General features: G+C 44.7%; 1 protein-coding gene and 2 pseudogenes across 6 annotated transcripts; 1 reads left to right on the plus strand and 2 right to left on the minus strand.

Annotated features, from left to right (window-relative positions):
* Positions 1 to 23,710: 23,710 nt before the first annotated feature.
* Positions 23,711 to 361,422, minus strand: NCAM1 (neural cell adhesion molecule 1). Of its 6 annotated transcripts, XM_070426025.1 has the most exons (20): positions 361,070 to 361,422; positions 88,062 to 88,136; positions 86,153 to 86,371; positions 84,954 to 85,097; positions 84,444 to 84,581; positions 83,125 to 83,242; positions 82,521 to 82,687; positions 75,418 to 75,560; positions 69,486 to 69,515; positions 66,036 to 66,186; positions 65,520 to 65,704; positions 65,064 to 65,160; positions 64,585 to 64,755; positions 63,425 to 63,556; positions 44,989 to 45,113; positions 41,538 to 41,718; positions 30,683 to 30,890; positions 29,560 to 29,676; positions 27,760 to 28,575; positions 23,711 to 26,338 (listed from the first exon to the last, which is right to left on the minus strand). In XM_070426025.1, exons 1-20 carry the CDS (start codon positions 361,119 to 361,121, stop codon positions 26,218 to 26,220), a joined length of 3,390 nt encoding a protein of 1,129 aa, XP_070282126.1. In that variant the 5' UTR covers positions 361,122 to 361,422; the 3' UTR covers positions 23,711 to 26,217. The 6 variants fall into 6 exon arrangements, with proteins under 6 accessions (XP_070282126.1, XP_070282127.1, XP_070282128.1 ...); XM_070426026.1 differs by lacking the exon at positions 69,486 to 69,515; XM_070426027.1 differs by lacking the exon at positions 27,760 to 28,575 and having other exon boundaries at positions 361,070 to 361,418.
* A 15,546-nt stretch (positions 361,423 to 376,968) lies between these two features.
* Positions 376,969 to 377,417, minus strand: LOC139018518 (peptidyl-prolyl cis-trans isomerase A pseudogene; annotated as a pseudogene).
* A 195,244-nt stretch (positions 377,418 to 572,661) lies between these two features.
* On the plus strand, positions 572,662 to 573,033 carry LOC139018306 (large ribosomal subunit protein eL31-like; annotated as a pseudogene).
* Positions 573,034 to 576,716: the final 3,683 nt, after the last annotated feature.

The following is a 576,716-nucleotide window of genomic DNA, read 5'->3' on the forward strand; positions in this document are numbered from 1 at the left end:
GATCTTAGCTATGGTGAATTGTGCTGCTATGAACATCTGGGTGCATATATCCTTTCTGATTGGTGTTTCTGGTTTCTTGGGATATATTCCTAGTAGTGGGATCACAGGGTCAAATGGGAGTTCCATTTCCAATTTTTTGAGGAACCTCCATACTGCCTTCCATAGTGGCTGCACCAGTCTGCATTCCCACCAGCAGTGCACAAGTGTTCCTTTTTCTCCACATCCTCTCCAGCACTTGTCGTTTGTTGATTTGTTGATGGTGGCCATTCTGACAGGTGTGAGATGGTACCTCATTGTTGTTTTGATTTGCATCTCTCGGATGATTAGTGACTTTGAGCATGTTTTCATATGTCTCTTGGCTTTCTGAATGTCCTCTTTTGAAAGGTGTCTATTTAGATCCTTTGCCCATTTTTTGATTGGATTGTTTATCTTCTTTTTGTTAAGTTGTATGAGTTCCCTATAAATTTTGGAGATTAAGCCCTTATCAGATATGACGTTGGCAAATATGTTTTCCCAAGAGGTGGGTTTTCTTGTTGTTTTGTTGATGGTTTCTTTTGCTGTGCAGAAGCTTTTTATTTTGATGTAGTCCCATTTGTTCAGTTTCTCTTTAGTTTCAACTGCCCTAGGAGCTGTATCAGTGAAGAAATTGTTTTGGCATAAGTCTGAGATTTTGTTGCCTTTGTGTTCTTCTAGAATTTTTATGGTTTCCTGTCGTACATTTAAGTCCTTTATCCATTTTGAGTTTATTTTTGTGTATGGTGTAAGTTGGTGGTCTAGTTTCATTTTCTTGCATATATCTGTCCAATTTTCCCAACACCATTTATTGAAGAGACTATCTTGGCTCCATTGTATGTTCTTGCCTCCTTTGTCAAAAATTAATTGAGCATATTGGTTCGGGCTAATTTCTGGACTCTCTATTCTATTCCACTGGTCTATATGTCTGTTCTTGTGCCAGTACCAGGCAGTTTTGAGAACAGTGGCTTTGTAATACAGTTTGATATCTGGCATTGAGATCCCACCTACTTTGTTCTTTCTCAGGATCGCTGCAGCTATTCGGGGTCTTTTTTTATTCCAGATGAATTTTTGGAGAGTTCGTTCTAGATCTTTGAAGAAGGCCATTGGTATTTTAATGGGAAGTGCATTGAATGTATAGATTGCTTTGGGTAGTATGGACATTTTAATGATGTTGATTCTACCAATCCAAGAACATGGTATGTTCTTCCATCTGTTTATGTCTTCCTCTATCTCTTTTTTCAACGTCCTGTAGTTTTCTGAGTAGAGGTCTTTAACCTCTTTAGTTAAGTTTATTCCTAGGTATCTTAATTTTTTTGGTGCGATGGTAAATGGGATTGTTTTTCTAATCTCTCTTTCTGAAAGTTCACTATTGGTGTATAGAAATGCCTCAGATTTCTTGGGGTTAATTTTGTATCCTGCTACATTGCCAAATTCATGTATTAAGTCTAGTAGCTTTTTGATGGAGTCTCTAGGGTTTTGTATGTATAATATCATGTCATCTGCAAATAAGGACAGTTTTACTTCCTCTTTTCCAATTTGGATGCCTTTTATTTCTTCTTCTTGCCTAATTGCAATGGCTAATACTTCCAGTACTATGTTGAACAGGAGTGGTGAGAGTGGGCATCCCTGTCTTGTTCCTGTTCTTAGGGGAAATGGTGTTAGTTTTTGTCCATTGAGTATGATGTTGGCTGTGGGCCTGTCATATATGGCTTTTATTATGTTGAGGTATGATCCTTCTATTCCCACCTTTCTGAGAGTTTTTATCAAAAATGGGTGTTGGATTTTGTCGAATGCTTTTTCTGCATCAATTGATATGACCATGTGGTTTTTTTCTTTCAATTTGTTTATGTGATGTATCACATTTATTGATTTACGGATGTTGTACCATCCTTGCATTCCTGGGATAAATCCTACTTGGTCATGGTGTATGATCCTTCTGATGTACTGCTGGATCCGATTTGCTAAGATTTTGTTGAGGATTTTGGCATCTATGTTCATGAGGGATATTGGCCTGTAATTCTCTTTCATTGTGATGTCTTTACCTGGTTTTGGTATTAGGGTGATGCTGGCTTCATAGAATGAGCTTGGAAGTGTTCCTTCCTCTTGAATTTTTTGTAGTAGTCTGAGGAGGGTAGGTTTTAGTTCTTCTTTGAATGTTTGGTAGAACTCCCCTGTGAAGCCGTCTGGCCCTGGGCTTTTGTTTGCTGGAAGCTTTCTGATGACTGCTTCAATTTCTTCCATAGTTATTGGCCTATTGAGGTTTTTAGATTCTTCCTGATTGAGTTTTGGAATGTTGTATTTTTCTAGGAATTTGTCCATTTCCTCCAGGTTGTCTAGTTTGTTGGAGTAGAGTTGCCCGTAGTATTGTTTAACAATCATTTGTATTTCTGTGGGGTCTGTTGTTATTTCGCCTCTATCATTTCTGATTTGGTTTATTTGGGACCTTTCTCTTTGCTTCTTGGTGAGCCTGGCGAGGGGTTTGTCAATCTTGTTTATCCTTTCAAAGAACCAGCTCTTGGTTTCATTGATTTTCTGTATTGTTTTTTTGGTCTCTATGTCATTGATTTCTGCTCTAATCTTTATTATCTCCTTCCTTCTGCTCACTCTGGGGTTTTCTTGTTGCTCTCTTTCTAATTCTTTGAGTTGTAGAGTTAGATGATTAACTACCATTTTTTCTTGTTTTTTGAGATAGGCCTGTAGAGCTATAAACTTCCCTCTCAGGACTGCTTTCATTGTGTCCCAGAGGTTTTGGATTGTTGTGTTTTCATTGTCATTAGTGTCCAGGATGTTTTTAATTTCTTCTTTGATGTCATCGGTAACCCAATCAATATTTAATAACATGCTATTCAGCTTCCAAGTGTTTGAGTATTTTGGGTTGTTTTTATTGTAGTTTATTTCTAACATTATGCCATCGTGGTCTGAGAAGATGCTTTTTATGATCTCAATCTTCTTGAATTTGTGGAGACTTTGCTTGTGACCCAATATGTGGTCTATTTTTGAATATGTCCCATGAGCACCTGAGAGGAATGTATATTCTGCAGCTGTGGGGTGTAGTGTTCTGAAGATGTCAATTAAGTCCATCTGATCTAGTGAGTCATTTAGGATTGCTGTTTCTTTGCTGATTGTTTGTCTAGCGGATTTATCCAGTGATGTCAATGGTGTATTAAAGTCCCCTACTATGATTGTGTTATTGTCGATATCTCCCCTGATATCTTCCAGAAGTTTTCTTATGTATGTGGGTGCTCCTGCATTGGGTGCATATATGTTTACCAGGGTTATATCTTCTTGTTGTATTGATCCCTTTAGTATTATGAAGTGGCCTTCCTTATCTCTGGTTATGGCCTTCACTTTGAGATGTATTTTGTCAGATATAAGTATTGCTACCCCAGCTTTCTTTTCCTTTCCATTTGCGTGAAAGATATTTTTCCATCCCTTCACTTTCAGTCTGTGTGAGTCCTTTCCAATGAGGTGGGTCTCTTGTAGACAGCAGATGTATGGGTCATGTTTTTTTATCCATTCAGCCACTCGATGTCTTTTATTTGGAGCATTTAGTCCATTTACATTTAAAGTTATTATTGAAAGGTACTTGTTTGTAGCCATTTCTTTTTTGTGTGTGTGTGTGGCTGTTTTCTTTCTGAGCTTGATATTTCTTCTTTTACACCAGTCCCTTTAGCATTTCTTGCATGGCTGGCTTGGTGGTGATAAACTCCCTTAGCCCTTTTTTGTCTGTGAAGCTTCTTATTTCCCCTTCAATTTTGAATGATAGCCTTGCTGGATAGAGTATTCTTGGATTCAGTCCTTTGCTTTGCATCACTTTGTAGATTTCCGTCCATTCTTTTCTGGCCTGATGTGTTTCTGTTGAGAAATCATTTGATAATCTAATGGGAGATCCCTTGTATGTTACTTTCCGTCTCTCTCTTGCAGCCTGTAAGATTCTCTCTTTATCCTGAACATTTGCCATGGTAATTATGATGTGTCTTGGTGTGGGTCTTTTCGGGTTCACCTTGTTTGGGACTCTCTGGGCTTGTGTGACTTTTTTCTTCCCCACCTCAGGGAAGTTTTCTGATATTATTTCTTCGAATAGGTTTTCTAATCCATGTTCATCTTTCTGTTGTTCTGGCACCCCTATTATTCGTATGTTGCTTCGTTTCATGTTGTCCCAAAGTTCCCTTAGGCTCTCCTCCTGTCTTTTAATTTTTTTCTCCATTTGCAGTACAGTTTGAGTGTGTTTTGCTTCCTTGTCTTCTAATTCACTGATTCGGTCCTCCGCTTCTCCCAGTCTACTGTTGATACTTTCAATGGTGTTTTTTATTGCAGCTAAGTCGCTCTTCATTTCTTCTTGGGACTTACTTAAGTTGTTGATTTTTTCATCTGTTTCTTCTAGCTTCTTGCATACGTAGTTGAGTTTTTCATCTGTTTCTTCTTGCTTCTTGAACATCCGGTGCATGTACTCTAGGAACCTTATTCTGAATTCTTTTTCCGTCATGTTGCATATCTCTGTCTCACTTAGCTGCTTTTCTGGCGAGTCCTCCTTTTCTTTCCTTTGGGGGTTTCTTTGTCTACCCATGTTTGATCTCACTGACATTACTAGTTGTTGAATCGTTCAGTGGCTGGACCCTGGGTGGCAGTGGCTGCTCCCTGGGTTTCAGTGGCTCCTCGGTCTGTGGTTGCTCCTTGGGCGGTTGTGGTAGCAGCGGCTCCTCTGTTGATAGCAGGGCCTCTGATGGGTGCTGTTCACAGTTGTGGTGGCTCTTCTGGCTGGTGGAGGGAGGCTTCAGACGCAGCAACTGTTCCCCAGGCAGAGCGTGTGGTGATCAGGAGGCCGCTGTTGCTTGAATCTTTCCGTGGAGGGGTGCAGGTCTCCCCTTGGCTCTTGCAGTCGCGCTGTTTGCGAATCGTTGCCTCCGGGTTAGTAGCCGATCTCTGGATGCTGGTAAACGCTGCCTGAGATGGCGCGGTCTCGCTGCTGCGCTGGCGCCCAGAGGGAGGTTTCAGCCTCAATCTCTAACCATCCGCATTTTTTAGGAGTTTTCTGTCTTTCCTGGCTGCAGACTGTCTCTCAGCTGAACCTCCCCAGCTTGATCGGGCTGATTGTTACCCGTTTCAGCTGCTCGCCCCTATCTGGTCCGCTGATTTACATTTTAAGTGTCAATTCAAACACACAGAGGGAAACAGACTTTTAAAATGTGTGACATATATTTCAAATAGATTTCTTCTAGAGAAACTTTGTGAATCATATTTTTACCACTGCTTCTTCCACCGACCCAAATCCCCTGTGTGGTACTTAAGATCTACTTTTTTTATTATGTCCTCAAGAAAGATTGTAGAACACTTGGTCACCTTCCACTGTGCAGTGTAGTAAATCTGAGAGTTGGAGATTGTTATAAGCCTTCTCTCCTCTCTTTCACTCTGCCCTGCCTTTTGTATAAGTAATACTAGCCCTTTGCCTTTGGTCATCAATCATACTTTATAAGCTTAAGAGAAATAAAGAAGAAAAAGCTCACATACATATTTTCTGAGGACAATTGCATTAGGAATAAAGAGATCCTACCCTTGCTTGCTGGAAGTAAAGGGCGTAGACAAGGTCAACCTGGAGTGAGGAGCCACACAGACCATGAAGATAGATGCCTGTTAGACCATGGCTGCTGGGACTGCGATTCATTGGATAACTTTGGATTCAGGATTTAGAAAGGGAGGAAGCTGGAGGAATCCAGTGCTGTTTCTTCCCTTCCCTAAAGAGAATTCAGAAATTGCATTTGATTTTTTACTGCCTAAATATGTGTCCTTTTACTTTTATAAAAAAGCAGCTAATATCCTTGCCTCTTGGACCCACCCTTTGCTCTTTCAGTTCCCACTTTATCATGGATGAATAAATAATTTCAGGAAATAGTTACAGATTTAGTCTGTGTGGCTAGAGGGAGGAAGAGGCTTCCTTGGTATCTCTATGGACAGTTAATAGCACCACAATCATGAAACAGAACACTAACTATACCAAGTATCACACTCATTCCTTTACAAGCATTATCTAACTGAAATCTCTCAACAGCCCTACAAGGTCCTATTTCTTTTTCAGACAGGCAGGCAGACAAACAAACAAAGAAACAAAAAATGAAACAAAAAAAATAAAAAAAAGCAATGCAACCAGGAAAGTCATGTCACTTGCCTGAGGCTGAGCCAAGACACGAACCCTGCTCTGATGGCCCCTTAGCTCATGCTATCCCATCTCATTACAACCCCCTGAGAGCTTTGTTTTCAACTCCTACTATCAGTGACCATCTCGGGGACCTCTGGCCCTATTTGGCCTTGTGGATGCATAAACCTCCATACGGAGAACCTCCATCTGCTTCACAGTCTGGTCCAAACCTCCTAAGATGATGGATACACCTTTCCTAGAGCCTGAGGGCCATGTCCTCCACTCCATTAAGAAAGACAGGATGACTCCAGCATGTTGTCCTCCCTGGAGCCCTTCTGTGGATACCCGGACTTCTCTGTCTGAAGAGGAAAGGGGAGCTGGGCATAGAGTGCCAGGAGGAAACTGTGCCCTCCCAACTCTACCTGATGTGGAGTAATACTGCCACCATGTGGGCAAGCCAGCTACACTTGGGAAACTTTCACTATCACTTGGGACACCATCACTATTAATATTTTGATGTATTTTCTTCTCTGTCTTCAGACATTTATTTTTATTAATTTTTTAAATATATTTTTGTTGATTTCAGAGAGGAAGGGAGAGGGATAGAGAGAGAAACATCAATGATGAGAGAGAGTCATTGATTGGCTGCTTCCTGCACGCCTGCTTCTGGAGTTCAAGCCTGCAACCCAGGCTTACGCCCTGACTGGGAATAAAACTGTGATCTCCTGGTTCATAGGTGATCTCGTGGTTCAAACCACTGAACCACACCAGCAGGGTCAGACATTTATTTAATGTCTGTTGAGCACCTACTGTTGTTACATACTTGGCTAGGCTGCTGCTGCTGCGATTCCTTCTTCGATAGTGAATTAAATGATGCCAAGGATTTAGGCTCTCGTGAATGTTTAACATTTATTCATCATGCATTTGGGGCACTTTTATCTACGGGTAATTTATACCACTCAGAGGTTACAATGATGCATCAGCTTTGTGAAGCAGGGGTTTTTTCCCCTCCAAAGTTTGGGGGACAAGAGGATCCACAGAAAAATATAGGATTCCAGAATTGCTTACTGTCCTGATATGGCCTCCATCTCAATTGTTATAAAATAATGGGGATATGTGTTTCTTGCAAATGACTTTGCTTTTTTTGTATGAACAGTTTAATAGTAGATTAAAAGAATATCATAGATATTTAGAAAATAGAGAAAAATAAAAAATCATCCATGATTTCTTTATCCTGACACCATTACTATTAATATTTTGATGTATTTTCTTCTCTGTCTTCTGCATTTTTTTTTTGTAATGATGGAATGATGCTAGGAAAACAATTGTCTATCTACATGTGGGCTTTGGTAAAAAGTTTGGGATGGAGATAAAAATGTGAGGTTATCAGCATATTTTTAGCATCCTGTAGCAATAGGATACATGTAGGCATCCATATACACATGAATGACTATTTCTCTTAAGCCGACATTAATTGTGAAAAGTAAAGTACACTGGACTTAGAGTCAGACACATTTGTATTCAAATTCCAGTTCTGCTATTTACCTCCGTGTCAGGATTCTCAAGAAAAATGGAACCAATAGGAGATTGATATCAAACATATAAGATAGATGATGTAGATAAAATTATATATATAATCCTCCTATATAATAAAATCGTAGTATGCAAATTGTCCCCTTGACCGGGAGTTCATCTAGGAGTTCGACCAGGGGGCAGGGCTCACCAGGGGGAGGGAGGGAGGCCCTGGATGGCAACTGGCAGCCTCTAGGGATCCTACCAGTGTACAAATTTCATGCACTGGTCCTCTAGTATATAATAAAAGCCTAATATTCAAATTGTCTCCTCGACCAGGAGTTCGACCCAGGGGTGGGGCCGGCACTGGCAGTGGCATGGCAGCAGGCAGCTGGGGGAAGGGAGACTCGCCCTTCCCTCCCCTACCCAGCAGCTGCTAGGGACCCTACCCATGCATGAATTTCTGCACTGGGCCTCTAGTGTTATATATAAGAGAGGGAGAGAGGTGGGTGGGGTGGGGAGAAAGATTTGTTTTTGTTTTAAGGAATTGGCTCACCCAATTGTGGGGGTCTGCAAGTCCATGATCCACGGGCAGATGGGCAGATGAGCAGACTTGGAATTCAGGTAGAAGTTGATACTGCAGTCTTGAGGCAGAATTTATTCTTCAGGAAACCTCAGTTTTTGCTCAAAGGCTTTTCACCTGATTGGATGAGGATACTCTCCTTTACTTAAAGTCTACTGATTTTAGACATTTGCTATATACAAAATACCCACACAACTTGAACACAGGCCTGAACCTCTTTCAGCGGCTGTTCCACACAAGTGGCTTGCCTTGGCCCATCCTGCAGACTTCTCTAAATCTCTGAAAGGTTTACAAACCCCAAACAAATAGTGACTGGACTTAGTGCCATATATCTCTTGCAAAGTAGCTTCAACCTTGTCACTAGGTGGCAGCCAACCTCAGTTTATAGCACAGCCTCTCCCAGGCACCTTGAAAACAAGCATAGGGAGCTACCAACTGCAGATTACCTTGTAGCCTCTATCAAGTGTCTTTGGTCTGGGCACAGGCAGCAGCTGATCTGGGCCTGTACCAGAGCTCCTCCCAAGAGGTCCCAAAACCAATTCACCTGCTGACCAGCTTTAGACCACATAAGAGCACCACCCACATATCTACACAAATGAAACACCCAAGGGTGGACTCAGTCGGCACCAGAGCATTAAATTCCAAGCAGGATGAGGACGATGTCCATGTGGAGAGGTGGCCTGAAATAGTGAGTTGGCACTTAAGAAGGGAGAGGAAGGTACATGCATGTGTGTGTTCACTGAGAAGGCCTGAGATCAGCAGCACCTCTTGCCTCCAGATCTTGGAACTAGGGCTACTTGTAGAAATGGTTGCTTCTGATACTGAGGTAAAGAAAGTACAAGATGAGCCTGGAACATGTTGTGCCAGATTGAGATGAAGTACTCAAAAAACGATGGGGTTGCCCAAGTGGCTTGGCTCAGTGGCTGAGTGTCAACTTATGTACCAGGGGGTTACAGTTTGATTCTTGGTCAGGGCACATGCATAGGTTGTGGGCTAGAAGATCCCCAGTAGTGAGCATGCAGGAGGCAGCTGATCAATGATTCTCTCTCATCACTGATGTTTTTTCTCTCTCTCCCTCTCCCTTCTTTTCTGAAATCATTAAAAATATATGAAAAAACAAACACCAATGGGGTCATGTAAACAGGTACAGCTTGAATGGCTCCCACTGAGTGGCCAGACAAAGAACAATTTGAGCATGAAATAAGTAATTACATTGAAAAAAAACACAATTGTCTACAATATTACAAATAAAGAAATGAACTGATTGAGAGTTTGATGAAGAGAGATCCAAGATGGCAGTGGAGTAGCTACACTTACTTACTATGAGGACAAAACTGGAATTACAACTAAATTATAGAATAATAATACTGAATAACCATCTGGAGACTAGCTGAAGAGAACTCTTATGACCAAGATTTACAGAAGAAGCATATCAAGACTGGTAGGAAGGGTGGAGATGCAAAAAGGTATGGCCCCACACCCCCGGTGGTGGCTGAGGTTCTGGAGATATGTCAGCTACAGGGGTTTTCCCCTGAGAAACCTGGGGTTGAAAACCCAGGCCACAGTCCCCAGACCAGAGCACCAGAGCCAGGAAGGCACTCACATAACATATGGCTATGAAAAGCGAGGTTTCTGTCCAAAAGGGAGAGACAGGAATCCACTAGAAATATAGGCACAATCTTGAAGGGCCAATGCACAACATTTCATTTGCAGCTACTTACCCTGGGCTTCAGGGGAAGGAGGGTAGATCAGGGATTTATGACTCTGGAGAGCTGAAGGAACAGCCACCAAGATCCTTGTGCTCAGTCATTCTGTATTGTAGATGCTATCTTTATTGGGTTCAGCACTCCCCTTTGTGCAATAGGAGCCTGGGGGAAAGCAATATCCCCTTCCCCCCTCCACCCCATACCACCTCTCATTTCACCCTGTGGTGTTTAAGCCTTGCTGAGGAGTACAGCTAGAGGCTTTGTGAGTGACTGAGCCTAACAGGCAGCCAGCAGATGGAGGCTGGTGAAGGTCGGTTTCAGGAAGCCTTGGGACTTTTGCTGACCTAACCAGGGGCCTGGTGCTGGTAAAAGCCAGCCTTGGTACACAGCTTAGAACTTCCTGCACACACCAAGGCCCAGCAGAGGCAGCCACAAACTATGGATTGCTTATAGCTACAAGCAGGTTGCCGAGGGCCAGTCACAGGCAGCATCTTATATTGGCCCTCATCAATATCCTTCCAAAACTGACCTGTGGCCAGCTTCAGACATCAGGTAAGCCTCACAACCAGCATATACAAAGGGAGATCTCAGTGGGCACCAAACCCTACTCAGGCAAATTCTACTTCATGTGTTCAGCACCTGCAGAGCAGCCCACACTCAATAGTTGGGGTTGATCCTCATAGTCAGTTAGCCAGAGGGTTGATTCCATGCATGAATAGGCCAATAGCAATCAAAACTAAATTTACAATTGGAAGGCCCACATAACCTACTCAAGAGACATTCCTGGAGCACCCAGCTCAGGTGATCAAGGAGAGTTCACCACTGAACTCCATGGGACACCTACTACATAAGGCCACCTGACGAAGACTGTGAATCATAGCAGATCTATAAAATTCATACAAACAGAAAGAGGCAGCCCAAATCAGAGACAAAGAAATAGGCTCCAAATGAAATAATAGGAGAAATCACCAGAAAGAGAGCTAAATGAAATGGAGGCAAGCCATTGATCAGATATAGAATTTAAAGTAATGCTTATAAAGATGCTCAACAGCATGAAAAAGGACATAAAACCATAAAAAAAAGGACCAGACAGAAATAAAGAATACAGTATCTGAAATGAAGATACACTTGGAAGGAATTAACGGTAGGTTGGATGAAGCAGAGGACAGAATCAGCAATTTGGAAGATGGGGTAAAAAAAAAAATCACCCAACCAGAGCTGAAAAAAGACAAAAGAATTGTAAAACAAAATGCCCTGGCCAGTTTTTCTCAGTGGTTAGAGTGTCAGCCTGCCAACCAAAGGGTCTGAGGTTAAATTCCTTGTCAATATCTGGGTTGCAAGTTCCATCAATCTCTGGCCCCAGTCAGGGCATGTGTGGGAGACAGCCAATTGATGCATATCTTTCACCTCAATGTTTCTCTCTGTCTCTCTCTGCCTCCATTCCACTCTCTCTATAAATCAATGGGAAAAAATATATACCTACAGGTGAGGACTCACAACAAAAATTGAAGACAGTTTAAGGGACAGTTGGGACAACATGAACTGTAACAACATCCACATCATAGGGGTAGCAGAAGGAGAAGACAGAGAACAAGAAAACCAGAACCTATTTGATGAATTAATGCAGTGATGGAGTGCATTTCCACTACACCATTCCCTTACCACCAATCTAAAGTTGTACTCTATCACATCACTCAGTTTTAATTCTCTCTGTGACACTTATTCCTAGTGACTATTGTTTAATTTGCTTACTGTGGCATTTCCCACCAGAAACCTAGTTCAGAAGAGCATGGATCTTGTCTGTCCTGGTATCTACTTTATATCCAGGGTTTAGAATAGGGAGTGGCACATGGTGTTGAATAAATGTTCCCCTCACCTTGACATTTTCACAATTCTCTGTTTTTTGATTTGTTGCATACAACCACCTACTTTCACATGCTAATTTCTCAAATAGAAATTAATAGGATTCTTTTGGTTTCAAGGAAAAAGAAAATTCCACCCAAATAGACTTCAGTAAAGGAAAATATGTGGGTTCATGAAATTGAAAAGCTCATGACTTGTTCAGGCACGGCTGGATCCAGGGGCTCCAATGCCACTGAGTTTGCTCTGCTTTTTGTGCCTTGGTTCCAATCTCAGGCACTCTTTTTCCTCAGCATTCTACTTTTCTTATGGGTTTAGTGAGAATAGAGCTTCTTTTTGCCAGTAGTTTCACTATAAGTCCTGAGAGTTGAAGGAGAAACTTCAAATCCCCTCCCCCAAACTGAGGTGCTGTTGAGAGAAGGAAAAAGGATGCCAGCTGGGCAAACACATGTGTTCACTATGGCTTTGGTGTGAACATTGAGAGATGATATTTTAAAGTTTCTGGAATGTAGTAAGCCCTCAATTAATGATAACAATAATTAATATTGTGTATTTATTATTACTGCATGAAAGCATTTTGTACACTGTAGGGACCAAAGCAATGCTAGATAGCATTATTTACTTTGGAGTTTAGCAAACTAGACAGCCCAATTCATGAGCAGAGAAGAGGAGGAGTGCTCATGTCCCAGGCCCTGGGGACAGCCATGGCTGTCTGGACAGCTGGGTTGGAGGAAGACTGGGTCGTCCTAGGGTTCTGCAGCCTTTCTAGTCAGGTCCTAGTCTGATTAGCATGCTCACCTAAGCTTTCCCAGGAGCCTCCAGTCATCGTCCCTCCTCAGATCTCCTGCCCGAGATGGCCCTTATACTGGGATAGATGTATTCCAAGAACTTCAGTGATGTGTCAGGTTGCAGGGTGGGGGCGGGAGGCTTTGGAGAGCCTGGGACATCCCTACCAGGAGTTTGCAGGACTGGCAAGAGGCTGGGTATGTACTTGGTGAACAGCCTGGGCAAGGGAGCCCAGTGAACATTTGTCACATTCTGCCTGACCAGCATTTGTTGAAAATTGGAGGAAGTTCCAGCTCTGAGTTCTACCTCCCCCAAGTGGAAGCATGACAACTCCATTCCCCGGGCTTCTTTGCAGCTACTACCAGGCGTAGATGAGACCCAAACCCCTCTGACTAGGAGAGAGGTTCTTCCCAGCACCCATTTTTTGGGCAAAGATAGTGGGAGAGGCATTGGCTTTCTTTCAGAAGTGGGGTGAGTATCGTAGCGATTGGAAGGTCAAGTGCCTGACCCACACGTGGCGTTGCTGGGGACAGAGTGGGGAAGTGGTGGCTTTTTCTTCAGGCCAGTTCTGCAGTACTGTTATGGGCATTGCTTTTGGAAGCTTGGCCTTAAGCACTGTTCTCCAGGCATCTCATGATTGTGTGAACTATCCAAAATCCAGTTAGAAAATCCTGTTTTGGTTTAATCAACCAGAATCAGCCTCAGTTGCTAAGAACTCTGACTTGCCGGAAGCCGGTCCATCCTTGCTGCTTGACACAGTCGCTGCAGGAAAGAAACATCTGCACAGCATATGTTTCAGTGGACCTGGCATATATAGCATACTGTTCTTAATATATTTGCTCCCTTTAGCGCCATGTGTTTTAACCAAGGTCACCTCTCCGAGAAAGGTTGTTTCCCCAGGTGGGGATCTTTCCCTGAGGTTAGGGAGGGGATACAACCCCTTAATTAAGTGCCAGGCGGGTAGTTAAGCTACATAATCTTTACTCCCTGGAATGGAGATAAGAAACGCCCTAACCTTTGTAATAGAAATTGACAGGATTAAAATCGGCTGGTATAAATACGGATGTAACAAGACAATAAACATCAGAACCTCATCAGATCCTAACCAGAACCTAGCCAGAGAACATGGCAAAAGATCCTGGACAGAACCTGGCTACAGAACTTCACTGGAGAACCTAGACAGAACATGGCAAAAGAACCTGGATAGAACTTGGTTAAAGAACCTGATGACTGAATCTGGCTGGAGAACCTGGAGAACCTGGCTGGAGAACCTAGCAAGAGAATATGGCACCAGAACTTGGTTGGAGATCCTGACCAGAACTTCGCTGGAGATCCTAGCCAGAACTTCGCTGGAGATCCTGGAGGGAGAACCTCGCTATGCTGATGAAGTGAAACCAGTTTCCATGTCATTCATTCTTCGCCGACTCCGTCCACACCTTTGGGGATCCCTGGACCCGTTGGGGTTGGACCCCAACACTGACTAATGTAAGTGCCAACATTTATTTATCATATGCCATGTACTAGGCCTCTTTTAACTTTCAAACCATTCTGTGAAGTAGAAATTCTCATATTATAGATGAAACAAACATACTCAGAGAGGTTAAGTACTTTGTCCACGGTCACAGAGCTTGGACATGCCAGAGTCCAATGCAAGATATATAGCTCTCTCACTGGAGTCCATGATCTTTCCAATGCCATCAGCCCAGGGACATTATCCATTACATTTGTCACGGTATCTCATTACCCAACATAGTCCCTGACACATAGTAGGTGCTCAATTCACATTTGACTTTAATGAATACTGAACAAGTGACTGAACAAAAATGACACAGTCTTTTGTTCTTGGAGTGTCGTTGGGCTTGGATCATCTCCAGGGTGGGGCAAGTCCTGGTAAAATGACAGGTGAGACTGTCTTTGTCACATCTCACCTCTGTCCTTAGAGTCCCTTCTCCCCAGCATCCCAGGCTGTACTTGCTGCCCTGGAAGGTGAACTCAAATGATGGCTCTGATCAGAATGGCAATGTGCTTCCTCTATGTTCAGTGCTCCAGCCATCCGTGGGAGTTAGAGCCATTGCCAGCAAAGGCAGCTAGAACCTGAACAGAACCAATGTGCATCTGATGCGTCAGGCTCCTTCCCTGTGCCTGAGGAGTGGCTCCATTGAAAGACTCAACTATCTGCTCTTGGGGCTTCTGTGAGACAGTGGTGTTCCTTCAGTGGTGTTCCTTCCATGTGTGTAAAGCCAGTTTCCTCATACTGTTGGTCTACATGAGCCCTCAAAAATATTACATATTAAGCCCATTCTTTCCTCTAGATAACCCTGGTGATGTGTGAAGACAGCCACTTGAAGTCTCCTGGATTCTGCCCTACTTACCTCCTGCTTTGCTCTCAGGGTTTCTGCCCCAAGCGAAATGTGCACACCTGCTGCCCACACTCCTCCTCAGACATGGCTTGAGTTCCTTCACCTGCCCGTGGTGCTGCCCTGGATGTGCCTTCCTCTTGGGTGTGACAATACCGCACGTGGTCTGCCCAGGGAAAGGCGGAGTGGTGGCCCACATGCTCCTGGCTGTGAGTGCTTCCTGACTGGATTCACTTTCTGGCTCTGCTTCTCACTGGCTGTGACTTTGGGAAAATTATGACAGTTCCCTGTGCCTCAGTTTCCTTATCTATGAAATAGGGTTAGTAATATCCACCTCATAGAATTATTATAAAGACTGACAGTAAATAGTTTAGTGCTTAGAAGAGTTTCCGACCTAGTTCAGTAAGAACGCTGAGTAAAGAAAACCAAGATCAATGTCAGTATCACAAGTATTTTTGGAAGTCTACACTGCCTCATCTCTCATGCTGAGTTTATAGCCAATTAAAAACCCATCCTCTTTTTTTTTTCTTTCTAAAAAAACATATGCTCTGTTGCTAAGACCCATCACCTTCAGCACGCACTCTGGTTGTTGGATCTTCAAAGAGCGTGCAGGAGTTCACATCTGTCCTTCTGACATTACATCATGTCAGCTGCTCCCAGCCTCGCAGAGACTGGACTTATTTGGGATGCTAACTGCTTTCCAGCGTGTGTGGTGAACTGTGCTGAGCCGGGGGACGTGTTTTGCTGACATCCAGACACTAAGCTGGGTCTACAGAACTTCCTGTTGTCCCTATGATACTGAGGAGCCTCCTGAAGGAGTCTCCCCAGCCCTTAGCTGGCTGGGTCTGGGCAAGATGTTCCCCAGCCGCCTGCTGCCGGTGTTCTCCGCACACAGTCCAGGGACCGCCTAGGGACCACCTACAGTGGAATCCGCTGCTGCAGATCTGCAGCCTCAGGATTTGTGGGGATGGGATCCGGGAATGTGCAGTTTAGACAAGTGTCTTGGAGACTCAGAACGCTGGTGTGGAAGATGATGGAGGACCGGTGCTGCCTCTGACTTCCCAGTCAGGGCCCCGTGTGCGTGCTGGCTGCTTGTGAGAGACCCTCGCCTTGTCTCAAAGATCCCATTGTCTTTCCTCTTGGACAGAGAGTGTGGGAGGACTTGTGGGCTGGACCCCTGGGCTCCAAATTGTGGCTCCCTTGGAAAGATTCATCCCCTGTTAGTTGGAGAGATCTTCGCAACTTTGCTCCTCATGCTCAGAGCCACATTTCCAATGGGCTGTTGATGGCCATCATGACGGGAAGCTCTCCAAACAAACAGACTCCTGTGGGTTACCTTGTTCTGAGCTGGAGTTGGCAGCCAAGTGCCTGGGCTCACTTGTTCAGGAAGAGGAAATAGCACAGTGATGTCCCTGGAAGGCCAAACCAGGACACCTAGACCTGGGGCCGGCAGACCCTTCACAGATCCAGCTATCCTGTTTTGCCTCCCATTTGCTCTTCCCAGCCTCCCAAACAGAGGTTATCCCTTCCCCCGAGAAACCCCAAGGAAGGAGGGGCCCTGATTTTGCTTGGTCTGCCTTGTCCACCAGAAATCATGGCTTTGAGTAACAGGCATGGGGTAAGTCCAATAGCAATGTTCCTGCCATTCTGGGTCTCCTAACCCAAGATTCTGCAGGCTGCTTTATCATAGAAGAGTTTATCACTGGCTGGACATTGTCACCAGCTAGAGGAAGGAGGAGGTATGGTGAGCCATGATCAGGGGCTGGGTCAGGGAGAGCACACCTTCTCCAGGCACAGGTGACTCCAGGGACTGAACCCCACCTTGGTCCCTGGTGTAGACTTGCTTAGGATTCTGGGCAGTGGGCAGTGCTGTGTGACTCAAGTTCAAAGACATCTTCCTTGGTCAGGTGTAGACTCTATTTGCACTTACACACACAGACCTGCAAAGATGAAAATGCAGGTGACCATGGCTGGTGTGCATGTATATTATCACTTCATTCATACATTTATTCACTCAGTCATGCATACAGCTAGCAAATGTTAAGTTCCTACCTTGTGCCAGGTGCTGTATGACGTGCCAGGATAGAGTAGTGAATAAGACAGACACAGAACCTTCCCTGGAGGAGTTTAGAGTTCAGTGAAAAAGAGAAACATTAAATTAGAGATCAAATGAAGAGTGGCACCTTAGGATATAACTAGAAGGAATGTTAAAAATATTTTACAGACTGCATTTCATGGCCATTAGCTATAGCACCAGAGCAGAACCCTGAGCCCTCTGCTGGGTTAGATGCTATGACCTGAGTTACAAGATTTTGGGGCCATCTGAAGGAGTCTATGTGAGGGGCTGGGGAGAAAGCAGCTACTCACAGCAGTGAAGAAGCATTTCAATATTTTAACAACCAGATATAACTGTCTGCAAGTGCCAGCTATGTCGTGGTCCTGGATAGAATGTAGAATGGGGGACTATGCAACTGGATCAGGTGTGAGGAAAGGTGATATTTAATCTGAGACCTGAGGATGAAGTAAGAGTCAAGGGTTAGTATAGGCACTGGGGGTGCTGAAGAGTGTTCCAGAGAAAGCAGGACATACGTCGGTGTGCAGGGAGCCAGAGGTGAGAAAGAGCATGGCATTGTTAAAGAAATACACATTTTCCCACTCTTTCTGGCATATAAAGTATGAAAGCAGAGTAATGTCAGATGGACTTAGAGAGGTACTTAGAGGTCTCATTAGCCATATTGAGAGGGTTTAGGGGTGAGACCATAATTTGATGGAGATTACCTTTCTACCACCCCATGAAATGGCAGATTGAAGAAAAAATTACATTCATATTAGAAAAAATTTCATTTCATATATGTTCTAGTGTCTTACCCACCACATAAGCTTGCCAGTAGAGAAAGGCTCCTTTTCTGAGAAAGGCTCTGAGTTCTTGGAACAAATGCTCTTTTGAGTTTGTAGGTCGGTTTGTTTGTTTATTGGTTATCCTCACCCAAGGATATTGTTCTATTGATTTTTAGAGAGAGTGGAAAGGATGGGAGGAGGAGAGAGAGAGAAACATTGATGGGAGAGAGACACATTGATTGCTTGCCTCCTGTACATGCCCTGACTGGGATGGGGATGGAGCCTGAAACTGAGGTATGTGCCCTCAACTGGAATCAAACCCAGGACCCTTCAGTCTGTAGGCCAACCTCTATCCACTGAGCCAAACCAGCCAGGGCTGTAGGTTTTTTAAAATGCATCCTCTTCAGAGAGCACATCCCTGATTATTCCATGTAAAAAAATTTCCTCCTTCCTGACCCGCTAGTTCCCTTGTCTCACTGCCTGCTTCTTACAGCATTCATCGTCATGGACTTCTTATGTACCTTTATTTAGAGCGTAAGCTCCATGAAAGTGGGGTCTTTGTTTCCCCAGCATCTAGAAAAGTCCCTGGCTTTGGAAGGTGTTCAATAAATGCTGAAAGAATATTGAATGGATGAAGAAAGTCCCAATGAAACTAGGAGAGAAAGGCCAATGTCCACGGAAAGGGGAGATGGCTGCTTCTGATGTACAAGAGCAAAGGAGGGAGGGAGACCATGGACGCAGGTGTGTGTGTAGATTTGGGATGGTCAACTGAGGGTGTTCTTTAGAAGAAGGAAGCAAGACCATTCACTTGCTGAGATGAAAAGGATGGCTGAGGGAGGGGTTAGTCTGGGGAAAGTGAAGACATTTTTGTAGAGGAGAATATGAAGGAGTTGGTGAGAAATACCTGTAGGATTGTCAGGCAGTACTAGTGTCAGAGACTAGTTGAGAGTGACTTTAATTATCTCTTGGTACTAATGTGCCTGGTTATGTGGTTTTTCTAGAACAGCACCCAGCTGTCCAGGTGTGAACGAAGAGATGGCAGACATGATTTTCAGGGCTAGAGTTTTTTACAAGATAGATGCAGAGCGAGACCGTCAAGACAAGGAAGCCTTTAATGTCTGAGTGTGAGTGGTTGGAGAGCTGCACCAAAGAATCGAAGCTGAGTGTATTGGGAGGTGAAGAGAGGACGTGATAAATATGGAAAAATCTGGGAGTCAATTAGCAGAGGCCTCAGTAAGGACAAGTAATTGACTTATTGGGAGTACTAGTAGCTGAGTGAGAGAACTGGATGGGTCAAAGAGAGTGTTGGAGAGTGGGGAATCTGAAAATCTGGTTCAGGCTGAATGGTTGGTGATGATCAAGTCTACAGGTTGGTCAAGGTGGCTTAACTGGAGGGAAGGAGGTCACTGGAGACAAGGATGGTAACATGACGGACCTGTGTTTTGAAGGGGTTTTCAACAAAAAGCATTGAAGTCTCCCAGGATGATGGTGGAACTTGGGAGAGAGGATGACCATGAACCAAAAGCCAAGGTCTTCACAAATGAATGGCATGTGATAGTGACAGCCTGGAATTGGTGGAATCAGATGGTATTTCTTTCATCTTGTCAGTGCAGGCCTGTTCCTCCCCCTGTGTTCTAAGTGCCAGAAAAGGGGTCATTCAGCTTTTACCTTGCCATAGAGCTGCCTGCAAAAATTTTTTTCTGGGTCCCTTTCTTATTCTCTCCTCTTCTTAATCCATATTCATTTCCTTGGTGATTTCACTAAGTGCCGGGGTTCAAACACAAGCTCTCTGATGACAGCTTCTACATGTGTCTCCGAATGGACCTCTTGAACTTCAGCCTGTTCAAAATCTCCACTAGGGTGTTCACAGGTATCTCAGACTTAAATTGTCCAGAACCGAACTCTGCAACCATCCAACTGGCTTCTCCTCCACTCCTTTTAGAAAGTAAATGCCAACTCCATCCTTTCCGTTGCTCAGGCCGCAAATCTGGAAGACGTCCTTCATGCTTCTCAAACCCACATCCAACCCATTTTCCAATTTTGCAGCTTCACCTTCAATAGAGAGCTAGCATCTGGCCACTGTCCTCCCTCCACTGGAATCAACTTGCTCCAAGCACACTATCTTCTCCCATCTACACCATTGCCGTGTGACTGTGGTCTGTTCTCAAACCAACAGCCCGAGTGAGGTTTTTTGTTTGTTTGTTTATTTTTTTAACGTCTCCAGTCAACAAATGAGAAATGTTATTGAGGCTTCAGAGCCACAGGGTTCAGGCAGGAGACTGCCCTGTGGGCTGAGGTGGTCGTGGTGGGAGCCCTATCTAACCTTTTCCTTGGGGTGCAGGTTGATGGCGTGGCTGCACATCTTGCTGCAGTTGACAGTGTGTGGTGCAGGTGAGTACCACTTACTGCAGTTGGACTCTGGGTGAGCTAGCACGGTGAGGGCTCAGAGATGCCATTCCCCAGACAAGGCACCACGCGCAGGGTTCGCTCTTTATGGATATCAGAGTCAGAGGGTGCAGCCATCCGCCAGCTGTTTGCCCACAAAAATCAGTTGCTGCTGGTCAGGTGGGATCCCCTCCCTGTCTTGGATGTTAGCTTTGTGTTCTCAGTGGTGTAACTGGGCTGGACCTCGAGGGTGATGGCCTTGCGAGTCAGGGTTTTCACAAAGAGTCACATCTCTGTGTCTACTGGGGAGACTGCTTGGCTGTCTCATTGAAGACAGTGAGGGCCAGAGTGATCATTTTAAAAATCAAGTTAAGTCATCTCAGCCTTCTGCTTAAATTTTTTCCCTTGGCTTTCCATCTCACTTGAAGAAAAGGCCAAAATTCTCATAATAGTCTACAGATCCCAGGTGACCTAGCTCATGGATGCCTCTAACTCATCTCCTGCCTCTTATGCCTCTACCCCACCCTCCCTTGCTCTCTGGTCTAGCCACACTGGCCTCCTTGCTCTTCTTTGAATACACCAAGAATCCCCGCCTCAGGACCTTTGCCCTTGCTGGTTTTTTTCTGCCTGAGATATTCATTCAGATATTTGCATGGTTCAGTCCCTCACTTCTTTGAGGTCACTGCTCAAATGTCACCTTTTCAGAGAGGAATATTCTGACCTCCCATTCACCTGGATTAAATCAGGAGCCTTCTCGCTCCCTGATTTAGCCATAATAGTCTACATAATGCTGCGGTAACAGGTCTGAAGGTGAAGTGGCTTATAGCATAAAGGGGTTATCCAGTGGTATGCTGGAGTTAGAGAGAACCAATTGTTAAATTTCTAGGAAATTTTTGAGCCACTTGTTAAGCATAGTCATTAAAAATTAAATTACATAAATTCACCATTAAAATTATATTGAAAATGAAGGCAATAAATACTCAAAATGTATCACTTGTTATTTTACTGCATTTTGCCATGTATGCATGTTTGTTGTTACTGCATATTACTATTATGTCTGTGCAGCTATTTATGTCTCTGTTATCTGTATGCTGGAAATACCTTAATGATGTTCTGCTGTGCGGCTGGACCTAACTTCTTGTCCAGTGACACATTGAAATCAGCCACCGTGAGAATATTTATATGCCTCTGAGAGCAGTAAATGCTATAGATCAGGGTTTGATTTCTTTCTGGTGTCTGTCTAGACTTAAGAAAGTGATAGGGAAGATTATTTATGATGCAGATTAAATTTAAAAATGTGCCATGACTGCAGCCATTACACTGTGAATAGCAGAAAATTGAGGCAGTATTCTAGTATTCAAAAACTTCTGTATGATTCAGCAGAGGTCGCTCACACCATTGATGAGTGAGTGAAGTTCTGACATGTACATCTTTACTGTGCCACTTTCATCTCACTAGTTAACATAAATGAATATATTAACCAACATTTATGTTGGAACTGCACTCATTAGTCAATTGCCACCGTAGGTTAATTATGGATACAAAACTTCAGCAAAAATCAAAAGCAGTCTGTGAATTTCAATAGGATATAAGGAATCTCAATATAGAATACTATATATTTTATTACTTGCAATATTTTATTACATTCTCTATATCAATGAAGTTTATAATAAATGCACACACACATGCGTGCACCCATGCACACACACCCCTTCCCCATACATATGTACATCCCCTGTCCCTTCCTCCTAGAGAGCCAGCTGTTAAACAGTTACCACTGGGTTTACTCCACAGGCACCCTTCATGTCCATCATGAGTCACCTGCTCACATCCTTCACTGTGGACCCAGGTGACGGCACTGCCACCACCTGCAGCATTGCTGATTGCTGTGTCGGGGAAGAGGGCCACGGTAAGACACACTGGCTGTCAAAGGCTCTCCTAGAAGAGACATGCACTGTGCTGCTCATATGCCGCTGACCACAGCCAGCCGCATGGCCATGCACACCCATTTTAAATGATCAAAGAAGTGTAAGCCTATCATGTGCCCAGAAGGAGGAAGAGAACTGGGAAATTGGTGAACTGGCCTAGTGACCACAACATAGCGTCTATGTGCTTATTGTCTGCCCCACCCCCACACTGGAATGAAGGTTCCATGAGAGAGCGAGCTGTTTCATTTGATGCTACATCCTAAGCCCCTTGGAGACACTCAATACATACTTAGGGAATCTGAGAGACTAGTCTGAAGGAGGAAGACTCTGGAAACAAGCCTTCACGGATTAATGAAGAGGGTTATCATTGTATGATTTCTCCAAATCTTGGTAAGCAACGTGCTTTTACCCCTCGCCCCCTCCATGCAGCTGGAAATGTGTGGCACAGGAAAGCACAGAGATGCATACGGCTCTGTGATATTAGAAGAGGCGCAAGAAGCAGTCCCGGAAGGATGCAGACACCACCGCAGGGGAAGACTCCACTCCCCAAGCCGAGACTAGGATGAGGCACATAGGACACAAAAAGGAGGTGTCACTCAGATTAGTGCAGTGTTGGGACCTTGTGTTGGACGCTGTCACACACCTGGGATGCCAACAGCACTAACTCCCATTTGTTTCGGACCTACTATGTGCCAAGAAAGTGCTACACTGACTTTCAGTGCCTTATTCACTAACCAGTACCTCAACTCTATTAGCTTGATAGTTCCAGTTTGTCAAAAGAGGACACCGAGTCTTGGGGAGATTGAGGAACTCTTCCAAGGTCAAGGAAGTGGTAGAACCAGGATTTGCATAAAATCTTTTTGAATCTGACACCTGGTCCTTCTAAACGAGGACTCCTCTGTCATCCTGAGAGGAAAATTAGAAACCATCATTCAGGCATTTGGAACTCCAGACACTGCATTTAACTGACCTTTTTCACAGGTAAAAAAAAAAAAAGAATACCACCGGCTCCTCCACATTTGATCCACGACACTCTCCCTGAATTGAAATAAATCCCAGTTTGACCATGACTGTTGTTTTTTTTCTTTCAGTTTTTATTGAACACAAGTATTCTGACAGAATGCAAAGTCAAAATTCTCAGTTAGTACTCAGTATTTACACCAGTGAGAATGGAAACAAAGGTGGTCTCGATGTTTCACTTGGTAAAAAGTTTATAACAAGAGAGAAGGCCCCCGAAGTTGGGAATGCTGGGTAGGGATGTTAATGGAGGTCTGAAAACCGCCATCCAGACAGACAGCCTAGAGTGAAAACCTGGGGCTTGAAGGCTCCATACAAAAGTGTGAAAATAGAGTTCCACTTCCAGAGCAGCACTGCGTACACTGTGGCCCCAGGGAGTGGAGGCCCGGGCGTCCACCCGAGTGCCCCAGCAGGACTCGGCCATGCCGGCATTCATGTGAATACATATGTATGGCACATACACATATAGACACATAGACATTGGAAATGGGCAGAATTGATCCCCCTTCAAAAAATTAAAAAAGAAAAACTATAAGCTTTTATCTCTTAACATAAAAGATAGAACATCTTGAAAATAAAGTGACTCCCTCTTTGATTTTAGAGAAAGCATCGCTCTGTTTTATTTTATATTTTTAAGGAAAGGAAAGCTCACGCATGCAGATACAAATCTATGTATATTGGGAGAGAAGCTGACCAAAAGGTGGGCAGAGGGTTGGGTTCCAGCTAATGGTGGACTCTTGGTGGAGGGTGACTGTCCGCTGTCCTGGGCCAGGGTATCTGAGGGTTGACTATACCTCTTTTTCTTCCTAATCATTGGAACAAAAATCAGTTTGCCTAACCACACCAGCTTGGAATGAAACGGAGTCTCCTTGAGGTATAATGTGGGCTTGGCCTTGATCAAAGCCACTAAAACCACAAGGTGCAGAACTGATCCCACTGACAACCTGGTGACAGAAGAGCCACCAGTCCTTGCAGACCCTCCGTCTGACACGCAGGAGCTCCCGTTCTGCTGTGTGCTCTAAGAACTGTCTTCAAGGTGTTTGTGCCTGCGGGCCTGTGCCTCGGAACCAGAATTTGTGCGGCCCTAGAATCAAAGGGGCCGAGCGCTGTGGACTGGGATCCTCCATTTCCATCCCCAGGAGATGAGAAAATGCAAAATAACCCCACATTGAGCAAATGACAAGACCATTATTTTTCACAGTTTGAAATGATAATCTAGCACATTGCCACTGATCAGGCTGCAGAAGTGTCAGGACCTGGGTGTGGCCCACAGCACGACTCGGTGGTCTCGCCACCCTCACCTCTTGCTGTTGTACCTTCGGAAAGCAGCGCGTGCTGAGACCTGACTTCTGTTTACTTAGCATCATCATCATCATCAAAATCATTTTTATTCATTTTCTTTGTTTAAAGGCTTCAATTCCTTTTAAGAGTAAATTTTCTTTCCTGAATATTTTTTTTTCTGAACTATCTGCTATACCTTCCACAACCAAACTATGTTGAAGTTTTATTTCAATACTATGACAAAACACGTTTCACACTAAAATATTCACGCGTCCACAGTGCACAAGCTTGCAGTTCTAAAGTAGAATGAGAAAAAAAGCAAAATGTCTATACAAAGGGCTGGCTTTTCCCTTCTCCCCCCCTCCCGTCCCCGTAAAGTTTCTGTATTTCTCCCCCACTTTGTTTCCAATCCAGGAAAGTTGTGTTATGACTCCAGACAGCAGGATGGGTTTTTTTGTTTGTTTGTTTGTTTTTTCTTTTGTTTCTACAAATGCTGCCTAAGTGAACAGAAGGCCGATGTTCCTTTACTTCAACAGATTTCCAAAAAAAGACACTCATTCCCTGAAGCACACGTGTTCTTCCGCTCAAATCTAGATTCTGGGCTCAAAAGGAATTGTATGTATATATTTTATTTGGCTTTCTACAAAAGGGGGATGTTTGGGGTCAAAACGTGTGTTCACCAAGACCAGCCGCAGCTATACAGTCTTCTCTGCTCGGTCAACAAAGCCTAAGGAACCTTTCAAGAGGAAGGGCAGGACGCTGGGAGCAGAGCCCTTTTCCCAGACACCGCAGGCCAGGCGACTGCTGCTAGAAAGCGGTCTACCCGCAGGGAAACACACAAGGAACCGAGAACCAAAAAGCAAAACCAGTCCGGAACGAGATGAATTTTCACCTGAGTTGGATGCAGGCGAAAACTTCAACTCAATAGGGGATTACCACTGTAAACAGTCATGGGGCTGACGTTTCTGTGCTAAAGCAGGCCTGCGGTGATCCTCCCACCTAGGTGGTATTTGGAACTAAAAAAAAAAAAAAAAAAAAGGCAACTACTTTACATGGACATTGAAATGCCATTGAAGTCAAACATTTGTCAACTTGTAAACACTGGAAAGCAAAGTTGGCAGAAAGGAAAAGAAAAGAATGAAAAGAAAGAAAAGAAAAAAAGAAGTCTGAATACTGCAAATTGAGATCTAGCCCCAGAAGCTGCAATTTGGCATTCTTCCTACGGAACCAGAGTCTACGTGGGAACTGAAGTCAGCTAGAAGGGGTGACACACTTTGCATACTGAACAAATACAAAGTGAACAGAAATGATAACTTACTTATGAGGTTTTTACAGAATTCAAACTCGACTGAGAGTATAAAAATAAACTTGGACTTTGTTCATCGGTTCGTTATAGTGCCTGGAAGTGTTTCTCTCTGAGACTGCTCAGTGCCAATTGGGCAATGCCAAGTGCGGTCTTCCTGAACCTAGATTTTTTTTCTGAGCTTCCTAGATTCTTAATTTGGGGTCCTTTTGTTTGATTTTTAAATGGTTTCAGGGAACGGAGTGTCCTAGTTTGGCTGTGGGGTTAACCTTTTTGTCTCATTTTCTTACAAGTGAGTGTGCAACAAAGGAACCCTTTCTATAAACCTACAAAAAGGCGATCCCATGTTTATGTTTAGTTTTTTTTAAAGGCAAAAGACACTAGAGGGGTGAGATGTGTGTGTGTGCGCGTGTGTGTGTGTGTGTGTGTATGTGTATGTGAGATATTGGAAATGCTCTGGTGAAGCTGTGGTGTCACTTTTAATTTTGATCTTTGCTTGGCTGTCGTCACCCATCATGCTTTGCTCTCGTTTTCCTTTGTCTGTGTGGCATCGTTGGGGACCGTCTTCGCTTCGGCTGGTGCTGGCTTCGTTTCTGTCTCCTGGCACTCCGACTTTGCTTCTACAGGGCCCTTCCTGCAGAGAATCGGGGAAACAGCGCTGAGACCTGGGTCTGGAGTAGCTCACCCTCAGCCAGCCCCGCAGGAGGGCTGCAGCTAGAGCAGTGGCCTCCACCCTTGGCTGCTCGTCGGCGTCACCTGACCCCTATAAGCCGCGGATGCTGGGGCCATACCTCAGAACTGGTCTGGACATGGCGACTTTTAAAAGCACCCAAGTGATTCTAACGTGCAGTCCAAGCTGAGTGCCACCAAACCAGGGGAACGAGACCTCTCCCCTTCCAGCCCTTACTGGGGTGGTGGAGGGGCAGCAGATGCAGTCTTTCCTCGCCCCGAGGGGCTGCGGGAGCAGCAGCTCAGCTCGTATAAACGAGCTGTGCTGGGCTGGGCTCCCCAGGACTGTTTGCAGAGGGCCCTCCTGCAAACCCCCTGCTCTTGCCTGTCCCCACCCCAACCCACTCCACCCACCTACCCCTGTGCTCAGTATTTCGTGGTGATGCCTCTGTGGCTTGCCTGGGCAGGGGGAGAACATGCTCTTTGTTCCTGGGGCAGCTTTCCTGGGGAGTCTGCTGAGGGCTAGAGTGGGCTGCCATGCCGCAGGGGAAGCTGAGTGGGTCGAGTGGGCAGGGCTATCGGAGCCCTTTTCCTTCCCGAGTGAGGCCCAGGGCTCCTGTGACGGTGCCCTTGTAGCTCTTGGTGGCAGCACCACAGCGCCCCTGGCATCAGCCTCAGGAGCCTCTATGGAAACCTAGGTCTGACTCTACCAGTTCCTAGAGCTGAGTCTGGTCTGAGGACACACTGGGCAGACTCAGACCCTAGCCCCAAATGGTGCCACTGCATCTTGGCACCCCATTTAAAAAACGTAAGCTTAAGGACCTTCCCTTGAACTTGAAGACCCAACAGTCATTGGGTACTTGGGAGCTCTGAGTCCTTTCAGCCACTCAGGGCAGAAGCAGGAGTAGATGGGGGGTGTGAGCAACCCAGTAGGGGTGTGCAGGGGCCTTCTGGACCGCATCCTCTCCCCACAGCCCTGCCTCTCTGCACCCTGCAGAGCGGTGCTGTCCTGGTGGGGACACAGCCCGCCACTGGATACCATGCTGAATGCCTATGGGCCCCAGGGTGGCCAACAGGGGCACCTTGGTCTCCCAAATAATGCTCATCAGTGCCTGACTGCAAGGGTTCCTGAGGGAAAACAGACGCCGCTGCTAGGACGATCAGGATAAAGCATAATTAACATGGCCTAATTAGTGACAGGAGGCTGCTCGCGCACCTGCTAGGTGTCCCTCTGCTCTCTGCCTGATCCCAGCCCTTTGGTTGAGAGTTGCCTCAGAGAAGCCCTGGATGGGGCTGAGGAGACATCTAACAAGAAGGACACAGCACAGCACAAACGCACACTACCATGGGACACAACCCGACGACAGAGACAAGGAGAGGCCGTACTCGGTCTTTGCTGGTGCAGGCGAGACAGAGCTGTCTGCAGTGGAAGGAGCAAGCTCAGGGGCTTGTCCACTGGCCCCAGCGGCGGGAGCAGGAGAGCCCAGAGCTGCAAAAACATCCTTTGCAAGGTCAATATCTGGGGTCTTGAAGTTCCCTTCGTCCATTTTAAAGTCCTCGCCCTGGGCAGGGTGTGTGGCGTTGACAGAGGCAGCCTCGCTCTTCGGGCTAGTGAGGGCCGTGGCTGCCTCGCTTGGGCTCTTCACAGCACTGGGCTGGGTGGGCTCGGGTTCCGGGCCTTTGATGCTGGGAGCCTCCTGCTTGACCTGGGGGGCTTCTATGGCAGGGGCAGCTGCTGCTGCTAGGGGACTGGCTGCCCCGGCTGAGGTGGGGGCTGGAGCAGGGGCTGGTTTGCTCACTGGGGGGGCCTTGGAGGCCTCCCCCACACTGGCAGGGGTGCTGGGGCTGAGCACAGCCCCCTGGTTAGCCAGGACACTAGAAGACAAATTGCTGGTGGCAGGGACTGAGGTCGGGGTGTCGCTCAGGTCAACGAGGGGGGCCACCTTGGGGGCTGAAGCTGGGGGTGGGGAGGAGGTGGCCACTCCGGGCCCCTTGGAAGGGGTGGCCTGGCTGGCGGGCACAGAGTTTGAGTCGGGCGTGGCCGTGGCTGGGGGGGCAATACTGGAGGTCAGGGTGGTGGTTTCACTGGTGGGGCTGTTCTGAGCAGTGGCAAAGGTGTCGGTGATAGTGTCAGAGTTAGCGGTGACGGTGGTGACAGAAGGCAGCATGTCCTCGACAGTGGCTGTGGTGTCAGCAGGCAGCCTGTGGGAGGACAGGAAGTAGAAGAGAATAGACAATGAAGCTGAGACGAGACAGAGGAGCGGGGGGAGGGCCAGGCATGCAGGGACGCACAGGCACGGACACGGCCCACAGAGAAACGAGACGCGAGAGGAAGCACACGCCCAGGCGGGCAGAAGAGGAGACAGGACACAACAGAGAACGCCGCAGTCAGGCTACAGGGACCTGCTGGCCCTTCCTCTTTGCTGATCCCTTCACGCTCTGCATGGGACTCCCCGTGGGCCTTTCTGATCCTGCAGCCCCTTCAGGTCAGCCTGCACCACTGCAGCGCCTGAGTCCCAGGGAACGGGGCCCAGCTGCCCTGCTGGGCGCCATGGGCCACGGTGGGGAAATCAGGAGTAAGGTGGACAGTGAGTGTTCCAAAGCCCCTAAGAGCCACGGGTTCTCCAGCCACAGATTTTGTGCTTCCATTAGATTCCATTCCCTTCAAACCCAGAGCAGCCATGCCAGCCGGGCAGTCATTACAACCACAGCCGGACGTTGTTTCTGACTGAGACTGCCTGAGGCTTCTGAGGATGGGGGACGGGGCTGGGGGTAGGGGTGGGGCGGGGGGCAGAGAGCTTTACCAGGTCCCCAGTACCTTCCTCTATTAGGAAGAATTCGAAAAACCCTAGAATTCTTGGAAATCCTAAACAGAGTGTGCTAAGTCTCATTCTCAAGGCTCATCTCCCTCAGTGACGCTTCGCTCCCGTAAGCTACTTGCAGGGTATGTTTGTGTGACTTGGGAACAGGGTCTAGGGATCCCACGTACGCAAAAAGCCCTTTAAGGGCACCCACAGCCACCCTAATAGAACCAAGAATGCCTTCTCTCCAGGGAGAGAGTGGGGTCCGGCATTTCTTAGCCAAGAATCCCGGCCTGCAGTGCTTGGCCAGGAGCTGTGGGTGGGCCGCACGGGCAGGGTGGGCAGGTGCGAGGGGGTAGGGCTCTGCTGCGGAGGCACCACGTACTCGGGCTCTGTCAGCGGCGTGGTCTCGTTGGGCTCTGTGTGCTTCCCTCCGTCGTGATTTGGGGTCCGCTCCTCCTCAGTGCGCACCTCCACGATGGGCTCCTTGGACTCATCTTTCCTGCAAAGAGAGTTCAGCAGGTTCAGTCCCGGGAGCTGGGGAGGGGTTTCCCAGGGAAGCTAGCAGTAGCTCAGGAACTACCTAGGCCTGGCCCAAGGTGGGCAGGTGGCCTCTACAGCCAGGCCCAGCGCCTCCCCCTGATCCCCACTCTGGCTAGCTATGTGACTTTGAGCACCTGATTTGATGCCTTGTCTCCATTTTCTCATCTGTAAAATGGGGCAAATAACAGTATCTACATCACCTGGCTGTTGTGAACATTAACCGAGACAATGAATGTAAAGTGCTCAGCACAGCACCTGGCACAGATAAATGCTAAGAGGATTTGTACTTATACACATGTAAGCATGTACGCGTATATGTACTGTATGTTCATGTGTATGAACATGTTCATGTGTATGCAGATGCATAGGCATTCCCTGGCACATGGTGGTGCTAAGCAATGCATTTCCTTGCTCTGTCCCTTCTTGCCTGGACCCAGCTCAGCACAGCGAGTCTGCAGAGGCTCCTGCTGGCTCAGGCTCAGCTCCCAGAGGCTCTGGGGGACACACTGGGTCGTCAGCTGGAGGAGGACAGGACTTCTCCCCTGTTCTGTTCACAGCCGTACCCAGAGCCTGGGAACAGCGCCTTGCCCAGAGTAGCTTCTCACTAAGTGTTTGTTGCGTGATTTGTGAATGAGTGGATGAGTGAATGGCAGCAAGGCAAGTGTGTCTCTCAAATGCTGCCCCCTCCCCATTTCAGCCCCCGCCCCCCAGGCTTAGCTCTGAAAATTCCCTCATTTTGTCCTAGGCAGGGATTTTCACACTTCCATGAAGTTCTAAGTATAAGCTATGAGGTTGAGCCCGAGTCTGCTTTTCAAACAAGGATCCCCCAAAGCGAAGCTTTGAGAAACATTTCTCTAAAGCTTGCTTCCCCTCGGGATCTCCAAGAGGGGGACTGAGGAAGCTCCGTGGCTGGGCCCTGGGCGGGGGCGGAGCCCAGACCTTGGTAGTGGTGGGTCTGCACTCACGAGAAGGCGGCTTTGCCCTCCTCCATGTCCTTGCCCTTGGCGCCTGGCCCCGCCTTTCCACACAGGTTGACGGCGATGCACATGAGCAGGCCACACTTGTTCAGGAAGTAGCAGGTGATGTCGACAACCACCAGGAGCAGGACAAAGGTGACAATGAGGATGCCCACGATGGCCCCGGTGCTCAGGCCTGCGGTGGGGCTGCCATTGGCTTGAGTGGGAGGGAGAGAGAGGGATGGCTGGTGGTTAACACACTGAGATGGAGACCCTGGACCCTGTGAGCAGCAGCCCAGGACTGGGGGAGGGCCCACAGCCCAGAGGACACAGCCATGGCATTTGAATACAGAGTGACACCTTGCCTGGTGTTGTGTGTGTCCAGACAACAGAGTCTCTTTATATCTTCAAGAGGAAGGTGGAAACCTCATCTCAGAGACCAGGGGACACAGTTGGGACGAGAGTGGGGACTGGGAAATGGTCTCCATCTCTGCTCGGCACTTCTGCGCCTCCCCCAGACCTGCCCTCTGCTGGACCCCGTGAGCCTGGGAGCAGGAGAGTAGGCGGTGCTCACTGATTTCAGGCTTGGCTGTGGCTCCTGGGAGCCATCAGGGACAGGGTCCTAAATGGAGTAGCAGAGGGTTCCCCGGGCTTCCTTTGGGCTTGTGGGGATGTCAGGCACAATAGGAAGCCCAACACCGCCCCCCCACTTCCCCTCCCCACTTTAGGAACAGCGTTGGGCATTGGGCCACAGGGACTTCACGATTTGTCCTTCTGCACTGCACCCAGGAGCCATGGAGGCCTCCCCGGCCTGGCGGGCCAGGTGACAGGTCTGGGAATACTCACCATCTGGGAGCTCAGGCGCATTTGGATCAGACTTCAGGGAAACCAGCAGGCTCACCCAGGGATACCACCCGCATGCACAGGCTCGCTCACACTCAGGACCAATCCACTGTAGACGGACACACATTCTCACACTCCCAGCTCCCGCATCCCCATCTGGTGGGCTCGCCGTGAATGACTCAGCCTCTGTGTCTCACTCCCTTGGAGTCCACCTAAAATTCCCAGGGCCCTGGGCCACTGATGGCATCACAGAGGGACCCCAGGCTCAGCCCTAGGGCCCCGCCAAAGTCTACGCTATTTGCTTGAAATGGACCCTCTGACCGCTAGGCAATTCCACAGCATCTGGGAGACCAGCACTCATGCTGCAGCACGAAGAACCCATACAGCACTCTGTCTCTAAGCCCACGTGGCAGCAGTGACCCCAGAATGAAACAGGGGCCCTTCTGCTTGCTCTTCTGGAAGAAGAAAGTTCCAGAACTGGCAGCTCCATCCCACCACCAAACTTGTCTGAAGCTCCTGGTGTCCTCAGGACCCACTGAGATCACCCAGGTGTGTTGACTGGAGGCAGGAACCATGGCCATCCCTGGATCTCACTCTGCCTTTGCTGAGCACCAGGCCAGGCCCAGAGGCCCGCCAGCACATACATTCCAGGTAATGGAATGTGTGAGCCAAGGTAATGGGCATCATAGATAGGGCACACATTCTTCTTTTTATCATGCATGTGTAATCCTGGGGCGGGCGGGGCCTCCTCTGTCTGCACTAGGGGTCCCTGTCAGGCCCTGCAACCAGCATCGGTCCCACTCCACTGCTCCTTACTTCAAATTTCAATTCATGGTACGGGCTTCCAGCCCCGCATGACAGGGATGACCACTCACCCCACCCAGAGCGCAGGGGGGCTCAGCTGGAAGAGACTCCCAGGCTCTCAAACATGTTCTGCCCTTTTGGGACCTTGGTCTTGTTTCTAGTCCTTACACCTCAGGGCTGTCTGTCTGATCCCTAATAAGCTTACACTGACAATCCCAGCCTGCCCCCCAGGATGGCCCCATGGCTGGCCAAGGGCTCTGTGCCCTGAGGACCCATCTCTGGCTGCCTTGTCCCTGGACTCTGGCAGCAGGAAACTGGCCACCGGTCCCTGCGGTCAGCTAGAGAGGGTCTTTTCCCCAGCAGCTCACCAAAGCAGAATAAAGTCATCCACTCTATTCCCCATATCCTCACACATTCCGCCCAAAGAAGCACAGAAATACAGGCCTCCCTGGTCTGTAGAATCCTGTCATAGGGAAGAAGCATCAGCTGTGGGCTTTCTCTCCATCCCGACACTGGGCTGCAGTCCCCTGACATCAGGACCCAATGGGTATTAAGTACCCACTTCTGCAGAAGGAACCCGAAGTCCTTGTGTGTGTGGGTATATGCATTTTAGATTCAATGGCACTAATTCTGCATTCTGAGGTTTATACATAAACTAGAGGCCCCATGCACTGGTGGGGTCCCTCGGCCTAGCCTGCACCCTCTCACAATCTGGGACCCCTCAGGGGATGTCAGACTGCTGGATTTGGCCCAATTTCCGCAGGCCAGGCCAAGGGACCCCACTGGTGCACAGGCCTCTAGTATGCATATAAGATCTTTGGTTAATCTCCCCTTCCCCCCTCCCCTCTGAGATTCATCAGTCTGTGTCTGCCCCCTGGTGGTCAGTGTGCATCATAGTTACTGGTCAAACAGTCAAACGGTTGAACAGTCACTTAGGCTTTTATATATATAGACAGTCCTCGGTTATGTCTGACTCAATATATGTTGTTTTGTGGTTACATCGCCATTTCCCACTTATTTATAAAAAAAAAAGTTCCATCATTTCAAAGTATGTACATATGTGCTTTATGTTTTTTTATTATTTATTTACCACAAGTACAGGTCAGGAATTGTTATCTTTCTTTTAAATTTTTTTTACTGTTTCACTTCATTATTGCTGTGTTTGTGCTCCATGTCAGTGATGTAGGTGCTTATGTAGGTGGGTTCTGACTTAGGGCGAAAATCGCATTATGTAGCGCCGTAGGAACGGATCTCTGACGTAACCCAAGGACCTACTGTATAGATATGGTTTCAGGGGACTAACCATATCTCTAAAGAGGAAAAATAAACTCCTGGAGAGCTGCTCTATGTGTGGGAGAGGCAGCGAAGCTGTCAGCTTGTGTTCTGGGCTCAGCAGACCAGCTCCAGTGCTGCACTGGTTCTGAAGGCAACACACAACCTCGTTCAGAGGCGGGCCAAAGGGCCAGGAGGGTGAAAGATTTTTTAAAAATGAAATGTCATTGTTGGAGGTGGTGCAGGCAAGCCTCGGGCAGTATCTTCAGGCCTTGGTGCCTCTGCTCGCTAGTGGTGGGGCAGGGAGGGCACCTCCCCAAACCCAGAACCTGCCTCCGCCTCCCAGGGGTGCTCACTGTCTGGGTCTCGGGGTGGGATGAAGCTGGTTGTCACCCTCAGCTGGGAACCTGTGAGGAGACACCCAGCCCTGACCCTTGGCTGCCCCCCAACCCCCCAGTCCACCATGCATCTCCCTCTGGCTGTCTTGGTCTTTTATTTTTTTGTAAGTGTCTTTTGTATAACTAAATGCCCATGATAGTAGCTTCAGACTGGAAAGAGCAAAATAAAATAACACAGAACAAAACAAAACAAACAAACACTGTGTCATTAAACCAAAAGTAGGGCAGTGGTCTCCCGTTTCTTTTGATGTAAAATTAAAATTCTTTCTCCTGACTTAAAGGCCCTACACAAGCCATGGACTCTCCCCCTCCTTCAGCCATAGTAATTCATGGCACTGACCCCACCCCATCTCTGTGCTTCAACTGCTTGAGCCTTTGTTTCACCTGCTGAACACACCCAGCTGTTCCCACCTCAGGACCTGTGGATCCCTAACCTGGAACACTCCATCCCTATCACCTCATGGGTGGCTCTCTGTTGTCCTGCAAACCTCAGCTCAAATGTCACCCTACCCTCCATCTCTTATCTACTTAGGCACTCCTACCCCAAATCTACCGTATTACCTGTTTTATTCTCTTCTCACCACTAGTTATCATTTTCTGTTCATTTACATGTGCCCTCTAGATCTCCTAGCAGATAGCCTATCTGTCTTATGTCTCCACAGCATCTAGGGAGCCCAACTTACAGGAAATGTTCACAGAACACTTGTAAATGAAAGGTTGTTTAGCTGGACAGGAGAATGCTGTCTCCAGATGTTTACAGATGTGTTGTGAGAAGGAAGAGGAGTGCTATTTGGTTTCCCCAGTGGATATAAACTGTGGACTGGGAGGCAGATTTCAGCTCCATATGAGAAAGAACTAGCAAACAGGGGTGCTCAAATGTGGTGGTGGGTGTGACCTGCCGAGGCAGGGGAGCTCCCTGCTGCTGGAGGCATTCAAGCAGAGGCTGGACACCCTTGGCAGGGATATTGCAATGCTCTGCCCCAGGCTCTGCACTGGGCAGGGCCTAGGATAGAGGATGGCATCAAGTCCTCCTCAGCCGTAAGAGCCTGTTGCTGACATTGAGCCTAACACTCCCCAGTGTCAATCTCCAGGGTGGGGACTGAGAGGGACTGTTTCCTGGAGGACTTAGGTAGGTCCCACCTTTATTCATTGACTCTTGTGATTTTATTTTTATTGAAAAGATAAATGCCTCAGTGTAATGTTTTCTCACCTATAGCAGAACTCCTGGGAGCTTTGTTAAAAAGTTGGATTCTGGGGCTTCCCAGTTCCATCCAATCAGAATCTCTGGGGGCGAGGCTCAGGAACTGGGATCTGATCAAGCGCCCAGGTGCTCCTTGTGCGTCCTAGCATTGGGGGACCACTGTTTCCAGCTCTTCTGCCCCTGAGTTACATGGGGAGCAGCTGCTCCTAAGATGAGCTGTGGAGTCCCACCTGGTGGCCTTGACCTAACTGAGGTACTGAATGGATGCAGAGAAAGCAAAGACTATTAAAGGACAAGGAACCACCCAGCTCACCACCCAGAGCCAAGATTTCTAGAGGAAGTTGGGTACCCCTCAAGCTGGAGAAAGAGTGTGTGCAGCCTTTGTAAAAAGAAGCACAAATAGGAGGAATACCAGGATACAGATGAGAGGGGTATTCAAGTCAACCCCACATTCATTATCTCCTGGTGGATGTTACAGAATTGTTTAGAGCGGGGAAGCTAGAAGGACAAAGATCATGTCCTGCATCGTAAGTAACATGTTACCAAAGGAAAAAGAAAAACCTCCTGGGGTCTATCTTGGCAAGCGCTTCCTCCTGGCCTCCCTTGCCTGACTCCCCGGCACACCTGCACGCACACCTGCACGCACAGAGCGCTTCTGAAGCACAGTTCCTCCATCACCTCGGGGTTAGAGCTGACCCGAACAGCGAGGGTACGAAGCCAGGCTGCCCACTGTCTGTGGTTTCTGGTGTGGGAGAGGTTGGCACTGAATTGGGAATTGCCTTGCCCCCAGACTAGACCTGCAAAGGCCTACTTTCTTCAGTGTCTCACATGAGCTATGGGTCTCATATTTACAGGAGCCGGGTGGTCCTGAGCTGTGTGCCACGGGGTCTCGGCCCAGCAGAAGTGCCCCCTCCAGCCATGACTCAGGCGCTGAGCGGAGTTCTGGTTCACTCCCAACCCTGACACGTCTGCTTGTTCCTGCCAGGATCTGCCAACCAGAAGGCTGGTCTTGGGGTTCGGGGGAAGCATCTAACTACTGTGGTTATACACAGAGCAGGGCTCACCACTGAAAACATTCAGATTCTCACCATCGCGAGGACACCCCGTGCAACCTCTGTGCCAGGGTTTTAAAGGGAGCTGCGGAATCGGAGGCCTTGTTGCAAAGTTGTGTATCCGGTGGCCCAGAGTGTGCCCTGCCAGAGTGGCCACCTCCTGGTTCTGCAAAGGCCCGTGCCCCTCCCCCTGCCTGCAAGGAGCATCTCTGAGAAAAGGCACAGAGCTCCACTCAGTGGGCGGCAAGTTTGGGGTTCTGTGTACATGGCCCTGTGGGGTGATCAAAGTTCTCCAGGTACATGTGCGGTGGAGGAAAGGACTCGACACTTTGTGGGACACACAACTATCAAATAAAATCAAAACACGCCAGAGAGTTCACGTGACTGTTATTTCCTTTAATAATGCAAAGGTGTAAACCTCAGAAAGGCCTGGCTGATTATCTGCACAACAACGTTAGCATTCTTATTAGTAGACAAACATGATCCAAACCAGCCGTATAGATTTTCCCAAAGTGAGCAGAGACCCTGTGGGCCTGGAGGCTGGGTGTGGGGATGCAGGGAGGGAGGGGGGCGCCACTCCTGCAGGGCTCTCCGGGGCACTGTCTTAGGGATTCTTGGTAGGGCTGGGCCATAGCCATGACCGACCCAGAATTCAGTGTCCATTGGGAGGGGTGCGTCCTCACGCTGTCTCCCAAAGGGCCTCTCATTACAAACCGCGGCCTGTCTGAACGCGGCCACTGCAGTGACGCCAAAGCTGCATCAGCGGAGGTCTGCCTGGCGGGTTTGGGGGGGGTGTCTGAGGGGACAGGGCTGGGTCAGGCTCCCCTTCCTTTGCGCTAGCTCTCCAAAGAGTCCCTTCAGAAACACTGACACTGTCCCTCCCGTGCGGGTGGGACTGGGACCTGGGACCCTGAAGAGGGTGCTCCTGAATGACTTCTGCCCAAGGTGACATCGAGGGTGTGCCGGGGTCTGGAGGACAGTGACGGCTCACCTGCACCAGGACTGAGCTCACCCCCCTGGCCCTCCCTGCAGCTCTTGCTAACTGACCTGGGATTCCCACCCCAGGCCCAGAGGCACCACCTGCCTCTCCTCAGTGCTCTGCCTTGTGCCTAAGAACCACACTGCTCCTGCTGCATGGGGTGAGGCGGCCAGGAGACCCCGAGGGAGAGGACTGAATTGTGGCTGGAGGCAGCGGGGGCAGGAGGCAGCTGGGGCAGGAGGCACTATCCTGCCTGAGCTGTTAGTAGCATTTGGTCTCTGGTGTCTGCACTTGAGCCTCTAAACTGTGAGCACTAGGGATGGGCAGCTCTACCCCCAAAACCATGGGATCACTTAGATTCCCAAAGGGGAAATCACACAGAACTAAAAATTAAAGAGACCAAAAAGAACAAAAATCAGATTTCTGTGGAGATGCTCAGAGAGGAGACATGTGGAATGATATGTGACCACAATGGAGGGAGGGAGTTTTTATTCAGAAGTTCCATCCCAAATATGCACTGATGTCACTAAGCAGGACTCACCTTGAGTCCCTGTGTGGGACTTTCACATACACCCCTACTTCCTCTCCTGGCCACGTGGGGGAGGCATACTCCCCAACAGCAGGGAGGAGCAGCTGGCTTTCACCAGCTTTAAAAATGTCACCAGGGCCACTGACCAATAAGGGTTTGGTGCATTCGGGAAGTATGACAGATTGACCGACCGAGCCCCAATTTATCAACAGTCCAGGCTGGGCAGCCTGGGAGTGGCCTGTGTCCTCCCTGCCTCCCTGTGTGCATGTATGGGCAGAGTGCAAGGCTCATGCCTGGCTCACAGTGGATGCTTCCAATCTGGGAGGCTGACTTATCGATAACGTGGCTCACTGTTGAACCACAACCCCCAAGACATGAGGCTCTGTGCTGACCTGCAGCTGAGCAGCAGGTGTCCGCCCTCCTGGGAGACACGTGTCTCACTAAGCTGACACGTGTTGGGCACATTAACAGGTGGCCTTGCTCACAGAGCCAGCATAGAACCAGGGAAACACTATAAGCAGGACAAGCATGATGGGGGCCAGACCTAGACCATGGGGAGATCAGAACATGTTGCTACCATATTTGAGCATGGCAGAGAGGGTATGGGGCCCCTCTGACAGGCTGCAGGACCAAAGCGCTTCCTGGAATGTTTGATCAACCCCAGTAAATACTCAACAAATCCAATTCTTCTGCTGCACGGTCAACAGGGTGACTTAATTTGCCATCATGTCATCAAAATGCTCAGGTGAATCACAGTGGTCCGGCTGCCTTATAGGGCACTGAAATGCAAGCAAAGACAACTAGTATTGAGGGGCAGAGGAGGGGTTAGAATGGGGGCGTGTGGGGTTTTTAACAAGCTGATGCAAGCTTTGGGGGTACTCAGAAGTCTTCCTCTGCTACATCATTTTCAGGTAAGGACAAAAAATGCAGCAAGTAGCAGATGCGCAGCAATGTCGCTGTAAACCTAGCATGACGCCTTTTAAATACTGTGTAAAGAAAAGCGCTCCCAAGCGTATTGTACTCCACTAAGAGGGGAGACCTCCTTATGAAGTGGCACAAAAATATACGGAAATGGTGAAACGTCTGGAGGTCCAGCTTTCTCCAGTTGCAAACCTTCCTCTTCCACAGAGTGCGTGGGGCCGTGGCCATTCTTCCAAAGGGGGCACTGATCATTCTCATAGGAACTGGGCTTTTAAGCAAATTTAACTTTTCTGTGTGTTCTTAAGTTCCTAACAGAGCAAAAGAAGAGTCACTGCAGAGAAAAGCAAGGAGGCAAAGGTGTAGGACGCAGAGCAGCCTCCCAGGGTCGCTGCGTGCCCAGCCATGGGTCCCCAGAGAGAATGAGGTTGTTTAAAAACAAAGGTGGCAGTGGGGGTGTCCCAGTGATGTCCAAGGTGATATGTGTGACGACAGACACAGGAAGGGGAAGGGGAGGAGAAAAGAGAAGGTAGAGACAGAAACAGAGGAAAAAAAATAGATAAAAAGAAAAAAATTAGGTCAAATATAGAAAACACAAGAATCAAAGGTTAATTCAACTTTAGTAAATTAAATGTCGGAGGTTAGAGAAGAGTCCAGTGCAGTTCGTTACCACCAGGCCAGCTCCCAAGCTCAGCAGGGCCAGAAGCAGCACAGCAGGGTGAGCTTGGGATTAGGGGTCAGCAAGCGCATGAAATTAAAGTGAGAGAACAGAAGCCTCCAGTACGACACAGGTTTTGATTAGGGGAGTGTTACCTTTGACTAAGGTGAGGTCTCTTAGCTACAGCCAATGAGCCTACCCATGGCCTTCCTGCCACTAGAGCTTTGTACACATAGTGGGAGAGATGCGTTTGATCACTGCAGTCTGGGTAGCAAACTGTGCAGAGGCCAGGGGGCTGCCTTTTCAACCACGAATTGAATTCTTCTTCCTATTGCATGATCCCACCACCCACAGTGCTGTTAAAGAAAACTTAGCTTTGCGCCCCTTACCTGCTACCACCTGCTGACCACAGAGTTCCATCTCCCACCCAGCGCAGAGCCACCTCCTCTGAGATGGTACGAGAGTGTGGTGAGCAGCCCCTCCCGCTCTCTCTGACTAATGGGGCTCCTGGATGATTAACGAGGACGCTGGCATCTCTAGAGGGCAGGACCTTGGAGGACAAGGTCTTCCCGGAACTTCTGGACATGACACACCCTGGAAGCTGCTGCTATGGGGCGTGCCCAGCATGTGAATGCAGCAAGGCTGGGCCCCCTGCCTATGGGATCTTATCGCTGGAAACAAATGCCATCAGAAGCAGACTCATTGCAAAGGGGTTACTCAAGCCTTTCACTCTCTCAGCTCCTAAATGTCCCATAAAGGCCGAGCAGACCTGGACACTCACACCAGACTACTGAATTCAAGAAGACAACTGACCGAAGAATGCGAAGAAAAAAGGGCAGAGGATGGCAGGCCCCCCACGCCCCCATTCGGGCACCCTGCTAAGCAGTAGTGAGGACATTTCTTGCAGCCATACCCAGGTGCCCTGCCTTTGACACTGACCATGTGGCCAGTGCCTGCGGAGGCAGGCTCACCCCAGCATGTGTTAAGGGGTCTCCCTGAGAACACAGAGGCTAGGACCAATCGACGCTTCTGATCTATGGCTTAAGATGCACTTGCCATCTCCTGGAGGCCCCCACACGCCCGTCAGACACACACACATTCATGCACAACCAACCATTGGGAGCCACAGACTGATCTCATTGTGTTGCTGATTGAATAACCCACTTTCACACACACACAGCTCTGTTGGAGGCAGCCCACATCCTTTCTGGCCTCACTTCCATTGGGAAGAGATACCTGGAACGTTAGCTGAGAGCCCAGGGAAACACTATAAGCAGGGCAAGCATGAGGGGACCAGACCTAGACCATGGGGAGATCAGAACATGTTGCTACCATACTTCAACATGGCAGAGAGGGCATGGGGCCCCTCCGACAGGCTGCAGATGTGTGCTGTATGCCCACCTCTCCTGCCTGTGGATGGCATTTGGCTGGTATGGAAAAGCAGAGAGTGATGTTGAAGATCTCTGCTCAGAGGGATTTGGTCAATGAGGAGACTGGCCACCAGCAGCAAGGGAGCTGGGCCGGAAAGCAGAACTCTCACTTTATTCCCACATTGAGCTGGTCCTGCATCCCTAGAGACGGACCTGCATCTCCTACTGCTCCCATCATGATCTCTAGCAGACTGGATCATCTTTCATGGATGGGATTTCCCAGTATCTATTTTTTCCACTTGCTCTGTTTCAAGTGGTTCAATTTAATCAATTGCGAGGCCCTTGGCAGATAGGATTTTTGATGAACTAGGCACCAGGTCTTCCTTCTCTTGGGGGTCCCCAAAGAGAAGAGATTTGGACCATGGCTGTGCAGGTAAGCAAGCATCAGATAGAAAGCGCTTAAACACAGGTACGTGGTCCTCGTATGAAATGGCAGATGGCAGAGAAGGTCTCACAAAGGAACCTTACTCAGCTTCCAAGGGTTGGCAGGAGCTGGGGCTTTTCCCACCCGAAGGCTCCCAAGGACGGGCTCAGCATCAGTCCTTCGAGGCCAAGTGACACAGGGCCTTTGCCCAGGATGCTGGGCCAAGCCTTCCTGGGAGTCCAGTACATCTCAACCCACTGCACAGGTAGGTACAAAGCAACACTAAGCGCTGCATGGGAACCGATCATGAGGATGGCTGTAAGCAAGCACATTGTGAGGGCTGTCCAGGCACATTAGGAGGGGCAGCACTGCATTAATTCCAAGCGGGGAACTCACGGAAAGCGGAGGGCTTGTACCTGGGATGGCTGTGGGCTGCGCCGAGGTCCTGAACACAAAACGAGCCGCCTTGGACTTCCCCTGCTGGTTCTCAGCCACCACAGAGACCTCATACTCAGCATTCCAGTCCAGGGACTTGAGCATGATGTGGTCACTGCTAGACGGGAGCCTCATCTCTGGTTTCCACTCGGAAGAGAGTTTCTGAGAGACACCGGCAGGAAGGACACAAGACACCAGGCAGGATTAGGTGAGCACACTGGTGAGACTAGCTAACAGAAGAACTTTGGTGTGTCAATAATGATTGGTGCAAAATCTGATATAATAAAAGGCTAATATAGAAAGTGTCCCCTCGACTGGGAGTCCAACCAGGAGTTCAATCAGGGGGTGGGTCCAGCCGGCCAACTGCCCAGGGCCCCTCCCCTTGGATGGCCCCGCCCCCAATCAGCCCCTCCCATCCCAATAGGGCAGCGGTTGGTTCTCAACCTGTGGATCGCGATCCCTTTGGGGTTGAACGACCCTTTCACAGGGGTCACCTAAGACCATCGGAAAACACATATATAATTACATATTGTTTTTGTGATCAATCACTATGTTTTAATTATGTTCAATTTGTAACAATGAAAATACATCCTGCATATCAGATATTTATATTACAATTCATAACAGTAGCAAAATTACAGTTACAAAGTAGCAATGAAAATAATTTTATGGTTGGGGGTCACCACAACATGAGGAACTGTATTAAAGGGTTGTGGCATTAGGAAGGTTGAGAACCACTGCAATAGGGGGTGGGGCCTGCTGGCCAACCGCCTGCGGCCGCTCCCCTCCAGCCAGCCAGAACCCACCTGTGCACGAATTTGTGCACAGGGCCTCTAGTAATGAAAATAAAAATCAATGATAGAATGTGGTGTTTATTCTTTACCAGCCTGACAAACCCTAAGGATTACACACGTCAGGGGGTCAACCTTACATGTTCGCAAACACAAACAGTGGTGGTTGCTAGTGGGACATGAGTATCAGGTGTACATTTTACCATTAGGTCCAATCCTGGGCCACTCAGAGTGCCCACAGGAAGGTGCACTCAGCTCAGCAGAGCACTGCACAGGGCAAAATCTGCAGCTGGCGGTAGAGGGTCCCTTTTTCCCCTTGAATGCTCTTTCTAGTTATATCCCTCACCGCACCAATGAGCTTGTTCTGAGTGGGAGTTTATCAAGCCACTGGCAGGTGACCTCCTCCCTGACACAACAAGGAGGTTGGCAGAACTCCGGAAAAGTCTTCAGATGGTTTCACAGTTGCTCAAACAGCCCACCTCTTCACAGTCTTTAGAGAGGTGTAGGCTGGGCTCACAAGAGCATTTGGCAAATGTTTACTAAGTGACGAGCTGCTCCTCAGAAGAGCAGAACACGCTCTAGTGTCACCTGGGAGGTGGTGTGGCCCACGGCGGAGCTTCAGGGAGACTTATCTTACAGCACAGCCATCTCTCCGGGCAGAAAGACTGGCACCAGCCAAAGACCCGCCTTTAGGAAGGGGCCGTGGCCACCACTACTGTGGGGAAATGCTGGAGGGAGTGCTAGTTTCCTTAGCATCTAACCCGGAAGTGGAGGTGCTGGAAGTTCGCTTGTGCATATGCCACCATATGGTCCCTTTTTAAAAAAATATATTTTATTGACTTTTTACAGAGAGGAAGGGAGAGGGATAGAAAGCCAGAAACATTGACGAGAGAGAAACATCAATCAGCTGCCTCCTGCACACTCCCTACTGGGGATGTGCCCGCAACCAAGGTACATGCTCCTGACCGGAATCAAACCTGGGACCCTTGAGTCCGCAGACCGATGCTTTATCCACTGAGCCAAACTGGTCAGGGCATATGGTCCCTTTTTAATTGAAAACAAAGAAATTCAGCTGTCTTTCCCCTTATTTCTCTGAAAATAAGCTTCTTTCATTGGCAAACATTGTTACCAAAGAGACAACCAGTATGTAAAGCAAGTATTTAATAAAGCAATCATGATGTCATATAATACATGTTAATATATATTAATGATATTTAGCAAACACTAAGTTTTCAGAGGATGGTCAAGGTTGTGGAAATCTAACACATCTCAGTGTTTTGCCCCAGCTGTCTTTCCAGCTCAGACCTGCCTGGCACAGCCACAGTGATTCTTCTGGAAAACTGACATCTGAGGAGGCCTCCAAGGGAGGCACTTCCCACCCCAGCCGGCACCTTAGCAGTAATTACTGTATTTACCAGGCACAGAGGTTTCCAAGTGTCAGTCACACTTCCGGTTTGCATATATTATAACTAATGTTTATAACAACCCGATAAGCTATTTTGTTCCCATTTTACAAAAGAAGAAATGGAAGTTTGGGGAGACTGGATGATGTATTTGGGTCACATGTTGGACCTGGACTCCATGTGTGTCTGGTCACATCCGTGTAACAACAGCCGGAGGATTCCACCGCCTCCCCTCCCCCCCACCAGCCCTGTCCACTTCCAGTGCTGCCAGGTGTCTGCCCAGCGCCTGCTTCTCCTCTAGGAGTCTGTGTGGTCTGTGACCTAACCAGGTGAGGGCTCACCTTCCCCTTCGACAGGGTTGATCCAAAGGCAGAAGGAGTAAGTCATCTTCCTGGAAAAAGCCTTTCTTGGGGGCTAGTTGAAGGAAGGCAACTGCTCTGTGGCTCAGTATTTCCTAAGTAAGAAACCCTAGCAATCCACTGGTCCCAGTGCTCTGACTCTGCCTCAGCAACTGGCCACGGTTGGCAATGGCCAAGGGTCATTCTTAAACCAAAACAGGAGAGAGATGCTAAATTAGGGGTTGGGGTGAAAGGTGTAATGTTGGAAATCTTAGATGGGTGCTGAGCCAACCAGGAAGGAAAGGCTTAGGGCCACACTCATAGTTAGCAGGATTAGAACAGCTCAGTGGGGTGAAGAGCTGGTGAGGGAGCTCGCCCAGTTTCCTCCATCAGACAGATCTGGGTCCCAACCCTGGCTGGCCCGGCCTTCTGAGGTCAGGCTCTTCCTGACTGCACAGCCCTCACTTCCTCTGCCACACGTGGCGGTCACCGTGAGGCCTATGGGGAGAAATTGCATGTACTCACAGCACCTGGCCCGTGAGGTTGCAGTGATTAGATAGCAGTTGCAAAAAGCTCAGGGTAGCGGCAAAATAACTTTGTACAAAAGTTCAAGAAGCAGGAAAACCAGTCATAGTATGAGTTTCTCACCACCACAGCCATTTTGGAGGTTTTGAAATGGTCCCAGTGTGGACATGAACTAACAGCTGTAGGTCAGTCTTGAGATTTGGAACCCTGATCAGGGCCCAACACACAGAGTGATGGTCCAGCCCACCCAGTAAGGGACAAAGCTGGACCTGGAACCCGTGTCTGTCCAGCCACATCAGGCTCTGCCTGTGGTTGCCCCACCAAGGTATGTGCCAGGGATTCGGGCAGGGCTGAGCCCTGGGAAGGGGCACTCACCGTGCGGTACTTGACCAGGTAGTGTCTGATGGGGGAGCCGCCATCGTCCTGCTTGATCAGGTTCACCTTGATGGAGTTGCCATCCTCTCCCATCTGCCCTTCGAGCTTAGGAGCGCTGGGTTCCCCTGAAACAGCCAGTTGGTTCACGTGACATTTTCCTCCACAAAATGAAACCCATCCATCAGGAAGGGATGCACTGATGGGGTGGGGTTGGGCTCTTTTGCTTTCTCAGAAATTCAAATGGTTAAAAAGCAGAAAACATAAGACTTTGGATTCCAGTTAGATGCTTCAGACTTAGCCCAAACTTAGGCCCTTTGGGGATGTTCTGGGCAAATGACTCCCTGGAAGCACAACCCTTCACACTCCTGAGCTGGGCCTTTGCTCCTGTTTGCCCCTGGAACCTGCATTTACTTTTCACTGCTATGCTCTTACAACTGAAAACATAACTTTTATAAATCTGATATTTTGAGAAATGGCCTGAAATATGGAAAAATGAGAGCATTTAAGGAGAAAGCTCACATGCATAAAATATCTTTTCAAAGCAGCCTAGTTTCTTCTCTGGATATCTAAGTAATAACATTAAAAAATAATTTAAGTTCCTGGCTGTGATCAAATAAAGCACTATTTGCCAAGGCAAGTTTCTTATGTGTCCTGCATGTATGGCTCAGCTGATGGAGATAATCCTCAACACCTTGTCTTAAAGTAACAATCACGAAGCCCCTGTCTTTGTGAGGAGAGAGAGAGAACAATGTGTTTAGCAGTTTTCAGCAGAAAAGGGTCCCTGTGTGTCTTTCTTTGCAGCTTGTGCTCAGCGGGCAGCGCTGCATCCAAGGCCGAGGGGGAAGATGTGCTATGTGACAGGCTGCTGGGGTGGTTCGGGGGGGCTCGTCAGTGAGCGAGGCACTGATTTACTTTCAGATAAACTATTTCATTAGTAGACTCTGAAAGCAGTGAGGTGAGAAATGTGTGCTGTGGAAAGTTAAAATGAAGACTTAGCACACTTGAAAATACTGCACTTCCTGTGCGAGCCACCTCTGAATCGGTTTCAAGGCCTCACACGGAACGTTTGGGAGAGCCCAGAAAACAGAGACCTTCTGCGTGGGCTGCCTGGGCTTGTGCTCTGGAAGACAGAACCATGGCCGTGAGACAAGAGCCAGGAAAGGCTTGTCAATAGGGTTGGGACCTCAGCACCCCAAGTGTACCTTTGGAAACTTGTGAGAAGGCTGCTGGCAAGGCCCGTCCAGCCCACTGTCCTGGGTCAGTTACTCTGGGAACCTCAAAATGGCCCTGTGTCCTGCTCTCCCTTTGAGACAAAGAGGAAGCAGAGAGAAAGCTCAGGAGAGCTCTGGTACCCAGCCTGGGCCAGTGGTGTACGCGTCACCTGGGAGCTCCTTAGAAATGCAGACTCTTATTTTAACAGGATCCCACGTAATCCGTGTGCACATGTAGGCTTGGGAAGTGCTAGCAAAGGGCACACATAAAAGCTGCAACAGTGAAGATGCATAACCTTACTGCTGAGCAACCAAGTATTTGTGCTTGTTATGTGTTTGTTTGTTTTTTACCAGTGATTAAGACAAAAGAAAAACAAAAATAAAAAAAGATAAAGGGGCTTCAGGCAAAAATTTGTCCTATTTTTAAGACATTCTGTAGTCACAGGCCCCAGTGATTCAGTGGAGAATATTTAGAAGATAATGTCAAGGCATGTATGCTTTTCATGTTCTTTTGGCCCGTTCTAAGCCTTAGTAATCCAGTTAGGTCTTCTATCACCATGAATACCCAGTGCTGAGAGGAAACACCAGGGAGTACAGGTTAGTAGGCCAGCTCCGTGTCGCTCACCAGTGCTGAATGGTGGATGTAGGAGATGCAGGGGAACTTTAAAATGCTATTCTCTGGCTGGTTAGGGTGACCAATTCACTCTGGATGGCCTGAGACTTTCCAGGTGTTATCACACCAAGTCTTAGGCTCTGGAGAAACTGTTAGTCCCAGGAAAACCAGGGGCTTGGTGACCTGGCACTGAATGGATATGGACACTAGTCATTATAAGTTTCTGTACCCAGAAACGCGATATGGGCTCTGTGATGAGTGGCCTGTTTGCCTTCAGGAGGAGGGAAGGAGGTGGCATCAGCGGCCCTTCCAACACACCCATTGAGCAGGGACCCAGCCCTTCCCCAGGCACCATGGAAGGGAAATAGAGATTAAATTATTATTATTTCCTCTCAGATTTAGGCAGGGTGGGCTCCCAAGGCTGAACCGATACCGCCAAACATGGACCTCTACTTTGGGGGATATCTATTTAGATGAGGTGCTTTCTCTGATATCTGTGAGATCCCTTTAAACTGAATGCTAAGGATGCCGCAGGAGAGCCTGGGGGGCTGGTGCCTTGGACGGGTCTCCACATGTGAAAATACAGGCCCTGGACCCGATGCTCTCATTCTGACATCACTGTGACACACCATGGCACTGCCCCTGATGGACTGTAAGATCACCACAGCTATTTCCATGACACTGTAAAAGACAGAATTTGAAATATAGGATATTCATCCATTTTTAGGAAATGCACCCCAAAATCAATAATTCTATATTTCTACGGCACAGAATGGTCCTTTAAAAATTGTTTAAGTTATCTTAAAAAAGTCTTATCTTTTAAAAGAGAACCTAAGTCTCTTCAAAGACATATGAATGAAAATCTCACCAACAAATCCCTGTATAAACCAACAGCTCTGATGAAGGCACTCTCCTATCCTATATAATAAATGGGTAATATGCAAATCGACCAAATGGCAGAACAACTGGTCACTATGACACACACTGACCACCAAGGGGCAGATGCTCAAAGCAGGAGCTGCCCCCTGGTAGTCAGTGCGCTCCCACAGGGGGAGCACCACTCAGCTGGGCTGGGCTGACGTCTGGTGAGCACAGTGGTGGTGGCAGGAGCCTCTCCTGCCTCTGCAGCAGGGCTAAGGATGTCCGACTGACGGCTTAGGCCCGCTCCCTAAGTCGTCAGTCGGCCATTCTTTCAGGGCTCCTGGACTGCTAAAGGGCACAGGCCAGGCTGAAGGGACCCCCCCGACCCCCCGGAGTGCAGGAATGTCGTGCACTGGGCCTTTTGTCTTTGTATGTTTCAGAAAAACATCATTGGGATCACAGAGAAACCACTATACTATATCACAGTTAGAACATGGTTGTAACATTTACCAGTTAGAACACTATAACTTGCTATCATTTTATCTCAGTGACAACCATGATACTCTGATATGTGTGTACTACTTTCCCACATAACTTAGAGCATTTTATATCATATAATATTCAGGTGTGTCATTTAGAGTGCTTTAAATATGAGTTATTCAACAAATGTATATAATGAGTACCTACTAGGTACCAAGTAAGCTACTGGAGTTTCAAAGGTGAATAAGACAAATGAAATAAACTGAGTTATAATCAACTTAAAAAATGCTGGGGCCCATGTATAAAAACATAAACCTTCCCATGACAGTATTTCTAAAGGAAGTGCATATTCCACTAACATCATAGGGATTCTGACCCACTCTGTGGCTGTGTTACTTATCATAGGCACATCAAGATGTGGAAAGAGCAGGATTTGTTTAATCAATTGTCTTATGCATCTTCAAATGTTTACTGCCAGTCATTCTTTTTTAAGGTTAGGTAAGGAGTAAAGAAACTATTTCCTGAACTCTCTGTGCCAGGGGGTAGGGGAGGCTGGGGAAAGGTCAATGGGGAAAAAAAAGGAGATATATGTACTACTATTTGTAATACTTTAAACAATAAAATAAAATAAAAAACAAAAACAAAAAAAGAAGTCTCCAGCCAGCCTGGAGAAGGAGGGGAGCTGAGGCTGAAGGAGTGGGCGTGGCCTTCAGGAGGCTCCCTGCTTTGGAGAACGCATTAGGGGAGGAGAGTATTTAGAGGGTCCCCACGTGCACTCTGATCTGCGGTGGCTGCTCTGATTGACATCATTATGGGTAATTTCAGCAAAACCAATATTGTAATTATTTGTAAAAGCTGGTTTGCAGTTCAGCAGCAAGAGGCAGGTTGCTCCAGGAAAACCGTGGGGTTAATTATACCCTCTGAGTTTAGCTTTAGCCGAGAGTCTTATTTACCCCCAAAATATTTTCTGTAAAGACTAAAACAGCGGTACCTCAAAAATGAACCTTGCCAATAACAAATACAAAATATCAAGCAGTTCTGGTATTTTCTAGAAGAATGTGACTCGTGGACGCAAGAAAATAAAAGACTGTACCATAGAGACCACCTATAGTCAGAAATATTACATGCAGGTCCCACGAATTCCTCTTATAAACGGCAATTTAAATGTGTATTTCTGGCCTTGCAGATTGTAGGTTCTTCTTTGTAATTATTGTGCTACTGTGCCCTGAACCTGGAGTCAGCTTCGTCCTTCCCCTCATCAGCAGCAGCTCTGGGGTCAGATCCCTGCTGCTGGGTGTCTGCATTCCACAGCAGCAGTGAGAGCAAGCCCGGGCAGTCAGACAGCATTTGTGAAGCTTAGGAGGAAAACGGTCTACTACTTCTTCCTCAAAAAAGCCCGACACCAGGAACTGTATCTTCTGAATGAAAGGCTAAGGTGCCAACAGGCACCCTGAGAAAGGCTGGGTCAACCTGGCATCTCCCTTCACCCACTCTGCTTTCTCTCCCCCGGCACTCGCAGGTTTGGACATCGGAGATAAAGCCACAGTGGATGTAGGGGCTGTGTTAGAACCTCTCTCTTTGTCTATCAAGTAGGATTGTCTAGCATTAAAATGATTGTTTCTTTTGTTTATCTTAACTCCTGTTCCCACTTGTGTATGCCTTTTCATTGTTTTAAAAAGCCTAACATGCATGATTTAGATGTTTAAATATGAAGCCTATTTGATTTTTCCAACTCAGGAACATTCACAATGACATCAAGAGGTTAGAAGTTTGACTGGTCCTTAGGGGACCGGCAAATTCCTTAAGGGAATCAGGATTGAGAGCTATTAGCACACTGAGTCTCCCTCCTGAGACCCAACACTTTGCCCTAGATGCCACACAAGCCGATTGAATGTGATCTGTGCTGCATACATTCTTGGACCCTCGAACTGTGCCCAGTGTACGGAGAAAGGATGCTTAGCTCCCTGTGGCCAAGCTCACACAGCCATCTAGCTCACAAATCCCGTCCAGCATGGGATTTCCCAGGAGTTAAGAATGTGAATGTGTGTGCTTGGGAGGGGTGGGCAGTAAAATGTTCCCACAAAATACAAATTAACCAGTCACAAATGAACTCTGACAGACCAAACCACAAAATACCAGTTCCCTTCTCGTGGGTATCATGAAAACACCAACAGATTAATTGATCAATTATCTTTGTTTCATCATCCTAAAAAGAAAATATAACCACGAAGGTATGGCTTGTGGTTATGGGGCTGATCCAGGCTGAAGAAGTTATGACAGAAATAACTGCTATCGCCAACAATTAACTCGGCTCCCGCCTCTGAGGCCCCAAGGCACATGTTCTACATCACCTCCTGGAGGGCAGAGTACTCCTGGGAGGAGCCTCACACTAGTGAACCCTGGGGATGTGGGCACTTTCCACAGCCCCCGTCCCTGTCCCCTGTCCATGGATCTGGGCCGACCCTTCACTGCCTGCCCTAGTCCCCTGGCGCTAGCTCTCCACCCTGGCAACCAGCAGTGCAGGGAGTCCTTGGGAACAGAGGCAATTAGAGCAGAAGCCCTGGTGGAAAGTCTATGCGAGCTGCCCAAGACCGTGGCCATCCGACACAGCTGTAAAAATAAAGGAGGGAGTGGAAGGGGTGGTTAGTGATGTTTCAATCTAAGAAGGAAGAGTGGGTGTTACAGAGTTTAGTTCATCAGAACCAGCATGTCCTAGTACGAGTCAGTGTCAGTAGCTAAATAAAAAAACAAGATCATTATGAGGGGTGGGGAAGGATCCATGCTCCGACATGCAGCACACTGAGCGGGGGAGGGGGGGGGTGAGAGGAGGAGATGGGGGGGTGAGAGGGGGGCAGGGGATTCTGGTCACACACATGCTGGTGGGGGAGGGGTCCCATTTACAGAGTCCTCAGTAGCTGACGGAGTCACTGGTGGAAGCAGGCCCTGCAGTGACGATGCCATCTCAGGGGCATTGAGGTCCCCGCAGCAAACCCACTGCTGGGCTCTCTGGCAGGTGCCTGAGCTTCCCTGCGGTGAACTGCCACACCCAAAGCTCGGGAGGCTCAGAGCCAAGAGCCGCTGGGACCCGGTGCTCAATGCCTGTTCTCACCTCCCTTCTAATTCAGTGCTGCTGGGCCCAGTGAACACTGTGGATGGGAACCCCAGGGGACATAACTAGATCCTCCAGCACATGCTAAGTGCACCCTAGGCAATTGGATTTCAGCAGCTGTGGGGTGTACAGCCCACTGCCCGAAAGACTCCCTGCTCGCTTACACCCTCCGCATGTAGGTCCAACTAGTGCCCAGAGAAAGGAGGCAATAGCGCCCTGAACTAACAAGCTTCATTTCTCTCCCCCGGAAATGTTATTTGCTCTAATCTCTCTGCCCCCTTAAATTTTATTAATAACGGCCATTTCCTGCTTCTCATCTCAATGACAAGTCCTTTGCCTGTCCCTTTGCCGCTGGCAGGAGAGGATCCGGCTGTGGAATGCTACAGGCTCTCGGCGAATGTTTTCGTACTGGCCACATGTTCCACTGACAGCTGAGACCGCTGCTACAGTGTGTTTCTAAGGCAGCTGCAGGAAACGTCTTCAAACTTTTCTTCCCTTGCTGACTCTGTCTGGGAGAGCTCTCTAACTGACCTGTGGATTAGTTTCTACCTTGTGAACGCTGTGCTTTGTTTCATTCTGAACTATAGCATTGCACAGAAATGGCCAAGCTTGTTCTTCTTTTTTAAAAAAGTACATTTTTATTAATTTCAGAGAGGAAGGGAGAGGGAGAGACAGAAACATCAATGATGAGAGAGAATCATCAATTGGCTGCCTCCTGCATGCTCCCTACAGGGGATCAAGCCTGCAACCTGGGCATGTGCCCTGCCTGGGAATTGAACCGTGACCTCCTGGTTCATAGGTCGAAGCTCAACCACTGAGCCACACTGGCTGCACTGGCCAAGCTTGTTTTTAAAAAAGAAAGTAAAGGGTTTCAACACAATGTCTGCTCACACTAAGATTTCAGGGGGAATGTCCAGGCTTTGTCCCCACACATCAGCCTCTGAGCAGTCACCATGGTCTAAAGGAGCCTGATCCCCCTTGGGGAAATGATGAAACCATAATATTTGGGGTGGGACTTGGAGTTAAGAAAATCTTAGGTTGCCAACATCCCCTGTCCTAAGACTCACAGATTAGGATGCTTTTTAAAGTATGTAAAATATATGATCTGATGTTTCCCTGCTCTGGGGACATTCCTACTTAATGGGGACAATGTAAATATCAAATATTTCCTTTTTGGAAATAAGGACAGCTCTGATCCAAGACCTCTTTCCAGGAGTCCGGATGTAAATGGGACTAAATGGGGACACAGTGGCCATGCTGAGAGAGCCAAAGCCCTCAGAGGTGGTCAGTGTGGAGGGAGTGGGAGAGGGAACGTCACAGGACTCACACACGTGGGGAGCACTCAACGGAATGACAGACCAGGAGCGAAGAGCATGCGAGATGAGCTGTGGATGGGTTTGTTCCTGTGGATGTCGCCCAATCAGTTTTCAGAGAAGTGAGGTCAACCGGGGCCCTCGCATGCATGGGCACACTGGGCGTTACTGGGGTTAGTTTCGCTTTTGTGATCAGTGCAGCCTGTATGTGTCTCAGGTTGGGATTTGAAGAAAATTTTCCGTGAGAAGAGAGCAGAATGCACATGACTCCCGGGCCAAGGTTCTGAAATCGTTGTTCGCTTTCGCCGGGAAAGCTGTGAGCAGGGGCTGCCTTTCTCTGTAATCGTGAAATATTTTCACAAAGTCGTGACAGTTGCAATATTAACGAATTATTTTGTCACTGCTCTGTACTTAATTAGCCTACAATTTTATCTCCTTTGCTGTAATGACCAATCACGTGCTTCTTGGTCACATGGAGCTCTCCTGTCATGGTCACACCAAGTGACTTTGGCTTTGACTTGTCCCCCCTGCCCGGGAGAGGGTCGCTCTTGACTAATGACACCTCAGTGATCACAGCAAACTGCTCTAGTTCAAAATTCTTAAGTCTCTCATCTCAGAAAGTCCTCAATTTGCATGAATTTCATGAAGCACTCTCATTGGTTTTAAGCGAATACAACCTTTGCAACTATAGGGTTTCACTGTTGTGAACAAATACATTTTCACAATTTCATGTAAATATAACTCATTTTAGAGTAACTGTGGTGTTTAGAACTACTGGATAAAGTTAAACAACAATGTCATAAAGCTAATTTACAAAACTGTTTTCTGGGAAATAATGTTTGCGAACTCTCTGGTAAAAATTCAAGTTTGCAAACTGTGCTGTGGCGAAGTGGCCTTACTGTAGATAGCAGTTTGCATGGCCAAATCCTTAAAGTAAAACATTAAACCTAAGGCTGTCTTGGTATCAAATTGTCATGTGAAGGCTGCAAAGAATGATGAGTTCTGCCTGTGAATTGAAACAAGAGGAACTCTCCCAAATGGCCTTACTTAGGAAATCTGAGACGGGAAGCAATGAGCGGGCCCTGGGTGCCAGGCCGTGGTCCCAGATTTATTTCACTTATCAGAACAAAGAGTTTTACCTTCTGTTCACCAGCGTGGACGACATCATCAGCACCATGCAAGCCACATGACAAAGTCACATGATACGCACGCACATGATTGGTTGAAAGGAAAGTGGAGAAGGTCACATGGAAAATACAAAAAAATTAAAAACTGATGTAAACAATGGGCAGGGAGAAAAATCAACAACAAAATCACAGACTAAATAAAAGGAGAAATCAAATTAAATTAGCAGCATATATAGGAAACATTGGGAGGACGGTAAAACCGCCCAGAAATGGAGAATAATAAATCATAAAGAGCATTTGGTTAACACCAATAAGCATTAGATACAGCTGCAACACTGCATATTAATAACACATCAAGGAGCATGTAAAGTGGCTTTAAAACGGGGAGGTATTTCTGTCAGGACCCGGCTGGCAGAGTCAATCCGGAAACTGCTGAAGGAAGAGAAAACGCAAGTCATTATCACAGGTTCCAGAAACATCTCAGCGTCCTTGGGGAACAAGGGCAGGGAAACAGAACATGGGTCGTGAAGGAAAAGTCCCCTGATGCTTAAGGCGTAGACTGAGCTCTGTGAGGACAGGCCGGCACATCACGTCAAGAGAAGTCGTTTCATTTCCTTTGGTGCAGAGGAGGGGGCCTGGGCATCTTTCCTCACTTCCCTACTCATGTGCCCCAGTTATCCCAGGGGCCCCGACACATGTAAAGGAAGAGGTCGGTGTAGAAAGAAAATAGGTGTCCTTCTGGTGGTTGAGGCAATGGCTCTGTCAACAGTGAACAGAAACGAAACCCCTAACCCAAGAAGCTGAGAGTTTGATGTTAAACAAATGCTCAGCCTTTGTAGAGACAGTTAACTCTTTAGAACTGTGGCTGCACTGATGAGACACGTTTTGACTTTTACAAGGAAAAAAATCGTTTTCTTGTTTGGATTTATCCCCATTCCTTTTCGTTCTATGTTGTGTTTACACTCCAATTTGTTGCTTACATGTGACATGAATGACCTTGTTTTGTTAGAAGGCATTTTGGGTTTCCAACCTCAACTTCCATAGGCTGAGGGGGATTTTGGCTATTGCCAATTGAAGCTGGGAGAGAAGAAAGGCCACGACGGGAGGTGAAGATATCACTCTGCCCAACTACTTAAGGATATTTTGAGAGAAATGTTTTAACCAAGGTACGTGCTCCCTTGCTACTGTGAGCTGATAGCGTGCAAGCTTCTTACCCTCCGACACACACAGGTTCTGCACATGCCCACCACTGGTGTCCTGTAGGGATTCTTACAACTGAGAAGTTTATCCTTTGATTTTATTTAGGACACCTTCATTCATTCATAATTGTGACTAGATCAAAACACACACACACACACACACACACACACACACACACACGGGACATTCTTTCATTTCAGCCTCATTGACGGACTGATGATTGGGAGATTTTGTGTGCTTCTAGCTGCTGTGCTGTTAGTTCCACTGCCATTCAGCTGTGCAGCATTTTGCCTTCCTGTTGAGCAATGCATTCATGCTACATACAGGCTGCTGCCCAATTGTGACTGTCTTTCCTTTATCTCGGTATCCACTGGGACCTACAATTTGGGTCAATAGTCAAGTGGTTTAAAATAAAAAACTCAAACTTTCTTCTTTTTGGATGACACTATGAAACATTTTATCTGTGGGCAGAAATGCCTGATATTTAATAATTAAGCACATGTCAGGGGAGAAACACCTAATTCTTCCTTAAGGAAAAATATGGATCCAAGGTTGTATTTTACTTCCAGAGAAGATGGACTTATGTTGAGGCACCTTAAATATGACAGCACTTGTGCAAATGTGTAAGGCGGCCTTCTCCCCTGCGCCCGGCACACGCACTGCACACAGGAGAAGGGATGGGGGCATCGTTGTTAGAAGAACAAAGGTCCTGTTAGTTGCATTCCTCTTCCAAATGCAAAAACCCATCATCTGAATTAAACCCATGTGAGCACAGTTCATTTTCACCCACTCTGCTCTGCTGGTGAAATGAAACCTCAAAAGCGTCAGGAATTAAAATTCACTGCAGCACACACATGAAGAGAACACCAAGAAAACAGGCCCTTAGCTATGCTCTGCAGTAGGAAAAACACCATTTCATGCAACGCAGAACCAGGACAACCTTTTCTTCTCCATTCAATTTTGTGTGGAAAGCCTGGCCCGGGAGTGGGAGCGGTATTGTGCACACCTGCTTTCTTCTGCTTTCTGTGGCCTGACCCCAGCCCTGCTCACAGGTGCATGCCACTTTTCGGTGCACTCAGACATGTTGTAAAATCTAAAACTCTCACACAGCTGAGGGCCCACACTGCCACACTGTAAACACACACACACACACACACACACACACACACACACACACATCTATAGTTGATCTGTCAGGGGATTTAAGGCCTAACCACAGTGTAATTCATTCGAGTTTTAAAACAATTAGCTTGGAGCAAGTTATGGCTGTGATGAAGTGCAATGTTTTCCACAACGGAAAAGATGATATGGTCTGGCCCCGACTCTATCATCAGGAGATGAATTCCAGAACTTTCATCTGGATGCTCAATACACAAACTTGAGCAAGCCCGGTTATGCGTTTTGGGGCCATGCTTTTTCTTGCACTGGGAGCGCCCTTCCTTCCCATGTGCTCTGTGGACACAGCTCCCCCACTGGGCCAGACATGGGAGACAGGCTGTCAGGACTCAGCCAGTCTTCCTTCTTGGCTTCACCCTCTGCCTTTCTCCAAATAGCCACTTTCTCCTACTCCTTCCCTCGTTTTCTTTTAGCTACTGCTATATGAGCGTGTGGCGTGTGTGTGTGTGTGTGTGTGTGTGCGCGCATCAGTGGGGAGGGACAATGAAAGCTGGGAAGAGATGCTGTTCTTTTGTCTCGTCAGGGTTACTCTAATCCTTTTCTAATTTTGACTTGAGGATAAATTTTGAAAAGTCTCCTCATGCACAGGTAGTCTTTACATAATCACCCCTGCTCCTTGGGTGGTGCCGGGTCTGCTCTCGTGGCCAAGCACACAGCATGCTTAGAAAACCACACTGGTGAGGAGCGGCCATGCATTCTCAACTGTTGCTTTAATACAAGGGAAAACCATGAGCAGCGCTGTGACCCAGAAGTCAGATCCGCAACAAGCAGCAATCTGGCCAAGGGCAGCTCAGCTCCGTACTCACTAGATGATTCTGTGGTTGTAAGGGCAGGAAGAGGCCAGGTTGCTATGGAAACAGGAATGACAGAAAAGGCTCAGAAAGGTGAAGGAGGAAATGGACATAAATTCATAAGTGTGTCTATATATTGAAGGCATTATGATTAAGAAAAGACAGGGATGGTGAAGGAGATATTCTCTCACTGTTTTCTTCCCTGATTTATCAATGTGAATATACTTTAAGAAGATTATCAGAGATTTTGCTGACAAATCACTCTGACACATTGAGAAATAATATAACCCTCATTTACTCTTACCATGAATTACAGCTATTATGTGCTGAGCCCTGTGTTTTTCATACTTGATCTTTAATTCTCACAAATACCTACAAGGTAGGTAAATCTGTCCTCCATTTGAGTGGTGAGAAATCTGAGGTTTGGGGAGGCTGAGCGACTCATTAAGATTATGGAGCTGTGCACAGAGGTGGCAGAGCTGGGATTTGAACCAGGCTGTTTCCAGCTCCCAAGCGGGACTCCTGCTGCTGCGGTACACAGCTTGGAACGGCCCAAATGGGGTGGTCGGCCTGCTCCTGACTCAATCAGGTGCAAAAAGAGGCTTCTGAGCATGGGGCGGGGTCCCCTCCTGTGGCTGTGCCCGAAATGCAGGGACTTCTGACGTACTAAGGAGAACTCAGCCAGCCAGCGGCACACCCCTGCCTGCACCCTGTCTGCTGCCTTGGGCATGGGTTGGCATGACACTCTGGGACTCACTCAGCAGCTGTCTCGCTTTGCTCATTCCCCCCAGAAAGAGGTTCAAAACTGTAAACAGGGGAGGCCCGTAGCTCCTTCTACTGTGGAGGATGCAGGGGACACAGCGACAGGGCCACCAATAAGTAAGATGTACGAGCGAGGCTCAGTCAGATGATAAAGGCTGGGACTGACCAGGTGACATCATTGTCAGGCTTAGTGGCACTGCTCCTGGGCGGGCAAGCACAGCTTGTGAACACTATGATGTTTTGTGGGAGGGGGTCTGGGAAGAGCAAGTAGCCCTCCTGGTTTATAGAGGAGAGAAAACGAGGCCCGCTGTGGAGGTGAATAATGTGCCTACGGCCTAGCACATGTGCAAGGAGACACTGCTTATTTTCCCACAAATATTTAAGAGAAGTGTATGCACTTATGAAAAAAGCAAAAGGTCTAGGCTTTGCTTTCTAATTTCAGTGTCTGAATCCAACTGTGCCAATTAAAATGAAAGCGAAAACACAACACCCCCGAGGCATTTCTTAAGAGCCTGCAGATAGAGTTTTCTGGGCAAATTCCTTTGGCCTCTCTGAATATCAGCTCGGGGTCCAGCTCATTAAGCAGCCAGCACTGGGCCGGGCTGCAGCAGCCTCAGGAGCCTGCCCGCAGCATATTTGGTCCAGAACCACACCCCTCACTTGCCTCCCCTCGGGGAGTGCTGCCGCCCAGGAATCGGGGAGGCCCTGTGCCTATTTCTCTTCTCGTTTTCTTCTCTACAACCCGGCACTGCTTTCCGCCAACAGAGTTGAGTTATCACCTGGTGAAGGTGATAACACTAGGCAGACCCACTGTGGCTGGTGGCAAGCAACCTGCAGAGAGATGGATGAAGAAAATGATACTCACTATCCGGCTGAGACAATGGGACAGGAGTGGAAGAGCTAGCAGGAGCCGCTGAGAAAAGAAAAATGAAGGTGAAAAAAAAGAAATAAAAGATCATCAAGGCGTACAGATGCTGCATGAAAAAAACGGGAGAGCCAACCCAGGGACGTCAGTACAAGAAGCTGCAGTGAGTTAAAATGGGCAAGAAGAACACGGTGCTCGAGAACAGGTGGCTGGAGGACCAGCAGAGAGCAGGGCCATAGACCTGTGTGCCTGCCACGCCTGCAGCTCAGGTAAGGAACTGGGCCAGGAACAGCTGTGGAGGCCTGCGACCCTGCGGAAAACACACGGCCGACTCAGCCGGGGCAGCTGTCCCCAGGGGAGTGGAGAGACAGGGGGAAAGGGAAAAGAGAAGGCCGGCTTTTTATTTTAGATGTCTCTATGTGTGTTTGTATATAGATATTTATTTATGCTGACACATGTAATTGTAGCAAAACCTCTATGTCTCTCCCTAATATCAATGTCTGAATAAAGTGAAAATGACGGTCCTACTTATTAATGTTTACTACCGATCGAGGTTCATGATTGTTTGGCATCTGGATGAGAAAAACCTCTGCTGCCCTCCAAAAAAAAAATCCCTACAGAATGTGATTCTCTGAATGCTGCTTTGTGTATGGAGAACAATGCAAATAATACTGTTATTCTCGCTAAACAAGTAACTCTAACCAATGTTAGCATGGAAAACGGGCAGAGATGGTGCATCCAAAACATTTGGACAGCTCTTCAGTTTTCCACTGGCAAATCTCCCCACCCAGATCACAAAACAAAGTCCCTCTGAGAGCTGGATGAAAATTAGGAAAAACGTCACCGTGTCCTCAACATTGCCTTGGTCTTCCTTTCACCTTCCAGATGTGGGGACCTCATTAAACCATGCAAGTACAATGTCACTGGGGTCAGAGCAAGGTAGGCTACTAACTCATCATGATTTGATGGTCTGGTTAATTCAGGTAAAAGTGTATCTCTTTCTCTTTTATTTTTTTGGCTCGAGTTGTTTGCATAACTGTCTATATTATTGTGGCAAAGGGACTGAGTTGTATGTGCTTTAATCACAATATATTACAGTGCATTTAACTTACACTTGCAATGTGTCATCTAGGGGCAAAATGTGAAAACAAAAATCTCAAGATGCCTCTTAAAAAGTAGAGACGCATTCATATATAATCTTTATGCCCTGAAAGAGATCATTTACTTTGCTTCATGGTACAGAAGCAATTAAGAGGTAATATTCAGACAATGAAATTCTGAAGGTGAAGCTCAAGAATGAGGAATAGATTCATAACAAATTGTGACATCATCTCTTCAGGGCCTCAGCTGCTCTTATAGGATAGGACCGCCCCCCCCCCCCCACCCCCCGCCAAGGCAATCAGAAGTCGTCAGCTGTTCACCTGAGAGTGTCTTAACAGTGTGAAGACATTGGTCCTAAAAATACATGTGACAGAGGTGCTTTCCTAGGTTGGAGTTCCATCTGTTTGTTTAAAGCCATAGCTTCCTCATAACCTTTACACACACATTTATGAACTTCATATAAGAACCTCCAAACAGGTGAGCCAAGCTTTCTAATCCAGCAGCTCAGAAGCAGGAGTCCTTGAGGTATTTGTGCTCTCTGGCTGGTTCCATCTGCTCATCCTTGCTTTGACATATTCATGCCTCTGAATGTGGAGAAGTCTGTTATGGAACCGAGAAAGCAACCCTAGTATTGAGACATCTCAACGAACTTCAAGTGATGAGGTAATGTGAAATGCACTGGCCCTCGTCTAGCTCTCCCATCCAGGGCTGGCAGCGATGGCTCTCTGTCCGGTGTGCTAGCTCCATTGATCCTGTACCTTCTCTCCCTTGGGGTGAGGATGCACCCAGCACCCAACTCGGGGGCTGTGTGTAGTTCTCCTTGTCTAAAAGAAGTTTGCCTTTTAGTTTTTAAACTGTAATTTTATTAAATGATTGAGAAAACTAACTGTTCATGCCACTAGCAATGCCTGCTACTGCATTACTCATGATGTACTTGGAATGGAGAGCTGACCCTACCATTTCCTACAGGGCCTCCTGGGATCTTGGTTAATTACCTATTTTCATATATCAGGCAACAAATAACAAGGTCTGGAGGTCTCCTTTAAAAAAAAATCAAACACTGACTTTCAAAGCAGCATCTGCTATGGGAATTCTCACCTTTACAAGGGCTGAGCTGGCAATGAATGAAAACCACTTATAGTCTTTGAAGTTCAAGGCCAGTGACTCCAATTCAGTTCTCAGAACCTAGTTACTGGTGAGAAACTCAAAGGGGCCTCCCCACAGCCTCCCTCCCAGCAAGGTAACTAAGCCCACACGGAGTACTGATAACCCACATCAGGCTAAGGACGGTGTCAGGACCCGGACAGTGTCACACCCAGAGTGGTGCCTGCCTTCCGCAAGCAGCTGCCAGCCCAGAGCAGACAGCCTTCAGTCCCACCTCACAGCTCCACCCCTTCCTATCTCCTGCCAGAACTGGTTCATTCAGAGCCACCGCTGCTGAGATAGTTAATTTAACACTTGCTGAAGATCTCAGAATGCCTACACCAAGCTACTTAGTTTCTGCTGTTGCTGCAAAATTTCTGAATTCATCTTTAAAAGATAAGCTTCCCTGAGTGTCTTTCAGGAATGAGGAGCTTTTTATGAAGAGAGTGTTCAGCTCTCTGAATACCTTTCTTCTAAGTCTCTTTGGGTACTACTTCCCCCCACTATTCTGAGTGCAGCCTAGGAAGGGGCCAGGCCGCAGGGCCAATGGGGAGGTTATGGCTCTACCCTGTCACACACAGAGCAAGGCCCGTGGAGGGGGGTTGGGGCGCCACCCTCTATCACCCACAGAGCAGGGCCGATCAGGGGGTTGGGGCACCGCCACTGTCATACTCAGGGCAGGGCCGATGGAGAGGTTATGGCTCTACCCTGTCACACACAGAGAAGGGCCCGTGTGTGTGTGTGTGTGGGGGGGGGGGGGGGGGGGGTTGGGGCGGGCATCTGTACAGGCAGGGAGATCGCATCACAGCTCTACTCCCAGAACGGCGGGCCAGCTTCCTGCCACCCTTGCTCCCTGAATTCGCAGTAGCAGCTTACACAATTAGGGTCCTTCCCAGGGAGAATCACCCCTCTCTACATGGGTGGCAGTAGAGTTACTAAGTAGCTGGTTAGTTTTCCCAAACATAGAAATGGCAGTTTGCAAGTACCTCCTGCTTTAGTAAAGAACAGGGTTGACTGAGCTGGGGTCTCATTCCCGGCAGCCCCCTGCAGGACATGCCATGGATTGGAATCCAACCTCATGCTATGCCCTGACAGACAGAACGAGGTGCCCTCCAGCTGCCTCCCTGACAGACAGAACGAGGGCAGGAGAGCTCGATTCTTCTATCTCCTAAAAGCAAATGTGGAAATCCTTTCAAATTCTTTTTCCTGTGAAGGGATTTTGAATAGAGGCCTGGTGATGATGTGGTCACTTTTATGGCATCCTGGCTAAAGATGAGGTGGGGCTATAGTGTGTTATTAAGAGATCACCTGCAGATGCCCACTACGCTTGGCTTGGCAAACATCACTGCTGCCACAGCGTAAATGTCACACACAGAAATTAATATATAAACCAGCTTCAAAAGACACAAAAGCTTCATGCTCTAAAACAGGAGGATGGTTAGCTTCTGGGAGTAACCGATGGACATTAACCGGCACACAGCTAGGCTACGGTCAGTGTGGTTAGGGCCCGGACAGCAGCATCTACTTCAGCCCCTAGGGGACAGAAGAGACTGGAACTAGATTAATAACTAGGACAGAGATGCTAATGCCATGGGAACAAGTAGCAAGGTATGAAGAGGCACTTACGTGGAACAGGGGTATCTGCATTTCCCATGGATGGAACACAGATGGAAAGAAAAGACAAGAGATAGACCCAAGGGGGGGGGGGGGTGTGGAAACAGATGTAAAAGAAATGAATTGGATCGCAGAACACAGGGCACTGGAAACTCAAATTATCAAATTATTTCACATCCAGAAAGAAGCAATTCCTGTGGGAGGAAGATAAGACAGGCTTTCTACTTTTGGAAGAGTAAGGGGATCTCTTTCCAGGACCCAGCTTCAAAGAGAAGGAAGCAAGGATCCCCGTCTGCTTTATAATTCCAGGAGTCAGCAGCCTGGGCCTCTGGGACCACTTGTGGAGTCTTTTCTCCACGGGGTCTCCTGCTCCTCCCAGGGCGGGCCTGTGGAGGGCTACCTAGAGCAGGGCTCGCCCCAGAGCTGGCTGTCCTGGGGGACCAGCGAAAGGAGGGCAGGCAGAGTGAGGGAAAGTGGGGATGACAGAGGGAAACAGAAATGCATCCCTGAATGGAACCGGGAAGAAGCGACTGGAAGTTTGAGAGGGAGGGAGACCCTGAGGTGCATTCCTGGTGTGGGAAGGGAGGGGGAGCCAAAAGTCAAAGGCCTCCGCATCCTTTTCCCTTTGCTTTGCTGGGATTATGCCTCCGCTTCTCCTCCATCCCCAGCACCCCCTGCTTTTCTCTACGTTAATATCTCTGATGCATCAACAGTCCCACAGCTCATTATGGGAACTGTCACTGTCATTACCCTCGTCCTTCAATCACAGGTGCTGAGGGCCTTTGTGACCTGTGTCAAAAAGCAAATCCCCAACCCCCCACTGCACACGCCCTCTAACAACCCTGGCTGTCAGTCTATGACAATGTCACCAAGACCCCGAGAAAGAGGATAAAGGGACTGGGTGTCAGTCATCGCTGAGGGCCTGAGAGCGGGGAGGTGGGGCCACCTCCAGCAGAGGCATCTGAAAGACAAAAGGCTGTCATCTGAACAATGGGTGGCCAGCTCAGGGTCCCCCAAGGCCCCCAGAAGAAGGGGAGCGGGGGAGAGGCAGGGCAGCCGGCTCTACTTACGGACTGGCTGCGTCTTGAACTCGGAGGCTGCGCTGATCTCGCCCAGACCCTTGCCGTTGAGGGCTGCCAGTCGCACTGTGTACGTCGTCTCAGGCTTCAGGCCCATGATGGTGACGATGCCCTCCATGCTGGCTGTTGTGAGAACATGGAAAGGATCACAAATTATAAAAAGCCTATCAGGGAAATGGTGCAGCCGCTGTAGGAAACACTATGGTGGGTCGTCAAAAAATTAAACTCAGAATTATCACTGGATCCAGCAATTCTACTTCTAGGACTACACACAGAAGGATTGAAGCAGAGTCCTGGACAGATATCTACACACCCACGCTCACAGCATTGCTCACAGGAGCCAAAAGGTGGGGGCACCCAGGTGTTCCCAGACACATGAATGGAAAAATAAAATGTGGTGCACACGTAGGATGGAACATTATTCAGCTTTAAAGAGGAGGAAAATTCTGACACGTACTACATAAATGAACCCCAAGGACATGATGCTACGTGAAATGAGCCAGACACAAAAGGACAAATACTGTATGATTCCACTTATACGAAGTATCTAGGAGAGTCAACTACAGAGAGACAGAAAGGGGAGCAGTGGCTGCCAGGAGCTGGGCAGGAGGGGAGGGGAGTTAGTGTTTCATGGGTACAGAGTTTGGGATGATCAAGCTCTGGAGATGGACCCTGGCGATGGTTGCACAACAACGAGACTGGACTTAATGCCACTGAACTGTACCCTTAAAATGGTTAAAATGGTACATTTTGTGTTGTATACGTTTTACTACAATAACACATAACTACATGCGGAGCAGGGTGGACTGGCCTCGCCAGGTTGTCACACCGAAGCAGGGCTTCTGCGTGGCAGGTGGTTGGGATGGCCCCTCCGTCCTGCAGGGTCACAGGAACCAGGTTCTGAAGTGCCAGGGTACAGAGGCCAACAAGTCTACGTGAGACGTGACCGTGCCCTAATTCGATGTTGCAGCATAGGGACATGAATGGATGGCAGGTGACAGGTCCTGGCCACCCCCGGTAGGTGAGAGTGGTGTGCTACCCTACCCTATGGGCAGTCAGGGTGTCTGGATCTGGTGAAGGCAGGGGTAAATGTGTGCCCAGCACCAAGGGACTCCTCATTCTGAAGGAAACAAAGACGTTTCCAGACTCACCTTCCTTGGCATCGTACCACTTGGAGTGCCACATTTCCTCGCCCACTGCTTTCCACTCAGCCTTGTATTTGAGGATGGGCACCCCACCTGTGGCCTCTGGCTCATCAAACTGCACCTGTGCTGTGCTCGAATATGGCTCCACCTGGTCGATGGATGGTGAGGATGGGGTGTCTGTGGGGAGAACACAGGTGAAGGCCCAAGTGAGCTTCAGGCTGGACACAATTCGCAATCACGTCTTTGCGGTTTCTGCTCAGTCTTGAAGTCTTGTTGCCTGTATCCTATCCTCCCTGCCTGCCTCCCCACACGATTCTCTCCCCACATGCTCCATGCCCCAATCCTCAAGTCTCCATTGCTCCCTGCTTCCTCCTCAGGCTTTGCTGACTCAGGGCCTCTCTTCTCACTTTCCTGGCACCACTCAAGGACACCAAATGGGCCAGCAAGGGTTTTAAAAAGGGGGTGCAGCCGTAAGGGGTGCTCACCTGCTTGGACAAGGATGAATTCCAGAGACTCCTGTCCAATGCGGTTCACTGCGGTGCAGTTGTAGTTTCCAAAATCATTTTCCGAGTCCGGGGTCACCTTGAAAGAGAAGGAGCTCTTGGTTTACATGCCCATGGGATGGTTACAGCCTCAGGCCCTTATTTATTGGATTAAATTAGCAAAAAATAGAAGTAGTAAAGCAGGAATCATTGGCTCCACCCAAGCCTTAAGCCAGAGAGGAGAACAGAGAAGGGGCTGTGGAAGAAGACACTCTGTCTTCCAGGCCCTGGGGTTGCCCAGGAGACACAGGGGAGGGGCTGAAGCCCGAGTTCTTCTCCAGCTGATGGCTCCCAGCTCAGGACATGCCAGAGAAGCAAGAAGGATTTTAGCGGCATTCAGGAGCCCATCTACAGTCAAACTGCCTTTTCCACCCTGCCGCTGGCCCGTGCCCCGCTCACCTCCAGGTAGCTGGCAGAGGGGCTGTTGTAGATCTTGATATTGCTGTAGTTGGAGCTTGGCAGCAGCTGACCATCTCGGAACCACGAGATTGTGGCACTGGGGTAGGCAAACACCTCGCAGGTGATGTTCACCTGGTTCCCCTCCCAGGTGTACACAGCCACGGGGCCCTGCAGCTTGGGGGCATCTGCAACGAGTGGCAATGACTGTCAGGAAGCCTTCCACTGTCATGGAGCCCTACAGATGCTGTCTCCTGGCACTGGGAGGGAGGTGTGCCCTGAAGCCGAGCTATGCCAGGGTATAGTAGAGGTCGGGGCTGTTCTGGCAATCCTGTGAGCTGACGGGAAGACAGAGGGCATGCAGCGGGTAAGAAGCCTGGGGATGGTGTGAGGAGGTGACCTGGGACCCAGGGAAAGAGATCGAAGCTTGCCAGCTGCAGGTCCTAGCTGCTCTTTTCCCCGTCCATCCCAACCGTCCACGGCCTCTCCCTCCCAGGTCTTTCCACAGTTATTCCTCACATTGCACTTCAAGGTACATGGACTGGGAGTCCTGGCCGATAGTGTTGCTGGCGGTGCAGATGTACTCTCCAGCGTCTGTGTACTGGATGCTCTTCAGGGTCAGGGAGGACACGCGGGCGTGGCTGCGCACCACCATGTGCCCATCCAGAGTCTGCCGGGAGGGAACAGGGAGTGTCAGAGCCCAGGGCAGGATGGGGGCTAGGAGACCAGGCCATCGCTTGTGTGACCAGTCTCACACCCTCTCCTCTCTCTGCCAGTGTCTAAGTCTCACTTTAGGTTCCAACTAGAGGGGGAGGCTGCAGAGAGCACCATGGGAACTTGGGTGTACCCCAAACAGAGATGGACTCAGTTTATGTCAAGCAGCCTAGCTGTGTGCCAAGACTGTGTGGCTCAAGGTCCCGATTTGTTTGGCACGTCTCAAATGGAAGCAAAGCCCTGAGCAGCAGATACTCCAGGAGAAACCACCTTGCCTCATGGGATTCTGGGAAACCTGTACTTCCCTCCTTTCCTCCCAGCAGTCCACCCATCTGCCAGTGCCACAATATGTGCACACTGGATGGGAAATCCAAGTGTTCCAAAATGCAAGAAGTTCTATAAGAAACCCATATTTATGCAGATGCCTCACTTTCCTAGATGCTTAAAAGTAAAATTATTTTATTTTTTAAAAAGCCCAACAACTCAGAAGTCAGGAGCTGCTGAGCTGGAAGGAAGGGTAACTGGGTCCCCTCTCCAGGGACAGTGGTACAGAGAGTCCCAGGTAGATCTGGGGTCCTTAACCCCATAGTCACCACCATTTTTTAGCCCTTGGTACTATAATCAGCTTTCTAAGTCTTCTGAATTACTGGTCAAAAAGGAAATAAGCACATGATCCCCAGGCAATGGGTCCTGGAATATCTCCCAGGGTGTCCCCCCTTGACACTGTAGGTGAATGGTTCCTGGTCTAGGAAATGTCTGGGCATTTGCCCAAGTTCAGATCCTCCAGAAGGTGGGTAATCTAAAGGAGTCTTACTCTTCAGAGGCTGGGCCACACTCTTATCTCTAGCATGCAGTATTCTGTAGAGATGGGTAGGTGAGTGGTCTGCATTTGTATGGCATCTGTTACCCAAGGGTTTGGGCCTCTAAAGAATGTTAACAACACCCGACTTCAGATTCTTTCAATGCGCTGGCTTGGAAGCCCCAAATCCAGAATTGCACATCACACAGCAGCCAGTCTGGGAAGCTCAAAAGCGAGGCAGCCCGGGCCTGTGAGCAGCCTCAGCAGCTCTGTCAAAGCTCTCCTTGTACCATCAGAAGTAGATTTAGTCCAGCTCAGCCACTTAAGCCCCATCACATTTCACAACCATTTCATGAAATGGTTATACTGACAGCTGTACTTTTTTCTCCCCTTTTAGCTGGTCTCTTTCCTCAATTTCACTATCTGGAAATCTTTCTAATTTAATGATGTCGACGGGCCAGTAGGTGGCCCTCCGTAAAGAATTCTTATTTTGCAGCGGCTCAGGAACAGGACTGATGATGGGATTATTTTAGGTGCCCAGTTCTCTCTCCAGGGGACACAGTTAGTGTGACTGGGCCCTTTGAAATGTTTACTCTGGCATCGGGACAAAGTCCGGGAGTGCCACCTACAGCCATGCAGACCAAACGTCGCACTGATAATTCAGGCTCGGGAGGAGAAAGCAGATGAATTCTGGGCAAGAAGGAGAAGATCATTATGACAAGAAGACCCTGTTTTGCAAGAGTATGAAGGGCAGTTATAATTAATCCTCTCATCGAAACATTTTTGTCTTTCTTCTTCCAGGTAAGAGTGTGAAGACTTTTCAGAGCTTACAGAATGGAATTGGCCAGAACCAAATCTGCCTTCTGGACTTACGGTCTTCATCTCTGAGTGAGACAAATAGGAGGGAACGGAACTTCTGAGCCCGACAGTGGCACTCATTTGAAAGTCAATGATGTCCAGAGCGAGATACTGCAGATAAGGACACTTCTGGAAAACGGAGTGAGGTGTTTGCTTTGCTGGGAACAAACCCATTACTTCCGCTTATGATAATAATTAACTTAACATCTTCTTAATGCTCCCTGATAAACCTCAGCTCCTCCAGGTCTAGGTCAAAAGGACGGGGGGAAGGTGTACAAGTCCAAGCAGAATGAGATCTGTAGCTGCTCAGAAGGAGCTGATAACTGACCCTTCTCTCCCTTCCCCAGTCCCAGTGGGTCCAGGACTTTGAAGCAATAAAACACCCAGCCCGTGACAGCACTGAGCGATTCCTGTGCCCCAGGAAGGAGCATTTCAGTGAGATGTGCACTGAACTGCAGCCCCTCTGACATGAGGAAGGTCTGAGGCAAAGAGAGCTGATAATGAACTGGAGCTGACGATGGCAATGTGTTCATGTGCAGAAACTAACATCGCGCCTGGGGACAGGCAGGCAGCTTCAAATATTAAACAGAATTACATATTTATAGCCGTGACCTGAACACATGAGTTACGTGTTCTGAATAATTATCATTTCCGAAAGGCTAAGAGGAGAGATAATACAACCTATAGGATTGCTCGCTAGATTCTATGTTTATAGCATTACAATACCAAAGTTTCATCTGGAGAAGAGACAAAGCTTTTTTTTTTCCCCATAAAATATTCATAGATTAGGTCCTTGAACCTCATCTAAACTATACTGGTTTTTATTTCACTATCTGTCACTCAGTTGCACAAATCAGGTAAAAAGGGATACTCATGACCATGAGCAGGAGCTTGGGGGTGTAACAATTAAAATCAAAAGATGAATAATTAGCCTCAATTTTCAAACTAAGTCCCAAATCACCCCAAATGAAGCAAGGAATCAGAGAAATTTCAAAGGCCAATGGCTACCGACTTTAAAAACAAACAAACACATAAAGCCATTTGTGCCAAATCATTCTAAGCTCATCAATTTAACACTGTGAAAGTAGCATAGACACATTTAACAGTTTGGGAGAACCAATGAGACATGTCATTTGCATTGCTTCAAGATGAGATGTGAAGTGATCATTTACCAAGACCAATCATTGTAAAATAAGCGAGCAACAAGATGAGTTGAGCTGGAAGGGAAAGGGCCAAGTGGGTTTCATGATCCGAAGCCACATCAACCAGGTGAGAGTAAAAAAAATTCACCATTTCATAGTGATGGGCCTGGGAATTGGGGGGATTTAAGTGTAATTACCTGGATGTGATTTTCCCAGCACCATCAAGAGACTAAAATCCAATCTTAGAAAACAATAAGGATTTGTTCACCCACTCCCAACACAGCTTGCTTGCTCACCCTAAAATGACACTATTGCTAAGTAACAGCTACCACTACTGACCTATTCTTTAATCTAAGTTACTAATTAGTTTAGCATGTCTGGTTGTTAACTATAATGGTGAGTTAAACCGCAATGCTTTCAAAACTAAAGACTGGCTAGTGGTCAGGTAAGCTATACCTCTTGCTTCTCTGGTCGAGTCCACGAAGCCTGGAGAGAACAAGATATAAAACACAACAAGAAAGCAGTAAAAGTTTACAACATTGCTTTAGAGAACTGGTGAATCACACTGCACTCCGTGCACATGCAGCTTCTTTCCAATTCAGAACTTTTCCAAGGCCCACTGTCCATGGTGTGCTTATCACCCAGCTTAACCAAGGACTTGGCTTATGTTCAGCTCCCTCCCACCTCACCCCCACCTTATGCACATTAGGCTGTATCATTCAAAGGTATAGGCCTCCCTCATCTCCAATAGACATACACACGGACACCAGCAGACATATTATAAGCTGCTCCTAGACCAGAATTTCTTAATGTCCCTCGTAATATTTGGTGACACTATTAGTTCTAACCATATAATCTATAGATACTTATAGAGTGAGCTTCCTCCTTTGGATTTTATAGGACAGCTTATCACAAATACACTTATGCCATTTTGTGCTCATGCATTTTATAACTCTGCATGCATACTATGAAAAATAAAATTTTTATTTAAAAAAAGGAACAACAACAAAAAAGCATAAGACACATTAGGAATAAGAGGTATGAAGTCTTTAAGACTACCAGTCAGGAAGCCTGAAGGATACCACACTGAATGCATGCAGGCTCCAGCAGGCTCCATCTTCAGCAAACACGGCACTCTAAAGAGTGAGCCATCTCAGGGACACAGAGGTTGGGTCTTTTTCTACCCACATCTATATTTAAAAAAAATTATCTGGCACTTGAGAATCTACTCTGTTTACAGTTTTTCTGTTTTCATATTGGGAGTCAGAGACATCATACCTGCATTGCTCTTTCTGTTGGGTGGCATGACTGGCCTGATTGTCCCTGGTGTTCAGATAGAAAAAGAATAGAGAAGATGCCAGACACAGCAATGCAACCCAGGGAATGCAAATGAGTTGGCAAACATTTAGTAGGGGTCCACTAAATGCAAGGAGCTCCTGTGAGATACGAGGATGAGAATGCTGGATTATGTCACATGAAGAAAGTGAGGACAGAGGAACATGCATAGACCAAAGAAGCAGTGGGCCAACATGTCAAATGTGGTTGCCGATTCCACATCACTTAGAAGCTGGTTTGTCACACACCAGGGCTGCTTGAACCAAGGTAGTTTTTTAGGAGTTATGTCTATGGAGTTGTTTGCTTTTCAGATCTGATTTTCTTGTGTCTCTCCCAAATTCTTATGGTTTTGTGGCATTTAGAATAAGCAGTTTCGAGTAATACAATTATTCTAGTTGCTTGACCTCCCAGTACGGGTGGAATGGTAGGCTATGCCTTGCCCCTGATAACTTGGTGAAGGCGTGTGGCCTGCTTTAAGACAATCTGATATGCAAAAACACAATAAAATAAATGAGAATATGACTAGTACTATTCCAAAAATTGTTAGCTCCATGTTTTTTTCATATTCATGTTTTATTACCTTACGAGTCTGCAGGAATATGTATATAAACTAAGGTGGAACATCCCTTCACTATTCTAAAGTATTTCCTGCTAGAAACTTGTCCACAGGCTGGATAAGCCAGCCTCTGGTTGCTCAATGCAGGTACCTTTTCCAATTTTAAAAGTGAACACCTACTTTGTATTGAATGAGGAATTCTTGGTGATAAAAAGTTTGCAGAGAATTTCAAAAGATCTCTCTTATTTGCGGGCTACTTGGGAAGCTCAAGATTCAAAGTTCATGAATGCTTTTCATTTTTTCTCCTTATCTCTTCTGATCTCAACTCTTCACCCCTCTCCTTTTCCTTAAACATTAAGGCTTCAGATGCTTTTATTCACCAGTTATTTCGAAGGCATGTTCAAGTAAGGACACTACGAATTTGTTCTGCCAGAGATAGATGATGCAAATTATCATCCCAAAGTTTCACCCAGAATGTAAATGGTACCTGGAATTTAGCTCCACTCAAGTACCCTGGCAATAGTTAAATGAGTCTGGTAGGAAGAGTAATGAAATGCTGTGAACACAATATGGACACACAAACTTTCTTTGTATCTGCATTATCAATGACCTCTGTACACACTGATCTAACTGACCCATTGTCATGTTCAAATATGTTTTGATTTTGGTCAACATAATAGTGAGCACTAAGAAATTAACTAACTTTCAGACAAATGATCTACCCTAATGGTATTAGCCCAGCTATTATCAGTTGTGGAGCGAGGCCAACTCAACCAGCTGAAGCTTAGCAGGTTGATAGTAATCTCCAATAAGTGACTGGACTAAACCCAGAGACAAGATCACAAATAGGGTGTGACATGCAAGTTCACTGTATTGTTTTTTTAATTTTAATTTTTTAATGAAGAAAAACAAGTATTTCATTAGAAAGTCACTAACTATGTGCCTATGGCTGGAAGCCTTTTCTCCTCTCTCCTCAGTGAAGCAAAAGACCAAGTTGCTTTAATTAGCTTATATTGTGACTAACTCTATTAAAAAGATCATTAAGCCTTCCAGGGAAGTCATTAAAGTCACAAGAGGGTACTGTGGAATTTGGTACTCTACCTTCTTAGCCAATGACCCAGAGGGAAGCCCTAGTGACATTCTACAGGCTCTATACTGGACCCTGTCCCAGTCAACATTTTTATCAGTAACCTGGACAAAGATATTTTAAGTAAGTGTTCATATAAGGTTGTAGCAATAGCCAATGCAAATGCTAGATGACAGTTGCATGGGGAAGACAACTCCATTGCCTGCCATTGGGTCTTGTGCTTGGGCTGGGGTCTCCACTGATTGTAGACCTCATTACTTTCAATATATAAATAAAATAGGGGAGCATGTGGATGGAAATTCCCTGGGCCCACAGACCTCTAAAGGATAGTTCTGATGAAAGCCATTCTTGACTGATTGGAAAGGTAAACTCAAATGGTTGTTCTCATGTCCAAGAGTGTTTGCACATGTGAAATCTTGGTAATCACATGATTAGAAGTGGCTACTGGTATTTAGGGGGGAGGAGATTCGGGTGCTACATATCTTGCAATATCATCCTTTATAGTCCCAGTAAAGGAAGAGTCTTCCCAAGTTTTCATTGTGACCCCATTGAGAAACATTGGGTTATAACCAACAAAATGCAATTTTTAACAAATAAAAATAAATTTCTGCATGATTGATTAAGCAATCAATTGCATAAGAACAGGATAGGAGGCATGTGGCTTAAATGCAGTTCACGGAAAAGAGACCTGAACATTTTAGTTGACCACAAGCTCAATACAAGGCAACAGGATGAGGAAACTGCTGAAGGTGCTAATACAACTCTAACTGCATTACAGCATCCAGATCAAGGGAGTAATAACCCATGGAAGTCTTCATCATTGACTCTGGGCACCACAAAATTTTAATGAAGTACCGGTGAGCTGATGCCATCTATTACGGGGCAACTGGTGAGGTAAAGAACAGACTGAAGAAAACTCGAGTAGCTGTTTTAAGAGCTCTCATACAAAGACTGGCTGCCAGAGGTGGGAAGGTTGAGAAGCAGACCTCCTGGTCATCAGCATTGAATGACTGCCCTGCAGAGGGCTGACAATGTCACCTTTCAGGCAGGGCTGAGTGACTGTCTGGCAGATACGTTAGAAAGCAGTGCCAGGTAAGACTAAATAAACTCAAAGAGTGGCTTCCTTCCAACCCTCTATGATCCAGGCATTTTATGTGATCTAATTCTCAGGAGCCTTCCTTACCTCGGCAGTTCAATACGATTGTCTATTCTTATCTGCTTAGCATAGCATCCTGATTTTAAAAAGAAAATTGTTTTCTTCCACTCCTACAATTCTGTGACTCTAATCATGCCGATACCTAATTACATATCATGCAACTTCAGATGGCGTTGCACATGAGAAGCAGCCACCAAAGTAAAAGTGAAGCTTACTATCTGGAGTCCAACCCCCCAGGAAGAGGCCACCTTTCTTTCTTAATTATTGGCTATCCGTGGTATGAAGCTGGACATTGCGCCTCTTTGATGTCAGTAGAGAATTAATATAAATGGCAGCTTTTCTGTAAGGGCTTCATTAGGTAGGTGTGCTCATCTGGCGTCACAGCACTGGCCAGCTTGGAGGACTTGTTCTCACATTGATTTACTCACGTTCCAGTAATGTCACGTCAAGCAAACCATTGTTGTTATGGTAAAACAACACCACCTATGTGGCAGGGTTTAAATAATTATCTCTGGTTGAGACAAAGGACCTACACTCACTGACAAGTGAGTATTCATTGGCTTGAGAAAGTCTCTGCTGAACACCTTTGGTCTCAGTATTTAGTGAGTGTGAGTGTATATTAGTACCTGGTTATTTGTTCTCATTCTGTGAAAATGAATTCACGGATACAAGCTAGAGAACCAAGCTATTAAAGGAGCTGAGGTAGGCAGAAATCTTAATAACTCTTCTGGTCTAGCTTAGCTATTGAGCTATTCCTAGAAAAGATGTAGAATTTAAAAGCATCGTTCATCTGGGATAGATGTTATCTCTGCCCTTCACCGAGGTCAAAGATATACACTGCGCCATTCTGGACAAATCTACTCTTAAGACTAATGTAGGAAAACCTGTCAGGCAGCGGTCCTGTGGTTTAAGCCCTGGAATGCAAGTTCAATCCACACAACACACATGATAGGAGCAGAAATCTGAGCTGAAGGTTTAACCCCAATGTTGATAAAGAAAGCATCAAGTAAACACCACATTTCTTACTCCAGTACAATATCAAACAGCATATGTGAGTTTCAAAAATACTTAGCAGTTCCTTCGTTGAGTTTTTGCTAAGTCGAATTCAACTCTGGAGGTAAAACTTGCGAAAAATAATTGGTTTTGGAATGGTATTTCTGTTCCTTTTGACTCAGCCTTGCTTTCTATTAGCGGGACAGAAATCAATTCCTCAAGTGCAGAATCCAAGTTTGGTTCTAGTGTCTCATACTCTCTCTTTCGGATGTACTTGAGTTTACCCTCTCTAAGAATTTCCTTTAGGGAGGCAGAAGAGTGAAGATCTATAATTTCTGACATTTTGGTCAATAAGTAATCCATTACAAATGCCCTTTGAATCGAAGGCCATTACTTCTGAGTAGGTGACAAAGCCCATTACTACAGGATATATGAGGTGAGACTGGAGAGGTGCCCTAAGATGGTTTAAGTAGCTTTAAAACCAAGCTTCTTTCCCCTCCTGCATTTGGCCCAGTCGGTAGCAAAGGGCTACACATTGTGGGGTCCCCTCAATTATTACATATTGTTCATAATAAAGACAGCTTTCTGGTGGCCTGTAAATCCACATGTTTTCAAGTGAAACCTCCCCAGTCGTTTGAATTTGTCACAGAGCTTGCTACGTTGTTCTTACACTCTCAGCGAATACACTGCAGAGCCTAGGGCAATCATCATCATGTGGAAACTGCTAATTATTTTTGCCTTTAGATCAACATGATATACAAATGTGATCGAGAATACAGGCAGACACAAAGGCAACCAAGCTTTTGTGCACATAGTGCATGTATAGCATGAGTATACAAAATACAAGGAGAAGAATTGACAGGCTTGTTCTGACCCTATAACTTCCAGGAGACATTTCCTGGGTGCTCCTGAGATGAGGATGAAATCACCTGGAGCACCAGGATGTCAGTTTGCCTTGTTCCTCACAGCCCCAAATCCTGGGTTTGAAAATCACTACCTTCTTCCTCCCCAGAGCGTCTACCTTGACCATACCCACTAACATCACCCCCCTGCCAATCTATGCAATGAACTGCACCTCTTCCATTGTCAGAGGATGTGGAGCAGGATGCATTCAGGTGGGGGGAGGAGGAGGCCACAGAACCTGGACTACAGTGACCATATCCCCCTTCTGGCTCACCGAGGAGAATTGGGCATTGGGCAGACTCAGTCCGCTTCGAGTCTGCGTGCCATGCCCTGAGACTCTTGGGCGGCGACATTATACCTTTTCTTCGCTGCTGATGTTTCGGGTGGAAGTTCTCCAGGTGATAGAGGGAATGGGGTCTCCCGAGGCTTCACAGGTAAGAGTGACCTGCTCCTCTAGTTCCATGGCGGTCTGGTTCTCTACATAAGTGATTTTGGGTTTTGCTGAAAAGACAAAACATTCCTGTAATTCCTGTAATGTTTATCAAACCTTCTCAGTGCCGCAGGTTTAAGTGGTAGCATGCACAACAAAGCTTATCTACTTCTAAGTATAGGCTGTACTCTATACTAAGCCTCAAGGGCTTACCACAAGGCAGGCACACGGCAACACCGCAGTGACTAATAAAAACAACACCCTGTGTAGTAAGAGAGCTAAGTGAGGGCAATGGATACAAGAGGCATGGAGCAGAGGAAGAGCCCTCCTCTGGTTGGCCTCTTGGTGGGGACACAGCTTTTGGGCTGGGTCATGAGATTTTCAGTAGGTGAAACTTTGGGGTGGAGACTGAGTCATTTCATGGGTAGAAAACTGGTTGAAGAAAAACAAAGAAGCAAGAATACATGACGAGAGGGTTGGGAAGAGAGTCACGTGTTTGTGTATCAAAGCAGAGCAGGCAATGCTGCATTTTGACAAAGAGTCTTGACCACCTGTTAATGTTCTTGCTTGAATTCTGTCCGGTGGCAGGTGGAGGCCACTGACTGTTTGATCAGAGGGATGAAAGTGGTCATTTGCATGACAAGAAGGTTAATCTAGAAAAAATTCAAGATGATTTAGCAGGAGAAAACCTTGAGGCGGGAAAACAATTTGGGAGCTCTGGCAGTGCCCCAGCTGTGATGTGACAGTTCTGATCTGGCCATGTCGGGGGACCCGAGGGGATGGATTTGAGAGAGATGCTAAAGAAAGGCTTTATGGGAAGTTGCAAGTGAGCAGGGGTAGGAGGGATGGCAAGAAACAAAAGAAGGAATGAGGAGGAGCCAGGCGATGCTGAGATTCGTAATGCCCAGGGAAGTTGTGTGGCATTAACTCAAGTACGGAAACGTGGTGGGTAACTCGGGTTGTGGAGTGGGCTGGGGTGGGAAGGAGATAAGTTGAGATGAGTTCATTTTCCAAATGTTTTGGGTAATGCAAGAAAGCACAAGCATTTCAAAGCTGAGTTAAATGTTAACACATTAGAGAAAATTGAATTTTCCCAATTTAAAACAATTATACTCTGAAACTGCTAAACCTTCCATAGAAAAGATAACACTGCACAAGTACAACTTATTTCACTAATAGAGAAAAGGCCAGGCTAGATAAACAAATAAAAAATAAGTAAATTAAAATTATGGCTAATTTTTGAAAGAACTGCATTTCCTCTATATTCAGATTCACCCAGTAACCCCATGTAGGCTAACAAACTACTGCCTACATACAGCCTCCAAATTGAGGCCCTTGATTCTGCTTTAATAAACAGAAAATAACGATAGAGCTGTGCATTTTCTATGGAAAATATCTGCTTCTATATAAAACTACCACATAGTTCAAATATTCTCCTGAAGTTAATCTGTACTAACAGCCAGCTTAGCGAATCCTTTATTGCCCGCCAGCACATGGGCTCATCGCAGTCCAATGTGGCCCAAGGATCATGCATTTGAATCCATGGAGCCCATGAATAAGGTCTTCCTCTAGGAAGGCTTTGTGTGTACCTTGATAAATAGGACTTTGAGAAAGGCCACAGCTCATATTGGATGCAGTAAGTGTTAAGTGCTGTTGAGAAGGAGGTTTAGTGCTAAAATCACAGATTGAGAAGTTAAAAAAAATCAGCCAGACAACTGAATTCACTAAAACTGAACTTTTTTTTTTTTTGCAGGGGGTTGCGGGGGATGTTGAAGGCAGTTTTTGGAATTTCTGGCCTCTTGAAACCTAGTCAGATGCTGTGATCTAGACAGTGTTTGCTGACCTTCTCCTGACCCCAGGGCTTGATCCTGGTGGACAAAGGTTAACAGAAGGTGAAGGACAAGTTAAGGTCTATTAACAATATTTGGTTTTGGTGGCTCCATTTCGCAGATGGTTATACAGGGTGCACCATATAAGTCTCTAGAAAAAGGAAAACTATGTTCTTATTAAAAACATTATTAACAATGACTAATTTTGCACGGTCTACAGAGGCTGTTGGAAGGAAGGAAGCGTCCACTGATGACTTAGCATCTCTGCACTCCAGAAGCAGGGCTATTGTCAGAACTAACTGCAGGCTGAGAATGCTGCCTTGGAAATAGAATAGTGATATAAGTCATTGTCCAGATTGGACCACACCAGGGAGTGGAAAGGCGTGCTCTGATCATTACATTGGGAAAGTGGGCAAGCCGGGCAGGTGCAGTGTTTCTTCATTCTGCGCACTGGCATCCAGAGGCATCTGTCCAGGTTTTATCTACACGGGCCCTTGCACCATCTTAATTCACCTCTGTTGTGGGCCCTTGACTTTGGATCCCTGTTCTATTCTCCACCTGCCCCATGGGACCTAATACCCTAGACTGTGCCATTGCCCCTGTCTCTGTGGACCTTCCTGTGAGCACCCCTGATCTCCTCTTCCAGCATGTCCACAGCTCTGCACTCTGCCACTGTGGGCCAGCCTTGTCTACTCCCACCCCAACCCAGGCTTCTGCAAGCCCAGTCCAAGGACTGTGGGGTCCTGCTTCTGTGAACTGAGACATTGGACCAGGTGCACCTTCCTTCAACTTATTTGTCCTTTGCTGTAACTCACAAGGTCTGCTTTGGTCCTTAGGGGCCAGCTAAGCAAAGCTTCTGCCACTGATGAACTCGCCTGAGCCCTCAGCAGCATGAGATCTTAAGAGCATTCATATGAGCATAACAAGAATCTGTGGGGAAAAATACTCCTTCAGAAGGGCCCACAGGGAGGAGCAATGGAAATTCACTTCCAAATTTAAAGAAAAGAGGATGCAACTACTTAGTAAAAAGAGCATCTGGCTGATAACTAGGGCGCTGCACACTAGAACGTTTCCCTTTCTTAGGAAAATGATGTCAGTCAGGTGCAATCATGGCAGACCCTAATTAGATGTGTCCTTACCATACTAATTGCCACCCCTTCTTGATCCACAGGAGTGCTGAGCGCTTCTTTATTGTCTAAGCTACAGGTTTCTTTGCTCTCCTATCTCATTGCTGCGGACTCGGATGCCACTAGGGAGCCTGCCCCATTTCTCCCCTGGTGCTAGTCCCAGATTGCAAACCTGAGGGGAAGGACAGTGAGAAAAAGGGTGAAAGAAAGATGCAGCCCAAACTAGCTGGCCTCTCCCAACCTGGTTCTCTGGCCCTAGTACCAATCTCCTAAACCAATGGTGCGGGCCAGAAGGAGGAGGAGAAAAGGAGGTGAAGAACATGAATGGAGAGGGAAGGGAGAGTGTACATGGGGAACTAGGTTACTCCAGGGAGGCTAGCGAACTCTTCCCCAGATATTACAGAGAAGCATTCTCATTCTGGATGGGGCTGGACTAGACATGGTCCCTAAGACCATGTTTTTTCCCCTGTCTCTGTAGATGTCAGGCCACCTCTCTTCTGTTGCTCTACTATACTCCAGTGCACATCCTCCCAGCTGCAGCTTTGGGAAAGAAACTGTGGTAGAAGAGAGAGAGGGAGGGAAAGAGAGGGAGAGAGGGAGAGAGAGAGAGAGAGAGAGAGAGACTGTGTGTGTGTATGTGTGTGTGAGAGAGAGAGAGAGAGACAGAGACAGAGAGAGAGAGAAAAAAAGAGAGAGAGATATATGCAGGAGGGGATCCCTGGTGAGGGCAGTGGGTAGAAAGACAAAGCCTGTCTTGCCACAGTTCCTACATCTCACTTTCTGTACCTCATTGCCCACTTCCCTGGACCCCACCACTCCCTTCACTCCAGCATGGCCCTGTATGGCTCCTGCCTCACTCCCACACATCCTTCCCAGTGCAGCTGTCACCACCAGAGAGGCTGGAAGAGAAGCCAAGTGAGCTGCTGTCCTCAACCAGCCAAGCTAGAACCGAGTGTGCTTCCACAGAGAAGCCAAGTTGTCCATGATGGTAAAGGAGAACACCAATTTCACTATCGCCAGTCATTCCACATGTAATCTATATAAGAAAAGCCTAAGTGACCATTATGGTGGAACTACCAGAACGACCTGTCACTATGATGCACACTGACCATCAGGGGGCAGACGCTCAACGCAGGAGCTGCCCCCTGGTGGTCAGTGCGCTCCCACAGGAGGAGCACCGCTCAGCCAGAAGCTGGGCTCACAGCTGATGAGTGCAGCAGCGGTGGCAGGAGCCTCTCCCCCCTCCGTGGCAGCACGAAGGAGCAGCAAGCTGAGTGGTAAGGATCAGTGAGCAGGCGGGTGGTAAGCAGTGAGGGGGCCTGGACTGCGAGAGGGCGCAGGCCAGGCTGAGGGACCACCCCCCAGTGCACGAAATTTGGTGCACTGGACTTCGAGTTTAAATATAATACGTGTTAAATTGGGTTTCATGGGACAGCAACTACCACTGATAGCTCAGGGAATGGATTTACAAGCTGGGCTTGATTCTTGGACAGGGCACCTAATTTCCTTTTGTTCAGTTTCCTCATTTGTAAATTGGGGATAATGATTAATCTACCTCATAGGGTTGTGTTGAGGATTAAAAGAGCTAATTTATGAATAGAACTTCACATAGTGCTCAGCACATTATAGTGCTCACTTCTGTTCAGTATTGTTATTATTATTATTTTATGCGGCTAATATCTAAAAGAATTTTCTAAAACAAGTCATCATTATACATTTTTAGGCTCATCTCTCTGCCACATACATGATGATTAATTCACACAAAACTAATTTCTATTCCCTCAATTATCCAAATACTAAAACCTATTACATGCCAAGCACTCTCCCAGGCACTGGGGATATCTGGGGGTAGAACAGACAGAGGTCCCTGTCCACTAGCTCACATTTAGGACACGTGCCCCTCCTGCCTCCGTGCCTGTGCCTGTTGGCCTGCAATGCTCACCTGTCCTGCCTCTTCTGGGAAACTCCAACTAGTTTACTAGCACAGCATTTGCAAGGGTTTCCCTAACTTCTGTGTCATGCAGGACCAGAGATCCTTTCTACAAAACACAGTGCATATTGCTGTTATCAAGTCATTATAAAGGATTAAATATTTGAGTGTTGGCCATCTTCATGAGCTAGGGAACCCACTGATGAGAACAGAACCTACTTATGAGCAAAGAGTGCGTGTCATTCATCCTTGTGACCATGGCAATGGCTGAGCCGATACGGGGCACTCAAATGTTGCTGAATGACACTATCTATTATAATTTATGTGCTTATATGTCAATCTCTTTCATTCATCTCAGGGTCAAAGGGCTGTATCTTTAGCTCCTCTGTTTAGCAACAATGGTATTCAATAAATACTTGTTGAATGAAGGAATAAATTAACAAATGCATTTGTCTCTCTCTATAATATGAAAAAAAAAAACTTAGTGTGACTGGGAAGACTAGTCAGAATTAGAGAAATGACTGTCAAGAATATTTTCAAGAAGTTTAGCTTTCACCTTCAAGTATGTGCTCATACTGAATTAATCTGAATCAAACTGATACACTGTTTATAAACCCAATTGTTATAAATGAATAAATAGGATTCATCTGTGATTAGCAAGTCCAATTGTATATAAACGCTTGATTTTCAAAGCTCTGTTTACAAACATGGATCAGTTCTCCTGATCAGGCTAAACAAGCAGGTCCCACGCAGCTTTCCAGGCATGAGCCTCTGACACCTGCTCTAGTAGCACTATCTATAATGGATCAGCTTAGCTGTCCGTGTTTTTTTATATACTTTTATTGACTTCAGAGAGAGGAAGGGAGAGGGAGATAGAGAAACATCAATGATGAGAGAGAATCATTGATTAGCTGCCTCCTGCAGGCCCCCTATTGGGGATCGAGCCTGCAACATGGGCATGTGCCCTGCAGAGGAATCGAACTGTGATCTCCTGGTCCATAGGTCAACACTCAACCACTGAGCTACATCAGCCGGGTTTAGCTGTGGTTTTTAAAAAGATGAGCAGAGAGAGTAGAGAGCTATTAGGTTGAACATTTTCCCACTACAAATCTTTTTTCCAAGGTTAGGTCAAGTCAAAGTTTATTTCAGTTCTAAATGCATGGAAGTTAACTGAGTTTATAAAGAAGATGTGAATAGAAGTGTGGAGGTTCTTTTCATGACTTTTATGATGCTGTTTCACATAGGCCAGGGAAAGAAGAAAAGGGAAACGGAAGCACTGGTCACTAATATGTACCAAAAGCCTATGATGAGTCTGGTGGTGTTGGGAGTGCCAGGGAAAAGGCAATGTACGTGACTAAGTCTCTCACCACCACTAAGTGTGTGCTCCACCATCTTGGAGTCTACACACTTAGTGGAGGTGAGAGACAAACAATTCCCAGAACAAATATGTAAATGAGGTCAGCTCAGGTACTGATAAGTACAATGAAGAAGACACAGTAAGGTTAATGGAAGAGATTAGTGGAGGCAGGGGAGCTGGTGGTGATACAGAGGCAGGGCAGTGAAGGGAGGATTCATTGAGAAGGTGGTTGAGTTGAGATCTGAATGATGAAAGAGGAGAAGCAGCTGCGAGCAGATCTGGGTGAGTGATATTCCAAGCAGAAGGAACATCAAGTGCAACATCCCTGAGGCAGGGAACAAGCGTGCTGTGCCTGAGGGACAGAAAGGAGGCCTGAAGCTTTTAAGTGTGGAACAAAGTGGAGGAAGGATGAGATGGGGAAGGAAGGTGGGCTAGCTCAGGTTTAGTCTTGTGGGCCAGGGTAGGGAGTCTAGATTTTATTCTGATTGCAATAGGAAGTCACGGGAGGGCTTTAAACAGAGGAGTGACACTCAGGTCATCTCACACTTAGGGAGTAAGCAGGAGGGGATGAAGGGGACCTATGGGAGGTAGGCAGGGAGACCAGATAGGAGGCTGTCTCATTGACCAGGGGAGCGGGAGGGTGGCTTGAACTGGGGCATAGGTGGCAGAGCTGGTAAGAAGAGGCTGCACTTGGGATAAATTCTGAGGCAGAGTGGACAGGCTCTTGTGGATGGATTGAGTGTGCAGGGTAAGGGGAATTTAGTGACCTTGACCCCCACTGTCCTTACCAAAAACTTTGAGGTGGATGGACGCATCCTGCTCTCCAGCCTTGTTCTCGGCGATGCAGACATACTCAGCCTCGTCGTTCTTATCCACCTTCCTGATGGTCAGCTCCGAACTGTCGTCACTAAAGACGTACTTCTCGTCTTCCTCATTCTCTATCAGATCCCCGTCCCTACAGGGTGCACCAAGGCAAAGGACCATGATTTTGACCACAGAGGGAAGATGTTTGTTTTTAATTTCCATAAAATGCAGTCTGAGCCCATGGGAAAGGCTCAGTCTTCACAAAAAGTTAAGACACCGAATTGCATTTACACATATACCTTAGATTCCTCCACCCAAACCTCTGATCCTGTCCCTGGGCTGTAAACTGCACTCACAGACATACCAAAGAGGGCCTCCAAAACCATGCTCTTTACACACAGACTGAGGATGCAGGAGGAATCTGGTGCACAAGGCAGGAGCACCGTGCAGGGGAGTGTATCCTGCACCCGGAGTCGGTGACATCCCCATGCAGTCTGTCCCTGCTCCATGGCAATGCCAACCCGGAGCAGGCCCTGTCCTGGCCCCTTCTCCACTAGTCCCTGATCCAACGCAGGAGCCGGGTCTTACTTTGTCCAGCTCATGGTGGGCTCCGGGAAGCCTTCAGCATCACACACCAGGGTGACGGACTGGCCGAGGTTGGCGGTGGCATTCACGATGCTTTGCCTGGCCTGGACGGTGGGCGGTACTGAAGGAAAGAAGGGCTGTCAGGGGTGGTTGGAAGAATCCAGTGGCCTGGAGAAGCGGCACTTCTAGGGAACCCTAGGTCAAGGGTCACACCTGGGGGTCAAGAGTCCTGGGCAGTTGCAGAGTTAGTGTAAGGGATCTCAATTCAGGCACGTACTACATAATTATTGTAAACTGAATAAATAACTCACCCCTGAATAAATAAAATGCACTAGTGTTTTATAACAATATACAGGTGTGGGCAAAAGTAGGATTACAGGTGTATTATTATTTATTTATTAATGACTATATTTATTATTATTAATCTACTTTTGCTCACTCCTGTAAAATGTTGTATTTTAGTAATATAGCTCTTGAAGCTATATTAATGCTTTTTATTCATTTTAAAATGGCATTCAATTCATAGCAGCTATTTATTATTATATATTATTTCAATCAGTGCATATTCAACTTACAACTACCATGGCTAGGGAACTTGATGTTCAAAATGGGATTCTTCATACTGGAAAATGTTGAAACTCCTGATCCCGGTGATTAAATGGTTAATGCCGATTTTAAATGCACCAGTGCACCAGAGTGACATTTCTCTGGAAATGTCATAAACAGCCCTGTGCACCAACTGTTTTACCAAAGGAATGAAGGGGGAGGGTTTAGCAAAAGTATATATCAATAGCCAAAACAATCTGACCATGATATGCTTATTTTCTTAATACTGACATTATAATTTCCTGTAGACATCTTGTAAATGTCAGATCGATTCCACTGGTGTGTTTATTTGACATTGCAAATTAAGATTAATAAGCCCATGGGCCATGATTCTGACTGTTCTAAGGCCTGAATTGATTATAATATTTTCATTGCACACTGAACCAGGGGACTAATTTTACAATTACGGTAGCATCAAGGACAGTGAAGTCTGAATCAGAATGTATTAGTAAGCCCGGGGAAAGTTTCCAGTGGTTCAAGACAATGAAGGACATTAAAAACTGCACTAATAGGCCCCATAGTTGAGGGAAACCCAAAAGACAAGTATATATATATTGTTTTTTAGAAAGAACCAAGCGGGAGGCAATAGGAGGTAGGGGGATTCGGCTGAGATCGAATGAGTCTACATTTTATACACCAAAGAGGAGGTTGAAGAGAATGATATTGGGGACCAAGGTTGTAGCAATGGAGATAGTAGGAAGAACAGATCTCCTCACCATTCACAATGACCTGAATGTCCTTGAAGTTGATCTCCCCCCGTGCCAGGATCCTGCCCTCACATCGGTAAGTACCCTCATCTGTTTTCTTGATGTTCCGAATCTGCAGGTAGTTGTTGGACAGGACTATGAATCGGACTAGAAGAGACAAGAGGCAGGTTTGTCCAAGGATCAGTTAGAGAACTTGTGTCTGTAGGAAGGTCGCTGAGCCCTTCCCTTTTCCTAGCTTCAGTCTTATGGGGTGGAGCTTTACGCTGAAATAAGAAAATGTGTCCCTGGCTCTGACATAGAGCCAAGAGCAAATGTCTATTGTAAACTTGTCCCTTTCTTTGGAGGAAGTCCCTGAACATACAAGCCACAGACATATACCCATTTAGGACCTAAACTGCATGTGGATCTGGGAGGGACACTAGAGTTTGGGTCTAAATGCCTCACAGGCCGGCAGAGGTGGAACCCTAGAGGACTTGGTGGCCCAGGGGTAAGGTAGCTGCCAGGGAATTCAGGTCTCACCATCTTTTTTCAGGATGACATCTCGACCTTTGTGTTTCCAGATGATGGTTGGTGGTAGAGAGCTGACCACATCACACACGATCACTGCGTCTTCCCCCTCCCTGAACTCCTGGGGAGTTGGTGCATTCTTGAACATGAGCTTCTCTGGAAAACGAGCAAGAGAAGAGTGAGGGAAAACAGCTGGTTTTCCCACAAAGATGCCTTTCCACTGGAGCCATACTGCCTGGATTCCAGTTGCAGGCAACTCTCAAGACATATATACAGTAGTATAGAGAGGGTTCCACCCAGTACTTGGTCAAAGATGCCAGGTGGAGTGGCTGGCATAAGTAGGGGAATATGTTGTGGAAATTTGGCAATCAATGTCTATCACTGAGTGCTAAATTTATCACACTTTGTGTATGAAACATCTGTGGAGCAAAAGGAAGGTCTTTACCAGGGTACCTTGCCATGTGGAATAGTGCCATTGAGACACAGTGCATACGTAGAATGAACTGGTAGAACACCTATTCTACAATGAATAGCAGGAGTTATCAATCCTTTCTTTGTCTCCCACTCTGTGTGGTACCCCAGCCTCAACTTTACTACAGCAGAGAGAATTTTAAAGAATAGAACAGAAGAAAGGCAATAATGGCAATAAATACCATGACAATCCATACCGTTCCATTAGTTGTCACCGACCATTACACTGGCCAATGGGACAGATGCAAGATTACAAGGCGATGAGAGGCCACCATTAGACCAAGTAGCAATTGGAGCTGCCTGTTCTGAGAGGGACAGAGTTCTAATAAATAATATCCCCCTAACCCTCCACTGAGCTTTTTGACTCCATTACCAGCATGGGAGAGTGAAATAAGAGGGGACCCTGAATTGTACAACAGTTAATCAACACTCGGGGAAGGGATGGGGCACCCATAATAGTTCTCTGGGAACTGTGTAGTTTGAATTTAGAGTTGGAGGTCAGTGGGAGGTTGCTATGACCAGCATGAACCCGGGTTGTGAGTTCTGAGTTGGGTCAGGATCATTTAAGAGCATATCGGAGCTCTTAGTACAATTCAGAAAAGACTTAGGGTGAGGAAAGAAGGGGAGAAGCCCTGTCAAGCCCTCAGCAGGTCCTTTATTGCCATCCCACTCTGCCTGCTGCCCATGTATCTTCCTGGCCAAAGACGAGGACAAATATAGGAGGAGAAGAAGGCTCTTACGGAAGATCTTCACGTTGACTGTGGCCTCTGACTCACTGCCGTCCTCGCCAGTGACCACACACTTGTAAATGCCGGCATCGTCAATGTCAGCATTGTAGATGGTGAGGGTGGAAGAAGAGTCGTCATTCCATACCACTGAGATCCGCTGCTGGTTCGGGGTGAGCTTTTCTCCATTGGGGGAGAACCAGGAGATGTCTTTATCTTTGGCTTCCCCTGCCACTGAAGAGGAAGAGATTATTTTAGAACCACACAAGTAAAAAGACAAAGTCCCCTCCGGGGTCAGTGGTACTCAGTAAGAGCTACCGTATGAGACCATCGGGTGTGATGACTGGGGAGCATGACCATTTCCGTAGAGTGTCACTCTGGCTTCTGTGTTGAACTGTGATTACATAACACCACTTACGGTATTTGGAAGGGACTCAACAAGTACTTGTGCCAGTATCTCATAGCTGTCCTATCCTTAGCAAGGGAAGAGAGGAGATATTTGCTGAGGACCTACTGTGTGCCGAGCACTCAGCTAGGAGTTTACAGCCTCACGAATGAGAGGGGGTGGGGGGTGGGGCAAAGGGAGTCAGCATATCTAGGAGCTGAGATTGAGAAACTAGCTGGTTTGAGCTAAGTGATCAGTTTGTGTTCAAAGGCTCAGATTGTGGTCTCTTGAGTGGAAGATGAGACACTGGTTAGCCTAGGAGTGTGGACCCCAACTACTTTATTCTAGCATCTGCCTGCACAAACTGGCATGACTGGCATTCCAGCAGCCCTGCCACAGACAGACAAATTCATCTCCTTCAATGCTGAGAAGAAGACAGCTAGAATCAGCCGAATGTCCTTTCCCCGGCACTGCAGAGGGGCAGACATTGCTGCTCCGCTGTCCCAGACACTGAGCTGGACCAGGGCTCTGGACCCGGCCACATGGCTCCACCCAGCCCTCTGCACACGCCTCCCCAGCTCACACCACCTTCCCCCCACAGATGCTTGGTATGGAAATGAAGCAGCTTTCCTCTCAGGGCCCATTATGTTTTCAATAAATATCGCTATTTGCAAGATGTGCTGCGGGCTCCAGGCTGCATCCCCAGATCGTGTAAATTGCCAAAACGAAGGTGGAGCTGGAGTGAACACATCCGGCGGCCACAGCCGCCTCACCCACCGCAAATCAGGATAGCATTTCAAGGCCCCTCGTGCTGAAAGTGGCTTGTTAAATGCCACAGTTCACACCTAGCTCAGCTCTTCCCTGGTTCCCCCACTTTCCAAATCCCAGTCGTGTCACTTACAGAGAATCCAAAGCTTAATCTGAAGCCTGATCCTGCACAGGACAGCTCCTGGTAATTATCTGAGCTGTGGAAACGGGGCATAATTTCTAAAGAGAAAACAAGGACACCGGCTCTGACCATCCTAGAGCTCTGGTGGGGGCAACGGGACAGAATATTGAATTCACAATAGACCCGCAAACCCGGGACACGTGTCCGCACTGCAGAGATACCAGTGCTCCATTTCCTTTCAGCAAGTTTTGCGCTTGGGCTTTCGTGTTCTGGGGATTCTGAGAAATAAGCCTCACACTGACTCACTGAGGCACCATTTCTTCCTCTGCTGTCAGTTACGATCTCTGGAGGTGTACTGAGTGGGGGCTCAGAGCTGACTCCCTCTTCTGGGAGTTGTGCTGACTCTCTCAGGAATATCCCTAGTGCTCCACCACCAAGTGCAAGTCCAGATACAGTTCCCTGTGCTGGGGCTGCCCTTTGAGAGGGGAGGGAGAGGGCCTGAGAGCCTCCTTGGCTCCCAATTCACACTGTTGACCCTGCAGCAAAGCAAAACCAAGAATTCTGGGTGTGGTGCGATCAGCCAGCACACAGCCCGTGGCTGTGGGTCTGCTGGGAGGATTCCCTGCATGCAGTGGGCCCCGGGCACTTGCCTTGGCATAAGAAGAATTTGGACTCTCCAACGCTGATTTCCCCCTGGCTGGGAACAATATCCACCTGCAGAGAAACTGAAAAAGACGAAGTCCAGTTTAAACACACATTCACATTCCTAAGAATAAAACCGAGAGCTTTCATTCAAAACTGGCGTGTCCCCACTCATGTGTAGAGCAGGGGGAGGTGGTTGTTTGGGTTTTAAGAACCGGTCACTGTCATAGATTCCATGGGTCCTCATGTCGATTCCAGGAGTGGACACGGTCAGACCACTCGCTGTGGCACTGTTGCCTCTGCCTCCTAGTGCCGGTGCCCAGGGAGGTCCGGGATGACCTCCGCACTAAGTGTGTCGGGCCCCTGGGAAGGCTGCGGTCCTACTCCAACCAGCAGCACTTCTGAGAGTCATGGACACAGCCGCTCGACAGCTACTTTTGGAAACCAGGGGTGTGCGAGAGGGAAGCCTGCTGCTCCAGAACTCGGCACAGGGGTCTCCTGCCAACCTGTCGCGCTGCTGTGCCTAATGACTATGGAGAAGGACCCCACGGGGTGGTCCAGATGGATTTGCCAATGCTCACCTTTCTCATGACTCTAGGACCAGTGCATCTCTTTCCATAACAGGAGCCAGCATCAAACATCCCACCCCAATGAGGCAGACCCCCTTCTGCAATGCTGGCGCCGTGCCCTGGGAAGTTCCCCGAGCACCTTGGCTCCTTGACCTGAATTTTTATTTGCATAGCCACGTGCTCTGTCATTGCACTACACCAAGAAGACAAAATACATTGCACTGGATCTCAGATTCCTGTACTCATTCAGCTCCTTGTTTATCTGTTTAGGACAGATAACTGTGTCCATGAAAATACAGTTTTAGGGCAGAAAAGAAATGTTTTTATTCATTTGGATTCAGCTTCCTTCTGCCTCCTTCCCTCTTAGTAAATCTGAAGGCCAACAGATGTTTGGTTCCATGCATGTAGCTTCGTAAAGCCCGTGCGAAGGAGGGGCTTGGACAAAACAGGCCGGGTAATGAAGACTCTGTAAGCCCTTCCTTAGAACAGCCATTTTCCCTGCACAGTGGAGGTGGGAATGCTGGTTGCCATGGTGAGGGACTTGCAGGCAGAGCTGCTGCAGGTCTCCGTCTGCCCGCATTTGATGAAGGGACCACAGTTGTGCTCAGCAAAATGGAGGAATCAAAGGGCCTGAGTGGGGGCTGAGATGGGGGGCATCTCAGCTACTGGGGGCAAGGTTTTCCTAACCTCCTACCAACAGACAAAGCAGACCATGGCAAAGCCCATCAGGGGCAGCAGAGAAGGATGGCTTGGAGGAGACAGAGACCGAAAAGCGAAGGAGCCAGAGTAAGGGGAGGAGTCAGGCACGGGGTCCAGCTGGGAGAGGATGCTGAACACTCCACTGTGAGGATAAGAGGCAGGGGCTCAAAGACTGCAAACACTGGTTTGGAAGAAATATTACAGCGATGGAGGGGCAGCTGGTCTCTCCCTCACTTGGTTAGCTGCTGATTACTCATTTGGGGCTCAGGACTGAATTCTTCCTGAGAGAATGCAGTCTTCGCCTCCCTTCCCTGCATGCTGCCCACAGCACACAGGGGTGCAATGGAACAGTGTGAGACGAGGGACACTGCAGCCACGGCACCAGTGTGACTGGCTGGGCTGCTTCTCTCATCACTCTTCTCCCTGTGAAGTCAGGTGCCCCTCAATTCTAGACTGAGGGAGCCGGAAGGAGTCTCAACCATCACCATGTCCTGCCTCCTCATTTTCTGGATGAGAAAAGCGAGGTACAGTGAATTCCTGAAGGTCACTTCTAAGTAGGGCCAGGGTGGCCCCAGAGCCCAGGCCATGTGGCTTCCAGCTAAGTGTTCTTTCTACTGTGCAATGCTGCCTCTGCAAGTAGAGGGTAAACTGTTTCCATTCCAGTTAACAAGCAACCTGGCCCTCCAACTCACCACCTCCCAATAGACCGGAGCAAGCCCAGAACTGACAGGGCCCATGGGGTCTTACAGAGCAGGTGACAGCACAGTGCCATCCACCTTAAGGGCAAGCAGGATCTTTTCTATGCCCTTCTGCGGCTCAAATTCCAAGGTACAAGGGGCCCATGAAGCCCAGATGCTGTGCGCAGGCCATCCGCCACCTGGGTGCTGGCCCTTCCTGGAGCCCCGGGGCACTCGCTAAGGCATTGGAGGCTGCTTCTGCCCGCAGAGTTCATGGCCCACATGCCGAGCGCCAGCAGCCAGCTCCCACATCTGGATCCCGTTACTCTCACAGAACCTTTGCTGCTCTGAGAAGGATATTCTTACGCCAAGTGAAAAAACAGCCTTCATTTTCTCCACTCTTTCCAAACAGAACATGACTCTCAAGGGGCTGGAGAACATGGCAAGGCTGAAGGGTTTCTTACTCAAATGTGGCTGATGTCTACCTCTGGGCCGTGGTGGGAAATGAGAAACAAGAATTTCAAAGGAATTCCTACTTAAGCAGATCCCATGCACACATTTATTGTCACAGACATTTTTAAAGGAGAGAGATCCACTTAGAGTCCTGACCCTTTGCGCTCATGGAAAAGACGGTGAGATCCCCTCTTCCAAACAGCAGTGCCAGCTGGGCCAGAGGAAGCCCGGACTCTGGCCACCGCTGATGCGCTCCGCTGCCGCACATTCCGGTTCTTCTTCCCCAAATGCCACCTCGAATGATTAGGTTTAACGATGGTAAGTGGAACTCCTGCTCCAACCTGCAAACTCCCCTCCACTTTCTTTTTTCTTCTATTAGTTCTTTCATTGTTTCCAATAAAAAATCTTTTTTTTAAATTCTTTTAAAAAAAATTATAATAAGTATTACAAAGGGTATTACATATGTGTCCTTCCCCCTCCCATCCTTGACAATCCCCTACCCTCCCTTACCCCCCAGTGTCTTATGTCCATTAGTTATGCTTATATGCATGCATACAAGTCCTTCGGTTGATCTCTTACTCCCCTCCCTTCTGCCCCCAACCCTCTCTGGCCTTCCCACTGCAGTTTGACAATCAGTTTGAGGCACCTCTGCCTCTGCATCTATTATTGTTCAAAAGTTTGTAATGGTCTTTATTATTCATGAATGAGTGAGATCATGTGGTATTTTTCCTTCATTGACTGGCTTATTTCACTTAGCATAATGCTCTCCAGCTCCATCCATGCCGTTGCAAATGGTAAGAGTTCCTTCTTTTTTACAGCAGCATAGTATTCCATCGTGTAGATGTACCAAAGTTTTCTAATCCATTCATCTACTGATGGGCACTTAGGCTGTTTCCAGATCTTAGCTATGGTGAATTGTGCTGCTATGAACATAGGGGTGCATATATCCTTTCTGATTGGTGTTTCTGATTTCTTGGGATATATTCCTAGAAGTGGGATCACAGGGTCAAATGGGAGTTCCATTTCCAGCTTTTTGAGGAAACTCCATACTGTCTTCCATAGTGGCTGCACCAGTCTGCATTCCCACCAGCAGTGCACAAGTGTTCCTTTTTCTCCACATCCTTTCCAGCACTTGTCGTTTGTTGATTTGTTGATGATAGCCATTCTGACAGGTGTGAGATGGTACCTCATTGTTGTTTTGATTTGCATCTCTCGGATGATTAGTGACTTTGAGCATGTTTTCATATGTCTCTTGGCTTTCTGAATGTCCTCTTTTGAAAGGTGTCTATTTAGATCCTTTGCCCATTTTTTGATTGGATTGTTTATCTTCTTTTTGTTAAGTTGTATGTTCCCTATAAATTTTGGAGATTAGGCCCTTATCAGATATGACGTTGGCAAATATGTTTTCCCAAGCAGTGGGTTTTCTTGTTGTTTTGTTGATGGTTTCTTTTGCTGTGCAGAAGCTTTTTATTTTGATGTAGTCCCATTTGTTCATTTTCTCTTTAGTTTCAACTGCCCTAGGAGCAGTATCAGTGAAGAAATTGCTTTGGCATATGTCTGAGATTTTGTTGCCTTTGGATTCTTCTAGAATTTTTATGGTTTCCTGTCATACATTTAAGTCCTTTATCCATTTTGAGTTTATTTTTGTGTATGGTGTAAGTTGGTGGTCTAGTTTCATTTTCTTGCATATGTCTGTCCAATTTTCCCAACACCATTTATTGAAGAGACTATCTTGGCTCCATTGTATGTTCTTGCCTCCTTTGTCAAATATTAATTGAGCATATTGGTTCAGGCTAATTTCTGGACTCTCTATTCTATTCCACTGATCTATATGTCTGTTCTTGTGCCAGTACCAGGCAGTTTTGAGAACAGTGGCTTTGTAATACAGCTTGATATCTGGCATTAAGATCCCACCTACTTTGTTCTTTCTCAGGATCGCTACAGCTATTCGGGGTCTTTTTTTATTCCAGATGAATTTTTGGAGAGTTTGTTCTAGATCTTTGAAGTAGGCCATTGGTATTTTAATGGGAAGTGCGTTGAATTTATAGATTGCTTTGGGTAGTATGGACATTTTAATGATGTTGATTCTACCAATCCAAGAACATGGTATGTTCTTCCATCTCTTTATGTCTTCCTCTATCTCTTTTTTCAACGTCCTGTAGTTTTCTGAGTAGAGGTCTTTTACCTCTTTAGTTAAGTTTATTCCTAGGTAGATTAATTTTTTTGGTGCGATGGTAAATGGGATTGTTTTTATAATCTCTCTTTCTGAAAGTTCACTATTGGTGTATAGAAATGCCTCAGATTTCTTGGGGTTAATTTTGTATCCTGCTACATTGCCAAATTCATGTATTAAGTCTAGTAGTTTTTTGATGGAGTCTCTAGGGTTTTGTATGTATAATATCATGTCGTCTGCAAATAAGGACAGTTTTACTCCCTCTTTTCCAATTTGGATGCCTTTTATTTTTTCTTCTTGTCTAATTGCAATGGCTAATACTTCCAGGACTATGCTGAACAGGAGTGGTGAGAGTGGGCATCCCTGTCTTGTTCCTGTTCTTAGGGGAAATGGTGTTAGTTTTTGTCCATTTAGTATGATGTTGGCTGTGGGCCTGTCATATATGGCTTTTATTATGTTGAGGTATGATCCTTCTATTCCCACCTTGCTGAGAGTTTTCATAAAAAATGGGTGTTGGATTTTGTCGAATGCTTTTTCTGCATCAATTGATATGACCATGTGGTTTTTTTCTTTCAATTTGTTTATGTGATGTATTACGTTTATTGATTTACGGATGTTGTACCATCCTTGCATTCCTGGGATAAATCCTACTTGGTCATGGTGTATGATCCTTCTGATGTACTGTTGGATCCGATTTGCTAAGATTTTGTTGAGGATTTTGGCATCTATGTTCATGAGGGATATTGGCCTGTAATTCTCTTTCATTGTGTTGTCTTTACCTGGTTTTGGTATTAGGGTGATGCTGGCTTCATAGAATGAGCTTGGAAGTGTTCCTTCCTCTTGAATTTTTTGTAGTAGTCTGAGGAGGGTAGGTTTTAGTTCTTCCTTGAAAGTTTGGTAAAACTCCCCTGAGAAGCCATCTGGTCCTGGGCTTTTGTTTGCTGGGAGCTTTTTGATGACTGCTTCAATTTCTTCCATAGTTATTGGCCTATTGAGATTTTTAGATTCTTCCTGATTGAGTTTTGGAATGTTGTATTTTCCTAGGAATTTGTCCATTTCCTCCAGGTTGTCTAGTTTGTTGGAGTAGAGTTGTCCGTAGTATTGTTTAACAATCATTTGTATTTCTGTGGGGTCTGTTGTTATTTCGCCTCTCTCATTTCTGATTTGGTTTATTTAGGACCTCTCTCTTTGCTTCTTGGTGAGCCTGGCTAGAGGTTTGTCAATCTTGTTTATCCTTTCAAAGAACCAGCTCTTGGTTTCATTGATTTTCTGTATTGTTTTTTTGGTCTCTATGTCATTTATTTCTGCTCTAATCTTTATTATCTCCTTCCTTCTGCTCACTCTGGGGTTTTCTTGTTGCTCTCTTTCTAATTCTTTGAGTTGAAGAGTTAGATGATTAACTACCATTTTTTCTTGTTTTTTGAGATAGGCCTGCAGAGCTATAAACTTCCCTCTCAGGACTGCTTTCATTGTGTCTCATAGGTTTTGGATTGTTGTGTTTTCATTGTCATTAGTGTCCAGGATGTTTTTAATTTCTTCTTTGATGTCATTGGTAACCCAGTCAATATTTAATAACATGCTATTCAGCTTCCAAGTGTTTGAGTATTTTGGGTTGTTTTTATTGTAGTTTATTTCTAACATTATGCCATCGTGGTCTGAGAAGAAGCTTTTTATGATTTCAATCTTCTTGAATTTGTGGAGACTTTGCTTGTGACCCAATATGTGGTCTATTTTTGAATATGTCCCATGAGCACCTGAGAGGAATGTATATTCCGCAGCTTTGGGGTGAAGTGTTCTGAAGATGTCCATTAAGTCCATCTGATCTAGTGAGTCATTTAGGATTGCTGTTTCTTTGCTGATTGTTTGTCTAGCGGACTTGTCCAGTGATGTCAGTGGTGTATTAAAGTCCCCTACTATGATTATATTGTTGTCGATCTCTCCTTTGATATCTTCCAGGAGTTTTTTTATGAATTTGGGTGCTCCTGCATTGGGTGCATATATGTTTACCAGGGTTATATCTTCTTGTTGTATTGATCCCTTTAGTATTATGAAGTGGCCTTCCTCATCTTTTGTTATGGCCTTCACTTTGAGATGTATTTTGTCCGATATAAGTATTGCTACCCCAGCTTTCTTTTCCTTTCCATTTGCATGAAAGATATTTTTCCATCCCTTCACTTTCAGTCTGTGTGAGTCCCTTCTTTTTTTTTTTTTTTAATATATTTTATTGATTTTTCACAGAGAGGAAGGGAGAGAGATAGAGAGAGTTAGAAACATCGATGAGAGAGAAACATCGATCAGCTGCCTCTTGCACATCCCCCACTGGGGATGTGCCCGCAACCCAGGTACATGTCCTTGACCGGAATCGAACCCAGGACCTCTCAGTCCGCAGGCTGACGCTCTATCCACTGAGCCAAACCGGTTTCGGCGTGTGAGTCCCTTCTAATGAGGTGGGTCTCTTTTAGACAGCAGATGTATGGGTCATGTTTTTTTATCCATTCAGCCACTCGATGTCTTTTGGTTGGAGCATTTAGTCCGTTTACATTTAAAGTTATTATTGAAAGGTACTTGTTTGTAGCCATTTCTTTTTTTGTGTGTGGCTATTTTCTTTCTGAGCTTGTTATTTCTTCTTTTTACACCAGACCCTTTAGCATTTCTTGCATGGCTGGCTTGGTGGTGATAAACTCCCTTAGCCTTTTTTTGTCTGTGAAGCTTCTTATTTCCCCTTCAATTTTGAATGATAGCCTTGCTGGATAGAGTATTCTTGGATTCAGTCCTTTGTTTTGCATCACTTTGTAGATTTACGTCCATTCTTTTCTGGCCTGATGTGTTTCTGTTGAGAAATTATTTGATAATCTAATGGGAGATCCCTTGTATGTAACTTTCCGTCTCTCTCTTGCAGCCTGTAAGATTCTCTCTTTGTCCTGAACATTTGCCATGGTAATTATGATGTGTCTTGGTGTGGGTCTTTTCGGGTTCACCTTGTTTGGGACTCTCTGGGCTTGTGTGACTTTTTTCTTCCCCACCTCAGGGAAGTTTTCTGATATTATTTCTTCGAATAGGTTTTCTAATCCATCTTCATCTTTCTGTTGTTCTGGCACCCCTATTATTCGTATGTTGTTTTGTTTCATGTTGTCCCAAAGCTCCCTTAGGCTCTCCTCCTGTCTTTTAATTTTTTTCTCCAATTGCAGTACAGTTTGAGTGTGTTTTGCTTCTTTGTCTTCTAATTCACTAATTCGGTCCTCCGCTTCTCCCAGTCTACTATTGATACTTTCAATGGTGTTTTTTATTGCAGCTATGTAGCTCTTCATTTCTTCTTGGGACTTACTTAAGTTGTTGATTTTTTCATCTGTTTCTTCTAGCTTCTTGCATAAGTAGTTGATTTTTTCATCTGTTTCTTCTTGCTTCTTGCACCTCTGGTGCATGTACTCTAGGACCCTTATTCTGAATTCTTTTTCCGTCATGTTGCATGCCTCTCTCTCACTTAGCTGCTTTTCTGGCGAGTCCTCCTTTTCTTTCCTTTGGGGGTTTCTTTGTCTACTCATGTTTGATCTCACTGACATATCTAGTTGTTGAGTCATTCAGTGGCTGCTCCCTGGGTGTCAGTGGCTGCTCCCTGGGTGGCAGTGGCTCCTCGGGCTGTGGTTGCTCCTTGGGCGGTTGTGGTAGCAGCGGCTCCTCCGTTGATAGCAGGGCCTCTGGTGGGTGCTGTTCACAGCTGTGGTGGCTCTTCTGGTTGGTGGAGGGAGGCTTCACACACAGTAACTGTTCCCCAGACAGAGCGTGTGGTGATCAGGAGGCCGCTGTTGCTTGAATCTGCTTTCCGTGGAGGGAAGCAGGTCTCCTCTGAGTTCATGTAGTCGTGCTGCTTGAGAGCCGTTGCCTCCGGGTTAGTAGCTGATCTCTGGATGCGGATAACAGCTACTCAAGATGGCGCGGTCTCCCAGCTGAGCTGGCGCCCAGGGGGAGGTTTCAGCCTCAATCTCTAACCATCCCCATTTTCTAGGAGTTCTCTGTCTTTCCTGGCTGCAGACTGTCTCTCAGCTGAATCTCCTCTGCTTGTTCAGGCTGTATGTTACCCGTTTCAGCTGCTCGCCCTTATCTGCTCCAGGACAAAGCACCAACACGTCCGTCTAAGCCTCCGCCATTTTTTCTTCCTCCCATAAAAAATCTTAACATGCCTTTCTTTAGTTGCATATATGAATGAAATTGTCTAACCAGGTGTAACTCTTATGTTAAAGAAACTTTTGAAAACATTTCTCCCAGAAAAAGATCTCATCTCCTACTTTGCATTAACATTGCATGTTGTCCACTACATCTTGGATGCATCCAAAGATACAGTTGCTAAACCTTGGTGTTGGGCCCATCTTCCTGCAGCCGCTTCACACTCTCTGGTTTATCAAAGACTCTTCCTTATTTAATCTGATGCGCACAATATTTCTAAAGTATAAAAAGACCGATATTGTTTCCTTTCTACAGAAGAGGAAATTAAAGCTCAGAGAAATGAAATGACTTGTCCAGGGTAACTCCGCTAATGAGTAGTAAAGTCAAGATTAAAAGTCATTTAATTCTAAGACTAGCTCTCCCCCACCCTGCACAGCTATCGCTCACCTTCTGTTGGCTTCCCAATAGGCTCCTTTTCTATTAGTTACTATTTGCTCTCTTCCCAAATTATGGGCTAGAAAGAGCAGAGTGCATAAAAATCTTATAATCAAGTTGCTGTCGTCATTTCTTCCATGGTTAACTGTAGCTGGCCTCCTTGCTCAGCGATAATCCTAGCATTATAACCTTCCTTTTTATAGGTGGGGAAGGGGGGTTCAGAGCCAGAATTAATTGTAACAGAGGAGTCAAGAATCAAACCCAGGCTGAATGGAGAGGAAAGGCCCAGCCATTTTATCCCTGTGAACAGACAGAAAAAAATGATTCTCCTGAGATTGAAATGATCCCCTTTTCCTTGTCTCATTTAGAAAGTAAAATAACCCTGTGGGAGATCTTTATGTTTTAAAACGTATTTTCTGTTTAAATGTGTTTTTTTAATGATACTATATTCTGAAAGATATGCTGACTTGTTTATTAGGAAACAGCTTCAGGCGTGGATAGAAGTTTTCTAACTTCCAACTCCCGTAGCAGAAGCTAGCTATAGAGTTTTAGTTGCTCAAGAAAAGGGAGTTCATGTTTCAGTTAGTAAAAGATGCTAAGGCACTTAGCAGGATGGGCGCAAATCTTACGAAGGCAAAGCGACAGGAAAAAATCATTCTGATTTCAGAAAGGGGTTCACAGATTTCACTGGAGCCAGCAACTTCTTGCGGGAGTTTATTGTACTGGTGTCCCTTTTTAGGTTCTAATGTGCTTGCAGAGGTGGGAACTGAGCGCAGAAAGTGAACCCAGGTCTCTGTCAGCTAATTGAAAAGACTTTCTGTTAAATGGCTACAAAAACACTGGTTGCTGAGGGAGACAGAGAGCAGCTGTGCCATGGGCCCAGGGCAAGGCAGGCACACGTGAGGAAGAGGCCAGGCCACAATGCCAGAGACGGGCAAACTAGAGGATTAATCTGATCAGTGGCTATGCACCAGATGAGGGGGAATTCTAGAACCTATTTAGTAATGGCTAAGGGTTTCTGAAAAAGGCATTTAAGTGTCGCTATACCTTTATTTTGTGAGCTATTGTTCTAAAAGTGAGCCTTAAATGTCACTTAACCACTTTAATGAAGTAAACTGAATGCTAACGTCTCTTTCATTTGGGAAAGGCAGGTGTCTGAACCAGGAGGGTCATGACTGAGGCAGCACCACTTGCCTGCAACAGTTTGCTCTCATTGGCAGCAAAATGCTCAAGGGAAAAAGGGCACCTTCTCTGCTAAAGCAGCCAAACTCAATGAAAGTAAAATTAAAACTGCCCAGGCAGTTCTGCAGGGTGATTAAGGCCAAAACTCTGGGCCAGACTGTGAGTTTAAATCTCAGCTCTGCCACTTACTAGCTGTGTGATCTTGGCCAAGTTATTTAATCTCTGGTGCTTCTGTTTTCTTATCTGCAAAATAGGGAAAACAGAACCCTTCTCATAGGGCTGTTGGAAAGATGAAGTGAATTAACATATGAGAAGCACTTAGAATAAGGTCTGGCACATAATAAACATTTTATACTTGTGTATTCTTCTTTTTTAAACGATTTTTAAAAAATTGATTTTTAGAGTGAAGGGAAGGGAGAGGGAGAGAAAGAGAAATATCGCTCGGTTGCTTCCCAAACTCACACGGACCAGGGATTGACCACACAACCCAGGCATATGTCCTGACCAGGAGTCTAACCAGCAATCTCTCAGTGCATGGGATGATACCCAACCAACTGAACCACACCAGCCAGGCTGTATTATCGGTCTTAATAAACCTATATAAGCAATCCTTCCCAAAGAAATTATATGGTTACTATTTTTGAGGGAAGCATGTTTCTCTTTATGGTTTAAAATAAAGTAGTAACCTTTCCTAATGATCCAATTGGGGGTCAGGTGGCCTGATTTCACTCTTCATTAATTTGAGATATTTTACCTATCAGCCAGAACTTTATTGCTATGAAAGATGACTGTATTTGCCTGGCCAGTGTGGTTCATTGCTTGAACAAGTAGGTACGGTTCAATTCCTGGTCAGGGCACATGCCTGGGTTGCAGGTTCAATGCCCAGTAGGGGGTGTGCAGGAGGTAGCCGATCAATGATTCTCTCTAATCATTGATGTTTCTCTCCCTTCCTCTATCTGAAATCAATACAAACATATTAAAAAGAAAAGATGACTGAATTCAAAGCCAAAAAACAATGTGGGTACCCTAGGCAAGTCACTTCACTTAGGCTTCAGTTTTTTCATCTGTGGATTATAATCAAACTGAATTCTTGTGGTTGGATTGTCAGGAGAATTAAAAGTCAGAATGAGTCCTGATTAAGAAGTCAGAATCTGGAGTCAGAGAGGCCTGGTTCCACTTTCCAGCTCTGATGCTTAGTAACACTGAATTCTCAGGAGACTCTCAGCGCCTGTTTTCCACATCTGTAAATGAACATAGCAACCCTGCTGATCTCAGGGCTGCTGAGATGATTTAGTAAAGCAATGTATATAAAGTGCCAAGTACAAGGTCAACTGTGTTGGTTGTTTTTTAAATGACAGTGCATGTATGATAGTACTTTGAACTTACACACATACACACACACACACACACCCCACAAACAAAATCCTCAATAATGCTTGTAATGAGAATGAGATAGCAGAAACCTATGGTGTGTGTGTGTCTATTTATATTTATGTGTACATACGGACACAATCATTGAGAGCCTAGATAAGAGTGTATGTGTGTGTGTGTGTGTGAACAGAATAAGGCAACTTGTCAGATTGCTATCATTTCAAGATGCAGCTGGACATAGGTAAATTGGTTTCATTTTGGGAGAGAAAAACAAATGAACTATCAGGGATGATGAAGGGCCCTCATCTAGACTGGACATGTGAGTCCTACAATTCTAGGTTGAGCTACTATTGACAGCATTTGGGAAGAAGAAGAAAAAGACTGTTTAACTTTCAAATATTAACCCAAGCCTGGCCAGTGTGGCTCAGGGGTTGAGCATTGACCTATGAACCAGGAGGTCACAGTTTGATTCCAGGTCAGGGCACATGCTTGGTTTGTAGGCTCGATCCCCAGCGTGGGGCATGTAGGAGACAACTGATCAATGATTCTCTCCTATCATTGATGTTTTTATCTCTCTCTCCCTCTCCCTTCCTCTATGAAATCAATAAAAAGATATACATATATGAAAGAAAAAATATCAACCCCAAAGTTGGATGTCATTGCAAAAAAATTATGAAATGTGTGTTCTTACAGATTTGGGCTTCAGGTTCTATATAATGGCATCTTAATGGCAGAACATATTCTAATTGTCAATGGAAGCATCCTCATCACTTAAAGCTGGCTCATAGCAGCAAATAAAACTATTTAGAAGTCATACTTAGGGCCGCCAATCCTGTGGTCAGCCTAGCTAGGGCCCCATCTCTCTAAATGCTGAGAATTCTCCCTAATTCCCATGTAAACCTAAATACCCCGGGTAATCTAGCTGGGGTTTCCAAGCCAATGGAGATAAGCTTATAACCAAAGCCTTGGAAGACCCTCTGTGTGAAGCCCCCACAGGACCCTCAGCCCCTGTTTCCTGACACGCCTGCCAGCCTAGAGAGTGCAGAAAGCCGTCAAGAAAGTGATGGTCGTTCCACACCAGCACACAGCAGATGGGTGAGTGAAGAATTCAAGACTGAGGAGGAAGGAAGAGGACTCCTGATGGTGATGGTGGGTTCATTCATCTGCCATTAGGTCATGACCAACCATACAGACAAGCTGCAGGTCGTATGCAGACATTGCTAAATCAAAATCACTTGAAAGAGGTGCTGGGCTCATCTACCACGCAGTCATCATTTTAACAAAGCCACCCAAACTGGGCAGTGTTTCATTACAAAAGTGATGCAGGAAGGAGTGCTGGTGAAACTTCTCTGTATCCTCCTCAAAACACGCGACTCTTCCAAACAGAGGGATGGGGGAAGTACGGAGAAGTTGAATATGGCTTCAGAATTCTCCAGCTTTCTCTGCCACGTGATACTATAATTGGCATTATAATACAGTAAGGCAGGAAAAGTATCGAGCCACTCTGCACAACTGAGGCCAGGTGATTAGTCTGATATTCCATCACCCCAAATAGTCTATCCTACAGAATTCCGATAGCCAAGCAACAGAAACCTACTTGCCAGAAGCAGGGGGCCCTACTTCTTAGCGTAATAAATGACACGAGCTGCTGGGCATCAAGAATAGGTGGGTACTGGCTCTGTTCCATGGTCCTGGCTTCAGATCAGAACGCAGAGCCAAGGCAGATAACGGCTCCAGCTACTGAGTCCCTGGGTCAAAGTGCGTTTATTAGTTCTGATCAGATGGTTTAGTTTTATAGAGAATTCAGTGGTTTCAAACCCCAGCTGTTGTCCTCACACATCACCCAGAAGCTAGAAGCCTGGACTAATGGTCCATCATACGTGTCCTGTGCTTCTGGTTATAGGGCAGCAAGATCTCCATGTTGTTTTAATCTGCTCGGAAGTAATAGGTCCTTACTAGCTTCGCCAATCTCCATCCCCAAGAACGGAGCATCTTTCCCGGGCAGTCAGAAGAAATGATTCAAAGGGATAGTGAGCAGGGTCATAACCCAATCAAGCTCCATGCCCCATCCACAAGTCAGACAGCGGGAGAAGCTGGCCTGCTGCTGATGGAAGGAGCTTGCTGGTTTACTTGTTTTAATGGAGGACCATAAAGGAAGGAGATGCATTGGCGAATATATTGTATTTATTTTCTCAAAGCAGCAGAAAGAGGGATCCCAATAGAGGCCCAAAAGGGCAGATTCCAGGCCAGGGGTGAGATCCTTTTTGAGTGGGCGTTAGCACAGTCTCATACAGTCCCCAAGGGGTGAAAGCAGGAATGTTCCACAGCCCCTCCCACTGGGGAGCACTTAGCTGAGTGCATGCGTGTGTGCCAGGAGGTGGCAAATGTGGTCTAGTTGCACCATGACTTCTCAGTCTTCTACTACATTCCATTCCTGGCCAGGATTGCAGAGCCATTATTAATGACGGTTGGAGCTGGAGAGGACCTGAGGCATAGCCTCCTGCCCCTTCACTGAACAGATGGGACATGCCAGGAGCGGAAGCCTACAGTCCCTACGGGGTTCGCCCCACACGCTACCCCCGGACCTGAGGCCTCTTCGTGCTCGGTGTCTCACTTTCTTTGTGTGTCCCCAGTAGCTATTTCACCAACTTTTTTCTCTCACCTGTCTGCCCTAGTCTCACCTCTGTCCCCCAAAAAGCAAGAGTGATCAGAGGGAGAGACAAGCTCTATTAAGTGCAGGGAGGAAGCCAGACAAAGGGCAGGTGCTCTGCTAGTCCCGACCCAAGCCGATTACAGTGTCCAGGGCTTCCAAGGCCAGGGGCATTTTGAACAAGCTCTTCAGGTTCCCTGCTGCTTTTTCAGACTGCTCTTCCTGCTTCCTTTCCCGGCAGGCCCAGATGCAGGCCAAAATGCAGGGCAAGGATGCAAATAGATGTTAGGACCTCAGCCAAGGTTTTCCCAGATAAACGAGGTAAAATATACCAATCTGCCTTGACAACCCAGGTCTTCTTAGCAAACTGCTGCATTCTGTCCCGTTGCTTCAGGTCGTCCTGACAGTGTTTTCCTAGGTCTGCTCTCTTGAAACCTTGCTGATGACTCATCGAACTTCTTTTCTTCCTGCCATAAAAAGGTACTCATACAAGGCGAATCGCTCTCCTCCTTCCCAACAGCTTTTGCCAACATGGCAAGAAGCTGGAATTATATCTTTCAATATTTGTCCAGCTGTTGTTTGCAGATGTTGTATTCTTTACACCCAGAAAATAAGAATTTAGAGAATGCTAGCATGCAACTTCATCCTGAGAATTTTAGATCCTGCCCATGTCTTTCAAAAATGTCCTTACGTATTCATAGCTTTAAGCACATCTGGGCTATAGAAGATACAAAGGCTTATAATCACTTAAGCAACCAGTGCAAAGAATTGTTAAATTTGGTTTCTGTCAAGTGAAAAATCCACACGCTCAAACAAAGACATATATGTATATACAGCTAAATATACATGTGTATATATAAATTTATATATGTATATACACATACATATATATTATTATGTGCTGATCACCACTAAGCACTTCATTTAATTCATATAGTCCTCATAACAATCCTACAAGATAGACGCTATTATTATCCTATTTGACAAATGAAGAAACTAAGGATCCGAAGGATTAAGTAACAAGCCCAAGGTCAAGATTTGAACCCAGGCAGATCCAGCCCCATAGTCCTTGATCTTAAGTATGTATTACTTAAAGTCGGTCTGAATTAAACTCAACTTTCATGAAAAAGGGGTTGATTTTGTGCTGGATGAACTGGGAGACAAGCACACAAGTATAAAGAGACACTATATAGTGATTCAGGTGGAAACAGGTTCTGGGCTACACTCTTCTCCCTATGTAGCCCCGTCTTCGTCTCTGCACTGAGTCCTCTCTAGCCCCTCCCCTCACCACCAAAAACCCTGGTCTCAACACCCACCTGCATTCCTTCCCTCCTGCCAGCCCTGCTCAGCATCTGTGGCGGCCACCAAGAGGGATCAAACCAGAGGTTTTGAGTTGGATTTTCCCATCTATGGGTTACACCTGATCCCCCCTACTTTGGATTCTGACTAAAACATTTCATCCCTTATTAAATGTTAATATTAAAATTATTCTTTGGTGATACCTAAGTTGTGACTGGCTCTTAGCTCTTCTGCAGGGTGTGCATTGAAATGGTTTATTCATGTAGCTACTTATCTGGTGCTCTTTCAAAGCAGTCATTCTCCTAAGAAGACATTTGTAGAGTGTCCATGGTAGAGAGATTCCTACTAGAGTTCATACTCTTTTCTACTGGATGGAGAGTCCATTCCCTACTCCCTTGGCCACTGTCACCCCTAATCAGATGGGGCCTGGCCTATTGAATAACACAGAATATACAACATTATATAAAAATTTGAAGGGGACAGAACAGAGAAAACCCAGACATTTAAAAAATAGTAATTTTATAAATAGCATACCCATCATTCTGGGAAATAACTTTGTTGATTTTTTGAATTAGGGAACAAATAAGAAATCTGTTGCTAGTACCACTAATTAGGGTAAGAGCTGAAATGTCATATCTATCACTATGACTTCTCAGGAATTTAGAACAGAGCAGCCACAGCCCAGATAGGGTGGTGAAGAGGGGAAGGGGTGGTGGCAGATGGTGGCCGTGTGGTGGTCCTGGCACATCCAAAGTATATCTCTACTCTGAGCCTGTGGTGTTATATTTGTCAATTTCACCTTCCACTCATCCACAGAATTATCCATAACATTACTTTCTTATTTTCAGTTAAAAGTCCTCTGGCTACACTTATGGCCTCCTATCTTCACTCAGGGACCCAGAAGAGCCCCAGAAACACTCCCCAGCCCCAGCCTGGTTACTGACATTCCATCTTCATTCTTGGTACTTTTACCTTATGCTTTACATGCCTAACAGCAAGGGCCTCTTGCTGTACTCTAGGTTGCTATCAGTCTTTCTGATTTACAATGAATTGAAGATTTGGGTAGAGTTTGTTAGGAGGACTGGGGACAATGGTCCAGTGGATAGGAGGAGGGAGGTTGGGAGAGAATAAGAAAACACACAATGTTCCTACTCATCTTTATTTTGTTTGTTTATTTATTTTTAAATCTGTATTGTTGAGAATATTACAGATGTCCCTCGCTTTTCCTCCCATTGCCCTTCCTCTACTCGGTTCCCATCCTGCCCCACCTCAGGCCTTCACTATGCTTTTGTCTGTGTCCATAGGTAAGATCTTTGGTTAATCTCTTCCCATCTCCCCTCCTCCCTTCCCTCTGAGATTCCTCAGTCTGTTCCATGTTTCCATGCCTCTGATTCTGTTTTATTTACCAGTTTATTTTGTTCATTAGATTTCTTATTTGTTTATCTTTTATTTTGAGATTCAATTGTTGATAGATATTTTATTCAGATTTTTCTTCTTCTCTTCTTCTTTTTCCTCCTCTTCTTAAAGAATACCCTTCAGCATTTCATATAATCCTGGTTTGGTGGTGATGAACTCCTTTAGCTTTTTCTTGTCTGTGAAGCTCTTTATTGACCTTTAATTCTAAATGATAGCTTTGATGGGTAGAGTAATCTTGGTTGTAGGTCCTTGCTATTCATCACCTTGAATATTTCTTACCACTTCCTTCTTGCCTGCAAAGTTTTTGTTGATAAATCAGCTGACAGTCATATGGGTACTCCCTTGTAGGTAAATGACTTCTTTTCTCTTGCTGCTTTTAAGATTCTCTTTTTGTCGTTAACCCTTGGCATTTTAATTATGATGTGTCTTGGTGAAAGCTTTCTTGGGTTCCTCTTGTTTGGGACTCTCTCACTTCTTGGACTTGTAAGTCTGTTTCTTTCACCAGGTAGGGGAAGTTTTCTGTCATTATTTCTTCAAATAGGTTTTCAATATTTTGCTCTCTCTTCTTCTGGTATCCCCATAATGTGAATGTTGGTACACTTGAAGTTGTCCCAGAGGCTCCTTACACTCTCTTCATATTTTTGATGGACCTTCTCCATGTGCTAACTATGCTCCCTTCTTGCCCAGAATAATGCTATAGCCCTAAAGAGCTGCTCATAATAAGTCATAAAAGTTCAATATAAAATGATATCCTTAACATAGTCTTTACAGTTTTATTTCTGTGGTAGGGTTTTTATTTAAGCAACCATTACTAAGTTCTTTTATTCTTCATGAAGAACCTTTCCCTCCATCAACCCAACCCCAACTGTCCTTGACAAACTCACTTAGTTTTACCCACTAAGCAGGGGAGCCTTGGAACCCTGTCTGCAAAATCAAAGACAGAAACTTGAGGAGAATCCCCCTGATCCCATTGTGTTAAAGGACTTTGATGTTCAAGGACTAAAATGAGTAGGATCCCAAGGAGCCAATTCAAAGGTCAGGGGCAGATAGGAGGCTCAGCCATGAGAAACAGACACGAACCAAACTCCTCTGATGGTGGTGTAGTTTTCTCCTCTTTCACTCTCTCTCCCTCACCTGGTCTCCCAGACAGTGAATTCCCCTCTGGGAACTAACGTTTTGAACTCTCAAAATGTTACCAAGTTATATTGTCCAAGCAAAACTGAACTCCTTAAAAAGATCTCAGATCACTGGCTACTGATTTTTCTTTCTTTAGAAATAGAATCAGCCTTGAGAGTAGCTACACTTGAGAGTGCAATAACAAGTTTTTATTCCAAACAGGATGACAGCCACAGAACTGAGGCGACCTGACTGTTGGCCATTAGAACATATTTAGATGAGTGGCACTCACACAATAATGCTGTTTTGTGTTGCCTTTAACCTTCAGTTCTTGTCTCTCATGTACGTAGCTCCCAACCACTGCGTGCTGCATGGCTTCAATGACACAGCCCACCAGCCTGCAGTGCTGCGCCTTAGAAGCAGCAGTGCATCCGCTGGCTGCCAGAGTGCCTGAGGTGTCCTCTGGGTAACTCAGGTCTCTTTGCAGCGTGGGCGGTGACAGAATGAGCCACTCATTTCACATGGGCTGGGATCTCCCCCACAGGCCTGTCTTTAGTCTGATGGAGTCCCTGCCTTTATTCCCCTTCAGTCCCTTCTCTCCCCCTCCCACCCTGCTACAATTCTCAGGCCTGGCCTTCCGAATACTTCCATAAAACAGACAGAGAGACAGACAGACAGACAGAACAACAACACACCAACAACAAGAGCAACAAACTTGGGCCCCCCCAAAGCACTGATAATTATGAATACCTCCTCCCCAATTCATGCATTCTACCCTATTTTGTAACAGGCAAGCTTCCTTTATTTCTATAAATAAGTCATATCACTATGTCAGCATCACTATGGCGGCTTTAAAGATGCCAGTATCTTATAGAAAGCCTTTATACAGCGACAGCCTGACAGCCATGTCTACTAAAGGGCCAGAATCGCCAGGATGAATGGCTAGACGAGAAGAGGACGCAATCCCAGCAGCGTCCAAACCCTCCCTCGGGTCACTGAGGCTGCCTCTGCACTTCAGCCTGCTCGCTGGAGGTGCAGGCCGGTACTCTATTCCTCTTTATCATCATGAGGCCCCACATACATTTACATTTCACCAAGACTGTCTCACTGAGTCTATTCAGGCAAGATGGCATTTTGAATAGCCTACAGGGACATTACTAAACACACATGCGCGCGCACGCACACACACACACACACACACACACACACAGCTCGAGCTGTACAATGTCAGGACCAAATATCACTGGTCTGTGAGTCATGTGTCTCAGGTAAAGAGAGGTGAGGATAAGACCAAGCTTTCTCCCCACTTCTAGGTAGGCTATAAAACTAAGAAACAAAACAGAATGAACCACCACATCACAGACTTTTCACCCATTGTGTCCTGTCCTTTTCCTTTGGGGCAAGGCTATTAAATGACCAACATGGGCTCAAATCTCAGGCTGGCCCTTGCCTTGGACCAAGATCATTTTGCAGCACACCAGGGAGAATGACCCAGAGTCTCAACCGGAGGTCAGGAAGGATGGGGCTAGTTTCTCCCAGAGCAAAAGGGCCGAGGTCAAAACAGATTTGACTGATTCTTGCCTCTTAGTGAAAGGCCTCTGCACAGCTCGGAGGTGAGGCCCACAGCTCCTCTAAGTGTGAGGAGATGAGGCCCACAGCTCAAAGGTGAGGCCTACAGCTCGGAGGTGAGGCCCACAGCTCCTCTAAGCGTGAGAAGGTGAGGCCTCCTCTATGGGTGCAAACCCTTAGATACCAGTTGCAAACGGTAAACCTGAGAAGTTGGGAATAGGTGACAAAAGAGCATCAAAGACTGCAGTCCGGAAGGAAAGTGCTCTGTACTCAGAGGCTGTCCCTGGGGACTTCCAGGGTTGGCACAGACTAGACTGAACAGAGTACAGGATGTTCCCTTACCACCTTTAAAAAGGGATACTCCTGGATTCTTTCTTTCATTGAAAATTGGCCAGGGCCATGGAGGGCTGACTGGGGCCTATTGCCTATCTTAACTGTCAAAGTCTACCTGCAGGGTCTCCTATGGCCATGGAAGCCAGGCCAGGAAGGGGTTTGGAGGTAAAGAAGTGCATGGTCACTCCCTCCTCTGTGCCTCCATAGCAGGAGCTTGCGCCTCCGTCACAGTGCTCTGTGCTAGAATGTAATGTAGTAACATCGTTTAAACAACCAAACTCAGTAAGGGCTGCAGCTCTGCATCTTCAATGCTCAGCATAGTGCGTGGCACAAAGTATGCCCTGAGAGACATGTGCTGAAGTAACCTGAAGATCCTTCCTTGACTACTCTTTGCTGAGGTTCACCCCAGTCTAATGGTTCCTCAAAGCACGGGATGCACATGTTCAGGCCTGAAATATCTCAGGCTACCGGCGTAAGCATTACCTGGAGAGTTTAGGAAAAACAGACGTCCTTGCGCCCCTGAAGGTTATAATTCAGCACCTCTGCAATGGGGCCCTGAGATTCTAATTTAAAAATGCTTCTCAGATGATTTTGATATGCGGCCAAGTGATGGATCACTGGCCTACCTGGGAGAAATGATGAATTGCGAACAATATCAAACTCATTTAAACTCTTCAAGCCCCTGCCTGAAGTTTTTTATTTTTAACAATTATTCTTATGTTGCCTCGCTTTGTCATTCGTCACATTAAGCGATGTGACTCAGTTCTACAGAAACTCCTATTTCATGCATTTATTTTCAAGTTTGTCACACCAGCACTTTAGGAAGTATAACCTTCACTCAGAGCCCATATACATGTAAATACCGCATTTTTCTAAAAGCTGATATGTCCTGCAATCAAAATGGATATAATAATAAAGGATAGGAAGTCACAATGAGGCGCCACTGCCCTGAACACTCAGTTTGAAGCAGGTAAGCATGAAATGTTCCCCATAAAATCCAAGTTAAAGCTCCCACAGCTGAATATGCTGGCCACTGAGTGGGTGTGATGGGAGACATCTGTTCTGGACTCTGCACACCCTTGTTCATTGGAAGAGAAGGGGAAAGGAGGGATGCATGAGGCACCAGATACTATCTTTCTCAAGTGTGACTTTGGTGTTCTGAAATAAAAAGTCTCTAGAAACTCTGAATTAGCTATAAATCATAAAACAACACAAATTACTGCTATAGTATCTTCAAAAAGGCAGTGAAAAAGGTTGCCCAGAGCTAAATGGCAGTCTTAGCCCAGAAAGCTTTCTGGCCCATGGTATGAGGAACTGCCTCTTACCTTCATCCTGTTACGTTGATGAATTTCAAACCTCGGCAGGAACATTAGCCAGGCCTGCCGAACCTGGCACAATAAAACTTCCAATTGTTTCCAGCAGTTCCTAGCTGAATTCATTTTGCTTTCAAAGCTGCAGAGTCCCAAGGACAAACGCTCCTCTTGTAGGTAAAGAGTATTATTTATCCTTAAATCTCCATGCTAGCTGGCTGATTCTCCTCCCACTCCCCAGCATATGCCTCATTTACAAGAAAAAGCCATCTGATGATTCATTAGCTCCTCCCTGAATGTGGGGATTCATAAACACTGGCCATTCAGCGTGGCCTTACATACTCCCTACAAATGGCCTACACATACGAAATGTAGAAGAAAGTGTATGAATACATTTTCCTTTGTTTCCTCTATCTTAAACTATCAAGTGAAATTAAAAAAAAAAAAGCTACCCAGAAGTCTGTCACCACAGCTTGTTCTGAGGACACTGATCACAGGACACAAAAGGACAGACACCCTGTGCACCATGTGGGGACCTCCCTTGCTTCTCCAGTGGCCAGAGCACCTGGCACAGGAATGCCCCAACACCAACTGCTGGCTGGTTAAATGAGTTGCTGCTGAAAGTTTCTTGGTCTCAAATTTAGAAATTGATAACACTGTTTAAGAGATGACTCAAGTGTTGGAGGAAAAGAGAGAGGAAGAGAACCATGCCAAGCAGCTAGACTATTAGTTGCCTAGAGCAAGGCCAGGTCTTTTCTGTAATTTCAGTGTCTCGTACTTGGTTTTACACCCAGCAGGTTCCAATATATACTCTCCATTTCCTGGCAGCAGCCTTTCATCTCATTTGTTTTATCTCCTGAGATGAATATTGTTTCCTAAATTCCTTGGTTAAAAATGCATTTTAAAGTTGTTTTTAGTGGAAATGCCTGGGACAGTCCTTAAGAGGGAGTCTGCAGGGTCCAGTGGAAAGAGACGGCTGTACTTGGCAGGGAATCTGGACTCTGGTTCTAATGCCCTCACGTGTGCTGTAGCCCCGGCATCCGGCTGTAAAATTGGGATTCAAGTAGAGGCAGAGGGTGGCAAAGTGGGAAAAGCTGAAGAAAGAAACAACAAATCCAGGGTTTTCGTTCTAGCCTTCCCTCCAAAAGACCAACAGCATTTGAGGAAAGTCGCTTTATCTTGCCAGGGCTGTTTATTCCTCTAGAAAAGAAGAGGTTGGACTAAGCCAGATATCTGTGGCCACGCTGACAATTTAGCAGGGGTCCTCTCTTCCCATCTCCCTGCCAAGCCTGGCTTGTCCCCGTCCTGCAGGTGGGGTGGGGAGGCTTCACCTGCTGGCACACGCCCACCTACCTCCTGAGTGACCTTCACTGATCCTGGAGGCTAACCTCTCGGGGGGTGTAAAGCCAGTGTTGCCACCTTAAGCCTGGGGTTCTGGAGTGCCTAGAGGGCCCTGGAGTGCCTAGGTGGTGCTGATCTCTTGCCAGCTCCTCCCCAAGTGGAGCCTTGGTCTCTGGACTCTGCTCCTGGCTGAAGTTCAGGTCCAAACCTGGTGGACCACCCAGCACTCAGTGCTGCCACCAGTGGGCAGGGAACATGCTCCTAGCCCAGTGATGGCGAACCTTTTGAGCTCGGCGTGTCAGCATTTTGAAAAACCCTAACTTAACTCTGGTGCCGTGTCACATATAGAAATTTTTTGATATTTGCAACCATAGTAAAACAAAGACTTATATTTTTGATATTTATTTTATATATTTTAATGCCATTTAACAAAGAAAAATCAACCAAAAAAATGAGTTCGCCATCACTGTCCTAGCCCAAGCTCCTACTGCCATGCTCCTGCCCCAGTCACACCCGGTTCCTCCTCTGTGAGACAGAGATGGCAATGTTGTCTTCACCAGTGTGGTGTGAAGATCATGGGAATGACACTCGGTGTGCCTCATACATAGCAGGCACCCTACAAGAGATAACAATTATTACTGCTAATAACTCTAATAGCAAGTGCTAGATAGATGTTAACTACACCTTGTGAGTGCCCGGGAGAAAAGCTCAGGGCCAGCCCAGTGAGTGACTGCCGGAAGCACAGAATGAGCAGACCCACTTCCCGCACCTCTTGCCTGACCGACACCGAGAGTCCATAAGCTAAGCCTGGTGGGTTTCTCTAATGCACTTCCAGTCCCTCCTGGATGGACCATCTGGTAGAAGAGTGAGTTGGAGAGCAGAGTACAAGACAGACTATTCCTCTATCAAGGCTTTCACCCCCTGTGGGGAACATTCAAAGAGCCACATGCTTCTTCAAGTGTTAAGCAATCCCTATGGATTTAAAGGAAGAGATATGAATAACTGAGGATGGTAAGTTGTATTTTGCCAAATAACATCATTATGACAAAAGCTCAGAGGAAACCGAGGTGCTAGAAAGAACCTGCTGCCTCCATTCATATTTTTTTCATTCTTCTTGGGTTTATGCAGGAGTAAGCTTCTTGGACACATGTATTCTGATGTACCCCTGGGGCCTACTTCAAGAAATACTTTTTGAAGCTAAAGTGGCTAAGTGGTCTTATTCAAAGAATTTTTAAGCTCTGGAGGCCAGTATGTTAAAAATGGAGTGGAGTCCCTCAGTCTCATCACAGGTGGCTAGTTGTCAATGTAATGAAATTATGAGAGAAACAGGCTGGACCAGCAAGCACCGCCAGGACTCCGGTTGCTTCTAAGGTTCAGTCCTGTTTCTGGTAAGAAGGAAGGCCGTCTGGATTCAAACCACCTGGTAAACACTTTCCTAAGAAAAACCTAGCCACATCATCAGAATACTCACATTCATAGCAGGTACCTGGGCCTCAGAACCTGTGCCTGGCAAGGCCAGACAGATCCCACCAGACAGAGCTCAGGATGCCACACGGGGACCTGGGCAGCAGGAGAGTGGGCAGCAGCTTGGAGCCACCAGGCTGACAGTGCCCGAGAGTCTGCCCAGGCCTCTTCCCCAGCACACACGCTCACCCTGACCCCACAGATGCCTCCAGGCAGACTCTCCCGGCCGAGGCTGTGGGAGCTCTCTTAAGGTATCACTGAAACTGAGATGATGATGAAGCCTGGCAGAAGAATCACACTGCTATTCCAGACCAGGGGTATTTTTATCCTTGTTTGAAACTGTACCAAGAAGGCAAGAGAAAGTGCACTATGAATGAGGCCCCCTCCTGGGTACAACACTCACATCACCCAGCAAGATTTGACTCTGAGCCAGATGCTTTACAAATGTCATCTCTGGGACCTGCCACTATCCCTACACACTCACTGACTGAGTGACTGACCCTCCCATCCACCCTCCATGCCAGGCTACTGTTACCCATTTTATTGGTGTGGCGACTGGAGCTTAGAAGGGTTACGTAGGAGGCCGACATTGCACAGCTCGTAGATGGGGTGCTAGACTTGAGAATCAGGATTGTCCTGCTCCACCGGCCATTTCCTTTCTCTTACAACATGATGCCTCCAGTAATGCAGTGGTTCTTTGAATGGGAGATTGAATTCTTCTACCTTTTCTACTCTAATACAGGTCCTTGCTGTTTATTCTTAGGGCTAGAGAGAAGAAAGCAGACTTAAATGCTACAGGAAGTCTGTCCCCTGCAATGTGCATTTATGTGTCACACCAACACTGCCCAGAGATCCAGGGTTTTCCTTAAGCATGCTCTGTAGTGCCTGGGCAATAAGCTTTTTGAGAGTTTATTCCAGAGAATGCCTTGTAATTCTTATGCTGAGGAAAACACTACCCAGATCTGTTTTCTTCCTCTAGCTAATGCTTCCCAAAGAAGGAATCTTGGGGATGGCCATATGCCTCAAAAAAAAAAAAAAAAAAAAAAACACAACACAATGTTTTCTCTTGCCTTTTGACTCCAGAGCGCTTACTCTTTTTTATTGGGGTATTTTTAATATTATTTTATTTTTATTTTTCTAATTGATTTCAAAGAGGAAGGGAGAGGGAGAGAGAGATAGAAAAATCAACGAAGACGAAGAATCATTGATTGGCTGCCTCCCACACGCCCCCCACTGGGGATTGAGCCTGCAACCCAGGCATATGCCCTGACCCGGAATCGAACCATGATCTCCTTGTTCATAGATGAATCACTGAGCCACTCTGGCTGGGCTAATTGGGGTATTTCTTATTTGCAAGGTGAGACTTGAGCCTCTTCAGGACAAGGGTAGTGAAGACACCTGGTCTCTCCATCCTCCAAATGCTCAGCAGCCCCTGTGTCCAGCAGATGGTCTCCGTGCACATCGGATGAAGCGAGAAGCTCAGAGAATGTTCAGCACAGCCTCTGCCACATCTGTGCCCACAAACGTAGGGGTGAGAGAAGAGGAATGGCAGTGGTAGCTGATGTTACTACTGATGTGGGGTCCTGTTTGTGTGCTGACCTCTGGGAAGTCACATGACCTCTAGGCCCTCAGTTTCTTCATTTATCAGGTCATAGAGATTGTGTGTGAACGTTCTTTGACTCTAGAATATGAATAAGTTGGATTCCTCCCTATCTACTTTCTCTTGTTTTCCAAGATGCTGCTTAAACTCACTGTCACAAAAGCCATGTGTCTGCATATTTTAAAAGACATGATTTAAAAGCAAAGGAAAGCTCAGCATTTCAGTCTCAGGAAGTTTCAAACATCCTCATATTTCTAGCAATTTCCATGTGGTTTGTTAGAAACTCTTTCTAATATCTTATTGGTGGCTCTCTATACTCTATCATATCCTCCAAGGGATTGGAGAGAAGAAATGATCCAAGTGTTGATGGGAAAGCCACACAAAGACTATCTGGCAGCATTCTGATTAAGCAAAGCAGACAGAGCAAAAGATGGCTAAATCATATACCTGCCTCTCCCTCGCTACTGTGCTGCTGAGCCCCACACAATAGGCCTTTGGAAGCAGCCAGCTTGTCAGCATCATTCCCTAGCACAGTGGGTGAGCTGAGGCAAAGATAATTTTCCAGGTTGTTTGGCTATCAACAGACACCAAATTGCTTAGCTGAGCAAACATGATGCCCTTTCAACTTGTTGCAAAATTCTTAAACAAACCTTGAAAATGAAAATGTGCTCTCACTTTACTTCATAGCAAAAGGATGGTGAATTCGTACTTAAAAATTAAGTTGGTGGCTACACATATAAACATACACTCTTATAGAAAACAGCATTAGGCTTTAAAACTATTAAAATTGGTAATTACAAATAACTTAAAAATATATGATGCACTTTCATCACACTTGCCTTCTGCCCATTGGCACGCTGGTAAATGGCTCTTGGTGGTGTGGGAACCCGAATTTGTAGCACATGCCAATTTATATGGTGTAAATACTCCCACCATGAAATTTCAAGCTACTGCCGAAACCGGTTTGGCTCAGTGGATAGAGCGTCGGCCTGTGGACTGAAGGGTCCCGGGTTCGATTCCGATCAAGGGCATGTACCTGGGTTGCGGGCACATCCCCAGTAGGAGATGTGCAGGAGGCGGCTGATCGATGTTTCTCTCTCATCGATGTTTCTAACTCTCTATCTCTCTCCCTTCCTCTCTGTAAAAAATCAATAAAATATATTAAAAAAAAAAAAAGAAATTTCAAGCTACCAGTGTAATGTTTCTGAATGCGAATTTGGAAGAGATACATACATACAATCAGAAAGCCAGTGGAACAGCTTCAGCACACTACTGTCTTGCCTGAAACTCAAGCCCTGATCCTGGACTACAAGGGTGAGTCATCGAGAGCCTGCTTCTTCCAGGTCAGCATTAGCAGGTAAGTGAGCTGATGCAAATTAGACTAAATGCACTCAGGCTCTGCAGAGATCTCCCTGTAATCTTTTATGCAGCTATCACTCTCTAGACTCTACCCCCAGGTTCTTCAGTCTTCAGTCTTCAGCGAACATTTCTGTCCTGAGGTCAACCGAGACTCAGAAAGAAATTAACCTTCTTTCATATATATATATATATAGATAGATATAGATATAGATATAGATATAGATATAGATATAGATATAGATATAGATATAGATATAGATATTGATATATTGATTTCAGAGAAGAAGGGAGAGGAAGAGAGAGAAACATCAATGATGAGAGAGAATCATTGATCGGCTGCCTCCTGCATGCCCCCTACTGGGGATCAAGTCTGCAACCCAGGCATGTACCCTGATAGGGAATCAAATCATGACTTCCTGGTTCATAGGTCAATGCTCAACCACTGAGTCACATTGGTCAGGCAGCCTTCTTTCTTTTTTACTGAGCTCCTTCTCCTGATTTCAGGAGGCAGGCTTCTTTGTTATCCTGTCTCTATCTCAAACCAGGCTGTTTGTCAAGAACTTGCAGAAAAGCAGAGTATTCAATAGTTTGCTGGACCCCAGGATGAAGGCGTTTCATTAGAGCCCCATGGATCTGAGGCAGAACCAGCCTGGATACACTGCCACATGTCCAGGCAGTTGGCCTATTCCCCTAAGTTGTATCATCCTGATAATGAACTTTAAGTAAAAAATCTGTGTATAACATTTGATTCCCCAGAACTTAACAACAGTCATCTCTTAGTATCAGGGAAGCTTGGTTCTAGGACCCCTGGATACCAGGATCTGTGGATGCCCTAGGTCCTTCGAGGAAATGGCATAGAACAATGCATACTCTTGGCCCTTCACATCCTCAGATTGAAAATATTGTTTTGGTTGAGTCCACAGATGTGAAACTGAGGATACAAAAGGCGAGCTGTATATTTATTGAAAAAATCCATATGTAAGTGGACTGTGCAGTTCAAACCTGTGTTGTTCAAGGGTCAACATTGGAACTCCAAGTCATTTCTAAGGGTAAAAAGCTAGGGTTAATGTTGGGAAATGGGCCCTGTAGCCCTATTTAAGTCAATGTATCAATTCACATGAGGGTCTGCTGTTCCAAGTTATTTTTCTCTCCTATGTCTTTCTCTCTGTTTGGCTCCTTTTCTTCTGTCTCCCAGACTCTACTCTGCTCTCAGATTCTCTTTCTGTCTCTCCTCCTTCATTTTCCTCTTTTAAAATGGAGACACAAAGAGAATGGAATGAAAAAGAAAGAAGGAAATTCCTAAGATAAGGATTATATTTGCATTTATTTCATCTGTATTGTCTATCTCATGCTTGTTTCTTGGATTTTAAATCCCACACAGTGTTTGAGAAACTTCTTTTTAGAGCTCAATTATCCATTTATATAGTTACTTTTCCAAAATAGAATTCCTCCCACCCACTCCATCTAGTGGATTCTTCTTTCTTCGTTGCTGTAGGCATCCCATTTGAGGGAGTGCGGGGAAGACCCATGGGCTGAAGAATACAAAGGTAACAAGCAGAGGGTCAGAGAGGAAAAGCAGAAAAAGCGGTGCAGGACAGTAGACTCTTTGAAAATCTGAGGCCTCCCACGGTGGTGCCGCATTTCCCCGTCAGCCTAGCCCACTCATGGACCCCGGCTCCCTTCACCCCCCACCACAGGCTGACCTGCACTCTACCTGCTCTCTCAGGCTTGTGTCTGGTTACAAATGATAAGAAAAACGTGAGGACCCTTCTCCCAGATGACTTTTCACTGTGGCTTTTTGAGCTCAATGTATCCTGTCTTACTTCCTGGAGGAATTACAGGCCATGTCAGGTGGTTTGGGGGGAAGACAGAGGCCTGAAGAGCTGCCCTTCAAGCCATCTGACAGGGCAGCAGCTTATACCTGGCCTGCTGCACCCATGGGTGAGAGGAACACCAGTGTTACAAACATTCCAACTGGAGGTGAGTGTGAGTGTGCCATCTGTGAATGTGGCAGCAAGAAAACACATCCAATATGCCTGAGATCACATTCTGTGGTCTTGCCAATGACCCCCCTACCACACTGTCAGACAAGAACATCTATCAAGAAGTTTGAAGATGAAGCAGGAGTATAAATTCCAACCTTCCAAGGCCACATTCATCCTTCCTGGTGACCAGCAGGATGTCACTTTCACGCCTTTTCACATGTTAATTTTTCATCCAGGACACAAACTCAAAAGAGCTTGATAGACAGACTTTCCTCCACAGACATGGAAATAAATGGTATATTTTTTAATGGTGCAATGAAAACATTTGGAAAGCATTTGTTGTACCTGCCTTTAGGAATCTGTTAAGCTAAATCTGCCCCCATCCCAATGACCACAGAGAAAACCTATATAAATTAAACATACAAAAAACAAACAATGGGGTGATTTACAGATGTCTCAAATCTTAAGACATAACTCAGAAAGAAAAGTAATCTTTGCAAAAACCCATAACATCTCCCTTGAAAACCATGGAATGTTTGTGTTTATCCTTCCAGACCAGGGTCGTTCTCAGAGGTTGGGTGGGTGGGGGTGTGACCTCAGAATGGACCAGGTGGTTTTTCAAGATGTCAGTGTATTGAATGGTGGTCAGATAGTGCTTCACTTAACCTCTTGTAAAATATAGCAATTCAATCAATTGTGGATGAAACAGCTTCAAGTGAGCTATGGGACACCTAGCACCCTTTCTGACCTTGGGCCACTTCCTCATATGAACTCGTCAGCAAAATCATAGCAGGATCCCAGTTAGAGTAACATAAGGAATCTTCACCATACACCATTGTTTTTAAAAGGCTACTGAGCATCCCTCCTCAACCTGTAAGCCTCTCAAGGGCCAACCTGGTCTTTGACCTCTGCATCGCCAGGATCAGCCCCAACCTGGCACATGGCTGGGGCAGCACACAGTGGATGAAGTGACTCAAATGAACCCACTGTGACCTCTGGGCTTCTGGCTCTGTGCCCCCATTAGCATCCCTGATGATTAGACCCTGTTCTATTAAGACATGTTGTATTTTATTAAAAATGCAGCATCTGATGGTTGTTTGACCAACCACCCACATTCTTATCATCCTTTATTTTTTACTCACTCATCACTTGCTCTTATACCCACTCACCAACTTCTTCATTGCCTCCAATGTACTTAAATAACATTCTCATTTTCATTATTCCTGTTCTTTACTTCTTTTGCTCTCTCTTGTGTGTTTATATATGCATATTTACATACACGTATAAATGTGTTAGGTGTTAAATTGAGGAACATAAACATGTGTACAAATATGTAAGGAGTATGACTGATATTTTTCACAACCGTGAATGGTATGAAAAACAGAAAAACAGAGATATATTATTATTTGTTTATATGAAGACAAAGAGAAAAGCTCAAGAATGCAACCCTTTCAGTGAAATAACTGCCTCATTAGCAAGATCCTAACCCTAGACCCTGGGTCTAGGCTGACTCCCTAGAAACCTGGCCTAGATCGAAAACCAAATTACACATGCGGTATATTGAAATATATCACATCTCTTATTGAGGAATTGAGCTGATGTGCAAAACTCCTAAATCAAAAGAGTCTCTACCAGGTGAATAAATCTGTGACATACATGTGACCAGCAGGGTGAAGTTTCCTAAATAGGGCTGATGTACACAATTCCAGTGCTTTCCAAATTGTTACAAAATGCACGACTCACATTCTACTCCTTGCCACCTTCATTCAAACAGTATACGCAGCCTCCATCTCTTGGGCCAAAGGTTATTATGGTGCCGTCATTCACAAATCAGCACAACTGGTAAACTCTATTAAGCTTCCGTCAACTCCCCATGTTGCATTAGAGACCTCAGTCAACCTTTTGCCAACAACCGTAAAATGTCTCCAGATGGTTAACACAGCACATCAAAGTTAGTATTCTAAGGCTTCAGTCAATCCAAGAAATACCGATCTCCCCCAAAGGCATGACATCACCAGCAATCTCAATTGCCAAGGCACCTCTGGGGACTTTTATTTTGTAGGGGCCTTAAGAAGAAGCCTTTATGGCCCCAACTGATGTGCAAACACCTCCCCCTCACACACACACACACACACACACACACACACACACTCTTCTCCAATAGATGCAAAGGCTGCTCCCTGAGGATGGAGACAGAGGTGTAGGTGGGCTTGGAGTGAAAGTAAATGTGAACATAACCTTTGATGAGATACAAGCAGAGGAGGCTTTCTTGCTGGGACCCCACCCACCTGAGTCCATCTTTCTTGTTGTTTTCCGCTCTTCACCACCATTTCTTTAGCTAATTGCCACTTCTTTACCTTAGTGAAAATATGAATAGGACCTGGTTTCTCTATGGTTTTCCACATGCAAGTGGAAAAAGACTAAGCTGAATGTGAACATCTTCACATTCCCTAGTTTGTAATATCATTAAAGTCTGAGCCAGCCAAGGGTGGTTGGAGGAGCCGGCTGGGGATCGCACCTTCCATGTCTCTGGGCTTGGGAGGAGCAGACCGCTGGGCACTGGCTGGGACCCACATGCTGGTGGCTGGCTCCTGTGCACGTGAGCTGCCATGGCACAGCCCTACCTGTTGGCAACATTTGTGAGAACAAATCACTACCACAGATGTTTTCTTTCTTTTCTTCCATGTTCTCTAAAACCCCACATCTTTACTTTTTGATGTGAAGAACCTTTCTGCACCACTTGTGCTCCTTTGCGTGAAGATTAGAAACAAAGTCGAGGCTGCTCAGAACTCCCTGGGGCAGGGGGGGAAGTGGGGGGTCTCCGTGCCTGTGAAGCAGGGCAGTGAGTCAGGAAGCCCGCCGCAGGGAAGGAGGCCTCCCTGTCAGGGTCTTCTCAGGCGTTCTGGCTGCGGTAGAAAGGATAGGGTGGCAGGACATTTTCAGAAGGGGACACAGACTTAAATGGATGTGTATGGATTTTCAGTCTTTGGTCTCCTGGGTCACAGCGCACCATAGAACAAACTCCACTGTCCAGTTGAAGGCATTCTGCTGCTGCACAAGGCACACAGAGTTTCACTGAACACCCACTGACAAAGCTAACGGGCCAGAGAGGGTTTTTTAAAATATCAAGCACGTTCACTGGGTATATGAGATGACTTAGGAAAAGTGGCCTTTGGCATTGAGCTGGCCGGAGGCAACAAACATACAAGTTAAGAGACTGGCCCTCCTGCACCTGGCCAAGTCTCCATCGCTACTGCGGAGGCTCTGAAGGTCTAATGCAAGAACACAAGCCCAGAATGAAAGAATGAACTCAGAAATGGACACTTTGCTTCTTCCCCATCATTTCCCCAGCCTGTCATGCTGCCCTGAAATGTGTATGTTCCAAGTGAAGTGCTAAGATCATTCACACACTTCCAACCCCATCACTAAGTGCTCACAAGCCTGACAAATGTATCTGGACAAACTGCCGCTATTAAAACAGTGGGGCCACACACAGCAGCTTCCCATGCAGATTCCCATTCCAGCCCACGTGTGGGCAATTCGCACCATCATGTGGTCCTTCTTATTGTACTAGTAGGGCTGGGATCCAGGGAAGCGATTCAAATCAGACCCCAGATTTATGGAGATCCTTACCCCAGTTACAAATATGCAAATAGGGCTGGCTCTTGGCAGAATTTTTCTGATTAAAATTTCATTCAAATAAAATCAGCCATATTTTGACAGACACGGAGACAAAAAGCTTTGTGGTTTTGTGAGGGATTCTCCCCCCGCCCTCCAAAAAACAACAAAAAACAAAACACACACACACACACACACACACACAAAAAAACCTAATCAAAAACAGGGCTAAGGATGTAACAATAAAGGCAGAGCAAGAAGTCTGTCCATGCTGATGGTTACACATGAGCAATGATGGGACATTTCACCTTCAGAGGCCACTGTTTTTCCAAGTTAACATCTTCTTAAAACTGCAGGTTACTTAAAAATCTAAAACTCAATAGACCCTATGTGGAGGCTGGAGCTGCCAAGAGCAGTATTTTTCAAAAGTAAGGCTTGACAACATCAAGGGAAAATGATTCGCCATCATTTGCATTTCAGTTCGATCCCAGATTAAACCTTCAAAAACACAGCTGCCAGGCTCAAATTTGCAGATACAGATACAAATTTCCTTTTTATAACAACAGCAGACTTGTAAAAGGCAAACAAAATAGACAATGAAGCGCTTAGAACATTTCCAGCTAAGAAGGAAAAATAACCCATTGAAAGATCCAAGGCAAAATACCTACTTCTCATGGTAAAACAGCTTCATTCATTTCCACTTCCTTCACCGAACACAATTTAAACTCCACATAATTTTTGCTATCAACCCCTCTCCCACAGACTGTAACAGCTAAACTCCCAGTCTGTCTGCAACATAATTAAACAAAATGTGCCATCTCCTAAAACCTGTGAATAAACAATATAGGGCCAAATAAAAGACCCAGACAAAAGAACATACTGAGATCAATCCCCAGCTACAATATCCTGCCATCCTGCCAAAGAGTACTGACTTACAGAACACACTGCGGCCCGGAAAACAGTAATTCCGGACACAATGAGGAAAGGGCTGTTGGGGGAGGGGCATTGCTGGGAGCACAGGTGAGGACATTTATTTGAAATGTAAAGGGGATGAACATGAGATAAATTGGCCTTCATGACAGCTGCTAGAATCTTCCGTAAGTCTGTGAAGACAGCTAGGAAGAAGTTCCAGTAGCCCAGCCTGGACGGGTGGGGACAGGACTAAGGACCTAACAGAAATGAGAGATGAGATGGACTGTATTAGTTTGCTAGCACCGCCAAAACAAACTGAGCGGTTTAAACATCAGAAATTCCTTGACTCACAGCCCTAGAGGCTAGAAGTCCAAGATTAAGATGTCAGCAGGGCCAGGCTCCCTCTGAAGGCCCAGGGAAGGGTCATTCAGGCCTCTCCCCCGGCTTCTGCCAGTTCCTTGGCTTGTGGCAGCATCGCTTCAGTCCTCACATGGCACTCCCCCTGTGTGCCTGTCTGTCTACAAACTTCCCCTTTTTATAAGGACATTGGTCATATTAGGTTAGGGGTCAACCGTTAGGGGATTCCAGTGGGGATCTCTTTTTAACTGGATTAATTACATCTACAATGAGCCTATTTATGACCCTATTTTTGAGCATGGTTTGGGAAACTAGGGGGACTCCAACATATAAACATTGAGGGATACACAATTCAACCTACAATATGTACAAAATAAGATCCTGGAGGGCAGTAAGTTATTCCTTTTGATGATGCATCTCAGGCAACATGCCTTCCAAAACTACTCTCCCGAAAATAGTGTGTGTGTGAAAGGGAGGCAGAGCATGGTCTTTGCAGTTAGAGAGACCTGGGTTCAAATTCTGACTCAGCCACTAAGTGCTGTGTGCTTTGGGGAAATTGTTTAGCCTCTCTGAACACCTGTTTCCTCCTCTGCAAAAGAGATGACAACAGCTACCTGACTGCTCTGTAGTGGCGATTGCATGGAATAACGTAAATAAAGCAAGTATAACATCTTCTGGAACAAGGGGACAGTCAGCACTCACTAATTCACCCTCCTTGTCCCGCTCCTGCTTCTCTCTTGAACCCTGCACTTCCTAGAGAGAGCAAGGTATCTGAAAATCAAGTCACTGTCTTTGACTTTTAATTATATTACTGCAAATTTTCTAAACACAAACACAATTCCACACCCACATCAGCTTGGATTGCCTGGCCCTTACATAGAGCATAAATAATTATTTTAATGCTTTTAGCAGTGTTGGAAGACAAGCTCAATGATTTTTTTCCACCCAAGAGAGCTCTGACTCATGTCTTCCAATGTCCATTCAATGCAGAGGGAAAGGAAAATGCCTTAATTTTCTCTTAGTTTTTAGTCCCTCTCTTTTATAAGCAAATGGGCCAGGAAGACATAAAAATAAACTCAAAAAAGCATCCCAAAGAAGCAAAGGTAAAACAAAGCAAAACAAGTACAAAAATCACCCTATTCCCCACTGTCCTCCCTCCCAAGACTAATTCCTCAAAATGATTCTTCACATTATTTTTTTATCCTTGGATATTTTTTTTCCAAATCCTATCTAATAAAGAAGGAATATGCCAATTGACCCTCATGCTGTTGCAAAGATGGCGGCACCCACAGCCCATAAGGAGAGAATATGCTAATTGACTGCCACACCATCAAAGATGGCAGTGCCCACCGCCACAAGATGGCAGTGCCCAGTCCCCTCAGCCCTGCCGGGGTGGCAGGTGCATGGCAAGGCTGGGCCCGCCCCCAGGCGCGATTGGCCGCTCTGTGCACCTGCCTTCAGAGTCCCCCAGTCCCCTCAGCCCTCCAGCAGCCCAGGGCTGGCCGAGGTGCAGACAAGCCTCGGATGGCGGCTGCCCAGATGCCCAGGGCTGCCTGAGGCTCAGGTAACCAGAGCCAGCAGAGGCTTGCGCTGTTGGCAGTGGCAGCAGCAGAGGTGTGATGGGGCATCGCCTTCCCCTGATCACCGAGTCACCTCCCACCCCTGAGGGCTCCCAGACTGTGAGAGGGGGCAGGCTGGGCTGAGGGACCCCCCTCCAGTGCATGAATTTTCATGCACTGGGCCTCTAGTAGAATATATTGCATGTTTCTATGTCCTCTTAACATCTGGCCAGTGCATTTATTCTATTTCACCCTTTAAGGTTAAAGAAGTATTAGACATTGATTTCAATGATCACTTGCAGAAGTTTGTGTGGAACAAACATGTATTGCAAGTTGGGGGTTTAGAAGTGTCCTAGATGGGAAGTAGGAAGGACATAATCTGTCCTCTTTCCCTTCTGAATTTCCTGGGCTTTTTGCTCTCTCATTGTCACACATCTACTGCACAGTTCTGTCACAGGGGCCCAGAGAGGATGAATCTGGCAAAGAACAGCAGTCCTGCTTTCAGAGTGGGTAGAATTTTAATTAGGAGAAGTCCTTTGACAAAAACAAATTCAAGACTAAACTGCTGTGAGCCTCGCTGGGAAAAGGCTGGGGTTCAGAGCTGTGGACCTGGTGTGCGGTCTGGTACCCTCTCCCCCAGGTGCCATGGGGTGAGTGTCGGGTCCATCTTTCTGACCACAACCTCCTCCTCCCTGAAAGCACAATGCTAGTGAGCATCAGCCTCACTGGTTGCAGGCTGTTCAACGTTCCCAACGAGATGGCAAATATTGAGATGCTTTGAAAAGCACCGCAAAAATATAAATAAATTTTCTAGAAAAAAAATAGTGTTTAATCTACAAAAGAGGTGAAGGAATACAGACATATTATTTCATGCCTCTTGGGAAAGCAATCAATCAAACACATGAATGACACCAGGCTATGACAAATATTTGCCACCCTACTCTGAAACAGCAATGTCAAAGGCAGGGCCAAGGTCTTCATAGTCATGAAGTGACTTAGCCAAGTGGCAGTCATCTGACACCTAAGAGCCCAAACAAAAATCAGGAAACTTATGACAATTGAAAATGCATATCATCTGTTCTCCTACATGAGCTTAAACTCCACACAATATTTTTTGAGGAACTTCCATGGGGACAGGAGAAGGCAGATTCTAGCTTTTTCCAAGCAAACAGCTCTTCTCTCTGCATTATTAACGTGGAGCCGACCTGCACTGATTTGACTGATTTTACACTGGGGAGAGTTCAGCCCTAGTTGTTCCACCAATAAAGGCAAGTTGAAATGATCTGCTAGCATCATAACGTGGATAAATAGGTCCGTCTACTTGCCCATTAAACCACATAAACAATGGTCCCAAGTTTCTGCTTTTGGTATAAGGTTGGTACTAACTAGGTCAATCTTGTCCGGGTTTCCCATGCTGGTTGTTATTTCTACAAAGCAATCTAGAGATGGGCAAAAGCCAAAAAACAAACAAAAAAATGTTTAAAAAGAGAGGTAATCTTTGTTCCTCTCTTTAACAGGCACACAAGCACATTTACATCCTGCCTCCAAGTTCATGCCACAGAAGCCTGTTAGTCTCCCATAATCACTCCACCGCAAAGCTTATGCTTAATCGCACAGTTAACACTGCTCTGTGAGACAGGTGCCCTGGCCTCCCTGCATTTGGATTCCCAGCTCCCCACCTCACACAAGCTAAACATTTTCCATTGATGAAAAATGCTGTTAGAGCATCTTTACTATGACCCAATGGTTAAATATAATTAACTCAGCGATTCAACAAAATAAACAGGATCAAATTGCTCTGCCATTTTGGGTAAGAAACAGGATTTCTTCCTGCTGTGTACAGACTAACCCAGGAGCATCAGGGCAGACCCGAGAAGTAAATATCGCACCTCAAATAGAAGTGGGGGAAGCACAGTAATTACTAGGTGATGAACATGAACACTGCAACTGACTACAATTACTGATGCTTGAGTGACACAGGGAGCAAACCAATCCTGGAGAATGCATGCCGCCCACTGTTAGCATAAGGCACAGCAGCTCCCCCTCCTCCTTGGGGATCCCTTCCAAGTCCCCTGGTGATGCCTGAAATCTCAGCCTATCTATGCTATGTTTTCTCCTATACATATATATCTATGTAAGAGTAATTTATAAATCAGACACAGCAAGAGATTAATAACTAATAATAATATAGAACAATTACAACAATATGTTGTAATAAAAGTTATGTGAATGTAGCATTACTAATAAGGGTTAGTGGAATGTAATCACTGGTATCTGGAGACAGCTGAGCCAATAACCACGATGGCTGTTAAGTGACTAATGAGTGGGCAGCGTATCCACCTGTACAAGCTGGACAGAGGGATGATTCACATTCCAGGCAGGACAGAGTGAACGGCTCAAGATTTCATCACATTACTCAGAAGGGTGCACGTAAGAAATACGCCTCTGGTTTATCTTCATAGAAAAGAAACAGCATGTGGCCAGGCGGTTACTGAATTTCCCCAGAGCAAACAGGATGTGTGGGTGGGGAGGGAGGATGAGAGCTATACACGTGGCTGATAGCACATGTCCTAGGAAGATCCCCCTAAACCAGCGGTTCTCAACCTGTGGGTCGCGACCCCTTTGGGGGTCGAACGACCCTTTCACAGGGGTCGCCTAAGACCATCCTGCATATCAGATATTTACATTACGATTCATAACAGTAGCAACATTACAGTTATGAAGTAGCAACGAAAATAATTTTATGGTTGGATCACAACATGAGGAACTGTATTTAAAGGGCCAGAAGGTTGAAAACCACTGCCCTAGACAAAGGGAAGTGGAGGCGACTAGAGAAGGCCCCAGCCCATTTTTTAAAATAACCCAATGGGAGACAGCAAGACCTAGGCGACCTATTAGGAAATAGGTGATGAAATAGTACGCAGCCAATGAGGAACTGGAGGAGGGACTAAATAAACAGGTTATGTTCCTTGCCCTAAGTGTGATCCTGTAAAATGAGCGCCCGCTCTCGAGAGTGTTATTAAAAGTCTCATTTTCGCCAGGCTTCTGTTTTCTAGTCCGTCATTTGAAATTTGGACAGGTGAGCCATTTCTCACAGTGCACAATTTAAAACTTATGAGTTGTTTATTTCTGCAATTTTCCATTTCATATTTTGGGGCCACTGTAGACCACAGGTAACAGACTGCGCAATGTGAAAGGGCAGATGAGGGGCAACCACTGTGCTGCAGGTGCCCGGAGCCTCGGGACGAGGGAGGCTCTGCCGCAGGGAAGCCTGTGTCTCTCACAACAGCAGTTGTGAGTCGGAATTTTAAACCCGTGTTTACAAAAGCAACAGAAGCAAACTGGGCCAAAGGACAAGAGACGGAGGAGAAACAGAACCCAGACCACGAGGCTTCGGCTCTCCAGATGCAGACTGATGGTTTGTGTATGTAGCGCCTTCATGCAGGCAACGTTTTCCAAAGAGAGTCCTTCAAATGGATCTGAACTAACTTGATCAGCCAGCTGCACCTGGGAAAAGTTTTACAGTGGGGCCTTGATTTAGGAGTTTAATTTGTTCCGAGACCGAGCTCGTTAAGGAGCTCGTTAACTCAAATTACTCTATCAACTCAATGCAAAAAATCGGATGAGAGACAGCTGGTATCTCAAAAAACTCGTTAGTCGGGACACTCGTAAGTCAAGGCCCTACTGTACTTCTACGATTCAATTTTAAACACTTCTGAATTCAATATCTTTTTCTTTTAGATCAGGAAAAATGCATGATGTGAGATTCTGGCCTTATAGTCCAGTCACAATGTAACTTACTATACAGTTTTCAAAGGAGGTATATAACAGGTGCCTTAAGATCTGGTTCAACGTTTCAAAACGAGAAGAAAAGACCAGGCTGTTAGATGAACACCCCCAACTCCCCCCAAAATACCTGCCATGCTATATTATGAAACCACAGCAAACTGATCACACTAGGTCAGTTCTACTAAGGTCTGTGTATAAACCTGGCAGAACGTCAAGGAGTAAGTCTCACTCACATTCTACGCTGAGCTGTGTGACCCCTGGGTAGAAACTGCTCCCCACATGCTGAGCTTGCATGGCCCACCGCCTGCTCCAGCTGGCGCTGGCCACCTCCCCCGCAGGGAGCTGCGGACTCCTGCCTCCTGCGCTCCACCAACTCAGCTCTCACACCCAAGGGCTTGCCCCCGCTGTGAAGTTTGGGATTGTGGCTTCTGAGTTAACTACTGACTGCTAAGTAGGGTTTGGTGAAATAATATTTAAAAATTAAAAATTCATCTTACCACTCTGAAACAGTGGGTGGTAGCTGCCCTTGTACGGTGGCACCCACCTCTCAGAGAGGCCTGCGGGGAGGTGGCCTGAGGCCCTGTGCGCCACAGACATGACCCTGTCTATACCCGTGGGTTCGGGGGAACGGACCTTTGAAGGTGGTTCTCTTCATGGCACCCCAGGCCATGGGGCTCTATAATGCTGCTCATAGCCATTTAGAAACACATCATTTTTCCAAGATTGGAAGTGAGGGAGCTTAGGAAGATATATACACATACAGAACACGCGAGCACTTTCCAGAAGTGAAGCAGAGCTAGGCCAGTGATTAACAGGAGACGCTCGGGGCCTGGCTTCCTCACAGGGATAGTCTGCGTTACTCAACGGTTCCTCAGATCACAATGGGATCAATACTCTGTGTTTAGCATGTTCTATGTGTTCTTCAAATCAGTATGGTAGCACTCTTTCTTTTTTTTTTTTTTTAAATGATATGTTTTTATTGTGTGCAGAGAGGAAGGGAGAGGGAGAGAGAGAAACATCAATGATGAGAGGGAATCATTGATCGGCTGCCTTCTGCATGCCCCCTACTGGAGAATGAGCCTGCAACCTGGAAATCAAACTGTGACCTCCTGGTTCATAGGTCGCTGTTCAACCACTGAACCACACTGGCCTGGCCATACTGCAGCCCTCTTTAAACGCAAGTCAAAATCCATTATATCAAATTCCCAAGAGCCAGAAATCAAATCTGTGTTGACTGAATGAAGGAGTTAATGAGTAAATCCCATAAAAAAGCCACTTTTAAAATTTTGAAATCTGATCTAACTCAGCTGAACTTTGTATTATTAAAAACTACTTAAAGGGATTATATTTGCATTTATTTCTTTGGGGCCTTTCTGGAGATGTGAACTGTAAAGTCTGTGTACAGGAAGCAGAACCTTTTTGTTTGGTGATGACGCCTGGCTGGAGGCAGAGCTCCAGACCTCCTCCCACGACACGGTATCTGCCACGAATCTGAGGAGCTGAAGGGCACCCTCATTACCTAATAGTCAGTTTTCTTATCCTCCTGTAGCAAAGTGCAGGCATAATAACAAGCCCCACTGATATTGGCATTGTTCCTTGGATTCTGTCGTAACATATGCAGTATATCACATCACCCTTAAAACCATCTGTACTTGAGGGAAAATAGACTTGCTTTACAGGTGAGGAAACAGGTTGAGAAAGGTTAGAATGACCCACCCAAGGTCACACAGCTGTTGCCTTGGATTTGCAATTGTACCAGCAGCCCTGCGCTGGCTCATGGATGCAGTACCCACTGGTGGGCTCTTTATTTTATTAAGTGGTTTCATATGGCTTTGCAGGGTCCTTCATCCGCAAATTCCTGACACATGTCTTGCCCCCAGCAACCGAGTGCCAGGCCCTGGGAGGCGAGGGCCATGGCAGCGGTCCAGGCCCTGTGCTCCTCCCCTTCCTCTGCTGCTGCCTTTTTGCTATTTTTCTGGTGATCGCTTCTCCCAGGGAGAAGGCGGGGAATATGAAAAGGCGTGGAACTGTATCAGTAAATTTTACTACTTAGGAGCAACAGAAGCAAGGGGAGCAGGCAAGAAGCCAGGCGCTAATGATGGTTTTCTCCGCCCTCGAGCCGAGCTGCCCTCAACCAGGGGGAACCAGAGGCTCCCTTATCCACCCGGTGGCGGTGACAGGCTTGTGAGGATGTAAGAAAATATTCCAAATAGATAACAGTCCAATCAGGGGAGACAAAGGCTACACAGATCCTGGCTCAGAGCAGATATCTCAGAGGTTTAAACTTCATTGCCTGGAAAGCTGTTTTTAAAATTAGCTACAGGTCATTACCTAGTCTGGAAAGTGGTGATTCCTAGTACTTCCCAGTCTCTATCTGCTTGTAAGGCAGGTGGGGGGCCTGTGGCTGAGTGAAAAGGAAGTAAGTGCGCTCATTGGGAGCCCAGAGACCACGCGTGAGGTTCCGGATCTCAGGTCTAACAAGGACCAGTGAGTAAGCAGTGGGTTGCCTTCGGGACCATGAATTCAGACTGCAAATCTGACACCCAGAGACATGTGGCCTAATGTAAGGATATCGCCATGTGAGGTATATTTAGTGCTGCATTCAACCTCGGGGTAACCACAGCCACTCTGCTTACCTGGATATGAGTCTACCATAGCCAGTGCCAGGTCCCTGATGCCTCAGGGCGCATGGGCGTTCTACAGCCTTATTCAATGGCCACCGGCACCGTGCCAATGGGTCCTGCAGGTGTCTCTTTGCATAGCACCCAGCACTTCCCTTTGGAAACACCTCTCACTGTCTTCTCTGCTTGACCACTCTCCAGGAGGCTCAGGTCTGCTCTCCTTACACAGCTTTCTCTCCAGCACTTGGGGCAGTGCCGGGCATATTCATGCAACCTATGACTTTAGGACACCTGACATTTCCTTCCTTAAATATAGGCAGGTCTAAGCAAAACTTTTGCTTTGTTCTATATTTCCACTCTGACCCAGCCCGTGGCCTACAACAAGCGAATGCTGAAAAAACGGCTACTGTCCTAGAAGCAGGGAGCGCTGCCTGCTGGCTTCTCTGGGCCAGGACTGGACACGTCCTCCTTCCTGTCTGTATACTGCCTCTCCCAGGAGCGAGGCCTCGTCTCTGACCGGTTACTCTCCACGTGCTCTGACAGTTCCCAAGAGCAGAACCTCAGACCCAGCTCTGAACTCCCCGGCTCTGAGGACCAGTGCAATACAGAAACCCACAGAGGTCAGAAGTGTGGCATCCTATCCTTGTGGGGGGGGTGAGGGTGGGGGGGGGAGAAAAAGGTCCCAGTAGGAACAAAAGCATTAAGTCTGCGAGGCTGGCCAGGCTGCTGAGCCAACACTGATGCGAAACAGCTGCATGAGCGGTTATTTTCAGGCTCTTTCAGGACTTTCCTGGTATTTATTTTACAGAAAGAAAAAGATACGCCACAGACCAAGAAAATTACATCTGCGACCTCAGTCCCAGGGGTCTCTTCTGCTTTTCTTCTGGGAGAAAAGAAGCCTCGGGCTCCAGAAGGAAAAGGTGGGTGGGGGTGGGAGTGGGAGGGGGTGTGTGAAGTGACAGGATGAGGCTGCACACAGGTTGTCCCGAAGCAGTGGTCCTCCACCCTGGCTGCACAGTAGAACCACACAGCTTGGGAAATCCCGATGCCCGGGCCCGAGCCCTGGCCCGCGGAGGCCACGTGTACAGGGATGGGGAAGGCGTTAGTAACTGTTCCTGTTCCCAGGCGATTTTCACATGCAACACGGCTTCCCCTGAGAGCCCAGGCAAGGCTGAACATCCATTTCAGATCGGCATGTGACTGTGTGCTTGAGCGGCCACTAGGGTGGTGTGTTGAATCATTAATGAGATTGTGTCTCCTCTGCCTCAGCCTGGTGTGCTGCCCGTGGAGAAAATGCCCTGTGACTGTAGCAACAAAGGAAGAACGAACAGGGTGGAATCCAATAACATTCCTGGTGGAGACAAACATTTGGACAGCCCCACATCCATCCCTCCTCCCCCCATCACATTATCGCTACTCCTGCACAGCAATTCATCTTTATTTTGAAAAGCCATTAGAACACTTTTTTTTTTTTTCAGTGTGATTTGTTCAAGGAGAGAGATGTCATGGGCTCATTTTCTTTGTAATTTGAAAAAGGAAAATGGATTCTTCCATTTTCAGTGTCAGGAGCAGTTACTAGGCCAGGGCGGGCGCTGTGACAACCAGCTCTACAGTGAAGGGCTGGTGCCTTGGTCTCCTGCTTCCACCAAGTGGTGGCAGCTGCTTACTATGCGCATGCCCTGCCCTGTGCTGCAGGACTAGGACAAGCCTGTGCATGGATTTTTGTTTTTTAACAAATAAATGACAAGACAAGGGGGAGGCTTCCAATGACTGCAAACTTCGTAGACAAAGGAGTTGCTATCCTGTTTTGTTATCTTTAGCTCCGTTTGCGAAGGCTAAATTACAGTAAGAATCTGGACCCATTCCTTTAGCAACTGCCTCGTGACACACCATCACCATCTCAGGCTGCTCCTCCTCCCGAGGAACTACAACTCAAAATTACACATTGTACCGAAATAAAACCCCAACTGCTTATTTGTTTTACTTAAAGGATCCTGACTTCCTAGCATAACACCCTTGAATTCTAAAAATATCCTGAACAGCCGTTCACCTGGAACACTTGCAGATTTCACGCTGTCTGCAGGAAACCACCCAGGCCACCGTTTCAAGGATGAGACCAGTTCAGGGGAGGGACAAAGAGGACAGCTGCTTCTGCAGAAACCCAGTTCACTGTTCCGACCCAACCTCGGGCCTGCTTCTCCACTCCCCTCTGCCTCCACTCTGCCACAATCCACCTAAAACCGAAGACCAGGTTCTGCTGAATGCTGGGCAAGAGAGGAGTGGGGAGGGAAATCAAATAATAAGAGTGTCTTTAACTACACCCTCATGCTTACCAGGAAACGTGGTGACCTTCTTTACAAGTCTAACATTCTGATCACACTCAATTAAGAGATGGATTTTTATTTATGTTTCTCCACGATAAATGTACTCAATCTTTTTTTTTTTTTTTTCTCCCAAAGAGCTTTAACCTGATTGCAAGATTGATCAGTCTCAGAAGTGAGCTGTCCAGGGACGATAACAGAATCAAGATAAGGAAGCTGGATATATTTGGTAACTAAGCAACCACGCATTTGGCAGTAAGAACACACTTCAGCAGCCTCTCAGGATACCTGGATTGCGTTCGGTGCCATAGGGTTTACAGAAAACAGCCACAAAAACAAGAAATTCTGACTCCAAAGCATGATGCCCATCAAGTTGAAAATGCTGTGTGAAGATAAGGGCAGGGGGATGAGGGGGGGCAGGAAACATTCTGAAGCAAGAAATAAAATCTTTTGAATTAATGTTTTAAAAATTGACAAAGAAACCCATGTAATATATAATTTTCATCTTATGAAATGAATGTAATCGTCTCTTTGAGGGATATTTTTATTCCCGGACCTCTTCTCATTGGTTGCATAAATTTTCATTTTCTAACATGGACTGCCTGTATACAATAAGATCAAGTGTAATTCAATGATCTTGTCCCTCAGCTCTCTTCTCTGTGTGCTGGAAGTGAAGGCAGGGCACATCTGCAGACTCCCTATATACTCCAGCAACAGAGCTTACCCACATACATACATAGGACACGTGAGTTACATATCTCAATGGATAGGAACATACAATTTAACCCAAACTCGCAATAAAGCCCTTAGAGCAACTATCACAAAAGCAGACAAGGCCCAGACAGAACTCACGGCTGATTTAACCTTGTAAAAATTCCCAGTGTGCTTCATTGGAGGATCGGCGGTGAATTCCTTCCAGAAACCTCACTGTATAAGCAGAACCCTCCATGACCCTCTTTGTTTGGAGCTGGTACAGCCATCTACAACTGCAAAAGCAATCATTTCAAGCGCTCATGATGAACACCTAGGGCAACCACTGGCACCATACCAGTAACACAGGCAGTTTCCAACAAAAAGTGCCAAATGCCAAGTGTGATTGAGGCTTTGCATTGGCTGCTTTTGGCAGAAAATAAACCCAATACAGGGGAAGAAATGCTCTGGAGTTTCTCTTCACTGAAGATCAGTAACACCAGTTGTGTCTTATTCTTTCATAATTTTTTTTTTCAAAACTCTACAGTTCCAAGTTCACTCCCACTGTGCAAGATTTGGGATATTGTATTGGTGCCAGAAAAATTGGGCAACATCAAAGGGGTCCTCGAACCTCATGTCTTGCAATTGGAACAGTCCCATGGAAACTGGGGCGGCTGGTAACCTAGTGTGCAGCAGAACTAAAGAGGGGGTACAATCTCATTCTCTGCAATACCACTTAGCTCCATGACCACATTCATACTGTCAGCTCCAATGTGGTGAGAGATTGTCCAATGCTGCGTTCCTAAACTTGCTGTTCAAAGGCTGCCTGAGGGGACTCAGCAGGGCCTGCCCCCATGTGTGACCTCAGAGGCTGATAGAAATAACATCAGCTGTAACCCAGAGCCTTCTTGCTGGCCAGTCTCTCCAGGCATCAGGCACTCATGGCTCTGTCTGCATGGTATCAGCAGGTCCAAGTGGAACAGGTTTGAGGCACAGAGGGGAGGATGGAGCTATGTGCAGTAATGAATAACAACTTATTACTGTTAGGGGACACTGAAAAATATTTTAAAAATCAGGTTGCTAAAAGCTTGAACTGGATTTCCTCTTAAAAATGACTCTAATATCGCCGAAACCGGTTTGGCTCAGTGGATAGAGCGTCGGCCTGCGGACTGAAAGGTCCCAGGTTCGATTCCGGTCAAGGGCATGTACCTGGGTTGCGGGCAGATCCCCAGTGGGAGATGTGCAGGAGGCAGCTGATCGATGTTTCTCTCTCATCGATGTTTCTAACTCTCTATCTCTCTCCCTTCCTCTCTGTAAAAAATCAATAAAATATATATTTTTTTTAAAAAATAACTCTAATATACATGTTTACATGTACAGTGTGAAAAGACAGGTAAATTCTTAACTGTAAAGGTCACATTGCACACTTTTCTCATTTCTTTGTAGCATCTAGTACATTCCACTGAGGTGTGTGCAGATGTACAGGGAAATGGTACTAGATGGGTGAGTTAAAAATAGACACGTACTACTGTAAACATTTCTGCAATTGAATTTTCCCAATCATCAAGTATTATTTTATTTCTAATTGATGACTATGCACATAAGAGAACTATTAAGTTACATAAACATTTAATTTAACAAATATATCAAATTTAAATATATGAAATGTAGACTGTAGCTTTTAATTATAAACTGAAATATTCCTACCCATCAAATTTGAGAAAACGTACTAATGCAAATTTAAAAAGTTATCTTGAACAATCAACCTAAATAACCAACTTAACACTAGTTGAAGAGAAGTCTTATAACCAAGGATTTATAGAAGAAGCCACATTGAGACTGGTAGGAAAAGCACATGTGGAAAAGCAGACGGGAGAGGGCTGGTCCACTCCCACAGATGACAGCTCAGATGCTGGAGGGATATCTCAGCTACAAAGGTTCCCCCCTGAGAAGCAACCCCAAGCTGGGCTCCCCATCACATCTGGTTACGAAAAGCAGTGGGATTTCCATCTGCCACTGAGAGGTGGGAGTCTTCCAATGCTCCGGAGAAAGGGCAGAGAGGACTAGAGTCACATGGGGAGAGTCTGGGGTTTATGGTTCTGGGGAGAGAGCTGAGGAAACAGCCACCAGGATTCCTGTGCTGAGTCATTCACCCATACCACAGGCACTTTCTTGGGTACAGTACTCCCCTCTGTATAACATCAGCCTGGGAGAAAGCAATAGCTCCACGCTCTGGGCTCCCTATTGCTTCACACTGTGGAGCTTGAGCACTGCTGAGGAGTCAACTGCCGATGCCAAGGTGTAGAGGTCTGGGCAGATTTAGAGGATGCCAGTGACTGAGTTGTGTGGCTTTGAGGTGGGGGTTATTTCCCCCACTTTCCCATGAACCTGACTGGGGCCTCCACCTCATGGGAGATCTGATAGTTCAATTTTCTGGGCTCCCAGTGTCCACACCTTCCCAAATCCTGGTGGCTCTATCCTGCTGAGGGCTGGGCAGAATCCGAGACAAACAGAGTTGTGTGGCTCCACCTTCCTCCAAGCCTGACCAGCACATCTCCCTCATAGGAGGTCCACTGGGCCCACTCACCAAATTCCCGGCAGTTCAACCTATAGAGTTTGGGCTCTGGGAAGAATCTGGGACAGGCTGAGTGGTGTCACTGTAGGACAGGAGACATTTTTCCTTCGCACGCATAAATGGTGCAGATCCCTCCATTTACAGAGCCAAATCTTTGTTTGGGCCTGATAAACTCTACTGGCCTTACCCTGATGACTCCCTGAAACTACGCCACACCAAAGGTGTGCAAGCACCATGCAGGTGGCAGCTAGACTTGTATATACCCTGGTACATTTGCTGAGTGGCTTCAGACCCAGCACTGGCACTGAGGTTGAACTTATATTTCTCTGGTGAACACCACTTACCCCTACCTAGTAACTCAATGAGAACCTCCTCATGAAACTCAAGTACTGCCAGAGGCTCTCTCGGTGACTGAGCTTAACAGGCAGGTGCAGGAGGAAGAGGCCAATCTTGGGATGGCTTAGGACAGTTGCTGACCTGTCCCCAGACCCAGTGTTGGCAAAATATGGCCTTGGTGATGCTTCCATCTACACCCAGGCCCATCAGAGGCAGCTACAAACTGTGGATCACTTTGTAGCTCCTACCCAAGGACAGTCACAGGCAGCATCTGGCATTGGCAGGCACTAAAGTCCCCCCAAGAGAGGCATCAGAACCAACACACCCAGTGGTCAGCTTCAGACAACATCAGAGAAGAATCCAATTAACTTCAAAAGCAACATATACAAAGAAAGATTTCTGCAGGTACCAGATGTTGCTATGACAAGTTCTACTTCATGTGGTCAGCACCTGTGGGGATCAGGGTTGGTCAGCACCTCAAAGTCAGGGTTGATCCTCACAGTAAGCCAACCTGAGGTCAACGCCATGCACAAATAGACCAATAGCAACCAAGACTCAATTACAACAGGAGGGCCCACATAACCCACACAAGAGACATTCCTGGAGCACCCAACTAAGGAGATCAAGGAGACTGCACCACTGGGTCTAAAGAACACTTACTACATAAGGTCACCCTACCAAGACTGGGTGTCATAGCTGAGCTACCGAATACATAGAAACAAACACAAAAAGGCAGCCAAAGTGGGGAGATAAAGAAACATGCCCCTTGCCAGCACCGGTTTGGCTCAGTGGATAGAGCATCAGCCTGCGGACTGAAGGGTCCGGGTTCGATTCCGGTCAAGGGCATATACCTTGGTTGCGGGCACATCCCCAGTGGGGGGTGTGCAGGAGGCAGCTGATCGATGTTTCTCTCTCATCAATGTTTCTAACTCTCTATTCCTCTCCCTTCTTCTCTGTAAAAAATCAATAAAATATATTAAAAAAAGAGAAACATGCCCCAAATGAAAGGACAGGAGAAATCTCTGGAAAAAGAGCTAAATGAAACGGACTAAAGCAATCAGATATAGAGTTCAGAAAGGAAACCCTTGTGCACTGTTGGTGGGAGTGCAGAATGGTACAGCCACTGAGGAAAGCAGTATGGAGTTACCTCAGAAAAATAAAAATGAGATTGCCTTATGACCCAACACTTTCACTTCTGAGAATTTATCTCAAGAAACCTGAAACACTAATTCAAAAGAATATATGCAACCCTATGCTCATTGCAGTGTTATTCACAATAGTCAAGATTTGGAAGCGGCCCAAGTAACCATGGATAGATGAGTAGATAAAAAAGATGTGGTACATTTACACAATGAAATATTACTTGGCTTTAAAAAAAAAGAAGGAAATATTACCATTTGCAAAAGCATGGATAGACCTGGAGAGTATTATGCTAAATGAAATAAGCCAGACAGAGAAAGATATGTACCTTATGTTTTCACTCATATATGGAATCTAATGAACAAAATGAACTAACAAACAAAAAAACAGACTCATAGATATAGAGAATAGACTGACAGCTCTTAGAGGGGTGAGGGTTGGGAGGATTGGTGAAAAAGATGAAGGAATTATTCAAAAAAACCCTACCAAAACAAAAACCTCATAGACACAGACAACAGTATGGTAATTACCAGAGGAAAAGGGGGTTGGTGGTAATAGGAAAGAGTAAAGGAAGGATAAACGATGATGACATGACAGGAGACTTGACTTGTGGTGGTGAACACAAAATACAATCTATTGATGATGTATTATAGAACTGTAGACCTGAAATCTATATAATTTTGTTAACCAATGTCACTCCAATAAATTCAATAAATTTAAAAAATATTATCTTGTTACATTTTACAAATAAGCTTTAACAAACCATTGATTATATTAGAGACTTAATTTTATGTAGCTCCCACAGGCATCTTTACTATAATCAGGCAATCTGTTCCTATACTACATCATCTAGGTTGCTTTTTAAAATGATCTTTTTAAGTTATGGTGCTACTAGCCAAATTTTGGGATCCTCCAGAGGCTAGTCTTTTTATTCCTAATCAATCCCTAGTACATAGTAAACGTACTTTGTATTTGAAATAAGTTTCTTCAATGACAAATAGCAATATGCTATTTCTAACAATAGTTATACCCAGAAACTTATGCTACCAATTGAAAACTAAAACTCAGTATCTCTTTTAATGGGATATGGGATTTTATAGATAGAGATATAATTTAGAAAGGTTAAATAAATCACTGTATTCAACAGAGGCCTATGCTCTACCTATAAAATCCCATTTCTAACTATTGTTAGAAATAGCATATTGCTATTTGTCATTGAAGAAACTTACTTCAAATACAAACTTGTTGTTTTAGATAAAGCCATTAAGATGTTTACTGTTTTGGGTGATGTTGCTTGACCTAAAAGTTAATTTAGCAAAAATATGCCCTAAATGATCATAATTAAACTAAATAATAGGAGAGGCTCTCATCAACTTCATTCGTTCAATGTTCATCCAACAATTATGTATGGTGCATCTACTACACACCTATATTCACTATGTACTAGGTATTGATTAGGAATAAAAAGTCTGACTGTAGTCTCTGGAGGACTCCAAAATTTGGCTAGTAGAACCATAACTTAAAAAGATCCTTTTAAAAAGCAGCCTAGATGATGTAGTATAGGAACAGATTGCCTGATTATAGTAAAGATAAACATAGGAACAAGGGGAAGAAGAATGGAATAACATTACACATCTTCTTACTATTTTGTGTGACAAGATGGAGAGAGTGTAGAAAGCACGTCTACTGTGTTCAGAGGAGGATGGGTACTTAAGGAAAAACATTTGTACAACTGAGTTGTGGGCTCAGCTAGTGCCATTTTTCATGGTTTATCATTTTTACTTTAAATGTCTATTGACACACAAACTAAAGTCATTCAGACGTGGGTATTTAGAAGACATTTCCTCAAATATGAATCAAGTGAGCCTATCATTTCATAGGAAATGCCTGGCAGTATTTGTGGCCAACAATAAAATTCAAGCTTTCAAGTTAAAATTAGCATTTTGGAAAAACTGTATGTACCAATACGAGTTTAACAGCTCTCCAACACTTAAGGACTTCTCTGATGAAATCCTGGTGATGTTAACATATTCAAATTTTAAACCTTAGTAATGAAATGCGTCAATATTTAGAAGATCTTCATAACTCAGATCTTCTAAATGCCCAATATTTTCTAAATGCCCAATTAAATATTATAAAATCATGCATGAGTAAATGGTACATTCAAAGTACTTGACAAACCAATGGATTTTAACATAACACAGTGCGGAAATCTAATTTTTATGACTTCAGATTGCACGTTGCAACTAACTCAAAGCAGCTGCCATTGGTCAAGTTCTGGTCTAGTGTTAAAGAATGTTCACAATGATTTTAAACATCTACTAAAATACTCCCTGTTTATCTGGGTGAGATTGGATGTTCTTCCTACTCTTCAACAAGAAGAGTACATTGCTTAGATTGAATGCAGAAGCAAAGATGAGAGTCCAGCTGTCTTTAAGGCAGATATTAGAGATTTGCAAAATGTAAAACAATGCTGCTCATGTCAATTTTGTTCTGTTTTGAAATTTTTAATTATTTTTAAATGAGTTAAGTACATATTTAAATTTTTTTTCAATTTTATTTTTTATTACCATAGGTATTTATTCATATAGCTTACATAATAAATACAAGAACTTTAGGGAGTATAATAATCTTTAGGAGTGTAAAGGAGCCCGAGACCAAAAGATTATGATGAGCGAGACCATTGATTTTTAGCCTTTTTCATCTCATGGCACACAAACTACTAAAAATTTGGCACCATACCAAAAAATATACTTTTTGCCTCTCTGACAAAAAATTTAGGTATAATTTTGATTCATCACACCAGATGGCTATTTTTGTGTTGGATGTTGTCATTTTTTTTTTTATTTGACAATCTAAGGGAAAAGAGGTCAGTGCCCCTAACTAAACAGTCATATATTGCCCCTGACTAAATGGTCACATAATGAACGTCCAATGAGGAGAGTACAAGGAAGGAGCTGGTCAACAGTAAAGAATGCTAAAGAAGTCAAGGATTTTGAGAATGAAAAGAGGTCAGTGCCCCTGACTAAATGGTCATATATTGCATGTTTTAAAAATTCTTGTGGTACACCGGTGGAAAATCGCTGATCTAGACAGTGGTTTTTAAAAAAGCAGACTTACCAACAACACAGTGCCACTAAGTGTCTCACTAGTGTGAGTATTATGTACCAAGAAGGCAGGAGAAAACAGGATGGAGGACAGCACAGGCAACTGCTCCAAATATAACCAATATGAACACAAAATTGTCATTTATTTGGTTTGTTTGATGTGAAACTAAAGCTTGGAACATTTTCAGTTTGGGTGTGGGCATCTGTTCAGCAATCAAGTTTTAATTAACTAAATTTCAAAAGCTTTAGGTGCCCTAGTCTTTCTAGCCAAGCACTGCTCTGTAAGACCCAATAGTGCAAATTAAAGTGCTGCATGCTTCAGGTTTGTAAGCAGAATATGCACCTGGGTCTTTTGTGCTTTGTTTGTTTTTCTGATTAGGGAATCCTCTTTTGTCTTTAAGTCTTCATTGCTTCTCTGTAGGGTAACCTTGCAATATATCTTCCAAACTGGACCCATTAAAAGTGAAAATGGGGAACAATTAAAATAATTATGGCAGAGTAACAGGCATAAATCATGGCTACTGAGACAAACAAGGACATATGGTCACCCTGCTTCTTCCATGTCTGACTGGCGCAATTTCCAGTTCTCCCAGCATCTACTCCACCTACTCTCTCAGGTGCGAGGGCTTCTTTCTTACAAGAACACTGAAGGCCACCAGACTGCCATGCTTCTCTACACTTCCCTCTTTCTCCATGTTCCTCGTTGTCTTCCATCTTCTCTTATTCTCAGAGGAATAAGGATGCAAGGCCAAGCTCTTTGATTCCCCACTTACTCTAATGCACAGCTCTGCTTGCATTCTTTCTCTCTTTCCTATTCTTTCCTTCCACTGAGCCACAACCACAGTAGATGTTCCTTTCTAAAAAGTCTCCCCTAGACCTCAAGATACTGCTTTCTCTTTTGCTTTCACTGTGTTTGCTTTCTTCTGCCATGTCCTGGCGAGCTTCTATTTCTGAGGGCTTTTTCCTCCCACCCCTTTACACAGGTGTTCCCCTGGTTCTTGACTTGATCCTCTTCTCTTCCTATTTGCTCTCAATTGGTGTGGCCTTTCTTTCCTACAGTGAGTCATTTGCACAACTCTGAGTAACTTTTAAGTACGTATTTCCAGTACTTGTCTCTTTTTCTTTAAGCACCATTTTCCATGTTTCTACCTATGTTTGATCTCACCTGAATGGAGAGCTGGCTCCCTAAACAAATGTGATCCACACAGAACTCATTATCTCTCTTCTCCCTATGTCCATATTCGCCCTTTCTGTTACTATCTTTATCCCAGTAGCCTCAACATTTCAACCATCTTTTATTCATCTCATATACATGTTTCTCCTAGTTGTCAAGTCCTGTTGACTTTTGTCACAGCTCTGAAATACCTTCCACTGAGTCTCTTCTCCCTTTTTCCACTGCCGCTTTCCCATTTCAGGCCTGTGTGTCACTTGCTTAAACTTCAAAACAGTTTCGTAATAGATCTTCTTGCTTCCTCTTTTTCCCTCCCCCAATCATTCATGTACACCGTAGTTAGGGAGTGACTCTGCTGGTGGAGGCAGAGACAGATCAGGGAAGACTTAAAAAAGTCTCCATTAGCAGCTTTTAGCTCAGAGGAGGAGCCAGAAGACAGCTGAAAGGAGAGGAGAACCTAGAGTGCACATGCCAGACATCCAATGAGGAGAGTACGAAGAAGGAGGTGGTCAACAATAAAGAATGCTAAGGAAGTCAAAGATTTTGAAAAAGAAGCAAAATACATTTAATTTGGCAATTAAAGATCCCAGTGCCCTTGGAGAGAGAAATTCCAGTTCATTACTGTGGGTGGAGGACTGGCCTCTAAGTTCTCGGTTTCCTGTCACCATCACCTCCATTCTCCTTCAGCAACTCCTTATTGAGGTCACATGCTATGATTGCTTTTCTTTAGAAAATTGAAATTCCAACACACAACTTTCCAATGGCCATTTTCTTTCCTTCCAGTTCCTCTGTACCCTCAGTACCCTCTATGCTCTTACCTTACTGATCCATCTAGTGTCACCCACTCTGGGTTCCACTTGGCTCCACTTCTTTTTTGCTGTTTAGTCAAACCCTGCAGTCCAATCCCTCAATGTCCTCCTAGCATCCTTCACTCTTTCATCTTCCTCTTGTTACACCACAGCCGCAGAGCCAACCCCAAGGGTAGAAGTGATCCAGCAGAGAGGTTAATGGGGATGTCTGAAGGAAAACCCCCACCTCATTGCCTATAACATATGACCTCCCTTCTTTAGTGGATCCTCATCATCATTCCACAGTCCTCTGGGCCAATGTAGTGGCCATTTTAAACCATTCTGATTTTTCTCATTCTGCCCCATCTCTCAGAAGATGTCTTACCTCCTTCTCTATAAAGAAAAGTGAAGCCGCCAGGCGTGAACTTCAACTTCCTTCCTTTATCCCCATAAATAAAGACTGAAAGTTAACTCAGAGCATGAATGGCTGTTCAATATTTGTATTCCCAAGTCTAAGCGTGCACTCTATAAATATTTGTTGAATCAATGACTAAATAAATAACCAAATAATGCCTTATGGTGTTTCCCCTTATCCAAATGTAATATAGGAGAAAAGTAAAGCTCAATGTGGTGAAACAACTTTCCCAATGTCACATAACTAGCACAGTGTTAGAATCGGTACTCAAACTCAGATTTGGTGATAAACCCCTGCTCTTTCCCTGTGATCATCCATTACCCTCACTGCCACTTGCACATTCAAGGCACACTCCCAAATTTACCTATCTAGCCCAGGCCTTTCTTCTTGGCCCCAGACAACTATCCACTTTAAATTTCCACCTGAAACTCCAGCTCTAACAAAACTCAACTCATTATCATTCCCAAACCAGCTCTTTTACTCATATGGTTAATGGTGTCACTATCTACCCAGATGTCCAAATCAGAGCCCTGGAAAACATCTTCTCCATCACACCCACTACACACACACACACACACACACACACACACACACACACACACACCCATTCCCAGTAAGTACATTCTGTCACTTTTCCTTAAACACCTCTTCCATCAATCCTTCCCTCGAAATCACTACACTGCTGTACTTGAGGCTCTTATAGAGCTCACCTAGACTATCAGCAATTTCATCTAAATCTATTTAGTCCTCTTGCTTCTGGCTCGACCCTCTATAGATCATACTTCTCTCTTATATCATCCTGGAAAAGCACACATATGATGATGTTACTTCCTTTCTTAACACTTTGCAAATGGCCAGCAGCTCAGCTAATGAAGTAACCAAGTAAAAGCTCCTAATATGGGATATAAAGACCTTGGTAGGTTCATTCTGTCTGTGTCCCCAGTCACTCCTTGCACATGCTCCCTGCCCTAGGCATACTGAGCTTCTTACAGTTCCCTCCAGCCCATCATGCGGCTTCAGATCACTACTGCCTCTGCACATATTTTCTTCCTTTCCTGGAAGGAACACCTTTTTTCACTGATATCTTCCTCATGAATTCCAAGACATATGCAAAATCCATTCTCTACAACAAATTCTTCTCTTAAACCTTCTTTGAAGCTCCTACTGGACTTATGGTGTCTGTGTAGGACATGTCACATGATGTGAAGATTATTTGTTCATTTGCCTGTTTCCTTGCTATATTGAAAGTTCCTTGAGTGAGGGACCAAAATGTTTTATCTTTTTAGGTTTATTATCTAGTAGTAATGGGTGTTCAAAACATTTTTTGTTGTTGAATGAATAAACGACAGTTACAAATGCTTCACGTTTCTGCAACTGAGATACAATGTCACAGAGAACATGAGCAAAATCAAAATCAACTTGGTTACAGATGCCCCTGGTGCATAAAGAGCAGAAGGATGGAAAGTTAATGCTTGCCTGCCATGGCAAAGTGCTCTGGAGAACATGTTGGAGATATGTGTTTTTGAGCAGGTGTGCATATTTTTAGAACATATTACACTGACTTGTTTCATATGTTAGCTTGGAGAAGAGAGGATGCCAAAGGAATATGTGGCAGTTGTCGTTTCCACTTGTTAAAAAAGAAATGGAAATTATAATGCCCGAAGCAGAAATGCACAAATGCAGTATGGTGGAAATGCAGCCAGTTCACAGCAAGACTTCTGCAGCCTTTACACTGCGATGTTGTTCGCCACAGCAGAGCCTATTCACCCCCTACATAAGGGATATGCCAAAGAGCAAGACCTGAGCTCTGATCCTTAAGCTCAGAGAGCCACTTTGCTGTCTCCAGACACAAGTGAGGAATGTCTTTCTGTAGCTCATTAAAGCGATTCTTCAATGTTTGCTGCTTCTGATCATCTTGAACCCACTCCAAATCTGCACCTCAATGATCCAGTTCTAGTGTGTACCCTCTCCTGGAAGGCAGCCTGTTGCAGGAGCATTTTGCCCAGAGTTAGAGATGATCAAATACCCAGTGCATCCTCCCCACCCCCTCACCTTCCACTCCCTGACCCTGCACTCTTGCTTTGGATTCTTATGGTCCATGATTGCCTCTTCACGTCCAGTTCTATCTTTCCCAAGTCAGCTGCTGAGCCAGGTAAGGCTCTGGGCTGGTGGCTCAGGAGATCTAGTGTGCACTCACTGCAGTCTGGGAACAAGAACAGACCACAGTGACTGATGGCAGAAACCAGGCTAAGTAAAACTGAAGGCTGAAGAGCCACTGGTGTGGGTCTGGGACTGCCAGCCAAATCTTTCCTTGGCATGAAGAGCCTTCCATGACAGCTGATGACAGAACTAGAAGACAAGGATGGAGAGGGACAGATACAGATTCCCCTTTTCCATCATTTCAACTCTATTCAATAGTGGGCTGAGTGTGGGGGTCTCAGAAAATATGCCCCTGTCAGGCAATTCTAGGGCTTTTTCTACCCAATGCTGAGCTGGCTTAAACGTGAAAAATTCACTGAATTTGTAAAACAGTGGAATGTCTCCTGACCATATCCAATTGACTTGTCTCCTTTCAGGCTTCCCAGCAGAGAAGTGAATCTTCATTTACAAGGAATGACTCCAGGATCATAAAGATGGTCAATTTGATTTGGCAATATTTTCTCTCTCAGGCTCCCACATGTAGTGCTCACTGGGATGTAACTCTGCAAATGGACAGGGCCTTCGGTTCAGTCTCTCTTTTGTAAGAGTTTTTCTATCTGGATTCTATATTTCTCTCAACTTGGTTCAGCTGGCATTTTCAGGCTGAGTATATTCCTCGTGTACACTGAGGATTTGGATCTTTGATTTAGGTGCCAGTCAGACACATGTCAAAGTCATTATTCTTAAGCATGTCACCTCGGAGCATCCATGTGCTTGATGATGTTCTGATGAGGAACACCAGAACCCCACCTGGTTTTGCTCCTACTTCTGAAATGTTGTGCTTCATACCATGTTGGCTTACAGGTCATATCTTGTTCCCATTGTTTATTAGATCAAGACCAGTTCCCTTACCCAAGCATTCGAGGCCCTCCAAACTTTCTTACACTTCAACTATCTAGGCTTTCTCCACTACTGTGTGCCAATGCACACTCCACCTGCAAATCTCAAGCAACCTCAGGTCTGAGTCTTTGATCAGCCTTTCTTTCCCACACAGAACACCTTTCCCCATATTCCTAGTCTGATGATATTCTATCCATTTAATCCATTTAAACTCACCCCAAATACTTTTTAAGAAAGTCTCCTTAGGCTGCTTCAATTCATAGAGACCTCTCTCTTTCCTAATGTCCCCACAGTAAAAGCTGCCTGACAACTTGGGAACAAATCAAACTCCATTGTCTTCTCTGATTCATTTACATGTGTTAGTCCTGCCTTCCCAAATGGATGACAAATTCCTTATGGCAAGGAGTCATATCCTTTTTACCCCTCCTGATGCCTATGTTGGTGCTGGAATAGGAAATATACTTAAGAAATACCTGTTGAGCTGAATCTAATATAGCAACTTGGATCCTAAATGATACTCTCAATAGGAAATACCAAGTGAGTATGCTGGTGGATAGCTCATGAACTCCTGAGTGACTCAGTTTCCATATAGATAGGGCCACATATACAATAATTTCTTTGCTGCAACCAAATGGGTTAATTTTCAATCAATCTAAATTAGTACATGCAACTAAATTAGTTTTTCCCCCAAAAGTATATTCATGTTGCTTGATATCTTAATTCACATTTTCATGGCTCGAGATATGTTCATTTAAAATGGTCCTTTTAAAGCCTCTTCAATAAATGGTGTTAAAAAAATTGAAAAGCCACATGCAAAAAAAAAAAAAAAAAGAAATAAAGAAAACTAGATTTCTATTTGACACTGTTCGCAAAAATTAACTCAAAGAAAGATTAAAGACTTAAATTTAAGATCTGAAACAATAAAATACATAGAAAAAACATAGGTATTAAACTTAAAGACCCCAAAGGCAAGGAGAGTAAACACAAACATAAATGAAAGGGACTATCTATAATAATCTATAATAATAAAAGTATAATATGCAAATTAACCAAACAGCAAAACAGCAGAACGACTGTCTAGACAACCTTCCAGACCACCTTCCGGACGAAGCTGGGGCCACAAGGGCTGGCTGAGGCAGCCGGGGCTGTGAAGGCCTACTCTTGCATGAATTTTGTGCATCGGGCCTCTCTTATCAAACTAAAAAGCTTCTGCACAGCAAAAAACAAAACAAAAACAAAAAACTATCAACAAAACAAAAAGGCAACCAAACAAATGGGAGAAGATATTTGCAAACATCACTTCTAGATAAAGGGCTAATGTCATAAACTGGTACAGCCACTATGGAAAACAGTATGGAGATGCCTCAAAAAATTAAGAATAGAGCCTCTATCTGATCCAATAATCCCTCTTCTGGGTATATACCTGAAAAATTTAAAAACATTTATTCGTTTATTGCAGCATTATTCATGGTAACAAAGACAATGAAACAACTTAAGTGTCCTTCAATGGATAATTGAATAAAGAAGATGTGGTATCTATATACAATGAAATACCACTCAGCCATATGAAAAGATGAAATACAGCCATTTGAGATAACATGGATGGATCTTAAGTGTATCATGCTAAAATAAATAAGTCAGATAGAAAATGAGAAGAACCATATGATTTTACTCATACGTGAGATATTAAACAGAAAGCAACAAATGAACAAGCAAAATAAACAAACAAACTCATATACACAGACAACAATATGGTATTTACCTGGGGGAAGGGAGTTGGGAGGAAGATGAAGAGGGTAACGGAGGCCAAATCTGGTAATGGAAGGAGATTAGACTTTGGGTGCTGAGCATAAAATGCAATCCTGTATAATAAAGAGGTAATATGCAAATTGACTGTCACACCCTTGCACAAGATGGCTGCCCCCATGTGGTCACAAAATGGCTGCCACAAGATGGCCAGCAGGGGAGGGCAGTTGGAGGCGACCAGGCCAGCAGGGGAGGGCAATTGGGGGCGATCGGGCCAGCAGGGGAGGGCAATTAGGCATTGATCAGGCTGGCAGGCAGAAGTGGATAGGGGCAATCAGGCAGGCAGGCAGGCGAGTGGTTGGGAGCCAGCAGTCCCAGATCAGGCCTAAACCAGCAGTCAGACATCCCCTGAGAGGTCCCAGATTGGAGAGAGTGCAGGCTGGGCTGAGGGACACCAACCCCCCAGTGCACAAATTTCATGCACCGGGCCTCTAGTATACAATAATGCACTGTAGAACTGTACATGTGAAACATAATATATTAACCAATGTCACCTGAATAAATTTAATTAATTAAAAATAAAATTGTCCTTTCTAAAATAGTGATTTATTTTCATGTTTTTAAGATTAATTTGTACCATAGTAAAGTTAATTCAGGCTTTACATTTTTAAATTTAGATGGAGCAGACTTTACATTGTCTTTCCTTTCAGTTAGCTGAACAAATGGTACACATTGCTACCTCTATTTCCCCACTGTCCACTTTCAATCAGTCCCACCCTTTTATATTCTTACTTTTATGCAAATGACTTGCAGATACATGCTTCTCATCTTCACTTTTCTTCTGAGTCAATTCCACATCTACTACCGAATATATCTTTTCAAATAAAATGCAGTAAAAAAGTATGCAACTCTGTTTAGATTTCAAAATTCTATTTGCAAGGCTGCTTGAAATTTACAATGCATTTTCCATAGAAACTGCATTATAAATAGTAATTCAGTTAGTTCTCTGGCTGGGAAACAAAACTTAGCTAATCCATCTGCAACGAAAAGCAGCAGAGACCAATATGGTCACAATATGAGTAATTAAACGAAGCACTAACAAGTTGATGTAAAAAAAACGTTTATCTCTGTTGTTAATATTTAAAGAAAAGTACTTTTAATTAGAGAAGGACAGGGAGAAAGCAATGGTGGACACCTGGAGCACTGTTTTAGTTACAGCCACCCAATTCTAAAATCTTGCAAGTTTTAGACCTGCCTCCTCAATCCAGTTACCAGTCCTTCTGACCTTCCCTTCACCTATCTCCTCCATTCCCTCTGCCCCGTCCTCAACTAGACATTGTCCTTCTTTACCTAGATTATTATAATGGTTTCCTAGTTGGTTTCTCTGAGTCCAATCTCCTCCTTAAAATCTATTTTGCATATGGCATTCATATGAACTACAGGCATACCTTGAAGATATTGGGGGTTCAGTTCCAGAACACTGCAATAAAAAGTATTGCAATAAAGTGAGTTGAAATATTTTTGCTGGTAGTGGGCCTTGCCCTCGATTTGTAATGAAACACAACATCTGTAAAGTGCAATAAAGTGAAGCGCACTAAAATGAGGAATCCCTGTATCTTTCATTGCGGTATTGTTCTGCTCAACACTATGCCATCTATCCCCATCAAGTCCGAAGGGCATACGTAACCCTGGACAAACTTTCTGTGGGATGTGCACCCGGGTCTTGAAGGAGAGCTCCTGCACTGGCATGGTCCATACGGAGTCCAGTAGAGATATTGGCTCCTATCCAAAGTGGTCCAGGCATTCAAAATGACTTCTAGGATTCGCAATCAGGAGAGAGCGCAGGCTCTTTCTCCTTAGAAGTCCCTGAGTAGTCCATTTGCTCTTGGAGATTATAAAGTGATGTCCCAATTTGGTTATTGCCTCATTCTTTTAGAGAGGAGTTAGATCGCTGAAGCTGTCAGCCAAAAGTGGGAGGATGGGGAGGTGACATGGTCAACCACTGGCTTCTGTGTGACCCTGGGCACCGCTGACCCCTCTGGGCAGAGTGAACTGACCCGGCAGAGACACAGCACAGTCGTGAAAGAGCCCTTGCATTTGGCAAAGCTCCTTTCCTCAGACTCTGCAGGGTCTTCGTTTTGTACGATGGGGACAATGATGCCCTTTACCCACAGCTGCTGTAAGGATTGAGGGAGCGTGCTTGAAAGACATATAATGGCGCCTGATACATACATATATACAGAAGGGTGTGCATTAATTCAATTGGAGGTAGGAAGATGCACAAAAAGCTTTTGGTCAGAGCCTCTGACTCCAGCAAATGTTTGCATTTGGATGAACGCCCGCTTCATCAACTTTGGGCTGGGATTCAAGCAGAATCTTGCTTGGTGTTCTACATTCTGACTCACTAAGAAGAAATATTTGGGGAAAGGAGAATTACTGGTTTACAATTCAGATCCAAGAAATATTCAGGAATTAAGATGATAGCAAATCCAAATGAGAAACAGTGTATGCACTGGTTAATTAAAAACAAAACAAAACAACTCCCCAAACAAAAACCAAACGGTACAACAAATAACCAGGCCAGTGCTGGCCCAGGCTCCGGATCAGGCCAGCCAGGAGCAGAGTGGCTGCCTGTTGCCATAGCAACACGGGCAGGGTGATCCAGGGCTGTGAAGAGCTAGGACTGTGGCTGAGGAGAGAGGCAGGCCCAGGGCTCTGTGCTCCCTAACTCAGGCTCTCTTCTAGGCTTCCGGCAAGAAAAGTGAAAGGAGGTTTGGAAAGATGCTTATTTGCTTCCATTGTCTGTGTGGTTCTCACAGAAACATATATTTCAGGACTAATCATTCTGAGGCATTATATTTGTAGAGGATTGATCCATTTTCAAAGCATTTTTACCGACAAAATTCTAACTGTGGTGCAGGTACGATGGTATTATTTCCATTTTGTGGATTAGATCAGCAATTTTCAACCTTTTCCATCTCATCTCACATATAAATTAATCACTAAAATTCTGTGGCACAACAAAAAAAATATTTTTGCCAAGCTGACAAAAGAAAATAATTTTGATTCATTCACACCAGACTACTGTTGTGTTGGCTGCTGTCATCTCTTTACTTGACAATGTAAGGGAAAAGAGGTCAGTGCCCTTGACTAAATAGTCTGGTATTGCATGTTTTAAAAATTCTTGTGGCATACCAGTGGTTGAACGGAACCCAGGGGTTGTAAGTCGCAGGGTTCGATGATAATGTCTAAAGTGGTGGCCATGGGGTAAGCCTCTTAAACCCTCTGAGCCTTGGGTTTCTCACTGGCATAATGTGGGTGATGTGGCTAACCCTGACTACGTGGCATTGTAAATGGCATAGCTCTAAATGTTACAGAAATGTCATCGTGTGAACTCCTGGCCAGTGTTGCTCCTGTACACCCCATCTCTGCTTGTTGCATATTTATAGAGGAGCTGTCCTCATTTCCAGCTCCCTGGGCTGTTTGGAAACTATGGGAGATAATCTGGAAACAAAGACAGCAGTTGCAATCTGCATTTCTGAATCTCCATTAGCAGAGTCATGCCACCTACTGTGCTGAGAGGTGACCTCATTAGAGAGGCTCCATCAGGAAAACTCAAAGCCTGCAAGGACCCTCTGGCAGTTGGGCCTGTGGTTGGGGAGGGCATCCAGCAGCTGCCGCTGACAATGGACTTCTGTACCCCATTCCTGCAAAGCCTTTTTGTGTTTAGACCTTTGCTCCTCCCAGGAGCTAGCTGGTTTTATTTGATCCTCAAGCAAGATGGCTGCTGATTGTGATGAGCTCAGAATACCAGAAAGTAATTAAAAATTCATTTAAAAATCTATCTTATAGTTTAACATCGACATTAAGAACACTGCTGGGGTAAATAAACTGGCATCATCCTTAGTAAGACAAGAAAAGAGAATTCAGGCAGCCTGTTGTACATGGTTTAGTGATAAAGTTAATATTTCAGCTGGCCTTGGTACATGTTTTCTAGGCCTTTTCCTGAAAATGCAAGTGGGTTAGGACAGAAGCTAGCATTTTCCAACATAATTTGGTAGCAATATGATGGCCCAACCCAGGCACTTGTTAATTGAGATCATTCTTCAGGAAAAAGGACCCCATGCTTTCAAAGAGCAGTTCTCTTTAAAGGCCAGTGTCAAATGGTTTTTGGGAGCTGACATTTTAATAAATATGTTTTTTATCTCATGATGCAAACCCATCACATTGTATAAGGAACCTTTCCCTGTTGATTAAACCAGGCCTTGAACTGCCTTGTCTAGAGATTAAACCAGGCCTTGAACTGCCAAGGTAGCAACAGAGGTGCAGATGGATCTTTGGCTGTCCTCTGCCTACCCTCACTGTGCCTTCTCCAGTCTCAGACCTTCCAGTACCTGCAAAACTACTATCAACGCCAACGCTACCCTGTCCTCAAAGCTCGATGTCATGAACAACTAGAAGTAAACTCTATTGGAAAATGGACAGATATTCTCTCTAAGGAAGCCTACATTCAACAATGTTTTTCTGTGAGTTTTTTTTTTAAATTCTAGTAGCAGAAGGTATACTGAGCATACTATTGATTAGAAGTTAATTTTCATTAAGTTATCTGTATTTTCACCAATGAGCTGTGTTTTCGGGCCCAAACATCACTTATATCAATTTTAAGGGTGGCTAGGTAGCAAACTGATGATGCACATAATAAAATAAATTCATTTAGTAATTGGATTTGATTATTATCATTACCACATTACCCATTTTGCTCTAAAATTTATGTTCATTTTCAGAATCATAAACCTACCTGCTCATGGCATTCAAAGGCAGTGCACATATTTTATGTTTAAAGTAATGTGTCATACTTCGAAGTGGAAATAAATATCAAATCAATTTCCTTTCTCCTTCTTCCCACAACAGTGAAAGCAAATGTCAAGTGTTATAAAGCTCCCCAATGATGTCAATAATTTTATAAATTGAGATTTTTAGGAAGGGCTATAAAAGTAATAACCTGTTTTTCACAGCAAATATTTTCATTCACCTGGGCAGAGTAAACCACGGCCTTCATGGCATTGTAAAGCCAGATTATGAGCAATTTTGACTAAAACCAAAACACTGACAATTTTCCAACGAAAAAAAGTAATGTCACCAGAGACATTGTCTTTGCTAATGCTTGTGTCCTGACAAATCCTGAAGCTGGTGTGGGAGAAACTGCCTCCAGACAGCTGTGGGCCTTCGCATCTCCTTTTCTGTGTGCCTAAGTTATCACAAACTCTTACCACTGACTCTGAGGCAGTAGAAATGAGGAGGGCTGGGGAGGGGCATGGGGTTGGGACTATGTTTCTTGTCATACAAGGGTAATGGCATGCTGACCTCTACTGACGTACACATGAAGCAAACATAGAGACATTTCTTTATATGAACTTGGAAAATATTAAAAGCTAACCTTTTCTAATTGTAAAACAATGAAAAGACAATAAACAGGTTCTGAAAAAGAACCAACAAGATAGGTGAATGATGTTCACATTTCTCACTATTATCAGTGTTGAAGTTGTTTTCATTAAGATCATTAAGGATATTTTCAAGTTCCTAAGTGAAAAGAGTTGAAGATTCAGACTCACTCTTCTTTTTCTCACAACTATTATGGGAACAAATGCTAAATCCCTTAGAACTTCATCAAATTATGTGATTGTCTTGTAATGTTAGAGTTGGGCATAATTCCTGGATTTTGTCAGCTTTTTTCCTTTTGTAGCTTTTACATTTAGGGAACTATGCTTTGACCCAGCCCAGATTCAAATATAAAAAAATAATAACATTTATAATAAAGGTCTGTTTTGTGGGTTCTTTGTGTTATGTTTACATTTGAAGATAAGGCAGCTACTATTAGTATTCCTGCGACCAATAAAATTGAATTAATGAATGGGTGTCAATCTTTTCTAGACAAAATATTCATGTAGCTTGAATTAGAATATTCATATTTTTGATAATAAACTAAGAGGAGGTATCTATTTTTTTTAGGTTATGAGTTAGATAGCGAAGTGCTACAAAGTCAATCCAATTTCATGAGACATTTAAGGTGATGACATTATGTAAGAAGTTTGTTTCTTAATCAAGCACATGGGTTGAAGGGCTCTGTTCTGGGAAGGAAATTGACAAGCCAAGGATTCAGTGATACTACAACGTCTATGATCATTAACATTTTTCAACACCTGTTATGCAATCAGCACTTTACATATGTGATTTCTTTTTTTTTTAAATTGATCTTTAGAAAGAGAGAAAAGGAGAGGGAGAGAGATAAACATCAATATAAGAGCAAAACATCAACTGCTGCCTCCTACATGCCCTTTACTGGGGATTGAGTCTGAAACCTGGGCATGTCCCCTGCCCAGGAATTGAACTGGCAACCTTTGATGCATGGGATGACACCCAACCAACTGAGCCACACCAGCCAGGGTACATATGTGATTTTTTTCTCTACCCAAGGGTATTTTTTTACATTGGTTTTCAGAGAGAGTGGAAGGGAGGGAGGGAGGAAGGGGAAGAGAGAGAAAAAAACATTGATATGAGAGAGATACATTGATTGGTTGCCTCCCACATGTGGCCCAACCTGGGCCAGGGCTCAAAGCTACAATTCAAGGTACATGCCTTTGACCGGGAATTGAACCTGTGACACTTTGGTGCCCGGGCCAATGCTCTAACCACTGAACACACTTTTTGACATAGGTACAATTCCTATTTTATGGAGGAGAAAACATGGCTTACAAATTCTCAGAAACTTGTTAAAGACTATACAAGACATACTGCCAACCTGGAAAATACAAATATTGTATGTATTCAATACAAATATTAAACCAATCTTTATCATTAAACTCAACACAGCATTGCCCTGGGTAATGAGGGGGTCAGCTATTTTTCTCTTAGGTTGCTGACTTGCTGTGAATTAAGGGATTTTAAGCAGTAACTGCCATTTAGTAGTGGTTCTGCCATTTTCAAAGTATGTAAACCTTTTTATAATTACAATAAATTTATCTTATTCTACATGGACCCAGAATGGGCTATTCTGATTAATAAAACATTCCAGCTAATGAAGTGTTAGGGGAAGACTACTAATCATTAAGAAGTAGAACAAAGCCATGTACACTTAATAAAAACTAAGCACATATAATACTGAAGGGCCACCATGACAAAGATGATGATCATCCTTTCACAAGGGAAACAGGACAGCACTACTCAATAGAGATTTCTAGCTGTTACAATCTTAGGTTTGAAAAGCTGGAAGGTACTTCAGAAATCTTCTGTCCAAGCCTTTTACTTATCAATGAGGAATTGGAGACTCGAACCACTAGCAGGGAAAGTGACTGGCCAAGGTCATGCAGGAGTCCAGGGGCAGCCACGCAGTGAGCAGAACACCCTACTTACCTCATCATAATGTAGAACAAAACAAAACAAAAAGATGTGCTTCACTTGCCTTCTAAATTTATTAATTTCCAAGCAACATAGATGTACTTTTTAATGTTTTCTGTGATAGTTATTTCCTGCACCTCCGTTTTCTACTGTGACTTCCACAGCACAACTCACGCACACTATGTCACACAGTGTCATGCTGCAAATGAGACACAGCAAGGGACATGTACTTTCTCGGAGCAGTATCTGGTTTTCTCTCTTCTTTAATACAGTTTTTATTAGGATTGAAATGTGGAGAGGAGCTTCTACTAAGCGTTTGATTCTGGTCTTGTGATTTAACGTGCCAGGTTTAACTGGGGTGGGGATTAATCAATTATTTACTTAGCTGGCACCACTTTCCTGTCACGTAAATCATATTTAATTTCAGTCTATTACAATGCATTATCGGTGCTGAGACAAAACCCTTGATGCACTATTTGCTTATGAGATGGTTTCACACATACAGCAGCATGGTGCCAAGTGTCCCTGTCCATTTACAGATGACAAACGGCCTCTGTTAAGTTGCGGTTCATGTGAACACTTTAGAGATTTCTATATTTTACAACTTTAACATATCCGGCACCATTTACTACCAAGTGAAAAACCACCGGAACAATCTAGATCAATAGTCTATTTAATCTGAAAAGCCATCGTTCATGTAAAATGGGACTTAAATATTTTTTGAAAATCATCCAGATCTTTTATTCCACCATCCTTCACAATAAAAAGTCTAAACGCTAAACTATTTGAGATAAAAAGACCAAATATGATGCATGAAACTTAACTGAAACCTATTTGGAGGAAAATATAGTGCATTTTGGTGGGGTAATGGCATTGGGTGTTACCTGATACTAGAGAATTAATGTTAATTTTCTTATGTATTAAAATGGCACAGCCATTATGTCACAGAGTGACCTTATTTTAGGGATGAGATCCTATTGTTAGGAGATGCAATAATGAAGCACTTAGGAGTTAAATGTCATGATGTCTGCAACTCTATAAATTGCTCAGAAAAAAGATAGAAGTGAAGCAAATATGGCAAAATATTAATCTGAACTTAAGCGGTATATAGCTTATCATTTTTTGTTTTGCTTTTTTTAAAAAAAAATTACAATAAAAATTAGAAATCACTAAAATATCACTTCAGAAAAAAACCTCAAAATTACTTAGTTTATACTGTTTGGGGCAGGTGGTAGGACAGTGACAGAAAACAGAGAAAGTAGCTCTTTCTTAGAATGATTCTCCACCAGCCAAGACAAACACAGCGGAAAGGGGACGAAGCAAAGGCAGGTGCAGATACAATAAGAGGGCACCCAGCTGCTGCATACGAGCTCGCTTCCAGGCCCTGGCACCTTCCACCTGGGTTGTTCAAGGAGCATGCGTGAGCAGGTGTGGGCATGCTACTCTCCAGCTCTGAGGCTCTGTGGTGAAGGAAAGAGGGACCCTGCAGATGTGCAAACGTTCAGTTTTTGAATGGAAGTGAAGTGCTACGTGCTTAGAGAACACAGTGCTTTAAAACCCATGCTTTGCATCCTTTGATGCCATCTGCTGTTCACTATAAAGAGTCATGTGGTAGACACACCCAAGTATGTTTTCCGAATGATTAATGTCAAAAGCCCACTAATTTCATGCTTAAAGCTGCCCCCAAATACTGTAACCTCTTCTGTACCTCAATTTCCTAATTGATAAGCTAGGAGTAAAGTGCCTCATAGGTATCCCATGAAAGTCAAATAAAGTAACATCTGTAAAGAGCCTACTCATATGCTTATCACTGAATAGGGAGCCAACAAGTGGTACCACATGGATATCTAGAATCAAAGCACTTGACCATGTGTCTTATTATTTTCTTCTAGCTAACATGGAAAAATTAGGGGCAGGTTGTCAATACAATTAGGTTTATCCATATTTAGTTAAAAAACTGTATCTCAGGAGGGTTGATGAATGGAACAATGTCAACCTAGAGAGAGGTTTTAAGTCTTCCAAGAATTCTTTAGCTTTTTTCCCCTTCAATTTACTTTTATATAAGACTGGGATAAATACCTATAGATGAAGTATCAAAAATATGGATGACAAAAATTTTATAGAGATGCCTGATATACCAGAGAGAAGTTCACTTAAAGTAGGGTGAATATACCCCAAGAAGTATGAGAGACGGTTCAATAAAATGTGGGAAGACAAAATTAGAACTATTTCTATCTATTTATAAACTAAAAAGAAAGTTAAGCTTCACTAATATTTTCAATGACTGATGGTGATAGTGTCACCTGGTCTATAACTGAGAGGGTGGCTTTCATGTAAAGTACACAAGAAGTCTGAGTGTTTCTACAACAATAGACAACTGGAGGTACATATCTTGCTTGTTTGTTCTCTTTCACTGTATTGCCACACACAGCCCTTTAGTTGAGCTCTGGTAAGTGGATTTATGTATTACATGGCCTAATTTTTAACAAAACCAATCTTACCAAAATGGATGGCTGGCTTAAAAAGAAAGGAAACGTGGGTTTAAGATAATACTAACAAATAAAGCACAAGAGAACAACAAGAAAATGGCAGCAGCGTGGACAGTTCTACAATTCCTAGTGTGAGTACCACCCCAGCCATATGAGATAAAAATAATAATGATCTAATTAAATCAGATCAGAAATCAATAAAAATTTTTAAATAATCAAAATTATGTGAAATATGGAATTGTCGGTGTCTGAGGTCTCCTACTGCCCCCACTGACCATCTGATCATTACACCAGAGGAGCCACCGATGACCCTTGACATGGCAGGTAAGCCATGGTAAGACACAGGGCTGCTTACTCTGCACTGACTCACTTACCAGGGCCTCATTCTTCCAAAACCTGTTTGATCACTGGGGTAAATGGGCATACTCGACACTACCATTTCACTCAAACCCTTGGCTGCAGCCTTGGAAATGTCACTTTTAGTCATGCCCTTCTTGTAGTTCCAAGGTACCCCATTCCCTAATTAAGGAGGGACATCTTGCATATCCTAGGAACTGGCACAACCCCTGGAGTTACCTTTCTCTTCCTCCTCCCTTACTGCCAATACAACACAGGGGCACATACACTGGGGAGAATTGGCAAATTGATTTTACTCAGATGTCCCCTAAAGCTGGATTTAAATACTTGCTAGTATTTATAGACCAGAGGCCCGGTGCATGAAATTTGTGCATGGATAGGGTCCCTGCGCCTGGCTGGCAATCAGGGCTCGGGGACTTCTGGCTACAGGCCAGGGCCTTCCTTCCCTGGCTGATGGCTGCTGACCAGGGCCTTCCTTCATTCCACGCTGCCCCCATCAGCGCATGTCATAGTGAGTGATCGAACTCCTGGTCTCCCGGTAGAACTCCCAAGAGGATACTTTGCATATTAGCCTTTTATATATATAGATACTTTTACCAGATGGACTAAAGCCTTTCCTACCAGAACAGAAGAAAGCTACTGAGGTAGCCAGACACAGTACCTACTAAAATAAATCTTACCTATTGTTTTTATATTTTTACCTTGGTAGGCTTAGACTACCAAGAAGATTACAGAGTAAAAAGAAACCCTCTTTTGTAGCCAAGATTATATAACAGTTGGCTCAAGCTTTAGGAATCAACTATCATTTACACTCATCATGGAGACCCCAATCCTCAGGTAAGGTAGAAAGAGCTAACCAAACTCTAAAAAGGACTCTAGCCAAGCTTTGCCAAGACACTTCAGAGTCCTGGGTGTCTGTATTATCCAAAGGCCACATGAGACTGAGGCTGCATCTAAAGGAAAGTTACAGGTGAGCCCCTTTGAATTCCCCTATGGCAGGGCCTTTCTCAGATCTGACCTGTTAATAGATGAGGCAATCCTCCAGATGTTGTCTTACACTATTAATCTAGGACAGGTACAAAAGGCATTACAGGAATATGGAAACAAAATCCTACCTGCCCCTGATAAAGACTACCAACGCAAACAAGTTAACCCAAAAGACATGGAGGGACAACTGTCCTGAGTCCCAACCACAACCCAGATAATAAGGCCCACATAAGGTCCTACTAAGCACCTCCAATACAGTAAAACTCACAGGGATAGCAGGTTAGCTTCACTTATCTTGAATTAAACCTGTTTCTTGTGAGTCCCCCCAGGAACCTCAACCTGAGACCTGGTCTTGTGAACCCATCAAGGACCTTAAGATCCTCAAGAAACAAAAACCTGTTACAGATAAATAATATCATAGCTGAGCCTTAATATAATTGTCTTACTCATATCTGACACTCTTTCTACTAGCCTATCGATATGCTCAGTGTCCTCACCCAGAAAAATAATTTTTCTGTGCCTGTTGTATTTAATTCTTTTTTTAAAAATATGTTTTATTGATTTTTTACAGAGAGGAAGGGAGAGGGATAGAGAGTTAGAAACATCGATGAGAGAGAAAATTGATAGCTGCCTCCGGCACACCTCCACTGGGGATGTGCCCGCAACCAAGGTACATGCCCTTGACCGGAATCGAACCTGGGACTCTTGAGTCCACAAGCTGATGCTCTATCCACTGAGCCAAACTGGTTAGGGCTGTATTTAATTCTTATCAGATGAAGTCCCAGGTCCCCCACCCCACTAACATTCTTGTCAAATTTGTCACCTCTAAGACACAATTTCATGTCAAGATGATGACACTTTGGGGATTCTAGCCCATCCTGATTTGAGAAGAATAAGCTAAGGACCTCTTTGTTCCAGTCTCAGATCCCATTTGCTTGTGCCCCTTAGATCAGGCATGGAGAGAATTCCATACCCTACACAGCCAGGAACTATGGTTTTGGGCCTTGTCAGCAGGAAGCTGTTTACTGAAAACAAACCTCCTCCCTCATTAACCCTAAAAGGTTTTAAGGATGGAAGTCACTAAGGGGGGAATGTGGTAGGAAGGTAAGAAGCTAGAGAAATTTCTTGACAAGAGAAAAAAAATATAATGAAACAAAGCCAGACAATTTGAGTAATTTCCAGCCAGCTAATAAATCACAAGGTTTTATTTTCCATAACCAAGGACTCTTAGGAGCAAATGGTTTACACATTCCAGACTGTCCCAGGACAGACCGACGACCTTAGTCCCAGTCCTTCTTTGATGACATTCTTTGAAAATAAAACTAACTAGAAAATAACCCTGATACCTGTAGAGGTACATTTTGATGAATCAACATATCAAAGGATATACCTGGAAAGCTAATGAATAGTCTACTAAGACCCTCCCCTGAAACCTCTCCTAAGATTCCCTGCTAAAGAGAGATAAAAAGCCTCAAGACAAAGGACCCACAGTACAGTCCCACTAGAGCACACCCACACCTTGTATTTCTGCTCTCTTTCTTCCTAAATTCTACGAGCCCCCACCAGACATACAACCAGAGGAGCAGCAGCTCACTTTAGGCTTAACCCCTGAATCTGTCTCCAAGGCCCCCTTTTTTTCTGACTCTCCAGTGAGCTAAGAGCAGCCCTACCTTGGCTCACTTCTTTCCTATAATGTTTCTAGAAAGCCAATGCAACCCTGCCTAGGCTCTCTCCTGTTACTTCTTCTATCCTAAGTGCTTCCTTTGTTTCACTGTCCCAGCTTTAATAGATGTGCTTAAATGTCCCCTGGACTCACGCTGTGAAATCTTTCCTGCACAAAGTCAATACCCCACACACTACTGGCTAGACTGGGGCAGACCCACTCAGGGCCCAGTCCCCATCTGGTAATAGCTGATCCTTGTCTTAAGTATATATTATGGCTTGATATACTAGGTAATGACACATGTACATAATTTATGAAATAATAAATACAGGTATATTGAACGTGAATACTCAAAGATCATTTAGAGTAAAAGTAATAAAAAATGTTTAAAGAAAATAATCAGGATTCATACATTTCAAAATAAGCTGCAATATGGGCCAATTTTTATCATAATAAAATATAAATATGATGAATGGAAAAAAAAAGTCCTACATTTTGGGTCAAAAAATCCAATATGCAAGTACAGCATGTGGGAGACAGAGCTCCAAAGCAATACTGCTAAAGAGGCCTAAGGTTTGCAGCTGACCATCAGCTGTGTGTCAGGTAACAGTGTGCCATGCTAACAAAGACTGAACCAAATCTCAGGCTGCCTCCCTGGTGGGAACTCAAGTGTCTAGGAACAGAGAAACAATAGCCTCACTATATTCTGTTGGCCCTCAAGTGGAAGACTATCAATTTTACCAGAAACGTATAAGCCTCCACAGAGAGGCTTCCAGCATTGGTAAGAGGTTGGACCAGAAAACCTCCCAGGTCATCCTAATCTGACTTCTGTGTCTGTGAAGACACAGCGGCAGGATCTGGATGGCATGAGGAACAGACTTTAAGAGCTCAGCTTCTCATACCAGGTAGGAAGGCCGGGTAAATGCAACTCCGTGACAGTAGGAACTGCTTCTTTGTCTCTGGCCTGTTCAATATTGCATTCCAACACCTAAGACAGTGCCTGGCATCTAACTTATATTCAGTCAATGTTTGTTATCAGGGTAGGGAATGTCTCATTACTTTAGATATTCATGAAGAGGCTGCATGGGTTTTTATTTCCAAGTAATTTCCAACTGTAAGATGCTACAGCTTTATACTTGCTTACAACCTTTCCTTGACAAGTTACATTAACAGCACAGATCTCTGAGCCACTTTACAAGTTTTCAGTTGAACACGCATCATTTCTCTGGGCGAGTCTCTATTCAGATCAACTCTGATTTTTTCCAAATAACTTGGGAGTTTCTTTTTAATCTTTTTTTTCTCTCTTCTGACAACTTCTTTTTTATTGAAAATGTACAGAGGTTATTGAAGTCAATTCTGCCAGAAATTTGTAAATAATATTACTTTGTTTTATCTCTGCATACCCAAAAGACTGCAAGTAAATATAAAAATTAATGTGGTTAGTTAAAAATATTTCAGCTAAGGTTTAAGAAAGAAAACTAATTAAGGGCTGTGAAAATATGTGTTCATGAAGAGATGGTAAACCTGGCCACATGACAAACTGATGCAGCATAGGGTCAATATTTGATGTTTTCTGTAACTTGACAGGACAGTAAAGAACAATTCCATAAACCATTTCAGCTTATTATAAATTAGATTCTTTAAAAAAACACCTTCAAATGAAAACAGATGATAGAGGAAACCACTACCCAGATTATGAATATAAAAAACGTATTAGTTAAATAGTTGTGATAATACTCTGAAGTAGCACTGAACATAATATTTTATGCTGTAGCTAAACTTAAAAGAATTTTGCTCATCTCTTTTGAAAGAAATGTCAAAAAAAGATATAATGTCATGTCTGCCAGCAATAATCAGTCAATATTTTCTGGAGAGCATTTTTAAACGACACTAGTAATTGTGATTTTACTTTGAAGATAAGTTCTGTCCAAGCAAGTCCCTAAGGAAAAGGGCAGTCTGGCTGCTCTTTCAAGCCTTGGAAAACATCCCCCTCGCTGTTGTCCAAGAGAGATAGGCTGAGCATTATGGGAACAGTGCCCCAAGTGGGGAAACGCTGAGAGAAGGCATCTGCCATTTGTCTGGTATCACAATACACCTCACCCCCCCACCCCGCCACCCCCCGCCCCATGACAGCAGCTGGGTGGGAAGGATTCCTACATTGGAAGAGTCGAGAAGATGACCTCTAAAGGTTATGCTCAACTCTAAAACTCTGTGATGTTAGGAAATGCTGCAAATGTGGGTCTGCTGGGTGATTAAATTCCATGCAGATTTCTAGAAAGTGTGGAAAATATTGTTCCTTCAAGACTTAATCTAAAGGGGGAAAAAAGCAGGCCATTTCTTATCGCTTTGTGTATTATCACCAAGATTAAAATACACACACAAAAAAGCACATGCTGCCTTAGCCACGTAGCTCAATTGGTGAGTGCATCATCCTGATATGCCAAGGTTGTGGGTTCTATTCCTGGGCAGGGTACATACAAGAATCAATCAATGAATGCATAAATAAGTGGAATTACAAATCTCTCTCTCTTTCTCCCCCTTCCTCACTCTCTAAAAATTAATAAATAAAATTAAAAAAATTTTAAAGAGCACTTGATTCGAATAGAGTCATTTTTTTTAAATCAAGTAAGGAAGTATTATAAAAGAGCCCAGATAATGCAGTATCCAAATTCAAGGTGGAGTGGAAGGTGGATGTCAATACCAAGAGAAGTATCGGTGGGTGGGAGGAGATCAACCAAAGAACTTGTATGCATGTATGCATAACCCAAGGACACAGACAATACGTGGTGAAGGCCTGGGGCAGGGGGTGGGGGCGGGCTATAAGGGGTCGATGGGAGGAAAAGGGGGACATCTATAATACTTTCAACAATAAAGAGTTTAAAAAATAAAATAAAATAGCACACTTTAAAAGAAAAAAACGCAGTACTAAAAATACCCAGCTCAACGCTGTCTCTGTTTCTGCTCTCAGCAAGGGGCTGTCATTCCCGCTGTTTGCTATTCTAGGGTGTAGAGCTGTCAGGAGACACAGGCAACCCTGTGGCTCCCCAGGCCTGGGATGACAGAATCCCATGAATCCTGCTCAGTGACAGATGCTGGACTGAGATAACCAAAAGAATAGGAAATGCATGGAACAGCAGCTGGGCAGACAAATTCAACTTCCCACCTGCTGTTGATTTACACATTCATCTCTCAAACCCAATCCGCGTCCATGTAGAAATCTGCCAGCATGTTGAGAAATTAATCAATCTGGGGAAAGAGAGGGAGCTCTCCGTGGCCGATTTTATATTCTTTCTGTAAACACACTTGTGTCGCACAGAGGCAGCTGAGCCGAACAGCCGCGGCTTTTTCTGCTCTCTGCTGTAATCACCGTACACCTGGGACTCACACAGCTCGCGCTGCTGTTTTTTTAGATGAGATTTTTTTCCCCTCGGTGAAAGCTGGCTTTGGAAACTAATTAGATATGTCTGTGTTTTTGTTTGGCTTCTGACGACACTATGGCCATCTAATTTGCATTTCTGTCTTGTCTCTCCTTGGTTGCCTTTGTTGCTTTTCCTTTTGTCTGAATGAGGGGAAAGTGGGTTTCAAACATGGCTGGTCAAACATGCTACTCTTAAGCGCCCGCGCGTGTGTAGGTGTAGGCAAAATCCAAGTGCCTCGTTTGCGGCAAGACAACCTTTATTCTGAAGAACATTTGAGCTCAACGAAATGCTCTTTAAAATGTCTAATTCCCTCCTGTGATTTCCTTTAAAGTTCTAATTAGTTGTGCACAGTAATGAATTCTGAAAATTGCAGTGTTTCATTTAAAGCTTTTAAGGTGCAGGCGGCTCTAATAATGAGTTTTGCCACAATCAGTCTTTGACGAGTGGTTTTGAAATGTTAGTTTCATATTTTTGGCGATGTGATATATCTTAGAAACAATCACAATGGTGAGTCTTGAATTAGTTGCTTAATGCCATCAAAATGTCAGATTAATGAGTAATTAACAGCATTTGTACATAATGTTATTTCCTTCTTTCTGCAAAGGCCAAGAGCATAATGAAGAATTTAAGCCAAGAAACATCTTTCAACAAATATGTTTTCAGAGCTTCCATTTTAAATAACTTGCTATTGGGTCTATAACTGTCTTCTTTAATGGTCAGCAAACAGCTGGGTTTCCAGATAACACAGTCAACATAAGATAGTCATGTTAGGTAAGCTATTTCCACATTTTACTAGTGTAGTTTGATTTCCCGGGAAAGAAATCATCACCACTGCTCTCCCCCTGGAAAAACCATGGCTTTTTTCTTAAAGGAAGAGTTCATTCGAATCAACCACCCTTTCTGTTGTCTTGCTTTAAGACAACTAATTTACCTATCTGTTTTTCAGTCTTTCCTTCTCTTCTTGGACTCCACTGAAACTGGAAACTCTCCGAGTGCACCCCCAGGATAGGCAGGGGGCAGTCTTCTGCCTGGCCAACCCCCCCCTGGCATCCTCTCCCCATGTCTGCACCCCGGAGTCCATGCCCCCGTCTGGCCACTCCCACAGAGTCCGTCGGCCATTCAACTGCCCAGGGTCTGTTACCCCTTTCTGTCTATATTGGCCTCCCGTATCCCTTCTAAGACTCAGGATTAATGATTTGTAAACCACTCTCTCTGGTAGCCCAGCCTCCTGCCTGGCCCTGACATTTTCCTAAATCCAAGCCAGCTCTTGGCCGTCCCCACCACCCATTCTGCCTATTATCCAGCACCTGGGCCACAGATGACTGAGACACACAGAAGACAAATCCTTGCAAACATGAGGAATGACAGATTCAAACACGGCCAACATGAGAGGTGTCAAGGCTGCTCATCAGTCACTTCACGCAGTCTCGTGGCCTCCTTCACCCAGGTCCCACAGGAACTAGTCCAGCCTGTTCCCCTTCTGCTTAAACTCCTCACTTCTCCTCCAGCACCCGCCCAGGTCTCACGAAGAGCCTTCTCGCCTGTAGCACAGAGAAGGCCACCACCCATGTGTGTGTCGCCCACCCGCCTCACATCTCTCCTCTCCTCTCTAAACAAAGAGCCTCTCTCAGCTCCCTTCCCCTTGACTTCAGGTCACAGCCCAGTCCACACGAATGTCACCTCTTTCTGTGTTTATCCTCTCCCTCTATCGAGCAGCTTTCCTGAGACCTCACTATCTTTCAAAACAAAACAAAACAAAACCCTTTCGTTGACTGTTATTGCTCTCCTCAATCTCTTACCTTCCAACTCCCGCCAAATTCCTTGACTATGTGCTCCCCATTATAGGTTCTGTGGTTTTCATTCATTCCTCTCTCAAACTTCCACAGTCTGGCCTCCTAGTTTTACTATTCCTTTGAAAAAAAAAAATGACACTGAAATGTTTACCAAACACCTGCTTCTTGACAAATTCATTGTCATTTCTCTTCCCTTCCCTCTTGATCCATGGTTCTCAACACTGACTGAACATAAGGATTGCTATGAAGACTTTTTAAAAAAATTAATGTCCAGACTGGGCCCCACCTATAGAAATTCAGGTTGAATTGCTTTGGGGTGGGGCTCAGTCATTGGTATGGCTCTAGAAAGCACCACAGTGCCTCTTCTTTGCTTGCCCTGACTTCTCTTTCTGGTCACCTCTCCTGCTTCCTGTTCTTTAGCTGTGCCCTGGGCATTTCCTCCAAGGGATATCACCCCACCCCACACACCTTTTCCCCTCTCATAGGTCACTTATAATTCCTAATACAACAATGTCCAGATCTTGTTTCTAGCTCCAACCTGAAGCTCAGCTCCCCAGTGAGACTGCTGTGCAGTTCTACCTGCATAGTTTGGCAGTGGTTGGATGCCTAAAGTGATTTAATGTCTAAAACCATCTCTTTCTTATCAGTCCATTCCTATTACTTTTAAAGTTTCAATTTAAACTGCACTAAAATAAAAATCCTGAATAAGTTAAATATCCTTTGTCGAACCAAATTTATTTCCAAATTAATGTAAAAGTAAATGAAACCATAACTGATTTATTCTATTGAATTCATTAATTCTTTGACAAAAAAGAGGTAAATATTGTACAGACTCATATAACATGCAGGAAAACCTGGCTTCAAATCTTCTCGTTACTGATTGTCAAGGAAGAGTTGGCTCTGGAATTCCTATCGAACGTGTTGATCATTACACTGATTTGAGGGCATTAAATAGCTTTGCCTCCATGGCTGATTTGCTCCAAGGCCCTTTGCATAGTCCCACCTGTCCCCCTGATTTCCCACACAGAGCACAGAGGAATATACACAAAATATTTGGTAAGAAAAATAGTTCCCAAACTGCTCTCAAAGGCTCAGAGCGCCAATGACATTCAACATCCTGGATGCGGAGACGTAAGGGGCAGGATCTCCACCTGCCCAGGGCATGAATCAGCAGCTGGCACAATTTCTGAGGCCAGAGATTCTTCATCTTGCCCTGGAGTCTCACGTTGTCTCAACACACTATACTCCTCATGCCCACTCTCTGCACCCCAGGCCCATTTTGTTTCCTGCCGAGTCTAGGACACACTCTCAAAGCTCTAGGCTTGCGATTTAATTACACTCATTCACTTGTCTTCTCAAATAATGAGATGGCTACCACAAATCATGAAAATCACATTAAATTATATCATCCAAAGCACATTCTTAATGTTTTCTTACAGACATAATACCTGTCCTAAAAATATCAGAAAATGGTTAATTTTTCTCACCTTGCCCATGTAAGGGTGGGCCACACGTCCACCTGCAGATGCTGCTCCAGCAGACGTCTGGGATTGTGGTTCAAGCATATTGGTTGACAAGACCATGAAAAACACCCCACCAACTGACCCCTTAGCACCTCCCTCCCCACTATCCTCATACACTATGAGCACTGAAAAGAACTTGTGGGAAACAGTCCCTTTTTGCCACCAGAAATTCAGGCCCATAGTGGGTAAGGTCTTGTGCCCACAGGCTGCAGAAATCAAGCTCGGGTAATATCATCATTGCCTGATCCAACGAGCCCAGTGGGGAACTGGAAGGAAGAGACAGAAACCATCTGCCCTTGGATCCACCAGGGTCTCCTGTCTTCACACGGATTACTGCAACAGAACACGCTTCCTCCACATCCCCAGGCAATGAGATCTGATCACACAACCGGTCCTCAGCTCCCGTCATTTATATGAGATGACACGTATTATAGGAAACATTTCCAAATGTATGTTACAAAGGACGACCAATCCAGTGTGCGGCTAACGGGGAGCATGGGGGAATGTGTGCTTCCACAGCCTTCTGCCCAAAAATGTGTAGAAAGGAAATGTAGGGAATGTGGGGGAGAATAGGGAGTGATGGAGTACAAGGCAGGGACAAATATCCGCCAATCTATACGCATCAGGATGAATGTGCAGCCCGAGGAGCCACTAATGCTGGAGGGCTTGGCTATATAGAAAGTTGAATAATAAAGAGACGGTGGGAATTCACTTCCGGAGTAGATATACATACTAGTGGAGTTCATCCAATCAAAAGATACGGTGGGATAAGGGACACCATGTTCACAACAGTGCTACTCACAGTTGCAAAGAGGTGAAAATTCCTTATAATAGGAATTATAAGTGACCTATAATATGTCCATTGGCAGATGACTGGATAAACAAATGTGGAGCTTATGTACAGTGACTATTATTCCACCCTAAAAAGGCAGGAATTCCTGCCAGATGCTACCACATGGATGAACCTTAAGGACATTATGTTAAGTGAAAACAGCAAGTCACAAAAGGAGAGATACTATGATTTCACATATAGGCGGTATCTAAAGTAGTCAATTCATAGAAATAGAAATAGAAGGATGGCTACCAGGGGCCGGAAGAGAGAGAGGGAAAGAGAAGCTGTTGTTTAATGGGCACAGGGTTTCAGTTTTGCAAGATGAAAAGGTTCTGGATTTCTGTTGCACAACAGTGTGAATGTACTTAACACTACTGGGTTGTCTAGTTAAAATGGTTCAGATGGTAAATGTTATATTATGTGGTTTTTACCACAATAAGGAAATGCAAGAAAAAAATAATGGTGGGTGTGTGTCTGGCAGTTACAAGACTCAAAGTTTCCCGTTTGGCAGAGAATTCAGATGGTCTGTCCCCTGTCATGTTGTAGAAAGCATTCCTCTGATTCATCTTCAAAGAAAAGAAACAGCATGTGGCCAGGCCATTACTGAATTTCCCCAGAGCAAACAGGATGTGGGGGTGGGGAGAGAGGATGAGAGCTGTACACGTGGCTGATAGCACATGTTCTAGGAAGATTCCTCTAGACCAGCGGTTCTCAACCTGTGGGTCGCGACCCCTTTGGGGGTCGAATGACCCTTTCACAGGGGTCGCCTAAGACCATCGGAAAACAAATATATAATTACATATTGTTTTTGTGATTAATCACTATGCTTTAATTATGTTTAATTTGTAACAATGAAATTGGGGGTCACCACAACATGAGGAACTGTATTAAAGGGTCGCGGCATTAGGAAGGTTGAGAACCACTGCTCTAGACAAAGGGAGTTGTAGGCAGCTAGAAAAGGCCCCAGCCCATTTTTTTTTTTTAAATAACCCAATTGGTGACAGCAAGACTTAGGCAACGTTCAGGATAGGCTGTAAACTCCACAGTACTCAGCCAATGAGGCACTGCAGGGGGGACTCTTGCGCAAGGATAAATATAGCGCCTTGCTAGCCAATTGCTGTGTGCCTGTGACCCACAGACACCCATTCTCGAGGCCCTAATATTAAAAGTCTCGCTTTCGCCATATTTCCTGTCTCTGGGTTCGTCCTTTGAATTCAGGCAGGTGAGCATTTTCTCACCTGTCACAAGTTTCATAAAATCCCAAACTGGACTCAGTTTTGGTTGAATTACTCTTCATGCAGAGTGTGGAGATAGAGCAATTTTAACCCCTCTCACCCCCTTTTCACATAATATTTCAGTCTTTATAAAGCTGCACTGTGAATTGCTCCTATGCTTGGGAGCCACTGACAAAAACTCACAAAGACTGCCCACCCCCCCCCTCCCCAAGCCCAGGAGATAGGAAGTTAATTAGCAAACATTGATAGTAAAATTGAGGGCCACACTTTCACTTTTTCTCTTAAAGTAAAAAACATTCTCAGTAATCAAAATGCAACTCTTTTTGGTGATCACATGTCTTGGTGCTGCTTTAGCAAGTTAACATGGTTTCCAGTTCCTTACCTTTTGGTTTTGATGCGAGATGGATGAGGGCATTTCGTTGCAATGGGACAAAGCCGCAGAGCACCAGCGGGTTGGAAGGCAGGGCAATCAAGAAAAGAGAGAGAAAACTGTTAGTTCACGTCCTTGGATGAAGGACAAAGTGCGCTCCTAATACCACGTGAAGAACACAGCAGTGACCCACGTGGAGGTACTTGAAACATGCTTCAAACAGCAGCGTGTCCTTCATGGTAATTAGAAACCCATCGCTCCTGGCACAGAGAACAAAGAGAAGACTTCAGCACCTGCTGAGGACTTCTCCCCCGGCTTCTCTTTTCCTCACTGTTGATTCTGTGACTAAAATCACAGGGGGCAGAATTCCTCCTTCAACAGTTCGAGCACCAGGGTTACCTGGGCACAGATTTCTCTCCTGGCCGCACCTTCTCCTGAACCCAAAGAAAGGCTTCTGCTCCCTAAACCTGTACCCAGCACATTGGCACCAACATTTCTGAGAGGGGACCAGTCCATGAGGCCCGGGTGGGGTGTGAGAAGCAGTAGGCGGAGGCCCACCTCTGCAGGTGGGTCAGGCCGACTGTCTCTCTCATGCCCCGACCGCCTGTGCCATCATAAACACTGAGCGGGGAGGATGGACCGTGGTAGTCAACCATCACAGGTTCCTAAAGACCCACACTCTTCCTAACACGCCTGACCCCAGACCCTCTGCTCCCTGCTTAAAGCTGTGTGGCTCGGCTCCGGGGCAGGGGCTGCACCAATGGCTACGCTGGGAAGAAAGCACAATGCAGAAACTGCATGAGGAGAGAAGAGGTGCTCCCTTCCCTGCAGGGCAAATGTAGGAATACACTGCCTAGTGTGGAGACGACTGGACAGGTGTGATTTGGGGGAGCCTGCCTTTTCTTCATCTTTTTCTTGTTAAAAAAGGAAAATGCTCACAGCTTGGCTCAAAATTTCGGTCAGTGTCTCCTGGAAACACTGTCTCTCCTTGCACATCCTAGAGGCGTGACATCTATGCCTACTGTCAGCTGTAGGAGGTGAGCCCTGCACAGAACATGTTCACAACCTTTCACCCCTGCAAAGGGCAAGAGGCAGGGATGGCCTCGCTGAGCACCAGCCCAACGGGTGCTCCACAGCGGAAGCCGTGTCCACACAGCGGGACGTGGGACCAGGAGGATGGAGAGAGCAGAGGACGTATGTTGCCTCTCACAGAAAGCATTGCTCCCCCCTTTCTCACCCACACAGTATTTGGCACAGAAGGGCACACGATTCTCTGTACGGCAAAGGACGGTAACCTGGTTCTGGGTAGATCTGGAGTTCCTGGTGGCGAAGGGATTACCCACTGTCCTCCAACCTCCTGCCCCTCCCTCTGGGGCGTTCAGCTAGACTGCGTGTCCCAGGCTCCCTGCAGTAAGCCATGGCATATGAACTGTGGGTGCAAGTGGTACATGCCACCTCCACGACAGGCCATACAACTGCCTGCCCAGTCCCCACCTCCCTTCCCCTGTCTGCTGAATGGCGGTGTCCAGTGAGGGTGGCGGAGCTCGGCATCCTGAGGCCTGCCTGTGGAGCACAGCCCGACCCCCGGCTGACGATCATGAGCGAGAGACATAAATGCGCTGTGCTAAGCCACAGGGGACTGAGGTTCACCTGTCACAGGCATCCACGTTACCTTAACTAATACACCAATCCTGCTTCCTCGGGAGGGACTAGACACCAGACCATAGCTTCCACTAGATGCTTTCCCCAACAAAGCCCTCTTCCTCCCCTGAAGCTGTTCTGAACATGTGTTCTCCCGCACAGTCAACGAGTCTGAGCGAAAGGCGGGCTTGGAGAACGCAGCCTGGGAGCCGGTAAGCAGCACAGTGGACCGTCTCTGTGCCGAGCTGTGGCTGTGGGTCTGAAGGCAGAGCACCTAGGGCAGGGCTCCTGACAGGCCCCGGCCCGCCTACCCATCTCCCACAGCCTGCCTCGACAAGGTCAACAGGCTTAGGTTCATTTAGAAGGCACATAAAGAAGAATTGCCTGCCAGCAACTGGAGCATCTTGGAGCAGACCACATGCTCCGAGATAGGAAGAGAGAGACCTCAGCTCCCAGCTGGTTTAGGTCGAGCCTCCCGGGATTGGTACACTAAGGAAGCAAAGATTTCCAGAAGAGAGAAAAAGAGAAAAGCTCTCTGACTGTTCCTCAGAGTCCACACTATGCTTCCAGGAGACGGTCACCAGCAAAGGGTGCAGGGATACCACCACTCAACATATGCACTCAACACACGCCCCTAACGCACCGACACCCGCTGACACAGCCACACCACGTCCACTCGCCTCTCGCTGACTGGGCCGTATGAGTCACTTAGAATATGCAGGGAGCCTCTATGGTGTGTATGACATGAATCGGTGCTGGAGGGGAAGCCAGGACGTACGGTTTGTAATTCTGACTTAAAGTTGTTTAAGAACTACTAACAGAAGCAGAACAGAAGCATGAGAGGTCAACTAAAATAACAAGACAATAGTATAAAAGATATCTACAGCCAAATCATCAGGCAGAATTCAGCCTATTATTTGTATCCAATTTGTTTTCCAAACCCATTTAATTTGCCAACACCACTATTTCCTAGAACTCCCAGTTCCAGTTGCCCTGTTTGATTTATTTCCCCATGACATATATCACGTTGTAACATACTATTTAATTGAGTCTAGTGTATTTACTAAGCTTCATGAAGGCAGGGATTTTCTGTTGCTCACTATTGTACCCAAGTGCCTCACATAGGGCTAGGTCCATAGTAGATGCATCCTGTATAATAAAAGCCTAATATGCTAAGTGTTCGACCATTCGTTCAACCATTCGACCAGTCGCTATGATGCACACTGACCACCAGGGGGCAGACACTCTGACTGGTAGGTTAGCTTGCTGCTGGGCTCCGGCCAATCAGGACTGGGTGAGATGAGCTGGACACGACCTGGAATCCTCCCAAGGTCTCTCCCATGGTCTCTCCCTGGCCCACATCGGTCATGCACTGGTGGGGTCCCTCCACCTGGCCTGCACCCTCTTGCATACCGGAACCCCTTGGGAGATGTTCAAGAGCGGTTTTAGCCCAATCCCCGCAGGCCTGGCCGAGGGACCCCACCGGTGCATGAATCCATGCACTGGGCCTCTAGTAATATATACATATTTGTCAAATGAATGAAAAGGACTCCAAGCTTCTAAATACAGAAATTAACAATAAACAATCACTATGTTTTTAGTTAGCTTCACACAAAACATTCCAGCTTCTTCACACTCTGTGATGACAGTAGCCAGAGCCACAAGCCTACTCACCAAGGAAAACGCAGAGTCAGGCATAAGGACTCGGTGTCAGACACCAGGTGCTGATTTAGAAGCACAGTGGACAGTGCCCGTGCTTCACGTGGCTATTTTATTATTTGAATTAATAACGGTACAACCACAAAGGTGGCCCTAGTCGCCCACATATTCTGAGGACCATTAGAGCGCTATTAAAAGTATGGCAATAAAATAAAAAGGTAAGAATGTAGGCCCTGCATAAAATGCATCTGCTGAGACAACAACACCTGAAGCTCCAAGAGTATTATGCTCAATCACCGTCCATTTCCTTGGCCAGCAAGGCGCTAAAAAGGACTCAGTGGCAGAATGATTGTGGCTGCTCACCCTCACCACTTAACACACCTTCTTTACCCAGGGTGCCCACAGCATTGCGCAGGCTCACAAAGGATCTTGGAACTGAAATCCCTGCCCCTCTGCTAGCGATCCAAGGCCAGGTATTTAGTTTATACTCTGTGATCCTAGCATGCCTGGGGAAGGGGGTTCTAAGGCGCTCCTCCGGGCCCCACTGCGTGTAATTCCGTGATGAGATGAACAGGACTCATTCTTGCTGACCTTGTGCTCATCTCTCAGCTGTGACTGGGAGCCAGGGGTTGACGCGCATATGCCTTGGTCACTGTCACTGGCGTAAAAACGTAGATCCTTGTCTATGAACTGCCCAGGAAACATACCCAACGGAATCTCATTGTAGTGAAGACGGAGCCACGGCTCACAAAGGAGAAGTATGCAGTAACCAATCTGCTGAACGACAGTTTGATTTTCAAAAGCAGCACTTGGCCCTAAGATACCAAGCTAAGCATAGATTTTTATTAAAAGTATCTCCATTTGTCAGACAAAAAAAGTTCTCTTTAGGGAACAAGAGGCCCTACGTCCAGCAGAACTGAAAGGAGAAAGTTGCCACTGGGCCATAAAGTCCGCGCCAAGATTCCGGCCAATGGGAAGACAAAGGTGCCCTCATGCTGTGTGGCTCCCAGACAGAGAACTGGAGTAACTATCTCACCCTCCTTTTTGCTGTATGTATGCTTCCCCAGGGTTTAATGCGGAATAAATTGTGTGCGCGTGAGTCCTGGAGAGTATTGTGGGCATGCACGCATAGTACATGCACACATGTGGGCATACATGCATGCCCACAAAGAACAGATGACCTCATTAACTCTCCAATTGCTGGCACACAACGTTAATGACTGCAGACGATCCCCAGTTACAAACACCACATTTCCAAACCCCTCACCCACACAAACATGGCAGCTGCTCCTACCTGTCTTTCCACCCATTCTTCCCTTTCTCTTTGGAGCCATGCTGACCCCGCTAGAGGGAGGCCCTAATGAAACAGGAACGCAAGGCTAGTTTTTCAGCATGTAAGGCTGGGCAGCAGAGACAGGAGCAAGTCACCTCTAAGGATGAAGACGGGGGCATGCTCTCGGAAGAGGGCACAGGACAGAGGGCACTGCTTGGGAAGTGACGGAGACCACACTGCAGTGGGCATGTGACAGGGAGGACATGGGTGAAAGGAAGGCTCAGCCACCCCCAGTGAGGTAAGCACCCTCTCCCCACAGAAGTCTCCTCTGCCTAGCCCTCTGAGGTTCAGGTACCCAGCACAGAGGTGAAGTCATTTTGTATCCAAGGGCAAAGCCATAAGTTAAACAATCAACAAATAACTGACCTGCTGAAATGCAGCCCCTCTTTAAACTCGGACCTGCCTGAGTCTCTCCTCATATGAAGGGATGCCTCTGATCACGTGCGTGGTTTTTGTTACTGGGCACTAATCGCTTAGCTTTTTATTAGTATAATTACATTTCCTTTGGGTGAAGGTTGACTACAACATTTCCATGCCTTGCAACTCTTAATATCACTATGTTTTATTTCTATCTTCCCATCACTACTTAACCATCACCAATTTTGCTAAAAGCAATGGAAATTTTAAAACACTATCCCTAAAAGACAGACCTGGACTAAAAAGAAATTGCATTTATACACTTCCAAATTATCTTTAGCGTCTTCTTTTTACACAAGCAATTAGACCAGTAGCCTTACAAGCTCCATTTAAATGGCTCCTGGAGGATGAGGGGTGACACACATGCACCTGGTGGCTCCCTACAGCAAACACGGGTGGACACAGAGGTGTTGCCACAGCCCTGGTTAGCCACTGTTTATTGCAAGTTCCATTATTATTCTAAGGCAATAGAATATACGTAGGTAACAATAGAATTACCTGGGGAGCTTCATTAAAAATTATCCTTAAACACCATTCCTGGAGATTTGGGGGTGGAGCCCTGGAACGCACATGGAACCAGCACTCAGGCCAGTCTATTCGGGAATCAGGCTTGGGAATCCCAGTTCCAACTAATATTCAAGAGGTAACGGAATAGAGACAATGCGTAGTTTACACAATCTACAATAGTCACTCCTGCTTTAAGTTTAACACTAGCAGGAATATCTAGCAGGCATCTAGAATGCTCCTGATGTCACTGTGGAGGCAGGAGGAAGGCCCAGAAAGCACACAGGAGGAGGGCTTCCTCCTGGTGAGGAGGTTAACCTGGCTGTGTTCCTAGCACCCAGATCTGTCTGGTTGGTCCAGAGTAAGCCACACCCTATGAGGAAATGGGGTGGTATCCTGGATACTTACAACTCTGGCAGGCCTGCCGAGGTGTTCCCCGCAAGCGGATAAGGGTATCCAGTGGGACTTTGCCTATTTATTGTCTGTGTTGTGGACAAATTTGTATTTGTATTTGCGGGGGGTGTCTGAGTAGCTGAGCAGAGTCTTATTCAAAAGCAACAGTGTTGCCTTTCATGAGAGAAATATTAATCTAAAATGCATTTCGAAACTACAAAAGAATGTCAGGGAGGCAAGAGAAACTCAATAATTTGTCAATTGCATTGGTTAAGAATACAATTATGAGAAAAATGAACTGTTATGATATAATAGATCTTTTGTGTTACTTAAAGACTAAGCAATAAAAGAGCAGAGTGATAGCTGTAAGAAGAATCCTATATAATAAAACCCTAATATGCAAATCGACCGAATGGTGCAATGACTGCTCCACCAGGGGGCAGACGCTCAATGTAGAAACTGCCCCCTGGTGGTCAGTGCACTCCCACAGGGGGAGAGCCACTCAGCCAGAAGCCAGGTTCACGGCTGGCTAGCGCAGCGGCAGTGGCAGCAGCCTCCACAGCAGCACTAAGGAGCAGCAAGCTGAGCGGTAGGGAGCAGCAAACAGACAGCCAGTAAAGAACGAGGGATCCTGGACTGCGAGAGGGCACAGGCCGGGCTGTGGGGACCCCCCCCCCCCCCGCCCCTGTCCCACCCCAGTGCACAAATTTTGTGCACCCGGCCTCTAGTATTGCTATAAACCCATCTGAATTAGTGTCATGACCATGTGAGATGATGCTCACCTGGGGGTGGAAGCAGCACAGAGAACTCTGTGCCTTTGAGTCAGGATGTATCTGGGTTCAAATCCTGGCTTCACCACTTGGAGGAACTGTCTGACCTTGAGCAAACCTTGAACTCTTACAAGAATGGTTTAAAAATTAGAGCTACTTTGGAAAGCACACAGCATGGGCCTGTCTCATAGTGGGCACTAAATAAACAACTATTTCCTGTTATTATTACTTGTCAAGAATAGTTTACGGAAGGAAAGACTCAAACATCCAGGATCAGACTGCAGTGGAGGACAAGAGCCGGCTTTATGGATATCACAGATGGTCTCAAGGTGCATTTGAATTCCGAAGGATGGATTGGGCCACGGAGCACTACTCCCAGAGCTTGGTGCTGGCGTCCTGCAATCTGCCCAGGTGGGTCTAAGGAGGTCGCCTAAGTCTTTCTGACTCAAACTGCTGTTTCTAGACCAAAGTGGTACAAACTACGGCTGCCAGGGAGATCCACAAGTCATTCTGTCTGCTCCAACCCAACACAGGGCGAAGGGCCACTATCGTCACCCCAAGCAGAAGTCTCTGCTGCAATTTTGATACAATCAAGGGGGAACAGAAAGGTTCATCCAACTGAATCCCTTCTATTAACATAGGTGATTGAGATTTTTCTTTATTTGTTTATGACAATGGTTCCACCTTTCCATACATGGAATATGCTGTGATCTTTCAGCATGAAATGGTGATGGGGATTAGAATTTATAAGATGCTGCAATAACCAGTACAGATGACACATGGTCTATCGGTTAGTGGGTATAATGGTGAAAACCAGCCTTCCCTGGCATCCTTGGAGGACTTGGAGAAAACCTGCTTTACCAGGTTCCGTAGTCAAACGCTGAACCACATGTTTACCAAACAGAGCACCGCTCAGGAAGACTTTACCCAGAAGTTATACCCCAACTCAGTGCTTCAGACACCTGAGAGCTGCATCTAGTTTGCTCTGATCATATTAGTTAAGATTTTATAAGTTTTCTGATTACTAGTAGAAGGCCGATTCAATTAGAGTACTAACAGAAGTGACAAACATTACACCTACTCATCTAAAACCCTTCTCCATGATGTATGATGTACCAAAAGCGTGATGGCTAATGTGAGGCACCTCGGCCACTAATGACAGGAGGCCTGAGCAATCTGCACATGCTTTATCAACACACATGGAACACACATTCACAGCATCAAGGAGGAATGAACAGAAGTATCAATTCATGCTCTTTTGCTGGATCCCAAGTAACCTGACTGTGAACACGTCCTGTACCAGACTTTAGCCCTGCAGTGAAAGCCAGGTGAGAACATGCAGGAATAATGGAGATTCTTAAAAATTTTCAAAGTGTTATACAACTGCATCACTCCGGTATCTTCAGGTAAGTTACTACCCAAGGGAAATTCTTCACAAATAAATTATCATCAGAAGCTGCACTCCAGGATGAAACAAACCGCTGTTTCTCATATGTAATGAGTTTCAAGGTAATAAAAAGAATAAAAATGAATGAAGAATTTTAAAATATCTCGTGACTCACTTTATATTCTGAGGAGCACACACAGCCACTTTACTGTGAAGACAGACTGCGCTCGTGCTTGGCGGGGGAGGAGGGCTGCATCCCCCACTGTGGGCAGCGAGCTGAGTAGGATTTGTGTCATTGACCTGATGAACACAGCAGCAAAACCGGCTTTAGAGAGATGGTCCGGTGCCTTCTATTCTAAACACTACAAGTGGTTGGGAACAGACCCCTTCCTGTGAGGCTCAGGGAGATGGCAGATCCCTCCGTCATCCTCACCCCTCATGTGCCGCCTCCATGCCCCTCCCAGTCTAGGGAAGACACGGGGAAAGTGAGAAGAGGACTCATCAGTCTTGGGTCTTTTTGTTAGTGAAGGTAGCTGGATATTAATAAAGGAGGAAGCAAAGGGCATCAGACATGATTCCGCATAATAAACGGGGGAGCCTGAGTTGGTCTGCTTCACCAGGAAGCTACAGCTTCATGAACACTCCAGAGCATCGCAGCATTGACTGCCAAGGATAACACCCCTGCCTTTCCCCTCAGTACCAGATTGTCAGGGGAGCAGGGGCAGGTATTACCTGTGCAATAGAAGTAAAAATGGCACAGGGGGAGGTGCTTGACGATAGGGGCCTGCCAGTCTAACCTGGGGAAGGAACCATTGGTCAGGAGTGGACCCATTGGACACCGGTCAAGCTTGGAAAGTTGATTGGCTATTTTGAAAAAGCTCCTGGTTCTCCCCAAGCTCATGATGCTATAATCCCCAGGAACCAAGAAGAGAGCTCTCTCTCTCTCTCTCTCTCCCCCCCCTCTTTTCCTCCCCTCCCTCTCGTTTGTGGCCTGCATCTGTTCTGTTCACACTCACCGTCTCTCTACATAGCATGTGGCCTAAGCAACCAAGTGGCCGAGGACTGCATGGACTCCAAACCCAGGCTCGAGGCGGGAGCGGGGAACAGTGGAACAGCGACAGGCTGCAGCTGGAGCACAAGCTAAGCTAGCCCGGAACTGGCCTGGGACTGAGCTTTAACATGGCACAGGATCTCTGGACATTGCCCTTTTGCTGGCCCTGATTTTCCACGGTGGGATGGACAGAGTTGGGAACCCAGGAGGTGCACTCTTTTGATTTTGCATCCAGGACCCAAATACATCTTACCTCCAGACCTCATTGTGGGCCCCTGAAAATGCTTTTTCTTATGACACCACAAGGATCCTACTTCCACTGCAACATTCTGTCTACCTAGTGAGCGCATATATGGCTTTCCCATCCTTCCTCGTGGAATCATTATCTTCCCTTTCCTCTCTGCCCCCCTGCAAAACAGGAAAGGTGATAATACAAGGGAATTACTTAGGTGGGGCTCATGTACTAGTAAAAGGGCACCTGACATCTTGGTCCCGGGTAGATGATGCTACAGAAGACATCTACCTTCAGCAGATAAAAGGAGAATTGGAGAGAAATGGTTGGGAAAAGAGGGGTGGTAGCCACCTAGGGCAGGCAAAGATGTGTGAGCATCCCATAGGGTTAAGTGGACCTGAGTTTCCTTGCCAGAACACTGCCCAAGAGGGAGGCTTGTAAGGAAAGAGAAAAAGCTGTGGGTTACAGCATCAGCTGGCTGGATGGAGTAGAGTTGACACTGGATGCCCCTACCTGGGAACTATGTAATGAAACATCCTCTAAAGGGGTTCTGAAGAACACTCCCCTGGGTACAACAAGAAGGCCAGTATCTGGATGTCTGTCACATGACAAACACCCACTGTCAGCCATGGGAACCAAAGCCACACCTACAGAGACAGGACTGCAGCCATGGCCAGCGATGTGAGAGACACCTGCCTCTCCCCACCTGGAAATGAGATAACAGAGGGAGAAGACAAGGGAGGGTAACGGTGGTGCAGAGCTGAGCACTGTGAGCTCTGCCTTGCTCACAGTGTGAAAGGGGGAGGCCCTCCCCTCCCCACTCCCAGTCCTTTAGCTCAAAGAGGGCAAGTGATGTAGGGAAGAGGAAAAGATGAGATTTACCAAGGATATGGGGCTGGTGCTTTAAACTAGAGGATCCTGAGTTTACGTTTAATTAATGAAAACAACTGGGTTTTCATCAAATATGTTCAATTTCACAAATCTTTTCTGAGGTTCTGCTATGTGCCAGGCACTTGAGCGACTCTTTTGGGCGCTTGAGTGACAGTAACACCAATGAACAAAACACAAAACCTTTGCTTCCTTCTACTAGTAGGGAAGGGGTTTAACACAGCACAGTCAACATCAGTGAGTACAGTCAGCAGCAGTGAGGACAGTCAGCAGCAGTGAGTACTGTCAACAGCAGTGAGTACAGTCAACAGCAGTGAGCACTGTCAACAGCAGTGAGTACAGTCAACAGCAGTGAGCACTGTCATCAGCAGTGAGTACAGTCAACAGCAGTGAGTACAGTCAGCAGCAGTGAGTACAGTCAGCAGCAGAGAGTACAGTAAGCAGCAGTGAGCACTGTCAACAACAGTGAGCACAGTCAACAGCAGTGAGTACAGTCAGCAGCAGTGAGTACAGTCAGCAGCAGTGAGTACAGTAAGCAGCAGTGAGCACTGTCAACAACAGTGAGCACAGTCAACAGCAGTGAGCACAGTCAACAGCAGTGAGCACGGTCAACAGCAGTGAGTACAGTCAACAGCAGTGAGCACAGTCAGCAGCAGTGAGCACAATCAACAGCAGTGAGAAGAGAAAAGTAAAACCATTGGACCTCCATCAAAATAATTTTCAACAGCTTTCAAACAGTAAATAATTTCTTTCTGAAAGTTTTGCTTTCAGGTTAAACAGTACCTTCTGCAAAAGTACCCAGAGATTGAAGAATAAGACAATGTGTGCATGTACAGAAACTGCTCTCAGGGAGCATGAGTGAGATGGCACAAGCTGAGATAGTGATTGTAATGCTGATGGGAACTGGGTCCCATTTATCCTGTGCAGGCTCTCCTGGGGGGTGGGGTGCCATCTGAAGGCCAGCTGGTGACACCCAGCTTGAAAGACCCAGCAGGAAGCCATGAGTTTAGAGATGCTTGAGGAAAGTCAGGGTCAGCAACAATAGACTAGAAAGATCAGATAAGAGTTTAAAATCTGCTTTAAATTATAACAAGTCAAGCACAACCTTGTTTTCTAAATAGTTCCTTTTATAAAGACATATTTATATAGTAAATATGTCCACGTTTATGAACAACTAAAGATCTTTGAAAAAACACCCAAAACTTCCTCTTTCCTTCCCTTTTCCTTTTTCTTCCCTGCCTGGTTTCTGATTTGACTCTTCCCTCCCCGGGAAGGATTCTGCCCCAACTTCTCCCTCCCATGGCCACATGGTTATAGTTGAGAGATCTGGTGAGCTTCAGACTCACGGAGCCTGAAAGCATAGGGATGACTTGGGTCTTAGGGATAACGACTCTGAATTCCACAGTAAATTCGATTCTAGTCTCCTTCCTGAAGTGTATCATTGCCATTCTTCTGGCTCTTTCGGGGGCGCAGTGTCTCTTTTTCTTGTAAAATCGGTGTTTACTTCCTTCATTGATTGCATCCAAGGTGCAGCTGTGTCTGGGCCAGACTTTATCCCCCGGGATAATAAAATTGGACTAAGAAGTGAGTCAGCACAAAGCATGAGGACAGCAATGTCGCAGGAGCCTGTGGTGCTCCTGATGAGCCCGCCGTTGTCATTGGTTTTAATGGCGATTATTGCCCTGAAGAACACTAACGGTTGCCACTAGGCCTCCGTTCTCGCTGTTTACAAGGCTGAGTGGTCTAGAAGATGGCAGTTACGTTTAAATGGCTGCGTGCTGGAAAAGGTAAGGGCACTTCTACTGTGAAACCTTCCAACTTTCCAAAATGAGTTCATTCCTAACACTGTCCAGGGATAATGTCAGCCCATGGGGTGCTAATGACCCCATACAGCTCCTCAGAGCACCACAGAATTAATAGGACAAGTTCTTCATATGGAACCGAAAGTGCCCGCATAGCTCAAAATCTGATCCATTTTCCAACCTGGCACGGTCAAGGCTGGTTAATGCTTTTCTGACAACTAAGAGAACACTAGATTGAATTCTTTCAGGAAACTGGGGTGGGGGGTGGGGGTTAATTAAGCCCAGCACCCAGAGCACAACATGCAAATCTTCATCCTCCAGTGGTTTAGTTTAAGCAGCAAATCTACTTTCTGCTTTCTGTGTTCCAACTAAGTATTTTATCATCGTGAATTGAGAATAATAATAATAAACTGACCTAGTAAATATAACTCTGTAAGAAATACGCCTCTGGTTTATCTTCTTAGAAAAGAAATAGCATGTGGCCACGCCATTACCGAATTTCCCCAGAGCAAACAGGATGTGTGGGTAGGGAGACAGGATGAGAGCTGTACACGTGGCTGACAGCACATGTCCTAGGAAGATTCCCCTAGACCAGTGGTCGGCAAACTCATTAGTCAACAGAGCCAAATATCAACAGTACAACGACTGAAATTTCTTTTGAGAGCCAAATTTTTTAAACTTAAAATATATAGGTAGGTACATTGTTATTAACTTAATTAGGGTGCTCCTAAGCTGGCCTTTGCTAAAAATGTCCTCAATCTGATTGAGGTACGTTCGCTGAGGTCGACCCCTTACAACTCTCCCATCCACACTCGTCTTGTATACTTGTTTCGTCTATCTCCTTTCGTTCATCCTCTCTATATATCCAAACCATCTCAACATACCTTTCTCAATCCTCGACACTACATCTTTCACTCCACAACGTTCCCTAAAATTATCTTAATAAGCTTTACTTAAAGTTTTAAGTCAACTTCACACTGTATGTGCGCGCCAGCACATGGTATTTTGTGGAAGAGCCATACTCAAGGGGCCAAAGAGCCGCATGTGGCTCCCGAGCCGCGGTTTGCCAACCACGGCCCTAGACAAAGGGAGGTGGAAGGGACTAGAGAAGGCCCCAACCCATTTTTTTTTAAATAACCCAATGGGAGACAGCAAGACCTAGGCAACCTATTAGGAAATAGTGATGAAATAGTACGCAGCCAATGAGGAACTGGAGGAGGATCTAAATAAACAGGTTATGTTCCTTGCCCTAAGTGTGATCCTGTAAAATGAGCGCCCGCTCTCGAGAGTGTTATTAAAAGTCTCATTTTCACCATGCTTCTGTTTCCTAGTCCATCATTTGAAATTTGAACAGGTGAGCCATTTCTCACAATTCCAGACAGGTTGCTGGGTTGTATGTAAATCTATGGGGCTGACATTAATAAATTCTGTTTATCTCTAATACATTACAATATACTTTATAGGAAAATTTCAATGTGTGGCACAGACAGCAGACGTGCTGAACCCATTGACATTTAGCTAACAGGATTTTTAATAGAATTGAGCTGGCCTGGGAAGGAAAAAAAAATGGGAAAGAAATGCCAACCAGACGACTCCCTAGAGAATAATTCATTTTGGCTTTATGTGACATTACATACCGCTTCCTCCACCAAGGTTAGATCCTGTATTAGTCTTAGCAAAGCAAATTTCGCACATGCAAAAACACCATCATGATGCCCCCTAGATCAATTACCAGCCATTCTAACAAAAATAAGACAATTCACTGTGAATGGTGTCATTTTCCATTTACCGTGTAGATGACTAGGGAGAGTGGGGAGGGGGTGGCTCCAGATCACAAGTACTAGTGGCTTAGGAATCACCGTTTGGAGCCAGCCTCTGTCCTCTTGGCCGAGTCTGGCTGCTGGCTTGATTTCACCTGGTCTGATGGCTATTGTTCTACACAGAGCTCTGCAGGTCTGAAAGCAGCTTCCCTCCCAGGCAGGTCCAGAGCCTGGAGCCAGGAATGACTGAGTGGTATTTTACAGGGCAGGGGGAGCAGGAGGGGTTCTCCCCACCCCACTGTGCCTGGAGTCCCCAGAGAATCTCCTTTCCCCTCCTGCCTGGCTAGGTGTCACCCCATCTCCTTTCTATCCTTCTTCCCCACCCCTTTTTCCTACTTACCTTTCAAACACTTCCTCTCCTTCCCATTTTCTTTCACTTAAAACTGGTCATAAGGAGATGCCTTAGCGTTTTCCCAATGTCTTAATGTTTTTCTCTTAATTTTAAGGTGAGTTAAATATTTTATATTCCCTCCAAAAAATTGTACAAGCTAAATTAAATTGATTTTTGTTCCTCTGTACTCTGTCATCATCCAATTGTGCTATTTTAGACTTTTGCTTATCCTTGACTTCTTTTTAAATATAAAAGTGTGTTCCTGACTCTTTTTTTAGGGCTCATTTCTATTCTATGTGCTTCAAGTGAACACTCTAGTCTAGTTTCTGGGTTGTTTTCTTCGCAGATTCCTTTTGCTTCCATAGATTCACGAGTTCAGCGCCTCGTCCTGAATTCCAATTCCCATTTTACCAAAACCTTTTTACTTCACACCTGCATAGGTCAGGAGTAAGGCTGGGCACTCAGGACTCATCCTTCAACAAGATCGTCAGCTCCCATTCCAGAGGGGAGACAGACAGCAGAGAGGTAAAGAGCAAACGCATAAAACAATCAGAGATGTGCTGTGTGCTGCACGGAGCACATGAGAGCTGGCGGGAGGCTGTCTGACATGGGTGGCCAGAGGAGTCCTCTCTAAGGAAATGGGTTTCAGAGGAGCCAGCTGTGCACAGATCTGGCAGCGACTGCAGGGAGGGAACATCAGGCCCCAGAGCCCTGAGGCAGGAAGGAGCCACTTTCTAGGAATTTGGAAAGAATGTGTGTGTGACTATGTGACTAGGCCCGCAAAAGGAAGAAAGTGACACAGGACAAGAGTACAGAGGGTGCAGGGGTTGGAGCTTGAAGGATGTATCTGAAGGGCTTGGACTGTGTTCTCAAGGGCACCAAGAAGTCATTTAAAGGTTTTAAGCAGGGCAGTCTCATGGCCTGATTTTTGATATGTTTCTCTTTTCAGGTCACGAGGTGAAACTGAATTCCGACTCCAGAGCCAGAGCACTTCCCATCATGATTCCAAGTCCAAATGACTAGTTACATCCTCAAAACATGCCCCCATGCTGAATCCACCGCCGAAGTAACACCACTCTAAAGGAGACAGGACTGCGACACAGCACTGACTACCCAGGGGCTGAGACCCAGAGAGAGAGGCAGGGTCTGATCTGAAGCCTCAGTGGCAGCTGTTGATCAGTACTTGCCTCTCTCCTTCTCTGCCTCTTTCTCTCCAGGCTTTTCCAGCAGCCAGGCCTTTCTTTCTCTCCGGGCCTCCACCAGGGCTGCTGTTAAGCTCCACATCTCTGATCAGGCCCAGAGATAGGCCCAGAGATGCTGACTGGCATAGGAACCAAAGGTGGGTGCCATAAAGAAACAATGGCTATCTAGGAGTTGGAGCTTTTGACGCTGACTGGCATAGAAACTGACCAATCAGAACCGAATCTGGGTGCTGTGGGGAGCCAATAGCTGCTTAGGAGGCGGAGCCTTTGACGCTGACTGGCATAGAAACCAACCAATCAGAACCAAATTGGCCAGCAGGGGAGGGAGTTGGGGGTGATATCAGGCCAGCAGGGGAGGGCCACTGGGGGCAAGATCAGCCTGGTAGGGGAGGGCAGTTAGGGGCGATCAGGCAGGCAGGTGGGTGAGCAGTTAGGAGCCAGTGGTCCCAGATTGCGAAAGGGATGTGGGATTGGGTCTAAACTGGCAGTCAGACATCCCCGAGGGGTCTCCAAATGGAGAAAGTGCAGGCTGGGCTGAAGGAATCCCCCCTCCGTGCATGAATTTCGTGCACCAGGCCTCTAGTTTAAAATAATAAAGTGTGTACAAATGGTAACTGAAATATTTCACTGAAATGATAAAACAGTTATTTTTTTAAAAACACATTATGAGAAGAATGCATGCCTAAGATGAGTGTATTTACTAAATTTTAGGTGATAAGTAGGGAGGAAATAAAAAGAAATTTAATCTTCTTTGAGAAACAATCAGCAATATAAATTTCCCCTCCTTGCCTTTCATCTGACCCAACACATGACACATTCGCTCAGAACTGACTATGCCAGGTGCTGTCATCACTCACTCCATCTACCCTGACATGGGCAGCTTCCACGTCTTCCTGCCACTGTTTCTCCCCCATAAACACACACATAGCCTCAACTGACACAGCTTCACAGGGTAGTCCTTGCCCTTCCTATACACGAAGTTCCTGGTATTTGTCCTTTAATGCATTTTGAAAAATATACTGGCAATGACCCACTAACTTGATTTCATGACCCAGTCTTTAAGCCCACTTCAAAATTTACTTCCTCCACTAAAGTTACAGGCTATATAGCCTTCTACCTGGACTTAAACAAAAAAATAAGTTCATATATGCATTAAAAAACTTTGATTGCAACTTGTAATGTGGATTTGTTTTCCACCGAACTCCTTCATGTTACTAAACTTACTGAACTCCTTTGGTGTTGCTAAATCCTCCAAGTTAGAAGACAAGGAGTTTTCATGTGACTGAAATCCCACTCTCCCTCCCCCACACCATTTCAATAATATCTTATGCTCTCTGCCACTGTTTCTTTTCTTTTTCTTTCTTTCTTTTTTTTTTTTTTTTGGTTTAGTTTTTTGTTAATCCTCACCAAAAAATATTTAAATATTTTTTCCATTGATTTTTTTTTTTAGAGAGAGGGGGAGAGACAGAAAGAGAAACATATCAATTGGATGTGAGAGATACATATCGATTGGTTGCCTCCTGCACACACCCGGACTGGGGCCAGGGATTGAGCCTGCAACTGAGGTACATGCCCTTGACCAGAATCGAACCTTGAGTCTGCATGCTGACACTCTAATCACTGAGCAAAATTGGCTAGGTCTCTCTTTTATAAAAAATTGATTTTTAGAGAGAGAAAAGAAGGGAGAGAGAGTTGGGGGGAGAGGGGAGAGAGAGAGAGAGAGAGAGAGAGAGAGAGAGACATCGATTTGCCCATCCACCCACCCATGCATTCATTCGTCAATTCCTATATGTGCCCTGAACCCACATCTCTGGGGTATCAGGATGACACTCCAACCAACTGAGCTACCTAGCCGGGGCCTCTACCACTGTTTCTGTCTGCTATTGCTCCACCTCTGTCTGCCTGTCTGTCTGTCTTTTCTCTTTCAAGCCCAGCCCTTGCCATAGTCCATGACTCAGAGCCCAGCTTTCCCTCAGAAAAGCCACGGGCTGGAGCAGGCCCAGTGCTCACTCACAAGCAAGGAGGACTGTAAATGAGGCCCTGTCAGGACACAAAGGGATTTGCCCCCCCTTCCCTCCCCCCCCCCCCCCCCCCCCCGAGCCCAAAACTTCTCCCTGCACCCAAGAAAATCTCTCCCAGCCAAGGCAGTGGTCTTTTCTGAGACATTTAATAGATATAATTGTTAATTACATGAGAATCATTTGAGCTCATTTAGGTTTTTCATCTACTCGTTGGGGCTAAAATAAGAGCTGAACAAAGCAGGCCCCTCCTCTCCAGCACAGACGCAGCTGAAGAACAAATGCTTAGGAAATGAGATTAATGTCCTGAGAGTACAAAGAGAGAAAAAGGATTTAACAACGTATTTTTAGATTCTAAGTACCTAGATACTATGATAAAAAGAAACCTCAAAGAAAGACTCCCTTGGAAAAATATGACAGTCTTATTTGTGGTAGCTTTCAGAATGACATCAAGTATCATTATAACCTCATGATATCAAAATTGAAAATAACAGATGATAATGAACTGAAAAAAATGCCTTCTTACAATCGTTGTTATTAGTCACTTAGTCTAAGTAGTCCAGCATGATCTTGCAAATGTGGAGAAAATGATCTTTTGGGGCATCTATTTACAATACTTTGCTAATTAAAAAATTTGTGAGTCTTCTTCCTCGCCACCCCCAAATTTTAGACAGTGTCAAGTTATTTGCTGCGAGGATAAGAGGTACATAATTACTTGACTTTCATAGGTCAGTGTATTCACCCTCTGTTCCCACTATAAAAGCTAAGAAGTCTCACATGTTTGCAACTGGTGGGACATTTATCAGGATTTGGGTTGTTTCGTCAACTTAAATTCTTAGTCACAATCTGGTTTTCCCTCAATTCAGCTGAACAAAATTTCCCAGGAAATTAATACATTTCATTAACCCTGACAATCTATAATCCACAGAGAGAAGTTTCTGGATGGTCACCAAAACTTTTGCAGCCTTTTCAGTTGGATTCAAAGCAAAGTTGCCAATAAGACCTTGGACATGGCAAATAGATGGTCTGGGTTGCGGGGACTGAGGGAGGTTGAAATATGGTGTCCTGTGTCCCTCAAGCAGAATGGTTCAGGGAGGGAAGGGCTTTGTTCTTAATAATAATGTAACTTACCTGAGCACTGGCCTCACACAGGTAGATGAGGTTTCAGGAACACTGATGTTCCAGGTAATGGAAAAGACACCACGTGGAAATGACTTAGATCTGAGCAGGGAATACATCTTGGGTTTTGTCTCTAGCATATTAGTTTACTCCCTCAGTTTTTGCCAGCCCCCCAATGGCTTATGCAGATGAGATGAAAATTAAAAACGACAACTGTGTTTAGAGAGCATTAGGGAAAAGATATTAATGCTGCCCTGATTTTGTAACGTTTTCTTGGCATATGAAATATTGAAGGCTAATTTTCAATAAGAAACATGTAATTTATGTATTCTCCATTCATTCTCAAGAGGATTTGAGGCAGAAAATATAAAATTCATTTTATAAGGAGTGCCCACATGAATTCACACAAAAAGAGGCATCATTTAAAATTATACATATATATATATACTTTATTGATTTCAGAAAGAGAGGAAGGGAGAGGGAGAGAGAGAGAAACATCAATGGAATGGGTTGCCTCCTATATGCATCCTGCATCCTGACTGGAGATCGAACCTGCAACTGGGCATATGCCCTGACCAGGAATGGAGCTGGTGACCTTGCAGGAGGAAGCTCCAACCAACTGAGCCACACCGGCCATGGTGAGAGGCATACCTTTCAGAAACATGTCTCTATGAAATCTCACATTGTTAAAAAGGTTCTGGTCATAATACAAGATTTTGATCTGCTTTTTGACTCCTTTCCTAAAACTCAGTGGTACCTTTTCAAAAAGGCCAGGAAGCACATAGACGCAAGATGAAGAACTTCGCCAGGCATTGCCAAACGTATGGAAAGCAGAGAGATGCCACCTTGTCCGGGCTGTTTTCCTGGCACCTTCTTGAATCACATCTTTACTGATTGGTCTTGCTCTTTGAAAAGAGTAGACTAATGTCAGACAGGCTGGACCTGGAGGGAAATCTGCTTTTCTCTCCCTGAGTCAGTCCGTTTAAACAACTCCAAGCCTGACAGGATTCCAATCGTTTGATGCAGATGCAAGTGTTGCTTTGGAATCACTTGAAAGTATGTGCCAGCTGACCTGCCTGGCTCTGGTTTAACATCCCACACCTGCTGTGCTGTCATTTCTGTGAGGTAGTGGCCCTGCAGGGCTGAGAGGGGTTCCTTGGAGGAAGGGCCCTGGTGCTGTCCATCCATCACCTCTTCCTCCTTCCATAATAAAGGCGAAAAGCACCGAATGGACAAATTATTTACCAAATAAAATAAAATAAAATAAAAAGGTAACTCTCAAGCAACAAATAATTGTGAGGTACCTAGAGTAAGGCTCTGTGTGAGTGTGCTACAAAGGCTATGAGTTATTGTCAAAAAGTCACCACCAGGAGGGAAAGGAGGTGACCAGGTAGTAACTACAATCAGGAATATATTTTTATGCCCATGACTTTTTACACAGCCATCTATTTCCAGTTTGTCACTTTAAACCTAGATTTCTGTGTTTGTTCCAGACCCATGGCTACCCGAGAACTAAACGTATGAGGGAAGAAGATTTTTTCTCTCTTGGCAAAGACACCACGTGGAAATGACTTAGATCTGAGCATGGGATACATCTTGGGTTTTGTCTCTAGCATATTAGTTTACTCCCTTTAAAAGAGATCTATATACTAAATTGTACACTAAAGAATGGTTAAGATGGTATATTTTATGTGATGCATATTTTGCCGAGAGAGAGAGAGAGAGAGAGAGAGAGAGAGAGATCCACAGTGGCTCTTTTCCTATTGGGTAACATCTGCTCACGGTATTCTCTTACTGATTGCTTTCCTCCACCCGGCTGTGTATCTGAGTAGAACCTCTTAGTCTAAGCTTCACCAGGTTTTTATTATCATTTGTTTCTGTTGTTTTTAATTTTTAACATTTTTCTAAGTTTTATTGAGGTATGAAAATTGTATATATTTAGGTTGTACAATTTGATTTTTTTTAAAAGTGTACAGTGTGGTGATTTAATATATGTATACATTGTGAAATGGTTACCATAATCAAGTTAATTAATACATCCATCACCACACATAGTTACATGAAACTAAAAAACTTTTTTTATAACAAAGGAAACCATCAATAAAATGAAAGGCAAACTATGGAATAGAAGAAAATATTTGTAAACAACAAATCTGATAAAGGGTTAATATTGAAAATATACAAGGAACTCATATAACTCAGAGCACCAAAACAAATAACCCAATTAAAAGATGGACAAAAGATGTGAATAGACATTTTTCCAAAGAAGGAACACACATGGTCAGCAGGTGCATGAAAAGATGCTAACATCGATAACCATTAGGAAAATGCAAATCAAAACCACAATGAGCTATCACCTCACACCTGTCAGGATAGCTATTATGCTGGTGAGGGTCTGGAGAGAGGGGGACCCTTGTGCACTGCTGGTGGAATGCAAGTCAGTGCAGCCACTGTGGAAAACAGTACCGAGGTTCCTCAAAAAATTAGAAATAGAGCCACCATATTTGTTATTTTAAACAAAAACTGTTTCTCAACTAATACATGCAAATAAAGCCCTCTTTAGGGCATCCCCAAGAGTGTGTGTGTAACAGGCTTGCAGAACAATTCTGAAATCCATTTCCTTAGCAGGCTAACAGTAAACTCCATGAGTCCTGGCTTTCCGGTCACTGTGTGCATTACAGAATCTACATTCTCGCATCTGGGCAGTGGAGTGAGGGGTTGTTTTCCCTCCCGAGTCTCTAAAACTATAAAGACAGAAACTATAAAACTAAAAGTGATGGTAGGCGTCCATTAGCACGGAATTGGGAAGGAAATAGCTCGCACATGGTAATCATTTTTTTTTATTGTTTAAAGTATTACATATGTCTCCTTTTTCCTCGATTGACCCCCTCCCCCCTCAGCCATTCCCACCCCTCAGGACAAGCCTCCACTGCCCCAGTGTATGTGTCCATTGGTTATGCTAATATGCATGCATACAAGTCCTTTGGTTGATCTCTTACCTCCCCACTCTTCCCCCCACCCGCCGCCAGCCTTCCCTGACCTCTCTAAGGTTGGACAGTCTGTTCAGTGTTTCTTTGACTCTGGATCTATTTTTGTTCATCAGTATGTATTGTTCATTATATTCCACAAATGAGTGAGATCATGTGATATTTATCTTTCTCTAACTGGCTTATCTCGCTTAGCATAATGCTCTCCAGGTCCATTCATGCTGTTGCAAATGGTAAAAGTTCCTTCTTTTTTATAGCGGCATAGTATTCCATTGTGTAGATATACCACCGTTTTTTAATCCACTCATTTGCTGATGGGCACTTAAGCTGTTTCCAAATCTTAGCTATTATAAATTGTGTTGCTATGAACATAAGGGTGCATATGTCCTTTCTGATTGGTGTTTCCGGTTTCTTGGGATATATTCCTAGAAGTGGGATCACAGGGTCAAATGGGAGTTCCATTTTTAGTTTTTTGAGGAAACTCCATACTGTTTTCCACAGTGGCTGCACCAGTCTGCATTCCCACCAGCAGTGCAAAAGGGTTCCTTTTTCTCCACATCCTCTCCAACACTTGTTGTTTGTTGATTTGTTGATGATAGCCATTCTGACAGGGGTGAGATGGTACCTTATTGTTGTTTTGATTTGCATTTCTTGGATGATTAGTGACTTTGAGCATGTTTTCATATGTCTCTTGGCCTTCTGTATGTCCTCTTTTGAAAAGTGTCTATTTAGGTCTTTTGCCCATTTTTTGATTGGATTGTTTATCTTCCTTTGTTAAGTTGTATGAGTTCCCTGTAAATTTTGGAGATCAAAACCTTATCTGAGATAGCTTTGGCAAATATGTTCTCCCATGCAGTGGGCTTTCTTGTTGTTTTGTTGATGGTTTCCTTTGCTGTGCAGAAGCCTTTTATTTTGATGTAGTCCCATTTTTTTATTTTCTCCTTAGTTTCCATTGCCGTAGGAGCTATATCAGTAAAGATATTGCTATGACATATGTCTGATATTTTGCTGCCTATGGAGCCTTCTAAGATTTTTTATGATTTTCTGTCTTATGTTTAAGTCTTTTAACTATTTTTAGTTTATTTTTGTGTATGGTGTAAGTTGGTGATCTAGTATCATTTTTTTGCATGTATCTGACCAATTTTCTCAGCACCATTTATTTAAGAGACTGTCTTGACTCCATTGTATGCTCTTGCGTCCTTTGTCAAATATTAATTGAGCATAATGGCTTGGGTCGATTTCTGGGTTCTCTGTTCTGTTCCATTGGTCTATATGTCTGTTCTTGTGCCAGTACAAGGCAGTTTTGAGAACAGTGGCTTTGAATATAGCTTGATATCTGGTATTGTGATCCCTCCAACTTTGTTCTTCTTTCTCAGGATTGCTGTGGCTATTCGGGGTCCTTTTTTATTCCAGATGAATTTTTGGAGAGTTTGTTCTAGTCTGTGAAATATGCCGTTGGTATCTTAATGGCAATTGCATTGAATCTATAGATTGCTTTGGGTAGTATGGACATTTTAATGATGTGGATTCTACCAATCCATGAACACGGTATGTTCTTCCATTTGTTTATGTCTTCCTCTATCTCTTTTTTCAATGTCCTGTAGTTTTCTGAGTTTAGGTCTTTTACCACTTTAGTTAAGTTTATTTTTAGGTATCTTAATGTTTTTGGTGCAATGGTAAATGGGATTGTTTTTTTAGTTTCTCTTTCTGTGAGTTCATTATTTGTGTATAAAAAAAGCTGTAGATTTCTGGGTGTTAACTTTGTATCCTACTACACTGCCGAATTCATTTATTAATTCTAGTGGTAATCATTTCATGGCATATTTTGAACCTTTACCAGGAATGTGGAGGCAAAATATACTGGTCCCAGTTTTAACTTTCCATTGATAATATTATAATAATAAAAAAGCTTTATATACATAGTACCTATTTCCCAGCTGTTTCATGTTTTATACTGGATATCTAGATTGAAATAACTTTTTATTTGCACTTCCTCAATACTTAATTTAGGTGACGAGAGCAACAGACAACATGCTATGATAATAGCAACTCAGAAACTCAGAAGACCTACATGGTGAATCTTCGGCAGCTCTGTCCCAACCACTTCCCTTCCAGGTGACACTGGCTATGGGTGCTGGCTGCACAGGGGCCTCCTCTCAAGGTATCCATTTACTTTCATGTCTTTTGAAAAATAACCTAAGTTTTAGAGCTATTTTCTATGGTCTAAATATTTATGCCCACTCAAAATCCATCTGTTGAAATCTTAACCAGTGTGATGCTATTAGGAGGTGGGGCCTTGGGTAGGTGAGTAGGTCATGAGTGTGAAGCCCTCGAAATTAGGATTAGTGCCCTATGAAGCGCTCCCTCATCTCTTCCCACATCTGGGGTTACAATGAGAAGAGCCATGAAAGAGGAAGTGGGGCCCTTACCAAACATGGCCATGAATTTGGAATCCCAGCCCCCAGAGCTGCGAGAAGTCAACAGCCACCAACTCTATCTTGGTTTGTTTCAATCGCTTGAGTAGACGAAGACATCATCTTTTCTGAGTTTCTGAATTCCCTAATACAAAAAGGAGACAGTGTATTGGGTGCAATTCCCCCCAAATTGAGTAAGATATGTTTTTTTCTGTTTTTTTTTTTCCTTTCTTAATGAGAAGAAGGGAGGTTATCTTAATTTATGTTTGTTGATTCTTGCACTATAGGTAGAAATTTTAATGCACCACAAAGATACAGGATCCATGAGGCAGTGACTTTGTCTAGTTCCTGGCTGACTCTCAACTCTGATCAGCCAAGAACAACTGTTGCTGACAGACTGAATGAATGATTTCAAAATGGAGAGCTCAGCAGCCTGAGCGCACTGCTGACGAGAGTCTTCTGGGCCCCTGGAGTAAGGTGCTCTCGGAGCACTGCGGATCACGTCTTCCACCACAGTGCAGAGGGCACCTGGTGCAAAACCAGGGGTTTTCTGAAGAGGGAATTCAGAAAGTCCCCAAGCACAGGAAAAAAAAATTAAAGCCAAACTGAAGAGGAATAAATATTCAGGTCCATGTAAATAAATGCAATGACTAGATAAAGCTAAACCAGGGAAGCAAGATGGCGGCGATATAGGCAGACGCGTCCCAGGTCTTGTCCCAGAGCAAACGGAGTAAGCAGCTGAAACTAATAACACCCACCCCGAATTGGCAAATTTACTCAGCTGGTGAGACGGTTTGCAGCCGGGAAGGGCAGACCTCCCCTGGAAAGGTTAAAAACCAGGGATCTGGGCAGGAAAGTTTGCCAGACCTGAGCCCAGAGGGTCGGAGGGAGACCGCATGGCAGACAGCCGCGTCTCTTGGGACAGACACAGACCCTGACCGGGGTAAGGAGTTCCGCGGGTTTGCTGGCGCCAGGAGATTTGAGATTTGGATTTTGTGATTACGGAGAACTGAGACTAAAGGGGGCATCCTGAGGAACTGATCAGACCATGCAGTGCCCATAAGAGAGGAGCGTTTCTCAGACCATGCAGTGCTGGTAAGAGAGGAGCGTTTCCCAGACCGCAGATCCAAGCAACAGCAGCCCCCTGATCACCGCAGCCTCCTGATCACCACAGCCTCCTGATCACCACACCCTCTGTCTGTGGAACAGCAGCTGTACGTGAAGCCTCCCCCCACCAGCCAGAAGAGCCATCACAGCTGTGAACAACATCCACCAGAGGAGCTGCTGCCAACTGGAAAGCAGCTGCTACCGCAACCGTCTGAGCAGCAACCACAACCCAAGGAGCCCCTGCCACCCAGGGAGCAGCCACTGAACATCTCAACATCTACATATGTCAGCGAGATCAAACATGGGTAGGCAAAGAAACCCCCAAAGGAAAGAAAAGGAGGACTCGCCAGAAAAGCAGCTAAGTGAGACAGAGATATGCAACATGACGGAAAAAGAATTCAGAATAAGGTTCCTAGAGTACATGCACCAGATGTTCAAGAAGCAAGAAGAAACAGATGAAAAAATCAACTACTTATGCAAGAAGCTAGAAGAAACAGATGAAAAAATCAACAACTTAAGTAAGTCCCAAGAAGAAATGAAGAGTGACATAGCTTCAATAAAAAACTCCATTGAAAGTATCAACAGTAGACTGGGAGAAGCGGAGGACCGAATTAGTGAATTAGAAGACAAGGAAGCAAAACACACTCAAACTGTACTGCAATTGGAGAAAAAAATTAAAAGACAGGAGGAGAGCCTAAGGGAGCTTTGGGACAACATGAAACGAAACAACATACGAATAATAGGGGTGCCAGAACAACAGAAAGATGAACATGGATTAGAAAACCTATTCGAAGAAATAATATCAGAAAACTTCCCTGAGGTGGGGAAGAAAAAAGTCACACAAGCCCAGAGAGTCCCAAACAAGGTGAACCCAAAAAGACCCACACCAAGACACATCATAATTACCATGGCAAATGTTCAGGACAAAGAGAGAATCTTACAGGCTGCAAGAGAGAGACGGAAAGTAACATACAAGGGATCTCCCATTAGATTATCAAATGATTTCTCAACAGAAACACATCAGGCCAGAAAAGAATGGACGGAAATCTACAAAGTGATGCAAAGCAAAGGACTGAATCCAAGAATACTCTATCCAGCAAGGCTATCATTCAAAATTGAAGGGGAAATAAGAAGCTTCACAGACAAAAAAGGGCTAAGGGAGTTTATCACCACCAAGCCAGCCATGCAAGAAATGCTAAAGGGACTGGTGTAAAAAGAAGAAATAACAAGCTCAGAAAGAAAACAGCCACACACACACACACAAAAAGAAATGGCTACAAACAAGTACCTTTCAATAATAACTTTAAATGTAAATGGACTAAATGCTCCAACCAAAAGACATCGAGTGGCTGAATGGATAAAAAAACATGACCCATACATCTGCTGTCTACAAGAGACCCACCTCATTAGAAGGGACTCACACAGACTGAAAGTGAAGGGATGGAAAAATATCTTTCACGCAAATGGAAAGGAAAAGAAAGCTGGGGTAGCAATACTTATATCTGACAAAATACATCTCAAAGTGAAGGCCATAACCAGAGATAAGGAAGGCCACTTCATAATACTAAAGGGATCAATACAACAAGAAGATATAACCCTGGTAAACATATATGCACCCAATGCAGGAGCACCCACATACATAAGAAAACTTCTGGAAGATATCAGGGGAGAGATCGACAACAATACAATCATAGTAGGGGACTCTAATACACCACTGACATCACTGGATAAATCCGCTAGACAAAAACTCAGCAAAGACACAGCAATCCTAAATGACTCACTAGATCAGATGGACTTAATTGACATCTTCAGAACACTTCACCCCACAGCTGCGGAATATACATTCCTCTCAGGTGCTCATGGGACATATTCAAAAATAGACCACATATTGGGTCACAAGCAAAGTCTCCACAAATTCAAGAAGATTGAAATCATAAAAAGCTTCTTCTCCAACCACGATGGCATAATGTTAGAAATAAACTACAATAAAAACAACCCAAAATACTCAAACACTTGGAAGCTGAATAGCATGTTATTAAATATTGATTGGGTTACCGATGACATCAAAGAAGAAATTAAAAACTTCCTGGACACTAATGACAATGAAAACACAACAATCCAAAACCTATGGGACACAATGAAAGCAGTCCTGAGAGGAAAGTTTATAGCTCTACAGGCCTATCTCAAAAAACAAGAAAAAATGGTAGTCAATCATCTAACTCTACAACTCAAAGAATTAGAAAGAGAGCAACAAGAAAACCCCAGAGTGAGCAGAAGGAAGGAGATAATAACGATTAGACCAGAAATCAATGAAATAGAGACCAAAAAAACAATACAGAAAATCAATGAAACCAAGAGCTGGTTCTTTGAAAGGATAAACAAGATTGACAAACCCCTAGCCAGGCTCACCAAGAAGCAAAGAGAGAGGTCCCAAATAAACCAAATCAGAAATGATAGAGGCGAAATAACAACAGACCCCACAGAAATACAAATGATTGTTAAACAATACTACGGGCAACTCTACTCCAACAAACTAGACAACCTGGAGGAAATGGACAAATTCCTAGAAAAATACAACATTCCAAAACTCAATCAGGAAGAATCTAAAAACCTCAATAGGCCAATAACTATGGAAGAAATTGAAGCAGTCATCAGAAAGCTTCCAGCAAACAAAAGCCCAGGGCCAGACGGCTTCACAGGGGAGTTCTACCAAACATTCAAGGAAGAACTAAAACCTACCCTCCTCAGACTACTACAAAAAATTCAAGAGGAAGGAACGCTTCCAAGCTCATTCTATGAAGCCAGCATCACCCTAATACCAAAACCAGGTAAAGACATCACAATGAAAGAGAATTACAGGCCAATATCCCTCATGAACATAGATGCCAAAATCCTCAACAAAATCTTAGCAAATCGGATCCAGCAGTACATCAGAAGGATCATACACCATGACCAAGTAGGATTTATCCCAGAGATGCAAGGATGGTACAACATCCGTAAATCAATAAATGTGATACATCACATAAACAAATTGAAAGAAAAAAACCACATGGTCATATCAATTGATGCAGAAAAAGCATTCGACAAAATCCAACACCCATTTTTGATAAAAACTCTCAGAAAGGTGGGAATAGAAGGATCATACCTCAACATAATAAAAGCCATATATGACAGGCCCACAGCCAACATCATACTCAATGGACAAAAACTAACACCATTTCCCCTAAGAACAGGAACAAGACAGGGATGCCCACTCTCACCACTCCTGTTCAACATAGTACTGGAAGTATTAGCCATTGCAATTAGGCATGAAGAAGAAATAAAAGGCATCCAAATTGGAAAAGAGGAAGTAAAACTGTCCTTATTTGCAGATGACATGATATTATACATACAAAACCCTAGAGACTCCATCAAAAAGCTACTAGACTTAATACATGAATTTGGCAATGTAGCAGGATACAAAATTAACCCCAAGAAATCTGAGGCATTTCTATACACCAATAGTGAACTTTCAGAAAGGGAGATCAGAAAAACAATCCCATTTACCATCGCACCAAAAAAATTAAGATACCTAGGAATAAACTTAACTAAAGAGGTTAAAGACCTCTACTCAGAAAACTACAGGACGTTGAAAAAAGAGATAGAGGAAGACATAAAGAGATGGAAGAACATACCATGTTCTTGGATTGGTAGAATCAACATCATTAAAATGTCCATACTACCCAAAGCAATCTATACATTCAACGCACTTCCCATTAAAATACCAATGGCCTTCTTCAAAGATCTAGAACGAACTCTCCAAAAATTCATCTGGAATAAAAAAAGACCCCGAATAGCTGCAACGATCCTGAGAAAGAACAAAGTAGGTGGGATCTCAATGCCAGATATCAAGCTGTATTACAAAGCCACTGTTCTCAAAACTGCCTGGTACTGGCACAAGAACAGACATATAGATCAGTGGAATAGAATAGAGAGTCCAGAAATTAGCCCGAACCAATATGCTCAATTAATTTTTGACAAAGGAGGCATGAACATACAATGGAGCCAAGATAGTCTCTTCAATAAATGGTGTTGGGAAAATTGGACAGACATATGCAAGAAAATGAAACTAGAGCACCAACTTACACCATACACAAGAATAAACTCAAAATGGATAAAGGACTTAAATGTACGACAGGAAACCATAAAAATTCTAGAAGAATACAAGGGCAACAAAATCTCAGACTTATGCCAAAACAATTTCTTCACTGATACAGCTCCTAGGGCAGTTGAAACTAAAGAGAAACTGAACAAATGGGACTACATCAAAATCAAAAGCTTCTGCACAGCAAAAGAAACCATCAACAAAACAACAAGAAAACCCACCTCTTGGGAAAACATATTTGCCAACGTCATATCTGATAAGGGCTTAATCTCCAAAATTTATAGGGAACTCATACAACTTAACAAAAAGAAGATAAACAATCCAATCAAAAAATGGGCAAAGGATCTAAATAGACACCTTTCAAAAGAGGACATTCAGAAAGCCAAGAGGCATATGAAAACATGCTCAAAGTCACTAATCATCCGAGAGATGCAAATCAAAACAACAATGAGGTACCATCTCACACCTGTCAGAATGGCCATCATCAACAAATCAACAAACGACAAGTGCTGGAGAGGATGTGGAGAAAAAGGAACACTTGTGCACTGCTGGTGGGAATGCAGACTGGTGCAGCCACTATGGAAGGCAGTATGGAGGTTCCTCAAAAAATTGGAAATGGAACTCCCATTTGACCCTGTGATCCCACTACTAGGAATATATCCCAAGAAACCAGAAACACCTATCAGAAAGGATATATGTAACCAGATGTTCATAGCAGCACAATTCACCATAGCTAAGATCTGGAAACAGCCTAAGTGCCCATCAGTAGATGAATGGATTCGAAAACTGTGGTACATCTACACGATGGAATACTATGCTGCTGTTAAAAAGAAGGAACTCCTACCATTTGCAACATCATGGATGGAACTGGAGAGCATTATGCTAAGTGAAACAAGCCAGTCAATGAAGGAAAAATACCACATGATCTCACTCATTCATGGATAATAAAGACCATTACAAACTTTTGAACAATAATAGATACAGAGGCAGAGCTGCCTCAAACTGATTGTCAAACTGCAGTGGGAAGGCCAGAGAGAGTTGGGGGGCAGGAGGGAGGGGAGTAAGAGATCAACCGAAGGACTTGTATGCATGCATATAAGCATAACTAATGGACATAAGACACTGGGGGGTAAGGGAGGGTAGGGGTTTGTCAAGGGCGGGGGGGAAAAAGGACACTTATGTAATACCCTTTGTAATACTTTAAGCGAAAAATAAAAATAAAAATAAAAATAAATTAAAAAAAAAAAAAAAAAAAGCTAAACCAGACCTTTTTCCTGCGGTTTAAATGTGTGGGGCTTGTTAGCTAGGGGACTGCCCTACCAGCTGCATCTGTCTCCTGGTTACTAATGTGGAGTCAGCCTTGGCACACTGAGAAGGAAGAAAGCCAAGCCACTCTTAAATCCCCACTGCAGTGCTCTGAAACCACTCTGTTTGTGTCTCCGACTCCGGGGAAAGATCAGTTATACGGGCTGCTTTTGGCCTGGCACAAGTGGCTATGATGACTTCATTCCAAACTCTGGGCTGAGATTCCACCTAAGAACAAATCATTCTCCACAAAACCACCATCGAAACACATAAATGGTAACCAAGGTTTAATATTCAAGGTCTCTGCTCTCTTCTCCAGACAAACTTAAACCTAAAAAGGGTAACACTGGGCATCAGAGCACAGGGCTGGCTGACGGGCACCCTGCCAGTCCTCCGGTGTCTCTCAGCACAGACAGAAGGCTTTGCAGTGGACAGCAATGTGCAGGGGATTCGAAAGGACATCTGGGGGTGACCAGTTCACCTTGTGGATCACCATCCATAGATCATGGAAACCATACAGTCGATTTCAAAGCCCTATACCATCTAAAACAAAAGATAATCCAAGAGTAGATCTAAGATGCATCATGATTACAAAAAAAAAAGCATCATGATTACAACAAATAAATAAATAAGACACTCATCAAAGCAGCAGAACTTGTTTCATTTAGCTAATGAAGCTTTGGAGAGTAAATTATCCTTCCACGGCTGCTGAAACATACAAGGATGATAAAAGCTACTCTCCATTTCCTAAACAGTCCCACCCTGTCAACCTCCAGATAGACCCTGCCAGTCTGCAGATATCCACTGTAGGGTGTTCCTGGGAGTCTACTGATGCAATATGACTTCTAAGTAGTCATACAACAGAACATCCTAAAGAGTGAACTCAATACTATTTTAGGTTTATTTTAAATAACGATCAGAACAAATAGAAAATTAAATGTAATTTTAAAAAAGCACACACACACAAAACCAAAGCCAACAAATTTAAATAAATAGTGACACATCTCTACAGGGCAAGATCCTGATGTGTTTCCTTACATTGCCCAGTGCATCTGGCCCAGTCTATCCCAAGTGGTCAACAGGGATTTGCTGATTATCTATTTGAAATAAAGAAGAAGAAACAAGAAACCTAGACCCTTTCCACAAAGCTACTACTAGGTCAGTGGAGAGCAATTTTAGGTTCAGAAAGCTGCCTAACACAGCAGCTAATCAAACCTACTGAGAGTCTAAAATGCTTTCCAAAAGTTAGGGGGTCCTGCATATGAAGAAGGCGGCTTCTTGTCCTGATCCCACTCCTCTGGGCAGAAAGGCTTTCATGAAACTAGCATGTACTTTATTTTATTTTATTTTAATTTAATTTTTATTTATTGCTTAAAGTATTACAAAGGGTATTACATATGTGTCCTTTTTTTCCCCCCTCCCTTGACAATCCCCTGGCCTCCCCTACCCCCCCAGTGTCTTATGTCCATTGGTTATGCTTATATGCATGTATACAAGTCCTTCGGTTGATCTCTTACTAGCATGTACTTTAAAAAATCCACAAAAGTGAGGGAGAGGCAGAGAGCGTGTTAACATTGGGGGTTGTGGGTGAGCAGAGAAGGTTGGTCACACTCAGCAAGACCCGCGAAGAAGCTCTTGTAATGTTTGCAGAGAGAACTAGTTCTCTACATAACGGTGAACAATGAGCCTTGTCAAACTCTTCTTCTTTTCCATTATAGGAGACGCTAAGTGGCACAATACTTCACGCATGTGGCATGAGTGGAAAACAGCAAGGCACAGTGAGTTCCCGACAATGGTAAAGCAAGTGTCTGTCTGGCAGGAAAAATGACATTATCCTGCAAAGTGTTCTAGCTGATGTCATTTTTGAAACAGAGGTACTATGTCTATTTGAATTTATAGGGAAAACAATTGACTTTATTTTTGGCCATCTACTTATTGGGGTCTGAAGGAAAATATTTATTGTACCCTTTAAAAGAAGTACCATTCATTATATTCCCAAACAAGTAAGTACAAATAGAGTAAATATTTCCAATAGCAAACATGAGACACAGAAGTTCATTCTTAAAAATTCAGGTTATGAAAGACTAACATGAAGCATACACCCAAATAGAGCATTAAGGTTATCATTTCTGCTCACTCACAGGTTGGTCCTGCCTTGGCTCTGCCTCCAATTCAAGGTCAAGGAAAATGTACTGAAAAGTAGAGTCTCCTAATAACCAGGCAGTCTAACAACAGACAGAATGTCCTCAAAGAGGTTATCTACGAAATGACCAGTCTCACTATTTTTCAGTCAGAGCAACTGTTCTGGGAGAAAGAATGTCTTTTTTGTGTGTGTGTGTTTTTTTTTTTTTGCATAGTATACATTCACAGGAGGCTTAAAAACAAGATCTCTCAGAAAAAAAGTCAGACAAAAGCTAACTTAAATAATTTATTCAAGTAATCATTCTCATCTTTAATGCCAGATATAAATTATTGATCATATAGGATGCTTTCGATATATTTTTGAAATGTTAAAAAATAGGTTATAAGACATATAATGTATAATCTATTTTGAAGACAGATTTTTATAATGAGTGTGCATAGGAAAATGAGTGGAAGGATATATAATGAGGTGTTAATAATGGATTATATTTTCAGTCATGTTTACTGAGCAATCATTTATATGAAGTACCATTTTGCATAGAATTCCGTGAGTTTTGACACATGCATACGATCATATAGCCACCAGCCAATCAAGATATGAGCATGCCCATCACTCTGGAAAGCCCCTGTGTCCTTCTGTAGTCCATCCGTTCCCCCACACCAGCTCCTGGAAATCAAGGATCCCTTTTCTTTTCTTAACATACTGCCTATTGCAGAATATCAAGCAAATGGACTCATACAATAAGTAGCCTTTTGATTAACATTGATTTTTTTTCTTAGAAACTAGGACTATAGGTGATTATATCCATATCTTGCTTTCCTATATTTTGCTTTTGCAATTTTTAAAAAAATGAAAGTAAAAATTAATTAATTGTGATTGCCTTAAGTAGATAAAGCCATGAAAGCACATGTGAGAATAAATGTATAAGATATTAAAATTGTGACTTAGTTTACCAAAGAGTTAATTTTGAGAGGCAGTGAGAATCAGGTGGGGCAAGGTGAAATCCTAGCAATGCTACCTGCTAGCTGTGTGGCTTTGGATAGGTTATTGATCATCTTTTAACTTCAATGTCCTTATTTTTAAAATAAGGATTCAAATAACATCTCACAACGTTGTTATAAATGTGTTAGATGAGATCACGCATGTAGTCCACTGGCTAAAACTTCAGCACTAAAATTATGTTTATAATTTATTTGATTATTCGTGTCTCTATTACTCTCATTATGAAGCTTTGGAAGGTGTTCTGATAGGAAAGAACATTCCAGGCCCAGAAGAAGGACCATGATGGGGAGGAATAGCAAGTAGGGGCAGAATGAAGGGGCTGGGCCATGGGCTCACATTTTAAATCCCCAAACAAAATTCTAGACATTTCACTTTATTATTTGTTATGATTCCTGAGAAAAGTCAAACACCTGTGATCTTCTATTCTTGGAAATTTAAAAGCGATGGCTCATTATTCAAGGCACCATGGAAAATGTAGTATCCTATATAATAAAACCCTAATATGCAAATCAACCAAATGGTGGAATGATCGGTCGCTATGATGGGCACTGACCACCAGGGGGCATATGCTTAACACAGAAGCTCTCACAGGGGGAGCACCGCTCAGCCAGAAGCTGGGCTCATGGTTGGCGAGTGCAGCAGAGGTGGTGGGAGCCTCTCCCACTTCCACGCTTCCACAGCAGCGCTAAGGTCCCTTTGGGGGATGTCTGCCTGGGCTTATGCCAGCAGGCGGCCATCCCCAGAGGGATCCTGGACTGAGAGAGAGCGCAGGCTGGGCTGAGGGACCCTCCCTCACCCTACCCCAGTGCACAAATGTTGTGTATCGGGCCTCTAGTTACTAATAAAGACCAGCCACCCTTAGCAATTTAATCCATATTTTCTTACTATTTAGAACCCAGCAATCCATTAGTGAAAATGTTCATTGTATTTGTCTAATTCTCCTTCCACCCCATGTGGATGGCCCAAACCCTCTTATGCTTCTTTCACCCCATTATTAGACATGAATTTAGGGGAGATGAGGGTACCCAACTATAAAGCTAACAGTCCAAACAAGAGTGTGACATTTAAGATAAGTGCACAAGACCGAGCAACTGCAGATGTTCATCTCTCCGAGGTTTTTGGTTGTCAGACACTCTGGGGTAAGAGTGGCTTCATAAAAAAAACACACAGCATGATCCCCTTTATCTTCCAAAGACTGTAAGACATGCCAGAGAGTGAGTAACTGTCTATTGGAAGCTCTCAAATGTTGTGATTGAAATAGAACACCTCATTTAATTCTCATCCCTGGTATGAATTCATAATTCATGAACCATTCCAGGCTTTTCATAATAAATGACAACTGGCTGAAAAACATGTCTGCTGTCTTTGGCCAAATATATACATATCATATATACATATATTAAAAGCAGGACTATTGGCTTCATGAATTTTGGCCTAGAAACAAATATTGAGCACATTATAGTTAAGGTCATATACGTACATTGATATGTGTATGTCTTTGTGTGTATATATGTGTGTACATGTAAGTATATGCACGTGTGTGTATAGACAAAATATTCACAGAGCATACATTATTGAGAATCCTCTCAGGCCAAGGAATACTCTCCTGAGACCCAGGCCCACTCTATCAGATGCCTGCTTAGCAACAAGCGATGATTCCTTTGACTAGAAAATCTTAGCATCTCCACATCATACCTGTCATTTAAGACGCAGCTCAAGTGCCACTTCTCCATCAAGATCTTCCCAGTTTCCCTGCAGGAGAAACAACCTTCTCCTTTCTACCTTGGATTCATTATTTATCCATATGTCTTCTTGCCATGACAAAACAAACGGCTCCTTGAGAGTAGGGCCCATTGAAAACTAATACTTGCCCCCCGCCCCCCGGGCTGAGCATGGTACTTTCTACAAAATAGGGGCTTAGTATAAATTTTCAGAATGAAATGGATGAAGATTGTCTTCTGTTTTAATACAGTCATCAGCTTTTGCTCTCATAAGATAACAAACAAGAGCTGAACAGTTTAGAAAATATGACTTGGGAATATGGCTTGGCAATATTCTAATTTCCAATTCCTGGCAATACTGGCTTGTCTTAAAACCTTGTTAAAATTTCAGTGGACACATTGGATACTCCATGGATCTCTGGCCCAATCCCGTAAAAGAAAAGGTTTAAGAATAACTTTGTTCTCAACAGCACAGAATGCTTGGATTGAAATGTATGAGGGAAGTAAGAAATGCTTTGTCCTCCATATGCTGTCAGGTTAACAAAGAACTTTTTGTCCAGGTTCTAGGACACTAATCACATGTAGTTTTAATCAATTAAATTACCTGCATGAGAGATGAGTCAACAAAGAGAGTAGGTATGTCCCCCTTTTCCCAAATCAAGTATCATGCTGGAGGAATAATTTCCTCCCAAACGCTGATAAAGAATTACCCAGAAGGTCAGAGAGCTTTGAACAATATTTATCCCAATTTGGCATCTCCCCTCCATTTTCAAAGTGTCAAAAAGTTTAAAATTAGGGAATAAAGATGTTGCATCTTTCAGCACCCTGCTTCGAGACAAGTAACATTCACTGACTACCTGAAGTGGGGCTTTGCCTGCCTTTGCTCACCCAGTCCTCATAACAAGGTAATTCCCATGTAACCCATTCTACAGATGACAACAATGAGGCTCATATTAACAATTATACATATTAGATTCCATAGAGCAGAAAACATTCCTCAAGTCAGAGCTTACTTCCTATACATTAATCTGTAAAGCCCAATATTAAAATTAGGGGACTAATGGACAGTGTTGGTCAATTCATTTTCAATTGATGCAAAGGAACACAACCTATTTTCTAACTGCTAAAGAGTTAGGGAGAACTTGTCTCCAAATGATCATAGAATTTCCAGAAAATTCTGATTTTTACCTAGGAATTAATAATCTCTGAGAAGAGAATAATGCAGGTTTATTAACACAAAAGCTGCAGCTCACTGTGTACTTCTATTGGGTTACCTTCCTAGAATTACCCCAAAGGGCTCCGCTCCATAAATGTATGCCATTTTGTCAACATGAGGGGTATAACATTTCAAAAGTAGTCTTTTCCTTCTTAAAGTTAAATCTCAAAAATATTTATTAAGTGCTTACTCAAAGAGCCTGGAGCTTTGCCCATATTATTCCATTTATTTCCCACCACTTGATCAAATTTGGATTTTAACCCCCTTGAGGATCATTGATAGCCATACAGAGAGGTTAAGTTTCTTGGCTATGAGCACACAGCTAGCTAGTAAGAGGTGGAGCGAGAACCGGAATCCACATGTTTCTAACTTTAAAATCCAGGCCTTTTCAACTATATCATATAACCACACTCCTATGACCCCAAGCATTTCTGCCTTTTATACAACTGAGTTCAAAAGGTCAAGTCCAGCCTGGCCAATGTGGCTTAGTGGTTGAGCTTCAACCCATGGAGGTCATGGTTCAATTCTGAGTCAGGGCACATACCCATTGGGGGAGTGCAGGAGGCAGCTGATCAATGATTCTCTCTCATCACTGATGTTCCTAGCTCTCTCTCCTTCTCCCTTCCTCTCTGAAATGGATTATATACATATATTTATTTATTATTTATTTTTTTAAAAGGTCAAGTCTACCCAGCTTGTTTTTGGGTACAATCATCTTCATCATTAAATAATCCACCAAACTGGACTGAAAGTTGCAAATATTTAAACTAAGAAACCACTGTGTGAAACAAACTGACAGACCCCTGATTCCAAAGCCATTACCTAGAGACGTGGGGGGGGGGGGGGAGGGGGGGCGGAGAGAAGGTGGGTGGTGGCGGGGAAGGAGAAACCACAAGCAACTGTTGATTGTGTATCTTAGTCCACACCACACAACTGCCTCTTCTCTGACTGCCATTTTAACATTTCTCTTTGGATGTTTTTAGAAACAGATGGGCCAGTGATGGGAGTATTATCCATTCCAATCTATGCAGCTGGAGGGTCCCAGAATTGCAGAAGTAGCAGTCTTCTGAATAATTTCTCCTGCCACAAACAACTGCTGCTTCTGCTACGATAATCCCCTTAGCGGCCTGGAGAGCATTCTTCCCATTCCCAGAGCCATGGCTCGGTCTATTTTAAACCACAATGTCCTTTTGTATTTCGGCTAAGAAATGCTTCAGACATGTGGACCACCTGATCTTTGTTTTGTCTTCTTGAAGGCAAATATACCAGATGATAATATTTGGGTTAAAGGACATTTTATCTTCGGCTGTCATTAAAAAGAAGAAGAAGAAGAAGAAAGAAAACAGAAAAAAGCAAAGAAAACTAAACTGGGAGGCAGCTAACCTTTTCTCCTATTCAACCAAGCACAGGAGCCTTCATGTATGGGAACTGTCTATTTTAGGACACCAACTCTTAAGACACCCAGAAAGCCCAATTTGTACAAACCACAGACTTTGGTGACCATATTTTGACCGTGATGCCATGCATTCAGAGGTTTTTCAAAGCTAAGAGGTTTATTGTTACGGGGAAAGAAATCTAGATCTCTGACCAAACATTTTCTTTTACATGTGAATGCTCTGCAATCATAAAGTACCCACCTGATAAAATATTTAGAAATCATAACATACAGAATAATAAACTCAGTTTGTCATCCATGGGATAAGACTTTGTGTTTTTTTCTCCCAGATAATTTTTCTCCCCCCAGTCACAAAGATTGAGACAAACAGTCAAATACATAAAAATAAATAAATAAATAAAACTATCAGATTTTTATTAAAGTTATACACACTGTATAACTCTGAAGAAACTAGTTCATTTTCAGTGATGACAAAGCTACATTAACACAAATTTTCTATTTTTCAAGTGCACCACTTTTATAACAGCTTAATTGAGATATAATCCACCTACCAAATAGTTCAGCCTTTAAAGTTCAGTGGTTTTTAGTATATTCATAGAATTGTGCAGCCATCACCAGTAAGAGTTTTAGAACATTTCATCACCCCCAAAAGGTATCCACTAGCCGTCATTCCCTATTCTGAATCTCTCCCTAGACCAGTGGTTCTCAACTTTCCTAATGCCGTGACCCTTTAATACAGTTCCTCATGTTGTGGTGACCCCCAATTTCATTGTTACAAATTGAACATAATTAAAGCATAGTGATTAATCACAAAACAATATGTAATTATATATGTGTTTTCTGATGGTCTTAGGCAACCTCTGTGAAAGGGTCGTATGACCCCCAAAGAGGTTGCGACCCACAGGTTGAGAACCGCTGCCCTAGACCCTAACAATCACTAGTCGACTTTCTGCCTATATAGATATGGATATTTCATATAAACGGAATTATACAAAGGTGTAGTCTTGTATCTAGCTTCTCTCACCTAGTGTAGTATTTTCAAGGTTTATCCATGTTGTTGCATTATATCAGTACTTTATTCCTTTTAATGGCCAAATGACATTTTGCTGTATGAGTGTAGATCTCTTTATTTATTAGCTGATGGACATTTGGCTTGTTTCCACTTTTTGGCTATTGCCAGTAATGCAGCTACGAACATTGTGTACAATTTTTGCATGGTATATGTCAAGCATTTCATTTTTTTTTTTTGTAAATATATTTTTATTGATTTCAGAGAGGAAGGGAGAGGGAGAGAAAGATAGAAACATTAATGATGAGAGGGAATCATTGATTGGCTGCCTCCTGCATGCCCCCTACTAGGGATTGAGCCCTTGGCCAGAATCAAACCCGGGACCCTTTAGATTTCAGGCCGATGCTCTATCCACTGAGCCAAACCGGCTAGGGCACAAGCATCTCGTTTTTAAATTAAAATTGAAATCTTTGGCAAAGAAAGAAATGCGAGCTATTTTACGTCAGTGAGTGGCAAGGTTTTAACAGGAAGAACTGTGAGAGCTCAGGATAAGCAGGTACAACCTGAGCGAGCCAGGCCTGGGGATGCAGTGCCAGGCCCGTCCGCTGCCCAGAGCCTCCTGTGCCAGCACAGCAGCAAATGGCAGGCATGTCTCTGGGCGGCTCCCACACTGCTGCTGAGGTCACAGGCCCTCCCACCTCAACTGCTCGGAGCAGAGGGTGAGCAATGCCCACCCCACCCACAATCCTCAAAACCCATCGTCATTTCCTGGATTGTGAAGTGGAGACGGATGCTTGAGCCAAACCCTGATGACATTCTTCTGCAACAAATGCTGATGGGGACTAAAATTACCTCAAAAAAGCTTTCTCACTAATCACTGAAGCAGGTCAATAGGCAAGTCAGATTTTTATTCTCTGTTCCCCTGCGACATATCCTCTCATCCAGATGGAAAGGGCTCTTTCACGTAAACAGGTAAGTTAATAAAATAACCTATTTTATGAAAACATTATTCCTAGAAAAGGAGCTACACAGTTAAAATGGACTTTGTTTCTATGTTGATTAAAAATCAAAAGCATTTTCCGAGTGTCTGACGTACTAGCCGAAAAGGTTATACATTAGCTTCTTCACCCTCAAGTAAAATAATATTACAGAACTCAAGTGCATAGAACTTAATTTATTTCCAAACCAGAAGTTCAAAAGATCAGTAATTACGAGGCTATGTAGGACAAAGAAGTGTTCTGCATCCTCCAAATTACCAGAGGTGGTTTGCTAACTGGAGCCTGCAGACAATGAGCGATTGCCCCAATTCAGCTTTGTTCTCATTAGGAAGGGCTTCAAACAAGCTGAAAGGCAGCCACAGCCCAATAAGACCACAGTCAACCCCTGTGTCTTTTCACAATTGCATCTGCTTTTTTTTTTTTTAAGGAAAACAAAAATCACAAATAGCCAGTCTCCGATGTAATATGCTCATTCACACATATATCATTGTGGTTATTTCCATTAGCAAAATTATAGCATCTGAATTTCCTGTAATTAAGAGAAAAAATAGCCACAGAAGCGGCATTGGATTTTATGTGTCTACACTATTACCCTTTAAGTAAGACAGTATAAATCACTGTTGCTCTTCTCCCCACTCCTGCAAACAAAAGAGGTGCACCCTTCCCATCCCCCACTGGGAAACAAAACAACACAAAAACCCAGTGTGGCTTATACACAGTCACAGAACCCAACACCAAAAGACACTGGGCACAGTCCTAGGTTTGAAGTTAGCCAGCTGAAAAGAAAAGAGATGAGAGGGGAAATACATACACACACGACAAAAGAAGGGTCTAACTCAGGGGTAGGCCAACTTTGGTTCCTGAGCCACATCTGCCTGCATTTGTAAGGCTTTTAAGCTACAAGAAAAATTAAATTATTGCAAAAAAAGCCTTTAAATTATTAGAATAAACTAAAAAATATTTCATGGCATATAAAAATTACATAAAAATGTCCACAATAAAGTTTTATTGGGATACATCCTGTTCATTCATTGACATGTTGTGTGAGGTTATTTTCAGGCTACAAAGGCAGAGTTGAGTTGTCCTGGCAGAGACCAGATGGCCTGTAAAACCCAAAGGAATTGTTATCAGGCCCTTTATAGAAAAAGTGTGCAGACCTCTCGTTTAGTGTAGCCGAAGCTGTCCCACTGTCGCTGGGTGGGTGAGTGGGGAGGTGCATTTGTGGAGAGAGGAAACTCAGATGGAATTTCTGTTCCACAGGAACACAAAAAATACCAGGCATACCAAGTTTACTGGGTTGGGAGTTTTTGCTGACAAATGACTTGCCTCTTTTTATAAATTTGTTTCAAGCAACACAGCTTATCAGTGAACACAAGAACACATTAGTTGCCCACAAATTAGCATTTAGTACAATTATCTACAAAAGGGACAAAGAATCCATTTACATTTCAAATCTTCTTCACTCCATTTAGCCTGAAAGTTTTTTTCAAGTAAAAACCACAACAGGAACACTAGATAACTACTTCTTATCAATTTGGACGCCATTTTAATCCACCCTTTAATAATGTTGCCCTTGTGTGAAGGCGGAGGAGAGAAGCAACTAGGGAAATGGAATAACTAATGAATAGAAATTGGAAGCCTGCAAGCTTACTGACAATAGCCAAAGTGTTAGAATGTTAAAGTTTCATTAATTGGATGTGTTAATCAACCGCTCCCTATGTGCTCACATTTCCTTAACTCTATCCTGTGCTTTAAAAAGAAGGCAAGGCACTATGTCTTTTCCTAAGTCAGAAGTAACATGTAAAAAAAAAGTCTGTAACCAAATTTCATGATCTACACGTCACCCAGTTTATTTTATGTCTAATAATCAAGGAGATATGTTTCTGTTCTTATGAGGAAATAAAGGAAATGACCAAAATGCAAGATGTTAAATACTTTCAAATTCTGGAATGGGAATTAAAAGACTTGTAATAGTTGATGCTGTCTCAAAGCTTGCCCCAAAAATGGTAGTGATATTCTTCACCTTCCCCATGAAATTGCAAGTCTATAATTTGTTTTTAGTGACTCATTTACATTCAATAGCAGAATGATGTTCTTCTAATTTTTAATCAAAATTTGTTTGTGTCAAAATTCTTCAGTTCTTTTTTAATTTTTTAATCATTAAAAGTAAATAAGTAAATACCAACTTGCAGAGAGGCACAGATGGCCAGGGGATCTATGGGAGGCCCAGATGGCATATCAACATGCCCACGAGCCAGTCATCCCATTGGCGGCTTCTCGTCATATACAGTCTCACAAAACTGATATTTGGGCCAGAAAGATGCTGACTAAAGACACCTAGGTCTCCCCTCACTGTCTGCAGCAAATCTGATTTCAAGTTTCATGTGGACTGAAATGGCTACTTCCTCTGAAGCTGTTATAGGTCAACCATGCTTCTAACACCATATCCATGTAATATGTGGAAACAGGTGTACCCTGATATGCCCTCAAAAATTGTATTATGACCTCCAGTTTTTCTGTAATACAATCACATTTATAATCTATATTTCATGAAAAAATCTTCTTGAAAATTTAAATACAGAGAAATAATATTTCTAAGAAACATTTTCACATGACTGAAAAAATACAATTATTATTTCCAACATTATACAAGAGTAGAGTTTATTACAATCTTCTGAACAAATAATGAATTTGCAGAATTAGAAAGTAACCACGTTTTCCTTCATTTTGATGAGGTCATAATCTATACTTAGGGGGAAATAAAAACAAACCTAGTGTTCTTAATCAATTTGTAGAAAAGACAATACAGAACACTGTGTAAACAGACTTATGTGAAATCCCCAGGTTTGAAAATCAGCTTATTTATGTTATAAAACAACACGAATTATTTAGGAAGCCTATCCTGGAAAACAACAAATCCAAATTGATTATGTTATACTAGAGGCCTGGTGCATGAAATTCATGCATTGGGGGGGGGGGGGGAGGGGTGTCATCCCTCAGCCCAGCCTGCACCCTCTCCATTCCGGGACATCTCTCTCATAATCTGGGACCACTGGCTCCTAACCGCTCACCTGCCTGCCTTCCTGATCTCCCCTAACCACTCTGCCTGCCTGATTGCCCCTAACTGCTCTCCCCTGCCGGCCTGGTCACCCCTAATCGCCTCTGCCTTGGCCCCCACCACCGTGGCTTTGTCCGGAAGGATGTCCAGTTAATTAGGATATTACCCTTTTATTAGTATAGATAATATTCCAGGCCTCAGTTTCCCAATAGGGAAAATGAGCTCAAAGATTAGGTTATGAGAACTAAGTGACATAATACACCAAAGTGCCTGGCATGGTGTGAACTCTCAATGGTAATTATTATTACTTAATTATTAAAATTATTCCCAAAGTTTCAATCACATTTTCTCCCAAATAGTTTTACTGTTTTTGATAAAGAGATAGAAAATAAATGGTTCATTCAACAGGCATAAATGTGGGCAAACAAAGTGGGGAAAACAGATAACCAGAAAGAAAGGGGTGAGGAGAGAACAAGAGAAAGTATGACACTAGGATTTATAATTAAGGAACAAGACACAACACAACCATAATTTAGAGCATATCATAGAGAAGACAAGTTAAATATGGAAAAAAGTAGAGTATGAATAATGAAGGAAAACAACGGTGCCATTAAAAACAAGGTCACACCTTTAGCAGTGCTAACAACTAACATGGGAATTCAAGCCTGTATGGGGGACTCCACTGGCTCTTTCATATTTCATGTTAGAACTTTCAATAATTACTAAAACTTCCTGGCACTGCCATGACAGCAGAGATCAAAGAAACTCTCGGGTGGCCACCAAAATATACTCTAGAAGTAGGTAAGTGTGCCAAGGTGGAGTGGTGACAGTTACATTGAGTTATTTCCAGGTCAAAGGCAAACCTGGTAATTCTTTTCTTAAGTCTCCCAAGAAAGTATAGGCTTACTCCTCCAGGTACAACCTAAGCTGGATTCTACTAATCTGAATGTATCACATTCCCTTTTGCCACGGGGAAGCCGCATGAAAGACCAGCGCAACCTCCCAGGATGAGAGACCGAAATGACAGGAGAAGGCACTGCTAGGTGACTTCTAGGCACAAGAGGCAAAGTTTAGGGTGGTAGGCTCTGGTGGATGAGAAGGTGGGATTTTCCCAGGGACAGCATTTCAAATGGTGGACGACCAAAAACACAGTGGTCCCTCCTTACCCTGGTTTTGTTTCCACAATTTTAGTTTCCCACAGTCAAGTATGGTCTGAAAATATTAAATGGAAAGTTCCAGAAATAAACAATTCATACATTTAAATTAAGAGTCTTTAAGTAGCATGATGAAATCTCACACCGTCCCAGTCCGTCCCACCCGGATGAGAACCATCCCTTTGTCCAGCAGCTTCACGCTATAGATACTCCCGCCTGTTAGTCACTTAGTAGCCTCCTCAGTTCTCAGACGGACTATCATGATATCACAGTGCCTCTGTTCCAGTCACCCTTATTTTACTCAATAATGGCCCCAAAGCACAAGAATAGTGATGCTGGCAATTCGGATATGCCAAAGAGAAGCCATAAGGTGCTTTTGTTTTATTATTAGTCATTTGTTGCTAATCTTTTACTGTGCCCAATATATAAAGTAATCTGTATGATAGGTATGTGTCAGGCATCCACAGAAGGTCTTGGAGCATATACTCCATGGGTAAGGGGGGACTCTTGTAAAAATCACCTGAAGCAAACAAGGTCCTACAACCAGCCAGGGAACTCAGTGCTTTCAGTCTTTGCTGATGTGGGTTTGGGTGACACTTGCTTCTTCTACTGCTTGTCTTTTTCAACTCCTTTTGGCCTTCTGGTTTGTTTGTTTGTTCATAAACATTGTTCTGCTAGTCAATTGGAGACGTTATTATAAATAGAATTAATGTATTCTAGTTACTGATCCAGAAAAGCATATGGTGAATGTGAAAAGACAATAGTTACCTACAACCATGCAGTGATGAACTCAAGAGAAACAAATTAAATTGGGGTGGCTCACCCACTTCACAGCAGACAATGCATTCATTATTTTACTCCACACCTCCCATATTCTCACTATGCTTCCTAGTAGTCTTTTAAAAATATATATATATTTTTTTGATTTATCACAGACAGGAAGGGAGAGGGATAGTTAGAAACACTGTTGAGAGAGAAATATTGATCAGCTGCCTCCTATACACTCCCAGCTGGGGATGTGCCTGCAACCAAGGTACATGCCCTTGACCGGAATTGAACCCCACAGGCCAATGCTCTATCCACTGAGCCAAACCAGTTAGGGATTCCGAGTATTCTTTTTCAGATTTCTTTAATGTCTTATGTATCTTATGTATCGTCCCTTAACAGACACTCCATGAGGCAGCATAATATAGTAGTTAAGATCATGGGTTCCACAATCAAGCTACTTAGATTTACCTTCAAGTTCTACTAAACAAATGTGATTTGGGGAAAATTAATGTCTCTGAGTCCCATTTTCTTATTGGAAAAAGTGAGAGGGAAATAATAGTGCCTACCGTCTACTGTTGCTCTGAGGATTAAATGCTTGGAAACATGCCCACAGGTATTTGCCACTGTTATGGGGGATGTGTTAGGGATGGAAAGAAACCTCCATAATGCTCCTGTTCAATTTGATTATCTTCAGAAACCTGATGGCTGTCCAATCTTTATCTCCTATGTCATCTTCATGCTCCTGTGCTCTGGATTCCCAAGCCCAACTGCGTGCCTGATATATATTCTTGAAATTACCACGAGCCCTTCAATCCCAACAAACTAACTCAAATTGGAGCAAATGATGTTTCCTCTCATCTCAGGCCCTTTGTTCTACTCCAATTCTTCAAATGACTGTCATTATTCTGGTCTCAGATCCTCAAGGAAGCCTTACCTGACCACCCTATTCATAGAGGCCTCCTTCTCTCCTCTCACTACCGCAAATCGTTCCCTGTCCTAGTGTCCTGTTGCAGTTTTTTGCATAACCCTGATCACTATATCTGAGGTGATCTTTTTCATTTGTTTCCTTGTTGGTTACATATCTCCTCCACTAAGATAAGGCTCTATGAGGCCAGGCCTCTTGTGCTGTTCACTGTTGGTTCATTGGGACTTAGAACAAGATCTGGCACTTAGTGTGTGTGCAGCCTTTACTAAAAGAAATATGTCGAATAAACCCCATGTCATGAATTTTATGACATTGCATGAATTTCAGAAAACTGCATACTTATATATTTTCTTAAGAAATGATTTCCTCAGTTATGTTTTAAATCAATGTTTTCATCAGTTATGTAGGATTAGCTGCAGCTCTCTGAAATATTTTATGTGTGGACAGCCCCATTACCTCTGAAGCAGGAGATGAACAGTCTCTCTATAGTTCATTTGTACACTCAATACAGAAGCCTACACAAGTTCAACTTAAGTACATCTAGATGATAATGACCCTGCCATGATTTTAGGTATTCATGTCAAAATAAGTGCCCCTAAATGTATGGAAGTGTAGATGTGAACAAGCCAACTCCATCACTGTGTCCTGCACTTAAGTTTTCATGCTGTGACCTTTGACCAACTTCATTGTCCTCAGCAAGCATATCAATGCCTTCTATTTGATGATTTTCTGTGTTCCTTAAAATGCAGCCATAAATACTTTTGTTAGCAATAGCTGGAATGGCATGACACCCAAGATAAATATCAAACTGGTAATAGTATCGATTATAAGCATCCATCTATCACAGGACTAGCAGGAGGTATAGCCTCTGGTGCATTCTTTGTCCCTTTGTCATATCAATCATTAGTGTCCAAGTTATACTATAAAAATATAATGTAAAGAGGTCTGGTAGCAGAGAACAACCTGCACAGAATACCTGGTCATGTCTTCCACTGCGACCCCATCTTCCAGTAAGTAAATGATAATAAATTATGTTATATTCTATGGGATGGCCTGCTTCAGCTTTCTGTCTGAAGATATTTTCTTGTTCCGGTGGCCTTTGCCCCATGGCCAAACACTAGTACATCTATTTTGACATAAATGCCTCCTGTCCTTTAAGAAACCACTAGTTTGTTTTCTAATAACTATCTAAAATGTATTCTAAAAAATATAGCTACTAGCCTAAGGACAAAGGATGAAAGCAAGTTCAATTCACCCTTGAGCCACTTTCGATAAATGACCAGGTGATATGCTAATAGCTTCCAATGAACCTGGCAGTCATCTGACAGGTAACCAGATCACTCAGCTAACAGGAGAACATATCTAATGACTTCTAATTTGATGATCACTCTTTAACCAGTTGACTCTATTCATTTCGGTTGAACTCAACAGATATTTACTGAATTTCTACCCTGTGTTTCATCTCTCAGTTAAGTCTTGGACAGAATGCAATTAAGAGAACCTGCCCTCATATAAGTTAATATTTTTGTAGGTGCATGGCATACAGTAGATATTCAGTAATAAAGTAATGTGAATCCACTGAAGCAGAAGACAACAACATGAGATGAGAACATTGGAAAGATTTACAGTGTGCTCTGGGGTTTGCTGCTTGGGGGAGTAGAAAGCACCTGGGATTTGGAGTCATGGGGAGCCATTCTGAAATCCAAAACTGATGCTTCTCAGCTGTGTGATATTCTGCAAACTCCTTCCAGTGGTCGGCAAACTCATTAGTCAACAGAGCCAAGTTTGACCTGGTCCAATGGCCACATTTTTAAAGATGAGGAAACTGATACAAGGAAACATGCTCAGGATTTCAAAAAAATCGGTTCCAGTGTCCAGACAGGAATTCAAGTCTCCGGGCTATTAACCCAGCACTTTTCCCCAGTGCCACAAAAATAGTGTGTGTGTGTGTGTGTGTGTGTGTATGTGTGCGCGCGCGCACACGCGCGTGCATGCACACGTGCACCCCAGAATAAGGCATGGCATTTATGTATGTGTGTGTCTGTGTTTGCACAAACATATCATGCTTATGTATAAATATCCAGCAGACTATATAGCATGGTGCGGAGGATGTCTTCCCAGGACACAGAAGCTGACACTCCCGAAAGCTCTCCCCAGCCTTTCTCTCTCTCCAGAACTGGCACAGTCTCTCCCTGTATCTGGTTCCTTACTCAGATCTCAGACCTACTCAACTCCACCCCAGCCCCATCCCCAATGCCTCCCCTCACCCCTCAATCCAATCCACATCTTATACTCATTCCTCAAAGTTAAATAACACTATAAGGAAGCAAAGAGACAAATTCAGAAAGTGGGACTTCCTGTGGGACGGTTGTAAAAACCGTCAACAAATCAATGGCATGAAAAATAAACAGCAGGCTGTGCTCTAGAGTGAAAGAGCATGAGACCAAAACAACCAACTGCCACACGTGAGCCTTGTTCAGCTCTTGACTCAGAAAACAAAGGGTAGCTGTAAAAGCCAGTCTGAGACAGGAATTCGAATTAGATGAGGCAGAGGAACTCCGTTCCTGTGTGACGTGATAGTCGTGTGGTAGCTGTGATCCCTGGGAAAGAAGGTAGGGATGAAATTAGGAGATGTCTGAGATTTGCTTGAGGTTTGCTTCAGGCAAATAACGAGGGCACATGAAGCAGGCAGGGCAAATGTTTGAGAATTGTTGAATCCAGGTAATGGATATATGGGCGTTCACTGTGTTTTTTAACTTTGAGTATGTTGGAACCTTTCTTGATAAAAGGGAGGTTATATTTCTCTCCAAAACAAAAATCATCAAGAAACAAACAAACAAAAAACATTCCTTAATATACTCTTTTCCTTTTCAACAACATGTGTCATCAATTAGAAGTGGGGAGTGAGGGAGCTGTTCCAGTCTCGGATTCCATTCACTGACATTCTGGTTCACTGACATTCTGGTTCACTGACTCCACTTAACCTTGGGGATCCCTCCTAGGCCCTCGTCCCTTCTCACCCTCCTTCATCTCTCTGGATCTCCTCATCTGCACCCATGTCTTCAGTGGCCATCTGTCGATGCACCCTTAGCCCACCCCAACCTCTGAGACCTCTGAGCTGAGCTGCAGTGATTAATTATAATAAACATTAGAGGCCCAGTGCACAAATTTGTCCCTCAGCCTGGCCAGAGATCAGGGCCGATTGGGGCTGGCCGGCAGTGGGGAGGGACCGAGGGAGGTTGGCCACCCACAGGAGGTTGGCTGTGGGAGTGCACTGACCACCAGGGAGCAACTCCTGCATCGAGCATATGCCCCCTGGTGGTCAGTGAGGATCATAACAACCAGTCAACTGGTCGTAACAGTCTCTTAGGCTTTTGTATATATAGATTGTGAATATTTCACCTGTACCAGGCAATCTACTAGGTATTTCATTTAAATTATTTGATTTAATCCTTACAACAGATTAAAAACAAAAAGGTATTATTTTCCATTGTACAGATAAGGAACCTGAGGCACACACAGATCACAGTACTTTGCTCAATCACACAGTCTGTAAATGGCAAGGCATGGATCATAAACCTAGACAGTCTAGTTCTAAAGCACGGGCACCCCCCCCACAATGTTCATCTAACTAGTACTCTACTTAGAGTTATCCTCCTTAAGACTCAGATTCTTCATCTGTAAAATGGGATTAATGAAACCTGACTCATGAGATTGTTCTCAGGATTCAATAGAGTAAGAACTCAAAAAACATTAGCTATCCAATGAATAGTCATAGCTAATGTTTTTTGAGAAGGGATTCAGATTCTCAGTTCAGTGTGAGATTGTTTCCTTAGTATGTTTCAAGGTTTTGGGATCCAGCTGTGCCCTTTCACTGAGTGGGCCTGGGTGTGGTGTGGTGGGTTTCCCTGGGGCGGTGGGCTCCCCTGGGGTGGTCGGTGGGCTCCCCATGCTGACAGAAGCACATCCACTGCTCAACGCTGGCTGAGGGTCCTTCAGGCTGAGCACTAGGTGAACTGGATAAGATCCCTGATCTCTGAGGGTCAGTTTGTGGGCAAGATATACACACATACACACAAGTATACTCTAGCAATTACGGTAAGTGCTCCATCATGGCTGGTGCAGAGAGAAAAACATGCTGAGAATGGAGTGATCAGCTTTGCAGGCAGGGGGTGGGGGTGGGGGGGGCGGCACTGGCAAGCGCAGACCCATCACGAGCACTTAGCAAATATGAGTTTATAATCACCAGCCAGGCTGCTCTGCTTCAATCACGTTCTCTTTGCAAAATCATTGGGTTTTGATAAGACCTCGGCTAAACATCAAAGTTTAGTCCCTTTCTGTGCTCAAGGTTCTTAGGAAATCTTAACTAGAAACTTCAAAGTCCCCCTTTACTGTAAGTGACCTTGCAGTTCAAAGAAGAGAAACAGAAAATGTTTCAACATAAAAAGAAAGCTTAGACTATTTAGTAATTCAACACCCAATACCATTTCCCTTTTGATAAAAACCCTCATATAAAAATATACCTATGGCTTTCTGCATATGAAATGCATCTAATTGAGTAGTAAAGATTCCCTCTACCACCTTTCTCTTTGTGTAGAAAGTGTGCCAGAGATGTTCTTGTCAGTGTGACTTAGAAAAGACTAGGCCACAGCTCACAGAGTTGTCTGAGAAGAACAAAACATTTTCTTCTCCCTCATTCTGGTTCCAAAGGCCCAGAGCCTTGGCTGACCATCCGCCATGGGCATGGTGGCACTAGCAGGACTAAGAAGCACCACTCAGGGCCTGTCTGAGAAGCACCTGGGAATGTCCCCGAACCTGGACCTCAAAGAGCCTGCTGCCAGCGGAGGGGCTGGCGGGACGTGTGCGATGGGGGTGGCAGCTCAGTGTGGAGGCCCAGGTCTCGTGTGTGCATTAGGATCCCCAAATCACAGCCAATGAAAAACCGCTGCACTCCACGACAAGGAAGACTTAGGGAATAGTTTAGTTGATGAAATGGCCCAGTGTGTGGCGGATTGTGCAGCCCAAAGCTAAAGATACCAAAATACAATATCCATCATCTCTGACTTCTATCTCTGATCAAAATGGTGCCAAACAATAGAAATGTTCCTCCTACCAGAACCTCCAAATCCATATAACATTTTTTCCCCTTGACGCTGTCCCTCTTCAAGTTGCCTGATTGGTCCACCACTGACTATGAGCAAATGGCCCACAGCTGGAGCGCTGTCTCTCCCCCACACTCCCCCTCCATCCCTTTTGGCTTTGGTGGTTGTTGGCTTAACTGCAAAAAGGATCTATTTTTCTCCCTGTGTTGGAAGCAGCATGATGGAACTCACCTGCTATTGATCCTGGGGTCTATTCTTAAACCTCACAGCTTGCAGGTGTGTCTGTGTGTGGGGGTGAGGGGGCTGGGGTCTCCTGTAGAGAAGCACAGCACACAGAGGCTTCCTGTCAGGCAGGGAGACCGTGGGGCGGGGCTGCTCTGCGTGCTCCCACTGGTCTGTGGAGGGCCCTTCGAAACTCTCAGTCCATCCGCCTACTTGCTTTTAAGGAAAATGATGTGAAACAAGGCCTCCGGTCAGAGTAGAATGACTTCTGTACTGGATGGTGTTGGGGAGACACTGAGCGAGCGAGCCTCCCTCTTCCAGAAAAGCCTGTCTAATGTTCCCACCTGAGAAAAGAGATCGGGCTTCTTCAGCTTTCAAAGGAAAGCCTTCCAAGGGCTTAAGAGTAAAGACTCTATCCAGCTGAGCTCCATGAGGCCATAAAGCGGAGGCTGCAGACCCTTCAGAAGAAGCTGCATTACAGTGATGGGGGGTCGGGGGAGAGTGAGGGAGGAAGACCAGGATGTAAACTAACTTCCAGAAAAAATGAGAAATGTTCCTCCCATTTCACTGGTGCAATGCGACAGCTCAGGTTCTCCAAAGCCCGCCTGGCCGTTTTTCTATTTTCCTCTGAAACAAGCTTTCCCAAAGTGGGCCTTCCCTGTGCCACACCAGGTGCCAGGAAGGAAAGCCTCGCGGGCAGCGTGGCCTGTTTTCCATCCAGTGTCCTGCTCCAAGCTGGCAGCTTGAATGAGGGGCCTCCGTCTGGGAGTCAGGAAACTCACCGAGGAACACCACACAACGGTGGTCTGTGTTAGGCTTGCACAGAAAGCTGTACCCCTGGCCGTCTACAACAGGACAACTGGAGCGAACCAGGTACTAAGTAGTTCATGTTTGTTATTCACTTGTGTTGTCACTCAGTAACAAGCCAGGCTCCCAAAGCTCAACCATAAGTTAAAACGAAGAAACATATAACCGAGAAAATTCTGTGTGTACAGTTGTTTTCTGCGAGTTAAGATGGCCGTTGTTTGGTTTTAGCACTGAGTACTTGAGTAGTGACTGTGTTCGTATTTTAGCGTTGAGCACTTCAGTGCCAGTATTTTGTGAAAGACTAGTTTGAGGCCCCTGCTGTGAAAATGCAGTTGTGGGACCAGCAGTTCCTGGCACTAATCAAAGAGGGGATTCTTCAGTGACAGTTACAAGCGAGGCTCTGTAACCTCCCTGCTTCCTTCCAGCAGCAAGTATAATTACTTATCTGTCTACTGCATGAGTTCACTTATATGTGGAATCTAAAGAAAACAAAACAAAGGGACAAATAAAACAGAAACACACTCATAGACACAGAGAACAAACTGACGGTTGCCAGGGGATGTCGGTGGGGGGTGGGTGAAATGAGTGAAGGGGGAATAAGGTACAAACCTCCAGTTATTAAAAACAAAAGTCTCAAGGATATAATGTACAGACTAGGAAAAAGAGTCAATATTCTCCTAGGAACGATGCATGGTGACAGATGGCTACTAGACTTATCAGAGTGATTACATTGTAAGAATATAAATGTCACATCACTACGTTGTACACCTGAAACTAATTAACACTGTATGTCAACTATAGTTTATTAAAAACATTGGAAATTAAAAAGAAAATAAGACGAAAGTATTTTTCCACCCAGGCAATACTATTTTGATTTTATACTCCTATGAGATGTTCAGACTTTCCCAACCCTCCAAATGCTCCAACAGGTAATTAATTATTTATCTTTAGAATTTAAAGACCATAAACAGACTTTTATACACATGCAACTTTATTTGAGAGCTGGCTGAATTCCTCCTGGATTTGAATCTACTACTTGGTGGCAGTGTGCCCTTGGGCAAATTAGTTTAACCTCCCAACCTTAGTTTCTCCGCCAGTCAAGTAAAAATCATCGTAGTAAAAGGACCTGCTCCGGTCCTGCTTGCTTCTTTCCCTTTTAATCTGCACACTCCCTGTGTACTACAAAGAGGAGGGTCCACAGCTGGAGAATCTACTAGTAAGTATGAACTCTCATCCCACCTTTGTCATTGTTAGTCAGGCAAGCCACCTCATCTTTTAAATTGTAGTTTACTTACCTGAGAAATGGCGAGCATGAAACCTACTTTATGGGATTCACGGTTTGAATGAGATATTGCCTGTGAGTTCTAAAGCACCAGCAGCACTAATTATTCATGTTGCTTTGTTCCCTTTATGATCCATGACTTGTTTACTGCCCTCAGTACCAACCCTGGACACAATTCTCTTGTTAGGTAATTATCTCCCATAACCTCTGATGGAGCTCTGCCCTCTAACCGACTTTCTTCATCTTGACATTTTGATCCCAGCCTTCTTGTCCTCTCATGCATGTCTAATTTCCAGTTTATTAGAACTGCTATTCCCAAGGATGTAACTACAGCAATGAACTATGTTCTGGAGCTGGAACCTTGAGTGGCCTAGAAAAGCATGAATCCAATAAGACATCTGCAGCACCCCATCCTGAACTCAACCATTTGTGCCAAAGATATGCCTGACCAAAAGCAACCGAAATGGGAGCAGTGAGCCACTGAGCAATGGGTTGGGATGAAAATGTTGGAGGGGAAACAGATTTCTCTGACCAACTGTTTGATGTGGGGCAGCTATTTAAACTTTTTCAGAAGCAGTTAGCTTGTATCTTAAAATAGACTAACTCTACATAGTTCTTGTAACTGTCACTGAAGAATCCCCTCTCGGATTAGTGCCAGGAACTGCTGGTCCCACAACTGCACTTCCACAGCAGGGGCCTCAAACCAGCCTTTGTGGGTAGGGTCCATTATATGCACTGGATCTGCTAGGAAATCAAACTTCTGACAACGATCCACAAATACTCCCAACAATTCAGTCTGTTCTATGCTTTCTTTTCCCATAGCCATGATCATTTTCTAATTTACTCTATAATTTCCCAATTTATCATGTTTACTGTCCATTGTCTACTTCAATCTGCAGTAGACTATGAACCTGAGAGAAGAGATTGTTGCTGTTCCTTTTGCTGATGTGTTCCAAGTGCCTCAAACAATACCTGGCTCACAGTAGGTGCTTAGTGAGCACCTGCTGAATGAATGAATGAATGAATGAATGAATGAGTGAATGAAACAGTCAAGATGGAACATGAGCCAAAGTGTGTCTAGAAGTGCTAGTTCTTTGGGAGTTATGCTTTGGGTATAATTTAAGTTTCTATAAAAGTTCTCATTATTCAAATTTTAATTCCAAGCAATTTTCACTCTCCTTTTTCTACTTTCCTTCTAGTGCCCTGGAGCTCTAGAGTTCACTTAGGCTTTGTGGATACAGTTCACAAGTAAGACATGCAGACTCCACTTCTCCCTGGTACTCAACATTGTGGCAACCCAGCCCTGCATGTGTATGAGGAAGAAGGGGAGGAAGAGAGCTCAGCACTCATCCCCAGTCATTACTTCCTGGCCTTTATGTTTCACACATAAGTTCAAGAGTTTATTCATTGCAGTTCGCAACAAATTATGTTGCAGAAAGTGAAATAATGTACTATGTAGTTCTAAATCTTCTTTTTTCAGAAACCATGCTGTCTTGTTTCATTGCTCAGTGATGCAAAACTTCTCCTTTACAGAAGATGTATTAGTCTTGATCCCATTAATATGGGTCAGTAATACTCTACATGATAATCCATGCAAGGCAAAGTCATCGTAAATGTTAACTAAAACATACAACCAACAATGTTTTTTTCCTATCAGAGGCTTTGAATTTACCAACCATAGCATAAATGTAGTATTAATGGGGTCAGAGAGAACAGATAAAAATTATTTCCTCGTAACTACTTGTTGAGATTATGAAACAAAAGCAATTAGAAATACCACAATTTACAGATAGCTAGAAAACCTCCACTTGCTTAGTGCATACAAACGCCCATAAATTTGTAAGATGTTCTTTGCATTAATCTCATAAACATACTTTTTCACTCTGTATCATATTAAGTTAGCTATACTGGAAAATCAATTTCTTTCTCCTATAATAAAGCCTAACCCTACAAGTGACATTTGGGAGAAAACACATCAGAATTCTTGGTTATGTTTTTATTCTGTTCAGTTAATCAAAACAGAAAGCAGCAGAATCTTCCTTTGGAAAGATATACTTTCTCCATTTTATGATTATCATTATTATGCATCTCCATCTCCCCATTTCTGAAGCGCCTCCCTCATTGCCTTTTCTTCTTTGGAAACACTCTGTTTTCTTTCCCCAACAGTTATCTTCACTGTTCACCTGGCTGTTTCTGCAGACTGCTAAATTCTGTGCCACCCTAAAGTCAGGAAAGAGAGGCAAGTGGCATTTCTCAGCATATCACCGTCTTGAACAATAGTTGCTTACTAAGTAAATTTAATTATAACTAATAGCTTTTATGTTGATTAAAAAGGAACCTAAATCAACTCTATTTTTTTTTTCAATTTTCAAGGGAAGAACCCAAAGCCTCATGCATTTTTAAGCCAATGTGGAGTTTAATGAAATGCATAGATATGGGACATTCTGATTTCTCAACTGCTTTGCTAAGTTCACATTTCTAATACATGCTGGTCCCAATTATAGCTGTGTTGGCGGAAAGCAAAAAAAAAATTAACAATATCCTCCAATTCTCCAGAGACGACAAATCTGAATTGATTAGCTCACATTCTCCCTCTAATCCTGGTCTTCTAATCTGCCTACCAGGGATTGAGGAATAAATACCACTCTCTTGGGATTTACTAATTTTGCTATGATTTGGAGTTAAGACAGCATTTCAATTGACTTATTATTTACTAGAGTCCTGGTGCATGAAATTCGTGCATGGGGGCAGGGGCCCCTCAGCCCAGCACCCTCTCCAATCCGGGACCCCTTGGGGGATATCTGACTGCCAGTTTAGGCCTGATCCCAGGGATCAGGCCTATACTGGCAGTCAGCATCCCTCTCACAATCCTGGACCACTGGCTCCTAACCGCTTATCTGCCTGCCTGCCTGGTTGCCCTCAACTGCCCCCTCCCTGCTGGCCTGGTCATTCCTAACTGTCCCCCTGCCAGCCTGATTGCCCCCAACTGCCCCCCCTCTGCTGGCCTGGTTGCCCCACGCAGCCTGCTTGTTCAGTCATTTGGTTGTCCCTCACTAACACCCCTGCTGGCCTGGTTGTAGGCAGCCATCTTTATGAGGGTGTGAGGGTCAATTTGCATATTACCTCTTTATTATATAGGATGTTTAAAGCTTGTGGTGCTTCCCTATGCCTCTTTGTTCATTTCTGATGGAGCAGCTTCAAAAAAACAAAGAAATCCAAGACTGACACTAAACTCTAATCTTCAGTACAGAGTGGACCCTCCAGAACCATTTATTTTGCTAAAATGATTGTTTACCACATGGGAATAAAGTTAACTTGTTAATGTAAAGTTAAGTTTTCTTTTAAAATGCAATTGTTATGCTACCCGGAAAGCAGACTGGATGGTAGTACCACCTGGCTGGCTATAGTCATGCTGAGGATGCACTGTGATGCCAGCAGTTAAGAATGGGCCATGTCCCTTGACATCCATAATGTCACATGTCAATGGCAGGCGTAGACACTGAGCTCCTTCAAGCAGGAGTCCACTTGCTTCCTGTTAAAAGGCCAAAAGAGCAATATGCAGACATTTTTAGACAAATCCATTTGGTAATGCTAATAAAGCGAACTATGCTCTGAAGCCCTATAAGTGATCAGGAAGAACAAACAGTTATTCATGCCTTCTACTCACCCTTCCAGGTTGTCAAGTTCAACAGCTCCTATGAATAGAGAGTTCTGCACCCTTAAGCTAGCTTCATCCCCTCAGGCTGGGCATTGCGGAGTCACTAATGCTTGGATAACTTCATAAATGGACAGACAGAATGGGACTGAGCAACAAACTGCTAAGATTTGTAATGACTATGAATCAGAGGACAGAAGTATGGGTGGAAAAGTTCACTTTAATCTACAAAAGCCAAAGTCAGCACAGATCGTGTGTGAAGTGCACTGTTGGCTTGTCTGCCTTTTGGTCTTTCTGTTGTTAGCTCAGAACATGATGCTATGAACACAGTGACATCAAAAGAGAAAGACCAGGGAGGCTGGGGGAAGGTCAAGGGGGGGAAAAAAAGGAGACAAATGTACTACTCTTTGTAATATTTTAAGCAATAAAAAAAGAGAGAGAAAGACCAGGAAGTGGGACGTACACTCATGACTAGCCCAGTGCCAGTTGCAAAGGATCCCAAAATGTTTCTCTCTGCTTCTCATCTGCACCGCCAGCGATGCACTGATTTGATCTATTTGAGCAAAACAACTACCTCACGAAAGAATGACTGAAATACAGCTATGTACTTTCTTTCTATTTAAAATTTGTATTTGTCTAAGTCTCAGAAAAATATATTCTAAGGTCTCAGTTGGTGGGCTTGGGCTCATCTGCAAAATTGCTAAATTTTAATAATTTACACACCTGTATTGCTACAAAGTGGAGTTAAGTGCAGTCAACTTGTAATTACCCATGAAAACTGTGGGGAAGCTATTCAGATACTCTAACATAAAAATCTTACCATTATTGTTCGTGCATTGTATCGGGATTATGACTTACGGACTGAGAATCGAACATTTTATTTTTTTAAGCTGTTGAATTAAGACTCTACCAACAGAAGCTGGAAATTTTCCTGTCTTTCCAGATCCATGACGCTGTTCAGACCTCTTCCTAACTTTCCCACTTAGAAATAGCCCCCTTCATCTTATGTTGCTGCAAAGTGTCAGCCTGAACCAAAATGTGTGGTCACATTTTCGGATGGGAAAGAGATAAATAAGCACCTCATTGGTGAACTGTTAACATTAGCTTCCTTACAGGTGCTAGAAGTAAGAGTCCCAATACCCTGAACTGTGATTTATTTCAAATAGAAATACTGTTTAATCATAAGCACCAGACTGCTCTGTCCCCCCCAACTTATGTCACCTGTTCAATGAAATGTATATTTAAGAATAAGGTTCAATTATAAGATCAGTAAATGCTACCTGAGGTTAGCAGAAAGTCAGGGGTACCTTTTAGAGAATTCATAACAAAATATTCATAAAAAATGTCTACTTTGTCAGTGTGGCAAGATGAATATGTCATGAATTAGAGTGCTAAGACCAAGAGCCCAGCGCTGCCTACACCTGGGAGTCCACAGCCACAGCCTGGCCCTCCCTCGGCTTCTCTTCCGGGGCGCAGGCTCTCACTCTGCCTCCACGACCACACTTCCGACAGAACCCATTTCCCCACTGGCACTGAGTGTCCCTGCAATGAGAGGTTTCTTATGTGAAAACTGGGAGATAATCACGCTCCAGCTTTTAGAAGGAAGATGACTGGGGACATTGGCATAACCTCAGATGAGCTATTATCTATACGGTATTTGTGACCTAGGTAAAATACATCTATCCTGGCTCTATTCGATAACCCAGAAGATATCCATTCAGCAAATTCCCACTAAGAACTGTGAAGTATTATGCTGGGCACTGCAGGATAACAAACATGAGTCAGCCACGATCCCTTCTGCAGTGGTTCTCATGACCAGGAGACAGACCAATACACTCATCAGCTGGCCCCACCAGCCTGTGGTGAATGGTACGGGACAGCCACAAAGCACCCTGGAGCTCTTGCACAAGAACACTATCAGGCGGTGTCACCTCATGTTGCAGAGCAGTAAGGTGAATGGACAGAAGCTATAGGGCTGGCCTGTAGTAGAGCAGTTGTGGTCTACAACCCCCCCCCCCCCCCCCAAAAAAAAGCTATCTCCTGCTGGGTGAGGATAGAAGGTTGGAAAAGACTGGATTAAACACAATGATTTTCATTAGAGGAGAAAGGAAAAATGGGAGGAATCCTAAGTGTCAGTGTGAAGAACAATAATGTCCACGTCCATTACACTCAAGATGACTGTGTCAGATAATCACACGACAGAACTGACAGGACTGATGGTTGCATTACTGGATGCAGAGCAAGGGAAGGTACACACACTTTCCAGCCCAGCATTTTGGGGTGATTACCAACAGAATCATGGGTTTCACCAAACAGGAAATCCCTGAACTGGTATAGATTTCACCTGGTACAGCTCTGTTTGCAGATTGGTCAAGACATCTGCATGGGTCAAGACAAATCTTTGTGGACTTACACTTTCAATAATCTTCATGGATGGAAATTCTAGTTTCCCTTGGTTGTCAGCATTAGTATTTAATCGCTGCAATACCCAGAATCCTGTCCACTGTTAAACAGGACTCTCAGGAAAACTTCTGTGCAGACACCGAAGGGTTCCAGGATGGCTTCGTCAGTGAGACTGTCATCAACAGTAACAGCAAGTGTATTGAGTGTTTACTATGTGCCACAACTCTTCCAATGGGTTTGCATGGATTAATTCACTGCACTTGCACAAGGACACTATCAGGCAGCTAACACTTGTGTTACCTCATGTTGCAGAGCAGTAAGGTGAATGGACAGAAGCTATAGGGTTAGCATGTGGTAGAGCAGTTGTGGTCTACAGCCCAAGCTTCTAACCTCTAGCCCAAGCATGTCAAACTCAAAGGCTAACATGGGCCAAATAAACAAGGTTTAAGTGTATGTGGGCCGCAGAAAAACAAAAGCTTCAATTTTCATCGAAATGTAGGTTTCTATAGAGACATGCTGAATACAAAGGGCTGAAATAATTGTTAACATCTTATTATATAAAGCCTTAATATGCAAATAGACCGAATGGTGGGACAACCAAACAACTGGTCGCTATGACATGCGCTGACCACCAGGGGGCGCGTGCGGAACATGGCAGGTGTTGGCTGCAGCTGAATGGTGGAGCAGGTGAGCGGGGACACCAGACCAAGGGGGGATGCTTGTCGCTGTCATTGGGGTGAGCCTCTGGTGGTTACTAAAAATTCCTTGCTCCCGCACTATGGTTCTGCCCGGGGCTTGCACCCGCTGCCGGCGCCGTCAGTGGGTGTGAGTGGCAGCGGCCAGCCCAAATCGCCCCTGAGGGCTTTTCTACCTCCCACTGCTCCTGAGGGGCAATCGGGGCTGCAGCTGCCTCTCGCACCTGCTGCCAGCAACGGCCCTGCTCACCCCCACAGCTAGCGCTGGCCCTGCTCGCACCTGCAGCCGGCGCCAGAGCTGCTGCTCGCACCTGCTGCCCAGCGCTGGTCCTGATTGCTCAGCCCCATCAGTGGGTGTGAGCAGTGGCTGCCAGCACCGATTGCCCCTGAGTGCTTCTCCACCTCTGATTGCCTCTGAGTGCTTCTCCATCTCCCCCTGCTCCCGAGGGATGATCGGAGCAGCAGCCGTCATTGCACCCACTGATGGCACCAGCCCCAATCGCTCTGCACTGTCAGTAGGTGCAAGCTGGGCTGGCATCATCAGCACGTGTAAGTGGCAGATGTGAAAGCAGGGCTGCTGGTAGAGAGGGGATTGGGGACCGCACTGGGAGGTACCGGGCGGGGGTGCGGAGGATGGGCCAAGCCTTCCCCTGTGCCCAGAGCAGCCTCGAGGCTCACAGTTCCTTTCAAAGTACACAAATTTGTGCACTGGGCCCCTAGTAAAATAATAGAACATTTTAATAAAAATTAATATTTTTTCTTGAACATTAACTTACCAGACACTGAATAACTGCACAAATTAATAAGTATAATGCAAATAAACCTATTTTTTTGTTCTCCAAAAGTGAAATATTTCCTATTGCACACACCAAACAAGTCAGTTCAAGACTAATGATGTTCAATCAGCTGCTAAAATATTCGCTGCTAGTATTAGTGGAGAGAAATGGTGCGCCTGCGCGTAAGGCATGTAAGGGAAATGAATGCAACATGATTATAGTAATCAGTCATTAGCGAATGTTGTACTTCATTATTAATAATTATGTATAACAGGATATTATAAAAATTAAATTACGAAATTTTTATCAAAACATTTCTTACATACCATTATATTGTCTGGGCCGCAAAAAAAATTCATGTAGGCCGTGAGTTTGACATGCTTGCCCTAGGCCAGTGGTCGGCAAACTGCTGCTCTGGAGCCACATGCGGCTCGTTGGCCTTTTGAGTGTGGCTCTTTCTAAGCCTTAGGAGTACCCTAATTAAGTTAATAACAATGTACCTACCTATATAGTTTAAGTTTAAAAAATTTGGCTCTCAAAAGAAATTTCAATCGTTGTACTGTTATTTGGCTCTGTTGACTAATGAGTTTGCCGACCACTGCTCTAGGCTAAGTGGTCTCTGAGCATTAAGATGACCACATTGACATCAGGAGAACCACAGTGCAGAAGCATTAAGGAGGCAGATTATCTACTATTGCATTTCATGGTATATAAGAAGCCGTCCATTTTATGATGCACCATTATTGTTAATATCCCACTAAGAAAGAAAATCCTTGGTAATCAAACTATGACATCGTGGTCAAAAGCCATCAGTTATAAGATAATCCTGATTTCAGAGATTCTGAAATGGGGAGGAAGGGGGAGGGAGGAATGTGCATTTTAAAATTTATAAAACACTGTTACCCTATTAATGTCAATGAAAACGTCATTTCACCTGTAACAGCTTCTACATCTGCAACATAGGAGGCTGATGATCAGTAAGGTCCCTTCCCACCTGACAACTCCCAGTACCACCTACAGGAAGAACAGGGCCAGCATGAGGGTTGAGGAGAGTGAGGTCCCCAGGGCCCACAGTTTAAGGAAGCACTCGCTTTCAGGGCAGTGGATGTCCAGGATGGGCACCCGCAAGTGATGAGCGCCTCCTTAAATCCTGCACCCTGGCACCCTGGCTGGCCTCAAGACATGGAGCCTGAGGGAAAAAGAAACAATGTAGGGATTCACACCATTTGTCTTTTGGGTTTTCCAATCAAGATCTTGTCATAACGACCTAGTCACACTTAAAAGCAACTTTTCCCAAGTACTTCCCTCTTCCCTGTAGAGGTGCACGTTTTTGCCCTGGAACATTTCTTTGTGCCCCTACCTCATCTCTAGCTTCTCCCTCTTCTGTTAAAATTCCTGACATCCATCGCACTCACCTGCAAGCAGGCAGGGTATCGATGGGTCCTTGCTACTCAGACCACCCTGACCACGCTGCCTGGGAGGACCTTGGAAACCCAGAACCTCAAGCCCCACTCTGGACCTGAGGAATCTGCATTTTCAAGGGATTCCTGGGAGACGCATAAGCCCAATAAGTTTGAGAAGCACAGGGGTAGGCAAAATCTAGCCAAATACATGGAAGAGCAACTCCAGCTATAACCACCACTACTTGTTAAGCACCTAATTGGTGCCAAGTGCTTTCCATACAGCATTTCCATACACTCATCAATGTAGATGAGTAAACATGATTCATCTAAATGCAATGCCCCAGGGGAAGTTCTTTGGGAAGACCTTCCAATCACTTCAGACCAACAAGGCAACCTTTTGTAAAAAAAACTTTCTTCTGCAAATAGTGTCATATTCGCCTCCCATTCATTCCCTTCAACTGTAGAGACAAAGACAAGGACTTCAATGTGCACAGCCTTATACTGGCCATGTGCCCTTAAGCTAGTTAGGAAATTCTCTGAAATGCAGCCTCTTTATCAATAAGATAGTTGATGGTAAAGTATGTTATCAGGATAAAATTACATAAGGATGGAAAGTGCTTAGCAGTGTGGGGCATGCAAGAAAAGCTCCACACAAAAAAAGTGCACCACATGTCAGCAGCAAAGGCTGGGGAAGTACAAGTATAGATCATCGACCTTACACTTGGCCCTACGCTTCCATTTTCTCAAGAAAAAAGTTTGCTCCCTGTGTTTTGTGATTATCCCTCTATCTACACAGCTCCCACATGATGGCCGGCAAAGATATCATTATCTCTTTGAAAAGCCCCTCTTCCGAGTAAAGATATCTGATGTAACGGTAATTGCGACTGAAAAATCAAGCAGCAAAAAATGCCCTTCTTACATGACTATAGATGTGCATCATTTGATAGCACAAGAGGAACCTTGCTCATTTATTGGATCCCAGGGAGGTAGAGTGCTGCTTTGGACAGAGCTGTTAAGCAAATAAGGATGCTCATGGTTGCTGCATAACTTCAGCTATTCTTATTTGACCTAGCCAAACTAGGTCTGAGTGACCGACATGACCCAGCATTGTCCCCTGTTCATTCGTATGATGTGTCAGGCATGCTCACCATGTCCAGACCCTTCTTGCCTTTGTTGCTTTTATAAAAGGTTTCAGTGAATTGCTTATTAAAGCTGCTGAATATAAAACGAGTCCTTTGAAAGATTTCTTTGGCTTGGTTCCAGCTCAATTAGCAGACTACTTCCAGCTGATGAAAAGTTACAGTCAATATCAGATTATAGTTAGCACTAGTCACAAGAGTAATCAAATTAGATTTTTGGTAGCTATGGCAACACAAGAAAAATTCCCACTAAGCCTGTGGTTTTGCAGTCAGACTACCACAGCTTTAGATTAAATTATTGTTTAAAATATTTTATCAAAATAAAATCTGCATCTCCAGAGATACACATTCAAGTCTGGGCATATCACAACATGTATAACCAGGGCTTTTCCAATTTAAATACTAAGTAGCCTTAAGGGTATATGGGAACTATTTGTATGGATCTTGGTCTGTTTTCTCTCTCAACTACTCCTTCTCCATTAGCAATTATGACTGGCTTTCCCATGCTGAAGTACCAAGCCTATAGTCCAGGACTGAAGCAAGTAAAAGGATGATAGAAAAATAAGAAAAGACAATCGCAACTTTTGATGTGGTTATAATCTAAACAGGCTATTAAGTATACAAATTAAAAGAATATAGCAGATTTCAATTCATGAGCATATGGAGTAAAAATGAATATATGCACACATGTATGCATATATGTAAATGACTACAAATCATGTGCAAATTGAGTATAACTGCAAGCAGGCAGGGTAAAGCCTCAATTAGAGTTTATTGCGTTATTTCATTAAAAACAAAACAAAGCAAAGCACACCAAAAAGGCACCCTGACTGGTGTGGTTCAGTTGGTTGGAGCGTCATCCTGTACACCAGGAGGTGGAGGTTCAATTCCCAGTCAGGAACATGCCCAGCTTGTGGGTTCAGTCGCCTTTGAGGGCAGGTACGAGAGGCAACCCATTTCTCTCTCTCCTTCTGTCTTCCTCTCTCTCTCAAATAAATAAAAACACGTTCTTGGGCGAGGACTTTAAGAAAAGGCTTTGATGCCTGTGAGGTGGGGTGCACCTTCTGGCAGACCTCTAGCAGCACTGTGGCAGTGGGTGCCTCTTTGCTTCCTCCCCCCCCCCCCCCCCCCCACTGCAGAGATCCCAACAAGATTAGATCCCATCACCTGTGGTTTAAGTCCCACTCCTGGACTTGCAAGCACAGGTGGCATCTAGCCTTTGTACTTCCTGGGAACTGAGACCCGGGTGATGGCGGCTGGGAGGCTGCCTTGCACCTCTTTTCCCCACAGACCACCCCCATCCAGACTTCTCTCCATAAATCTAGAACTGGTAGCTCTAGAGACAGGGTGGTTACCACTCTGGCTACGCAGTCATCCAGTTGGGAACAAAGTGACCGCCTCTCCTTGTATAGGCACCCACTCTTCACCAGGGGTATCCTCAAACCTTGACTGGCTTCCGGAAGAGAAATCACTGCCTTTTTAGTGTGGGGAGAATTAAATGGAATTGCATATGCAAAAGTAACTTATAAAATGTAAAAGCTAAATAAGTACAAGAAAGTATAATTGCAAGACAGTAACTGCTTCTGGAAGAAAAGCACATGCACAGTGCTTATCGTCACGCCAATCACACTGTCTGGATCCAAGCAATATGCAAAACACGGTGAAAAAATAGCACAGCAGCAGCCACTCTCCTCTGTGCCCCTAATGGCACACATTCACCTTGGCAACTACTCTCACAACGACTTGGCACTTAGGGGCCCTTCAAGCCCCGAGGAAACAAAGCCGACACTAATGCTACCCTACTTATGATTCCATCTATATGATCCAATGTTTTGGCAATTTACACTCACAGCCTTGTCTCTTTTCCTCTTGTCACTAGAAAATACTGTTACATGATCTAGAGCTTTAGAAATGATATCAGTGATAGCCTCCATTCAAACAATTAACTTAATAATCCATGATTACCAATTAGATGCTCAATTGGACAGATGCTTGCTCTTAGATACAAAAGCAGTGCTACAGATGAATACCACCCGCATCCAACTTGACTGACAGGTCTTTTTTTTTCAGTTTAAAAAAAAGAACAAGGTTGGTTTGTTTTTTTTTTAAGTTAAAAAAAGACGTCTTTTCAAAGCATTTAATCTTCAGGGTTCTATGTGTCTGACCTGACGATGTGTATGTGATTTAGATGGAACACTATTTGTGTATTTTGTATTTTGACTTTGTAAACCTAAATTCTCATCGGAAAACAATTTTTCTTCAAGGACATTTCAGGCTTTGGGGAAACATATAGGCTTACCTAAAAGACCTGTTTCAAATGCTCAGGTAAAGCACAATTCTGTAGCGGGCACTTGAAAATCACACCGTATATTACTAACTCAATAGGGCGTATCGTCTTCTGCCAGCCTCCCTTTTCATTATTACATAAATGGATGATAGAAAAAAATGATAACCTGTAATTCTGCATGCCTATTCAACCCCAAATCTATTGCCGAAACACCATCAGATATCTGAGACTGTGCTCTGTGGAATTTCAGAATCTGTCTCTGGAATTAGCCTTAAAAACTCTGCACCTCAATTATAATATACTGCAATCTTATCAGGACTCTAAGCCTTTAAAAGATACCTTTGTGCAAAAAGTCTCCTAAAGAGTGGACTCTATTCCTTTGGAAGAAAAAGTACTCTGAAGCAGGAGCTCATTTCTCTCATATGTCAATCTTAATCTAGTTTGGTTATAATCCAGTGGCCGTGTCTTCCCCGTACAGGGGGGCGGGTGGAGGATGGCCATGCCAGGGTTTCAGCCACTGATGAACTGGCTGATTTTGTTCGTTGGTGGTGATGGAATATCATGGCCTGCATTCATCAAACCCAAGTTCATTTAATTTTTTTTAAAAAATGTTAATTGGTTTTATTATGAAATATAACCATGACGAAAATATCACAAAAACTATAAAGCTCATGGTTTATCACAGATTACCTTATTTTCCCCATCAATCAGATAAAGAGTACATAAAAAAAACTTGGCAGTCTTTAAAATGTATTATTTATTTGTCCGATCAGTTCAGCATCTGTGCCTGGGACACGAGAAACAGACACTCAGTTCCCCTGGGAGGGAAGAAAAGGAGGCTTGTGAAAGCCAGGCTGGAAACACGGGCACCAGGGAGACGTGGAGAAGGGGGCCCTGGCCCTGGAGCTGGTCTCGGGGACCTGCTGCCTTGCTCTCCCACTTCCAGTTGGCTGACTTTAGGTAAGGCATTTAACCTCCACTGTCTCAGTCTCTGCAGCTTTATACGAAGAACAACCAGATAACACATGTAAAATTCTAAGTACATAATAGGAGCTTAACACACCAAAGTTGTGTGGGCATATTTTTCACAGAGGTTCAAAAATCAGCAGCTGAAAACCTCAGCCTCATGCAAACAGGAAGGAGGTGGGATCCGAGGCTGGCCTTCTCCGAGGCCACAGGGCTGTGTCTCTCACAGAACCTCCGTTTCAGTCTCCGTGTGGCTGGGTCAGGCTCCCTACTGGCTGGCTTCCTCACAACTCTGGCCGCCACGTGGTCCAGAGGCCAGAGCAGCTGGGCAGAACTCCGCAGGGCCCATCAGTGGCAGAGTGAGCTGCCAACTAACTCAGTCTCTTGAGTTTCCACACAAATCGCTATGAGAGAGATATAGGTGGACCCCATCAACCTGTCAGGCCTGGCCAGCCTATGAGTTGCTTGCCGTTGGGGGAGGACTCCAACCCGGCTCCAATCGCTGTGGTCAGGAGGGAGCTGCTGTGGCCCAGAGCTTGGTTGCCTGGGCCCCAGCAGCTGCAGGCAGACCACGTGCTGGTCTAGAGGACTCACTGAAATGCTCTTCCAGGGGACCCTCCCTCAAGACGCAGTGACTAAGAAACAGTGAAATATAATGAGACATCCTTCAAAATCTCTCACCACTTCTCTCCACTCCTGTCCCAACCTCGCAATGATGAAAACAGTTGTCTGACCAAAGCTTTCTGTAATGGTGACACCCTACTCAGTCTTAGGCCCTGGAAAGGACCCTGACATGCATGGAATTGTCACCTGCCAAAAGATATGTGTAAGTTCTAACCCCAGAACTTGTGGATAAAACCTTATTTGGAAAAATGGTCATGTAGATGAAATTTATGATCTCAAGAGGAGATCATCCTGAATTTAGGGTGGGCCCTAAATCTAATGCCCGATGTTCTTATAAGAGAAGCAGAGGAAGATGTGAAACAGACCAACAGAGCCCTGTGGAGACAGGGACAGAGAGTGGAGTCATGCAGCCCCGAGCAGGAACGCCCAGAGCCACCCAAAGCAGGAAGATGCAAGAAAGGGTTCTGCCCCAGAGCCCCCAGAGGGATCAAACGCCCCAACACCTCGATTTTAGACTTCTGGCTCCCAGAACTGTGAGACAATACATTTCTGTGTAAGCCAGTGGTTCTCAACCTGTGGGTCTCGACCCCTTTAGCGGTCGAACGACCCTTTCACAGGGGTCACCTAAGACCATCCTGCATATCAGATATTTACATTACAATTCATAACAGTAGCAACATTACAGTTATGAAGTAGCAACGAAAATAATTTTATGGTTGGGTCACAACATGAGGGACTGTATTTAAAGGGCCAGAAGGTTGAGAACCACTGGTGTAAGCCATCATGTTTGTGGTCATTCTTACGACACCTTGGAAGACCATTACGGACCATACAGTAAGTACCCGTGTTTATCCACTCAAGAAGAACTTCCTGAGCACCTATTACATGAAAAGCCCTGAGCCAGGCAGGGCGCTCCAACATGTTGGATAAGAGAAAGAAAAGGTGGATTCAACAAATAAAGTTTGCCCATGGGCTAGCACGGCATCCAACTTCATGGCAGTGTATGGTCAGACAAGAAGAAAAGCCTGGCTCAGTAACAGACGTGTGTGAATATGGCAGGCTGAGACTGCGGCAGGTGTGGGGGCAGGCACGGTGCACTCAGCGAACAAGTGTGTGCGGTTGAGTTAACCACTGTGGTGTGCCCGGGAGAAGCAGTGTTCACCTACGCCCTGTACGGAGAAGAGCCGCTCAGACTGCTCTTCCTCCCTTCATTGCCCAGCAAATGTTTTCACATCCAGATCAAATGCCATCTCCACAATGATGCTGCCTACTCGCAGGAAAACTAGCTGTTGCTTCTCTGCACATGACACCAGCCTATCCATCCCTTTATCACAGTGCTGATCACACTACTTTGCAATAGTTTGTTTACAAGTCTGCTGCCTGTTTCACTAAATTATAGGCTCCCAGAAAGAAGGAGCTATGTCTCAAAGATCCCTAGGACCTGGCACAAGAAGTGCTCAATGGATTTCTTGAATGAATGAGTCATGAGTCAGGATCCTATGTTGAAACATGAATAATAATTAAATGTTAAAATACTCTGAGGTCAAATACTCAAGGGTAGTCATGTTCACAGTCAGAATGAATTGTATCAAAATAGAAAACTTTTCTACTCTTCTCTGCTCAGTGATAATTCAGTATCAACCTTTCAGCCGTCTTCCATACATAACCCTGAGTACAGATACTAAGAAGAATAGATTGAACATGATGCAGCAAAAGGTGATGACATTTTACATTTCAATCCAGCTGAGGAGAATTCTCTGAAGTGCTAGAACAAATGCCTACCTTCTTGTAATCAAGAAATGTAATATAAATGTTTCCCTTTGCTTTTCAGACAGCACACCAAGCAGGCTAGAATTAGGAGAAATGGGTTGGGACTGCGGAGTCAAAGAAAAGAAAAATTTACTTAGTTATTTGATTTTTAATGTTTAAGTCTAGTGAACACCCATTCACTTGTGTAGAAATGGAGAAGACATTTCCTCTCCCCCTTCCCCTGTGATTTTTCCGCTAAGGGCAACAGAGTGGTGTGTTACCACAGGCCTACCTGGGCCATGTCCATGGTCTTAAGGAAGGGGTGGGAAAATGAACAAGCAATTTTCACAACTTTCAGAACAAAATCTGGAATCGAGGGAAGGATGGGCAAATGTGTATTTACCTGGGGACAGGAGAACTGAATCTGCGAACAGATGACTGCTCTCTGGCTCCCGGGACTTAGCAATGGCCTCTCCTCTGGAAGCAAGGACTTCCCCCTCAGGAGTCCCTCTGCAGGGTGCTGTACCAGTGGACAGCACAAATGTCAAACAGTCCCCCCTTGCAGGAAGTTCTGTTGGACAAGCCTATCCCAGACTGTGTTCCTCATCCTAGTGGCACCCACATAGACATGACTCAGAAAGAAGGCAGTACGTTAGGCACAGGCCACAGTGGAGGGCAACCTGAGGAGACGGCTCTTTCCCCAGCTGCACTCCTGCAGCACCACGGGTCTGTTCACGTCACAATGTACATGGGTCACGTCTCTAGGTCCTTCAGTGGCTGCCTGCACCATGGCTGCTCACGGCAATCCTGACAACACAAATGTATGATTTCTTTATCACGTGTTTCAGGCCATGCCCTCTGTATCCATATAAGAGTAAGGACCTTACACTGCCAAGTTCAAACAGAACCAAGAGAAAAGGACACAGCACAACATCAAAAGGCATTTGTAAAACAACTTACCTGAGCCCAGGTGCTCCTTGTAAAACACCATTATCACTTCTGCATTGGCATGTTTCTCCTTCCAAGTCACATCACAAATGTTTCTCTGACACCCACTGTTTACTCAACAGCAGAATCCACGCCCACTCAGAAAGCAGTTGGCAGTGCCACTGAAAGACTCGTAAGTATCAGGCGCAGACACTTTAGAACATTTCAAAATGCAAATTATGGGAGAGGGCTCCAGATTTCCTTCTGTAACTTTGTTTGCACTGATGTTGCAAATTAATTGACCGGGAGAAAAGGATGACAGGTGTGTTCCTCACTTCCGCCACACACGAGTTCCCACCACTACCCCTGACTTGGTGTTCTGAAAGGTGCCTTCGCACATTTAAATGTTTCCTAAAAGGCTCTTGTTTCATTAGCTTGAATTGGAATTAGATGCTTCCATATGGCCCCAAGGCATTAAAAAGTTAGCAAAACTTTTAAAATAACAAAATTAACATAAAGTAACTCTACAATTAGAAACTGAGGAACACCATCCAATACGACTAACGCCATGCTAAAATTACTCTCGGGGTGCCAAGAGGTGGGGTGACTGCCAGGGAGGTGTAAAGAAAGATGCGTCTTCACAGAGGCGTGCTGTGATTTGTGAGAAATGAATGTGCTTTCTAGATCACTTTTCTACACACAGTTCCCTCCCCTCCCCCCCCCCTTCAGTTTGGTGAATGCATCTTCAAATTAGACTGTGTAAAAGAGCTGCTTTTGAAAAAATAGGCCCTTTTTCTTTCTCTAGAGATGTATTTATACTCAGTTGTAGAAAAGCATCTTAATATATAAAGAGCCAGGGTCCGTCATGACCTAAATGTCCAGACAGACAACCGAACACCAGGCTAGGGTCCTGGCAGGCATGGCGGAAGTCAGTCCTGGGTCCTGGCCGCCCATGGCAGGTGGCGTGACGGTGGGAGGGAGCTGTAGGAACGAAGCCATGCTGCCATTGTACTGGCCCCTGTGTCCGTCCCCCTGCCTGCAGGCTCTGAGGAACCAGAGTCATGCTGCGATATGGGAATCTTGGTCCCTCCCCCCGCCTGCAGGCTCTGGGGAACCGGAGCCATGCTGCAACCAGACTGGCCTTTTGATCCCTCTCCCCTGGCCCACAGGCCCAGGGAACCAGAGCCATGCTGCGATGGGACTGGACCCTACCTGAGGGGTTCCTGATTGTGAGTGTGCAGGCTGGGCTGAGAGACCCCCCTCCCCCGAGTGCACGGATTTTTGTGCACCAGGCCTCTAGTATAGTACAAAAACAAAGCAAGAAGCAATGGAAAATACTTAGAAATCATGATCATTGGTCTGAAACCCATGAAAGAAAGTTTATCTTAGCAAGACAATTAAGACAGATGAGTCCAGCAACATAGCAACTATTTTGGGAACTATCTGAAGTGTGCTTGCTGAGTCAGCAAACATGAAAATCAAGACACAAATTGTACTTAAAGTAGTACCAAACACTGTGCACCAAATACAGTGGTCCCTAGATGTTTCTCCCTGCGGTCAGATGTCACATGAGAAATCTGCATGATTCCTCAATCACAGTAATTCAACAAAATAGGCCCAGATTCGGCTTTTTAAACCTCAACTTGTCCTGAACACCAACCACACAGTCTCTGGGGAATGCCTCAACATGGTGATCTTCAATATGAGTGAACAGCAATGAAAAATAAACTCCTGTTCAATTGATATAATACAGTTATCTGAGACTAATAGTTCATTGATTTTTTTTTTTAATTTTAAATATGGCAAAGCCCTTTGCTTTCCCAAAATGATTACCCATGATCAATTCTTCCATTTTAGACTTTATCAATACCCTTAATCAAAATTAATGCAACCATTGGCCAAAATAACAAAATCCAACAAAGCTGGTGACAACTTCTAGGAAAAATTACTTACCAATTATCAGTGAGCATGTTTAATGATAATTACCAATTATCAATAGAAACTTGCCAAAAAACTGGAAACTCTCCAACATTTTTAAATATATTTTTATTGACTTCAGAGTGGAAGGGAGAGGGAGAAATAGAAACATCAATGATGAGAGAGAGAATCATTGATGGGCTGCCTGCATAACCCCTACCAGGGATCGAGCCAACTTGGGCATGTGCCCTGACCAGGAATCAAATCGTGGCTTCCTGGTTCATAGGTCGATGCTCAAGCACTGAGCCACACTGGCTGGGCAAACTCTCAAATTTTTTAACTTAATAAGAATTACAGATGAAAGCTGAGTCCTGTAGTTTTCATACAGCCAGTGAAGTATTACAGACATAATTACTAGGCCAGTCATAAAAAGATCCATGTCTCAGTACAATTCTTAACAGCAGTAAGAAATGCCAGTGTAATACTTCGAAAGGTTGCTTAAATAAAAAACCCAGGGAACATCATGTAGGTTATTCAACAAACACTTAAGTCCCTTGGCTACATCCTGGGCTTTGTTACCACTGGAAATTGTTTCGCCTCTAATCTTAAATTCATATACTCCAATACCCAACTGCAAACATCACCGTTCCTTCTCTTTCCCACTCCGCTGCTCCTGCCATACCAACTCCTGCTATGTGTTGACAGTACATCTCTCTTTCTGTCCCTTTCCTCCCAATCAATCAGCCTCTTTGACTTCACTTTCCCCAACTTAGGGCTCACTCGCCTCAACCTTAGTCCCTTGGTTCTCATCCCATACCACACGCAGCCTGCACATCCCTACTTCAGTCCCACCCTCTGCAAATGCTCCTCCAGCAAAGGGCTTATCACACGCTGCAGGAGAACAATAAACTGCAGACGGAACCCGTGATACCTTTGTAGTCTCAAGCATAAACGTGGGTCTAGTGCACCCAGCGTATTCTTATGAGGACAGCATGCAGTCAGCTCCTTCTCGTATTTATCCAAACTTTTCCGGCCTCCTCAAGCACCCAGCTCCTCCCTTTGCTCTCCTCTCCATCAGCAAATGATGTCATCCCTTCCTTTGTGGTAAAATAGAGGCCACTGAGGAATAGATTTTATCAGCTTTCAGGCCCTCTTCCCAACTACCTCCAAGTTTATTTGTCTTCTTAGCAATCCTTCCTACAGTTTCTCCAATTGCAAAAAAAGAGCCATGCCTTTTATTTAAGGCTTGTTTCTCCCACGTGTACCTCTGAGCTCCTTCTGTCTCCCTCTGAGATCCCGCGCCATCAATCACTCTCTTGCCTCTTCCCTCATCACTCCCTGTGCACCATGCTCATCTTCCTTCAGGAAAAGACAGCTCTCCTCCAGCACATGTCCTTCTTGGGCTACCTGTGCATTTTTCTCCTTGTAGGCAAACTTCTTCAAGGAATGATGTTTCCTCATCTTTCGCTTAATCCTCATTGTGCTGCAATCTAGCCTTTCTCTCCGCTAAAGTAGTCCGCTCTTATCCACAGTGTCACTTCCCACCGTTTCAGTTTCCCTCTTTCAACCACAGTCCGAAGATATTCAATGAAAAATTCCAGAAGTAGACAATTCATGAAGGTTAAATTTCATGATGTTCTGAGTAGCCTGATGAAATCTCAAGAGCCTGCTCTGTCCCACCCAGGGTGTGGATCATCCCATTGTCCAGCTTCTGCACAATGGGGAGGTCCCCCCGCCACCCCCGTTAGTCACTTAGCAGCCTCTTCAGTTGCCACATTGACTGTTGTAGGATCAATACCAGTGCTTGTGTTCCAATCACCTGTCTTTTACTTATTAATGTCCCCAAAGCACAAGAGTGGGGATGCTGGTGATTTGTATATGCCAAAGGGAAGCCGTAAAGGCCTCCTTTAAGAAAAAAGATGGAAGTTCTCAATTTCATAAAGAAAAAAAAAATTCCCCTATGCATAGGTTCTATGATCTGTGGTAAGAATGAGTCTTCTACCCATGAGCTGTGAAGAAGGAAAAAAATCAAGCCACTTTTGCTGTCACATCTCCAACCGCAAAAGTTAAAGCTACTATACATGGGTTAAGATGAAAAAGGCACTCAGTTTGTGGATGGGAGACATACAGACAAACCGAAGACATGTTCCAATTGATAGAGATGAAAGCACTGAGCCTATAGGGCAGTGGTTCTCAACCTTCCTAATTCCGCTACCCTTTGATACAGTTCCTCATGTTGTGGTAACCCCTAATTTCATTGTTACAAATTGAACTTAATTAAAGCATAGTGATTAATCACAAAAACAATATGCAATTATATATGTGTTTTTCGATGGTCTTAGGCGACCCCTGTGAAAGGGTCGTTCAACCCCCAAAGGGGTCGCGACCCACAGGTTGAGAACCGCTGCTATAGGGCATCTTCAGCATGGGGTTCTCTCAAACAAACGACACAGAGCCATTTACTGCAAGTGATGGCAGGTCACATAGATCCAGGACTAAGCTTAGCATTTCATCTTCTCACATCATCACAAGAAAAAGGGTGAGTACAGTACAATAAGATATTTGGAGAAAGACCACATTCACATAACTTTTATTATAGGATACTGTTATAATCCTTCTATATTTTGTTGTAAATCTGTTATGTGCCTAATTTATAAATGAAACATTATCATAGGTAGCTATGTACAGGAAAAAAACCCCACAGTGTATATATAGGGTTTGGCAATATCTGAGGTTTCAGGCATCCACTGGGGATCTTGGAACGTATCCCCCATGGATGAGGGAGGACTACTGTACTCCACTTGCTATCACATCAATATTTCTTCCATTTCCTCTACCTAGTTATTCTCAGTATCCAGTTCTCTCAGTAAAGCAGGGGTGGGGAACGTCCAGCCCACAGGCTGTATAAGGTCTGCAAAACCATTTGGTCTGGCCCTGCCAAGGCATCAGGGGTGAGTTAATTAAATGTTTGGTCAAACATGGCAGGCTAATTTTTTAATATAAAAAGTAAAATTATATATAGCCCTAACGGTTTTGCTCAGTGGCTAGAGCATCGGCCTGCAGACTGAAGGGTTCCAGGTTCGATTCTGGTCAAGGGCATGTACCTTGGTTGCGGACACATCCCCTGTAGGGGGTGTGCAGGAGGCAGCTGATCGATGTTTCTCTCTCATCGATGTTTCTAACTCTCTATCCGTCTCCCTTCCTCTCTGTAAAAAAATCAATAAAATATTTTTTAAAATTATATATATATATATAATAAAAATTATATATATAATAAAAATTATATATATATATATATATATATATATATATATATATATACCTTCAGAGAGGAAGGAAGAGGGAGAGAGAAATAGAAACAGCAATGATGAGAGAGAATCATTGATGGGCTGCCTCCTGCACGTCCCCCACTGGGGGTCAAGCCCACAACCTGGGCATGAGCTCTGACTAGGAATCGAAATGTGACCTCCTGGTTCGTATGTCGATGCTCAACCAAGGAGCATGGACTGGCAGCAGGCTATTTTTTAAGGTGACAATTTTATATGGCCTGAGAATGGTGTTATAAATATCCACATGGCCTTTGGCAGAACAAAGGTTCCCCAACCCTGCAGTGCATAGGAAGGAATCCTTCCCCCCACCAGGCAGAACCACACCATTGTCATGTAAATAAGGGTGCTGATGGGAGGCAGGGCCTGGGGCATTTTGGGGCTCACTCATACTCAATCTGAGATATATTTCTTCTAGAAGGATTTCCCTGCTCCCCAAACAGGCTGATGGACCCTGTACCCACATCTCCAACCAGGGCCTCTACTGCACAAATCCCCCGAATGCCCAGACCCAGCTACAGCAGCCCCAGGAGCACACTACTGGCCTCTGGTCTCTGCTTGCCCTGTCTCAGTCAATGGCATCACTGCTCCTCCAATCACAGCCAGAGCCTGACAGTCATCCTGATGCCCCTTATCCGTCCCCCGCCAAAGTAACACCAACAACAAACTGTAACCCCATTATGTCAGTTCTGTCTTGAGAATCACTTAAACCTCTACTGACCTCTTCTCTCCAAGGCCTTGTAAATCCCCCTTCATCTGCCTAATGTTCCTTGACACTTTAAACTCATGTAAGTCCCTTTTTCCTAAACAGAAATACACCTCACGCTGCACCCAGCCCAGTCCTGTATGATGTGTCACCTTTAACTGGTCTCCTGAGTCCACTTTGGTTCTTTCTGGGTCCTTCTTCATACTACCTGGCTATCTTCCTTAAACAAAAGCTAATCACGAGGCACAGACTAAAATCCTACATGTCCAGTTCCGGCCCACCATCCTAACTTGCCCTTCCCCTCTGCCCACTGCCACTCATATTATACCAAAAAACTTAGGTCCCAAACCTCTTTTTCCTTATTAGCTGCACAGAACATTTCTATTCTACCTGGAAGGTTTTTCTGCTTGAGTTTGAATGCCACCTTTTCCCTGAAGGCCTCGCTGTCCTTCCTCAGAACACCTGCTTCCCCTCGGGACTGCGCACCTCCATACCCACACCCACACCCACAAGGAGACCCGAAGGCTTTGGAGACACAGACCACGTGTTCATCTTTGCCTTCCCCAAACCCAGAGCACAGGAGGCAATTATTAAATATTTGAGAATCAATACATGAGTTAATTAATGAATACAAATGAAGTACCATGTGCCAGGACATCTGCTGATACAGTACAAATGCTAATCACATACGCACTCAGTACAGCCATTAAGTGAAGCCGGATACCTCCTCGCTCCATTGACAAGGCCTGTGTTATGCTTGCTTGACAGACTAGGACTGCACTGCATTATGCAAATTTAAAGAGCACTAGATAATATTTGATGGCCATCACAATACAACTGAATAGAGGAAAAACTGCTTTCGGGTCCAAATTGTCAAATCCCATATCTTCCAGTGGTCAGGTTCCTAAAGCCCCCACAAAGGCCAGGTGTAGAAATGAGAGCCTTCCGGAGACATTTACATCACTCACAATAAGTGAGCGGTCTTTTCCTGTAAGACTGAAGAACTGGCATTTATACAGGGATAAAGACTGTGACATGTTAGCAATATTGGACTGTGAGTGAACCACAGGAATTTATTCTTGGATTCGTCTGTAAACCTGGATGAAATAAGTGAGCAATATGATTATAGATCAGCATTTCCCAAAATTGGTTTTTCAGAACCCTAGGGTTACCCAAAATATAATTAATAATATTACCATTAGCCACCATTTACTAAGGACATCCCATGTGTCAGGCATGGTGCCAAGTATTTTATACACAATTATTTCATTTACTTTTCCTAATAATCCTGTAGACAGCTATGATTAGTATACCTACCATTAAGGAAACTAAAGCTTAAAGCTTAAATACAAAGCTTGCCCGAAGTTCCATAATCCAGAGGAATATGACTCTGGAGACAGAGCTGTTAACCACTGTTGCTGTGCTGTAAGCCCACGTTCAGGCACGTTTTGGGAACTTGGTAAACTAATGCCCTTCTTGAGGTTACAGTTGGCATTCACACTGAAAGGACTCTCAGCTGGCTCCGGTAAAGAAAGCTTTTAACTTTCTCCAGCTCAACCTTGCTCAAGCTTCTTTGGCTCTAGGAGCCACTATAACATATCAGGGCGCAGGTTTTGCAGAATGCAATTTGGCTTCAGATGACAACCAAAGGGATTATGAACTCACTGAGGCCAGCAAGGAGAAAGGGGCTAATCACTGTGTTCGTTACAGGTGACAGAGCTAGTGGGCAATTGTGTCACAATCTCAAATGCCGGGTGACATAATGACAGTGACAACATTCGAGAGTCAAATGAAAAGTATTTTCCATTCATTGAATTAGACATCAATGCCCTTGACTCGATCCCATGAATCACAAAACCAATTCAAGAAGCCATCTGCCAAAGGGGCAGTGGTGGTAAAAACTGTTTGGTGGGTGCCATGGTTTTCCAATTTTGAGGTCATAAAAGTGCTACACTCCTTCCTTTCTAGGACTCGCACATCCTTACAAGGAACCGGGGCTTCCAAGAAAACAGACTAGTGTGGGAGACCTAGTGGCAAGGAGGCTGGAGAGCAAGTGCCGTTGTTACACACAGTTGACTCTCAAGGAGCTCGCAGACTGGCAGGAGGAAAGCAGCACAGGAGATAAAGCAGCAGACTCTAGGACAGGGGTGGGCAACCTCTGGCACACGTGCCAAACATGGCACGCCAGTAACTTTTGCTGGCACGTGAAACCCTCTCTTATAATCTTCCATTTACAATTTTTTTCTTAATATTGACTTTTTTATTTTTCAGATAAATTCAGTGTAGGTGCATCTTAGATAAATAAATAATTTTATATAACAAGTTATCTTAAAGACCATAGACATGGATTGACAAGAGAGCAGAAGAGCAATTTCTATGCTTCTGCCTTAACTCTTCCTGCCTTCCTAGATCCGACCAGTGTTTTGGTTTCATCCACATACGCTTGTGAATCTTTGTTCTCAGTAATGAATTTTGTTAAGTCTCGTAATAGGAGTAGCCTGATGGATGAAAGTAGCAGCTCTTGCATATCTCTGAAGCTCACAAAATATAAACTTTCTTCAGCTCTGTAAAATCTCTGTCATCAGTGATGCAGCAGCAAAAGTCCCACTGATAATATCAAACGGAGTCATAAAGTTTTCTGTCGGACTATCAGTGTACATGTATACATTAAAAAATAAATGTATTTTTCATCATCATATACTGTGTTTTTGTTGCTCAAATGAATTTTATTATTTCTTCAAGGTTCTTCACATACGTACACCTTAAGAGATATCAAGTAGGCGTGACATGTTCTCAAAAAATTAGGGTTGGCACGCAAAAGAATTTTGAGTCAGAGATTTTGCTGGTTTTAGCACGCATTCACAAAAAGGTTGCCCACCCCTGCTCTAGGAAGTGCAATCACAGAAAGAGTTCAGGAGCCCAGCCAGTGGTGCAGTAGGTTGGAACGTTGTCCCGTGCACCAAAAAGGTTGCCGGTTCGATTCCTGGTCAGGACACATACCTAGGTTGTGGGTTCGATCCCCAATCGGTATGCCTACAGGAAGCAGCCAGTCTATATTTCTGTCGCATGTATGTTCCTGTCTCTCTTTCTCTAACGTCAATAAACATATCCTCACGTGAGGATTTAAAAAGAAGAAAGAAAATGTGCAGGATACTACATGTTCTCTCACAGTCTAATTATTCCTAGAAGGAAACAATATCAAAAAAGACTTCATGTTCTTCATCCTCTAAGTAGATACAGGCCTTCCAAAGTCCTAAAGGGAACTGGAGGTGAGAGCTGTAAGAGAATGCTGATTAAAGGAGCGTGCAATTCGAAAGCCAGCCAATGTGCTCACGGTGGGCAAAGCTCAGGAAGCAAGAACGGAGATGCCTGCCTTCTGCTCTGATCCCGAGTGACCCCAGCAGAACATGCGGCCTTTGCCTCTTTTCCCTATTTCCCACTGGGTACAATGGAGGTAAATTAGCAGAAGGTGATGGGAAAGCCTCATGGATTTAGTGAAGCAACATAAAAAGACAAAAAACTGATTTAAGGCCTATGAAAACACCTCTTACAGAAAAAATATTTCTGTATAGAAATAACCTTAATAACTACATGAGGACTTTTGCAAGGTTAAAATTACTTTACAGAATTACTTCTTGCCTACATGTTTTTTTCCCACTGAACTGTTCATCTTCTAAACTTGGATGGGTTCAAATGGGTCTTTACCTGACTCCCCTTTACTCAAACGACTTGTTCAATAACCCCCAGTTAAATAAATTCAGAACTACATTTTACATCCATTATGTAAAAGAAGGAATGAGACCAGCCAAATGACCTTCCTCCATGTATCACACTAAAATGCTCACGTATTTTATTATTAACAGACCTAAAAACAAAACAAAACAGTTTTAGGTTGGGAAAATGCTATCAAGTTCCTATACACTCATCAATCTGCAAAAAGTTTCCTTCCTATTAACTTCTTACATTAGCATTGTTGCAACTAATGAACCAATGTTAATATAGTGCCATTACGTGTCATTACATAAAATCCATCTTCTAGTCAATTTCCTTGGCTTTACCTACTGTTCTTTTCTGTTGTTCCAGGAGCCCATCAGGACACCACATCTCTCAGATGGCACGTCTCCTTAGCCTCCCGTGGCTGTGGCACTTTCTCAGCTTCCCTCGCTTTGACTGACCTTGACAGTTCTGAGACGTTCGGGTCAGGTACGCAGGCTGCCCCTCTATTGGCATTTGTCTGAATATTGTCTCCTGATTGGGCTGGGGTGATGGTTTTGGGGGAAGACCACAGAGGTAAAGTGCCATTTGGTCAGTCATCTCAAGGCTACATACCAGTAACAGGATTTATGACTGTTGATTACCCAGCTGAGATGCTGTTCATCAAGTTTTTCCACAATCAAATTACCCCTTTTCTCCCTTTTCCACACTCTAGGAAAGGAGCCGTCATGTGCAACCCCTCCTAAGGGGGGAGAGGGGGAGAGGGGTATGCTGTCTGTTCTTTAGGGTGGAGAATCTACATAATTTATTTGGAATTCCTCATGTAAAATGTGTCTCTTCTCCACATATGTCAATTTATTCAGTCATTTACTTGCATCAGTATGATCTCAGGGGTGTTTATTTTGTACTCTGGGTTATAATCCAATACTACTTTGTTTATTTTGTAGCTTAAATTGTTTCAATTTTGGCTGCCAGAAGCTCTTCCTTTGTCCTGTCCCCATCACGTGGTTCTTTCCTGTCTGTCTTTCTGAGTCCTTCCTTACTTTCTGGCACTGCAGGATGTACGTTTCCTGTCCCAGTCCCAGCATCAGCCATTTCTCCGAGGAACCCTGGTTCCTTTCACTGGAGAATCGTCTGAGAAACCAAGACTGGGCACTAAATATGCTTGTTGCTACTGAAATGTTAGTTCTTTAAGCCTTCTTAGCTGACAGAGCAAAGAAACATATGTATGTTTACAAACTATATATATCTGTATGCAACCATCTTTATATATATTAAACTAAACATTATGTATTTTATCTCCTGTCAACACCTTTACGTTTTCTGTTTATTTTTGTAACTATTTTTTAAAATACAATTTTTTATTGTTGATAGTATTATCAATATCTCCCATTCCCCCCCTCCTCCCGGCCCCTAGCCCCCTTCCAGGTCTTCACTACCTATTGCCTGTGTCCATGGGCTATGCATATAAGTATATAAGTTTTTTGGTTTATCTCTTCTCATCCCCTCAACCCCACATCGAGGTATGTCAGTCTATTCTTTGCCTCCCTGCTCTGGGTCTTATTTTGCTTGTCAATTCATTTTGTTCATTAGAACAAAATTAAGTTTTATATTTTAAATGTCTTACAAGATATCTGTCATTTACATTTCATAGGTCCCATTGTACCTAGCACTGAGTGATTGGTGAGAGTTTGCTGATCTAAAATCCAAGGCTCCAGACTGGGTCCAGATACACCTGGCAGTAGTAGGTAAGCCTCAGCCTCCTCACCTATAATGGGGATAGCAGTGACACCAACGGCAAAGGATTGCTGGAGAACTGAATGAGATGATGTATGTCAATCTTTAGAACAGAATCTAACACACCATAAGCATTTAACTTATAGATAAAATAAGTTTCTAGCTCATGGAAAAATAAGTTCAAGAGCAAAAGATATTATATAATTTTAATTTTAGACTTCTTTTTGTTTGTGAAATTCATTTTTACCATCTGATGTAAAAGTAAGCATCCATTTAAATGTATTATTTCACTCTAATTTTGAAAGACTGAGCCAGCAATGATGTTATTAGTCATGTTACTCCTGGCCGCAGGCACGAAGACATTGATTTTGCAATGTACACCATCACAGCCCACTCCAAGGACTGTTAATGGTTAAAGACCAGCGGCCCAGTGAGGAAGAGAGAGCAATGAGACACCGATTGCCACTTCCACATCTCCCCACTACATCAGCGCGCCAACCATTCCACACCACGCGTGCATTTAACAGAAGTAGTCAGGGTTCCCACAGAAAATAATTTCAATTCCTGCAGCTGATTAGAACTGTCTGGATACCTGAAATACCTTTCCAGATAAATCTGGAATAACATGATCAGAAATGCCTTCCATCTTTTCTGAGAAGATATATGACTGCACTGCGTATATCTGCATTATTTCTGCCTGAAGGGCCAAATAAGATGTCAGTCACTCATCCAGTGTTTTCTGAGAACTGATTTCAAGTGAATGCTGATGAGTGCTTAATAAGTGTTCACTTAATCTAAGTCTGATTTTGTCTTTTTCCTAAAGGCTATGTAGCCTAATAGGGTCAGAATGGATGAAAGCTTCTTGCTTGTCTAGCATAGATCACGCGAGTGGTTTGAAGTTCTACTGAAGCAAGCTTATGAAACCTGCGAATGGTACCTGGGAACTGAGCGGAATGTGTGAGCCCACATCCAAGTCATGTCAACTGTGCAGGCCCATGGGGTGCCTCCTTAGCCCCTGTGAACTGGGCATCTTGTAAGGATGCAGTTGATCTGAAAGCTTAGCATGACTAATTTAGATGAGTAAGCTCAGTGGTCTCCAGAGGCGGCGGAGTAAGGCCCAGAGAAGGCCTGTGCTAATGGGTTGAATATCAAGTTCAGACCTCATGCTGAAAACGAAGACTTCTGAGCACAAAACTTGTCATCTCTTTGGAGAGGTCTTCCCTGAGCTTTCTTTTAAGTAGCAAACCCCTCCCTCCCTCTGTTATTCTCTAGCCCAGGGCCCTGTTTGTTTTCTGCATGGCACTTAGCATGGTTAAGGTCATTTCACTGATTTCCTTATTTTTTTGCTCTGATTCTACCACTCCAGCATGAAAATCATGAGGATGGGAAGCTCTTCGTTTTGTCTGTTACTGTACATCCAATGCCCAGCACATCATAGGCATTTAGTAAAAATCACTCATGTTGAAAACATTATACTCAGTGAAAGAAGCCAGACACGAAGGCCGCGGATCATATGACTGGATTTATATGAAATGTCCAGAACAGGCAAATCCATAGAGACAGAGCGCAGCCAGGCTGGGGGAGAGACGGTTTAAGGATACGGGGTTTTCTTTTGAGGTGATGAAAATGTTTTGGATTTACACAGAGGTGGTAGTTGCACAACATTGTCCACGTCATGAACGAGAAATGTTATATTTATATTTTACCACAATAAAATAATCAGTGGGAGAAAGGCATCCATTGTGAGCACGTGTCTCTGGCTTCCTGGTGCATGACAGCGAGCAGGCGGGGTGCTTCTCCTCGGGGGGACCCACTGCACACCTGCGGCCTGTGGCTGCCACAGGTGAGGCGCTCATAGCCCGAACCATCGAGGTGGACTCTCCTTTTATCAAGTGAACTAATCCAGTGAAAACCACATCCCCATTTAGGTGTACATGTACTCAGTCAAACACGAAACCCTGAGTCAAGTTTCCTAATGTCAACGGTCCACCCAGAGCACAGCACAGCCAATCACTTCATTCCTGTCATTGTTGTGATCAATGCCAATTACCGTCGCCACAGCAAAGTCTAAGACAAGCTGCACTGATAGTTTAGATTCTAGGTTGAGTGGTTCTCAACCTTCCTAATGCCTCGACCCTTTAGTACAGTTCCTCATGTTGTGGCGACCCCCAACCATAAAATTATTTTCGTTGCTACTTCATAACTGTAATTTTGCTACTGTTATGAATCGTAATGTAAATATTTAATATGCTATATGTGTTTTTCGATGGTCGTGACCCACAAGTTGAGAACCGCTGGTTTAGAAGCAGGAAATGAAACAGTTGTCTTGGTTGCAGTTCATTTGCTTTAGACCAGGGGTGGGCAAACTTTTTGACTCGAGGGCCACAATGGGTTCTTAAGCTGGACCGGAGGGCGGGAACAAAAGCATGGATGGAGTGTTTGTGTGAACTAATATAAATTCAAAGTAAACATCATTACATAAAAGGGTACGGTCTTTTTTTTTTTTAGTTTTATTCATTTCGAACGGGCCAGATCCGGCCCTCGGGCTGTAGTTTGCCCACGGCTGCTTTAGACGTAGGGGGGACAGGATGTGAGTTTCATGTATTTGTCCCATTTTCAAGCCAACCAAGCTGGCCAGAGGCGAATGGGAAATGGGAAATTTCAAAGCAGATCTCTTCTGCTTCTGTGAATGTTAGTCTCATTGCCAGTGGTCATAACCAGAAAGGCTTGCCTTCGTCATCTAAGAGCTTCCTCTTTATTGGAAATATTCACTTCCATAATTCACCTACTTTTGAGATTATAGGTGAAACATAGGTCGGGGGTGAAGGGCAAAGTATTGGAAGTAAAATATACTTAGACTATACATTTGTAAAGAGTTCTCCAGTGAAGTCCAAAACTTTCCTACAATATTGGTCAGTCACGTAAACACCATTTTTATGTATTCTTTCATGTATGTTCAGCATCTTGATCAATACCTTGTGAACTCGTCCACAATTCTAGAAAAAAATTAGTGACTAGTGACAACTAAAACTGCATATCCAGGGAAAATACCGGGGAGCACCGAGGAAATGAAATAAAATGCAGGTGATATATAAACAGTATTGACGTTTAAATATAGGAATTTAAAAAAAAAAAATTTCAGTTCAGAACTTTTTGGATGAGAGCAATGGGAAGTCCGAGTGTCTCACAGCGTGTACCTCACACAACACTAAGCCTTTTCAATCACTTACACCAACTATAAATAATTTAAACTAGGTTTATAGGGTCATGGGAAGGGGGATCTTTTTAAACCAACTTCAAAAACTAGAATTCCCAATCATCTGAACCTTACAAAGACAGAGTATTTTTTTTTTTAAATGTACACATACTTTCTGAAGGACCTGGATTAGGTTTTTAAGATGAAGATGGCTACACTGCATACAAAGGACTGTCAATATCCAATTCAGCTCAGAACGCCAAAAAAGAGACGCTGATTCTCACCTCTCCCTGGGCAGCCACTACAGTACCACAGAACATGCCGAATCATCCCGAAAGGGTGTGTATCACATCGCATTAAATGTTTCGTCTGAAAATGTTTCTGAGTTGTCTTTTCAAGTGAAGCAACCCAGATCTATAAAACCTAGAGACAAATACTTTAAAGTCGGGAAATATTTAATCTTAAAAATATTTGTTTTCTGCTTCAATCAGACTATTTTGAGACTCTCACATTGTTCAGCCTTCTCTGATATGTTCTTATTCATTATTCTATGTCCTAAGTAACACACCCGACTCCCTATAGAATTCTGCTGAGGAGAGAGGCCCTGGCTAACCATTTCTATCTGTCCTCTGTTTCCACTAGATTAGCAATAGCAGGCCATTCAGTAAGCGCTTGCTGTTGTGCCCATTGCTTTATGTACATTATCCCTGAAACCACGCCTTTTCTCCATTTAATGGGAATGAATGATGGGCTATGGCAGAGCATACTTTACCAAGATGGCAGCAACAGTATGTCCCATCCCCTCTCCTCTGGGCAGTGTGGCCTGGCCATCAGGACGTGGGCCCTGGGCTGCCTTGGCCAGTGGAACATGCCTCAGGTGACACCCTGGCAGTTACAGGCGAGGTGTTGGCAGTTCCCACTTTCTGCCTCTTGGAGACCAGCTGCCACATAGCGAGCGACCACTCCCGCACTGTTCCACGCTGCTTAACCAGAGCATGAGTGTAGCAATGAAGTAGGCGGAAAACTAAGGCTCCATGACTAGGAAAAGATGCCTCACAACAGATGTAGCAGACTTCAGTTGAGGAGAGCCACGTTTACAATCTAGTGGAACCTCTAGAAGTGAATGACTTTCCCCAGGTTAACGGGTCTTTGTCAGGTGAATCCACTTTGCTCTCAGCAGTGGTGGGGGAAGGGGCCGTGGAGCACCCCACACTGAGCCGGCTACAAAAGCAGTTGCCATTAACTGGTGGGGCAGTTGGAGAGGCGAGAAGGTGCAGGAATGGGCTGGTCACTGGACTCCACGCTTACTAGTTTCTTTTAAGGTCAAGAGGAAACAATCTGCACCCTCTGCTCAAAACAATGACAGAATGAATGCAACTCAGGTTCTGAATTTAAGAGTTGCAAGTTTCAAATTGTCATTCAATAAACTGGCCTGACTTTCCTTGTCTCCTGGAAGGTGCTATAAGCATGGGACACATGAAGACCCAGTGCCTCATGGCATGGCTTCTGCACAAGAGAAGAGCAAGTTCGACCTCCTGCAGACTCCCTCATTCCATGACGCTCCCAAGGCCCTTTCCAGTGTTGATGCCCCTCTCGAGACCCTTTCTACCATGTCCTCTGGGCGTTCTTCTCATTGAACACACCACCCTCAGCCAGTGCATCTTACACAATACTCTCTCCACGTCCAGCTCTTAATGGCAGCCAGGCTCTTCTGGAGGATGACCCCCCCCCCCCCTCCCGCCCATAGCTCCATCCAGTAACTCCACACATTCTCCACGTGCTCTGTGCTATGGAGCCATAAAGTCAGGTGAGAGATAGAAGTCTTACAATTTAATGAACAATATGATCAATTGCCTATTCCACTTTGAATATCCCATAGGCACTCAAATTCAACATGCTAGGTCTTCCCTTTAAAATGCAAACATGTCCTTATCATCCTGTTTAAACTCTTCAATGGCCCACTCTGCAGAGAGGATAATACCCACGTTCCTTAACAGTGTGGACTAGATCCTCCATTATTCCATCCCTATGCACTCCCTTAGCACCCCTTACTTTCTTACCCTATTGCTTGCAGCTCCCAGAACTCTGCTGTTTCCTAAGTCCATGCCTTCGAGAAAGCTGCCCTCTCCCTGTGTGCACCACCTCCTGTCCTCTCCCACGCTTCCCCTGGATATTTGCAGACACCGTTACATGCAGTGCAGGTGGCCCTGTGCCGGAGGGTCCTTCCTGCTGTTGCCCGTCCTCTTTCCTGGCCTGTAGGATAGGATCCCTGCATCCGCATTCCCGTAAGAGACTCGGACGACATTTATCGCTAGGTCTCTAGCACCCTATACAATGCTGATCATCGATGTAGTTTAAAGAGACTATGATTTACTCATTCTCTGTTCCTCTGGCACCTAACACCAAGCCTGGATTGTAGGAGATGCTCAAGAAACTTTCAATAATAGATAATCACATGATTATATATACATGTCAGATTCGGAGGACATGTCTACACCAGAATGTATGTTATCCGTTGCTGTATAACAATATTACAACCAACTTAGTAGCTAAAAACGAGATTCTGTAGGTCAGCAACCCAAGCACCGCTGGCTGGGCCTTCTTCCCCAGGTCTCACAGGGCTGCCATCAGAATGTTGGCTGAACTGAGCAAGGATCCTCTTTCAAGCCCATGGGGCTGTTGGGAGCATTCACGTCCTCACAGACAGCTGACTGGGGGTCTCCCTGGGGTGACAGGGGAGGTTATGCTCAGGTCCTTGCCAATGGGCCTTTCCAACATGGCCAAAAAGGGGGAGTGTCTCTCAGGGGAGCAGACATCCTGTCCTAAGAAATGCAACCATAGAAGGCCTCTGCTGTATGATATTGGTTAGTCCCGGGTCTCACCCACACTCGGGGGAGGGGAATACACGAGGGTGTGAGTGAAAATCAGGGGTGGGAATCACAGGATCATCTTAGAGTCTGCCCTCCACACAAAGACATGGTTTGGAGAGAACTCACCGAAAGGCTGTGTAGCTAAAACAGCAAGGACGGAACCGAGAACAGCAGGACTTTGTTATGGGTGTTAAAGGGTCATGTTTATGTGCGGAGTTTACTACGCAATCTCAAATAATACTCTTTTCTTTATGAAAATGCCTTTAAGTTACTAGAGAATTCTACAATTAATACAAAATTTCTTGAAAGCATAGCTCTGGATTTGGGGACAAATATGAAATTTAAAACACTGACTGTTTTCTTCTGCATTCCTTTCTGCATCATTCTTTTTGTAACTGGCTCTTTAGATCAGCTAGAGTCATTTAATATATCTCAAAAATTTATAGCCAACAATACGCTAGGGAAAATGTCAACCTCATAAAAACTGAAGTTAGAAAAATGAGAAATGTTCACATTATCCTCCGAGAAGGAGAAATTTATGAAAATAAGGCAAGTCAATGAAGTATATTAAAACATTTCAAGACATAACGAATGTGCTTAAACACATCAGCGGTTTTTAGACGTGTACCTGTGGGCAAGGCCACATAAGGAACACGGCAGCCTGTGACGAAATGATGCCTGGGCCCGTCATTCCCCAGACAATCCTGGGGTGAGACACAGCAGTCACTTCAGGGTGGAACTCTGTCCCTGGCCTTCCTATATCAGTATTCTCCCTTCAGAGGGCTTTTATCCTTGTTATAAATGCTGTGCTTCCCTTTGAATAGCCCCCTGCTCCCTCTCACTAGGGGTTAATCACGACAGCATGGAGAAGGCCCCAAATGTCATTCAAGCAACAGCATGAATGAGGGAAAAGAAAAAAACAACTTCTGGCTTTCCACCAAAACATAACGCTATTAGCCATCATCTGAAAAGACTTGGAGACCAGGCCAACCTGGTCCCTCAAAAGCAACAGAGGTCAAAGTCCCCACAGCGAACATGACCTCTCAGTCTCTCTTTAGTTCTTTGCTAAGATAATAAGGAGAGAATTTCCCAGCAAACTTTTAAGCCTCTATGTGATTTGTCAGGTGTAACCATTATCTACCACTAGATTTTCAGGGTTTATCCGGTGAAATTCAATAGCACCCTGAGGAGTCAAGGGAAAAGGAGCCTTCCTCAAGGTCAGGACCAGGTTGTGAAGGGCATGGCTGATGCCTCAGGTAAGGTTTAGATGCTGTGGACAGCACTTGCACAGGAAGCTGGCCCTGGTGCTAAACTGGCTGACATTGGGCTCCAGCTAAGTATCAGGAATTCTTACAAGAGCATGGGATTGGAACAAGTCATCACTTGCTAGCTGGGTGGGTTGTTTCACTTCTCTGGGCCTCAGTTTCTCTGCTGTACTTGCTGATTTCATAGACCAGGAGCCTGAATCCAGGTCCAGACATCCCTGAGCATACCTGGTGAGCTTAGGAGAGGGGAGTCTGTCTGATGTCTGTGAGCAGAGGTCGAGGCACATCCAGCAACTGCATTTACCTGGAGGCCGGAGGGAACAAGGCTTGCCATCATGACTCCAGGGTGCTGGGACTCAGTGACTCTAAAGACGGCAGGTAGAGGCTCACAGATCCACCCCCAGAGAAGAGAAGGCCCACATAGAAAAACCAAAGAAGACTTAAATTTTTTAAAAAATATGTTTTTATTGATTTTAGAGAAGAAGGGAGAGGGAGATAGAAACATCAATGATGAGAGAGAAACATTGATCAGCTGCCTTTTGCACGCTCCACATTGGAGACTGAGCCGGCAACCCGGGCATGTGCCCTAAAGGGGAAATGAACTGTGACCTCCTGGTTAAAGCTCAGTTGTTGACACTCAACCACTGAGCCACACCGGCCAAAGAAGGCTTTCTGACGAGGGACTCTAGTGACACAGGGCACAACAAGCTGCTCTGGTGTCCCTGAGGCTAAGTGTGACAGCGAACCTGGAGAAGGAGCAAACTCCCCTTTGCAGGTAACAGTGTGACCTGGTTGAAGTGTGAGCTCCAAGGAACACAAGTCAGGTGCCCTGAGGATGCAATCAACCAAACTCGCCAAGTATTAGCTGACGCTGATCTCTTCCTGTGGTTGGAAGTAGAGACAGCACCTGGGCAGCAGGCGCCAGAAGCCGAGGCAGAGGTGTGGGGCTGGGCTCAAAGGGGGCTCAGAGAAAAGACAGGAGAGGAGACATCCCCCGAGGGACCCCCAGGTCCTTGAGGGAACTGGCCCATGGGGTATGGGCGGAATGAGAGTCACTAACAGCATTACTATCAGGAAGGCCATCATTGCCATCATACAAGCAGCACAGGTTAGGGAGGTCTGGGTCATCAGCATTAATATTCATACTGAGAGAAGTTATGGAATAGTTTTTAAATCTAGATTTCACAAAATTTTCCTAAAAGCAAACCAGGAGACAAAAAAAGAAAAACACTATTCCTTCACCTAATTGTGAGGCAATAAACTGCTTTTATCATCAGACCAAGCTAAATCATGCTAATTAAATTTCCTTTTAGTGACATGTTATGGTTTTTCCCAGCTTATCTACTCCAGGCTTCCTCGCTTACCCAGAGCCCCATGCAAACTCTGGGGAGTGAGGGGGGCTGCAAGGCTTCTGTTCAGATCAGGCACGAGATGGAAATTCGAGCCACATTTCATAAAAGATGACTTCTGAGAAATACCGAATCTGCTTCTCACAGCTCAAGGGTTCTTCAAACTCCATTTTAATTAACAACGTTTCCAAGGAAAAGTCCTTTGTCTATTTATTCTCCAAACAGGGAGTACAGGCTTTCTTCCATTTGAAATTGCTTTATTGACTCAACTTGGAGCAATCCCCTTAGGTAGGTATCACCAGCAGATCCAATTCAGCTAAGGACTGGATTCGATTACTGTCAGATAAACAACTTACTACCCACACCGATTTCATCCCCAGAGAAACCCCCATGTTATTGAACTGACACTTCTCTATGAAGAGAAACTGAAAAGACCCTCTGGCCAAAAGTGCACCTTGATGCTCCATAGCTGTGCGGCTCGCTGAGCCATATGGACCCGGCACCTGGAGAACTAGGGATGTGTAAGGCAGCACCTGAACCCTGAGTCCACAGGAGAACTGGCCTTTCAGGAGGGCAGTCTGTGCTCTGTGCCACTATGTAACGCGTCTCAGAGGTAGTTCTACTCTCGCATCTAGCTATTCCATTTGTAGGAATTTGTACTGAGGATATAAGCTGAGCATAGAAAGATGCAAGAATGTACATTTTAATGTTGGTGACAGGGTAAAAACCTGTAAGTAAACTAATGTTCAATGATAAAAACTGGTTAAATAAATTAGCTGATTAAGTATTCTGCAGGCTATCTTCAGACAGCAAAAAATACAGTAGAAAATATATAATAACGAATTCGTGCACTGGTTGGGTTCATCGGCCTGGCCTGTGGGGATTGGGCCGAAACTGGGTCTCCGACATCCCCTGATGGGTCCTGAATTGTGAGAGGGCACAGGCCAGGCCAAGGGATCCCGCTGGCACAAATTGGAGCTTGGGAGGGACCGAGGGAGGGCTCCAGGGCGTGTCCAGCCCATCTCACCCAGTCCCAATCGGCCGGACCCCAGCAGCAAGCGAACCTACCGGTTGGAACGTCTGCCCCCTGGTGGTCAATGCCCATGATAGCGACTGGTCAAATGGTCAAATGGTCAGACACTTAGCATATTAGGCTTTTATTATATAGGATGGAGGAATTATGCTATAATAAGGAAAGCACACTATAAAATAGTTTGTACTGTAATATAAAAGCTGTGGTGTATAAAACATGTATTTTTACATAGAAAAAAAGACTCAAAGGATAGACACCAAAACGTTAATATGTTGAAGGTGTTCATTTAGTGGGTAATTTTAATTGTCCTCTTTTGAGTTTGTAAATTTTTAACAATTAACATATATTACTTTTTAAATAATAAAATATAAAATATTTAGTTAAAGTTAGAATTAGAAGAGAAATGAAATAATCTAGCCCAGGGGTGGGCAAACTTTTTGACTCGAGGGCCACAATGGGTTCTTAAACTGGACCGGAGGGCCAGAACAAAAGCATGGATGGAGTGTTTGTGTGAACTAATATAAATTCAAAGTAAACATCATTACATAAAAGGGTACGGTCTTTTTTTTTTTTTTTTTAGTTTTATTCGTTTCAAATGGGCCGGATCCAGCCCGCAGGCCGTAGTTTGCCCATGGCTGATCTAGCCCAACCTTTCATTTGACATGTAGTGATGATGTAGCTTAGAAAGCTATATGCAGGGGGTGGGGGGAACTGCCACAGTAATGGCAATGAACTCCTCAAACTGCTATTTACATGAATGTTACCTCTAAATTATATTTGTGATTAAATTAATTATAACATCAAAATCATCTCTAATTTATCATGAAACTGGAGGCCCTTGAAAGGAGTTCTTCAGCTTTTCCAGGTCACTAATACCACCTTTAAAATATTCAATGAATGTCCAGAAAATATGTCCATAACAACTAGAAATTATGCACATTGGTTCAGGAATTCAGAGGGATCCAACAGCTGATGTCTAGATTCCTCCCAGCAGTGTGTTTTATGCCATACATGGTGACATAAAATAGTGTGACATGGCCTGGCCGGCATGGGCCAGTGGTTGAGTGTTGACCTATGAACCAAAAGGTCATAGGTCGAATCCCAGTCAGGACACATGCCCCAGTTGTGGCCCGATTCCAAGTGTGGGGTGTGCAGGAGGCAGCCGATCAATGATTCTCTCTCATTATATATATATATATATATATATATATATATATATCCCTTCCTCTCTGAAATCAATAAAAAATATTTTTAAAAAATCGTGTAACATGGAATAGAAAATGACAGAATAAAGAGGAATCACAAAAATATGTCACACCTATTTGATGTGATATTTTGTGAAATTCTTGTCTCACAAAATTATTTTTAATATCTGGAAATACCTAAAGAATATTTAATAACATAATTTATTATTGTGTGTGTTTGAGATATAAACTACATTTATGACCATGGGTTGATGTTAAATAGTATTGAAGGAATTATCCTAGAAGCCCATTACCCCAGGTTAAAAAAATAACCCTGCACTGGACAGGAAAACAGCATCAGGGTGATTTAACCCACCAATTACATTTTTTGAGGGAATAAGGGAAAATAATGGAATTTCTTAAAACTCATATACAAAATCATCTATTGCTGTTTATGAAAATTAGGAGTTTAACATTTGGATCAGGACCTGAGCATTTGGATTCTTCGTGGTATACATTTCATGAGCGCTTAAATGCTTTATTTCTAATTATGCTTTACTTACTACCATTAAGTATAGACAGCATTCACCTATCTGCTATTTGGATTCTATGAAAGTAAATCATACTTGGCCACGTATAAACTCATTTTCTCATTCGTTCTATCTCTCATTCACTCCCTTACCCCCTCTCTCTCAGAACACAACAGTGCGGAGAAATGGAACAATTCCACAGAATGGACTGAATCTGAGACATCCATATCAGCCACAAGGAGACAAATGTCTGTTTCAGACTGTCTCCAACTCAGGCCAAATTCGTGAATCCAATAGCTCTTCCATCAGAACGGTGGATTTGTGTCCCATTACGACAACTAATTCCATCAGGTTTTCTCTCACAGGGCTTCAGCAGGAGCCCATGAATGGCCCTCAAACACTCCTTGTCAATGGGACAGACACAGCCCCTTAGTTTTATGGGAAGCGATACTAACTGCTTTCCTTCTCGCTCAGGGGAGTATAGAGAAAGGAGGAAATTGGTGCCTGTGGGGGGGCCCTCCATCAGAAGCCCAGTTCTTTTCCATCCTGTCTCTCAGCAAGCCTTGCACTATCTGTGGCAGGACAGCCCATGGAAATCAAAGCTGAGGCCACATTCACCTACAGCACTTTTAGCCTTTGCTCCCTTCCCTGGGAGCGCTTCAAAGAGTGATAGGAAGAAGCTCATCACCCTGCAAGAAAGAGTGGGTGTTCTAGAAGCTTAGGTCTTACTACAAGATCTGGTTAATTATTAACTCGTTACATGTGAAAAGCACTCTGTGAGATTTCTGAAATCACATTATTTAGGCTACTGTCTGGCCCTGACCCATGACTTTCAAAGAAATTTCCAAAAAGGGAAGAAATTTTCAGAGAAGAAATTACCTAAGGTCAGTAATAATCAGGTCCAGGGGCCTGATCATAGGATCTTTCTCTCTCTCTCTCTCTCTCTCCCTCTCTCTTTTTAATAAAGCAAAACTCACATAAACACAAGATTAGCCATTTTAAAGTGTACAATTCAGTGGCATTTAGTACAGTATGATGCAGTCACCATCTATATCAAGTTCCAAAACATTTACATCACCCCTGTTGACCCTAAGAACAAATGTACCTGTTGAGAAGGGCTCCTGGGGGTCATGCGGGCTCAAATTTATAAACCTAGTAGCCTTTGCTAAACAGGGGGCTATCACAGAAGGCACCTGCCTGCACTGTGTTTTTGTCATCTGAGCCAACCTTTAAAAAGAGTTTCTAGGACCATATTTCAACCAATAGGGCTCAGTCCTTCCCCATCCAATTGGAGCTGTGCAGCTATATCCTCATTAGCATCTTAACCAACCAATCAGAGCAGCTGCACTGTGACCAATCAGGACAGTGCTTTTTGCGTAATCAAACTGTGAGGATTTGTAGTCCTCATTTGCATGAAAACGGGCTAATTAAGGACCTGGAATGGGGACTTCTCTATATATAAGTCAGCTCACCTCTGGTTTGAACAACCCACTTTTCCTTTCCACCCAAGATCTCCTGCCCACCCTTAAACACTGAGCCTGGCCAGGCAATTGATTCTGGGTTCTAAAGACCTGAAGGGTCCAGGTAAGAGGTAAGCAGAACCAAATTTGAGAATAAGGCTTAGCAAGCACTTCCTGTGATAGAAGGTTTAATCACCCACAGGGACACCAGAGGCTTAGGAAAGCAACTTATGCGATATCACTCACCTGGTAAGTGGCAGAGCCAGAGCTGGGGCCTGGGCAGTGCAGCCCAAGCCATTGCCTTTTGACACTAGCCCGGGGCCACTTAACAGGTGAGGAAACTAAGGCTCGGCGCACAGCCTTCCCAGTTTTGCAAAAGCAGCGGTAAACCTGGAATCTGAAAAACCACAGGCCTTGTGATACTTCAAGCAGGATGGGCAGGAAAGCTGCCGCCTAGATGGGCGAGTTTATATCCGTTTCCAAAAGGGAGAGTCCTCGCTCTTCCGCAGTTCCATCACTGGCAACATTGCATTTTCTGCTGACCACTGCAAGGTTGTAGGGATCTTACAGTGGACCCGAAGGTTTTAGAAGGCAAAGCTAATCTATAAATGGATACACCAAGACTCCTTAGGTAATGGTGTAAAGTAAATAAATTAAATCACTTCTTAACCACCTAATTGCCCACTGTTTTAAAAATTTCAATGTTGCTGTTTACACGAATATTCTTGGAGCAGATGACAATGTTAACCCAAACGAATGATCTTTCCCTCCTCAATTCAGAGTGGGGCAATAGTAGGTTTACTGTTGTGAGTACCCAAAACGCAGGATTTATTCTTGTACTGTTATTTGTTAATTGTTGTATTTTTTTCCATACGAACAACTGTAAGCTACTATCTCCCTCCCTGTATTTTAGAGCTCTACGTTTTCTCTCTTTTTTTCAAGGAAGCAGAGGTCAGAGTAGTCCAAGTGTCTGTTTAAGTCTCAGCAACAACCCTCTGGAGTAGACACCGTGATTGTGCCATTTCAGACCTGGAACCTGCAGCCCAGAGAGGCCCCGGCGGCAGGAGCTGTCCCTGGCAAGCTGGTGCACGTGGGAATCAGGACAAGGACGCGGAGCTGACCTGCAGGGACGCCCGCCAGGGACAGTGCGGAATAATTTGCAGCACACAGAGCAAGTGAGACAGAGAGTGCTGTGACTACACTTCCGCTGAATGTTCCCCTCCAGCTGGGACCTGGAGGTTATACCCCACCGCCGCCTGCTTAGTAAAACACACCCCACTGTTAACATATGAAATCTCCTCCTCTGTATCGCTTTATCTGGGGTAATCATCTTAAGTTATTGGAAAATATTTAATTGTGACTTTATTTTAAGTGTAATTTTACTCTTCGTAGTAACTTTTATTACACGGGGGATGAGAACGTCCTCAAGAAAATAAATATTCAATTAAGTGAGTAACAACCTAGTGGAAAATAGGATTCACTTTGTTTGTTTATTATTGTTCAGGAAAAACGTAGCAGAGTAGAGAAGTTAGCTCCTGTATTTCGAACCTTGCAAGAACCCACGTGTTCCAGTAAAAGTCCCCGTAGTATAAACTCATAAATCTGAGTACCCGGCTGCTGTTTACAGTGGTCACATGGAAGCCTAACCAATATGAGACTTAAAAGATGGATTTGGCCCTGACTGGTTTGGCTCAGTGGATAGAGCGTCGGCCTGCGGACTCAAGGGTCCCAGGTTCGATTCCGGTCAAAGGCATGTACCTTGGTTGCGGGCACATCCCCAGTGGGGAGTGTGCAGGAGGCAGCTGATCAATGTTTCTCTCTCATTAATGTTTCTGACTCTCTATCCCTCTCCCTTCCTCTCTGTAAAAAATCAATAAAATATATTTTTTTTAAAAAAGATGGATTTGACCAGCCAGTATCTTTCCATGCCTGCAAACTGTCCTTCATCCGTCCACCTATTTGATCTGTCTCCATCTGTCTGTCTGTCTGTCTATCACCTGCTATCTTGCTAACGTAAAACATTTAAGACTGCAGCAGATAACTTTGCAGCCAGCTATCTTTGGCCCTCTTGTTGAAAAGAGTGAGCTCCTGTTAACCTACAGCTGGAAACGCAAAGTCCTGTGTCAACATGAAGTGGGGTTACAGGCTCTGTGTGCCTTGGCCAATGGTGTTTGGGCCACGCCAGCACCGGCTGCGAGGCAGTACAGCATACAGTTTAGAGTGGACTCAGATCCTTGCTTTCTGGGTTCAGAGCCTGGCTCCTCTCTTCCCAGCTCTCTGCTCCTAAGCGAGTCACTGGACCTCTCTGCTCTTCCCTTTTCTTCCTCCGTGAAACAGGTGATGGTCATGCCAACCCCCGCGCTGCAGGGAAGTCAGTCAAATAAGGTATGAGACAGCATCTGGCACCTCCTGAGCCCTCAGTAATGTCACTGCTGCTCCAGGTCATTTTCTTTATTTAATTTCTTAATATATTTTTATTGATTTCAGAGAGGAAGGGAAAGGGAGAGAGAGAGAGAGAGAGAGAGAGATCAATGATGAGAGAGAATTGTTGATCGCCTGCCTCCTGCACACCCCACACTGGGGATCGAGCCCACAACCCGGGCATGTATCCTGACCGGACATTGAACCACGACCTCCTGGTTTACAGGTTGATGCTCAACCACTGAGCCACACTGGCTGGGCCGTCAACAGGTCATTTTATACCTGGTTCTTTAATAGCCATCAAATTAGTCTAGACAATGAGCACTCTTCTGATAAAGACCCAAACTATGCTGTGTGTCTCACATTATTTCCCCCTAATGCCATTCGGAGCAATGGAGTGAGTCTTTAGAAACACATCATTCATCTTTTCACAATTCACCTACAGCTCCGTAGGTCTATCCATCCTACTACAGAGCTCTAAGTGAAAGAACTTCTAAGCTTCCCAAAGCTGATCAGCAGGTAATGTGACACAATTTAAAAGTCAGTTTAAAAAACCCTTTTATTCAAAGAAAACTTTCCTTGAGCTAAGCCACTTCTCTCACCTCAGAGAGAAAGGCATATTTCTATAACACGCTGGCCTATGTTAGCAGACAGGATGGAATAAAATAAAGGACTGTATCCAGTCTGGATCTGTCATCGAGGGAAAGAAGAAACATTATCTCTCTCCTTTAAATTCCTTCACCACATATTTTTGTATCAAGAGATATAAATAATGCATGCAGACATCCCAGAGCTCAGAGTGCTGCTCCCGTGTTAGTGTTGTTACCTGCTTCCCCTCACAGCGCACCTGTCCGGTGATGAGTGCCAGGAAAGTGGCTACAGGTTGTTTTAGAGCAGCGTTCTCAACCTTGGCTGCACGTTAGAATCACCTGGGAATCTTTTTAAAATCCTGATTTCTGGGCCTCATCCTCAGGAAATTCTGTGTCTTTGTTATGGGGTGAGGCCACAACATTAGTAACAAAGAAACAGAATTTCTGGAGGACGAGGCCCAGAAATCAGGATTTTAAAAAGATTCCCAGGTGATTCTAATGTGCAGCCAAGGTTGAGAACCACTGTTTTAGAGGGAGGTGGGGCGGGAATTGCCTCTCCCAGGGCCCAGTGGGAATTGCCTCTCCCAAAGGGCCGTGCTTCCTCCAGCCACTGCTGCTTTCCCACCAGGTTGCTCAAGTCTGGCTCTGACCCACCCCCACCGTGATGTTCTGGTGAGAGGCCCTCAAGGTGCAGTCACCCAGGTTCCCTGAGAAGTGGCCACCTCCTCTCCGCCCCCCAGGAAAGCTAGTGCAGCAGAAGGGGCTGCCTGGGCCCTGTGTCACTGGGAGGGGAAGGGAACTCCTTCCCGGCTACTTTTTCCTGGGAAAGTGCTTCCTCAATAAGCGCATTGCGATTTTGTCTCATGTAAAAACGTGTGGCTTTGTTTTCTATGTGGTTAAAGAACAGACTAAAACTGGAGACATTTTAGCTCATAAAGGTACCGCCCGTTCTGCTTCTCCCTAGAAATAAAAATGGGGGAAAGCTCACAAAGCACTGTGTTGCTTGGTTCTGCACATGGTGTTTTCCCCCAGGAAGGTGCTTTTGCACCCTAATGGGCCTGTAGCAGACTGCGGGGAGCCCAGGAGGAGGCTGAGCTGATGGAAATTTCCTGAAAATTCCAGAAATAAACAATTCCTACGTTTTAAATTGAGTGCCATTCTGAGCAGAGTGCTGTACTATCTTGAGTCCTGCCCCATCCTGCCCGGGACAGGAATCACCCCTTCCTGCAGCTTCTCCAGCGGTAAAGGATACTGGCCGTCTCAGCTGTCAGGTCTGTGCCGTATCACAGGGCTGGTGTTCAAGTGTCCCTTGTTTTACTTAACGTGTTAAGCGCCCTGTCAGTCACTGGTGACTGACACTATACTTTCCATCCTGAAGACAAAACAGGCTGGGTGCTTAACGTGTTAACCCTTTGAGTGCCGGGGAGTGCAATGGTGCTCCTCCTGTAATTTTTTTTCTACTAGTATTTTATAATACAATCGGCAAACAATATATGTCAAAAATGAAAACAAATGTAGTAAAGGTTTCCTTAAGCTTTTGAATATGTAACTTCATTTACTTGCGATTCATAATTTTTTTTCCTAAACTGCTGTCAAATCAGCAAAAGTCCTTGGCAATTTTAGCATAGTTCCTAGGATATTGGTTGGCACTCAAAGGGTTAATAATGGCCCAGAGTGCTCGAGCAGGGACTCCGCAATCCGGATATGCCAAGGGGAAGCCATAAAGTGCTTCCTCTAAGTGACCAGGTATGTACGTACGCATAGGAAAAACATAGTACATACAGGGTTCCATACCACCTGAGGTTTCAGGCACCCACGGGGGGTCTTGAAATGTACTGTCCACAGGTAAGGGGGACGACTGTATACCTACGTATATAATCAGTCCGCGATGGTGGAGGGCTGGCAGAAGGGCATCAGGTACACCCGGGAACAGTGGAAAATAAGGGAGAAATGAAAGGTAGCCCAGATCACAAGAGGCTTTAACATGGCAAAAAGGGAACTGAGAACCCAGATGAGGAGGAGGGGGAAGAGGAGGGCAATAATTGGCATTGATCGAGCACTTACTGTGTCAGGCACCTGTTATCAACAGTGATGAGGAGTCAAGGAAGATGTGGGAAGAGGAGAGCAGGATCAGAATTATGTTCATAAAGATTAATCTGACAGCCCTAGCTGGTTTGGCTCAGTGGATAAAGTGTCAGCCTGTGGACTGAAGGGTCCCAGGTTCGATTCTGGTCAAGGGCACATGCCTGGGGGTGTAGGAGGCAGCCAATCAGTGATTCTCTCATCATTGATGTTTCTCTCTCTCTCTCCCTGTATCTTCCTCTCTGAAATCAATAAAAGTATATTTCAAAAAAAAGATGAATCTGATAGCAGCAGGTAGGAGGGGTGACCCGGGGAAGGGGCGGTCGTGACCCCACAGAGAACACGCGTGGTTGTGGCAGAGGGAATGGCGAGTCAGGACAGAGGCAGACCCGAGGCCCTCACAAGGAACAGGTGAACAAGAGACCGAAAGGATGGTGATGGTCTTAAAGGAACAAAGGACGATGATGGGCGGACATTGGGGCGTATTTGATGTGAGTGGCAGCAGGCGGCATTCACAGTGTAGACTGGAGACAGGCTCAGTGTCCACCCAGGTGGACAGTCTGCAGCCAGCACAGGCTTGCCGAGGGTGCAGAGTGGTCAGGCGGGGCCTGAGCAGAGGCTGTGGAACTGGGTGCCTAGGGGGGCACTCTTGGAGTTGCGGGATGCAATTTCAGTAGGAAAGCTGTGCAAGAAAAAGGAGGCGATGGCCTTGCTTCCAAGACACATGGTAAGGAAAGAGGGCAGTTTCCTCTGCTTCTCTCAGGCCAGAGGAGACCTCAGGTGCTTGGGGCTGGAGGGAGAGATCTGCTGGAGGAAATGGGTTTAGCACGCCACAGGGAGAGGCTGCGCTGACGGAGCACCTCCCACAGGAAGTGAGAGGAGGTGAAACAAGTGACAAGTGGAAAATGCAGCTTCTGAAAGATTTTTCCCTCTTGAAATTAGAAAGAGGAGGAAAGTAGATTAAGAATAAAGGGGTTATTTTGGGGATGGAAAGGGAAAAACAGGGAGTTCTTTTTGGAGGGTTTTTTCCTTTTTTGTGACGTGTACAAGGGATGGAAGGGAGGAAGTGCTTGGAGCAGACAAGAAAGTCTGAGCTGGGCATCATCACAGGGAACAGACTAGCCATTGGTCAGTCACCAGGCTACCAGGCCACCAGGCCACCAGGCTAACAGTCCACCAGGCCACTAGGCCACCAGGCCACTAGGCCACCAGACCACCAGGCCACCAGGTCACCAGACCACCAGGCCACCAGGCTACCAGACCACCAGACCACCAGGCCACCAGACCACCAGGCCACCAGGCCACCAGGCTAACAGGCCACCAGGCCACTAGGCCACCAGACCACCAGGCCACCGGGCCACGGGGCCACTCCAGGCTCACCCATCTCCAGAGGGTTTCTGAATGGCCTTGAGGTTACTCTTATTTTAAATGGGGGGGGGGGGGGGGAATCTTTAAATTTTTTTTGCCAAAGACACAAGGAAATGGCATGAAAAGAAGAGACTAAAGATGTTTATAGCTTCTGTCTTCCCAGTCTCCTGTTACACTCCAATGAGCAGGTCTACAAACCGGATCACAGCTTTCTCCCTTCCATAAGCAAATGGTGGTTCACTATAGTCCCTCTCCCAGCTTCACAGACGCTAACAGCACACTCCCCACACCATCACACCAAGAAACCTCTCCTTCCCCATTCCCGGCGTGAGAAGCGAAGCGTCTCACAAACACATTTTAACATAATCACAATGACACACCAAAAGGCATGCCTGGGTTTAGGATAGTGTTATATCCAGTTTGAGAATCCTGCACTTAGCTATTTTTAAAACTTGCATATTAAGTGTGATCCATGTTTCATAAAATACTTTCCAGACATTCCATAGTGGACTGAAATCTATCTCCATGTATATTCTGTGCCAGTAACTGTTTCCTTGTAGCTGAAAACACTTTAATTTAAAACAAATTTATAGAAACTATTTCATGCTATTTCCTTGAACACTTAAATTAAAAACAAAATTGATTTTTTATGACATTAGGCAGAATCATAATTCAAAAAGAAAGGGTCTTACCTGTGGAAACATGACAATACATGGAGGAATGCAACAGCCAAACCATCCAGAAATGTTATTCCAGCCAAAAAAGGATGGGGCGGGGGGTGGGGGGGGGGGAGAAAAAGAAAAAAAAAAACTTGTGATCAATATGATATAAAAACAGTTCATTTTCTAAACCAACAAACAAAAAATCATAACAAAGTGGGTATCAACCATCGTTTTATCAAAGAGGAAATAAACTACAGAAGCCATCATTTTGCAGTATTAGTTAGTTTCTCAGTACAAATAGAATTACCCAACATAGAAACAATTCTGAATAGAAGTCATTTTATTTATATGATAGAGAAATTTATGTTAAACTTAACAACTGGAGAAGCCAACTAAGGCCCACAAGCCAAATCTGCTCACGACCTATTTTTATAAATAAAGATTTATTGGAACATAGTTACACCCGTTTGTTTGCGTATTGTCTACAGCTATTTTGGAGCTACAATGGCAGAGCTAAATAGTTTCTTCAGAGCTCGTATGATACTCAAAGCCTAAATATGTACTAGTTGGCGCATTACAGAAAGCATGCTGACACCTGTTTAAGTGTAAAGATAAAATCATTCCTTTACCTTTTTCCTTCTCAGATAACCCATCCCAACCAGCCTCCATGCATGCTGTCCAATGTGGTCACCACTGGGCTGTATGTGAGTGACGACCATACATGAGACATGTGGCTTATCAGAATTGAGGTGCATAAAATACACACCAGGTTGTGTAACAATAACAGGAAGACTTAGTAACAACAACAAAAAGTTACAATCTCACTAATAATTTTTAAATACTGATTACATGGATACACTGGGTTAAATAAGATATATTATTAAAATTAGTTTCAGCCATTTCTTCCTGTTTTTTGTTTTTTTTTAATTATGGCTACTAGAAAACCTTTAAATGCATATGAAGCTCACATTTTATTTCTGTTGGCCTTGAGTCTAGGGCTAGGCCCTACACAAATAATACTGAGAACAAGGCCCTTCCAGGATATGACACTAAATGAAGCAATTCAGCTTACATCTGTGTCTAGGCTATCCTCCTAGGATCTAGTAGCAAGTGGTAGATAATTGGTCTGCTTTGCTGTTTGCTTAGTCACTGAATTGTACAACTTGTCTGGATAATTTGGTCCTTGAGATGGCTGAAGAGAATGGGTGAAAATGTTCAATTACTGGCTGCGCACAGAAACAGTTTACGGTGCCAGGATCAAACTGGCTGACAGCAATAAATTTTGGTGAAGGACAATTACAACCTTTCATCTTCCCCCATTACTCAGATAGCCTCCTGCAAGTTCACTGCAGCTTGTAAGTAGGGTGTGAGAGGGAAGAGCAGAAAAAAACAAACTCACGTTAGCCCATATCTGCCAACTGCAAAAACAAATCTGAACACTTCAACTTATCTTACATAATTCACTAATTATTATTGTAACTTCAAACATAGTCTACTCAATGTTTACATCACTTAACACCCAAAGGTCAATATATATATATAATCAGTGAGTTCTCCTTTTGATGAAACTTATCATTTCCCTATCAGTCTTTGTGGTATAATTAGGTAAACTGAAGAACGTTTACATGGATGACTAGAATTTTGCAGCCCTGGAGATGACTGGTCACCATGTCACATCCGCAGTATCTGTGAAATACAAGAGAGCTTCCCAGAACGTAAGCGCCCATTTCTCCCACGGCTGCACAGAGCCGGCCACAGCGGTGTGGCTGCGAGGGAAACGGGCTGGCTTTCTCCCTCATGGAAGCAATCTCAGTTCTCAAACACTGAGTCATGGACACATATGGCAAGAAAAGTGGGAAGCAAAGCATTGATCTCTGTTAGCATTTCCATATGTTTTCAAAAGTTAGACTATTTTCAACTCAATGAAGGCCAAATCCCAAGTTCTTTAGAGGTGAACTGAAGTCCAATATGCCCAATACGCTGGCCAGAGCTCTCCCCAGCACTATCCTTCGGTCACCAAACTGCTTCAAACCCCAAGCCAGGCCCAAGCTGGGTGTGAGGGATACAGCAGCGAACAAGATGCAGTCCTTTCTTGCTCTAAAGAGGCTTAGAAATAGTAGGGAGATCAGATGCGCACAGAAGGATGTGAGGCAGAGCACCGTAAATCCAGAGCAGAAAAGCAAAGCGCTAGGAGCATGCGTGGCTGGCAAAGTCCCTGCCTTTTACACGGGAGAAGAATCAGGGAACGTTTTGTGGAAAGGATGGCTTGAGATGAAGAGTTAAAAAAAGGATTCTGTGTAGAGAAAATTACCTAAAAATGGCAGGGAGGCAAGAGAGCAGTGGGCATGTTGAAAGAATGGTAAACAGCACATGTTGGCTGGCTCATTGATTTGGGGATTAGTGACAGATAATTCGAGCAGCATGTTGGAACTGGGTCATGGAGGGTGTCTCGGTGCCAGACAAAGACCGGACTTCATTCGGCAGCTGGGAGAGCCCGCCTGGGCTTCAGGAAGCCTGGAGTTGTGGGGGTTCGCTCCCATCTGCAGAGTGACCCTGGTTCTCTGGAACCACGTTTTGATTTTTTCTTTTCTGGGCAATGGGCTGGACCAGACAATCTCTAAAACACCCACATGGTCCAAGAAGAACAATCTTCATCCAGGAGGAGAGCAGTGACTAGGGAGACTGACCTGCCACAGTGCAGCCCGAGGCCTGGGAGGTCCCGGCAACAGCACAGGGCGCATGGCAATGAGAACCGAGTGTAGGTGATGGAAGCTGGAAGGGAGAGCAGCACAGAAGTACCGGAAGCACTGGGGAAAAAAAATTACAGGACTTACCAGTAGACTGCACTAGGACGGACAGGAGGAGTCAACGGTAACTATGAGCTTTGGGGTCTTGGTGAGCTGCACCCTTAATTCAATTGTCCTCAACAGACACTTATTAATAAACTCCCTATTTTTTAAAATGTTTTTATTGATTGTAGAGAGAGAGGAAGGTCGAGGGAGAGAGAGAAGTATCAATCAGTTTCCTCCTGTACATACCCTGACCGCACCCGGAACCCACAACCTGGGGATGTGCCCTGATTGGGAACCAAACCGGGCGACCTTTCAGTGCACAGGATGACCACCCCGCCAATTGAGCCACACCGGCTGCACTGCACTCCTTCTGTTTTACACACGGAGCTGTGCAATGGCCTGAGATGAGTAAGCAGAGTCCCTATGGTCAAAGTCCCAAGGGGCACAAGTTGCTGGCTTTTTTGTTATTGTTACTGTTGTGACAGGAGCAGAGGGAGACAATAGCAATTTCAGTCTTGAACTAGGCCCCCAACAGCCGAGAGCAATAAAAAGGCAAAGGGATCTGGATTCACAAACCCAGCTCTCTTGTTGTTTTTTTTTCTCCACATGCCAATTTGAACAACTACTGTAACCTTTCTGAGTGTCAGTTGCCTCATTTGTAAAAGAAGATTAATAATACTGTCCTCCCTAAATTACAAAGAGGGTTACATAAACTAATATATATGGTTGCTAATAATGGTTGCCTGCAGGCGCCTTAAAATTAGCAACCATATATATTAGTTTATGTAACCCTCTTCATAATTTAGGGGTACCCCTCAAAATGCAGATATATAGACTGGATGGAAGAGGGGTCCAGCTAAAGAAGATTTGGCCCTACTTGGTTTGGCTCAATAGATAGAGTATCAGCCTCCAGGCTGAAGGGTCCCAAGTTTGATTCTGGTCAAGGGCACATGCCTGGGTTGTGGGCTCAGTCCTCAGTGGGAGGCATACAGGAGGCAGCCAATCAATGATTCTCTTTTATCATTGATGTTTCTATCTCTCCCTCTCCCCTCCTCTCTGAAATCAATAAAAACATATTAACAAAAAGAAGACACAGATTACTATCCCTCCCCCGAGTTTTTCTTTTTAAAGATAAAATTTGAAGTCATGATAATTAAGATTGTAGAGAAAGTCATGAGAGTAAAAGAAAGGGCTAAACAAAAAAAGTGTGAAGAAAGCTGAGAAATACAAGTTGGCAAATGTCCACATCTATGGACCAAAAGAATACAAGAGTCAAGAACACAGGAAAATTGTGAACACTGGGAAACACAGTACTTTTCCAGACTCTCCTACTTATTAATCACTTTTCTTCTGACAAATTAGTTAAGCCTATAGATTTTAAACTTAGATGAAGGTACCCAATGGCACATCAGAGACATGCAAAAAGGTACCTAAATCTTAGCTTATCTGTATGGTGTGTCAATTTTCTCCAAAGATCTGGCCTAGGGAAAGGAGATTTAGCAAGGTATAAGGAAAACAAAAATAATGAGCAATGTGAAAAAATGCAGACAGCCCTAATGAAAGAGAGGCCGCCAGAAGGCAAAGGTGGTCAGAAGTACCACGTGAGGTGGGAAGGCAAGGAAAATGACTCCTACAACAGTTGAAAGATTGAGGGATTCAGAAGTCATCAATGACTTTGGAGAGAAGATCTCTATAAAGTAGAGGGGACAGAAGTGGATGGCAAAAGATGATGGAGAATGGGAAGAGAGAGCAGAGGTTATACGAGGAAGGGGTGGAAGATGGCAGGAGGAACCAGTGGGGTTAAAAAAAGGTTCTGGCTATGACATGAGGGTGATGGAGGGGTCTTAAGAAAAGAGGGCAAGAGCTAGAAAAGCAAGAGGAAAGGGAAAGCTGATGGATCAGTTACTAAGGAGTGGGAGAGAGTTAGCCCTAAAAAGGAGGAGAGGCGATGATTCTTCTGTTGAGACTGGGGGAGGGTGATAAGGACATGAGAAATTTTCGGTGGGAAAATAAAGAAGCAGTTCATGTCAGACAGATGAAAACTTCCAAACTGGAGGTGAGGTCATTTCCTAAGTGTGGTAGGATGCAGCTGAGGGCTGGCACCTTGCGGGGGGGGGGGGGGGGGGGGGGGGGCAGGTGTGCGCGTGGAAGGAGCAGTGATACATTTACTTTAAAAAATATACACCATGTTGCTCACTTCCAGGACATGCAGTTCTGTTAGGCCTGCTAGGACATGGGGTTCACAGACATGAATTTACCAAATAGTTATGCTTCCATCCTAGAACACTGAGGCCTTTAAAAAGATTTTCTCACCATGTGCTTAAAATAGAACAATACATTTCCCTAGTAGGTTGAGCATGATTTAATGTCTTATTTGTGTCCTGGGGTCATATTATAAAATCTGTCCCCATGCTGGGCTCTGTGATGTGTCAGTGCCTTCCATATGCTGAGATGTGCAGAGTTAGCTGCCCACTCAATAAAGGCCCAAGACCTCGATGTCGATAGAGTGAGTGATTCTGCTGTCTCCTCCTCAATTGTCTTGTGTAAGGGTGAGATGTCTTACAATGTATCATCCACATAAACTTGACAGAGCTAAGGGTTCCAGGAAAAAAACATACAAGAAAATTTATTAATCCAGAAACCATGGCTTTCATAGAATTACAACAGCATGAGTTCTACTTGGAAGGCCCAGGGTGCTTCCATATGCTTCCCACAAAGCAAAGTGGTTTTGTGATCATTACTTTATTCAGTGCTTAGATATTTATTTCCCTGTGTCTCATTTTCTTGTCTCCACAAACTCAAAGGAGGAGGAGTTCAAAGTCTGACCAGCAGGTAAATGTATTCTCACATTGTCTTCTTCACTATAAAAATGCCAGAGTTTGATTCAAGGTTATTAACAGGGTCTTCTTAACATAGACTTGAGAGTATTTTATCATAAAAACAGAGTGTTTCCCATGTGTTCTTAAATGTCTATAGTGAATAGAAACTATGTTTCAGCCCTCAACTTCTCATTCTAAATGGTGTTATGATCACTAGGGTTCTGGCGTTGGCTAGCCATGCTGATGCTTTCCAACAATGAAGGCTTGTTTAATATTTATGAACCACAAGCTATCTGTGAATCCCTAAAGCTGCTGACAAGAAGGAAAGGAGATATTGAAGCAATATTTCATCCTCATCTTCCAGGAGATGTTAACAGATTGGAACTGTCCCCAATCACACATCTTCTAGGTCTACAGAAACCAGGGCCAATAAAAAGAAGAGTAAGAAGAAAAGAAATAACCACAAAGCCTCATAAGTAATTCACACATACAAATAAATCATCTGAGTTTGGAATGTGTGCGGAACTTTACAACATGACACAATAACACATGACAGCTTCCTATCTTCTTTTTTTTTAAAAAAATATATTTTATTGATTTTTTACAGAGAGGAAGGGAGAGAGATAGAGAGTTAGAAACATCAATGAGAGAGAAACATCGATCAGCTGCCTCCTGCACATCTCCTACTGGGGATGTGCCCGCAACCCAGGTACATGCCCTTGACCGGAATCGAACCTGGGACCTTTCAGTCCGCACGCAGGCCGACGCTCTATCCACTGGACAGCTTCCTATCTTAATAGAGGAAAGTGCCATGGTCTGTACCACGACTCCCCACAACTCATCTATTGGGGTGTTCTGTATCTTGAACACTCTAGGCTACAACAAGGCCTTTTTGGGTTTTCTTTTAAATCTATGTCCCAAATTTCAGTCTATCAAAAGTAGGTGGAAATAATACACACACACACACACACACACACACACACACACACACACTGAGTGGCCAGATTATTATGACCACCCAATCAGTACTTCGTTGGGCCACCTTTTGCCTTCAATACTGCAGCGATTCTTCTTGGCATTGACTCCACGAGATGTTGAAAGGTGATGCGAGGAATCTGACACCATGCCTGATGAATAGCACTGTCCAGTTCTGTGAGATTTGATGGTTGTGGAACCAGCTGCCCGATGGCTCTTTTAACTTCGTCCCACAAATGCTCAATTGGATTGAGATCTGGTGATTGTGGGGGCCAGCTAAGCAAGGTAAAGTCTCCCTCATGTTCTTGAAACCACTCCTGCACAATACAAGCACCGTGGCATGGCACATTGTCTTGTTGGAAGACGCTATCTCCATTGGGATATGCCATCAACATGATAGGATGAACTTGATTAGCAACGATACTTAGGTATGTTGTGCCATTCAGATGTTGTTCCACATGAATCAAAGGGCTCAAATCATGCCAGGAAAACACGCCCCAAACCATAACACTGCCCCCACCAGCTTGAAGGGTTGTACTCATGCATGTGGGGTGCATGCCTTCATGCTGTTTCCGCCAAATTCTCACTCTGCCATTTGCATCATGCAACTGGAAACATGATTCATTGGATCCACATGACTTTTTTTCAATGCTCGACTGTCCAATCTTTGTGTTCCTGTGCGAATTGGAGACGTTTTATCTTGGTAACTGCAGACAGCAGGCCTTCAGCTTCCATATCCATATGATGCAGTGTACGGCTAATTTGCCTACAAATGTCAGATGGTCATAATAATCTGGCCACTCAGTATATATATATATATACATATATATATATATATGCCACCTACTTATGGATAACTGGACAGAAAGGCAACAAAGAAACCCACCCCAGGACATGTGGGTGAGTTAAGCTGCAGCCTTATTAACATGACTAGATTTGAGGTGACTTTTCCTTTTCTGTCAGTAGCACAAAATGAAAGACAGCTCATCCATCATATAAATTAGCATAGCCTTCAGGCTCAAGCCTCAAAGAAACAAGGCCAAATATAGAAGAAGTCAGAATAAATTGCAAGTCAGAATTTGAACAAAAGCAGATTACAACTCCCAGCAGTTTTTTTTTTGTCTCTAATGGGTACTCAGGGATATCAAACCAAATATGTCTAAAATAATAGAAATAACCAGCCCAAGGAAAGAAAATGTTGTTGGTCAAGAGACTATAGCTATTCCTGAAAGGTGTACAGGATTGATCTAAATTTCTGAGTCATTTCTTCAGTGTCCACCAGGAGTGCTGGTCATGATTCTGTGAACCCAGTGTATATTTAGTAAACACTTGTTAACTAGTTGAGGACAAGCAAGGGAATGAGAGTGTTTTTCATAGTGGTGGAAACCAAAATTTATTTTATTTTATTTTATTTTATTTTAATGTTGTTATTGATTTCAGAGAAAGGAAGAGAGAGATAGATTAATGATGAGAGAGAATCATTGATTGGCTGCCTCCTGCATGTCCCCTTACTGGGGATCAAGCCCACAACCAGGGCATGTGCCCTGACCAGGAATTGAGCCATGATCTCCTGGTTCAAAGGTTGACACTCAACCACTGAGCTACAACAGCTGGAAGAAACCCAAAATTTATTTTAAAAATTCATAGTGTCCCTAGTTACATTTTAGGGACAAATAGACCACAGTCCCACTTCTCCATATCCATCACTCAGAGACTGGAGGATTATGAGGTGAGATGAGGAGAAGTTAAAGAATACATATATTTATATGGAAAATAGGGAACTGCAAATACTAAATCTATAACGATACTTTAACATTTCAACACGTGTATCTGGGATATTACATAGTTAACATTTCAGGATGCTAAGTGAAATAAGCCTGTCAGAGAAAGACAATGATTTCACTCATATGTGGAATTTAATGAACAAACAGCTAACAAGCAAAACAGAGGCAGACTCATAGATAGAGAGCAGGCAGACAGCTCTGGGGGGAGCATGGAGAGTAGAGGGATTAAGCAAAAGAAAAGAGAGAATTCATGGACATGGACAACAGTGTGGTGATTTTGGGGGTGGAGGAGGATGGATGGTGGGAGAGGGCACAGAGGGGATAAAAGGTGATGGGAAAAATAAAATTAAATTTAAAAGAGAAAGGCAGAATGGATTAAAACACAACTGAAATTTTTTAAAAAAATGTCCAGGGCTAATGTACAAAAGCCGCAGCCTCTTTTCTCCCAGAAGCAGCTCCTGGAGGAAGAGCAGACCCAGGGCTGTGCTGGTTGCCCTTCAGTCTCCCCAGCTTCTTAGTCCCGAGAATAACCACTGTCCTCTTTCAGACCCAAGGAAAAGCTGTTTCTGCCTCTCCTGAAGGGAGAATTAAACCAACCTGATATCAAGTTTACGATTGAAAGTAAAATGAAGAAACCTCTAAGTTTTCAACCTAATCCTTCAGCCCTCTCTATCCTGTCTCCACACCTGCCCATCCCGCAGCTGGGGCCCTCCGATCCTCCCTCCCCCCGCCCCCACCCTCCCCCCATCACCCTCACCCCCATCAGTACATTGACTGCGATACTTTCTAAACAACAATGACTACTCCTAAGATTACTACTGCTTCAGCATATAGAGAGAGGCAGGAAAGTGCTCAGCTCTGCCTCCCAAGGCAAGTGTGAGAATGCTGCTGATCACACACGAAAAAGCCTGTTTCTGATGCACAGTTCATCCCAGGGCTGCAATTACTAGTCCTAATTCTGAAGCCAGAGGCAGTGATGTGTCTGAATTCCGGGGAGATGACTGAATGGAAATGTTCGCATCTGATCACCTCTCACACACCAATTGCTGTGTACGCCAACCTGGCAATTACCTCCAAAGTAACAGTACAAGCCATGCAATCAAGTTCCTCATCATGGCTGCCTTCAATTGTGGGAGGCAGAACCTGAGTGCAGAAAATTTACGGAGGGGGAAAATGAGTCCTGTATCTATTTTAATTTTAAATCAAGTCATTTCTCTTGTAAAACTATTTTAGTGTTGGGAAAGACTCTGTTGAAATACCCAGCTAAGAATAAAAAAATAATCAGTTCGCTTGTCCCTGGCATACTAGGAAACAGAAAACAAATCTCAATTTTCACTCTCTTCTTCAATTGAATTCCAACTGATAGAGCTGTAAATCCCCAACACTTCTTAAAAAGTCTCAGAAAAATGGCATAAAAATATGATTACGTTCTCCTATATGTTGCATGACTGAAAAAAGGCCGAGTGTTCACCCAATCCTACTTTTTTTTCTGCATGGGCACATAAGAAAGGGATATTTCCCAGCCTCCTCTGTGTGAGGTGGGGCCAGTGGAATGTAGAAAGAAGTGAGGCAAACCACATCCAGGCCTTGTCCCTAAAGCTTCCCACATGGTCCTCTACACTCTCTCTCTCTCCTGCAGGTCAGCTCTCGGGATGCAGGGGATTCTGGGAAGGATGAGGGGATAGAGGAGCCTGAATCCCTGAGTGACCAGAGGGAGAGGAGTCTCCACCCCACATCCCTGTGGATCTTGTTAAGGCCCTGTGATCTCCCCGTATGGGAGAGGTTATTTCTGTAGCCGGCATATACTAAACAAGTGCAAAAAGCACAGGAATCAGTTCTACCGTCTATGTCTTGTGTAAAAGTTAGGGAATTCACTCAGTTTAAGCTTCAATGTTTAATTTATATATATATATATATATATATATATAGAGAGAGAGAGAGAGAGAGAGAGAGAGAAACATGCAAATTGACCATAACTTTGCTATGCCCCAAGCCAAACCTACCAGCCAATCAGAGTGACTATATGCAAATTAACCCAACCAAGATGGCGGCCACCAGCCACGGAGCTGGAGCAAGCAGGAGGCTTGGTTGCCCCGGCGATGGATTAAGCCAAGCTTCCCGCCTGTTCTGGCCAGCTGTGGCCTCCACTAAAGGCAACAAAGCTTCAATTATAGAAGATAAATAAATCCCAGATATCTGCTTCCAGCCAGCCTCCACTGGGAGCTTGGGTGGCTGGGGGCCGTGGCCAGCCTGCAAACAGCCATCAGCCCCTCAACCAGGCTGGCCAGGCACCCCAGGGGACCCCCAGCCTGAAGGGGCTGTGGCCAGCCTGCAAACAGCCATCAGCCACTCAACCAGGCTAGCCAGGCACCCCAGGGGACCCCCAGCCTGAAGGGGCTGTGGCCAGCCTGCAAATAGCCATCAGCCCCTCACCCAGGCTGGCCAGGCACCTCAGCAGGACCCCCTTCCCTGAAGGGGGTGTGGCCAACCTGAAAACGGCCCTCAGCCCCTCACTCAGGCTGGCCAGGCACCCCAGCAGGACCCCCACCCTGATCCGGGACACCCTTCAAGGCAAACCAGCCAGCCCCACCTATGCACCAGGCATATAATAAAAGGGTAATATGTAAATTGACCCTAACAGCAGAACGACTGGGAATGACTGGTCACTATGACACACACTGACCACCAGGAGGCAGACGCTCAATGCAGGAGTTGCCCCCTGGTGGTCAGTGTGCTCCCACAGGGGGAGCTCTGCTCAGCCACAAGCCAGGCTGATGGCTGCCAGCACAGCAGTGATGGTGGGAGCCTCTCCCGCCTCCTCAGCAGCGCTAAGTATGTCCAACTGCAGCTTAGGCCTGCTCCCACTGGCAAGTGGGCATCCCCTGAGGGCTCCTGGGCTGCCAGAGGGATGTCTGACTGTCAGCTTAGGCCCGATCCCCTGGGGAGTGGGCCTAAGCCAGCAGGTAGACATACAGAGTTGATCCTTATTATATTCAGATTCCATATTTGTCAGTTAATCCACTCAACCAAACTTAACTTGAACCTCCAATCACTCCTTGTGGCTTTTTGGGGTCAGTCAAGGACAGGCACAGGAAACTCATGATCCCAGCTGAGGGGACAAGGCAACACTCTCAGACTGTAAACAAGTGTCCTTTTCATGGTCTAGTCCAGTGATGGCGAACCTTTTGAGCTCTGCATGTCAGCATTTTGAAAAACCCTAACTTAACTCTGGTGCCGTGTCACATATAGAAATTTTTTGATATTTGCAACCATAGTAAAACAAAGATTTTTATTTTTGATATTTATTTTATATATTTAAATGCCATTTAACAAAGAAAAATCAACCAAAAAAATGAGTTCGCGTGTCACCTCTGACACATGTGTCACAGGTTCGCCATCACTGGTCTAGTCAGTGCCACATTTTCCATGTTTGTTCTTTTTGTTGGTGGTTTTGTTGTTTAAAATGGCCCCCAAGGTGGTGTTGAAGTGCTGCCTAGCATTCCTAGCACAAGAAGGCTGTGATGTGCTTGACAGAGGAAATGCGTGTATTAGTTAGAGAAGCTTTCTTCCATCATGAATTAGTCATGCTGTTTGCCCTCAGTTCAGTGTTAATGAGTCAATAATATGTATTAAATAATGAAATACACATAAAACAAGCTTACATATTGATCAGTTGGCAAAAACGTGACCAGAGGCTTGGAGAAACCTACAATAATTTCGTGTTCACTGCTCCGTGTTCCTAGCAACTTATAGAACACTAGAGGCCTGGTGCATGAATTTGTGCACGGGTGGGGTCTGGCGGGGGCGGGGGGGAGGAGCTGTGGGCAGTTGGCGGGCCAGCCCCTCCCCCAATCGGGGTAGGAGAACCAATAGGGGGTGGGTCCAGCCAGGGGGAGGGGCTGTGGGTGGTTTGCTGGCCAGCCCTACCGGCTGGTGGAACTCTGGGTAGGTGAATCTCTCACTGGAGGGGACAATATGCATATTAGGCTTTTATTATATAGGATAACTACCACAAACCAGAAGAACTGGCTATAATACAGACATACCTTGTTTTATCACACTTCATTCTACTGTGTGTAACAGATGCTGCATTTTTACAAATCGAAGCCAAGACCCTTCACAAGCACAAATACTGTAACTCGCTTTACTGAGATTGTCTGGAATATCTAAGGTGTGCCTGTAGTTTCCTTAAGAGTTACAGTGCAGATTGTGTGAGATAAAGTATGCTAAAATGTTTCAGACATAAGGGGGTATAAATTACTTCCTTTAAAATTTCAGCTGCACATTGGGCCAATGAAATTGCTTTATTTACTCTCCATCGTACCTCAAATTCCTAGTGGAAGAAGGAGTAGATAAATATTCTCTTTTGCGATAGCAACTGGAAAATATACTTCAAGAGATCAAGTACTATTTTGCATAACAAAGGATAAAGAAATTTTCTGATAACTTAAGAAGATCTAGAAACCAATGTGTAACTGATTTAAATCCTTTCCTTACCAGATATCTGTAGACCCTTCTTGCTTTCCAATGAGACTGATAATCTCATAAAAAACTAAACAATTATAAAATGTATCATAGTTATTTGTCAATTATTCAGTATTAACCATCAGCAAAAGATAGCATCTTAACTGTAGAAGGACTATATTTGAGATGGTGTCTGTAGATGTTCTCCCATACTTTCTTCCTACAGCGCTAAATCCTATTATCACAGAGTTGTACACTCACTCTGAAAGCAATCTCCAGTGTTGTGCAGTTAAAAAGTCTGGAATTTGCATTTTCTTTTAGAGAGGAACCAACTCAAATACACAGTCATCAGGGTGACTAAAACCACATGGTTTAAGAACTATAGCAAGCACCTGTTGAGTGTGTATAATCCAGTCACTGTGTTAGGGACTGTCCATAAAGTATATATTACGTTGTCACAACCACATAGACAGGTTCTACTCATATCAGTGTAAGAAACTGAGGTGCGGAAAGTTTAAATAACTTGCCTAAGGTCACACACCTCCTGAGTCTCTGTGTCCCCACCTGTCAGGTAGACATGAGAATACCAACCCTTAGGCACACAGTAGGTGTGTTCGTAATGAGAGCATTGCCAACTGCCACAGGCACAGCCAGTAAGACTGGTGAGAGGACTCAACACCAGTCTCTCTGGGTCCCAAGTCTATACTCTGGGTCCCACCATACTCTAACCCTTCTGTAAACAATGGGGTCCAGGTCAGAAAGCAAGCATCCTTAATAAGACCAGCAAAGTTTCCTCTGCCAGACTTACAATCTCAGTTTACCTAACATTTTTTGAATTGTAGCATAATTTTAAATGAAATATTCCATTAAATTAATACATGCAATGTGATTAAAAATCAAATAGTTCATCAGAAAATCCTATATTAAAAAGCAGCAGGGCCTAGTCCCACTCCTTCCAGAGCTCATTGCCATGCCTTTGTAGCCAACTCTGAGTCTTGAAAGAACTTGCTTATGAGATTATCCCCAAAATCTCGAAATACTCTATTTAGACAAATAGTTCTTGCTTATCAATTTCAGATATCTTTGAATCTCTTGCCGTGATAGATGAAGACTTGTTTTCTTAAACCACTCTCATCTTCTCAATATAACTGTATTCTTAGTTTTGTTTAAACTTTGTTAAAATAAAGTTCACATTATCATGAGTATGTAATAAGAGTTGTACTGTTCAGAGTAAAGCAAAGTTTTAGGTTAAAATTAATGTCCTTTACTTTATTATGTAGTTTTTACAAAGCTTCCAGAAGTCTCTAATTGCACTGTTTTTCTTTCCTTGCTTTATTTACTTTATCATAGTTGGTTTTTCTCAAGCTCTTTAATCATATCTACTATTCCAGAGCCTCCTCCCTCCAGAATGAACTTGCCAGGAGCTGCATCCTCCTGTTTGGATCCCACCTGGCCCCTCTCCAGTTCTGCTGCTACCCTGAGACTTCTCTTCACCACTCCCCGGAGACAGATGAATCTTTCCTCACTTCCTCATCGTCTTCTTTCTTGATTCCCTCCCTTATTTTGCTGAAGCACATTCCCCCACGCAACTTCAGTTATTCATTCTCAACCAGTCTTGTGATTATGGTCACCTGAGATGTTGCCACCCCCTGACGGTGTCATCGTCTCAATCATTCCCACACAAGTTTGATTCCATGGGCCCAAAAAACACTGGCTTTTGTGATTTATGTTAGGCACAAAGAAGATTATTGTCACACTTTGTTTGCAAAAGGAGCAGTGTTAACTGGGCTAATTTTCAGCTTTGCTCATGGTAATAGCCTGCTAGAATTAATAGGTCACCTCCTAACATTGAAGAAATGTGTTTGCAAATTATACTTAGGATGTATCACTTTCTGAACTCTAGTGATATTTTTAGGTTACTAAAGGAACGATATTACATGTTGCTGAAAATAAAAGCTAACATAACACCAGATGTAACGTAAATATTCTGAGCAGCTGTTATGCTATTTTATTTTATGCTGACATTCATACAGAAAAAAAAATGGCCAGTTGATGTGATTGCCGAAATAACTTAGAAAAAATTACCCTCATATTGCACAAAGATTTTGATACTAATTTGCTTAAGGTGTGTGTATATGTAGTTTGATTTATTAGATCACTTTATAATAATGTTGTGGAAAGCAACTGAGGAATGAAACATGATTTGATAAAGAAATCCAAATTATTATATAAATACTTCCCTCCGGCCTAGAAAACACTTTCCAGGAATCGTTAAGTCATGGATTTGGTTTGGTCTGAATCAAATCACATCTCCAGGCAATTTAGGAAGGAACACTTCATTCCCCTGCCCAGGAGAACGCTTCAAACCAGTGTGATTTCTGTCCTCTGACCAACACTGGGGAGCTTCCTATTCGGAACAATAAATACTAGTTAATAGATATCTGCTAATATTCCATCCTGGTAAAAAAAAAGAAAAAAAAGGGCAATGGCCCATATCTCTCTCCTCTTGCATCTCATATAACCGCTCTAGCCCAGCACTGTTTCTCCATGGTAAATCTATCAAGGCATGTTCCCAGTTTGTCTACATGCAACAAATCTCTGCCATTTTGCAACAGTTCTGTTGGCATCTTATGGATGTCCATTCAAAACTTTCACTCTTGACAACTCACCCCATACCTTACCACTAGGACTGTTCAGCAGCTACTGAGTAGCCCCTCCTCCAGCCTCCTTAGCAGCATTCTGCATTCACGGTTGCTAATCTTCAGAACAAGCAACTGTGGTGAGGGTAGAAGACCCTGGAGCCCAAGGGAACTGGGTCAGAGTCCAGCTTGACATGTACCTCCTCACTCTGAGCCTGTTTTCCCAGCTGTACAACAGAGATCGAAAACTTCCAACTTAGCATGGCTGAAAAGTACATTAAATGTTATGGCTAGCAGGTACTTAATCATAGCCATCATCGTTACTATGATGATCTTAAAGATGAGTAAATTCAGGCACCCAGAAGTTAAGTCATTCATCTAACCATCTGTATGGCTGGTTCCGGCGCTTGTGCTCTCTGCATGCAAAATATTTAACCACAAAACAACATTTTTTCAGTGTCCAGAACCTTCGTAGCCATTGTTTAAGCTTTACACAATATTTGTTCATTTCTAATTTTTCCAAAATAATATATTGATTATTCCACACCTGCCTCCTCCAGGTTCTACACCAACAAGAGGAAGTCTGTGGCAACTCATCCCTCTCTATGAAGGCTCCTTCTGCGTTTCCAGAAGGCACTCAAGGAAAGAGATGCCTCTCTACATATAAAAGAGACATCCAATTCCTCAAAGCACACAAAATCCTGAAAAGGAAATTGGCCAATGAAAATCTTAATTACTGTTACTTTCTGTAGGTCCACTATGATTTCATGTAAGTCCAAGGCATGAGTCCCGGCCATATCTGCAATCCTTATTACTTGGGTAATGAGAAAGAAAATGATAGCCCATCTGGTTCAATCTTTTGGCTTTATATGCTATATCTGGAATGCACAGTGCTTCTCTAAGAAGGCCCTGGAGTTTTTCAAATGAAGTTGTAGTTCAGTTGAAATATTTCCCTTAAACCATAGAATCCTATCTTTTGAAAATCTCTGTAACTCATAATTCAGTGCTCTGCACTTAATAAGTGTTCTTGAGCATAGCAGGCTCTCCATTATATTTGCTGACAGTTCAATAAGCATTGGCTGATGACAGTACCCACTTAAAAATATATGCAAACTATATCAAGATGCATAGTGTTGGCACAGCCACATAAGAACTCAAAAAAGTTTCCCTAAAGCAACCATCCCCTGCTTGTGTTTCTTTTACTCTGTACTTACATGTTTGCATCTCTCTCTCTCCCTCCCTCTCTCTCATTGCTGACTCCTTTATATCCTTCTTGTCTCATTTCCAAAGTCAGAAGGAACTTTCTTTGCCTACCCCCTTTCTAACCACTTACTCTCTTTGGCATCATTCCATTTTATTTTCTTCATAGGACTTCTTACTATGTGAAACATCTCATTCATTCATTCATTCATTCACTCACTCCCCCATTTACACTTTTATCATCTATCTCCTCTTATCAGAGTGACAATTCTTTGAGAGCAGGATCTTAACTTATATGTCACTAGTGAACTCCAACACCTACAAGGATGCATGGCACATAAGTAGGATTCTTTATTCACATAAGTCATATGTGAATAAAGAAAGAAAGGGATAAATAAATATAGCCGTCTTTCTAGTTGTTCTCCAGTTATTCTCATAATTTAACCAAATTATAATCCAACATACAGGCAAGAATTTGTTTCCATTTATTTTCTATCTCCTAACATCTTCAGAACAATTTTCTACATGGTTTGGGTACTTAAGGAAACTCTCATGAAAAATGACTTGGGGAACATCTAAACTACTCTGTTAAGTAAATTATTTAATTCCAGTGGTTCATATACTAACCTAGTGGCCCAGTGCACAAAATTTGTGCGGAGGGCGGCGGGGGGAGAGGGATTCCCTCAGCACAGCCTGTACCGTCTCCAATCAGGGACCCCTTGGGGGATGTCCGACTGCCAGTCCGAAAGTCATACATCCCTCTCGCAACCTGGGACTGCTGGCTCCTAACCACTCACCTGCCTGCCTGCTTGATTGCCCCTAGCCTCTCTGCCTGCCTGCCTGATCGCCCCTAACTGCCCTCCCCTGCCGGCCTGATCTCGCCCTCAACTGCCCTTCCCTGCTGGCCTGATCTCGCCCCCAATGGCCCTCTCCTGCCGGCCTGATTGCCCCTAACTGCCTCTGTCTCGGCCTCCACCACCATGGCTTTGTCTGAAAGGAAGTCGGACATTCAGAAGATGGCTGGTCGACCTGGTCTAATTAGCATATTACCCTTTTATTAGTATAGATAGATTATATAGAATAGGATTGCTTAAATGGGAGGGGGGCTTTTTCAGCAGGAGGAGATGCTCTTGGCAGACAAAAATACATAATCCCTTTATTTGGACTGATAACCAGCCATATGCACTATACTGCCAAACCGGTCATTAAAAAATTGAACTGCTTTCTTACACCTTACAACAAACAGCTGTTGCCATTAAAAACCCTCCTCAGCCCCTACGTTAGGTTCTGCCTTCACAGTTCACCCAGATTAGGTTCTGATTGGTCAGTTTCTTGCCAGTCAGTGTCAAAAGCTCCACCTCCTGACAGTCATTGGCTCCTCGCACTTCACCCAGATTTGGTTCTGATTGGTCAGTTTTTATGCCAGTCGCGTCTCTGGGCCTGATCAGACAGGTGGGGCTGGTCAGCAGCCCCAGCGGAGGCCCAAAAAGAAACAGAGGTGCGGCTGCTGGCCAGGCCCAGAGAGAAAGAGAGAGGCAAGTGCTGATCAATAGCTGCCATGAAGGCTACGGATCAGACTCTGCTTGTTCCGAAGCCCCCTTGGCAGTCAGTGCTAGGTTGCTCCGACATGGCAACCCAGCACTGACTGCAGGACTGACTTCCGGTTGGTCGAGCCTTCGGTTGTTTTGGATGTTATAGACCCTGGTTTTTTTATATATTAGGATGGTCAAATGTTTTAATGACAAAACCATTATTAACCAACTTCAGCATTTCCCAAAACCACTGATGAGAGAACCTGGAAGATGTTGGTCATTGGCTTCCAATAAGATTCTAAGTTATGTCAAAATTGGTTCATACTGCCTTCCCCAACTGTCCATATCTGGTGAATGGACAATTGGTCCAGGAGTTCAGCATTTGAAGCAATTCCTAAAGGTTTTTTAAAGCATCTACCACTCTTGCAGCAGTTTACTTACTGCTTTTGTTGTTACTGCTTTTATCTTTACTGTTGAAAGTATTAATGATATCCTCTTTTATTCCCCATTGACCCCATCCACCCCACACCCCTCCCCAGGCCTTCACTACACTACTGTCTGTGTCCATGGGCTATGCATATATGCATATAAATTCCCCAGTTAATCTTTCCGCATCTACCCACCCATCCCTGCCTTCTCTCTGAGATTCATCAGTCTGTTTCATGCTTCTATGTCTTGAATGTATTTGTTTATCAGTTTATTTTGTTCTTTAGAGTCCACATATGAGTGAGATCATGCAATACTTGTCTTTCTCTGAGTGGCTTTTTTTACTTAGCATAATACTCTCCAGGCACCTCCATGCTGTTTCAAAGGGTAAAGGAGTCTTCTTCTTTTACCACCTCATTCCATGGTGTAAATGTACCACATCTCTTTTTATCCAGTCATCTACTAATGGGCACTTGGGATATTTCCAGATCTTAGCTATTATAAATTGTACTGCTATGAACATAGAGATGCATATATTATTTCTGATTGGTGTTTCGGGTTTCTTAGGATGTATTCCTAGAAGTGGGATAACTGGGTCAAATGGGAGTTCCATATTTAATTTTTTGAGGAAACTCCATACTGTTTTCCACAGTGGCTGCACCAGTCTGCTTTCCTACCAGCAGGGTATTAGGGTTTCTTTTTCTCCACATCCTCACCAGCACTTGTCATTTGTCCCTTTGGTGATGATAGCCATTCTGACAGGTGTGAGATGGTATCTCATTGTCGTTTTGATTTGCATCTCTCAGATGATTAGTGACTTTGAGCATGTTTTCATATGTCTTTTGGCCTTCTGTATGTCCACTTTCAACAAGTATCCATTTAAGTCCTTTACCCATTTTTTTATTGGATTGTTTATCTTCCTTTTGTTAAGATGTATGAGTTCCCTATACATTTTGGAGATTAGGACCTTATCAGAGATAACACTGGCAAATATGTTCTCCCATGCAGTGAGCTTTCTTGTTGTTTTGGTCTATCTTTGAAAATGTCCCATGAGCACTTGAGAAGAATGTATATTCTGTAGCTTTGGGATGAAGTGTTCAGAAGATGTCAATTAAGTCCATCTGATCAAGTGAGTCATTTAAGATTGCTGTTTCTTTGCTAATTTTTTGTCCAGAGGATTTATTCAGTGATATCAGTGGGGTATTAAAGTCCCCTACTATGACTGTATTGTTGTTGATCTCTCCTTTGATATTTTCCAGAAGTTTTTTTTATGTATTTGGTGCATATATGTTTACCAGAGTCATGTCTTCTTGTTGTATCAATCCCTTTAGTATTATGAATTGGGCTTATCTATTGTTATGGCCTTCAATTTGAGGTCTATTTTGTCAGATATAAGATTGCTACCCCAGCTTTTTTTTTCATTTCCATTTGCCTGAAATATATTTTTCCATTCCTTCACTTTCAGTCTCTGTGAGTCTCTTGTTCTGAGGTGGGTCTCTTATAAACAGCATATATATAGGTCATGTTTTCTTATCCATTCAGCCACTCAATGTCTTTTGATTGGAGCATTTAGGCCATTTACATTTAAAGTTATTATTGATCAGTACTTGTTTGTAGCCATTTTTATTTTATACTTCATTCCATTCCCTTCTGCCCTGATCTGTTTCTGTTGAGAAATCATTTGATAATCTAATAGATCCTTTGTAGATCACTCTCTGTCTCTCTCTTATAGCCTTTAAGGTTCTCTATTTGTCGTTAATGTTTGAAATTGTTATTATGATGTGTCTTGGTGTGGGTCTTTTGGAGTTCATCTTGTCTGGGACTCTGTGCTTGTGTGACTTATTCTTCCCCAAATCAGGGAGGTTTTCTGTCATTATTTCTTCAGATGGGTTTTCTAATCCTTGCTCCTTTTCTTGTCCTTCTGGGACCCCTATTATACAGATATTATTTCATTTCATGTTGTCCCAAAGCTCCTATAGGCTCTCCTCCTGCTTTCTAATTTTTTTCTCCAATTGCTGTTCAGATTGGGTATGTTTTCTGCCCTGTCTTCTAACTCAGTAATTCAGTCCTCTGCTTCTTCTACTCTACTATTGAAACCTCCCATTGTGTTTTTTATTGTAGCTATACCAGTCTTGATTTCATCTTGATTCTTACATAAGTTGTTAATTTTCTCACCCAACCAGTTGATGAATTGTTTGACCCTTATTCTGAATTCTTTTTCTGACATATTACATGCCTCTGTTTCATTTAATTCCTTTTCTGTCGATTCCTCCTTTTCTTTCCTTGGGGGTTTGTTTCTTTGTCTCCCCATTTTTTCTGTCTCTTTCTGGCCCTGGGCACCCTGCTTGGGGTTTGACAACTTGAAGACCCTATCAGGGCAATGGTCTGGAAATTGTTAGCCCAGAGGCTGGGTCTTCCTTGAGTCTCACACCTTTATTATCTCTGCTCTGAGTTGTATCCCCTTCTCCCACGGATCTGGTCCCTAGGTTGTCTGCTTCAGATGCTCAGGGTGGTGGGAGTGTGTGCACAGTTCCTCTGGTGTGCGATTCCCTATGAGGACCCAGAGCCCTCTGGAATGCAATTGGCTGTGTGGCCCCGGCACCGTGGCAGGATGGCATACTAGGTCCCTCTGGAAGCACACTTGCAGCACAGTCCTGTGATCCCTGGCTGGGCACACTGGCTTGCTCCGGGTTGCCCTGGCACTGCTTTCCTATGGCCCAGAGTGAGGTGTGTGCTGGGTTGCTCTGAGTATCCCTTATAGGACTGTCCCCAAGGGTCAGGGAGAAGCAGGTCTAGGTTGCTCTGGTTCGCACAGTCAGAGCTCCCCTGTGGTCTGAGTAGGGCGTGTGCTGGGTTATTCCAGGCTACCCTGGCAGCAAGACCCTGGGCTCAGGTGGGTTGCTTTGGATCACACAGTCCCCTCTTCCTTATAGCCCTGAGTGAGATGCATACTGGGTTGTTCCAGTTCTCCTCTCTCAGTGTGGAGCAGGGGCAGGTTGGCCTGTGTCACTCAGTCCGCGCTTCCCTGTTGCCTGGGGTGAGGTATGTGTTGGGTTGCTCCAGATGTCCCCGGCAGGAGTGTCCCAGGAGATGGGGTGGAGCAGGCACAGGTTTCTCTAGGTCACACAGTCAGAGCTCCCCTGGGGCCCAGACTGGGGTGTGCTCTGTGGTGCTCTGGGTTGCCCCAAGAGCAGGGGTTGGAAGTGGAGCAGGCACTGGGTTGCTCTGGGTCAGGCTAGCAGCACAGTCCTGGTGTCTGGGGCAGAGGTGGGGCACAGGGCTCCCCCTGGCTTGCACTCACTGCATGGTCTTGGAGCCAGATCCTAGGGCACTGGGTCTCAGAGGGCTGGTGAGGAGGCCTGGTGCAGGAGCTCACTCTGGTGGCATGCACTCCCTGTAGGCATCTGGGAACCTGCTGGGAGGTACTGCACCGCTCACTGCTGGGGCACGGTGGTGGTTCCACGCAGGTTATGGCTGGCAAGTGGTGTTCTCTAGGCATCCCCTGTCCTTCCTTATTGAAAATTGTCTCCTCAGCTCAGCTGTGTGTAATTTTTTAATTCAGGGTGGATGTTCTCTGATTTAGTTGCTTTTCTGGCCTGGCCCTAGGTCGAGTTGCATGACACTGCTGCCTATTCAGCTGCCATTTTCTATCATGTCTTCATTTGTCTTCCTTTTGTAAGGAGCTCATACAACTTAACAAAATGAAGACATACTTGTTGCTTTTAAATGTAGCTTGTGAAGTTAGTTAACACAATGGTCATCACGTACTGCCTTTTTTGGAAAAAAAATAGAATGGAGTGATTTCAAATGGTCTCGAGTAGGCATTAAGCACAAAAATGGTAAATTACCATGGGCATCAATTGGCTAATTTTTTCATTGTACTATAAGTCTGAAATTTCATAATCCCCATTTTACTAATGAAAATGCAAATTTCATAATGAGGCAAAAAACATATTCTTATATAATTTTTTGCAAATGATATTTTAGCACTTGGTGGGGTCTAGAAAACCTTAGACTAGATACTTATTAGATAACAAAGCTTTCAACACATTGGCTGATACTAACTTCTTTTTTAAATTACACTAGACTTCTAAAATAGAGATAAACAAATCAACACTCTCACCATCACAGACTGAAACAAATAGTTAATGAAGAAGAGATAACAAAAATGAGTAAAATAATTAACTACAGAATTAAAAATATTGAAGACATGATGCTTATTACATGTAAACTGAATAGAGAATGGGGATTTGCCTTTGGCTCTAAATTTCAGCTAAATACAGCAGGTGAGAGGTCACTCTGGTCTTAAAGACATATCCACTCAGGCCCTATTAAGAAGTAATCTAAGCTGGTCTTTGGACCATCCACACCCATCACCTCCCTCCCACCTCTACAAGAGACCAGAGGATATTGGGGAGACAATTCTCCAAGGTAAAGCAATTCACACTCATTGGGAGTGCTCTGACCTATTCCTCTCACCTATCTGAAACTGAGCAATGGATGCCCCAAGGCAATCCCTTGAGGCGATAAAGGTACTTGCAGTCAGGAGAAACTGGACAGAAAAAAGCTGTGGTACATTTACACTGTGAAATACTATGCAGCAGGAAAAAAAAAAGGATCTCTTACCCTTTGAGACAGCATGGAAGGACCTGGAGAGTATTATGCTAAGTAAAATAAGTTAGTCAGAGAAAGACAAGTACCATATGACCTCACTCATATGTGAAATCTAATGAACAAAATAAACTGATGAACAAAATAGACCCAGAGACATAGAAATGTGGAACAGACTATTGAATCTCAGAGGGAAGGCAGACATAGATAGCTGGGTGGGATGATATTAACCAAGGAACTTGTATGCATATATGCATATCCCACAGACAATAGTGTGGTAAAGGCCTGAGGTGGAAGCAGGGGCAGGTTAGAAAGGGTCAAAGGGGTACATCTGTAATATTTTCAACAATAAAGATACAAACAAAATAAAGTAAAATAAAATAAAATAGAATAAATACCTAAAAGTGCCTAGAGACTAGAAGTTCTACTCAAGATGTTGTAAAAAGAAAATTGTGTTTGAGGTTTACAAAATGTTTTTTGAAGAAGATCACACCACATTTCCCCCGATGAATTAAACTGAATTTACTGACCCCCAACTGGGGAAAATATGCAGTTTATTGAATGCTAAAAGCTTTTTCATGTTTTTGGCAAGGCTATTTTAAAAAGAATTTCCCCCTCTTTCCTGTTTTCATTCAAAATCATTAAACCAAGAACAGAGATGAAATTCCTAATTCTGTAAAATTAACTTGATCTTGAATATGCATGCATATTCTTGTATCGATTTAGATGTACACACACACACATACACACACACACAGAGAAAATAGAGCCCTAAAATTCTTAATCAAACATAGGTGATTTTAAGCTATTTTTTCCCTTTCTTTTAAAGGAAAATTCTTCTGTTCATATGCCCCAAGTCCTTCAATGGGTTTTCTTCTTTCAGGATGTTTTTTTCCTTGAGATGGTCATTGAAATGAATGAAAAATAGACAAGCCCAGCCAAGTGAATTCTTGGCTGTAACTTCCTTGGGAAGTGCTTTGTGGGTAGGCAGCTGAATGAACTGCTATAAAAGTCACGGAGTTGGCATTTAATCATTTCCGCTTCTCTGTTCCTGGGCCACATCTCTTCTCTTTGCCTGCATATGAAATGTCAGGCTGCTAAGATGGAATCAATGTTTCATGTTCAATTTCAATATATTACCAAATATTTGCTTTCTAGTAAGAGTTTCTTCAACAATTTTTCTGTTTTCCTCCAAGGTGAGAAAGATAACTCACATCCATGGAGCCACCTTCTATTAACATCCTTTCAGCTCTTCTCCCTATATTCTCCTGTCTCTTCTGTAGTAATAGGAGCTGAACATTCAGTGAGGTACACTGCCACTCAGCTATAAGTCTCTCTTCACTCTCTGGTTTCTCCTGCATTGGGTGTGTTCAGGTGACCAAGTTTCAGCCAAAGATATGGAACTTCCAAGAAGTCTCCTCAAGGGGAAAGGAGATTGTCCTTTTTGTTACTTCCTGTTTCTGACTATCTATAATGAAGATGTGATGTGATGACTGAAGCTCTAGCAGCCATCTTGGGCCATGAAGTAGAAGCCTGATAATCAGGGTTCAAAGCAGAGAAATAGCACCCTGGGTCCTGATAGCATGGTGAAGCCATCATACCAGCTGTGGACCACCTACCGTTGGATTTCTTTCATCTAAAAAATAAATTTATTATGTAATTGAAGCTACTGTTATTTTAGGCTTTTGGTCACCCGTAGGCAAACCTAACCCTGACTGATGCACCATTCTACTTGTGCTTTTTTGGCAATCTCTTTACTTAAATTCTATTCTCAAATCCATTTATTCCCAGTTCTAAAAAAATAGGAGCTCTAATTCAATTAGGCAGATGTATTTAGCTACTAGCTAAACTCCTTCATTCCACAAATCTAAGCACAACACTGTCTTAGAATGATACTGGAGATTGTCCATGCAATCCCAGAGGAATTTATCTTGCCCAGAAAGGAAACAAGAAAGGTAGGGACTCTGATGGTGATGTTCCAAAATGTTCTATCCTCTTCACCAGACTCATAAACCAGCAAAATATTTGCCTCATGTCTGGCTGTCTACATTACGCACCAGAGAATTAGACATACAGTCCTAAGACAATGTGTTTGCATTGAGAGCATTATCTTAAGCAAAGTAACTAAAGAGGCCTGTTGGCTTAGACTAACTTCTTCCAATACTCTTAGAATCAAGGCATGTTTTACACTCATTTCAAGTCCATAGGCTAGCACCAGACTTACTTGTTAGGAGTTTCTGTTAATTTCACTGGACTATTAGATCATTCCTATTACTAAATATTTTTGCAGATCACTCTTAGCACTTCAATGATAAGCTGGTTCTGCTTCAACACATTATTAGGATTGCACAGAACCAACCATTGCTATATCTGTGGCATGGTTTAATTCTCTACCTTTGCTATTTCAGAAGTTTAGTTCAGTCTAGTAAATGGCTTATTATCCTGGAGGCTAGCCAAGCAGAGCCAAACAGTCTATAGTTGGTATTAAAAAGCCACAGATTGCTTGTAATACTATAACCATGCAAAAAGACAATTTGTAAACCTTCATAAGCTGATGACTTATTTAGTGACATGACAATTAGAAAATCACCGTGACATTATTAGTTGCATTTTGTATAAAAGGGATATTCTTCAGGGATTTAACTGATAAAAATGTATAAACAGGAAATATTTTCCTCACATTCTTAAGCATGAAGAAAAATTCACAGAAATTCCTAAATCTGATTGTTTCTGAGATTTAGGAAAGATGAAAACATACTCCAATTTATCTCTTAAGACCACTTTCTTGTACCAACTTAAGCCCAAATGAATAACCAAAGGATGTTAGCATAGTTTAGTTCTAATAAGAATAAGGCTTCCAAACATGTCCCTAGACACATTTATATAATCTCTTCTCTATTCATGGTTAATTTCCTAGACTCCTGACCAGACATTTCCATAGGCCATCTTTACACTGGTGCCATTCACTGCACACTCCACAGAGCGCTCTGTGCATTTGGATGGCAGAGCCAGGGCATGGCATGCCAACTCATGACCCTTTGGAGTGATGGTCTGATTCATTCAATGAATTCATACACTCAACCAGGAGTAAAGCACTTAGCTTAGTATTTGGCACCTAGTAAGCATGCAATTATATTACCTTTATAGCTACTATTACTACTAATTTCTTATTCTGTGAGTTAGTAGTTACTGACTAGTAGGAGCCATGAACTAAGAAAATAATAAACAGCAATTTATCACCAACTACATGGTATGAAATAACAAATCCAATACAATGATGCATACAAAAATGCTTTTAAAATCCTAAAGGCTATTTCGGGACTATATTGTACACCTGAAACTAATATAATGTTGTATGCCAACTGTAACTGAAAATAAATCTCTATAATAACAGCCTAAGCGACCGTTATGGTGCAACAACCAGAATGACCGGTTGCTATGATGCGCACTGACCACCAGGGTGCTGGCACTCAATGCAGGAGCTGCTCCCTGGTGGTCAGTGCGCACCCACAAGGGGAGCACCGCTCAGCCAGAAGCTGAGTTCATGGCTGGTGAGTGCAGTGGTGGTGGCGGGAGCCTCTCCTGCCTCTGGGGCAGTGCTAAGGAACAGTGAGCCGAGTGGTAAGGAGCAGTGAGCAGGCGGGTGGTAAGGAGCAAGGGGTCCCGGGCTGTGAGAGGGCTCAGGCTGGGCTGAGGGACAACCCTCCCCCCTCCCAGTGCACGAATTTCATGCACCGGGCCTCTAGTAAGTAAATAAAATGCTAAGGGCTATTTCATCAGCGGAGATATGTCTCTATACGTCCTTCTGGGAGCAAACTAGGCTGTGCTCTCCTTTGTGTAACTGTCTCCATAGGTTTCTATGTTCTCTGCTATTTGTATATCTGAATACCCACATCCCTACATTAAAAGGGTTGATGGGAAAGCATAAGCTGCCTTTGCACAATATTCATGGTTTGCTGAGCACGAGCAGGAATACTCCAGCTGAAACAGCCTTGCCTAGTGCTCGTCTCTCTCCCTATCAGCTCAGTGTCATAATCAATCTTCCTGTTTGTCAGATGGGGTACATATTCAAAAGTGTAACTCAAATTCAGTGAAAATAATCACAAATCTCACAAAGATTCAGTATTTTATAAAGGCCATGAAAGTAGTGCTTAGAAAACACTCGAATCACAGCAAAGCTGTTGACATGAGTGAGACTAGCTAATACCTGAAGGAGTTAAAATCAACTGAGATGATGACAGGCTGGTTGCTTTCCAAAGAGGATGATCTAATTCCCAAAGGATTTAGCAGGGCCTTTGGGAAACAAATGGTGCCTGAGAGGGTAGTTGCAGAAATCACCCTCTTTATACTCAGGCAGCAGTGGAAAGTAAAACGTAAGCAAAGGATGTCATGTAATGTTATTACATTATCCCAAAGATATTCTGAGGAACATAAGCGATGATTATTGTCTGAGTCTGCTTGAGCTGCCAGACAAAAGATCACAGACTGGGGGCTTAAACAACAGAAATGTATTTCTCACAGTTCTGGAGGCTGGAGCTGCAAGATCAAGGTCCGGGCAGCTTTGGTTTCCTCAGGCTTGCAGGTGAAACCTCAGGTGTTTAATGACACCTCAAGTGTTTCCTCTCACTGTGTCCTCACATGGTGTTCTGTAGACCTCCTGGTTCATAGGTTGATGCTCAACCACTGAACCACACCTTTCTCTTCTCACAAGGACACCAGTTCTGTCAGATTAGTGCTTGAGCCTTATCACCTAATATAATGTTAATTACTCTCCTAGCAGCCAAATACAATCACGTCATAGGTTAGGGCCTCCACATATGAATTTTGGGGGACACATTTTAGTCCATAACAACAACCAAAGAGATGCAGAATAATAGAGATGGCTTCACAGCGATCAGGACAGACAAAAACTTAATTTGTTCACTTATGTTCAGGAAAGGGAAGAGAAAAGTAGACGGATGAATTCTGCATTGGATATATGAAAGTTTAAGTGTCTGTGGGACTACTGAGTGTTACATCCAAGAGGCAGCTGAATATATGGGGCCTAGAACTCAGGTGAGGTTATCTGTCCACGAGTATGTAGATAGGTAGGTAGATAGATAAATAGATTTTCAGAAGTTTTCAGTGGTATTTGACACCATGGGAGTGGCAGAGCTGTCCCAAGGAGAGTGTAAAAGAAGAGGTGGCTAAGATAGAACATTTAAGAGATAAATAGAGAAAAGGAGCCAGCAGAGAAAACTAAGAAGTAACAGAAAAATAGACACTATTCAGGATACAGTGTCTAGTTAACAAGGAAAAAACTGAAAGTCAGTCTTCAAAACGGAGACAGCATCTGCACAGGAGCTGATCCCAGCTACTGAAGTCAGGTGAACTTTATACCAGAACTGCTCCGATGACTGCTCGAGGTACAGTGGAGCCCCTGAATACCTGTGTGACTTAGTAAGACCTCTGGGTTAGGGGTTGTGCTTCGTAGGTTGGTTACAGGTAGAGGGAACACAACTCACCAAACAGACCAGGGGTGTGCCGACTGACAGTGTCAGTTTAATGACACTGCGGGTGTTTCCTCTCCCTATCCATGACCAAGTCCCATGCTTTATTCTGAGAATTCCTAATAGAAAAGCTCCTCTCTCACCTCATGCCCAGAGCACAGAAAGGGGTAAAACACCTCCTACTGCTCCTGAAAATCGGAAATGCATTCTCCCACCCTTGTTCATTATATAAGTCTATAGATTCACTTTCCTTATAAAGAGTCCAACATGAAAAACAGTAATTTCTGTAGCAAAAAATTCTCTACCACAGATAATAGTATAATAAAACTAGACCACTTAGCAATTTTATGACTCTTTTAAGGCAGATCTTTCAGGATGAAGCATTCAAGACTATGATTGTTTTAATTTTTAAATATTTTTATTCATTTCAGAGAGGGAGAGACAGAAACACCAATGATGAGAGAGAATCATTGATCGGCTGCCTCTTGCACACCTTCTACTGGGTGTTGAGCCTGCAACTGGAGCATGTGCCCTGACTGGGAATCAAACCGTAGACCTCCTGGTTCATAGGTCAATGCTCAACCACTGAACCACACCGGCCAGATACTGGTAATAGATACTATTCTACTGGCTCTTATTGACTATGACTGTTTTAAATTACTTTTTTAAAAGAGTAAAAACTGTGCACAACCAACGCAGTATTTCGAGTGGTTGATTGAATCTGGGCCAACCATCTGATTACTCAGTGACAGAGCCAAACATTTCAAGTTTAGGACACAGTGGCTGAATTCGGTATATTAAATGGACATGCTTGAGGTCTACCTGGCTAAAATTAGGTGAACCATCTGGCAAACCTAAGTAGCCTCACCCATGACTCCTACTTGGGAACCATCAGAAGGAGAACCACTGCCGCCCACTGTGAGCACGGCACGCATGACCAGCGCACTGTCCCCAGGGAAGAGCTGCCTGAACAGATGCATCGACATGGCCCCACTGGTTACACTGTTGAGGAATAAGCTCTCTTGAATATGCAAGTCCTTTCCTATCTTCCATTTCTCACTTTTTTTCTGGCAAAAAAAAAAAAAATTAATGTAAAATTAAGAGAATGGCACAGCTACTGCACAATAATATGAATGTAATGAATACTACTGAACTGTACACTTATTAAGGTGGTAAATTTTATGTTATGTGGGGGTTTTACTACAATTAAAAATTTTTAATTAAATGAAAAGAAAAAAGGGAGGGAGAGAGAGAGAGAGAGAGAGCGAGCCATGGACTTTTACCCCATCCATAAACTTGGCTAAATCACGGGGCAATGGGAGAGCATAAGCCATGTAAGTTCTGAGCCTCAGGGATATCTTAACTTATAACTCTGTTCAATGAAAATTTATTCCAAATATATTGGTACACATGGCAGAACATGGCAAATAGAGAATTTTCTGGTGTGTTTGATTCCTCTTTCTTGACTTCTGTACTTACCTATTTGATGGAAGGGATCAGAGAAATCTGTTTAATTTAATGTCACCTTTACTACTGGCATTAGAAATGCTAAGACCACTGTGTTTTCAAATTTTATGATATTGGGAAATTTTTACTTATTGAGACAAATAGGGATATTGGCACAATAATAAAAATATCAGGTACAGATACAACACATAGAGCATCTTGTTATAAATCAAAAGGGAGGGAGAAAAAGTATTGTATGTACTTTGTGTATACCCTTCCTCGTCAAGTCAAAGCTTCTGGTTCTATTTCAGTAAGGTATCCAGCTATCCTCAAGTTCTGGACACACACTTTATGCATGGTTGACTTTACTATCAGCAAAAAGGTCCAACAATCACCTTTTATTTTTTTAGAGGCAAGGGGAAGATGTTTTTGTTTGTGCATCAGATCCATTGATGAAATCACCGTAGTCCGGGGAATTACTCACTAGCTAAAGCATTACTCACTGGCAGTGACACCAGGGGAATACTAACCATTGTTTTTTTTCCAGGAGTCATGGTAATAGATACTATTCTACTGGCTCTTATTGAAAAGTTGAAGAGAATGGGGACCTTGGAAAATAAATTGTCAAGATTTGAGAAGCATAACAACTTTATGTTTGCTTTTAAAAATTGTGTACATATTTCAACACAATTCCATTTCTATATCAGTTCACTACATATTATCATTGTGTCTTTGTTCTTTTCCAGGCAGCCTCATTCACCTCGAAGCTCTGAAGGACCTAACAACAAACTCTCTCAAAGTGTAGTTAAGAAAAGAACCTCTCCCAAGTCCTCTGAGAAAAGGTGGAACGATTTCTTCTACCCTCTTGCAAGCTGCTCAAGATGCAAAAGGTCACAAATGGTCCCCCAAACCCATGGTCATTGAAACAGGCTGACAAAACTCGGAGTTAAAGGACTAATGCTCCAAACCGTGATATAACTCTGTTAGGCCTGTTCTTAGATCCCCTTTAATACAATGGTTCATTGGAAGCACCTTCTCCCCACAAATACTCATCACTGAGAAAGAAGCAGGTTCCCCTGGGACATGCCAACGTGATCTGTGACATGGAGTTGCTTGCCTTCACACATGTCCCATCTTCTTTCTGACCTATTTCACATCCTACATTCCTCCCAGAGATTCAGAAAGTTGAAGGCCTGCCCTGCCCCCACTCTCACGGTGCACTGGCACAAACCCTCCAGAGCAGTTGGAAAAATACTGAACCACTCATCATGGCCCTGTTCTAGCTGGGTACCGCTTGTGACCTGCCAGGCCATCAGCAAAGGCTCTCGGGGACAGTCAGACAACAAGCAATTAGCACACCTATAAAGCTCTGGTGTCTGCCTCAGCATCTCCTTCTCCCCTGCGGGGCGCTCTTCCCACAAGCTCTGCCCTGTGTGTTCCCGCCTTAAACCGCTGTACAGAACCCTGCAGGCTAGAGGGCAGAGCGTCACCACTTACTTAATAGCTGCTTGAGCAGTGGGGACAGCACTATAAGAGACCCACAAACAGAGGCCCCCCGTTCACATTTGCAGCTGGGCCATGCCCTTTGCAGCCTGGGAAAGTGGCCTTACCTCTCTCAGCCTAAGTGCTTTCAGTAAAATAACGAGTCCAACTGTTCCCTGACGGTGTCCTGAGGATTAGACAGGATGGCACGTGAGCTTTCCCGGCTCAGTGCCCACTGCTCATTGTTACTGTTTGCATGCACTCAACCTCCCATATAGACCCATGGGTAGGCTTAATAAACGGGACCATAGACATTTCCTGGGTTCCTCCAATTAAAGCTGTTATCAGGTTCTAATCAATTTGAATCAAATATTTAAATTCGGTACAGCACCGTCACACTGGTCTGGCTGTTCTCATGGGAAGTCCACTCCACACCTGAGAACGTCAGGCTGCTGAATCAAAGTTCTCTCATACCACTGCCTTTGTCTCAAAGAAAGATGTTCTTTCTATATCTTCCTTGAAGCCAGTGGTTCTCAACCTTCTGGCCCTTTAAATACAGTTCCTCATGTTGTGACCCAACTATAAAATTATTTTCGTTGCTACTTCGTAACTGTAATGTTGCTACTGTTATGAATGGTAATGTAAATATCTGATATGCAGGATGGTCTTAGGCGACCCCTGTGAAAGGGTCGTTCGACCGCCAAAGGGGTTGCGACACACAGGTTGAGAACTGCTGCTTTAAGACAAGTGCCCTATGACAAAGGAACATTAAGAGTTACAGTGTAATGCTTGCTCCTGGTAGCCTGTCTAGAGCTATTAAATTCAGAGTGACCTAACCCATCCATCTTAAAGTATCCATGACACCAGAGGGCCACAATTAAAATATTTTGCAATGTCCGGATATACCAGATATGTCAATCATGGTGTCAGTCACAGCTCTTCCTGAAGGAAGCAGCCTCAGGTGACCGTATTCTGTTCCCCTTGACCCCACTGCCTGCCAGCCGCTGCAGCCAGAGCTGGGATGGGCATCGCAATGACATGGCCTGGGACACGGAGCCAAAAGCCTGTCTCTTTAGAGACCCTATTAGAAAATACTGAAAGAGCGAGATGGGGAGGTGCAAAAAGAAAAACTGTAAGGATGAGAGACAGGGGGGCTGGAGGGACCACAGCGAACCAGAGATGCATGGAGAACGGAGAGAAATGAGAAATTAAGTGGTGAAAGAGGAGCAGCAGGCAGGAAGCCAGCTGGCAGCACACCCAGGCCCAGGCGTGCTGGCCGCCCTCACTCGCAGCCTTCCTTCCAGCGAAGAGCCAGCAACACCTGCTGCACGGGCCCCAGACCAGCAGCTCTGGATTCAGAATAATCCCAGCTCCCAGCTCTGGGAGGCGCAGCCCTGGGTCCCGCTCAGATTTCCAGGAGCTTATGTTTCACTTAGCGCCTCACCTGTGCGCTTACCTGAAGGCACTCTGGCCTTGCCACCAAGTGCCTTGTGGGTCTTGGCACTTGGTGGCCCCAGTGGGTCTTCCCGATGCCTGGAGACCTAGCCCTGCCTGCACTGCTGCACTTCTTCCTCAGCACATCTCGTGGGGGGAGACATTAGAGAATGTACCCAAAGGACTCTGTCCCCGACTTCTATAGCACGCGTTCGTATTTCATCGTGGCATTCTCCCTACACCTCGTCAGTCTGCGCAGTAAAAGCCCCTCTTTAGGCATCAGTCATTCATCTTCAAGAAACGCAGGCGCTGCGCCTGTTTTGTTGAGCCCCATGGGCATAACTTTACAAGCTGGCTCTCCCGCCATTAGACCCAGGCTCTCCCCGGCCCCTGCAGGACCAGGAGCAGGCAGAGCCACCTGCTTGGAAAGCTCCCCGTTGCCATCCAATGGCCTGCCCTGAGCTGGGCTGTCTCTCATCAAAGGGCTGCATCATATACTCTGCACAGCTCTGTTTTATGTCTTTCAGGAAATGCCACGTAAACACTGCATTGTACTAGTATAGTCCAAAAGTATTATCAACTAGTAAAAAACAAAACACATATTTTAAACATGTTCCCCAGGTTGCATAGTATGTCATTATATGCAATAGTAATAAATATACAGGTTGTGAAAATAGAAATGCATATATTGCACATTTCTTGCGAGTGTTTTTCCTCCAGGAACAAAAATCATGAGGGGAAATCGAGACTTTTATTTGTCTCTAAGAAACACAGTTTAACCTGGGACATTCAAAGGGACAATAAGGCCAGATATTTATACCAAAATCTTGGGCAAAATGCCAAGCATTTCATTTGAAACCCTGCCTTGGAATTCTGATAAAATTTAAACTACTTTTATAAACACAGATAATCCATAGAAGTGAGTCTTTCTGTTTGTTTCAAATAAACAAAGCATATTGACACTAACATGCTAATATAAGAACCTTGCAGTAGTGCACCAATTAAGGCAGAATGTTTCCAGCTGCAAGAAATACAAAATCCTGACTCAAACCTGCTTAAGCCATTAAAAAAAATCTCCCATAAGGAGAACAGAGTAGTGCAGAGTGCAGGACTGCTTGTGATGTTAACGTAAACCCATCTCTCGCCTCTGCCATTGCCAATGTTGGCTGCATCTTTAGATTTATAGTCTCAGGCAACATTTCAGACATGACAATGTCCAGGGGAAAATGCATATGATTGTTTCTGTGGTTTTTTCCCTTTTCTTTTTAGAAAAATTTTTATTCTGAAAAGTTTCAAACTTACAGAAAAGTTGCAAAAATTATACTATCTATATATCCTTCACGGAAACTCATGAATTGTTAAAATTATTCTATATTGCTTTGTCTCACTCTCCATAAACATATACATAATTTTGTCATTATGACTGAACTATTTGAGAATACGTGGCAGACATCATGATCCTTTACCCTGAAATACTTCAGCTCCTATCTCCTAAAAACTAGGAAAGTCTCATTGTAATCTACATTGCTGAACAGTGTTTTCCCCCAAATTCACATCCACCAGAAACTTCAGAAGGTGAGTTTATTTGGAAATAGGATCTCAGCAGATGTAAATTAAGACATGATTATACTGAATTAGGGTGTGTCCTAAACCCATGACTAGTGTCCTTAGACAGCGATGTGAAGACAGGCACGGGGGGAAGGCCATGTGACAACAGAGTGGCTGTTATGCAGCAAACTATGGAACGGCAAGGACTGTCAGCAAGCACCAGAAGCCAGGAGACAGCAAGGAAAGACTCTTGCTAGAGCCTTCCGAGGGAGCATGGCCCTGCCAACTCTTGGATTTCAGATGTTTTAGCCTCCAGAACTGTGATTCAATATTTTCTGTTGTTTTAAGCCACCCAGCTGATGACTTCATTACAGCAGTTCTGGGAGGTAATACATAACCACAAGGCATTAATGCAGTTTAGGAAATTTAGCACTGATACAGTGCTGGTATCTAATATGCAATCTATATTCAAATTGTACAAATTTTCCCAGAATTGCCCTGTATAGATTATTTCCCCCAAATCAGGCTACAATCCAGGATCTCACATTGCATTTAGACATCATGGTGGCTTAGTCTCCTTCAATATGAATGAGCTCCCCAGTTTTCCCTGGTCTTTTAAAACACTGACAGTTCTGATGCGTACACCAGGAGTTTGGTAGATCAAAGACTGCTTAAGGTCCTGTCAAACACAACATATTTCTTTTAATGTTGTTCATGCTATGCATAGTATCAGTATTACCAACCTCTCTGTTTATCTACCCGCCTTCTCACTCCTTTAAAAGTCCTAACCCTAATTAAAGCCCATCCCACCATGAATCCTTTACCCACTCTTGATCTAATTATTCCTCCCTCTTCTGGAATTCTTTCATAGTTACCGGCTCAAGAGTTCATTTGACACTTAATGATAGCCTGACTTTTTGGTCATTCAACTGTTCATACCGATGCGTCATATCTTATCAAAATCCCCTTACAGCAAGTACTATGCACTCAATATGTATATTACTTGAATTTAATTAATTTAACATTTTCTGTGATTTATTATACAATTAAACTCATACTCTCACTGGATTTTTTTTTCTTCTTGACTTGGGTATAGTGCAAAAGAAAGTACAGTAATAAAGAGAATATCTTTCCATCTCAGAAAAGTCAGTAATTATAAACTAGTAATTATTTCCATAAGAATAATTATTCTGCAGGTATACAGCTGATGTTTTCTCATTAGGAGAATGGACTCCAGAGAATAAATGTGACTCATAATTAATAGTCAAGGTGGCTTTATTATCAGCTATAATATTGAAAAGCTATATGATCCTGTTATTCATCAGAATAAGAAAAATGGAACAATTTGAATCAAGCCTCGCTAATTCCTACTTACATTATTGAAAGTCCATCTGACTAAAATAAAGAAGTCTGACTTATAGAATATTTCTGAGGACATGCAGTTTCATTCTTTCAAGTATAAAGAGTTATTTTTCAAAACCAACTCATAACGAATTGCTCAGATAAAATCCTGGTATAATAAATATATAAGAAGGGTCTGTAATTAGCATATCACAGCCAGAGACATGAATCAAATAGAAAACTAATTTAGCTCAGGATCAAACCTGAGAGTGCTTTGACATCCTAGTTTTATTCCAGTTCCTTGTTTTCAGAAAATATGAATTGAGTTATTAGGTGATTTTGCTTTTCCTTTCTAAACTGAATTATTGGTAATGATCCAATTTTGGCTCCCAACGTAGTTCAGTTTCCTAAGTCAAAGAAGGTGTTGGCATCTTCTTATCCTGAACGTTGGCCTCTGCTTACGCTGGGAACTGTAGCCTCTGTGCATAAATAAGAGCTCACTGTGCTTAAAGATAAGTCACGTGTCCCCTCTGCCTCTGTTTACTCTATTCCTAGCTCAGTGGGCCCACTTTTAAACTTATCACTCATAACTGAATCTTCTGACCTGGTGTTCATCTTTCTATCTCCCAGTTTCAAAATATCTCCAGGGATTGTCTGTCAGGACAACATAGCGTCTGTAGCTTGTGCACAGGACTCCACTATGCTGCAGGCTTGGGGCGTATGACCCCAGATTTCTGTTTATAGCGTCTGCAGCCTACTGTCCTAGATCCAGGAAGATCAGTACAAAGGATCTCCCCATCAGCAGTCGCCAGGCGGTGGTCCGCGGACCACTGGTGGTCCATGGGGTCCGAAAGGTTGGCGACCACTGGATCAGAAGACACAGTGTGTAAAACTGGGATGTGTTCTGGTTCCTGTCTTCCTGTCACCTGACTGATTTAAAATCACTATAGAGAACAGAAAGAGAAGTCATCTCCAGCCAAGGAGTTTTAGTTTCGCTGGTTGGACAGATAATTAGTGTCTCAATGGAACTACTTTAGAAAGAACGGCTTCAGCCTGAACACTCTAAAACCAAAATCGTAACTGTGGGAAGAGTTCTCCGATGTTAAATGGCTTATAACCAGCGACTCATTTAGGGGTACATTTTGCAATTCATTTATGGGGAGAATTTTGATAAAATTAGACAAGTGAACTGATCAATGTTTTCAGGGATTGCCCTGGCCAGGTGGTTCAGTTGGTTGGAGCACCGTCTGTAACCCAAAAGGTGGCAGGTTCAATTCCCAGTCAGGACACATACCCAGGTTGCGGGTTTGATCCCTGGTTGGGGAGTATGCAGGAGGCAAACGGTCAATCCATGTTTCTCTCTCACATCAATGTTTCTCTCTCTCTCTCTCTCTCTCTCTCTCTCTCTCTCTTTCTCTTTGTCTCTCTCTCTCTTCTTCTCTTTAAAATAAATTTTAAAAAAGTTTTCAGTGGTCGAAGTGAATTTAATCCTTTTGTGTGAAACTGTGAAAATCATCACAGCCATGTAGTCTTGTGTCTGCAACTGCTTCTCCTGAGGTGTGCTTTGGCGAAATCCTCTCAGTGATACCAAAGGGAGCTAGGAGAAATGGCCATATATAAAAAACTTGCTCCCATCTGCGATTCCATATACTAATAAAGCCAGTATTAGAGTGCCATGTTAAAACAGCCTAACTTTGAGGAGAAATGTAAACATTCTCCTTTAAAAATGCTATTATTTACGTTCAGAATCCGTGGTGATGAAAGCACACTGGAATAAGATGGAATAAGAGGGACTTTCAGTAACTCTTAATTACCAGAATTCATGAACGCTAAATCTCCACACATGGTAATATGCACCACTGTTTTATGTACTAAGAAATCAAAGTTGTCAATTAAATTATGACACAATGCCTTACCACTTCAAATTTCTATTTTGCACCTATTAAAGGAGTTCTTTAATAGAACAGGTTTAAACCACATATCACCTTTAAACTTAAATAAAAAGAAAAATGGATTAGTTAAGTATTCCTAACATTTCTTCACATTCGGAATCCCAGCCATGCAGGTCCCTGTTTATCCACACAGCACAGCCCTGCGCATAGAGCACTGGGGATGAGAGTCAGGGGAGAGTGCCGGCTGCCTCGCTGTGCTTCCTGCAGCTGCCAACAGGCTTGCTGCCTGTGTGGCCAGGACTTTAGATGTCTACACAGCCAGACTATTGCAGCTACCTCACAACTGCCCACAGCAGAAAGCTGAAAGACACCGAAGATGGTAAGCAGCAATCCTGTCCTCAGAATTGTTCAACTAAAAGCATATGCATCTTAGACTCAGTAAAACATGGTAGTTTTGTGACCCTGTGCAAGTCCCTTAGTTGGATTTCAGCTGCTAATGAAAAGAAGAATCCCAGATTAGCAGGAAGGGCTTCTCGGCTTGAAGGGTCTATGACTTTATTTGCTCCTAATGATCACACTATGCTTCTAGATTATTCGATAACAAGTTGAGAATATGAAAAGGCCTTACACTCCCTGTTCCCTATGTTTGCCACTACCTGGTAAGACCTATAGATGTAAATGGGGGGAGGGGGTAGGATGGGAGATATCTATAATACTATCAACAATAAAAAGCATATTTTTAAAAAAGACCTATAGATGACTTCCAGATACCTTTACCCAAACCTAGGCCTCTCTGCACAGACTTTTGCTTAAGGATATCTACTTAAGTGGTTTGTAAGAAAGCACTGCACCTGGAGTGGAAGTAGGCAGGCACCAATGCTTACGGGGAATTCTTTATTAGGAGGGAAAGTGCTTCATAACCAAACGGACCTGGGTTCCCATCACAGTCTGCCCCTCAGCAGCTCTGGAGTTCAGATGATCACAGAGTGTCTCTGGGACTCCCCCAAAGCCCTGCTGTGTAAATGGAGATGATCATTCCAGCCTCAGGTTATTTCAAGGAATGCACACTTGGTACAACATCTGGCATAGAGTATACACCATCCATTCTGCTGGACTCTTCCCGGAATCTAGGCCCAACCCTGAGGTATAATTATTTGGAAAGTTGCCTTGATGAATGCAATGCTTCCTACTCAGTAACTAAAGGAGCAGGGAGCAGGCTTTGACTTTCTCTCCTCTTAAAAATGTTGGGCATAGTCAGCAAGATAAGCAGAATCCCCTCCTTGCAGATCAGCTAATTTGTTTGGGGTATTTTTGTTTTTTCATGGGAGTCATAACAGATTGCAAAATTTAGCACCTGTAAATGCCACAGCTGTGGACCCCATCAAGTAAAAACAGTACACTGCTTTAGTAAGGTTACATTGTGCAGGAAGTCAGAGCCAGTGCCACTGCAGCAGCGGTCCCATAGCTAGAACCTATGCTAACCTGTAACTTTCTGGGGCCCCATAAAGGCAATTGAAAATTATGTTTGTCTTATCACCTTATGAGAAGACCCCATTTACATCTATCGGTCTTACCAGATAGGAGCACTTTGAGTGCTACCTTTTGTTTCACTTTTGATTACATAAAAATCCACTGGTTCAACTTTCTGCCATAATTGCAGTTGATGAAAAGTTCTGTTTACAAACACACAACTACTCTCAAATCCAGTTCTTTATAGCACTAAAATAACAAAAATCCTGATGCTGGTTATTTGGTAATCATTCATTATTTACTTGTTTAAATACAATGATTTAAAAATTATATTTGCGATTAGGAATGCCAACTGTGTTATTTAAAACATAAAATAAAAATAGAGGTTTTATGCTGGGAGGCGGTCCATCCTTGCTGCTTGACACAGTCGCTGCAGAGAAGAAACATCTGCACAGCATATGTTTCAAGGGACCTGGCGTATATAGCATACTGTTCTTAATATGTTTGCTCCCCTTAGCACTATGTGTTTTAACCAAGGTCACCTCTCCAAGAAAGGTTGTTTCCTCAGGTAGGGATTTTTCCCTGGAGTTAGGGAGGAGATAAAACCCCTTAACTAAGTGCCAGGCGGGTAGTTAATCACTTTAACTACAAACAATGACGCTTAAGCTACATAATCTTTACTCCCTGGAATGGAGATAAGAAATTGATAGGATTAAAATCAACTGGTATAAATACAGATGTAACAAGACAACAGAAGACAGAACCTAGAGACAGAACCTATCGAGAGAACTTGGCAAAAGATCCTGGACAGAACATGGCTACAGAACTTGGCTATAGAACCTAGAGATAAAACATGGCAAGAGAACCTGACTAGAACCTGGCAACAGAACCTGACTGGAGATCCGGGCTAGAACCTGGCTGGAGAACCTAGGGAGAGAACATGGACACAGAACCTGGCACCAGAACTTGGTTGGAGATCCTAGCCAGAACTTGGTTGGAGATCCTGACCAGAACTTGGCTGGAGATCCTAACCAGAACCTGGCTGGAGAACCTATACAGAACCTGGCTAGAGAACCTGGAGAACCTGGCTGGAGAACCTAGAGAGAACATGGCAAGAGAACCTAGACAGAACTTGGCTGGAGAACTTAGTGACAGAACTTGGCTGGAGAACCTAGACAGAACATGGCAAAAGAGCCTGGATAGAACCTGGCTGGAGAACCTGGCTAAAGAACCTGGCGACAGAATCTGGCGGGAGAACCTTGCTATGCTGATCAACTGAACGCTGCCTCCATGTCATTCCTTCTTCGCCAATTCCGTCCACACCTTTGGGGACCCCTGGACCCGCTGGGGTTGGACCCCAGCAGTTTTAAAACCATGCAACTGTGCAAGCAATGATTCAAATTAATAACTGCCTGAAAGTATTGAGGAATGAGACAGACATGGAATTCACTGTCCTTGAGGGTCCCCATGATGAGTTGACAGTGATAGAATTCCCCCCTAACCACAACTCATGAACAGTAATCAAAAAGGCTTTCTTCCTTTCTTCTTTCCTTTCTCTTTTTTTCTCCCTTTCTCTCTCTCTCTTTAAATGAAAAAAGGACTTGACATTTTCCCAAAGAAGATATACAAATGGCCAATAAGTACAAGAAAAGGTGCTCACATCATTAGTCATTACAATATAGAAGTCAAAACCACAGGAAATACAATATACACCTACTAGGATAGCTATAAGCCAAAACACAGAAAATAGTAACTATCGCCAAGGATGTAGAGAAACTGGAACCCTTATGCTTTGCTGGTGGGAATGTGAAATGGCGCATAGGCTATTTCTTCAAAATATTGGTTTTATTATGTGAAGATACAAATGAGGCTCACATTGATAACTCCTGTGTGGGAGAATGTGTGCAAGAAGTGCACAGAGCCATTAATTTTGGAATGACATATTATTAACCAATCATGCAAAGTCGGAAGGAAAACTGTCAAAATTTCTTGAAACCACATATTGACCTGGAACAACGTAATATAAAGCTCAATCAAGCAAACGAATACAAAGATTGCTCAAAGCTACCTTCAAGATTGGTTACAGAATCTCTATAGAAGAAAAAACTCACTTACTCAGAAAATATTTGTTGATGCCCAAGACTAGAGATGTGGTCAAACTGTTTTGTGGAAAAATATAAGCAACTTAAAAAAAACCACATTGTTGAATGACAGTGTTAACGGTCATGTTTTAATGGGCTTGAAGGACTATATGCAAGCTGGAGGTCTATCAACTAAGCAGTTAGGCATCTACGTTCCCTTCCAACATTTCAGTTAAGCAACCACTCCTCCCCGCACCCCGTACAGAAGACGTGAGGCTGGACTCAGGAGAAACTAATACAGTACCAAGCAGACAAAAAGGTAAGAGGCATGGGAGCACGTACCAGGAGATGAAGTGAACGTCTGCAAGCTGAATGCTGAGACCCCTCCCCAGCCCCTTCCTCCCACCCAGGTCCAGAAGGCCAGAACAAAGCCTCCATCCTGCATGTTCTTCAAGCAGAAGAAAAACTGAACCACCCCAGAGAGAAGAGAGAAGATCTGAGAAGTCCACTGGCAACCATAACCCTATAGCAAAGTCCATCTCTTAGTAAGTCTCAGCCATCCCTGAAGGTTTTTGGTGCTTCATATAAATATGAAGGGATAACCAAAGATCACCAGAAATTTGGGGAAAACCTCTTACATGAAAGTGATAAGCCGAATCTACTAACAGAAGAAATGTTTGATAAATGGAAATCATGTAGGGAGCAGAAGAAAATAAAAAATAAGCAATAACTAGAAACCCTAGAAATAATGAGAGATGGTACATTCATAAAATAAGAACTGAATGGGAGGCAACATCAAGGAAGACCTTTTGGAAATTTAAAATATGGTAACAAAAATTAAGACATTAATAGTGGAGTTGAAAGAAATCTCTTTAAATCTAGAACAGAATGACAAAAAGATAAGCAATAACAAGAAAATATAAGAATATTAGAGCTCAATACAAAAGGCCCAACATTTGAATAACAAGTATTTAAAAACAAAAGACAGAAATAGAAAGACAAAGAAGAAAAAAATTATCAAAGAATTAGTATGAGAGAACTCTCATACTATAGAATTGAGTGTCTTGAGTTTCAAACTATAAAGGGCCCCACTAAGAGTCTAACGCAATAAATGCAAAGATCCCATAGCAAGCCACAGAACTGTAGAATTTCAGAATACTGGGAATAGAAATAAGATATTAAATCCTCTCAAATGGAAAACTGAGCACACACAAAAGAGCAGGAATCAGAATGCCACTGGACTTCTTGACATCAATACTAGAAGCCTAAGACTAAAGAATAATGCCTTCAAAATTGCAGTTAAACATTTTCAACCAAGAATTCTCCAATAATCCTCACTTTAGAGAAAACAAAACAAAAACACACAGAGGTGTGTGTGTGTGTGTGTGTGTGTATAAGTACACACAAAAGAAAAAAAAGACAGGAATAACATAAACAAAAAACATTAAAATATGTAATTTAAAAATAGCTGGTTAGACATTAAGAGTCGTCTCAGTGTTCCCCATGGTTGGAGGAAGACATGCACAGTGAGTATTTGGTATCTTACTACCTCTTTGGTGTCCCTATAGTGAATATGTCTCTTAAGAAATTTATCCTCACGACTTTTGAAGTGGAACCATCTGGTGAAGAAATCTTAAACAAGATATATGAGTTATCATCTAGGGCTAGGCTGACACTGACACATCGATATGTAGGCAAATTTGGACAAATTTATGGAAAGAAACTTTTTATAAGTACCAGTCTGCTGCAGCATTCATTGGAACACTCCTCAAGGAGTCTGACACCCAATTAGCTCTGCATGTTCAAAGAGACAGCTAAAATTATTTTTAATACATGCATATTGTAAATTGAGTACTACTCTTCTATAGCAAATCTGTAATGCACAGGTCAGTGGCTTTTATGTTGGCTGAGCAAGGAGGCACCAGTCAAAATTTTTGAATGCAGGGTTTAATTCCTATTTTTCCTTATAGGGAAAGAACACACATCATATATTCATTTAAAAAATCTGAATAAACTGAATGAATTCGCTCTCCTCCCTAATGATACAGTAGTTCACAGACTTGGCTACTCTAACAGACTTACACTCAAGCAACAATTCAAACACAAAAAGAACCACAACAAAGCTGAATGTTTCTGTCACAGACAAGATAGCTGAGATGAAAATGAAATTTGGAAGTTGGGTGAAAGGTACTGATCATAAGGAGTCATCATGGTACTGATCACGAGGACTAAGTGCTATTTGGGACCTTTAGTTTATTTACATGTGATGAAAATGGAAACATTAATGATAAAATTAAAAATATAATTATCAATCAGCTCTTGATACTGGGAGTCCTTTGATTATTTTACTAAAACGGAAAAGGAGGAAGAAGGAGGGACAAGAGGGACACTATCAGAGAACCAGAGACTTTAACAAGAAGAGGTATGTCCTCAACACTACACCTCCCCACCCCTCTTCAGCAATATTTCAAGCTTTTCTTACATTATGAAGCTTCTATTTATGTGGATCTTGGTATCAGAAACCAAATCAAAGGATAGGCCTGGACCATGAAACTGACTTGTGACATGGACTCTCCTCTATTCAACCCAATGTTCAAAATTGTTAAGATTTCATTAAATAGCATCTTTCTGTTTACTAGTAACTAAAACCAGCAGGAAACATTGTTTTTGTTTTTCTCAACTGTAATTCACTTTAAATATTAATTTATTATTGAAAGAATCACATCAACATGTATAATCCAAATTATGCATAAACCTTTCAGATAAAACACAAGACTTCAAGGAAATCCCACTTGGCTCTCCCCTTTCGGGGTCCCTCAAGGTGTCTGCATTTACTCCCCTCTGCCACGGGAGACTCAGGGAAGTGCAATTCCCCCATTACTTACCATCCCCTCCTTCATTAACCCCACACTTACCCCAATATCTGTGGGGCTTAGAGGAAAGTAACAGAAATGACTTGTTGGAAGCCCCTTCAGACACTCATTGCTCAAAAAAGGAGCCTTTAACTACAGAAATGTACTGCAGGCTTATTATGTGTCCTGATTTGTGACCTCTGATTTTGAGATACTTATTTTGAATTCTCTAAAGTTTCCTTAGAATAGAACAGGTAAATTCCTTTCTTCCTTCCTTCATTTATTCAAATATTTATTAAATACCCTTTTCACTGATGATAGGTTTCTGTCCATCCAGTATCCCCGAAAAAACATAAAGTCATGGGGTTTCTGGATGGCTCCTCCTCCAACTCCCAGCCCCAGGGTTAAGGATGCCATTTCCCTAGTTTGGAAATGTTTTCAGAAATGGGCACTAGACCCCAACCAAGCTAATGTGAGTCACCCCCAGGGCTTTTGTTAGGACAGTTAGGAGACAACCTCGGATTTCTGGCTCAGTTGTCTAGTGTTGCTGCTGCTCTAATTGTCTCCCCACAGAGAGAGTCTCCGGGGAATGACAGAGGTGGCGCAGCCGAAGGAGGGAAGAAGGGGAGTCTCGGTGACTTCCCCGTCCACCTATATCCACCGGGTCTGAGGAACAGCACTCAGCGCCGGACCTTTGCTTATATGAGCCAATACAGTCTGCTTGATGTTTACAGCAGTTTGACTTATGTTTCTTTCACTTGCAACTGAAGGGGCACCAATATACCTTACCCAGGGCTGGGCACCACGCCAGCCTATAGGACTCTAACAGCAAATGAGAGGAGTGGGCATCTGTGCAGCCTCCACAACTAGAAAACTAATAGGGACAACAGAATGTCCAGCTAGGAGAGCAGGCTTCACAGTCAGACGTCCAAGTTCAGGCCGAGCTGTGCTGTTTGCTGGATATGTGACCTTGGATTGTCCCCTCCTATAAAATGGAATAACTACACCTACCTCACTGGCTTGTGTTAAGAATGATATGAGATTCTAGATGCAAATCACTGTGCCCAGTTACTAGCACACACTCAAATGCCCAAGAACATGACTGTTAGTAAGGGAGGCATGACTGCAGTCTACACCTGCCATTCCATCTCCTCAGAGCATGTTCAGTCCTCGTACGTCCAATTCTCCCTTGCACTGGGGCAAACATTCCCAGGAGGACGTCTATGCTCTAGGAAACACTGTTATTCACCAGCCAAGCGTCTCTGAGCTGCTGTCCACAGTGTATGTGTGTGTGTGTGTGTGTGTGTGTGTATGTGGTGGGGTGGGGGGGAGAGTATGTACCGCTACAATGAGGTCATCATGAAGCCAGGACAACAGCAACTTCACTGCTTCTTGTCCCCCTGCCTGACCAAGAACATGCAGGCACACACACACATAGGCTGTTGTACAAAGGAACCACAGGCTTCACAAGTTCTCTCACTCTGCATGGCCTCTTAGAGAATTTGTTTTTTGAGATTTAGGGCAGCCTGCTTCCCGATGTTAGGTTGCAGACCTTTAGATACACACAGATACATATGTGTGTGAGTATGTGCACATATAAAATATGTGTAAATATGTATGGATGTGTGTGTATGTATGTGTGTGTGTGTGTGTGTGTGTATATATATGTATATATGTATATATATATACACACACACACACACACATATATACACACATACATGTAATTCTATAGGGCTGCCCCTAACAACTAAGAGTTTAAAATAAAAGCAATTTTAAAAGGTAACCACTAGGACACTACCTTCCTGCAGCAACTTTGCCCCATGAGGTTCAGGGATGGGGAACAGAGTGTTAACACGGCAACACTCAAAGATCCATCAAGGTAACACCTGCTTTGACACCTATAGGATGACAGCTATCCCTGTAACTCACCTAGTCATGCCTTAAACCGCCTCAGCCTGAGTTCACCATATTTCATCACACCACCTGCAATTAGTTATCTGCACTGTCTCTCCTTACTTGACCATGTTTTTATTTGGGATGACATCATAATAATAGCAACAACCTTCCAACAATCACTCCACCGCTCACTGTGCTTCTTCCATGCTGGGCCTGAAAAGGAGACACTATTACTCCAATTTCACTGCATCGCTCTGCATTGCTCCGCTCCTGCACTGCCCACAGTGGTGGCTGTGTCATTTGTGTGATTACCTGTTTAATACCTGGCTTTCCAACTAAACCATAAGCTCCAAGAGATGAAGAATGGTTTCTTTTTCATTCACACATTAATCCCAGCACCTAGCAAAGTACCCTTCACGAAGTAGAGACTCAATGATCATTTGCTAAATGATTAAATAAATCAATGCACAGATAGTGATGCTGAGTTTTAAAAGGAAAGTAATATATGTATAACTCATGGACACAGACAGTAGTGTGATGGTATGTGGGGGGGGGGGGGGGAGGATGGGAGGTCAATGGGAGAATAAACGAGGACATCTGTAATACTTTCAAACATAAAGATAAATTAAAAAATGAGCCCTAGTGTCGGCCTGTGGATTGAAGGGTCCCAGGTTTGATTCTTGTCAAGGACATGTACCTCGGTTGCAGGCTCTGCCCTGGCCTGGGCCCTGGTCAGGGCGCGTGCAGGAGGCAACCAATTGGTGTGTTCTTTACATCGATATTTCTCTCTGTCTTACCCTCTCTCTTCCACTCTCTCTAAAAATTAATGGAAAAATATCCTCGGGTGAGGATTAAATCACACACACACACACAAACACACACACAAAACACTAAATAAATAAAAAAGCATTTTATTTTTAAAAAGTAAAGTAAAAATAGATTAGGTCACCCAGGTATTGAATTAATGGTAGGATATCATGCTAGGTCAACCTAAAGTGTCCAAACACTGTACCAATTCTTCTTACTAATCTGAGTCTTTAGTAATTTGAGTTTAGTTTATAATAGAAAATGTACCAACGTAACCAACTGCCGTAGTGTCAAATGGTGCTTTAATTTAAATAAATGTTCTTTATTCATATTCTGTTGTTTTAATTCAAATAAACCTTCTTTGCTTCTTACAGTGAACAGTAATGACAAAGGTAAAAAGTACACAGGGAACACACACTTCAGACTCCAATACTGAACCACCCCAGCCTCTCCTGCAGCCTGACAACCACACAGCTGCTAGTGACAGGGACCTGCTCTCAGGGGAAATGTGGCCCGAATGTGATTACCTGGAAATGACATCATGATTTATAACACAATTTTCTAAATTCTAAAGCTACAATTTATAATGAACCAGACAATAGCCATATGGGACCTGGTTTCCTCTTAATTGGGGTTATCTACATTACCCACTTTCTTCTAATTTTTTTTTAATTTAAAAAACTGTACTGCAAATCATAGAAGGAAGGCAGACTTAAAGGCTCAGCAATTAAAAAATGAATACTCAGAAAGTCAAAGGGAAAAAAGAAATAAGAAAGAACAATATTTTAGATAGTTTTCCCCCAAGATTTTCTAGAAATGCATAATGTGTGTTGTAAATATTACAGAAAACAAGACCCATTTTTTTTTTAACTTCACAATTACATTTTTGGTGGCACTTTTTTTTCCTTTTGAACAATATGAAATAAAAATTACCAATGTGAGCCACTGGCACAGCTATGAAATAAAGAAAGTTCTATTTGCAGCAATACATTTTTCAGAGGATTTAAAGCCTTTTGATAGATCCTTTTTGATACAATTACAACATAATCAGTACACATGCCATAAAATATCAGGAAGAGGCAATTAATCACACTATATATTTTAATCCCTATCCCAATTTTGAATAACTGTTTCATACTAACCTGATGGTTTACCCCAAATATACCCTTTGAAGGGGGTACTAGAGGGTGTGGGAACTAATCTGCAATTCAATTGGACCTAGAGTGGAAGGAGTTTATTTTTGTTTTTATTTCTGGTTCTGTCCATTAAGAATGAAATGCTCCTGCCAGGGTAGTTCGGTTGGTTGGAGGTTCATCCACCAAAAAGTTTGATCCCCTGTTGGGGCTGGTATGGGATGCAACCGATCAATGTTTCTCTCTCACATCAATGTTTCTCTGTGTCTCTCTTGCTTTCTCATATCAATTTTCAAAAATTAAAAAAAAGCATGAAATGATGATCCCTTCACCCTTCTCCCCCCCTCCCCTCTGATCGCTGTCAGTGTGTTCTCTGTATCGATTGGATGGGAAATTGGACTTGGGGTGGTAAACAGACAATAAAATATACAGATAATGTATTGTAGAATTATATATTTGAAACCTATATAATATTATTAACCAATGTCACCCCAATAAATTCAATAAAAATAAAGAATAAATAAATAAATAAAAAGAATGAAATGATGCTGCTACCAGGTAGGTGTTGTTAAAGTGTCAAGAAATCTGTTTAGCTTAGTTTCTCAAACATGTAACTTTGCTTGGAAAACTCCAAAATTCAAAGACATTTAACTTACGTGGGATCACTCCTCAAAAAGTGAAGTCGTAGATGAGAAAGTGAAGATGAGACCTAGACACATGTTCATGAAAGATATTCAGAATCTACTGCAAGGATGGAGTACATACTCATTTGAGCTTTTGGCTAGAATGAAGTAACATAGGCTGGGAGGGAGTAAAGCAGCTTAGTGTGAGAGGTGATGCAAAGTGGTGGATGCCTGTATTCTAAATAGCAGTGAGTATGAGAGAGGCAGATGGGTCCAGAGCAGGGGATGGGAGAGAGGTGGAGCCAATATTTATAGAATTAGAGATCAAGTACTACATTTGTATCTGGTTGTTTTTGCTCCTATCCACAATTCACCACAACTTATGAGTAGAATATAAAGGTTAAATATTTATGTTATTAAATCATTAAAGAAGAATATAAAAATCAGATGAACTGAGTAGGAATCCCATTTCTTTCCTATCCATCCTTACAGAAGTCTAAATGCCTAAAGGGCTCTTAATCAGACATCACCTCATGTAGGTTCCTAGTCCTACAGGCATGTGCCTTGGCCAATTAGCCAAGGCTCAGTGGAAATTACCCTGCAATTTCAACCTCTTTTATGATGACAACATCACATGGCCCTGAGTAAAGAGCCGAGATGTTCAATCAGGTGGAAAAAGTTTTAGATGTGCCATTAATAAGCTGTGTACATGGATACAAACTCTTTTCCTCTTTACACCTCAAGTTCCCCATTGAGCCCTTCCAACTCTAACATTAATGACTCCACAACTTGATGAACTCTAACCCCAGTTCTGCTCTCTGTGCCACGCAGGCTGAGGTGAGGCAGGCCAACCATCCCTTAGTGAAACCTTTTTGGAAGGGATCTAGGAAAAGTAAAGTCTTCACAGGAAAACAATCATTTTTAAGTCTTCATAAGAACAAAACCAAATATCCACAAAGTTATACTATTTAAAATCGAATCATCGATTAGCTACAACCAAAATATACTGCTTTAGACTCGAAAAATAGTCTTTGATAGCTTATTTAATACTTAATTTAATTATAATTCTTATGAGAGCTATTTCGGGAATGAGCAGCCCTAAATAATTCTTTTATGTTTCAACTCCCTTGACTCATTCATTTACTTGCCATTTATCCTTCAGCTACAAAGAAAGAGAATGAGAGTAAGGGAGGAGATGGAGATAAGAGGGATTATATATTTACATGTATCTTAGTACCTAATAAAAATAAATCATATTTTCAGGAAAAAAAATAAACTTTCTCCTAGCCCTGAATACTGATAACTTTATCACTTGGATCTCTCTAGCAGGCAAATTGAAAATAATGGGCAACATTCCAACAGCAGTTTTACCAAGGAATGCAAGGCCATTTCTTCATATGACCGTTTTACATGGCCTCATTAACCTCTCTTTTGAAAATCCAACCCCTAAAAACTAAGACATGACAATAACTATAAATCTATTTCTGCGATGAATTAGTACACTATGCAATTAATTTGGATTCCTTCATTTTAATTATAAGTAGTTATGTTTGATTTTGGTGGAAATAAAGTAACCTTTTAATTATGAATAGTTATTTTCTCAAAGTAATAGTTTCCAGATTCCATGTGACCCAGTGTTAACACCCACAGCCCAGTATGGTCATTTCCCTTTTATTCTGATTAACTTTTGCATAAACAGGAGGAGGCCCAGGAAACAGTGTGAAAAGTTCCCCGTCCATCCTTGCCGACCACACCTCTCTGATATCAGACCCAAGGGTCTTATGCCCCCTCCCCTGCAGGAACCTCTCCTGCGTCTCATTGTCCAGAGCTACAGCTCTCAGCTGGCTGTCGTGATTGGAAATCATGCTGATAACACACCTTACCACAGGGTTTGTGGTTAAAAACATGACCTTTGTTACCTCGCCAGCAGTGTCTGCAACTTAGGAGCCCACTCTCTGAGAAAGCACTGTGTGATGAGCTGGGCTTAACAGATGTTGGATAACTAAAATTTTCTGAAAGGGTAGACCCTCTTTCACCACCAAAATATAATAAGAGGAATCCTTGTAAGGTGATGGATATGCTAATTAGCTTGATTGTGGAAATCACTTTACAATGTACGCATGTCAAATCATCCAGGTGTATACCTTAAATATAAGCAATTTTTTAAAGAAAAGACTAATCTCCCATGTTCAAACTTTTTCCGTACAATGAACAAATTCAGCTAAGAGTACAGAATTATGGGTCCTCCATTCCGTGAATAAACTCGAATGGTAAATCATGAGAGCAGGAAATGGCCGGCTTCCCTGAGGAAAAAACGTGCGGGAACACAGCTGCACAGCCTGTCTTTCTGTAGACCAAAATGTCCCCATAACTAAGAGCTGTAAAACAGAAAACCTGATAATCCCACTTTGAAGATAGATTCTAAGAAAATCATCTTAAAGCAAAACTCTTGTATGGAGATGCCTATATCAATACTATTTATAACTAGAGGCCTGGTGCACAAAATTTATGCACGGGGGGTGGGGCGGCAGTCCCTCAACCCGGCCTGCACCCTCTCACAGTCCAGGAGCCCTCGGGGGATGTCTGACAGCTCCTGCATTGAGCATCTGCCCCCTGGTGGTTAGTGCGCGTCATAGAGACTGGTCATTCCACCATTCGGTCGATTTACATATTAGCCTTTTATTATATAGGATAATGAACAGTTAAAAACATATCAATTCCTAACAATGAAAGATTAAGTATCTTATGGCACATCAATGTTACAGATACTTTACCTTTGTTAAAAATGGTATGTATAAAGTCTCAGTTATGCAAAATGAGTAAGTTTGAGAGATGTGCTGTTTGGCATTGTGCCTGTTGTTAAAAACACTATATTGTACACTTGAAATTCTGTTAAAGTAGCTCTCATGTTAAGTGTTCTTACCACATTAAAAAAACGGGCATATAAACAGCTATGTAAATTATATATAAAACCACGTTCACATGGAGAAGTAGAACATCATATGTGCACAGCTTCCAACTATGCAAACCATACAAAGGCACACAGGTAAAAATTGGAATTAGATTTAAAGTTATAAACAGAGATTACAATTAATTATATCCCCTTTTTCCATCAAATTAATTGTGTATGATGACATTTTTTAAAAAGTGAAAATAGCAGATAAAGGAAAAGATAGTATAAATGGCACGGGGAGTTTAACCTGCACAGAGAAAGCCTGGTTCTCATGCTCAGTGAGAAGTCAGTGTCTGGGCGCTTCTGGGGTCAGGCTCCACCACGCTCTCCCCACTCAGGCGGGCTGATGGATCGCTCCAACAGAACCAGGCAAGCAGAACCAGAAAGGGGTCAGCAGATTCTCACCACTGGGACCATCTTCCATTTCTATCTGAGATATGTCCAAAGACCTTCACAGCAGGCTTTAACGTCGACTTTTCCCCAGAGCTATGTCTACGCTATCAGATAAATCTGAAAATAATCATATACTTTGCAGACTTGCTCCATCTCTACCAGTACTATTGCTGCTTAAGGTTCACAATTACATGTTACAACATCAGTCCTTCTCCATTGAGAGTACACAAGTAGATGACAGTAGCATGCTAATTAGTGCCTTAATCCCTGCTCAAAACAGCACAGTTTAAAAAACAATTCTGGCAGTTTGCACATTAGAATATCAACAAAAACCTTTACAGGATATAAATTGCTGCTGTAAACATTAGTTTATGCCACCACAGGATCCTTACTTTAGTTAAAATTCAGCTTAGCTGACATTAAAATGGAGTGTCAGGTTCTAGCAGCTTTCTAATTGCAAAGAAAAAATAAGCAATTAAAGCAATATATGAAAAAAAACAGTATACATACTTAGAGGAGCTACTTCTCAGACAGTTGTGATATGGGAAATAAAATCACTAAAGCCAACAATCCAAAGTTAGGTGGGTGGGCATCCGATTCACCATAAAACCTCTTTATTTTTCACACGTCCATTTAATGCTATGAATTCCAGTGGTGGTGGGTGAAGGGCACAGGTTAGTATTTATGTATTAAAGGTCTGACCGACATTGAACACAAGAGGTTACTTTATCATTCCTAAATACTACAATTCAGTTTCCACACCTGTTATAACTCAGCAGACGTTTATTCATGTTGACCATGTGCCCAGCTCCAGGATATAGAAAAAGATGAATAAGACAATGTCCCTAACTTCAGGGACTGAGGCGGGGCTACAGGACAGCCCTGTCAAGCGTGAGATCCCACTGAGTCCTTCTACCTTTGGGATGACAGAACACAAGGTTCATTTCTCCTCCCACTCAAGTTTCCACTATAATAAGGGGATACTAAAATATTCCTTATAATAAAAGGATAAAGGGGGCATGGAGGCATAGGAGTGGAGCACAGGAGGGGGCCCTCAACAAACAGATATTATAACAGATCTCTACAAAAGCAGGTACCAAAAGAAGCAGGGAAAAGGTAGCCCAGGAGTACACCCATGGCCCAGGAAGGAGTTGACCTGCTCTGCAGACACCCAGTCAGACTCAGGGTGCAGGACACCAGGACAGACAATGAGATGCAGGGCTGACACTGAGGATGGACCGACTGCCTTCTCCTTTCCCCCACCCTCCTAAACCTAGGACCAAATTATCAGGTTTCTGGACCTCAGGCTAATAGAAGATAATTTCCCCAAATTGAAAGATGTAATTCTTTTCATTGCAATGACCCAGCAAGTAACAAGGAAACTAAATTTTGAAGGCCTAGGCTTCAATACACTGTGTTCAGAATGTTAGAACACCAAGGATGGAGAGAAGATCCTGTTAGTTTCCAGAGAGAACAATGAAAGCACCTACCAAAAATGAAAAGCCAGATGGCATCAGACTTCTCATTAGAATCACAATGACCAAAAGACAATGAGCAATGCCTTCTGGTTCCAATGGGAAATTATTTTCCCAAGTCATATCTAGTCTATCTTATAATCACCAGGACAGTGATAAAGACATCTTCAGACTTGCTTGGGCAGAGTAAAGACATTAGACATGCATGAACTAATCATGCAAACCATTTACTTTTCATTCACCCTTTCTCAGGAAATTATTTGAAAATTTGCTCAAGGCTACATGGTAAACAAGAAAGAAAATAAAGTCATTCCATTCCAACAACTGGACTCAGCCAAAGAGCAATGAGGGTGGTGGTCCTGGGTGACAGCTGTGTAGCCAGTCCAGGGCCTATCACCCAGAGGGCAGCAGCAGGCAGACAGAGCAACCAGAGATGCCTAGTCACAGCAGAGTTTCCACACACCTGATACCATCCTTGAGACCTGGAGACACTGGGTAAGCATAACAAGGTGATAGAAGCAGACCAAAAAGAGTAGAAATTTATAGGAGTGGAAATCCTTACAGAAAAAGAAATATAGTCATAATATTCTACTTGGCTCCTCAGTGAACAATATTTACTTGGTCATCATAATGTAAACATTTTTATTGATTATCAACTTTTTAAATTTATGATGTAAAAGAATCACTGAAGACACTTATGAGTCAAGAAAAGAAGGTAAATGTTATCCCCACTGATACTACATGGAAAAGGGCACATGTTGAAGGTTGGGATAAGTGAGAAATGGGAAGAGTTGAGAAAGTGTAGGGGTGTTATTGATGTCCATACATAGCTGACAATACAAAAAGCAAAGACAGTTAAAAGCTTAAAGTTAAGAACTTAACCAAACCAGGAATTAAAAATAGTGATAGCCTATTATGGCTCAGTGGTTGAGCTTTGACCCATGAACCAGGAGGTCACAGTTTGATTTTTGGTCAGGGCACATGCCCGGGTTTCGGCCTGATCCCCAGTAGGGTGCATGCAGGAGGCACCTGATCAATGATTGTCTCTAATCATTGATGTTTCGATCTCTCTCCCCTTCTCTGTTCCTTTCTCTGAAATCAATGGTGATATTCTGCCAACCACATCACACTGTCCACCCAGTGAGGTTACTAAGGCTTTTTCAAAGAGCTGCCACCAAGTTCTAGTTTGTTTACTCAGTCATTTGATGTGTACTGCAGGTAGTAGATGAGGAAAATCTACAGGACAGTCCCAGCCTTAAAATGCTCACCGGGCAGAGGGAGCCAGTGTCGGGTCAGCAAGAACAGTGCATTGTAAAAAATGCTCTGAGACAGAAACAGAGCAATGAACTCTCTAGAAGTTGTGAAAAGAGGAGCGGGAAGAAGAGAAGAGAATTATGAAGCATCATCTAGGACCCACACATGAATTTTTCCTTTCTTTATTCCTGTTAAATTTCATCATGCCAAATTTAGATCTTGGCCCTGGCCAGGTAGCTCAGTTGGTCAGAGTGTCACCACATGCACCAAAAGGTCACCTGTTTGATTCCCAGTTGAGCACATGCCCAAGGTGCAGACTCGATCCCCAGTAGGGGGCAGGCAGGAGGCAGCCCATCAATGTTTCTCACATTGAGGTTCCTCTCTCCCTCTCTCTCTAAAATCAATAAAAACCAATTTAAAAAACAGCATTTAAAAATAAAAAAAGAAAGTACAGGAAAGTCCTACAAATCCAATCCAATCTGGACATTCACTCCAAGTTGATGATGGATATGGCCATATGACTACTTATTTGCACTTTGCATGTATTTCTCCATTTGACTATCATGATAAACAACTATAAACTCCATCTTCAGTCTAGCAATCCTGCCAAAGAAAGAACTGAGGTCTGACATGACTTGTTCACAGCAAACCTACATGATTGCTGACCCTCTCCAGGCCCATATAGGAGCTGCTTAATTCTTAAAACTTTCTTAATTCTTAAAACATTCTTAAAACTTGCCTGAAGTGGACATTAAATGCACCATTATAGGTAGTAGAATCCACCCTCTTTCCATTTGAAAAAAAAGTCAGAATTTTTTCTCATTTTCATAAATGCCAAAGGTAGTTTTCTTGAACTAAGAATCTTAGTTACGAGTTTTGCCAGTATCCTGGAATATAACTTCATTAATGCTATGAGATTTTAAATCAATGAAAGCAAAATAATCTCTCCCCCATCAAGCTATGCTATTCATCACCAGCCATAAAAGATAAAAAATCCCAACAAGAATGGATATGGGCTAAAAACAAATGTCTTCATTAAAATGGAGCCAAAAGGAATGGATAAAAAAGGAATAAGAATTCAAGGCAGCAGCATGATGCAAAAATGGAAGCTCTGTGCTTTTATTTTATTTTATTTTTTGAAATATACAAAAACAGCAATTTGCTTAATTGACTTAGTAACCATTTTTACTCAACATCATATATAAAAACAGCCCATGGCCAGCAGAGGACCTGAACAGGCACTTCTCCAAAGAGGACATCCAGATGGCCAACAGAAACATGAAAGGATGCTCAATGTCACTAACTGTCATAGAAATGCAAATGAAACCCACAATGAGATAATCACCTCATACCTGTCAGAATCGCTATCGTTAATAACTCAACAAACAAATGTTGATGAGGTGGAGCAAAAGGAACCCTCTAGCACTGTTGGTGAGGATGCAGCCACTATACAAAACAGTACAGTGGTTCCTAAAAAAATTAAAAATAGAATTTCCTTATGACCCAGCAATTCCACTTCTGGATATACTAGTATATTCAACAAAACCCAAAACACTAACCCAAAAATATACACGCACTCCTATATATATATTGCAGCATTATTTACAATAGCCAAGATAAGGAAGCAATCCAAGTGCCCATCAATAGATAAGCGGGTAAAAAAGGTGTGGTACGTATATATTACAATGGAATATTATTTGGCAGTAAGAAACTAAAATCTTACCATTTGCAACAGCATGGATGGACCTAAAGCAGTGATGTTGAACCTTTTGAGCTCGGCATGTCAGCAGTTTGAAAAACCCTAACTTAACTCTGGTGCCATGTCACATATAGAAATTTTTTGATATTTTCAACCATAGTAAAACAAAGACATATTTTTGATATTTATTTTATATATTTAAATGCCATTTAACAAAGAAAAATCAACCAAAAAAATGAGTTCATAGTGTCATAGTTTCACCGTCACTGACCTAGAGGGTATCATGCTAATTGAAAAAAAATCAAACAGAGAAAGACAAATACCATATCATTTCACTTTTATGTGAAATCTGAAGAACAAAATAAACAATCAAACAAAACTGAAACAGACTTGTAGATACAGGGAACAAACTAGCGGTTACCAGATGGGTGGGTGTTGGGGTGATGGGTGATAAAAGGAATGAAGAACTATAAATTGGTAGTCACAAAATAATCATGGGAATGTAAAGTACATAGAGAATATAGTCTATAATCCTATATAATAAACGGCTAATATGCAAATAGACCGAATGGCCGAACAACCAGTCGCTATGATGTGCACTGACCACCAGGGGGCAGATGCTCAATGCAGGAGCTGCCCCCCTGGTGGTCAGTGCACTCCCACAGGGGGAGTGGCCCTCAGCCAGAAGCCCTGAGCCAGGCTCATAGCTGGTGAGTGCAGCGGCGGTGGCGGGAGCCTCTTCCACCCCTGCAGCAGCACTAAGGATATCCATCTGAGGGCTTAGCCCACCTAAGCCCTCAGTCGGACATCCACCAAGGGCTCCTGGACTGCTAGAAGGCGCAGGTTGGGCTGAGGGGTTCCCCCTGCTCCCCCCTGCACAGTGCATAAGTTCCATGCATTGGGCCTCTAGTATTTTAATAACAATGTGTGGTGCCAGTTGAGCACTTGCATTATTGGGGGGATCACTTTGTAAATTATATAACTGTCTAATCACTATGCTTACACATGACACTAATAAAAATAATGTTGGATGTCAGCTGTAATTGAGAAAAACACAAAAAACTACCCATGCCCAGCATGTGGGTGTTTGGCTCGGCTCTGTCCTTGGTGCTCTCTGCTTCTTTCTCTAAAAGCATTCAACTCTCTGAGACCCATCTACTATTTAAATGGCTGCACATGTCTCTAACCTGATCTTTCCTAAGAATACTAGGCTTATATTTCCAGCTGTCTACTCAGCTTTTCTTCCTAAACAGTCCACTTTAACCTCAAGGTCAACTTGCCCAAAGCCAAACTATCACCTTCTAAAAAAATTAAAAAGCCCCCTCTTCCCATCCCTATTTCTGTTGTTAGTGCCATTCTTTCTTCCTGTCACCCCAGCCTGAACCTAAATCATGACCACTCTTCCCTCTGGTCCATATCCAGATCAAGCACCCAGTTCACCTATCATCCCTTTTCCTGTCTCTTGAATAAACCCCTCCTTTAATTCTCACAATCAAAACTCAAAATGCAACCTCCGATCACTCATACATCCCATCTGGTGAGCAAAGCCACCCACAGTTTAACCCTCAGGACCACCCGTTCTTAATACCCACTGCCACCAAACCACTGCACACACATTCCCAGCCCGAATGCTTTCTATAATTCAGCTCAGTAACATCTACTTAAATATTTAAATCCTTTCAATTTTTACTTCTGTCAAAGGCATAAGTACATGCAGAATGCAGGAACCAATGAGTCTACCTACATCAGACGTAGAAGGAAACAGTGTCTATTAAGAGCTTATTGGGCACTTACCTGCAGGACGCTTTGCTCAGCACCACAGAGGATATGAAGAGCTGCCTCACGCTCAAGCATCTTACAGAAAAATACATCCCATTTCCAATCAAAATAAGTTACAAACCTCTTGGACAGAAGAATCCGATTATAGGCTCAGTACGGCCTGTTTCATATAATACATATATCTGAAAAGGCACATAAAACTTGATTGTTTTCTTTAATAAATATTAAACTCACTCTAAAAAATAAGAGCTACCTAATGGGCATCAATTCATTTCATTACAATTCAAATGACCTTTGATCTTTAACCTTCATCTTTATGTCTGAGATGCCTTACTTTTCAAGAGAGATTCTTATCTGAGATGTTTGTGAATTTTGCTTTAAAGAAACAATTTAAATTAGAAGAACATTCATAGATCCTTCAAATTCCTTAGTCCCCAGGTTAACTCTCTCACATGGCTCCTCTGAGTGATGATGGGATGACAGAACCAGATGCACCTGCTCATGGAGCGGCCTGGAGAATCCACAAGCTACAGAGCAGCTCTCGTCAGCGCACCCACTGGCAAGGACTTCCTCTTCTTTCAGGTAAAGAGCTATCCATCAGAACTCTCTCCCCTCCACCCCCCAGTGTTCTAGAAAAGCAATGCAGTGTTTGCCAACCACGATAAATGTCATCGAAGAATTATTTAACCATCTTCATATTAATCACCCCAGCATTCTCTAATTAATATTTTATTCAGGAGCACCGAGGAAGTATCACATGCCAGGAAATCCATCTCAAATCCATCCCAGCCTGACTTTAAAATGCCACAACATGTTCCTGTGGACTGCGGTATGATTAATGGGACTACAACCAAACCAACACCTTTCTTCGGCAATTCAGGAATGAAAGATTATAAACTCCTGGAAAACATAGTGTTCCATGGTTCTTTATACACAGAGAATACATGACAAACTTTATCAAAGCGGTGGGGTGGGTCTGGGGGGTGTTGACAAATTGTGCATGCAGTGTAAGACAGCACCCTAATACTGTCCTGAAGTTCTTAGGCATGTGGGAGGGGTGCCTCGCCTCTATTCTCAGCTGTCCCCAATACCAGCTCCACAAACAGAAAGCAAAAGTCATCCAGTGCAAGCAGACATAAATAGAAGACATGAATATTTCCCCTCCTAGAAACAGACACGGATGTTTCCAGACGTGAGGCATTCTTCTTTACACCGGGGCAATCCTCGCATGCTCGTATTGAAGAGTTCTTTCAAATGTATCCAAATAATATTATTTTAACTATTCTCATCATGCACAAAACCTCAACATTAACAAGACTGAAGGATAAATATTAACAAGAACCAGGACTTACTAGGATTAAAGCTAGTCTTCATGGTTGCCAGGGAAAAAATGCCTGATGCAATTATGGGTCTCCCATGACTAAAAAAGCAGCATTTTCACACTGCAGTGTCAATAGCCACCATAAACATCTTTACGTTTAGGTTGAAACCTTATAGACCAATTACAATTAATAAAGAGATTGAAAATGTATGACTCCATCAGACTGTGAGTTCCTTGAGGCTCATCGTTGATCCCCATTTCCTAGCATGCTGAATAAACAAGCAATCCAATCTTCTTCTGAATGAACAAATTATTAATAAATATATTAAATACCATTTACCAAGCCTTCCAGGTGACTGTGTATAAAGATCAGTATAAAGATGGTAACTGAAACTAGAGAGTAGATGAGATTACCCAGAGAAAGTGTAAGGGGTCTGAGAAGAGGGCCTAGGAGAGCCTGGGGAACACTGTTTAAGAGAGGGGCAGAGGAATGTACAATGCCAGTCTTTAATAACTATTAAATAACAGCGTGCCCGTCATTTAAAACCTCCTATGAACCAATCCTAACATCTTTACAAACTTCAGAAATACTTTGCCAATAAGTAAACAGGAGTAAATTATGATGTTTACTATACTGTTTTCTGATAAAACTAAGGAGATCTTTTGTTGGTTTGTTAAATATGCTTTTATTGATTTTAGAGAGAGCAGAAGGGAAAGAGAAACATCAGTGACAGAGAACCATGGATCAGCTGCCTCCTGCACGCCCTCTATGGGTATCTAGCCCGCAACTGGCCATGTGCCCCAGCCAGGAATCAAGCCAGCGGCCTCCGTGCACGGGAGGACACTCAACCAACTGAGCACACTGGCCCGGGCTGAGGAGGTCATTTCTATGTCATCTGGTTTCTATGTCATTGGTTGTGCAGTTGAGGCAATTTAGTCTTTAAGACAGTTGAAGACATTACCAACCTTCCTTCATTCAGCAAACACTTCTTGCTAGGTGTCGGGCACGATGCTACTCTGAGCAATGCGGTGATGACAAAGACACGCGTGCACCTACCTCCACAGAACAGCTTGATGGATGAGACTAACAGTCCCGCAAACATGCAGCTGTAGTTGGATCGGTAAGTACATGATGAATATGCTGGGAGGAATGCAGGGATGCTCACATTGCAAAAGTCTGCTTTACGCCACTTCACTTTGACTAAAGACCTATGTTAGTACCTGTTTTCGCTATTCTGTAACCAAAGAACTAAATAATAATTTCTAGGCAATTTCTTTGCTTTTATGTAAAAAAAAAAGGCAAAAATAGCGTTTGGCATTTGGTTTGCAGGGCGCCTACAGAGGCCACAAGCACCCGGGCAGCAGGCATGCCACCGCGGCGCTCTTTCCCGGGGAACTGCCCTCAGCGTTTCAGCAGCAAGACAGCACAGCTCTGCACTGTGTCTGTGAGCCTAGGCTTTATCTCCATTTATTTTGTGCGCCAACAAGATGTGTCCTCAGGTAACGGCTTCTTCACGTTACAGGTTTGGGACTCCTGCACCGGGAGCGGGGCAAGCACGTGGGAGGCAGCGACTAATCCAGAGCTGACCGCTCAGAGAACAGCGGAAACGACTTATAAACGGAAAACCAAAGAACTAAATAAGAATTTCTAGGCAAAACGAAAGCGAAGACTGCCTGCGGAGGTAGCAACCCAGCATCAAGGCCTGGAGGTAAGAACACAAAGGCTGCAGGCTGCATACAGTTTATGGGAGCTGGGGTGGAAGGTGAGGGGTGAGGACGGTGAGCGCTGAGGTTGGAGAGAGAAGCAGAAGTCTTGATTATGAAGGGTCTTGTAAGCTACACTAGGGAGTCGCGATTTTATGCTGAAAGCAGTGTCAAATAACTATAATAAATGGAGCCACCTTCACACGGAGCCGGAGCTGCCATGCCAGAGAAATTGCCTAGGCATATCTTATGCCTCAAACCTTTGGGATGTTAAAACAGGGCAAATTAAGCTTGGGCCTGGGCCTAGAGCAACCTTGTGCCCTAAAGAACTGTTTGGAAAGATAACAGGAAAGCCATTATTATGACTACTGGACTGAAAGTTACAAACATTATTTAGAATTAACATCACTGTTTATGCTATCTGCGCCAATAGGAAGGCTTTCCTTCTACTACTGTACTACTGATGCCACTGTTCCCTTCCCTTTCTCCTAAACAGCCCTTGCCTTTGTCTTCTAATCTGACCATCCCTTGGGCTTCTGCTTGAATCAGTGTGTCCCGAATAGCTTTTCTTTGATCTCAAATAAATGCTTGTTGTCTTTCCTTTGAAAGGCCTTTTTATTTTAATGTTAACAGCAGTAGGCAGCTCTTGTTTTTGAGGCCTACGTGGGAGAGGTCACTTCATCAGCTCGCTCAAGTTATAACATAGAGACTACCTTGAACAGTGGTTCTCAACGCATGGTGCCCAGATCAGCAGCCTCCGGAACCCCTGGGAACATGTTGGAAACGTAAGTTCTGAGCCCCATTCAGACATATAGAATTAGACACAATCTGTGTTTTAACAAGCTTTCCAGGTGACTGTGTATAAAGATCAGTATAAAGATGGTAACTGAAACTAGAGAGTAGATGAGATTACCCAGAGAAAGTGTAAGGGGTCTGAGAAGAGGGCCTAGGAGAGCCTGGGGAACACTGTTTAAGAGAGGGGCAGAGGAAGAAGACCCAAGAAAAATAAGACCAAGAGGGAGAAGCCAGGTGCTAAGAAGAAAGTCAGGAGAATGTGGGGCTGTGGGAGCCAAAGGCAGACACTAACAAGGTCAAGTTTGTTGATAAGTCAGGTAAGACAAGGACTGAAAAGCATCTCTCTTGAATTTAGCAATGAGAAGGTCATCGGTGACTTGGGCAAAAACAGTCTTAGTGAGGTGGTAGGGCTTAAAACCAGACTACAGAGAGAAAGGAAGGGGACAGGCACTGGAAGAGGCTAAGAGGTAGAGGGAGGATATCTTTAAATAGGAGTAGACTTGGTCATGTTCAAATGACAGTGAAAAGGAGCCACCAGAGGGAATAACTGGCAGAATCAACTCTCAGGAGGTAGAAGGGATGTGGTGCATGAGATTAGCCTTGGACAGAACCAGATTCATCTCAGCCATTGTCACAGCACGAAGAGGCAAAGATGGGTGTGGGTACCGGTGTATTTGTAAGTTTGGGGAGAGAATTCTTATTGAAGGGTTTCTATTTCCTCTGTCAAATAAGAGGAAAGGTCATCTGCTGAGTCAGAGGAGAGTGGTGGTGGGCATACATGTAGCGACTAGAGACGGCCCGCATTACATGGGGCAGAGCTGAAAGCTGGGAAGTGAGCTGGGGGAGTGTGGCACTGATCCCCAGAGATGATGGTGGCCTACCAGTCACACAGTGGCAGTGGGAACACAGGTGAAGATGGGTCACAGAGATATGATGGAGGCAGGATGACTGAGAGTTGCTGATTGGAATGTGTTTAGATACTGCACAGATGGGACAGGGAGCAGGCTCCTGTGTCCGTGAAAGAGGATAACAGTGGTTCCTGGGACAGCTGAGGAGAAAATATATGTGAAGAGTGTGGACTGGTACTTAAGGAAGTGCAAAACTAACTGTAGCTGTGTAATTATTTTAATCTTATAGAAGAATACTTTGAATACAATAAGACTCAGATTTATTGAATGTGACTGATTGAATAAATGAACGAATGAATGAGGCTGAGTGAAAATAGAAGTGAACTATATACTTTCTCCAATGTGAATATTGAAGTTATTAGATTAGACAGTGACTTCGCTATTCTTTATTTTTTTGAATGGGAGTGAGGGCTTGTCTCATAAAAATAGGTTTGAAGAATTAGTATTTAAAGAAATGAATCATGCTACCTCTCCTTTACTTCAATCCCACCTCCTTTCCTTGTGAATAAAATCCGATGCTACTTCCCCATCTGAATACTCTGGACACACAGTCACACTCAACTTCCTGCTCAGCTCCCCTCCCACAGTGTCCAGTCCTCTCTCCATCTGCCCATCCCGTTGGCTCTACCTGGCACATCCCCTCCTCCTCTGGGCCTCGCCACCTCCTCCTCATGCTTCAGGACTCAGCATAACTTCATGCTTCTAGGAAGCCTGCCCCACCCCTGAGACCCCATTGGGTGCCTTTCTTAGATGCTACTGTAGCACCTAATGACTGTTCTCTTCATTACGCTCCCTCTCTAAATGGGGCACAAGGACTATGTAGTCCATCCACCATTACCTACACTCTCTGAATGTCGCCTCCCCCCAGTCCCTGTGCCAGTGCCCTCCTTCCAGCTTTCATGGCCTCCACCTGCACCAGGCCCTACTACCAGCCCCCAGCCTCTAAGCCCAACTCACACGGCCACCTCTCCTCCAAGGGCTTCTCAGGGCTGCCTTGGTTAGCACTTGTCTCTTTTCCCTTCCTTTTTTTCTAACTGCAGCAAATATATAACATAAATTTTGCTATTATAACCATTTTAAGTGTCCAATTCAGTGGCATTAATTATATATTAATTATAATGTTGTGCAACCATTACCACTGTCTATTTGCAAAATCTTTTCATGACCCCGAACAGACACTCGGTACTGATTAGGCAATTAACTTCCTCCATGTCCGGCCTCTTTAGTCTACTTCCTGTCAAGGACAGCAACTATTGTCTGTCTTTATAAATTTGCCTATTCTAGAAATGTCATGAAAATGGAATCACACAATATTTGTCCTTTTGTGTCTGACTCTTTCACCTAGCATCATGTTTTCAAGGCTCATTCATGTTGTAGCATATATCAGAACTTCATTCCTTTATATAGCTAATATTCCACTGTACGTATATACCACATTTTATTTACCCATTCATCTGTTGATGGACACTTGAGTTGTTGCCACCTATTGATTATTGTGAATAATAATGCAATGAACATCAATGTACAAGTATGTGTTTGAGTTCCTTTCTTCAATTTCTTTTGTGTAGATGCCTAGTTGTAAAATTTCTGGGTCGTACAGTAATTCTGTGTGTAGCCATTTGAGTGATACCTATGTCTCTTCTGATAAATATAAGTCTCACATCTACATGTAGAACTGAAATGCTGCCTTCCACCATGCCCCACACGTACTCAGTCATCTTTAGGGAACATGCAAAGCCTTGGCCCAGCCAGCACGAGTGTTCAAGGTCTGGTCCTTATTCCTCTTTTTCCGTCTCATCTCCCTCCTATCCTGCGCTTTAGCCATGGTGAATCCCTGTGATTTCTCCATGGCTGTGCCTCTGTGCATGCCAGCTCTGCCCTTTATTTCTTTTACTTTGCCTGTTATTTTTGGAAGAAACTGTTCAAGGCTTCCTGGACATGGTCAGGTCTCCCAAAGTACCCTCTAGGGCGATATGCAAATTAACTGCCAACCAAGATGGCGGCCGGCAGCCAGGCAGCTGAAGTGAACAGGAGGCTTGCTTGCTCCAGTGATGGAGGAAGCCAAGGTTCCCTGCCTGCTGCTGCTGGCCTCTGAGCTGCACTCTAAGCAACAATGTTGCAATTATAGAAGCTAAACAAACCCCAGAAACCTGCTTTCAGCCAGCTGGGCCTCAGAGCTGGAGCTGCAACAGTGTTTCAATTATAGAAGCCAAACAAACCCAGATACCTGCTTTCAGCAGCCGAGGCCTCAAGCTGGAGCTGGGCCTCAGAGCTGTAGCCAGCTCTCAGCTCCAGTGACAGCCATAGAAGGTAAATAAATCCCAGAATAAAAAAAAAAAGAAAAAAAAGGAGAGGTTGGGAGATTCAGTCACCCGCCAGCCTGAAAACGGCCCTCAGCCCCTCACCCAGATTGGCTAGGCACCCCAGTGGGGACCCCCACCCTGACGGGGGTGTGACCAGCTGCAAACAGCCATCATCCCCTCATCCAGGCTGGCCAGGCACCCAAGTGGGACCCCCACCCTGATCCAGGCCACCCTTCAGGGCAAACCAGCTGGCCCCCACCTGTGCACCAGGCCTCTATCCTATATAGTAAAAGGGTAATATGCAAACTGACCCTAACAGCAGAAGGACTGGGAATGATTGGTCACTATGAAACACACTGACCACCAGGGGGCAGACACTCAGTGCAGGAGCTGCCTTCTGGTGGTCAGGGTGCTCTCACATGGGAGGAGCTCTGCTCAGCCACAAGCCAGGCTGATGGCTGCCAGTACAGCAGTGGTGGTGGGAGCCTCTCCTGCCTCCTTAGCAGCGCTAAGGATGTCTGACTGCAGTTTAGACCTGCTCCCCGCTGGCAAGTGGACATCCCCCGAGGGCTGCTGGGCTGCCAGAGGGATGTCTGATTGCCATCTTAGGCCCAATCCCCCGGGGAGCGGGCCTAAGCCAGTAGGTGGTCATCCCCTGAGGGGTCCCAGACTGCGAGAGGGCACAGGCCGGGCTGAGGGACCCCCCTCCTCCCCGAGTGCACAAATTTTTGTGCACCGGGCCTCTAGTATAAAATAAATATAAAAAATATAAGTCTTTGTTTTATTATGGTTGCAAATATCAAAAAATTTCTATATGTGACACGGCACCAGAGTTAAGTTAGGGTTTTTCAAAATGCTGACATGCCGAGCTCAAAAGGTTCTTTGGCAAACATTAAGCATTCCAAATTGTTCAAAAGGGTTAAATCCACTTTTGCCTCTCTCATCTCACATACCCTGGCATCAACCAATACTAATTATATGAAAGTTCAAGAAAGTTTGAAAACAAACCGTTATTGGCATAAAATTTCAAGGTTAAACAGACTACAGTGGTTGCCCAAAGGAAGTTTCATCTATTTAGTGTAAAAAATTCAAGTATGAATATGTTCGGTTAATCAGTTGAACCACTACTGAATGCCATATTCAACATTCATGTGACCACAAATGTCTCAAGAACAGGGATTACATCTTTCTAATTTAAATTTTTCCATTATGACATATAACACACAGAGAAGAATGCATAACACCAAAATAGATGCTTCTTTGAATTAACATAATTAAAAAAACAAGTAACCTAACTTAAGAACTATAATATTGTTAGCCCCAGAAAGCTTTTCATATAACCTTCCCAAATTACAACACCTTCCCTTCAGACACTTATCTTTAAGAGGTTCTACATCTTTGAAAAATGGAGCTCCATCTGAGTGAGGCAACTAAAAGTTTATGACAGAATAAAGCGAAGTTCAATTTTTATACTGTGAGATCTCATGGTATGTCATCAACAAATGTGTTAGGTGGTGCTTAGTTCACAAGTCTGCATTTTACACCCTCTTCTGTTTCATCTACCAAAATAATTACAATTAGTATTAGTAAAATGTCATACTTTTAAGTCTTTGCTAATTTCATTTTGGCATTCATAGAGTTCACTGGAAAAAAATTCTGGTTTGCTTATTTATCTTCAGCTGTGTGTGTGTGTGTGTGTGTGTGTGTGTGTGTGTGTGTGTATCAGCTTTATTAAAATATAATTCACATGCCATACAATTAACCCAGGTAAAGTGTTCAATCAATGATTTTTAGTATATTCACAAAGTTTGCAACCATTGCCACAATTAATTTAAAAATATTTCATCACCCTGAAAAAACCTCCTTACCCACTAGAAATCAGTTCCCATTTCACTCTAACCTCCTAGCCCTAGGCAACCACTAATCCATTTTTTGTCTCTATGGATTTTTCTATTCTGGACATTTAATATAAGTGGAGTCATATAACCGGCTTCTTTCACTTAATGCTTTCAAGGTTCATCCATGTTGTAGAATGTCTCAGTACTTCATTCTTTTTAGTTGTGAATCATATTTCATTGTATGGATATACCATGTTTCATTTATCCATTCATCAGTTAATGGGCCATTGGATTGTTTCTATTTTTGCTATTATTATAATGCTGCTACGAACATTCATGTACAAGTTTTTATACATGAATTTTTTTTTTTGATAAAGATGTATGTTTTCACACCTGGAGGAATGAAATTGCTGGTTCACATGGTAACTCTGTTTAAGATCTCTTAGGCTGTTTTCCAAAGGAGCTGCACCATTTTACTGCCCACCAGCAGTGTATGAGGTTTGCAATGCCTTCCCATCATTGCTAACACTTCTTATCTGTCTTTTTTATTAGAGCCATCTTAGTGGGTGTGAAGGGGTAGCTCATTGTGGTTTTAATGTACATTTCCCTGAGGGTAAATGGTGGAGCATCTTTCCCTGTGCTTATTAGCCATTGTATGTGTTGGCTCTACATTTTTCATAGCTACCCTTCGTCAGATTGAGGAAATACTTTATATTTCTAGTTTATTAAGTATTTTATCATGAATGAATGTTGCATTTTATCAATGCTGCTTCTCTATTGAGAAGATAATGTGTTTTTTGATACCAGCTGTTTATGTGGGTAAATAATTTTTCGTACTTATGAAATCTATGTATTTTTATTAAAAGGTTCAAATTTAAATTATTAACCATAAACTCTAAAAATTATTACTGTAATAAAATTGTGGATTAGCATATTAGTAATATATTTATTTTGAAAGAAAATTAACTATGAATTTTATCCAGGGTCTCTTTTGAATGGTAGAAACACTGGTGTGTGTTTTTTCCTCTACCAGTCTGATTTTTGTGGTCCTACCTTTTTAAACTACATCTTGGCTACATCTCTTCTTTATAACAATAGCCTAAATATACACTAAAAGTTTGTGAATGCTCTGCATAAGTCCAAGGTAAACACAATACATGAATATTGCAGAAAGCAATTCAAATAAAATATAAATGGTATCATCAGAGGATCTGTGTTCAGCTGTCAGATAACCAAATCCATGCAATATTAAAGAGGGCATTGAAACGTAGGTACACTGACAGATAAATACATACTCAGGCCAAGTGGTTTTAGTAAAAACCGTGTACAACCCTTTAAATCAGTAAACTACCTTCCAATATTTAACAAAAGCATTTGGAACAATGGGCTTGGTCTCCATGATTACACATATTCATTTTACGAAAATATGTGTACACAGAAAATAGAACCTTCCTTCCCTTGTAAAATTCAAAATCTACTTAATGCCACATACTGTGCAGAATTTTTAAAGATGTTAAAAACATGTGAAGGATATTAGACCAGTTAGCAACAGAGCTTCAAAATAACTAATGTGCATGCTGAGCTTTTGGAAGCTCTGCTGGCTCGGAGGCCAGTGCCAGGCAGAACCAGCAAGAACTAGATCAGGAAGAGGGTTTGTGAAGATGTGTTTACCACAGTAGAAGAGAAACATGTTAAAAGTAGCCCATCTTACAAGATCTCACTAAAAGAAACCTCAATAACATTGAGCACATTTCTGCTATTCTATTCTCAATGTTCACATTCAACCTCTAAGTCTTAAAATACAATGAGGCAAAAAAAGACATCATAAAAGATAATTTCAAATATATTATTTAAAATCAATTTAAGGGGTGAATTATATCTGCAAGGTATTAACCTTATTAGGTATTAAATCACATATTTTCTCAAAAATACTGCTACATAATTTACTTAATTTTATAGTGTGTGTCTCCACCGTACCTCCCACAACACAAACTACTAAGATTCAGGGATGAGGGGGGAGTTCATGTTTAATTCTCCTGAGATCTTCAACATTGCATATATTGCCAGAATTTCAAATGAACTCTTTTTCAATAGAAAACAAGAAAAGGTGCTTATAAAATTACAGAGCTCTGAGCAGGAACATAGATTGCATCCTAGGAAGATGAGCCACTGCCCTCCTCACCCCAACATTATAGATCCTAACACACTGGGATTGCACCACACGAAAAGCAGTGTCCTAAAGGGACGCTTCTTCCATAAAACACTGCACTGGCTCTCCAGTATTCAGCTTTTCCACTTGAATGAAATAAAAACCCTTTGAGAACAACAATTACAATCCCCCCCATTTTTTTCTCAGGCGCACTATTGGATTTCTTAGTGCAGGCACAATGCAAATAAGGCAGGCTTCCTTTCACAGCGTGATTAATATGCAAAGACAGCCTGCTTTTTTAGTAGGATGTGAAGAACCACCAACAAGCTTTTCTAAACCCAGAGGTTTCTACAATTATTTGCACTGTTTATTTTTAAACAGAAGATTACACAATAACACCAAGTGCTGTAGCTCTAATTTGCCAGTATTTTGTAAATAATGACAATTTAAATTTTTAAATCCATTGTATCATATTTAAAGCATGGTCTACTATTGATTTCGATATATCAAATTTTCCCCCAAATCTTGGAAACTCAGTTCTATGAAACAAGATCAAAGCTATACTTTCTTTTTTAAGAAATTACACTTCATTTTTAAATAGCAAAGTGATCTGTCTGGCACATATTGGAAAACTTAGGATTTAAAAAAATATATTATAAATTCAAAATAAGACCAAGATATTACATTTCAATGGTAATCCATCAAACTTATATATATCTTTAAATCCCATATAAAGCTATGTTTTGATATAAAATTTGTTCAATGAAACAATGCTACAAAGAAAATGGAATATTTGTACCACAGTTTACATACATATGTACATTTAAGCTCAATAAAATAATTTAGGGAGTATTTCTAATCAAGAAATTTTTACCAAGGTATCCAAGAAAATGCAAACCTGACAGATATGACATTTGATTTTTCCTAATAGAAATTTCCCTTGTGTTATCATTACTTTAGTCCTACCTCCACCCACAAAGTTCTAATCACACAACTACCAGACATTTCCACCTAATAATAACACACACACATATTGATTGATTGATTTCAGAGAGGAAAGGAGAAGGAGAGAAAGTTAGAAATATCAATGATGAAAGAGAATCATTGATCAGCTGCCCCTTGCATGCCCCACACTGGGGATCAAGCCCACAATCCGGTCATGTGCCCTGACTGAGAATAGAACCTCCACCTCCTGGTTCATAGGTCAATGCTCAACCACTGAGCCACACTGACCAGGCCCACCTAATGGTTTTAAAAACAACAAAAATACATCAACAACTCAAATGTTTTACTCCAGATATAGATTTTTTAAATCAATGTATTAAACATCAAAATATAAACTTAATTTTTACATTCATTTTAAAAAAGTAAAACTTCTGCAGTTATAAGATGTTAGATATGGATGAAACTTATGACTTAAAATTGAATTTCAGTCAAAAGATTTAATATATATATATATATAGGTAAATATTGTTTATGGCCTAAATCAAACTCATCTTTTCACCAACAGTCCCAAATCCCAGGATATGTGATTCTATAGGCCAATGGTGATAGATTGTGATCACCACAAATCATCAGTCTTGCTGTAAGATGCATATTAGGATCATTTCAGGGACATCAGTAAATCAGTCAAGATACCTTCGTTTCCTTGTGAAGTTCTAGTATCCAACCAGTTCAAGTCACTCCCACACCTGTGTTCTCCAGACAGTACCAGATACATAACCAGCTCCATATTTAATACCACCAAAATCAGTACAGGTTTAAATTGTTTTCTTCTTTTGTACTTTTAAACTCTGAGTTAATCAATTTGTCATTGAAAAAGAAAAGGAGTGAATTTATTTTTTCTAATCTATAAATAAAAAAGAGGAATGTGAAGGCTAAATAACAATGGAACTCATCATTTTAAATCTCTCGTTTAGTTTTTAAAGTATATAATTTTAAACCCACTTATCACAAAATTTTAATATTTTAAAATGCATGCATGAATTATTAAAATAATTATACATATTTATAATTTATGTCTTCTTAAAATGCCCCCCCCTTATACTATACATTTACTGTTATGGTATTTAAATAAAATAATTTAACTGTCTATGGCTGTTAGTGATCGCTATTTTCTTAATATTGCACCAGCCAGCCAAAATACAACTCAGAATAATGTACTGATTTATCTCCCAGTGACTTTAAAAGGATCTGTTGTAAATATCTCTGGAAAACCAAATGATTATTCAAGTTTCTTATTTAGATACAAAACCAGTTGATGTGTGAAATTTTTATCTTCTAAAACAGTGGTTCTCAACCTTCCTAATGTCATGACCCTTTAATACAGTTCCTCATGTTGTGGTGACCCCCAATTTCATTGTTACAAATTGGACATAATTAAAGCATAGTGATTAATCACAAAAACAATATGTAATTATATATGTGTTTTCCGATGGTCTTAGGCGACCCCTGTGAAAGGGTCATTCGACCCCCAAAGGGGTCGCGACCCACAGTTGAGAACCACTGTTCTAAAAAATAGTGCCTATATCTAACTTAGCTGTAAAGAAGTATAAATAATAAAAAAATTCTTTTTATGAGAAGGAAGGAAGGAGAATGAACCTCCTGCATGACTAGTTATCTTAATTGCGTCTGACTGGTAATTTAAATTCTAATTCCAAAGCCAATTCAGCTCAAAATGACCTTAAATAGTAATTTAGGGCAGTTAACGGACTCATTTTCAATCTCTTATTGAAATATCACACACTATCCTTTTTTTTGCTTCATTATGACAGATGGCTTTCTTTAGTGAAAATTTAAAATTTTGAACATGTCATGAGGAACTTTAAGTTAGATACACAAAAAGGAAATAACTTTTAGTTGTCTTTTTCTGACATTTCAGGGTTGTGTTTGGTATCATTCCACAGGAGTCAGTACTACAAATGTAACTAAAACAGTTTAGAAAATGTTCTAGAATTTTTTACAAAGCTAGTGAATACATTCATCTTGTATCTCCAACTCCTAGATCAACTACATAGAACACAGGAGTTATTCCATAAATACCCAATTAACTGAATGTTTCCAGTAAATGTTCCTGCCACCCAATAAGTCTGGGACACAGCATTTGCAAATGTGTTCACAGACCTGCTCTTCTCCTGGTCACAGCTTTACTGCCAAGCCCATGTCCTTAGACCCAGGAGATGTGGCCACCCTGGAATCTTCTGAGAACTCCTTAGTTCAGAAAAGCTTCTTCAGGACTCTCTAACTGGCCCTAACTCTCTAAATTGTCAATTCCCTTGAAGTTGCCTTAACATTCATCTTCTTAGGTCTTTGCCTTTGATGAAGCCTGGAGTATTTACCTTTTCCTTTAAGAACTCTGCAGGCTTCTTTCAATCTCAAAAATTCCATACTGAAACATGTGAGATAAAAGATTTCAAAAATCGGCTTTGGCTTGTAGCAATTATGAACCCTGAAAGAGACAGGTCATCAGAGGGTTCTCACAGTCCGCTTCAAAATTAAAGCTAACACTCCCTCTCATACCACCTCCCATCAAACCACTGACTTTAACCCAACACACACACACACACACACACACACACACACACACACACAGGTACATACTGTGAGCAACAAGAGAGTAGTGGCTATGTAACCCATCTCCCATCCTGCATTCTTCATGCTAGCAAAAGACTGTGTTTTTATTCATGGGAGAGCTTAAATCCCAGGGACTTTGTTCTTGGGGATACCAGGCATTGCTGACGGCAGAAGTGCCCCCAAAGAAAACAGGATTAAATGAAATATTGAGTAGTGAATAAAATACTCTCCCCCCAAATAACTTATCCAACTCAAGCTTAAAGAAAAACAGTAGTCAGACTTGGATCCTATAAAATGCAAAATGTTGGATTTTCTGAAATTGACCAATCCAAGAGAAAATGTAGGTACTAATGAGTGGAGTGGATGACCCTCACTCAAAGACCAGCCATACAGCTTCCCCACAGCTTGTCAGTGTCTCCCTCCTAATCACTAACAGAGCCAGGATAATTATACTCAGAGCAATAAAATGAAACAATATTAAACACAAGGACGATAGTAACACAATAAAGAGAAATTAAAAGGACAGAGATGACAAAGGAAGCAAGGACATTTTTCCAAAGTACTCAGTGATATGAAATAAGAAAATTATGTTATCAAGAGACATTCAAGCAACAAAAAAAGGACTCTTGGATATTAAATTTGCTCTAGCAAAATAGAAAATGCAATAGAAAGATTGTCAAAAAGCTGAGAAAAACTCCCAGAAAGTAAAGGGCAGGAGACTGGGGGGAAAAAAGATAAATAATAGTGGAGAGAAGATAAGAAAAATTAGATAATCACTCCAACTTCTGAATAAGCGCTCCATGAAAAAAAAAGAAAAATATCAAATAAATAATACAGGAACATTTCTCAGCACTGAGAGAACATGCATTTCTACACTAAAATGATCCACTGAGAACCTACCCAATAAATCAAAACAGACCTACATCAAGGCACATCATTGTGAAATTTCATAACACTGCAGACAAAAGTAAGGTCCTAAAGTTTCCTAAACAAAAATTAAAGTTTTACACAAAGTGTCAGGATTGAGAATATACTGGGCTTCATAACTGAAACACTAAAAGATAAAAAACAGAATAACATCTTCAAAATTCTTAGGTTAAATTATCTCTAATTTAGAGAATTATATACTAAGCTAATATAAATTAACTGCCACAAGCCTAGAAAACCAGCATCTAGACTGAAGAAGGAGAGGAAGGTCTAGGACTTATGTCCTCGGGGAAGAAAGAACATACCCATGTTTGAACATATCAAGAGTGGATTTATACTTTAGTCTGAGAACTTGACATTTGATTAGTGATAGGTATTTAGAAGGCTAAGCAAAGGATAACTGAGGCCATTATAAACTCTAGGAAAGTCAGAAAATTACAGAAGAAAGGGAATAAAATCACAGAATTGTTCAAGGCTCATCTGTGAATAATATTTGCATGGTCATAATTGTAAACATTAAATATTAAGAGGCCAAGGTAGCCCTGGCCAGTGTGGCTCAGTTGATTGATCATCATCCAGTGCACAAAAAGGTCGCAAGTTGGATTCCTGGTTGGGGCACATGCCCAGGATGAGGGTTAAGTCCCCAGTTGAAGTGTGTGCAGGAGGCAACTAAGCAATGTTTCTCCCTATCCCTGTCTTCTTCTCTCTAAAATCAATAAAAACATATTTGGAAAGAGAGAGAGAGAGAGAGAGAGAGAGAGACCAAGGTAAAGAAGGTGGCAAGGGCAGTGTATAAGAGTACAAACCCCAAAGGAAAAGTCAGTAAATAATACTGAAACCTAAAAAAATTAAGTAAGTATAAATAATAGAGATAAAAATATAGAAACAGCTGAAATCTGTAGAAAGTGTTGCTTCAGGGGCTCAAAATCAAAGGTGGGGTGGTTGAAGAGGGAGGGTTAGGCAAGGGTTGGGGCAGAAGACTAATGTGTTTTGTTACAAGTAATAAAACTAACTTTAAAACAATGTAGATATTTTATTTTGCTAAAACTAAAAATTAAATTCAAGAAAAAAGGAAGAATGCCAGCCAATTCATTCCAATTGCTTGAATAGTTAGGATCTTTAATCTCAAGACATAACTTAGCAGACAAGAGAGATATTGGTTGAGCCAGCTTCTCTCAATGATAAATAAGTAGCTATGGACTTCAAACCAAACTGAGAAGCTATATACAACAAAACCCTTCCATAAGAATGAAATATGAAATTTCCTTTGTCCTAAATTCTTGAGAATTAGAATGTCTCATGAGTGAATTTTCCAGATGAGGAACACTAATCACATTACCTCTTCCATTCCTACTTGCAACTGGTGAAGCCAATGGTACCGATGTTTATGTTTGTTTTATTTTTCCAATGACTCCTTCACATCATGCCTCCTTTAGTATCTGAACACGAAAGACACATGCTCAAGAAATGAATTCATATCATTGTTGCCTCCTTGAATGGGCCGTAGTTGGCTCTTCCAAGTGAAGTTTAATTATGAACATCCATTATACTGCAGTATGTAATAGTCATTCTCTTGGCATTCTTTTTAAATAAATACTAAATGGCTATGGCTGATATGCTTGTTGTGTTCCCGCGTCTGCTTTTCATGATTTTTCCATCCACTTAAGTCTTATTACTGTCAGTATACCTGTACTAGCAGTCATGTTTCCTTGATTGTAATTAAATCTAGGAGTTTTTACAGATGTGGTAGAAACTAGGAAATTAATTAATTAATATGGACTCTTTCTGAATAGAGGTTTAAGGGCTTACCTATAAGTCAAGTACCTTCATTTCAGTGCATGGACTTTGTGATATCTACCTTGGCTATCAAGAGGCTAATTTCCCTGAATTCTGAATTCTTCATGTTCCAAAGTATAAAGGTTGCCAGATAAATGATTTCCAGATTAACGAAGTGTCACCAATATGATTATTAGCAGCAACCAGTAATTATTTAAATTACTAGATTTTATGGCCCCACCTTTGTGGTGAATTGACAGGTTTACTATTAACTCTATATAAGTAGAAAGTAGAATCTATATAAGCCAACTTGTTTTTTAAATTCTACTTTTCTCAAAATCAAGATCTACTAGACTTTGTTTTCACAGGAAGTAAAACAGCTAAGCAATCAGCCATGGCATTTCTGACTCAGTCACAACTCATGGTCCCATCTTCCTTTCATTCTCAGAAAATGAAAAATAAACAGGAAAAATGTCATTCTAATTACAATCAATACTTAAAAGCAACACAGATTGTACATCTCTTCACTGTGAACTTTAAAAGAAAGAAGGGACATGAAAGAACATTACTGACCTTACTATGTGCCAGACAGTTGTATAAATTGCCTCATTTCCTCCTCACTAATAACACTATTAGGTGGGTATTATTATCTCTGTTTCAAAGATAAATAAACTGAGTGTTGGAGAGATTAACTGGTTCAAGGTCATGGAAATCAGAAGAGCCACCTTTCAAAATGCAAATTTGATGTCAAAGGCCTATGCCTCCTCCCCCCACAATATGCACTGCCTCTACAACACCAAAAGGAGATACTAAATTAAGAAAGTAAGAGAATTTATTCATTAGATTCCACATATAAGTGAAATCATATGGGATTTGTCTTTCTCTGACTAGCTTATTTCACTTAGCACAATAATCCCCAGATCCATCCAAAGGTAAGAGTTCCTTGGTGAGGGCCGAGGGAAGGGAGAGCAGGGTCTGAGTGGAGGGGGGAAAGAGGGGAAAATGGGGACATCTTTAATTATCTCAACAATAAAAATAAAATATAATGTAAAAGCAAACAAGAATTTGTAAGTAAGACTCAAATGAAAGAGCTTGTATTAGATTTACATGCTCTCGTGCCCATGACAGCAGATCTTGAAGGTTGTCATATTGTACCCTGAATCCAATTCCTGTGTAACTGCAGCTTAACTGGTGATTAGTAGCCTCATCCACAGCTAGAATGGATACTCACAGTTAAAATATGAATAAAAAAAGAAAATATTAGAAAAGCAATCAATCACAACCATTTCCACTTCTTTGCCAATCTGATCTAAACAATGCACCCAACATGTGGCAAGCAGAACAAACTGCAGGAAGATTTTTAAAAGGCAAAGAAATCAAGGTGTGAATATCATGAGCAATGATACAAAAAGACAAAACTGTGTCTAGAAATTATATTTTCACATGCTAAATGAAATCGCTGGGAGAAACCCTCTATGTTATCCACCTCCTCTCATGCGAACCCATCCCGTTGTCTTTTTGCAAGGTCTGTAAATTGCCTTTCCCCTCTCTCCTAGCTCTTTGCCACTGTTGTAGTTACATGGGCCCTGATGGCCCTCAGTGTGAAGCCTTCCCTCAACCTTCATTTTGGTCAAGTCCCCTGGATCTCAGCTTTTCCTGTCTTTGACTCTAACAACTTGAATTTCACTATCCAACTGAAATCCCTCCAAGATGACCACACTCCTCTGAAGTAAATCCAGTTCCTACTTGAGCCTCATCTTCCTTATATTCCTAACCACCTTAATTATTGCTAACCTCTTTTTTATTGCCCTATTTGTTTTAAAACCTGAACAAAGGCAATATATGTCACTAGAAAAGTCAGCGCGTATGAAAAAATTGTCTTCTCTCAGTCTTAAACAGTGAAAGAGATGTTTTAAAACAAAATTGGGATTATACTTGTAAAAACATTTGTTTGCAACTTTTTTTTACTTAACATTATCATCCTTCTCTAACCTAGACATTCATGTCACTAGGCTCTGGTTTCCTCCTTTTGTTCAATATCACTTTCTGAATTATGGACAAGATACCACTCTAATTGCTACACAAATACTACACCATAAAAACTTCTGGGTGTGACAGAGACTTCACCATGTTCTGATTGTAATTCATGGTGTTTCTCTCCCTGGAAAAAAGATAAAATTGTAGACTATTACTGCCTCTCAGTCTTCCTGGTCTCTTTAGCTGGACTCTCTCCTGCTTCTTCCCAAACAGCCTTCTTCTGTGCAGAGCTCAATCCTTCCTACAATCTTCTCAACTCTCACGCTGGGAAGAATTCTCCAGCAGCTTCTGGTGCCCACGTAATCCTTATCCTGCCTCTGAAATCTTAGCCACGTATTTGACTCTAGATGCTATCTGATGAACTAGTTATCTTTTCATCTCCATTAGACAGTGACTCTGAGGTTAAGGTATTGTATTTTTGAGTTTTTGATTTTGGGTTTGCTCTCTACAGCTAACAGATCATGCAGATGCTCAGTAAGCATTTTTGTTGTCATTACATCTTCCTCTCCTCCAAATCCTGTACCTTCTCCCCTCTGCAGATTGTTTTACCCTCTCTAGGCCTGTCACTCTGATGACAATGGTTTTCAAACACTTTTGACTCAAGCCATAATAAGGTACATGTTTTCCATCACAACCTGGTCAACAAAAGTTTCACAAAACAATACTTACTCTTATTACATAAGATATACTCTTTTTTCTATTCTATTACATCCTTTTTTCCCTTCTTTTTCCCTTCTTTACTTCTTTTTTAATGCTGGCTGAAGCCAACTAAATAGATTTCACTATCCACAGCTGAAAAATACTAACCTTCAAGTAAAGATACTAGAAGGCCCAATTATTTTCTAAATTCTAATGTCTGTAAAACTGAGGCTACCCATCTTTCATACAAGGTTACCCCTTATCTCAATTCTCCCATCATATGGACAGTACCATGATTATTTCATCCCTGGGGGTTGGTAACTTAAAATATTTTTCTCTCTCAGTCCATTTTGGAACTAGCAACTACCCCTACTGATTGATTTGTCATCTCTAACATCTCAGCTGTGTGCCTCTTTTTCTTAATCCTTATCCAAAGCCATTCAAGTGTATCTGTCCAGAATTACCTGCTTTGTAAAACATATCACAGTTTAATTTCTTTAACAAGGCCCTCTGGTACATAAAATTTGATTGTGTAAGCCTTTTTAGCTATCTGTCTATTAATAAAAGGTATAGTTGTGAAGTATTTTGGTTTGTAATCCATTTCACATATATTATTTTATCTGATTGAATCTCCTATTCAAACAAGAAATTACAGTTCAAAAAGAGATTTAGTACTTTACATAACACTTGGTTCATTAGTAGCAGAGCCAAATCTTGAACCCAAATCTTTTTAATCTAGGCCTTTCCCTGCATACAGGTCTTCCTACTACACAAAGCAAGAGACTTTCATTGGATTTCACTGGCTTCCAAACCAGTTTTAACAGATTCCCCTATCGCCCAGGCTCTGGGTTCTCCACCACCTAGTCCATCTTAGGTAATGTAACAAAAATCCTTTAACTAACCTACTATTTTGTCCAGCCACTATTGTGGCTGCTACATAAAACCAAAACTCCCTTAAAGTACTGCAGTAATCTCTACCAATTTGTTCCTACTTCCTTCTCTGCTAATTCATAGCTGGCATTAAACACAGAGCCTAGCACAGCAGATGTTCAATTAATATCACTGACCATACTTGTAAATTTTTAAAAATGATTTCTCCAACATTTACAGCCACATGCATCTCCTTTGTCTAGCAATTAAGATTTTAATAAGACTTGAGCCAATAGATAGTTTGCTTTCATTGCTCTTCAATTCCAATTACCCAGCTAGACTCATCTCTTCCTATAAATTGGTCCTTCCTCTCCCTATTAATCCCATGCCCATGATGTCCAGATCAAACACTACACCTTCCACACCTTTTTTCAGACATTAAAATCAAGCAAGATGATTTTGGCCTTTCTAACCAATTTTCACAATTAATATCAGTCTCCTTCTCTTAGGTACTTATTCATATGGTACCTTTCATGATTTCCTGTCTGACCCAAGTAGGTGCTTTCTTTCCAACCCTCTGAAAGCCTCTACAGTTTCTGAAGTGTATTGCCCCCTCAGCCTCCACACAGAATTCTACACATCATATTCACAGGACACCTGTTTAATAAACCTTTCAAAAATGAATCACTATTCCAGGTTAACATTTTACAAGAACATATTGAGTACCTGCTACATATTACTGTTTTACATATGGGATTTTACTTAAGCTCACTAAAACCCATAAGGGAGTGTCATTATCCCCATATTACAGACTGGGATGCAGGCTCAGAAGTGCAAGGACTTGCAGAATATCAGTTACAGTTAGTGGACTCAACCCAGACCCATCAGACTCCAAAGCTCTTGATATTGTCCCTCCACCCTGTTCACTTTGGTTGGCCTCATTCAGTCAGAAGCCAAGCAAACTCACATGTGCTCACTGTTTATCCTGATGCTATATGTATTCAAATGACCCAGACTCTAGAAAAGGATGAACTGCAGCCAACCCATGTAAGTTATGGCCCCAGCTTCACCTATGTAAGCCACTTAGCCTTTCTCACCCACAGCTTCTATTTTAAGGCTTCACACAATCTGGCCTTGGAGAATTATTTCTCTCCTAATTTCTGGCCCTAACCTGTTCCCCAGAAGGACTGTATGTGCTCATAACTTGAGATGTTACCTCTGCCTGAATCACCCCTTCTTCCTGCTCCATCTAGTAAAGACACACTCTCACCCCACGCCCAGCTCGGGGGAGTCCCAACCAGAGTTAATTGCTTCCTTCCTTGTGCTCCAATGACATGTATTCATGTCTCTATTTATAAGTGTAGTCTGTCTCCCTCCCACACTAGATGGCAAGCTGTAGATAGAGGCATAGCTTACTGGACTATATGAGCTGAAATCCAGCCCAATTCCTGAAACTGTCTGACCGTCTCAAGATTTCAGAAGGTTTGCTGAATGGAGGCATTCGGGAATGTTTGTAGTGATTCAGAGTTTGTTGGATTAAGTAGTCAATCAATCATGGGTTAACATCAGAATACAATTAGTCCTTCCCATTTCACAGGGTTCTTCAAATGGTACCTCCTCACCTCCCCAACCATCCAGATGAACTTCCCCTGGTCATCTCTCATAGTACCCTGTTCCTTTCCTCAGTTTTGATCAGAATATGAATTATAATTGTATGTGTGTTACTTGTTTGATGTCTATATTCCTCCGCACTATTAGACTGGAAGCTCCATGAAAACGGAGATAATGTAAGTTTCGTTTACCACTATCTTCCCAGGGCTAAGTACCTAGTATTCAATAGATATCACTGAATAAGTTAGATAAAGATTAAATAATATAATGCATATCAAAAGCTCTGTGAATTGTATGGTGATAATTATAATTATTGGTATTACATATCCAGGTTTTCCCTCTTAGAGAGCTAAAATAAAACCTTCCATCTCTTCTCCAATATCATCTGCCTTTAGTTGGTGAAACTGCTTCCTGCCCTATCAATAGGGCACTTACATCTGACACGTTTGAATGATAAGAGCAATTAATTTATTTTACGCCAGATAGTAATTTACAGAAATATCAGCTATCAGTGGTGAGAAATGCTAAATCACCTCAGATCTCACTTAAGATTTTCTGTAAAATAAAGGTCAAATAGCTCCTTCTTTTAAAAAATTTGATTTTGATATATTATTCTAGTCTTCAGTGCACTACTCAAACAACCTTCATGAGGTGCATGTTTAACAAGCTGGAACGATCAGCTTAGATTCTCAAGCAAGTGGACCCCAGCAGACCAACACATAGAGGCTAGCTCAGGGTCAGGCGGTGGCTGCCCCACCCTTGCAGGGGCTCCTCTCAAGGCTCTGGCGGACAGGGACCTGACAGTGTGTTCTCATGGTCATGTTTTCTAAATTTTACAAAAAGCAAATGAGTTTGCCTTATTTTCCTTAAAGAGGGCATTCAAAATTGTATACCCTTCAGGACCTATGAAACCTAGATCTATCCCTGTGCTAATTAAAGGCTTTCAATCTTATAATGAGAGCACTTTTCTCTCTAAAGTATCCATAACCAACAAGACAGTGCAGGCACATTTAACAACTGATTTCTAAAGTCTAGTTCAAATCGTTGAGGAGATCATGTTCCTGTAATATCGGTTTTAAGTCCTTCTAAGAAGAAAGCATTATCTGAATAATTATTTTTCTAAATCCATATGCATTTCTCTTTCTCACTAATAAACACAGATTGAATGCACCGATGTCCTGTGAGCTCTAAAATATTCACCACAACTCTAACAAGTAGGTATTACTAATTTTCCCATTTCACAGAAGAAGAAACTGAAACTTAGAGAAGTTAAATGACTGACTTGCTCAAGATCAGACAGCTAATAAGGGATATATGTGGCTGGACTGTCAACCTAAGCTTGTCGGCCACCCTTGATCCCTATACTGCTTCTAGGGTTCCTTGACAGCAGAAATAATGTCATCTCAGTCCTTTGTCATTCCCCCCAGAGCTGATGATAAAAAGCTGGCACTCAATATACATATTTGTTCAACTCTTTAAGAGCTGATTGTTACCTGATGTGACATAATCTCAGTGTGACATTACTAGAAATAGTCCAAAATGGCGAGGTAATCAGATACTACAAGTCTTTTTACATGTTGTCTCAATAATGACACAGAACAGAAAATAGGGTCAGATGTCGCCAGTGTTTGCAACTACACATCAAAAAGTCCTCGTGAGAGTATGGAGTAGAATACAGGTTCTAGAGGAGCCTTTCAAGTCACGTAAGTGAGGCAAACTGTGAAGTCAAAGGAAAGCATATTTGCATATAGCTGGGAGAAAAAGAATACATAGGTATATTGAAGCCTTTTGTTCAGAAGCACACAGACACAAGATAGACCAAATGGCTTATTCTTTTAGTGTAGTCCCCTGATTGCTCAGAAGATAAACCAATACTTTAGGAAAAGTGTGGCATCCTAACCGAAACCCCTAACTCAGTGTCTGTGTGAAAACATGATTAAGTGCCTTAAGAGTGATGTGTTGAAACTGCCTGGAAGGCGGACATTGGCACCCAAACCAGCACCAGAAAGCAGCCTCCTAAGGAGTGCCTTCAGCTGAGAGACAGCACCATGAAATGAAGGGCATAGTGGCACCCCTGGCAACGCCAAATCATTTACGTCCCTTTACATCAGCAAAGGTTTTAAGGTTTGGCACCAAGAGTTAATAACAAAAAAAGCTGTGACCTTCAGCTTGATTTCTGGATTTCATTGCCCCACAGTAGTAAGTACATCCACCTGTACTATCGATAGTAGTTCCACCACACTGTTTTCTCATATTAAAAACGCTGGACCTCAAAGAGACCTAAGCATTAGGGGTGAGTGAGTTCCTTGGGCATTTCCCTCCTCCTAAGAGGCCATCTCTTACAATATTCCTCAGAGATTTGCTGAGTATTTTAAGATATGCATAAAAATACTCTTGTGAAATTCACTCATATTCCTTCCTTTTAAACTACAGGAATCATAAATTTAGTCTTTTTTTATTCAAAGCTTAAATAACCATTATTATTAAGTAGCCAGTTGATTCATGTTTTCAATTTTGTCTAATGTAACCCATTTTTAAAACTAATAAAATGCTAAAATTTGCTGCCATTTCTTTTAAAGTTCCAGGCTTTTCTTAGCCTATATGTTCATGAGATTACCAAACTAAAAAAATCAATTGTGGAATTTACAGTAACATTTATTGTGACACTATAAAATATTTGTGTACTGAAAAACTCAATACTTAAATAGCACAGGAGAAGCTTTCTAAAAGCCTTTGTCTCCTCCCAGGCGGACTGCTCCCAGCAGACGGACGGTGGCAGGTGCGGTCCCTTGCTCTCCCTCCCTGGCAATTGGTTCTGCTCTCCACCATCACAAATGCCATATTGGCAGAGGAAGTTCAAACTGTTCTGTAACAACAGGTAGTCAATCACTTACTTTACACTCAGACAGGAAGGGCTGTCTGTGAAATATCTCCGGAGGTCGGCCAGTGGCATTGAAGTCACTTTCACTCAGGTTCTTTAACATTGAAGATGTAAATACGGGGAATTCATCAGACTAATATTAAATAGAGACTGTGTCACCTTAAAAAATTAAGTGGTTGGTGAGAAACACCAAAATCCACATTGCATGTAGCATGAAGTTGACAAGATGCTGTCTATAATTTAAGAAACTAAGTTCTATAGCAAAGAAAACATCCATCATGTCTCAAGATTCGTTTTTGGAATGACAAAATGGTGGTATTTATTTTGAAAGGAAATTAAGACGTTGTTTCCTGTGACAGAAGTATATAAATATAGGTTACTTACACTAAATTACATGTTACCTATCTGAGGTTTAATGACAAATTTTTCCAAAGAGAGGCACTATTCAAAACTCTTAGAATTGGAGGGTTCCAGGAGACTAATTTCTCTTAGTGCTGCTTTGGGTAAGCGTCCAAAGAGAGCCCTTTGAAAAGCACACCCACACCATATTTTTTTTTGGATAATTACTACTTTAATTCTTGAACTACCAAGACCAAGAAACAGTCACCAGTTAAATCAACACGGTTTTAGTTCAATTAATTGGCACAGAGCCTTGGATGAACCACCTTTATTGAACAAGGAAATGTCCTGCTATTTCCTGCTATGTTATTAAAAAAAATAGTTCCTGGCTTTTTTATGCACCAATAACGAACTCTCAGAAAGAGAAACTTAAAAAAATCCCATTAACCATTGCAACAAAAATATTAAGATACTTAAAATAAACTTAACCAAGGAGGTAAAAGACTTGTACTCGGAAAACTACAAGACTTTGAAAAAAGAGATAGAAGAAGATATAAACAAGTGGAAGAATAATCTGTGTTCATGCATTGGTAGAATCAATATCATTAAAATGTCCATACTACTTAAGGCAATCTATAGATTCAATGCAATCCCATTAAAATATCAACAGCATATTTCACAGATCTAGAACAAATACTCCAAAAATGTATATAGAACACACACACACACACACACCAAAAAAAAACCAAACAAACAAACAAAAAAAAAAAACAAAAACAAACAAACCTCCGAATATCTGCAGCAATCTTGAGAAAGAAGAACAAAGTTGGAGGGATCACAATATCAGATATCAAGTTATGCTACAAAGCCACCATAATCAAAACAGCCTGGTACTGGCACAAGAACAGGCATATAAATCAATGGAACAGAACAGAAACTCCAGAAATCGACCCAAGCCATTACACTCAATTAATATTTGACAAAGGAGGCAAGAGCATACAATGGAGTCAAGACAGTCTCTTCAATAAACGGTGTTGGGAAAATTGGACAGATACATACAAAAAATTGAAACTCCCATTTGAACCAGTAATCCCACTTTTAGGAATATATCCCAAGAAATCAGAAACACCAATCAGAAAGGATATATGCACCCCTATGTTCATAGCAGCACAATTTGCAATAGCTAAGATTTGGAAACAGCAGATGAGTGGATTAAAAACCAGTGATACATCTACACAATGGAATACTACGCTGCTGTAAAAAAGAAGGAACTCTTACCATTTGCAACAGCATGGATGGACCTGGAGAACATTATGCTAAGCAAAATAAACCAGTCGGAGAAAGATAAATATCACATGATCTCACTCATTTGTGGAATATAATGAACAACATAAACTGATGAACAAAAATAGAGCCAGAGGAAAAAAATATTTTAGAATATAATAGAAGTAATCCTGCTATTTGCAGATTTTTAATATTTCCTACAACTTTTGTGATATTATACTATATTAGTACAGTTTGGGGAATATTATTATATTTAAAATATTTTTCTTGAAATATTAATGTTAACTGCATGTAATATTATTATATTTAAAATCGTTTTTCTTGAAAAAAAAATGAAACTAGACCACCAACTTCCACCATACACAAGAACAAACTCAAAATGGATAAAACACCTAAATGTAAGTCGTGAAACCATAAAAATCCTAGAAGAAACCATAGGCAGCAAAACCTCAAACATCTCTCATAGCAATATGTTTAAGGATACATCTCCTAAGGCAAAGGAAACTAAGGAGAAAACAAACAAATGGGACTACATCGAAATAAAAGGCTTTTGCACAGCAAAAGAAAACATCAACAAAATTAAAAGAGAGCCCACTGTATGGGAAAGCTCACTGTATTTGGCAATGATACATCCGATAAAGGGTTAATATCCAAAATATATAAAGAACTCATACAACTTAACAAAAGAAAGACAAACAATCCAATTAAAAAATGGGCAAAGAACCTAAATAGGCACTTCTCCAAAGTGGACATACAGATGGCCAAGAGACATATAAAAAATACTCAAAATCACTGATCACCAGAGAGATGCAAATTAAAATGACAATGAAGTATCACCTCACACCTGTCAGAATGGCTATCATCAACAAATCAACAAATGACAAGTGCTGGTGAGGATGTGGAGAAAAGGGAACCCTAGTGCACTGCTGGTGGGAATGCAAACTAGTGCAGTCACTATGGAAAACAGAATGGAGTTTCCTCAAAACATTAAATCTGGAACTTCCATTTGACCCAGTGATCCGACTTCTAGGAATATATCTTAAGAAAACCAAAACACCAGAAAATGTATGCACACCTATGTTCATAGCAGCACTATTTACAATAGCTAAGCTCTGGAAACAGCCCAAGGGCCCATCAGTAGATACATTTATGGTACATTTATACCATAGAATACTGTGCAGCAGTAAAAATAAATAAATAAATAAATAAGAATCTCTTATCCTTTGAGACAGCATGGAGGGGCCTGGAGAGTATCATGCTAAATAATAAGCCAGTCAGAGAAAGACAAGTATTACATGATCTCATTCATATATAGAATCTAATTAACTAAATAAACTGATGAACAGAGGGGATCCAGAGACATGGAAGCATGGATCAGAGTGCGGAATCTCAGAGGGAAGGCGGGGGAGGGTGAGTGGGTAGGAGCTAATCAAAGGAAGACCTTGTGTGCATATATGCATAACCCATGGATGCAGACAGTGGGGTGGTGAGGGCCTGGGGTGGGGGTTGGAGGTTGACTGGAGGTTGTGGATGGGGCAAAAAAGGGGACATATGTAATACTTGCAACAATAAAAATTTTTTAAAAAGATACTGGGTAAAGTTATGTGGATGGTAATCAACAGGTTCAATCTATTGGGGGAAGGAGGGGAGAGCTTCTTAAAAAATTGGCTTAGCCCGGGCCAGGTGACTCAGGTGGTTGGAGTGTCCTCCCCTAAATCAAAAAGGTTTTGGGTTAAATTCCCAGTCATGGCACATACATAGCTTTTGGGTTGGATCTGGTCAGGACTCATAGGGAGGGAACCCATCAATCTCTCTCTCTCTCTCTCAAATCAGTAAACATATCTTCAGATGAGGATTTTTTTTTAAAAAAAAATGTAAGCTTTAGACTAATGAAAACTTATCCCAATTGGTAGATCTTTAGAACCTTTGTATTGGGAAGAGTAACTAAAAAAACTATTAAATTAATGACAGGCCACACTTCCACAACGTCTGGGTTATATTCTGTTTGTTTAACTCTACTGAATTTTAAATAAATTGTAAGGTATTGTCAATATTTTAATATATGCTAATATTTGCTGAAGGAAAATTAACATTTTGGGTTTGGGATAGAGTTGTAAAAGGTTTTCCACATTCTTAAATATGGCTTTACTGCATTCAGTTAAATTTTGTCCAGAAAGGCACATTTCTAATCTTAAAACGAAAATCAAGGAAAACATATAGCTCACCATAATTGTGCTCACTGCAAACTGCTGAGGTGTGCCGTTGTATGGCGAGGGGCATGACATACCCTCTATATCATATATGCACCCACTATTTTTGTAAGGTAGCACAGGTGTTCTTTGTTCTAATTCTGGTGCTATCTTGTTGGAAAATCAGTCCTATCCATTCCTTGACTTTTGCAAGTTAAATTGGCAGAAGATTATAAAATTATAAAACAAAGATATGACTTAACCATTCCAGGTCATTCAATCAACCCAGAAAATATCCAGAACTGCTGTAATTCCACAACCTTTCACTTTATTCCTAAAGACCAGAAGACACCAAAATAAGAGAGGGTCAGCCGACCTGATTCTTTGGTGTATTAAGTTAGCACACCCTGCATCTGAAGTGTCAAATGCAGGGAGTGGAGAGAGACTGAGTTACCATTGTCCCTGGAGATGATACAACATGTGAGGCCAAAAATGTGTGTGTGTGTGTGTGTGTGTGTGTGTGTGTGTGTTACTGTTTTTATTTTTGTGCTGACCCTTTGACTGGAATTCTTCAATTTTTAAAAATATGGGAGAAACAATAAATATTTCTCTTTGGAAAACCGTTCAACTTCTTTTGTTAAGCAACGCTGTGCGTGTTTCACGCACGTCCTGCCTTCTTCCTATCCGCTTGGTCCTCGGGTCAGGAACGAGGAGACTTTCCTTTCAGGGACCATGGGTCTGAGTGTCACCCCGGCCTCAGCAGCAGAGAGCATCCTAACCTGGAATTCCCTGGGCGTGTACCGCTGTCGCTGTCCCTCCCTGGGGGTCCAAACAGCCTTACACCCATCGCCATGATGGAAAGAACGGCCTGGCGACCCCCCAAGGGCCTACCGAAGATTAGGGCTCCATTGTCATGTCCCCACCTATAAGGGAGGAGGTCCCAGAAACACCCTCTCTTCCGGAGGTCGTGCCATGGGGACCCAGGGGCACTAAGGGAAAAGGCATGCTGCGAGCATCCCCCAATCAGGTGGTTGCGGGGACCGAGGGCCCGGGCCGGGGGGCTGGCTGGTCAGCGCAGGCGCGTCGGTCCCCCGGCCACCGCGCCCTCCCAGGCGAAGCGCTCCAGCCAGAGCGACTGGGCTCAAGTGTGCGCGCTGCCGGGGGCGGGAGGGATGCTCCCATTCGGCCGCGAGACGCCCGAGTGAGCGAGCACCCCCCAGTGACCACCTAGACTCCATTTTATTTGCTCGGAAACCTCGGGGAGGAGGGGGGCCGGCCGCAGGGCGGGGTTCCTCCCGGTGGGGGATGAGCGAGACCGTTAGCCTGGAACACCGGGAGACCGTCCTGGCAGCGCCCGGCCGCCGCCGAGCCGCAATAAAAGCCTCTCGCGGCTTCCCGCCCAGTCAGCCTCGCTCTGATTGGTCGCCACGGGAGGCACCGGGCGGCTGGAGGCGGCAGCCGGGCGCTGCTCCCGGCCTCCCGGGGAGGGGGCGTGCTGGGTGCTCCCAGGCCCGCCCCGCGCTCTCCCCGGCCTGGCTCGGCCGTCTCGGCAGTTCCAGCGGCACCCGGCACCCCCCTCCGCTGGGCTTCCCGAGGGTCCTTCCCAGCACACGCCCCCCGCCCCGCATGTCGCCTACCCCACCCAGCTCTCTGCGGCGCCCGCCCCTTTCTTCCCTCTCCCCGTCCATCAGCGCCCCAGCGCGAGTCCTGGGCTGGGGAGGAGGAAGCTGCTGGAGGGGAGGGTGGGCACAAACACAAGAGTCTTCCAGGGAGGCCGGGAAGGAGACACCCCAACTGAAATGAACCCTCCTCCCGGCCGCGGAGGTTCGCAGGGCGGCGGCGCAGCCCCCCGCACCGTGGCAGCATCACTACTATCTGCCTCCCAGCTCCCTATTGTTCGCACTTTGCAAGGACCAAGAACCTCGCCCAAAGAAAGGAGACCGGGGCGAGGCGTTTCGGGTGGCTACCTGCCATTCTTCTCTCGCACCGTGCACGCAGGGTCCTCGGTGCGTGTGAAGGCACACGCGCGCGCACACGCGCACACACACTAGGAAGCCTGGATCACGCCCTCCTCGCCCTCCGCCCCTCCGCACTTCCTCCTGTCAAAACGCGGCGCTCGGCCCTCCCATCCCTTCGAGCTCTGGGGCAAAAGCAGGCTTTGCAACTAACCAGCAATTTGGCAAATAAAAAAAGAACACTAACGTCATATCGACGGGGGTGCAAGAACGGCCACACAGCCCTGAGATTCTGCCCATGTCGCCCCATTTTGCAAACCGTTATTCGCCCCCCCAACGGAGGGGGGGGCGGGGAGCCCCACTTTATTAGACCTGGGGAAATCACGATCGGGGTGGCTACCCCGGGCTTTATTGTTCACTCTTCCCAGAGCCCGAGCTGACAAGCCCCTGCCCAGCTGAATCCCAGCCTGTGCGGTGGCTCCAACGAGCCAAGGCATCCCTGCCGCCCGCCATCGGGTAAGGAGCGCTGCCCATCTCGATGGGCAGTCGCAGCGTCGCTGGGAGCCAGCGGCCCCGCTTCCAACGCCCCGGCACGTTAAGTGGGAGGGCGGGCGCGCCGGAGGGGCGCAGGGCGCTCGCTGCGCGGGGAGGCAGCCCGCGTCCACCGCAGCCCGAGAGGGCGCGGGTTCGGCAGGACAGCCAGGGCGATGCGCTCCTTCCTCAGCTCCACGAAAATGAGCACCCTTAGCATTCTCCGTAAAATCACCCGAAATAACAGTGTCCCTCGGGAGAGGAGTAGGGAGATGAAGGCAATGATCAAATCGGATTTAAGAAGAAGAATTTTTTGAAATGTACCTGCAGTTCCCAGGAAAAACAAAGTCCAGATGAGATCCTTAGTTTGCAGCATTGTAATCTGCTGGCTGGGAAGGGTGTTCTTGCCGCGGTAAATTCTGTGCCCCGGCTCCTTGCAGCGAGTGTGGACGGCGTTAGAGCAACAGACCTAGAGGCAGACAATTGCCAGGCTGAGTATGATTATTTTTGCAGAATTGTTTCCTGCCAGCGGCTGCCGAGCTGCGTTCACGCGCTGAGGGGAGAATGAGTGACAGTCCCAGCCTCAGCACACTCGCAACTCGAAGATCCTTGCGCTGGCCCGGGTTCGCTTTGATGGAACTTGGGATGGGAGCGCGGGGCGGAGGGCGGGGGTGAGAACCTCACTGTGTCCTTCCACCACGCTGGCCACAAATAGTGCCGAACATCAAGGAGGTAAGAGACCCGGGAGGCAGATGCGGCCGCCTGCAAAACGCGGCCTGGAGCAGCCTGCCCGAGGAAGCGGGCTCTTTCACGCACAGTCCTATAGGCAGAGCTGGGATTTCTTTTTTCCACACTTCTCCCCCACGCCTCCGGTCCCTCCTGCCACCAGCCTCCCCTAGTCAGGAGGCTGGATATTTTAATAACTAGCAAATAATAAAAACAAAATCGTAGGTGTCGTTAGGTTTTCAAAGTTTTTTAATCTCTCCGTTAGAGATCCTAAGATCCTTGAAACACAAGGAAAGTCTAGGATTGCATTTTTTTTTTTTTTTTTTTTTTTTTTTTTTTAGTTACAGGAAATTAGAAATTAGGAGAGGGCTAGGGATTGCTGTGGCAGGGTTTTGTTTGTTTGTTGTTTATACTGGCCATGAAGTTTGCTCTCCCACAGGGAAGCAACAGAGTTCAGGGGAAAGAGGTGGGAAGCAATTTAAGTTAGAAGCAAATGCAGATGTTTAGAAGGAATTTCCAGAAATAACTGAAGGAAATGGTTTATGAAGGTTGAAATCTGTGGTCTCTTCATGAAGATCCCCAAGTCCTGGTTGTGTAGGTTTTATGGTGTAGGCACGGTGGTAACTAGTATTTTCTTGCAAGGACACAACAACCTCAATTCTTGAAGATATTCATGTAGAGTATCACTGAGGCACCAACACAAAGGGTTCAATTCCTCTTACAGCTGCGTTTTGGACAGAAGAGGATGGGGAAGCAGTTTGAAAATAAACATGTTCCAGAACCTGAGCAAGCCTTGACTGTTTACGGAACAAAAGGTGAGGGGGAATCAGGAGCTCCTTTGTACAGGCCTGGACAGCCTGTTAGCCCAGCACAGTGGAGCCCTCCTAGGGGAAGGCTGCCCACGTGCCAAGCACCAATGTATCAACATCCCCGCATACTCACCTTTTCTTTAAAGGGCAAGCCCTCCACTCCTGTGCCTTCTTTAAAACCCATCTTCTGCTGGCCAACTGGAGCGTCTGGCATCTCCTCTCCAAGTACCAGACCCAGCAGGGCACACAGCACACTGACTTCCACAACCCCGAAAAGTTCTTCTTCTTGCAAATCAATCTTCCACAATGTTTACTTTTGTAACCGTTAGCTCATACCAATTATAAGTAATTCACAAATACAGAAAAGTAGGAAGAAGGAACTAAATACCAAATACAGCTGCATTTTGGATAGAAGATTCCAGAGATACCCACATATTTTCTCAGTCTTTTGTATATGCATATTATTTTTTAATTGACAGTAGTAGCAACGTGAATCCTGTGTATTTTCCTCGACATTTCACTATAAGCATTTCCCCAGGGCAGTAAAAAGGGTTTTGAAATCTTTTTATAGTTATGTAATATTTCTCCACATCATGGTTATGCTTCCTCATTGTTGGATATTTAGGTTGTTTACAGAGTTTGATAATATAAATAATGCTTTTTAACACCTTTTAATAAATATTTATTGAATATTATTATGTTTAGCCCTGTGCTGGGTACACTGGATTATATCGATTTTTTTTAATGGGTGCTGCATTTAAGCATCTTTGACTTCAGATATGAGCTTATGCTAATGTGTAAAATTACCATATTAAACTTACGTGGATAAATATTAGACTCTGTCCTAAAGAAGAGGTTTTGATACAGGGAAAAATATAGAGAACAGGCTTGAGGGGAAAGGGAAAAAATGAAGTCTGGGATACCCAAAATATTTATAATTTTTTCTAAATATAGAAAAATAAAAGTTCTATTCTGAACTTTTATCGAGTGAGAAACACAACTTTCTCTGCAAACCTCCATTCTTATAGCTCATGTCTTATAGTAGAAGTAAAACATTTCTCACTATTTTTCTCCCCAAATGTTCCTATTTTTAGCTCTTCAATGTAGGCAGGTGTGGAAATCCTATCTCACTTCTGCATTCTGAACTTCTATTCTCTCTCCCTCTCTCCTTCTCTGGACATACTAATTCTGAGATATTCGAGGGACATCCAAGTGGAGATGTGCAGAACACAGGCAGATAGAGGGGACCCCAGAGAACATCAATGTTTAACCTCTAGGCAGAAGAAATTGCCAAAGAAATAGGGAAAATTCAGTCAGAGACATGGAAAGAGAATTGAAACATTATAATGACCAAATCAAAAGGAGAAGAAAGTTGTGAAATGGTCAAATAAGATGATGATTTACAAGTTTCCTGGATTTGACCATTGGAAAGCCAGTAGTGGTCTCTGAGAGAGCAGCCTCCCATGGACCGGTGGGGAAGGAAGACCATTGTCCCAGGAGTAGCTTGTCCAGGAAGGAGAGAAGGGGGGATGGACCACTCTTTCGAGGAGCAGTGTGATAGTGAAAGGTTTTGTTTTTCTCCTCTCTTTCAATATGAGGATTTTGTTGTTAAATTATAAAGTTAATTAAATCAGTAGCTAAGACCCCACTCCTCACCACCAAAACATTATGGTCTAATTTACACTACTTGAAAAATGAACCACTTAAGGTTTCTTTTCTGGGTGTTGAAAAGGAGACCCCAGGCCTGATCCCAGAGCTCACAGATATCCCAGGAACTTTACTTCACATTTGACATAATTAAAATGCATCCAGGAAAACACAGCAGCCTAAGATCCATCAAAGCTAGAGACCTGGGGTTAGGAGAGACTGGGAATACGGAGACCTGCCCAAAGACTGAGGACGATCCAGGGAAGTGTGAGGATCAGAACGTAATATTAAGACCACAGAGCTAAAGAGTGAAAGCCTCTAGGGAGCCCTCAGAACTCCCTCCTAGCCTCTCATATCCCAGATCTGGTTGATGCCAGAAATGACTGCCAAGTTCTACTGTGCGGTGGGGCTGAGGAAACGGACAAGTTTCCCTTCTGAGTCAAGGCTGGCTCGCGTGCTGGTTAGGGATAAGTGGACACTCATCAGCAGATCCTGCTGAATGGTGCTGGGATCCCCAAGGCAGAGGCAGGAGACGGGGTCAGCATAGAACCACTGCTTCTTTGTGCGGGTTGTGCACTGCACAACTGGAAGGCGCCTTTTGAATGAATCCCTCATCAAATACTTAAATCCTTGTGGTGACAGTTTTTCTAGTAGGTGGAAGAAACAAATCAAGAAAGAGGTGCTGTTTTCTGATCCTTCCTTCTCCCTTCCTCCTTCTTTCCTTTTCCTTCCTTCCTTTACTTCTTTCTTTTATTTTTCAGGAAGTTTTTAAAGGTTGGAAAGAGGGAGAAGTTGGGCCTCAGTGTGGGCACAGGGAAGACTGGGTCAGCCCCTTGGGAGCCATGAACTGGTTGCAATCACCTCACATTGAAGAGCCACGGGTTTAGGCTGCCCTGGGAATGAAACCTGACCCCAAGGCAGCTCTCTTCAGCCAAGGGCAGTTTTTGGAGACGAAGAGCTGAGCACCTCCCAGCATCTGGGCGATTATGACCCAGTCCTAAAAGTAGAATCTGGGAGCTTAGCACAGCATCCATTACCCAATTTTAGCTGTAAATCAAAATACAATTTCATAGAAAGTTCAATATTTCTTTTTACTGTGGTAAAATATACATAACATAAAATTTACCATTTTAACCATTTTTAAGTGTGCACTTCTGTGGCATTAAACACATTCATATTGTTGTGCAATCATCACCACGATCCATCTCCAGAACTTTTTCATCTTCCCCAACTTTGTAATCCAGTAAGTGATAACTCTCCGTTCCCTCTCCTGCCCCAGCTCCTGGTTGCCACCATCCTACTTTCCTTCTCTTGAATACTCATCACATCATACAAGGAGAAACATACATTTGTCCTTTTGTGACCGTCTTATTTCATTTTCAAGGTTCTTCTAAGTTGTAGTTTTTATCAAATTTTCCTTTGCACGTATATACCACATTTTGTTTATCTATTCATTCATCAATGGAATTTGGGCTCCTTCCACTTTTGGGCTATTGTAAATAATGCTGCTATGAACATGGGTATACAAATATATCTTTGAGTCTCTGCTTTCATTCTTTGGGGTATATCCCAAAGTGGAATTGCTGGATAGTATGGTAATTTTAGATTGATTTTTTTTTTTTGAGGAATTGCCATACCATTTTCCACAGTGACTGCATCATTTTGCATTCCCGCCAACAATGCACACAAGTTCCGATTTGTCCACATTCTTGCCAACTTTTCTTCTCCTCCTCCTCCTCCTCCTCCTCCTCCTCCTCCTCCTCCTTTTTCTTCTTCTTCTTCTTCTTCTTCTTCTTCTTCTTCTTCTTCTTCTTCTTCTTCTTCTTCTTCCTCTCCCTCCCCCCCCTCTCTCCTCCCGCCCCCCCCTTTTTTCAATATATGTAAAGTGGTATCTCATTGTGTTTTTGACTTGTATTTTCCTAATGTCTAGTAATGTTGAGCACCTTTTCATGTGCTTATTAGCCATTTAGATATTTTCTTTAGAGAAATGCCTATTTGAATTAGTTGTCCATTTTTTAAATTGGGTTATGTTGTTTTTGTTTTTGGTTTTTGTTCTTACTAGTAAGTTGTAGAAGCTCTTTATATATAATGGATACCAATCTCTCATCAGCTATATGATTTACAAATATTTTCTCCCATTCCATGGGTTGCCTTTTCACTCTTTTGACAGTGTCTCTTGCTACACAAGTCTTTAATTTTAATGAATGCCAACTTGTCAATTTTTCCTTTGGTTGCTTGTACTTTGGTGTCATATTCAAGAAATCATTGCCTAATCCAATGTCTTGAAGCTTTCCCCTTATGTTTTCTTTTAAGAGTTTTATAGTTTTAACTCTTACTTTTAGGTCTTTGATCTATTTTGAGTTAATTTTTGTATATGGGTCAGGGTAAAGGTCCAATTTATCTTTCTTTTTTTCCTCATGTGTATATCTAGTTTCCAGGACCATTTTTTGAAAAGACTTCCCTTTCCCTAATAAATGGTCTTGGTATCCTTGTCAAAAAATCATTTTACCATATATGCAAGGGTATATTTCTGGACTTTCTATTCTATTACATTGGTCTACAATCAGTCTATCTTTATGTCAATACCACACTGTTTTGATTACCATAGCTTTGCAGTAAGTTTTTTTAATCTGGAAGTTTGAGACCTCCAATTTCTTCCTTCTTTTTCAAAATTAGTTTGGCTATTTAGGATTCCTTGAGAGTTCATAAGAATTTTAGGATGGATTTTTCTATTTCTGAAAAAAAAAAATGTCTTTGGGATTTTTGAAGAAGATTGAGGGGTGCTGTCCTCTAATTTGCCCAAAATTGTTATTTGGGCTAGTATTGGAGGCATGCTGACATCTTGGAGGTAAATATGGTTTAGACATCTCACTCCAGAGCTATGGGAAACTCAGTCACAGGGAACTATCAGAAATTGCCAATTTTGGTGATTTTTTTTTCAGTGTAGATATGGAGAGATGAAGCAGAATCAAATAACAGAAACCAGGCCATAAAATGTGCAGCCAGCTTCAGAAAGTTACAGTGAGCTAGCAAAGAAAAGATGGTTTTAAATGGTTTCTTGGCTCTGAGATGAACGCAAACCCCAGGCTGCCTAACTCCCTGTTTTGCCTTTGGAGAAAGCCATCTGAAACAAGTGATTTAACAAACTGAAGAAAGGAGCCAAGATCTTCATGTCAAGATCTTATAAATCACAAAGTGAGACTGAGCTAACTTAAAGACACGACAACTTCCTTTCTGCCTCTTTCACATCCTCCTACACACACCAGCGGCAATGAAGTGAAGTGGGTGAGCGCTCACATCTTGGAGTTTGACAATCCAAGTTCAAATCCTAGTTTCTCTACCTGTAGCCTCTGGATTTGGGCAAATTATCTCACACCTATAAACCTTGTTTTCCTTGTTCATAAAATAGAATTAGAGTAATATATATCTTTTAGACTTATTATGAACATCAATTAAAATAACACACATAGAGGGCTTAGTATAGGCCTGGCAATCTTTCATCCAACAGGTATATATTGAACACCTATCACATGCAAGGCACTGTGCTAGTCGTGAAGAATTAAAAAAAAAAAAGTAAATGAATATGTGTTTACAGTTTTGTCAAGGAGACAAAATTACTAAACAATGAAACTAAAACAATTACAAAATGTCATTAGATTCATGGGGAAAAAACAGGATTCTTTGGTAAAGAATGATAGTAGAGCTCAAATTTAGATCAAGGAAGGCTTCCCTGAGGAGGTGACAGGTAAGTTGCAACCTAAGAAGGAGAAGTACCCAATTCTGGGAAGAGCATGTGGAGGTGCATTCCAAGAATGTGCAAAGACTCCCAAGGTCAAAAAAATCTAGGTGGTTCTAGAAACTAATAGAATTGAGTGGCTGGGATGCAAAGAGCAAGTGGGGCAGGGACAGATGATAAACAGTACATCTGAGTCACCTTTAAAGCTAAGGTAAAGAGCTCATATTTTATTCAAAGTTCAAAAAAACCCCATGAAGGACATTCAGCAGCAGAGAAACATGAGTTGTCCATGTTTTAATAACCACTCCCTCTGCTGTGTGGACAATAGCATATAGAGAAGTGGGGGGGGGCGGGGGCGGGGGAGGGCGGGGGGTGTAGGAGGCCAGTTAGAAATCACTGCAAAAATCCAGAGAAGAAGAGATGGAGACAAGTGGAGATAAAATTGACCAAACTTGCTAATGGATGTGGAAAAGAGGGAAGTCACGATGCAGAATGTGCCAGCAGGATATGCTTGGAGAGGAAGGGAAATGAAGTGTCTGACTTCGGATTCGTCTCATCTACCTGTGAGACATCCAAGTGGAGATGTCAAGTGGGTGGTCAGATGCGAGCATGGAAGTCAGTAGCAAGAGATCTTAGCAGGAGATATAAATTTCAGAGTCATCTGTGTAATTGCTACCTAAAGCCATGGGAAAAGAGGAGATCACTCAGCCAAAAATGTGCAGAGAGAAGAGAGGAAGGCACAGGTTGATATCCTGAAAAACAAGTTTCATGAGGTCAATGTGGAGAAAGCAGAACACGCAGGCAAGGTGCTGGAGAGGCCGGAGGCCACAGGAGGAGAGCCTGTAGGAAGCAGGGACCTGTCACTGTAATGATTGCTGCTTGGAGGCAACGCCAAATGTGACTGAGAAGAGTGTCCCCAGATTTGGGAATATGAAGGACACTGGTAACTTGACAAGAGCAAGTTCACACTCTCTGGGCTCAAAGTGAGTGCCTAGTACATGTTAGTCATAGCAATATTAGTAGGATGCCCTACTCATCCCTTCTTTGAGTTTCTGCGATAATACAGTGACACCAGTCACTGATCAGGGCACAGAAGTGCAGCATTGATGACTAGCTATTCTCAGGTAGAAGGAGTCTCATTTTAAGGTGGAACCTAGGATACCACTGCCCTTCATGAATAATTGTCACAGTAGTTGCATACAATGAATGCTTCAGAAGATTTGGTTGCATCACTACTTAGGGTCACAGGGAGAAATATTTTCTCCTCTCCCAGTGTTACCATCACTTCTCCAGTTCAATCCTGCCCATCTTTCTCACCCCATTCCTCCGTGTATTCTGTGGTTGCACTGCTTCTCTTGGTCACATATCAAAACAGCATCAGGCATTGACCCAAGTGCCAAGGAAAGGAGCCAGGCAGGCAGAGCCAACACCAAATGTAGGTCCCTCCAGTTTCATCTATGTCTTTGGAGCCAGAGCGGGCCCCATCCATAGAGCCTGGGTCCATGAGCAGCACCTTTTCTCCTATGCACACGCAGCTTGGGGAGTGAGAGAAGAGTTAAGACAGAGAGGAAGCAAGAATAAAAGCATTCTTTAAGGAAAGCAAAGGCATTCATACCACCACCACTTCTTTGCAAGAAGAACCAAACTGTTTCCTTCCTTAGCACAGCACGGTATTACATCTCTCCCAGAAGCCTCTGGGGCTATCCTAAAGAAACACAGTACCAAATGCGAGGGTGTTGCCGGTCTACACGAGTTTCAGAATCCCAGAGAACTCTGAATTTAAAGTCAGCATGGATCTAAATGACCGCCCATGCACACCTTCTGAAGACTGGCAGCCATTTTTGTCCCTACACCTCTACCCCCTGAGCACCAAGAGTTCCACAGAGCGGGGGAGCTCCTGGGAGCTCCAGGGAGACACAGCACTTATTCCAGCCACTGTCTGAAAGACAAACTCCCTATTGCATCAGTGGAACCGTGGAGCGAGCCAGGCATGTCCAGGATGGGAGGCGCCCCCCCAACCACCATCTCTGCTTGTATCAGCAAAGGAGCAATCCAAAAGGAAGAGTCGCTCAGTGATGCTCTGAGCAGGGGAGAAGTGTGACAAACACCAGGCCTCTGGTCAGAGCAGCCCCTCGCTGCCCACCCCATGGCCCCGTGCTCCTGACCCTCCACCCCTACTCCAACATAATCGTCACACTAAATGTTTGCTGAAAAAATGGGATCAATAAACATACCAAGAAAGTCCTCTAGCTGACCTCATTGTGGGACTTTGGCTCAGGATCTCTCCCCAGCTCCCACAGCGGTGGTTCAGGCCCTGTCCTATCTCACATGGACTGCAGCCACAGCCTCCAGACTGATCTGCCTGCTTCGGCTCCCCCTTCAAATGCACCTCCACTAGCCTCCAGAGCCATCTCCCTAAAAAGAATATTTGTTAAAAGCTGAAAATGTCACGGCAAAGCACTTAACGGCTCCCCATTTCCTTCAGAATGCAGCCAAGCCCCACCGAGGCCCCTCCTGAATCTCCCCTCTTGCTCTTTCTCTGCCCCCTTGTGGACCTGAGTACCCACACGCTCTGTGGGGCCTGGCTCCTGCTATTTGCCTGGCTGGCTTCTGCTCTGCCCTAAGACTCACTTTACCAGCTCATCTCGTCCCTAACCTTCTCACCTCTTGCTCCTCATGCCCTTCCCCTGGGCTAGGTGTTCTTCCCAGATGCTCTCAGAGTCCTTCGGGCCTACCTCTACCATTGCACTCACACGGCAGTCGAATCACTTATTTCCGAATTCATCTCCCCTACTAGCCTGTGGTACCTTTCAGGACAGAGACTTTAATTCTAATTCCAACATCACCAGTACCCAGCTTGTTGCCTGGCACATAATAGGTGTCCAATGCTTATGATGGAATTAATGAATAACTTCTTCCTGGACCACTTGTCTTTAATGTGGGGAAAGCAACCTTTCTACCATGTGAGAACTACTTGGAGGGCAAAGTATGCAGTGGAGATAGTTTCAGGTCTAACTAGCAATGCCAGATTTCATCTGAAGGTGTCTTACAGAGAGCCTGTGGTCTTGATACCTCAGGCCAGTCTCTAAAGCCAGTCTTTCATTGTTCTGATCCTTCTATCTTTGATTAATGCAGAGGACTCTGTTTCCTCATCAAGCTCATCCTCTTTTTGACTATGAAGCTCAGGCACCCTGGCACCAAGCCCACCAACACAGTGGCTTCTTCTGGTATCTCAATGGCTCCTCCAAGCTCTGGCATAGCGGCCCCCAGATGACTGCTGGACCAGGTTTGTTCTGGTCCCTGGCTTGCTCCTGTCCTTCCCTGGTGGCTTTCTCTTCTGCCTTTCTAAAGCTTGCCCCCTTCTGCTCTGCTAATGCTGCCTTGATGAAATAAGGCAGCATTACCTGTTTGCTAAATAATTTCCGGTTGCTTTACCTCTATGATTTCTAAGCAAGTGGGGAAGTTACTGCTCTTATTAAAAACACCATGGGCTGTGTCCCTGGGTGGTATGACAGACTCTGGTTTAGCAGGTGGCAGCATTTTTACCCACTTTGTCCACTAAAGTACTGAGAACAAAAATAGTTTCTATGTTCAGTTAACCTTACAACAAACATCATGAGAGGATCTGGAGCAATAAACAATAGCTTCACGACTTCTCAGCATCTTGATCTGCCTTCCAAACTTGCCCCTGTCACCTGCCACCAGCGTGCATTCCAGTTTGTTAATGTCCCTCTCAAAAATGCTTCTCAGAGCAGAGCCCCATACTCCAAACGAGGTCTGCATGATGCAAAGGCCAGGAGGGCCATTGCTACCCCTGCCCAGGATGCTGCAAATTGTCCCACTCAATCCAGGGTCACTTGGGATAGCAACTAGCTGAGCCCGTTAAAATCCCAGAACTGTGTCCTTTCCTCCTCAGCCACCCTGTCTCTTTGTTTGGCTGTGCCTTGGAAAACTTGATGTAAGAAAATGTGCAGAAAAAAAATTGCTAAAAGATCTTTTAAATAAATCATTCTCTAAGTACACCTAAATATTTCCATGTATTCCCTTATTTATTCAAACACCTTCTATATTCCAGGTCTTATTCTAGGCACAAAGGTGCTAAACAAGATGCCAGCTCCAGGCAGAAGAGGAAATAAACATTGTTATATGCATTCTCTGGGCCAACCACTTTGCTCTTATGCTTTTATTGAATCCTCACATGACTCTCTGAGGTGGTGGGAGAAGTTCCATAATTTGTTCAAGGACCTGAGCTCAGGCTTGTGCCTCCCCATATCAGTCAAGATAACTTAGGTCCTGCAGAGATATCAGCCAAACACCAAGGCTTGGAGGCTTCAAAATAACAAAGGTGATGCTATGTGAGCTGAGGATTCTCTTCCATGTTGTCCTCACTTACAGGCTGCGTCTGAAGGTACTCCATCTCCTTGTTGCTATAATTATGGGAGGAGAAGGGGAAAAGAGAAGAGTGGTGAAGCAAATCATAGGTAGGCTTCTAAATGTTCTCCCTGGAAGTAACCACATCACTCACACTTTCATTTTCTTGAACAAAACAAGTTACATGGACACCCCTAACTTCAGGGGCAGAGAGGTGAAAATTTGTGCCTAGAAGAATTAGAAACACTTAATGAGCATCCTAATGAATACCACAGGCTCCAAAGCTCAAGTTCTTTTCCACCACACTATGCTCAAAACTAGTGAGAAGATTCACTACCTTCAAAGAGGCTAGTGGCAGGGAAGCATAAATCCAGATAGTTAAAAGCCACTACCAATGGAAGATCCAAATCAGGAATAAAGATAAGTTATCCTTGGAATATGCATGAACATCAGTAAGAAATGGGATCCTTTGGACACAAGTCAGATATACCCACTAAATTTACAAGCACCTATAGAATATACACCAGAAATGAGACCCTGCTATCATGAGGTATTTTAGGAACTTAATAACTAGGACTTGTTATATGATATCCAACTTCTGGTTCAAATTTATATCATGACAAGGTTTTTTAATATAAAGAAAGAGCCTGCCACCTCTCTTTAGTTCTTTCCCTTGCGCTTTCACTGTAGCTGAGAGCACTGGGGACTGGGGTTGATTTGCATTTGTTGCTGAAATAATATCCTAGCAATTAGCTGTAAATTTGAAAGTGACAAATATGCATAAGAAAGCCAAGCTTTGGAGGACTGCATAGTGCCCCTCCTCACCGCCCCGCCCCCCCCCCCCCCAGCCCAACACACACACACACACACACACACACACACTCACACAGATAGAGAGAAGCCATCAGCAGAGCTGCACAGTTATGGAAATCTTTGTAAGAATCTAGGACTCAAGATAAAACCTCACCCTTTCCTGGGCATAAATGTTGACTCACAGGTGGTCCAAATGAGATCATTATGCACTACATCAGGTAGCATCACATAACATTTGTCTAATAGCATCAGGCTTAGTCATGGAGCAGCTAGTTACGTAAATCAAATCCAAATATCACAGAAGAGCTCTCCTAGGCCATCCTCATTTTGAAATGTGTGTGTGTGTGTGTGTGTGTGTGTGTGCGCATGTGTGCGAGCTCAGATGCCCCCCCCACCCCACCCCCCACCCCCCCACACACACACGTATTTATGCTTTTCTTCAAGTTAGGGAGAAGGTTTTGCAATCTGAAATTGCTTGTGAGTTTAAATCCCAAGATTGCAAAATGATGTAACTACCTAGTAATGTGTCCTACCACCTGGTAAACATGGTCAAACCATTTCCATCAATGGACTTGAACTTACTAGACTGTTTTCCAGTACCAGCTTCTCCAAGATGCACCAGAATAAAGGGGTTTATTTGTCTTTTAAAGAAATATCACCCATCAGTTTGCTTATACTGAGTATAGGTTGTCTGGTTGGTAATGAATGCATCTCTGAGCTGTTGTCTACAGTTGTCATTTGATGTTTGTTCTGATATGCACTTATTTTAATATTATTTTACATCTCAGAGAATCAAAAAGACAAGCATATTGATATAAATATACACATATGTTCTGTATTCCAAACACAAACACTAAAGTTTTTTCAACCTTTAATTATTTTTTTAATTTTCTAAAATATTCAGTGTTTAGCTCTGGGAATGGCTATTATCCTTCATTTATGTGAATTACCAGAATGAATAACCATGATGCAATATCACCTTGACATTCAACAAATACTAACTGAGCACTTAATATGTGCCAGGCACTGACCAAGGCGCTAAATATGCTATGAACAACTATTTAGGCTTATTCAGACTTAGTTTATCCTAAGTAAGGTATTTTGTTTACTGTTTAATGATGTATTAAAAATTTATTCACTTAAAATAAATTAAGACATCTCCAAATCAGATTATTCTGTGTTTTTATGCACGTAAGTGTCAGATATAATGAATGAGATGTGGATTTATGAAGAGCATGCTAAGAAAGAAAGCAAGTTCATTACCTTTATTCATTTTCTTAAATGGCAAACCATGTCTACAGCAATTTTCCTAATAGAATATTTCTTTTCACTGTCACTTCCTATTAAGAATGGTCCCAGGCATTCCAGGGGCACAAGCCTCAACTCCCTTTTCTGGAATTCCAGCCTCCCCATCTCTTACTGATTTAATTTCTCGCTGTTTTCTGGCATGGATTCTCTATTAAGGTCACATTGTTCCTCTTCTGCTCCCCTACATATGGCCTGCTTGTTGGTCCAGCATCTCAAACACATTTACTGAGGTTCTAAGAAGGGGCTTGGAGACGAATAGGAGGCATTTTCTGTTTTAAAGGAGTTCACAGTCTAGGGGTAAAATGGGGAGACAGACCCACAATCAGATCATCACAAGTCACACAGTGTACTTGGGGACCCTGAGGAGGGAGGGATTGTGTGTGTGTATGAGGGTAGGGTGTTGAGGGAGAGGTCAAGGACAATGTCACAGGGGGGAGTCTGGTGGAGCTGACCATTGGACATTTGCCAAGTGACCAAGTGGGGAAAGGGTATTTTGGGCAGAGGGAACATTCTGTTCGAAGGAATGCTGTATTAGCTCATGCTGCTCCTCTTGCCACACTCTTCCCTCTTGACTGTGTCTTTAAAATCCAATTCTGTCATATTCCTGGGCTAGCTGCATTCATGCTTAACACTGGGAGGAAGCCTAGAGATCAGACAACCCAATTCCCTCATTTCAGAGATGAAATCTGAGGTGTAAAGTATTACATTGTGGATCATACTTTGATTAAATGTGTTCATTTACTTGACACATATGTATGGAGCACCGACTGTGTATAAGACAGTGAGGTGTACAGAGCAAATTGAATCTGATTTTCCCCATAAGAATTTAGTTCTCATTAGAAATACATGGTCTGGAGATTAAGAACACTTTGGTGTTAGACCTGAGTTTTAAGCCTGACCCTGTGGCATTGTGCTGGTGACCATGGACTACTCATCCTTACTGAAACAAAGCTTCCCCCTGTATACAATGAGGATAACAATGGACCTTCTTCATAGGTTTGTTATGAGAATTCAATGCAATAACATTTGCAGAGCACTAGCACTCAATAAATCTTAGTGATGAGTGATATAACCTTACTACAATATAGGAAAATTGAGTGATGACACTGAGTAGGTACTCAATTTAAAAAGAGCTGCATGATTAATTCATTAAACTTTTAATTCCAAGGTCTTTACCTGATCAAAAATTAACATATAGTTCCTTGACAATCTGGGTTCCTCAAAGCTTTGTGTCAGGCTAGATTAAAATGGAGATTTTTTTTTACTCCCTAAGGTCCAGTAACCTCTTGCAATATAATGAATCCTAATTACTCCATTAGTATCATGCAATTTTTAAAATTGGTCGGTCTGAGCAGCATCCTAAAAACCAGCTGTTCTATCAGAGAAGGGCTCCTTCCTGGGCTTATGGGTTACACCCATTTAGCCATTTATACTCTGTCTCGTGTCATTTGTGCTCCACAGGGATTGGGAGACCATCTCCTGTCCTCTGGAACATTGTCAGGAAGAAGAAAGGAAGAACGAGAATTAAGGAGGGAAGACACAGGAGACAGATTGTGATTGTGCTTAAGAGGAAACTTCTGAACAGCAAAAGACCTCCAGAAAGGAAAGAACGACCTTCCGAGTAGTGGAGCTCATGGCTGCAGTGGTCCCAAATGATGTAAGGTCAGCTCTCCTTGTTCTGCAGGAGAGGCATGAGAAGTGGCTGGGAGGGAGCTTAGCAGTGCTCCCTCCAATAATAAGCTTCTATGACCCTATTAAGCCATTCAAGCAAATATTTATTGATCACCTATTATGCATTAAGTCCCCACTTAGAGTGCTAACTAGACAGCACTACGAAAAGCAATGTCCCTATCCATACAGAGATGACATTCTAGGTGCCACATGCTGAGGTATCGCGGTGCCTGAGCTGAATCTCTCCTGTAGGTACAGAGATATGGATTGCCAGGCATGAGAAGATGAATCTTCATTAATGTATCCCACTCCCTCACCCCTGTGAAAACTGGTCAAGAGAAGTAACTCGGGGGACTATGCAGGTAGTAAATAAAGGACAACTGTAACTGCTGGAGCTGAACCTACCCCAACCACAGCGGTAATGCTCAGATCATCAACATCCTCCGAGATAAAGTTACCAGCCGTGACTCCATCACTTGCCTGGTTTTTGTTTTATGTGCTGCACAGTCGAACCCCAACCTTTGACTCTCTCTGTAACCATCCCTCGTTTGAGTTTGGGTTTAAACAGCTGCCCAGCCCGTCAGCGCATCAGTGCGGCCGAGCAATAACTCATGCAAAGACATTTAAGAGCTCGCAAGTCCTCAGTAGACTAAAGCAGAGAAAAACAAGCTTCCATAGCAACAACATGTCACTCTAAATCACTATTGCTGTTTCGTGAACAAAGTGAGGATTGAAATAGAAAATGTGGCAGGGAGTGGGGTCAGCTCAGCAGATAGGATCAACTGTTTTCTGGGAATTAGATCACCTTGGTGAGAGAGACAATATGCTCATTTTAATCTGCTAAGCAGTTTAATTCTGAAGCTACAAAACTTATCATTATTTGTAACTTTCTCTGTCACTGAAAAAAGGTTTTTATTCCTCTCTCTCTCTCTTTCTCTCTCTCTCTCTCTCAGACAACTGTTTAGTTTTTATTTCATAATCATAAATTTAACTCTGCAATCCAGCTAGACTGAGAAGGGGGTAAGGAAATTATGGAACCCAATGAACTGTGGCAAGAGCACAAAGATTATTGAACATTCCAAGCAAATCGGGGTCAAGGGGTGCTCTCCTGAGCTACAGAAGGAATGGCCTGGTGGTAAAGATAAAACACAAGTCAAATTTATTAGAGTTGCCCACAGTCAGCAATGGTGATCTTCTTGCTGGTCTTGCCATTCCTGGACCCAGAGTGCTCCATGGCTGTCACTATATCCAGGCCTTCTGTCACCTGGCCAAAGACCACATGCTTGCCACCCACCCACTCAGGCTTGGCAGAGCAGATGAGAAACTAGGAACCACTTGTGTTGGGTCCAGCATTGGCCATGGACAAGATGCCAGGACCTGTATGTTTCAGGATGAAGTTCTCATCTTCAAATTTCTCCCCATGGATGGACTTGCCGCCTGTGCCATTATGGCGTGTGAAGTCACCACCCGGCACATAAATATTCCTTTCTCTTGTTCTTTGCATCCAGCTCTGCTGGAGACAGCCGGCAGGGACTCGGGGTCGGGGTGAAGGAGCTGGAAGGCTGCAACTGAAAACCTCTGCTGATTCCATCAAGGCTCTGCTTGTTATGATAAACATTTCAGCAGCCAGAAAGTAGCTAGTAAACACTGCAGGGACTGGGCCGGGGACTTACCTCATTGTGGGACTTGCTAATCATCCACTTACGTTTAAAAAATGAAAATGTACGCAAAAGAGCTCTCATGTATGTGAAAGCTTGGAGTGAGCTGCATGGGCTCCCTGAGGCCTCCGACCACAAACACGGCTTAGAGTAAATATCATCTTAGGCAGAAGCAACTTTCTCCAACAAAAACAACACAGGGAAGCCTCTTGGAAGTTATTTGATAAACTATTAAAATAATAACTGCTTGTCTTAGCCTTGGCTCAAGACGGCAGATGTTGGACATGATACAGCCTCAGACGAGAGCGAGCATTCCCAGCAGCGCAGCGGGTGGGCGCGAAGGCGGCTTTGCTTGGGCCATTTGTTTAGAAGGGACGGGGCAGTGGAAATCAATTCTCATGTGTGAAAAGGAGAGGACTCATGTGTGCTCATACATTCAATAACTATAAAAAAAGTAATGCAGGCTATTGCTGATCTTTTCCTCCCCCCTGTTTTGACACTAGAGAGCTGTGTACCTAAATGTGCTCCTCGTAGGGAAGTTTTGTTCTAGAGGCTCCAGTGCGCTCTGAAATCATAAACAGGCAGCATTTCTGCCCACGTTTCCCCATAGGTGGCTGGAGAGGCTGGCCTGGCCTACACTTTCCTTTCAAGCTTACAAGAAAACCTTTGCAAAGGGTTCCTCTCAGTTTTATCCCTGATCTTTCCACAATTCTCTGGGGACGCCCCATCTCAGGTGAACCTCTCTTCTAAGAATTTACCAAGGTAATAGGTATACACATTGGTTTTTTAACCAATTCTATTTGCCTTGACATCTCAATGTCAAGTTGGGTAGATTATTTTGCCATTCTACAAGGGGATTGAATTTTCTAAATTTATTGAGTATTTATGCATGGGTTATAAAATGGATATTCCTTAAATTATCATATACCATGGAGAAAAGTGTGCGATTAATCTTCTTTACATCCCACATGCATTATCTCATTTAATTTTCACAATGACACTGAGGTAGGCTTTACCTATATTGCCTGTATTGTACTGATTCAAAAACAAACAAACCTAATATTCAGAGAAATAACTTGTCTTAGGGTTTTTTCTCCACATAGCGAAGCATAATTGGGATGTGTTCATCCAAAATGCAATAACAGTGACTAGACTTGCCCTCTGGACTGAAACAATAAAAAACTGGACAGGATATGTGAAACAATTCTTTTTAAAACATTGGGCATCCGGTGACTAAGGACGGTGATTTCTGAGAGGCAGGCAATAATGCTCCAGCTTCTTACTTTACTGTCTTCTGTGTCAAGGTGCAGAGACTCCCTGAGTTGAGGAGACAGAGCTAGAAGTCAAGGGAAGCCAAGGGAGTGAGAATTCTTAGGACAAATTATGGGGGAAAAGAAAGCAAATGACAGCCTAACCGGTTTGACTCAGTGGATAGAGCGTCGGCCTACGGACTGAAGGGTCCCAGGTTCGATTCCTGTCAAGGGCATGTACCTTGGTTGCAGGCACATCCCCAGTAGGGAGTGTGCAGGAGGCAGCTGATCGATGTTTCTCTCTCATCAATGTTCCTAACTCTCTATCCCCCTCCCTTCCTCTCTGTAAAAAATCAATAAAATATATTTTTTTAAAAAGAAAGCAAATGACAGATGTCTCTGGCGATCTGGTAGGTAATAGGGAAGATGTACGTTTAATTTTAGAAGAATTTCACAAATTCTTTCCCAAAGTAGTTGCACCATCTACACCCCCACCATCAGTGTATGAGAGTTCTAGGTGCTTCACATCCTTACTTCAGATTTTAGGCATTCCAATGAATGTGAAGTGGTATCTTATGATTATTTCAATCATGGTGTTTCCCTCATAACCGATGTGTTTAGCATCTTTTCATGTGCTTATCGTTCATTCTTAGAACCTCCTATATGAAGTTACTATTCAAGTCTTTTGGTCCTGTTAAACAATGGAATTGTTTGTATTATTGAGTTGTAGGAGTTTTTAGTAAATTCTAAAGACAAGACATGGGTCAGATATATATTGTGAATATCTTCTATCACTCTATGGTTTGTCTTTTATTTTAACAGTATCTTTTCAGAAGAGATGTTTAGTTTTGACAAAGTTCAATGGATCAGTTTAAGAAAAAGGCATTGAGAATCGAAAAGTTGATTCCTAAAGGAAGTAGCATATAGAGTTTATGCCACAAATAATATTTTTGAAAGGATTCACAGTGATTTAAGAGCTGGCTCTTCTTACTGCTCAAGAGGGGGTTAAAAGTCTTTTCTGGACTGGAGAGAAGGAGCTCGGGGAATGGGAGAGGAAATCAAAGCAAACGGGGGTTTTGCCCTCCCGCCCCCACCCTCTGTCAGTGTGTGGGATCCCACTGTGGAGGCAACCTACTCCTGGCTTTCCCAGGCACAATTCTGGGAAACGAAGCCTGTAGAAAGTCATAGGAGGGTAGCAATGGATGAGGGATACAGGTGGATCAGCCTAGGACAAGCCTTGGGAGGCACAATTACCCTCAGGGGAGATGAGGACAGAAGACAAAAAAGAGTCCTCAGATCCACCACTGGGGAGAGAAATGCTGAATGAAAGTGTGCTAACTAAAGGAGCCTGGTTTTGGAACAAAGACCACTCAATGCCTGGAATCCAAAGGCCATTGTGAGAACCTGGACATCAGGAATGAAGTCTAGAAGTCAAGGATGAGGGTGAAATAAGTGAGGTTCAACCCAGTGAATGCCAATGTGGACAGCACACCATTGTGAATGAGATGCCTTTTTACACTGAGCCTCCCGCACTTACTAGTAAATTACTCCCTAAGGGAAGGAAAAAGGGGCGGGAGGAAAATTCGAACCGATCTTCATCCAAAAGAGACTTTGTTTTGATCCGGAAGGAAGTGAGTTTTACCTTTAATTGACAAGATTGTTTCCTGCTATCAAAACTATATGAGAGATTGAGAACTAAGTTACTGAGAAACAAGGTTTCATATCTGCACCCCTATTGTTTTTTAATTGTTGACACTATTACAGATATCCCCCATTCCACACCCCCTATGCCCACCTCTACCCAACCCTGCCAGCCTTCTCCTGGCCTTCTCTACATGGTTGTCTGTGTCTAAGGGCTATGTATACATGTTTTTGGTTACTCTTTTCACCTTCTTTAATCCAGTCTCCCCACCTCCTCCCCTCTGTGATGGATCTACAGATTGCTTTGGATAGTTTGGACATTTTAATGATGTTAGGTCTTCCAATCCATGAACACAGTATATGCTTCCACTTGTTTGTATCTTCCTCTATTTCTTTCGTCAATGCCCTATAGTTTTCTGAGTACAGGTCTTTTACCTCCTGGGCTAAGTTTATTCCTAGATACCTTATTTTCTTGTTGTTGTTGTTGCAATAGTAAACAATAGGGTTGTTTTCTTAGTTTCTCTTTCTGCTAGTTCATTAATGGTGTATAAAAATACCACTGATTTCTGGGTATTAATTTTTTATCCTGCTACTTTGCCAAATGCATTTATTAAACCTAATAGTATTTTGATGGATTCTTTAGGTTTTTCTATGTACAATATCATGTCATCTTTGAATAATAACAGTTTTACTTCCTCCTTTCCGATTTGGATGCCTTTTATTTCTTTCTCTTATCCAATTATAGGGACTAGGACTTCCACTACTATATTGAATAAGAGTGGTGAAAGCGGACATCACCACTGGTTCTTAAGGGAAACAGTTTTTGCCCATTAAGTATGATGTTGTTTGTAGGTTTTTCATATATGGCCTTTATTATGTTGAGGTATGATCCCTTTACTCCCACTTTGCTCAGAGTTTTTATTATAAACTAGAGGCCTGGTGCATGAAATTTGTGCATGGGGTTTGAGGGGGGTGGTCGGTCCCTCAGCCCAGCCTGCACCCTCTCCAAGTCTCCAATCCAGGACCCCTCTCGCAATCCGGGACCGCTGGCTCTTAACTGCTCGCCTACCTGCCTGCTTGATCACCCCTAACTGCCTCTGCTTTCTGACCTAATCGTCCCCTAACTGCCCCCTTGCTGGCCTGGTCACCCCCTAACTGCCACCCTGCTGGCCTGGCTGCCCCCTAACTTGACCACCCCTAACCACCTCTGCCTTGGCCCCCACTACCGTGGCTTTGTCTGGAAGGAAGTCGAATGTCCGGAAGATGTCCGGTCTAATTACCATATTACCCCTTTATTAGTATAGATGGGTACTGGATTTTATTGAATGCTTTTTCTGCATCTGCTTATATGATCATGTGATTTTTATCTTTCAATTTGTTTATGTGATGTATCACATTTATTGATTTGTGAATATTTTATAAACTTTACATCCCCAGAGTAAATCCCACTTGTTCATGGTGTATGATCTTTTTAATGTACTGCTAGATCCTATCTGCTAATATTTTGTTGAGGCTTTTAGCATCTGTGTTCATCAGGGCTATTGGCCTGCAATTATCTTTCTTTGTAGTGTCTTTATCTAGTTTTTTAGTTATGATAATGCTGGCCTCATAAAAAGAGTTTTAAAGTCTTCCATCGCCTTGAATTTTTTGAATAGTTTGAGGAGAATAGGTTCTTCTTCAAATGTTAGGTAAAACTTGCCTGTGAAGCTATCTGGTCAGGGACTTTTGTTTGCTGGGAGTTTATTTTTATTACTGATTCAATTTCATTAGTTATTAGTCTATTCAGGTTCTCTGATTTGTCCTGATTGAGTTTTGGAAGAGTATATGTTTCTAGGAATTTGTCCCTTTTGCCCAGTTATCCAATTTGTTGGCATATACTAGTAGTAGTTCATAATATTTTCTTATAATCCTTTGTATTTCTGTCTTGTCAGTTGTTACTTCACCCAGCCTTTTTTTTTTTTTTTTTTCATTTGCATGGAAATTTTTTCCAACCCTTTAGTTTGTGTGAACCTTTTGTTCTGAGGTGGGTGCTCTCTTAGGCAGCATATAATGTGTCATATTTACTTGTCCATTCAACTACCCTATGTCTTTTGATTGGAGCATTTAATCCACTCACATTTAAAGTTATTATCTATAAGTACTTATTTATTGCCATTTTTTCTTTATACCTATATTCATCTCTCTCTTGATTTCTTCTTCTTCTTAAAGCAGTCCCTTTAACATTTCTTACAATGCTGGTTTGGTGGTAATGTCTTGTTTTACCTTTTTTCTTTTTGGTCAGGGAAGCTCTTTATTTCACTTTCAATTTTAAATGATAGCCTTGGATTCAAGTCCTTGCTTTTTATTTTCTTTGAATACTTCATGCCAATCCCTTCTGGCCTGTAGTGATTCTGTTCAGAAATCAGCTGACAGTTTAATAGGACCTTCCTTGTAGGTTAGTTCTTGTCTCTCTCTTGTTGCCTTTAAGATCCTCTCTTTGGCCTGGCTGGCATGGCTCAGTCTTTGAGCACCAACCTATGAACCAGGATGTCACAGTTTGATTCCCAGTCAGGGGACATGCCCGGGTTGCAGGCTCGATCCCCAGTAGGAGGCATGCAGGAGGCAGCCAATCAATGATTCTCTCTCATCACTGATGTTTCCATCTCTCTCTCCCTCTCCCTTCTTCTTTGAAATAAATTTTCTCTGTTTTTAATGTTCGCCATTTTAATTATAATGTGTCTCTGTGTGGGTCTCTTTGGTTTAATTGGAACTGTCTGTGCTTCCTGTCTTGTGTAACTTTTGTCTTCATTAGGTTAGGGAAGTTTTCTGTCATTATTTCTACAAACAGGTTCTCTATTCCTGTTCACTTTCTTCTCCTTCTGATATCCCTATGAGGCAGATGTTGTTAAATTTCATGTTGCCCCAAAATTTCCTTAGACTATTTTCATTCTTTTTTTCTTTTCTTCTCGAATTGGGTGTTTTTCCTACCTTGTCTTCCAAATCACTGATTCTCTCCTCTGCTTCATTCAACCTACTTTTAATTCCTTCCATGTACTTTGATGTCAGATAACCATTCTTCATTTCCAAATGGTTCTAATTCATGGTTTCTATTTATTTTTACATGCTATTGTAGTTTCCTCTAATTTCCTTGTAATTCTCATTAACTTCCTTGAATATCTTTAAAACCATAATTTTGAAATTTATATCTTGTAAGTTGCTTGCTTTCATTTCATTTAGCTTTATTTCTGGAGATTCCTCCTCTTCTTTCATTTGGGGCCGATTTATTTGTTTCCCCATCTTGGCTGTCTCTTTGTGTTTGCTTCTATTTATTAGATAGATCTGCTATGATTCCCAGGCTTTGTGAGGTAGTCTTTTGCAGTAGTACAGTATCCTTGATCTCCTGAGCTGGATGCTCTAGGAATGCCCCTTGTGTGAATTATGTGGGCCCTTCCTATTATAATTTGGTCCTGATTGCTGTTGGCCCATTCGTATGTGGGATCAACACTTAGGCTGCCTGATTGTGAGGCTCAACTCTGACCATGTCATACAAGTTGTTGTACAGGGGCTTGTGTAAGTGGGATCATGCCGTATTTGTTCTTCAGTGACTGGCTTCTTTCATTTAGCATAATGCCCTCCAGGTTCACCCTTGCTGTTACATATGGCAGGATTTCCTTCTTTTTTAAGGCTGATCTAGCTAAATTCTACTCAGTCTTCACAGTTCAATTTCACTGCCTCTTCTCCTCTGTACCCCTGAGTTTTATGATAGTGAAATTACTATCAAATTCAGGTGTAATCATAAGATCTTTACATCAGGAACCATTTCAGTGTTTTTCTCCAAATAATTATTAGGGTGTAGTGCATAATAAATGGTCAAGCAATGGTTTTGAGTGGATGAAAGAAAATGACCCAACTCTTATGGAGTGAGGTTCATGTGACTTTAAGTCTCCCAATCAATGCTTCTTCCTTTCAAGGACAAATTATCCATGTAGTTGGAACATAGCAGCAATGGGAATAGACATTTTATTTTCCTTTTGCTTCCCAGCTGGTAAGCAATTATTTCCTTAAAACTGCCTTTGTAAATGGGGGATTATTTTATTGACTAAATTCATCCCTGGATGCCATATCATATAAAAATGATTGCTTCCCTATGACTCAATATTCTTAACTCTTTACACATTTTGTAAATGCTACAGTGTTCTCTAAGAGTTTAAGAAAAATTTTAAAACACACTGAAAGCAAAGAACAACCTTTATTTGCTTATTTATTTATTTTATTTACTTTCATAAACTGTGCCTGACATTCCCATGTTTCCAGATAAATTCTTCTTAAAAACTTGACAGTGGTAGATATGGAGAAAACTTTTCCTAATTTGTAAGGGCTTATAAAGAACGCCACTGTCTGATGGCACTTTCAGAACGAGGGCCACTGTAATTCTGAGAACTGGCTTTGGAATCAGACTTCTTATCAGTCTAGGTTCCAACATTTACCAGCCATTGGAACTTGGGCAACTTACATAAGGTCTACAAGATTCAGTTGAGTCACCCCAGGGAAGTTTAGAGTATTAAACTTCCCTTGGAGACTTTTTCCCTTGAAAATAGCAAGGTCTTAGCATGGCTATGGTAAGATGGTTAAAATATTTCCTTGCACCAGGTGTTAGGATTTCAGGAATGGAAGTTACAGGCCCAGGTACCTCTGTAAACACATATGAAAGAGATCAGAAGTGAAATCATTTCCAGGGAGCACCATTTCTTTGATGGCAATCTATGTGATACCTTAGGGTTTGGAAAAGAAATTTAGGCTTCCCCTGGGGAATGAAAAAATTGAAAGAAATAGAAAAAAACTTGGGCTAAGCTTGTTTCTTTTTGTAACTGCTATATGAAATTCATTAATGATCAGCTCTACTGTGGCAGCAGCGGCTATAAAGATCTAATGGGCTCCTGACTTTCCCTCACAATATATAGTGAGGGTCTGTAGGATTTCAAAATCATTTTGAAAGGAGACTCAAATTTAAGCCAGAACCTATTGGCTGATGGATGAAACACTGGTAAATCTTCATGTAAACAGAAGTTGATTTTGAACCCATTCAGAAAACATTCATCATTTGATCCTCCTAAAACCTAAGTAGTTTAAGTATAATTCAGTTGAAGTGAGGTAGCTGTCCCAGAAATCGGAAAAAAAAATATTTGTTTCATGTTGGCTGAGTTGTTCTTCTATTAAAGAAATGAACCTCAAGGGTGTGGATATAACAACCTGGGCCCACTTGGGGACTTTACACAGGGCAGCTGCAGCAGACATAGTTCCCAGATAACTAACAAAGTAACTAGTAAATAAAATACAGGATTGGAAGCAGGGTAGGGGATGGTGCCAATTTCTTTCCAGAGTAGAACACAGCATGGAGGGATGTGACGTCAGTAGTATCATGATATTAAACTTAGTTTCAGAAATAGCCTTGGAAACTGCAGTGATTTGGACAAGGGGGTGACCTTTAAGAAAATGTCATGAATGTCCCAATTAAATGCTCTGCTTCTGCACAACAGCTAAACCCCTATTAGACTCAAGTTCCATGCATAAGAAAAACTGTTCCTACAGCAGATGGACAGGAACCAAGGAGAAAATATCTACACTTAGATGAGCTTGAAGATTCTAAGTGATGGAGAGCGAATTCAAGGCTAAGAAATGGAAAGGGGTGAATGGAGTTAATACACAGTGGAGGATACTGTGGCTGTCATGGGGGACAGAAAAGGACAGGTTCACAGAGAGAAATGTGAGCAATAACAAGGCCTAAAAAGAGCTTTCTTGGTCCTGCAGACAAATCTGGAGCACACCCCCATTTATAGCCCTTTTCATGGCTCTTAAACACATTTAACCCCAACTCTACTGACTAGATATAGAGTCCTGGAAGCTCTTGTCTTTCCCAGATGCTGTTCCACCTGACTTGAACATTCTTTCATGAGTTTTAGGAGCTCTTAGCACAATCATCTAGTGCTGTGGTACTCTTGGTAATGGGATTCTCAATGCGCATTTAAATCGTAATTTACCTTGCAAACTGTATTTGTTTTCTTATTCATTCAACAAATGTTTGTTGAGTATTTATTATGTGCCAGGTACTGTTCTAGGTTTTGAGATTATGGTTGGGAATGAAAGGGGCACTGCGCCTGGCCTCAGAGGAGCTCACATTCTAGAGCAGTGGTTCTCAACCTTGGCTGCACATTAGAATCACCTAGGAATCTTTTTAAAATCCTGATTTCTGGGCTTCATCCTCCAGAAATTGTTTCTTTGTTATGGGGTGGGGCCACAACATTAGTTATAAAGAAACAGAATTTCCGGAGGATGAGGCCCAGAAATCAGGATTTTAAAAAGATTCCCAGGTAATTCTAATGTGCAGCCAAGGTTGAGAACCACTGCTCTAGAAGGAAAGGTAATCAGAATATAATTAAACCAAGTTGTTAAAACATTGTAAACAAGGCTGATAACTCTAAAACTTTTCTAAAGTTATAAGGAACATGTCACCTGACACTTCTCCTAAGATTGCTTGGGAAAAGCAGGCTAAATACTAATGTAGAGTTATACATTCAGTGTAGCTGTTTCAGGTCCAGCTGGTACATTTACATATGCTTTACATGATGTGGCCACGTTTCTACCCACAACCATCCTACTTCACATTTACCAGGCATGGCAGTTATTTATTATTTTTGTTTATTCCTCTCTCATTATTTTCCATCCAAACTCCTGTTTCTTGTCATGCCTGCATGGGGTTTTAAGCAATTCAAACATTCACAGTAGGTTTGAATAACCAGTAGAATTAACCTTGGCCCTCTCAGTTATTTGCATTTTAAAAGGCAGTTTGTAATCTGAATAGACCTCTAATCTGTTGATTTGAGAGTGAGGAAATGCACTTTTCAATTGCCTCTGGAATAGGGCTAGGCTAGACCTTCTGTGCCCTCTGGCATTTTAACCAGGACCTCTGCCTTCCCTTCAACCCCAGCCCCAGCAGTGTTTTCTGTAGACTTTATGTTGAGGTGGGGTCTGCAGGGGGGCACTTCCTCTGACGGCCTCATATCCTCTCAGCCCACCTTCTCTAGCCAGCACTTAGCCACCTGCTTCCCACAGGCGTGTTCTGCCTGGGTCTGACATTAGTTGCACACCTACATCTCACTTTCTAATCAGGTTTCCCTGACTTGGGACACCTTTAGGTGCAGCCTGGAAGTAAAGATGCATCAATACCCCGGGGGAAGCCCCTGACCAAAGGGTGATGGAGATAAAGGGTGCATGTTCATCTGTCCTTCACACGAACAAGTCTGGGGCACATTCTACCTGGTTCCCAGAATCCTGGTGGGATGGAGTCTCATGGCCCACAGTGATCCAACGTGAAAATCCACCCTTGAGTCAGCCTTCCCTCCTCCTGTGTTTCTCTCTCTTCACTCCCCACTCCTGTTTCCTTGGATCACTGACCAAAATAGACTACCTGCTTTTGGAGAACCCAGGCTAAAACAGAGCTAAAGACCAGTGTGCCTTCACCTAGCCATTCACTTTTGTGCTGCTCAGGGAAAGATAAATGTGTTAACAGATTACAATTTATTAAGTAGAAATTTGTCAGAGTACTTTTGAACACTTAAGATAAATCCAATTTGAAATATAACGCAGTGGATATTTATTGCAGTTTCCCTAGTGCCAGGTGCAGAGTTAGGCTCTGGGGAGACAATGGTGAATGAGCTCTCCCTGACATTGTAGCCCAGTGTGTGGTTCCATCTCTCTGGCAACACCTCGGAGAGAACACCCTGGAGAGGAAAGATAAGCAGAGCGCTGGGGCAGGCAGCCACACTGGGGTAAGTGTGGATGGCAGAGTCAGGTTGCCTGGAATTCACTTCCTCATCCATGACTTCCTTGCTGTGAGAAACATGCTCATCTGTCCAAACTCAAATAATGGACTTAGAAACACGAAGCATGGCCAAAACAAAACTTTTAATGATGGTCTTGCAAGATTGGGTGTCCGGTATGCAGGCACACACAGGGCAGTCACGGCAAGCAATGTATCCCTAGCGTGCACGTTCCTCCCACAGTTCCTCATTGGCTGAGTACTATGGGGTGTATAGTCTTTCCTGAATATCGCCTACGTTTTACTATTTTCTATTGGGCTATTCAAAAAGTGGGCTGTGGCTTTTGCTTGTCTCCACCTCCCTTTGTCTTTTTGTGGTGGGTAGGTCTTCCTGAGGTAAGTGCTTTTCTGGTACCTACCCAGTTTTTACCCGCTTCCTTATTTTATTGTGAGCCATCCTCCCCCTGTTGGTTAGCTCACCCTGTTTGCCTGGGGGGTGTCCAGGTGTATGAACTTTGTTACATCCACAGGCCGCCATGCAGTAATTTTCCATTCTGGGTTAAATATCTTGTCTTGAAAATGGACCACCTCTGGCTTTATTTCTAATACTCGCTGGGTAAATCACCTAATCTCACCCAGCCTCAGTGTTCTCCTCTGTGAAATGCAGAAACCTTCTTATAGTGATTGTGAAAACTAAATGAAAAAACAATGTATGTAATGGTCTAATTATGCTGCTTGACAGGGAGCAGGTGTACAGCCAATTCCGGCTCTGCAGTTAACTGTTGGTTTCCAGGTGAGGTGTTAGTGCTGTGAGGGTGTAGGCTTTAAATAAGAGGAGATGGAGAGGGGAAGCATAAAGAGGGAATGAGCACCTCTGCTCAACCTGGGTCCTTTGATTACTGAAGATATACATAAAAAGGAGAATTCAGCAAAGCAAAAGGTAACCACAACTAATGATTATAACAGATGTTAAACTTTTAGCCACTTTTTATTCAAGCAATTTATATCATGTGCTGTGTTCCTACAGTATTACATTATGTGTACACATTTAGATGACTTCTGTAGAATGACAATGTGTTCTTAAACATTGGAAATAATTTTAACTAGAAAATTTACATTCTCATACATTTTGTATCACATTTTGGCTGGTTTTATTTTAACAACACTTCCCTCTCTCTAATTATCCTAGTCAGTCAAAAGTTCCTTATACCTTCCATTTTCAGTGCATGACTAATTCTAGGGTGTCTCTGGGAAATTTACCACCAGCCACTTCATTAGAGATGGTTAAGGGATAGAAAGAGCTCCTAAAGTGAAGGATGGAAAAGGATGAATGAGTGTTGGGAGAAAGGAGATTGTGAATGGATTCAAACAGGAGAGTTGACAAAAACTAGTATAATCCCTACTGAGAAAGAAGCTGCCTGTCTGTGGGCTCAAGAAGCCATCTTGGACATGTCCTGTCCCTCTCCCCATTCTCAGGGACACCTGTAGCTGCCCCATCATATTTGACATCTCCCTCTCACACTTCTAAGATTTCAATTCTTTCATGAAAAGTCTCACACTACACCAGCAAAACTAGAGGCAGACATTTTTTCTTTGCTTCTGCCCACTCCCATTTCTGCACTTTTATCCAACCTACTGTTCTCCCCAGGCAACTGTCAAGGTATTTTTGGCTAAGGAGGGTGTTCCCAGCACTCTGCACGATGAACAGGTGAGGGTGGGCCAGGGAATGGGTGGGCAGGTGGGGTTGGCATGAGGGGCATCTGGCAGTGTCCTGGGTTATAGGGAACAGGGAGTCTTCAGAAGATCTCTTCCTTCCCCTAATCTCTGACTGGCTTGTTAAAGACTCTCAGCACCTCCTGAGATGAACCAGAGAGTCAGTGTAACCAATGATTTGCCTTCATATGGATGGTTTGTTGTATCATTTATAGGTATAATAAGATTTATTAATTCATAGTACTGTGCGAGTAAATGTTTTAATAAGGTCACTAATTCCATTACAGTATGCTATGTTTAATAGTCTTTAAAGGTGGAATAAAATTATCGGCTTCTAATTACTCTCCAATTTTCTGTAGATGTAATGAGGGGTTTTCTAGAAGCCCTTGCCTCTCTCTCCCCTCTACTCCTCCTACCGCTACAGAGCTCTGCTGCATTCAAAACACTATATAGTGTAGTGGTTCTAAATTAACATTCTGGGGTAAGAACGATTAAAATTAGAATCTAGCTCAACCACTTAGTTCCTGTGTGATCTGGGAAGAGTTTCTTAACCTGGCTAAGTCTCAGGATGCTTGTCTGTAAAATGGGATCACGATCCTACCTCAAAAAGTTCCCCCTGAAGATTGAGCAAGATCATTAATGCAGGCACCATGCTAACAACGTGCCTGCCAGGGATGATGAGCTAAATAAATGTGATCTATTATATTAGTTATATACGGCTTTGAGACAAATTACTCCAACATAATCTGGGCACAGCTAAGCTATTAACCTCTGCCTCAGGTCTCTGAGAAGGCGGTTATCAAGGCCACACCAGGCTGTAGTTGCATCTGAAGGCATGACTGAGAGAGGAGTCAAGCTTTCCAAGCTGACAAGCTCACTCATGTGGTTGTTGGTAAGGTTCTGTTCCCGGGGCCTGCTGGACTCAAGGCCTTTCTTAGTTCCTTGACATGTAGGTTTCTCCATGGTGCCACTCAAATGTGGCAGCTGGCTCCCATCAGAGTGAGCAAGCATGAAGGCAAGAGAGGGCCAGCAAGCCAGAGGACACAGTCATTTTGTCACTAATCTCTGAAGTGGCATCCCATCATTGTTGTCATATTCTGTTCATTAGAACAAGCCACTAGGTCTAGGCCACATTCAAGGGGAAGAGACCTTACAAGGGTGTGGACATCAGGAGGCAGTGATCTTTAGGGGACATTTAGAAGCTGCCTACCACAGCAGTAGACATTACTATTGACCATTTCACAGTAAAACATTTCATGAAACCTCTCATTGGAAACTGTCCTTGATCTCCCTTTGTTTATGATAGGAAGTTGGCATGCCTCGCACAGCACATAAGGCATTGCAGTTCAGGTCTCTTCTATTCTGGTTTGTTCCTGCCACTCCCCACTGATCCCGTTGGTGCACTCTGCTCACATTTCTCATGCTGTCCAAACACGCCAGGTTCTAAGAGCCCCCAAGGGTTCCCCTGGGACTCACAATGATGTTCTAGGAGAGTTATGTCATTGAAAGAGGTGATGGTATCTGTTTCAATCCCTAATTGTTTAGAAAAAAATCAACACATGAAATCATTTATATTTGTTTCCCTTTCAAAAAAAAGAGCAGGAGAGGCTTTGATTATGTAGCCGATGAGCATGCGAGGTTTGAGAGTCAGAAAAGGTTGGGAGACGTCACGGTGCATATTCATGCCCCTGTGATTGCTGGGGCTATTGCCTCTCTGTTCTGTGGTGCACTCTTCAGAGTCACACTTTGATGTCTTTTTTTAGTGAACTCATTTTCAAGCACCTCATAACTTACCCTTCCCCCCATTTCTTCTGTTTCCTATAGCATTTTGGACAATCCCTCTTAGAGATCTCTTGCTACAGACAGTGTGTATAGAAAGTGTTCCACAGAATCCTGAGATCCCACACAGCAATGGGGATGGGGATAAGGGTGAGCTTACTTTCTGAAATGGCTGGTCTTTTCAGTTTGTATTACCTAAGGCCCTGCCCAAGCCTCCTTCTATGGAGACCTTTCTCTTGCTTATGGGCTATATTGCCCAAGATATCCCTACCTGTTCTGGGGATGGACCCTTGTCTCAAAGGCAGCTCCCCTCAGCGCAGGAGTGCTAGACCCGGTATAATAGGTAATTGGTCCAAGTTAATTATTCACCAGGTAGTGGAGCTGGAATTCAAACCCTGACAGTCTTGTTGCTGGCCCTTGCTTTTACTCTCCTCACTATACAGCTATACACAGTGGAAGAGAACAACTCTACACACCTCTGTAGTCAGCCCTTCGGGTTTTGACAGACAGGTGCTGCAGAGGCAGGAGGAAAACATGGGATTTTCCCATGCTTCAAAACTGTTTGAGAACCAGTACTTAGTCACAAATGCACCCCTAAGGAGCATTTACTGGCAATTCTTACTGTCCCTGTCAATCACTCACCAAAACACACCCTCTGTGTCTCTCTCCATCTCTCTGCAACAGAATGTTTACTTGTGTCTGCTCACTATTTGTTGCCTTCAAAGGTGCCTCATATTGTGGGCTTACTAATATTTAACTCTCAGTTGTAGCTTCTGACCTTCTTATACATTGAAATCTTTCTCTAATTCTATATATTTAAAAAAAGACAATTCAGAATAGAAATGGGCACCTGTTGTTTTTAATCCTGCCCAGCATCCTGTTTGTTTTTGGAATAGTGCTTCTCCTATGCTGAATGAGCCTGGTGAGACTATCCATTAAGGGGCCTTAGTCCACCCCCACCTGCAGGCATACACCCATGATCCAGTCCATGACCCATGACCCAAGATCATGCCCATCTGTATGAAAATAGTTATAGTAGTGAGCACAAGACTTATGTTAGGCCAGTCAGAATTGCCTGCATTGATAAACAGAAGTTGGGAAAAAGAAATTCTCTGGCTGTTAAGCTGGGAATAAATAAATCTGCAGCTGGGGTAGCCTTCTTCCCTGTCAGATGGAGAAAGCTGGGCTGCAGAGAGAGGCCCACAGGGAAGCAGGCCTGAGTGAGAGAGGGAAGAAGCCTCACATGCTGATTGAGCTCCTTAATCTAGCCGTGCCTGATGCTAGACCCGCCCCTGCAATTTCTAGCTATATATACTAATAAATTATGTTTATCTCTAAAACCAGTTTGAATTGAGTTTTAATCATTTGATAGACCAAAGTCATGATTAATATAGAGATCAGGGATGGCAAGTCAGTTTCAACCATGCAAACCACAAGAGCTGCTAGATAAAATGCAGGATTCCCTGTTACATTTGAACTTCAAATAAATAATAAATAATACATAGTATATTAATTTTTAGTATTTGTGTGTGTAAGTATGTCCCAAATATTACATGGGACATACATATAATAAAAAATTATTAATTGTTTCCTGGAATTTAAATGTAACTTAGCATCCTGTATTTTTATTTACTAAACAAATAGGTGTAGTGCTTGCTTATAACACTGTGTGGGGGGTTCTGAGGCCAAGTTCGACCTGGGAAAGAGCATGGCTATTGAATAATGAGGTCTGCTCTGTACGTCGAAGTAGAGAGGTATCACGAGTGTCATCATGTACCATTTCCGGTTTATCTCACATATTTAGAATGTTTTCCTTTGGCAGCTTTAGGCAATGCAATATATTTTAATAGTAATATAAATAATGGTAGCCACCATTTATTAAATCCCTTTACTCTAACTAAGAGCCTTACATATGCCATCTAAGTGAATCCTCATGACAATATTTTATTGGCTGTATTTTACAACTGAGACTCAGAGAAGTTAAATTCTCACTGACAGTAAATGGCAAAGCTGGGATTCAAACCCATATCTTCTGACACCAAAGCTTGTGCTTTTTTCAATTCGTCATCCTCCAGGAGGCAAATATTGTTCTAACAGCATCTATGTAAGAGTCATCTTAAAATGCTATTTTACAAATTGCTATATAAACACTTATAAATCCAGTGCTTGGCCCCAAATGGTAAACTGTCCTTTGATGACAAAGAGCAGCAATTGGACAACAAATTGGAGCCTCGTATGAGGCAGTATTTTGGCAAACAGATTTCAGTAGTTAACACCAAAGGAGTGCCAATTTCGAAAACTGGCTTTAGGCTATAAATGACTATGTAAAATTTGCATTATGACAAGGTGGGAGAGAATCTATTTAACATGTAGTGGGGGAAGTGAGGAGGGCCAGATGAACCCTGCATGAAATTTATTTATTTACGTATTTGTTTGTTTGTTTGTTTGTTTACTTTTAATCCTTGCCCCAGGACATGCCTAGAGAGAGGGAGGGAAGGAGAGAGAGAACAACATCAATGTGAGAGAGAAATATCAATCTGTTGCCTTCTTTTTGTTTTTTTAATTAAATCTTTATTGTTCAGATTACATTTGTTCCTCTTTTTTTCCCCCCCATAACTCCCCTCCTCCCAGTTCCTGCCCCACCCTCCGCCCTCACTCCCCACCCACTGTCCTCATCCATAGGTGCACGATTTTTGTCCAGTCTCTTCCCGCATCTCCCATTCCCCTTTCCCCCTCAAGAATAGTCAGTCCATTCCCTTTCTATGTCCCTGATTAATTATAATCACCAGTTCATTCTGTTCATCAGATTATTTATTCACTTGATTCTTAGATTCACTTGTTGATAGATGCATGTTTGTTGTTCACAATTTGTATCTTTACCTTTTTCTTCTTCCTCTTCTTAAAGGATACCTTTCAGCATTTCATATAATGCTGGTTTGGTGGTGATGAACTCCTTTAGCTTTTTCTTATCTGTGAAGCTCTTTATCTGACCTTCAATTCTGAATGATAGCTTTGCTGGATAAAGTACTCTTGGTTGTAGGTTCTTGGTATTCATCACTTTGGATATTTCTTGCCATTCCCTTCTGGACTGCAAAGTTTCTGTTGAGAAATCAGCTGACAGTCGTATGGGTATTCCCTTGTAGGTAATTGAGTCTCTTTCTCTTGCTGCTTTTAAGATTCTCTCTTTGTCTTTTGCTCTTGGCATTTTAATTATGATGTGTCTTGGTGTGGTCCTCTTTGGATTCCTTTTGTTTGGGGTTCTCTGTGCTTCTTGGACCTGTAAGTCCATTTCTTTCACCAGGTGGGGGAAGTTTTCTGCCATTATTTCTTCAAATAGGTTTTCAATATCTTGCTGTCTCTTGTCTTCTGGCACCCCAATAATTCTGATATTAGTGCGCTTGAAGCTGTCCCAGAGGCTCCTTACACTATCTTCATATTTTTGGATTCTTTTTTCATTTTGCTTTTCCGGTTGGGTGTTTTTTGCTTCTTCGAATTTCAAATCTTTGGCTTGATTCTTGCGCTCCTCTGGTCTGCTATTGGGTATAATATTCTTTATTTCAGTCCCTGTATGCTTAATTTCTAGTTGTTTCTTTATCATAGCATCGAGGGTCTCATTAGTTTTTGTGAGGCTCTCCTCAAGTTTATTGCAAGCCCTCAAAATTGCGTTTTTTAGCTCTATATCCTCCATTTCTGTCATGTTTTTTTGTCTCCGCATTTTTATGCTTTCTTGGTGCACCCCCTTGTGGTCTTTGTGCACAGTCTTGTTCTAGTTAAGCCTTGATTGTTGTAGTTAATACTAGAGGGATTTGACCACCAGGCCGACTGGCTGTGAGAATCAGCTGTGGGAAAACTTCTGTCCTCTGGGGAGGTGCTAATCTAGCCTTTGCCTGAGGCGATCTGGCAAATGGCTCTGTGCAGGGCTTGGGTGGGGGGGGGGGGGGGATCAACAGGGCGGGCAGAGGGAGCAGTTATGGCTGCTCTCAGTCCCATTCCCAGAGGCTCTGCTTCTCAGAACCCCACCCCCACCCCCCCGCTGCAAACCTAGGAGAGAAAGCTGCCCTCAGGTTCCAACTGATGCCGGACAATCCCGCTTCTCCTGTCTGAGTCTGAGTCCCTAGAGACTCGCCCTGATCTGGAGCCCAGAGTCTGAGACTCACTCCCGACTGAAAACGACAACCGCGCCCTCAGCCACCAGCCCGCTTTGCGCGCGCACCTCCGCACCTTTAAATTTTCCACGCTGCGCCTCCTCTGAGCCTCAGCACGCTGCTGTCTTTCCTTCTAGTTGAAGAATCTCTCCTCAGCCAGCCTTCCTGTGGTTCTGGGTGATGTCCGTTCCGTCTTTTAGTTGTATTTTTGAAGTTGTTGTTTGCAGCAGCAGTCTCTGGTGTTTACCTATGCCGCCATCTTGGTCTTTCTCCAATCTGTTGCCTTCTGTACATATCCCGACTGGGTATCTAACCCACAACCGGGTATGTGGCATGACCGGAATCAAACCTGCAACATTTTGGTGCATGGGATGATATTCAACCATCTAAGCCACTCTGGTCAGGCCCCACTTAAAATTTTAAGTTAAATGTTTGTGGGGCTAGAAGGTTTATCTTCTAGAGTATTTGCATGAACTGATAGGGTAGAGCATTTGCATTTTCGTAGATGGAGGAAGAAGATGTGTGTGTGTGTGTGTGTGTGTGTGTGTAGTTAGATTATTGTTAACTTTTCATGTGTTGTGTTCAGTGATTTTTAAGCTGGGATATAAGGCAGGGAGGTGGCAGACAGGCAACAATGCAGCAGTGGACAGGAGAGCATCTATCCCCTACCCTATTTTTTGGAGCAAGTTCTGAGAGATAGGAGCTGAAGGAAAATTATGTGACTTGGGCATAAGCAATGCTATTTCAGGTCCTGAACAGGGAGGCATGGAGCCAGGGAAGGCTATAGTTTCCGCTTTGGCATGCTGCCCTGTGTGTCTCTGGGACCTTAAAGTCTGGAGGCTTGGGACTCATAGGCAGCTTTCTTGGCCTGGTTTTCATTCTCAGAAAAAGTCTGATTAGTCTTTGCAATGGCATGACTTCCTGTAGCTACTGCCTGTGCAGAGGACATTAGCAGTGGGTTGAGCATCCTATGGTGGTTGAGGAGGTTGACAAAGATCTTCATGACGTGCCCATGGCAATTTTCAGAACTACTTGGAGAACTTCTCAGGAGGGCTGGGGACCCACGTGAATAGGAAGCCTTAAACTGTTAGGGCTATCAGGACATCTTTTGTACTCCTGGACTACTAAGGCCTGGGTATCTAGTTTATAAGTATGAAGACCAACTGGAGAGAAAAGATAAAGCAAATAAAATAAATTAGACCAAAAAAAAATATAGAGGCTTAAATAGTCTCAACAGAGACAAGGGAATCTAAATGCTAGGTGGGCGCAATTCCCATGCAATGAAGTAAAAGAGGAACCTAAGAAGGAAAGCATAATTTCCTGTGTTCTCACCCGATCCGTGGGAAACGGCTGCCTTCATCGTCCTCATATCTGTTTTGAGAGCCACGGCCTGATTCTGGTGGCTGCTTCTTACCCCAGTGACAGCTGGGGCTTTGTTATCAGGTATTAGGAATCCCTAGGCCACGTCCTTTCCATTGACCTCCTCACAGAATCACTGTCATTTTCAGGGTGTTCCATTTTAAGACTGCAAAGTGTGTTCTGAGATCAGAGGCACCATTACCATTTCTCCAATATTGCCATGTTGTCTCTGGGGGAGGGGACATTTATTTTATTACTCTGAATTTTATGAATGACACAAATATTTCATTCTGCTTGTTGCCCATCAGTCCTTAGTATATATTATTAAGCTCTAATTTTCCACAAATGCTCTACGTCCCCAAATATGGCTCGGCCTTGGCACCATTGAGCCTGTGTCCTTTTAGACTTATCAGCTAGGCACAGTAGGCATTTCTGTGAGAGAAAAAAGGAGAAACTTCAATCAGTCAAAAGCTCACTGCATCCCGAGCAGAATTGGGTTTTTGTGAGCTTAAAAGGAGTATTGGCATTTATAATAGGAAAGAAAAATTAAGAAGTGGGACATTTCTCAGGATTTAGAGCTATGTCATAAGGGGGGGGGGGGGGGGGGGCGGGAAGCAGTTCCTTCAGGATACCTTCTGAAATGATCTTCCTCAAAATGACCTGCCGGCTTTCTGCAGCTGACAGCATCAAGCGCAAGTGCTCTGCCCGACATTGGCGATCTCTGGGCCCACCGTCCATGCTGTTTTTCTCAGTTTCTTTTCAGACCCTGCATAGTAAGTAAGCCAGTCTGCCCAGTGTTCCCTGAATGTTCACGTTTTTGAGATTTTTCTAGACCTTTTATTGCACCTGGATGGCCCTCTTCCCTACACGTCAAGGCCCAGTTCAGTGCCCCTTTCTCCCCTGGACCTCTTCAATGCCCTCAGCAGGCAGTGCTCCCACCTTAGACTGTCTTATAACACTGTCTCTCAGGTGACCCTGAACATGCATTTCTTTTTTTAAAAAATATATTTTATTGATTTTTTACAGAGAGGAAGGGAGAGGGATAGAGAGTGAGAAACATCGATCAGCTGCCTCCTGCACACTCCCCACTGGGGATGTGTCCACAACCAAGGCACATGCCCTTGACCAGAATTGAACCTGGGACCCTTCAGTCCACAGGTCGATGCTCTATCCACCGAGCCAAACCAGTTAGGGCTGAACATGCATTTCTTGCTGATTTCCATGCACACTGCCATTAGACTGAAATTTCCATTACTACATGATCCATAGCCAAGTCTTGTGGCTTCACTGCTCCCCACCCTGTAATGCTGTTGGGACAGCGCTGGACATAACATAGGGGCAATGAATGTTTAGTGAATGGATAAAGAGAACAATCCCCAGAGATTTGGGGGGAACAGTGGTCCAGTCCTTTTTGTCTCTGAAAAAGCCAGGTTTGGACTACCTGCTGGTGTACAATGTGAAATCTCTATCCCCCCCTTTACACAAGACGTCCTTGGTGGGATGTTAGGGTGTGTGAACCCTGACCTGTGTTCTTCTGTTAGAGGAGGTTGAGGAGGGGCAGTGCACAGGGCCTATTTTGTAAGGTTCTCTCCCAGAGCAATGGGGACATAGAAGTGACAGAATATCTGCAGCCGCATTACTCTATTCTCTTGCCACTCACCTCCCTCACTTTCCACTGCCAGACCTGCTGACCTTACCACCTGCCAGACCACCAGCTCTTCTCAATTCCAGACCAACTCGGGGCAGCAGCAGGCAGCGACAGTGCTGGTCGGGTGGGGTGGGTCTTCTGCACGGGTTCCAGGTCTTTGTTTCTGGAATGACCCAGGCCCTGAATCTCAATTCTGGCCTCTCAGTGACCTGTTATAAAAGGGAAGGCCCATGTCCTCTGCCTACCCCAAGTACTTGTCCTCCAGGCCTATTGGGAATCCCAGCCCTTCTAAACGATTCATGGTTCTCTTTCCTCTCTCTATCCCAGTCCCACTGCCCTAGCTAAACATTGAATAGGCCTTCCCTAGCAAGACTATTGAATTGTTGTTCCTCCAGATCCATCCTCCACATAGTAGAACCAGTATCATCCCTCACTCCCATGCATAAGTCAGTCAGCACTCTATCACCTACTGAAGGAGGTACAGCCTCCTCACCATGGCACCCAAGGCCCTGCATGAGCTTGCCCCTGCATTCCTCCAGGCTCAGTGCTCGCCATTTCTTGCCTGAACTTTAGATTTCTGGATTCCCTTCTTCTCCCATGCTGTTTCCATGCTTCTCTGATGCCATCATCTTTGTTTTTGGACACTCATCCACTATTTAACCTTACTATTTGTCCAACTATCTTTTTTTTTTTTTTGATTCCACTGAAACATTTCCCATTCACACCTCCTGGGCTAGGTTAGAGTTGTGCTCCTTAGTATATTATGACACCTGGCTCTGGCAGGCCAACATTTAAACCCCATCTAGAGCAGGGTTCTCCTGACAGCTTACTTCCAGGGTTACTGCTTAAATCCCCACATGGCCCCCTCTACCTCCCTCATGAATATGCTATGCATCGTGGCCAATATAGTAAAGGCAAAAATCCCAATTCTGACTTTTTTTCATAACCTGATCACAAAAGGACCTTATAAACTGCTCTAAGATAAAAGAGTGTGCAGGATTTCTGTGGGTGGCAAATGCCGCCGGATGTTAGAGATCAACAGTGAGAGTCATGAAAGGCACTATTCAAGGGAACTGAAGGAAAAGGAACCAATGAAGTGGGTGGGCTTGAGATATTTGCTGCAGAACTACGGTATATCCTTTAAGCCCAAACCAGATCACTCCATAACTTTAGCCAACTCCTCATCAAGAGCAGGTTTTGGTTAGAAGGGAAACCAAATGAAGGATTGGAACCTTCTACTACAACCACATTATTGTTATTGGAACATGGATGCAAAGGAAGAGACCTGCAAAGCACCTCAGGGGCATCAATGCTCTGAGGGATGGGAAGGTCAGTGGGGCAAGCTTACACTAAATTCAGAATTCAATCCTTGTTCACCCCCTGGCTTTTTTTTTTTTTTTTTACAACCCAGGTCAACTGAACTCTTCATCCATCTTGGTCTTTTGTAATATTGTCCTAATAGGAGAGCTGTCAATTAAATGCTCCCCTAATATTCATTGCTACAGAAACAACAGTCTCATTGGCCCAACTCAAGATTGCCTCCTTTTAAAGAAGTTTGGGAAGTCCACCAGTCACTTTCTTTACCTTTCTCTAACTGGTACTTCCCATTCAATTGACTTATTGGCCATCAGTTGGGTAGTGGAGATTAAGTTGAATTAGCACTTAATGGTTTCTAAACTGCCCCACTGTGGATTAGACCATGTGCTAGTTCTTGACTTGCACAGTAAATTGGTCACCATTTGCCAGCACGGTGATTTGTGCTTTGGCAGCCTTTGCAGATCCTTAAGTAAACCTGCAGACTTCCCAGACACAGTAACCAGCCCTGCTGTCAAGAGTCATTACACATTTTCCTTATACGTTGAATTAATATAGATAAGCACTATGGTTGATGGTTTCATTTGTTGTACCATTAATGAAACATAAAACAGATGTGTAAAACGCTGTGTTAGTAGTAGAAACTGCATTGCAAATTATTTATCTGTAGAAATCATGTCGTGAATGTAAGGTGGAAACAAAATGTAGTTTTTCTCTTGACAATACTAAGTCGAACTATATTTAAAAACCTATTAAGCACAAAGTCTTAAAAACAGGGGTGGTCAAAAGGAGGTTTACAGTTGTGAGTATGTGAAACACAGTTTATTTTTGTATCAATATTACTTATTGTATTATTTAGTTGTATCAAATTGTAAACCTACTTTTGCCTACTCTTAACACACAAAAACAGAGAGAATGGTGTAGTAAAAAAGCCTTCTTTAAAAAAGGTAATCTTGAGTTGGGAGAAAGAGATTGTCATTTTCTGTAGTGACAAATCTGAGAGGAGCACTTTTATATACATTTCTCATTTGAGGCCAATCTTACAAAAGACCTAGCTGGATAGGAGGCTCAGTTAAATAGAAAACATCTATATATATAAAAGCCCAGTGACCGGAACAGCAGAATGACCAGAATGAATGGAGTGACTGGTGGCTATGACACACACTGCAGTAGCCAACCAGCCTGATTCAGGCCCTGATTGGTCCCCCTCCCGTCGGTAGGCCCCACCCCCGATCTGCCCCCATCGAGGCAGGCTGGCCAGACCCCACCTGTGCATAAATTCATGCACCGATCCTCTAGTTTAGATAAAAAACACAATTTGTTCTCTCAGTTGAGCACAGCATTAACATCTTGTGAAATCAACAGTACTTTGGACCTACCAGTATGTGATTTTCACTTTCTTTTTTCCAAGTCTCTTCCCAGGTACTTCACTGGAAGCCAAGAGAACAAGAGAAAAGTATGTACCCTCTCACATTCTCCGTGTGAAGGCCAGGCGGGCAATGAAGCGCTGAAGGGGGAGATAAAGTTGGCCAGAGAGACTTGGCAGCTGCCTCTGGAGAGGGGATATGTGTGTCACCTCTATTCTCACCCTTTAACATGCAAAGGCAAACATGGCAAGCTTACTCAGGAGTGGATGTAACACACCTTCTAAAGAAAGGTGTGGCAGTGCCACAAGGGAGGGGTTGTGGTTGCAGTGCTTTTCCTGACTTGAATCGTTGGGAAAGCTGGAGAGATCAGGCACGCAGGTCTTGGACGCCCACACTCATCACCAGCACCTGGTTTAAGGAAAGGAGGATAAAGGGGAAGTGGTGGGAAAGCTCCCAGGGCTCAAGATGTTCAGCAGATCATACCCTTCTGGCACCTTCTCTCGGTGGTGCCACTCTAAGCGTCATTGGACATTCTGGATGAAAGGGGTGCAGGGGCATTTCCCAGGCAGTAAACCCACCTCAGCTGTGCTGTCCTTACCTGGACTCCTAGTTACAGAACTTGCCCTGAAATTGTGTCTCTACAATATGGTCTCCTGCATGGTGATTTCTCACAACCTTGACCTGTTCATTTTACAAATAGATAATTCATGGATTCTGTTTATAAAATAAGAAGTCCAGCTCTGACCACCCACAATCCATTTTGTAGTTCTGCTTGCTTAATATACAGTCAGAACCACCCTCCTTCTCTGTGCAAACTTAGCACCTTATGCATGCATTCAAATCTAAGATACTATATTGTAACTTACAAATATTTTAGAAAGATGTTTCTCTTAGTAGGCTGAATTATTGAAAATGGAGTTCTCCAAGTATATATTTATCAGCACTTTCACAGTGTCTGGCACGTAATAGACACTCTATAAATAATCACTGAATATATGGATGAATGGTTATGTTTTAGAGGGGGGCTTCTCCCTCTCCCTCCCCCCCTCTCTATTATCTATCTATCTATCTATCTATCATCTATCTATCTATCTATCTATCTATCATCTATATATCTATCTGTAATCTATCTATCCTCTCACAAAACATATGAGGGGAAATTAGTTTTTCAAGGAAACCCACTTGTAATAACCTCAGAACTAGTTTGGTGCCTGAAACCTTAAATGGTGGCCTTCTGTTTACAGTGAAGATGCTCTGGCTCATGATACACCAAGGACAAGGGTCTTTCCTTCTGGAAAAACATAAAATTTCCCCTCAAAACTGATAAAAATGTAAAAAAAGAATTATTTCATGTTGGTGAATAATTCGGATTTTAGGTTTGACTTGGAGAAGGAAATTTATTCATGACTCATTCAAATAATTATTGAGTGTCCATTACACAGTAGGCACTATGTGGACATTGGAAAGACAAGAGCTCTTTGCTTCAGGAACTTATGGCCCACTTGGGAAACAGACCTATAAATGGGATGTGCAGGAGACCTGGTTGTAACATGTAAAGAAATAATTGTGATATAACATGATTCATGCCTGAATAGAAATGAATCCGATGCATTGCTACATTGCCTAGAAGAGGAAGTCTACAGAATTATAGAAAGTTTCACCCAAGAGGGGGTTTGAACAAACAAATGGATGGTTAGTACAATTCAGCTGCATTTTTTTTTTTTTTTTTGAAAGAAGGAAGGTAGAGAAGTAGGAAGGGAGGGAAAGGGAGAGAGGGAGAGAAAGAAGGAAGGAAGGAACAAGGAAGAAAGAAAGGAAGGAGGAAAGGAAGAAAGAAGGAAAGGAGCATTAACTGTTCTGTGGGTGAAATCTTTCTGATAATGTGCGCCATTCACTTGTCTGCTTTCATTACCTTTGCTTTATAATTACTTCCACTGTTAAGTAATTACACATGAGAGCCTACAACAGATGGTAAATAATTACTTTTTGCCAATTGTCCAAGCCAGTGTTTTCACTATCAATGATAATTAATGATCCAGGCAAAGGCACTAGTAACACAGCGCAGCACAAGTCCTTCTGCTGCCTGAATTCCGCACATTCACCAGAGAACACAGGAGAAGGCAGCTGGAGAAATAACAAGGGCTGCAGTGGCAGCAGAGGGGGGTTGGGATTAGGTGTGAAGGCCAGTGCCTGGGTGTCTAGTTCCCCTGTTTCCTCACCAGCTTCAGGATCCTTAGCTGCCAGGGTGCATTCAAGGCTCTTATCACATCCTTTCTTATCCCACCCTTGATAAGAAACGGATCTGTTCTGGCAAGTTAGAGACATTTAACAGTGTTTATTAACCACCTTCAGAAAACAAACTCTGGGAGGTAGCTCTGAAATCGGTGTTTATGCTTGCAGAGAGACCCAGCTCGCCAACTGTCACACCTGCTTGGACAGCAGTGCTTAGGGGCAGCAGGTCACAGCTGTCACAGAACAAAACCAGGCCTGAGTGAAGGTGGATGGATATTTTGATTCCCACATGTTTCCCTGGGGGCAAATGGCACCTTTCAAAGCTGGCTGCTCTGGGCGGGGCGGGGGAGGGGGAGGGAAGGGGGAAAGGTGGGGAGGAAAGGAACCTCTCTAATGACTAAAACTCACTTAATATTGAACAAATGGGAAAAGCAAAGGTTTTCAGCATCATTGCACATGAAGGGTTTGCAGTTTATCGAACCATGAAAGATGGTCTCCATCACTGTTGCTCACATCCTGCTGGTAACAACCCACCAGGTAAGAAGGCAGATTCTCCCAGCAAGCAAAACGAAGGCCGAGATGTCCTGCCCGAGGCTGGAAACTTTTCCCCAACTCTGAGTCTGCTCAGCTAGAAACAATGTCAGTGAACGTCCTTTCTATAAAAACCTCTCCAAAAACTTTTCTTCTGGTTTCTTTGGCCGACAATGTTGAAGGAGCTGCCTCTCCGCCAGCTACCGTTGTTTCACAACCTAAAATTGGTTGTGAATTCCAGGAGCCTCATAGACAGCGAATGCTGTTCCGAAGAGGTGTCTGATGGATCTGAACTTCAACGCTCAGCCGCCAGCTCTGCTGCGGCCAAGGAAAATTGATCTCCTTCCTTTTTCAGGAGCAGTGATGTGAATACCAGGCAGTTTGTGTTTAATGGGGTCCCTGGAGTTTGTGAAGGGAGGAACCAGTTTTGTTTCTGTGGGGCCCTGAACTCACCAGGCCTGACTAAGGGAAAGGAAGCCTCAATGCTGGAGGTGCTCCCTTCCTGTACAAATCCCGGAGAAGGTGAGATTGGGAGCACGCTGGTGAGGCCCGGTGGTGAAACCCAGTTCGGAGAAGAGCCAGGCTGAGGTGTGGAATCTCGCTGATGACGTCTGGGCTGAAAGCAAGACCTGCTCCTGCACCAGGAAGGATACGCACTTACAACTCTCCTGCCAGGTTGGAAGTTTCAGTTCCCCAGGACAGGGACTCAGCAGTCCTCATTTGCATTGGATCATCAATTCCCCCACCTGGGCGGGGCCCTGGCCTCTCATGGGAGGACTCAGGGGAGGCAGGAGTGGTCACAGAAAGGGCTGGAGAGGTTGACAGGGGCCAGGTTTAGTGGGCTTCCCACGTCAAGGGAAGGAATCAAAACTGCATCTTACAGAAGATGGAAAACCATCGAAGAGTATTTGGCTGGGGAATAGCACAGTGAGATGGGTATTCAAGGTGGAATGTGTGGCAGCTGGAGGATGAATTTCCGAGGGACAAGACATGGGACAGGGAGAGCAGGGAGGGATTTCTGTGAAGAATTCAGGGGAGAGCTGAGGGCTCAGGTACATTTAACCACCTGTTGGACAAACCTGTTGGATATCCCACCTCAGTTTCCTACAAGCAAAGAAAACCTATCTTCTGACTTCAAAATCCTGCTCCTCCTGAAGTCCCCATCTAGTGAATAATTGCCCGGCTATCCAAGTCAGACACATGGTACTCATCCTTCATACCCTTCATTTCCCTCCTTCCCATATCCTACCACCCTCTCCTGTCCATTTTACCTGCGACCTCAAATCTTCCCCTCCACTCCCTGCTGGCATTCAGGTCTTCATCATCTCCTCCCTGGACTTCTGCAAGAGTCTCCTGGCTGGGAAGCAGGGGTCCTGAGAGGGTCTGCTCTTTCAAAGGGGCAAAGAAAGGAGCAATGTCTACCCTTGGTTGCAGATACAAGCTTTTAAATATGAATCCTCCAGGTGAGGCTAAGTGCCCATCCCCTGCTTACCGTCACAGCATTTTCCACATTTTGTTGACATCACCTAGTTGCCTATCTGTGAACTCCTCTAGATCAGGGGTCAACAAACATGGCAGATCTGGCCTGCTACCTGTTTATGTAAAGAAAATTTTATTGGAAGACAGCCATTTGTGATCATTTACACATCACCTATGGCTGTGCTTTCTTTGGTTTTGCTTTTCTCACTACATGGTACAGCAGAGTAACTGCAACAGAGACTGTGTGGCTCACAAGGCCTGACATATTTCTTACCTGGTCCTTTATAGACAAAGTTGGCCACCCCCCATTCTAGATCATAAACTTGTCAGGGGTGAGGAATTGTGTTTATGGGATTGTTGTTTCCCTGGCATCTAGCACGGTGCTTGGGACATAAATACAATGAGTATCGTGTGTGCATTGTGCGTGTGTTATATGAGGGAGCAATCCCATATTTGCGACTCAGTGGTGCTGAGGAAGGTAAGTTGCAGCCTGGTCTTTATACTCACACACTCAAGCATGCACGCACATACGTGAGCAGATGTTGAGGCTGCTTTTCCTTTGAGGATGGCCTTACCTTAAATCATCCCATTGTTGTTATTAACAATGCTCAGCTCCCTTTCATCAAGGAGTCCTAAACACCGTAGCTCGTTGTGCCCTAGGGGTGGCTCTGCCTGCAACCCACAGGCTCTGACAGGGCAACCCTTCCTTCAGCCCAGGGCCATGGATCAGTCACCAGGGGGAGAAAAGGTTAGAGACTCCCGTAGGTGTTGCAATGCTGGTACATTTTATAGTTAGTTGTATGCCGTCAATATGTTTTGATGGTTGGGTCTAATTTGGGGATATAATGAGTGTAGCTGTTACTTTCTATAAGCAAAGTTTGAACCTGACAGGAGGGGACTGGACACTGTGCCGGGCACTGTACTGTGTCTGCCAGTCCTGCTCACTGCTGTATCCTACATATCAGGAGCTGTGCCTGGTGCACAGCTAGGTGCCCAATGAGTATTTGTTAATGAAAATTCATTCGAATTGTTTTATGTCATCATGTTTGCTCCCCTGTGAGATATGCCTTACCATCCGCCATCTCATACAGAGCACGCTGGGCCGGGGAGATTATAACGCAGCTAGTCGTGTCACCGGCAAGATTTAAATTCAGACTTTTTTTTACTTGGAAGCCTACATTCTCTGTCCACAGCACCAAGAATTAGACTAAGCGGAGCTCCAATGTGGGCCCAACATCCTTACCTTCCTTTCTGCAGGATCAGAAACTACAGGAAGGCAAACTTCCCAGGTCACTGTTGCCACTTCAGGTTTGGATCATTTTGTGATTCCAGAAGCCAAGTTTCAAGAGCTGAGGTTAATTCTTTGCATAAAAAGAGCACAATAAGACTCCTGGGAAGTCTGTGTTGTCTGTGCAGACTTTGGCATCTTCTCTGAAAATTCGGAAGACAGTAGCCTCTCTCCCACCACGGCACTGAGAGAATCCCGTGCTCTCCCAGGCTGCGCGGCATTCCACCAAACACAGTGGGAACCAGGCTACTGAGCTGGGCACTGGCTTTTCAAAAGGCTCCAGTATAATGTAGCAATTGTGCCATCAGCAACAATAATAAAGAAAAAACTCTCGGCCAACTTTCTTCACGTGACTGGACAGGGGAAACACAGAGTGGTCTGAGCCCTCCCCCAGCTTTCCTTCTCAGAAGGCAGGTTCTAGAACCACTGCTCTGAGCATTATCTACAGATGACCTTTGGTGACATGTCCATTTCCAAAATATATCATGAAGCAGCAAAAACCACCTCAGCAGGTGAGATTAAAATGGATCGTGTGGAAGTTTTCCCTTGTGTTCCTGCCCAGACTCTGTGCTTCCCTTCTTCCAAAATCAATCTTCACATTAATGGACTACAAAAAGCAGCCTGCCAGCAAAAACCAAACATTCATTAAAGTCCCAATAAATAGTAATTCACTGGCGATGGCATTCATTCTCCCTCCAGAAAGTCTAAAGGCCTTCTAAAAAGTATTTCAGAAATATGTTGCCCAAGGATGAAAATAGATTGAGTGCTTAAGTCTTATGTTGTTCACGTTCAACTTGGTTTTCCCTTGAGAATATTAAATCGAGCAGGGAGAAAAGCCACGGAGATAGCTAATGCGAGCCCTGGTGGAAACTCGCAAGAGAGAGGCAAATGAGTTCTGCATGAACCTTCTCTTTCCTCCTCTCTCACCCACACTCTTTCCCTTCCTGCTTTTCATTTGGCTCTGGTCGTGGTTACTCTCACTTGCTTTCAGGACCTTGGAATAAACACCAAGGAGTCCTCTGGGAGACTCTCTGAGATCAGGGAAACCTCAGTTTGGAAATGCCAGGAGAGAGGCTGATGGGATGGAAACGTGAGTTGCAAATTCTGTGTGGCCTAGGCAGAAGACTTCCCAGCCTGGCGAGTGCTCCCGCTATCCCTTGTGCTCAGAGCTCACTCATCAGAACTCCCTGGTTTGGGGAAAGGCGGGAGAAGCAGGCAGGAGCCAGGTCATGTAACTTTCCAGGGTCATGTTTGAGGAAGTCCCCCAGTAGCAGGAGACTGTCCCCCTCTGTTCTTAAGCAGAGTCCTTGGATTCAAATGACCAAGAGTTAGAAGGAATCTTGAGGATCATTTTGTCCATCTCCTTCTCTCTTTGTACACATGCTTAAATCTCTTCCACTTTAAGTAAAAATTATCCCACTACTTTGTTCTCCAGTCACCTCCTCAGCTTTCACCTTCCCTTCACTGCCAAATACATTGAAAAGCATCTTATATTCCCTCCCCTCATCTTTCCGTAATCCATCTTCTACATATCACTCCTGGAAACTGCTCATTGCACAGTCACCAGTAACCTCCTAATTGCCAGAAAACGTGAACACTTTTCCATTTAGTACCTGTATGTTTGCCTCTTGGTTGCTGCTCACGGCTCCTCTGGTAAACTCTCTCCTGCTGGCTTTGGTGCCCCCTTTTTCTGGCTTTCCCCACGTTCTTCACAGCTCCTGCTCAGTCCCGTCTGCTTTGATCACCAGGTTTTTACATGCAGCTTTCCCCTTGGCCTTTCTCCACTCTGTGCATTCTATTTGGCTGATCTCATCAGTTCCTAGGCCAACACCCATCATCTCGGTGGATGGCTCTCAGAGGCATGTCACTAACTCAGACTTCTCAGCTCCAGAGCAGTGTGTCTTATAGCCATGGCATTGTCACCTGGATGTCTCCAGGCACCTCAAACATGACTGGTCCAAAACAAAAATCAGTCGTTATCTTCCTTCTGTCAGTCTTTCCCCGAGAATCCTTGTATCGCTATCAGTGTATCCAAACCAGAACCTTTGGGGGTGACCTGACATCTGCTTCTCCCACTTATAATTAATCACCAAGTTCTTCCAGTTCTTCATTCTATGAATCTTTTGACTCTGCCTCCTGTGCTGCTTCTGCCTTCGATATCTTGTGCCTGCTCTATTGCAACAACCTTCTCATTGACCTTCCTGCTTCTACTTCCCACCTCTCTAACCCATTCTCCAAATCCAGGTCAGAGTTATCTTATGTACACTGACATGATCTGGCAATTTTCCTCTCTCTAGGATAAAATGCAACCTCCTTAGCCTGACCTAAAAGGCCCATCATTATTTAGCTTTTCTCCACTTCCTGACCTCATTGCTGGCCACTTGTACCTTCTTATAGTCATTCCAAGTCATTTTCAGTTTCTGGTAACTTTCATGCAATTCTCACCCCCTCACCTTTGCATGTGTCATTATTTTTCCCTTGAAGGCTCTTGACTCTCTGGTAATTACCAACACTCCTTGCAGACTGTTAAACATCTCTTCCTCTGTACACTTTACCTAGGCTTCCCTCAGGCATAGTTAATTGTTTTGTTCTCAGTATATTCATAATACTTTGACTACTCTTTTTTAGCACTTATCCTGCAATTTTGTAATTGCTCCTTGAGGGCAAGGACCTTGCCTTTTTATCTTTTGAATTTCTGATACGTAGTAGATGAGTACAGTGAGAAAATGAATGAGAAAACTGAGTTTCAGAGGGGTGAAGTGGATTTCCCCAATCACACAATTAGTCAAAGGCAGTTTCTGGGCTAGAACTGTGACTTGTGTCCCATTTACCACATGATGGCTGAAGCATGAAATTCAACTCTAATGAGTTGGGGCAGGGAGAGTTTGGGTGGGTATAGGGCAGTGGACAGACCCAACCACTGATACTGAAAGGTATTTTAGAGGCAGGACAGGCAGTTTTAGGGGAAAGAAGGGTCCATGGATGAAGAATGCATATGTGAAGGGCAGAGATAGTCCAAGACTCCAGAATGCTTATCTTACTTTCACGAAGAATAGAGAAGTGTTACAGAAGGAAGACATACATTCACAGAGGATAGAGAAATGTTGCAAAATAAGGGGGAAAAAAGAGGGGGGCACCAGGTGGGCTTTGACTTTGAAACTGATATCCTGCAGCAGAGTGACCAATTAGGAAAGCATAGAGGAAATAAATTAAAGAATGGTCCAATTAGAAAAGGTCATGTTCAGACAAAGAGCTACCAGCATAAATAAACTGGAGACAAAGAGACTCAAAACAGGTTTAGATTTAGATTTTTTTTTCCCCATTAGAGAGAGAGACAGAGAGAGAGAGACAGAGAAAGAGAGCAGTCTTTTCCCATTTGGAGACCCTTCCCCAGGAGGTCCCCTTTGGGAACTCCTGCCCAAGTGGAGTATATGCTTCCAATAAACTTCCACATTTTTACTAAAGAAATCTTTTAGTTCATGAGTTTATTATTCAAACGTCATGAGGCAAGGATCAACAAGGAGAATCCGCTCCCCGAGGCCCATGTTTCAATATCAAAGTGGAATAATTCAGTAGAGAGAAGCTGGCACCTGGAGGAGGTCTGTAGAGACAAGAGTAATCAGGGCTCTAGTTGTCACTGTTGGGGGCAGGCACGGGAAGAGACAGAAGAGCCTTGACAGGGGAGCACAGAACCACTACAGAGACCCTGGGGGCATGCAACACTCAGAAATTCAGGAGGGTAGGGGTTCAGAGAGGTGGCCTCAGATACTCTTATCAGAAGGCACAGAGCTCTATATTAGTCAGGGTTCTCTAGGAAAACAGAACCAGTAGCATATCTATATAATATCCATGTCCATATCCATATCTATAAGAGATTTATTATCAGGAGTTAGCTCACTCAACTATGGAAGCTAAGGAGTCTCACAATCTGCCATCTGCAAGCTGGAGTTCCAGGAAAGCAAGTGGTGTGTTTGGAAGTCCTGAGACTGGGAGAGCTGAATGGTATGGATTCCAGTCCCAGTCTGTAAGCCTGGGAGCCAGGAGCACCAAGGGCAAGAGAAGGTCCTTGTTCAGATCAAACAGAGTGAATTCAACCTTCCTCTGCCTTTTGGTTCTACCTTGGTCCTCTGTGGATTGGATGAGGCCCACCCATGCTGGGAAGAGCCATCTGCTTTCCACAGTTCACCAATTCAAATGCTAATCTCTCCCAGAAACGCCCTCACAGACACACCCGAGATAACAGTAAACCAGATATTTGGGAATCCCATGGCCCATAAAATTATCCATCGGAAACTCCTATTATAAGCTGGGATTTGAGAGGTAGAACGTTGACCCCTGACAAGAGAATAGCAGCCACGTGAAGTCAGAGTTCTGGTCTTAGAAACCAGAGCACAGGCTGACTACAGAGTGAAAGACTTGGGCACAAGTAACAGGACAGGAGGCCAGGTATCAGAATCAGGCTCCAAAGTGGAGAAAATGGGGAGAATTGGGGAGGGTGTAAAATCCTTCACTCTCAGCTGTGTGATACTCTAAAAGGCAGGAGTTTTCAAAATACACAATATTAACCATCTCCCTAGAATTATATCTCCATATTCCCCCAACTCCATTTTTCTTTTATTTTCAGCTGCACGTTTCATTTTCGTTAAAAACAAATTGGCACTGATTTTGAATTATTGGCCAGTAACAAACCATTTTAGGCAGAGAAGGGTATCTGTCTAAAGAGGATTCAAGGTCTGTTCAGAACCTGGAAGGTCGCTGGCTCCTCCCTGGAGTGTCTCACAGGCAGTTGGAAGGCTGTATTGGAGAGGACGCCCTTATGTAGGGCTTCAGTTCACACACTGTTCATTGCTGACCTGGCCTCAGAAGGGGTATTAAAATATACTTCAACCCTTTATTTTCCCCAGCTTAATTAACCAGAGGGTTTAATAAGTAACTGGGATGTTTCCAGTAATTTAGCACTTCGTTAGCAATTGGTTCCATTATAATGTGTATCAGCAAAACCAATTCAATTCAGACAACTATTTGCTGCCTCCACAAGAGATAATGACTTCTAATTCCCATGACTTTAGCATCGTATAAACCTTCCAAGTAGTTTGTTACTTTTCATTAAGGTGTATCTCAGACAAAAAGTAAGTAAAAACCATGAAAACTGAACCACAGATAAGAAATTAAATGGAATAAACACACCCAGAGAACCCCCTTAGGGATCCTACCCCATGACTGTGCAGGGACAGGCTTTGTGTTTTTGAATAAAACAAAGTCCATTTCTTGTTAAGTGAGGGAATTCAGATTTTGCCTTTACCAATACCTAAAGCAGCTAGAAACCTCATCCCTATTTCACAGAGATGAAGCCAATGAAATCAGAGTGCTGTGAGGAGATGCGGAAATATTCCAAGGTGCAGTGGAGAAGGATTTTGAAGTCACCAGACTGCTTTAGGACAGAAATTGTTTCATGACATAGCTTGTGCCATTACTTAACTGAGAGTGAATTGTGGCAGAGAGCTCACCCTGGCTCCTGGCTTGGTGTTGACTTTGCTTCTTAGTGTTACTCCTTGTGTCTGCCCCACAGGACCCAGTGCAGCCCTGGGTGCTGAGCAGTAGACAGGTTGGTGCTCAGTTGCTTGGCTCTAGATTGCTCTCCCGAGTGTGAGAACAGGCCACGTGCTATCGCAGAGATGCCCGATGTCACCCATGTACCCAGTGATGGGAGCTTACTCTTTTAAATAGCAAGGCTTCTGGAAAGAAGAGCGGGACAAAAGGCACAATGGCAGGCAGAATGAGAAGTGGCCTGAGTCATTTGTTCACCCATTCACTCAACAGATCTTTGCTGAGCACCAGACTGAAGATTCAATCATAAGCAAAACAGACATGGTCTCTGTCCACCTGAGGCCTCCAGTCTGGTGGGAAAGTGTGAGACGTGAATGCACCATTCTAACAGAGCGGACAAATACTGTGATAGTGGAAATAACTGAGGACATAGACAATGAGGCAGCTCGGGGAGGGCATCCTGGAGGAAGTAATGTGGACAGATGCCTGTTACAGCTTCACAGACACTCCTAGTGTGTTAGCAAGGTTCATTTAAAGAGGCCTGAGGTGAGCGTATTTGTGAGACACTGCGGACCTGACATCTCCCATTCCCCAAAGAATTGTATGTCAAGGGACAGGCAAACGTAATGATCACAAGACAACAGAAATACTTTTCTTTAAATCTTTATTGTTGGAAGTATTATATATGTCCCCTTTTCTACCCCATTGACACAGTTCACTTTTCTTATGAGAGCAGTTATAGTACGTAACCGCATCAATGTGATGTAGAAGCCAAGGTACTTTTTTTTAACTCTGTGCTCTGCTGGGATTTAAGGAAGATGCAGCAGGTGCCTTCCTGGAGCCTTCTATCTGACTCTGGCATTTCTTGTTGTTGTTGTTGTTAATCCTTACCCAAGGATATTTTTCCATTGACCTTTAGAGAGAGTGGAACGGAGGGAGGGGAGAGAAAAGAAGGGAGAGAGAGAGAAATATCAATGTGAAAGAGACACATCTATTGGTTGCCTCCTGCATGTGCCCTGACCAGGGCCAGGTATAGAACTGCAACCCAGGTACCTGCCCTTGACTGGGAATCAAACCCAAGACTCTTCAGTGCACAGGCTGATGTTCTAATCACTTAATAGCACAGGCCAGAGCTGACTCTGGCATTTTTAAAAAGAATGTCTCAGTTAGCTACTGCTGCCTAACAAGCCACCCCAAACTTAGTTGCTTAAATAAGTATTTATTATGTAGCTCATGAGTGTATGTATCAGCTGGGGGTTCTTTGGGCCTCAGCTGGGTTCACGAATGTACTGGGAGTCATCTGTGCGTCAGGTCGACAGCTTTGGTGACCTTGGCTGGTCTCTCTTACAGGTCTGCGGGTTGGCTGACTCTTGATTGATTTGGGATGGCCTTGATTGGGACTAGTGGGCTTTCCTTTACATGGTATCTCATTCTCCAGCAAGCTAGCCTGGATTTGTTCACATGGGTGTCTAAGTTCCAAGAAAGCAAGTGGAAGCATGAAGGGCCTTGTGATGTCAAGGCTTAGAACTGACATACTGTCACTTCTACGGCACCTAATGGGCCAAAACAAGTCAGCAAGCCCAGATTCAAGGATGGGAAACAGACTCCATTTTTCATGGGAAGAGCTACAAGGTTGTGTAGCAGAGGGCATGAACTCAGGAAAGGGAATAATTGGAGCAATTTTTGCTATCAATCTGCCACAGACAGCAACCTTGACTGTGCTGGAAAACCCAGTGTTTACCCAGTAAATGTTGTTATATCGCATCTCCTTTGTGCTATGGGCCTTGTCGTGAATGAGCACACCGAGTCCTATGAAAAAGACCCTGATGTCAGGCCCCTGTGACTTTCTGCAGCCTCTTTTGTAGGGAGTCTGTCTTCCCATTTGCATAGAATGAAAGTCAGCCAAACCAAGAGTCATAAGGGCGTATATGCCCATTAAACAATGCTGGTCAGCTTTACTGACCATAATCATCATATTGAACGCTGATATTGATCTGCCCTAGTTGAGATAGATTCATTGGGACAGAGTGTTTGGCAGGTCACCACACCCAGTAGGAGTGCCATGTGTGCAGATGTTTCTTTAATAAACATTTAATACAGTGCTACATGCTGGGATGTGTTTGGGGTCACTGCTTATAAAAGCCTGGGCCCAAAGGTCTCATATATTTAGGGCAAATGAGCCACCAGCTATTGGAATACAGGTGGCCCATTCTCACCTCAAGAAATGAAAGCCAGCTTTTCTAGGTGAAGAACGGAGTTTTTGTATCTTCTGATACACTCTTTTGTATTTGCAAACTCTGTCCCCTTGGGAACTCACATTTTCTTGACTGTGCACTAGGAGAAAGACTGCCTTATCTTTCTCAATGTCAGTTATAGAAATCCAAACATCATTCTGAATGATGCTGCTGTGAGCACGAGAGTGCAGATATCTCTTCAAGGTCCTGATTTCAGTTCTTCTGAGGTGGGACTGCTGGATCATGTAGTAGTTCTATGTTCATTTTTTGAGAAACCTTTTACATCAGCAGCTGCACCATTTTATATTTCTACCAACAGTGTACAAGGGTTTCAATTTCTCTACATCCTTGCCAACATTTGTTATTTTTTTTTAATGATAGTCATTTACATTTCCATGATGCTTAGTGATGCTGAGAATCTTTTCATGTACCTGTTGGCCGTTTGTGTATGTCTACTTTGGAGAAACGTCTATTCAAGAATCGTTTTTAATCAGTTTATTTTTTAAATTTTTTGCTATTGGGTTGTAGGAATTCTTTATATATTTTGGATATTACCCCTTTATCAGATTATTCTGATAGTATAGCTGAGATATGGAAACAACTTAAATATACATCAGCTGATGAATGGATAAAGAAAGTGTAGTATATGAATATATGGAATACTATCCAGTCTTTAAATATGTGACAACATGGATGGACCTGGAAGACAATGAAGTAAGCCAGCTACAGAAGGACAAATACTGCTTAATTCCACTTAATGCAGAATCTAAAACAGTTATACTCACAGAAGCAGAGATTAGAATGATGGTTGCCAGGAGCTGGGGGAGGGGAATGGGGAGTTGTTGGATATAAATTTCAGTTATGCAAATGGCATAGGTTCTAGAGCTCTGCCACACAGCATAGAGTCATTGGGTAACAATACCACTCAGTGCACTTAACTACTCAGCAGTAAAAAAAAGAAGCAAAAAATTGCCCAGCTAGTGTGCTCAGTGGTTGAGTGTTGATTTATGAACCAGGAGGTCATGGTTCAATTCCCAGTCAGGGCACATGCCTGGGTTGTAGGCTCAATTCCTAGTGGGGGATGTGCAGGAGGAAACCAGTTGATGATTTTCTTTCATCATTGATGTTTCTATCTCTCTCTCCCTCTGCTTTCCTCTCTGAAGTCAATAAAAATATATTTTTTAAATAAGCAAATTTTACCCTTTGAGACAGCATGGATGGACCTGGAGAGCATTACGTTAAGTGAAATAAGCCAGTCAGAGAAAGACAACTACCATATGATTTCACTCATATGTGGAATCTAATGAACAAAATGAACTAATAAGCAAAAGGAGACAGACTCATAGAGTGCAGGCTGACAGCTGTTGGGGGGGAATTTGGGCGGTTGGGTTGGGGAGTGGAGGGATTTTTCAAAAGAGAAAAACTTATGGACATGGGCAACAGTGTGGTGATTGCCAGGGACAGATGGAGGAGGGTACAAGGGGATTAATGGTGATGGACGGAGACTTGATTTAGCCAGGTGAACACACAATACAATGTACAGATGATGAGTTGTAGAATTGTGCACCTGAAATCTGTATAATCTTGTTAATCAGTGTTACCTCAATAAATTTAAAAGAAAGAGAAGAATGTGTTAAGAGGGTAGATCTTGCCCTAACTGGTTTGGCTCAGTGGATAGAGCGCCGGCCTGTGGACTGAGGGGTCCCAGGTTCGATTCCGGTCAGGGGTATGTACCTTGGTTGTGGGCACATCCCCAGTGGGGCTTGTGCAGGAGGCAGCTGATCGGTGTCTCTCTCTCACTGATGTTTCTAACTCTCTATCCCTCTCCCTTCCTCTCTGTAAAAAATCAATAATCTATCTATCTATCTATCTATCTATCTATAGATGGCAAGTAAAAGTGGATAGATTTGTCAGCAGTTGAATTGTTTTGAATTTATATTTATATAAAGAGGGTAGATCTCATTTTAAGGATACCACCAACCAAAACAAGCCCAAATACTAAAGGGGCACAGGGAAACTGAGGAAGGTGATAGATATGTTTATTACCTTGATTGTGGTAATGGTTCCACAGGTATAGGCATATGTCCAGACTTATCAAATTGTATCCATTAAACATGTGCAAGTAAAGATGAATTACTAATCATATTCTAAAATGTGTTTTTCTGGATGATCCCCAATATTAGCCTTTTAACTTGTTGGTTTATGTCTTTTTAATAAACTCTGTGTTCAAAAGGTTATTTGAGATTTCTGGTTTGTTGGCCTACTGGTAGAAATCTTGATCTACCAAATTGCAGCTGAGCCTTTGCCATGTGCTGTTAACTTTCCCCAGGCTTCCCTACACGAAGCTACTTTGCTCATCTCCAAGCAACCTCATGAGCTCTCAGTCCTCAAACAGCCCATCTGTTCATCATGTGGGTGAACTCTAAAAAAGAGTAAGAACATTATGGCTAAGCTTTATAGAGGAAACAGCTAATAATTGTCCCGTGGATAACTACGATACTATCCAAAGGAAGTGTATGGGAGAAATGAGAGCAGCAAAAGAAGTGCTGCTTAGTTAGGGTTTTAAACGCTCTGACTTCAAAAGACTCACTCCTGGGTGAGAATAGCTCCAGCACACGACTCCAAAGTGATCTGAGAGGACAGGGGAATGTCTCAGGTGCCACACTCAGAATTCAACCCTTTTACAACGGCCACTTTCTCAAGGCCACCAGGTCACCTAACATGTCTCATTCCAATCTCCTTCTTCCATCTACCTGACGTCGCCAGTCCCTCTGGGGATGTCACTGGTTTCGGGGTCCAGCTCCTCTACTTGACATTTCTTGCTGAGAGATGGCAAGTAAAGGTGGACGGGTTTGTCGGCAGTTGAATTGTTTTGAGTAGAGATGTATGCTTTCTTGGTAACTTCAACCAAGGGAGGTCAGAAAGCAAAAAGACAAGACAGCCAGCACCTGCTCCTTTCTCTGCATCAGAGTTGGGTCTCCCACTGCCAGGCTGTTCTGTAAAATTTAGGCCCCTTAATATTAATTGAATTAGCATTTGCAAGTCAGAATTTTTTGAGTATCAGCAAAGCACAGAACTTTCCTGGTAAGTCAAGAAGCACATAGCCTTTTACCAGGAAAGTTGGCACAGAACTGCTTTGGCTGTTTCTTCACGTGCCTGTTGCCTGTCCCGGAAAGGGTATACATGTTGACATGTAAGCTTGTAATTTGGGCCACTATTTCACCTTTTTCTGGGAAGTAGGAAGGCTCCCTCCTACCCACCCCCATGCAATTAACATCCGTGGGCTGCTTGCTGGCTCTGTTAAATAGGCAACAGGAACTGCATTTGTGTCTGCTGTTGTACTTGCTTATTTCCCCCAGTTTGCACATAGAACATAGAAGATCTGCTCTAACTACTGCTGTTAAGCCCTGATTGCTGCTGACACATTTTTAAGAAGGACAACGTGGGAGCCCTTTTATTCTTTGCTCTCTCTGAGGAAAAGGCCACCTCGGCGCTTCCCACTAAAGTCAGATGCTCTCACTTGCCATTTTACACATATTTCCACTCAAAAACCATGCATTTGAACTGAATGAAATAGTCTGGGGAAAGTTCCATTGTAGGATGGTTTGATGCTCTAGTTTGGTTCCTCACATTTTATTGCAACCATCATTTGTTTAGGACCTATTCTTTGTCTGCCTTTGGGGTTCCATGGAAAATCAAGTCACTATCCCTGACTTCTAGGCGCTCACAGTCTGTGGCAGTGAAAGGGGTGTAAATAAAGAAAATTAAAATGAGTTTGAAGCAACCTATAAGAAGGAACATAGAGGTTACTATGGAAGCAAAATGGGGGTGACACTCTACAAGGTAAGACGGGAGGTCTTTCTAGGGATAGCAATGATAGAACCAAATCTTAAAGAAGGAGTAAGAATTTTTAAACATTAATTCATTCGCTCAGCAAATACTAAATTTTCCAAGTGCTAGGCTGGGCCCTCGGACATGGGAGTGACAGTTGGTGGATGGAGAAATCTCAGGAAGATGGAAGAGTCTGGACAATGACATGGTAGGTGAGAGAGGGTGCATCCAAGAAACTACTGGAATCTAAGTGCATGGAGGAGAGTGATGGCGGGAGACAGCATGCAAGGGATGAGAATTCAGTGCTAAAGAGTCTGACTTTATTTTGAAGAGGAGGCAAGCAACAGAATAACCTTCATAGTGACATAATCAAACCTGCATTTCAGCAAGATAGCCCTGTCCTGTTTAAAGGACAGTCTGAGTGGGGATAAGACTTGAAGAAGAAAAATCAGTGAAGAGGCTATTGCTGCAATTAATGAAGAGGAGGCAATGACTTGGACCTGAATAAAGACAATGATATTGGATTGGAGAAGAAGGCATAGTGTGAGACACGTTTAGAGTTTAGAAGGGATGGGGCCTGCTGCCTGATCAGGTGTAGTGGGTGAGGAAGAAGGCGAATAGGAGGATTCCACGATGCTTCCAGGCATCAGAGGCAACCTCTGTCCACAGGTCTGATGACATCACTTTCCTGCTCACAGGAAGCTTGTTTCCAGGAACAATATCATGTTGTTTGGCTTTTCTGTTTTGTTTGTTTTCTTCCATGTTCAAGGGTAAATTTTAGGGCTCTTGGTCAGAGGAATTTTATAAATTAAACTAGAGGCCCGGTGCACAAAAATTTGTGCACTTGGGGGGCAGGGGAGGAGGGGTCCCCCAGCCCGGCCTGTGCCCTCTCGCAGTCTGGGACCCCTCAGGAGATAATGACCTGCTGGCTTAGGCCTGCTCCCGGGTGGCAGAGGGCAGGTCCAATCCCTAAGTGCAGCCCCTGGTCAGGCTCAGAGCAGGGCCGATTGGGGAGTTGGGGCACCACCCCCTGTCACACACAGAGCAGGGTCGATCAGGGGGTTGACGAGCTCCCCCCGTCACACACAGAGCAGGGCCAATCAGGGGGTTGAGGAGCTCCCCCCTGTCACTCACAGAGTAGGGCCGATAGGGGAGTTGGGGCACCGACCCCTGTCACACACAGAGCAGGGCGGATCAGGGGGTTGGGGCGCTGCACCCTGTCACACTCAGGGCAGGGACAATGGGGAGGTTATGGCTCTACCCTGTCACACACAGAGCAAGGCCCGTGGAGGGGGGTTGGGGCACCACCTTCTATCACCCACAGAGCAGGGCCGATCAGGGGGTTGGGGTACCACCACTGTCACACTCAGGGCAGGGCCGATGGAGAGGTTATGGCTCTACCCTGTCACACACAGAGCAGGGCCGATCAGGGGATTGGTGTGCTGCACCCTGTCAAACACAGAGTCGCAGGGCAATCAGGGGATTGGGGAGCTCCCCCCTATCAGGCACAGAGCAGGGCTGATCAGGGGGTTGGGGCGCTGCCCCCTGTCACGCTGATCCCGGTGCCGGGAGCCTAGCTGCTCCACTGATCCCGGTGCCGGGAGGCATATTACCCTTTTACTATATAGGATAGAGGCCTGGTGCATGGGTAGAGCCTGGCTGGTTTGCCCTGAAGGGTGTCCTGGATCAGGGTGGGGGTCCCACTGGGGTGCCTGGCCAATCTGGGTGAGGGGCTGAGGGCTGTTTTCCGGGTGACGAGTGACTGAAGCTCCCAACCACTCCTAGTTTTCTTTATTTTTTTTTTTTATTTTATTCTGGGCCAGCTTTAGCTCTGAGGCCTCGCTGCTGAAAACATCGATACAATGTTTCGGTCCGGCTGGTTTCTGGGCTTTTGTTTAGCTTCTTATTTGCAACATAGTACATAGTTGCTTAGACTTGCAGCTGAGAGGCCGGCAAGTGAGGTGGGGAACGTTGGGGTCCACAGCAAGCAAGCCTCATGCTCGCTTCAGTGCCTGGCTACCGGCGGCCATCTTGGCTGACAGTTAATTTGCATATACTCACTGATTAGCCAATGAAAAGGGTAGCGGTTGTACGCTAATTACCATGTTTCTCTTTTATTAGTGTAGATTGGGAAGCTTCAGCATTAAGTACATGGGGAAATTTACCAAGGGGAGAAGGAATGAGCTGACAGAGGCAAAGACATTGCACAAAGAGAGCCATAGATTAACCACAGATCTAGGAGAATGTGGAAAATACAGAGGAAGAAGGGAGAAAGAATGGCACCAAGAAATACAAAACTGGAAGTAAAACATTACTACAGGTACATAGGTGCTCCTCGATGTTTATTGACTAAATGAGTAAAAACAAAGCAGGAGAAAACAGGGGCTACTGCCTCTGTGTTGACCCTCTGCTGATAGACCCCCTGTTTGCATTGCAGAGTTGGCCCCAAGTTGCGGGATAAACCCCACCAGTCCAGAAGGTGGCAGGCGGGGTGCTCTGAGAAGGGTGGCTGCCACTTGAGCCCCCTGTATTGCACTGATTCTTTCCTTTTCTTCATTGCTGACATGTCACTGGTTCAGATGTATTGGACCCCAAAGGGCCTCTGGGTAGTAAGTGACCCTCCTCAGTTTGTACTTTGCAAGGACATGACCAGCTTGGTTTGGAAAATAGTGGATGAGTCAACCAGAGGGGTTAACTTAGAAACCTTCCTCTCATAGCTCAGAGAGAAATATCTGCAGCGAGAAGGTGCTAATTCCTGGGCATCATGCTTACTCAACAGCCAATGGGTAGTAAGATGTAAGGGGAAGATTTCAGCAGGGCTTATCATCCAACACGAGCAAAATACTGCAAGGGAGGAGATGAAAGTGGCCTTAGGCATCATTGGAACTAGAAATTCATGCTCCATCACGACTCTGCTCTCTAATTATTGGCATCATTCTCTCAGGTGTCTTCTCATGAGGAAGTGGCTGGTGGCCGGCAGGCCGAGGTTAAGATCCATACAATATGATAACCAGATAGAGAGATGGCTTTTGACTTAATCTTTAGTTAGACAATCCCTAAGGAAGGATTATGATCGCCCTGGCTTGGGTTGTTTGCCCATGCACAGACCAATCCTTGTGGCCAATAGCCTAGAGTTCTATGACTAGCTCATATTGAGTCAGGCATCCACTCCTGGGTCCATCACTGGCCAGAGAGGTATGGCCTCATGTTCGCCTCCAGCAGGTCCTTAAATGTGGTTTTCTGGAAGAGAATTATTCTTGTTCTTAACAAAGTGCCACCTGAAGAAACACTCTTTTCTGGATATTGGACACATGTTTGTGAGGAATTAGGCTGCCCAAACCATTTGGCAGCTGCAAGGGAAGTCTGCCCGCCATAGAGGAGGACACGACAGAGGGCATGGCAGAGAGGCAGAGCTGGAGCCTCTGGACCAATCCTACCCTGAAGTCTGCCCTTCTGGGGCCTTAGAGTCAACAACAACTTTCCTTGTTCTTTATGCCAGGTAATTGTTTTTTTCTTTTTGTAAGTTGTAGCCAAAAGCATCCTAACTGGTATGGGGTAAGTGTGGATTGTTTCTAGAAAGAATAATGTTGAACAGCCATAAATGCCCACTAAAATGAGGACGATGTATGGCTGGGCTCAAGTCTGAGGGAAGAGCTTTGAGTTGGGGTTGATGTTCAGTGGAGCATGTAGTCAGGAGAGTGGGGTGAGGTCTCCTCATAATTGCTGACCCTCAGCAACACCTCACTACCCACTGCTATCGATTCTGAGAGTGGGAGCCTGGATCTGAGGGTGAGAAGTCCTTGTTTGCCCTTCAGGCCAAATGGTGGTCCCAGGGTTGGGCAGGCTGGGCTCTTCCCATCTGGTCCTGAAGGTGGAACTCAGGGCAGAGCCCAGTAGCTCCTCCCCGCAGGCCCCTTCTTCGCTTCCTCAGCATTAGCATCCAACTTGCTGTAGGTGCTGTGGAGGGAGGGGTGTGTTAGGGTTAGTGCCGCATGGGAAGGTTCTGTGAAGCTGGGGCCCAGGGAAGGTGCTCTCAGAGCGCGGAGGGCAGCAGCGCGAGCCTCCACATCAGCTGGAGGGCTCCGGCTTGGCCAGCTGCTTGGGAAATTGTTCTTCCCCAGGTGCCAGCTTCTCTCCAGACCTTCGTGGCCCAGGGAGCCCTCTCATCTCTGTTTTTCTCACCCAAGGCTCAGGAAAGCCCAGGCCCAGGGGACAATGCTGCCTTGTTCCAGAGTTGTGGTTTCTGAGGGGCCTCTTGTTTGGGGGTCCTGGGAGCAAGAATAATGAGCTATAAACCAAGGCAAGAACTGGGAGTCAGGCAATTTCTTTTCCTTCTCTGCCAAGTGCCCCTCCAATCTAGGACAGAGGGCCTGCTCCCAGCTGGGAGTTGGAAGGGGCCCGGCCTTCAGCTCCGGGAAGTGGGACCAGAGGTGGGAGTCATGCAGCCTCCTAGCCTCACAGCTGCTTCAGGGCAGTCCAAGGAGTCTGAGTCTAAGGACTGATCTCTAACCTGACCAGCAGTGTGAGTGTGAGACGCATGTCTGTGCGTGTAAATGTGCATGACACTATACAGTAGATGTGTATGTGTCCTTTCCCTGTGACTTGGTTATGAATGAATAGAATTAGAACCCCAAATTTGGTAGGTCTGTTTTGTCAGAAATCCACCTAACCTACACAAGCCTGAATGAAATTAGACTCCAGCTCCCGGCCCCTGACTTTTGTCTCTGGCGGCCTTGTGAATGGACTTAGTTTTGCAGGCAGGTTCCGTGTGTTTAGCAAACAAGGCTGGGGTGTGTGTTGCTCATGTGGGTGCACTTGACAGTTCGCGGGCATTGCTATCCTCTGTGCATGTGTCTGTTGTAGGTGTGCTCGGCATGACTTTGCAGAGATTTTACCAAACACAGTGAACGTGTGTGGACTCTTTCTAAGGCTACAGAATGGCCCCCTGGTCAGTTTCCTGCCTCCATTCCCTTGGTGCTCTCTTTCAGAGTTCCTTTCTCTTTCCCACCAAAATGCCCCTAAAATAGGAGTTCTCCTTCCTTCCCGACTGCCCATCAGAATCACCTGGGGGCCTTTAACAATCCTGATTTCTGGGCCCAACCCTCAGAGGTTTGGATTGAAATGGTTTGGATCCTGGGTCCTGGTGATTTTCAAAAGGCCCCCAGATGACCCTGATGTGTGGCCAGGATTGAGAATCATGAGCTAAAAGAAGGGGACCATGATGCCTGCTGCCCTGGGCATGCGCCAAAGCTGCTCACACCCAAGGTGAAATTTCTTAGACTTTGCCTGTTTTTTTAATAAACATTCTGGTAATTTTTGTGAAACAAATGTAACATATTCATAATACAACTGTAACATTTTAAGTTACTTAACACTGAGTTAAACTTCCATTCCAAGGAGGAGCAGGATTGCCTTCCCGGACCTCCTCTGCCAGCACAGAACCCCACGCGGACCCAGGAATGTGGACCACGCCTGCTTGACCCCTGCCTCCCACAAAGCCTTTCACCAGCAAGCCCTGGGGATGTGTTTGCCCGTATCTGCCAAGGAAGCAGAGAAGTTTTCCTAAAAATGTCCCCTGGGTCTTCCCTTCGTTCAGAATGGATGGTGGCTGTGCAGTGCCCGGTGCACGGATTCTGCAATGGGGTACAGAGGCCCAGGTTGCACAGGAGATACCTTAGGGGTTCAAAAACAAAATGTTTAAAAAGTAGTTATTCTGCGTATATTAGGTAAATATAAATAGGACATAAAACCTGTGATTATTGTGGTATTATTTCTTAAAACAAGGTTAGGTGTTTTAAAAAGAGGGAATCGTTTTAAATTGGATTGAAAAAAATGACTATGTAAATAGTAGTACAGGTGGTACTAGAGGTGTGTGTCACTAAGTGACAAGTAAATGACTAAGGGATGGCATTCAAGGCCCTTCTAATCTGGCCCTGCCCTGCCCTCCCAGCCTTAGTTTTATCTCCTCCCCAATAGGGCTCTCTGCTTGGTCAAAGAGGCTGCAGATAATCCCTGATAGAGTGGTCTCATAAAAATATGGGCTCTGGAATTATTCTACCTGGATAAATAAAACCAATGGCTCGTCCACATTCAGGGGGAGGAGGCATACACTCCACTTTTTGATGGCGGGTGTATGTGCCAAAATTCTGAGAGAACATGCGAATAGATAATCTTGTCATGGCCATTTGGGAAATATAATCGCTCACAACCCATTTAACAGATTTCATGGGCATTTCAAGAGCTTCTTCTGCTTATGTAAATTAGGTTTAAGATTAACAGACAAAATATGCTCTCCTTTTCCTCCCCTCCATCATGGCAAGGCCTGGGAATTGTCCAGTTTGAGACTAAGGCCGATATTTAGCTGGTCATTCCTCCCACCATGCTGGAGCATGCAGTGGGCCTGGCTGCATTCCCTGCAACCAGCCTCTTCCCCTTGGCCTTGCACTTTGGACCCTGGAGTGGGTGCCCCTGGCCATGCACATCTCTCCTTCTGCCCATGCCTCTGCCGCTTCAGGGGACACACAGAAGCTGAGGGTGCGGGGCAGCCATATCAGGTCCCTGGGGAGTTAGTACAACACGGTGGTTGGGAATGAGGGTCCCGGAGTCGGGCAGACTGGCACTAGAATCCCAGCTCAGCCAAGACGTGGCTTTAGAAAACTCCCTCAGTTCTTTAAGACTCAAGTGCGTCATCAGTTAAGTTCAGATAATGGTAAGAGTCTATGTCGCATAGACTAGTTGTGAGGACTAAATGAAATAATGAAGATAACACCGCTCATGTGTGAGTGTCTGTGGCAAGCGGGGGAGACTGTGTGAATGTAAGAGTCCCTGGTATCGTGCAGTAATAATAATTACACGTAGGCCAGGCACTTCACCTAATTTATCCCGAAAAGTCATCTCCATCTTGAAAATGGAAAAAGGGCTTAGAGAGATTAAGTACATTGTCTAAGACAGGGTGGGTTGGATTTGAAGCCAGGTTTTTCTTAACCTGGCCTCACTATGCTTCCCACCTTGGACAGGGCTTCCCACAGCACCTGAGTGCCGAGGCCTCTGTGGGCACTCTGGGTGGCAGAGATGCTGCTAGGTGTCCATGGTGACTGTGCTGTCTGACAGTTCACTGCAGATGGTGCCCGGGAGCCATTGGCCATTAACCCCAAGGTCATGGAGAAACACAGCTGCTATTGTTCCATACGCAATGTACTTATTTACTATAGCCAGTGGGAAAACACCAGTTCCTGTGGGAAGGTGGGTGGGCTGGTGTGTGGAGGGGTGGGTGGACAGAGTGTAGGGAAGTGATGAGAGAAGCGGGAGCCGTGAAATTTCAGGTAATGTGCCATGGTGGCCTTTAACCTTCACAGAACATATGCTGCGTCTCTCATCTTTGTTTTGTCAGTGTTCATTTACTCATTCAGTACATATTTTTTGAGTCTCCTTATATACTCATCCCTGTGCTATGTGCTGGGGTGAACACATTGGAGCTGACCTTCCAGTTGCATGGGGTAAGGGGGAGACAGAAAATATTCATGTAAAAATGAATGAAAAATAGATTTTTTGATCTGTTCATCACTGAGAAGAAATTCCACAAGGTAATGGAAAGGGAATAGCGTGAAACACTTCCCGACCTTTTGGATACAATCCCAATGGTCATCTCGTCACAATGAGCCTAGGTTAGACTGGCTTACCACAGTCACAACCGCACCGGACAGGGACCAGGTATTGTCCTCAGCACCTGCAAGGTGTCTGACAGCATCAGTGCTTGACGCTTACTTGTTAAATTAATGGCTGGCTGGAGGGACGCATACATTTGATGTTTTTTAGCTTGAGACATCAAGCCTATTTTTAGTGCAGTTATGTCCTCAAAACTTCGTGATCTGATTGCATTCATCCTGACCAATGCTGGCTGTTCTTTTGAATGACAATGATTTGTACTGCAGCATATGGCTAGTTTAATTAAGCAAAGGGTATCGTTTTAGCACTATAATAAATAATCTCTAATTTATCAGGCCTCCTGTGTATTTTACAAGTATACCATGTGAGCCATGTAAATCTTTTTATGTTTGGGAGGGATGGAAAAATACCTATTGCTCTGATGTTAGACAGCGTATGGAAAAAATGAGCTGGTCATCTTGCTGCCCCTGAAGAGGCAGCCGTCCATGCTGGAATCATCTAGAGTTCCATGAGCACCCTGAAAGTGGAGGGAGTAGGAAGGGAGAGTGGGAGTGGGAAAGAGCCACCAGCCCCTGTTGTGGAACTGAGTAACCCTTGGTGTCTGTTCCTTATGGGACAGAGCTGTCCCTATTCACCAGAGAGGTAGCACCCCATGAGGGACAGGACCGTGTGCTGCGGGGAGAGCTGGAAGAAGCCCTGGGCTCCTGGGCTCTGTTGCTAAGCAATTGCCAGGGCTGGAGATTTAGAACCCATCTGGGAGAAGGGGCGACTAAAATAAGGCAGGAGGAGAGCGAGCAGAGCACATGTGCGCAATGGAAACCCAATACTACCGAGACGTGGCAAAGAAACACCAATAGGTTAGAACAAGACCTTAACACAGCTGTGCAGACAGATGGGCCGTCTGGGTCCAGGGCCTTCGGTGAGCTAGATGCCTTTGACCCAGAACAAGGTGTCCTGACTCCCTGCGAATGCCCAGCACTGAGATGGGAGGCGGGGCTTCTTGGATCAGCACTCCCCTTCTGTACAGACCAGGGCAACTGTGCCCGGTGCCATAGGACTGGGCTGCCCAGATGGTGAGTCGAGGCCAATGGAAGCTGCAAAAGGGGGTGCTCTAAAGAATGATTTTTTTCACTACAAAATTCATAGACTCTTTCTCCAAACAAACTAACTTGTAATGTGTTCTCCTCGGGAAAGTAGAGCAGAGAAGGTTTCATAGAAAAAGTGGAGTGAGAACCGGGGTCTGTCTGGGGAGTCATGAGATAGGTGGAAGGAGTGGGAGAGGGCATTGGCAGGTGGAAGGACAGCCTGTCATATATGATACCTTTCATTGTCTTTTCTAGAAATCCCATGTGAAAGACAGCAATTCCATCTCCTATCATCTCTCTATCTATTCCAGACTCTTAAAAGAGACCTGTGTTTGGGGACAATGAAGAAACCAATGTGGCTGAGCAGAGCCTTCGTGGACAGAGAAGATCTGCTTATTCTAAGCCCATACACTTTTGAGAAGAACAAAGAGATCGATTGGAAAGCAGATCTAGAAGAGATTGTAGAGAACCTTGAGGACTTTATCTGTAAATTTGAAATAGAAAATATACATTTCCCGGCACCTTTCTGCAATATGCTAGGCACTGTATTCAGGCTGGGATATAGAAGGACTGACTCAATCAAATAGCCGCCTGGGCAGCTCCCCCTGGATGTCCCACTGGCACACGGGAGTCCACGTGGCCAGCAGTGCATGGCCACATCTGCGCAAACGAGCTGCTTCCCCTTCATTCCCTTCCCTAGAGGCCTGAGCCATGAACCGAGAATTCATTCTAGACGCTTCCCTCTCCCTCACTCTCCATGTTAAATCAATCAGCAAGTCCCATCAGTTTCACCTCCTAATCCCTCCTCCCATCTCTTAACTCCTTCCTATTTCTCTTTCTTAGATTATGGCCTTAGTCTCCTAACTTGTGTCCCTGCGCCCCTCGGTTTCAGACCCCACACTACCACCACACCAACCCCTGTTTAGAACTCTAGACAGGCTCTTTATTAGCTAAAGGAACAGTAGTTACTGATTTTTTTAAGCTTTAGAAAATTTAATTTTCAAATAACCCCAATATATAAAAGAGGTGAGAGCCAAGATGCTCTGAGGAGTGCCTTGCTCGCTCAGTCTTGCTCCTTCTCCCAAAACCACAAAAGAGCCCCAGTGGTCCCAAAAACACAGTTTAAAACTCACAGGACATGTTCAAGCCAGTTAGCATCAATTTCATAGCCTTCTAAATGGGGTCCCTGGCCATCTCTCTGATCCCGCTTCCTGCCACTCTCTCCCTCACATTTTAGGCTCCACTAACACTGCCCTGCACGTGGTTCTTCCCACATATCTTATGCTTCACCTCCATCCCCTTGCCTATTGACACTCTTATTGGACCGTCCTGTTCTCCTCACTGGCTCCTCCATCGGCTGCCCAACTCCATTGATCTCTCCAGACTCTGTTCAGGCGTCTGCTCGAACTGGAAGTCCCTCTGAACCCCCAGGCAGGGCCCACTGCCCCAATCCTCACTTTCCTGAGCCCATGGCTGTAGCTAGACCACAGTCCTTTGTTGGATTGTGTGTATGGTCTTTTCCAGGAGGTTGAGGACCAGTGGGTGACCCACTTGTCTCTCCCTTTGGCCCCTAGTGCAGTGCAGGAGCCTGATCCTAGTGAATGCTCACTAAAGCTTTGCCACACGAAGTGGTGGCATGAAGCCCAGGTGCCTCCCCTACCTTCCAGTAGACTGTGCAGAGTCCTGCTGTGTGGCCTTATGGTCTCATTGATCACAGAACACTTCCTCGTGTCCTGTGGCAGTGGAGTCAGGACACCTGACATGCCCGGAGATCCAGGCTGGTCTGCTTGATGGATGGTTTGCTGGCTTTCTCCCTGCCAGGCCCAAAGGAAATCCCAGCCTGTATTGCAGATAAAGTGACTGACCAAATACCTTGGGCATGAGGCCAGTGAGCAGGGCTGTTGAGCAAGGGAAAGAGATTGTCCCAGGACTCAAATGGTCATGCAGCTTCCCGAGGGAAATATGAAGTGACCAGGCATTCGCTTCAAGAGCCAGATGCAGGGTTTCATCAGCTCTCATCTGACAGGACCGGCCCAGGCACTAACACAGGAGATTCAGAGGACAAAAGCCCTGTCACTGTGCACTTTGGGGGAGGCAGTGGTTACGTAGGGACTTTAACACTTGGAGTGCGGGAAACGAGTTAAGTCGGCTCGTGTGAATTGCGCGTACTCCGCGGGAGCCGTCTTAACTCGGTTCATATAGATTTGCGGTGGAGTGCGGGAAACGTGTAAACTCGGGCCGATTGTAACTGCGTATTACCAAATATTTGTTTGTTTGCCGTTCACAAAGATACCTACCTGCGTATGCGAACCGTTTCATACCCATTGGGGTAATAGGTATCATAAAAATCCCTGATTTTGCGCGGGAAACCTAAATAATTGCCCGCGCCATCTTATATTTTGGCGGGAAATTCACCCGACACCGTAATAGTTGTGGGAAATGATGGTGTCATGAGCTGCATGGCCCCACAAATTCCTATGCGGTGGTTCTCATCCCCGGTACCACAAGATGGGACTCTATTTGGAGATGGAATCTTTAAGGATATAAAATGAGGTCATTAGGGTGGGTCCTAATCCAATAGGATTGGTGTCCTTATGGGAAGGGGAAGTGGGTACAGAGCTATGGGCACAGGGGAAAGACTGTGAAGGCCCAGGGAGAAGGTGGCCATCTATGAGCCAAGGAGAGGGGCTGGCCCTGTGGACACCTTGATCTCAGGCCTCTGGCCTTCAGAAGTGTGAGAGAACAAATTTCTCTTGTTTAAGCCACCCAGTCTGCGGTGCTTTGTTATGGCAGCACTTGCAAGAGACTACGTGAGGGTATGGTGTGATGAGGGCCTCAAGCCATGTGCAGGTCCTTTTGGGGCTATGAAAGGCCACTGTGTGCCACTGTGCTCCGGAGAGGGGTGCTGATGCCCTACCCAGGAGGCTGTCTGCTCTCACAGCACCTGTGCTTCTGGCGTGGCTCTCACCAGGCTGCAATGCAAGCACTGTATTTGTTTACTTCCGTCTCCCCGCACTAGACCGAGCTCTTGGAGGATAGGGATTGTGTTCCTGTTATTCTTAGTGCCTGTCACAGAAGTGGTACCAGTAAATAAATGTTTGTGGGATTGATGGATTGGACCAGCTCTGCCCTGGATATTTAGCATCAGTATCGGCTGCAGCCCTTCTGCCCAAGTCTGCTCCTTGAGGTGAGCTGGCTTGGAGCTCTCAGCACCCTCCTCTCCAGCTTGCTGGCCACTGGCAGTGCTAGTAAACACACTCCCAGCCACAGGAGGTTTGGAATGAAATGGCCTAGATGGGGAAGCGAGATGATTGGTCCCTGTCCTGCCAGAGATGTTATTGGGTGTCTGTCTGAAAGGGCTAATGTGATTGGCTCCCCAAGCAGCACCCGTGGCTAATGAATCCCTTTCCTTTTGGCGTTTTCTGGCTGGGAGAGGGGCTGGCTGTCTTGAGCTTGCTTTGGTCTAGTAGTCCCTTTAAGGTGCAGAGACTGCTGACAGCCTGAGCAAACAGACCGTTTCTAGACCTGCCGGAAGGGGAGTAGCTGCAGGTCAGTGAGGGTCTAACACAATCTCTTTCTGTTGGGCAAACAAAACAACGATGGACATCCCTGCTCTCTGGACTTGACAGTTAACGCACCACAGAAACTCACACCTTCTAGCTGTGATTCTAGCCACTCCCTCGCTTCTGTTTCCCTTTGGTTTCCCTCCTGGGGTTCTACCTGTATTTTCCTTTTCCTACAAGTTAAAAATGTAGGTTACTGGCTGGGTGTCAAATCAGGAAGGTGTGGCAGTTAGAAGGAGTGGCTCTCCACTCTTCACAGCTCAGGCTGTTCCTCATTGTTCCAGAAACCCCAGCAATATTTGAGAGTCTACATGGCTAATGAATATTGCTGCTGCCAATAGTTTTCACTTTGTAATAATTCCTGTACAGTTTTGATCTTACATGAATAGTATTATATCATTTGTTCTCAAAATCCTGATGCAATTCACATTTTTCTTGTTTTACATTTTGAAATGTAAATGTAACCCCCCCTTGGCTGGGGGTTAAGTGGCTTGGTCCAGACATCAGCCCTAGGACGGAGCTGGGCTTGCAGACCCATTAGGCCTGGAAGAAGGGCTACCTCTGTGGAGCGGGGATGCATTTGTGGGAGGCGGGCGGCCATCCCACGAGGTTTAGTTCTGTGGACTGGAAAATCAACAGCTAGCCCCTTTTTCTGGCCCAGTTTCCCAGGAGTGTTAGCTCTGCTCATTCCCTGAGTTGTTCCCGCACTGGACAGGCCTTGGCGGGGTGACAACCGCAGACTGTGGCAGGCGAGGGCAATGACTGGTGAGAGTGTGTCCCCACCTTCCTGCTGCACCCCTCGCTCCCGCTCACTGCTCTTCTAGAAGCAGAGGGAGGTGGGGACATTGGCTTGCCATTTACTCACAGGGCTGTCCTGTGGCCCCTGCTCCTTTCCCCTATTTGAGTGGGGATCCCTGGAGAGGCGTTCTCACCTTAGGTCATTTTTTTTAAAAATATATATTTTATTGATTTTTTACAGAGAGGAAGGGAGAGGGATAGAGAGTTAGAAACATCGATGAGAGAAACATCGATCAGCTGCCTCTTGCACGCCCCCTACTGGGGATGTGCCCGAAACCAAGGTACATGCCCTTGAACGGAATCGAACCTGGGACCCTTGAGTCCACAGACCGACGCTCTATCCGCTGAGCCAAACCGGTTAGGGCAGGTCATTTTTTTTTTTAATAGGATTTGAACAGCTGACCTGGTCTAACTGTGTTTCAGGTCCCAGACACTTTTCTAGTCCTTTCCGTACCTTTTCTCATGCCAGGTAGCTTTTTGTTTGTTTGCTGTGATCTTGTGAAAGCAGCACCAACTTACAAAAATATAATCAAAAAAACTACTTTTAGAAAAGAGGAACTAAGGAGAGTTAACGGGTAGATATGAGGGGAAGTAGTGGTGATATGTTTGAATTGCAGGGTCCTATGTCAGCCTGGCAAGGAGCCACCCTCACTCATTTCCCCAATCCTGACATGCGGGGCAGGTGCAAAAGGGAGGCACCTTCTTGTGTGGACCCCCAGGAGCCACGGACCTTATCTAAGGGCAGCCACACAGAGAAAATGCTTATCAAGTGTTTGCCACAATGCCTGGTCCGTAATAAGCTTCAATAAGTGATAGGTGTTGCTGTTATTACTACTAATAAAAACGAGACAATGAAAGAAAAAGATTTGATTTGTCTCCTATCCTTCAGGCCGCTGAGATGGCCTCTCTTGTTCAGGGTTTGCATTGCCCTTCTCAGGACATCAGGAGTCTCTACTGACTGCCCAAGTGGACAGCGAGACAGCGGGGGTGGGGCGGGGCCGGTCCTGGCTTTGGAACCTTCATGGTACCATAGCTTGTGTCATCACTCTGAGACCTACTTCTTTTCTTCCAGAAATTTGATTTGAGATTTCATCCCTAGACCAAACCTAAGATTTTTTTCAGTCAAGATGGCTACTGAGAGCCACAAATTCGTTTCCCAGAGATGCTATACAAAGCACACACACTGGGTGGTTAGCACAGCAGAACTTCATTATTTCACAGTTCTGGAAGCTAGAAGTTTAAAATTAAGGTGTGGGAAGGATCGTGTTTCTTTGGATTTCTCTAGGGGGGGATCCTTCCTGCCTCTTCCAGTGTCTGCTAGCCCTCGGCCTGTGGCAGCATCACGCCAACCTCTGCCTCCATTGCCACCTGGTCATCTTCTCCGCGTCTTTCTCCTCTTCTTCTGAATCATGTCATATTGGATTTAGGGCCCTCCCTACTCCAGTATGCTCTCATCTTAACGAATTCCATCTGCAACCTCCATATTTCCAAATCAGGCCATGTTCAGAGGTTCTGAGAGTGGGGACTCCAACACACCTTTTTGGGAGACATAATTCAACCCAGACCAAGACTTCCATTGTCCATCCCCAGATCCCTCACTGCTTGCCCTGAGCTTTGCTTCCACTGCACCAGAAAGAACAGAGGGCTGACCACGGTGGTGACCCCGTTTCCCTCCCCCAGGCCCAGCTTTGGGCCCTGCCCCAGCCCAGGCTGAGGCAGCACAGCACGCTACGCTCATCCCACTGCATCCTACACATGCTTGGCCCATGAGCAGAACCACTTCCCCAGGTCTCCAGAGCCCTGGCTGCTGGAGAGGGCCAGCCTGCTGAGCAGAGCGACCTATCTGCTGGCCTTTCCCTCCTCCTGCCACTCCCCAGCTCCTGGCCCGGACTCCACCAGCAAGAAAGGTTGTGTTGGTGTAGATGCTCTCGGAAATCCCCTTGTCTGGAGGAAGGAGAGATCAGCACAGTCTGAGTGACAGTCACAGCTGAGCAGAAAAGGGGGGGGAGGGGTTGGGGAGGGGAAAAGAGAGAGAGAGAGAGACCAAGAACAGAGAGCCTGAGCTCAGAGACAGGGTGGGGCCCAAGAGCAAGAGAGCTGCTGCCCCTGACTCCCCCTGTGGCCCGGGCAGCTGTTCTGCCTTGGAGGGAGCCCTGGCCTGCGGGTCATGTCCGGCCTGTTACCCAGTAACTGTGGAGCCGCGAAGGAAGGGGCAGAGGGAACTGTAAGAGCTATTTATTCTCCTCCCACTTTGCCTCAGAAAGAGACAGTCATTGGCTTTTTCTTTTCAGAAAGATCTAAATGTTCTCTAATTAACCTATTAGTTTTAATTATATACTCATAGTCATTTATTTGCTAATCCCCCCCCCCCCCCCCCCCCGCAAAAGAAAACCCTGGATTCAAAGAAAAGATTCCCCCCAATCAACCCCCACCTTCTTTTTCCTTTTCTCCTGTTAAGTGTTTAAATCACTTGTCAACACAGAGGGAATAATAATAATGCGAGTGACACCCGATCGGCGAGCAGGGGAGTGGGGAAGAGAAACAAAGCCCACAGCCCTCGGCTGAGTGAAGGCTCCTCCATATTCATGAGGGGAAGGCGACCAGAGGGATCTGCTCAGCCAGGCAGCCAGGCGCGGGCCAGAGCTGCCGCCCGTCCTGTCTCCTGCCCAGTGCCTTCAGGACCACATGGCTCCGGTGTTACACAGGGACCCCCGACCACGTGGTGCTACTGGTGCCAGCTTCCGTCTGCCCTGACATGCCTGAGAGATGAGGCTTGCGCCTGACACAAGCGCTGTTAGCGTCGCCAAAACATGGGGGAAAGACACATAAACACACATTTATATTTATTTTGTGGGGAAACAAGGCATTATAATAAATTATAACCACCGCAAATACTATTAGCACAACAGTGATGATAACTCAATTGCAGATGTGACAAAAATATAAAATAAGCTGCTATTACACACGAGTTTTTCTGTACCGCCTGCAGCCCCACCTTTTTCTCTCCCTGCTTCAGAAATGCCTGTCAGAATAAAAGGGAGAGAGGGAATGGTTATCTCAGGAAACCCTTGAATTTATTTCTGTACAATGTACAGATGCTAATTTTAGCCAGGATCTATCGTTAGTTTTTGTATGCCAGAAGTTGTGCTAAGACTTGGCATGTCTTTCTCACAGAATCCTGACAACAACCTTTAGGACGTAGAAGCTACTATCATCCCATTTCACAGACAGGTAAATTGAGGTTAACTCAGTGAAGCAAGTTGTCTGACGTCACGAAGTCACAAAAATCAATCAGTGGTGGAGCCAGAATTCAGAATCCTGGACTCCAAATTGCCTGCTGGCAACAATGTTGCTATTTTTCTTCCCAAACTAGATTTATGAGAAAGTCAGTAATTTGCAAATGTTGGTATTTACTTCTGAAAGCAGATGGCCTGTGATGTCCCTCACCTGTGAGGTTGAGGCCTGGGGTGCTAGTCTCTGCCTCACTCCTGCCTGCAGCCTTGGGTGAGTCGCTCTCTGACCTGCACAGCATATCCTTTCCAGGGACACAGGCGTGGACTCAGGCCCGGGGTTTTATTAGGAACTGCCAGGAAGAGCTGACACTGAGAGAGGAGTATGCTTCTGTAGGAGCACACGGGGAGCTCTCTGAGAGCCAAGGGTCCCCCGGGATCCTGGGGATCCTGCCATGTGGGGGGCTTTGTCCAGTGCCCCAAGGATGGCTCATCCCTTGTCAGAAGGGAACCAAGCATCTGCAGCAGTCCAATCAAGGAAGTGTGGGGAACAGGGCCTCGGGGTGTCCCTGTGGGAGATGCCTAATGAGCAGTTCAGAGCCCAGGAGCACAGGGTGGCGCCAGGGTCTCTCAGGTAGAAGCTGGGGCAGGAGGGGTGTTTAACAAGGGCAGGCAGGGAAGGAGAGAGCTGGTAAGAGTGAAAGCCAAGAAGGCTTGGAAAGGCTTGGACGCTGGCTTCTTTGACCAGAGCTTCAAGAAGGTGTGGGGGGATGGGGGGAGTGCAGGGAGACTCCTGAAATGAATGCAAATTGTGGGTGCTCATACCTCTGGGTAGCCATCCCAGCAGCCCTCATTCGCTTTTCACTGGGAAGGGATTCGAAACAAGAGTCACTGTTCCAAACTATCCCCAGCAAAGGACCAATATTTGTCTGCTGTGAGGTGACAGCCTTCCTGGAGCCCCTGGAAGCCAGAGCTCCTCTGCCCGAAGTCCAGGAGAACGCTGTGGGGTCCCCACACCTCGAGCTGGGAGGCTCCTTGGCAGGGTTGTGTTCAGCTCCTCTCCTCCAGCCCCCCCGGTTGCCTGCGAACACATTTTGACCCAAACACCCTCAGCATTTCTCAGGAATGGGTCATTGTCCCAGAGCTCCGTCTCAGAGGGACTTCAGGCCTGTGGATAAATGATCTGCAGAGTGGCAGCCATGGGAAGAGAGATGTAAAAATAATTAAATGGGTAACCTGACACTTGCTCCTTTTCTCCATCTCTGTTCACAGAAGATACATAAAACCTAATGAATCTCACTTCACTCTGGATCTAACCATCTGCCATTTCAAGCTTGGGTCTCTCTGCTCCCCTCTCCCCTCCCCCCTTGGTTCCGGAGGGTGGTCCCAATTCCTGGGCTTTGCTAGGGAGCTTCCCCGGGAAGCCCGGTGTCTTCCCTGCAGACTGAGATCCATCAATAGTCTTGTTCCCATTCACCCCATTGCTGAAAACAGACCCACATGTCTGGGAGCTGAGTGTAAGGACTAACGCCTCATTCATCTGCGCATTGTTAGGATTTACGCAGACTAGCCAGATAACTGAAACCTATTCTTGCAAGAGCCAAGCTCATTTCTTAAAAATATTAATCATTTTTAGTAGACATTTTTCAAAAATGCCTCACACACGCTCCTTCCTCCTGAAACAGAGGCTACTGATCTCAATTTCATGGAGCTGTAGTCAGTGTCTGCACCTGCTTTCTGGTTACTCAGACTCCTCTTTCAGTGACAAAGCTCGGCTTTCACGCCTCTCGCTGTCAGGGTGTCTCGTCTCTAATAGCCTCACTGTGTTTCTTCTGCTGGGCCATTTCCATGTGTGGCTGTGGGCTTTGGGGAGCTACCAAACCACTTCCTTGGCTGGCTGTGTGCTAGAGAACAGTCAGCAAGGCCCTCAACAACGCCAAAGAGGCAGGTGCTGGGCTGAGCAGAGGAAGGCGTTGGTTTGTGATGGCTGTTTGGGCAGTCAAGGGTGTCTAGGGTTATTAAATTGGATGTTTCTATCTTGTAAGACTGATGGCGAGAGATACCATGGAAACAGTTCATTTAGAGGAAGTCACCACACATTAAAACCCTGAGCCACTGCCCGAGCAGTGTGGCTCAGTGGTTGAGCATTGACCTATCATCCAGGAGATCATGGTTTGATTCCCAGTCAGGGCACATACTCAGGTTGAGGGGCTTGATTCCCAGTGGGGAGGCATGCAGGAGGCAGCCAATCGTTGTTTCTATCTCTCCCTTCCTCTCTGAAATCAATAAAAATATATTTAAAAATAAAATAAAAACCTCAGTCACTTTTGTTGTGTTTGGGTCTCAGGATGTCATAGAGGAGAAAACAAGGAAGAAAAGTGGAGTTTACTGAAAATTTATTACGTGACAGGCGGAGTATTCACCAACTATTTCACTTCTCACTACAGTTTAGGGATCTAGACAACATCACCTCTGTTTCACTGAGAAGAAAGACTTAAAGATGTTAATTAGTAAAATTATTTCATTCTTTTTAGCTTCTTTCTTTTTAATCTTCTTAATTTTTAATCACTGAATCTTATATGAAACCCCAATATAAGCGATAACTCCTATTGGGATGCTCCTGTTGAAGGCCTGGTCTTTTCTAGACCAAGAGTCCATTGGAACCCCAGGGCTCCATGGGACCCAGATTGAGAACCATGGTGACCAGGCCCAGAGGTGTGCTATGATTATATCTTATGGCTCCAGAGTTCTCTAATAGGGCCTACCCGAAATCTTCTCTAATTGTGCCCAAGACAAAGAAGAGGTCTGTTAATGGAATTCCCATCTCAGTCTAAGTCCTCTGCCCTCTTTGGGCTGTCACCTCACTCAGTGTAAAACATTGCTTTGACATCTGATTGCATTTGGTTGCTCTGATGCCACAGATCTGGATAAACTGCTCCTGTGAACTAGGGTCCACCCCCTTGGGACCTGGACCTTCTTCTTCTAAATCCTTCTAGCAATTGCCTCCTACCCCTTCTCTTCAGCACTCATTGCACTGGGTTGGTCAAGGAGCAAAATTTACTTTGTTAGACTATCTGATATCTATGATGGAAAGGTGCGTGCAGGAACTCGCCCACCAAGACAAGACTCAGAGGCTAGAGGACGTGGCAGGCAGGAGGGGGGCAGTGACTGCAGCAAGCAGGTTTGGCACATATTTGGTTGTGGCTGCAGTGTGGGTTAACAAAAAGAGGCAGTTAGTAAGGAAAGTGTTTGAGAATTTAGGCTCTGGAGTCAAGCAAAACAGGATTTTACTTCTGCCTCTGCTCTTTCCAGTCATATGACCTAAGCAAACATTTTAATCTCTAAGCCCGAATGTTCTGAGCTGCAGAATGGGAGTTAAAATATCTCCCTCACCAGGTTGCTACAAATGTCAAACGGAATGATGTACACAAGGTGTTTGGCATAGTTCCTGGCACAGAGTAAGAAGTCAGAAACTCTTAGTTGCTATTATTATTACTATATATATATATATATATATATATATATATATATATATATATGCCTAATATGCAAATTGTCCCCACAGGAGTTCGACCAGGAGACTGATCACTCACTATGATGTGCACTGACCACCAGGGGGTGGCGCAGAATAGAGGGAGGCCCCAGCCAGCAGCTGGCAGCTGGCAGCCAGCAGCCAGTGAAGGGAGGCCCCAGCTGGCAGCTGGCAGCTAGGGAAGGAAGGCCCTGGCCAGCAGCCGGAAGGCCCCAATCAGCCCTGATCACTAGCCAGGCCTAGGAACTCTACCCATGCATAAATTCCGTGTACCAGGCCTCTAGTCATTATATAAGCAGGCAGGGAGTCCATTGAATGAGAAGTAAGCAAAAGTAATACAGAGAACAGCAAAGGCTGCTTTGGCCTGGTCAGCATCTTTAAGTTAATTTAATGATGATTAGCACAATGGTCTGGGTTTTATTAGGAGACCTTAGGCCTGGGCTTGCACTCCAAGCAGAGACACAAACTTGCTGGGCATTTGAATTTGAAGCACGGAGGAGTGGCAAGGAGTCCCCAGCATCCAGATGGTATTAAGCCATTGGGTCAAATAAATCATTTCAGAGAAAGTGGGGATGGAGACAAGCAGGTCCCGCAAGGAGTGGGAGCCAGGAAAGGGGACTGAGAAGGGACAGCCTCAAGTAGAAGACAAACAGGTGTCCTGAAAGCCATGAGGAGGGAACAATTCAGGAAAGGAGAGGTGGGTGCTGGGAGGCCAGGAAGGGCCACTGTGCATAGCAACGTGAGGTGGTTGGGGCCTTGATAGTTAATGGGGGAAGTGAATACTGAAGCCCCATTAGGTGGCTGGAGGAGAGAAATGGAGGTGAGGGAACTGCAGTCATCAGACATCTGTTTTGAGCTGTTTGGGGCGATTCCTCCCTGAGGCTTGGAGTAGGTGTGAGCGCTGCTGGTAAGCAGGTGGTGAGAAGGAAGAAGGGTGGGCCCCTCCTGAGACCATCAGCTGGAGAGGAGTCCTCTGGAAGCTTGGCCCTAACGCTCTCTTCACAGGCAGCAATTTCAACTGGGGAAGAAATGAATTGAAAGTCCCAGAGGCTGTAGGAATTGTTTCCCCTACAATTGCCTGTGCAGCTGGTAGAAAGGAAAATGGGGCTGCGGGAGGGACAAGCCTTGCTGGAACAGAATATTGCTTCCCATCCATCCTGCTGCATGATCCAAGGCCACCGGGTGTCAGCTGGGGGATTGTCCCAGCCCCTGGAGAGTTTGGGGCCACGCCCTGTCTGGTCTTACTGCCAAATGCCCTGGGACAGGTGGCCTGAGATGAATCAGGCTAATTAGCACTCTCTCCTAGTCTAAAAGGAGCCAGAGCCACATAAATTGCTCCCAAGAGGGAGGGAAGGAGGCAGAGAAAGGGAGGTGGGGAAATAAACAGGAGTTACATCAGAAAAACAACATCATCAAACAGCCGCACATCCCAGATCGGTGATCTTCCTCCAGCAGGAGTGGCAGAGCTGGCTGGGACCCAGGGGAACCCCTGGGGTAAGACACCTGTGTTGGCGCCTCATTATGGGCATGACTGTGCCGCTCCCTGTCCCAGTGAAGTCTAACATCTCTGCCCTTTCCTAGCCCACAGCCCTGAAAAGGTATTGCAGAATGTCAGCATCCAGCTCTGCCCTTCCTGACAGGGCTTTCTCTCTAGTAAGATCACCTCAAGGCAGTGCCCAGTCTTGCACTGACCTGGGGGATGCAGGAATCCGCAGACTTGACCAGCATAGTACTTTGAAGAAGAGGGCAACGGGGAAAATTCTGGAGAGTTAGAGGCCAATCATGACTGCATGACTGTGGATCAACCGCTTCACTTCTTGGGCCCTCAGAAACATAATATCTCCAACACCCAGGAATTCTGAGTTCAGCATCCTTCTAGTCAAATTGCTTCTGAATTATTTATGGAGGCATGCCTCTTATTTTTAATATTCTTTCTACTTTAACTTTTGTGAGCCTAAGCATTCGTGTTGATCTCAGTTCTGTGTGGGTGGAGATAATGAGAAAGAAAGTGGAGGTGGGCAGAGGAGCAAACTAATTATTCATGTGAGAGACAGGGAAGGAAGTCTTAGGTCTGTAATTAAAGACAACTGGCCACAATGAGCACATCTACTGCCCAGATCTTGGTTTTTAATGCCATTAAAAAGAACCAGGATTCCTTGGAGAAATGACTGATTCTAGGACTGGAGCAGGAAACACAAGATGAGCCTAATGGCTGAAAGTACGGAAATGCCCCCCCCCCCCCCCCCACACACACACACACTTATGGGAATATGTCAAGGAGACTCATGAGCCAACTAAACTCCCAAGATATAAAATAAACAATGAGTCCATACTGATGCAAATATATGATAGAATGAATAGATTAAATAAACAAACAAGTAAACAAATTAATAAGAAGAGACAAATCTCTGTCAAATTGCTTCTGAATTATTATTTATGGAGGCGTTCACAAGAATGACCAATCATTTAAGTAGATCTTCTACTTTCAAGGAGGTGGAACATAACTCCACACTCTTTCATTGTGGGCTGTGCTGACTTCCTTCCAAAGAGTATTGTGTGGAGAGGGAGGGGGTTGGGGAAAGAAACTTTAGAATGGAGAACCCTGATAGACACTACCTTAGCCACGTGATCAAGGTCCAGCTCGGTAGTGATGAATCAAATAGATAGTGCATAGCCTTGCTGTGATGGAATAAGAACACCACTTTCCAACTTCGGTGCTTCCCCAGTCGAAGCATGAGAAAAACACTGGACAAATACCATTTGACAGACAGTCTATAAAATACTGACCAGTACTCTTCAAGGTGGCCAAAGTTGTCAAAAGCAAGTAAATTCTGAAAAACTGTCAGAGCCAGGAGGAATAGAAGAGACATGATAACTAAGTATAATTTGGTATCCTGGATGGGGTCCTAGAACAGAAAAAAAGGCCCCTAGGTAAAAATCAAGGAAATCTGAATGAACTATGTTCTTTAGTTAATAACATGTCATTATTGGTTCATTAATTTTGGGCAAAGGTCTGATACTAATGGAAAATGTTAACAATAGGGTCAACTAGGTGCTGGGAATACAAGAAACTCTCAGTATTATCTTTACAATTTTTTTGTGAATCTAAAACTATTGTAAAAAATAAAGTTTATTAAAAGAAAAAAAGCCTTCTCAAATCATGTGTTTCTACTATAATTAAGTCATTTGACAGTTCATGCCTGTGTAGAGCAGCTTTGTAATTTTAAAACTGTATTTGGGTAAAGGATTATGGTAGACACTGCTAATTGCCTGCCTAATTTTTATTTTCTTCTTCTTTATAAACAGAATGTCTTTTTTTTTCTTTAGAGGCAATGTGTCTAGCTAAAAATACTCATTTTTCTCATTCTCATGCTGCATGTGGTGGCCATTGACACAGTCCTGGTCAATGAGATGTAGGAGAGATCTCTAAGAAAGAGCTCACCTTGAATAAAATGAGAAACCTTCATTAGCAGAAAGTCCTACACCAGGTTAACCTTCTCCTTTCTGCTGCAGTTGGTTGGGATTTCTAGCCTGGATGTGCAGCAGCCATTCTGTGACCACGAAGCCACCAGCACAGGGATGAAACCACCAGCACAGGGATGAAACTGCGCATTATGGGCTGCAGAGCAGAAAGACAGATAACCAGGGTCCTGCTGGCATTTCTGAGTGGCTGCAGGCGCCCCACCTTCTTATTAGGTGAATCAAAAAACCCTTATTTAGAAAATGCTTTTTTAAATATTCAGTTACATTTGACATATAATATTATATTGGTTTCAGGTGTACGACATAGTGATTATATATTTATATAACCTACAAAGTGATCACCCCAATAAGTCTAATACCCATCTGACACCATACACAGTTATTCCAATGTTATTGACTATATTTTCTACACTGTAATTTTTATCCCTGTGACTGCTCTTATAACTGGAAATTTGTACATCTTAATCCTTTCCCCAATGAGGCAGGATCTCATGGTTTTGATGTGTGAAGTGGGTTGACCTAACAGGAGATAAATTCTGGGAGACACCATTTTTGGAGAATTCCAGGTCTCTCTTTTAATGTTGGAGTGGTGACACCCTGGTCCTCTGCTTATAAGATCTGTATCGAAATTCTGGTGAAACCAACCAGAGCTCCAGACTTCAGAACAGAGCAGGTGGTCTGGGAACTGCTGCCGAGTCTGACTTCCTTTCTTCCACGTCAGAGCCAGTGTCTGAGGAGGTTGCTCCCAGTTACCCCCAGGATCTGAGGGTAGATACTCTCCTGGTATTTTTAGGGTCTATGCAAATGCACTAGATTGAAGCTGTGCTGACTCATGGCATGAAAAGTGGAGCCAATAGGAAGATAAGGTCTTGTCTATAGTGGGATGTCTTATATCAGACCCTGAAGAACATCCTAAAGGGATGTAGAATGCATATGCCCAGATGGGCTATAAAAGCTCCATCCTAGCAGGTGTAACAGATGAGGAATAAACAGCTCCAGTGCATGGCTTCTGACCCCTGCCTGCTCGGCATTAGTGCAAGCTCCCCCTTGCCATTATAACCCCGTCACCACAGTGGCCTCTTTCTATTCTCAGTCTCAGAAAAAGTATTCCTCCCAAGGGGGTTACCCCTGCTCTAAACACTCTTCCCCAAACCCACCCCTCCTGCTCTGCAGGTCTTGGTTGTAATACCATCTCTCAGACAGGCCTTCCCTGCCCACCCAAACTGATATTGTTCTTCACGCACCCTTGACTGTCACTCAGAATATAGTTCCCTAATTAATTGAACTTGCTGTGAACTTCTTAAGTTGTCTGTCTCACCCAGGAGAATAAGCTCTAAGAGAGTAGGACAGTGATGTGTTACTTGCAACATTTGTACAATGCCTAGGACATTATCTGGGCCATTTAGGTGCTCCATAAATATTTTCTGAATGGAGATAAACTGCCCCATAAGGGGGAACTCACTATTTAATCCCTCCCTGTCCTTTTGTCACCTTGCACCTGTCTTCAGGCCCTCTTTCCAAGGAGGGCCACAATTAGAATACACGTTCTTCTGAGGATGAGAAGATATGAATTGCCATCCCCTAACAACGGCTCTCCCCTGTGCAGGAGACTTTCAGACAGCCAAAGTGTGCCTTAGAAAAAGGGTGTTTGCAGGTATTTAGAACGCATATGCCCAGATGGGCTATAAGGGCTGTCTAGCGGGTAGGACAATGTGGCCTGGAGGAAGTAGGTGCATTAGGGAAGGAGGGCGAGGAAAGTCTGCATTTCAATATGAATTCGACAGCATGTAATTGTGCGCAAATCAAGCATCAATTCCTGTCGATCCATGATCAGGTTTGTAGAGGCCCCAGAGCCTCTGTCTCCAGTTGACAAGGGTCCTTCCTCACTGACAGCTCAGAGACGGAGAGCCGGGAGGCAGGTGCATGCCGGGAATCTAATCAGCATTCAGCTTAGGCAGCATAGGGGCCTCATTAGTTTTAATGAATTAGCACTTTGGAAAAGAAGGGGATGATGTTACATCTAGGGAGTGCCTATCAGCTGCCTTCATTTATGCCCGAGTGAAGAGCCGTCTTCTTTCATTTTCCTTCCTCCCCCAGGTGTGGGTGCCTGAAATTTTTCTACACGCTGGAATCAAAGGCCTCTGCTTTCTCTATACTAGCCTGTTCTTCTAGCTGTTTATAGGCCCAAATCACAGCAGTTTTTGAGTCAATGCAAGATGGAATCATCCCAGCTGGGAAAAGCTGATGTCTGGTGCAGGTCCAAAGAAGCTCGCTAGTGACCCCAACACCCTGGCAGCCCCGTCTGTTCTCCTGCTCCGGTAAGCAGGACAGCTGTCCCTTGGGTGGGAGTGGCTGGATCATCACACTAACCAGTAATGTGGACAAAAATCCCTCTGTGGCAGAGTGGCTGAGGGGGAGGAAACTAAGAATTGGTGAAAGTAGGGAGTTAGTATATCTGTAAAGTCACATCCCTTTCACTGCAGGTGGGAAGTTGGCACAGCATCGTGAAAGCAATTTGGTGACCGAGAAAAAGGAGAGGCAGAAACAGACAGAGTTGGTCAAAGAGAAGGGGAGGCAGAGACAGACCCACGACAGAGAGAACGGAACAAAGAGGCTGAAAATACCCGCGGTGGCTGCGCCAGACATTCATCAAGGCGGCTCAGTTTCCACCAGCGAAATGTCCTGAGGATCCATTGATTTTGCCTGAGGGGATGTTCCTCCCTGTTTCCTGGAGAACTGCTGCAGTGTTTTGATGGAAACGGAGCCTGTATAGAATTCAATTGCTGAAACGATGAAAATGTGATCCATGGCTGTGAATTATCAGAGCTGCAAAGTGAGGAAGGTTAGACCCAGACCACTGATGAGGAGATTACTTCTCATTCTTCGATTCCCTGTAGGTTGACTGCCTGGACACCTCGCCTTATTAAACCCTGGTCCTGCGACTATTAGCTGGGTAAGCGTGGACAAGTTACTTCACTTTGCTGTAACAGATTTCCTCATCTGTAAAACAGGGATAAGAACAGTCACTGCCTCATGGGCTCTTGTGAAGATTTAAATGAGACATAACATGTCACGTGCTTAGAATAGTGTGTGACACGTGTTCGCTTCCTTATTCTCGTCAGTGTTATCACCGCTGTTATTGTTATTGCTGTCCTTATCCTGTCCTTTTCCGATTGCTATCCGCTTCCCAGTCTGGGGTTTCCTATTGGGCAGGACTGTGTGCATTCATCACTTCTGACACTAAATGATGTGTTTTTTGCCAATGACCACGTTCCTCTAGTCTCCAGAGTGAGAAGGACAAGGGCCCAGTCTTTGCAGCTGGGGAGGAGCCTCTTAACATTTCATAAGATATTATTATGTTCTGGCGAATTGGGATTGAGACAAAAGGAGGTTGGATAAGAAGCAAATCAGTAAGGGAACTGGGAACCAGGTAGTCTCAATCTTAATAATGTTTAAATTAAACTAAACACAAGTTCTAGATTCAGAAAGGGAGGAGATTAACAACCACTGAGAACCAATTATGAGCTAGGCACTGTGCTTATTTTACACAAGAGATTGGATTTAGTGTTCACATGAAAGCTTTGAGGTAGTTATGACTGCTCTTTTACAGGTGAATTAACTGGGTTTGAGGGCTCAAGCTGCCTGCCAAGATCACAAAGTGTGGTGAAATGCATGTGATCTGTGAATGTGGCTCTTGTTTTTGTTATCCAATGAGATAGTGTATAATAAGTAGAGTAATGTTGTGGTTACAGAACCGAAGAGGTGAATGTGGATTATGCTTCTGGAGTTCTTTAATGATGTCTCTGTAAGTTCAAGTTCTACACACTCCCTTTGCTCTAAAATCAAAAATAACAAATAAAACACAAAGAGGGGAAGCTAATGAGAAATCAGCAGGCCCCAAAATAAGAAAAACATTTATCTGACCAGAACTGGAAGCAACACAAGCAGGTTGCTGATCTGTGGGCAGAAAACAGTTTCAGTCTCACTGTGTGAAGTACAGAGTTGACTTGGATAGATATCCCCCTTCATAAAACAATCAAAGGCCAGCTGCCTGGGGGCTGATAGAAGTGAGTGTGCATCAGAACCACCTGGAGACCTTGCTACGCATCCCATCCCCAGGACGACTGGTTCAATGTGTCTGAAATAAGAATTTGCATTTTTCACTAGTTTCCACAAATGCTGAACACACTTTGAGAACCACTGTTTAACAAGAAGTTGTGGCCTCAAGAAGTGGGAAGAAAATGGACATAGCCTTGTGAGCAGGTACTGTGTCAATCCACCCACTGACTTTGTGTCTGGATCTGCAATATCCTTCATATCACTACCAACCAGCAATGCTATTATGCAACTCTGGTTCTGTACTTGGGCCACATAGCATCAAGTGGAGGCAAACACTAAATTACTAGATAGGAAAGGAAAGAAGAAAAATACAATACATAACAAAACATATCATACTCATAATGATATCTGTAAGCCAAAATTCTAAAACACATGAAGAAATCTCATAGTAAGAAAAGTAGCCAACAAAATAAGCAATCAGAACATGAATTAACTCCAAATAAAATGAATTATATAGACCTGTCTAACAAAGTTTCTAAAAGTATGCTTAGAATCCTCAGAGAGATAAAAACAATTAAGATCGATGAAAAATGTACAAAAAATATAAAATAAAACAGGAAGAAATAAAAAGAAGAGAAGTTTATAAAAAAGAACTAGTTGAGGGCCAGACCGGTTTGGCTCAGTGGATAGAGCGTCGGCCTGCGGACTGAAAGGTCCCAGGTTCGATTCCGGTCAAGGGTATGTACCTTGGTTGCGAGCACATCCCCAGTAGGAGGTGTGCAGGAGGCGGCTGGTTGATGTTTCTCTCTCATCGATGTTTCTAACTCTCTATCCCTCTCCCTTCCTCTCTGTAAAAAATCAATAAAATATATTAAAAAAAAAAAAAAGAACTAGTTGAGAATCCCATAAATAAAGAATAAAGATAATGGCAGAGAAGTTATATTTGAAGAATTAAATAGCTAAGACTTTTTTCAGAATTGAAGAAAGACACAAATTCTCCAGTTGAAAATGTATCTTGAGTATGAGCAGAATAAAGATAAACTTATACTTAGACTTGTAGTAAAACTACAGAAAAAAAAATATGTGTGTGTGTGTGTGTGTGTGTATATACACACATATATATATACATATATATATATATATATATATATATATATATATATATATGAGGTAATATGCAAATTAGGCTGGAACACTATAACAGTCACAACCAGCTCAGGAGGAGGGGTCTGGTGCGGACCCAGAGCCTGAGAGAACAACAGACAGGGTGGCTGCGCCCAGCCCAGAGCCAGAGGGGCTGCGCTGGGGGCCAGGTTCAGTTCTGATCAAGGGCATGTACCTAGGTTTCAGGCTTACCCCTGGCCGGGGCCCAGGTCAGGGCTCATGCAGGAGGCAACCAATTGAAGTGTGCCTCTCACTTTGATGTTTCTCTCTGTCTTTCCCTCTCTCTTCCATGCTCTCTAAATATCAATGGGAAAATATCCTCAGGTGAGGATAAAAAAAGAAAAAGAAATAAATAAATGTCATATCCTATAAAAGAGACATCTTGAAAATGCCTAAAGAAAGTTGTCAGTTTTTCATGGTGAAAGGACTGGAGTCCGTGTTGATGAAAATACCTTGGTGGCTGTGGCGGCTGGCAGTGGCGGCAGCAGCGGGGTGATGAGGGTGGCGCCTTCCCCTGATCAGCCCAGTTGCCTCCCACAGAAGGAGGCCAGACTGCGGCTTAGGCCCACTTCCTGTAGGGAGCGGGCCTAAGCCATCAGTAGGACATCCCCTAAGGGCTCCTGGACTGTGAGAGGGGGCAGGCTGAGCTGAGGGACCCCACCCCCACCCAGGTGCATGAATTTTGTGCACCGGGCCTCTAGTGAAAGATAAAGAGAAATTTTAAAGCTATCAGAGAGACAACATCCTATTCTATAAGAACAATAATTAAAATGATAGCAGTTATCCTGTTAGCAATAACAGAGGAAGGAAAGCAATGAGATAATATATTCTAAATACAAAAAAAATTAACCATCAATCTCAAATTTAATAGCCAGCTGAACTACCATTTTCTGAGCAAACACTAAGAGAATGTACCAACCACATATAGGAATTATTAAATAAGTAGATGGATCCAGAGAGACAATCTGGAATAATCTGAAATGATGGTGACTACAGAAATGAATAAAACAGTAATAAATTTAGTTAATCATTAACTGTTTTAAAACAGGTCATTTTGTTTTGTATTGAAGTAGGGCAAAACTGAAACTCTAGACCAGAGGTCTGCAAACATTTTCTGTGAAGCACCAGGTGTTACATACACCCAGCTTCTGTCACAACTACTCACCTCCACCTTTGTAGAGTGACAGCATCCATACACAATACATAAATGAGTGAATATGGTTGTGTTTCAAAAAAAAACTTTATTTACAAAAACAGATGGCCAGCCAGATTTGGCCTGGAAAGGATACATGCCTGCTCTTGCTCTAAATAATAATAACATGATGCAGAGAGGGGCACTGTTGAGTAGATAGGTGGTTAGACATTTGACTGTCCTTGACATGGTTAGGAAGAGAATAGAAATATTTCATAACTTGGATATGTTCAAATATCAGGTACAATTAAATATGCCTGTTTAAAAAATTAAGGATAACCACTAAAATTTAGAAGTAAAAATAGATAAATAAGTAAAAGTATATAGCTACCAAGTTAAATTAAGGATAACCACTAAAAATTAGAAGTAAAAAAATAATAATAATAAATAAATACTAGTAAAAGTATATAGCGACCAAGTTACCAGAAAAAGGTAATATAAATGTAAATAATGGTGAAGGTAAAAAAACAAAACAAAATATTATAAATGATTGCTATTTGTGTCTTACCTGATCTAGATGATCTGAATAGGTAAAGTAAGTTACAAAGAAGTTTGACCATTCGGCACCCATCTGACAAGACTGAAAGAGGCAAGCATTAACTGGTGAAGAGACCTCCTGGAGTAGGTGGTGGTGGTGGTGGTGGTGGTGGTGTGTGTGTGTCTAATTAGAATCCTGTAGGAACCAAGAGTTCAGGCAGTTATTCAATACTTACTTATTAGGTGCCTATATAACATAATATTAAGTGTTTATTATGTTAAGCACTGAGGATACAAATATAAAAATCATTGCCCTTCCTTCAGAAGTTCATAGTATAGAGATCCAGGCTTAAGGGAGTTAATTGCTGCTAATACCTAGGATATAGTTTACCTAGCAAGAAAGGGCCTTATTGACATAGGGAACCTTTCTAAAAAAGTGAAATTCAGTAGCTGCTGTACTCTGTCTGCCCTTACATAACCCCTCCACATCCTCCCCACTCCCAGTGTCCAACATTCCTTCCAGAGAGAATCTCTTCTTATTCTCTTTCCTGGCTTCTCTTTCTCTCTCCAGTAGGAAGATACTGACCATGGCTTGGCTGTAAAGCAGAGCTAAGGCCAAAGATCTGAATGTATCGGGAAAGATCAGAAGAAAAAGGGAAATACTGATAATTACTACATTCCCTGTAGCTCACAGAGTCTCTAGGATGTTGAATGTGCAGTTCCCTTTCCTTTTCCTTGTCTTTTTTCCTGGTTGAACTCCACTCTCCCTAGATCAAGCATGTCAAACTCAAAGGCGAATGTGGGCCAAATAAACAAGGTTAAATGTATGTGGGCTGAAAAAAAACAAAAGCTTCAGTTTTCATAGAAACATAGATTTGTTTTGATAGAGGCATGCTGAATACAAAGGGCTGAAATAAATGAGTAATCATTAACATAAAATAATAGAACATTTTAATAAAAATTAATATTTTTTCTTGAACATGAACTTACCAGACACTGAATAACTGCACAAATTAATAAGTATAATGCAAATAAACCCATTTTTCTTGTTCTCTGAAAGTGAAATACTTCCTGTTGCACACACCAAACAAGTCAGCCCAAGACTAATGACGTGGCAATCGGCTGCTAAAATATTCGCTGCTAGTATTTTTTTTCTTTTATTTATTTTTTTAATTTTTTAATTAATTAAGTTATTACATATGTGTCCTTATCCCCACATTACCCCCTATATCCCCCCCTCCCCACTCACTCCCCTGTTGTCTGTGTCCATTGGTTAGGCCTATATGCTTGCATATAAGTCCTTTAGTTGATCTCTCCCCTTTCCCCCACCTTCCCCTACCTTCCCTCTGAGGTTTGACGGTCTGATCGATGCTTCTCTGTCTCTGGATCTGTTTTTGTTCATCAGTTTATGTTGTTCATTATATTCCATAAATAAGTGAGATCATGTGGTATTTATCTTTCTCTGACTGGCTTATTTCACTTAGCATAATGCTCTCCAGTTCCATCCATGCTGTTGCAAATGGTAAGAACTCCTTTTTTACCGCAGCACAGTATTAGTGGAGAGAAATGGTGTGCCTGCATGTAAGGTATGTAAGGGGAATGAATGCAACATGATTATAATAATCAGTCATTAGCAAACGTTGTAGCCCATTATTAATAATTATGTATAACAGGATATTGTAAAAATTAAGTTATGAAATTTTTATTACAATGTTTCTTACATAGCATTATATTGGCTGGGCTGCAAAAATATTCGTTGTGGGCTGCATGTGGCCCGTGGGCCACGAGTTTGACATGCTTGCCCTAGATCAGTGATGGTGAACCTATGACATGCATGTCAGAGGTGACACGCGAACTCATTTTTTTGGTTGATTTTTCTTTGTTAAATGACATTTAAATATATAAAATAAATATCAAAAATATAAATCTTTGTTTTACTATGGTTGCAAATATCAAAAAATTTCTATATGTGACACGATACCAGAGTTAAGTTAGGGTTTTTCAAAATGCTGACACGCCGAGCTCAAAAGGTTTGCCATCACTGCCCTAGATGCTTCAGCTGAGATGTTACTTCCTGGAGACACCCTGCCTAACCCTCTTCCCCCAAAAAACAAAACAAAACAAAACCTAGGATTGGTGCTTGTCCAGGCTGCCTGTATCATATTGCTTGTGTTTTGGTTTCAAAGACAAGACCGTGAGCTCCTTGATGTCTTGTCTAATCACTGTCCTCCTCACCTTTCACATGTACAGAACCACAGAATGGGCCAATGTAAGGAGGTTTGAACACTAAAAATTCTTCTTCCCATAGGACCCCCTTACCACCACTGCAGATATTGACTTAAACAATTCTAATTTCACTTCAAGGACTCAGCCTGGACACCCACATGAAATCCTCCCAACCCACCTCACCACTGACTACAGAACAAAGTAGGACTGGGTTGGATGCCACTCCTCAATGCTCCCAGAGCACTTGGTACTTCCCTGTCTTGGTACCTAATACAGTTTATTAAAAACTAGAGGCCTGATGCACAAAATTCATGCAAGAGACTTGGCCCTTGCAGCCCCAGCTGCCTCAGTCCTTGCTGCCTCCTGGCCTGCAGCCCACCCACAGGTAGTTCCTGAAGGCCATTCTGCCATCCAGTCTAATTACCATATTAGCTCTTTATTATATAGAATAGTCTATTTCCTTGCCTTTCCCTCACATTAAGCTCCCTGAGGGCAGAAACAGTTGACTGTTTCACTCCCAGTAACCAGAATAGTTGGTACTCAAAAAACATTGAATGCATAAGTGACACAGAGAAGCATTAACTCATAATCTTTGGAGGAGAAAAAAATGATTTTTTTTTTGCCTTTTAGAAGATTCAATTGATTTAGATATTTGAAAATTAGGAAAATTAAGTAATCAGAAAAAATCACACAATTAGATACTAATTATAGACATGTTATAGCAGATTGGCTGATAGAATTAATATGAGCTAGACTTGAAGAATTGGCTTCATGAAGAAAGTGGGTTCTAAAGGAAAGGCAGGATTTAGACAGAGAAGGTGGAAAGAATCACTTGTAGCTATTACTTGGAGATGCCAGAGAAGGTAGGTTGAGGCTAAGACATAGGCAGCCCTCCAGATACCTCAATAGACATTCTGAATATAAGCTGTCATGGTAATTCAATTTCAGTTCTGACAAATCTGCATATATTTTCACATGTACTGTTGTATCTGATTGGCACTTGTGTGAGGTAATTGTGGAAACTTCTGGGGGACAAGAAAAGCCAATAGTAGAGATGGTTTGTGTGCTAAGAGCACTTGGAAGCCAGGCACGAAGAGCTTCCAGAAAGGACTGGCATAGGGCTCAGAGCTTCGACATAACCGCCCTGTGGGTTGCATTTACTGATTTATTTTTGGAAGCCTCTCCACACCATGGGTATTTCCTTATTATTAACTGATTCATCCACTTCAGAGAATGTATCTTCTGGTATTTTAAGCAGCCAGTAGTAATGACAGACCATTATTATATGGGCTGGCCCTATAAGGCATATCTCAGGGGACAAAAAAACCTCTCTCAGGTTCCAGATTCTGTCCTGGGAAAGTTTTGTGCTTATTGGCTGGCTGTGGGAATAACTAGAAATGTGCCTTGAGGACTCCTCAGGGAAGAGGCTGAACACTATTCCTTGACCCAGACTATGAATCTAAGGAGAATATCTCTTGGTTTTGTTCTTCACCTTGAAGGCACTCAATAATGTTTGATAGATTCAACTGAGGGGGAGTAGGAGTTAAATCTGCTGGCTTATCCATTTTCACCTTTGGGGCTGGAAGGGGCTGCCAAGAGCTATGTTGTTTGATGTGCAGATGCCTCAATTCCCTTAATCCCCATACCCTTTCCTCCAAGTCATCTAAAATCGCAATCAGTAGAAGCTGGTTTTGGGGTGAGGAGGGCGGGTCAATTGCTTCTGGAAGATTTAAGTCCTTCATGTTATTTGTAAAGGCACCTTTGGCACTTTTTGTCTTTGCCTCCAATATTGGGTAGGGATTTTGATCCATCTCTCTTAATCATTAAGTCTCACTTTCTTGTTTCAGTTGACTTGTCTATGGCCCTTGATTCTATTTCTAACAGCCTAATTGTAAGAGAGTTCCCCCTCTGGCTTAGTAGATACTTTACCTAATTTCTTTATGGCTCCCTAATGTATCTCCCTTGGCATTACACACCTATCCTAAGGTAGAGGTAACTTCACTTCCTTTACTGGGAAGGCTGAGACCACCACACCAAGGTTATTCTCTTCCATTTCTATACATGCTTATCTATATTTCCACACTCTTACCTTATCTGAAAAAAAAACTCTGTTCTTCCAACATTTCTGGCAAAATTTCCATAGCAATGCTCATAATTTCTGTTCCTCCTATCTCCTCTGAGTTTTTGTTTCATCAGTTATCAACCTCCCCACATTACTTCTCCATCCCACATTCTCCATCTTATATGCTGCCAAGAATGTTCAGGTTATGCCCACTGGAAAGCAAAGCAAAATTCAAATAAGCAAACAAAAGACCTCTGCCTAACCCTACTTCCCCTGTTGTCTTTTATTCTATTTTTCTCACACTTTTCCATCTCAAATTGCCATTTAGCTCACTAAGCCTCTGCATTCTCATCACCAGCAAACCCCCTGCACCCCCTGTAATCTGATTTCTATTTTCACTACTCTAGAGAAGGTGTTCTTTGCAAAGCCACTAATGCTGGTGTGTCTACAATTTCTAATTAACCACTTTCCACTTGGCTTCCTCTTGGATACTTGAACATCATGGCCATGAACGTTAATATGTGTGATCATGGATCTCCTCTTCCCTTCACTCTAAAGTCCTCTACTATCTCCTTAATCCATCGAACCCTGCTTCTCCTTCACTGATTCATGGGTACTAGTCTCCATATGATTGCCAATGACTTTCTAACTGCCAGATTCAAAGAGTAAACTTTACTCGTACCTCCCTGGATCTTTCTACAGCGTTTGACCCTTGGTTTCTCCTGCCTTTGCAAAACTCTCTACTCCATACCCTTTGCTTGTTAGTCTCTTATTCTTAGGTTGTTCTGCCTTTGTTTCCATTGGTTCCTTTCCTCCGACCTCTTTTTGAAAGGCTGGCCTTCTCTGGAGTTCAGTTCTTGACCCTTTTCAATTTTCATACCCTCCAATTGTGCTTTCCCATGCTCAAGTTCTAGCAGGCAACTTTCTTTTTTTTTAATATATTTTTATTGATTTCAGAGAGGAAGGGAGAGGGAGAGAGAGACAAACTTCAATGATGAGAATCATTGATTGGTTGCCTCCTGCACTCCCCACACTGGGGATCCAGCCCACAACCCAGGCATGTGTCCTTGACCAGAATTGAATCTGCGACCCTTCAGTCCACAGGCCAATGCTCTATCTACTGAACCAAACCAACTAGGGCTAGCTGGTAACTTTCAAATCTTTATTTTCAAGGTCAGCGTCTATCTTGAACTTCCTTCTAGACATTTTATCCTACCAGTCTCATAGGCCCCTCAATATATAAAGTGTAGACACAGCATTTTCTCCCTTAAACATGCCTCTCTTCACTCCCCTCTTTTAGTAGCTTCCCTGTCTATGCAGGCTCCAAGTCAGAACGTTCAGGATCCTGTTGTCACCGCCATTCCTTTGCCTCTATTCACTATCAATTACCAGTCCTGACAACTTAACTTGTTAAGTGTTTCTCAAACACTTCCCTTCATTCTCCTCAGAACTTCTGCCCCAGTTCAGGCCCTCATCATTTCTTGTCTAGATTCCCAGTAGGTCTCCATGCCCTTAGGCTTTTCCTTCTCAAATCAGTCTTCTTCAGAGCAGGAAGATCTATTTTTAAAACGTGAATCTGACCCTGTTATTCTCCTCCTTTAATCACTTGGATAAAGTCCAAGCTGCTTAACATGGCATAAAATGTTCTTCATGATCCGCCCTGCCAATTTCTCCACACTCACCTCCCACCATGGCCTCCTCCAGTCTTCATTCTCAGTACCATTAAGCTGTTTATGTCCACTCTTCTCCAAATTTACACACAGCCTCTGCTTTTGCTTATGTCCTGCCTTTGCTCATGCTGTCCTTTCAGTGTGAAGTCACCATCATGGGCTGGATGAGTCCTACTGGGTTAAATACCCTCAGGGCTTCCTTAATACCCGGGTTATACCTCAATTACTGCACTTCTACAGTGTTTGATGGCTTTTATGCTTGTCCTTCATTTTTCTGTTTCCCAACTCTACTTTGGGTTTCTCTTTAATTGGAAATTTAAGATTCTCAGATTGGATATGCCTAGCCCAGAAATCTTACCTATGGGTAATAGATATCTCAAGAGATATATTATTAGAGGCATAGTTATCCTCCCTGATTCCTGCCTTTTTTCCCCCTCTCAAAAAATTTTATTATGTGCTTAGTATGTGCTTTGTTGGAACATAAAAATCAATGATGGAATGATGAACTGGGTCTTTGATCCTGTGGTGTTTATAGATACATGGGTCCCCTTGGCAGTCCTAGGCTATTGGCTATTCTGTAACTCAAAAGTCATCCCAGTATATATATTTTTCTGTCTCTATCATCTTTTGAGGTGACAAATTTTACAATTATTACTCATTATGTGACATAAAGAGCAGACAAATATGGAAGTTAAGATCTTTAGATTTGGAAATATTAAAGTCCCATCTTGGTTCTCCCTCAAGCTAGATGTTTGAATTTGGTCGAATTAACTTCATTGAGCATCAGTTTCCTTATAAGTAAAAAGGAGAAAATAATATCTAATTCCTAAAATATATGTGATAAACGTTTAAAAATGAAAAAACACTTAGCACAGCACCTAACATATGATAAGTATTCAATAGGTGATAACTATTGTTACTATAGCTCAAATATCAAAGGATGTGGTATGGAAAAAATCAAAGCAACTAAGATCATAGACAAGTTACTGAAACTCCCTTGGCTTTGGTAAGGTAACGGGATGGTAGATGTGATCATCTTCTCAATCATCATTCTCTTAGAGAACAACCCACCATCAACTCCTGGAGCAGACCTTTGTGCTGTACCTCTACTTACCCTGACCACAGCTGATGGAAACAGAGTTGGACACTTGACTCCAGCAGGGCCAATCAGATTCTCTTCCCAGGGATTTGAGATTTGGATACTGAGAAACTGACACAGATGATAAGGGAACATGAGGAGAAAGGCATATAGTTGGGATGGAAGTCAGAAAGCTAAAGTCCTGAGTATAGTCTGGTTATGGGAAAGCCATGAAGTATGTGGTATGCCCTATTCTATACCATTTTGTGAAAGAAACTTGAGCATCCACAGATTTTGGTATCTGTGGAAGTCCTGAAACCATTCCCCTATGGAGATGGAAGAATGACTTCTGTTAAGTTTGGGGGAAGTCAAAAGTTATACACAAGTTTTCAGCTGCATGGGAGGGTTAGCGTCCCTAACCCCCACATGTTCAAGGGTTAACTATACATATAGAGAGAGTAAGTGTGAAGGCAGAGAACAGAGCAGAGAGGAGGGAGATGGGAGAAAGGTCATTCTGCCTTGAGAGATGGGTAAAGAAATTTCAACACCTGAGATTCCAAGTTTGGGTCCTTTGAGTTCTGACAAAGCCTTGTTTCCTATTATTATATGTCAGTGAAATTGACTGTTGTGTCTTCATATAAAGCTCCTTTCCTTAACCTAACTTGACTGGGTCTTTGTTTCCAGCAGTTACATGATCCTGTCTTAAAGGTTGCTTTCCAGCTCAGAAACCACATGCTACCGGTTTATAGTCTCCTTTTAGTCTCCTATTTCAGGATTTGGTAAAAGAATATTGTGGCAACTTTGTTTAGGCTGTTCTTTATTATATGGATTTTGGTCATGTCTTCTTCATACCTACAAAGTGAGGAATCTTGAATTTGTAAAGTTTTTTCTCAAATGGAAGCTTCTTTCTCTTCCTTCTGGACCTCCTTTCAGTAGGTCTCCCCTCCATTTATTTTTACCTGAAGGAGAAAAATTTCTGAAATTCTCAAAGAATTTTAGGTTTAAGGGAAGCTAAGTTTAAGAAAAATTTAAATTTAAAATGAGTATAAAGGGAGACTAATGCTTAGTATGATTTCAGATATCCAAACTTTTGCTGATCTTGTTGGTTGTACAAGCAGACACTGAGCTCAGAAATGATCTTTGATGAATCCAAGTTCCTTTTTCTGGATTCAGTCCCAAATCCTTCAATTTGTTTAAATGTTCTAGTATTTTTATTCCTAATCATTGCCCATATTAAAACAGATCTGTCACTTTATTATAACACTCTTTCATGAGTTGGTTGAACTTGGGAGCACTAGCAACAGCAAGTCAGAGCCCTGAGGTGGGAAGTGCTCTGGAGATGCTTTTTCTATCCAAGTAGAAGCCACCTGTGGCTATTCAAATTTAAATTAATTAAAAATAAATTGAATTGAACATTACATTTTTCATTTTTTCTAGCTGCTTTTCTAGTCCTCAATAACCCCATATGTGGCAAGTGGCTGCTATTGGAGAGTGCAGATATAGGTTTTCTCCATCATTGCAGAAATTTCTATTAACAATGCTACCCAGAGTGACAAGTATCCAGTTCAAGAAAGCCTGCAGTAGGAGATAAGTCCAACTGATGTGGATAATGAGTCCTGAGTGAGAGAGGTGAGATAGTAGCTCTTGGAGCAGGTGATATTTGAAGACAATGTTTGTAGGTAGCAGTGGTTCAGTCAAGCAGATGATCTTTAGAGACAGGACCCCAGCTCCTGGGAAAGACTAGTATATTAGTTGGTTGTGGAACAGACAAACCACGCAAACTTAGTAACTTAGCAAACTGTAGTTTATTCCTTTACTAGAGGCCCGGTGCATGAATTTGTGCATAGGTGAGGTCCCTCTGCCTGGTCGGCAATCGAGGCCTATCTGGGGGGCCAGCCAGCAGGGGGAGGGACCATGGAAGGTTGGCTGTGGAGCACGCTGACCTCCAGGGGGCAGCTTCTGCATTAAACATCTTCCCCCGGTGGTCAGTGTGCATCATAGCGATTAGTCAAATGGACATTCCGGTCATTCTGGTTGTTCGGTCATAACGGTCGCTTAGGCTTTTATATATATAGTTCGTGAAGTCCAACGAGGGTTGGACAATACTTCTTCAGCTTTGCAAGGGAATTGATGGAGGATATGCCCAACCATCTTGACTCAGAATTGAAAACCTTTACTTCTGCTCACCCTTTATTAGCTAAAGCTAATCACTTGGCTCCAACTCATCTTTAAGAGTAGCTTGGAAAGTAGGGATTCATATGTATATTTGGTTAGCACTAACTATCTCTACAACTAGAAAGAGCAAGGTGGGTCTCCAACCCCATAAGTAATAGTGCTCTGTAATGTAATAAAAGCAGGGGCTTAACTGTGAGCTCCTTGGGAATTAAGACTATGCTGGCATTCATATGGCACCTAAGACACAGCAGATACTTAAAAAATAATTGCTAGATTATGTTGACTCAGGCACTAAAGCTGGGCTCAGGGTGGTCATTGTGTCCCAGAAAGATGGCAGACCTGATGCTGAGGCCCAGGAGGTTGGGCTAGACTTTTTAAAAGCCCTCTGATTACAGATGGACTGGCTCCTAAGGCAGGACTGAGCTTGCAGTTCAGGCCTTGGTTATGGGGAGAGGGAGACTGAAGGGACGAAGTAGCCAGCAGAGTTGTGTTTTGCCATCCACACAGGTTCCTAAGGTCTCTCTCTGTACTTTACTTCTGAACATAATTTAATGTCAACTGCAAACATGGAGATTTTATTGGAAATGCCTTTATGGAGATCATTGATAAATACCTCACACTGATCCTTTATGCTTATCTCCCTAGAGAAATGACCATTCATCTTTATTCTTTATTTTCTGTTTCTGAACCCATTCCTTGTTTCTAACAAAACCACTTTCTTATATGCCCATCATGCCCAGATTTCTTAACGTCTTTGAAATGAAATCTTGCCAAAGGCTTATTGAAAGTCTGAGTAGATTACATCCACCAGTCCCCTTATCTACATGTCTATTTATTCACTTCTTGAACATCCATAAATAAACATTGGATTTGTCCCAGGGTTCAATCCTTGGGGCTCTGTTTCTGTCTCTTCATTCTCTCACTTAGGGATCATGTCTACTGTTAAAGCTTTAACTGTCTCCTCTCCAGGGAACATCTCTACTACTCTGTCCTCTTTCCAAGCTTCAGTTCTGTATCTACAACTGATAGCTCCTTGCCTATGTTTAAAACTGAGCATAACACCTGTCCTCCAAAACTCCATCCCCTTCTTGACTTTCCTATTTCTGTCTATTGTATCATCAACTTTCCAGTACCTCAGGCTTGATCCCATGACTCAGCTCTGACTCCTCACTCTGCCTCCCTACACTGCCATCTCATATTCAGTTAGTCATCAAGTCCTGTGCTTCCTTCATCATGCCTCTCAGATCTCTTTCTTTATTTTCCTTTTGTACTGTCATCACATAAATTTAGGCCCCTGTGGCTTTATTCTTGGATTATTGCAGGAACCACTTCACTATGCTTCTCCTTCTACCAACTCATCTTATATTCATTCATATTAAGCCACTGAGTTTGGTGATATGTAGACATGTATGAAAATCTTAGAGCTATCATTTATAAACTGTATGACCTTGGGCAATTTATTTTACCTCTTTGAATCCTAATTTTCTTACCTCTAAAATGCAATTCATAATAATTAAGAAATCATAAGGGTTAGCTATTATTACCTTGTTTTAAACATTGTCCTAGCTATGATGGATGTTATTTAATCTCCCTCAATAACCTTATGAGGTAAATATTATTATTTTACAAATGCGGAATCTCAGAAAAATTAAATAATTTGCCCAAGGTCACACAGCTAGTAAGTGTTACAGCTCATGTTGAAATCTAGGCAGCTTGATTCCACTCTGCTACTCTGCCTCCTAACATGGTAGTGACTCAGTAAATTTAAACAGCCTAAAATGCAGCTTTGATTCTCCTGCTAATAAGTCTCCAGTCGTCATGCTTCAAAAAATAAAGTCTAATAAGTTTAAAATTGTGTGTTAACACCCAGGATCTAAAACATTTCTGTGTTTTCACATTATAATTATAATTTTAAAAATCCATAGCATACTGATGGTCCTGGTTACGATAGAGTGTTATGTATTAGATGAACACTCCCAGTAAGAAGCATAAAAGCTAGGCAAAATTAAAAATGTTTACTTAAGAGTCCATCCAAGGCAGCTAGAACATGGAGGATTAAAACTCTAAAGAGGTAAATTTATAGTTTTAAATGTATTTATTAGAAAAGAAAGGCTTAAAGTCAATTATGTAAGTATTCCTTCCAAAAAGCTCAAAAAAGAATAATTCATCCCCCCAAAAAAGTTAAAGGAAGAAGAAAACCTAAAGAGAAGAAATCAATAAATAGAAAATAAATGTACAATAAATAAAATTAACAAAGCCAAACTTCGATTATTTGACAATTTTAATAAAATTGATAAAGTTTTAACAAGACTGATCAGGAAAACAGGAAAAAAGAAATAACTATATCAGGAATAATATGGAGTCATTACTACAAACCCTACAGATATTACAAAAGTAATATAATGTTATGAATAACATTGAGCCAATAAATTTGAACATTTATATAAAATAGATAACTTACTAGAAAAAAACCCCACAAGTTTACCAAAACCAACATAAAAAGAAATAGAAAATCTGAACAGTTTTTTCCTATTGAAAAATTAATTCTCATTTTAAACCATCAACAAAGAAAACTCTAGGCTTGCCAGGCTAGTTTGGCTCAGTGGTTGAGCGTCAACCCATGAACCAGTGGGTCACCAGTTTGATTCCTAGTCAGGGCACATGTCAGGGTGGTGGGCTCAATTCCTGGTGGGGGCATGCAGGAGTGAGCCAATCAATGATTCTCTCTCATCAATGTTTCTCTTTCTATCCCCCTCCTTCTTCTTTCTCAAAATCAGTAAAAACCTATAAAAATCTTCAAAAAGAAAAAGAAAAGAGAACTCTAGGCCCAAATGACTTTATTGGTAACTTTTTAAAAATTTCGGGGAATAAATGCCAATCTTCAGCTCTTCTAGAAAATAGAATGAAACGAAATATTTTATGAGGCCGGCCTACCTTTGATACCAGAACTTGAAAAGGATATTATAAGAAATGAAAATTACAAACTAATCTCCCTCATGAAAATGGAGGCAACTATAATAAAACAAATGAAACAATTTGATTCAGGATATCATATCATGGCCTTGTGGGGTTTGTTTAAGGAATTGAAAAATGATTTAACATTAGAAAATCAATCAATTAATTAATTATATTTATTTAATAAAGGGAAAAAATCATCTCAATAAGTGCAGATAAAGTACTATTTGACAAATTTCATAACTGTTGATGATTTAAAAATTATTCTTAGGAAATTAGTAATATAAGGGAACTTTCTTTCCCAATAAAAGGTGACTTCTGCCAAAGCCGGTTTGGCTCGGTGGATAGAGCGTCGGCCTGCGGACTGAAGGGTCCCGGGTTCGATTCCGGTCAAGGGCATGTGCCTTGGTTTCGGGCATATCCCCAGTGGGAGATGTGCGGGAGGCGGCTGGTTGATGTTTCTCTCTCATCGATGTTTCTGACTCTCTATGTCTCTCCCTCCCTCTCTGTAGAAAATCAATGAAATATATTTTGAAAGAAAAAAAAATAAATAAATAAAAGGTGACTTCTAAAATCCTACTCAATGGTGAAATATTGAAAGCTCCCTCCCTGAGAGAAGTAATGACACAAGAATGTTCACTACCATTATTTCTATTTAGCATTGTTTTAAAGATACCAGCTAGTGCAATAATACCATGAAATAAAAAGTATATAGGTTGGAAAGGAAGAAAACAGTCATTATTTGCAAAAAGACATGATTGCTGTATAGAATATCCAAAATATATGCAAATAAATTATTAGAATTGATAAGTAATTTTAGCAAGATATTGGCGTTTCTATATACTAGGATAAATCAATTAGGAAATAAAATGAAAGAATAATGCTATTACAATAATATTAAAACTATCAAATAACTAGAAATAAGTTGAATCAAAAAAAATCTTTAAAAAACTACAAAACATTACTGCAAGAAAAAGAAACCTAAATGGAGAAATGTTCTCATATCGAAAGACTCAATATTATAACTTTGTCAGTTTTTCTTAAATTGACCTATAAGATTAATGCAATTCCAACCAAAATTCCAGTAATATTTTATATGTGAAAATTGACAGACTGATTTTTAAATTTACATGGAAATGTAAAGGCAAGAATAGCTAAGACAATCTTGAAGAAGATTACAGTTAAAGGAAAAAAGAAGGTTGGATATCAAGGCTTATAATTAAAGTACTAGAGGCCTGGTGCATGGGTAGGGTCCCTAGGCCTGGCTGGTGATCAGGACCAATCGGGACCTTCTGCTGCAGGCTGCGGCCTTCCTTCATTCAGTGCCTCCCCCTAGTGGTCAGCACACATCATAGCGAGTGATCGAACTTCCGGTCTCCTGGTCGAATTCCGGAGGGGACACTTTGCATACTAGCCTTTTATATATATAGATTAAGGAACTATATTGTTGACACAAGGATAACCAAATAGATCATTTAAGTAAAATAAAGAGTCTAGAAACAGACCTACACAGATATTGTTCTCTGATTTATGGCAAAAGTGCATGGTTGTGCAGAACGTAAAAGGTGGTCTTTTAATGAACAGTGTTAGATCGATTGGGTATGTACATGGAAAAATGAATCTTGACTTCCATCTCACACTGAAGACAAAACCAATGCAAGAGGGACAATAGACCTAAATACAAAATATATATCATTAAAGCTTTTAGAAGGTAACATAGAAAACTATCTTCATTATCTTTATGTTGGAAAGGATTTCTTAAGACACACAAAAAGAACCAATCATAAAGGAAGTGATCAAGAAATAGTATATTATTAATATTAAGTACTTCTTTACACATTTATACATGTATGACAATTCTTTTACAGAATATTTAAAGAATGTAAAAAAAGGATAAAAGAAGAAGTAGCAGAAAGAGAGGAAGGGATGGAGGAAGACAGAGAGTGGGGAGAGAAGGAAGGAAGGGAGGAAGGAAAGAAGGAAGAAACACCCTTCTTACCCAATGGGCAAAAGCTCAAACGTGTACTTCACAAAGAAGAATATCCAAATGGCCAATATAAAAAATGTTCAACCAATTGGTCACCAGAAACACACAAATTAAAACCACAACAAAATATTTCTCTATATACAAGATTAGCTAAAATGAAAAATAAACACCATCAAGTGTTATCTTGGCATAGGAGCATCCAGTAGTCTCACGTACTGCTGATCAGAGTTACAAATTGGAAAACTTTGGGGCAGAATTTATTGTAGATAAATAAATGTCTGCCTATAACTCAGGAATTTCAATTTTAGATGTACAACAACAACAAAAAGACTGTATATATACAATGAAAGGATACAAGATTGTTCCTAGCACCTATTTCAAAATCCAACTTTTAAAAATTATTCCAAACAGAAACTCTGTACCCATCAAACAGTAGCTTTCCTTACCTTTCTTGCTAGCCTTTCTAATCTGCTTTCTGCCAAGGATAGGGAATTCTTTCTATATCATAAATTTGCCTAATCTGAATATTTCTTTTTTTTAATTTTTATTGACTTTATTGGGGTTACATTGGTTAATATAATTATATAGGTTTCAAGTATACAATTCTATAACACATCATCTGTGTATTGCATTGTGTGTTCACTACCCAAAGTCAAGTCTCCTTCCATCACCATATATGACCCTTTACACTCTGCTACTCCCCCCACACCCCTTTCCCTCTAGTAATCACCACACTGTTGTCTGTACCTATGAGTTTTTTAAATTATTTTACTTAATCCCTTCACCTTTTCACCGAGCCCCCCAATGCCTTTCCCTTCTGACAGCTGTCAGTCTGTTCTCTGCATCTATGAATCTGTGTCTATTTTGTTTGTTTAATTTTGTTCATTAGATTCCACATATAAGTGAAATCACATGGTATTTGTCTTTCTCTGACTGGCTTAGATGTTTCTTATAAGTTGAATCATACAATATTTGTCCTTTTGTGTTTGGCTTATTTCATTTGGGAGAATGTTTACAAGGCTCATCCCTGTCGTTACCTGGAGCTGTGGTTCATTCATTTTTAATCAATGATGGTATTCCATTATGCAAATGTACTACATTTTATTTGTCCATTCTATTCTTGGTGGATAGTTTTTCTCCCAGTTTGGGGCTACTACAAATACTGTTGCCAGAAACATTCTTGCAGTGTTTTGGTGTCTATATGCCAGGATGTGCTGACTTTGTGAAAACTAACTAAACACTTAGCATCTGTGTCCTTTCCTGTAAGTTATGCTTCAATAAAAACATTTACTGCAGAAAAGTGAGGGATAGAAAGAGGAGAGAGTAAGAGAAAAAAGAAAAGGAAAATTATGGCATGGCCTATAGGCCCGGTGAAGTTGGACTTTGAACAAACACCCTGGCAATCTTGGCATGCTGACTCACAGGCCATTTTGGCGCCCTGGTTCCTGGGCCAGGAGACGATTGAGGAGACACTAGTACCTTCATCAGGACCTTGCTGAGTGAGGAGGTAAGTGGAGGAGATGGAAGGCAAAACTAACAGGCCAGCATGGCCCTCCACATTATGATGCAGCCAGTGCTGTGGTTTCACTTATCTTTTTGCAGCCTGAGGAGAGTATAGAGAAACAAGACCGCACAGCACATTCCGATGGGACCCTCCAAGGCTCCTGACGCTGTTTGTCTAGGATCCTCGGTGCTTCTGAGGAACCAGGAAGCTAGCAGAACTTCCCTGTTCCCGGCCAGTCGTTGTCTGGGCTGCACTAGCCTCAACATGGCATGCAGTAGGAAGATGGCCCTGGGAGGAGTCCGCTTGCTTCTGTCTTCCATAGACTCCCCTGAGCCAAGGAAGAGACCAGCCTCGTCATCCTCTTCCTTTTCCTGTTTCAGTCATGCTGGCCTTCATTCCATGCCTTACATATTTCTTGTCCCTTCCCACCTCGGGGTCTTTGCACATATGATTCCTGCTGCATAGAATACGTGTGCTTCTCCATTTAAACTAACTCCCCTTTCTTCAGGTATCAGTTCAAGCCTCAGGTCTTCAGGAAACTTATTGTGACCAGCTTTTGTTAAACACTCCTATCATTATTCTCTTCTTATCAGAGCACTTAACACAGTTTCAGTTTCTAAATATTTGATTCATATCGGATTCCCTTTGTCATCCAAAAGCTCCATGAGGGCAGGACTGAGTGACTTTTGTTCACTATTCAGAGCTGATGGCTAGCACAGTGCCTGGCAAAGAGTAGGTGCTTGTATATACATTATTTAAGGCTGAATCCAAGGCTCTCCAAAGGTGGCCTTGAGTCATACATCCAACTGTCTGATTAAGCCCTTATTCCAATTTCTTTAACTTATCTCTGTGTGGGCCACCCACCCCTCACACACACACACACACACACACACACACACACACACACACTGGCCTAGCTGAAAGCTGTCATTGTGCTCTTTCCCTCCTGTCCACTTCTTTCAGTTCTTGTTTTCTGGGGTGCTTACTGACATGGGCTAGTGTCATGATGCTCTAGGTGGGATCACATGAAATCACCAGGTGGGTCTCCCTGCACATCCATCAGGATGAGGAGCCACGGGGTTGGGGCGAACTGAGTGTGTTTCTACTCTAAGACCAGCTGCTTGATTGATCACCTTCGCACTCACTGGCCCGAGTGTTCTTCCTGTTGCTCTGAGCCAGGCAGGATGCACAGGGAACCTTCTCACGCAGCCACTCGGACAGCTTCCGTGAACTTCAAGCCAGTTGTGAGCGATTGGTGCTCCCCTCAGCTCTGCCCGGTCATAAAGCTCCAGTCTTTCCAAGGGGTGAGTTTTCTGTTCTGGGTCATGGCTTTAGCATTCCAGTCAATTTCCCCCTCATCATATGGCCCAGTGGACCAGGACTTAGAATGCAGGATCCCCGTCCCTGACCCAGCCCTCCCATGCCCCCAAAACTGATGGGGTTTCTGAAAGCAGAAGCTGGAACATGAGGGATCAGAGAACTCAACAAAGAGGCAACTTATTACCTGTTAGCAACGTGGGGTGATGGGGTGGGTGACACCGAGCCCTGTCTTCCTTGGGCAGCTGGGACCTTCCAGAGGCTGTCCAACCATCTTCCTGGTGTGGGTGGCCTCCTCCTCCCCTGCCCTGAACGACACATGTGTATGTTGTCAGCCCTGTTTGTTTCTCTACTGAGTTTCTCTAGTAAGTTTACCCCTTGTGGCTAAACTACATTTCTTTTGCTTCATTTAAATGTTAGCTCTAGTTCTTCCACTCTGGGAACAGAAAATTGTTTCAACTACCTTCATTCATCCCTTCAACACATGTTCACTGTGGGAATACTATGTGCCAGGTCCTGTGCTAAGTGGTGGGATGCGATGGACATGGTCCCTGCCCTCACAGAGTTTCAGATTAATTGATAATAAACCAGCAAATAATTACGAACTGTAGCAAATAAGCTGAGGAAGAAAAATTAAGTTTTGTCAGAGAGTGGGGGAGGGGAGGAAGTAGAAGAAGGTGCTGCTTTAGATGTGGGGACCAAGAGAGACCTCTCTGCAGCGGGGCTGTTTAAGCTGAGAGGGAGCCAGCTTAAACAGTGTGAACAGTGTGGGGAAGAGCATCTCCAGGGAAAGGAACAGTGTGCGTGAAGATGCTGGGCCACAGAGGCAATGCCCAAAGGGGGCCTGGCCCTTCTGCAGAGGACACGGCATCCCCACGGGCTTGGGCTCTGTGACTTCTCACCACTGTGGAGGGAGCAGGAATCCCCGACACACAAATGCCTCTTTCTCCTTCAGCAGAAGCCTCATTCCAGCCACCAGCCCTGCCAGCAGAGTCAGCTGACCACTGGGCAGTTACAATCAACAAAGAGGGAGAGAACTAGGAACAGGGAAAATTCCCACCAAAGTCACAGGGGTCATCTGGCTATAGGGACAGGCTGAGGGGAGCTCATTCTCTCTGCCTCCATTTCTCCCCGCGCTCCACAGGACCAGGGCGCTAGTAGTTGCCGCTGCCATCACCCCAGAGGCTGGCACTCCTGTGACAGCTCACTGTGTAAAAGGCATTTAGGTGCATGGCACAGGCGGCCTCCCCGACGCCTGTGAGTGAGACACAGGACTGACCCCTCCCTTTTTCTGATGGGCACATTTGCTGGCATCTTCCCTTCATCCCCACTCTGCCCCTACAGCCCTTCATTTTCTCATCCGTTTTCTTGCTAATTGAGTTCTGGTTTTTGTTTAAGTGGAAATGTCCCCAGACCCTGGGGATGAATCATAACTAGTTTAAGCCAGTCATGGAAATCTGATCGCTGATGATCGTAATTGGTTCAGGGATGAGCATGAGACCCAGTTCCGGCCAATGAGACGTAAGTAAACATCTCGGGGAATCTGAGGGAGATTTTATGACCAGATAATAGGAGAGCTAAAGGAAAACAAATAATTAATAATGATAGCTGCCATTTTGGGGGTGCTGCCTAGGGGCTAGACACAGAGAGCACTCTGCCCCCATTTCTCCCCACCTTCCGCAGGACTAGGAGAGACACATTGTGAGCGGACACTGGCTTGTGAGAGGATGTGATGCTCAGAGCTTTGGCAGCCGGCTGGCGATGATGAGGGTGGCAGAGTGAAGACTGGCGACAGCCTGGTGAAGACATCAGTGAGCAGAGCCAACGCTGGTGCCACCTGCTCTAGGCTCTTTATATATAAGTAGCTCATGTCCTTGAGGTTTAAATCTTTAAACCCTCGTTACTCACAATGTGCATTCTGGGCCAAGAGCCTCAGCCTTGGGAGCTTGCCGGAGGTGCAGAATCTCAGGTTTCGCTCCAGACCTACTGAATCAGACCTTGCATTTCAAAAAGGTCCCCTGTGACTTGCATGCCTAGTGAAGTTTGAATAGCACTGGGTTGAGCCAGGGTATGGTTGTCAGATTTTTCTGGAACTTGCAGTCCAAAGCAGGCTGACTGATAGCACACCCAGGCTCATATTTTCTTAGGGCTCCCAGCACCCTCATCTGATTCCCAGACTGCAGGAGGCACATGTCTTCCTGTGGGGTCTGACCACGGCATCCCTTGGCGCTGCCCTGGAGATAAGGAGGGGTGGCCCAGGGAAGGCGAGTGAGAGGCACCCCCAGGCCTGAAAGCGGAGCTCTGGGCAGGGTCAGTCAGGAAGCAGGGTTAGGAGCCAATGCCTTCCCTTTGCTGAACAGAGCGGGTGGCACAAAGGGCAGTGGGATCGGTGGGAGGTCTGTGGGGAACGTGCTGGAATGTACTCGGCTCACAGGGCTTGAGGGAGAAGCCGGGGCTGAAGGAGGGACTCCGGGGGAGGGGCACCTGGCCTGGCCCAGTGAAGGTGGCCTGGCTTCCTGTGGGAGGTGGTTGCAGGTCCACTTTTGGAACCTGGTAGCCTTTCCAACCCTAGGAGGCACCTGTGTTTTCAGCTCTGTTCCCCACTCCAGTAGTTTGCCTGTCTTTGTGGGTCTCGGAAGCAGAATGTCCACCTCCTTTCCCACGCACAGCGGAATCTGCCTTGGGAAAAGGGGACTGGCCCAGCTCCTGGGGGCGTGGGAGGCAGAATCTCACGGTGCCTTTATGACTGTGTCTCCGTGGGACCAGGGCACCTTGGCCCCTGCAGATTGTACCATCCACCTGCTCTCTGCCTAATGGACTGTGCGTCAGGTTCCCCTGCCCCTTCCCAACTACTCCATGTGGCACATGACTTGTTTGTCCTGGGGGCCAATAGAGCAAAGTAGTTCAGAGTATGAAATTTGCAGCCAGACATAGCTGGTTGCAGTCCTGGCTCTATTGCTCATTAGCTGTGAAGCGTTGGGCTAATTAACCTTCCTGACTCCCAGTTTCTTCATCTGTGAAATGGGAATAATAGTACCCACCTCTGAGATCGATATTAACACTAAATGAGAGAGTCCGTGTCCAGCCCTCAGGAAGCCCCTTCAAATGGCAGCTGTCATTATTGAATGCGTCTTTGAAAGTGTCCGTCTTGGCGGCCCGTGTGCCGGGAGTGGAGATGTGGGCTGGGGATCGGAGTGCGCCTGAGGAGGTGCAGGCGCTGAGCAGCGTGGGATCTGGGTGTGGGCCCTGGAGCCTGGACTCCGGGATGAACTCATCCTGACCACCTGACTGCAGGAACCAGAGAGACAGAGAAGCTGAGCTTCTCTGCTGTCCCAGAAACCAACTCCCTCGATGTGGTCCCAACCCACTCAGCTGCGAAATTGAGCTCATTACGTGCTTCCGCCCAGAAACCTTGACTGGCTCATTGTTCTTGAAGTAGGTGCAGGTGTGGGGTGGGCGGGGCCTGCGCTCAGCCCTAAATCCTGCCTGGGGCCCCGCTGGAGTTGCCCTCTGGGCTCTTGCAGTGAGCTCTCCTCTTTAGGAAAGACTTGCATACTCTCCTTGGACCCAGCCTCTGATGGCCCGGTCCTGTGCACACTGCTCCCTGTTCATCTATTCCCAGTTCCCTATTATGAGGCATGTGCCTGGTACGGGGCAGGCACTTGCTAGGTGCTGGGGACACGACAGTAAAGGAGATGTAGCTTCTTAAATCACTCAGTGGTCTGAGACGCTGGAAGGGATTCAGGGTGTGGCCAGGTCTGATGAATTGCAGGGTCTGCAGGCAACCCTGTCCCCTGGTGGCAGCAGCACACGGAGAAGGGAGAAGGAGTACCCTCTCAGGGTCCATGGACCCAGCCTGGTGTGAGTGAGTGAGGTGGTACTTTGTGGGGTCCTGGCAGGGAGAACAGGATGCCCAGAAGGAGGAGGCTGCCTCCTCATGTGGTTTAGGGTCTGTGAGAGGCAGAATGTGAAGAGACTGTTTGTGAGCATAGTTGAGGCTCCCTAAGGTGTCCCCAAAATAACCAGGGGAGGTGTTGCTATGGGTGAAAGGGGCTGAGGTCTGCAGTCCTAGAAATCAGGACACCTTCAGGCATTCATATTAATGTGTCCTCCAGAGCACTGTAGGCTATGGAAGCCTGGGTGTCTTAGGTTGCTCCAGCTGCTATAACAAAATACCACGGACTGGGTGGCTTAACCAACGGGCATTTATTTCTCACAGTTCTGGAGGCTGGGAGGTCCATGATCAAGGTACCAGCAGATTCAGTTCTTGGTGAGGACTCTCTTCCTGGCTTGCAGATGGCTGCCTTCTCAGTGTACCCTCTCATAAGGGGGGGGAGGGGGGAGGCGAGGGAATGCAAAGGCTGCAATGGCTCCAGTCTCTTTTCTTCATCTTACAAGGACACTAACCCCATCCTGGGTCCCAGCCTCCTGACCTAATTTGAAACTAAGTATATCACAAAGACCCCACCTCTAAATACCATCACTTTGGGTTCCAACACATGAGTTTTGAGGGGACACAAGCCTTCAGTCCATAACACTGGGGGAAATATGGGTTGCCCTGAACAGAGCTACATCTTATTTAGAGCAGAGGTTCACCTCCCCTTTCATTTTTCCCTTTCCTCCTTTCCTGAGTGCTCACACACCGAGTGGCATAAGGGGGCTTGATGTCATCCACCTCCCAGAATTACTCACCAGAAAGCAGAAGTCTGAATGCGGGAGAGCCCTGCCTTTCTCCAGGGTGTGGCTACACCAGCATAGCTTCCACCTTCACTTGTATTCAGAGGGTGACTGTCTCCTATCTCCTCCAGGGCATCCCTCTGCCTCAAGTCCTCATCCCTTACTTGGGTGACTATCTGGCAGCCATATAACCCCAAGGGCTGAGGTTTTGGACCAGGATTCCTCCAGGTGACTCTCCCAGGGTTTAATCATCCCCTGTCCCTCCTCCAGCCAGAGGGACTTTCTTCCTAGCTGATCTCATTCAGTACCATGATTCCAAATAACATCCCTTCACCGATGATTCTCAGATCCAACCACTTATACTTGACTTCTTCATTTGAGTGTCAATAGGAATCTTGATTCAGCCTAACCGAGCTCTTAATTATACTTCTCCACCCCAAACTGTTCCTCCAGGTCTTCCACACAGCAGTAATTAGTATCTCATCTATCCAAACACAAACTTTGGCGAAATATTTAGTTCCTCTCTTTCTCTCATCCCCCACATCTAATTCATCAGCAAGTACTACTGTTGTCACCTCCAAAATATCTCCTGTACCCTAGTACCTATTTTTCATACCTACTGCTACCTGTCTAGACAAAACCACCATCATCCTCTCCTGAACTCTGTGAGGGTCTCCTAGCTCATCACCCTTCCACTCTTGCCCTGCTTCAACCCATTCCCCAAATAGCATTCGAAAAGAGCTTTCTAAAATGCATTATCGACAATGTCACCTCCAGTGGCTTCCCATTGCATCTGAAGGCCAATGGTATGGCCCCTGTCCTGCCTAATCTGCCCCCATTCCCACCCCTCCACCTCTCTGTGCCCTTTCCTCTCAGTTCTCAACACTCTCACTGCCTGAAATGTCCTCCCTCCTGATCACTCCGTGGCTGACTCCTTTATACTATTTGGGATTCAACTCAAATGTTTCCCACTCAGAGAGGCCTTCCTTGAATCAAATTTAAATAGCCTCCATGCCAACTCAGCCACTCTTTAGTTCATTCCCCTGTTATCTTTCGACCGTTTATTATTATCTGTGATTATTTTACTTGATTACAGGTTATATGCCCTCTCCCCATGTATACGCTATCTTTCTAGCATTTAGAACAATCAATGATCAATAAATATTTGTCAAGTGTATAAATGAATGAAGGAAAGAATTGTGTGAACACTTTTTAAAAGTTGTTTGTGAGAGGAAGATGAGAATAGAAGAAAAGGCTCAGCACTAGAAGGTACCTTTGGCTAACAAGAATTTTCACTTCTTTTTTTTTTTTAATACTCACCCAAGGATAATTCTTTTAGAGAGAGTGATATGGAGGGAAGAAGGGAGGGAGGAAAGAAGAGAGAGAGAAAACACCAATATGAGAGAGACAAATTGATTGGTTGTCTCTCAAACATGCCCTGAAAGGGATTGGGGATCAAACCTGCAACTCAGGTATGTGCCCTTGACCAGGAATTGAACCCAAGACCCTTTGGTGCAAGGGCTGATGCTCTAGCCTCTGAGAAACACTGGCCAGGGCAGTGTTTTCACCTCTTGATTACTGTCTGTATGCCAGTTCTTCACATATAGAGTCTCATTGAACTTTAACAATTCTAAGAGGTAATTGTGATACGGTTTCCATTTTATGTATGAGAACAGTGAAGTGTACAGAAGTTTAAGAACTGGCTCAAGCTCACAGAGCTGGTGGATGGCATAGGTGGCACCCAGCCTTCTCCATCATCTGGCCCTGCTCACATGCCGTCTTGGAATCTGGGGGAGTCAGGGCTGCCATAACGCCAGCTTGGGGGATGCTAATTCTGGCCCAGGAACAAAAAGGATGGTGATTCTTGCCCACTGTGTCTGTGGGGGTTCCTAAAGTCAGGGAACCTGCAGAGGCCACTCTGCTTCTCCTGAGCTTTATGCAGCGGGGAACTGCTAAGCTGTGATTATTTCTGGGAGGCAGCCACGCAGCTTTGAGGACAGCAGAAGAGTTGAGTGACAGGGTTCCTGATGTTAATGAATGAAAGAAGAGACTTCTGTGTAGCCAGACCCATCAGCTAAGTGTTGATCTGTAGAAAGTAGCATCTATAAATCTGCATCGAGGCTCTAGAACTTCTCCTGCCAGTTGTAGAGAGGTGACCAGAAGATTGACCACCCACCCTTGGGCTGTCTCAGTTCTGGCTGCTGCTAAAGGCTTGGCTGGTGCCCATGGCCTTGGGAGGGGTCCCCAGGGTGCATTCAGGAAACAGCACACTGAAGAACAGAAGCCCCCATCAGAGGCCAAGATAGATCTGTTTTCAGCTGCTCCCTGCTGGGGTGTGATTGATTCCCGGGTGCTGTATCCCTTTTCTTACTTATTGAGTGTGGGTGATGGATTTTTGACAAGATTGATTTTGACCTGAATACTGCTGAGCTAAATGAATCAACATTGTCAATTTCCCTGCCGGGTCCTGAAGAATAGTTCTGTGGTTAAGAACATTTTTCTTTCAGTTGAAGTACTGTAATCTACCTTGGCTGCCCAGCGGAGCTGCCCTCTGCCAGCACCCACTGGCCGTCCTCACAGAGGCACAGGTGGGCGGGTGAGTTTGCCCTTCCCTCTTTGTTCCCAGGGGCATCCTTGCTGTCTGTGCCTGCTGGGCCCCAGTTCTCTTTCGGAGCTTCAGCCAGAAAGCAAGCTGCAATTGGGCTTGGCCCTGTGACAAAGAGATTTCCATTCTCTCTCTCTCTCTCTCTCTCTCTCTCTCTCTCTCTCTCTCTCGATGGCTGGGATTCCTAAATTGCCATATTACTCACTTTATCTCAAACCCACAATAATATCCAACCTTTAAGGCGCTGCTGATGTACCAGTTCTCAGGATGGTATTTTTACACCCGTCCTTTGCTCTCACTCTAAGCAGATCTTCATAGGACCGGTGCTGAGGGACCTCAGTGCTCCCCCTCTCTTCCCGTATTATAGCAGCAGCCCCTGCTGGGCTCACATGCAGGTGCAGGCCTCCTGGCTCTGACCCACAGGAAAGGCTGAGGTAGATGCCTAGAGCCGCCCAGGCGTAGGGTGGGGCACTCGGGGTTGGGATCTAGCTTGTCTCGAGGCCTCCTCTGCATCTGAAGAATGGTTACCCTGAGAAGTGGGTATTCTTCTCACTGTGTTATGTATAACATTTTTTATATTACCACGGTTAATAATGAGGATTTTGTAATCAAAGAAAATACGATAATTTCAAGAGAAACATCAAAAGTGCTTTATTCAAAGTAATGTCCATCACTAGCTACACATTTCCTCCATCTTTCAGGTAATTTGTGGATACCTTCCCAAAAGAACTTTTCTTGTTTTGAGGCAAACCATTCAGAGACCCAATTTTCCACTTCTTCATACATTTTGAAGTGCTGCTCAGAAAGTGCGTGTGTCATCGATCGGAACAAGTGGTAATCTGAAGAAGCAAGGTCTGGTGAATACAGCGGGTGGGTTAATACTTCCCAGGAAAGATCTTTTAACGTGTCTTTAACTGTTTTTGAAGTGTGTGATGGTGGGTCATCATGAAGCAAAATTACTTTGCCGTGTCTTATGGCCCATTCTGGTCGTTTCACGATCAAAGCGTGGTTCAAATTGATTATTTGCTGTCAGTAGTGATCAGTATTAGCAGTTTCACCAGGTTTCAGAAGCTCATAATACACCACACCTTCCTGATCCACCAAACGCAGAGCATTGTCTTCTTTCCGAAGCGATTTGGCCTTGCAGTCGATGTTGATGGTTGACCTGGGTCAACCCATGATTTTGTGCATTTGGGATTCTCAAAATAAATTAACTTTTCATGGCCAGTCACAATTTGATGCAAAAAAGACTTTCTTTCATGCCCTTGAAGCAACATTTTACTGATAACTTTTCCGTTTTCCATTTGTCTTCCGTTCACTTGATGTGGCACCCATTTCCTTCCTTTAAAATCTTTCCCATTGCTTGTAAATGATCAGAAATTGTTTGCTGAGTAACGTTTAATCTTTCTGCAAGTTGTTTTTGAGTTTGACACCCATCTTCATCCAATAATGCTTATAATTGTTGGTCTTCAAACTTTTTTGGTTGACCTGGACGTTCTTTGTCTTTCACATTGAAATCATCACTTTTAAAACATTTAATCCAGCATTCACAAGTATCATGAGATGGAGCATGTTCACCATAAGCTTCCCGTAAGCTTCAGCAGCACTTTTCTTCAAAATAAAGTAATGAATTAAAATTTCCCTCAAATGTTCTTTTTTGGGCATGACATTTTTAAACATAAACATATCTATGATGTTAACACCTTCAGCAAATTTGACATATGAAGTTTTGAAACTTGCTGTCAATACAACAAAATAGCTTACATATCAAATCGCATATATATCAACACATGTGTAACTCCATTTATTGAAGAAAATCTGCAATATTAACCAGTACACCTGGTACACTATTGTGATAATTCACACAAAACTACCATTTGGTGGGAAGGACCATTTGGGAAGCTCCTCATCAATTGCCTCTAGTAATCAGAACTGCCCTCCAAAGTACATTAGAGACATTTTGCAGATGAGATAACTGGGTCTCCCTGAGCTTCAAAGGCCTCCCAGGAGCACCCAGTTATCCAGGGACCACTGTGCTCTGTTTATGGCACCCACTGCTCTGTCCCCAGTGGAATTAGAGCTGAATCACATACTTGGGTTGACAACTCAGACAAGCACGAGGAAGCCAGACTTCACTGAGTGTCCAGGGGACAAGGACCAAGGTTCCGGAAGCACCTGATGGGCGCCTGTCCCTGTGCTTGCTCTGCCCATCACCCACCAAGCTCTCTTCCAGGACCTGCCCTCCTACTGGCCTCGGGGGAAGGGCTGCTGGGGGAACCCCTGGAGCCCCTTGGCCCTGTGGACACACCACCGTTTCCCAGGCTTGGTCCCAGTTCCCAGCTTCCCGGTTGCATCACGGCTCCCTGATTGCTTAGCCCATTCTCAGCTGGCTTCCTAAACCCATTATCCTTTACCAATCATAAGCAATGCTTCCAGCTTCCAAGGAAGCTCTCTACCTTGTCCTTAGAGAGACCTCAACAACCACTGGTGGAACCCAGCTTTCACTGAGCTCAGGAGAAGCGCTGCTGGCTCTGAGTCTAAGTCTGAGCTTTTCTCATGACACCACATCTCTACCGCCAGTATTGTCTCTTTCCACACAAACAGCCTGTTGACATTTCTGTGACTTTGTTATTAGACTGTGCTCACATTGTCCCTGAACCAGGGACACTTGCTGAATTGATCTGGAGATGTGGGGTTTCCTGAATGCAAGCTTAGCCTGAGAATTATTATGGGATAGAATATTCTAGAAAAGCAGGGCCCCTCCTCACCTGCAGGCTGTAATGAAATGGACACGCCTGTGTTTTCCTCATAGACAGCACGTCTGAGCTACCAGCCGGTCACAGCAAGGCCCAGAAGAGTGGTGCTCCTGCTTGCAGCAGGAGTGACCCCTTCAGGCTGGGCATCCCTTCCCTGCCCCCACCAGACAGCGCTGGGCTTGGCCGAGAGGTGAGGAAGGGCAGGGCAGAGGTGGGGGCAGCTGCCTCTGAGGCCAATAAATCTGTAGGTCTTTCAGCTTCACAAAGCCGCAGGCAGCTGAGCCCCTGGGGTCCTGGGGGAGGCCCAGGCAGTGCTCTCTCGCTGGCCAGGAGCTGGGGGCAGGGAGAGGGGGGGAGGAGACCCCAAGGCCAGCTCAGCTCAGTGGGGCCTTCCCTGGTGTGGAGAGCTAGGAGTGTCTGGTGCCTGTCAAACTACAGGGGGATGGGGGGACAGGAGGGGGCGTTCTGCTTTTCCTGATGCTCTCAAATCTGATTTCTTACCTTCCTTCTAGTTAACTCGGCTGGAACCACTAAGATAACTGTAGTGAGGGTCCTCAGCGCCTTACCAAGGAGGAAAAGCCAAGTGATAGCGTTTCTGAAAGTTATATTCTCTGGGAAAAAGTGCCGAGATTCTAGACCAGCTGGGGCCAAATGGGTCAGAGCGCTCCCTTCTATCAGAACCCTTCCTTTCAGGCCTCAGGGTGGAGGGGTCTGCCCTGGGCTGGTCCCTGCCTGGCCTGTGAAGGGTCAGAAGCCTCCTCCCAGGCTCCCTGGCCAGCCTCCCCTCACTCTGAGTCATTCCATTAGTGCTGAGAAGAGTACAGATACCCCCGGATCAGAGTGGATCATCCCGACTTCTTCCACTAGGGTCATCTTACTGACTGGTTATTCATCTGGGTCCAGTGGGAGAAGCGGTTGGTGCCTGGCTCTTTGTTAACTCCTTCACTGCTGGCCAGCAGGCCTGCTCTAGATAGAGCTTCCCAGGGCGGGGTCATGGCCCCACAGAGGATCTGGCATTTGTGGGGGGTAGGGGGTGGGCAGGGTTATGTGCCTTTCTCTCTGATTGGCAGTCTGGGCTATGGGTGGGTTTCTGCTCTGTCCTTCAGCCTAAAATGTCCAAGCAGCTCTTAGACTGGCCTCAGCTTCTTCAGTGTGTTGCATTCATCTGACAAAGGCAGTTTATAAAACAGACAAATTATTTGCAAAGAAAAGTTGCCCTATGCGAAGAAGCAGACAGCTCCCTGTGATCCTTAGAAGCTTCCTTTCCTTTCCCGAGGCCCGCCCAGTCCACTTTCCACCAGAGCGCCTTCCTCCTGAGATGCAGGTGGACGAAAGTGAGACTGCAGGGGAGCTCCGGGTACACAGGATGTGAGAAAGGCTTGGCAGAAGGTGCCATACCCTCCCTGGGCTGAGGGAGGATGAGGCCTTGCTGGACTTTGCCCAGGGGGTCTGGCTCTCAGGTGCGAAGGAAAAGAGCAGGGAGGTGGGGGAACTGGTCCTAAGCTTCTGACCTTGACCTGAGCACCCCTTAGCCAACCTCTCCAGTGGATCCCACAGCAGCCAAGCCACCAACTTTTGCAGATAGGTGTTTACACGGAAGCAAATTGTTCTGAGGGTAGCTAGCTGATCAGTGACCCAGATTAAACCCAGAGAGGCTCTTCTCTCTGACACGTCACAGGTCAAAGGTTTATCTCCTCCCTGGGGACTATAAGCCAGATGATGGTACCTTCACTCTCTAGTGAATCCACAGAGGCTCAAAGGGGTGCATAAGCTCTTGGATGGACCAAGGGTGTGATTTCACTTTGAGCACCTAAACTGCAGCCATCATCCGTTCTAGGCAGCCATCCAGCGCCTCTCCGGCCAACACCCCTACTCTGTTTACTGCTTCTGCCTTCCTGGGTTAAAAGGAACTATTCCTGCACCCCAGCCTCCCTCCCCAGCTCAGCCAGTTTCAGCTTTTAAATCAGGTTATCTCTCCAGTCTGCATTCCCGGTAACTGAATTATCTTTGCATGAGTACACTGAGGTCTGGACAGGGTGGGAGGGACTGTCTGGGCTGGGGCCAGTCTTCCTGGCTGCTCCCCAAGCTTGGTCTTAGCGGGCTCCGAAATAATGCCTTGGTCCCCTCCACGCCCTCCTCAGCACAGCCTCTTCGTCCCAGGGGAGAGAGTTCCAAAAAGTCTTCAAGGATGCCGCCGACTGCCCAGCCGGGCAGAGAGCCAGTGGATCAGTGAGGCCAGCTCTGTTCTCAGCAGGAAATGAAGAGCCAGCAGGAAATGCCACCCAGGCTGGGATCACCATCTGTGGAGTGGCAGTCCTGAGTGGGCGAGGTACAGGGGAGCAAAGGGTGACCCTGCTGTCTTCCCCGCAGTCTCAGTCCTCAGGACCTGCATCGGTCAGCACCCCAACATTCTGAGCCTGGCTCACCAGGGACACTTGCTCTTTGTTAGTGATGCTCAAACTTTGGGGAACCTCTGAGTTGACTTGGGAGGGGGCAGTGTTGGAAGGCTGTTTCTGAAGCCTAAGAGTGGGAGCAGCTTGTGGGGGGGAAGAAGGGACAACCCCAGGCTGTCTTGTAACAAGCCATCTGGGAACGAGGAGAGTGGATGCTGAGAAATATGGATCTAGGGATTCAGACAAGAAGGCTAACAGGGCATTGCAACCCTTTTACATACCAGATGGTCAACACACACTTGCCCAACCTTGAAAGCAGGGTTTCTCCAAATATGGACCCCTGTAGGCACCCACTAACATCACTAGGGGTGTTTGCTGAAATACAGATCACTGGTTCCCGGTATGAGTCTACTGAATCAGATTCTCTGTGGGTGGGGCCTGGAGTGTGCATTTATAAAGATGATGATGATGATGGTCATCGTCATAACCAAGGTTCGTATAGCACTTCCTCTGCACCAAGTTCTTTAATCCATATTAACATACTGAATCCACACAGCAATTTGTGAGGTAGATTTATTGTTATTCCATCTAGCAGATGAGGAAACTGAGGCCCAGAGAGGTTTATTAATCTGCCAAGGTCTGAGTGATCGAACTGGAATTCATACCTGGGTCGGCAGCTGCTAGGCCTGGGTTCTTAATCATCATACAACACAGCCCCGCTAGTTCACATGGAGACTAAAGTCCAAAAGCCCTTCTCTTGGTCATGTGGGTCAGCTTCTGACTAGCACAGAGGGACGAAGTGAACAGGACCTGGTGCCTGGCTCCCTGAGGGGACAGGCCAGAACTTGATTGACAGTCTAGGATGATCACTGACCTAGGAGTTAGGAGACCAGGGCGGTAACATGCCAGGCAATGTTAGGCTAGGCAATTCTTCTCCTAAGGCCTTGTTTCCAGACATCTCTCAAAAGGACACTAAGCTAGATTTCTTCCTGGCTCTGACCTTTGAAAAAATATGTGCATTTTCCTCACTGAGCAGCTGGGGCAATTTCTTGGGAGGCCGTGTGTGTGTGTGTGTGTGTGTGTGTGTGTGTGTAGGAGCAGTTACATGTAAGGAAATGTCCGCAGCCTGGCTGGGATTAGTTTGGCTGCCATGAGTCTGAGTATACCCAGGGCAGGCCAGTGGGAATGGGTTGCAGCCTATCTGGGCAGAATTTGCACTGGTACCAGAGCTGTTTCTGTCTTGGCTGTTTGTTCAGTTTTGTCCTGAAACAATGCCCTGCTGCTCACCTGGGCCTAAAAGGAGAGTGGGAAGGCTATTGGACGATAGGAAAACTGCATCAGGGAAACAAGCCCAGCTTGTGGCTGAATGCGCAGTCTCCTTGCCTGCTTAGAAGCTTGTTCCATGGGGTCAGTCATTCTTTTGTCATTCAGCTCAATTCCAAGGGCAAGCCTGGCCATTGGGGACTCCACGGAAGTGCCCCACTGGAACACACCAGTCCTCATTTAGTCTGCATTGGTCTGTGTAGACTCAGCCGTAGCTCGGCACATCAGAGAGTGACTAACATTGGGTCCTTATTTGATACTACAGCTTGCTCATTATCCTAAAAGACAATGGTTGGCAGGGAGCCCATCCACAGGGCCTTGTGGACAACTGCACCATACAGCTTCAACAGTGCTCTGCTTAGCAGAAGCTGCAAGAAGAGGCTGTTGTCACCTGGCTGGTGTGGCTCAGTGTTCGAATGTATGAACCAGGAGATCACAGTTTGATTCTCAGTGACCACACATGCCCAGGTTGTGGGCTCCATTGCCGGAAGCCGGTCCATCCTTGCTGCTTGACAGTCGCTGCAGGAGAGAAACATCTACACAGCATATGTTTCAGTGGACCTGGCATATATAGCATACTGTTTTTAATATGTTTGCTCCCTTTAGCGCCATGTGTTTTAACCAAGATCACCTCTCCGAGAAAGGTTGTTTCCCCAGGTGGGGATCTTTCCCTGAGGTTAGGGAGGGGATACAACCCCTTAATTAAGTGCCAGGCGTGTAGTTAAGCTACATGGTCTTTACTCCCTGGAATGGAGATGAGAAACACCTTAACCCTTGTAATAGAAATTGACAGGATTAAAATCAGCTGGTATAAATACGGATGTAATAAGACAATAAACGTCAGATCCTCATCAGTTCCTAACCAGAACTCCGACCAGAACTTTGGCTGGAGATCCTGGCTATAGGTCCTGACTAGGCTGCTGACCAACTGAAGGCTGTCTTCGTGTCATTCCTTCTTCGCCGACTCCGTCCACACCTTTGGGGACCCCTGGACCTGCTGGGATTGGACCCCAGCACTCCATCCCCAGTGTGCAGGAGGCAGCCTATCAGTGATTCCCTCTCAGCACTTATGTTTCTATCTCCCTCTTCCTTCCTCTCTGAAATCAAAATATATTTTTAAAAAAGCTGTGGTGTGGGCATGTGTGTGTCAGTAGTAGGTGGGCAGCTCCTGGGTTTGATGAGAGGTCACTGGTCCTGTGGTCACCTCTGCAGCAAGAGATCATCCTCCAGGCTCAGCTCCTGCCTTAAAGCATGGACCATCCTACCCTCCCAAGCCCAGGGCAGTCCATGGACTCGGGCTCTCTCTCCTCTGGTGTTCTGCATGGTCCCAGAACAGGTCAGTTTGAACATGGCTGGTGGTGGGGCAAGAACTCCAGTGCATTTAGGTGCTGAGCATTGGACAAGCAACCACTTCACAGGGTTGAAGGGTTTGTTTTGAGCCAGCATCCTGTCTTAGTTTGTGCTATTATAACAAAGTACAACAGACTTGGTGACTTATAAACACCAGAAATTTATTTCTCATCATTCTGGGGGCTGGAAGTCCAAGATCAGGGTGCCAGCATGGGTGGGTTCTAGTGAGGACCCTCTTCTGGGTTGCAGATGGCTGTCTTCTCCTTGCATCCTCACATGGTCAAAAGAGAACGGGGAAGCCTTTTAGGGTTCCTTTGGTAAGGGCACTAATCCCTTCATGAGAGCTCCACCCCCAAGACTCAACTACCTCCTAAGGCCCCACTTCCTAATACCATCACACAGGGTGTTAATCTTCAACCAATGACTTTTGAGGGAGGCAACCTTCAATCACTGCACATCTCATGGGGTCAAATGAGAGACCACTGGCCCTGTGGTCATCTGTTCAATCAACATTCACTGGTGGAGTAAGGTAGTGGTTGGGGGTTGGGGCTTGGGGCTGGGGAGCTGGGGAGGACCCCAGAGGCTGAGGTGAACTGAGAGGGAGCTCTCTAGGGAAGCCAAACCAGGTCCCTACTAGTGGAGCCACTATTAGCCTGCTGGTCTCCATTCAGTGCCCTGAAACTTCACGCAGGAGCAGGACTCAGAGCTACAGTACTTCTTCAGTTGCCAAGTCTGTTTCTTCAGAGAAGGGGTGGAGGAGCTACAGGAGCCAGACTTCTCCAAGGGAGGCGAGTCTGCTGTTCAGGGCTCCTGGCGCTGGAACAGGTCAGTGAGCCTCCTCTCTGAAGCCCCCTTTAACTCCCCTGGCTGACCTGAGTGTCCCTTTCCTCACACTCAGCTCTGTGCCCCTTTATTATTAGAGTATAGTATGATGGCTGCAGGCCAGTCTTTCTGTGAGCTCCCCAGAACACCAACCCTGTGTTCCCCAGCCCTTGGCTCAGGGCATGGCTCAGCTTAGGAGCTCTATTAAAGATTGTTGAAGGACAGTAAGCAGTTCACCAGGGGCTCTCTGCCTAGAAAGGCCTCCAAGAAGGCCCTTTCTTGGTGGTTCACCCCTTCTTCCTGGCCCTGTGCTAAGGAGGGGACCTGCACGAGCTCAGAGAACCACTCCTTTCAAAGAAAGAAGATGAGGAGGACATAGTAATTCTGGGGAGGGCAGTTGGGGCTGGCAGCTGCTTGGCTGAATCATGCAAATGGCACCCTTTTGGGGTGAGGACACTGGCTGCCCAACACTCCACCCAGAATTGGAATGAGAACCGCAAGCGCCCCCCCCCCCCCACCTCCCTCCTGCCCAGCTCCTGGAAGGCAGCCCCTCAGCTGTCCTCCACCAGCTCATCCAGGCCGAGATGAAGCTGGTGTCTGGCATCAGAGGTTTCCTTGCCATGAGTCAGGTAGAGAAACAGCTTGCTTCCCGAGGAGAAAGTGGAACTTTGTAGGCACACAAGGGTAAATATTGAGTGTGATAAGCTGCTAATTAGCTGCACAAAGGCCATTAGCATTAATGAGATCTGTCTCGGTGGCCATTCTGTCTGCAGCGAGCAGGCAGCACCATTTCTCTGGTCCAAACTTACTGGCTCAGTGCTCGAGCTGCTGCTATGAGTCTTTCTGACGCTTTCCTCTTGGAAAAAAAACAATAAGAAGGCAGAACTGCAAAGAAGTTTATTCTTTTCCAACACTTCCTGGAACAAAAGCAGAAACTTCAGCTTAAAGATATACTAAAAATATTTCATTTGTTTTCCTTTCCCAGCCTTAATCATATCCCCCTCCCCAACTTTGAAATAAATAAGCTAGAAGAGAAGAAAAGAGTAGGAGGAGGAATGATTATAACCAAGATTTTTTTTAGTACCTACTGTGTACCTAACACAGAGCCATACATTACTTTATGTAAGCCTCATAATAACCACATGAGGTAGATTCTATTATGATCCTCATTTTACGGATGAGAGAGAGTGAGGCTCAAAGGAGTTTAGTAACTTGCCCAAGTTCCCACAGTTAACACATGGAAGAGGCAGAAAGATTCAGCTATGCCCAAATCCAGAGCCCGTGATCTTGACCAAACACAGAACTCCCTTGAAAGGGAGCAAGGGAAGGACCATACTAATAGTTTTGCCTCTTCAAAAGTCTGGGAGAATTAAATCTACCAAAAGAGTTGGTCATCACTTGCTAACACCGCTATTGATTTACAGTTTATTTAATGTCTGCTATGGACTGGTTTTAGGGATGTAATGCATCCTTGTTACCATGGAGATTGTCAGTAAGTGGTAAGACAATAGGAACAGATGACTAATAAAAGGTAGTATAATCAATGATAAAGACAGGCACTGTGCATTACAAGGGCACAAATAGGGGCACCAAAATGTATATATCGGGGCACAGAAAAAAAATGGAGTGATCTTTTCATCTTGTTTTCTAGTTTTATTGAAACATAACTGATACCTAACATTATGTAAGTTTAAGGTGTACAAAGTGATTTGATGCACGTATATAATTGCAAAATTTTTACCACAATAGTATTAGCTGACACCTCCTTCCCATCACATAATTACCATTTTTTTGTTGTAAGAACATTTAAGATTGATCTTTGCAACTTTCAACTATATGATGCAGTATTATTAGCTATAACCACCATGCTGTATAATATATGCCCAGAACTTCTTAACCTTACAGCTGAAAGTTTGTAGCCTTTGACCAAAATTTCCCAATTTCCCTCAACCCCAGACCCTAGTAATTACTAACCTATTCTGTTTCTATGAGTTCAGCTTTTTAAAGATTCTACGTATAAATGATATCACATAGTATTTGTCTTTCTCTGTCTGACATTTCATTTAGTGAAATATCCTAAAGTCATCCAAATTGTCACAAATGGCAGGATTTCCTTCTTTCTCATGGCTGAATAATCTGAGATATCCTTATATAATATTCTGAGATATATATATATATATTTTAGAGGCCTGGTGCACGAAATTCATGCACGGTGTGGGGGGTCCCTCATCCTGGCCTGCACCCTCTCCAATCCGGGATCCCTCTCTCAATCCAGGACCACTGGCTCCTAACCGCTTGCCTGCCTACCAGCTTGATTGCTGCCTAACCGCTCCCCTGCTGGCCTGATGGGCCCCAACTGCCCTCCCTGCTGGCCTCATGGCCCCAACTGCCTTCCCCTGCCAGGCTGATTCCCCCTAACTGCCTCTGCCTCGGCCCCCACCACCGTGGCTTTGTCCAGAAGGAAGTCAGATGGTCAGAAGCTGTACTGTCTCCCAGTCTAATTAGCATATTACCCTTTTATTAATATATACACATATATATTAATAAAAAATATATGTATTTTTTTCTTTATCCAATCATACATTGATGGACACAGGCTGCTTTCATTTCTTGGCTATTGTAAATAATAAATGCTATAATAAATATGGGGATACAGATATCTTTTTAAGATCCTATTTTTATTTCCTTTGTATATATATCCAGAAGTGGAATTGCTGGATTATGTGGTAGCTCTATTTTTAATTTCTTGAGGACCCTCTATACTGTTTTCCATAGTGGCTGTAAGCAGTTTAAATTCCCACCATCAGTGCATAAGGGTTCCCTTTTCGCCACATCCTCATCAGCACAGGTTATCTCTTATCTTTCTTACGATAACCATTCTAAGAGGTGCAAAATCTCACTGTGGTTTTGATTTGCAGTTCCTTGATGACTAGTAATGTCAAATACCTCATGTACGTTTTCATTGGACAATTGTATGTCTTGTTTGAAAAAATGTCTATTCAAATCTTTTGCCCATTTTTAAATTGGGTTATTTGGTTTTTTTGTTAATGAGTTGATTGAGTTATTTATATGTTTTAGATATAAATTCCTTAACAAATATATAATTTACAAATATTTTGTTACATTTTTCAGGTTGCCTTTTTATTTTGTGAATATTTCCTTTGCTGTGCAGATGTTTTTAAGTTTGATATAGCTCCTTGAAAAAAAAAATTTGCTTTAGTTGCTTCTTTTAATCCTATTTTGAATCTTTTTTAAAAAACATATTTAATTTGTAGGTAAGTGAACTGTAGTGGATAGGGAAGGCTTCCTAGAAGAAGTACTAGAACTAAGCCTCAAAGTAGGAGACTGTGTTAGATAAAAATAGCAGGGGAGGGGCATTGCAGGTCAAGGGGTCACTTAGAACAATGATAAGAAGGTGAGGTGCAGCCAAGTGTGTAACAGGAGAACTACAAGTGTGTTTGTGTTTGTAGAACATGAAATTTGAAGCAGGTCATAGGAAGGAATGAAGCTCAAGGACTGGTCAAAGGTAGATCCCAGAGGGTCAGATTGGCCAGACAATTGAGCTTGAACTTTATCCTAAGCAAGGGGAGGGCCATTGTAGGATTTATACTAAGCACAGGAATGGCATGGAAGATGAGACCAACAAGGCCAAGAGTGGTAGCTAATGAGTAAATGGTAGCCAGAGGCTGTTGCAGCGACTTAGGCAGGACCACTGGTGGGTTGAATGTGAGCTGTAGTAGAAGGGATGCATATAAGTATAAACTTAATAGATTTTGGGGGGTAGAATTCGCAAGTCTCATTGGTTAACTAATGCAAGGGGCTTGAGGAACAGGGAGGGGTCATGAACAGCACTGAAGTTTCTGCCTTGGAAAAGTCTGTATAGATAATGACATGCTATTGTATGAAATAGAAACACAGAAGGTTTGGGGATGGGACATGGTTCAGTTTGGGCCATGTTGAGTGTGGTGCGACTGTGAAATGCCCAGGTAGAGACATCTAATAGCCAGGTGGATGTGAAGTCTAGAGTCTAGGAGAACTGCTTGAGACATCCCGAGTTTGAGAATAAATGAGATTCTCGGAATGTTTGGGTTCACCTAAGACAAATGTTGGTGAGATAAGAGCTGTTGTGCAGCACATGACCACCACCACCACCCTCATCGTCTCACCACTCTTGTCCAACTCTGTATTCGGGATGGAATCAAGTCCCTGGCTGCTATACCTGAGCCCATCATTCTGATTCTTCCTGAGTCATATTTTTCTAATTCTTTCACTCCACAAGTCTAGACCCCTTGGGATTTCACTGGGAAGATCCGCTGGCAGCAGTATAACTCTAGCCTTTCTCTGTGTCTGTTGGCTTGGGAATGACAAGGAATTGGTGGATCTGGCAGTGATACTGGTGGGCTGATTACATCATATCTTTCTCCAGCCTTCCCAAGTATAGCAGCTTTTTTTTCATTCTGCCCAGTTCTACATTTCCTGGATCCATGTTACAGTGGTGGTTGAATCCTGGATTGGTTTCTATTGCACAGGTAGTCCTGCTGGTTAGAGAAGGTTAGGAAAAGCTTGCCTAATGCATTGAAATTGACTTTGATGGTTCTTTTCTGCTTCTAGCACTAGCCCATTTCTCCCACTCTACCGAATGCCATCAATCTGTTTAAGGGTAACCAGGGTTCCCCATTATGGCTCTCCCTGAGCAAAACTCTTATATTTTGATGAAATTACATTTCACCAAAATTTACCTGTCCTTGTTTCATTTTTTTAATATAAATTCTCCCTTTCCAGACAGCTCCCTAATATGACAAAAATTGATCTTGTCTGGGTCCAGCAGCAGCAGGTCAGGTGGGAAGAGAAGGAAGCAAATGAATTGTTGAGAAGTACCAAGGAAGTAGATACAAAAGCTGTACCCTGAATTAAGTCTAGAGGTCAAGTTAAGGGCAGAAGCAGAAATGAATAGCAAGGTTAATAGTTAGCACAGTGGACTGGAATTAAATAGAAAATATGTGGTGATGAACTGAGACCAACCCTGCCTACTTCTATCAGGAGAGAGATTTGAGGATCGAAAGAAATCTAATAGGAGTTGGTATCTGCCATCCCAGATGGCTCGGGCATAGGCCTCACAGCTAATGTGATGGCTCCTATAATGTAAGCCAGGCTCAGGAAGGGGTCAAAAAGCTGCTTAGCACAGTAATTCAAGGGTAATTTTTCTGCAAGGAGCAAGGTCAAAGACACATTAAAGGGAAGACTGCTTTTCTTAGGTGAGGTCAGACTGGGGAGAAAAGATCATTCACGTTAGTGTTTTTGCTTTTAAGATGAGGAGTAAGGAAGCTAGTCCAGAAGAGGAACTGAAATTAGAGCATTCACCATTTCTATTTGTATAGCTAGAGAAAAACCTTGATTACCATTTGATTAAACTAAGAGAGTTTGCAAAACACAAGAAGCAAAGGAGGAGCGGAATCTTAAGACAGGGGCAGTTTTCAGAGGGCGAGGGGTATGGGGTACCGATTGTAAGGCTTGAACGAGAGAAATGTGAGGGATCATTCAAGTGGGAAAGACTTCTGAAGACCTAGTTCTCCTTTCCTTGGGTAATAAAAAGGAACAAGCAGATAGGAAGAGCCATAAGTTAGGGTCCTTCATCATACTGAGATGAGAGATCTACATGATCCTCCAACTAAAAACTGAGACTATATCAACTGTAGCCCAGTTATTTCTGGAAAGATTGGTAAGGCAGGAAGTATGCAGGGAAAGTTGCGTACTGCATGACACAACTCCAGACGGTGCCGTGCACATGACTGCAGTGTGGTGACTCTTCGTAGGGTTTGGTAACGTGGCAGCACTGAGTAAGGAACAGTTGCTGCCTGTTCAGCTTGTGGGGTGAGGGACACCTGTTGGTTTGTCTGCCCAGCAATGTTTCCTTTTCTTCTGATAAAGAATGTTGGTTTTCCTTTGGTGTCTCTCCCTCTTCCCACTCTACCCCTCTGACTCCTGATTCCATAAAGTCTTCAGAGACTCTGTCAGGGGCTCAAGCTAGCCAATCTCTCTTTAGAATCTGAACTGTGAGTAGAATTATACAAGGTCAGAACTTGTTGGAGCTGATGTATTTTTTATGGCAGCAACATGAGAAGATTGTTTACAATTTCCAAGGCCACTAGCCCTTAGTGATATCAAGAAAAGACACACAGCTGAGAGAATTGAGGCATCTTTGAGCAAAGAAAAAGTCACCCTTTCTCTAGGCAAACAAAATGGTACAGAGAAACAGGACTTGGTGAGCAGAAAGCAGGTTAAATCCACTCTAATTTGCCACTCATCTGGGTGTCTCAATTACTTTTAATCTCTCATATTCCTGGAGTGGTCCTGCTTTCTGTCCTTTCTGAGGCCTACTTGAAACTACCCAGATCCTTCAACTTAAGTTAGCCAGAGGAGGTTTCGGTTGCTTGCAATCAAAGAACCCCATGGAAAGCATGAGGGGAATATGGCAGAGACAGGGTTGAGGGAGCAGCAGCCCCCATTGGGAATTACTCAGCTGAGGCATCACTGGGTAATAGCAGTGTTAGGGATATTTATGGGACATCAGTGGCCAAGACAATAAGAGTTACAGAAGATTATAATAACCAATTTGCTATTTTTTTCCTCATAGATTCACACACACACACACACACACACACACACACACACACACCTTCTTCAAGGCAGAAAAGGAGGGACCCTGCCACACCCAGGTAACACATGACCTCTGTACATGTTAAAGAAGAAGGTGAGGCAGGGATGAAAAGGAACTATGTCAGGTGATTCATGTCAGTCCAGATAATCTCAAATTTCCTAGGATCCCTTCATATTCTAGAATTTAAAATTATTTCTACCAGGACATGGTCAGTTCCAATAGATTAATGGGTTTCCCTTCTCCCATGATCTATTGCATTTTTCAAAGCATTTTGGAAACTCAGTCTCTATTGTCAGCAAAGTTTTTCTTTTGTGCACATTTCTCTGCTTTTAACACCCCTCCTTCCCTTTCTATCTCCCTTCTCCCTGATATTCAATATAAGAAGAAGAAGACATGGGGTGTCACTTTGGAGATGCTAAATTCCAGATATGAACACCAATTTGCACTTTTCTGGCTACATAACACTGGGGAAATGGCTTACCCTCTGAGTATGTTTTTCCTAATCTATAAAGGACAGACTATCTGCCATGGATATTTATTGATTTTTGCCACACAGCGTCTATTCCTCTTTCTTCTGTAATGGGAACCCAGTTTTGTCCCTAGAACCCCCTCTCTGGCACACGGGCCTGGTGGTTTGCAAGGGTAGGATGGATTGAGGCCACGTCCCTTCCCTCTGGGGCATAGCTGTGACTGCAGCTTGCCCTGGTAGCAATGGGCATCATCTCTCCCACTTTAGTGATTGATTCATAGGTGACCCCATGTCTGCCAACAAAAACCAGGCCCAGGAACTGAATTGAAATCATTCAGGATAAAAGTATGTGTGTGTGTGTGTGTGTGTGTGTGTGTGTGAGTGTGTGTGTTTATTTCCTCCAAGACTTAAGTCTGGAGCGGCTGGGCACTAACCAATTGGGGACCTTGAGGAAGGGAGTCTCAGAGTGATCTTGAACAGGGGCAAGCAGAGCCAAGAGGGAGCTGTTCAATCTTGAGGGCCCGACCCTTAAAACCCCCATTAGGGGTTTTTTTAGTTATGTAAAGCCACACCCCTCCCCCAACACTCACACCGTTTTCTTATCCTGTTCAAATTATGGTTTTCAGATACTTGTACTGGAAAGAGTCCTGAGGGACGTCACTTATTGTTAAGGCATTTGATAAGGGTTAGAGCTACCCTTGGAACAATGTCTGGATATGGTGGAACGCCAGTAAATGGAGGCCTTATTTTCATTGTTCTCATTGTGGCTGATGTTTTCACAGGTACCCTAGGGCCCTTACCTCTGTCTTTCTTCTCCTAAACCAGACTTTCCCAATGGAGGAATGGCTGGCATTTGTGTGCACCTACAGAACCTGGGCCAGGAAGTCAGAGGCCCCAAATCAAAGGTGACTGCCTGCCCCTGCTGCTGCCACAGGGCTGACCTCAGAGCAGCAGCGAGCAGAGCTCAGGACCTGCTACTGAGAATTGACTCCCTAGATAACTTCCTCCTGAGGGATCCCCTGAAGTATATGCTTCCTGCCCCTTCACCCAGCCAGCCCTCACCGCCCCCCCCCCGCACCTCCCTACCCCCATCACATCCTGGACTGGGGGCCTGGGATGGCCAGACTGGGAGCAGAATTGAACATCAAGTGAGCAACATGCTAATTCCATGCAAATGAATATCTATTTTGAATCAACAGCTTGGGCATTTTTTCTAGGAGGGCTGAGGCAGCAGAATATAGAGGGAGAATGAGAGGGCAGGGTGTCTCTTGCAGGTGTCAGGAGCACACTGGAGCCTCCAGCAGGGCAGAGCTGCCTCCTGCCCACCGCCCCTAGTGCTTTTTGATCTGCTCATTAGCAAGTATGAAACATGGGGATTCCAAAAAGGAAAAAAGAAAACATAACAAAACTCAGCAATGAATAAGCTAACAGATGGAGACTTAATTCAATTTGCATCCAATCCACCCTAGTACCCAGGACTTTGTCTGCCTAACAATGGAGACTGGGAATGGGGAAGGGTCCCGACTGCAGTTCCCCTCCCCCCTCTGCCCCATCCCTTTATGGAAACCAGATGGGTCTTCTTGTTTTAAAGCTCCTCTCCCTGGGGCTGATTCTGAATTCATTCTCTGATCCAGAGAGCAAGGTTCTTGGGAGAAATGAGCTGGCACTGTGGGGAGGGGAGGGAATGTGAGTGGCAGCAGCAGAAGGGGATGAAAAACCATGTGGGAGATGAGGGACAAGGTCAGGGTGAGCCCCAACACACACACAGAATAAATCAGAAGGCAAGGGAGCTAGGGAGCTGGTACTCAGAGGTCTGCCTGGCTCCAAAGCCCGCATCCTTTTTGCTATACATGCTGCATCCGTAGCCCAGAGCCCAGGCCTTGCTCTGCCTCTGCCTAGCTGTTTTCATCACCATCATCTGGTGACTCTGAATCTCTGAGGATGAAGACTCCTCATTTGCCAAATGGGAATAGTAGCCAAATGGGCCTTGCCACAGTTGCTGTGAAGCATGCAGGAAGTGGAGGCTTTGTGTAATCTTTGTGGTTCTGTAACTGGACAAACAATGGGTCCGTGCTGCCTGTCACTACTTGAGCCAATTAAACAGAGACAGGGTTGAATCATATATGAGCGTTTATTCCAATATTGTCGGCAGTATGGGAGAGCAGCAGGTCATCCACGAAAATCTGCTCTGCAGCCAGCTGTTTTTATAGGCATAAGTACAAAGGAAAAATAGGCAAAAGGACAGTTTACAGATATGCAAAAGGACTGGGGGTCTTCAAAAGGCTTAGTGATATGCAAGGGCTGGGGCTACATGGAGAAAGAGCCAAAAGGTGGACCAAATGGGCAGTTATCAGGTGAACAGAGGGCCGGGGATCTTCAAAGGGCTGGCAGTTCTGGTTTCTGCAGCATAGTTGTTAATCTTTCCATGATGATAGGCAGCTCCAAATGGGGAGGAAGGGCTGCATCTCCAGGTCAGCTCCAGCCAGGGTAGAATGTACCTTCTTTAATCAAAATAAAACAACCATGGTTAACAGAGCATGGTTAATATTTCTTACAATACTAGCTGGTTCCCCAACGTTCTATTTCTGCCCCCTTTCAGTTCTGTGTAGGTTCTCATGTTAGTGACGATCATTGACAGGGTCCAGGGTGTCACTCACCTTCTCCCCTCTGGGAAGCTAACAGATGGGGTATGTGCACAAAGAATAACCAACCGGAAAGGGAAGTTCCACTTTACTAAAGAGCATGGCAGTGCCAAACTCTGGCAAAATCTATTGGAGACTGGCTCAGGTCAAACTTCAAACTGAATTTTAGGACACAAATCATACTTCCCATGGCCCACAAGGAGAGAGGGAAAGAGAAACACTAGACTGGCCTCCATGTGCACTCCTCCAACCAGCCACAAGGCAGAGGTGTAGGCCTTCCACCCCCCACCCACCCCAACCCCAACCCTACGCCCAGTCCCCCGCCCCCCTGCAGAGAGGACCAGGGAAAACCAAAGTGGAAGGGTCCAGGTGTGTGGAGAGGAGGAAAACCTCTTTCCCCTACCCTCTCAGGTTCTGTAGCTGGACCTGAAAATTAACCTGACATAGACAGATTAACAGGAAAAAAGCATACAATTCCTATTTAATATTTTTATGAGCTCCTGGAGCCGTCATTGGAAAAATAAAGTGGTTCAGACTTAGAGCTCACAACCCTTTTTACAAAGAACAAAAAATTTTGTAGAGATGTGGTGAGACAAAAAAAAAGGGGGGGGGGGGCTTAAGTTGTAGGGTTTGTAAATTGTGGGACAGTGAGCAGGAAATATATGAGGGAAGCTAATGGAAGATGGGTTATTTTAGTAGGTTAGTTTGGACAAATCCATTTTGGTGTTGGTTCCTAGTCTGGTGATAAGGATGTCCTTCTCGCCCTGGCACGGGGAGAGCACCTTTCTCATGAGAACTGCATGCCCTTCACTTAGGTAGAAAGGGGCAGGTCAGAGCCTTCCTGCATCTGCTGCTTCTCAAGAGCCTTTGGCTCGAAGTAATCAACATGCCAAAGTGGCAGATTGGAGAGTGGCATGTTCTGAACTGCTCCATGTGCTTCCTCTGGGAACAAAAGGGAGGGCTCTCTGCCTCTGTACAAAGAAGTGAAAGGGGAAGGGACCTTGCCTTGAAGGCCCAGCATTTGTATCACTAGGAAGTGTGCCCAGTGCCATGTTAGACTTGATCTTTCCGTTTTCCACCTGAGGTCCCTATTGAGGCTAAGGTGGCCTTTCTTCTAGCAGAAGGCAAGGGACAGGCATGGAACCTTGACTCAGCAATATCTGACCCTGAGCCTGAGCGTTTGAATCTGGCGGTCTTACTCTGTCTGGAGAGTCAGAAACCTCAGCTCAGCCTGGACAAAGGCCGAGGTACTGTTGGAGATATCTGCAACTCAGTCTCCTGTGACAGGAAGGTGAGGACTAAGAAGGACAGGGGGACACAGGGGAGGAGGCCAGGCCTGGGGATTCAGGGCCACCTGCCAAGCTTCCCATAAATCAGTGCTGCTCAAGTTGAAAGGCTGTCCCATTGGACAACTTCCTTTGTCATTTCTTTTCAGAGGATAGAAAATTGATTCTGTCCTTGGCTCCAGGCTTTGGACCTTCAAATAAGTATAATTGGGTTTTCCCAATTTAGTGGGTGACATTCAGGCATTTAGGGGCAATTGCGTCTGTTCAGAATTCTGCCTTTGAATTGGGAGCTTGGTGAGGAGAGCATGAGTGTGGCGAGTGTAAGTCTCCTGGGGTCATTGTGGCCGAGGAGAAAGGAGCTCAGGTCTCAGAGGTGTGGAGCTGGCTGCTGGAGGGACAGGCTTTGAACTGAGCTGTCTTAGAAGGGGGACAAAATTAAGTTTTCAAGATGTTAAAGGATGGAGCCAATGGAACCTTAGAAAAGGAAATCCATTATTGGGCCCCAAGGCGGTGGGGACTGCTGAGCAGAACCTCTCAACTTTGTAGTGAAACCGTCCCAGTGAAGAATGAAAGGGTATTGCTAGTCTGAAGCTGACTGTTACAGGCACAAAATTCCTTTTAACCTCTTGAGGTCTTGTAAAAATTCTTGAGAATTTTGCATTTTCACCCATAACGTATGATTGTTTTAATATAAAATAATGTTCTGAATTCTGCAAAGTTGTCCCTTTGGGTGTTCCAGAGGCATTGCCTCTGGTACCCCACCTCCAGGTGGAGACATCCCTCTTTCAATAGGTAGGGTCACATACACTGAGAGGGCTCCAATATGGGTTTACAGAAGATTTTGATGATGCGGCCACTTCTCTGCTAAGCTGGGAATGCCACCCAGTAAGCCAGTGGTGAGGGACATGTATAAGAGAAAGCAGAGTGTGCAGCTGATAAAAAATATATTATCTTTTGTTTCTCAAACTGCCCCTGTGTATCTAAATGAATACTTATTTCAAGTTTCCATACTTACAAGGAGAAAAGTAGGGAAGAAATGAGTGGAAAGTAACTGGAAATGCTAACTCTGATATAAAAAATTACACCTGGATATTCCCCTGCCTCTTCTCCCATCCCCCCGCAACACACACACACACACACACACACACACACACACACATACACACGGAGAGAGAGAGACCTAGCTAGGGGCTGTTATCATTGAGGCCCCAATCTCTTCTGCCCAAGGTTACTGCAAATGATCCAACCATGTATTCATTCTATGCTCTGGAACCCATGGCAGGCAAATTATTCAGCCTGTGTCTTCCTCAGGATCTGTAGTCCAGGAGGAGGTAGGGTGAATGTGCCCCCCATACATAGTATTAGACTTTGCTGACCCAAAGATCCATGAGGGGAGACCCAAGCTCCTTGAAATTGGGAGAGGAGCCTGTCAGCCTGCCATACGACAGGGTCTTGGGGAACTGTGCTTTGTCAGGTTGTCACCTCTGGGAGTGCTTTCCACTTTCCCTGTCATCCCAGCCCTGCCTGGCCAGCTGGGAGCACAGTGCCTCTGCACTGGGCCTGTGGAGACAGCATTTCGTTCCCATTGCAAGAGGCTGGGATCTGGCATGATGAGGTACAGATCCATTTGCCCTGCTCTGCAGGGAGCAACAAGTATGGGAGGGACTCGGGCTGGAGATTGCCTGGTCACCCGGATGGTAACCTTCCCTTAAGCTTTGAAGCCAGTCCCAGATGCTATGGGAAGGCTTTATCTTCCTCCTCAGGCTCAGACACCACATCTTCTCCAAGTATGATAGCCAGTGTGACATAGTGACAAGAATGCAAAATTTGGTTTCAGAAGGCCTGGATATAATTCACACAGAGTCAAGTGGTGTGCCTGGACCTCACAGAATTATTGAGAAGAATAATTGCATACACAACTGGAATGTCCAGGTAGTGCCAGGGCAAAAAACATAGCCTGAGGGAGGAGATAAGGAATGGAGCTCAATTTCCAGCTGTGTTCTTTTGTATGCATCTGTTTCCTCCTGATTGTGGCCTAACTTCTGTGTCCCCAGGAATGATGATCCTGTGTAGCCGAGGAAAGCATGGCCCCTTCCCCTGTGACACTCTCTGTGTCTCTCTCCCAAGAGATAATTAGGGGTCCCTCTACCCCCAGCATCCAACATTTACTTCTATTTTGCTTTTAACACACTGATTGCAATTACTTGTTTACTCATCTGTTTCCACCAAAAGACTGATCTCCATGAGGGCAAGGCCTGTGTTGTGTGGAGGAGCTGAAAATAGGAGGTCAATGAATGTTTGGCAAATGAAGAAATAAACAAGCTGAAAGAAGCAGGTTGTCATGGTCTGACAACCTCATGGTTCATCTTTGGCTTTCTGGGCACTTAGTTCTCCCAGGATTTTCACAGCTTGTTCTCCATAAAGAAGAGTGTGAATCCGACAGGTCAGTACATGCTGAATAATAGCAAACCCATTGGTATTATTGTAATGATCCTTATATTTCCATAGAATTCTTTACATTTTCAAATCACTTTCACATTCATGATTTCATTAGATTCCTATTAACAATTAAGCAAAATAAATAAATAAATAAATAAATAAATAAATGAAAGCTGAGATTCAGAGAGAGGTCAAAGGACTTTTCCAAGATCATGTACAGAACTGGTGATAAAGTCAGGATTAGAATTCTGATTTTTGGTTTCTGTCCAGATGCTCTTGAGGGGAGTCTATGATGTCAGTTACCTAACCACCCACCAGGTGTGCAGTGGCAGCCCCTTTGCTCACTCATTTGTCATGAGTATCTTTGGCATGACTCTCAGGGCCACGAACTATAAGTGCTGTGACTCTAGAGAGAAATATGGCACAGCCCTGACTTTGGGGAGCTTAAGATCTAGTAGGGGAGGCAGATACATAAGTTGAACTTGAATGATAGAAGGTCTAAATGAGGCCTAACAACAGGATGGAAGGAGAGAAGGAAGGGAAAGAAAATTGATGCATGAGAATTTGGCATTTCCAAAGGCAGAAGAGTTATGTGATATTACAGTCCAGACTGTGACCGTAGGAGGGTTGGTTATAGCTAATGTAGATGGATGTTATTAGAGTTGATGATATGAAGAAATTTTGAAGCTAAGATCTTGAATGAATAGTTGGTATGAATAGATGTGAAATAGATGGTGGCAGGAGCTGAGGAGCCAAAGAAAGTTTTAGCCCGCTAATAAAATCTGTAATGAATGAAAGGAGTGAAAAGAAGGTGGAGGATAATGGTGACAAAGATGAATAAAATAGTTAAAAGATGATGAACCATATGACATAACATTCAAAGAAAGAGGCCTTTTGCAAGAGGGTGCAAAAGGAGAGTTGGAAGGAAGTCACTGGGTTTAATTGGTGTTATGGGCTGAATGTTTTTATTACCCCCAATTCACATGCTGAAGCCTTAATTCCATAATGGAATTGGAAGGTGGGGCTTTTGTGGGGTAATTAGATTTATATAAGGTCATGAGGGTAGAGCCCCCATGATGAGATTAGTGTCTTCATAAGAAGAGGAAAGAGACCAAAGCTCGATCTTTTTCCATATGCACACCCCATAGAAAGACCATCTGAGCACACCAGGAAGAAAGTTCTCACCAGATGCAAAATCTACTGGCACCTTGATCTTGGACTTATGGCCCCCTAAACTGTGAAAAATATATGTATGTTGTTTAAGGAACCCAGGTATTTTGTTGTAGCAGCCTGAGCTAAGCAATTGGTAAATCTAGTCTGTTATATTTATTCAGGATTGGCTAAGGAAATCACAATGCCTTAACACAACACAGGTTTATTTCTCACTCATGTTACCTCTTCAACATTGGTCAGAGGGGATAGGAGCTTTGCTCCATGTGAGCATTGAAGAACCCAGGTTGATAGTAAGTCCCTACATCTTGAACTGTATCATTAAGAACATTCTACCTCCACAGTTACCACTGCAATAGAAAAGATGACCTGAGAGTTGTGATTGATTACTTAAATATCCTATGTCACTTCTACTTATAGTCCATTGGCTCCACTTGCTTGCAAGGGCCTGGGAGGCGGGAAGAGCAAGTAAGTATTCAATAAGCAATAAAGGGCTAGACTCCATAGATAATGTCATGCATTTATTCAATAAATACTTGAGTGCCCATTTGTTTCAACCAATGTGTTAATTGCTAAGGATACCATGATGATGAAGAAGAAGTAGTTGTGGTTCCTGCCTAGGAAGTCTGTTATTAACCTTTGAGGCCTTCTTATTCTCCTGGTTCCTGACTCTGAGTCCTCTTTGACTAGAAAGGCTCTTGGCCATGACTTCTGTTTAGATCTCCTCCCTCACTATTCTGAACTCTGCTTCTTAGATCAAATCTCTACGAGGCTACCATGTTACATTGCGTAGAATAGGTATAAGTCTGGTTCTATGAGCCATATCTTTTCCAGTTTTTCAGCTTCAGGGACATGGGAATGAGTAGTTCAAGATCATTATGCATCTATTGATGAAAGATTGGACTTAGGCCTACTGCAGCCAGATAAGTCCTATGATACTGACCAGAGTAGGAGCATCTTCCTTCTTCTCATGTGCGTCGTTTGCAGTGGTGGGTGGGATCTGGTGAGCTAGAAGTTGCTACATTTTCAGGCTTGCTGCCTCTAAAACCATATCCCTATTCCAGAGGCCATAATTGAAAATCTATTAACTCTGGAAACCAGTATTGCACATAAACCTCCCAGCCCTAGCCATCCTGCAGTGAGCACTCCCTCCCCGTTATTTCTATAAATCACTGGAGATAGGCTGGGAACCGATCGATGAGCAAAAATTATGCCACAGCATTAGATTTCATCATACACAACTTGAACTATTACTTTTCTGTCCTGTGGTATGAAGAATCAGGAGAATTAATGGTCTTCCTCTTCTCCAAGGATGAGTTTATGACACAGTGTTACCTACACTCTATTTCTTCCTTAAAACCATCAATTAATTTTGGGTACTAACTACTTAGTCACTTCCTGAAATTAGAAAGCCCCCCTCCCCACCCACACAGACTATTAATGGGATTTTATAATAATTATATGCTTTCTCAGTTTTGGCATTCTTATAGTGTTTGATTTAGAACAAGTTTCTGCCTCATCAGACTCCTCCCTTTGACTTTTCCCCAGACCTCTCTCTGTTCCATATTTCAAGAGAAGTGTCTAGTACTCAACCCCAGTCTGCCTCTTCTCTGCAGATGGCCAGGATGAGTAAGACTAAGGTCAGGGTGATTTCACAGTTACCATCCTTCTCTTGTTCCAGCATGCTATTCCCTTGCTTTGGGGAGACTTTCTGAGCTCTAACTCATTTGAAAACAAAATGGAGGTCTGAGATCTTTGAGCAAAAAGACCTACTGATACCCACCCCTCTGGGAACATCCCAGTACCTGAGTAGGTACAGTGCACCTAGGTAACTGGGCAGATAGGGTAATGGAAGACAAGGTGGCCCACGACATGGAGATGATGCGGAAGCCAGGTGTTTAGAGTCTGTGAGCCAATCGGCAAAGATTTGCTGAGCATCTTCTATGTGCAAAACACTGTGCTGGATGCTATTTTAAATTTTACTTTATTTGTGTAGAAAGCCCAAATTTTCTGAGAGGGAAGCAAGAAACTCTACCCAAGATTGTGAGTGCTTTTTCCCTTGGTCATTCTCAGGTAAGTTTTGAAAAATTTCACAAGAAGAGCAAATGTCTTCTAGATGAAAGATGGAACTTAGGCCTACTGCAGCCAGGCAAGTCCTAGGACCTGCATAGGAGCAACTTTCTTCCTGCTCAGAGGTATCGTTTGGAGTGGTGAGTGAGCACTCATTCATTTGTTCGTACTTTCATTATGATTAATTAATGTTATATGTAAAGCATTAATTGGGGGCATATAAATATGACAAAAGCATATCACCAGACCTTAGGTATTTGCAGTATTTGCAATCTTGTCCAAAAAGTAAGACTGTGTGAGAATGAAGGCTGTGTGAGGTGAATGCTTTATGGCTGTTAGAAAAGAAGTCTTTGTTGGGGAATGGGTAAGAAGAAAGAGCTTCTCTAGATGTCCTGACTTCTTTGGCTTTTGCACAAACCAGAATCCCATCACCACCTTCCAGTCCTACTAAAGTTGAAGTTTGAACCATGAGGTACATTTAGCATAAATCCAAATGACTAGACAGCTGGGAAAGTGCAGAGGGGCTCCCAGCACCTGCCCCCTTTGCCTTCTTCTGAGATTTCCCACCTCCTACACCATCCAGGGCTGCAGAGGGAGCTTCCAGTTACAAGGAGTGGCCACCTCCAAACAGAGAAGATTGACTGAGGTGAGGGCTACAGACCAAGCTGATCTCCTGTGCCTCTGTCCCTGGGATTCTTAGACTTGGGCCTGAGAAAGTGGAAAGTCTTTCTTTTTGTAACTGGGCTGTAAGTGGTGTATTTTCGGAGCTGCCAACCTAAGTTGCATTCATGCCCTGAGTTCCATGAGCGTCCTTACAAGAAGTCCTCCATTTTGCTTCAACCAACTTGAGTTGGTTGCACACTAGGATGCATGCAGAAATTACAAAATAATTATCTAAAAATCCACTATCACAACTCTCAAAATCCCTTACCCACACGAAGGGATCATATATTAACAAATTGTTTGAAATCAAGAGAGGATTTTAAAAAGACATTGCCTCTGAGATGCGCGTTGCTCAGAGCTTCCCTTCCCCAGGAGAAAAAAGAGTGGAAGTACTGTTTCTGCACCTCTGATCCCAGGAAAGCACCACCCATGCCACATAGTCTCAGGTGCATGAGGTCAGCCCATTTGGGAGGGGATGCTGGGCTGGAGAAATCTATGGTTTCAGGCTCTGCCCATCCAGGACCAGGACTGTCTTAGCCCTCAAACCTAAACTGCTTGTGAAGCCCCCGGGAAAGTGCAGTCCCTGTAGCCAGCCCAACACAGCCCTCTAGTCTCTCCAGGCTTAGCCATAAACTGGGCTCAGGCTCCAAACTATGCCTGCAAATGTAACACTATTTATCTTGCCTGTAAACGCCCCTGACAAGCTGCACCTGTAGGTGTCCCTCCCGCCCCCACCCCTGGCCTTGTCTGGCAGGACAGGCTGCAGCAAGCGGCTCGGGCCGGGCCTCGCCGCCCAGGGTAGCCGCCTTCAAAATGGAGCAACTGTGGAAGAGGATTTGCTGCAACTGAAAAGGGCAGATTCTGTTTCAGTCCTGCGGTGTATGTGTTTCTCACTGACTCTTTTTCAAAGCCAAATCAAGACCAGGCCAACCAGGAGACTGCCAGGAACATAGCACAGGGCTGGGAGGGAGCTGGAGGCCTCTGCTGTGTGCCCAGCAGAGCAGAGCCACCTGGAGGCCCAATCTGGGCTGCGGGTCCTGGTCACCTCACAGGGATGACAGCGGAGATGTCAGATAGTTCACTGTGTGTTTTGATCACAGCCTCCCGTAACAGAGATTCTCATGAGAGCTCTAGTTGCTAGGATTGGGGTGGGTGGGGCAGGCTCTTCATCTTCCTGACACACCTCTTGGGGTGACTCTGCCCAGGAGTGGGGTAGGTGCCTGCTCCCTCTCCTCCCTTGGACAGGGCCACTGCTCATGGAAGCCTCCAGAGATAGGGAATTTTAATCAGGACTAGCATGATGTAGGTGAAGGCGAAGTGGTTCTAGCCATCTTGTCTGATTTCAGGGACTACTCAACAGGCAAAACCCTTTCTTTCACCCTCCTTCCACATGGCCTGAAACCCCACCGCCAGATGCATTCTTTTGGGCCCCTGTGTAAATCCAGAGTCCCGAGGTTGTGGCAACACTTCATTCACTGTGATTGACTTGTCAGATCATTTTCTCTTTCATTTATTTATTCAGCAAGTCTTTCATGAGCACCTACCATGGCTCACGCCCTAAGAGCCAGTGCTGTACAGGAATCCCTGGAGAAGAGAGGGGAGAGATGGCCTGGTCCAGGCACCTGTAAGTGGGCAAGTGCTACTACAGAAGGTGCTCACAGAAGGAGCCCAGCACTGGTTCACCACTCGGGGGCTGACCAGGAGGCCTTCTGGTTCCCCTGATGAGTCACGGGGGTCTGAGGCAGAGGCTCTGAGCAGCACTGTGAGCTCCCAGCTCTTTGATTAACCCCAGGCCCCTGATTGGTGCTCATCTCATGGGGACTTGTGGCTCAGGCAGGGAAGCCTCCAGAGATAGGACCTTGGGTGGTGGGGTGCGGAGGGGAAGGAGGAGGCCCTAGAGAAGGGTTTGAACCTGGTATTCTTCTGCAACCCCCCCCTATTATTACCCCCCACCCGGAGGCTTCATTCCCTGCCTGCCTTGCTCCCTTCCAGTAACCCTATCAGAGGGTTCTGGCTACAGACGAGGAGGGACAGGGTGGACCACTCATGCCTCTGCTCCCCAGTCTCCCTGCTACCAAGGCCCAGCTCACATACACTGGTTCCAATGCTATGACTGGCCAAAGCCCTTTTCTCAGGGGAAACAGGTCAGGCATCTCTCCCAGCCCATGCCTCCTCCCCGGCAGATTTTACCAGAGTCGGTCTGTTATTAATGATGCTCTAAAAGCAGCACGATGTGGCCAGGGGAAATCAATTGGCCAGAAATGTGACAAAAGGGGAAATACTCTACAGTGTATGAACCTCTGAATTATTGATACCTTCAGTTTGAGGCTTTCAGCTGAGGATTTTTTTCCTTTCTTCCCCCCGTGCCGAGATCAGGCGATGCACCAGCAATTTCAAGCCCCTTGAAAATGGTGGAAGGAAGCAGACTCTGCAGGTGGCTCTGAGAGACTCTGAGGAGGCCTTAGACTAAAAACAAATCTATTCCTTTTAGTCTAGAAACCATTATCATCTCAACTCAAGCTTTCAGATTCAGAGCTAATATATGATGCTAATAGTTCCTGAAGGATATATAAGCTTAATCCTGACATCTGCTCTGGTCTGAACATCATTTGTCCATGGCCCCCGAGAATAGCAAGGTCCCTGAGGGTCGTTCCCCGCCCCTGCTACCTTCTCCTGCTTTTCAAGTCTCTATTTTTCATCAGCTATAGCTGTTGCTCATAGCTCTGTAAATAATCGCATTGCCACATAACGCTGACTCCTTCTAAGAGGATCTGGTAAATCCTGATTATGAATTCGTGTCCCTACTCTTAACCAGCTCGCTCACCCCCCTGCTTTGTCCCTGCTGGGTGAAAATGCATATAGGAAGCTCCGTTACAGGCTGACAAGTTTAGCAAACGAATGAACACATTTCCTGTCCACAGGATAGAATTTCACTTGGAAATAGTCCCTGGCCTGGGCCAGTGCGGCAGGTCTGGGTCCCATTTCAGGACACTTCCAGAGCAGAGGAGCAGCTGCTGTGCCGATGAGGTGCTACTTGCTGTCAGCGCCTTTCCCAGCATCCTAACCCTTTCCCTGCCAGGCCATTGCTCAGAGCCATTATCAGGCACGTCCTCCTGACTCTGAGCTTTAACCATTTGTAAGCAGCAAATATGAAAGGCATTTGATTTCTGAGCAGCTGCTAGAATGGAGGAATTTTTCGTTCAGGCTCAGGGCTCCCTCCTTTAGCATGTCTTGCTTCACCTTCCATGAACAGCGACCACAGAGAGGCTGGGCCAGGGAGAGGCATGCAGGCCCGTGAGATGGGCAGGAACTCAGACAGGCACTGAGGGAGGAACCACAGTCTGGGCAGTTTCTCCCATCAGTGGAAGGTCTTAGCCGGCCCAGGCAGGTCCTAGCCATCAGAGGCTGGGCTAGAGAAGCCAGGTCTCATGGCAGGGCCTGCAGACTTGCCTGCTCTGGGCCCTGCTGCTCTCCCTGCCGGCCACGTTTGGCCACTTCTCTGGGCCTTCTGGGAAGGGCAGGCCTCTCTTTGCCCCTTGAGGGCTCCTTTCCATAAAGCCAGGAGCAAAGAGAGCCACCGGTACCAGCTTCTACCAGACTTGTGCTGAAATAGTCTAGCTCAGAGCTGGCTCTTGAGTCTTTCTCAGTACTGGCTGCCTCAGTTTCCCCACGAGGTTAAAGTGAGTGGAGAGGGAGCAAGGTCAACTAAACACAGTGTCCAGATGACTCCAGGTGGGAGCACTTTGCCTGCCTGCGCAGAGCCACATTTCCACCGGCAGTGACCCAAGCCAGGAAGGTAGCGCCCTGTGGCGTGATCTGCTGGCCCCTTGCTCCCGCCACGGGCTCTCCCACCTTAGACTGTGCTGATCCTCCCCTCCAGGACCACCACAGTCCCATGTCACCCTCCACACTGGTGCTTTCCTGCTGGGGCTGCCGCACGGCTGGGTCTCAGAGGCCCCTCGGGATGTGTGGGCTGCTGTAAACAACACTGCCATTTGCCTGTAAACTGCCAAAGCGGCAGCTTTCCTGACACCTGACATCATGCCTCTCCCTGTAGCAGCAGCAGTGAAACGTACACAGGCTCCTGACAGCCCTGCCCGCGTCCCCCTTTCACGCCGGGACCAGGATACTTCCTTACGAGGGCAGAAGCTGGCCTGGCCGTGGGTGCGTCACACACCCACACCCAAGTCCTGCCTGATGGATCAGCTTGTGTGACGGACCCGGCTGCTCAGACATGCTGGTGCCCAAGTCCCCTCTCCATGGAGGCGAAGAGGAAGCCGGGCTCCAGGAGGGAGGTCTGGGAGGGGGTGATGTTGGCGTCTTCAGAGGAAGGGGGCGTCGTGCTGCCTAACCTCAGCCTGCTGTGCTCCCTGCTGACACAGGTGACTTTGCTCAAGGTTCTGAGCATCTCTGAGACCCGTTTTCCTCACAGTAAACCAGGAATAGCAAACCCTACCTCATATACTTGTGGAGATGAAAGATAATGTGTCCAGTACATAATGGATTTTCGATAAATGTGAACTTACCTTTCCGTCCCTCCCAACCAGATGTGGTGATTCTAAGTGGGGTAGCGATGCTCAATCAATACCCTGCCCTCCAATCAGAAGCCTTCTACCTGACTATGCCTTCAAACAGCCATTAGAGCCAGCTCACCAGCCCCCGCAGGGGCTTGTAGGCGACTGTTCTGGTTCTGCCAGGGGGCTTTCAGAGCCTCTGCTTGAGCGCCTCGGGGACAGTGACCTCATTTGCTCCCAGGAGAGCCCGTTATCTTTAGATGGAGCTGCTTGGTTGAAAGTTCTTTCAATGGAGCTGCAAACCACCTACCTGTAACTTTCACCCGTTGACATCAGTTTCCCCTCTGGAACCACCCGGACCCATTGGATTCAGAGCCCTCCCCTGCTTGGCACTGTGGGGTCACATGGAAACCCTCAGCTTTGACCAGGAGAAGTTCACAGGTCAAGATGACAGATGCTGCCTCGGTGTGCACCTGCCTGTGTGTGGAGGGTTTCGATCTAAGGGCCTTCTCAGTGGGGCTCAGCTTCCATCAAGGATCCCTCCTCCCAAAGTCCCTCAGATTCTGGAGAGGAAGTGGGCTGGTCCACTTGTACCAAGTGTCCGAGGCTGGCATGGGAGCACCGTGAACCAGATGATCTGGCCACTGGAGGAGGCATGCACATTGCATGTGCTTAACCTGTAAGGCTGAGCTGACGCCCAGGAGCCAGGGGCACAGGATGTCCCTGCAGCAGCAGCATGGTGGATCCTGGCCCCTCGGCGGTGGCCGGCCTCCCTGCTGCCAACATGGCCAGCCAGCGCCTCTCAGATTATGTTATGGAAATGGAATTTATTTTGAGATGCAACCAGGACTGTGCTGTGTGCACGCCAGCTGAGTCTTGGCAGCAGGGACCACTCTGCTGCGGGCAGTTGCTTGTTTAGAATCCCCTAGAAAGGAGAGGACTCTGCGTGGGTGGCCCGGGGTGCCATAGGGTCGTGGCTGAGCCCTGGGAGCCTGGGTTCTCCCTGCAAGCGAGGCAGAGCTGTGGAGAGGAGTGGGAGGACAGCTGTGCTGCATTGGGCATGTCACTGAGGAGCGAGATGGCAGGTGCTGCTGGAGGCACGGAGGTCGGTGGGGTCAGGCTGAGAAGCAGCATCCACACACTAATGCCAGCCCCGGAGTGGGAGGCGGTGCTGCTGCTTCAGGAGGTGAGGATGGCTGTGCCTGTGGCCCTGCTGCAGCCAGCTCTGAGGGAGGGCACCTGTGACTGGCCAGCAGGAGACTGTGGCTGCTCAGCATGCCTCCCCACCTCTCCCACTGCTCCTCCCACCCCCCTCGTGGTTCTCCAATCCAGCAGCATGCCTCCCCACTGCTCCCACTGCTCCTCCCACCCCCTCATGGCTCTCCAATCCAGCAGCATGCCTCCCCCCCTCTCCCACTGTTCCTCCGACCCCCCCTCATGACTCTCCAATCCAGCAGCATATCTCTCCACTGCTCCTTCCACCCCCCTTGTAGCCCTCTAATCCAGCAGCATGTCTCCCCACTGCTCCCACTGCTCCTCTCACCCCCTCATGGCCCTCCAATCCAGCAGCATGCCTCCCCACCTCTCCCACTGCTTCTCTGATCCCCACCACCACCACCCGTGGCTGGCAGTCAGCCCCATGGAAACAGTCTGCTGAATGTGATGTTGCCCCTGAACACAGTCTCTGCTGAGGAGCTTGCCAGCTTCCTAGGTGCAGGGGTGGCTCCTTCATGGCCCAGAAATGTCAGTTCTCTTCCACGGGGGGTTCCTCGCCCAGCCCCTTTCTATTTCGGGGAGCTGGTGTCTCCCTGGAGGCATCTCTCCCTTCTCTCTGCGGCGGGTGTCACTCTCCCGCTCTCCGTCCCAGCATCTCCGGCGTCTCCCAGGAGCGTCCTCAGATGCCTCTTGTTTTGCTTCCTGTATGAGGAGAGGGGACAGTGGCCTGTTCTGAGGAATCAAAACCTCCTGTCACAAATATTTTCCTTTAGGCCACCAGACGCAGGTGCTGAAGTTCCCCCAGATCCAGTCATGTTGTTGTGAAGAAGGTTCTTCTTGAGAAACACCCTGTCAGATGCAAATGTGAGCAGAGAAGGATAACACATTAACTGATTACCACCCATTAGCACGTTAGTGCAGTTTATAGGCTTCCCAGCTGTGAACAGGGCCTGGGGGGAGAGAGAGCTCAGAACAGGGCTGGCTGGGCACAGGGGAGCTTCCAGAGAGGCAAGGAGAGGAGAGAGGGCCCTGGAGGGATGTGTGAGGACAGGGACAAAGATGACAGGGACCAGGTGAGCAAGAGGCAGGGAGCCCCACACGGTCTATTGTGGTGCTGCCGGTCTATTGTGGTGCTGCCGCTGGCTGCTCAAGCCCCAGGGTCACCTCACTTTCAGGAAGGGCACCTCGGACAAGGAGAGCCCTTCCCTGTTTTACATGGAAACCAGGGCCCGTGAGCTCTTTGGAAATCCTTACATTCAGTTTTGCACACATTATTTTCTTCCTAACCATTTGCTACTTACGCTAGTACTAATATCAACCCCTTTACCCTGCAGACACACCCTGCAAGGCAGGCAAGACAGGCTGAGGCCCGTGGTCCTCAGAGAGGGGCCCTCCACGGGGTGAGGAGCGATTGCAGCCTTAAGCAGTTTTTGCTACGGTTTCCAACAGGGATTGCAGCGAAAGTTTTCTCTCTCCTTGTTTCTAACAGCCACAACAGGTAGGTATTCTGTGTTTGCTTATTTTGCTTAAAAAAAAAAGAAAAGGGAACACTTGTGCTTTGCAACCATAATGTTCTAAGAAAGGCAGGTCCTATATACCGGGCCCTGCTGCAGACAGTGCTGAGTGTGGAGGCGGAGAGGCAGGCCAGGGACTGATTTAGGAGGGGAAGAGAGGGATGGCCCTGCGGGAGAGTGAGAAGCTCTCAGAGTTCCAGGGACATGCCAGCAGAAGAAAAGGGGGCGGTGAGAATGGGAAGAGGCAGAGGAGGTAGGGAGAGGGCTTGAAGAGGATGCTCAGAGAACAGGGATATCCACAGCCTTTGTGAATATTTGGGGGGGGGGGGGGCGCTGCTCAGTAACACCTTTCTTTATGTAAAGTCTGACACACACACACACACCACGCACAGTGTGAATGATTAGGCGTCCATAAGTCCTGTGCAGGAGCTGAATTCCACATCTTGGTTGATGTGTCATAAAGAGCAGAAGGTGTGGACAGCAGGTTGGCCCTCGGCTGAAATTCAGAAGAGACACTGCTTTGAACCTGAGGTGACCAAGGGAACATAAGTTATCAGAACTTGGAGAAATACTGGGTGACTTTTGACTTACACCGAGTGAGGAGGTGATGGGCCCACAACGCTAAAGCTATGCCTTCAGGGCCCAGGAGACCCCGCAGTCATCAGGGATCGTGTAGCAGGATAATATTTTGGGATATTGGCTGATGCATTTTCCTAGACATTTCTCACGTCTTTCTCGCCCTTCCCCCTTGTGGGAGATGGCAAGTAAGGCACTGAGGGAGTCCGGGTAAATCCAGAAGCCAATCCTTACACTTTGTTCCAAAGGCCCCTCCAAGCAGGACAGAGAGAAGCCAGGATAAAACTAGAGGAGCTAAAGCAAGCCATCAGCCCAGTGTATTCAGACCCCCTGGAATCTAGGTGCATCCAGATGGGTCAGAGGAGGGAGGAGCATCAGCGAGGCCGGAGTTGGTTCCTGGTGAGCGGCCCAGGGAGGGTGTACTCCTGGCCAGCACTCCAGGTGAGTGCAGAGTTGGGGGGAGTCCAGAGGAGCATGGGAGTGAGGGTCCAGGGAATTGTGTCCCTCTGCTGGAAGCCGGTCCATCCTTGCTGCTTGACACAGTCGCTGCAGGAAAGAAACATCTGCACAGCATATGTTTCAATGGACCTGGCATATATAGCATACTGTTCTTAATATGTTTGCTCCCTTTAGCGCCATGTGTTTTAACCAAGGTCACCTCTCTGAGAAAGGTTGTTTCCCCAGGTGGGGATCTTTCCCTGAGGTTAGGGAGGGGATACAACCCCTTAATTAAGTGCCAGGCGGGTAGTTAAGCTACATAATCTTTACTCCCTGGAATGGAGATAAGAAACGCCCTAACCTTTGTAATAGAAATTGACAGGATTAAAATCGGCTGGTATAAATACGAATGTAACAAGACAATAAACATCAGAACCTCATCAGTTCCTAACCAGAGCTCCGACCAGAACTTTGGCTGGAAATCCTGGCTAGAGGTCCTGACTAGGCTGCTGATCAACTGAAGGCTGTCTTCATGTCATTCCTTCTTCGCCGACTCCGTCCACACCTTTGGGGACCCCTGGACCCGCTGGGTTTGGACCCCAGCATCCCTCTCCCACTGAGAGGGAAGTAGGAATTCCCAGAATTCCAGGGTGCCTAGCCCAGCTCTCCAGGCTCCCCAGGAAGCAGGAAACATGGTATGTAGCTGAGAGCTGTGGGCACGTGGCCCAGAAAAGCCCACGAACCTGGAGAGACTCCGTGGTGGGAAGAGGAAGACTCAGCAGTGACCGGAGGGCCGCAGCCCGTGCAGCACAGGAGGTGTGGGTGATGCCAGTGCGGCCAGAAAGGACGCTGAGGATGAACTCACCAGCCGGCCCCCATTCCGAGGGCACCAGGTCCCCAAATAGATGCAGGTCCCCATGAAGTGAAAAGTGGGAGCCTAGGAATTACCTCAAGTTAATCTCCTGACATAAAGTGGGAGCTCACAATAAACATCATTTTACTTATAGAAAAAGTAGTTACAGTCCCAGCCAGAGGCTCAGCTGATTGGAGTTCTGTCACCTACACCAAAGAGGTTGTGGGTTTGATTTCCGGTCAGGGAACATATCTAGGTGATGGGTTCGATCCCGTGTCGGTCAGGGAGCATACAATATGATTGATGCTTCTCTCTCACATCAGTGTTTCTCCCTTCTTCTCTCTCTAAAAATAATAATAATAAAAACATATCCTTGGGCGAGGATTAAGAAAAGGGAAAAAGGAAAAAGTAGTTCCATTTCTTATAGAAACAAGTCTGAGAACTAAGGTTCTTGTCCACGACATTTGCTGGGAGAGCTGTGGGTCTTGGTCCTGCTGTGGGCTACCAGCGAAGGCCTAGGGGTAGTGTGGGAGGTGGCAGGGGTGCCCGGGGGAAGGGAGAGGAGGGCAGGGGGGCGTGGATTTCCCTGGTTGTGCCTTTCCCACAGGAGAGCAGGAGAGCAGGAGAGCAGAGGGGGCAGGCGCCTCTTCCTGGGCTTGCTTCAAAGCCCGCGTTCAGACAGGCCTCTCTTTCCTCTCCCAGAAACTTGCCATTTCAACCCCAGAGTCACACCGCTCAGCAACAAGGATGAAAGGGATGCGAGTCAGGCCCTGGGACCCTGACAGCCGTGCCAGATGGCCCCCAGGGCCTCCAGGAGGAGTGACTCAGCCACAGTGACAATGGCCGAACACAGACAATGACTAGGCAGTCAGAACCCCTCCGGCCAGCAGAGAATGGTCCCGAATGGCCCCACAACAGATACCCCAAGGTTGGGGTGTAAAATGCAGGTCACCCCACCTGGCAGGCCATCGGCCCCCACCCTTTGGTGGTAGGAGAGGGACCTCGGGACATTGGAGCCTCCTCCAGTCGCCTGCGTTGGCATTCACAGCAGGGCCCACTTTGGCAGGCGGCCCGCCCCTCTCCTCCCCTCTCTCTGAGTCTGTAGAAAAGGCCTTTCTCTGGACTCAGAGGAGGTGGGATCCCTGCCTTCTTCTACCTGCTTCTTGCTTTGCTGAATTCGTTTTTGTGCCTTTTCCTTGCAGTGAGTGGGTGCCATTTACCCAGCAAGAATGAACCAGTTTACAGACGTGTACTCCTTCAGTGGCTGCTCTTGTTTCCTTTTGTCTGCCCTGGACTTCCTTGGGTTTGGCTGCCTTAGCATAAGGCTGGAGGGCCATCTTCACAATGTGCTTTGGGGATGGCTTTTAGGATTTAGGGAGACAGGGGTGGAGTGTTGGAGCATATGCACCCCAACTAGAAAATTCACCTCAGCCTCCCAGTGGGGGCTGGGAGTGGAGCAGTAAATGGCTCAAGCTTTGCACTAGACTAAAAGGATTACTCCCCCCACACACACACCGCCCCCAACACACACACCCGTTTCCAGCCCCCAGAGTTCAGCCATTAATCACCTTCTGGAAGCCTGTTGCAGGGTTTGTAATGGAAATGACTCTGTCGTCATGGCAACCCTGGCTGGCCTGGCCAGGGGCTGCTCTAGGCTGGCCTGGCTCTTCTGGGTTTCAGGTTTATTTACAAGCTGCTGGCTGGAGCTGGGTAAGAGCAGCTCCTTGTGATCAGGGGCCCAAGGGAAAGGCTGGGAATAAAAGGCCTAAACTAGTGCTTATTCAACAGTGGGGTTCCAAAGCTGCTCACCCATTGGAGGAGGAGGAGCCCTCTCACCCCACTGCCCTCTGGCACCCTGCCCGCTGCTCCGCTGCCCCCACAGGTGAGCAGGATTGTGTGCCTGAGAAAACGGGGCTTTGAAGCAGACACCCAGGCTTCCCTGCCAGCTCTGCCACTTGCCAGCTGTGTGTCTTTGGGCAAGTTACTAAAACCCTGATTGTTATCCCCCTAAGCAGGGATAACAATGCCGAGTATGCAGTGCAATTGTTAGAATTCAATCAGATAATTATATAATGCAGGAGTGGCAAACTTTTTTGATATAAAAATAAAAAACAGAGAGAGCAACAATCTTCGTTTTTACAGGCCACATGGTTTCTGTTGCAACCAGTCAACTCAGCCCTCCCAGTACGAAAGCAGCCAGAACATTAGTACCTGAGGGGGGGAGGGGGGGGTGACAGCGTTACAGGGAGCAGCAGAGGCCTCTGGGATTCAGTGGCCCTTAGTGGGCAGTCGGGGTGAGCACGCATTCTGGGAGGACCTGTACCCGAATGAGTCTCGTTTGCATCCCGGCCACGGTGGAGAGGGGACAGCAGTGTGGTGACACAGCCAAGGGGTGGAGAGGGGACAGCAGTGTGGTGACACAGCCAAGGGCGGGATGAGAAGTTCAGGCTGGCTTCCGTCAGGCTGCCGCAGGCTCTGCAGGGCATGGGCATCTCTGGGGAGGGGGGCAAACGGCCCAGTGACCTGTGTGCTCAGCAGTGGTCTATTAATGCTCCTAACCCAGGCCTTTCTCAGTCTTGCTGGGAATGAGGGAAGGCCATGGGGACACCTAATCCACCCAGAACACTCAGATTTCTCCAGCCCAGGCCGTGGGGTTTTCCTAGACCAGCCGTGGGCAAACTACAGCCCTCGGGCCTGATCCGGCTTGTTTGAAATGAATAAAACTAAAAAAAAAAAAAAAAAAGACTGTACCCTTTTATGTAATGATGTTTGCTTTGAATTTATATTAGTTCACAGAAACACTCCATCCATGCTTTTGTTCCGGCCCTCCGGTCCAGTTTAAGAACCCATTGTGGCCCTCGAGTCAAAAAGTTTGCCCACCCCTGTCCTAGACCCTCCAATGGTGAAGGGGTTTTTCACTGTGCTCATAGCCAGCAGGTAGGGGTGCGCCAAAGCTGCTCTGCCCAAGGGCTCTCAGCCTTGAGAGGGGTAGCAGGCCTCAGCAATCAGGCCACCTGCTCCTGGGCCCCCTGGACCAGGAGGCTGCTGGCCGAGGCACACCTGTGCTTCAGAGTGGTGGCTCACAGCAGCCGGCTGGGGCAGTGATCTTTCAGAACTCGGGCTGTTGGTTTTGGGGGCTAGAGGCCGACCAGTCGATCCAGGGGATTATAAGGGAGGGGTAGCTTGGTGCTGGTCTGGACGAGCTTCAGTGTGACCATAACGAAGGGCTTTTCCCTTTCAAGCCTCAGTTTACCTCCCTGTAAAATCAGTTCATGCTCTCTGCCCTCGGGCCTCTATGAGGCTGAGTGGGACTGAGGGGGGGCTGGCTGGTGGGATGGGTGGGAGCGGGCCCTGCATGATGCCAGGAGTTCTCTTTGTGTGGTTTCTTCTGATGACACCGTGTTTTCTCCCCACAAGCTCCGTGAGCCCAGCAGCTGTTCCTTCGCTCTCACCCCTGTGGCATCGCGGTGAGGGGGAGTGTTTCTGGTTCCCACTCACAGCTTGCTTTGCCATGAGAGGCTTTAGTCAGCTCCTTAATACCAACGCCTGGTATGTGTACGGTGCGTCAGTTTTCCAAGTGACTTCACAGATGTCCCCTGATTTTATCTCCATAACAACCCTCAGAGGTTGGCCTGGCAGGCTGTCCTAGCCCCAAGGAGGAGAGGAGGAAACCGCCTATTAGGTCAGATGGTTTAACCCTATGCCAGGATCATGCCACCATAGTGGGCAGAGCGGGTCCCAGACCCCTGCTCAGGCCTCACTGGGCGCCCCATCCTCTGCCTTTGCCTCATCGTCACTTCCTGGGAAACCTGCTCCCCTTAAAAAAACGATTGTTCTGGTCTGCCTCTAGCTTATCGCTGTAATAAAGTATCAAGGGATAGTTTGCTTTGGAGGCACAGTAGGAAGTAATTTTTTTAAAGGAACAATAAAGACGGTTTTTATTCTGGAAAGTTGCCCTCCATCTCCAGAGCTGAGCTTCCTGTCATTATCACTGGCTCAAAATAAATTCGATTTTCAAAGGTGACTTTTCCCCACAGCCTTTCACAAACTCCAGCCAGACAGGGTTGAGGAAGGTGTGAACTATTTTCACCTCAGTCTGGGCTTCTCCCTATTCATTCTTGGAGACAAAAGAAGACAGTTGAAAATCCTGAGGCATTTTCTCTGCTTTGAATTTGCACCTAGCTGTCTGCGAGGGGCCACACACACCAGCAGGCCCCACTGTTCCTCTGTCCCACCCTGAGTCCAATCCTTTTCCTCTTTGACAGATGTGCTTAGCCCATCACCTCCCAAATGCAAGTCGCAGTGGTAACCTAACAATGCCCTAGTCCTTGGTGCATTAGGGGCCTGCCTCCCAGCCTTTGGGAACCCACCACAACCTTCTCTAGCCAGGTTTGCGGGAGGAAGCCCTGGCCCCCCAGTTGTAGCTTCTAGAGGGGTTTGTTTTCTGGATTCCTGCACCAGAAATGCTCTGGCCTCTACCATTTGTCCCTCTGTCTTCTCTAGGCCCCACTTGCATGGTAGCCATTGAGATAAAACAAAAATGATAGCAGGAAGGCAAGCCTGTAAGGCTGAGCCAAGCCTCCCTGACAGCACAAGGCCTCTCTGAAGGAAGTGAAAACAAGCAAAGGAAATCCTTGCAGGGATCCATCCTTTCCCATTCCTGCTCCATCTCTCATCCCTTCCCCTCTTTTCCTTCTTGTATCTTTCCCCAATCCTTCTCCTCCTTTTCTCTATAACACCTGCCCTTCCTAACTAAGCAGAGAGCTTACATACACTGCAGGCTCTTAAACATATTCCCATTTATAACTAATGAGGTTTGTGTCAGTTTTAACTCTAGATTAATTTTTTATAGTGAACATTGAATTCCAAGACACTGTCTGAATAATTTTGTTGTTTTGGAAATTTCTGTAGCAAATGTTGCTAGAAAAATAATATGATGGAATCTTGGATATCTTTGAGGCCACAAAAGTGTTTTCATTGTAAGGGCATTTGATATATGTTGTGCTAAAGGGATACCTAGGTGATGGCATTGACACTTACTCTGACTCACAGAGCTTCACCTGACACCCCCACCAGGCTCCTTCCAAGTCCTCACACATGCCTCCATTCATTCAGTACTGGCCAGGTGTTCCTCACAGCTGTCTGAGCTGCTGAATTTAATTATCCACCAAGGATTCCTTGAGATCTTCCTGTGTAATTAGCCTCTGGTTGAGTACTGTGAAGAATTCCCAAACTGAAGACAAGATTCCTGCCTTCATGGTGTTTACAGTCTAGATGAGAAAGATGCATCCGGCACAAACACAATCATGTGGAATAGAACAAGGCTGTACCTAGTTCAGTGTTAAACCTTGTGGACTGCAAGTGCCATCCTCAATCTGTCCACCGGAACCCATCCTTTTGGCACAAGTGAAGACTACACCAGCCCTCCCTCCATTCCTACCCTCCCAAAGCTTCATTGCCCTTTGCATATATTGTACAAGTGCTACTATAGAGCTTACCACATTGTGTTGTGTGTTGGTTATTTCCTTCTCTGTTTCTATAAGCATTTTGAGCTCAAAGGCTCTATCTTGCAAAGGATCTGGTGAGATATCTGCACTAGTCAGTTTTAAAAATGTTATTGAATGTATAATGTGAGCTAAGGACTGGTGCTAGGCAATTATTGGTTGGCTGCCCTTCCAAGTGGGATCCCATAACATGGCTGCATTGCCCTTCATTCCTTTTCCAAGGCACATAAGAATTGGAGCTGGTCTAGGGGAGTGGATGCAAAGTCACAGTGTGTTCACCTTAGCAGTCCCATATGGGAGGAAATTAGAATCTCTACACATAACTGTGGGGTCAGGAAGTCTAGATTGGAGCAGCTGGAGGTGGAAACAAGACCTTCTGGGCCCTTCTCAGTTGAATCTTTTTGAGAATTGATGTCTGCATTTTAATTCACTCCAATCTATACTAATAAAAGGGTAATATGCTAATTAGACTGGGAGACCCTCCGGGAGACCTTCTGGACATCCTTCTGGACAAAGCCATGGTGGTGGGGCTGAGACAGAGGTGGTTAGGGGCAATCAGGCCAGGAGGGGAGGGAAGTTGGGGGTGATCAGGCCAGTGGGGACGGGGGCAGTTGGGGGCGAGCAGACTGGTGAGGGGGGCCAGTTGGGGGTGAGCAGACTGGCAGGAGGGGGCAGTTGGGGGTGAGCAGGCCAGCAGGGTGGCAGTCAGGGGCAATCAGGCTGGCACAGGGCCAGTTGGGGGAGAGCAGGCCGGCAGGGGGGGGGGGGGGCAGTTGGGGTGATCAGGCAGGCAGGGGGGCAGTTGGGGGCAAGCAGGCCAGCAAGGGGGGGCAGTTGGGGATGAGAAGGCTGGCTGCAGGGGAGCAGTTAGGAGCCAGTGGTCCCAGATTGCAAGAGGAATGTCCGACTGCTTGTGGGATCGGGCCTAAACCGGCAGTTGAACATCCCCCGAGGGGTCCCAGGTTGGAGAGGGTGCAGGGCGGGCTGAGGGACACCCCCCTGTGCACAAATTTCATGCACCAGGCCACTAGTATGTCATAAAAACCCTATAAACCATTCCCACTAAGACAAGGCCCATGGTGAGGGTTGGAGGAGAAAGAATTCTCTTTGAGGGTCTTGTCCTTTGCTCAGTGCAAGATGATCTATTAGAGGCTAACAAATCAATAAAGGCAATTTAAGCACCTTTCTTGGAGTCTGTGTGACTTACAGGAAGGCGATAGTGTAGCGCCTGGGTGGTTCCATGGGCCCCTTGCTCCTTCCCCTCTCTACAATTATAGCAAATTTGCCTAATGCACTAAAAGCCAATGAATCATGTCAACTGGTGATGGGATGAGAAGGTGAGAGGGAAGATGTCGGATGCTGGCAGATGCCCTGCTAACCTTGGTTTTAATTAGGTTTGAGTGAATAACAAACAAAACAATCCTTCATTTGTGACAACCAATCATGGTGAAAAAAAGGTCCATAGTTGGTTGTTGCAAATGAGCAATATTCTAGGTCTCTAGGGAAGCCAATATTCCTTATACCCTATAGATCACATCTCTTGAAAGGATTGGGGTTCTACTCAACCACTGGTAAATTTAGGCCCATTTCCCCCAAACTAGGAACCAGGTTTAGCACCTCTTATGTCTCCTACTTGTGGTGGCTGGGAATCCTATGGTGATTGGACTCATTAGCATTAATTGTAAAAAGGAAGTCGCAGCATTCATCTCTTTATGCTAAGGATAGAATTTTAATAGTCTGAAATTTAATTACAAATTCTACAGAGTAACTGTCCTGTATTGATCAAAATTGTCAAGGTGAAGAAAGATAAGGGAGGATTTAGGAACTGTTCCAGATTCAAGGCCAATAAAAGACATCATGACAACTGAATGTACACGTGATCCAGGATTTTCTTTACCCATACAAAACACTATAAGAATAATAAGAAAATTTGAATACAATCTGTAAATTACCCAATAGCATTGCTACAATGCGAACTTCCTAATTTTGATTATTGTACTATGTTAATGTAAGAGAATGTCCTTATTCTTAGAAAATCCACTTTGAAAGTGTAAAGTGTCATCATACTTGCAACTTATACCCAAAAGGTTGAGCAAAAAATGTATATATCAATCTATCTATCTATTGAAAGCAAATGTGGTAAAATGTCACCATATGTGGAATTTGGGTGAAGAATAGATGGAAATTCTTTGTACTAATTTGCATATTTTCTTTTTTTTAATTTAAATAATTTTTTATTTTTAAATTAAATTTATTGGGGTGACATTGTTTAATAAAATTATACAGTTTTTAGGTATACAGTTCTACAATATATCATCTGTATATTATAGTGTGTGTTTACCACCCAAATTAAATCTTTTTCCATCACAATTTATCCCCCTTTTACCTTCTTTTACAACACCCTTTCCATACGCCTGAAATAATGACAAAGTAAAAACTTAAAAAAAAAAATCCAATCAGCAAAGAGATTGACAACTATGATCAGAGGAACAATATGCTTCAGGCCCCTTTCCCTTCTCTTCTCCCCAAACCATCCTCTTCATTCAAATTGTGGCCAGGTTTGTGGTTTACATCTCTAAATACACAGGGAATTATAGGACCCATTGATTTATCTAGATGATGAGGTTTCTTATATGATGAGGTTACATAAAAACAGTTAAACAAGGAACTAATGAAAAATGAAGGCATTGGGCCGGATGACCACCAGGCTGCTTTGTAGCTCCAACATTCTGTGACCTACTGAGTCTATGAAGTAGAAAGAAAACACTATCATAGTTCGAGGCCTTTAAAACAACTTGAAACAACTCTGCTTTGCTTGTGCTGCTGCTGTTTTCTAAGACCACATGTGGCAGGGAAAGTGGCTAGTCTACATACTGCCATGCGGAAGGCTTTCCTTGCTCTGGAAGCCCAAGGCAACCATATTCCCCCATGAGTCTCAGGCTGCCCACTCAGCTCCTCCTCCCAGGATAATCCCTGAGGATTTTAACAGGGTTCTCAGGACTAAGAATGTGAGAACGCACTCAGTTCAAATGCAAAGGATTTGTATTGACACACAGTGTATCTCCATATGCATAAGGATGCGCACAAACGTTTTTCCAACACCAGTCTCCAAAATTACAATTCCAGAACAATTTAAAAATGTGTCCTACATTATAAAATCTTCTTTTAAAAATATTTAACAAGCAACTGCCATCAGCTCTGAGATTCTCTGGACTTAAAGACAAAACCATCTGCCAAGAATGGCTATGACACCTTCATAGATGCAGAATAGGGTGGTGCATTGCACTTCTGCACATAACCCCAGGGCTGCTTAGCCCCACGTGCCAGCCAGGAGCTGGCTCTTCTCCTTAGAGGCAGGGACTACAAAGGAGGTCCTTGGTTGGGAAAGGACTACTGGTCCTGATGGGTGACAAATGCCTTCATGGCCTTTTGTTTGTTTGGGCCTGTGCAGTAGGTAACTATGGCCGGTATTGCTATTTGTCATCCCTAATATCCATTCTCCTCTTCTCTCGATTATCAGAATCCCAGTTTTGCTTGTGAGTAGAAATACTCACCTGTGCAGACTGTCCTGAATCTACGAGGGCTCATATGATCTAGGTTTAGCAGATCATGCCTGGAAAGTGCTGCCTGAATTGTAGAGCAGCCGTTTTCAGAGCATTGAGGATGAAGCCACACAGTGCAGGTGCAGCAGGGTTCAGGAAGAGCCCAGCTTCTTCGCTCTCCCTGCGCTGCTTCTGGGCATCCCACTGTGTGTGAAAAATGAACTCGTGTGGTGAGGTTTGTACTGCATGTCCCCGAATACAACCCAAGAAAGAACCCAATACACTCACCACACCCTCCAGCCCTGGTCGATTTCAGAGCCCCCCAGATGTCGCACCCAGAGCCCCCCAGTCTGCATCACTTTCTCCAGTCTGTGCTCTCTGGTTCAGTGGTAGGCCCACAACTTAAGCCAGAATAATCTGAATAAATCAGGACTTTTGTACCAGAAAGACAAACTCCCTTCACCTGTGGGTTTGGAGTTGAGATGGGACAAAATCAAAAACTGCGGCAGCCATGCACCTGCCGTGAGAGGAGACCTGCTGAGAATAAAGCTAGCACTCCAGAGCATAAATCCCGCTGAAAGGCGAAGGGACAAAGCTCTTATGACATCATCATCTGAGCCCTATATCACCCTGTGCTGAAAGCCAGCCCTGACCTTGGACTTTCTCATTCTACAAGGCAATAGATTTCCTCCTTCCTGAAGCTAGTTAGGGTTTCCTTGGGCCAGGCAGGTCTGAAAAGCCCTGATTGATTCAGAGGCTTGGGAGGGTGTAAGCCAGCGGTTCTCAACCTGTGGGTTGAGACCCCTTTGGGGTTCAAATGACCCTTTCTCAGGGGTCTCCTAAGACCATCAGAAAACACATATATAATTACATATTGTTTTGTGATTAATCACTATGCTTTAATTATGTTCAATTTGTAACAATGAAATTGGGGGTCACCACAACATGAGGGACTGTATTAAAGGGTCGCGGCATTAGGAAGGTTGAGAACCACTGGTAAGCTGACTGAGGGAGGTCTTGGCAGCGCCCTCCTGGGGACTCAGAATGGGCCTCATGGCTATGACCTGGGGGCGCTCTTTAGGAGCAGGGAGCTCAGTTTAAGAAAAAGCTGAGTCCCTGTCAGTGTCCTTCTTCATTCCAGTTGGACACACATGATCTTTGGGTCCAGTGAGAACGGTTTTGTCAGTTCTGAAAATGAGGCCTGTCTCAAAGAAAAGTGGGGTCTGCTTTGTTTGGCTCGGGGGAGGGAAATGCAAACTAATGGAACGTCCTGTGGTGAGTTATCCCCTCATCATTCAGGAGACACAATCACCAGGGACAACACTCGCTTTCACAAAACTGTCTCTGACACCATCTTAATTCCACAAATTACTGTCAACAGGAGCGGCAAAGAACTATTTTTAAACTGCATCTACTTGGCAGGCCATAGGGAGGGCTTTCAGAGAGCAGATCATTATGGTCCTAGAACTTTCCAAGGGAAATATCCGGCACTCTGTCTGTAGTTTAAGCTGCAGGAGATGGGAAGGACCCTGCCTAGAGCAGGGGAGGGAACTGCAGGGCTCAGCGGGTGGAGGAGGGCCCATGCCGTGGACCCAGGTCTTCTCTGACTTAACACCTTTTGGATGAGTCCCCACGAGCGAGTGTGACACACTTGCTGTAGGAAGGATGAGAGCCACATTCATGACAATGTGTGCCGGGCAGGCCCGAATGGACTGCAACATGTGCCTTCCTTTTGAAGGCATCACCTGAAAACAAAACATACTTCAGAGGATACTTTGTCTCTCCTCTGAGCCCACCATCCTGATGTCCATTGTCCCACGTCAGCCATGAGCCCCAGGAATCCATGCGTCCCCAGATCGTTATGGTTTTTGTCACCTTAGTGCAGTGGTTCTCAACCTTTCTAATGCCGCGACCCTTTAATACAGTTCCTCATGCTGTGGTGAGCTGCAATTTCATTGTTACAAATTGAACATAATTAAAGCATAGTGATTAATCACAAAAACAATATGTAATTATATATGTGTTTTCTGATGGTCTTAGGCGACACTTGTGAAAGGGTCATTCGACCCCCAAAGGGGTCGCGACCCACAGGTTGAGAACCGCTGCCTTAGTGGGCCTTTGGGACTTAGCAGAGATGGCTTCTGAGGATGGAAAGTCAGGGCCTTTCCTCCTGCCCCTCCAACGTGGCTTCTGAATTGTCGGACTAGCCATCCTCTCCAGGGCCCAAGCAGAAAAGGATCCATATGGCCTTCCTCCTCCCAGGCCTTTCTTGGACTTCACCTGACCCCATCCTCTATTAGGCTTCCCTCTTCCCACCAGCCACCAAAGGGCCAGCCACTGAGGGAAGAAAGAGAACACCTGCACTCTGGTACCAAACAGAGGAGCCAACCAGCAGTGCAGGAGCCCCCAAGTTTCCACTCTAACCAAGCCTGCTCTTTCCACCCAGCTCTTCCCCTCTCCCCTCCCTCTCAGTGCTCCTCAGACTTTCTCATTCAGAGACTGCTGGGGTCCAATCCCAACGGGTCCAGGGATCCCCAAAGGTGTGGACGGAGTCGGCGAAGAATGAATGACATGGAAACTGGTTTCAGTTCATCAGCATAGCGAGGTTCTCCCTCCAGGATCTCCAGCGAAGTTCTGGTCAGGAACTCCAACCAAGTTCTGGTCAGGATCTCCAGCCAGGTTCGGTCACCAGGTTCTGTGTCTAGGTTCTTCAGCCAGGTTCTGTGGCCATTTTCTCTCACTAGGTTCTCCATCCAGCTTCTCTAGGTTCTCCTGCCATGTTCTGTCTAGGTTCTCCAGCCAAGTTCTGTAGCCAGGTTCTGTCCAGGATCTTTTGCCATGTTCTCTCACTAGATTCTGTCTCTAGGTTCTGTCTAGGATCTCCAGCCAAGTCCTGTCTCTTGGTTCTCTCTCTAGGTTCTCTAGCCAGGTTCTCCAGGTTCTATCCAGGTTCTTTTGCCATGTTCTCTCCCTAGGTTCTGTCTCTAGGTTCTGTGTCCTGTTGTCTTGTTACATCTGTATTTATACCAGTTGATTCCAATCCTATCAATCTCTATTTCAAAGGTTAGGGCGTTTCTTATCTCCATTCCAGGGAGTAAAGATTATGTAGCTTAAGTGTGACTGTTTGTAGTTAAAGTGATTAACTACCCACCTGGCACTTAGTTAAGGGGTTTTATCCCCTCCCTAACTTCAGGGAAAAATCCCTACCTGGGGAAACAACCTTTCTCGGAGAGGTGACCTTGGTTAAAACACACAGCGCCAAGAAGGTGAGCAAACATATTAAGAACAGTATGCCATATATGCCAGGTCCCTTGAAACAGCAAGGATGGACCAGCTCCCGGCAAGAGACAAACATGCCGCCCAATAGAACTGAGAGGCTATGGCTCCTACAGAGCTGACCCGCCCTTACCCCCAAACACCTCAGAGATGTGCTGTAGGCCACCGATGCACCCAACCCTACAGCAGCCCTACCCAGTGGGAGGGATGGCCCTACTTCAGGGATCAGGAGCCGGGGCTCAGAGAAGGTGAGACATTTTCCCAGGTCACCCAGCTGTGACAGAGCTGGCCTCTGACTCTGAAGTCGGTGTTCCCAGCCCCCTTTCTCCTCAGCCCGCCTGAGTTTCCCCAGGAACCTGTTGCCAAAGCCATGAGGCCTCTGGGGGCACTCAGCGGTGTGAGTGGGGTGAGGGGCATTGCCCGGGGCCTCACACGGGTCTCTTCGCACCTGACAGCGATGAGGGTTCTCTGGGGGCAAGATTGTTCTTATCCCTCCCCCACCCCCCCCCCCTCTCTTAAAAAGAGTGAAAAGAGAGCTGTAGCACCTTTTTCTTTGACCCAGGTCACACTGGAGAAGAACGCCAGCGAAACAGTCCTGTGGCTCTGAAAACCTCTGGCTGCTTTCCTGGGGTTGAGTCATGTCTCTGCTTCAGGAAAGTGTCATTAATTTGGTGCAAGAAATGAACACATGCAAATACATGTGGCATAGAGCTCCCTAAAGGAGCTGAGAACTGGGTTGTATCCACCAGCCCGGGCTGAAAACAAAGATTACAGAAGGTGTTGATGGGCCTGGAGCTTGAAAACATTCCTTTGGAGCAATTAGGAGGCAGCTTAGCGCCTCCCTGGGCTGAATGTGCTTTGAAAATGCCTTTAGTTGAATCAGGAAGGTTTTCTCTTCAAATATGTCTTTTTGAATTATAATGAATGTGTGTGGGTGAGACCAAGGCTGGGCTTAGTCTCTGGGGCCTTGTCCCAGGGGTACAGATGGAGCTAAGTGGGTGGCAGGAAAAAAAAAAAAAAACATCCTTGGAGTTTTTGTCCTGGATGTGGCCCAAGCCAGCAGGTATGACAGTGTCACAAAGATGGTCGTGCCTTTGCTGTTCCATCAAGAGTCTGGAGTGGAACGCAGCACCGCCCAGGGAGGGTTCAGATCCTAGTCTACAGTTTATGGGGGTCCAGGAAGTGCCTGCTTCTGAGGGGTGGCCCAGGAGAGTTTTTCTGCATTTTCTGGGACTTGTTCCCAAGTGAGAGGAAGCTTGGCCAGGGCTAATCAGACCAGGGCTTGTTCTGAGCCAGCGGTGGTGGGACACTGGTTTTTGCTTTTGTTTTGTTTTTATTGTTATCTTTAAAACTTATTTTAAATTTTTAAAAATAAAATTAAAGATATTTATGGGTTTATAGTGTACAATGTGATATATATAGTCAATGTGCAATGAAGTTAATATATATATGATTACCAAATCAAGCTAATTCACATACCTATCACCTCACAGTTACCATTGTGTGTGTTTGTGAACGTGGGCGTGTGTGTGGTGAGAACACTTAAGATTCACTCTCTTGGCAAATTGCGAGCACGCACTGCAGTACCGCTAACTAGTCTCACTGCTTACAGTAGGTTTCAGACCGCATTCGTCCTGCCTGACTCTGAAACCTTGTTAAACTCTGTGACCAACATCTCCTCATGTCCTCCCCGCCCTCCCTCCCTCCCCTGGTAACCAGGACCCCCACACAGATACTGACTCCTTCCTGAATACCCCTGCTGACCCCCTGCAGCGGAAACTACCTCAGCTCATGTCCCTGCCCCTCACCCAACCACAATATAAAAAAAGCGCCCCCCCGCCTCCCTGTTGGCGTGAATCCAAGTGCCCTGTCTTTGGGGTACGTGGGTCTCCCGGGGACGCAATAAACCTTTTCCTTTTCTTTCTTTTTCTGATTCACTGGACTTTCTTTATTTCCTATGCCGCCTCCTGAGCCACCTAACCTAACAGGCTCTACTCTCTGCTGCTATGAATTTGACTTCTTAGGTTGAACCTATAAGTGAGATCATGTAGTGTTTGTCTCTCTGTGTCTGGCTTATATTACTTAGCATAATGTCCTCCAGCTTCATCCCTGTGGATGCAAAGGCTGAATAATATTCATAATATATTCATAGATGTCAAATTTCTTTATTCACGTATCCATCAATTGATGCTTAGCTTGTGTCCATACCTTGGTTATAGTGAATAATGCTGCAATAAACAGGGGAATGCAGACATCTCCGAGACTCTGACTTCATTCCCTTTGGATGTACGCCCAGAAGTGGGATTGCCGAGCACGTGGGCCATGGGCTGGTGTAACCTGCCTGGTCCTAGATGTGCTCTAGGGGAGCCGACGTCGGGCCTCAGCCCGCAGGCCATGCTCTGGAGAACCCAACCACAGCCACTCTGGACCTCCCAGGCGCTGGCGTCCTGGCACTGACGCCTGAGCTGCCGAGGGACTGCGGGCTGGACAGGTGAGCTGTGGGTCCCGGCCCCGGCCAGCTGGCTCTTAACAAAGCACCCTGCTGGGAGGGAATGGCACCCCGCCTCCTCAGCCCAAGGAGGAGGAGGACCCACACTCCATCAGGGACAAAGAAAATGACGGGTCTCTTCTGGATTGGAGCCTCTGACCTGCTGACCCAGGGCTCTCAAAGGCCTCTTTCTTCTCTCCGTCCCCCATCTCCTTCTCTAATTAGCTCCCCCTTCACCCTTTCCTAGCGTTTACCATCTAGCAGTTAGAGAGGCCTTTCCTTCTCCTAAAGGAGCCACCTCCAAATCATTCCTTTCCCTGGGCTGGCTTTGGAAGCTTCTGTAATCCAGGTCCCTGGGCAGAACTTCCAAATCCCTACCAGCAGGCTTCCTACGAAAACCCACCTGAGGTGCCTTAGGCTGAGCAGATTAGTCAACGTGCAAACTGCCTCGGGCGGGACTCCCTGGCTGCCCCTGAAAATGCAGCATTCTGGGCAGCAACTGCAGAGCAGGGCCAGGGCTGGATGCTGGGGCTGGAGGGGCATTCGGGGTCAGTGCCCGGCCCCAGCTGCCACCTCCCACCCCGTCCGTCAGGGCTTCTGAGGCCAGGCGGGCATGCTGCCCCCGCCCCCTCAGCCCTGGAGCTGGCCACTTTCCAAAGTCTCAGCGCTGGAATCCAGAACCTTGTCCTCCCCTCCCTCTCCCCCCACCCCCTCCAGAGGAGAAGTTAATGAGTTTCAAAAAAATGCATGGGAGCACAGGCGTGCAGAAAGGCGGGGAAACATGGTTAGCGGTTTAAACCTAGAAGGTTTCCAGAAATGGCTGAGCTGGGGAATAGACCCCCAACTTCCTGGCCCTTTGCCAGGAAGAGGAAGAATGGGGTACAGCCAGTGGCTCGAAGCATGCTCGCCCAGGAGAGTCAGCCGCACTTCCCAGGCCCGTAGGCGCAGGGCCTCTCCCAGCTCCAAAGCCCCTGCAAGGGTGGGCACCTGCCTGTTAAGCATGAAGCACGCTCAGAAGTTTGCCTAGAATCAGTGGTTCTCAACCTTCCTAATGCCGCGACCCTTTAATATAGTTCCTCATATTGTGGTGACCCCCAACCATAAAATTATTTTCATTGCTACTTCATAACTGTGATTTTTGCTACTGTTATGAATTGTAATGTAAATATCTGATATGCAGGATGTATTTAGGCGACCCCTGTGAAAGGGTCCTTCGACCCCCAAAGGGGTCGCGACCCACAGGTTGAGAACCACTGGCCTAGATCCTGTGTATGCTACAATCCTTTTATAATGCATACATATATCAAACATTATGTTTTATACTTAAAGATCTTACAATTTTATTTTCCAATTATGCCTCAATAATGCTGAAAAAACACACCAAACCGCTGCTTCCATCAGGCAATTTGCGGGTTTTTAGAGCTACCTGCAGATTTGGGCAAGAAGGAGGTATCAGAGTAGAGGTCTATATCATAGCATCCAGACAGCTTCACATTGTACACCAGCTGCCCCCTTTCTTAAAATGTCCTCTGGACGTCCAGCGCTGGGAATTGTCCCTCACCCCGCCCACACACCTGACCCAGGGTTGGCCGAGCCTCACGCTGTCTGGGCAGAGTCCCCCCAAGCTCTCTTCTCCTCTTAGACTTAGAGGATCACAAGCTTCTCTCATCTTCTCGTATGGAGCAGTTGCACAGGCTCCTGCCATGGCCTGAGTCCTCCTCTTCCACCCAAGGCTGGTCGCCACCTGTTTCCCAGGCAGAGGACTTTCTGCGAAGAGGCAGGGCTGTCGGCCATGGTTCATGATCATCCAGGTCGTGCCATGGAAAAGCGCCCTGAGAGAAGCTTCTCCGTTGCTGTCTGTCACTCCCACCCAGTCCTGCTCCCTGGGGCTGCCCACAGAGACAGTTACAGCGGATGGCTCTCTTCTAACCCTCTCCCTGGAAGGGAGATTCTCAATGGAAACATGTTTTAAAAAATTAAAATGCAGTCCTCAAAATAATGTGCTAGCCAGCCCTTTCCTTTCTTGTTCCCCACTCAATGTGAAAAGTCACGGACATGAGCCAGCCTCGAATGACTCCTCTCTGCCCACTTCTGTCCATCGGGATGGAGCACGGGGGTGGGAGCAGGGCTGGTCGCCTCTGCTGGCTGCTTGGGATGCCCGGCAGCTTTGATTACAGACTTCTCTCCCTGCAAGCTTCCCAAGGTACGTGTTTCTGAACCGGGACTGCCCCAGCCTCCACCGAGCCTCATGTCCATTAGAAAGAGACACACCCCTTGGTGCCATGCAGTTTGGCCAGAGGATCCTGAGCTGGAGTTCAGGGCCCCCCTGACCAGACCTCTTGGTTCAGGCTGCCAATTGCATAACTGAGTTAGGCAGCCCTCACCGGCTTATAACAGGCCTGTGGGGCAGGTGACATGGCCGGCACAGCTCACTGAGGAGGAAACGGGCTTCAGTTGGCCTGCGTGGGAACGGTGCCTGCATTTCCTGGCTCATGGTTCAGGCAGATTCACACACCGCCCTACATTCGAAACCCTGCTTTAGCCCAGCAGGATTCAAAGGGCCAGAAAGATGTATGCTTGAACGTTGCCTCTTACCTGCCACGTGAACTTAGGCTTTCCAAAGCCTGGTTTTGCCATTCTATAAGATGAGGATAAAAATTCTCACCCCACAGAGCTGCTGGGAGAGTTAGATGAGAGACTGGAGACAAGCCAGCCCTGCTAACGCTGGGACACAACCTATGTCAGTTGGCCGGGGCAGAGGGAGCCAACCTGAGAGGATGGCTGGGCTGCTGAGTGTGAGCAGGGGGTGGAGGCAGGAGCTGAGCGGCCGTGGAGGCTCCTCTTTCTGGTGACTCACAGCCTGGTCACCAGCAAGGCTGGGAGGCAGCAGTCTTGCTGTGGAACAAGTACCCCCAACTCCAAACAGTCAACATATTGTAGGGGGTGGAGGGCAGTCTGGTAGACCGGCCAAGGCTCCTGGGAAATCTGCCGCAGAGTTTGAGAATTAAAGAAAAACAGGAAACGCTCTGGGCAAATATCAAAAGAGGATTTCTTGTTGATTAGTCCCTCCTTTTCTGCAAGGGATGTATTCCAAGACTACCCAGTGGATGCCTGAAACCACAGGCAGTACCAAACCCCACATTTACTGTTTTCTCCTGGATGTACATACCTATGGTAAAGTTTAATTTATAAATTAGACACGGTGAGAGGTTAGCAGCAATAACTAATAATAAATAGGACAATTATAAGAATCTGCTAATAATAACGTTACGTGAAAGAGGCATTGTTAAGCAAATAAGGGTGAGTTGAGCACAAGCTACTGTGGGGAGGAGGCTTCCGGGCAGACCCTTCTCTACCAGCCTCAGTGTGAAGGGACCAGACAAAGTCAGTGAAGACACTTCCTTGTCACAGCATCTGGAGTTTCATGCCCTTGTTGAGGCAGAAGCGTGATATCCTCTATCCCAGGGCCCCTGACTCGGGCATTGGAGAGCTGGGTGTTCCTTTAGTCATTCATGTGGCTCATGTAGGTCAGATCCCTGCCTCTTTATTCACTTGTTAAAAACAGATTCATTGAACGCCCATATCTTCATTTGGTTTTAATTACTAATGTGCATGCATTTATGAAAGTGTGTGTGTGTGTGTGTGTGTGTGTATGTGCATGCCTGCATGTGTGTGGTGTCAATCTTTGTGAATTTATGCATATAAGTGGCTGTTTTTGTGGATGTGTTTTAATGTATGTATCCCTATATGTCAGTCTGTGTATGAGCACATGTATGTGAGTATATGTTTAAGTGTATATGATTATGTATGTAAGTCTGTGTGGATAAGTCTAAGTGTTTAAGTGTTTCTGTGCGTAACCTCTTCTCCAATAACTAAAAGGAAAGTACGTGGAGAAATCTTGTTAATGAGCTTGAGGTTTATGTGTATAGGAAGCAGGAGTTATTGTTGGGGAGCATTTGCTCCAAGAATTCTGGGATTTGGGAGCTCGTGCTGCTTCCTGTCACAGTCACCTCCTGCAAGGTAGCATGAGGACCCAAAGAGCCAGGTAGACTGAGGCACCAACCACAGGTCAAGACAAGCAGGAAGCCAGGACCCAGGAAGGCAAGGCCAGAGTGAAGGAATTTGCCAACCCAGAGGCCAGAACTGAAAAGAGGTTAGAACTCCCAGTAAGAGCCAAAGGCTTGGCATTTATCAGAGGGCTAGGAGAGTGAGAAGACCAGGAGTGGACAGGAAAGCAACTGGTAACCAGGTGCCCTGGCAAACTGGGCCATTCTTCCCCAACTCATCGGAGAACAAGGTAAGTTCTAGACCAGTGGTTCTCAACCTTCCTAATGCCGTGACCCTTTAATACAGTTCCTCATGTTGTGGTGACCCCCAACCATAAAATTATTTTCATTGCTACTTCATAACTGTAATTTTGCTACTGTTATGAATCGTAATATAAATATCTGATATGCAGGATGTATTTTCATTGTTACAAATTGAACATAATTAAAACATAGTGATTAATCACAAAACAATATGTAATTATATATGTGTTTTCCAATGGCCTTAGGCGACCCTGTGAAAGGGTCGTTTGACCCCCAAAGGGGTCTTGACCCACAGGTTGAGAACCGCTGTTCTAGACTAAGGCTGCCTCAAGCAGATCCTCACTAAACTTTCCTGCAGGGTCACAATCAGTGCCTGGCTTGGGAACCTGTAAGAGATCAGTGTCTGTAGGTCACTGGCTCTTCCTGAGACCTGAGCCACCAGTGCCTCCAGTGGAGACTGAGTCTGTGGGGTAGGGCGGGGAAAGCGCTGAGAAGACCAAGAGCCAGTCAGATCAGGAATGGGGGAGTCAGATAGGACACTAAGGCCACCTAAAAGTATGTGAACACTGTTCACGGTTGTCCGTTGCGTGGTCTGTCACTCAGATGGGCTTCTTTAACATTTTTGCTCATGTAATAGTCTTTTATTATGCAGTTACTCACAAGAGGAAACGGAATGCTTCTATTTCACTTGCTTAATGGAGCGCCCAGAGCAGGAGAGGGGCAGCTCCCTAAGCATTTATTTCGGCAATCAGAGTTAGATTGGAGTTTCTGACAGTGACACCCAGCCTCTCTGGGCAGGAAGACTGACTGTTCTATCTGGTGAGCAGAACGGACTGTCTCAAAGCCAGCTGCCTCCTGGAAGTGCAGATAACGGCCCAGAGGGACCAGCGCGCTACAGAGAGGGCAGAGGTGAGCTCTCCATCCCATCCCATCCCATCCCATCCCATCCCATCCCATCCCATCCCATCCCACCAGTGAGAATTCAGTCTCACTTCCTGCAGTTCCCAAATTGTTGGTTTCTGGGCTGTGGGAGGGATTTTAGATGTTAATGCCAATCTCATCTGTCTGTAGCTGGGTTTCCTTTCAACCCTGGGCTGAGAGTTGGTTTGGCTTGGGGTTGCTGGGAACAGAGCCTGGGATGAGGAGAGCAGGGGCTGCTGGGATAGACCCCAATGGCAAAATATTTCTTCTCTGGCTCTCTTGGCTTGATTTCTCGGCTGTAAGTTCACGCACTTTGTCCAAATGGGAGGCAGTAGTGTGTTAGCTGGCTGTAGAGTCAGGCTACCCAGGGTTCAAATACCCACGCCCAAGTGGGCGGGGCTCCGACCAAGTACCGAGAAATGCACAGTGAGTGACAGGCATAGTGACCTTAGGCAAGTTAGTGATCTCTGTGTCCCAGTTTCCTCACGCATGAATGGAAATAATAGTAGTATGTCCCTCACTGGACTCTTAGGAGGATTGAGTGGATTGATTACATATATGTCAATACAGGTTATATTCGATATGATGTATTAATATGTCATATCATAGATAACATGTTCATATAATATGCAATATACACTGATGGCTGAGAACAGTGCACGGCACACTAATCTCTGATATTATTAATTTGACTCTATCCATAAAATGGAGATGTGGGCAGCACCGACTTCACTGGGGTGTTATGAAGACTGAGGCAGTGCTTATAAAATGTTTTGCCTAATGCCTGACGAACAGTGAACTCTAGATAAACACGTGCAGTCGTGCTAATAAAATCCGGCTGGGCACCGGGGTCAGGGCGCAGACAGCAAAGCGATTCTAGCCACAGGAGCCATCCTAATGGGCGGCGGGGTGGGGGGCTGAGCCCAGTGACATCATGACGGCTGTTCCCAGAGGCCTCTGATCTGCTTAGCTGGCTCCAGGCCTGGCTGAGCGTCCCTTGTCTTATCGACCCAGGGAGGCGGGAGGCGGCAGACGGAGGGGCTGTTCCCTTCATGAAAGAAAAATGCCTGCGCCCCCAATTGCCACCGGGTGTGCGACAGAGGAGGCGTGGGCGAGGCCGGGCGGGGCCAGGGGAGGAGGAGCCAGCGTGTGGGAGGAGCCGCGATGGCTGAGCTCCCGAGACAAACACTCTGTCTGGAGGTTCCTGGGTGCTGGGTCCTGCCTGGCGCTGGGAAAGGCCGCGTGAGTGCCCTGGGCATTCCTCACGCAGAGGAGGCCCCTGCAGAGCCTCAACCCTCCTTAGGTCCTGGGTTGAAACTCTGGGCCGCCACCTGCAGAGACAAAGACCTTCCTTGCTCATTCTTCTGCGGATAAAGAACATTCGCCCGGTGGAAAATACAGAGGCCATGCATTTGCTTTGGGGCTGGACCCTAAGCCCAAGGGTGCCAGCCTGGGTAAGGAACCTCCAGGGGGCGCCTCCCCACGCCTCAGACCCACTCTTATTCTGTGGTGCCTTGTTTGAGAGCAAAATCAGCTCTTCCTGCGCAAATGGCCAGGCAGACTTCAGCACTGTGCAGCAGAATTGCTCAGCAGGCCTAGCAAATGATAAGAATAATGAGCTTCCATTCAGCCAACACAGACATGAGCCAGACTGTCCCTGGTGCTCTCTGTAGTGGACAAGATTGCTGGACTCCACTGCTTACCAGCCACATAACCTCGGGTAAATTTACTGAACTGCGAAAGCCTCTGCACCTGGTAAGTGGGGGGCATCCCATTGTGAGGGGTGCTGTCCTGAGACTGAATGAGATACACCTGGGTGGTAGGCACAGCCCTGAGCCACCTGGATCCCTTTCAAGATGGAACTAGAGGCCCACCTATGTGGAGCCGGTCAGCAGCCAGCCTCCTGGCCACTGCGCCTTCAAGGTCTGGCCCCGCTGCACAGAGCTGCTTTGGCTAAGGCCCTGGCCTTTCTACGGAAGCCGTGGAGGCCTCGGAACAACACATGCTCCAGAGAGTGAGATAAACGCTGGGAAGCCCCAGAGGCCTGCCAAACCCTAACAGTGTCAGAGGTCCAGTGCTGGGCATCTCCTTTAAATGAAAGAAAATGTTTGACCCTTGAACCTCCTATCATGATAATGAAATAAAAACACCTGCTTAGCCCTTCAGGCTCTGGAATCAGCATATTCCCAACTGAGGGATCCTGCTCTGGCCCAGAGACCCGATGACACCAAAGGCTGAGGCCCCGAGCAGAAAAGGCCTTTGCCGCTGGTCCAGGCTGCAGTATGGGCAGCCTGAGCATTTGGGCCCCACGGTCCCGCCAACACTTCTGTGATGCCACGTGGCGTTTGTGGCAAGTCCAGGTGGGAGGATCCCAACTCAGGCCCCAGGGTTCTGGAGCGAGGCCATGCCTTTTGAGAAAGAGCTCCTGGTGTGGTATTAGGTCTTTAGAAGTGGGGTGCCTGCCCACAGGGACACCAAGGGATGATGTAGGGAGAACTGACCGTTGTAAGCTTGTCTGTCACCAGGTCAGGCAGGCCAGCACAAGCCATTGTACAATGAAGGTGGTGTGCCCAGGATTGAGGACAAGCAGAGCCAGAGGACACAGGCCCCTCCCTCAGCCAGGCCTGTGGCCATATGGGAATCTCATGAGACGGCTGAACGAGGAGGAAGCCTGAGCTGTGTTTATGCTCAGTAACTGGGTATAAGCTCTGGTGGCCTTAGAAGACAGTAGTGCTTTCTACTTCCAGGAAGATGGAATAGATATACCTCTCCCTATTGCTTGCATTAAGTACACTAAAAACCCGGTCAATAGATAGACAGCAACAAGAAGAAGGCTCTGAAAGGTGAAGAGAAGAAGGCAGACTAGGTAGGGACATTGGAATCTGAGGAACAATACAGATGTGACTTCCCTGGCTTTTCCTTTGACCCTATGTATCCCAGGCTTGGAATGGAAAATTTGGCAACCTCACAAAACAAACAAACAAACAAATAACAACAAAGACTTGCTCTCTCCAGCCAAAGGATCAGGAAAAGGGCAGTCGAACAAGACAGAAAACTTTTCAACAATAACCACTCTACTCCAACCAAACACCCAACCACACCCTCAAAGGCTGAGTTGGGAGCCTGGCCTTCCATGGTCCACCTCCCAGGTTGTCATAGAGCTCTAGCCCCTTGCTGGGGTGGAGTCAGAGAAGGCCCAATCAAGAGAGGGGACTTCATTTGCTCTCTTCCTGCTGCAGTATCAGTGAATACCACCTGGGGAGCTGTATTGCACTCCCTCCAGGCCAGAACAAGGTGGCCCTCTCTCCTCCAGTTAGGGCAGTGTCAGAGGACGGCTACTGGAGGACCATCCAGAGGTAATGAGGCCACCCCAGCCCAATGGTGTCAGTAGAGGCCATGTGGGCGCGGTAAACAGCCTGGGTGATATCAGAGGAGGCCACGGGGAGCCTGAACTCCCACCCTGTTCAGCAGAAATGAGGACCTACTACAGTGTCAAGAGATGTAAGTGGACAACTTGAATTTGAACCGTCACCTGGCTGTAATGAGGCAGCACCAACCCTTTCTCGGCCAAGACTTTGTCAGGGGAAACCAGTTAAAACAAGGTTTCAATAAGATCCAGAATCTCATCACATAATATCGCAAATGTCCAGGTTTCAATAAAAAATAATAAAGGCATACAGATCAGAAAGAGAAAAATAAACTGACCCCCTTTGCAGATGAATGACTGTTTATGTAGAAAACTCCCAAGGAATATGCAAAAAGTTCCTAGAAGTAATAAGTGATTTCAGCAAGATCACAGGACACAAAAATAAATATACAGCAATTAATTGTATTTCAATAAAAGAACAATGAACATGTGAAAACTAAAATTAAAAATACAATGCTATTTACAGTTGCTCAAAAATGGAATGTTTGGGTATAAATCTAACAAATCATATAAAGGACTCATATGCTAACTATAAAACACTGATAAAGATAAATGTCTTTAAAAAAGGTCTAAATAAATGAAGAAACCATGTTCATGGACTGGAAGACTCAGTATAGTAGTCAACATAGAAGTCCAAGATCATAATGCCAGCAGGTTAGGTTTCTTCTGAGGCCTCTCTTTCTGGCTTGCAGGTGGTCAGCCACCGTCTTGCAGTGTCCTCACATGATGTTGTCTCTGTGTGCCCCAACTTCCTCTTCTTATAAGGAAACCAGACAGATTGGATTAGGACCCACCTATATGACCTTGTTTAACATTAATGACCTCTTTATAGATCTTTTCTCCAAATTTGGTCACATTCTGAGATACTGGGGGGTTAAAACTTCAACAAATAAATTTAGTGGGGGATAAAAGTTAGTTTGCATCAGTTCTTTTGTTGGGGTCCAGCCCCAGTGAGTCCAGGGGTTCCCCAAAGGTGTGGACAGAGTTGGTGAAGAAGGAATGACACAGAGACAGCGTTCAGTTGATCAGCATAGCGAGGTTCTCTCCTTATTCTCTTGTTACATCTGTATTTATACCATTTGATTTTAATCCTATCCATTCTATTCCAAAGGTTAGGGCATTTGTTATCTCTATTCCAAGGTCACTACTCTATTGTTCTGTTAAGCTACAAGGAAGTAACTGATGGAAATTATCCTAAGTAAAGATTATGTAGCTTCAAAAAAAAAAAGAGAAAAGATTATGTAGCTTAAGCATGATTGTTTGTAGTTAAAGTGATTAACTACCCGCCTGGCACTTAGTTAAGGGGTTTTACTGATTCCCTTCCTTAGTCCTGTTAATCCCTAACTCCAGGGAAAAATCCCCACCTGGGGAAACAACCTTTCCCGGAGAGGTGACCTTGGTTAAAACACATAGCACTAAGAAGGGGAGCAAACATATTAAGAACAGTATGCCATATACCCCAGGTCTCTTGAAACATATGCTGTGCAGATGTTTCTTCCCTGCAGCGACTGTGTCAAGCAGCAAGGATGGACCGGCTTCCAGCATTCTTTAACTTGGCAGTTAAAGTCCTCTGTAGTCTGGCTTCTTCCTGCTCCCCACCCTCATTTCTCATCTCCTTCCACTTCACTCCCTATGTGTCACTCACACCCAAACACTTAGTTCTTCCAGTACGTCATGGGAGTTCTTACCTTCATGTGTTTCTGCCCCCAATTCACCAGCCTATTCCTTCTCCTCCTTCTGATCCCAATTTAGATATTATCCTCTTCAGGAAGTCTTCCCTGACTCCAAGACTGGTTTAGGTGCCCTTCTAGGGGTCCCCATCCCAATATCCTCTCCACTTTATACACTCCAATAATTGCTGGCTCAACTCTCCAACTCCTCTGCCAGACTCAGCTCTGTGGAAGCAGAAGCCATATCTGACTTGTTGACTCATATTCCCAGAGCCAGCAGAGTGTCTGGCATATAGTAGATACTTAATGTTTTCTGAATAACAGACAGTGGGGTTTATGGATTTGTGAGGCTGGCTTCGTGTCCTGCATGCATGGGTCTCCTGCCTCCATTGCCTGGTGGAGACAAGGGGCAGTCTTCTCTCCCACAGCCAGGCTGAGATGCACGGTTGGGAGCCCACACTTCTCTTCAGAGTCTTCTGATACCACCACTTCAGTAGCAGGTCAATGAAGCCATTTGTGGGCCCATCTCTTTTACTAGTGTTTACAGTACACATGAATGCAGATTACCTAATTATGAGTACCAGGTTTTACCATTTTCAGTAAACCTGGCCCTACTTTAAAGCATTCACTTGTCACTCATTTCACCCTCTTTCCAGTCAGGAAGCCCCTGTAGACAAGGCCTTTGGAGTCCCTGCTCAATCTTGCTCATCCACCTTTTTTTTCACCCCCTTAAGCAGAGGCTTGTTCTTCCTTTCAGTGTTCCAGGACATTACACATGTGTGTGTGCGGGGGTGTGGGAAGGTATTTTCTGAGTCCTATGTAAACACCTTAGACTTTGGGTTGAAACTGCTGTCTGCAATGTCACTAAAATTTACTCCAATTATCTATTTGGCTTTGCCCCAAACCTTGTCCCACTATGTGGGCCATTTGGATATTTATAACATCATTTAGAAGCCATACAACATTATCAACTTAAAAATTAGCCTGATATATTTGGTCAAACATTTAACTAACTCACCCCTAATGCCTTGGCAGGGCCAGACCAAATGATTTCAAGAGCCTTATACAGCCTGCAGGTCAGATGTTCCCCACCCCTGCACCAAAAAATGTGTCTGTTCTGGGCCCAAGCACTCTCATAAATTCCTCTGAACTGAGCCTCTGATCTTGGTTTGCAGTGGGGCATACATAGAGGGTTTGAATTTCAGCTCTTCCACTGGCCAGCCATGGGACCTTAGTCAGTGACTAAGCCTTTCTATAGCCCACTTTCCTTGTTTGTAAATGACCTTAATAATGGCACGTCTTATGGAGCCTAAACAAGGCGATGAAGGGCTTGACATATAGTAAGCTTTCAAGAAATGTTTACCTGTGCTATGCAGTGGTCTTCCCACCTCTTCCTTTTTCTTTGAGACCTAGAGTCATGAGACAGGTTTTAGACTCAACTCTTTCACTTCCTGACTCTATGACCTTGGGTAAGTCTCTTAACATAGCTGATCTTTCATTTTTTCAGGAGTATGAGAGGTATGAACACACTACCTTCAAGGGCTATTGTCAGATGAGAGATGATTGGCTGTGTAAAAGCGCTTTATCCATGTAATTGCTATGCAAATGGCACTCAGGTGTTGGCAAAGGATCCGGAAAGTGTAGTCGTCCTCACAGCAACTCCTGTCAGCATCACAGTCTGGTTTTATGACATAATAGCTCACATCTGCCATACACATCAGCACACTAAACTTTCATTTGTTTCCCACTAGCCTCCCTGCATTTACTTCCATGAGTCTACTTTCATTTTTTCCTTACAGTATTGATTTGCTTAACACCTCCTGCACCATCCCTATCAACATGTGCACACACACTCACACACACACACATACACATACACACGCACATACACACACACACACACACACACACACCAGGCTGGGAGCCTCCATCAATATGCAGGGACTGGGGGGAGGAGTTTTGAAAAAACTTTCTGATAATCTGGGATCTTGGTTGGACTTCCACTGTTATTTTTCAGTGGCACCAGATTTGGGGGTTTGGGGGGAGGTTGTGACATCCATATCATCATAGTTTTACTCAATAATGGAATTTTGGATCTTTGCAATTAGTAAAGAAATTCCTTTATGTTAGTGTGGAGGAAACGGAGGCCCTAGAAAGGAAAGGCTTATCTGAGATCATACATTGGGTTTTCCTAGGTCTGGGTCTCTTTTTAGCGTGGGTTCTCCAGAAGCAGATCCCGAGACAATTCTTTGCAAGTGATTTATTAAGGAAGGGCTCTCGGGAGAAACTGGAAGGAGGTGAGGGAAGCAGGACAGGGGAAGCAGGAAAACAAGAAGTGTGTAGGTTCAGGCAGGGTCCCTGGAAGGTGACTTCAGCCTGATCCTATAGGGACTCTCTGGGTGTAAGTTTGTCAGGACTGGAGACAACAGCCTGAGTATATACCAACCAGTCAATGGCTAAGTGTTAGGATGGGTCACAAGAAGGTGTGAGGAGGTGAAAGGGGACCTAACCTGCCAGGCTTTGCTTGCTGTGTGCATCTGTGGGCACACAGCCACAAGGCAGGCCTCTGTGAGAGCCAGGGATGGTGGCCTTAAAGAAAATCCCCGGCTGGGGACAGGTGTGTGGAGAGGATGAGAGGGTCCCTGGGAATCTGAATGAGCACTGACAGGATCTGTCTTCGTACTTGTTCCCTCTCTGAGTGTTTTTCTTCCTTTCTCCCTATAGTTCCTGGCATATAAGCAAGCACTCTAAAAATAGTTTTCTCTTCTTCATTACTGGTAGACGTGTAAATTGGTCTCACCACTTTGAGAAACAGTTTGGCATTCTCTCCCAAATTTCTATAGCTTACGCCCCAGCAATCCCCCACCCACTTCAAGTTAGGAACTCTTTCCCGTGTATGAGAAATCATGGCCAAGCATGTTCAGAGCACAATGGCCCCAAATGAAACTAACCACATGCCTATTGACAGTACCATACACACATAAATTGTATTAGATTCACACAATAAAATATCGAAAAGCAATAAAAATAAATTACAGCTTTAAGCAAATGCATTATGAATCTCAAATAAATGGTGCATGTAAGACACTACAAAAGTGTGGTGTGCCAGCACAGCCAAGGGTGAACCTGAGGTGGGATGGTGAAAGATTAAAGAAGACAGATAAGAGAATACAGCTGGGGCTTTGCGGATCTCCCATGCCTGGAGGAGGACACAGAAAAGACCCAGCCTGCAAGCAGAGGCTTTATTTTATAGTCAGAACACACAAAGCAAAACACGGGAAGTGGTCAGCATGTTTACAATGTTCTTGTACGTTTCACCTTGTTTTGGCAGCACTTGTTGCACCTCCCACAGCCTCCCTCTGGAATGCAGTGCAGCTCCAGCCCCTGCCCCTCTGCGGAGGAGTCTGCCTTCTCTCCACCGCCTGCCTTCTCTCCACCGCCTGCCTTCTCTCCACCGCCTACCCAGGAAGGAAATAGAGAGGGCTATAAGGTTAAGCCTAATTATGCTAAGAGGGCTCTGCCCTCCAAGCTGGGACTTGTTTGTGGCCCTGCCACAGGTCAGTCCAAGGCTTGAGCCTACAGCTGCTCCCTACACAAAAGTGTACGTGATTTCATTTATATAAAGTTAAAACAATAGGCAAGACTAAATTACAGTAAAACTCTAAAACAAAACAAGGGAGTGAGTCCCACAAAAGTGAGTCCCAAAAAGGACCTTGTTACCTTTACAAGGTAGGAGAGAGGGAGAAGTTGGAGGGGGAGGAAAGTTGGGCTTCTAGGCTGGCCATGTTCTTGCTGACCTGGGGAGTTTGCTTTGTGATAAATCATCAAGATGTACAGTATCTAGTTTGTATGATTTTCTGAATGTGTAGTGCATTCCATAGTCAAAAAAAGTTAAAAGTACTTTTTAAAAAATGTTTTAATTCCCCTTTTCCTCCGACTCTGTTTTAAACTTTTTTTATTGTAACAAAATATACAATAACATAAAGTTTTACTATTTTAACAATTTTGTGTATAACTCGGTGGCATTAAGTATATTCATAATGTTGTGCAACTGTTACCACCATCCGTCACTGGAACTTTTTCATTTCCCCACATAGAAACACTGCCCATTAAGCCATACATTCCCAATTCCTCCTCTTTCCAGCCCTGCTAACATGTTCTACTTTCTGTCTCTGTGAGTTTGCCTATTCTAGCAACCTCACATAAATGGAATCATATAATATTTGTCTTTTTTGTCTGGATTATGTTAGCATAATGTTTCATGGTTCATCCAAGGTTCATCAGAATTTTATTCCTTTTTATGGCTAATATTCCATCATATGTACATTCCACATTTTGTATATCCATGTCGTTGTACCGGTACACTTGGGTTGTTTCCATCTTTTGGCTGCTGTGAACATGTGTGTGCAAGTATCTTTTTGAGTCTGGCTTTCAGCTCTTTTCAGTGTACACCTCAGGGTAGAATTACTGGATGCCCTTTTGGTCTAAGTGAAAGTAACAGGCCTCTCCTCTTCACAAGAATTTTTGCATAAATTCCAGCCACTAGGAAGACTGGATATTGGAGGGCTGGGTGAAGCAAGGAAGAGGGAGAAGCTCTCATGGCTGAGGAAGAGCCCATGAAGGCCAGGATTCTTGCATTCTGTGCCAGTTCCACTCACTGACCTGGCATGGTCCTCCTGACCTCTGTGCCCAGTGACCCCATTATTCTGTGGGAACAATAACTCCCCCATGTTAGGGGAAGAGAATAAACAAGGACAAGAGGGAGATGCCAGAGAGGTATCTTAGTGTAGATAAGAAAACAAGATGGGCTATGAAATGAAAACCAATCTTGTACTGTGGTCCTCCCTGTTGAGATGGGGTAAGGGGGTAAGGAGACAAGGGGAGGGGCAGTGCAGAAGGCAGGCAGATGGAGGAAGTGAAGAAGGTGGAAAGCAGGCGGTGGAGAGAAGGCAGACTCCTCCGCAGAGGGGCAGGGGCTGGAGCTGCACTGCATTCCAGAGGGAGAGCCCTGCCCTGCCCAGTGACCCGCACTCTATGGAGCCTGAAAGCATAAAGGCAGCAGCACCAGCAGAAACTGGTGCTTTAGGTCAGTGAAAGAACAGTCCCCAGCCTGACCCTCCAGAAGCACATTCCCACCTAATACATTGTTGACAAGGATGACTTTATCAAGGTGTTCTGGGTACTGTGTAATAAATGTGCATCGTCCACTCTATCACCCCTTACCTCATTGAAATAATTGCCTTCATTTCATTGTTAATAGGACAAGCATTCGGGGAAATTAATACTCAAAAGGAAGAATAAGTGTAGCCGAAAAATAACTCCTCTGAACTGGAGGAGGTAAAGTTGGGGAGGTTGTGGGTAACAAAGCTTAGAGAGTTAAATAGAGAGAAGTCCAGAGGAGTGGCCACAGGTGAGATTGCAGAGCAGAGTGGCAGGTGGAGCTGCAGGGAGAGGATGAGATGCAGCGGAGGGAAGAGAGATGGCTCCTCCACACATGCCCACTCCTGCCATCCTCCAGGCCTCTCGGACCCCAGTGCAATGCAGTGCTCACCCACTCATGGCCCTCAGAGCCTAGCCCAGGCAGGTGCTCCATGTGAATGGCCAGCAAGGAGACGTGGAAGTTCTGCCCACTGGGGTCCCAATCTGAGGCTGGACTATTTTTTTAAACACTATTTTTTTAATCTTTACCTGAGGATATGTTTATTGATGAGAGAGAGAGAGAGAGAGAGAGAGAGAGAGAGAAGAGAGAGAGGAAGCGGCAGGAGGGGAGTAGAGAGAAACATCAATGTGCGAGCGAAGCATTGATAGGCTGCTTCCCGTTTGTGCTCTGACTGGGGATCAAACCTCCAACCATTTTGGTGTATGGGTGTGGGGAGGTGGACAGTGCTCCAACCTACTGAGCCACCCACCAGGGGCTGGACTATTTTAAATAGAATCAGGAGCAGCCAGGCGCAGGCTGCTGCACTCTCTCTTCTCAGAGCTGGGGAGGGAACAGCATCACTCCTTCCAAGCCAACCCTGGTGTCTTGGGAGCCCCTGCTCCACTGGCCAGGCGCTGGACTCCAGTGCAGCCCTGGGAATGACAGGCGCCTGGAGGGCTGTCTGAACCTGCTATCCACCTCCAGAAGTGTCTGGGGATGGGGAGTTGAGGTTCCCTTTGACAATTTCCTCACCCATTCATTCAATCATTAGTCTCATATTTGTTAAGCTCCTGTGATGCAGCAGGTTCTACTTTCTATCTTTCTATAAAGATAGGAAGACTTGGCGCTTTAACTCAGTTTCCAGCCTGTGGAGACAGGAGACATGAAAAAATAATTGCCACACAGCATTATCTGTTCAATGTAACTCTTCTTGGAAATTATATATATACTAGAGGCCCGGTGCACAAAAATTTGTACACTCGGGGGGGTGGGGAGGGGGCGGTCCCCCAGCCCGGCCTGTGCCCTCTCGAAGTCTGGGACCCCTCAGGAGATAACGACCTGCTCGCTTAGGCCTGCTCCCGGGTGGCAGAGGGCAGGCCCAATCCCTAAGTGCAGCCCCTGGTCAGGCTCAGAGCAGGGCCGATTGGGGAGTTGGGGCGCCGCCCCATCATGCACAGAGCAGGGCGGATCGGGAGGTTGTGATGTCACCCTCAGTCACACTCAGGGTAGGGCCGATTGGGGGATTGGGGCACCGCCCCCGTCACACTCAAGGCAGGGTCGATGGGGAGGTTGCGGCGCCACCCCCTGTCATGCACAGAGCAGGGCCAATCAGGGGGTTGAGGAGCTCCCCCCTGTCACTCACAGAGTAGGGCCAATAGGGGAGTTGGGGCACAGCCCCCTGTCACACACAGAGCAGGGCGGATCAGGGCGTTGGGGCGCTGCACCCTGTCACACTCAGGGCAGGGCCAACGGGGAGGTTATGGCTCTACCCTGTCACACACAGAGCAAGGCCCGTGGAGGGGGGTTGGGGCGCCACCTTCTATCACCCACAGAGCAGGGCCGATCAGGGGGTTGGGGCGCCGCCACTGTCACACTCGGGGCAGGGCCGATGGAAAGGTTATGGCTCTACCCTGTCACACACAGAGCAGGGCCCGTGGGGGGGCGGGGTTGGGGTGCCGCACCCTGTCACACACAGAGCAGGGCCGATCAGGGGGTTGGTGCGCTGCACCCTGTCAAACACAGAGCTGCAGGGCAATCAGGAGATTAGGGAGCTCCCCCCTATCAGGCACAGAGCAGGACTGATCAGGGGGTTGGGGCGCCTTCCCCTGTCACGAACAGAGCAGGGCAGATAGGGAGATTGTGGACCCGCCCCCTGTCACACACAGAGCTGCAGGGTGATCAGGGGGTTTGGGCGCTGCCCCCTGTCACGCTGATCCCGGTGCCGGGAGCCTCGCTGCCTTGCTGATCGCGGTGCCGGGAGGCATATTACCCTTTTACTATATAGAATAGAGGCCTGTTGCATGGGTAGGGGCTGGCTGGTTTGCCGTGATGGGTGTCCTGGATCAGGGTGGGGGTCCCCACTGGGGTGCCTGGCCAGTCTGGATGAGGGGCTGAGGGCTGTTTTCCGGAAGCGGGTGACTGAAGCTCCCAACCGCTTCTTGTTTTCTTTCTTTTTTTTTTATTCTGGGCCAGCTTTAGCTCTGAGGCGTTGCTGCTGAAAACATCGATACAATGTTTCGGTCCGGCTGGCTGAACCTGGCTGACTGAAAGCTGGTTTCTGGGGTTTTGTTTAGCTTCTTATTTGCAACATAGTACATAGCTGCTTAGAGTTGCAGCTGAGAGGCTGGCAAGTTAGGCGGGGAATGTTGGAGTTCGGCAGTCACTGAAGCAAGCAAGCCTCCCTGTTCGCTTCAGTGCATGGTTGCTGGCCGCCATCTTGGCTGACAGTTAATTTGCATAAGGCTATGCTGATTAGCCAATGGGAAGGGTAGTGGTCGTACGCTAATTACCACGTTTCTCTTTTATTAGTGTAGATACTAGAGGCCTGGTTCATGAAAATTCATGCACGGGAGTGGGGGCGTCCCTCAGCCCGGCCTTCCCCCTCTCACAGTCCGGGAGCCCTCAAGGACGGGAGGCAAGCCGGTGATCGGGGGAAGGTGACGCACCCATCACACCTCTGTTGCTGCCACTGCCGGCAGAGCAAGCCTCGGCCAGCCCTGGTTATCTGAGCCTCGGGTGGCCCTGGGCGGCTGGGCAGCTGCCATCCGAGACTTGCCTGCACCTTGGGCCTGCCCTGGGCAGCTTGGGGGCTGAGGGAACTGGGGGACTCCGAAGGCAGGCATGCAGAGCAACTGGTGCCTGAGGGGCTGAGGGGACTGAGAGCCGCCATCTTGTGGTTGTTGGTGCCACCATATTTGAGGGCGTGGCATCAATTAGCATATTCTTTCCTTATTGGCTGTGGGTGCCATCATCTTTGAGGTCAGGGCAGTCAATTAGCATATTCCCTCCTTATTGGCTGTGGGCACCTCCATCTTTGCGATGGCATAAGGGTCAATTAGCATATTCCCTCTTTATTAGATAGGATATTAAAGGCCCAGTGCACAAAATTTGTGCTCTTGTGGGGGGGGGTCCCTCAGCCCAGGAGCCCTCGGGGGATGTCACTGAAGCCTGCAGTGGGACATCGTTAGCACTGCCACAGAGGCAGGAGAGGCTCCCACCACTGCCGCTGTGCTCACTAGCCATGAGCCCGGCTTCTGCCTGAGCAGTGCTCCCCCTGTGGGAGCGCACTGACCACCAGGGTGCAGCTCCTGTGCTGAGTGTCTGCCCGATGGTGGTCAGTGTGTCTCATAGTGACCAGTCATTCTGCTGTTTGGTCGATTTGCATGTGAGCCATTTATTATATAGGATATCAGTACTCAGCTATTAATAGATATTTTTCTTATATTCTGAAAGTTCTCATAGGCTTTCATCCAATGAAAACTTCTCAAAAGAACTTTCTGTGTGTCTTGGCTGATTGGTAGCTGCAAACAACCTCAGCTCACAATCTGGGCACCACACAGAGCCCCGGCTTTCTTTGTGGCCCAAGAGCCACCTTCAAAGCCCTCCTCTAACGGCCTGATTATCTTGAGACAAATGCTTTTCTTTTTTTCTTTGGTTTCTCTTTCCCCCCTCTCGTCTCTTCTGAGGAAGGCCCACTGCCTGGCACAGCTATTGTGCTTGGAAATGTGCCTCCCAGGTGGTAAATAAATCGCATGCTATCCCTCCCTGTCACTCTGGTGGGGGCGCACGGAGAGATGAAAGCTGAGACTTCTAAAGTGCTTCTTTTGACATGGATGGCATTTCTCATGTACAAGCCAGGAGCCTCAGTGGCACTGGTAGGACTCACACCTCAGCTTTCCTTGGAGGATCTCCTCCGCCCTGGGCCAGGCAGCTGGAGGCCATGGTCTTCAACCAATCAGTAGAAAGGGTGGGTTCCATTCTTGGCAAAGCATGGCTGGTGGCAGGTGGCTCTGTGCTCCTGGGAGGGAGAAGTCCGTCCCCTGTCTGGAGTTTCTGAGCAGTTGGATCTGTATTGTAATATCACACCATACACAGCTATGCCACATACCCAATGCCATCACTTGGGGAGTAATAGGATTCTGACACTGTGTTTCCCCAACATAGCGAGTCCCATTCCCCCTCCCTCCCCACACTAACCCAGCATCTACCTCCAGGTTCCCTGCTGAGCAATCTCTCAAGTTAAGGCTCATGATCTGCTCTCTTCATTCTCAGATGAGCTCAGATGGAGGTCCAAGATCGAGGAAGTCAGCCACTCGGTGATCTAGCAGAGATCCCGGGCTCTGAAGGGCAAGCGTGTCTCTGTCGTCCCTGTCTGGAGGGCCTGAGTGAGCTGGGGGACTCCGAGGAGCAAACTGGCTTCTGAAATGGGCAACGTTCCCACAAAGGGGCCGGAATCTGGCAGAACCACCAGAATTTTTGCCTCCCAGTTGACTCCCATGCTGGGGGACAGCGCATGTGTGAAAAAATCCTGATGCCTGAACTTCTGAGTATTTCCACTTAGCAGAGTGCTGGGTGCAGAGGTAAAGAGTATCGTACCTAAAATGCAATGTGTGCAGAGCAGTTCACAGTATGATATTGGAGCCAGAGAATTCGGGGATTACATTCTGGCTCTGTCACTTACAAGCTGAAGGAGGGCAGTATGGAGGCCCTACCTCAGTCTCCACTTCCATACAATGGGGAGAATAATGGCACTTGCCTCTGTTGAAAAGATTGAGTGGAGTCATTTTTGTAACATGCCCAGCTCAATATCTAGTACTTGTTGATGATCAATACATAGTTATTTTCATCCCTCAACAGTTCACACTCTTGAACGGGATGTAATAATGGAAAGGTCATATCTTTGAAGATGGAGGGACTGAGCTTAAATCCCACTTTAGCCTCTGGGTTGTATGATCCTGGGCAAGTTTCTTATTACAAGAATAGCCACCAGCAGCAGCCACCATTTAATAAGTGCTTATTATGTGTCAAGTGCTTTAGCTATGATACCATCCCATTATTCCTTATGGCATTTTCTCAAAATTTTGCTGCCAGAAGAAGCAGAGATGTGATGTAAAGTCAGGTTCATGAACTGCTCCATGCTTCTAACCATTGCACCATCTCACCATATAGCTTCCTCTAGGTTCTCTAAGCCTCAGTTTCCTTGTAGGTAAAATGGGGTTGCTAATGCCTGACTCTTAGGTTTAGAATGATAATTAAAGAAGATAACACATATGAGACTCCCCCAAAATCTTTCTACTATACCTAACTTCAGGAGACAACATGTCATATTAAGACATTCCAAGTTGCAAACACAGACTCTGAGGGTGGGAAGAGATTTGAGAGGATCATCTAACTCCAACCTCCTTCAACCCCGAGAGTCAGAAGTGAGGCAGCTGGTAGGCCTGGTAGGCACTGGCTGATTTCCGGGAGAGGCAAGGGCAGAGTGTTCCAGAAGATGATGACGATGTCCAACCAGGACTTGAGAATTATGTAGGAAAACAAATGGAGCGCAGCAGGTCAGATCCCAGTTCTCAAGGCTTCCAAGATCTGTATTCTCCCTGCAAAGCGCATCCTGATGTGACCTGGGACACCCTCAGCTCCTCTTTCCCCAAGAACCTGCTCTGGGCTGGGACCATGGCTTCTGCTTTGCAGCTGGGAAAAGGGGCCGTGGAGAGGAGCCTGGAGGGGGTGCTGTGCTCCTTCCTGATGGAGCAGAAGGTTGAGGACAAACTGGCCCTGACCTCCACTTTGATCTCCTTGGGAGGACTGGACGCTGTCCAACCTCGGGCCCCTGAAGTTTGCAGGGGGCACCAGACGCTGTGTGAAACCTGAAAGCTGTCATACGTCACCATCACCAGGGAGCAATTCACGGAGGGGGAAGAACACCCCGAATGCTGACGGCTGAGCAGTTGCCAGAGTCCCGTTTCCAGAATCAGAATGAGCAGCTTGTGCTGGAGTTTTATGTCATTTGCTTTCAGTTCCATTTAGTTATTTCTTGTTTTTATATCATGTTTTATTGAAATCCATTTTTTATTTTAATGCTTCAGGCTCAGTCATGGATCTTTTCTCCCCCATCTTTTGCCTCCGGAGCACGGAAAGTTTCATATTATGCAAACTCCACAGAAAAGGGTTTGTATCTTTCAAAAAATGAGTATTTATCTTTCTGAAAGCGGGCTAGGGATGCAGCCACACAGTTTGGGGTGAAGTTCAGACCCTGCAGGTGGCTTGTTTGCCACAGCAGGGGCTGCCTCTCTCTGGCCTATGTAACTTTCTGGGGAGCTCAGCCCAGTGCCACTGGGCATTCCATTTCATGACCATTGACAGCCTGACCAACATGCCGGGGTTCTTCTTCCAGCATTAAGAAAGGTTCTGGAATCTGGAGAAGGCTGTGAGTAGATTAAATAGGAGTCCGGAGATGAAACATAATTTTGAAAGGCACCTGGGGGTCAGAAGAGCCTAGTTTAAAGGAAACTAAGATCCCCTAGTCTCAGGGCCCCATGCTTTTTATTAACACAACTTGTCCTGAGGTGAGGCAGAGATACACACTTCAAAGGGTCAGGATTTTGTATACAGAGTCCATTGTCAGAATGGGGAGAATTAGCCTAAGGCTGTTCAGGTGTTTGGCCAGTAGGAGGCAATAACATGTAGATTAAGATGCCCTGAGCTATCTGGCAGCAAACAATCAATTTAATGTATCCTATTCAGGTTTGGGGAAATGCCATTGGCCATTCCCAGATTCAGCCCTGCTGTCATGCTGGAATTGGCTTCTGGCACCAATACACTAGGTATTCCCCAACTTTGAACTGTGGGTTCTTTAAGTAGAAAGAGAGAGGAAACAAAAGTATGGTCCTGGAGGCTCTGAGGCAAACCAGAACTTGTTTGGAAATGGAAACAAATCAGGGGTCAGAGTCCTCTCCATTCCTGCTGCCCCACAAGGGACTCTGGAGCCTCCTACCCTGCTGCCTGCTTCCATCAGTTCTCCCAGCATCAGTCATCGAGCGACTCCCAGCTCTACACCTCGCCGCCAGACCTGACCTCCTTACTGTGGTCCTCAGGCCCCACTCACAGCCTGGGCACCAATGCGCACAGGTGTTCACTGCATGGCTCCATGCTGGGTTCACTGTCAGCTCCACTTGGTAGCAGGGCCTTCCATTCAGGTCTGCCTCTCCAGGACCAGGGCCAGCACCGCCACCTCCAAGGAGTTCTCCTGGCCCACTTGGCTGCTGATGCCCATTCTAAACTGTGGCTATTTGACACTTTATCCAAGGTTTCTTATAGATATGAACCGTGTTTTGAGTGTCTTGTCTCTTAATGAAGTTTGCATAATAAGGTTGTAAATAGGCTCTGACTATGAATCCATTTTACGCTGTCTGGTCTGCATAATCTCAGGCAACTTGCTTACTTGCCCGGTGCCTCACTTTTGTCATCCATAAACTGGAGGTTGTAATGGTACCTAACTCATAAGGGTGCTGTGAAAATTAAATGAGTTAATATTGTAGAGTGCTTAGAACAGACTTTGGCACATAGTAAATACTATATAAATGTAAGTTTTTATTGTTATTAGTTCCAAATAACAGAATGAATTAGAGTCAGAGAGATTTCCAGAGCTCCCTTGGGCTTGAGGCAGCGAAATGACTCTTGCTCCTGCTTCTCCTTGCACCGCCCCCTCCCACTCTGTGCCAAGAGGTTGGTCAGTGAGAGCGGCATCAATGAGGAAAAGCTGTAGGCAGAACACTGGAAATGTGCAGTTACCAACACTCCCTTTGTGGCAAGAGCCAGCACAGGCTAACGCCACCCACTCAGCTGAGCTTGACCTCCCTTTCCTCACAATGAGTGGTCTGTCAGGGCCCAGGCTCTGGAAGTTTTCATTTGGGCACTGACCGGGTGAGCATCAGCCTGGGGGGTCTGCACAGTGTGGCAGCACAGAAGGCGATGGAAGGATGCCTGGGCTTAGGTCACTCACACGGGTGAACTCAGACTCCAGGGAAGAGTGAAGATGGGTCACGTATGAGAATATCTCCTTCAACCGTGGCCGCGAACCTCCTGACTTTCCACACCCAGCTTATTCTCATCAACAGAGCACATTGCGAAGGGCCGCCTCTCCGCCTCATGGATCTCAGTGCTGTGCAAGCAGGGCCTCTCTGCCTTGGCTGCACATTAGAATCATCTGGGGAGAATTTAAAGACCCTGATTCCCAGGCAGCACCCAGACCAATGAAATCAGAAGCTCTGGGCGTGGGCCCAGCATCCTTCAGGATTTTTAAGGCTCCCAGGTGGTTCCAGTGTCCAGCCGAGTTTGGAAACTCTATTCGGAGCTCATTCGTTCACATGATTCTAACACCTCAGCCGACTCAAGAGCCTACAGCAGCAGCCTCACACGCTCACCCTCTCTGCCCACCCTTCTCCTGGCTTAAGTGTCTCCTCTCTCACATAACTGATTGACCGGCAAAGAACATTGCATGTTCTGAACTCTTGTTTCTTCCCTCCCAATTTCCCCATCATCATTTGGAGCTCCTCCTCCATTATCTTTGCACTTTGGCTCAGAGCTTGTGTAATCTGCTCACCCCTCTCCTCACCACCCTCATAGTGGGCAGGCATTTCATTTGTGCCACATTAACTGGTGCGCATGTTGCTTTATAAAAATACTAGAGGCTCTCAGTGCATGAAAATTTGTGCACTCAGGGGGGTCCCTCAGCTTGGCCTGTGCCTTCTTGCAGCCCGGGACCCCTCAGGGGATGTCCACCAGCCATCGCCACTGCGCTTGCAGCCATCAGCCTGGCTTGTGGCTGAACGGAGCTCCCCCTGTGGGAGCACATTGACCACCAGGGATCAGCTCCTGCATTGAGTGTATGCCCCCTGGTGGTCATTGCACATCATAGTGACTGGTTGTTCTCCGTCATTCTGCCATTAGGGTCAATTTGCATATTACCCTTTTGTTATATAGGATCGTTTATTATAAGCTTCTTTTTTCTTTTTTTAAAATATATTTTTATTTATTCTAGAGAGGAAGGGAGAGGGAGAGAGAGATAGAAACATCAGTGATGAGAGAGAATCATTGATCGGCTGCTTCCTGCACGCCCCATACTAGGGATGGAGCCTGCATCCAGGGCATGTGCCCTGACCAGGAATTGAACCGTGACCTGCTGGTTCATAGGTCAACGCTAAACCACTGAGTCACACCCACCAGGCTATTATAAGCTTTGTGAGGATAAAAGAAATTTGTCTTCTATTTTTGGTTTGTCTGTCTTCCTAGAGTACCTAATAAAACGTTGACTACCAGTAAATGCAGTTGCCCAAAGATAGAGGAAGGAGCACATTAGCCAACAGTGGTTTAGACAGAGTCACACAGGGGCCTCCCAAGGCTGCAGGGCTTCCCAGCCCCCTCAGTCGAGGAGGGCAGGGTACCAGACCTGGGGAGGGAAGTCTCTGTGTTCTTCTACCTCGGAAGGGCCCTTGTCTTCTACTGGAAAGTGACAATGTTAAAGGAACCCTGAAAGCATGTCCCAGAGCTCTGGATGTTGCTTGCAAGGAGGGGAACCTAATAATAACAGCCACCACTGCTTGAGTACTCAGCTTCATATCCGGTGCTTTGCTTACAAGTGTTCACAGTAATTGTGTTATTTAAATGTTTCTGAAAGGTTATTTGCCCAAGGTAAATGGCAGAGCTCCAGAGGACCATACAGTTTTCAGGAAGCCAGGCATGTTCCAAAGCCAACTTCAGGTAGAGAGAAAAGAATCAGACAGATGTCTTTGTCCTCACTCCCAATCTACCTTCTTCCTCATGACTAATGACAGTGGCCTAGGCAAAGGTTGGCCAATTGCCCTGGTGTGGTCTGCATCACTCTCCCTTGGAGAGGAACACAAAGCCACATTCTTAAGTAGCTTTGGGAAAACAGAAATCAAAGATAAAATCTATCTTCATGTGCATGAACAGTCGACCCTTGAACAATGGAGGGGTTAAGGGCACCAACCGCCCCCCCACCCCTCGCAATAGAGTCAGAAAGCCACACATGACTTTTGACTCCCCCAAAACTTAACTACATTCATCCCTTGGTATTATCAGTGGGCGTGGTTTCAGGACGTCCCCTGAACACCAAAATTCAAGGATGCTCAAGTCCCTTATCCAAAATGGGCCTCAGTATTTGTGACTTCCCAACCGCTGACAGAAAATACTGTTATTGACCCGAGGTTGGTTGAATCTGTGGATGTGAAACCAATCCAGGGATATGGAAGGCTGATGGTGTAGTTATTGAATAAAATCCATGTATAAGTTCAAATCCACACTGCTCAGTAGTCCCGTGTAACCATCTCTGTAGTGGTATCATTGCCATGATCATAATCATTTTTCTAGTGAGGACTAACTGGTTTTAAGTAAGAGAAACTAACTCAAGCTAGTTTAAGGAAAACAAGGGCATTGTTAGGCTACAGGGTTGCCTGGTGACAGCTCTAGGAAGGAGTGCAGCTGGCCTCGAGGGGCTGGGTGCTGCCAGATGCCCTGCCTGCCTTCACTGTGCCTCTCTGCTAGTCTCCACTTAGACCCGCAGACCTGCTTTCTGTGCTCCCCAGTACATACTACACAACATGGTGGCCCAGAATCCTTTAATTTGTATGTTACATCCCTGGCCACCTAGGATGCTTAATTTTTCTCTTGGCTCCATTTCTGAATTTCTACAGGTGAGCCTTCAACTGGCCCGTATTAAGTCATATGCCTCCTGATGTCACCCCTTTCACCATCATGGGTCAGTGGAGGGGGCTACTCCCATGTCTCTGGATAGGAAGTAGGCTATAGAGAATAGAGATGTGATTGTGGACTCCCTAACAAGCAATGTAATAGCAAAAACGACACTTCATAGATGCAAACACTAGTTTAAGGGTTTTATATCTTTCATTCATACTACAGGCAGTCAAGATAGATCTTATTATTCCCAGAGAAGGATATTAGAGATTATCAAACCCTGAAACATGGAACATGGAGGCAGCAGCGAAGATTAGGGAATCTTTTTGAGACACAGTTGAACTGCATGTCAGACATGTTTATTCTATAGTGTTTGTTCCTAGAGGTAAGGTGTGTGTGTGTGTGTGTGTGTGTGTGTGTACACACCTCTGTGGGTCTGTAACTACTTACTTTTCCACGGCTATGTGTGTCCTGAGTTTCGAGAATGCTCATTTTTCAGCGGGTAGAGAATGCTGGGCTGCAGGCCACCAGCCTGAGTCAGCCGGAGCCAGAGGCCTGGCAGGCGTGGACAAAGATGCTCTTTATCCCTCAGGAATGCAGTGACCTCACGGTGACTTTCCTCTGCTGGCTGGAGGGTATGCTCAGCAGAAGGGAGGGAGATTTGGGGTTGGGGCTCAGGGACTGCCGGTCACGTAGTCCTCGATAAGGCCTTGCCTTCCTTCATCAACTGCTGTGGGCGGGACCCAGGAGCTCCACCGTCAGGGCAATGAGCCTACAAAGGAGCTGCGATCCCAGCGGAAGGTGGAGCGGGACACTTGGAGCAGAAAGATCAAGGGCGCAAGAACAGGGGGCCTGGTTTCCACAGGACTTTCTCTAGCTGTCTGTGCGATTCCTTTCAAACCATGTTACCGCTTCCGATTTCAGTTTTTCTCATCAGCAATGGGAAGGGCCAGATGACCTCAGTGAGGCACCTTATACACAGTCTTACCTATGACTGTGTTCCCCTCTGTGTGTCCTTTAGGGAAAACCTTGGCCTGGACCGAGTAAAGCAGGTGGGCACAGTGGCCTTCCTCAGGAGTGAGCAGAGTACAGGTAAAATTATAGCATGTGAGTATGGCATTAGGCTACAGATGGGGCATTAGGCTACAGATGGGGTGGCTTGGGCGACAAGGAGAATGAGAAAGTTACAGACTACCTGTGTTACTAACTTTCATCGTCGGGGCTCAGCGTCTATGGCTATACAAGGCAATTGCTCACCTCAATGGTTTCCAAAGATTCTCTCAGCTCTGAGAGGCTGCAGAAGATGCAAGCAGCCAAGGAGTCCGTCCTTTAGAAATCCTTCCCCCACTTATACTATGTGTTTGCTTGAATTCACCTAGTTTATAATAGTCCGATTGTTATGGCAGAGAAAGAATATTTGTGTCTTGTGCGCACACGTGTGTGTGTGTGTGTGTGTGTGTGTGTGTTATGTCTGTGTGTCTGTGTGTGTGTGAGAGAGAGAGAGAGATGGTGGGTGCTGAGGGAGAGGACATGAGAATGAGTTTTCAGGGCCTCCAGGAATCTGTCACGCATTAATTGGTTCTCATAAACCAAAGCCATCAACCCTTCCACAGAAAACACAAGTCTGGGTAATAAACCAGAAATGATGGTCTGAGTTGTTTCAATCCTTCATATTTCAGGCCACAGTCACCCCATTTGACCTCAGAGTTCAGTGCACATGTGGGCTGAGTCTCCAAGCCAGCTGGGGACATGGGCCTCGGGGCTCAGGCTCCCAACCACCCCTCCCCCCACTGGAGTTACACCACTGTCCGTGGTTCCTGGTCTCAACCCTCCTTCAGGCTGGTCATTTAAAAAGCGTCAGTGCTTTTGACAAAGAACCAAAGGTAAATTGCATTTGCCACAAATGTGTGAAGCACGTTTGCAAGGGGCAGCCCCTGGTCACGAGAGTAGCTGCTGTTTGGGCACTGCCTTGCAAGTGGAATAAAAACCTGGTTTATTCCACAGGGATACCTTTTCTTTATAATTTTCAAATAGTATTTTATTATTACACTGAAAAGGATTAGTTGAAAAGAACTGAACTCTCACATTTGAAAATACACTGTACACATATACAAAGCTTCAATACTGCCAATTATGAAGAATATTCAGATATAATGGCCCCAAAGGGCTGGTGTTAACACCAATCTCTCTTTCTAAGGATGGGGGTTTGGGTGGGCTGGTGGGAACGGGGAGGCAGAAGGAGGCTGTGATTGTCCCTGACCTGGCTTGACCTTGAGCCTCTTCCTGCCTGCTTCTGAGTCTCTTCTCCCACCGTCTCTGCACCTCACTCTGGCATCCACCAGACATGTCTCTTTGGGGCATTAGGGGTGATCCCATATTGTGGATATCTCTCAGTGTCTGTCTGCAGCTGCTCAATATTGAATACATGTAAGATAAGTAGATTGGCCAAATAGAATTCATCAATCATACTATCTTCCTCTTTCACCTTCAATTTTCATTCCTAATTGCTAGTATGCAGACCTGCACACCACAGGCTCCTCAGAAGGGACCCAAATGTAAAGGCCTCCGAAAATTAGTTTTTGCTTAGAATGTGCGAGGGCCTCTATGATCTCCCACAGTGTTGCTTCTGAGCTTAATGATGTGTATGAAAGACTTCCCATTCTCTTCAGCCGTCCCTTCTCCTACAGCTGTTTTCCGTGTCTCCCTTTGAATAAATACCACCATCCCTGTCCGCTCTCCCTCCCATCCCATCTTCCCCCACACACCCCAGAGAGGTGCAGACTTCTAATTATAAAACAAATACCACTTGCCTGTGTGGCTCAATTAGTTGAGCGCCCTGGCCTGTGCAGCTCAATTGGTTGAGTGCCCTGGCCTGTGCAGCTCAATTGGTTGAGCGTTGTCCCATGCATCAAGAGGTTGCTGGCTTGATTCCCATCAAGGCACATGCCTGGGTTGCGGCCTCTGTCCCCATTAGGGGGTCTGCAGGAGGCAGCAGATTGCTATTTCTCTCTCATTGATGTTTCTCTCTCTCCCTCTCCCTTCTGCTCTCACTAAAATCAGTTTTAAAGAACTGTATTTAAAATAAATACATTACAGGGATGTGATAGAGTCAATAATATTGTAATAACTTCGTATGGTGACAGATGGTTACTAGCCTTAATGCGATGATTGTTTCATTAGGTATATAAATATCGAATCACTGTGTTGTACACCTGCAACTAATATAATATTTATCAATTATAATTTAATAACAGATAAGAAAATCTGCCCCTTATAGCAAATTCTACTTCACCAACACTTTACTGTTTTGTTTTGTTTTAATTTCAGTTGTGTGAAGGAACTTAACATGAAATGCTGAGGGACCTTACCTCACTTATTTATAAAGCTCACCATCAGGGCAAAACTAAGTATAAGTAGCAAATTTAAATTTTTCTGGGCGTGGCCTGCGTAGGCAGCCCAGGTTACTCTCTTTTGTACAGTCATTGTTGCATCTCAGAGCCACTGTGGGCTGTTGTTCACGTGGATTACTTCCTGGCGATGAAGCTGGCAAGGGGACAAGCAGAGAGGGAATGGCAGCAGGGCATTGAGGGCAGCCTCCAGCTTGGCCCCTCAAAGGCTTTGCGAGCTTGGTCAAAGCCCTTTACCTCTCTGCCTTGCGAGAGAAAGGGCCCTCCCAGCTGTAACCCCGTTGATTCGGGACTGTCCTGGGATCCACTAGTAAACAGGAGCCCCGCTGTGAGCCAGGCGTATCATCAGATGGGCTGCTTGTGAGCAACACTGTGGAGAGTGAGATTGCCCTGGAAGTTCTCCACTTTCACTCCCTCCCCTGCCCAGTCCACCCAGTGCTCAGTGCTCAAACCTAGGAGCAGGCTGAAGCCCAGTCTGATGGAGCTTTTTGCTCAGCAGGGTCTTTCCCAGGGTTCTCCCCTCTTCCTGCAGAACCCAGCTCCTCCGTCCCGTGCACGGGCTCTGGGCTCTCCTGCCCCTTCCAGGGCCTGGCTAAGGTGGGGAGCATGTGGAGTGCTCCATCCCAGGTAAGCAGCCTGGAGAAAGTCCGAGAACTTCTGACTGAGAAAACATGGAAGCATGGACCATAGATGTGAGGCAAAGCCATACACAGGGAAATGCGACATGAGATCAGGAGCCGGAAATATTCGGAATCCTTTGGGAAGCAAAGGGCAGAGCTGGTGGAGGCAGAGAGCAGCGCGGGTGCTGTGAACTAGGGAAATACGTGAGTGACATGTTGCTATGGGGCTGCGGGCATGTGGGAGGCCCAACTGCTGAGAAGGCTGGGAACATTAATGGCTAATAAGGGTTTATATGGTATGTGGTGGGGTTATGAAACATTCAGCGGGATTCCTGGGGATGCAAAACGTTACCTCAGAGGGCTAAGTCTCACATGACAGGGTTTCAGATGGCGTGGCGTGCCCAGAGGGCGGGGTACTGGGAGCCACTAAAATCCGATGCAAAGCTCCTGCTGACTCTACCCGCCTGGAACGCCAGAGAGATTAAGATACACTGGCTCCAGGAGAAAGGTTGAATGAGATGGGCCAGAGGTCTCCCAGCTTTTTCATCCTGCAACGACGCTGGAAAGCAGAGGACAACAAGCCTATCAGTCATGAGGAAGGAAGGTCGGTCTGCGGCTGCAGGGATTTCTGAATAGCACAGAAGGGTGCGCTGCCCTGGCTCCCTTCCGGAACCAGAGGCTCTGGTGGGACCTGCCCTCCTACCCAGAGGCCAGGGCTCCTACCCAGATGCGATGCAGCTGAAGTATCTCAGGTGGGGGCTGCTTCTGAGAGAGAAACCCTGACTCTCATAAAATGGCCTCATGCGCACTTCGCCAGCATCACAGTCCCTGGGAACTCACCAAGGATCATGGGAGATGAGGCAGCTCAGACAGGCCCAGCTCCGTCTCTGCTATCTCTCAGTTTCAGAATCCCCGATGGGGTGGCAGAGCCCAGTTAACGCTGCAGAGCTAACTGGTTCATCAGCCAGAGCTGAGCTCACAGTCCTTTTGGGCACTGAGACCACACAACAGGAAGGCCCGAGTTCGGCCCCTGTTTGCTGGCTGGAAGGGAGCTACAGCGTTCTCCGCCTAAAGCAGCGGTTCTCAACCTATGGGTCGTGACCCCTTTGGAGGTCGAATGACCCTTTCACAGGGGTCGCCTAAGACCATCCTGATTCATAACAGTAGCAACATTACAGTTATGAAGTAGCAACGAAAATAATGTTATGGTTGGGTCACAACATGAGGAACTGTATTTAAAGGGCCAGAAGGTTGAGAACCACTGGAAGTCTCTGTGCATGAAGTGGAAGCTTAACAGCACAAGTAAAGCCCGAAGCAGAAGTTAGTGGTATATGTCTTTTTTGAAGTCATAAAGATAGACTCTGCTTCACTCACAAAGCCCAATGGATAGATGTTTATTCAACAGGCATTCAGCGGCTCTCTTTATGTCAGGCACTGTGCTGGGTGCCAGGGACCCACGAATGAGTAAGACATGGTTCCTGCCCCCAGGAGTCCAGATCACGTCTGCGTGAGACCATCTATATTTCCTGGGCATTTCTTCCTCGGCCCCTGGACCCATGCGCTGCCCATAAACTACCCGACCATATGGGGACCATCTCTCCTGCACCACAGCCCAGATGGTGGCTGCACCAGGCAGGATTATTTAGGGGTGATCTTTTCCTAACCTCCTCTCTCCCCAGCTCTTACTTAATTACCCAGCATGCCTCATAAATAAAGGGGGAAAGGGTTGCTTTCGCCTGGTGAGCATAAACGTTTTCTAAGTGATATTGTTCCAGCAGCTTCCGAGAGCCTCATAAACATTCCTGGCCCTGGATTTATTATGCAACGATAATCCTGCTTAGCTAGCAGGTGAGATTCATGGTTCTGACCTGGTCCCCAGCAGCCTCCTGTCCCTGGCCTCACGCAGGGGCCAAGGGTGGAAGGTCGCAGAACCTCAGGGACATGAGTTAAGCCTGCCTCCAGCAGACTGACACTCCCAGTGACTGTGAGCACTGCTGCCTTTCTCCAGCCCATCCACTCCCAGAGCAGCCTGCCCGAGCCATCCTCTGAGCAGTCCTATGGCCGCAAGTAGGCCTCTCGGGGCGAGGGGCCATGCACAGCCCTGCTGCTCCTCTCTGCGTGTTTGTCTTTGCACAGCCTCTTTAAATGAGCCCAGCCCACACGTGCTGTGCTGGGTTACTCAGAGATGGCTACAGGACCAGCAGGCAGCTCCAGGATCCTCCAGGCACCACCCTGCTCCCCCCCCCCCCCCCCCAGCCCCGCAACACACAACTGGTTTGCAGCTTTTCTGGTTTTGAGACCCTCCCACACTTGTTCTGGTTCTCAAATTCAGATTATCTACCCATGTATTGGCAGGCTGGGTCCAAACCAGTGTTTCCACTTGGCATGAGAACTTCTGTTCCCTATGACTTAGCTACAGACATTGAAATCGTGGACAAGAGATCCTGTAGGACTAACCCAGAAGCACCCATTGCCCTGTGGCCTCCCTGAGAGAAGAGGGACCGTGGGCGTGAGAGACTGGTTGCCGTGACACAGAAGCCAAGTGGCCATCGTCCTGAGGGAATCCTGCTATTGTGTGATCACGTGAGCACACCCACACATACAGTGGGGCCTTGACTTACGAGTGTCCTGACTAACGAGTTTTTTGAGATACGGGTTATGAGCCAGCTTCAGATACCTCACTGCTAGTTGGCACAGCGAACGTCACAGTGAACGCCACAACATCAGCCCAGCATCACGTGTCTCACTCGTTCACTTTTTGATTTGACATACGAGTAATTTGAGTTACGAGCTTCATCACGGAACCAATTTAACTCGTAAGTCAAGGCCCCACTGTATCCCAACCTACCGATGCAGCCTGCAGGCTCGGTTTCCTGCAGTGTCCAGTTAAAAAGAAAACACATCTAACTCCAGAAGCTGTGCAAAGTAGTGCAATTTTCCCCCTGAAGATTCTTGAAGAGATGGCCAAGGGGAGCATGTACCACATCACATGGAGACAAGCACTCTGAACTCTCTGTTTGCTGACTTGTCTCCACAGGTCCTGCAACATTTGGCAGCGCTGCACCTACAGCCACGCAGGCTGTGTCTGCACAGCTCCAGGGGCATCGTCTGCATGCGCAGCAAGAACAGATATATCTTTTTTATAGCATTTGTCTGGCAGATGGTACTACAGTGTCTTGAAAGAAAGGATGTCTTTCTCCATTTTTCTGTATCCCTGTTTCCCAACTCTTTTCCTAATAATATCCTGCCTATGCTGGCACTTCCTCCGTTTCTCCAGCTTGGAGCACCCTCTCACCCCCAAGCCCAGACCTTTTCTTCGGAGCGTGGCCCATGCCCTCCCTGGGTCATGAGTTTAACCTCAGCCCATCTTGGTCTGGACTGTCCTGCGCTGTCAGCATGACCAAGAAGCGGGCCTGTGGAAGACTCCCCCTTCCAGAACGCCATTGTTCTCTCTCTCCAACCAGAGAGAGCCCAGGGGCTGATGTTGTCAAGCAGATTTAGGAATCTAGAGAGGACACAAGAAGAGCCTGCACTCCTGCAGCAGACCACTGGCTCCCGCTCTCTGCCATGCTCCACCCCAGCCCTTACAGCCTAGAAGTCTGTCGGTTCTGAAGGGGCTCCATGGGAGAATTCCCAGTGCGGCTCTCCCATCCTCCCAGAACCTCACTAATCTCTGTGCAGCCATGTCCTTGTATTTCTGATGAACCTAAGTCTCTTTCTTGTCAACATAAGCCTTAGCCTCTGGTTCAGCCCCACAGTGGGAAAAGTTGCCCTCCCCTCCACGTTCCTCTGAATGGGCTTCTAACCAGCCATCTCCTCCCTGCATAGTTCCCAGTGTGGCTGGAAGGGGAGAAAAGACCCTTACCAGACACCTAGTCATTAGCAGTGCTGCCGAGAAGGCTTGATGGCTACGCCCCCGCCCCCACGCCTTTCTGCTTTGCAGATGCCCCTGGTGCCAGGCGCCTGCTCTCCTGGCCGGTGGAGAGTAGGTGTCCCCCAGACATTTGCCCCTCTAGGCCAGCCTCCTCCAGTGCCGCTGATTTCTCCTTATCTGAAGCTGGGGCTCCCCTGACCTCCCCACTGAACGCATTAACCTTTCAGGGAAGCAGGTTCCACAGAGAGTTCCCTCCACTGGAACCCTCCCAGAGCAATGCCTGCCACTCATGAAAGTGAGTCACGTCCTTGCTTCCCAAGGTCTCTTGGGAGCTGCTGCTGGCCGGTGCCTGCCCTCTGTTCATTCAGGGTGAGTGGACCCCTGTCTAGAGTCCCGGAGCCCACATCCACAGAGGAGGGCGCTCCGTCTCTCTCTGCTACCTTTCCTCCCTTCACTTTGTCTTTCCCTCCTTTCTCCTGGCTCCTCTGTCTTCTCCCTAAAAACACATCACTTCCTAACCACATCCATCACCCTCCCTCAGCAGCCTTCCCAGGGGCCAGGAGAATGTGGTACATCTTCCTGTCACTTTATTATCTGCTGAAACCCAACAGTGATGAGCACATTATGAACAACCTAATTGGGGTGGGCCGGGGGCGGGGGAGGGAGAAGGGGGAGCGAACACCCGCCTTGCCCTTCAGGTCCTGTGCCCCCTGGCGTGAGCTTGGCTTTTTATTCCGCCCTTCCCTCACCTCACACATGTGTATATTCTATATTCCTTTCCCCAGAGAATCGTGGAAGACGTGAAACCGGTGGTAGAGACCCGGCAGGACAGGAGGTGGAGGAGCAGACCATGCACGCTGGAGGTGAGACCATGCACGCTGGACCCACGGAACTACGTTCGGAAGCACAAACACAGAGGCCAGAAGTGAAGGGAGGTTGGACATGATCATGGGAGGCTGGGAGGCTGGCCAGGAGGTAGACCCTGGATGCAGTGGGCAGTTGGGCTCCTGTGGTTGCTGAAGGTGGCAGAATGTTCTGGTAGCCAAGACTATCTGCCACGTCTTTGGACAGGACATCCTGTCTCCAGGCCGCATCACCTCTCCTCTCCACACCTGTCTTCTCCTCCAAGCCAGCCCAGCCCCCTCTGCCAGAGACCCTTCCTGAAGCCTTATCCCGTCTTAGCTGGGCTCTCAAGGCCCCAATGGCTTAGCTTTCCTCTTAAGTTCTAGGCTTATTTCCACTTTATGCAACTTAGCCTCCATCCTTTGTTATGTTTAAAACGATGATATCTAAAACATCCCACCTTCCCAGGCTCCGTTCAGAGGACATCTCCGGTTGGAAGTTTCTCTGAATACTTGCCCCTCTGGCTTCCATGACATTTTGTTTTCATTCCTTTGGCCACTCTCCGTTCAGACTTATAGTTATGTATGTGCATATTTCCACCCGTATTCCACACCCAGGGGTCAGTACCACCTCTGGGCCCCATGGCCCAGTTCAGAGCCTCACGGAGCTCAGACCGGCCATGAATACTGAGGATCTGTCCTGGGCAAGACGCCTTCATGTCACAAGTGAGTTGACACCAGAGGTCACCTTTGCTTCTGTCCTCAGAAGAAAATGGAAAAGAGAGGGCAAAAGACAGGCACAGCCATGTGAAGGAGCCTTTGAGAGGCAGGAGAAAGAGAGGAGCTGTGTGTTTATTTCTGGTTCCCGAGTTGTTTATTATCAGCTTCTCTCACATTACAGCACGCCCTTCACATCCTCACTGACAATTACCCAGGAAGCATTCAACTCATTTCCTCAACTCCAACTGCCTTTAGTACAGTCTATTTTTAACATGACTCTCAGTTGGTTTTTGAGGATGCAAACAAGCTGAAATGACAGGTGCCTGCTGCCTGTCTGTCTCTCCGTCTGTCTGTCCGTCTTTCAATGGTGGGCCAGGTGGTGGGCACACACTGGGGGCTGCCACTCCGCCCCTGCTCTGCGAAAGCTAGTCAGACAGATCACAGGCCTCTCCCTGGCTCCAACAGGGAAGCGCCAAAAAAGCATAAGAATGAAATAACCACTGAGGGGTCCTCCGGTTCATTCTCCTGCTCCTGGTGGACTTCTGGCCTTGGGAGAGAGATCCAGCAGGCTGCGGCACCTGCCCCAGGTTTTACCACATTCACGTCAAGAATTTCTTCTTGCTGTAAGTAGTCCCCTATCCATGGGTTCACTTGCCATGGTTTCAGTTACCCACGGCCACCATGGTCTGAAAATATTAAATGGAGAATTCCAGAAATAAACAACTCCTAAGTATTAAATCGAGTGCCTTTCTGAGCAGCATGCTGCTCCATTCCTCCTGGGATGTAGCTGATCCCCCTGCCCAGCTATGCACACTGCATAGGTCCTTGCCCTTCAGTCACTCCGTCACCATCTCCGTGATCAGATCCACTGTCGCGGTACTAAGTGCTTGTGCTCAAGTAATGCTTGTTTAAAAAAGCAAGAGTAGTGGCCCTTGCAATTCGGATGTGCCAGAGGCTGTAAAGTGCTTCCTGTGAGTGAGGAGGCACGTATGTGTAGGAAAAGCATAGGGTTCAGTACTTTCCCTTGTTTCAGGCATCCATTGGGGGCCTTGGGACCTGTCCCCCGTGGACAAGGGGAACTACTCCACCTCGTTCCTCCTGCTCTCGTTTCAGCTGTCTTGTGTTTGTTTCAGTGGAGACAAAGAATTGTTTTTATGCTCAATTTTGCTCTCTCTTATAAAAAAACCCACCTCTGTTCAAAGAGTTATATATCAATATCTTCTAACTTTGAATAGTATAAGATACATAGTTTGAACAAGATATTATATATATTGTGCCTTCCAGTGTACTAAGTATTCCTTCCACCTACGTGGTTTCATTTACTCTTCACAACAGTGCCGTGATTCCCATACCTTTGTCATCTCCTTTTTCTCATTTGAAAGGAAAGAAGGTCTGTGAAGTGAAGCAACTCTGCAGAGCTGCACAGCCGTAAGCCAGCCTGGGACTGACCTCCTGGCTCTACCGCCAGCATTTCCAGGAGACTAGCCTGACTCTCCTCAGTGTCTTCTAAAGGTTGTTTTGAAATGGGTAGAACTGGCCTCACACCATTCAGTGCCTCCCCCACCCTTGGAACTGTTCATCCATTTGTTGAGCAAATATTCATGGAGCACTACTACATGCTGGGCACTGGATGGATCTTAAACATTGCAGTTAACTAATTAAGTAATTAAATCCAATTCTGATGAAAACTGCATTAGAACCTGTCACCCTCTGATTTCTCTATATTCTATCTGCATAGCCAAACTCTACCCTCGCTCCTGCCTTCCTCCAACCTCCTCAAATCAATCATAGCCATTTGTTCTCAGAAATTGCACTAACTTCACCAGTGCACACTGGAGGCTTCATGACTGACAGCCGAGTCTTTGTTTTTCCTTAAGAACTTCTAGACGGTTTTTTGAAGAGCATCAAGTCTCCAATCTAGGGAGCATCTAGAAGTGCACGAAGATTTTCCAAAGGGGTAGTGAGCATGCTACATGAAGGGAATCAGTATCTACCAGGGCCACATCCAACACATCCTCCAAAACTGGTTGCCTGGAATGTGCTCTTGTTTAGATGTCATGCTGCTTCCACCTTCCCTCACCCCTTTGACAATCACCTTTCTCTCCTTTTACAAAAGAAAAGCACTCCTTTTGCTTGTTGTAAATCTTATTATAATGCATGATTTGTGCAAAAGTTAAAAAAAAACACCTCCATACCATCAAGAAAAGAGACAATTCAAAATATCAATATGTCAGTCAGGGTTTAGTGCAAAAACCAGAAAGCTACTTAGAGACTTAAAGCACAAAGGGACTTCAAGGAGCGTGCAGGTGCAGCATCTAGGCTGGGTCCGTGGGCTGATTTCCAGAGCAGAGAGAACTTGTCCGTAGGGAGCTCATCTGAGCTGCCCCCAGAGCAGTGCTCGGCCAGGATGGAGCCACTGTCACTACCCCAGCAGCCCCCACATCCCAGGGAACTGGACATGGGACCCAAAGCTGTGATCCAAGGATTGCGGAGTGAAGCCAAGAAGTGGCCAGTGCCACGAGTATCTCCTGACGCGCAGGAAGCTGGAGGACAAACCTGGCACCTGCTGCAGGGAGTCCTGCCTTTCCCGACCTGTGGCAGCATCTGAGGCCTCGGCAAAGACATTTCTGTCTCACTTCCTCCTGTCAAATTTCACATGAAGGCATCCAACAGCAGAAATTAACTATGCCCCCAATCCTGCATTTCAGGGTGCGCCAAAACTGTGTCGTTAGATTTTTATCCTCTCCAGATAGGACCGTGAAACAGAGGTGTGAGCAACAGCAATATCTGCCCAGTTGGTGCCCATGAACCTCTTTAATTCAGGCACAATAAACTTTTGGAGTGTTTGCTCCTTCCCTTGCCTTTCACATGTTTTTATTAAAGACGAGGGGCCCGGTGCATGGATTCGTGCACCAGTGGAGTCCCTCTGCATGGCCTGTGGGGATTGGGCCAAAACTGGCAGTTCAACAACCCCCAAGGGATGTAGTAGTATTCAAAGTGGCAGGTGGCCTGGTAGGAGCCCAAGCCAGGGCCAGGCACGGCGCCACTACCTCTCATCCCGGCCCCGCTGCATCTGCCGCCTCCACCCACTGCCGCCCAGTAGGCTCACTGCTGCTCCGCTGTAGTTTCCACACCCATCCTAGGGTGATATGAGAGCACCCATGAGCACTGACCACCAGGGGGTAGACACTCAGCACACGAGTTGCCCCCTGGTGATCAGTGTGCTCCCACAGTCCCAATGCTGGTCCTGGTCCGGATGGGGGAGGGGTGCACAGGGGAAGTGTCCACGAGAGAGGCTCGTGCTGCCACAGCTGCACTCACCAGCCATGAGACCGGTGTCTGGTGCCCGTAGGTCAGCTGAGCGGCACTCCTGCTGTGGGAGCACACTGATCACCAGAGGGCAGCTCCTGCGCTGAGTGTCTACCCCGTGGTGGTCAGTGCTCATCAAAGCAACCAGTCAAATGGTCAAATGGTTGAACGGTCAAACGGTCACTTAGGCTTTTAGATAGATAGATAGATGATAGATAGATAGATAGATAGATAGATAGATAGATAGATGATAGATAGATAGATAGATAGATAGATAGATAGATAAGGTAGAGTATGTTGGGTTGTTCTGAACCTATGGGCTGATTGGGATGATGAATTTTAATGTAGCAATCTTCCATCTTGAGATGAGTCCAGGAGCTACGAGCAGCGAGAGCATCCATGAGAAATTTTAAGGCAGCTTAATTTATATCGGCCAGGTCACAAATTATATGGCTTAGAATTAGAATGTTCAAGATCTATAAAAAGCTACCTGGGAAATACCAGTCTCCTGTGAAGCACACAGTCTGCATTCTCATCATTCTGAATAATAAGAGAGAAGTTGGTGAGTGGCACTTATTCACCCATGACTCAGTCACGACTCAGTTGCGTACTTTGCGTGGTTGCAAGGAGGAGAAGGTGCAACTTCCCACAGTTACTTCCAGCTGTTCAGTATTACACCTTCAAGTCCAAGGAACACATACTACAGATGTATCCATATTCATTTTCACTTGGGCACAGTCTCCTTCTTGTCAGCCACTTCTCTGCTTATTTATTCATTCCTACCATAAGTTAATGAGATTCAGATTAATGAAAATATATTGTGGGTCCTACTGTAAATAATGCTCATAACTCATAATAACAATCATGAATAAATATGCTAGGTAAGCTTTCCATTTGCTAGTCACTTAACACTGTCTCTCCTGTTATTAATGTTGTGGCAATAATTAATATTCATCCATGCACATGTAAATTAATTGTCAAAAGGAGTCCCATGTGTCTCATTAAGAGATAATTTTTCCAAAATACTTTGCTTTGCATATTTAATATTTTCACTAAATTTTTAATGTATGTATATTGTTTTGATCAATTATATAATACTAATTATTATACCACTATTTAAGAAGAAAATACCATTTACAGCCTTATGGTTACGAAAATTTTTAAAAATTAGTATGTGTATATAATATATATAATAGTGTTCCAAAACAATGTATATAGACCTTAACAGCAGATAACTTCATTTTCACTCCTTTTCAGGTTTAACTGATTTGTAATAATGGGTGAAGCCAGACTAAGTTTTGAACAAAGAAAATTTATCCTAAAGTGCCACTAGACTTTTTTTTATGGGGATACATTAAAGATAAAGTTACAGCACAAACCTGTCAACAGTCAACAAATTGAAGGCACACAAATTGATGTTTGTGGTTCCATTGCTTCAAGTTATCAGCAGGCCTGGGCCAGAAGCGGTCACCAGTTTGAAAACTGGCAATGACGACAAAAATTATTTATTTCTGTAGATTCTTTTAAATTTTTAAATGAACTGTATGTTAATAAAAATGCCTTTATAATCATTGAAAGTGTGTATATATTTTGGGAGGGATACCCTGTATATATGATAAGATAATCAATGAAAGTCTTTAAAGCATAAGGATATTTAATATTAAAAAAATTCTCTGAGGAAGTGACCTGGAGCTTGGGGAGAAAAGGAAATCAGGGGAAATCCCTGCCTGTTAGGGAGGCTTGACTTTCTGGCGTTGCTGTTTCCAGTAGATGAGGGTGAGTATCAAATGTTATGGGACCTAGTTTCCTTCTGACACCTTTGAAAGTGTAGCCATTTTATTATAAAACAGCAATATTTATAATAACCTGAAAATACATCTTATAAAATTATTTAAACTTACAGAAAAGGTTTAGATGTCAACTTAAAAATATGCAAGGGAGCAGTACAGTGTTCTCATTTTTTTAGGGTGCCCCATGAATAAATCTGTTGGAGGCCCCTATTCCAGAGTCAACAGTGCTCCACCTTCTGTCCACATGTTATCCCATGGGGGTTCTGTCAGATCCAGGCTGAGAGGAGGGGCCAAGAGCAGAAGAGAGAGCAGCTTCCCAAGCTCATTCAGCACAGTCCCCCAACGCCTCAGCCCGCAAGGCTCCAACCCCAACACTCCTGAGCCAACCTTCTTCGGCCCCGCCCCCCATTGTTTTCTTCTGCATGTTAACCCAAACCTTCAACAATTTTGCTTGCTTGTTTATTATCTTTCCTCCTCCTCTAGACATTAGAATGTAAACTTCAGGATCAGGGACCTCTTGTGCTTTTTCCCTGTTGGGTCACCACTGTCTAGCACAGCCCCAAGCACATGGAAGGCACTTCATGAAGGTTCAAGTGTATTAAGTTTGACTGCAGGACTGAATGGGTGATGGAAAGGTCTCTGACTCCTTAATGTACCTGAACTGATAAGGCCTCTGTCTCCCTAGTACAACACAACTATCCTGGGCACTTTCCCTCTCTACACTCAAACTGACATGTACATTCATTCATTCATCCATTCATCCTGTGAACAACTTAGTGGGTATGAGCCAGACACTCTCATGGATGTCAGGTCAGCAGGGAGCTAGCAGTGCAGGAGAGAAACTGACTTTATTTTTTTTTTATTTTCTTATTTTTTTCTTTATTGATTAAGGTATTACATATGTGTCCTTATCCTGCCATTGCCCCCCACCCCCGACTCATGCCCTCAGAGAAACTGACTTTAAACAAGTAAACTGACATAGCTATATTCACCTCTCTGATGGTCAATGAAGGAAAAGAACAGAGGACCAGGACTGAAAAACAGGATGAGCGTGTCTAATTTAGAATGTGAGACCAGCAAAGACCTAAAAGATGAACCTAGCAAAGAGAGAGGGAGCTTGTTTACAGGCAGAGAGAAGAGTGTGTGCAAATAGTGGGAGACAGGTGAGCGAGGGAGAGGTGGCCTGGCCCAAGATTGCAGAGCTGGGTAGGAGCCAGAGTGTGCAGAACCTGGTGTGCTTTGTGAAGGAGTTTTGTTTTGATTCTCAAGGCTGAGAAAAGCCTTGAAGAGTTCTGAGTACGGGAGTCACATAACCCCATTTATTTTAAAAATATCTCTTTGACTGCTGAGTAGAAAATAGATTGAAGACTGGTAGGAATGGAGACAGAGACTAGTTAGAACACTCTTTAAGATGTGCAGGGTAGAGATAGGATGATGGTAGCTTCAACATAATTTCTGTCCCTCTGAGATGTACACCCATTGACAAGATCATTCATTCACACATTTGTTCATGCAGAAACTCATTAGTAAGAACCTGATATGACAGGTGATGGGGATACAGTAAACAAGACAGACATGATCCTTGCCTCCAGGAGAGCTTACAATCTAGAACGGGAAACAGACATCAAACCCAAACTCCCAGTTTTCCAGCACATGAGGCGGGCCTATGGCAGGGGAATGAGGAAGGTCTGAGAATGCCAGGAGAGGCACCTGATCTGACTTGGGATGTCAGGGACAGGCAAGAGAAATCTAGACCAGCATTACAAATTCCCAGGTACACATGAACTGACCCTGTGTCTGCCTTGTGTTCACCTAACTGCCTACTGACTAACTCCATTAGGTTGGCCTTAGTCTTAGTGTGGTCCAAACTGAAAGCTTTGTCTATGACCTGCAACTGTTCTCAGGCCCAAACCTTCCCCACAGTGTAACCTTTGACTCAAAGAATGACACTTCTATCTACACAGTTGTCCAAGCCATAAATTCGGGCATCCCTCTCTTACCCTGAATAGCGACACTCACCAAGTCCTAATAGTTCAACTTTGCAATAGCCTCTTACCTTTCTGTCTTCTCTCTAGCCCATGGCCAACCCTCTGCTCCAGGTCATGATCATCTCTTGCCTAGATTGTTGTGATAACCCCTACCTGTCCTCTCACCTCCAGTCTGCCAGCCAAGCCCATCCCAATGCATTCAGGTGGCTTTTCAAACGTGTGCTTCTACCTGGTGGGCTTCCTTTGGTCTCATCCTCAAGCCTTAGCTTGGTTGTCACTTCCTTTGGGGACAATCCTCTGACCCTTTGCCTGGTGTAGCCCCTCCACGCCATGATGCCATAAAACTGGGCACTTGCCTTTCACGTCCATGGTCAAACCTCGCCTTCCCCATCAGACTAAGCTCCATGAGGTCTCACGTCTTTATACACAACTCCCTCCCCATCAAACAGAAATTTCTCACAAAGGTCATTTCACAAGGAAGATGTGATCCCTCAGCTGGAAAATCTGGGAAGATTGTCCTGATTGTGCTTAAATGAGAAGCTCACAGCAGGCACACAGGTGGCCCTTGCCCAGCTCAGCCTTGCTCTTGCCAAGCCTCATCCCTTCTGCCTTTCTCCTTTGCTTTCCCTCCTTGCAGCACTCACTGCTGAGACCACAGATGGTGAGAGGAAACACAATTGATATTGCTTCATTTGGTTTGAGAGTGCGGTGACAGAAGGAGATGAACTATCTCTCTCCGCACCCCACCCCCAAATCTCTTCTCCTTTGGTTTGTGAATCTTTGAAGACAAATCTCTGAAAGGGGCTGACAGACAGGTGCTGGAGAGAGGGAGAGAGCCGAGGAGAGGAAGCTGCTAATGCATCTGTGGCTATTACCAGCACAATGACAATTAGAGTTATGCAGGCACTTCTGTTGGGGAGAAAGAAGAAAGAAGAGAGAAGAGAAAGCATCTTATCTGTCAGAGGCTATAGCAGGGTCTGAGGAGCTGGGGCCTCTCACTGCCTCTGCAGGTATTTCAAGACCAAGAAAAAGAACAGCCTAACTAGGTCTGTCTGGACCTGGGAGCAGCACCCTGGCCTGGCAGTGTGACCTACGGTGCTCTGTATTCTTTCGGCTGCTCCTCTAGGAATTGACACCCGTAGACCCTTCCATAGACATTTCTATCTACTCCGAAGGGTGGGTCTGCTCTGTGATTCTGCCCAGGTTCTGAGGGGTTCCCAGGGTTCCTGTTTCCACCCTTAAAGTTCAATGATCCCTGAATTCTGCTCCTATTTACCTGAGCCTTTCACTTCTTCAGGTCATATGTGATCTTGATTTTTAAAATTTTCATTTCAGTGGAGAAAGATCCTAGATAGATCCTAGAACTGAAAAGTAAGGAGAGAACAGCCACACAGGCATATCTTAAGAAACACAGAGGCACTATTGTCTGGGGGAGAGAGAGAGAGAGAGAGAGAGAGAGAGAGAGAAGATTCGGTAGACATCCAGCACGGAATCTTATCGGAAATGAAGCCAGAGCTGGAAAATGTCATCTGACTTCAGCTGTGTCTGCTGCAGAACTGAGGGCAGCTCAGGCCCCCATCCATCCCATCCCCCTTTGGGAGGGTTCACGCTCTCCTCAAAGCCAGGCAAGCAAAGAGGCAACAGACCAGCCAGATAAGCTCTACTGTTAGTTTCTGGGCAAAGGCAGGCAACACTGTGTTCCCTAATTTCCTAAAAGGCTGGGTTTCGCTACCCCCACAACTTCTTGTACCCCAAGACACACACACACACACACACACACACACCACACACACCACACACACACACACACACCAGCTGCAGCAGCAGCTTTTGCCAGGCAGCCGTATCAGGTAGCCTACATCAAATTCACTAGCTAGCCAAAGGGGAGAAGCTAAAATCCAGCCCCAGGGCTGGTTGTGTCTCAGCTCCACAAAGGCTCCCAATCACCACAGGCCTTGCTTCTCTTGGAAAATAACAGTGACAGAGCAGCTGAGAGTCATTCAGTCCAATCTGGGTAGTCATTGTGCTAAGCACTTTGCAAGACTTTTCTTTCATAATCCCACAACTATCTGTGGTAATTTCAGTTACTAATTCCAACTATTGGATGAAGAGATCAAGGCTAGAAATTAAACAGGAAAACAAACCAAGCCAGTCCAAAGTCACGCATAGGCCTCTAAGAAGGCTTCTCTGACTTCCCACAGCTAACTTACTAGTAGACACCCTTTCTTTGGGTTCTAGTAGGATCAGAGCACTTTTCACACAGCATGATAATTAAGGGTTTATCTTTTATGGTCAAATTCTCACCAATAGAATGTCAGTGGAAGCTACCTGTGCAATTTTCCAGCCTGTGTGTACCTGTTTTTGATCTGGCTTTAACCGTGTAGATAGGACAATGCCCCACAAAAGTGGTTATCAAAGTTGAATGATATTGGACTTAATGTATAGCCAAGTTTCAGAACCACGGCTTTAGAAGATGCTGGGCAAACAAAATGGAAAGAACCTGGATCCCTGGGTAACTGAATGGAGCAGAATCTCCTGCCAACTGGGAAGATTCACCTTGAACAGTTATGTGAGAGAGACATCAACCTCTAATTACTCTCACAAATGCCATGGAGGAGACACTTGAGGAGTTAAAAGGAGCATTTGGATGTCTGGAATGTCAGCTACTGCTCAAGAAATACAAAGGAAGCAGCAATCATTTGCTTGAAAACACACACATGCTTGCCAGTGAGAGTGGGAGCACACACACACACACACACACACATGCACACACACGCATACACACACTTACACACCCACAAACACACACAGCTCTCACACTTTTGCTTCATGGCTCTCTCTATCCCATTCATCATTACGGTAGCAATAAGCTACAACCCCAGCTTTTTTGGCTTCCCACCAGACTCTGATTAATGGGGAATTTCTCCACCCACTTTCTTCCACTCCACAGCAGGCTGGGCTTCAGCTTCCTTCTTTATATTCTCCTCCTGATCCCATAAAGCAATTAAAGACACACTTTGTGTAGACTGCCTTTTCTGTATTCTCTCCTAAAACCTGGCTGATATTCTGTCTGGTTCTTGATCTGCAAGGTTCAGTAGGTGAGGAAATCCCATAATGCAACAGTCATCTGTGGACCTGGGGCTCCAACCTCAATCCTTAGTGTAAATCTCAGATAGGTTCCTGCTCTGCCTGCTGCTTGGCTGTGTAAGGCTAGGCCAGCTCAGTAACCTTGGAGGTTAGGAATAGGGCTCCTGGCAAGCAGGGGCCTGAGAGTGAGGAATACTTATGAGCAGAGGAATGGTGGGCAGGAATTGCCAGGGACCCAATGTGGTAGAGCCTACTCCGGGACCATGGACAGGGAAGGGCTGGCCTAAGGAGCACATGGACAGAAAAGGGCATCCGAGGGCACTGGGAAGAAGCTATGGCCCCACTTGGGAAATCAGCACTAAGAGAAGACACCTCAGGCCTCATATCCATCCAAGAAGAGATAATACTCCTTGAAATTTGGGGCCAAAAATAGAAATTATCAGTAAAAACCACGTGTGCAAAGATACAAGAAACACAGGAAAAGGCCCTAGCCATAAAGTGACTTTCATCCTATAGGACAAGGGATGCTACAGGGCTCCATGAAAGAGGAAGCACTACAACCCAAGCTCTAGGACTGAGTGCTAGTATTGAATACTATTACTCCCCTTGGAGCTTTGGGCAGATCACTGGTCCTCTCTGAACTTCAGTTTCTTCATCTACAAAATGAGTGTGATGGTGATATCTTCTCTACTGACTCTACTATGGTGTTAATAAGATTAATTAAGATAATGTGTATGAAAGTAAAGAGTAAAGCATGATTGTGATAAATAGTCACATGCTTTGATTCTCTACTGGCTTCTAATGAAATTTCAGTGCCGAGTAAACAGAGTTTATTAAAAAAGCTACTCATTAAATACTTCCTGGAGTGTTGTTGATTTTGTTATTTAAAAAAGAAGCCAAGTAAACTTGGTGGCTTATATTCAGAGGAGAATGGAGAGGCCAGGAGGAGAGGGGAAGGGCCAGGATTCAGAGCAGATGTGGATCACCAGGGCACCTCAGGAATCTTCTTATGGATACTCCTGCTTCCCTAAAGCTGATTCAGAGCCCTCATGATAGACCAGGGGACTGTGGAGGAGAGAGCAGAACAGGGAATCAAGCCAGTGATCCCTCGGAAGGGCCATTGGCCCTCAGATTCTCTTCCTCACTGTCTAGACTGATCGGTTACAGTGTCTTCTATGCCCGTTGCCCCTGTCTCAGGAAGCTGTCCTCCCACACCTCCTGCATCTCCTCCTACATCCTGTGAGCAGTCATGTTTTATATTGTGTAACATCTTCTCAACTGAATATAGATGACTGACAGGCTTCTGACCCAGGGGTAGCAACCAATCGATAGACTAGCCAGGGGCCAACTAATGGTAATTTCTCCACAAAGATGAATGATTTGGAGCAATATGGAAAGAACTTGGCAGTTAACAGTGAACACATAAGCTGAAGGATCATGAGGTAGAGTCTGGTCAAGGGAGCATGAGGCGCCATGAGCAGGTTCTGAGCAAGTAGAAGCATGAGATAGAAGTCAAACAGAGCAAAGAGCAGGACAGTCAGGTGGTAGCAGGAAGAGGAATGGACAGATATGAAGGGAGGCCAATGCTTAAAAGAGCTGAAATGCCTTGGTAACTTTTCCCTAATGCTACTGCTGAGCCCTGGAACCCCTGGGGTCTGAAGCACCTCGGACCTGGCTAATCCTGGGGCCTACTCTGTCCAGAGCCTGTTTGCATAGCTTCTCCAGAGTTCCTGGAAGGCCTGGCTTTGTGGCTGGGTTTCTCATTTTCTTATCCCATGAGGCTCCTTACTAAAAATGCATTGCTTGAGAAACCCTGATTGAGTCTCTACTTCTTGCAATCCAAAATACTGAACTAACAAGCTGCCTTCTAAAATCTGGAAGAGTGACTTTAAGAGCCTAGGGTCACTGGCAGGCCCCCAAGATGCCTCCCTAGCAAAGTTTTGAAGCAGAACCTGGCCCTGTGGCCTGGGAAAGCTGGCCTTGAATGCCCAAAGCTCCTATTCCTGGAGCTCAGTTTGGAGTCCTCACCAGCCAGAACTGCTGATGAGTATATACAATCTGGCTCGTGTCCCAGCCTGGACACCAAGCTCCATCTATGCTCATCTCCACTCCCTCAACAGCCACCCTTTGGCCATCCCTCCAGCCTAGGCATGTGCATACTTGTAGTGAAGTCCACTCGTGGAAGGGTAGACCCAGTGAAGAGGCCATTATAAGCCTTGAAAGGTAGTTCAAGTCTACTTGGACTGGGATCCCAAATACTTGAATGTGGTCCAAAGAAGGTATGGGCATAGGGTAAGTACTGTCTTTAGTCTTTATAGCAAGTACCCATCAAGAGCAGCAGCTCTGCTTCTTCCTGGGCTGTGGATAAGAATGCTATCATTATGAGACCTTGCTAGGTGCCAGGCACCTTCTAAACAAGATTTTTATATTAACTTACACATGGTTAAACCACCCTGAGTTATCATTACTGATGCCTTACAGCTCGGGAGACTGGGGCCCAGAGAGATACCTCACTTGCACAGGAGCACACAACATTAAGCTGCTGGGTCAGTGCCTCCTCCAACAAACAGCGGAGAGCCTGAACCATGGTCCCCCACAGCAGTCCCCTCCTCACCTCCAGCAGGGCTGTGAGGCACAGCGCCTCTAATCACTGGGCAATGTAAGAGGACATCCCGCTGAGCACAACTGCTATAAGAAAGCACGTGCTCTTTCATGGTCTAATTCAGGATGACGCTGAATGTTCTCCAGCAGATCCCTGCCCTGGCCCATCAGCCTCTGTCTTTGTACCCCCTTCCTTCAAGCTGCTGCTTTCCTGTGGGCAGCAATGCCCATGCCCTGAACCATTTCTTCCCTGTCCTTGAGAGGAAGCTGGATACACAAGGTGGTTGTGGGCTGTCGCCAGCCGGATCTGGCTGCCTCCCTTTCCAGATTCCTCCTAGTTCCATAGCCCCAGAGCCTGCCACTACCTCTGCCTCAGGCCATAACCCTCACCAAGGTCATGGATGCTGGGGTCTGACAGGCTGGGGTTAAAAACTGACTGCACTTATACGTCAGTTATGGCGCCTTTGTCAATAATTAATTTCTGCATGTGTAACACGTGGGTAATAATATCTGCCTCACAGGACTGTGGCAAGGATTAAGTGAAATAAAGAAAGTAAAGTTCTTAGCTCAGTGACTGGCACACAGACAAAAATGCTCCTTGCTCTTATTAGTTCTGAGATAAATGTATGAGCAGATATTCTAGTAAATACTCTTCCCTCATCACCTGATAAGAGGGTTTCACCTTCACTCAGCTCTTCACCCTTCCTCTCTAACTCTGAGGCCATCTCCATGCAGCAGACTAGTTCCTGCACCTGCGGAAAGCTGAATCACTGTCAGGGTGTCTGTGGACAGACTTAGTCAGAGAAGCTGGGTTCATCTATATGATCAATTAAAAAGGGGACCCAACTTGGGCCCAGCATAATGGCTCCTGCAAAGAAGGGTGGCAAGAAGAAGAAGGGCCATTCTGCCATCAACGAGGTAGTGACCAAAGAATACATCATCAACATTCACAAACACATCCATGGAGTGGGTTTCAAGAAGCATGCCCTTGGGCACTCACAGAGATCCAGAAATTTGCCATGAAGATGGGGACTCCAGATGCACACCATTGGTACCAGGATCAACAAAGCTGTCTGGGCCAAAGGAATAAGGAATGCCCCATGCTATCGCCAGGTGCAGTTGTCCAGAAAATGTAACGAGGATGAAGATTCATCAAATAAGCTCTATACATTTGTCACCTATATACCTGTCATCGCTTTCAAAAAAAATCTACAAACAGTGGATGAGAACTAATTGCTGAGCTTTATTAAGAAAATGCCTGTGGGAAAGGGCCTGGGAAGGCGAGGAAGAGCTGTCAGACCTCAATGCAGGTCTGGCCCCTGAAGGAGACAGAAGGAAAGTGAGGTGAAAGCACTGTAGTCTGGCCTTCCATGCAGTCTGAGGAAGGTTCAGCCAACCCATTGAGAGTCATTGACTCAAAGTCGGCTGATAAAGGGGTTCCCTGTCTCCCAGGAATGGGTCTGCCTTAGCATCTCAGCCACACACAAGCAGTGATGGGAAAAGCCCATGGAAGTATGGTCTTGATGCAGCGGTGCCTGTGGATTTCAATGGGCAGCAGCCAAGGCCCTTGGTCAACAACCAAGGCACAGTTAGTAAGTGGGGGGGGGGGGGCCATGGGCAGAGGCCAAGGTATGAATTGGTGGAGGGAGCTGTGGAATGAAAGAATGCAGAGCTGTATGGGGATAAGAGTAGTAAGAACATAAAAACTGCTGGAAATTACAAATTATGATCTCGTAATATTTCTTAAGATACAAATTATAGATTTGGAATTCTTTATATTTTTGGCTACCTGAGCTATGCCTCTAATGTGATTGAGTCTGAAACTAGTTTTAGTATTTACCAATTCATCTCATAAAATATGGTGCCTGCAATGTAGCAGACATGGTTCTAAGTGCTTTATAACTATTAACTCATTTAATCCCACAACAAGTCAGTGATGTGTGATTGTCATGCTCTTCATACAGATGAGGAACTGGAGCACAGAGAGGTTGAATAACACCTGAGGTCACAGCTGGGAAGTGGTGGAGCTGGAATTTGAACCGGAGAGTCTGCACTCTTACCTGATATACCATCCCTGGCCACCACTGTGTCTTCTCTTTAAATTAAATTTATTGGGGTGATATATATATTGAGTGGCCAGATTATTATGACCACCTGACGTTTGTAGGCTAATTAGCCATACACTGCATTGTATGGGATACAGAAGCCGAAGGCCTGTTCGAACACCCTTGCTGTCTGCAGTTACCAAGATAAAACGTCTCCAATTTTCACAGGAACACAAGGATTGGACAGTTGAGCATTGAAAAAAAAGTCATGTGGTCCGATGAATCATGTTTCCAGTTGCATCATGCAGATGGCAGAGTGAGAATTTGGTGGAAACAGCATGAAAGCATGCACCCCACATGCATGAGTACAACCCTTCAAGCTGGTGGGGGCAGTGTTATGGTTTGGGGCATGTTTTCCTGGCATGATTTGGGCCTTTTAATTCGTGTGGAACAATGTCTGAATAGCACAACATACCTAAGTATCATTGCTGATCAAGTTCAATCCCTAGTCAGGGTGCATACAGAAGGCAATTGATCACTGTTTCTCTTTCACATCGATATTTCTCTTTCTCCCTTTAAATATCAATTTTACAAAAACATATATCCTTCAGTGAGGATTAAAAAATAATAAAATACAACTTCTAAAAATAAGAGCATCATGTCCATCAAGAGGTGTAGTGAACACTCCATTTTGCCAGGCCCCCAAGTTCTGCCCAACCCTTTGGTCCTCCGTACCAACCCAGGCAGGTTCAGCACTGAGCACCGCATTCTACATGGTGCAACAGGTGATGTGGCTGACTCAGCAAGGAAGCTGATTGCATCTTTGGCTTTTCAAGAGATTATTATAAGCAGCCAATAGGAAAAAAATTTTCATGTTAAAGAATCACTTCTGCTCCTAAACCTGCTGTGTTGTTTCTGCATATTTTCAAAGCATTTAGAATGTATAAGAGGTATTATTTATGGGAATAAATAACAATATTTATGGGCTTTTCATTGAGAGTGTGATCAGCTTTGTGCAATCCCCTGCCCACACTGGGGAGCAGGCCTCTGGGAAAGTCCGGGCTGGGTCCCACGTGGTGGATCTGAGTCCCACACACCTGCTCCGGAGCTTTTCCAGAAGCACAACTGGCTCCGACAGGTCTGCTGCTGGCTGAAATCCTCCCCACACACCAGGGGGAAATATTTCAGGGCTTTCATGAACACTATAGAGAGAATTAATCAACTAGGTTTCTTCCATGGTGTCAATCTCCTGGGAGTCCCAGAAGCAGGAAGTTCGGATTGGAAGGAGTCTGAAGGGGACAGAGGTCGTGTGAGGACCAGTCTGACTTGAGCTTAGTAAAGAAATGCTTTGGTAGGTGGAAGAAAGAGAAGGGGAACGAGATGGAGGTACAAGGCTAAGTCACCCTATAAGTTGCCCTCTAAAGTTAGCCCTGTCAGCTTCCTCGCCCAGTGGTCCTCTCATTTCCCACCCCAGCCCAGCCCTATTTTCTAGCTTCAATGTTTTGCTGCCAAGGCAAACCATCGTTCTTCACCCAATCTCAAAACCACCCCACCCTCCTCCAGTGAGTATCCTCTCTTGTTAAAGGATTTTAACAATTGGACATTTGAACATGATGTTAAATTATGTTCTGCTCAGGATGGGAGCATATCGGGGCATCTTGCAGGATCCTCAGTGCCACCAGTGTTCTCCTCATGAGAAACTCCGAGGTTCTCCTGCAGGAGAACTTCACTCTGAAGGAAGGAGGGTCCGGGGGAAATGATTCTCCTGAAATCAGATGTCAGAACGATGCTGAGTGCAGGCCTGATGCCCGAGCTCCGGGTATGGAGCCTGCTGTATAAGAGGAAGTCAGGATGACGATGGTGGTGATGGTGGTGACCATGAAACAGCTTTCAAAGGACTGCAGTGGCTGGGAGAGGGCTGGGCAGCACCAGTGGCCAGTGGCAGCTGCAGGAGTGGCCTTCAGCCTGGCGGGTACTGTGAACTCCAGCAGCAGCTCGAGATGAAGGTAGGAGGGAAATGTCTGACCCACCACAGGGGGACCAAAGGTCCATGTTGTAAAAATCTTGTTAGATCAGTGGGACATGCTCTGTGGACTCCAAGAACCATTAGAGGAGGTACAAAAAGGAGGACTGGAATTCCTGTGAATGAGAGAGCAGAGACAGAGAAACCCTGATGGCCCTGTGGTCACTCCCACCTGGTGTGGCTGGGCAGGGGAGGCATCTGACTGAGGAGGGGAGAGTGGGCCGCATGGGATTGTGTGACTTCTACTTACAACTCTCTCTTGACACAATGATCATTTTTCTCAGATCATTGTTGGGAAGCGCTGGCAAAGGCTCTAAGGGACAAGATGGTATGTGTCCCTTTTACCCCAAACTGTATATTTACTGGCTTGTGACACCTTCTTGGCAAAACACTGCAAAGAGTCAGCTCATGGTATGTATTTTACCAAATGTTCAAACATTTTCTTTAGCATAAAGTTATAATGCTTCCCAGAAAGGGGTGGTAGGAGGGGGACTCAATCAATAGAGATGGAGTTAGTTAGTTCATTGCAATTTCAATGATCTCAGTTCCTGAAACCGTGGGGCAGCTTTTAAAAATAACTCTTCTCACCGGCTGGTGGTTTCTGCATGTCACGAAGATGATGCCAGTTGTTGGGGATTGGCGCTAAGTGTAGCCTCAGGCTCACATTGTCTAATTAGACACCATCAACCTCAGGATAAGACTTTGCACTGTGGCTTGAAAACAAGGAATAAAAATAATAGTTAGTGTCACTGGGAAGGCCTTCCTTCCTCCTACCTTTGGGAAGGCCGCAACTCAAATGATCTTGATGAGGTTACATAGCCCTGTTTCTCTGGGTTCCTGCTCCTCTT

This window comes from Myotis yumanensis, unplaced genomic scaffold (genome assembly GCF_028538775.1).
Source record: "Myotis yumanensis isolate MYYU_CA2020_CCGP unplaced genomic scaffold, mMyoYum1.0.hap1 SCAF_10, whole genome shotgun sequence".
Taxonomy (NCBI): Eukaryota; Metazoa; Chordata; class Mammalia; order Chiroptera; family Vespertilionidae; genus Myotis; species Myotis yumanensis.

What these genes read in the sequence shown, in the direction of transcription:
- NCAM1 (XM_070426025.1), bottom strand. Translation starts at nt 361,121, where the DNA reads ATGCTGCAAACTAAGGATCTCATCTGGACTTTGTTTTTCCTGGGAACT. An exon ending in ACCTGGTCAAGTACCGCACG is followed by an intron (nt 41,719 to 44,988) that starts GTGAGTGCCCCT and finishes GGTGTCTCTCAG; the next exon opens with AAACTCTCTTCCGAGTGGAA. An exon ending in ACGCCGCTGACAGAGCCCGA is followed by an intron (nt 28,576 to 29,559) that starts GTACGTGGTGCC and finishes GTCCTCCCACAG; the next exon opens with GCTGCCTGCTGACACCACAG.